Source organism: Molothrus aeneus, chromosome 13 (assembly GCF_037042795.1).
Source record: "Molothrus aeneus isolate 106 chromosome 13, BPBGC_Maene_1.0, whole genome shotgun sequence".
Lineage (NCBI taxonomy): Eukaryota > Metazoa > Chordata > Aves > Passeriformes > Icteridae > Molothrus > Molothrus aeneus.
Genome location: NC_089658.1, coordinates 2,215,470 through 2,722,669, shown reverse-complemented (window position 1 = coordinate 2,722,669; position 507,200 = coordinate 2,215,470). Strand labels below are relative to the sequence as shown.

The 507,200-nt window shown below is 48.5% G+C and overlaps 12 protein-coding genes and 1 long non-coding RNA gene across 32 annotated transcripts; 7 read left to right on the top strand and 6 right to left on the bottom strand.

The window, feature by feature from the left end:
- Positions 1-2,622: 2,622 nt before the first annotated feature.
- Positions 2,623-11,809, bottom strand: LOC136562361 (uncharacterized). Its single transcript, XR_010784504.1, has 3 exons — positions 11,348-11,809; positions 11,097-11,258; positions 2,623-2,956 (listed from the first exon to the last, which is right to left on the bottom strand). It is a non-coding gene; the product is annotated as an uncharacterized lncRNA (long non-coding RNA).
- An 89,707-nt stretch (positions 11,810-101,516) lies between these two features.
- ADPGK (ADP dependent glucokinase) lies at positions 101,517-114,227 on the top strand. 2 transcript variants are annotated; one of them, XM_066558548.1, is made up of 7 exons: positions 101,517-101,762; positions 104,407-104,632; positions 105,853-105,915; positions 106,162-106,282; positions 106,602-106,798; positions 107,510-107,608; positions 108,067-114,227. In XM_066558548.1, exons 1-7 carry the CDS (start codon positions 101,548-101,550, stop codon positions 108,613-108,615), a joined length of 1,470 nt encoding a protein of 489 aa, XP_066414645.1. In that variant the 5' UTR covers positions 101,517-101,547; the 3' UTR covers positions 108,616-114,227. The 2 variants fall into 2 exon arrangements, with proteins under 2 accessions (XP_066414645.1, XP_066414644.1); XM_066558547.1 differs by having other exon boundaries at positions 108,064-114,227.
- BBS4 (Bardet-Biedl syndrome 4) lies at positions 113,837-203,498 on the bottom strand. Of its 4 annotated transcripts, XM_066558543.1 has the most exons (16): positions 150,932-150,980; positions 149,056-149,107; positions 134,127-134,206; positions 131,428-131,491; positions 130,549-130,660; positions 129,923-129,995; positions 128,381-128,434; positions 126,875-127,002; positions 125,353-125,407; positions 123,886-123,954; positions 122,425-122,577; positions 121,531-121,702; positions 120,844-120,913; positions 117,382-117,523; positions 116,806-117,013; positions 113,837-115,285 (listed from the first exon to the last, which is right to left on the bottom strand). In XM_066558543.1, the coding sequence occupies exons 1-16, from the start codon at positions 150,953-150,955 to the stop codon at positions 115,128-115,130; spliced, it is 1,614 nt and encodes a 537-aa protein (XP_066414640.1). In that variant the 5' UTR covers positions 150,956-150,980; the 3' UTR covers positions 113,837-115,127. The 4 variants fall into 4 exon arrangements, with proteins under 4 accessions (XP_066414640.1, XP_066414639.1, XP_066414642.1 ...); XM_066558542.1 differs by lacking the exon at positions 150,932-150,980 and having other exon boundaries at positions 149,056-149,215; XM_066558545.1 differs by lacking the exons at positions 134,127-134,206; positions 149,056-149,107; positions 150,932-150,980 and adding an exon at positions 203,493-203,498 and having other exon boundaries at positions 131,428-131,493.
- ARIH1 (ariadne RBR E3 ubiquitin protein ligase 1) lies at positions 152,006-203,621 on the bottom strand. The gene is made up of 14 exons (XM_066558546.1): positions 203,182-203,621; positions 181,939-182,006; positions 176,144-176,288; positions 171,384-171,476; positions 170,972-171,027; positions 168,004-168,070; positions 167,200-167,306; positions 166,265-166,307; positions 165,137-165,208; positions 159,206-159,336; positions 159,050-159,107; positions 158,046-158,306; positions 157,493-157,605; positions 152,006-153,625 (listed from the first exon to the last, which is right to left on the bottom strand). Exons 1-14 carry the CDS (start codon positions 203,542-203,544, stop codon positions 153,541-153,543), a joined length of 1,662 nt encoding a protein of 553 aa, XP_066414643.1. The 5' UTR covers positions 203,545-203,621; the 3' UTR covers positions 152,006-153,540.
- An 8,607-nt stretch (positions 203,622-212,228) lies between these two features.
- HEXA (hexosaminidase subunit alpha) lies at positions 212,229-221,607 on the top strand. Its single transcript, XM_066558568.1, has 14 exons — positions 212,229-212,484; positions 215,259-215,357; positions 215,651-215,716; positions 215,871-215,917; positions 216,244-216,354; positions 216,838-216,939; positions 217,027-217,159; positions 217,786-217,966; positions 218,282-218,368; positions 218,713-218,785; positions 219,238-219,418; positions 219,509-219,599; positions 220,004-220,108; positions 220,576-221,607. Exons 1-14 carry the CDS (start codon positions 212,229-212,231, stop codon positions 220,637-220,639), a joined length of 1,596 nt encoding a protein of 531 aa, XP_066414665.1. The 3' UTR covers positions 220,640-221,607.
- A 2,983-nt stretch (positions 221,608-224,590) lies between these two features.
- On the top strand, positions 224,591-242,473 carry CELF6 (CUGBP Elav-like family member 6). 6 transcript variants are annotated; one of them, XM_066559021.1, is made up of 13 exons: positions 224,591-224,834; positions 228,920-229,002; positions 235,311-235,359; positions 236,806-236,934; positions 237,019-237,098; positions 237,554-237,697; positions 238,044-238,188; positions 238,270-238,419; positions 238,699-238,761; positions 239,547-239,627; positions 239,732-239,875; positions 240,961-241,110; positions 241,279-242,473. In XM_066559021.1, the coding sequence occupies exons 1-12, from the start codon at positions 224,591-224,593 to the stop codon at positions 241,086-241,088; spliced, it is 1,440 nt and encodes a 479-aa protein (XP_066415118.1). In that variant the 3' UTR covers positions 241,089-241,110; positions 241,279-242,473. The 6 variants fall into 6 exon arrangements, with proteins under 6 accessions (XP_066415118.1, XP_066415121.1, XP_066415120.1 ...); XM_066559023.1 differs by having other exon boundaries at positions 224,595-224,834; positions 236,809-236,934; XM_066559022.1 differs by having other exon boundaries at positions 224,595-224,834; positions 239,550-239,627.
- Positions 242,474-242,808: 335 nt separating this feature from the next.
- PARP6 (poly(ADP-ribose) polymerase family member 6) lies at positions 242,809-251,669 on the bottom strand. Of its 3 annotated transcripts, XM_066559016.1 has the most exons (22): positions 251,589-251,669; positions 250,722-250,799; positions 250,523-250,617; positions 249,583-249,643; positions 249,364-249,454; positions 249,207-249,273; positions 248,829-248,978; positions 248,419-248,599; positions 247,736-247,789; positions 247,311-247,406; positions 247,133-247,225; positions 246,929-247,054; positions 246,767-246,832; positions 246,556-246,623; positions 246,289-246,337; positions 245,777-245,886; positions 245,613-245,685; positions 245,372-245,441; positions 244,923-245,002; positions 244,763-244,826; positions 244,550-244,634; positions 242,809-244,472 (listed from the first exon to the last, which is right to left on the bottom strand). In XM_066559016.1, exons 1-22 carry the CDS (start codon positions 251,589-251,591, stop codon positions 244,370-244,372), a joined length of 1,863 nt encoding a protein of 620 aa, XP_066415113.1. In that variant the 5' UTR covers positions 251,592-251,669; the 3' UTR covers positions 242,809-244,369. The 3 variants fall into 3 exon arrangements, with proteins under 3 accessions (XP_066415113.1, XP_066415111.1, XP_066415112.1); XM_066559014.1 differs by having other exon boundaries at positions 245,372-245,685; positions 245,777-245,889; XM_066559015.1 differs by lacking the exon at positions 251,589-251,669 and having other exon boundaries at positions 245,777-245,889; positions 250,722-251,383.
- Positions 251,670-253,463: 1,794 nt separating this feature from the next.
- On the top strand, positions 253,464-273,352 carry PKM (pyruvate kinase M1/2). 3 transcript variants are annotated; one of them, XM_066559019.1, is made up of 11 exons: positions 253,464-253,561; positions 258,990-259,153; positions 259,522-259,613; positions 262,457-262,588; positions 262,779-262,965; positions 263,767-264,037; positions 264,298-264,448; positions 265,753-265,905; positions 269,007-269,173; positions 271,807-271,988; positions 272,563-273,352. In XM_066559019.1, the coding sequence occupies exons 2-11, from the start codon at positions 259,009-259,011 to the stop codon at positions 272,667-272,669; spliced, it is 1,587 nt and encodes a 528-aa protein (XP_066415116.1). In that variant the 5' UTR covers positions 253,464-253,561; positions 258,990-259,008; the 3' UTR covers positions 272,670-273,352. The 3 variants fall into 3 exon arrangements, with proteins under 3 accessions (XP_066415116.1, XP_066415117.1, XP_066415115.1); XM_066559020.1 differs by having other exon boundaries at positions 253,481-253,565; XM_066559018.1 differs by lacking the exons at positions 253,464-253,561; positions 269,007-269,173 and adding an exon at positions 269,609-269,775.
- A 780-nt stretch (positions 273,353-274,132) lies between these two features.
- GRAMD2A (GRAM domain containing 2A) lies at positions 274,133-285,783 on the top strand. 2 transcript variants are annotated; one of them, XM_066559102.1, is made up of 13 exons: positions 274,133-274,190; positions 274,805-275,135; positions 277,522-277,635; positions 278,352-278,409; positions 279,633-279,705; positions 279,787-279,890; positions 280,461-280,559; positions 281,460-281,531; positions 282,385-282,447; positions 283,522-283,678; positions 283,943-284,042; positions 284,136-284,243; positions 284,715-285,783. In XM_066559102.1, the coding sequence occupies exons 3-13, from the start codon at positions 277,532-277,534 to the stop codon at positions 284,716-284,718; spliced, it is 942 nt and encodes a 313-aa protein (XP_066415199.1). In that variant the 5' UTR covers positions 274,133-274,190; positions 274,805-275,135; positions 277,522-277,531; the 3' UTR covers positions 284,719-285,783. The 2 variants fall into 2 exon arrangements, with proteins under 2 accessions (XP_066415199.1, XP_066415200.1); XM_066559103.1 differs by lacking the exon at positions 284,715-285,783 and having other exon boundaries at positions 284,136-284,247.
- Positions 285,784-287,167: 1,384 nt separating this feature from the next.
- Positions 287,168-295,353, bottom strand: SENP8 (SUMO peptidase family member, NEDD8 specific). 2 transcript variants are annotated; one of them, XM_066559105.1, is made up of 3 exons: positions 294,989-295,353; positions 293,314-293,391; positions 287,168-289,411 (listed from the first exon to the last, which is right to left on the bottom strand). In XM_066559105.1, exon 3 carries the CDS (start codon positions 289,391-289,393, stop codon positions 288,755-288,757), a length of 639 nt encoding a protein of 212 aa, XP_066415202.1. In that variant the 5' UTR covers positions 289,394-289,411; positions 293,314-293,391; positions 294,989-295,353; the 3' UTR covers positions 287,168-288,754. The 2 variants fall into 2 exon arrangements, with proteins under 2 accessions (XP_066415202.1, XP_066415201.1); XM_066559104.1 differs by lacking the exon at positions 294,989-295,353 and adding an exon at positions 293,901-293,941.
- Positions 294,113-469,254, top strand: MYO9A (myosin IXA). Its single transcript, XM_066559101.1, has 44 exons — positions 294,113-294,396; positions 325,295-326,218; positions 355,374-355,468; positions 359,624-359,686; positions 361,316-361,415; positions 364,139-364,195; positions 367,998-368,095; positions 370,080-370,206; positions 377,262-377,351; positions 399,420-399,536; positions 407,639-407,773; positions 420,362-420,483; positions 421,488-421,629; positions 422,305-422,500; positions 426,817-426,936; positions 431,286-431,361; positions 435,722-435,865; positions 436,512-436,551; positions 437,472-437,594; positions 440,754-440,834; positions 441,728-441,838; positions 442,823-442,945; positions 443,431-443,580; positions 444,008-444,318; positions 445,245-446,870; positions 448,112-448,193; positions 448,691-448,903; positions 453,427-453,539; positions 453,942-454,099; positions 454,479-454,705; positions 454,977-455,093; positions 455,575-455,763; positions 456,652-456,699; positions 457,355-457,466; positions 458,330-458,391; positions 461,408-461,600; positions 462,101-462,229; positions 462,565-462,670; positions 463,030-463,161; positions 464,359-464,482; positions 465,281-465,334; positions 467,398-467,600; positions 467,775-467,917; positions 468,314-469,254. The coding sequence occupies exons 2-44, from the start codon at positions 325,376-325,378 to the stop codon at positions 468,799-468,801; spliced, it is 7,983 nt and encodes a 2,660-aa protein (XP_066415198.1). The 5' UTR covers positions 294,113-294,396; positions 325,295-325,375; the 3' UTR covers positions 468,802-469,254.
- Positions 469,255-473,478: 4,224 nt separating this feature from the next.
- NR2E3 (nuclear receptor subfamily 2 group E member 3) lies at positions 473,479-476,965 on the bottom strand. The gene is made up of 8 exons (XM_066558886.1): positions 476,908-476,965; positions 475,708-475,858; positions 474,905-475,008; positions 474,576-474,824; positions 474,305-474,486; positions 473,867-474,098; positions 473,686-473,791; positions 473,479-473,611 (listed from the first exon to the last, which is right to left on the bottom strand). Exons 1-8 carry the CDS (start codon positions 476,963-476,965, stop codon positions 473,479-473,481), a joined length of 1,215 nt encoding a protein of 404 aa, XP_066414983.1.
- Positions 476,966-484,689: 7,724 nt separating this feature from the next.
- AP3B2 (adaptor related protein complex 3 subunit beta 2) lies at positions 484,690-496,750 on the top strand. 5 transcript variants are annotated; one of them, XM_066558613.1, is made up of 27 exons: positions 484,693-484,853; positions 487,680-487,755; positions 487,867-487,941; positions 488,052-488,147; positions 488,234-488,394; positions 488,936-489,002; positions 489,551-489,733; positions 489,821-489,997; positions 490,225-490,322; positions 490,595-490,649; positions 490,729-490,800; positions 490,946-491,008; positions 491,226-491,358; positions 491,441-491,550; positions 491,624-491,800; positions 491,885-492,071; positions 492,172-492,290; positions 492,498-492,609; positions 492,918-493,119; positions 493,196-493,361; positions 493,445-493,499; positions 494,080-494,186; positions 494,299-494,530; positions 494,631-494,715; positions 495,144-495,241; positions 495,899-496,037; positions 496,266-496,750. In XM_066558613.1, exons 1-27 carry the CDS (start codon positions 484,741-484,743, stop codon positions 496,414-496,416), a joined length of 3,309 nt encoding a protein of 1,102 aa, XP_066414710.1. In that variant the 5' UTR covers positions 484,693-484,740; the 3' UTR covers positions 496,417-496,750. The 5 variants fall into 5 exon arrangements, with proteins under 5 accessions (XP_066414712.1, XP_066414710.1, XP_066414709.1 ...); XM_066558612.1 differs by having other exon boundaries at positions 489,818-489,997; XM_066558614.1 differs by lacking the exon at positions 487,680-487,755 and having other exon boundaries at positions 484,750-484,853; positions 489,818-489,997.
- Positions 496,751-507,200: the final 10,450 nt, after the last annotated feature.

The following is a 507,200-nucleotide window of genomic DNA, read 5'->3' as shown; positions in this document are numbered from 1 at the left end:
TTTTATGCACCTTGTGAGGAACTGCTGGGCAAGCAAGCACAGCACTGTGGGTGGGGCAGGTGACTGCTGCTCCCAGAAAGGATTTTTAGCCTCTGGAATCTGTGGGATGCACAGCACAGTCCCCAAACAGACCTGCCCAGCACTGCACTAATTGTGCAGTCAGCACTGCCCAGGTGCCTGGGCTCACATTTTGAAGCCTGACTTGCAGAAATGAAGAACTCTTGCAGATAAATCTGCAATAACTGAGAATTTATACAACTTCTGACTCAATTAGATGCCTAGCCATGTTCTATTTTCTGACTAAATCAGGCCATTGAGTATTTCTAATTGGATCTCTGAAATGAAAAGATAGTTTTTACTACTCTGTCTGTACACCCGAGTTCCTCGTCTGTAAAATAAGGGCAACACCAGTTCTCGCTACAGTGTTGAGAAAATGAATTAGAGTTTGTGAAGCACTTGGATACCATAGTGATGAGTCCCATGGAAAAGCTCGGGAGGAAATGAATAAATCTGTCTTCAGAACAATATTTGAATAGTCTGCTGTAAATAAAGCACGGGCCACACAGTGAACAGCAAGGAGAAAATAAAATTATTACTCAGTGAGCACAGTCTATTCTGTACAATGAGTGAGGCCAGGAACCTGTTGAAAGAACAGCGTGTGATCTAATTAGAATTAAATACTGTATCATAATGCAAATGCATGGAAGGGACAAATTACAGTTGCATAGGCCACCTTAATGTTGGTATTTCTAAACTTTTAGACTCTTGAATTTAAAAAAGAACTCCACTGTTAGGTGCAAAGGTGTAATACACATGAATAAATGATTTCCTCGCCCTTTAATAGTGGGAGACAATATATGTACCTCCTCTACCTCAGCCACTTAAGTGGAAAAAGTGTTTTTCTCCTCTTGGAGATATCTCAGCCTTACAGCCAAGATTTAACGCTGTCATTCACACGCTGACATAGAGATTTAAATCCAAAATTTACCTTCTTTGGGAGTCTGTGCACGATCATCAGAGACAGCCTATTCTCCAGAGAGAGAGCCAGAGGAGGACCTTCATTTCAGTGATTAAAATTTTGTGTTTTGCTTGGAGTGCTTCCCATTCCAAACCAGCCCCCTGGTTCTGGTGCAGAGGCAAGGTTATGGAACAACAACTCCCCTGATCTTGGTGACTCCTCAGTCCCGAGGCTGCACTGAGCTCTCCCGACTCCTGCTGAGACTTGGAGCCGCTTCAGAGCGGCTGTAAATTGCTCTGGGTTATCTGTGGCCCACAAGAAGGGTGATGGAATTAGGATTGCACTGTTCAGTGCCACTCTGCTCGTGCCTATTTTTCTCATCGTGATTTCTCTATTGCTTAGCAGGATGTGAGGTGACACGCAATCGTTACACCAATTTCTTGTTATCCAGAGAATTTCCCGTTACCAGGCATCCTCTGGCAGCTGGTAAGGGCAATTTGGGATAAGAAGGGGCTGCAGCACAAATAAAGACGTGGCTCGTTAAGTTTAAGACTTAGAGCTGTGAGATACCTTCAGTTTAACCTGCTGTGCTGCCTGCCTCGTGTGAGGCATTGGCTCCATTCATGGACAACATCTGGCACATGGCCTGTCCGATTATTCCCAGTCTCCATCCTGATTCCAGCAGCAGTGCCTAGCAAGGTGTGCTGTCTTTCATCCTTCAATAGGAGCTAGATTTATTTTTTCTTTTTTTTTTTTTACATTTATTGGTCACAGATGTGGTTTTGCAGACTGCTCTGAGGTTAAAAGTCATCCTCTGGACTTTGCCAAGCAAATTCTAGGTTAGCAGGTCATATGCCAGAAACCCTCCAACCCCAGCATATACTTCTGTCATTCCTGAGGTCAACAGCAGTTCCAGCTCCTCATTGGAATCAGGGAGGGTCATAAATGGAAGCAGACCTTCCAATCACTGAGGAGAGTTCCCTGAGAAGGCTGAGAGGAAGCTCCTTGAGTGCCAGGTTGACAGAGTCTGAAACATAAACAGGGCAGTTGGTACAAAATGCTTTTAAAGGCTTCCCTTGCTGAGCAAGGGAGCTGCTGAGGTTTAATCCAATGTTTATTTATTTAGGGTTTTCAGAGATAGATGGAGGGAACCTAGAATTCAAAAGGCAGGGTTTACTGGAATCCAATCCACAATTTAAAAGAAAAGGGTAATGCATGTGTTATCAGGAGATGCATAATGATGTGGGATATGGGTCTCTGGGCATGCAGAAGGAGAGAAACACAGGTAACCCCCAAGGGGAAAGGCTGATGTTACTGCAGGCAACGGGATTTTTGTCATCCATGTCAATGGTGTGAGATTCATCTCTGGAAGCCTGTCATGGCACCACACTGTGCCACAGGTGCTCACAGTGACTGCGTTTTCCTGTTTTGGTGGTTGTCATTAGTCCTTGTTCTCAGATGAGATCATTACTGGGGACACACTGACCATGCCCTCACTTTTCCAGTGTCCCACTTCTCCCTGAGCTATAACAACTGATCTTTGGACTGACAGACTCTGCACATCCAGTAAGAGAGGAGACAGATGGTCCATGCCCTCTCATGTGAGCAGGATCAGTCTCCTCTGCTCCTTAAAAACCACATAAGCCAGGCAAGGATTCCAGGTGGTGTTTATCCCAAAGCTTTTCCAACAATCCCACAAGAATGTTAATTACTGACACCAACAATCTTGCTCTCATTCATACAATGGGAGTGCCTAAAGGTCTTCCCTGAGGTTGTGTTAGATACTGTAGGATCACACAGGAAAAGGCAGAGGGGTTTTAGTGCAGCTTATCCTGCAGGAAGTCAGAACCATGGAGAGCTGTTGCAGGTAGAGCAGCAGGGCCACCTTTCACATCTCCTGAGTCCCAGTGCTTCTGCTCTGTAAATACCATCACGTTTCTGCTGTGCCAGGGGAAGTGAGACTGCAGCAGTCTGAGAGAATTCAAAGTGAGAGGAAAACTGTGCAGAGGAGAAAGGAGAAGAACAAAAGGGAAAGAATTGATGTTCAGCACACAGAAATGGTCATTTGCCTCTGGGCTTGGGAAATCAAAGAAATAACATTAGACCAACAGCAGAGGATGCCTGGAAAACACAGCCCATGTGTTTCCTGGAAATGGAAAGAAAAGGCCTCATTATCTGTGAGAGATACAGACAGATCAGCCAGGGTTAGATGAGCAAGTCCACACATAAAACTTGACACCAAATAGACTTGACTATTGTGTCAACACCCACAACTCCCACAGTGTCCTTCCTTTTGGTCTGTATCTCAGACTGTGATTTGAGGTGTTTAAAACTGAATATACAGAAACATTGATTCCAGGAGTCATTGCTTGGACATGGTGGCTGAAGTGTCCCTCTGCTTTAAATGGCAGGAACTGGAGGCACAGAGTGCTATTAGAACCTTGTGATGGAAGAGTAAATAAGGGCAAAATTACCTCAGTCTGCTAATTCAACAATTCAAAACCAGCCATTGCTATGATGTAGTGAAGACAGGGACAATGAACCACAGAAACAGGAAGGAATAAAGACATTGGACAATAGGTTGGGACAGGGACAGAGTCCTGTTTGCTGTAATAATCTTGTTCATGCACTCTCAGACAGCCCTTTAAAGTCATAGTTTTGGCTTTGGTTCCTCCAAGTGGAATGCTCAGACAAACCTCACCACCCTTTCAAATGCTATGAAGGAATTTCCTATAAATATAATGGATTTTTCATGGAGGAAATATTGGACTTCTTTATTTTTACCACATTATCTGACAAAGGGACAAACTCGAACAGTTGTAAAATTAAACTTTTCAGAACAAGACCTGGTTTTACAAAGGGCTTCCATCCCAAGCTCATAGTGTGCCACAGAAGGATGCCTGGAGCCCTGGCAGATTCTTTTGCCACAGGACCTGTACACTGTGATCATGGTGCTTCCCAAATCACCTTCCTGCCAGGAAAGGTTGTGCTGCAGCACCTGGGAATGCTGCAAAAGTCTGGACAACACCTTGGTGATGCAGCTGTCAGAGGAGAGCATGGAGGGCTCTTCCCAGAGAGCAATAGCAGGGGTGCAGCCTTGATTTGCTAAGGAGAGAAACAAGCTTCTGTTCCCAGCAGTTCCTGGTTTAAAAGCAGAGTTATTGACTCATTCTGCATACATTTTATTTTAAAATCATTCTAACTTCTTGCAATTCTTAAGCATCTCTAAAACCAGGGTGAATTACCCAGCATTCCTTCCTAGTGTTACCAATGTAACCTCTTACCCCATCAGCACAGTCTGACTCTTTCTCAGCTGCAGGACTGAGCAATATGGGGACATAAAAGCAAAGAACACACTTTGTGCCAGGGAATGGTGCAGCACTGAGAGCTCTGGCAGGGAGAATGCAAGCAGCCTTCAGACAGGTGAAGTCTGACTCCTCAAGCTCCAATCTGACACTTCTCACAGCCATTCATTTCACTTTTTTTGTTGTTGTTTAAACATCCCTTGAGGGCAATACTTCTGCAAAACCACCACCTTTCTCCCACCTTTCCATGCTCATCCCAGGGGACTGGTGATCAAAGCCAGGAGAGCAAACCAGGGGCTCTGATGGGATGTGGAACATGGGTGATGGAGCTGTGAGGCCTCAGATCTCCCTGACAGGTCTGGGCACTTGGCACATCAGGATTGCTGGCTCTGCTGTCACACAGGGCTTCTACCACTGCTGTTATTCCCTCAGCACCTCAGTGGCAGGTTTAAAATCAAATTACACGATTGCTACAGGCTGCACACCCTGCCTGAGCCCTGAAGTCAGATGACTTGAAACAATAAATATGCCTGGGTAGCAGTTCCCTAAGAAATGTCATCCTCAGGCTGCTCCTGTGTTCCTCCTAACGGAACCTGACGGGACTCATCGACTGCCCGCTATTCCTGGAACTGCAGCGGAAGTTATTGATTCTGGGAAATATGAAATGTGCCTGAGAGGTCACAATGGGACTCTGTGTCCAAGTGAGACACCAAGGCCTTCAGAGACACTGAACAAGGCAGAGGGAGCAGCAGGAAACGAAAGGTGGGGAGCTGAATCCATGAGGGATCGGTGGCGTTTGAACAGCACCGCCCCAAGAAGAGGTGAAGGTGCTGATCCAGGTTCCCTGTGACCAGAAACCACCACAGGGTAAATGTTGCCCAGGCTGTTGCTCCACCTGCTTCCCTCTGCACCAATACACATTTTTTAAGGGATGCTCTTAGAAGGACCAAAAGTTGAAATGCATTTCCTCCTCTTCCCATAGTGAAGGCACATGCTGGCAGGGAAATCTGGGAGGGAAATGCTCTTATGCCATACAGGCAATGGACATTTTGTGCACAAGCAAGATGCCTTCACATTCCCAGAGGAATTCAGCTAAAAAGCATCACTGCCAAAAACTGGAGAGAATTCAGATGCTTGGAACAAACTTATATTGCTAAAAGTGGGGAATTGGTCAAGAAAGATGTTCAGGCTATCAGAAGTTGTTATCAGAAGTGTCCTTCATTTCTGAAAGCACAGAAGTGTAGGTATTCAACAAAAATCAATTTCTCAAAAAGACTCTCCTTCTGTGACCAAAAGCCTTTGGTGAGGGCTGAGCAGAAATTGAGCTTTATGTCTGTATCATGTGGACATTTAGATTCCACAAAGCAAAGCAATGGTATTTTTCAGCCATGAGCCCTCTGAGGCAGGTAACAGATAACAGAGATTTGACAGAGGGAGAAAAGCTTTCTCACAAATCTCCTGTTTTCCCAGTCCCAAAGGGCTGCAATCTGCCTCTCAGCCCTCTTCCATGCTGCTGCTCAGTCCATGATCTCTTGGGTTTGTGTTTTCAGACAGGAGTCCAGCATTTTCCTGCTGACCTCCAGCACTCAGCTGCTCCTTCTGGGGTGTCATCACAGTATCCACCACTCCTGAGGCTGCCAGGACATTCTGGGAACCACTGCCTTTGGAGAAGGCAGCACAGGGGAGCACAAGGAATAGTGTGACTGACATTTGTTTTTATGTTTATTGCTACTACTGCTGTTAACATGTCTTGTTTTTTTTTCTAAAGAGCAGAGTTCATGAATTATGTTCAGCTTAAAAAGAAAGCTGCAAAAAGTACCAGTGAAAGACATCAGGAAGAAAAAACTCAAAACCACTCCTGTTATCTTACTCTCTCTCTCTCTTCTCTGTTTTTTTAGGTTCTGCATCCAGTTTCAGGCAAATGCAGCAGTGCCTGGGGTATGGTGCCTCATGAGGGCTCCTGAAGAGGCACCTGCTGTGGGAAGGGAGCAGTGGGAACTTAGACACAAGAGCACTGAGCTTGCTGTGAGCAGTTTCCACACCAGGGAGAGGAAGAACTTGGTCTTGTTCCTGGCTACAGGTGGTTCTGACACATGAAAGGCTTCACTCATTCTCAGTTGAGACAAGTTAATGGTGCCTGTCCCATTAGAAGTGACTAAGGTAGGATATCTTGCACTTCCCCCAAAACTGACACCAGAAGAAGGGTGGGTTTAGGTGGGATATTGGGAAGAAATTCCTGGCTGTGTTTGGTGCTGAGGCCCTGGCAGGGTTGCTCAGAGCAGCTGTGGCTGCCCCATCCCTGGAAGTGTCCAAGGCCATGTTGGACAGTAGTAGAAGGTGTTCCTGCACGTGGCAGGAGGTGGAACAAGGTGGTCTTAAAGGTCCCTTTTAACCTAAACACTTCTGGGATTCTGTGATCAAGAACGTGAGAATGCCAACACAGCCTGGAACGTGGACAAAATCCCTGTTTGGAGTTCCTGGGTGGGGTGACACTGCAGCAGGAGGGTCCAAACCTCAAAGATAAGTTATTCATAAAGATATTCAAGATATAAAGATATCAATATAAAGATATTCAAGTTGTACACCAACTTACAAACTTCTGGGAACTTAACTAACCCCAACAAAAAGCTACACACAGACTTTGGGGATTGAGCAGTGACACTGCTTTAAGTCACTCCCACAGTGGGGATTTCCCTCTGACCAAAGAGCTCCCTTGTTCAATGTATGGGAAACACAGACAGCAAAAGATGGTGGGAAAAATTAGCAGCATTTACAGTTGTGTTAGAAAGCCTTGTTCACATCAGAACACCTTCCCCACATACCTGAACAGGAGAATGGGGATTTTAAAGAACAGGAAAACCTGCACAGGGTGCTCAGTAAATCTGAAAGGAAAACACCCACCTTAAAGCTCATCTCCTATATGGAATTTTCACCTGGAGTGCAGCTGACACCAGAGGAAAGGGTGAAAAGACACAGAGCTCTGTGAGAGATAATGACAGAACTGCCAGCAGTGGACCCTGCTGGGTCACCAGAGAAAGGGGGAAAACACAACCCTTTGTGATTACAGTCAAATACAAATAAATATGTTGGAAAAGAACATTCTCTATTTCCTGCAAGCAGTAAAGTTTGGGGGGAAATGGCCTATGACAAATATTTTTCTCTGCTGGAGGCAGCAGCAGGGCTCTGACAGGCACGCTGGAAAACAGACCATAGGTTTGTGCATATTCAACAGCCCCACTGGGAGACATCATTTCTCAGGCTGCTGTTGGGGTTGTGTTTGGCACTTGAACTGTTTTGGGGGCTTTGATAGTCCAGGATCTGTGTAGAGCATGTTTTGTTCTGAGGGAAAAGAGCACAAGCACATGACCAGAAGCTCTGATCAGCTACTGAAAGACCCAGACCAGCAGAGCTCAACAACACAACTCCTTTGTAATGGAAATGCCATAGCTAGGATGAAATTAGGAAAGCAATGTGTACAAGTGGGCTCTGAGAAGGTTGAAGTCATCCCGAGTATTCCTGCCCAGCAGAAAAGGATGCAAAGTTAAGACACCTCTGAGTGGAGAAGTGTCGACCCAATTTAGCTGCCCAAGCAATCAATGAGGGATCTTTATGAGTGTTCAGGAGCCCTAACACACAGATCTTCCCAGGGAAACTGAAAGGAGCTAATTAATAGCCCAGATAAACAGAATGAAATGCAAAGCTGGACATAGATCTTTACAGCCCGGTGCTGACTGTGCTGAATTCTCCTTGCACTCCCAGCTGACCCCAGTGAGGCATCAAGATTAATGCTTGTACAAAAAGCTTTTGCTTTCCACTTTTTGTAAAGCACTTGCAGACTGTCTACTCAAGTGTTTCACCTGGCTGCAATTAGAGATAGTTTAGGCTTGACTTACAGACTTAGCTGGGTGTAGTTTTGCTCTCCCCATCCCACTCTGAGCACCCTAAAGTGACACCTCTCTGTCTTTACTGCTCTGGCTGGCAGGATGTGAATTCCCTAAACAACTGAGGCTGTTTAACTCCAAATTGCTGAGCTCCATCTGTGCCACCTGCCCTGTTTGCAGTGTGGTTTGGGACTCCCTGGTGCCCCAAACTGCAATGAGGTGATGATGTCACTCACAGTTAACACACAAACCCCTGGGCAGGAGATGTTGAAAAGTCATGGGAATCCTCCTTGTTCCCAAGAGGTGCAGAACAAGGGCCCTCAGAGGAGCTTTAGGAGGAGTTCCAAGGCTGGCCTTGAACATGGGATCCCCCTTGACAGGGGACTTGTGGTCATTTGGTCTTTTCAAGAGCAGGTAGAGACATGAGCTGGCTTTGGGGACAGGGCTGCTCCAACCATGGGACATATGGCCAGCCCAGCAGAAGCAGCTCCTGCCCTCTGCCACCAGACTGAGGCCATTTTGATCCAAGTGTTTTAGGGAGAAATACCAGTCAGTCTTGTCAGCAGGAAAGGTCTGGGTGGGACAGCTGCTCTGGGCAACCTGTGCCAAGGCCTCTCCACCCTCACAGGGAGGAATTTCTTCCCAATATCCCATCTAACCCTAGGGTCCAGAGAGATGTGAGATGCTTGAGAAAGGTAAATCTTGGGCTCAAGGGCTGCAGCTGACCTTGATTTTGTTCCTCAAGTGAGGAGCTCTCCTGGTTCCAGAAGGAGCCTCTTTCTATGTGGAAGCTAAAGATCATTAAAACCTTCCAGAGGACAAAAGCCAACATTCTCCTTTCTCTCAGCTCCCACTCCCTCACACACTCCCTTGACTGAGGAGGAGGAGCAGGTTCTGCTTGGCCTGATTTGGAAGGGAAACACAAACCCCACTGGGAGGGATTTGCAGTTATCCAACTGCACCTCAGTCTTTCCTCTCCCATCACTCTAGTGACCCAGAAGTCCTGGAAAATAAATAATATTTGTAATTGTTGGGTTATTCCTCTACACAAATGTAATCTTTCTATCAGTGCTGTGCATAAGGATCTGCAGAGAAAACAGGAATGTTCTTGGGATTGGAGACCAGTGGGCAGAACATTTTTTGCAGGCCCACACAAAACTTTTGGGTTGTCCCAAGCCAATGTCCCAGAAGGACATCAGAGTCAGCACTTTCACTGCTGAAATTACCCACAGCCAAGATAAATACATGAAATATAAGTGGGAATATTGAGAAATAACAAAAACTGGTGCAGAAACCACGGTGGAATGTGCTCGCAGGGACATGCACAGGCACAGCCTGTCCAACGGACTCGTGGTCATCCACCATCCTGGCCCACAACCATTCCCTGAAACCTTCCACCAGCCTCAGTTCCTTCTGTACAAAAGCAGTCTCATGGCCTGGATTAAAGCTCTAGCAGCTTCATTTTGGTTTGAGCTCAGCTTCTCTCCTGGACTAACAGGCATTTGGGAAGCTGAGAAGATCATACCATCATTGCAGGAGAGAAAACATTTCCCCATGGCATCCCCCTTGCTCTGTGCCCACAAACCTCAGGGTCCATCACACAGCCTTGAGTCTGCATGGAAAGAGCCAGCTGGAACCTCTGGAAACCTGGAATGCTCATGGGATTGAGGAAGGGGGAAAGCACAAGCACTGGCCCCTTCTCCAAAAGCTGCACACCAAGATCCCAAATCACTTCTTACTCCAGCACTCAGGGATTCACTGGAGTCAGAGCTTTGGGATTTAACTGCTGCTGGAAAAGGAAAAACTCTTATTTGCATGCACAAAGATTGGGAGTTTTCTTCCTCCACTCCAATGGAAGTTTAATCCAACAGGCCCCTTGCTGTGTGTCCAGTGGCCTGGTCACCACTGCCTCAGGTGAGCACAAATCCAGTGCACTGACATAGGAAAACAGCCTGAACTGCAGGTGTGCTCACATAGCTTCATTTAGATCTTTCCTGATGGGAGAATTGAGAACCAAAGATGTTCCCACCAAACCTACTCATCCAATTACTGGAGCACTTTGAAATTGTGATACGGATCAGAGGAGCAGCCTGCGCTTTTCCCTGGACAGACAGGAGTGTGCAGACACTGCACTTTTGGGAAGCATCAAGAACCAGACACAGGAGCTTTGTGGCTTTTCTTCTTTGGTTCTGACTTGCTCTGACTCCTCACCTGCTCACCATTAGCACCCCGTGGTGCAGTGGTGTTTGACATCCCTGTACCAGCCCCTGATTTATATGGCCTCTCACAATCCCTCCTCCTCGGTGCAGCCTCGGGAGCAGCAGAACAGACATTCTGAAATGGAACTGCTTTGAATCAGTCACTGCCAAAGGAGCAGACACCTTCAAAGAGCATTATCTTTGGGAATCAAACTTCACCCTTCCCAAATGATCTCCTTTTTTAATGATATGGAGCTTTTAGGGTTTGGCAGAAATGGACAAATACTCCAATGGACAGACTTAAAAAAAAACAGGTGAAAGCATGACTGAGATTCACAGTCACAGAATAAAGGAGAGAAAGGATCCAGGGAGAAATCCAACATGCTACATTCATCATTCATTCAATTACAAGGATTTGAGCAACAGTGCAATGAAGGGAATTCAAGCTCCCCATTTTATGCTGTACCTCTGATGCTTTTCCACATGGCACTGCAGGAGATGAGCCGTGCTCCTTTCTACACCCATTCCCCACAGAAAATCTGCAAACCATCACCACTGATGTTCCCCAATTTAGAATCCATGTCCTAACGTTCTCTGCCTCCAAAGCATGGCCACCACTTAATGCCCTGCTTGCTTTAGGAATGTGGTTTTCCTTTGGTCTGATGGGAACACCATGATTATGTGCTGCACGTGCCAGGGAGGCAGGGCTGGGTGGGGAAGGAGAAGGGAGGCTTCAGCTCAGAAGTGATAGTACCTATTTTTGGCTCCCAGAGCCAGGCTGTGCTTCTCCCACTCTGTTTTGATGCTCCAACACATTTCACTGGAGATGTCACCAATCCCAGGCAGTCACGACAATCTGGGGTGCTGGGATTCAGCCTCGTGGGGGAGGGAAGACAAGCAGCAATTTTTCTGAAGTCTGTGGCAGGAACAAATGGATTTGTGACTGTTGTGACTGTTATTTGAATATTAGTACTTAGATGAGGCTATTTTTCAGTCTGAACATACCATTAGAACACAGGAGATGTACACCTGGTGCTCTCTTCCACCTGGCTGCAGTGGGACATCAGCTCTTCCTGAACTTCCATGATGAGGTTTTCAGATCTGCTTAAACATCGTGCAGAACCAAATGCCCTCTTGCTCCCCACTGCCTGGGACACATAAAACAGACAAAATACAGTGAATCAATGTCCTAAGTGTGTTTTACATAACTACAGTGCCTACTGGGGGTGCACAGGATTTCCCCACAACTCCAAGTGTTACAGTTCCCACTGTTGTTAAGTGACAACTTATTTACATCTCAGAATCCTGAGGCAGTACAAGCCAAGGTCTTTGCTCACATCACAGCCCCCAGGAGGTTGTGAGAGCCTCCCCTCCACGGCTGTGCTTCAGCCATGTGAAGGAGGAAGCCCAAAAACTCTCCTGAAACTGAACACTCCACCTGGGCCCCTCAGTCGGTGCTGGAGGGGCTCCCCACAAGCAGGACACCCTGTGCCCCCTGCCCCCAGCAGCCTGTCCCTGCCTGGCACCCTGCCCTCAGCCCTCAGCCCTGAGCAGGGAGGGGAGACAAAGCTGGGGCTGCCATCCCTGGCAGTGTCCAAGGCCAGGTTGGATGGGGCTTGGAGCAGCCTGGGACAGTGGCAGATGTCCCTGCTCATGGCAGGAGGTGGAAGTGAATGAGCTTTAAGGTCCCTCCCAACCCATTCTGTAATTCCAAATCCAACAGGATCCAATGGAAGACAAGGCAGAGCCTGAGGAGCTCAGGTATCTCTGATGCCAGAGCAGTGCTCTGGGAAAGGGGGGAACCAAAAGCCAACCCTGTGGGCCTGCTGCTCACCCACCACAGGATCAGCTTTCCTTTCTTCAGCTGCTTTTCTTCATTCTGTCTCCTGCAGCACCCTGTGCTATGGAGTGATAGAAACACGTAACAGCTTCTCCAAACACAGTTATCTTTAGAAATGGAACAGCAAAAGAAAATGACACCATGTAGACACTGTAAAAAGCCTTCACTACATTAAAAAAAAAAAAAGTTACATTCTTGATCAAGGAACAAACTGGTCTGAATAGTCACAATCACATTTTACAGCCATGTAACTCTTTTTATCTTTTTCTCTCCCAACATCTGAAGAAGATGAACATCTGATTCCTTTATGTGGGAATTGCTTAAACCAGCACTGGGAGAAAATACGCAGTTGAATATTGATCTGGAAAGATGGAGTGAGTTCAGCCCTGAGTTAATGCTCCTGGATTTTGGACAGGGGCTGGCAGAGCTCAGCCCCTCTCAGGACCAGCCCCAGCCTGGTTCCTGCCAGCCCCACAGCCTGAGGCTCCTGCAGCTCCATTATATTCAGCAAAGGTTGGCTGAAGGAGCACAGCACCATTTTATTTAATCATGGTTGGAGTTCTGGCATCCACAGCAAAAAAATCCTGGGAGCAGAGTGTATTTTCATGATCAGTGCATGCAGAGTGGTATAAAATGTCTGCACCACTTCTTTCCACTCCAGCCTGTGCCTTTGAAGTCATGGTAACAGCTTTTGGATCCCAATCCTCTGATGAGACTCCTTGATTTATTAGGTAAAACATCTGGAAAAAATGAGGACTTGTGGCAGTGTAAATCCTCCAGAAGGAGCAGAGAGAGGTTTCATCTGAGCAGCCCTCCTGTCAAATGCAGGAAACCTGAGCCCTGGCCACTGGCTTGAGGGTGCTCCGGGCTGAAAAGCTCCAGCAGGGCCCGTTCCCGTTTCACCCAGGCCAGAAAGGAGCTGTGAGCAGAGGAATGCCCAGCAGCCCGGGGAGCTGGGGCCATGCCAGGCCCCTGGAAAGGTTTGCAGACACTCGGGTGGCAGTGGCAGTGCTGCCCCTGACAGCACCGGGGAGCCCCTGCTGGAAATCCCGGCGCTCTGGGGGCACTCTGGGATGTAAATACCTGCAAATACCTGCCTGTCACCACACAGGGACAGGCACCAGCCAAACCCACTGCCCGAGAGGGGCCTTGGGGTGGCTTTTCCATCCCAGAATTACAACAGGAATGTCAGAGAAGAAAATGGTTTGGAAGGAATGAAGCCTGTGGAAGTAACAAACAAGGCGACATGCACTTTGGAGGCAGATTCCTTCTTTTAGGTGACATGCCCTTTGTGAGGCAGATCCCTTCTTTTATTTGGAACCAGCCCTGAGATAAGAGAAGAAAAGAGGAGAGAGGGAGCATCAGGAGCAGCTTGCTGTGCTGTGCAGGGTGTGTGCTGGGCAGACACGTGTGAGAGCACACGCGTGTGCATCCAGCGTTGGGCACGTGGGGGCAAAGGTACAAATCACCCAGGTACCTGACTCCCAGTTATTTACTCTCTGCCTTCTCCACACAACAACCCAGGTTCCAAATTTCAGCACTGAAAATCCCCTGAGAACCATCCTTTGCCAGTTATTTTCCCATCTAAATCCTTCTTCCAGCAATTTGAATCACACAGTTCAAACACCGGCCCTGATGCCAATGGTGCTTTTTGGAGGGGGCGCAGGACTGGCACGGGAGGGGGAGTTTGGGGAGTATTTTTTTAATCAGATAAATTATTGCTGGGAAACCAGCCACTTCTCTCCATTCAATTTATACTCTATGGGGAATCCATCTAATACCCCTGCTCAGAGTGGGAGGCAGGACCAGCGAGGTGCTGTATCAAAGCAGGGAGGGAGGCAAAAGATGGGATGGAGTGCAGGGAACGAACAAACAACGGGAGGAAAGGGATCTGGAAAAGCCTGCAGAGAAGAGGGAAAGCCAAGGGATGTGTCTGCAGCTCCTCAAACAAGGGAGGAGGGGAGAAAATGGATTTCTCTGCTGGCAAACTGGAACAGGCTGGAGCATGGGCAGAGTGGGATGGGATGGGATGGGATGGGATGGGATGGGATGGGATGGGATGGGATGGGATGGGATGGGATGGGATGGGATGGGATGGGATGGGATGGGATGGGAGGGGATGGGATGGGATGGGATGGCATGGCTCAGAAACATAAGGAGCTTTTCACCTGCGGGGAGGTGGCACAGCTGCAGGCAGGATGGAGGGTCCGATCAGGCTCTGCTTGAGTTTGCAGGGTGAGTTAAGTGATTTCCCGTTTCCCAGTGGAACTGGGAAGCTGCCAGTTCAGCTCACTGCTGTATTTGGAAGTGATGAACACTTTGCTGGCTGGCAGAGAGAGGCCAAGGCCTGGGAACAGAGACAGTTTGCAGCACCCAGGGTTCCAGCTGTGCTTGCAGGGCAGCGTGTCTGGGAGCCTTGCCCTGCTGTCTGGGCATTCCTCTCATCCCTGTTTGTGTTCCCTGCTCACCTCAGGCTCTGCTGCAGCTCCAGGGGTGGGGAACAGGCTGTGTCCTGAGCAGCTCCTCATCCCAACGGGCACAGCTGGAGCTGGGCACTGCCAGCAGGGGCACAGGCAGGGATTGACTGCCCCGAGCCCACCGAGCGAGCTGGGGACCAAAGCTGCCCAGAGCCTGCTGCCCATGCAGGACTGGCTCTCTTTCATGTGCTAACACCAATTTAGTCCAGAGGCTTCCCAGTCCAGCACTTCCCAGTGACTATAAATGCACACAGAGTTTTTAAAGAATTACAGGGTAATGGCACCTGAATGGGTGTCGAGGTGCACTTTGCTGGCCTTTTATTCTTCTTTATAACAAAGAATTCAAAGCTTTAGTGGGAGAGTTGGCAGTAAGCTCAGGAGATGGGGAGACTTCTGAGGATGATTTCCCAGATTCTGGGAGTGACTACAGTACAAATAATGTTGGAAAAGAAAGGAATTGACTCAGCAGGAGGCAAAAGGGAACAAGTGGAAGAGTAACTCTGCTCTGGAAAGCCATGAGGAGAATATGACACAAAGCAGAAAAGAGAAATAAGGCCCAAAAAAAGAAATCTAATGTGTATTTCAGAGGGATTCCTTCTGACAGCCTGACTGTCCAAAAACTGCCGAGTGCCATTCTCAGGAAACTGGGCCTTACACGAAGCCCAGGGAATTTTGGCCCAAAACAACAAAGAGATGCTTTACCTCAGAGTTCATTCCCATCCTCCCCAACAATCCAGGGGCTCTCTCCAGTCCCCCCTGGCTCAATCTAAGCAGTGTGAAAGTGTTGCTCCTGACATTACACCCTCCTTTCCCAGGCAAATTAATGCTTGAAGCAACGCTGATCTAAACACGTAATTAAACCCCCTCTAGCCCACCTACCTAATAAACTCATTTCCAGACACCAATTAACCTGTGAGGTTATTACTGGGGATTACAGATCTCCCTAGAACTCCTCGTGTCAGGATGCAGGGAGCCCAATTGTTCTGCAAGTGTCAGGTCACGGGGATCACCTTAACCTTGGATCCTTGTCCAGCTACCACAGTCCTGGGAATAAAATTAATAACTTTTTGGCATTTTCTTCCTCTCTAAGAAATGGAGAAAGTGTTATCTCTTCCTCCTCATAATTTTTCCTTGTATTTTGAGTCCCCAGACATCTGTACTTTGTTAAGGCACTGCCCATTTCAGAGGCTTTTTCCAGGACTGGATAAACTCTGGTGATAGATATCCAAGCTGCTTTGTACATTTAGTAGTCCCTAAATGTCTGTTTTGGAGTCTGTTCCAGATTCTAATCATGTTACATTAAGGTTCAGGGACTCAGTAACCTCTCCCCTCTCAATCCCCAAGAAAAACAGAAACAACAGCCCTTCAACTCTAGATCAAGCACAAACCTCTCCAAAATCCCAGCCCAGAACATCTTTCACCAGTCTCGGTTCTCTGTGACTCCTGGACTCCACAGGACGTGCAGAGTCTCCCTGTCCAAGGAAAGAACGCCCATGACATGACTCAGGATTTCTCCTGACAGAACAAGGTGGAGAGGCTGCTCGTGGCCAGCTCATTCACATTAAGGGGCTGTTTAAGCCTCTCCAACCTTTCTGGAGCCTCGCTGGGCTGTGGGAGTTTTGGGCTGCTCCCTTGTTCCACGTTGGTTTTCATTCCTCATTTCTTTGACACCTGATGCCATGTGGTTTGTAGAAATCCCTCTGGGCTCAATAAACTATGGAACTGAGCCTCCTTATTTTGCTTTTTTCTTCTTCCACCTGTGGGGACTCTGCTCTGGGTTTCTTTTTCCTCTGTCCAGCTGCAAACTTGCAGGTAACTTTTGGGAATTTTGTATCGGTGAAGTTACTCCCAACTCTGCTGATTTTCAGAAGGAATTCAAGGAAAGGGAAGAAAACAGCAGGATACCTCTTTAGAAACCAAGATTAGTGCAACAGGGCTGCTGGAAACTTGTTTTCATCACCCACAAATTCCTTGATGCTGGAAAACGTCCCCCACTTTCCCATCTTCTCCCATTTGCTGCAAGTTCTGACAGGAACAGCTCCTGCTGGGAAGAGCTGACTGTGCCAGAATGGGAGAGCTGCTGTTCCTCCACCGCCCTCCCCTCCCCAGATCCCCACATTTCAGCCCAGAAAATGGAAATTGCTCAGTGTTTACCAACCCTCCTGCTCCTTCCTGCTCCACCAGGACCTCTGTGCCTGAGCCAGGTCTCTGCTGTTTACAAGCCCATCTGCTGCTGTTGCTTTTCCTCACCTCAAGTTTGAATGCTCTGTTCAGGATTTCGCTCACCATTGTGTTGGGAGCTGCAAAGAGCAGCCGAAGATTTCAGGTGGGAAGTGAGCAGCAGGGAGAGAGGAATGCAAATCTGTTCTCATCTAAAGAACCCTCAGAATAATTAAAAAAAAAAAAAAAAAGAAGAAAGAACCAGATGAAAGAGGAAATTCCAAATGTTTTCAGCAGCACAGTCATTCCAAGGAGAGTTTGTCTTATATTTTTGTGAGAATTTGAACATTTAGAACCAGAAGGGAAAAAGCACAAGTGTTCCAATGGCTGTTGCCCTGAAATTACCTTGGTCCCTCTGGTCTCTGCAGTTTAGTCTCTGTAGGAGCTTCAAGCCTCCACTTTGCCCAAACCTGTCAAAAGTGAGTTGAGAGCTCTCCATGCAGTGTAACTCAAGGCTGCATCTCTCCAGGAGATGAGGGGAGACCCTTGGGAGTCAGAGAGAGACTGGAAATGTCTGTGTCTGCCCAGAGGCCCCTCTGAGCACAGAGCTGCTGCCCTCCTGCCCGAGCCTGCACGAGGGGTTCTCTCTCCAGAGGCTGATAGATTCAAGCTCTCTCCTATCCCTCCCTTTGCCAGCAGGGAAGCACAGTGTGGAACAAGCCTGGGCAGGTGCTCAGACACCACCAGGCTCCTGCCAGGAGCAGGGATGGGAAGCAGCCAGGCTGTGGCTCATGCTGTGCTCCTGGACACGGTGTGGCTGCAGTGGGAACCAGTGACCCCCCAGCTCTGCTGGGCCCCACTGCTGGGCCTGGGTTCTGTCTGCTCCCAGTCCATGTGGGTGCCTGGATTGGAAGGGAAAACAGAAATTGTTATCCTGGACCCTTCTCAGAGTCAGTGAGAATCAGGAGAACCCAAAGAGCTGAACTGCCCTGACCAGAAAACATCAGTGGCCAAAGTGTCTTTGCTCCAGCCCTTCCTGGGCTTTACTCCTGGAGTGGTGAACTCAGCTGAGATCTGGCTAAAGGGAGCAGCATTTGGAACAGGCTCTGCTGTGCCCTGAGCTTTGGGAGGCCCAGCCTGTGCAGACCCAGCTGCCCTTGCATGTGGGAGAGCAGACATGGCAGGTTCCAGAGCAAACATCCACGGGAAGTTCACACTCTGTGTGTGTGAGGACAATGACTGAGAAGGAGCAGGAAGAACTGGGAAGTGGAGAGGATGGATCCTCAGGAAGGAGAAGCCCACCAGAGGTTCCTTCTGGCTGTCCCTCTGTGCCACTGGAGCACAGTGGATCAGCTGCACCAGTTCTCAGCCAGGAATCTGCCTGCTTTAGGGAGGAACACACTGTCCTACTTGGCAGCTTCCTGGGCCTGCCCTACCAGCTCAGCACAATGCACAGATCCCATCCCAAGGCTGGAGGCTGTTGGGAAAGGAGATTCCCAGGAGGGCAGGAGGCCCCCACTGTGGCCAGGGCAGCTGTTCTGCTCTGACCTGGAACCCAGGATAACATTCCCTTCCATCTGCAATGCCTATGGCCCTTCTCCAAAGGATGTGTGTGTTTGGATTATCTCTCTTTGAGGACTTCACCGTGCAGAGCAAGGCCTGAAGAGCCCAGAGCTGCTCAGAGGTGCTGAGTGAGTGCTGGTTCAGCTTCCCCAGCCCAGAGCACTCAGGGAAACTGCTGGATTTACAGACACACTCCCAGTGGAGCCAGCAAGGTGCTGGGATGCCCTGAAAATGCAGTGCTGAGCAGGTGAGGGCAGAAAGACTGAAATTAGACTTTGCAAGAAGTTCCTGCCTCGTTCACTCCCAGAAATGTCCTCTTTGAGCTGAACTGTTCCTGGGAATAGCTGTGTCTAACACCAGGCAGTGCTGCAGCTCCAGGGCCTGGAGCAGGACCTCTGGAGCACACATGCTGTTCATTAATGCTAATCCAGGAGCAGGGATGATGTGAGAGCAGAACCTCTGAGGGGATTAAGTACACAGATACCACCTCATGGAGCTGCAGTGCAGGACGGGATCCAACCTGAACACCCTCCAAAACGCACTCAGATCTCGTTGCTCTGGTTTGGCCTCGACTCCAGCAGGATGGAAGGAGCTCAGGGAGATGGTGAGAGAGGGGAGAAGGAAGAAAGGAAAAGTCTGCTCCCCGTGCTCCCCAAAAAGCAGCGTTCCATGCTGGGGCTCTCAGCGTGCACTGCAAACTCGCCTCCCTTCCCTCGCTCCCGCTTACATTGTTCACTTTCCTGCAAATTGTTTCCACATTCTGTATAAATAACCCCGGTGCCAGTGAGGGGGAGGGGAGGCGCAGGGAAGGGGTGGGAGGAAATCCAATGGCTTTGTTACTTTGGAAAAAGAAGGTGGAGGATGGAGAGGAGCGGTTGGAGCTGGAGCCCTGGCAGACGGAGCAGAGAGTTGCCATCGAGCTTGCGTTCAGACCTGGAGGAAGAAGAGTAAACAAGGAGGAGATTATATATAATTATAGACAATCATGTTGCTGGGGATAAACAGGAATCAAAAGCACGGAGGCACTGGAGTCTGGCACATCCCCAAGCACGGAACAGGAGCCAGCCAGCGAGAGGCACTGCGGCAGGAACGCGCTTCCCTTTGGGCCTGCTTTCACTTAGCTCAGGGGCTGGGGGTTTTTTCCTCTCTTTTTGGCTGGAGGCATTCCCCCATAAAGAGAGGAGCCCATCCAATGGGGAACAGAAGCCAAAGTGAAGTCAGCAGAATTGTTGTCTGTGACATTCACCGATTACCCTGTGAGAAACGTCAGAAAGGTTTGGAAAAGATACAGCCCACAGAGGTCAGCAGGAACAACAACAACAGGAATTTCTGAACAAAAATGGCTTTAGAGACACTCCAGAATCTGTGCCTGAGTGTCCTGTGGGCAACTCCTCTTTGGCAGGACGCAGAGGGGGAGCTGCAACTCCTGCTTGTGGTTCCCAAGGATGCAGGGTTTGCTTAATGGGGAAATGGTGAACAAAGCCATGGAGAAAACCTGAAACAACAGCAGATGGGCCATAAGGGCTGTGCTGGGGGTTTTTAAACGAGGACTTGGGGGAATTTAACAAAGAAAGAGGAGCCTCCTTCATTCCCTCGAAGGCTCTTGAGAGTCAGAGGGAAGGTGACAAACAAAGGACAGCAACCTCCGATGGTGACAGGAGGAGATTGTTTAGCAAGGCAGTGTGAAGAGCTCTCTCCCAGGCACTGTTTTCAATCCAAATAGCTCACAGCCTGCTGAATTCTTAAGCCATTTTGCTGATCTCTCAGCTGTTCTTCATTGAGAACACAGGCAGATACTTCAAAGCAAAAAAAGCAGAAAGGAAAAATAAATACATATAAGAAACAGCTAGACCTGTGTTTAGAATCTGCATAACATCAGAGGAGGCAGGGAATGCTCACAGGCTTCTTCACCTTCTCCCTTTCAGTACAGGTGCTCCAAGTGTCCTTTCCCCTAAGGAAAGAAAATGGATTTTTTAAAGGGAAATGACATTTACTCTCTGAGAACAGTGTCACAGTTTGGTGGATGATATTATCTGGCTATCTGGATGTAGGATTGCATATTTTCTGTGCATTCATCATTATGGGCAACTTTCCTCTGGGATTTCTTCTGCTGATAAATCCTTCCCCAGAGGATGTACCTGTGTGTGTGCACATGTGGGGGTGAGTGAAAGATCTCTCTGTTGGCCATGTACAAACTGTTTGGGTGTCACAGAGAAGTGATAAAACAGGAGTCATGTTCCTCTCAAAACTGCTGCAAAGAGCTCAGAAAGAGCAGAGGAGAATGGACTTGGAAAAGACAGTAAAGGGTTAAAAAAGGTATTTGGAGTCCAAGTCTTATCTACTCTAAATTTACATCGACTCTGTGAGGTAATATTTAAGCAATCTCCTCCCATGCCAAGTTACAACAGCTCCTTCCAAATATCCCAGACAGTGAACAGAACCAAGACTAAAAAAAAAAGGTAAAACAACGATAGCAAAAATAGCCAAGTGTGTCCTTTCCCAGTGCTCCTGTGCAAAGTGGGGCACAAAAAGGTAAAACAACGATAGCAAAAATAGCCAAGTGTGTCCTTTCCCAGTGCTCCTGTGCAGAGTGGGGCACAAACAGTGCCAGGACAGAGCCTGGGGGTGAGAGGGTAGCTCTGGACAGGCTGCAGCCTCTTCACTTTCTCTTTCATTTGTGCCTGACCAAGAACAGAAAAGGACACAGAGCTCTTGTCCTGATGTTCTGGCAAAACTGAAATGAGGTTACTGATCTCCTGCAAGCACAAATGAACATCAATTACCAAACACTCATCAAAGCACAAAACACAGTCCCTCGGTGTTGTTAGACAGCAAGAATTAAGAGTTTATCAAGCTGGAAAGAGCAGATCCTCAAGGGAGAATGGATTTCATAAGCAAGCAGCAAATCCTTCTCCAGGCGTCTTGGTGCAACTTTGGCAGTGAGAAAATCAAAAGAGCTCCCACCTAAAGAGAAACACACAGGAGTGTTCCCAGCAGGCTTCTTAGGAAAAGCCCTTGGCGGGAGAAAGTGTAAATCCTGCCTCGCCTCCTCCAGCTTTCCTGAAGCAAAGAGGGAAAAAAGACAGGGGGAAATTAAACAGAATGAGATATTTGCATTGCTGCTTATTTTTGCCCTGCAAAACAAATCTATGTGTGCTGGAGGAATGGTTTGCACTGGCTTGTCACAAAAACTCTGCAGCTGGGGCAGTCAGTGGGACAGCCTGGCCTAGGACAGGCTGGAGGCAGCAAGAGCTGCCTGGCACATCCCACAGAGGGGCATCCCCAGAGCTCTGCCAGGGCCAGGGCTGCAACAGAAGCTGCTGAGGGCTGCCAGAGGTGAAACTCAGCTGCATCTCACCCTGCTAATGCCATTTTGGAGACTGGAACTTGGCCATGGGGAATGAAAACATGACTGAAGCATTTCTTTAGTCCAAGTTTGCCTGGCTGCCTTAGAGTCCCACCTCTGGAAAATCCAAAGATAAAGGGACAGAGCAATTAGGGTTTTCTCTGGTGCTGGAAATCCTTGTATTCCCAACCCTTGGATGCACAGTAACTGCACAGAGATGGGGGATTTCTCTGAGGTCAGGGATCACAGGCTGGGGGGGACCAGGGGATGAGCTGCAGCATCACCCACTGCACCTTTAGTCAGCAGTGACCTCTCCATGGCCCCACTTCCCTAGCCAGGTGCTCAGGAGGCAGATGTTTAAACCTGCCATCCAGAAAATGTGCTTCCCTGTCACTGTTTATGTGCTGACACTCCTTCTGCAGCCACTTTGGAAATAAATATTCCCATTTTTATGAAAACGGGCAGGAATGAGCTCAGCCCTCCAGGCCAGAGCTGCTGGGCACAGGCAACTTCCAACACATGCCTGTGATGAAGTAGAGAGATGCTCAGGGGAACCCAACATTTTGTTTAATGAAAAAAAGCCCTGCTTCAAGCTTCTGAAGGGTTATTATAAGCTGTGGCAAGATGAAACTCAAGACATAAGTCTCTTTGTATTTAATAATACATGGGATCGATTTTTTCCTGTGGAGAAACTTCAATGAACATCTTTTTTTTTTGTTTAAATCTTTTGTTGCAGGTATTGATTATTCATTGAAAATCTAAACCCCAAAGATGTGACCAAATGATTTCACAAAAAAAGGTCTGATTTCTGCTCCAAAGCAGGCATTTCCAAACAGTGACAACCCTTTTGCTGTACAGATAGTGCAGTACTGATGATGAGTTTATAATTAGCCCACACAAATGTGTACACAAATGTACATAACTGCATTTCAGGGGAAACTACTCACCCCCTAAAGCAAAAATGCAGCTACAATACACACCAGAGAAATGCAGCAAACATTCTGATCTTAGCAGGTAATTAAAGCAGATTAATAAAAGTCAACTTATTACCAAAGTGTCCCCAGAAAGGTTCCCACAAAGCCCCCTTGAAGAGCTGTGACATCCAAGCTGTTTCTGCTGAGGAGGCACCACTCCCTGGCTTTACTATAAAATCACTTTGTCACAGAGACAGTCCAGCAGGCAGCGACTCAAACTCCTGTGTTTCTATACCTGATGCAACACGAGGGTGCCATCCTTTTAAATATGTATTTAAATATGTATTTATGCTTCTTTAACCTCCCGGATCTCCTCCTGCACAGCGGCTGTACTGCAGCTCTGCTGGGATTTATTCTCCGAGCTGGAGGAGGGGGTGAAGCAGATTGAGATGCACATGAGACAGGAGGAGGCAAAGGGAGAGAAAGAAAGGAAAAAGATCAATTAACGACCTGATCCCGGGGACAAAACAGCACAATTATGGTCCCTAAAGTCCCCTCAAGTCGGTCGTGGGCGTAAGTGCTGGGGAGGGACGCAGTGCTCTGTGACAGAGCCCAGTTCCAGCGGCCGGGCACGAGTCTCCAGATCACAATAAGGCAGCTTGAAGGTGACAGATTTCATTGTTGAAGGTGATAAAATTCCACGTGGCGCTCTGCAAAACAAGGGCTGGAGCTGCGCCCGCGGAGAGGGAGCAGCGCCGCAGGCAGCGCGGCGGGAGGGAGGGAGCGCTCTGCTGCTCTCCCGGCCTGGAAAATCCTGGAGAAGGGCCCGATGCCGGCGTGGGTGACAGGTTTGCTCTTGCCTGACACAGGGCAGGGAACTGCGGTGGCCAAGAGAACCTCGGCATTGGCAACTGTGCCGTGGGAGTGCCGCGGCTGCAGCGGCTGCTGAGGGTGGGCACCCGGGACAGCGGGGAGGGACAGGGACAGGGACAGGGACAGGGACAGGGAAAAATGAAAGGGAAAGGGAAAGGGAAAGGGAAAGGGAAAGGGAAAGGGAAAGGGAAAGGGAAAGGGAAAAGGGAAAGGGAAAAGGGAAAGGGAAAAGGGAAAGGGAAAGGGAAAGGGAAAGGGAAAGGGAAAGGGAAAGGGAAAGGGAAAGGGAAAAGGGAAAGGAAAAAGGGAAAAGGAAAGGGAAAGGGAAAGGGAAAGGGAAAGGGAAAGGGAAAGGGAAAGGGAAAGGGAAAGGGAAAGGGAAAGGGAAAGGGAAAGGGAAAGGGAAAGGGAAAGGGAAAGGAAATGGAAAGGAAAGGGAAAGGGAAAGGGAAAGGAAAGGGAAAGGGAAAGGGAAAGGAAAGGGAAAGGAAAGGGAAAGGAAAGGGAAAGGAAAGGGAAAGGACAGCCAGGCAGGATCCTGCAGGATGCACACTGGCCATGTGCTCCTTGCAGCTGCTCTCCCCCAGTTCTCTCCCATCTCCTGTGGGGGTTACAGCAGCACAGGTTTGCCATGAACAAGGTGTCCCAAAAGTTTCAGGATTTGTTTTCCAAAATAACCCTTAATGCTGTTACACAGCTAAAACACCCATCCAGCAAAAGCCCGGCCTTTGCTGTCATTACCACGGGCCCACTTTGCTGCAGGGACTCTGGACAAGGGCTGGGCAAGGACAGGTGCTGACTCCCAGTCACACAGAGGTGCAGCTCAGGCTGGACACTGCCCCAGCCAGGCTGCTTGAAATGCAGGAAAGTTTCAGTGGCAGAGATGTGAAAACAACAGGAAAATCAAAGCCTGAGACTAAAGGAGCAATTAAACCAGCCTCAGAATATATTTGAGTCAAATCAATCCATACAAGAATTGCAGTCACGGTGTGCTGGTGCCCACACTTCTCCCTCCCTCCCTCCCTCCCTCCCTCTTCATTTCCCTCTCTCTCCCTCCCTCCCTCCCCAACCCAGGCTGAGATCCAACCTCACTGTCTGCTTCATCAGAATATGCACAAAGTGCAGTGACAACGCGTCTCCTAAGATGCTTTATCAGTTTTTCAAAGTCCCAGTTCATCCTCCTCTTGTGGATCCATTTACATATTGATGTATTTATTCCCCTCTCTCCAGGCAGGCCCCATGAGATTAAACTATTTTATTTACAAAGACATTGGGGCTGCAGCTCCTAACAATTAAGTCAGCCAAGATGGAACTTTGCTGGTGCTCCCAGATTGATGTGTGAACAGAGGAATCGGCCTCGTCAGCGATTTGGGAGCAGCCAGGGGGGACTGCCTCAACCCCATCTCTATAAACCACTCAATAGCTGCTGCAACTGGGAAAAATGAATTGGGGTGGTGGGAGGCACCAGAGTGCAGAAGGGAGAGATAATGAGGCTACAGAAAACCAGGATGAGAAACTTTGCCAACAGGGCTCACCTTCAAAGGTTGGTGCTCCAGAATGGTTTGTGCCCCCTGGGAACTCGCAGGCTCCTGGGAGCTGCCCCTGCTCCATCTCCCCCACCCAAGCCAGGCACATAAGGCTCCAGCATGTGTTCCTGTTGGATCCTGTGCCTCCCACCAGGTGAAATACATCCATCAGAGCACCTCAGGCTCCTTAAACACCGAAAAGTCACCTGCCTATTCAGGCCTGTATAAATCTGGTACACTATTGCCTCTCCCTGACAGCAACTTCATCCAGCGCCAGCGTTCTTCTCAGCATCTCTGACATTTCAGAATTATATTTAGAGACCTGGATGGGAATTTAATTTTGAAGTTTTCCACGGCACCCTGTCATATAAATATTCCTCAGTGCCTGCCATCGGGGGTGTCGGCGCGGAGCGAGCCCGTGCCGCTGCCTCTAATTAAACAGGCCCAAGGAAAGGCTCTAAAGAGTGCTGGAACCATCTTAAAAGTCAGCACGTGTCTCCCTATTAATTCTCACCCTGATCTTTTGCATAGCGCTATCGCCAGGCTAATTAATCACCGGTGTGAGCTCGAGCATTAATTGGAACAATGAATCATTTTTTTTGTCTGTTCCTGGCCACTTCTAGCCTATAGGAATGCAGCTAGTGCCATTACTTTAATAATTATTATAAATATAAAGCCAGCAGCACGCACTACATTTGGTAGGCATTAAAAAAGACGTGGTATTTGGCCTGGAGCATTAACAATCTGGTGCATGTTCAGGGGAGTGATGGATGCAGCTCACTGGCAGTCCAGAAACATGCTCCCTGAATCACTTGAACTCAGGACACTTTATGAAGGTGCTGGGGAAAGCACAGGTTGCAGGGACCCAGTGTCTGGATCAACACGCTTCGGCAGGTCCTGGCCACTCGTGGCTTGTTGGGACTTCCAGGCGCCCAGGGATGGAAACATCTCCATGAAGTGCACGAGGGAGGAGAAGCTGCTGACAGAGCTCTTCCAAGGGATGAGATTATAAATGTATGGAATGACTCAGGTGCACCCTGCATCCTGCCCAGGAAAAGCACCTGCATGCACAATGCCCAGCTGGGATGTGGCACTGACAGCTCAGGCACTGGGGTCAGGACTCACCTCCAGCGTCAGACTGGCAGAAGCGCTTCGGATGCTGGGAAACACAAAGCCACAAGGATGAGAACAGAGCTTTTCAGGGGGGAAACAAAAGCTAAAATGTGAACAGCTATAAACCCCCAATTTGTCACCCAGAGGACAGCAAGAATTTCCTTTCCTTGCCAGCCTGGAGGCTGGGGAGAAGCAGAAGTGGCTGAAGGAGAGCTCAAGGTGAGGCCCGTTATTTACTGCTGCTGATGAATAAGCAAACCCCCACATCATGTTTTCCTGCAGGACAGGAAAAGCTCTGGAGTGTTTGCAGGCTGGGCAGTTGTTCTTTTCCCCCTCCTGGGGTGTGTTTTACATGCTCTTCCAGTGAGCCGCAGTCCCACTATTAATTGTTCACACACATAAAACACATGGAATTCTCCTCCACCCCCACTCACACCCAGCAGACCAAGTGGGGGAGGGCTGGAAAAGTCACCTACCGAGACAGAGGTGGGGGGAATAATGTAAAAAAGATCCAAAAGGATTTGTGTTGGTTTTTAAAAAAATGTAATATACTTCTGTGCACCAGTTTAAAAGCACAGGCGTGTTTGAACTTCCTAGGGAAGGCGGGAGCATGGGGCAGGAATTGGCAGGCTCCGATCTGGCAGCTTTTCCTTATTATGAGAAAATCCACTCTGGTCTTGTGCGAGGGTATGAATTCTTCATCTCATATTGTGTTTGCACAGAAGCGTGAAACACATCCCGAGTGCTGGTGCCGTCCCCAGAGCACAATGCGAGAACAACGAGGGCACTGAGAGCTGCTCGCCCAGGGCCCTGCACTGCACTGCATTCAGCCCATCCCCGGGGCTGAAAAGGAGAGCCCCAGGCACGTATTTCCTCCTCAGGGCTCGGGGGCCCTGGGCTGTGAGCTGCAGTCCCTGTGGGAAGCTCCCACCCTCCCACCGTAAACGTTCCCCCCGCTGCCGCTGAATCACCAAATAATCAGGAGACCCGTGGGAAGGGAATTAAAGGGTGGTTATCACGCTGCCGTGTTCTGCTCACTTTATTTGTTTTAAATGACCATGGAAGCAAAGGGGGGGAAAAGAAAACACACAAGTGGAAACTTAATTGAGCTGCTGAAATGTCTTCAAAGGAGCATTCTGGGCTGGATTGCGATGCCTCGGCTCCCACTGGTGGCATTTGCTCACATGAGTGGGCAGCTGATGAGGCAGTCTGGGACCTTTCCCTGAGTGATCTGTGTCTTCTGCTGCAGGCTTGGAGCAGAGGATGGGCACAGACACCCAGCTCTGGGGGCTTGGGGACACTGCATGTCCCAGAAAGGGGCAGGATGGGAGCGGGCTGCAGGTATCCAGCATTGCTTTGGGCTACAAGGGTCTGAGTCCTTGTTTCATGGCAGGGTTTGCTGCTCCAGGGGCAATATCCATGTAGGGATACAGCTTTTCCCTCCTGGAGCCAAAGACCACCTGCCCTGGCTCCACTTCTGGGCAGGAAGAAAGGGGAGCCCACTCCACTCATCACGGGCACCAAAGTGCAGGCACGAGGTGACAAAACCACCTGAAGTCACAAAGTGGCCTTGGGTAGATGCTGTCTCAGGATGGAGGTTTGGGAAGGGCTTCCTGAGGGGCTGCAGAGCCCATAGAGGATTTATGGTGCAGGAGAGCACATCAAAGAGCTGGGCAGCTGCTGGTCCGGGACAGGAACACGATCAGAGGGACAGGAACAGTGCCACAGGAACAGAAAGGAACATGCCATGGAAGTGGCCAGCAGAAAATGACCCAAATGTGGGACAGAGAAGAGGGAGGAAATGCCCTGACCAACTGGCTGGAGCTGGAATGTAGGAGAGGGGGCAAAGAGAAGCCAAGATGTGGAAAGGCAGCTCCCACAATCCAGCACAAACCGAGCCACCCACACCTGAGGGAGAAGACAGGGCGGGACTGTGTGGGAAAAGGGGGCTCAGGAGATCCAGTGTGGGAGCCCAGGGATCTGACAGGGAACCTGCTGGACCTGCTGGAGCAGCCACACTCCAGCTAATCTCTGAGTGGAACAGAACTTGCCTCTGGCTTGTTACACCCCGTTTTGTTATGAGTCCAATAGGCACCCAAGTAAATAAAAATGGGTTCCTCTCTATTCAATCTTCTACTGGATCTTAAAATCTTCTAACATGCAGGAAACTCTGTCCAAGACCCCTTGGGAAGGATCCCTGCATTCTCATGTCTGAGTTCCAAGTCCTGTGCAAATCCAAGCAGAGGCAAATGGGAGGAGGGGGAGCTGAGCTGCTCTGCCTTGCTGTGTGCATCCCTTACACTGGCCCAGCTCAAAGGAATGGATCAGCTCCTTTCTGATCCATTTGCCCAATCTCCTCCCTATGCATGAGCTGACTCCAGCCCAGCAGGGGTTTTTGGGATGCCCTGTCTCCTGCTCAGTTCCTCCTGCCCCTATCTCCATGCCCCAGCTGTTTTGTCAGGTGCCTTCCAGCCCCAGGATCTCCCAGGAGCCTGGTGCTCTGAAATCCAGTGAGGAGGGGTACACATCCCACTTGTGCTGGGAAGATAATGAAAAGGGCAGCCAGGGATGGAAAGGGGGATGGAGACCTTCCTGCACACCTCCTGCTCCACTGGCTCTCACTAGCTCAGCACTTTCTGGGAATTACTGCCTTCCCAGATGTTGATTGGGCATCTGACAGGAGATGAATAAAGCCAATAAAGATCTTATTTCTGGCTATAAAAACAATAATGAAAAGCAGACAGGGATGGGGGATACGCTGCCTAAAGCCTTCCTAGGCCACACTGAGCTGACTGAAGCAGGAACTACCCTCAGCTGCCCTCCCTGCTTGTTCCTCCTGCCTGTGTGCCATCAAACAGCCCTGAGATGGAGCACTTGGATGATCTGTGTACAGTCAGAATTCCTCTCCTCCTGTCCAAACTCCCCAGCCATGACCCTGCTCCAGAGTTGTCTGTGCTGAGCTGACCCCACAGTGAGATCAGGGCTGTGCACAGCGGGGCAGCTCCGGCACCCCCGCACGGGCCAAGGCACCTCCTTTAAATAAAAATTCCTCTGCCTCCAGTGGAGCACAGCAGAGCTCCAGTTCCTGTGCCAAAGGCTGCCCAGGCCTCTCTCCCAGGGGCACAGCCCTGCCTGTGCTTTCAGCTTCTACATAGCTAAAGACCAAGGTCTGAATATCAACCACTCCTTTGTGCTCCGCTGTACCAGCCTGGGGATATTTGGCCAGTTCTGAGGAGTTCTGAGATGTATTTCTGCAGGGAGATTCGCTACACAGCTGCCAGCAGAAGAGCTGCCTCTATCCCTCCCTCCAACAATGGCACCTCTGCTCCTGGGAAGTGCTGCAAAAGGGGCAGATCATAGAATCAGAAAACCCCAGACTGGTTTGGGTTGGATGGGTCCTTGAAGATCATTTCATCCTACCCCTGCTCTGTGCAGGGACACCTTCCACTCTCCCAGGTTGCTCCAAACCCTATCCAACCTGGCCCTGGACACTTCTCTGAGCAACCGGTGCCAGGGCCTCTCCACCCTCACAAGGAAGACTCTCTCCCTAATATCCCATCTAACCCTGCCCTCTGGAAGTGGGAAGCCAGATCATGCCCACACCTCCCAAAGCCAGGTGGCAGCTGCAGATTTGAAGGGTGAAGGGGATATTTATAAATAATTTATATTGGGTTTATAACCTCATAACCAAGGATTTAAATTAACTCCCCATGAGATGTCTTGAACAAGCCACAAACCTGAGGGCTGGTAACAAAGGTATCCTTTGTGGCAAAGGTATCATCCTGCCACTCTGCCATTCTGGGAATGCTGGCACTGACCTGTGCACACCTGGCTCTGGATAAACCTGCAGGTCCAGCTCAGTCCATGGCAATCAGAGCAGCCCTGCTTCCCCTGGGATCCAGGCTGGCAACTGAAAAGAAACATTCAAAATGTGCATTAACGCTGTTTTAGGGGGTGGGCACCACCACAGGGACAATGTCCAGCACCACAATGTCCAGCCTGGCTGGACATGGCACACAGCAGACTTGCATGACTGTGGTAAGCTGCAGTCAGGCCTAGCTCTGACTCATAAAGCCAGAACAGGAGCTCTTCCCAAACAACAGCACCTTCAGCCCAGAAACTGCTGCAATCCACATGGAAAACCTCCTGCTGGACCTTGGAAGGCCAAGGAGTCAATTCCTGACCCAGAGGCCAGCAAGCTGCCTCAGCACCACAGGGCATGGTATGGGGACACTGGTGCAAACACCTGCACCAGCAGTGACACACACACCTCTGCATTTAACATTTCTGTTTTCCCAGGCCTCAGCTGCCAGCATAATGGATTGGGAATGCACATTTAAGGTGGAAAGCATTCCTGGAAACTGGCTGTTCTTCAAAGGCATATTTACTGGATGTTCCAATAGCCACGACACAATAAACATACAGCAGTATTACACTGGCTAAAAATATCTGGGATAAAAGAAGAGTGAAACTCCCATTGCCATTTTATTTAATATTTTTATCAATGATCTGAATGACTCCATATAAATCCTTGTCATGGGAAAGTTTGCAGATGCCAAAGAGATTGGTGGGAGGGGAACAAGAAGCAGGATTGGGCTATCAATACACTGGGATCTGATGTGAGTGAGAGCTGGCCACATGCCAGTGAAATGTGATTTAAACAGCCAAACACAAGGTAAGAAATCTGAAACCAGAAACACAGGTTACACTCACAGGCTGCTGTCTCAGAAAGGAAGAGTTTGGAAAAGGTCTTGGAGGACATTGGAGATTTGCTGTAGCCCTAAAGCTGCCATAAAGGGGGACTGTGATCCCTCAGTGCTCAGAAGGGACAATGGATGATCCCAGCAGGAAGGATTCCTTCTGGCACACAGGAACCTGCTGGAAGGCCATGATCAGGCTCTGTTCCTTCCTTAATGGAAAAAGGGAAAATACAGGAGCAACACTGCAAAGCCAAACAGTGACTCTGGGGCTGGGAAATGGAAGGTGCCCAGTGCTCTCCTGAAGGAGCCCAAGGTGCCAGCTTGTCAAGGATGTGACTTGTCAAGGATCACTGCTCCAGGCACTGATATGGGATGGCAGTTGGTGAGGAGGACTCTTGGGAACAATGATACCTCTTCCAAGACAATTGCAAATTCAACCTTGAAGTAAAACCTAACAGAAACAGCCATGGAGGATGTCCAGCACTGGAGGAGCTTCCCAAGGCACCAGGTGAAATGATGAGGTCAGGTGTTTTCCAGAAGGGGCTCTTTAGCTGACCTCTGGAAGAAATTACACAGGGGGTTGGTTACACTATGGAATCCCTGGATTACTACACTGGATTCTAGTCCTTGCACAGACTGTTTGGAGCAAGTGTCTCTTTGTATTTGAGGGAATGGAGGAAGCCTGTGGAATGGCTCAGGCAGCCTGGAAGACTTTTCCTGGCTGCCTCAAACTCTACACAAGGGGATACTCCTGCTTAAGCTTTACATACTGTAAGTTATAGGGCTGTCTCTTCCCAAATTAAACAAACAGAGATTCCCTCCTGCCGAGCTGAAAATCTCAGTATCAGTTTCTCCAGTCCTCAACAAATCCTCACCAGTCTGGCTCGGGAGAAAATGCATAAAGAACCCCCGTCTGCTCTGAGTTCCAGCTGGGGAGCTGCACGGATATCAGCAAGGTTTCAGGGTGTAACAGAGCAGAAACCAGCTCAGCATGCTCATCCTCTCAAGCTAAGTCTGTCCTTCTGTTTCCATAGATTAGCTCTTCCCTGCACTCCCCCTGCACAGGATGCCAGGCTGGCCACGGCAGCAGCGAGCCGGGAACAGCGGGAGGTCCTGCTTCATCCAGCACCAGCTCCCACGTCCCCAACAGTGGCAGCTTTTGTTCTCCTGGCTCCTGTCTGATCTCTCCAGCCCGTCTTACATTCCTCCTTCAGGGCCCCCTCCAAAAGTTACTCCACAAAACATGATCCTGCTTTTCTATTTCAAATCCAGACCTGGCATCGGAGCAAAAATAAAAAACGATCCATCATGGCACTGATGCACAAAGGTCTTTTTCCATCTCTGCCTTGGTTTGTGCAAGCTGAACTGTCACAAGCTGCTCTTTGAATACACAGGGAACACATGGATTCAGGGAGGGGGATACAAGGAGTGTATTTCCTGGATACAAAAGTGAATGCATGGAGTAAAGTGATCTTACCTGTACAGCTTCCTGCCAAAGCAAGCTGTGAGCTTGTGGCACTGGGTGAACCCCACTTCTCACTGCTCCCATTCAGTGCTGTGTCCCACTTGCCCTGTGTCTTGGCTCCTAAATCCCACATCATCAGTGGCAACTTTTCCACCATAGACCAGATCCTGGGGGAGCACCAGGTGCAAGTGCCCTTGGCAGATCCAAGTGTGCCCAGACAGTGCCATCCCTCCCCTTGGGAGCTACAGCGATTCTAATCACAAAACAAGCAACTTCCTGACTGGGAGCTATTGCTTCCCTGGAACAACAGCATTTCAGAGTGAATGTGTTATCAAAACAATAAACCAGGCTGTGCATGTCCAGATTAACTTTCATCTGCTCTTTCCAGGAAGGAGGAGCTGCTCTGACAGCTCCCTGCACATCCCGTGCCTGTGCTGGTGTTTGCTTTGTCTGGAGCAGGGCAGCCCCTTTGAGGGGACTCTCCTGACCTTGCCAATTACTACAGTCAGGTCCAGTCTGCAGAACTGGAGTCCTTTCAGCCATGGGAAGAGACCCAGAGACCCACAGAACCCATTCTGCTATTGAATGCTCCAAGCCATGGGGCCAGACCAAACCTATCCCAAGAAATTCCTCCCAAAACACAGAGTGGACCAGCACTGGGCATTTCACTCCCCAAATCTGTCCATATTGCTCCTTCCTGCTTCCTAGTGCAGGTTGCACCTCTAGGAAGCCTCTCTGCCCCTGCCTGTCTCCCTGCAGGACCTCATGGTGCTTCCCAGACAGCCAACACAGCCCAATTAGCTCAATCTGCCCCCTTCCCCTCTGTTCTGATTTAGCTAAACAAGATTCCCATCAGCAGGAGAGGGAAGGGGGTATGACTGGAGCTCACAATTTACCCACAGTTGTCAAGAGCAGCTCATCCCTGGAACCAGGTTGGAATAACCTGCTGTAGTGGAAAGTGTCCCTGCCCATAGCAGGGGTTGGGACTGGATGGGCTCTAAATTCACCAGTCTGTGATTCCATGATTATCCTCTTGTCTGTGAGTGAGTGCAGCCTGCAGAGGTCCACACCCTGGGAGCTTGGCTTGGACCATCAAACCCTCTGACTTCTCCAACTCACTGTCAGGCTCTGAATAAAAGAAAATCGAAATAATCTAAAGAAAATCTAAATAAAATTCAGGCTCTGAATAAAAGAAAATCCAGAGCTGAGGTTCAGGAAGGGAACCGTGTGTTCTCATGCTGGAGGCCCTGAAGGAAGTGGAGGTGAATTCCCATAAAGAAATTACCAGGATCATTAAGGATTAATAATTATCTTTGCATCTGATAAGCTATTGGAGCTTTAATTTCCTGCAAGGTTTTTGTGAGCTGTTGTGTGTACAACAAATTGTGTGTGAGCTCAGCCTGGCGTTCGCGGGCTCCGATGACAGCCTGGCTAAGATGTGCTCAGCCACCAGTTATTTTCCAATTAATGTGGAGCTGTGGTGTGATGAGTAATCCTGCACAGAGAGGGAATCTTAATTTGCCTGCCCTTAGAACAGGTTACTGGGATTTCTAATGGGTGGCAAACAATTGCAAATCCTAACTAACCAAAATAACAGGGCCCTGGCTGGTGTCAGGTCTAATTTCACTGAATGCCAGGATCGTTACATTCTCCTGTGGTGGTGGATTTTGAACTGGCACCAGGAATGAGTTATTCCCACTCCATAGGGATTTCAGATTTCATCTTTGCTTCTATCTTTGATTTATTGAACAGATTTATTTTCTGGGTTAGATGTTAATATTTTTGCCCTTCTGTTAATGATAAGGTTTGCAGTTCAGTGTCTCACTGGTGAAGGAATCAGGAGTGTGGGACCTGGGTGTGCTGGAAGTGTGATTGGCTGCCTTTAGACACTTCCACTGGCTCAGAAACACTGGTGTTCTCCCCCTTTGCAGAAATCTCAGTTCAAAAGCATCACTCTTCTCCCAGAAATGAATTCTGCCTCAGGAGCTGATTTAAATCAGAGACCAAAATAGAGGAAAAACCACTTTCCTGTTATTCTCACTCTTCCCCTGCTCAGAATCTCATGCGACAAATCAGCTGCTACTTACAGAACGTCTTCCCAAGACTGAGCTTTTCTCCTGGAGAGCTTGGAAGAGGAGGGCATGTCCCTCTGCCACTGGAGCAGCACAGGCAGCACATCACTCTGGAAGCTATCCCAGTTACCTTCTATCAACCACTACTGGGCAAACATTTATGGTGAGAGTGTCTTAAGGAGCCAAAAAATTTAAAAATGAAGGAAAACTCTCTCTGTGTCCTGCAGGTGATTTCTCTCCCCCCACTCTCCCAGTACAAACCTCCCCATCTCAACCCTAAAAACCCCAGTTTGTACAGAGCTCTGCCACGGAGCATCTTGGTCCAGTCAGGATCATGTTTTCAGTCTCCCTGCATAATTCAGCAAGATTTTACTGCCAGGAAGTAATTTCTCTGCAAAGAAAGACCAGTAAGTCTTGTCTGATCCCTTTAGCACTGTATAACTGCAAATTTAATGACCCTACATGCTGCCATGTCCTGTAAATCTTTAGTAAAAATATTAAAGAGCCCCAGCAGAGAATCTGCTGCTCAGCCCCCTCCTCACTGACACTCACCCTGAGCTCCAAGCCTTCTTCCTTTTTTATTTTACTCTTTTCCATAATAGATTATTTTAACCTACATTTAGGGAGTTTGGACCATAATCCATCAGGCAAAATTTTCTTAAAGCCTCTTGGACAACCAGATAGATTTATACTATCTAGCCTGATAGTTATTTCATTAGCATAAGTGATCAAATTAGTCTGACATGATTTACCTGCAATATATCCATGCTGACTCATTCCTATTACGGTAAATTTATACATCCTAAAAAAAAATAAAATTGAGCCGCAGACTAACTGTAAATGAACATTTTGGAAGGGGATTCCTCTGGAATTTCTGCCTCCTGTTGTTATTTCTGTTGGGATGGAGCACAGCCATTGTTGGGTTGTTTTGGGAATGGGCTGGACTAAAAGTGAGCCAGAGGGTACAGGAACAAGTGGAGGCATGAAAGAACTATCACTGCAGAGAGGGCAGCCACAGTCAGAGATTCTTGACTCCTTTCAGAGAGAGACACAGCACAAGGAATTAAGCCTGGTACAAGACACTCAAAGTGGGATTTATCTGATCTGATTTTCTACAGACCCCGGTGAAGCACCTTGGGCAAGAGAGAGAGGAGCAGATCCACCCAGGAGCTTCCAACCACAGACCCACCATTGCCTTCTAACAAAACTACTAAAGCCCACCTCCCCAAAAACCAAAAAAAGCTATTGAGTGGCCAAACTATCTGTTTCTTACAGTTCCTTTCCCCACCATGGTGGGCAATAATGTCCTTCCCCAAAGGGTTTACCCAGAGCTGAATGCAGCTGCCAGGCCCCAGGCAGCAGCCCCAGCCTGCAGGGATTGCTGCTGGCACAGCACACAGGCACTCACTGGGGCCTGGGGTGCAATTCCAGCTCTGCTCCTGTCCTCTTGTGCCACCTTTAGGCACAGCACCTTCCTCCCAGAGCTGCCTTCCCTCCCACCTCGAGCCTGCTTTGGTTAAACCTGAACTCTCCAGAGGACAGAGCAGCTCAGGTATCTCCCTGAGTCCTCTGGGCAAAGATGCCTAAATCTGCTTCCAACTCTTTCAGTCAAAGCAGAGACTTTTCTTTCATTTTGCTGTTGGCTGAACATTCAGTTGAGATTCCTCACACAGGATTTAAAGATGGGAGAGGAGGGAGAGAGACTTTTGATATGGGCAGGTAGTGGCAGGGCAAGGGGCAGTAGTTTTAAACTGCCAGAGGGCAGGGATGGATGGGATATTGGGAATGAGGAATTGTTCCCTGTGAGGGTGGGCAGGCCCTGGCACAGGGTGCCCAGAGCAGCTGGGGCTGCCCCTGCATCCCTGGCAGTGCCCAAGGCCAGGCTGGACAGGGCTGGGAGCAGCCTGGGACAGTGGAAGGGGTCCCTGCCATGGCAGGGGTGGGATGGGATGAACTTTAATGTCCCTTCCAACCCAAACCATTCTGGTATTCCATGACCTGGGAACTTAACCACATAGCACTGCTAAATGAAATTTTGTCCAGGGAAGCATTTTGATATCAAAGGATGCTCCCAAAGGCTCACTCCACATGCAGCTATTGGGTAACCTGTGTTACCACCTGAATCATAAAATTACATTTTCATGTCAACCCTGTTCTCCAAGACAATGAAGCCACATTCAACATTGTGTTGAGGGCAAGGTCAGTCAAGTAGTTTTTAAATGGTCACCGTTGAGAGGTAAAACAAAGGTCCAGTCATTAAAGCACTGGAAAACTGGGCCTTTTTCACTACATAATCCTCTGTCAAGCCTCCCCACTCAGTGGTTGGCACAGTAAAATAATATAGCCAGAGATGATATTTTTTTCCTCCTACATAAACTCTCATTTAGTTTCTCGAGGGAAAGAAAAACCTCTTCAAGCTCTTAAGAGTTTAAAGAGAAATAAAGCTAAGTGTGACAGTCACTGAGGCATTTCCAGCCTGCTGTGTTGGATCAAGGGATGAGTTTTGTCCTTGAGGAAGAACAGGCACCAGTGAGGATTCATCCCTGACCAAGCAGCAAAATTCAGTGTAACTGAGGCTGGTCCTTAAGCACTGTTGACTTCAAAAGGTTTTAAGCACATATTTAAAATTATGGGAGGCTTTGATAACCTGGGACCTTACTCAAATCCAAGGATCTCTCTAGGAGAGGAGGAGATGCTGTCTCCAAGCACAGGACACACATGGCACTCCAGGTAACCCCTGAATTAGCACATAATCTGTGCCCTGCCAGGAAATCTGAGTCTCTTCTCCATGAGCACCATGAACATCATGGCAGTGCTGCAGGAACTTTCTCCTTAATTACATGGGCTCTCTAGAGCAACCAGGCACTGTGTAATTAGTCCCAAAATGAAGCATTTCAGTAACTTGCATTTAACACGTAGTACTGCCATCCTGATTGTCAGCCAGTGTTCAGCCACCATAAAAAGATGTTCTTCTTACACAGGAAAACAGATTTTTTCTGCTTCTAAGATGCTGCAGATTGGAGAATTTTTCCAGGCTTTATTACCATCAAGTCCTGTGTCCTTACAGATCTCAGGGTCAGCACTGACAAGGGAGCTTATCAGGCAGAATGATCTCTGGAGCAGGTTCCCAGCTGGATTAAGCACTGCTGTGAATGGAGGAAATCAACCCAAAAAATAACAGGGAAAATGACAGCCTTTCTGCCATTTGACAGAGATCTTGCTTTTCCCTTTTTTCCCTTGTACACGTTCATAATTTTGTAGACAGGTAATTACATGTCTGATGTAAAGACCACCCCTCCTAGTTCAGGCTTCAAAGCTGGCAGAATTCAGATGCAATTTTATCACAGCAATCACAGATCCAGCAGAAATGCAGCTGGGATGGAGGTGGAAGATCTCACTTCCAGTCGAGGTATTCAAGTGAGAGACAGGGAATCAGCCACAGAGCTGCTGCTCTTGCCTTTACCTTCATCCTCCAAGGAAGGAATGCACAGGTGAGCTCAGTTCTCCCCCAAGACAGGGATCCAGGCCACCCCAGCTCCCAGCTGAGCAGGACTGCACCCAGGAAGGTGAATTAAGTGGGGTGAACCAAGATCACCCTAAACCCGAGCCTGTTTCCTACAGCCAGCTCAGCATCCCAGCCCTGCCATTCCCATCTCTCCCACCCTGGCTGTGGCAGGGGCAGAGGCAGCTCAGTCTGCCCAGCCTCCCTGCCCAGACATGCCCTTCCTTCCCCATGGAGCCCCACAGCCACATTCCCTTGGACTGGAAAGCTTCTGGCAGGCAATGGCTGGCAGCCATGTGGGCCAGTGAGCACATGTTATTTGGGGAGGGCAGGAGTGAGGAACACCTCAGAATTTAGGGCATGGTAGCCCAATTCCAGCTTCCTCTGAAGCATGGAGTGGACTCTGCTCAGGAGAGGAGCTGGTGTAGAATTCAGAATCACAGAACATTCTGAGCTGGAAGGGACCCAGGAGGATCATCAAGTCCCACTCTGAAGTGAATAGTTCATACAGGGGTCAAACCCACAACCCTGGCATTATTAGCACCATGCTCTGACCACCTGAGCTAATCCCAGTGAAGAACCACAGGGAATTTTCAGAAGGACACTGCCCAGAGACTCTGGTCTGTTGTCATGAGCTGGTCTGGGGGCGTCAGAGCGAGAGCTGCGCTGCCAAGGCTGCCAAGATCAGGTGTAAATGAACACATCAAACAAGCAGAGAAAAAAGCAGGAGTGCAGTGAACAAACATTTGCTTTAACAGCAGCTTCCACTCACCTGGATCTTGTCAAAACACCTTTATCTCATAAGCAGCACTGCTCAGCATCAGCGCCGTGCCATCCTAGTAGGGCAAACAAACCTTCCCACAAGATGTGAAGATAAAGGGGAAGAATAAAAACAGCTTCACTGGTTTTCTAGTGACAGGATGGCCAGTGGAGAAAACTGATATTCCCTGAACAAAACCAAACACTGGATAGGAAATGAGCCCTGAAATTACCATCAGACATTTCCCTGTCTAACAGACACTTGTTCTGGAGGTCTTCAGTCATTATTATTTCAGGGTTGTGCCTGGCATCAATTCTTTCTGACACATACAGACAGAACAAGCCAGAAATGGATCCCAACTGCTCCTAAGAAACTCCAGCCCTGGGGACTGCCCCTCTCCAGCCCAGGAGATCTGCTCACACTGTTACTATTCTTACCACTTTCCCAGCACCTACATTGAATATCCTTTGCTGTTAAGGCCATTCTTGCCCTCCCAGCACAGACCCATCCCTCCCTCTTTGCCAGAGCACCATCACCAGGTGCTCTCCTGCCCAAACATGTCCAGTTCCCTCTGTCTGCTCCCCGAGCAAATGTTCCCTGGAATTCTGATAGCTCCAACCTGCTGCTCATCTCTGTTGGTGTGTGCACCTCCTGTCCCCCACTGAGGCAGGTTTACAGATCTTTCAGGTGCAATTTCTATTTTATGAATAAAAGAAAAGATCTGGTCAATCAGAGACATGAGAAAAAAGACACAGGAGCCCTGTCTCTGCTCAAACACGCCCAAAGAGCAAAAGCCTAAAATACACTGTGGATGAGCAGATAAAACCAAGAGCATCACAACTGAATTGGGATGCCTGGTCACTTTAGCTCTGTCACAACTGTACCCTGCTGGTGCTATTGAAGCCTCTCAGCTGCCCTTTAGCAGCACGTCCCTTTCTGAAGCTGCCAGGCCTTTGTTCCTCCCCAGAACAGTGTCCTGCTCGTGCACACAGGGGCAGGGCAAGGTTGGACACTGTGCACTGCATTGTACTGTCAGCCTAAATAGAAGCTGATGGGATAATAATTAATTGCAGTCTCCCTGTAATAAAAGACAAGACAAAGCCAGAGATATAAATAAAATCATCAAAGGGACTCACAGAATAGGAGCTGTGTCTGCATTTTGTGGGCAATTTACAAGCCAAAGGAAGGTTGGGAACCCAAGGACTGAAAAGCAATAAAAATCTATGGAGCCCTCAGAAAACCGTGACAGCGTCTCGCTGATCTGTCTTGTTACCAGGCAGAGGTATAAATTCCCTCAACATCTCTGTTGTTTAAGGAGCTGGAAAGGGAAGGGGAAAGCAGGGCTTGGAGTGGGAGTGACCCCCAGCTCACTGAGCCCCGCTCAGCGGGGAGGTGCCCTGGGAAGAATAGAGGAGACAGAAGGCACCCAGCTCTGCTCCGGGGGCTGCCAGCAAAGCACCAGCCTGGAAACGGAGCCTGCCGAGCTCCGGCCAGCCCCAGGGCTTTCACCGAGACGTTTTTAACTCTCTTTGTGCCGCGAGGGCTCCTTTCCTTATGGCCTGCACAAAAGCAAACCCTCCCCTGACCCGCAGCTGCCTGTCGCTGCTCCCCGGCTGTCACCGCCTTCCAGCCCAGGGCCAGACTGGGGAGGAGGCACAGCCGGGGCTCAAAGGGCCCCGACACTGCCCCGGCCTGAGCAGCTGCAGCCTGAGAACACGGCAGGGAGGAGAGAGGGGAATCCTCCCCCTGCGCCCTCCCCGTGAGGCCGTGAGAGAGGAAAATGGATAGAAAGGAGCGTGGATACGAAGGGAGGGGAGGGCAAGATCCTCCGTCCCGTTTAATGCCTCATTCTCACTAAAGTCGGACAAACAGGTACCTAAACCCCCTCAACGCTGCTGCCATGACACATCCTGTGCTCAGCAGCCTGCCCTGATCCCCAGATCTTTCCACGCAGCCTCAAAGACAGAAGGGCTGAAGGAAGATGACCAGGTGCTCCCATAAAAGGGGGAGAGGTACAGCCCTCCCAGACATCTGGGCCAAACGGCTGCTGCTCCAGGCCCCTTCTCCTGGGAAACGGGCTATTGTACGTTCAGCTCATCTCCATATGGCCCTGGATCCCAGCACTGAGATACACAGCCTTCCCTCCTTCATCCCTAAAGTGGATGGAGAGGTCAGGAACAGTGGGAAAGCAAAGGAGACACACCCTCAGCCTCTGGTAAAAGCTTTTCTTGCTAAGTGTGTGCATAGCAGGGACGAGCTGGGAGCACAGATCCCAAATCCCAGCCCCACATCTGAGCTTTGTTTTGTGTTCCTCTTTCCTCTCCCTGGCTTTTTTTTTTTTTTTTTTTTAATTCTCCTTTCAGAACCTTCTTCTCTGGCTAAACCAAGCCAAGGTAAAGAAACAACAACTAATTAAAAGGAACTGACATTGCACAATGTCCCCCCAAAGGCAAACACGATCTTCTTCCCAAAGAACAAATAAGTCCTCAACTAAACAACGGCTTCCTTAATGGAGTCAGCAAAGTCTTTCTTCCACCCGATCCCTAAACAACAAACAAAGCAACCAGAGAGGAAAGTCACCTCCCTTTCCCTGCTCCTGCTTGCCAGGGCTTTTCATCCCCGCAGCAGTGATGGGATGGGAAAGGGGCTCTGCCCTGCTGGGGACCTGCTGGGAGGTCAGCAGAGAGGGGATGATCACAGACCAGCCCTGCCCTGTCAGGAAGGAGAGGGGATACAGCCCCAGCCAGCCCTGGGGGCAGCACAGCTCTGGCCAGCTCAGGAGCTCAGGCTACAACTTTTGCCTTTGCTTCCAAGCAGGGCACAGAACCAAAGCTGGGTTGGTTGGATTTAGGGACCAGGTGCTGGATCTAAAAGGAGAAGCCTGTGTGAGATGAGGGTCAGCCACACCTTTCCAGTCTAAACAGCTCTCTCTTCTCTATGCTCAGAAGTTGGATTGATTATTTTAAAGCTCTTTTTCAACCTGAAGGATTTTATGATTGTGTGACACTATCCAAGGACCCGGAGGGGCGATGCCCAGAGCAAACTCAGCAGTGCAGCATCTCCAGCTTGGCTCCAGGGAACTCAGAATGGATCAATCAGAAGTCTCCTGTCACCTGGCAGGTATCCTGATAAAGCCCATCCCTGTCTGGGTGCAGAGCTGGAGTGATGGGTGGTGTGGGGAGAGAAAGGCAAACTGAGAGTTAATCTGTGTCCTTGACTCCAAGCAAGTTGAGAGCTGCTAGAGAGAGTGGGAGAGATCTGGAAAGCACCCAAACGTTTGTGGGGCCTGCCACCAGATCCTCCCTCTAGCTTGCAAGCAATGCTGTGGGTAGGGAGAAGGGAAGGAGACTCCAAGTGCTGCCAAGGGAAGAGCACACTGTGGGTACACGAGCAGGAAAATCAGAGCTCAGCTGCAGCTGTGCCAGCTTTGTCACTGCCCACTCCCAAGGACCACCCTTGTGCCATCTGCCAGCCAGGGTGGCCTCTCACTGCTCCCTAATCTGGCTCAGCCAACATGAACTGTCTTTTTCCATACCCTACACGTGCATGAGCACTTCCCTTCTGCCTCCTTGTCCCTCTGTGGGAGGGATGGATGGGTGGGTGGGTGCGGAATGCACATGAGGAGTTATCAGCACACTGCTGGTGTCCCACATTTCACATCCATCATTTCCTGAGGTTTTAAAAGACCACAGCTCAGCTTGCTCCTCAGGAGCCCTCCCAACCCACACCTATGTCACACATCCCTCAGCCAAGGCCATTTTAGAGGGATTCACTTTGTGCTCTCAGGGCAGCCTTGTATTGCCAGACACCACAATGAGCCACAGAACACAGGGATTCTGGACCCAGAAAGTCTCCAGAGACCGCAGCTTGATAAGGAAGACATTGGCAATCCCTATTCCTTCAGCCAAAGAGCTCTCAAGGCTGAATTCAGTCACCATGAAGCTGGCCAAGGTCTTTGGTGGGTGAGAGCCATCAAAATGTCCAGCCTGCCCTCTGTGCAGGAGGACACAGGCCTGGTGAGATGAGCCCCACAGCTCCAACACCAAACATTTCTCAGAGCACTCAGCCAGGAAGACCCTCCTTGCCCAGCTGGTCCAGAAGCTTCTTCTGCCAAGGGCACAGTCCTGATTGTCCTCCTGACCTGAGAACCAACATTACTGCTGAACTTCAAATCCAGGGCTGCCCCTAAACCCCCCAACTCCATCCTTTCCTGCAGCTCCAGAGGGCTGGATGGCCACAAGTGCCTGCTGGGGGGGAGTGTCCCAGGGCCTCTCTGGTGAGCCAGGGCAGGCTCTGCAGAGGCAGCTCCTGCTGGGGGTCAGATCCTGACACTGCCAGATTGGGCACAAGAGCAGCGTTGTCAGCAGGGCCCTCACCCAGCCCTGTGTGACTCTGCCCTGCCCAGAACAGACACACAAACAGAGCCACTTCCCCGAGCTGCAGGAGCAGCCCTGCCAGCAGAGGGGCCGTAACCTTTTGCTGAAATACACCAACTTCAAAAAATTCCATTCTGGGGACAGAACAGATGCTCATCTATCACACCTTCAGCTGTAAGATATCCCCTTCCCACCAGGAGGCTTTTTTTTAACCTGCATCCAGGCAACGGGAGCCACGCTGGCTGATGGACACATTGCACAGCCAGCCCGAGGTAATTCCTGCTCACGGGCAGGGGAGGGAGAGCTTGGGAACGGCTCTGCTCAAGGCTCCAGAAGGTGATTAAATACTGGGCTGCTCAGAACCACACTGGCAGCCAGGCAGGAACAGGTCAGAGGTGAGGAGGGAGGATCTCACCATGTGAATATGGAGTATAAAGGGAAGCATCTCCCTCTGATTCTGATTCCAGCCTCTTGTGCAGTGTGAGCAGAGGAACAGGTTGGAGGAGAGGCTGCCTGTGCTGAGCTGTCACAGCAGCACCCAGAGAGGACAGGGATTGGACTCAAGCTTAGAAACTGCTCCAGCCTGTGCATGGAAGAAGGGGAAGGGTGCAGGCACCTCCTCTGCCCACCCTCAGCCTGGATCCAGGACTGCTGCTCCTTCAGCCTCAGCAGGCTGATCAGGCAGAACCTTGGGCCTCCTGCCTTTCCTGTTCCTGAGCCATCCTGCCTGCTGTGCAATTTAGGAAGTGTGGCACAGACTGTGCAGGGTGTGAGCACACTCACATGCTAAACCAAATGCAGTTCAAGGTTTTTTATCAGGACGTGATAACACCTGGACTTTGGGCATGTATTCAGACTAGTTTAGTGATTAGTAGTAAATATTCTTGGTGATAGCACGTGTGAAATGCAAGCCAGAGCTCTTTTGATCTTCTGTCTTCGTTCTCCTGGATCCTGGACTCCATGGCACAAGGAACCACATGACTGCAGCCATGGAAGGTGAGTGCTCAAAGAACATTGCTGTGTCCTCTCCTGCTCTGCACTCCAAGATCCTGCTGTTACAGCCTGCTGGGATTGCTGGAAGGAGGCAGCTGAGTGAGAAATCATGGACTTTAAATAAAAACAGAGGAGTCCTGATGGATATGGCATAAGGACATGTGGGCTCAGCTTTCCCCAGGGCTTGGACAGGTTCTTGAGCCTTGTGAGCAGTCAAAGATGATGATGATACCAGATGCTCATGGTGCTCCAAGGCACTGTTCCCTGCTCCTCAGAAGCTCCACAGATATCCTGCAGACCCATCAGTGGAAGGCACAGCAAGAGCAGAGCACACAGGATGCCTAGGGCCATGTCATCGTGTGCTGCTAATGCCATGAGGAAGGAAGCACCATACCTTGCAGTTTATTTATTATTCTGTGTGCCCCAAGAGCAAAACCAGATACCAGCAGCTCTCCCTGCTATAGGATTCCTGGAAGAGAGCACTCCATCCAGCTGAGCTCCCACAGACAAGTGAGGGCTGGTGTGTTCAAGCAGGTGTGTTAAAACTCTCCCTGTAACAGAATTTTACAGCCCCTGAGATGCTGCAGCCTTCCATTAATGCTGCACTTGACTTTCCAGGCTCTGTCCCTCACTGGCAGCCTCATGATGCTGAGGTGAGTCCTACAGAGCCATTTTCCTGAGCTCACCCTTCCAGGCACATCAGATTCACCAGCTCAGAGGCAGCAGCAGCAGCATCCTGAGAGGCTGTTGAGGGCAGGAAGGCAGAGCTGCCAAGTCCTGAGGGGATCTTCCAGCTTAAACTTTATCTGCTGGAGACCTGCAGCCCCTGAGCTCACACTTGTTGGGCACTGTGCTCACAGAAGAGCCCTGCAGTGCTACAGCAGTTCCTCTGTTCTTTACAAGAGTTTTCTTCCTCCACAAAGGAGTTCTTTTACAGGCATTTCCTTCTCAGGTGTCCCCACAGCGTGTCTGGGTGCTGCAGAGCTGCTGTGGGCACATGATGTGACTTCCACAGTGCTGGGAATGGGGCAAGGAGAACAGGCAGGCCCTGAACCCAAGGAACCTCCCACCCTGGGCTTATCATTCCAAGGCCTGGTTGCTCCATAAACCTGGAGCATGGAGGTGTGACCATGGAGCCATGGAGGAGCATGGAGCTTGGAGGTGTGAGCAAGGAGGATCACAGCTGTGTGGAAGGCACTGGACTGCCATGGAGGGCTGTGGGAGCAGAGCTATTTGAGTCACTCAGTGAAGACTTCAGCCACACTGACTGCAGAGTACTACAGGGTTTAGGACAGAGCCCTGCTCAGGGTGACAGCCAGGGGCTGGCTGCTGGCAGAGCACAAGGCACAGCTCCAGCTCAGCAGGGCCATTTGTTCTTTGACTTCATCTTCATCTTCATCCCTGGGCTGTTCTGAAGGGAAGTTTGTGTGAGACAAACACACATGGCACACAATGCCAGCTTCAGAGCAAGCTGTGAGGAGGCAGATTGAGCTCTCTGTGCAAACCAACAGCAAAACCATTCCTTGGTGGCTTCTCTTGTGGGACACTTCAAAGGCACCACGCAGCCACAACGCTGCTGCTGCCCTGGGGAAGGACTCTCTGAATACCCTCTGTGAATGAGAAGTAAAAATTAAGCACTTCTATTTGGCACGTGCAGCCCAATAAAGATCCCTGAATGCTCAGCTTCTCATTGAACCTAAGGCAGGCTGTTAATTCGTTATTCACTTCCCAGCCTGGAAGGAAAAGCATGTTATACCCGAGGGCCAGAACTGATGAACAGAGCCATAAATCAAGCAGTTTACAAGACCAGCAATTAGGAAACAAGCCGACAGAAGGGAGAACTCTGTCAGTAATAAAGCAGACACACCACAGGATCTGCTGAGTGCTCAAAGCAACAGGGGATACACAGTCCTTTCCACACTCCATCTCTAATTCTTCCAGTCCTTTGCTGCTTTTTCCCTCTCTCTCCTACTTCCTTTTATTTCCTCCTGCCCTCCCTCCAGCTTTTCCTCTGTTCTCTCCCTCCTCTCTTCCAGAAATCCTGTTCTTCCAGTGAATGCAGGAGCACACCTGCTGAGCAAATGGGTTTGGCAGCTGCTGCCCAGGAGCAGAGGCAGATGCTGGGTACCAGCAGCCACAGGATGATGGATATGGGCAGCCCACAGGTGCAGGGTGGCATGGGGGCAGCTGGGTGCTGCTCTCCAGCCCAAGCACTGCACAGTGCAGGGCAGGGGACAGGTCCTGGGATGGTGGTGCTGGGGGAGAGAGTGGCAGTGGCACAAATAAGGAAGGCATGGGGTGACTCTAAACCACCTCACCTTGCTTCTGCCCTACTCATATCCTGGATCCAGCACCAGTCAGATCCAGCTCCCTTGACTTTGACAGCAACTTCCAACACTCTCCCAATATCTCCTTCTCTCTTCCTACTTCCCTGTCCCTTGACATTACTCCAAATGATCTCCTGGAGAGAAGCCACTGGGTGGCCAAGGGGCTTCAGTGGCTTTAGACCCATTGCAGGTCCTGATCCCATGGGCAGCTCTGCACCATGTAGTCCCATAGAACCCCCCCAGAGAAGGGAGGCAGTGCTGGGGGCTGGCTGGACACTCCTTCCCAGATGCTGCATTCCTGTGGAGCAGCACTCTGGGCAGAGTCAGCCCTGAGCAGCTGTTCTGCACACAGCACAGGCATCCACATGTGAAATCCCAGTGCAGGACATGGGCTTGAACCACCTCTCACATCCCCCCTGCTCCATGCTCTGCCACAGCTGCTGAACATCACAGATTTGGGAAATCACAGCCAGAGGTGAGAGATTTTTGGCACCAGTCTCCCTACAACAAGAGGAATATGGCTAATTATGAACCTCCTTTTATCAAGGAAGGAGGGAGACCAGACACTCCTCCAGTCACCCCAAGACCAAACAGATCAAGTTATGCCAAGAATTAAGTGTGTGATATTCCAGTGCAGCCTGGAGGAGCCTTATGTTAACAATGAGCATCACTCCAACACCCTCCCAGCTGCCTACAAGTGGAAAAGCCAAAGATTTGTCAGGAAAAGCTGTCCATGAGAGGAGGAAACATCTCCTCTAACCTTGAGCAGAGAGAGATTAATAATCCAGCTCCCCCAGCGCTGGGGACGAGAGGCTTTGATGAGCTCTTTGGCAAGTGCTGTAGGAAGAGGCTGCAAGGCAAAGTTAAATAATTAGGTCACTGCAGAGCACGAGGAAAGAAAGTAGAAATGTTCTCTGATTCCAGAGAAGGAGCAAACAGCTGCATTTCTGGAGACAGGCTGCATCAAACTCCCCGAGGAGTTGAGGAGGGGAATGGGTTTCAAGGTCTTGGGGAAAGCAAATCCCAGACACGAGGCCATGACAACAAAGCACACTCAACAGCTGGGACTCCTTGGGACAAGACAGGAAATCCTCTTCCAAGAAAGGTTTTTCCCACTCAGATCTTGGCAAGCCACTGTGAGCATTTACATTTCACTTATGCAAGGTCTCTCTCAGGCCAGCCAGCCATGGATTCCAGAACAACTGGACAGTTTCTGAACTACTATGACTCACCCTAAATGTGTTTGAAGACAGGGGAGATCCCAACAGAGCTGTGTGGGGCTTGCCTCAGTTATCCCAATATAGATGCAGGGAGCCCCTGAGGCAGGGAATAATGTGCCCTGACTCCATGATTCAGAAGGCAGAACAATTGCTTTATTAAGCTATACTATATTACATTAATGCTATACTAAATTACATACTAAAGAGATACTAAAGAAAAACCCATGACTGTCTGCAGACAGCCAGGACACAGCTTTGACCCAATTGGCCAAGGAATTAAAACAACCTTCACTGGTGTCCAATTAACAAGTCACTTTGGGTAACCAATCTCCATAACACATTCCACGTGTGCAAAACAACAGGGGCAGTGAACAGAGATAAGAATTGTTTTTTTTTTCTGAGCTTCTCACTGCCTTTCCCAGGAAAAATCCTGGGAGAGAGCTGTGCCTGCTGCTCTCTGTGAAGAGAGCTGCAGCCACATCCCAGCCCATGGTGTTGCCCTGGGTTCCCAGTGCCATGCAGGGAGCACCTGTGGAGCAGTGCTGCTCTTTGTCACCTCTGAGCACAGAGCCCACAGGGGAGTCACAGGTGTCTCCTGCTGCACCATCCCAAGTCTCTCAGCTGTCCATGGCGCACAGGAAGGAAGAACACGAGGGAATAACAACTGCTGGCACTTGGGCCAAGGGTTTGTTTGCCCAGAAGTGCCACAGAGGACTTCCACAGCATCAGGTAGGTTGGGAGTGGCGCTTGAAGGGAATCCCAGGCGCGCTCCGGGAAGGTCAGAGCTCCACAGTGAGCCATATGTTCAGCCTTGGCTTCCCCTCCCAGTGCCAGGACATGTCTGTGAGGAAGGAAGCCAGAGGGAATGTGGATCACCACTGAGACAGAGCCTCTCCTTGGCTCCCACCCTAATTAACCATCAGAAGGGCCCTGCCTTGCCAATAAAGAATGTGGGTAGGTAATTAATTAGTGGCCTACTGGGATCCCGGCACCTCTCACCCAAGCCCAGCTCCATGGATTGATACAAAGTGGATTTCATGGAAACACAGTGGTTTTCCCATTGTGGCTTTGAGCTAAAAGGAACTGGTTTTGGAAGGAACCTCATTCACAGTCCTGTCCCATGACTGATGCTTGGCTCCTCACCCTGCATGTACAGGAGGAGACTGGAAAGGAACCTGCCTGTGGAATGCAGGAATGACACAGAGAGAGCCCCTGAGCTGATTTGTGAGCTATTTATGTTCTCCATCCTCCCTGAATAAGAAACCAGCAAAAGCAGAAGGACACAACAATCCTTTCCCACAGGAGGAAGCTGGAGGTGAAAAGTGTCCAGGAGCTGGAACAGGGACAGCAAACTGAGGCTCAGGTGGTTCTTTTCCTCTCCCATGACCATGGGTGACATTGAAGCACCAAGGTGTCAGGCCCAGGGGAAGGAGCAAGGGCAGAAAGAGCATCAGGAAATCACATCAGGGCAGCCCAAAATGTTTTTAAGAGATGCTCAGAAGACAAGATGAGGAGCAGCTGCCAGAGGTCAAGGGATAATCTCTCTGGCCTGGGATGGAATAACACTTTTCTAGGGGTACTGAGGGTCTGGCACCATGGATGATACCCACTCTGCCACATCCCATGCAGAGATCCAAACCGGAGCCAGCTCAGCATCCTGCAGATGCACAGAACATGCACAGCATGAGACAAAGCCACACTGTTGGGTGTCAGGGCTGGTTTGTGGGCCCAACCAGTGACAGAGCTCCAGAGGGCAAAGAGAACAGAAAGAAAGGTCACTCTGTTTAGAACAAGGGGCTCAGAGCCAGACAGAGCACAGTATCAGCAGTGGGACAGGCCAGAACAGCCCTGTACCCCAGGAGAAAGGAGCCATCCTCCGCCCAAACTTGCAGTTGTCCTCCCTTCCTAACAAGTTTCTGGCTCATTAACCTTGTTTTGCTTCTCTTCATCTCCTTTATTGCAGCTGGAGCCTTTCCAGCTCCCTCTCCTGGCTTGATGTCCCTGTCCCTTGCAGCCCTGCTTCGGGGGGACAGGTGCCATGCTGCTCTTGTCTGTCTGTCCCTAAGACACAGCATTGTCCCAACACCAGCAACTTCACAGCGGCCTCTCCCAGGTGACATCCACACTGGGAGCTATTGTAACCTCTCCTTTCAGAGTCCTCTGATAGCCCTTGTCCAAATAAACTCATCTTGAAAAGATCAGGATTTTTCTTTCCAACAGACACCTTTTTCACTCCTCTCAGTCAGCTCTCATTTTTCCACATAAAGCTGTCAGTTCCATGAAAATGTCAGCTCAAGGCTCGGCAACCATCGAGAAACAGATCAAGTGGAATGAATCATTTGGAAAGCAAAGAACAGAACAGAGAAATCTATGATTCATCCACACCTTGGGTACAGCGGGCACTCGTGGTCCCTTCATCTCAAAAGGGGATATCAGAACTGAAACAGATTCTGAAAAGAGCACAACAGATGGTGGCAGACACACAGCATAATTAAAAGCACAATTACCGAGGCACAATGAAGTAGGCTCAGCCTCGTTAGTGTGCAAGAGAAAAGGCTCGTGGGGAAAAAGTCAGGGTGTGAAGTCATTATTGCTGTGAAGGGGGCTTGGCTCCTCACCTCCTCCTCCAAGCCAAGGGCTCAGGGCTGTGGATTAAGCTCAGAGAAGCACCCCAGGAGGTGCAGCTCACCCCTCCTGCCGTAGACCAGGGAATCCATCCTCTACATCTGCTCCTGAAGCTGGCACGGAGGCTTTGCTTCCAGTGTCTCAGGAACACAGGGACAACCACATTCACCTCTACAATTCCCATTATCTCCTTCTCTCAGTCAAACATCCTCTCTTTTCTCTATCATATTAGGAGAAAAGCTCATCCCAGTGTTCTCAGGAGTAAGTTAATTATACCAGTGCTGAAGGCCTTTCCTTGCCTCTCCCCATCTGTCATCTTTCATTCATTATGAAGGAATGAGCCCCTACCTTCTATCAGCTCATAGCACCAGGCCACCCACCAGATTTCCAAGGAAGCACTGTCGTGCTTTTCTTTATTCATGCTTCTAGCAGGGAAAAACCACCCAGAAAGCTCCTCACTTGTCTTCAAAACCTCCTTTTGCTGTGACTCTGCAGCAAGTTTGCCAGCACAGCACCAGGATCACAGTCAGGATCCCTTCACTGCTCCTCTGTTCACCTCCACCAGTCTCACACTTCAGCAGGAGCTCTTCAGGACAAGCCTCCTCCTTTTCCCTGGTGCAATTCCACAACTCAGAGCTTGGTTTTGCAGCTCTCCTGCTGAGGATGTACCACAAGAGCTTCCCCAGCTTCAGTATCTTCCTCTTCTGATCCATTCCTTCCCAAAGGACCATGGGAGGGACATTCAGGCCCCTCACTGTACTGGTCCCACTCTCTTCCTAGACTGGTTGAGCTGGGCCAGGGCATGCAATGGTCTGGGCTGGCCCCAAGTCCTCTGTGGTCTGCAGGGAAGGAGCTCCTTGGATCCAGATTTGTGTGTGGAATTAGCTGGAATCCCTTCAAAAGCCTGTGACACTTCATCTCCTCAGCAAAACATCTGAGATGCTGCACATTTATTTACTGTGATGTTCCAAGTTATAAAGTGCCTTTCTAAACCACCCCGGATAACACTGGATGGGAGCTGGAATCGTCCCCTCTGCACTTGGAAAAGCCCACAAAGAGGCTGGAGGAGCTCTAGGAGCACAGGGGAAGCCTGGTGGGTGTTAAGTCAGTGATAAACCTGCTTTGAAAGCAGAACCTCTGCTAGCATAGAAAAGGGCCAAGATTTTGGAAAAGATTTCACACTCAGTGCTGAGGACTGTGCTCAGGAAAACCCAATTATCCAGGACAGCAGCCCAGAGAGGCAGAACAATCCCTGCCCTTGAAGACAAACAAAAGCTGACTGGATGATGGCCAGACCAACTGGACTTCACTGGCTCCAGCTGGCTCTGGAGACTCCCTGAGTGTCCTTTCACCCCATTATCCACTGCCTGGGGAACTACACATCCCTGGCACCACAGGCAAGTCCCAGTTGCACAGGGATCTGCAAGGCTCTCCCAGTCAGCCCCAGAGCACGCCCTGGAGCTCAGCTCTCCTCCTTGGCTCCCTGGCATGAGGTACCCACAGCAGAGGAGCAGGCCCTGAGCTGGGTGCCTTTTGCACACAGGAAAATGGCTCCTGTCTTGACAGCTTTCCTACAGTCCTGTGGATAAGCCAGAGGGTGCCCCTGGAAAAACAATCTGCAGGAAAGTTGAAATGTTGGAGTGAAAGTCTCACTGGTTTGCATTTGAATTTCAGTAAAAATGCACTTAGACCAATGTTTGGCTCCAAAAACCCTTCCAGGTTTGAAAGCAGCTCCTAAGAGCCTTGCTAAAGCAGTTCTTGGCAGTGGGGTGCTGTCTGCAGAAGAAACACCAGTTCTCACTGACAGACACAGGATGGGAACTGCCCCTCCCTCACAGCCAGACACACCCCAGGACTGGCATCCTGTAAGGATGGATTTTACCCTTCACCTGGGGATCATCATGGAAAACAAGGGGTTATAAAGCCACTTTATAACCTGGAACATCACAGCAAATAAATGTGCAGCATCTCAGATGTTCTGCTGAAGAGATGAGGCGTTGTGGGCTTTTGATAAGATTCCAACTAATTCCACATACAAATCTGGCTCCAAGGCCCTCCCTTCCAAGCAGACTCTTGCTAAGGCCTTGACTCAAAAGGCTGAATGCAGTGACTGACTGCATTCCTCCTGACCAGGTCTTTCTCTGGCCTCTTCTCCCTTGCTGCAAAGCTTGGCCCTCTCTAACAGTGCAGCACAAGGGAAGAGAGGACCATGCTGCAGGACATAGGTTGAAGGATGTTGGGTTTTGCTGCTTGCAGGGACTTGTTTTGAACTGAGACCACTTGGATTTGCTTGGACATTTGTAGCCCCAGACCCCCAAGGCTGTGCAGTAGCACAGGGGAGGGTAGTTCTGCCACCAGGGAGCTCAGCCCTGAAGTCTGTGTGTATTCCAGGGCTGGCAGGAAAATAGGGAGGAGCAGAGGCAGCATCACAAGGGGAAACATGAGAGACTTCCCTTGGAATAATCCCTTCCATGGAGAGGGGTTCAAGCAGCTGTAGGCTCTTCCAGATTACACCTTCCAAATCCCTGGGATCAAGCAGAAAGAGGCTGAGTTGTTGTTTCCACAGCCTCACTCTGGAAACTACACCCAGTAACACTTCACAGAGATGGTTCAGGACTGGCCCTGCTCCTGTTCTCCACAATGCAATAAAAAGTGTGCTGGCAGCTCAGAGAATTCCCCATGGCGTGTTCAGATGTGGCTGATGTCCTTTAAAATAATCAGTGCATCCTCCAAAACACTGCCTGCATTCCCTGCTCCTGAAAACTGCCTGCTGGAAGTGCTAATGTGCTGTTAGACTCTGTGTGATGATTATAGATGATAAACATAATTATTTTGGGTCCTGATTGCCTCTGCTGTCTCCATTCTGTTGCTGATGTGTAAAGCAATCTCAGTGTTATCAGTTTTATGGGCAGAGTGTGGAGGTACAGATTTATTCCTGAAGCCAAACCCTCAGGGAACAACCCCCCCTCCCCCCTGAGGCACTGAGCTGTGCTGTGACAGATTCCTGCTGCTTGGAGCGTGGAGTCTTTAAGATGCACCTGAACAGTGCCCAGCCCAGGTCAGACAGTGATGGAGGTGGGTTTCCTCATCCAGCTGTAAATCCCAGGGGATTTCCCACTGGTGATGGAGTGGGAGTGATTTGACTGACCTCTGCCCAAAGCAGTGCTGCCAGGCAGGTACCTCACAACAGGACTTCATGGACATGAAGAAAATCAAGCCTCCTAAAGCAGCACAGTGGCCCATTCAACCTGGGGTACTGTGAGTGAAGCTGGGGTGGGGGAGCCCTTCAGATTAGGACCAGCAGATGCCTCAGGTTGGGATCCAGAGCACAAACCTCTGACTTTTGCTTAAACCCCTGACTAATCCATCCTCCAAAAGAGTGCAATTGTTTCCCAGCCATGAAAATAAAGACAGCACTGCTAAGCCCTATGGGAGGATGTCATTGTCCCTTATAGAAAAGGTGAGAGACAGGAGACATATACTGTGACAACTGTAGGGATCTGCACAGGAGAAATAACCAAAGGAAGGCCCACCCTTTGTGTTCCATCATCTTCTCTTTACTGTCATACTGTCCTGTTTGTGGCCTTGGGCTGTGAAGTCCCTCTTGTACCACCCCTGGCACATCCTGAGAGAGATGGAAGTGGCATGGTCTGTACAGCACCATGAACATTCCTGCCAGTGCAGGAGGAAAGGGTTACTGGAGAAGGCTGAGGAGCAGAAGGAATAGTGGGATTGGCAGATTTTAAGCTCCCCAAGCAGCCCTGCTTCCCTCCACACTAACCCCATCATGACCTGGCTCCACAGAGAAAGCCACTGCCTGGAAAACAACTTGCTCTTTAAGTTTAATTATTAAATAAATAAATCCAGCCAGCTATCACAAGGCCCTGCAGCCAGAGCAGCCAAGGAAAGTATTGGAGAAGGCAGAAAAGCTCCAGTGAGAGCAGGTAACCAGAGACATGTTCAGCACAGAGCAGAGACAAGGCTCCTCACATGAGCAGGCTGCAGCCCCACAAAGATCCCCCCTGGCCTGGCCTGGCTGTGCAGGGAATTCACACGTACAGGCAGGGCGACGCCGAGCCCTGGCTGCTCAACAATCAACTTTTATTCTCTGCAGACCAGCAAAGCCAAGATTTCAGTAAACACACAACCCCAAAAATGTGCCTGTGGATTGGGTAGAGCAGAGCCTGTGCTCTGCCTGCCAAACTACAAAGGCCTGCTCTGCTGGGTGGTTTCACGGTGAGGTTTCTGTGGGGAGGAAGTGTTTCCAGTGGTCAGGGCAGGGAGCAGGGCTCCAGGAGAGCTGCAGCCATCCCTGGCTCTAGGAATGTGGAAAGCTCTGATTGCAGGAAATCTCACACACACTCAGAGCTGCTCTCCCTCTGCACATCCCTCCTTGCTGAGGCACAGAGCTCTGAGGGAAGGCTGATAACACTGCCTGACCTTGCAGGGGTGTTGTGGTGCTGGGTGATTGATGCCTGAAAGGCTGTCAGAGCTCTCTGGATTAAAATCTCCCTGCAAGGCACTGGGAGACTGCACATACGGGTGCAGACACTGAGGGATGCAGCTCACACTCTCTGCTCCCCTCCCTGCCTGCAAATCCCCACATGGACTTGCTGGGCCTGCTACTCCTGCATTTAAATATTTACAAGATGGGCCTGCAGAAAAGCTGGGGTTTAGAGCAGAGCAGCCAACACTCAGCTCAAAGCTGCCCTGACAAACCCAGCCTGCTGCTCAGGCTGCCCAGGCTCAGCCCCAGCTCTGCTGAGCCCACAGCAGACACAGCCCAGCCCTGCTCAGTTTGGCCAGGCTGGAACCTGGGACCTCCTCTGGCCCTTGGCATGGCTTTCTCTTCCTTTCACCCTCCATCTTTTACCTCATTCATGAAGACAATAAAAAGGCTGGAAGCCCTGATCCCTGTGGCCTTTGGAAAAGGACCTCCTTGAGCAGCCCCCATCACCTCCTCCATGGGAAGGACCTTGCCTGGAGGTGTGCAGAGCTCATAGAGCAGCTCCTTTGCCCCTGGGGAGAAACCCCCAACTGCACTAACAGTTTCTATAACAAATGAAAAAGCAAGCAGGAAGGAGCATCACTGTCACAGGATGGCTCTGTGTTGAGTAGCTGTGCTGGGCTTGGCTCTTTACAGTATTTTATTCAACTTTTGGGCTCCCTTCTTGTCCTAAACAGATCTGGACACTGTTAACTTTTCTAAATCTTCTTTTACCTTATTGGCTGTGTTTCAGAAATAGGTGGCATGAGTCAATCACAGAGGACCAGTTTATAACATTGTAAGCTACTTCCCTCAAGTGGAGGGAATAAAAATCACTCAGCTGTGTGTCACAGGCTCTGTGTGTACCTCAGGTAGGGGGAAGATAATGGGAGATGGACACCTGCACGAGGTAGAACCTACCAAGGTGTCTGAAAGGTGTTAGGAGAACAGAAACATTGCCAGTGACAGTACAGAATAAACTTTCCCACTGCACAGACCTCAAGGCACATGGGGGCACCCTGTGGGTCAGATCCCAAAGGGGCAGGTGCTCTGAGAGCCCAGCAAGTTCCCACATGGACAGCTCCTCTACATCCATGCCCAGGCTCTGGGAACATGCTGAATGCAAGCTGAGATGAGTGACAAGTGCTCCTACACAGCATTTCAGCACAAATGGAAGAGACTGCTTAGAAGCAGCTTGAGGGGTGGGTGAAAGACCTGTGGAACAAAGCTTTCCTGCCTCCCAGAGCTGGGCTGCCAGGCAGGATGGGATGGAGGGCACCAGGCCCAGCTGAGGGAGCTGCCAGCACTGGTGGTGGGAGCTGCACTCACCCTAAGGCTCTGTCTCATCTCATGGTCTCTGTTTTCCTCGGAGAAGCCAATGAAACACAAAGAATCCCCATTTCATCACAGTTCTACAGGTGTGGAGACAGCAGCCCAGCTCCAGCCTCTTCCCTGTGCTGTGAGCAGGAGGATGTTTCATCTCCTGCAAATGCAAAGAGATAACAGGGGTTTAGCACGAGGCAGGATTTGTTTCTGATCAGCCCAACAAAAGGACACACAACCCGTTTATCACTGGAAATTAATTGTGCCATCAATGCAGATGCCTGCAATTACTTCTGTTAAATATTATCTTTAATTAACTGTAAAATATATAATTAATAAACTTGCCCCCTCATTTTTGTTAAGTTTCACTGCTAAGACCTTATTACTGAAATAAATCTTCCTAGCAACACACGTTGGCAGAACAGAGGAAGGTGCACGCCTCCAGCACAGGATAATTTCCGTATGGGAAGTGGAATTAGGAGGGAGGAATAATCACCTCTCTTCATGGCTAGGACTGTAGAGACACCCCACTCTGCCACCAGTTGTTTCAGCTTGTGCTGCTTGGAAGCAGGCACAGAGAATCTGCTTTGGCTGCCAGGGATGGCTCGCTCTGAAAGCTGTCAGGCAGATGCATGCTCGTCTTTCAAGCCTGGAGAAACAAAAAAATAAATTTCCTTTTCTGATTTATAGTCCATTAAAGAAGTTTTCTGACTGTAAAGCTGCACAGAAAGACCTTGGTGGTTAGGCTGGTTCTTTTAGAAGCCCTGTGTTGCTCCAGCTCTCAGTGCTGGGCTAGAGCTGCATGACTGATTTGCTTCCCACTTACATCAGAACTGCTTGGATTCAGGGAGGTTTGGGGATGGCTCTTAAACCATCCCAATTAGAAACGCTTCAAAAACATTGCTGAAATTTGACTCCAAGCATAAAATTCCCCTTAGACTTTGTCTCCACTTGTGATCTTTACCTCAAGTTCGTTGATTGCCAGATTAACCAGAGGTAATTAAAATATTTCCAAAGGCTGTTCTGGGCAACACTTTTTGCCTTGCTGCAGGTGACAAATGTTTGTGGTTTGCCTGAGGCTGGTGTTCCCTCCTGCCTGAGCTGAGCATGCCAAACCCAGAGGAATGCCTGCTCCATCACCTTCCTCCCTGCCTGGGGAAGGTGGCACAGGGACCCAGGGGCTGCTGGCACGAGGGAGGAGTGAACAAGCACAGAGATCCAGCTCCTGGGCATGGAGGGACATAAAGAGGCACACAGGAGGGAAAGGGCTCTATGGCTTTAGAGGAAACCCTGCAATTTCCCTGCTTTTGCAGGTACCTGCATGGCCCCCAGCAGAGCCCACAGCCTGGCAGTGTCAGTGCAGGTGAACTTCAGAAACAGAAGCACAGAAGCACTGAGGCTGGGAAAGACCTGTGTGATCACCAAGTCCAACTCTCCAGCCAGCAGCACCACCATGGTCACCACTAAATCATGTCCTCAGGTGCCATTTGCACATCTTTTTTGGACACTTTCAGGGATGGTGGCTCCACCACTTTCCTGTTCCAATGCCTGACCACCCTTTCTGTGGAGAAGTTTTTCCTAATACCTGGTCTAAACCTCCCCTGACACAATTTTCCCTTCAATGCCCTGGTTTGGTCCCATTTGGAGCTATTTCACAAAATCACTGAGGTTGGAAAAGCCCTCCAAGACAATCAAGTCCCACCTATGATTGATCCCCACCCTGTCCCCAGCCCAGAGCACTGAGTGCCACCTCCAGGCATTCCTTGGACACCTCCAGGGATGGGGACTCCAAACCTCCCTGGGCAGCCCCTTCCAATGTCTGAGCAACCTTTCCATGGAGAAATTCCTCCTGATGTCCAACCTGAAGCTCCCCTGGCACAGCCTGAGGCCTTTTCCTCTTGTCTTTAGTAGAAGAGGAGAGGATTCTCACCTTAACCACTGTACCAAGGTTTTAGCAATGAGATGAATGTGGGGAGACAGAGGGTATCAGTTCCTGGCCATCCACTACCACTTTGTCACCCCATTTTGCAGCTGTGAGCAGACTAAAAAGGGCTCTGTGGGTTGTGGGTGCTGGAAATGTCCAACCCCTGACACAGAGCAGGTCCTGTCTCAAAAAAACATAGGGGAGACCCTCACCCTGCTACAGCCTGAGTCTAAAGAAAGGGCTCCATTCTCCACTTCATTTAACTACCACTTAAAAATGGTGTCAGACAAATGTTAAAACAGCCAGCCAATTTGATTACACAAAAATTTTAGAGTCAGCAAATTATCTAGTGAAATGATGCATATAGAAATGTTAATTCAACAGCAACCAAAGCCTTCCACATCCCTTAACATCTAAAGATGATAATTCTACACAAAGAAAAGAGAGGCCTGAGCATACTGTCCTTGCTGGAGAAATTACAGGAATATTCTAGCTCCCACCTACACGGTATCCTATATGCAGTGATATAAATAGCAGGGGCTGAGGGAGAGTTTAGAAGTGGGTTTGGGCTGGAAGCTCTGAAATTATATTATTTGCCCTGGGTTTGCTGGGAGAGAGGCTCCAGTATCAGCCCATTCCCACCATGTGCCTCTCTGCAGAATCTTTCTGTATAAAAGTCTAATTTTCCTGTTCTATACAAAGCATAAAGGTATTTTATTTTGACACACACATACTCCCACCCTCAGGAGTGAGGACCCTTTGTGCCCACTCCCAGGCATTTTGTTCCTCAGGATCCCTGCTGGATCAGACCAGGAACACTGGAGAGGGAGAATGGAAGAGTTAAGCAACTTAACTCTCTGGCTCTCGGGCCGCAGAAGGGGAGGGAGCAGGGAGGCAAAGCATCTGGCTTCCCTGCTTCCCTAACAGCCTGGCGGGAAGGCTGCTGTCAATTCCGCCTTCTGCCTTGTTGGAAGAAAGTAGAAGTGACAAGAGGCCCTGCAGGCAGGCAGCCAGCAACCAGAAATTCAATTGTGCTACCTCCTGAAACTGGACTTTTTTTTTGGAGACCCTTTCCCTGAAATTGTTTTGACTTTAAAGAAAGGACTGTCATCACAGTCCAGGGCCAATTCATCACCCCTGCTCTCCTGGCTCTCCTTGCCTCCATGCAAGCACATTTGCACAAAAGGATTTCCATTTTCTGGGCTGCTCTACAACCAGCCTCACCCACAATAAATACACAGACCCATAAATATGCACACACACACACACACACACACAAACACTGTTATTTATAGGTACAGCCAGACGCCCGGCCGGGTGTGTTCCTTCACTGTGTAACACCAGGGCTGCAGCAGCTGAATTTACTCCACACCCCCAGCTCAGCAAGCAGAGTGTGGGCCATACGGTCTGTCCCAGGGGCTTAGACCAACTGGTTATTGGCTGGTGCTGTTGTTCCTCTAACAAGCCCCTGGATATATGGCAGGGGCTGCAGAGAAATGCAGCTGGAGGAGCCTCTCCCTGTCAGCAGCAATCTGTCACCGCGCGCCCGCGCCCGCCCCGTGCAGCACAAAAGCTGCACGCCAGTGTCAGCACAAAGGTCAGGCTGCAGGTAGGCTGGGGGGGGTTCTTCATTTCTGGCAACGTGCAGCCAGCTTGAGGCACCGTCTGGATGCTGCAGCAGGAATTTCAGCCTCACAGATGCCTGGCTATAATTTAAAACGAGGCAGCATTTCCATTACAAACCCCATTTTTCCCTGTGGATTTATACCTCAGCTATTCAGCTCCACTTTGGGGTGGACCTTCTTCACATTTTTCCTGCACAACATTTAAATCCAGCTCAGCCTCTGTTGGTTGTGAGATGGAGAAGGAAATTACATATGCACACAAACACTCACGAGCACACACAAAAAGCTTACACAAACATATGCCTGCAGAGAGATCTGTCACAAAAAACCAGACCAGCCAATGCAAATAAGCTCAATTTTAAAAGTGAATTAATTTGACTCAATTATTCTAAATTATTAACAAGTTCCAGCAACCTTAGAATGCAATAACCACACTCGAGCTTTCAGCTGGGTTAAATGGAAACAGATAACTCACACTGATAGAGATGATACCAGTACAAATCTGTGACAGCAAAGTTGGAGGCACAAACCCGACCCACTCGGAGCCCCTCTCCTTGCAGCAGTGTGGTAACAACTCCTGGATGCTTCCCCTCCCCTGAAATATTCCAGTGCCATGAATCACCCCTGACAGAGCCAGAACCCCCCTGTTTCCCTGGCTGCCAGGTGAAACCTGACCTGCACCACACTCCTGTCTGTTTATGACTTGCTCTGCCTTAAAAAGCCCATTTTGTTAGGGTTTTTTTAACTCTCTATCGATTCTACTTTGATGTAGTCCAATAAAGCACATTGACAGGAGCAATTTATGTTGGCCAGTGCCTCCAGTTCCAAGGAAGCCTTCCTGGCATATGAAGAAGGGTTAAGCACCTGGCAAGTACCATACAGGTTATCTAGTTATCCCAGATTACCAGGCCTGAGATGAGGAATGACCTCCTGTTTCTCCCACTCCCAAGCAGAAATTGGTATGATTCTCTCTATGATCACTTCCTCACACCACACAGAAACATTAGGATATGTGACAAGGATTTTCTCCATCTGAAAAGGAAAAAGCTGAAAGTGGCCACTGGAAGGAGATGAGCATTCCCTCACCTCTGATGGCACAGAAACCAATCCTGGGGCACCAGAGCTGGCACTGGTACCAGCAGGGCTCAAGCACCTGGAAATTGTAAGATGTGCCTATTCACATTCCTGCACAGGTGTGCAAATGCAAATTGTTCCAGTGGCACAAAGATCTCAATGAGGCAGTTAGGAATAGCATGGATTTATCCTGTCAGCTGGAAACGTTGCTGGTGTGCACATGATATGCTGTACTCCCTCTTCCTTTCCTGGTTTCACACTCAGACCTTGCTCCTGAGGCTGGGGAAGCACTGACCAAGAGCATCACTCAGGGAAGACATTTAGTAGATGTTTAGGTGGCTCCTAAGTGCAATCTAACAGTTTCCTTGTCTTTTGCTGAGAGGACAGAGGAGCAGAGCTGAGAGCTGCAGGGATTGGAAAACTCAGCTCAATTTAGCTACAGGGCAGTTTAAAGTGCCTGTTGCATTTTTCATTTAAGTACAGCAAATCCCCTCACTAAGCACCAGCTCAGGTGGCCATAACTCCTGGAATGCTAAGTGGGGAGCAGGTATTGGACAGGCCATGCATCAGGCAGAGCAGGGAGCAGCTGGAGAGGGACCCTGTCCTTCCAGGGAGGAGATGCCACCTGTCAGCAGCGCCCGCCGCTCCGCAGGCATCCGACCATGCTGGATTCTCATCCATCCAAAGCTTCCTGCAGTCACCAGGCATGGATAGGGTTTCACTCCTCACCAGCTGGAGCTCCAGGAAAGGCAAGTCCAAGTCTCTGTCTCCAGAAATGAAGATGAGGGGGGAACAGAGAGGCTGCAGTCGTGACACAGCAGAGATGGCCCTTGGTCACCTCCCGTGCCAACGGGACACTTGGATGCTGAAAATGCAGCCCAGCACTTACAAAAGGAAAAGAACACAACAAAAACTTGGTCTTAAAACCCACCCAGACCTGCTGCCCCTGTGCCAGGCTCCCAGGGAGCTCCTGCTGCAAGAAGGGGGACAAGGCACAATTATTTGCCATGAGGCTGAGAGCACCTAACTTAGAGCTCTTCATTTATCCGAGAAAGAGCTGCAGAGCCTCCTGTCTCCTCACAGAGAGCCCTTCCCAGCACCAGCAGGAGGTTTCCTCATCCATGCATGCACCCTGAGCTCCATGGGCAGCTGGCAGTGCCCAGGGCTGAGGAAGGATGGCTGAGTGTGGCAGCCAGGCTGGAGCACAGGCAGACAGGAGGAGGGAGAGGAGCTGCAGCAGCCCTGGGTGAGCTGAGATGGACACAGGGCTCTGCACAGTGACCCCACTGTGTGGCTGCTCCAGGATCCCCCAGAGCTCCCACATGGCAGCTCCTGAGTGCTCAGGGGCTGCCAGGACAAGCACGTGGCACTCACTGGCATCCCACCCAGGAGTTATGAAGCCATCACTTGCTCAGGCTGTCCCCAGACAGTGCCAGCAGAGCTCTGCCTGCTCTCACCTGATTGGCATTTTTGGATGCTGTCACTGAGAGGCAGTTTTGGAGCTTTGGGACCTGCTGAGGAGAATGAGGCCAAATTCTCAGCCCTTCTGCCTCCCCACTTCTGCCCTGCTTTCTCTTTTCTGGAAAGTTTTCTCATGCTAAGTATAGCTCCTAACAGGTGCATGACCAGAGGGGACTGTCAGGGATGCAGCTGTCCCCACAGAGGCCTGGCTCCATCTCCATCTGTCTCACTGGAGCTGTCCATGCTGCCTGGCTGAGCTCTCTGGACACAGGATGGGGGAGCAGCAGGGATGCAGGCAGGAAATACACGTACACACACACAGGGAGGGAGATTGTGCCAGGGAATGCCACAAACAAAGCCTCTAACATCAAACTAATGCATCCTTTGAGGCTTTCAAGACCCCTTGGCACACACAGGCAGGTTGCCAGCTAACTCATCTCTCTTCCTTGCCATGCTACCAGCCTGATGCCAAGGTCAAGCTTTAAAGGAAAGCTGGCTGCTCTGTAATCCCCTGTGCCTCATTTGGGGATGCCATAAACTCGTAAGGATCAGTGACAGAAAATATTTGACTGGGGCCAAGGCCAGTGTGATGCCTGAAGTGTTCCCTTGCCCGGGCACTGCCAGTCCTGCCTCCCACCCTGCCAGCCCCACAGCAGCCCCTTCCAGCTGGGAACCAGCCCTGGGGCTGCAGGTGAGGTGAGGCAGTGACACAGGGAGCTGGGATCCCTCTAACACCCCAGAGTGGGCAGGGGACATCAGGAGGCACCTCCACATGCACAGTGGTGACAAGGTGTCCCAAATTGTAGGGGACAGGTGCTGGGGTGACCATGCTGGGCACTGAGTTGGGGAGATGAAAATAGGAGCAAGAGGGATAAGTGACAACCCTGCTCACAAACTAAAGGTGCTTCCAATCCCTGAGGTGTCCTGGGATAATTCCAGGCTGAGAGGACATGAGGAAAGAAGCATTTTGGAACAGCCCACTGGGTGTTGCAGCAGATCTGGTTCACAAATCTGGGTCCTGGGATGTGTGCTGTGCTAACAGGCTGGCTTGGCTTAATGGGAGGGTGATGAAAACCATCTGCAGGGAATAGGATGGCACAGTGACATCAGCACCACTGGAAGAACAGAGGAGGAGGAGGTTTCTGCAGTCACACTGGGCCACCACAGGACGTGCTGCAGGCTGTACTTTGGCCCCAGAGTCCCACATCTGAATTTGGGGAACCCAGAGCCCAACTCCCTGCTCAAGCTGCAGGAAAGTGAGCCACAACCAGCCCTCAAAACTCTGCTGGGGCTCAGTGAAGGGGTGGGAGGGGCTGGGTGAGACTGATGTGTATAAATCCTTAGCAGAGGGAAAATCCATTCTCTTCTTTAATTCTCTGCTCAAATGAATTTTGAAATGAAACCACACTGCTGGTAGCAATCCAGTCACACCCTCCCAAAGGAAGAACCCTGCATCCCGGGTTGACATTTTTTCCCTGGATCTGGGGTGACTTTCCTTCACCCTTTCACAACAACTCCTTTCAGGCAGAAGTGCTGACTGAAGCTCTCTGGGTCTCCAAAGACCATTCCATCAGCTCGGTGCTGCTGGGGCTGCCAGGCTGAGTTATCACAGGTCCTGCCCTCCCCTGCCATTAATACCTGCTCACCAAGGGAGCCCCAGCCAGCCCAGGCAGAGAAAGGCAACCTTGAGCTGCAGGAGTCTCCCACAGTAAGGAAGGAGGCATCAAAGGGAAAAAAGAGAAAAATAAATATACCCCAGGCATCTCTGGATAGTCTTAACAGAGCTCAGACAGCCCCAGGAAAGGAATGAATTACTGGGAGTCATGAACTTTCCAGCTCACATTCCCCAAGGAGCTCCAGCCACACCTCATGCCCAGCCTGATGTCCCACAGCTCTGTGTCCCACAGTCTGGGGTCTCCTTCTGTCCCAGTCCAACCCCTTCCTGCCAGGCAGAGGCTCACACTCCTGTCCTGCTGCCACCTGTGTGACTGTGCCAGGTAACACCTGTAAATCATCTTCCTGCCAAAGCCCAGAGTAAACCAAGACAGAAGCAACACCCAGCACTGCAGCAGCACAGCTGGAACATCTGCAGCGTTGTGCAATCCCCTGCCTGGCCAGACGTGGGACTGAGAAAGGGCTTTCTGCTGAAAAATCCAAGACATGGGTAAAATTCTCTTTGTTTTTGGTTTTAATCCCAAACCTTGAGTGCCTAAACCCCAGGACTCGTGCCAGCACCCCAGCAATGAGCACAGTCACCCCCTGAACACCCCAGAAGTGAACAGGATCAGTGACCAAACATGGGAGCAGGGCTTTGTCCCTGGCCAGGGAAACCAGCAGCACAAACCCAACTCAGGGATCTGAGCAGCCTTGGTCAAACCTCCTGCCTGCACTTCACCATCCAAACATCAATCTCCTGGGGGAGGAGGGGGGTTGATGTGCTCTGTGGATTAGAGCTGGTGAATTAAGAACCTATAAAGATATTATCTAGGATCAGCCTTGAGAGCCCCAAAACACCCAGAGCCACAACTTTACTACAAAGCCTTCAGAAACAGGGTGTTCTTCAGTCCCCATCTCCTGGGGCCCTGTGTCTGCATGCAAAATTCCACTTTTGTTACTGCAAAAATGGCATTCCAGGCTCCCACAGCTGAAAAGTCTGAGAATGCAGCTGAAGGATTAAACCCCTCCTCCCCAGACCAGTAAATAAAGAGAACTAAAGCAGTTCTGCAAACTAGAAGGATTTGAAGCCAATTTTGTGACTGTATCAGGCAGACCTGGCATTCTTTGTACTCAGGAGAAGCAGGGCAGAATAAAGGGGGATTGACCAGAGGACTGGGATGGCTCCCTCCTATGTGCACATTTCTGGAGGTGGAAGAGAGGAGGCAGAGGGAACAGGAGCAGACATTTGAGAGACATTTACAAACGGATTTCTGAGCCAAAATTTCCCCTCAGTTGCACCTGCACATCTCTGCAAACATACCTGGCCTCTGCACTGTGGGTTGAGGACAATTTAACCTGGAGTCTGAACAACGGGATTAAGCACTGGATCAGCAGAAAAATGGTTGCAGATAGCTACGATTGCCACTGGAGAGTGATTGTTTCCCTGAGCCACATTGTGAAAGTGTCGGTGCCTTTGTGAGATTTAATGGCCCAATTATCGCAGGCGGTGTCACCTCCTCCCTTTGTGCATGCCCAGACCTGCTCTGTGCCTTCCTTCCCCTCTCCCGCTCTGCCAGCAGGCAAACACACCTTTGCTGCTTCTTCCTGGGTAGTTCTCAACCCACCTTCTCCCCTGCCCAGGGATCGGGGGCCGGGGATGCCAGACCAGGTGGTCTCTGGGATGGCTGTCTCATCCTAAAGGTGGCTATTTGGGTCTTTTTCCATGGGTGAAAATCGAAGTTTTTACTTAATTCACAAAAATCTAATTTAAAAAATTCTCATTGAAGTCATGTCAAGCTCTCCTCCCAAACATCAGAGTGAGCCACCATCCTGGTCTCCAGCAGCTGCAGCCTCTGTCACACAGCACCTGTCAGCATCCCAGCAGCTCCACCTGGCACTCACAGCAAGGGGCTTGGCTGGGATGTCCAAGGAAGGGGATTGAGAGGGCCCTGCCAGACTACAAAGTGCTTTATCACCCAAAGACTGAGGTTACACCCAGGCAGAGATCAACCAGTCTCTGTTAGCCCCACAATCCCTCTCTAAGGAACATCCACTGAATACTCCATAGGCACAGAAACCTACCTTTGGTACCTGGCTCCTTGGAGAGCAGCACCTGAGCCAAAAGCCCACAGAGCTGTGGCAATGGGCAGTGCTGCTCCTCCCCAGCACAGCAGGGTCAGGCCACAGGGAGAGTTAATCCCACAATGGTTGGGTTGGAAGGGACCTCAGAGCTCACCCGGTTCCACCCTGCCAGGGACAGGGACAATTTCACTGGGCCAGTTCGCTCCAAGCCTCATCCAGCTTGGCCTTGGATACTTTCAAATTAATTCCAGAATTCAAGAAGGGGCAGGGGCTGGTGTCAGGAAGGGGCAAAGCTCCTCTTCTGCTCTCCTAAGAGCAGCCTGCAGCAGGCCATCCAAGATATCCTCACCGGATATTAATAAAGCACTATAACAACCAGAATTAGAGAGTTTCACCACAGGATTGGACATTTATGTGCACAAGAACAGCATCTGAGGGACTCCAGCTCCAGTGTCAATCAGAGCAGCTCCTGCCTCTCCTGCTCTGGGGTAGGAGCTGCTGCCAGCTGGGGTCAGGGGGGAATCTCCCCTCACAGGGTAGTATTGCACAATTATGGCCATTATGGGATTTTTATGTCTTCCTTTAAGGCATCCAGCTCAGCTTCTGGTGGAGACAGGATACAGGGCTGGAAGTTCTGTTGGTCTGTTCAGCTCAGTTTTTATGTCCTAATACAAAATTAATGCTTCTCTCACTGAGACTTCATGAGGCAAAGCTGCCTGCTCTGGGCATTCCAACTGGCAAAGCAAAAGTGGATTCCTTCCTTGCAAATTGATTCCTTCCCAATGCTCCTGGATGGAACACATCCCTCAGCTCCCACCCAGGCTCTCTGACTCACCTACACCAGTGCAGCCCCCCAGACTCTCAGGAGCAGCACCCTGGTGCTGCAGTTTGCAGCTCCCATGCTCGAGGGGTCCCTCAGCCTCCTGCTTCCTCTGCCAGGGATGCCAGATCCACAAATCCCTGCTGCAATACAGGTGGGCTGCAGGCACTTTAAACCTGACTGTGCCTCCTCTTCAGCAGCCTCTCCTGCTGACTAAGGGGCTGCCTGTCAGGTTAGGCAGGAACAGCTGTCTCAAAAACTGTATTTCAGGATTCACACAGAGGTTCCTTCTGATTGTATGGAACAACACCTCATTCATCATTCAGAGTGCCAGACAGAGCCACTCATCTTCACTCGATGACACCTCTTATCTACAAACACCTCGACTGACTCACAACCAGCCTGTGAACCCATCAGGATCTTTTTACCATGCCAGGGGCAGGTTTTCCTGGCTCACATCCAGCACAGTGCTGGGGGCTGGAAGAATTCCTTGCTCCCACGAGGTCTTTTTCAGGGTTTTTCTGAGCAGACACTGTGCTCCTAGCGACTGGAGCAGGCTGTTTTTCTGGAGCTGATAATTTTGGTGTCCAAGTGGAAGCCAAGCTCTGCAATTGCCTTGTGTGTGGCTGGCTTGTGGCTTGCCCTGAGGGAATCCATGGCACTGCTGGGAATTCTGACCCCAGAGTCCTGACTCAGGCATTCTGCAAAACCACAGGGCCTGTTGCTTCCAGGCCCATCTCTGTGCTCCTGTGTCTCTGCTGGGGCCAGCACAGGGATGGAAAAGGCAGGATTTGAACTGCTGGACCCACAACAAGGAGAGAAGTGAGCAGCAGTCATCTCCCACAGTGCAGCTCCAGAAGCCTCTTCCCTTTGGCTTTGTGTCCAGCTGTGAACCTGCAACAACTTCCACCATCCTCACCTTCCTGCTTCCACCTGATCCTCTCCAACCCATCTCCACCTCACTGCAGGCTGCCACAGAGCTCCTCTACCTCCTCCAACCAATGCCATAAAGTAAATTATGGTGCACTGTTACTGATGGGGGAGCTTTCACACACACAGCTTAATTCACTGGGAAAGAGGACTCAAATATTAGGCCCTGACTCTGAAATAGGGAATTTCTCTGGGTGGCCCTTAGTGACAAACTGACCACACAGAACAATGAGGCAGAGGACCAGAGCCCCTGAGCCCATCCTGTGACACCAAACACTCCTGCTGTGCCCTGCTCTGATCACAGCACCATGCTGAACCCTTCTTCACCCTGCAGCTCTCTCTGTCTAGGGAACAATGTCCTGATTCCTAGAGGGATGTCGACCAAATCATAAAGATGTAATGACATTGTCTGGGCTGACATGCTGATCAATGCCTTTCATGCAAAATTATGCTTTCTGCAACTAATAAATATTGATCCTTTTTGTTCCTGTGCAGCTCTGCAATAAAGAGTGACTTAAATGTCTGCCAGCTCTGAGCTTCCACCATCATTTTCCAGCCCCCAGCTCCTTGGCAGCATCCCTCTGCACTTCCTACTGACACTGGTGCCAGTGCCTGATCCCAAGGAGGGCACAGCACCCCCATGAACATCCACCTCCCTCTGTTCTCCTGTCCTTTGAATGGTCCTCATGTCACAGGGGTTCATGGGAAGCAGTGGAAAATAAATGGAATTGGAGAGAGTGCTGGAGAAGGGGAGCAGGGTCATGTCCTGGGCACATTTAGGATAATAAACAGGAGGAACCAGGCCAAGTGCAGAACAAATAGAAACATTTACAACTGCTTGGCAGGAGAATCATGTAAGTGCTAATGGGCTTGGTTCAGACTCCTTAAATCAAAGCTCTGGGCTCGGCAGCCAGCGCCTGCTGACAAACTCTGCTGGACACAGGGATCCATTCAGCCCTGAGGAAAGCCTGGGCTCCACGTGGCAGCAAGTCCTGCTCCATTTGCTCCTCTTCTGGACAGGGGTGAAGCAGGACCCTGCCCTTGACACCCACTTGGCTCCCTCAGCTGCCCACCCCAGAGCCCGGTGGCCGCTGCTCCTGCCCGCACACGACCCCAGGGTGATGTGATGGAACCCCCAGGTTGGGTTCTGGACCCTCTTTGCTCCAGGTCTCACTCCTCTGCCTCTCATCCTCCCATCTCCCCAGCCCCAGCTGGAAGAGGAGCCTTTCCCAGCCTCCCAGGAGTGCAGAGAAGGGAGCTGCCCCAGAGTGCACAAGGTGTGAACTCAGAGCCAGGGCTGCAAATGGATTGATGATGACAGGCAGAGGCCTGGCTTCAGTCACTGCTGCCTGGCAGCCAGGCACTGATTGGATCTGTGTGCTACACACATTTTGGGAGCACACTGCCTTCCTCTGCTGAAGGGATTCAAACCCATCCTGAGCAGAGTTCAGCTGCAAGAGTGAACCACAAAGCAGGAAGGGCCAAAGGTCCACAGTGCCCTGTACAACCTCAGTGAAATGTGTCCTGCTCCCTTCCCCATGCAGACAGCAGAGTGCTGAGAAGGCTTTTAAGGCAAAAAAACTACAGATAAATACTCTGCCTCTGGATTACAGAGCTTAAAATATGATGGCATCTCCCCCAGATTGTGAATGGGTTCCCTGAAGAGCTCCTACAGTTCTGACACCCTCCCTTCCCCATTCCCCTCCTGGGAGTATTGGAGAGGCAAAGGGCTGCTGTTCCAGCAGATTTGCAGGAGTGGGAGTTGAAGAATCAATGAAGCTCTGAAAGCCAGTGGGGAAAGTCATTCTGCACCTTCCTGACACCAGGAATAAATGATTCAGCTGGAAAGGGAAAAAAAAAATCCAACAACCCTCAAATGAGGCTGGAATTACCCTCTGGAGAGATATTTCATCTTGAGGAATTGTGTTTGCTGCAGTGTTCATCTTACTGAGCCACAGCAAGGCTTTAATATCCAGCAAAAGGTCAAACCTAAATGGGAATTGCCAGAGCCTGCTGGAGCTCCTGCCTGCACATGAGCTCCCAACCCTCACATGGAGCAGCTCTGCCCAAACCAAGGCCTGAAACAGGGAATGGAGCTGAGCTGGACCCTGTAGGGATATCTCCCTTCCTTATGGGATATTTCCCTTCCCAATGGGATCCCAGACACAGCTCAGCCCTGCACTCACTCCCTTTGGATGGATACAAAAGGAACAGGGGGAGTTTGGAGAGAATGCTGAGAGCTTCCAGATGTTTCCACCCAAGGGATCTCCCTGATTGTCAAGGAAGATGGGATTTCAAGGCACCTGAGGGCTGCAGAGGCAGCTGCCAGCTGCTCCTCAGCTGGAACATCCATGCTTGAGGCATTGCCAGTGCCTCCAAGTCCAGCACAGTCTGCAGGGCTGTGGGAGCTCTCTCCTCATGCCCATCAGCTCCCCATGGATAGAGAGTTCTTCCCACTTTTCCCATTTCTGCTTTGGTACTGCTGCTGTCTCCCTCCACCCACACATCTGCTTAGCCTCTCCTTGGTAATTTGTATTCTTCTTCCTTGCCTCAGACTGAGCTCTGCCCCCTGTGACTCTGGTATGGCAATCCCAGGCTGCAGCAGAGTTCCAGGGATCAATTAGGCACACAGGAGATGAAGGCAGGTGAAGCCAGGGAGCTTCCTGTCCCCTCCACACCGAGACAAAGGTGAATGTCCAAGAAAAGAAAGGGAACTGAGCCCTTCCTGACACATCCACCATCCCCCCAGGAGGGCACAATGCTCATCAGTGAGCTCAGCAGAGCAGAGGGGGGGATTTTACCTAAAGCAGAGCTGAAAATCTGCTTGAGCTTTGAGCTTGAGAGCAAAACTGGTCCCATGCTGCAGGCGAAATCCAGACCCTGCAAGGAAACAGATTTGGGACCTATCAGCAATCCTGACAGCCCTGAGCCTTCCAGTGGCCACCTCAGTCATCCCACACCACGTGGAGCCCTCCTGCTTTCCTGTTCAGGACCTCATCAACCTCTACCAATGCATTCTCATCCTGCCCAGCAATTCCAGCTGTCCTTTCAGCCATTCCTGATGAACAAGGTGCCATCCATGATGGGCAACACGCTGGTTTCTGTGCCAATGTGAAGGAACATCCACTGGGGATGGAACTACCACTCTCACTTCCACATGTGACTCAAGCCAGATTTCACTATGTACAGAGAGATTAAATTTCTCTCAGGTTAACACAAGATAATTTTTTGTTCAAATATTTACAGTTAGAGCTCACCAGAAAATCAACAGGATTCTGCTGGACAACACTCAACTATCCACATCCCTCAAAGGCAAACAGGGTTTTTATGTGGTATTTAAAGTGTCCTGAGAAGCCATCCAGAATGAAGCCCTCACAATTGCTCCTGTGCCAGGCTGGGTCTGTGCCATACATCCATGCCTCTGAGGGAAGCAGGAAAACTTGCTGGCCTTTTCTCCCTAATAATGAGCCCACATGGACACAGCCAGGGCAGGTCACCAGCCCTCACATGGTCACACAAACAGAGGAGGTGGAGACCATTCAGAACTGCATTCAGCAGCCACATACTTGGGAAGCCCATGCTGGGGAAAATGGGCTCAGGTTGCTTCTCCTCGTGTTTGGCTTTGTGGAGATGTTTGTGTCTCCTGGATGCAAAACTTCCCTGGCAACAAACCAGAGCTGTCATTTGGAATCTTGTCCTTTCTGTCCAGGATGTTTAAATTCAAGCCTCAAACTTGTGGTTGGCAGGGAACAGGGGCAAACAAAGAGCCAAACAATCTGCTGTCAGCTCCTGAGTGCCCAGCCTGCCCAGTTATCCCTCCTGTCCATGGGGAATGGTGGAGTACAGAGGCTCAGGGGCCAGTCACAGATTGAAGCTGCTCAGACTTACAAGACAGAATTAAAAAAGCCCAGCAGACAATAAGTGTACTGAAACATTTAGGTTTTGCTCCCTCCTCTGCAGGGTCTGTTGTTTCACGAGCAGAAGGGACTCACCCACAGCTGCACTAAACATCTGGGGCTTGAGGAACATTCCCTGTCTGCTTCTGAACCTTTGTTTGCTACTCCCCCAACCCCTGACCCTCTTTTGACATGCCAACCTTTACTTGAAGCTCCCCTCACTCCCTCCTGAGACTGCTCCTGTCTGCTGTGTGTGCACCTGAGATTCCATGGTTTTCTGTCAGGGAAGTTTTCTGGGAGGGAAGTTTGCCAGAGCTGCTGTGTCAGGTGCTAAGCTCAGGTGGGAATTGTTCTCTCCCTCCTCTGCTCCTTTCCAAGGGTTAAGAGGGAAGGTGAGCACAGGCTGGATCCCTGTGTGAAGAGCTCTGAAGGGAGCACAGACATCCTCAGACGTTACTCCCACCGAGGTGGAGGTGATTTAACAGCCTCCCTTGCCTAGGTGAACAATCAGCTTTCCAAGGGAGGGAACGACTTTCTGAGGCTTTTCTAACAGGCAGTGCTTTTCTGGGATGAAACTCCTGCCTTTGAAGGTCTCTGATCTCTCCCAGTGCCCTGGGGCTTTCTCCTTACTCTGCTCATCCTGCAAATGCATCCCGTGCCAGCTTCTCTCTCTGCTGGGTTCAGAAACATTTCCCTGCAGCCACAGAGTTTGTGTATGGTGCCCTCAATCCACCAGGCTCACAGGGAATGCAGGAGTGCACACAACTCCTTCCTCTTGGTCATCCCCTCTAACCCAGCCCTACAGATGGCAGGTCAGCCCTCCCTGTGCTGCTGAAAAAGGGAGCACAGAGGCAAGGGCAATGCAGACAACATCCTAAACAAATCTGCTGTTTACAAGGTCCTCTGTAAACTGTTTACTTTGCTGGGGAGAAAGCATGGAGGCACAGCAGCTGGAGAGTGCTCTTCCCACTGGGAGCAACTCCACTCCCGTTTGCTCCACTGCTGTGGGAGGGACTGGAGCCGATGCACATCTGGAAATGGTGCAAAGGCATGAGAGGAAAGAAGAGGCAGCAAAACGCCAGCACCACCCACTCCCCCAGGCTGTCAGGAGCTCTGGCTACCTCAGCACTGCCTCCCAGAGCACACTCTGAGGAAGGTGGTCTGTCCCTGGGGTGCAAGGTGACAGGGAACAGCCATCCTCAGGCTCTGAGCAGTGCCTGTGATGGTCAGGCTGAGCTGTTCCCTGCTGCCAGAGGAAGCACCCAGCCAGCCCTGAAGCTCACTTGGAGCCACTTGGCTCTTGGGCTGTGTGAGGAGGGAGCCTTGTGACTCTCATCCCTCAGAAATGTGGTGTGTGGTGCCTCCTGCTCATGGTTAAACATGGGGCCTCAGGAATACCAGCTAGAACATTGCAAAGTGCTGGCATAAAATAAAAGAATGTGCCTCTAATCTGCCTGTTTCCTGTCCATGGAAAGTTCTTTGAAGTGCCTGTGCTCAGGGCAGTGCTGGAACAGCCATGATCCAGCTGACCAGCACAACACTGGCTGGTGACACAGCGTGACTGCCCAGGCCCTGGGGGCTGCCACGGGGCAAGGAGGCTCTGAGGGGGGACATGGAAGAGTTAAAACACCCTGCATCAGTCCCCTTCACACTGCAAGGTTGGTTTTGTTACTTGAGCAGGATGTGAGAAAACACAGCCTCCACTCAAGGAAGGTGAGAAGTGCTGTGAAGCCAGAAATAGTCCCAGAGGGGTAGGGGAATGGGCAGCCAGCTGGAGAAGCAAGGACAGAGAAAACATCCTCCCTACACATGATATGGCAACCCCTGACCTGCTGGTTGGAAAGAAATACAGGTACAATGACTAAAAAATACAAAAAAGAAAGTGGGCAAACTCAGGCTGCCCAGAGCAGCTGTGGCTGCCCCATCCCTGGAAGTGTCCAAGGCCAGGTTGGATGGGGCTTGGACAAACCTGGGACAGTGGAAGGTGTCCCTGCCCATGGTAGGGGGTGGAATGAGGTGATTTTTAAGGTCCCTTCCAACCAAAACCAGTCTGTGACTCTATGATTATAGGTACAATGATTTTTAAAACAAAGGAAATGGTCAAACTCACCCATTTGGTGTGAAGGGCAGGCAGGGACACTGCAGTGCTCCATCAGAAGGGGTAAGGGATGTTCATCCACATTTACTCTCAAACACAGAACAACTCCACTCTCAGCACCTTCACTCTCCATCCAGTCATTCTTTCAGGGCCCAGTTGTGTCCCTGTCCTGATCAGGAAGAGGATGGAGGGGTCTCCCAGCAGAACCAAACATCTCAGCCAGTCAGAATGTCAGTGGCATCTGCAGGACCCCTCAAGGACTGAGCTAAAAGAAAAACAACAGAGGAAAAAAATACCCAAACTTTGTCAGGCCAAGCCATTACAAAAGACCATCAAGTTCCTTTGTTGAAGAAAAAAACTCAAATCCAAAATCATTTTTCACAGCCAACCCCAAAGAAAATTTGTTTGGTTTTGGTTTCAGAAGCTTTTGTGCAGCTCTAAAAGCATCAGCCAGCTACATTTCTGAATGAAATGGCTCCACAAAATGAAAACTTGAGCAATTTTGTTTTAAACTAAGTCAGAAAGGACTGGAGCCGTAATCCCATAGGAGTGCTGGATGTGTTTCCTTGGCCCAAAATGACTTGCTGAGTTTGCCCTGAATTTAGTGGATATTTTTGCTCAACACCACATGGCTCAGGCACAGTGACAAAGCACCTTCAGATTCCAGTCCTTGCAGTGACCTGCAGGGATACCCCAGTGCTCCCTAAGCCTTGAGAAAGGCCCTGTGGAGGTGGGTAGGCACAGTTTGGAAGAGGTGTTAGGGCTTTTTGGTGAGTGGGCACCCTCTCCCACTTCTATTTTAATTCTGAGACTCACTCATCTTCATACAACCAGCACAGCCAGGGCAAAGAGATTCCTTCAGGCAACATCTCCAGTGTGAGCACCTTGCCCAAAAATCCCACAGGCAAAGGCAGAGGGACAGCACAGCAAATTAATCTGTCATAAATTCCCTCATGCCTGGTGTGACAGGCTGGTCAGCACCTGTGTCCTGCTAATGACAAAGGGATCATCTCTTCCTTTCTTCTTCCCAGGGGTTTTATTACTACAAACCTTTAAAACATAGACAAAATGGCCAGGAATTAACCCACACATTTTCTCAGCATGAAGCTCCAGACTCACATGTCAGGCAATGTTCCAAAATCATCTGCTGGAATGCTGTCCCAGACATCCACCTGGAGCAGCCTCCTCCTGTGCCTTCCAGGAGCATCCCCATCCCTCCCCATTGATTCAGAGCATGGCTGGGATATGGTCTGTGTTGCTGGCAGCTGTGGGAAGGGGAAAAGCAGAGCTGGGAGGAGGCAGTGGCCTGGTTTGGGATGAGGATTTGTGCTCCCCATGCCTCCCCAAGGTCAGGGGGCGGTGGGAGCTGCCCCCAGCCCTGCATCCCCTCACCCCTGTTTCTAGACAACCCTCCCTGCTGGCATGCCAAGGGCCTTTCCATGCATGGAAGTATTCAGGAATTCTTGCAATTAATTCCCTGTCATCCCCCAGACAGCTGTGCTGTGGAGGAGTGCCACAGAGCAGCAAGCAGGGGGCAAAGACAGACAGACTGCCAAGGGAGGCACTGGGGTCACACCTGTGCTGCTCCAGAGCTGTGCTGGGAGAAAGGCCTGACCAAGCTCCAGAGGGAATGGCAGCTCCTAAGTCAAACCCAAGTAATAAGGTGGTCTTGTAGGGGGAAAAGATTAATCATTATTGGCAGCAAAGAATGAGAAAGTCTAACAAAAGCTAAAGGGTTTTTTATTACAGTCCAACTGCAGCTGGGAAGACAATGTTAGCAAAGAATCATTAAATCTGTTGCAAGAATAAATTTTCTTTGATCCAAACCATAAAATGGGAGTGAAATCCTCTTAAGCCAGCAGCAGCTCCTAATGGAATAGACATTATTATTTTTTTTTTGCAAACCAATAATAAAAAATAAAAAGGGGTTAGATTATTAAGTGAATAGATTAGGCTCCCAAATGGTAAATATTTAGTCAAGCAAAACCTGCCTAATTTAATACCTGCCTCGATTAATTTTTCACTTTGGGATTATAATTGAAGGGAATAAGGGCATTTTCTGACTGTACAACAGGGATTCATGAACCCTGTTTTCCCAGAATTCAGGCAGGAGAAGAAAGACCTAGGGAAACTTTCCCTTGCTAACCCCAGGTAACATCAGTGCTGCTGCACGTGCCAGTGATGAGCTGGCAGCTTCTGCAAGCCTGGAAGATGGAAGGTGAAGCCAAGGTCCCCTCTCACAGATGGTCATTAAATTTCCTGAAACATCTGACCAGGAGGTCACTCCTGATATTATCAAATTTAAAAAATATTATAGAAAATTTGAAGCAATTTCTTACTGCAGTCTGATTTAGTCCCTGCTTTCAGGGCAAGCTTGGAATATTCCTCCCTCAGTGCTTTTCCCTCTCTGCCAGACACAGGAGATGTGGGAAGGGAGTGGAACTCTGAGCTCCAGCATTCACAGGGGCTCTGTACACCCAGGTGGGGAAATTTCCCTTCTCTGGGGCAGGTGGTGTAAAGAGAGTGTGTCCTGTGCCCAGGGAGCCTTTTCCACTCCAGACACTCCTCCTCTATGCTCTGGACAATCTGTCTTCCTCCTCCATGGGCTCTGCTCCCTTCCCACTCTCCAGAGGGCATCCTTGGCTGCTCAGACCTTTCAGGCCTCTAAAAGATGACCTGATCTAGACATGGCCTCTGCACAGTGGAGCTTTACATCAGCAAGTCAAGGGAGGGGACTCTGCCCCCCTAGGTGAGACCCCACCTGCAGAGCTGCCCCAGCCCTGGGGCCAGCACAGAGAGGATGTGGAGCTGCTGCAGAGCCCAGAGGGGGCCATGGAGATGCTCTGAGGGTGGAGCCCCTCTGCTCTGGAGCCAGGCTGGGAGAGCTGGGGCTGCTCACCTGGACAAGAGAAGCTCCAGGGAACCCTCAGAGCCCCTGCCAGGGCCTGAAGGGGGTCAAGGAGAGCTGGGGAGGGACAAGGGATGGAGGGACAGGACACAGGGAATGGCTTCTCACTGCCAGAGAGCAGGGATGGATGGGATATTGGGAAGGAATTCCTGGATGGGAGGATGGGGAGGCCCTGGCCCACATTGCCCAGAGCAGCTGTGGCTGCCCCTGGATCCCTGGCAGTGTCCAAGGTGAGGTTGGACAGAGCTTGGAGCACCCTGGGACAGTGGAAGATGTCCCTGCTTGTGACAGGGGGTGAGACTGGATGAGCTTTAATGTCCCTTCCAGCCCAGCCAGGCTGGGATTCTCTGATTCCATGATTTTTACAGCTCATATGCACAAAACACACTGATGTGCTCAGTAACAGCCATCCACCACTGCTCGCTGTCCCCATCACTTGCACAAGAGTTCTCCTAGAGATGAAGATTCCTGGAGCAGCTCCAGACCCCACTACAAGGGGATATCACCACTAGGTCTGCCCTGGAAAGAACCACATGGCCACTGGCTTGCAGCTGGCAACCAACTCTGATATCCTGCTCCTGGAAGCACACACTGCAATAAGGGGGAAGAAGAGAAACATTTGAGTACAAACCTTCCTGCCTGCAAGCATTTCTGATCCTGGCTTGACCAGCTCAAACTCGGCTCCAGGAGTGTAAACTTCAGTGCATGTCAGAAGTCTTTTGGGGAGGAAGATGAGAAAGCACAGGGGTTTATCTGACATAGATCTTGCTGTCATGTCAGAGCTCTGTTGCTTTTGTTTTCCAGACAGGAACCTCACTGGCAAGTGTTGGTGAGTGCTGCAGGCTCATGCAGCCTCTCCACACAAATTCCTGGTGCAGGTCTGGTTGTATGTTGTGCACAAGGGTTAGTGGGGACAAAAATGAGAGAGAGATGGATTCAATAATGAAATCTTGAAGTAAAAATGTGGCTGGTCAGCTGACAGAGAAGGTCAGGAGTACTTTAGACCCAAACAGTTCTTAAATCCAGGTAAGAAACGGGACATCTGTGGCAACAGCAGAATCATCAGAAATAGCAGTTAATCCCAAATTGGGAGCAAGTAAAGCCCAGAGCTTGCCAGAGAACAACATGTCAGCAGGATTAGGGGCAAACCTTACAGGGCAGCTGTGATTCTGAAGGCCTGAGAAGCCAATTGTGATCAAAGAGGCACGCAGGCACAAGAGGAAACAGCATGGAACCCAGAATCCTCCTCCTGAAGGCAGATGGAGGTGAGTGACAGCCCAGCAGATCCTTTCCAAATCACCCCCCGGGTCCCAGGAGCAATGGATGGGGGACTGCTCACGTGACGCTGACTGACACGCTGCAAGATTGTCTGTGGGAAAGGAACAAGAGGGGTAATTTTATTGTCACGTCCCGCAGGGGGGTGTAAGGAAAATCACAGCATGAGAAAATGACAGTGTATCTGTCTGAGGTCATTTGCATGCCCAGATAATCTGTGGGAGGAGAGCCAGAGTTGCTGTGTTTGACAGAGGCAACACCACGACAATGGGCCTGGGAATGGGGAGATTTGCAAGCCCTGAAACCAGCCTGGTGTTTGCTGCTCCCAGAAACCAAAAGGATCTGACTTCATCATTTAGGCTTCCAGGATTACACTTTCCTCCCTCATTATGGGCTGTATGATGGTCTCATCTTGCTGATGGCACAGAGGGACAGTCCCACGCTCAGAAGTGTGCCCACACCCCAAGGAAACACTTAGGGGACACAAAGAGACCATACACAGGCAAAGGAGCAGAAACATGAAGGCAGATACTGGGTAGCTGTAGCAGTGCAGTCCAGTAGATTTTGGCAGGGATCCAGAAGAAGGAAAAAAGGCTTTGTCAGTGGTTACAGGTTGCTCCTCTGCTGCAGAGGGAGTAACCTGGGAGAAACACACGGTGGCAGATGGGAACTGGCATGGCTGGCAGGAACACTCAGCATGTCTGCAGTGGAAAATCCAGCTGATGGTTGGATGGAGCAGGGCCAGGAGGACAGGCTGCCTGCAGGAGGCACAGGCACTGCACAGGGAGTGTGAGGAGATGGTGACAGGCTGGGTGAGACTCACTCACACAACCCTTTAACACTGCACTGCCAGAGGCTCCCAGGAAAATCCCAATGATAAGGTGTGTGGGACTCTGCACAGCACTGATAAGTGTGGCAGAAATCTGATTGCTTCGAAAACCTGGGCATTCCAAAGGGATTTCAGCTGGGTGCACAGGGAGGACGAGTTGGATTTCAGAGATAACCTTTGGGCAGAACCATCCAGCTTTCAGCAAAGCCCAGATATGGGTATTTAGAGAAAGGTCAAGTCAAAGAGAATGGAGGGGGTGAGTGGATGGTGAGAAAGAGACATCAAGAAAGGAGCAGGGAAGAGCAAGTATGAGGAGATTTAAAACTCCTGAGCTGAAGGCAGAAGGTAGGTGTCCAGGAAGGGCAGTCAGAAAGCAGAATGTGAATTAATTTGGACAGTGCAGGATGGTTTAGAAGGAAAGTGGTTGCTCTGTGAGTCATCAGCAGGACATTAAATATGCAAAATTTGTAAATAAGGTCACCCTGAGAGGGAACACAGCAGGAAGAGAGGAGGGCTGGGCAAATAGCCAAGGATGGAGCAGGTGAAGTAGCTGACAGTACCTGAGGATTGTCAAGCAGGGCAGGCACAGCCCCAGATTCATCAAGGCAGGGGGAATTGGACAGAGGGGAATCACAAACCTTCCCCTCCACCAACAGGTAGACTTGTCACTAGCAGACCCAAAGAGAAAGCAAACTGTGATGTCAGTGTGCTAGTGGTAGCCATAGATTGGAAAAGACAAGCCCACAGCTGCAGCTGGCAGGGAGTTGTGTGGGAAGCTGAGCCTACCCAGCATTATTCAGCTGCTTCCCAGGTGCTGGAAGAGCCAGAGCTCGTGTCTGAGATTGCAGGGGCAGGAGCAGTGGGATCCTGAAAGGCTCAATTGACCCCAGGTTACAGAGCCAGCTGGGCACAGGCCAGGGCTGAGCTCACCCACTCACCTGGAGCTGGCTGGGAAGCAGAAGGCAGCTGGGGGGAATGCCAGGTTACCTTGCTGCTGCCAATGGCCTCTCATTTGTCAGCGAGGGATGCAGGCAATTTACACAGGGATGGGGGAGTGGTGCAGGTGTTAGGCGGCCACCCTGAGAGCTCAAGACAACAAAGAGATCCTGAAAAAAAAGCAGATCCATTTCTAGCTGCAGAGAGGCTCCTAGCAAGTCCAGCAAGCCCCAGGCAGAGCTAGGGGAAGGGGGGCTGGGAACAGACCACTGGGACAATGGTCCAAGGACAAAAGGGCTGCATTAAAGGGCCTATTCAGGCAGTTAAGCCAGGTTTAAGCAATTTTGCTGCTGCCCAATCTGAGGCTAATAATGAGTCAGTCTTAAAACCTGGAAATGCCTGGCCAAGTCAGTGGAGAAGAGAGGGTGAAGCACTTAAGCAGTCCAAACATTATGTTTCTTTCTGTCTGCACGTTCAGGACAAAGGCAAACTGCTCTCAGGTTTAAAGTACACGATTCCTGATGGAAGGAAGATATTACACAGACCTGCTGTGGTGCTGTGGTGGGGTGAGGAGCCTTAACATCTCTGTCTAGGGCAACCCCCAGAGGCAAAGTTCAGTGAGCTGGTGCCAGGGTGAGTGGCAGAGGTTATCCAAAAGCCAGGCTCCATGAAATGCAGTTAGTCAGGACAAAGTGCCTGGTCTCTACAGGCTGCCTGCTTTGCTGTTTACCTGACCCAGCAATCCAGAATTTCTTTTACACAGCTTCATTTATAAAAGAATCCAGTCTGCAAAGCACAGCTTAGCCCAAATTTCCACTACCAGACTTCATCAGATCACTCCAGGCTCTGAGACCACTGTCTCCACACAGTAATAGACATTATCCTCAGGCTTTGCGTGTGTTTATGTTACCCTTCCATTTTCCCTTCAGATATGACATGCAATTCCTAGAAAACATGTTATAAACTCTTCTGCTCTGGAGTTCTGCCACCTCTGATTGCACTCATTTCAGCCAAGGATGTAGTTTCAAAGTAAATCAATAAACAGGGCTTAAAAGGGTCCTACAGACAGAGGCTGGGGGCAGCACCACCTCCCCCTCCCCAGTTATCTCTGCTGTGCTTCAACCTAACCAAGTAAATGGGTGAAATCCAAACAGGAAAACACTCCCCAAAGCTCCCCAGTGCTGCTTTACAATATGGGAGTAGGGGCCAGGGCCTGCCTTGCACCTGGAATATCACTTCCAGTGTTCAGAGTTCCCAGTGAGCATGAGTGGGTGTCACAGCACAATCAGGGCAGCTGGGAGGCTCTCCCAGGGATCATGGGCAGGGGTACCCCTCACTGCCAGCCTGTGGTACCCACGGGGGGCTGCAGCCAGGGTCTCCTGCTTGCTGCAGGTGCTTCTGGAGAAACCCAAGGAAACATCTCAACCCCAGTGAGAGACTGGAATGGCAAACCTGGAAAGCCTGGATTCAGAAGGGGGGTATGCACCTCCCAGACATTTAGGGCCCCTCAGGCTTCCTATCACATGGAGAGGAGCACATCCAAGTACAGCATACCTAGATTTGTCTGGGAATCCCAGGGGAGCACATCTTCACTCCTAATCCTCCTTTACACTGCTTGTGGCTTCTCATGCTTCCCAGCACACCAACAGCCATACAGACACAGGATCTGATCCTTGGGAGTCTCCCAAGAAGCTCTAACAAGGTTGTACCTCCTCAAGCAGCTCCTCCAAGGTGACCCTAATGGAGCCCATGAGCAGAGCATGGACTGCTGGCTGAACACCTCCCTAGGGAAGAGCTGAGAGCTGGATTATTCATCACCAGGAGCTGTCCTGCTCTCCAGGATCAATGCACACATGGGCAAGGAACTCTTTGTGTCAGAGAAACCTCTGACACAAAGCCTGCTTGGATGCACTCACAGCAGGATTTACAGAGCAAATTAACTCCACTGGTTGAATTACTAGCATTTTTTTTTCTTTCAAAATCTCCAAAGGCTGCATAGACACAATGCTGACAACTCAGCCAGAGAGGAGGGCTGCTGTTGCACACAATGAGAACGAAGACTCCCTCACTCTGCCACCAAACAACTGTTGGGTTTTTGCCTGGCTGCATCTTCAGTTGAGATCTCCATTACCTGTGTGCTGATGGTTGTATTGGTGTGTCTGCCTGGGCTTCCTTGGGCCAGCTCAGGACATCTGCTCTGCTGCTTTTCCTTGCTGTAAAACAGAATGAATCATTCAGGCTAGAAGTGATCTCTTGTTTTGGTTGTCTTCATGGGCTGGTCTCTGTTCAGTGCTCTGTGCTCTGTTTCCAAATCCAGCATTGTGTGTGTAGAATCTGATTAGGGGAGTTTACACCACCAGAATATACATCCAGTGTAGCAATTGCACACAGCTCTGGAAGAGCCTCCCACACAACACACTGGCACAGTGAAGCTTCTACTAGAGACATGTGGGACGAGCAGCCCACGTGTCTCCTGCACAACCAGATTACTCAGCCCCAGAGTGCTGCTCGAAGCAGCATTTCCTTGGGATTCAGGGAGAGATCCCACAGCCTGCTGCTCTTTTTTGTGGGGTCTGTCCTCGTTCACAGAGCTATTACTCATTGTCTGTAAGGCTGGATGCCACCAAGGTGCTCTGAGCTATCCCAGCCTGCAAAGAAGGTTCCTGTGAGCTGCACTGAGTGACACAAGTGCCAGAAGCCATATCCATGACATTCCCCTGCACAGCACCAGGCATCTGAACTGCACACACCGCTGTGGTGCCTCAGTTTCTCTCTGTACCTCCAGCACAGGCTTCCCTGCCCTTCACCCAGGCAAACCACAAATTCAAAAGGCCAAATTCTTCCCTGTGACCATGCAAAGCAGCCCCTTGTGACCCCTGCAGAGCAAGGGGAACCCTCCCACCCTGCCCAGGACTGCAGAGCTCTGTTATGTGGCCCCAGTGCAACACTTCCAACCCCAAAGCTGCTTTTCCTGCTGGGAACCATCCCCTGCTCTGGGCACCTGCAGCACTGAGCAGCTTTAGGGGTACTCAGCCATGGGGTAATTAATGAACACATGTAATCACTTCTATTATCTGCAATTTGAAGGCAACTCTTATCAAGGCAGAGCTGGAGCTGTGCCCACCCAGGGCACAGCCACATCTGGGGCTCAGGACCTTTGCTCACTCATTCTCCCTGGCTGCTCAGGGAGTCAGGTGCTGCCGTTCCTAGAAGGTGAATAAATTATTACTGCAAATTACTCTGATGAAGTGGCTTTTATTAGAAAGCCAGACACAAAGGGAGTTTGCTGATTGGCTCCCAGTGATGTCATACCCAGCACAGCACTCAAACACAGAGATACGAATTTTCTCGTCTATATTTTGCATATAATTTTCATTTTCTCCTGGCAATAAAGACACCAGCGAAGCCTTTCACTCAGGGAGGGTGGTGGGGGGTCTGTACTGCTCAAGTGGCTGATGAAAGAGAAGTGGCCTTTGTTCCTCTGTCTTGCAGGGAACCTCAGGCTAACAGTTTGCACCCACAAAGGCACTGTGGTTTATTGCTCTATTACAAACCCATCACTCCATTTTCTTAGGTGGATAGCAGAGAAATTGGCATTTTTTTGGCTTCATTGTATCTAAAATCATTCTGATCACAGAGATTTTGCTATTTACAAGCTGAAGCTTAAAGTGCAGATAAAGCAACAGCTTTCTGATTGTCATCAGAAGATGGGTACAGGGCTTTGGGAAAAAAAACAGGCAGCAAAATCCCACCTAATTATTTATTTTCCAAGTTTCACATAGTGGTTGTTTCTCTCTGCAAAGCCATTGTGAGTTCTCAGTGAGGACTGTCAGAGGCTGACTCAGTGACCAGCACACCGTGTGCTCTCACTCCTCTTCCCTAATTGAATGTCCTATCAAACTTACAGAATTTCCCTAGGAAACATTCCAGCTTTAATCATTTCTGGATGCAACAGGCTCAAACAGCAGAGCCCTGTGTGGAGAGCAGGCATGGAAGTATCCCTTGCCTCACTGAACTGGAATGAACTCCCAAATTCAAGCAAAGGCTGTGGTTTCCTCAGCAGCTCCCTCACGCAAGGCTGCCGCAGTTCTGGGCCCCTGTTGTCCCTGCTGACCCTGGGCATGGGCAGAGGGGAAGGTTTTCCATACCTTCCTGCCTCCATTATGTACCAGCGAGGTGTAAATTTTGCTGGGATGGCCAAGTGTAACATTTCCAGCCCTGGAAACAGGCTCCTGCTTGTTCTGTGCAAACACTGGGCTCTCCTCCAACAGAGCCAGCACAAATCCTGAGCTGACCTACAGTGCCTGCCTATTCCCCTTTGATTATGGCTCCAAAGTCATTTGTCCTACAAGGGCAGAAAACAAAACATATCTATCACTTGGAAGATGTCCTGGAAACCCCCAGACAGTTGCACTGATGAAACTGGACACTGAGGGCTACTGGAGAGCTCAAACATAGTTAGATTTGCTGTTCCCAGTCCTGGGGTCACGACTCCCTGCAACATCATCAACTCCACTTTATTCCAGGTGGCTCGAAGTTGGAAATCATTCTCTCTTATTGTCTGAAGATTTGCTGAGCTGCCTGCCCTTTGTGGAAAACAGGAGCTGCCCTCAGACTCCTGGATGTTGGATCTGAGGCTTTTGAAATCCTGAGGGTGAAGGTGCAAGGAACAGGCATCCGGGAAGGAGAGCGCCTGACTGTGAATCAGAGTGAGAAGGAATGTGAAGGCTGCAGTCCTGGGAGAGGATGCTGGCTGAGACACGCGGCCAGCAGCAGCAAAAAGGGAATGGGCTCTCAGGTTTAAGACCTGGAACAGATTCAAATCACCCCTTTTAGGTCTGACCTCCTTGCCTATCTGAGGAAGACAGCAGAGAGGGGAGGGAGCCATGAATCTTGGATCCTGTCCTTATGTGGCTTGGCCCTACATCCCTCTTTGCTTTTACCACTCCATGTGTAGAACAGAGGGTTATTAAAAGCACCAGAAGAATCTCAAGTAAAACAATTTTACTGTTTTAAGAGCTTTGTTATAGCATCTCTGGAGCTCTGGCTCGGACCACCGCAGACCATTGTCGGGAAGCTCTAAACAGCCTTTGGATATTGAATTACTGCTCAGAAACGTATCAAATTCCAAAATTGCAAACACTCATTCGGTCCAAAAAAAGAAGCCTCTGTAGAACAGTACCCACTCACACAGACAGCAAAACCATCATGCTGGCCTAACTCAGCTTCCCTTCCCCACCCAGAGTAACAGCCTTGCCCCAGTCTCATTCCAGCAGTGTTATTTTCCTGGGAAGCAGCAGGGCTCTAGAGGAGAACACAGTCCCACCTACTCATCACTCACCTCCAAACAAGAGCCCTTCTATTGCTTGGCTTTTAATGAAATTGGGGCTTGATATCTCAGTCAGCCCCTCCCTTCCACTTGAGGACAGCATTAGCATCAGTCTGGATTATAATATCCAGTAAGATGTTCTGGGGCGATATGAATCAAAGCCCTGAAAGTGGGATTGTGTTTAATTAATTGTGGCTGACAGATGAAGGTATTGATCGTAGATTGAGAGGTTCAGGACTGGCCCAGGGGATAATTATTGCAGGGCACACTGTGTTAGGGTGATATTTTTTTAATTTCTGGCGATGTAGGAGGGAAGCAGGGGGGAAATAAGTGAATAATTGCAGCTAATTAGGACTTGTGTATGCATCCCAAATTAATTTGTTTGAATAATCAACCACCAACAGCAGTCTGATCCAAAAGGAAAAGGAAACAACTGCTCAGAAAGATCTCAATTCCTCCCATAAATTGTGCAGTCCCATGTCTGGGATAAACGTTTTATGGAATTGAGGCCCTAAATACAGAAGGGGAATCGGGCAAGATTATTGAGTGGAAACACTTGCTTTTGCCTAAGATCTCCAATAAATCAAAGGGGGTGGGTGAGGCAGTGGGATGGCAGGGTGTGGGATAGCAGATGATGCTCCTGCTGTGGCCCCCACCCTGTCTATCCCTATCCATGTGCAACAGCCCCCCCGCCTGACCGCCGGCCGCCACCCCCTTCCCAGGTGGGACACGGGAGGTGCGGGACGGTCACGGGAGGGATCAGACACACAACTGCTGTCGGGAGGTGCGGGACGGTCACGGACACACAACTGCTGTCGGGAGGTGCGGGACGGTCACGGACACACAACTGCTGTCGGGAGGTGCGGGACGGTCACGGTGGGGATCAGACACACAACTGCTGTCGGGAGGTGCGGGACGGTCACGGGAGGGATCAGACACACAACTGCTGTCGCCGCGGGGCTCATGAGGGGTGTCTCGGGCGAGGAGAGGGCAGATGGAGGCGAGGCTGCGGCAGCAATCTGTGTCCCGGTGCCCGGCCCCTCGCTCCGGTCCGCGGGATCCCCGTAATCCCCCCCGGCAGCCCTGCTGCTACAAACACTCTCATCACCAGCACAGCGGGGGCAGCTCAGCACAGACAGCGAATGATCTAGCGGGGGGTTAATAAAAGGACTGGCGCAGAACAAAAAGCCTGTCAGCCGCCACAAGATGTGCTCTCCTCCCCTTGTGCCCCCCAGGAAATTAAAAACCGGAGCCTGTGGTGTGCAGTGTTCTCTGCGGGACTGGACGGGGCACTGGGATGTGGAAGGGTAGGGTGGGAAGGGGGAAGTAGGGAGTTAAATGTTTGTCCCAGCTGTTGTTTCTGACGCGATCTGTCAAGAGCTGTTACTCAAAAGGACAGGACTACCTGGTCTTTCCAAACCTGAAGAGACCAAGGCACATTTCTGTGTGCTGCTGCCAGTAGCTCCTCCTGGAGAGAGTCCACTACATCCTGCCAGGCTGCTGTGCCTGACACCACCGAAGTCCATGTTTCCATGGAAATGGGGAGAGAACGGATGCCTGTGACACGACATACCTTTCCTGATGTACATTTGGACCACTTCTAACATCCCTTTCTAGCGACAACCTTCAGGACTGGATATTTTGCAGGCACAACCGAAACAGAACAAGAAGGGGGGAAAGATATCTGGTATGAATCAAACCCTACCATGAATGATGGTATTAATCAAACCCCACCATCCTTTCTGGTGAGCAGCAGCTGAACTCCAAAGTACATTAATCCACTAAAACACCCTTCTAGGCAGAGAGACCCCCACACTAAACACCATACAATTCACAAGCGCATAGTGAGGATCTGCCCCTCCCCTCTCCGGGCTGGGTTGGGTAAAGTTTCCAGCAGCATTTCCCTGCCGAGGGCTGCGATCGCAGCGCTCGGAGGTTCCCCGGCGTTTCCCCGTGCGCAGCCCGGGCTGCGCAGCGCGGGCCCGCAGCGCCCTCTCCCGCGGCACCGGGGCACCCCCGGCACGGGCACCCGCGCACCGGGGCACCCCCGGCAGTCCGGGGCTGCCCTGCCCGGCCCGGCCCGGTACCCGGGCGGTCAGTACCGCCCACCCAGGGCTAACCCCGGCACCATCCAAACCAGCAGCGACTTCTGTGCGCTTTGAGGGATTCTGGTGAGCAGAGAGAAGCTGTTGGGGAAGATGAAACAGGAAAGCCTTATAAATATGATTGCCTGGCAAAAGATTTTGAAAATATAGAAACTATAAGCGAGATTGAAATGAAAGCAAGCTTTGAGATACCTCAGTTAGTGAACAACTGGAAAACAATGGTGTGGCCAGCTGAGGGTGATCCCCTTTTGATGGAACAACACCCTCTGCCTGCAGACAGGCCCAAGGCTCAGAGCAGACCCCACTAGCTTGACAGAAGGGGTCCAAAGAGGAGTTTTTAGGGTTTAAAATGTAACACAGTATGGTAATGTAATAATTCTTATAGGCTGTATGGAAATGCTATAGGATTTGTATCTTGTACTAGATTGGTTAGTGAGAATCAGAATATTCAACACAGAAGGAGATTTATTGTATTGTAACGGGAACTTTGCGCTCTTACCCTTTTACTCCTCTTACACTTTTGCTCTCTTGCCCTTTTACCCTCTTACCCTCTCATCCTCTCTCCCCCTCTCTCCTCTCAGTCCTGCTCTGAGCTGTGGCTGGCAGCTCCCAGTAGGGCCCTGCCCCCAGGCCCTTTGCAATAAACCCCAAGTTCCAGACCTGGCTGCAGAGATCTCTCATCTCCATCCATCCTGACCGTGCTGCCCCCAACACTCCTACAAGAAGCAGAAGGCTTTGCCTACCTACAGCTTGCCAACAACGCTGGGCACTTCAGATAAAAGTGAGGAGGCTCACAGAAGCTTTGCTGAGGGTATGTCAGTTTGGCATCTCTCAGAAGAGTGTGGAATAAAGCCATTATCCCTCACTTGGACGCAGTGCTCAGCACGTGAGGTCTGGCTGCACCTCAGGGTGTCAAGCAGCCAAAGCCTCACTGGTCTGTTCTCAGAGGTTTTGTGCAGCCTCTCCCAGCAGCTGCTCCTGTCCCACACTGCCCTAGGCATCTCTGTGCCCACACTGCAGACCAGCCTGCCCTGCACCTCACTCCAGACCCATCAGCACAGCATATTAGGAGGAGAAACACGAGAGATTTGCAAAGCCAAAGGCAAAGCAATGACAAATTTTGTCTCTGTAGGGAGTTTGCCTGGGATTATTATCATTTTAAAGGGCAAGTTACTGCTCCTAGAGCTGGGAGCCAAGGATTTGAATAAAGGAGCTTCATGAATGCAGATACATTGCATAGACAGAATAAATAAAGCTTATCCACAGCTGCCATTTTACTTTCCAAGTGGGTGAAAATGAGATGTGCCATCCCCAGGAGATGCAGAAAGGGCTTCAGCCCCTTCATTAGACACAGAGAAGAGGCTGAGATGCCAGGCCTGGCTGAGTGCTTCCACCCTGCCAGGAGAGCAATGTGCTGGACAAGGAGCCTTCCCCCAAGGAACACCACTCCCAGGAAGCAAAGGCTTCCTGGCTACCATGAAAACACCTGGAAACTGGAAACACTCCTGCCCTTCCTCAGTGCAAGGGACTCCAGAAGACACCGGTGTCAGAGCCAGAGCCAGCTACACCCACAGGACATTCAGCACCACACTGCAGCTCCTGAATAAAGTCATCAGAATAAATGATAAATGAAATAAAATGGGATTTCAATTGACCAGAACATTTCATTCAGTCCAAAAGCAAATGAGAAGCCCAGGGCTCCCTGTGAGCAAGAAGCAGCAGCACTGTGACATGTCCCAGCCCTGCCCTCCCCAGTGTTGGCACTCACAGCATCTGGCCAGATGTGCCCTCAGGCCCTACACCTTGGCTCATGCACCAGCATCTGCTGCTGGGAAATAAGTTTTTTCAACATTCCTTCCTGCCACATCCATCTCAGACAGTAGAAATAACCATCATGTCTCTCACACCATGTTACATGTCCTGACAGATCTGCCCAGCCAAGACATCCCTTGTAACCCCAGCCTTGATTTTTCCCTGATCTCAGTGCATTTGGCACCAAAGGGATTTTCTCCAGGCTTGGGAAGTTGTTACTTCTTTTGGTGCCATTGGGAAAACTGTGTGTGCTATGTGGGAGATCAGCTGGGCTGAGTGCAAGCAGCCCTGTAGTGACAGGAGGGTGGTTTATGTGGGGTTGTAACAGGGCTGGGATATGCTCCATGGCAGGCAGCAGGTCTGTGTTCCTCCTGCTGCTGCTGAGCACATCCCTGCACATATCCTGTCCCCCAAGTCTCATTTGTCCTACACCTGCAGGGAGTGTGTGTATTTTTGGTCTTGGGGAAGCATACAAGCAAGAATTTACCTGCTTAATGGGTTCTGCTGGGTCCCACCTGTCCACAAAGAACAGTGTAACACTGGCAGGACCTCTTGGTGGTAGTTCCACATGGTCTTTGTGTGCTGGTGATAGAGGATTTGTTTTTTCTTAGCACTTTTCTGCTTTGTTTTGGGTCTTCCACCACTGCTGGCTGTGGCAACATTGAAAGCACCAGCTTCAGGGTGTGCAGGCACCAAAGTGAGGAAATTCCCCTTTTGGTGCTCTAGGTAAGGACAGATCAAATCCAAAGCAGACAAGGGCAAGGAGCCCATGCTCCTGACTCCATCACCAAACACATACACTCACCCTGGGATCAAACACTGTGCCAGGATGCCACGTCCAGCTCTGGCAGCACAAAGGCTCCCTGCTGTTCACTCTGTCTGCACTCTATTTGTGCTCACCTCAGCTGCTGGACTGGCACCCCATGGCCTTAACTTCAGGAGGGTGACAGTGACACTGTCCTGACAGAGCTCTCCTGAGGGCTGAAGCCCTGCCAGTGCTCAACACCTCCTCACTCACTTTGCCCTAGGCAGGCTCCAAACCCACCTCTCCCACTGCACTGCCCACAGCTCCTCCCAAGCTCACAGCACCTGTTACTCCAGCAAAGAAGTGGATCCCAGTCATGTGAGGACACTTGCAGAGCCCCAGCTTTGCAGGGACTGGAGTTGGTAGTTTATGCCTCCAGGGTGACATTGCAGATGAAAATCAAAACGCCAGAACCGACCAAAGGAATTTTAAAAAGCATTTTCTGCTTTTAGGCAGCTGAGGGATGAACAGATCTAGATTCACTGGGCTTAGGTCAGTCTTGTCTGAGATCCACGGGTCCTTCCCACTTCTTCCCCTTCCCAGAAACACCCAGCTGAGTCTCTCACTGTGCAACTCCCAGGTCAGTCTTTAGAGGGGCTGCAGTAGTTTATTTGTTTAAATCTCTGCAGGCACTCAGACTTCTCAGGAGCCCTCAATCTTGACAGAGTAGCAAATATTCACAACTGTAAATGTGTCTTGCACAGTTTGTTCTCAGATTCCTGATAACAGCACCCAAAGTTTGGCTGATGCCCTCTTTTTCTGCGTTTTCTTTTATATGGAACAAACATCTTGTTTTGCCATTACCTTGTGGTATTTATGATGTGTAAGGCTGCTCAGGGTTCCAACTCTGTACCCTTGTGTCCTTTTCTCCTCCACAGACACAAGCTGCAGCATGTCACTTCAGCAGAATGTGCCAAAGGCATTTGGGGGGCACTCACAGTGGCATTTTACAACTGCTCCTTGGGGATTTGATCTCTTCCTTCTTAAAAGACCTTCTGTCCTTGAGATATAGCTTGAACTTTTCACATGAGACCACAATATGCTAAACATTCCTGTGCTATTTAGAGCCATCTTTGCTCTGTTGATAGCAGTGACATGCCCAGGAAAGCCACTGCTCTGCTGGCACTCCATTTACTGGCAACAGGTGACATGGTCAACCCTATTACTGATGGATAAGACCTGCTGTGGGTGTGTCACGTGGATGTAAATGTCTCCCTAACAGTTCTCTTTGGTAGGGTCAACTCAAGGCTTGCAAATATTTGGAAGGAAGCTGGAGTTTTTACATCCCAACAGCATCTGATCTGGCAGTCCACACCTTTCCTGGGCCGAGTCCAAACCTCAGGAATTCAGCAGGTACCTGCTGTGTGCTATTACAAACCAGGATTTCATCTGAGGTTTACTCCCCCAGCTCTTGTTAGTAGACTGATGGCTTTGTGATTATGATTTTCCTCAGCTTCTGTCTTGAGATATTTCTGTGCCTGAGATTGTCACTGGGCACTGCACTGACTCCCACTTCTCTCTGATTGCTGTGCTAATGAGACACTGAATAACCCACATAAAAAATGCTTTCCTTGGGTTGAAGCATGGTGTCACTCCCCCCATTTCACAATAAGGTCAGAAGGAGACTCCCTGAGACCTGCTAGCCTAGGAAACAAACCTAAATCCCTGCCTGGGGGGATTCAAGTTCAGCTGCTGTTCATGGGCCATGCAGCACCAACCAGCCCTGCCTGGGGCAGACACAACCTTGTCCTACCTCCCTTACCTGTTACCCATGAGCAGCACAGGGCTCACAACTGTTACTCTCTGGCCTGCCAAGCAGAAATTACTATTTCAGTCAGAACGTTGGAGGCTGATGGAAATCTGACAGTCCATGGCTAAGCTGCCAGCTGGGAAGTGGGTGGAAATGAATCTTTTGTCGAATAGTTAAACTGCCTTTTCTCCAGATTAATTAATTCACAAAAAATGCATCCCTTCCTGGGTTTCACAGCTGAAAACAAAGCCAGTCTCACCTCCCCTGCACTATCTGTCAGTCGTACCACAAAGTGTGGAAGTGCTCACTCCGTCGTTCCTCGTGTGATCAAATCCTGGGGAAAAAAGAAAATCCCTGCACTGGTTCCAATTCACCTGAGGTTCTGAGCTGCCCCACATCCATTTTTCAAACAGTTACACCCAAACAGCTGCCTCGAGGTTCTGCCTTGAACTGATCCACAGGGCCATGACCCCAGGCAGAAGCCCCAGCACAAACTCAAAGCACTCAAGGCACTGCCCAGTTCTATTTTCAGCCCAACTTTCCCTCAGTTTGAATTAAATGCCAGGTGTCTGTTCCATATCTCCAACCCTCAGATCACATTTGGTTTCCCATGGACCAGATCCAAGGAGTGATGGATAGCTGGACAGGTGCCCAGCTGAAAGCTCAAGAGCCCAGCAGTGAGAAGCATCTCAGCACCTGTGTCTTGACAGAGACAGGAGCAGGCTGAAAATCCAGCTGTCCACAGGCTCCTGCTCCTCATCTGCTAGCACAGCACCTTGGATAATCTCAAAGCCCACTCATCAGGTGCTCAGGGCATAGCTGTGCCCTATCTCAGCCCCATGTCCTGTGCAGCTGCCCAGACCTGTCTTTCTCACCTTCAGCTGCCAGCTAAGTGCTAAATCTGTAGCAGACTCCAAAGATTATCAGTTCTTTTCCTGTAAGGAAGCTTTGTTTGGGAAAGGCTTCCTCACACACCTCTATATTTGGCACCTTAGCACTCCACTTGAAGTGAAAACCAAGCCCAGTAACATCCCTCCCCTCCAGAGTAGGCCACAAGGCACTCACAGCATGTGCAGACTCCCACAGGCCACTACCCCACCTCTGGAACAGTGAGATACCTGGGAAAGGAAAAGCCATCCCTCCCTGCTCACCCTCTAGATACAGAAGACTTCACAGTCCCCTGGAGTTGAAGGGTTCCTTTTCAGACAACTCTTCCTTGTACAGAAGCTGGTCCAGATCAACAGATTGTTCTTTCCTGGTTATTTTTATACTATATCATTTTTGAGGTTAACAAGCAGCCAAAACTGTCCTTGTAAGCCTGAGTTTGGCTAAGGAGAGTGTTCTGTCAGCAGCTGATTCCTCAGGAGGAAATCACTGAAAAGTCTGTTGTTTCCTTTGGAGATGAATGACCTCCTCCAGACAGCAGATGGAGTAGTCACTTGCTGCTGAGGTCTTCTGCAGCAGGATGTTTCAGCTAGAGGAAAAGGGGGAGGAATAAAGTAACATTCTGTCTTGGCCACTTCCGAGAAGGGAAAGGTCACAACAGTCATTTCTGAAATCCAGAGAGCAGCAGAAGTAGAGAAGCATCAGTTTCTTTTCTTCTGTACTTTTGTGAGGATGAAGGAGGAAGAGTCTTTCTCAGTTTGTCCACCATGGAGAGGCTTTCAGGGCCTCTTTAGCCCCTTGTCCCCATCAGTGCCCAACAGCCATTTCTACTCGAGTTGTGCTGTGCTGTGAGGTGGGGAGATCAAGCATCCCCCTCACCCCAAACAGCCTGAGGATGCTGCAGGGAAGCCCTCAGTCCTGCAGCACTAACAAAGCACAGGCTGAGCTCCCAGAATGGAGACAGTCAATCACATGCAGACTTGCAAAAGGCAGTCTCTGGAGCCTGAGCTGGTTGATCACCCAGCAACTTCCCTGGGAACCTACCTGGGTTTCCCTTTGATCTCTTTTGGTTAGTACTTCTCCTTGTCATGTGTGATGCCCAGCCTAGAGGCAAGACATCCTCACAAGACTTATAAGTGCCACAGAACTACAAAGGAAAAAGGAATTTCAGCCTCACAAAGCCTGAGCAATATCTATACACACACATAAGAAAAAGCAGACTTCAAACACTTACAAAAGGACTTATTGTGTTCTGGATTTCTGTGGTTTTCCAGTGTCTTACAGCTTTATTTCAGGACCATAAGATACTTTCTTTGAAACCTTTTCAAGCTCTTCCCCACACAACCAGTTTTAGCATCCCTTTGCTCCTCCACCCCTCTTTATTTTATAAAAGATTTTCTGGGTGTTCTGACTGTGCATCACTTTCCTCAACCATGTTTTTTCTATTTCTCTGATTGTTGTCTCTTTATGGAAGAGGTTAGAGACCTCTTTTACCTACTTAAACAATATAGTTCCATCTGCAGCTACAATCACTACCTTTGGTCTCATTTAACAGCAAGCACTCCATGCCCTATGCTTCCTGTATTCACACAGAAGCAAAATACCAGGGACACCTTTGTCACAGCAAATTCCACGGCCCAAACCTCTGTGGACAGATCTAGAGCTGACAGCTTTGCCAGGCACTGCTATTTATGAGCTGTATCTGTTAACACACAACCCAGGGGGGTGTGTGAGCAGTTTACAGTATGAACTATGAAATACACAAGTAGGTTTGGCAGTCTCAATGGTGACATTCTCAAACAACTGCCTCTCAGAAGACCAATACACACATTCACTGCAAAGTCTGACTCAGGGCTTCAGCTGGCATGTTAAAATATGCCCAGCTTACACTGTTGCATAAGGCACATCCTATCTGGATCAGCCACCCCTGAGAGAGCACCTGACTGCACATTCTGCAGTTCCTGGAGCTGTAGCACAGCCTGGAAGATGCTAAGGAAGAGACAGGGATCAGGAGGAGGGAGCAGAGGCGGCCCCAGTGCTGCTCTGTGGGAGTGATGAGATCTGTAAGGCAGGATCCCCAAGGATGAGCAGCTGATGTCACCTCACGCTGTCCCCACCCTGAGGGATTCTCCCACAGGGCTGTGGGTGACTGGAGCAGCAAAATGGCAGCTGAGCCAGTGGGAGAGAACCAGTCCCCATGGACTCACAGCCCTGTGCCCACAACACAGATGATGTGCTTCTCTTCAAGCCAGGTCTTATGAGCTCTCAGAGAAACCCATCACAGCTGAGAGAGCTCAGCTTCCACTAACAGCATAAAATTAGCAGGATGGCTTCTGAGTTAGTGTTGGAAACAGAAAAAGGTTTAATAAAAGGCAAAATAACAAAGTTCTTACAGAGAAAAACCAAACCAGGGGCAAGAGGCTCTTGCTCCTGCTAAAACACTCCACAAAAGCAATTATTTCCTTTGTTCTCTTCCTTTTCTAGTGAATTACCTAGGCCAGACCTCTTGGCATCTGTCCAACTGGACAGCCCCAGGTATGAGGTGAAGTCCCAAAAGTCCTATGAGGTGTCTTTTGTACCAAACTGGGAGAGAAACTTCTGGGCTTTGTGCCTTTTTAAGCAGACAATGAATAATTTAGTCACTCCGTCAACAGGGGGCACCAAGACTGCCTGTTCCAGACACGCCTAGGACACACACCAAGTGAGGAACAGAAACACGTTATGTTCACACCGAGAGCTCAAGTGCATATTTGCTGGTAAAACTGTGGCACTCTCTTTTCCCTCTCCCCTGCTCATGGAAAGCTGAGGGGGTCCTGTCCCTTGCAAAGTGTCCTCAGAAGCCCCCACACACAGCTCTGAAGCTGAGTCCCTACAGCACAGCAAACACGTTGGCTTCTCTGTTCTCACCTTTCCAGGCCTACCTAAATCCTTCTTCCATAATCCTCTGCCACTGCAAGGGCTTCCACTACAGCCTCAAAGGCTGCAAATCAAAGGCTTCTCAAGCACCCAGCTTTAGGGAGTTTTCTACAACAGTAACAGAAATGAAGGTTTTAGCATGTAATTTTGCTGGTGGGGTTGTACTACACCAGTTTGTGGTACATGATGAGGTTTTAGCCTTTTGTATCACAGGAATTGGTAGGCATCAAACATTTCAAGGCACATTCACTCCCAACAACACTGGCACTGCCATTAGTGCTGAAATGATGTGAATATAAATTATAACAACCAAAATACAGAATCCAAAGTATTTACAATGAGCTACAACCCACAGAACACTCACCAATGGGCATGCTAATTGGATGGGTGTAGGGTACTGCAGAATAATTCAAGTTTGGATTTCAGAGTTCCTTCCCAGAGATAAGACTGAGCATCTGTCATCTATCTTCTACCTTGCCAAGTTAAGAAAACATGAAAACACTTCAAGCATTGCTCTGCTCACCTATACCCATCCTTTCTTCTGAACAACACACCTCTTGTGGCAGCATATACCACAGCTGAGATAGCACAATACACAGAGCATCATCACACAATATCAGGAGGCTTCAACCCATACAGAGTAACAACACACCACTTCAGAAGGCTTCAGGCATCTGCCCATACAGAGAAACACCATGTCACACCAGAAAGCTGCAAGCATCTGCCCTTCCCATTCTTTAGCCCAACCTTTATACCCCTTGTATTTATGCACTGCCCCTGGGTGCCCTCTGCTCCCTTTGGTGGTTGCTCAGTGCCCCTGGGCACTCCATGGCTCATTGCTGGCAGTGCTGCTCCCCTGCTGCTCACAGCTGCACCCACTGGGGATGAGCTGCAGCCCCACTCCCAATCACCACACACTGGGTGCCTACAACCTCTAACACATCTTATCACTCTCATGTTTACAGGGCCACACCTGACAGATAAACTCGGGTTTGGCTGCAGAGCTCAGCTCCTGCCAGTGTTGTAGCTGGAGTCACACAGGAGCATAACTGGAAATGCAGGCAAAAAACATTCCTACCAAAGTTTCTCACTTCCTGAGGATGACTTCCTAACCTGTCTTCTTCCCACAAATTTTAGTTGTTCCATCTTCATTGATCTGAACCATTTGCTCCAGAAACAAGCAGCTCAGCAGTCACTGCGACCACCTCTGATTGCTTGGGGTGTTCCCCAAGCTGGCACCAGTGCCTACTTGGGCTGGTTTGACAGTGCCAAGTGCCTCCTACAAACTGACACCAGGAACCTGGGCTGCTGACTTTTGTTTGCTAGAGAGAATGCCTGAACAGTTGTTCAGGGGCCTGAGGCCCAAAATGGCCACTGCCTGCTGGAATTTCACCTTTCACAGGATGCCTCCCAGACCCAAGATGGCACCAGTGCCAACTCGGGCTGGTTTGACAGTGCCAAGTGGCTCCTGCAATCTGCCATCAGGAGCATGGGAAGGTGAGTTTGTTTCCCAGGGAAAAGGGCTGGCATTTGTGTTCAGGGTCATATGGCCTGGAGTGGCCAGCTGCCACCAGCACAGGACGTGGCTCATGCCGTGCCCAGTTCCTGTGGATTTTCTGGAAGCCAGGCTGGTCACCACAGGGTGTGAGCAACCAGCACTGCAAGATCCAGCAATGTGGCTCCAACTGAAAGAGATGCATATATTTGGACATGGATGATGCCAGCTCTTGCCTGGTGTCTCAGGCAAAATGGAAATAGTTCCTCCTCTCACTGCTGAGCTGTCAAAAACTGGGAGGTGGCAAGGTCTCCAAGGAAGGCAGATTCATAACCTGGGAGAGAGGGAAAGGGATTTTCTGTGCAGAAATACTTTTGCACAGCAAATCTCTCCAATGTGGTTCAGATTCTCTAGAACATCCACACAAGCGGCATCTGGCAGCTTCAGACTCTCCCAACTCTCATTCTGGGAACAGAGTTGCCAGAGAAGCTGATAGTAATTATTTAAAACTGAGATTTGCTTATTTCCCATGCCATTCTACTTCTGAAGCGCTGCTCTACTGAGGAGAGGTTTGCAACTGCCAAGACATGAGAGAGTGTTTGTTATTAACACATCACTAAATAATCAGGGGCCTAGCAGGGGGCTGGGCATGCACATGAGTCCTCCTCTGTTGCTGATAGTGTGGATGGAAGTCCCCAGGTATCCCATTAGGTGACAAGTGAGAATGAGTACTGCAGCCAAAACCAAGCAATTTGGCACAATTTAGTAGAGAGATGGCATTTTCTGCTCGTAAAGGGCCCAGAATTGGAACAGCATGAGATGTTTCTGATTGAGATGGAGCTGTGCTGGCCAAGCTGAGTGGGTGTCTCACAGAGCAGAGCAGCAGTGGGTGTTGAAGTCCAGGACTGAGATCTGCTGGCAGAGCTCAGATGGGGAATGTTGCCCAGTTTCTGAGAACAACACTGAGTGTGTATTTTAATTAGAGCTCCTCTGCTCATCTGCATGGCTCAGCAGAAACTTTGTGAATTTTCTAGGCCTTTATTAGGATCCATCTTTCTTCTCCTCCCCCAGTGAAGCCACACCAGTAGCAACCACCCACCCCACATGTTCTGCTGCTGGCTGCCATGGAATGCCACAGGTAGGCACTGACTCCATGTCCATGGAGTGGGGTGTGTCTGGAAAGAGTGTCCAGCTCAGACTAAATGAGCCCTGTGAGCAAAGGCAGTCTGATAGCAAGGTATGATGAGACACAGATGAGTGAGCTGGACACACAAAACCTGAGTGACAGACTCCAGGGTGCCTGGGGAAGGCAGGGATAAGGGACAGTACACTGGGAGTGTTGGGCAGGACAGGGGCCCAGAGGGCTGCAAGGACCTGCCATCCAAATCGTGCCCTGGGTCCTGCCCAGTGTTCATTGGCTCCATCCCAGGCACTGCAGACACACATGACCCATCCTAACAACAATAAAGGAATTCATACTTTGGGAAGGCTCCTCCCCTCCCTGTGTTGTGCACTGACCTAGAATTTAACTGGCCAAAGCAGCTCAAAGGGAATGAGCCCATTTGAATATGGAAACTCAACTCAGTAAGGAGTAAAGACAATTGCTTCAAGCTTGTGAGTTCAGAGAAAGAAAAACAGGTTTCCAGATCTCCTTTGGGAACAAGAACCTGTGGCTTTCACCCCTCCCTGTTGTTTCCTCCCCGTGCCCACCCTCATTCCCTTCCCTCTTGCCTCCTGCCTAATGAGGGGCTGGCAAACCCTCATTTCTCCAAGGCCATGGTCTGAAAAGCAAATTCAGTGAGGCCAAAAGCTCACACAGACAAGTCTGTCAGCTCTGAGTGGCCTGAGAACAGGTGCCACAGTGCAACTCTCCAGAGCTGATCTTCAAACAAGCAAGAATCACATCCTTTGTCTGCTTCCTGCAAAACAAGGGGGTTTTCCACCTTTTTTCTTTTTCCCCCACCTTTTCTGGTTTTTTTATTTTTTTCCTAAAGGGAACAAGTTCCATTTCCAATAACTGAACACTGATTAAAACCACTGTCCTTCTACCACCCCCCCCCCAAGTTGCAAGCAGCTTACACTAAAAAGCTGTCAAGAAAAAGATTTCTTGTACAAGGATTTCATAACACCAGGGAAAAGAAATGAAAGAAAACTGTTGACATTAAATTTTAACTCTTTCCATTCTGAAAAATATTTTAAATCTTACCCTTCTCTTCTCATGCTTTTTCTCATCCCAGTGAAAATTCATTGAGATCAGTTTCAACTCTTGGAAATTACACACAGCAGTGACCCAGAGGCAATCAGCTTGCTATTTCCATAATTAAACAGGTATTTAATCAATACTTTTTATTCAGTCTGAGTTAGCTCATATGAATGCAACAGCCCTGTGTCCCTCTCTGGTACCTCTGACTGGAATTCATGGGGTGGCTCAAGGGCAGGCAATAAGGAGCTGGACTTCAGTTCTCAGCCAACAGTTTCACCTTTAATTTTGCTGTTTGAGGCAAATCAAAATCTCCATTGGCTTAAAAAATAAATGTTGACCAAGAAATGAGTGTTTAGCTCTTTAACTGAACAGGTTCTCTGAGAGAACTTGTCTTTTTATAGACCTCTTGTTTTTGTTGGCAGATTGTAAAATGAATCATACAATTACCTTTGCAGCCTTATTCAAGTGCACTGCCAGAACTGTCCATGGAGGCTGAGCACCAGCAGTTTACAAAGATCAAACTGAGGTGGGTCCTTCTCAGCAGCATCAATTGCATTGATGTGGAAACTGCATCTGCAGAAAAAAAACCCCAAACTTTACTCTTCAGGGCAACAACTGCATCAGCACCACGTGTCAAACCAATCATCCCAATTGTGAATTGTGCCTGAATTCCCCAAAGTACTGCTGTGTCATATTGCTGCTCACAGCCACACCCTGACATGGGACTAATAATGGGGTCCCTGAGCAGTGACAATGCTCTGGGTTGAGGCTGCCCCATGGGCACATCTAATTATGATGTTCTGTGACAAGGCTATAAATACCCCTGGTCCCACAGGTGGAGCCCTCATTGCAGCAGGGTTTTGGGGCAGGTATGTGCTCTGTTGTCTCTGCCTGCCTGGGCTGGAGAGCTGTTTGTGACCATGAGAGCCTCACAGGCCTCTCCCCCAGGGAGTGTGAAACCTGCGAGATTTCATAAACACACATGGATCAAACATCAGCCAGAAAAGCACTGAAGGGGAAATGATTAAATCGGCTCAAATGAAAAAGCTACTGACAAAAACCAGAGACCACCTGAGCAAAGGAAAAGGGGAGTTACACCTTAACCAAGCAACTCTGGTGAGCTGAACAGGGTCTGAGAGGAAAAGATGATCACTCTGTGAAGGGCTGCTATGGCAGGAAGGTATTCAAGGATAAAGAACTGCATGAAGGATCTGTTGAAAAACAGGGAAGGCAGAAAGGCCTCTAGTTTGTCTTCACAATTCTGTTCTTTAAGATCATTACATTATCGCTTTAGGCTCACAATCCCAGTCGTGCCCCTGGTCACCATCAGCTGTCAGGTGAGGAGGTTCTCACTCTCTCCTTCACCAGCAATTCCAGCCTCCACCATCCACCTGGCCTGCCCATCTTTGCACCCCCAAAGCTCTGAGGAATAATTTTAGAGAAAGAGAATACATAAATAAATGAGGATGTCATTTATGGCAATGTCTAGGAAGAAAGGAGACCTGATGGTCAGCCAATGAACCATGAGGGCCAGACATGAATCCATGGCATGGCTGCTGACTAAATAGCGTCCTAAAAAGAAAGAAAAATCAGCAAAAAAGCCTTTCAGTAATCTATCTCCTTTACTGCTTGCTTTGTCAGAGTCTGAGGAGATGACAATCACTCACAACACAGAACTGAATAAGGAAATTATCGGCTGCCTCAGCCAACGCGGTGTGGCACACAGTTGTCAAACTCTTGCAAATTTTGTCAGAAGTCTCTGAGTGAACGCTCCTGCAATTTCTAAAGAAGCCCAGAAAAACTCTCTTTCATTAGAAAGGGAAACTTCCTTCTTGCTCACTAGGGCATCTCTGTGAGGGATGCACCAGGCAGCAAAGGGCGGTCCCAGGGCTGCTCCCAGCGCCGGTGCCCTCAGGGGTGTGGGCAGGTCTAATGAAGCCAGCGCCGCACCCTGGGGAAGGCACGGAAGAGGCCGAGACAGACCGGGAACTTAAAAAAAAAAAAAAAATATATATATACATATATATATTAGGGTTGGTTATTAGCTTCAGACAGTGACTGGGTTGATGGATGTGAGCCTTTAGAGAAACTTTGGTATGAGGCAGGGCAGGGGAGCTGTGGGACTACAGGCACTGCACTATTGGGGCAGAGTGGAAATACAACACAGACCCACAAAGGTGTTGGGGAACAAAGAAATAACGGCACCGTGAGGAGGAACCCCGGGGAGGGGATGGCCAGCAGTACCACGTACATAGGAGGCTGCAGGCATCAGCTCAGCACTACTGAAGGCCCCAGCACCGGGGCAGTGCTCACCGCGGGCTCCTCATCCCAACTGCCTGAGGTTCCCGGAGGGCTCGGCCCGGCGGTGCCGTGAGGGAGCCTCCCGTCCCGCCACCTCCCCTCACGACGCGCCGCCCACTGCCGCCTATGCTATTCTGGTGCCGACTTACGCAGGTGACGTAGCAGCATTGCCGGGCCGCACGCAAGTTTCTCAGAGGGGAGCGCTATTCCCATACCGATTTACGCAAGTAGCGCAACAGCATGAGCCGAGCCGCACGCAGATTGCGCATAAAGAGCGGCGCGCCGGGATTCCCGAAGAGATTTACGCCATCCGCCGGCCGGCGGGGGCGGGGCGCTACGGAGGCGGCGTAAGGAGGCCCCCGCCGGCGGCGCCCCGCCTCAGCCGCGGCGGCGGGGGAGGAGGAGGAGCAGCGGAGCGCGCCCAGCGCGATGTGGCAGCGGTCGGTGTGCGTGGGCCTGCTGGCCCTGGCGCTGGGCTACCTGTGCGTGCTGGGCCCCGAGCTGCCCCCCGCGGCCCTGCGGCAGCTCTCGGCCTCTTTGCTGGGGACGCTGCGCCGCGCCCGCTCGCTGGAGGCGCGCACGGTGGCGGCCTGGCAGGCGGCCATTGTCCGCCCTGCGCGCGGCTGGGCGCGCGTCGCCGTCGGGTAGGTGCGGGAGCGCGCGGGGAGCGCCCCTGGCGGCGGGGCGGGAGCGCGCCTGGGCCGGGATGCGCGTCCCGGTGTCCACGTGTGTGGGTATGGAATGTGCGGGTACGGATGTGCTGCGGCACCGGCGTGCATGGGGATGTATCCCGTACCTGGGATGTGTCTGCGCCGCCCAGGTGAGACCACACCTGCAGAGCTGCTTCAGCTCTGGAGTCCCCAACATCAGGACGTGGATTTGCTGGAGCATCTAGAGGAGACCACGGAGATGCTCTGAGGGTGGAGCCCCTCTGCTCTGGAGCCAGGCTGGGAGAGCTGGGGGTGCTCACCTGGACAAGAGAAGCTCCAGGGAAACCTCAGAGCCCTGCCAGGGCCTGAAGGGGCTCCAGGAGAGCTGGAGAGGGACTGGGGACAAGGGATGGAGGGACAGGACACAGGGAGTGGCTTCCCACTGCCATTGGGCAGGGATAGATGGGATATTGGGAAGGAATTCGTCTCAGTGAGGGTGGTGAGGCCCTGGCACAGGGTGCCCAGAGCAGCTGTGGCTGCCCCTGCATCCCTGGCAAGTTGAGGTTGGACAGGGCTTGGAGCAGCCTGGGATAGTAGAAGGTGTCCCTGCCCATGGCAGGGGATGGAGCTCAGATGACCTTGAAGGTCCCTTCCAATCCAAACCAATCCAATCTTTTTCATGGTTCCATGAAAAAGAACTGGATGTGAGTGCAGCACCTCCCACAGTGCTGCTCAGTTGGAGTTGGATGTTGGCCGAGGGGATCAATGATCCAGAACACTCCTGTGGTGGGGATTTAAGTTGGGCTCTGGCCCTCTTGGAGCCCTTCTCAGAGATATTATTCCTACCAAACTTGTCTGTAAAACAACTTTGTGTACAGTCTGAGGTTTGGGGTTCAGGTCAGTTGGAGCTGCTGGTCCATCCAGCACAGGCTGGCAATAAATAGGTACCAGAGACAAGTTATAAAGTGGAGAAAGGAGTGAAGTCTTTCTTTGGGAAGAGGTAACTGAGTCCAGACACAGCTGGAGAGAGATAAGGAGGGAAGGGACAGGGAAGGCAATGGATATTGAGCTCAGGGAAATTCAACACCCTTTCTCTTTTTAAAGTGGGAAGAGAACAAGGGGAAAGTTCAGGAATGTCACATTGATCATATATTTAGTGCTTGACTCACTTTCTTTTAAACATGGACATGGCAGGTAACTTGACTATGACTGGATGAATCATCCTTTGGATGTTGGAAGGAGTTATCCACGTCCATGGCTGTGTGGCTCTGTGTTAGCAGAGGAAGAGGACTTAGTTTTATCCCCTTGGATCTGTAATGATTCATTAAAACAAAATTTGGGGCTAAAATGCTGCTTGAATTTATGATTTCTTTTCTGTGCGATGCTTGGGAATTTCTCTGTCCTTGTTGTAGCAGGTGATGCACATCCTGAGGATTTCTGGGTTGGTTACCTTGTGGAATGGAAAGCCTCAGGGTTTTTCATGTCCTTTATTTTGTGTGATGCAGCTTTTTTTTTTTGTTGCAGCCCAAATGTGACTCCAGAGAGGTCAGTGCCAAGGGAATGCTGAGTGCTGAGCACTCCTCACTGACAGGGAGCAGGAACTGGCCCTTGGAGTGTCATGGGGGGAGAGGTGGAGAAACTCAGGGATCCTGCACGAGTTTGATTGATGGTTTGGATCCCTGTCAGGGAAATGTGGGGCAGAGGAACAGAAATGGCACTTGACAGCAGCTACAGAAGATGTTTAAATTGCATCTCTGTGCAGTTGCTGATGTTATCTCAGGAAGTATTTCCTATTTGTTGTTATCGCTCTGAAACCACAGAGTGAGACAAGGGCAAGTGTTTCTAAATTGTCTTCTGGGGTTCTGGTTCCTGCCACAAAGTCTCCTGTCCTGTAGGCTGAATTAGACTGTGATTAAATCCATGAGACATGGGGACTGGAAGTCAGACTTTCCAAAAAAACCTGGATCTGCTGAAATGGTTCTTATCCTTCCCTTACAATTGCAGGATTTTTCTCCTGTTTCCACTGCATGCTATTTCTGTAAGGTAGGGATGATCCTTTGGAAACTCATTTTCAAATATTTCAACTGACAAATTGCTCTCTTGACTTTTTGTAAACAGAGCCAGCCTGTGTGGGGAGTTATGTGTGGGTTGGCTATTATTAGGAATAGTTGAAACTCCAGAGGCTGATCTAGCTGACTTCAACGCTTTCAGTTTTGTTTTAAACGTGCAGTTTTGAATCACATGGACATTTTAAACCCAAAATACATGGGTATTAGAAGCTTTTAAAAGCTTCTAAGAATTTAAAATGCCACTGTTACTATTCCTGTTTTTTTTTTTTTAAGCAAGCCCAAGGCAGGAAATGAAGTAGAACCTGTATTGTAACACACTCAACCACCTTTGGACCACACAGCTTTCCTTGTTTTCGTGGAGCAGAAAGTTAGAAATCCCTCCCTGAGCACAATAAAAGCCAGTCAACCAGAGAAAGCTTTAGGAGAGAATTTCAGGAAATTCCTGTGCCTTTTTTCCCTTTGGCTGGTTGTTCTCCCCCTGCAGAGTCAGGGATGTGCCCTCCCTGCCCTCCCAGGTGCCCTGAGGTCTGTGTGCTTTTCCCAGGACGCCTTTTCTTTCTCTCTCCCAGCGTCAACGCCTGCGTGGACGTGGTTCTGTCTGGGGTGAAGCTGCTGGAGGCTCTGGGCCTGGAGCCCAGTGATGGGAAGAACCATGCAGTCCTGAAATCTGGGCAGGACCTGAAGGAGGCTTTTGCCCACTTCATGGAGAGAGGGGCGGCTGCCGAGCGCTTCTTCAGCGATGCCGAGGCCTTCCAGGACATTGCCCGCACAGCCTCAGAGCACCCCGCAGCACAGGTGGGTCTGCACCCAGCACAGAGCCTTGGGAATCCTCTTCCCTACTTCCTTGTCACTGCTGACTTTCATTCTCTCTCTAGAGAGCAAATCATTGAGGAAGAAGCTTGTGGTGTAGCTTGAGTTGTGTTAATGGTTTTCCCTGGGATTCTGTCCCCGCTGCAGATGAGGGGAGGTTCAATGGTGTCTCCCCTGCTGACATTCCCAAACTGAAATGTCAGAGATGTCTCTTGGGAGCCAGATGGGGCTGAGGATGTAAAAGAGGCTGGGAGTGAGGAGTTGCCTGATTTTTAGCTGTATGGCCTGTTTTCTGTGAGAGAAGCCAGGAGTGGTTGGCCCATCCAGTGCCACCCTCTGCCATGGGCAGGGACACCTTCCACTAGATCAGGTTGCTCCAAGCCCTGTCCAACCTCACCTTGGGATCCAGGGGCAACCACAGCTGCTCTGGGCACCCTGTGCCAGGGCCTCACCACCTCACAGGGAAGAATTCCTTCCCAATATCCCATCTATCCCTGCCCAATAGCAGTGGGAAGCCACTCCCTGTGTCCTGTCCCTCCATCCCTTGTCCCCAGTCCCTCTCCAGCTCTCCTGGAGCCCCTTCAGGCCCTGGCAGGAGCCCTGAGGTTTCCCTGGCACCTTCTCTTGTCCAGGTGAGCACCCCCAGCTCTCCCAGCCTGGCTCCAGAGCAGCCCTTGGGCCTTCTCCATGGCTTCCTCTGAGCACCTGTGACCTCAGGACAACCCATATTCACTGCTTTTCAAGCTCAAATCAGAGTTGAACTGGAAAGTTTGACCTTTACTATTGAAGAAGCTTCCACAGTTCCTTTCACTTCACATGGGCACAGGCACCCGGTTTCAACTCAGCCTCAAACTGGAGGAAGAATTGCTGCAGATTTAAATGATTCCTTGTCAGCCTTGCTAAAAACCCCCAGGGCTTTAGCCACAGAGAGGTTGCACAGGAGTAAGGGCTGATTAATTGATTTTTACATGGCTGTTACCTGAAGGTGAATATTAAGGTTATAAAAATAAAGAATGCTCAACTTGTTGAGATCTCACTGAGAACTGTAAGATCATTTTGCCTTCAGCCTCAACAACCTTTCGTAACTTGGGTACTGCTGAACCCTGTTCTAAAAAGCCAAAATCTCCAGCCTGTGCTGAGGACTAAATGTGTTTCAAGGTCCCAAAGCAAGGGGATGCCCACACCCAGCTCTGTTTGTTTTACAGCTTTACGTGGGAGGAAATGCTGCTCTCATCGGGCAGAAGCTTGCAACAAACCCAGACCTGAAGGTACACACGTTCAAACATCTCATGCCATTTGCTTGTGTTCTTTAATTTGCTTGTCTCCTGTTACTTCTGTGTAAATTTTGGGGATCTGGCAGTTATTTCTTAGGTTCTGCTGGTGGAACATGGTTGGACTTCCAAGCTAATTTTTAAAAATTGAATTATTAACTTTTTAAAATCAGTTGTGTAGGAAATGCTTAAATTTTGGCAAGGGACATGGCAAGGGAAACTTTGTTTTTCCTTGTTTTCTAGATCCTCCTTTGTGGCCCAGTTGGTCCCAAACTCCATGAACTGCTCGATGACAATGTGGTTGTGCCACCTGAATCCATGCAGGAAAGAGATGAATTCCATCTTATCTTGGAATATCAAGCAGGTACAACAGAGCAGGTGTTCAGTGGTACCCCTGAACATCACTAAGATTGGTGCATTGTCATTCTGAACCTCCATAAACACTAAAATGCTCCCTGAAAACAGAGATTTAACCATGTTAAATCTGATGAAACTGGTAATCTTCTGTAATGAACCGCTGGAAACTGCTGATGAAATTCAGGGTAACCTTCATGTGATGAAGGTTAAAACAGTTCTAAAAGCTAAAATGGCTTTTCTTGCTGCTGATGGAACCCATTGAATTTGTGATTTTGCCCAGGAATAAAGCAGTTCACACACACTTGGTCCTGTTTGCTCCACCCCAGGTGAGCAGTGGGGCCGAGTGAGGGCACCCTCTGCCAACCGCTTCATCTTCTCCCACGACCTGTCCAACGGCGCCCTGAACATGCTGGAGGTGTTTGTGTCCAGCCTGGATGAGTTCCAGCCTGACCTGGTGGTGCTTTCAGGCCTGCACATGATGGAAGGGCAGAGCAAGGAGATGAGACAGAGGCGACTCATGGAGGTGAGATACTGAATCCCTGGATTTCCTTCAGCTCCCCTCCAAGTGTTTTTTGTTTCCCCAGGTTTGAAGGTGTAGGAAGGCTGTGCCTTCAGAGCTCCCACAGGTCTCAGTACTGAACGCCAAAAGGAGAGTGGGACCTGCAGGAATGGCTGAAGTCTAATCATGTAACACTGTCTCTTCTTGGATTCTGTGGCTTGTCTAGGGCAAAGAATGGCTGGTTGCCTGGCTGGAGGGTGTTGATCTGGTTACTGGGCTTATCTAGCAGCTGAACCAGGCTTTTTCTGTGCTGGACACAGATGATCCAGGTTATAATCAACACCTGCACTCCTTAAAGAGCATCTGTCTTGTGCCACCTGTTTTACAGCTGAGGGCTTATCCTGATGTAAGGCATTGGCATTTTTCATGTTCTGGGATCTGCTCCTCTGCAGCTGCTTCAGATTTGTGAGGTTTTTGGAAATAATCCATTAGAAAGGTTCTGAGCTGGGAGCAGATTAAGGTTAGATACAGTTTTCCTGTCCTCAGATTCTGCAAACTAGAAGTTGTTTTATTTCCTCTCCTTAGCAGTACATACACAGGTCAGACATCTCTTTGAATTGTTTATATCCACACACAGGGGGATTAAAGGATGTGTCTTTTGAGTCAAAAACCTTTTTCTTCTTCTGTTCCTTAATAAATATGTGTTCTAAGGTTGTATTTTCCTTTTCCCTGTAGGCTGTGGCCTCCATCTCTGATATCCCAACCGACATTCCCATACACCTGGAGCTGGCCAGTATGACTGATCAGGATTTTATGAGCAACATTGTGCATCAGGTAAGGAAAATGAAAGGATGTGCTCTTTTCACTTCAGTATCACAGTGCACACACTAGTGCATGAATATAGAAATCAAAACTCAGCATTTGGACTGTACATTGGAAGGTGGATGAATTTGAGCTGAGTTTATAATTTTAAAGTATCCCTTGATTTCTTTGCAGAATTTCTTTCCCGGTGGTTCCTTGTTTGGCTTGATGAAGCTCTGATCTCAGTGTTATGTTTTATGTGGAGCTGATGTGGTTGTTATTCTTTACTGTCTGGAAAATTAATTGCACCAAATGGAATGTTTTCTTGGCTAAGTAATTCTTGCCAACTTGTGGAAGTGCAGCGATTGGGAAACTGGGTGCTGCTTCTGCTGAGCCAGCACCGGGGTACTGCAAAAACCCCAGCCTGGGGAGGACTCCAGGTGTGACTCTGCTCCTGAAGGCAAACGTGCTGTCCCTGTTTCTGTTAGCAGGTCTTTCCCCTGGTGAACTCCATCGGGCTGAACGAGCAGGAGCTGCTGTTCCTCACCCAGTCTGCCTCTGGTCCCCATGCCTCCCTGGCCTCCTGGAGCGGCATTCCCGACGTGGGGGTGGTCAGTGACATCCTCTTCTGGATCCTGAAGGAGCACGGCAAGACGGCGCAGCGGGCCTCGGACCTGACCCGGATCCACTTCCACACGCTGGCCTACCACATCCTGGTCACCGTGGACGGCCACTGGGGCAACCAGGCAGCAGCAGTGGCAGCTGGGGCCAGGGCTGCCGGCACCCAGGCCTGTGCCACCGACACCATCGACACCAGCAAGGTCTTCCTCAAAGCTCCCCTGGAGTTTGTCACCTCCCACACGGAGGCGCCATCCAAAATCTCCCTCAATCCGGACGAGCCCGTGGTGCAGTGGCACAGGGAAGGCATCTCCTTCCACTTCACCCCTGTGCTGGTGTGCAAGGATCCCGTGCGGACCGTGGGGCTCGGGGATGCCATCTCGGCCGAGGGACTGCTCTATTCTGAAGTGTATCCTCAGTAGCAAACCAGGAGCCTCCTTCTTCTCCAGCACTGCACGGTGTCTGAGACCCGTGGATTGGGATTTGAAGCAGTGGTGGTATAGGAACAGAACCAGGGTGTGGTGTGTTTTCTGGGTATAAATGAAAAAGAGCCAAAGAATAATTCCAGGTATAAACTGTCAGCTACATTCCAGTCACTCAGCAGTGACTCGAGTGCTTCACGTGCAGGTCAGGTGCAAATGTTTTAATATTTAATGTGAAAACTGGCTTTGTCTTAAGGGGGAGGGACACAAAGACCAAAATCCCTGGCTGGCAAAGTTTGCTGCTCGTAGCTCAGAATGGATCTTTTCTGGTAGTGCTGCAAAGTGCAGCAGCAGGAGAATTTTCTGCCTCTGGATCCCAGAGAGAGCACAGCAGTGCCCAGTCCTGCCTTGCCTCTGGTAAATTCAAAATAAAAGGCTTGTGGGTTATCTCCTCCCAGCACTTTGCAAACCTTCCTTGGGGTGAGGATGGAATTACTGCCTGGTGCAATCACCTCTCCGTGTGCCCAGCTCCAGAGGAGGCCACGGTCCCAAAATGTGACACAGACTGAACCTACTGCAGGCTGCACAGGTGATTCTGGATATCTGTGACTAAGGGTGTTCAACTGAGCCCCAGCAGCCTGTGCTTAGTTTTTAGGAAACAAGGAGTGAAGATAATCAGGTTTTCTGTTTGGAGGACAGCTCTGTTTCCCTGCCAGGGGACCCCCAAACCATTCCCTGTGTTTGCTGTACACTAAATACTCTGCTAATGGTGTGTTACAGAAAAGCTCTTGAGTGCTGGAGACTCATTTTTGGTTGTTTGAGAATGGTTGTGCCAAATTCTTCAGTCTCCCTGCCCTCTATTAGGAAAGTTTAATATATCAGGGAGGGTCCCTCTGGAAGCTCAAAAGCTGCAACAGGTGTTTTCCAGGTAAGACTGAAGTGAGGTGGCCTTTTCAGGGTTTGATCTTGGGTTTTTTTTGACTAGGTCACTGATAGTTTCTTTGCTCTGGCCTGTGAAATTAAAAAAGCAGAATCATGTCTCCTTGTTAAATACTTTGCTTCTATTTTTTTACCTTTTCACAGTCACACACTAAGAATTGCAGAGCAGCAGCATGGTTTTCTCTCTTCCCAGCATGGTTTTGTCTCTGGCCACTTCAGGAACCTGGAGTGTATTTGCACAGCTCTCAAGGCAGTTTTCAGTAGAACTGGGTTAAGTGCAATCAGCCTGTCTGGGCAAGCCTGTGCCTTCCCAGAGCTTGGTAGAGGTTGTTCCAGGTCAGTCTTTGCACCTGAATGGAGGGAGGAGAGTCTGTGTCACTCAGGGTGGAGTGATCTGTTGCAGTAACACTGTCAGGCTGCTGTCAGTGGTGTTCTCTGTTGGGAAAAGCCATCCTGGCTGCTCTGCAAGGATTGCAAATTGGCAGCTGTTGTACTTGCACTGACTCAGCACACAATGCTGTCTGTCATGTGTATTCAGCTTTCCCCTGAGCAGTGTTCTGTGTTGTAAAGAGCAGAAGTACAGTCAGTGCTGTGTTTTCCTGCAACTCAGCCCACCTTGAGCTTCCCTTGAGTGTCAGCATTTTATCCAGGTGCAGGATCTTCTTAAGACTTGAGGCATTTCAACCTAGATTATTTTTTTATGAAGATGATTATTACTACTATTATTATTATTATAATTGATAAACTGTAGCACAGGAGTTGGAGTTCTGGTTTAGTCTTCCAAAACTGAAAATAAATGAAAAGAACCTCTCTTTTTGGCTCACTTAGAGGTCCAAGGCCATTAGCAAGGCAGTTTTGCAGCCTGGGATGGTGGCCTTTTGGCACTCCACTCACTCCTAGGGCCACCAAAGGCCATGGATCTGCCAGCTGGAAACTGATCCTTGGCTTGTACTGTGGATTCTGGACCTGGAAACAAAACAAAACTAAATACACACAAGCTGTCACCAGCAATGGCCCTGCTGCTGTATTTCACTTCTTTCTTGCTAAAACACTTCCAGGGATGTGAGGCTGATGGGACTGACATTCCTTAGGGCCACCTAGAAACATGTGACTGCACACAGACCTTGTCCCAGGGTTAGCTGTGCTTGCACTGAACAGGAACGTGATAGGCTAAAATCAGCTTTTTTAATCCGAGTCAGTAAGTGCTGTAAAGAATCATTAAAAAGGAGCTTACTCCTTAGGAATCATCTGGGCCAAAAAGCTAAATTAATATAATTATTGTTAGCTCCTTCTTCCTGCTGCTCCTCACAGGTAAACATTTCTGCTGCAGCCCATTCTGGGTGTGCTGGAACACCTGGCATGGGGAGTCCCAGCTCTAATCCCAGCAGCTGGGGATGGCCAGGCTGCTCTCTACCCAAATCTGTTTTATCAGGCACATAGAGCTCATCTGCACCCAAAGTCAATTCCCAAGGAGAATCCTTAACCACCATGACCTGTTCATCAGCTGTGCCAGTGGGATCCCTGATTAAGTTGTGGAACAATCTATATGGTAATAAATCTGAATTGAATGGAGGGGCCCAGCAGCCTTTGCTTTGTTTCACATGCTGTGAACATGATGTGCTTAACTTCCTTCTGCCTTCCCAAATTAATGACAGGGAGACAGAGCTGCTGAAATGCTTCCCCTGTACTTGTAGTCTCACACCCCTGCACAGCTACAGTAGTGACAACAAAGAAAAACTGCTTCAACAGCTGCAGAAATACCAAAGCTTCAAAACCAGGCTTGAGCTGACCCTGTTCCCCCTCATCCTCTGTCTCTACAAATTCTGTTTGTTCTCCTGTGTTACTTGTACCTTGAAATCCTCAGTGATGGATGACTCAAACCTCAGCCAGCCTCACTCCTGGAGCAGGGTTTGCAATGGAAATGTTTATTCACACAGATTCTGCTGGAGGTGCAGCAGCAGAGCTCAGCACTGTGACAGCTCACCATGGGAAAACCTGTGCACCTTGGTATTTTCACTTGTGTGTTCCTGTAGCCACCTTGGCTTGGGCTTATTTTGCCTTATCCACGATCCAAAATTAGCATTCTTCCCATGTTTCCTGTGTATGGCACTTAGTGAGGGTCAAGTGCTGGATTATTTGGGAGGTGTGAATCACAGGGGCCTGGCAGATCCCAAAGGACACGTTCCTTCTCCCCTGTGCCCTTGGTGCTGTGCCATGGAAGAGCCAATCCCAAATCCAACTCTTGCCAGTTTAAAGGCTCTTGACCTCTGTTCCTCTCCAGGGCAGTTTCTCAGCATTACTAAGAATTACTTGATTTTCTTTTGTTTCCTGGTTATCTCCTGTTGGGATGTGTGAGCTGACCTCCCTTCCCAAGTTCATTTACAGAACTGGTGCTGAAGTGTTCTTCCTCAGCCTTTAGCAAAGACCTCATTAACTGCTTTGTGCTGGATGTTTTAGAGCTCAGCTCAACTCATTAGCCACTGGAATCCAAAGCCTGGAAAGCAACAGAGCACTAAATCCATTCCAAAACCCAATGGAAAACCATCAGCAGTTGTGCTTGGGTTCTTTTTTCACTATTTATTCTGTAATGATACACTGAATTATCAGGGTTTGTGTGCCACAGGGTGACTTTTCCAGCCATGTCCTGAGCAAAGAGTTAAATAATGGGACAGTTCTGTGAAATGGTACAACAGAACTCAATTTCCAGTTATCCTAAACTGTTGGTTGGGGGTTCTTTTGGAGCTTGCAGCTTAGGTGGAAGCTGAGGGTTGTGAGTGGGTGAACAGCTGAAGTGTTTCTGTGCCAGTATTGTCTCTGTGCAATCTGTTCCAGAGCAGTGCTGGCACAGACTTGTGTCACACAATTGCTGCCTTGCTATTCCTGGGCTAAGGAACCTCAGAGTGTTGGGGAGAACAGGAGAAAACCAGAGGAAAATACTGGGTCTGAGTAACCTTGGCAATAAAACTTGGATTTCAGAGCCAGGAATGCTGGTTCTACCTCTTGGAGATGTCAGATGAAGTTCTCCTCTTTCACTTTGGAGCAGTTCCTTGTGTGGCATCTCAGCTGGATCCAGGCAGAATTCTCAGGGAGTCACTGGTCCAGACTCTGGTGGGAGGATGTTCCCTCAGGAAAGGAGAGGTGCAGGTTGCCAACAGCACATGGCCATTCCCTCCTGTGCCAGGAGCTCTGTTTCCAACACCCTGGCATCAGCCTGTGCTCAGCAGAGCTCACAGCAGCTGGGGAACACAAATGATGGCAGCAATTATCCCATTCAAATGCAAGGGGAGGCAATGGAAAAATAACCCTGGAAACCTCCACTGTGAATTTCTCAGGAAAGCTGCCCCTTGGTGCAGACTGGGTAAAACTGGGTTCAAATCTCACCTGTGTCTTCCATTAAAAACACAGATTTTTTGGAGCAGTTTGGTTTGAGGGAGTGGTAAAGCTTTCCTTGTAGCAGAGCTGGGTTTTCTCTTCTAGAAAAGTCTTGGCAGATGGAGTACTTGTTACAACATGGGCTCTTTTTGAATGCATTTATGTGTGGAGCTTATTATTTTAGCAAAGCTTTCCCCCATTCAGCACTGAGGCTTGTCTGTCTCTGCAGAAGAGGCTTTGCCAACTGAAACCCACTCCCCAGCTGGGAAATCTAAATTCTCAACAGCTTTAAGGCCCCCACATCCACCTTGCTCAGTCACAACCAAGCACAGGAGCACAGCATGTACCCACTAATACTGCCTGTAGCATAAATCAGCATCCAGTTGTCTCAGGGACCTCAACACCACATTTTTTGGGTTGAACACATGTTGCTGGATAGACAGATCATTACTCTTGGCTGGAAAAAGGTCTTGCCACTCAGGCATTGATGTTTGAATGACTTTTGTTTTGTTTCCTGTGCAGCAGCCAAGATGCAAAGTACCTTGTGAGCTCTGCTTTACCCTGTTCATCACAGACCTTGCCCTAAAAAGGGGAAGAAAGGTCCTAAAGCAGATGGTTTCTGCTTCCCTCGAAATTAAGCTCATGATTCTTTCCAGTTAAGGGGGAGAAAAGAGGGGATTAGAATTATGGCTGATGCCAGAAACAGGTTTTGGAACATAAGGTGTGATTTCCAAAATCCCTAAATGCCTCAGTGCAGTCCTGCTGAAGACTCCCTTGCTTCATTCCAGCTGAAAGGGCAGTCCAGCCTCATTACCATGAGCACAAAAATGCTCTCCAGAATGATCCCAGCAATTCACTGCATGCAAATGCCACCATCACCATGCCCAAGGGAGGGAAAGGGGACAGGACAGGAATTGCAGCTCTATTTATTATCCAACTGGAATTACATATTTAAAAATGCTCCCCTAGACATGAAGCTCCCAGGAAGAAAGAAGTTGTTACTGCTTCATTTCATAGAATTGGTTCACTGTTGCATAAGCTTTTCACAAAATATATATTTAAAATAAATCCCTTCACAGTACCTCCAAGTGCAGTATGTGCTCCCTGTGTGACACTTATCCCATCAAAGCATCACAGGACAAAAATCTGCCTTGAATTCAAGTTTTGGGGCTGAAGTGAAGAATTCACAGCCCACCCCTGCTCTTCAATCCTCACCTCTTCTTCCCAGGCACTCTGTTAGGCTGCAGGGACTTTCAGTGTAAGAAGTTAAATGTGAATAAAAATCTCTGCACTGTACCTGACTGACATTGTTTCTTGTCTGGTTTGTTTCAAATTGCCAATGCTCTGCAAAAAAATTCTGTTTAACTCCTGGCAGGAGGGAATCCTTACAGAAGTGCTGCCCTGGGGCTGAACTGACACAAAACCCAGCAGAAAGGACACCTGAGAGGAAAAAAAAGCCACATTTAAGATAAGCAGTCAGTTTGGGCTACCAGAACCCAGGGGAAAGTGAGGGGTCCTACTCTTTCAGTGTTCTCCAGGGACCAGGAGAGCACTTCAGCTCCTGGCTGGGCTCTAAAGATGCATTAATGCTTTTGGATAAGAGCAACAAACCACAGAGCACAGCTGAAGGCTGGGATGTACCCAGAGCCCTGCCTGTACCCTGCTGCCTCCAGGATGTTTCCATGACTAACCTTCCTCTCCTGGGCTGCTAATTATGGAGGGATACAGTCCAACAGTGCAGAACCAAAAGCAGGAAAGAAATTGTCAAACAGCTGGGGAGCTTCACCAGCAAACACAGAGCCCTGAAGCTTCAGTTTTTACTGGTTCATTATGCAAACTCAGCTGCTCACCAGTTCAGCCACTGGAAGGGTTTGATTCTCCTCACCACCCAGGATCCTAAATCACTACTGCTGGCTTTGCTAAAGGTCCTTCTTGAGGACTCACACCCAGCCTGTAGAGAGCTGGACCCTCCATGCTGTGTAGTGAGCTGTGACTGCACTAAGAGTAGCTACACAGCAACCTCTGGTCACTGCAGTGAGTGCCTGGAACAAGGCAGAGCCACAAGCTGAAATCCCTGATAGAAAACAGCTCCATCCAGACTGACAGACAGTGGGGAGAAGCCACCCTGGGGCAGGTCCCTTTCCCCAATCCCAGGCAGCCCTGGAGAGGCTCCTGCACTGCCTGTGCTGCCCAGAGCTGCCCTACTCTGCTGCCTCCTGGCTCTGGTGCTTCTCCTTCCCCTGCTCCTCGTGCCCTGTGGGAGCTGAGTTCTCCTCAGGGCTCGTTTCTGAGTCCTGCTCCTGTTCTGGCTCCAGAGGCAGGGAGGGAGGCTTTTTTGGCAGAGCTGGTGTTGCAGCACCTGGGGAGAGAACACAGTTAAAGTTACTCTGTGCCTATGTGTGTGCTGTCTGCTCTTTATGTCCTTCTCAGCAGCAGAGGTGCAAAACAATCACAGCTTTTAATTACCCTCAGATTCCTCCTGCCTACCATTGGTTTATTGACACTGAGTTATCCAGACCTTACAGTGCCTGAAGTCCTGCTGAAAGGAAGCTCAGGTACAGTCAGAATTCAGTACAAATGTAGGAATTAACTCATGCCCTGGAAGGGAAAACATTTTCTAGAATAATGAATCCCAGAATGGTTTGGGTTGAGAAGGACCTTAAAGCCCATCTCATTCCATCCCCTGCCATGGGCAGGGACACCTTCCACTATCCCAGGCTGCTCCAAGCCCTGTCCAGCCTGGCCTTGGGCACTGCCAGGGATGCAGGGGCAGCCACAGCTGCTCTGGGCACCTGTGCCAGGGCCTCACCACCTCACAGGGAAGTGCCACTTCCAGTTCCACTGAAGCTGGTTTATGCTTAAGCTGCAAAGTGTTGCTTGCACTTCACAGCTTTAGCAAATATGGGGAGAGTTTCCAGGCAGGTAAAGTAGCTGCTTACAGAATTAAATCACAACAGGACACAAGTTGTTTCTACATTTACATTTAAGGTGCCAACTGGTGTTATGAACCAGCTCCCTTCTCTGATCTGGATGATTAAGTCCTTCAGGTACACCCTAAACCCCTGATGTGTCTTATTTTTCAGATTTTCTGGCTAAGTCTTCCCTGCATGGAAAGTTTATTCCATGTGTGAAAAATGGGACAGGTCCTTGGGGATGCCAAAGAAAGAGGCCTGGATTACACAACCACTCTCCTGGTTCAGCCCACAGGCAACAAGACTGAGAGTGACAGAAAATCACCACAGTGAGCAACATCTCCAGTGCATTCCTCCTTGGAAGCTGAGGGGTGAGAGGAGGTCAGCCTTGGAATGGCTCAGGAGATGCTCCCACCCAGCCCCAGCACATGCAGTGATGGGCTGAGCCTCCAAAGGCTCACACCACCCCTCAGTCCCACTAAATCCAGCAACACCTGCAAGGATGGGCAGCTTTGGAGCAATCCAGCTGCAGTTATTGTTGTCAGAGAATGGATGAAAGTACTTTGGGAAATTGTCCATCTTTTCCCTTCTCTGCAGCAGTCTGTCTGTGCATGGCAGCTCCTGGGCTCTTGCTAAGAAAGGCAAGAGGTCTGGTTGCTGAAACTGCTTCCTTCCCAGAGCAAGAGCACAATGTCATGCTAATGGAACCTTGCCCATTGTGGTTCAGACAGGAAGAGAAACTTTCCCAGCCTCCCACATCCCCACAAAAGCAGGAGAGTGAAATACACTACACAGAGCATCTTCCTGAACTCAGAAATCTGGGAAAGTTTTCACCAAATATTGCCCTCACTGCTGTGTCAGCAGTCAATCCCCTCCCACACAGGTGCTGTGACTCTTCCAAAGGGAAGAGAGATTTATTTTCTTCCCTCCCACATCTATACTTGAAAGAACAGCAGTGCAGACGTACCTGGGGGGAGCTGCATGGTTTTCCCATATCCTGCAGCAGAGGACATGGCTTGACCCAGGGCCTGGTTGGAGCCCAAAGGCTGCTGAGAGCTGGATTTCCCTGACCCAGCAGCTTTCTGCTTGGATCTGGACTCTTTTGAAGGCTTGCTCCACACCAGGCTCTCCCCAACCTGCAGGGCAGCCCCCATCTTCTGGGCCATCTCCACCATCTTCTCGAGAAGCAAAAAGAGAAGAGCACTGTAAGCAGGGACACTTCAGAGAACAATAAAGTCAACAACTCCATCAAATAAAGAAAACCTACAAGAAAAGATCTGTGGAGAGCTGGCTATAGTTTGGTGCTTGGGGGAAACATCTCCACTAATTCAGTCCCTTAATTAAGAGGGAATCTTGTCTTGCTGTGTATTGATTGAAGAACTGGGCTTCAAAGAGCAGAAAGGAAGCGAGCAGCTCGCAGCAGGCGCTCGCTCTGCCTGGAAAATCTCACAAGCACAATTTGCTCCTAATAACTGGACCCTAAGTCAAACCTTCTCCTCATTTGCTGCCAGCCCTGGGGTGGCTCCTGAGCTCAGGCACAAACCTCGGGGTCGAAGTCGGGCGTGCTGCTCTCCCTGGCCACGCTGACCTTCCTCTCCATCTCCTGGAACTGGCTCAGGGCCCCCTCCTTGTCGCCCTGGTTGTAGAGCAGGACAGCATAGTTCAGGTTGATGAGGGGGTTGCACCTGCAGCAGACACATGGGATGCATCACATTTCCTGAGGGAACACTTATCCTGGCTGCAGTAATGCTAAGATGTGCCTGAGCAAAGCTGGACACACCTCACTGTCTGGCAAAGTGCTTTGGGAGCATGGCTGAGACCCTCTTGCCTGATGACAGAGCCAGTGTTGGGCTCTGCAAAGGCCCTGGGTGTCAGTGCCAACAGAAACCCCCCATCACTGCCTCCCTCTCTGCAACAGCCAGATCTGGGGGCAATCCTGGGACTCTCTGGCCTCCCAGCCCCACCAGTCATGGGGCTTTTTCATACTGAGACAGATGATTGATGTTTCTCTGATTTACCTCAGAGTCTCCCAGCATTCCCAGTCTGCAGGAGAGCAGCTCATCATGGGACAGGCAGCACAACAGAGCCCTGCTCTTGGGTTTCATAACCTGACACACCACAGGATGTGCTGTTTACATTTCATTTCCTCACCTCCTCTCTCTCCTACCCCAGCTGCACGCAGCTGCAGGTACTGCTACAGGTGAACACAAGCACCTGCACACTCCTGCCCCCTTCCTGAATGAAGATTTCACAAGGCAGAACTGCTCATACACTCTCATTTCCCAAACAGTCCATCTCCTTCACTGGGATACATCAACCCTCTCCATCTGGGCTGGCCAGGTGACACTGTCATGTTTTCTGAAAAATCCTTTCACCAGGATTTCTTCTCCTGGGAAGCTGAGAAGCCTCAGAGAAAAATGAAAACAAGAATTATCTGATTGCTTCTCCTGTTTTGCTGCTTTGGAATGTGGTCTGGAGATTGTTTACAGGTGGTTGTTGGATTGGTTTCATGTGAATTGTTTTAACTTAATGACCAATCACCATCAGCTCTGTCAGACTCTGAGGAGTCAGTCACAAGTTTTTCATCATCATTCTTGTTAAGCCTTCTGATGTATCCTTTCTCTTTCTTTAGTTTTTGTATAGCATTCTTTAATACAATATCATATCATAAAATAATAAATCAGCCTTCTGAGAACATGGAGTCAGATTCCTCATCCCTCACCTCGTCCTGGGGACCCAGCAAACTCAACAGCCAGGGTGGGTGGAGCAGCTGTGCCTGCTCACAGCTCCCTGTGTGGACCCCACAGGAGCATCCCTGCACCCAGGCCAGGCAGGGATGCTCTGATGCTCCATGGATTGACAAGAAATGTGAGTGAGGTACTGGTGCCCTCTCCTGGAGCATGGCTGGGATAACTGGAACCATCCATGGCCAAGGCAGAGGCAAAAATAAATAAATAATATCCTGTAAAAGTTTTATAAAGAATATCCTTGATTTAAATATATTTTAATTCTATTTTGCCTTTAATTTTTGCTGGTGTTAATGGATTAATGGTCTCTTTTTATTCACTAGAGCTCCTGCTTGACCAGTCTGTTGTTGACAACAGTTTTAATGAACTCTCTGTTCATTAAAAGCTGTTGTCAATCAGTGGGCACTGTCTTGTATTTGCACTTTGAAATACCCCCAGGATGGGCAGTGAGTTTTGTGAATACATGTTTGCTGTCTCACTTTTTTGTCCCCATTGCTCCTCTGGAGCAATGCAGAAGGGAAGGATCCTGCTGGCCCTGGGCAATAAATGAAGTGTAACCTGCAGGCCCTGACTCTCCAGTCCTGGTGATTCTCCATCCCAGTGCAAGGAAGGCAACTCTTAAAAGAAATCTCACTGCATTTATAACCATGGCTTCTTCTCCTTTAACCAGGAAACTGGAATGCTGAGCCCACCACAGAATAAGCCCTCCTCCCTGTCTTTGCCAAAACACTGAGGAGATCAGACAGTCCTGAGAACAGCCAGTTTTAAAATTAATTGAACCTGATGGAGCTATTTCACCACCTTCAAGAGCTGAGAAGCAATATGACAGTCAGAGAAAAATCAATAGCTGAATACCCACAGAAAGGACAGTTACAAGCCACAACCAGGAGTGGAACACATTTTTCTTAAGAGTTTTCCAAGTTATTTCTATTCCAATCCCCAGCACGGCACCTAGGCCACTACAAAGGCATTCCTGGTGATGGAAACCAACCACCTTCATCCCCACCAGCTCAGAACACACCAGCAAGGGAAACTTGTGGGGACACAGATTCAGCCTCACAGCCTGGATGTTCCCCCCAGCAGGCCCTGGCAGTGGGAATTCATTTTTGCTTTGATGAGGGTTTATTTTCCTGGTCAGACCATAGAGCTGAAGCATTGCTCAAGTGCCAAATACCTGGGCAAAGTTGTAGAGCCCATTTACTGTTCCTTCTCTTTGAGCAAAGCACACAAGGCCCTGACTAAGGAGTCTGAGCTGCCTTTAAGGTCTTGTCCTGCCTTGCTATGCATGGAAAGATGATCAGGAACAGAATCATGGAATGGTTTGGGTGGGAAAAGACCTTAAATCCCATCCAGTGCCACCCCAGCCATGGCAGGGACCCCTTCCACTGTCCCAGCTGCTCCAAGCCCTGTCCAGCCTGGCCTTGGGCACTGCCAGGGATGCAGGGGCAGCCCCAGCTGCTCTGGGCACCCTGTGCCAGGGCCTGCCCTCCCTCACAGGGAGGGATTCATCCCTGGTGTCCCATCTACCACCAGCCTGTGTGGCCCCTGCAGATCAAAGTGCTTTTGGCACTGCCCTGTCAGCTGCAGACAGGCTCTGGAGTGCTGGTAGGTCTAAGTCTGCAAATATTCACAGTAAACTGGGGAGAGAAACAAAACTATTAATAAATATGAGGTAATTTTGGTTTTGTGCCTGGAATGATGACATACTCTGAGGTTCAGCTTAACATTTCTGAAATCAAGTGCTCTGATTTTAAGACTTAGACTGCAAACATAGATGTTCTTAATGAAGGAGCTGCCCTTTAACTTGCTTTATACAAACTTTTGCACATTCTCCCAGCTAAAGTCTTCCCTCTGCCCAATTCAGAACAGGCTCTACCCCAGACATCTCACTGCTCGGCACTGTGTTTAAATTTTGGGTTAAAAAGTATGTTTTCTTCTACTCAATCTGCTCCACTGTGTATAAATATTCACCAAAAAGAGGACTGGCATCCAAAGTCACCACCACTGATTCACTACCCAAACAGCAAAACAAAAAACAGCTCTGGGTTGCTCTGAAATAAAATCCTCTCTCATTTTTCAGAGCTGACTTAAATTAAAAAGAAAAAAAAAGTTTTAACACTGTCACTGTCACAGCTACAAGAATAAAAGTATTTCCCAACTACAAACCATTTAGGGTTGAGATAGAGTGAGAGGCAAAGGGAATGAGTGCAGGGAGGCAAAGCAAGCCCAAACCAGTGACAGCTCTGACAAAAACTTACTTGTCCAAGGCCACAGCTTGCTCATAGGAACATTTGGCATTCTCAATGTCTTCAAGGTTGGTCAGAGCAACTGCACCAAAGCAAAACATACACACAGGAGGAGATGTTTCACAAGCAGCTGATTTTTAGGACAATTCTGAATGTCATCAAATAGGTGTCAGCAGGGTTGTCTGGACTCCTGCCAGGATTAACCCTACTGGATGGAATGGCCTGGGTTGGAAGTGACCTTAAAGCTCATCCAGTCTCAACCTGCTATGGACAGGGACACCTCTCACTATCCCAGGTTGTTTCAAGTCCTGCCCAGCCTGGCCTTGGACACTTCCAGGGATCCAGGGGCAGCCACAGCTGCTCTGGGCAACCTGTGCCAGGGAAGGATTTCTTCCTAATATCCCATCTAACCATACAATGTCATTTCTGACATATTTATCTCATTTCATCCCAACAATATCCAGTGCTGGAAACCCACACCCACTCCTTAGGCAACCCAACCCCAGTCTCACATGTGCCAAGACTTTTCCAATATTTAATCTGGATCTGACTGCAGTTTTCCCTTCTATTTCCCCACAGAGAAGAGACTGGGCATCAGCTCCTTAGTAAAGCCTTTATGGCATGTTTCTTTACTTCACCCCACACCTCCTGTCTGTGCTGTGGTGTTCCCAAGAGGGATGCACAGGGAGCATCCCATACCTGCCAGGAGCATGTAGAGCTCTGCCATCTTGGGCTGGAAGTTGATGGCAGCACTGAGGAAGTGGAAGGCTGAGGCATACTGCTGCATTGTGAGGTGCACCAAGCCCAGGTTGTACAGGATCTTCCAGTCAAAGGGAGCCAGGTAGTTTGCCCTCTTTAAGCAGCTGACAGCCTTGGGAAAAAAGGGATAAATGTGCTAGAACAGCCCCCACATTCTCAGGTTTCTGTGGTTGAGATGACCCCCAAGGTATTAGAAAGTCTTTTTTCCCCAGGACCAAAGAAGAAGTCAAGATTTGTCTGTTCTGCTTTTCAGGGTTGTTTATGTTCTCTAATCTGTTCCATTCTTTCTCTGAGAAAGAAAGAATCAAGAAAGAATCTGCTGAGATCTGTCCAGCAGGTTGGGTTGTGGCACAGTGACAGCCCTTAGAACTACCTGTACTTTATTTACAATGATTTTCCAATACCTACCACCTATGTTAGACACTCTGTCTTTATTCTAAACCAATCCAAAAGTGCCACCATCCCAGCAGAAGATGGAGGACAAGAAGGAGAAGAAGGACAGGACATGCCCAGATTCCTCCATCTTGCCTCTTGAACCCCCATTCTAAAACCCCAAAATTCTACTTTTTCACCCTGTGACAAATTCACCATCATTCTACTCCAACTCCTGTGGCTTGTAAATCTCACACAAAGTTGGGAATGGTTTCCATGGATTAAAATCCAAGGTACAGGTGGTTTTGACTCTGTGCCAAGGTCTCTGAGCCCCCTGCCAGGGTCTGGAATGACCCAGGGCAGCCAGAGCAATGTCCTGGGTCCTGACACCACATGACAGGAATCTTGTGCTTGCATGAAATTGGATGCAGATGGGAGAAAAAATGGAAACTGAATACTTACTGCCACATATTTCTTCTTCCCAAAGAAGCACATGCCAATGTTGTTCCAGAGTGGGGGGCTCTCAGGAACACTGCTGGCCACCACCTTGTACTTGGAGAGGGCGACATCGAAATCCCCGTGGGCCTGCATCATGCTGCCAGCAGCCAGGGTGGCCTGGGGACAAGACACAACAGTGACCCACTCACAGCCCCATCTGCTCCCACAGGAGAGAACAAAATGATTCAAGTAAAACCATCCCAGGAACAACCATTTCACTTCTAAGCACTGCCAAGATCAACAGTGGGAGCAGATGGGGATTCTGGAATCTCCCACCACAGAGCAGAACACAGGGTGAGGAACAAACCTGAGTCTGCTTCTCCCTGCACTGTTTGAATCATAACTGTGTTAGAAATGAGTTTGCCCAGAGGAGCTGTGGCTGCCCCATCCCTGAAGTGTCCAGGCCATGCTGATGGAGCACCCTGGGACAGTGGAAGGGGGTGGAACAGGATGGGCTTTAAGGTCCCTTTCAAATCAAAGCATTCTGTGAGTCTGTGATTCCATAAGCATTGCAACATGACACTACAAATGTTTAGGGTATTTTTTGGGCTGACAGAAGTACTTCTTAAGACTGAGGCTCTGAAAAGATCTGTGCACTAATAGATTCCTTTTACAACCAAGCACAGATAGAAATAGTTCTGGTGTAAGTTAAGTGAGGAGTAAAATGTACTCAAGCAAGACATGCAGCAAAGCTCTCCTAGTTCACACTGACTGGCTGATACTGCAAATTAATGGGAATATGCATGGGGAAAAAAAAGGAAGTGAGTACAACACACTATATTTAAACCACACTAGTTAAGTCCTTTTTAAGATTTCACAGTGACAAGTAAAATTCCTAAGTGTAAAGGTGTTTTCACAACAACTCATGTTTGTCAACCACACATTTCAATGCTCTGCATCGCCAACAGGGGAAAAAAAGGAGAGAAATTAAGTAACAGCCCTAAAAAGGGAAGCAGTTCCACAATGACAAATGAAACCCAGACACCAAGCTCAGCTTTCCAGGCCAGAGCCAAGGAAATATACACAGCAGCTGGAAGCACAAGGCTATCAGCAGATGGGAGAATAATAAAATGCAATATCACTTGCATCACAAGGGACCTGGCACAGCTCTTCAGGGATTTTTAAAATCCAGAAGATCTTCCTTCCAAAGTAAATTCCACCTGGCTTTGGTGCAACTTCAGATTAAAAACCAAAGGGATCAATTTAATATCATCCCATATTCTGCCTCCTTCCCTTTCCCTACCTCCACACACATCCAACTCCCTACCCAGGGAAAAATCCCAGAAATGTATTTCACAAAAAGCTCTCTGGGCAGGATCCTTTCCAGCCTCTCCAGGCCCCAGATGCAGATGGCAGAGCTCTGACAGTGGCTTTAGGAGGTGTCCCTTCATGGTTCAGCTGGGTCATTTCCACTCCTCACCATACCTTGTAGTTGCCTGGGTCGTAGGTGAGCACATTCCCAAGGTGCTCAAAAGCCTTCTGGTACTCCCCAGCCTGGAAAATGAAGTACATAAGCATTAGAAATTTAGGAATAAGGGGAGTTAAGAAGGAGAATACAGGGTTTGTGGGCACCAGAATTTCTGGTTCAGTCAGAAAAGTGAGTTTTACAGTGCTCCCATTACACACACATGTTCCTGTTTGATAATTCACAGAACAGATTCTAAGAATTTGACTTGGCTGGATTCACTGTTCTGACCCAACCACAAATGAGCTCTGGGTTCACAGGTCTCTGCTCCTTTCTCTAGCCCAGAACACAGGCTACAAACTGCTACTCTGCACATCCCCAAGTGCCTCACCACAAATTCCTCACTCCCCAGGGCTCTCCTGTTCAGGGCACTTCCCTTCCCTTGTCTTCTCAGGGACTGAAGGTGTTAGAGGGCATCACTGTGGCCATATATGAGCATGTGAGAGCTTGGAAACACTTAAATCCTACAGACTGCAACCACATAAGCTCCAAGGTTCCTTCCAAGCCATCCTGTGATTCTGTGGTTTCAACTGAATTCACCTGAAGCTCATCTCATTCCATGCCATGGGCAGGGACATGTTCCACTGTCCCAGGCTGCTCCAAGCCCCAGTGTCCAGCCAGGCCTTGGGCACTGCCAGGGATGCAGGGGCAGCCCCAGCTGCTCTGGGCACCTGTGCCAGGGCCTGCCCACCCTCACAGGGATCAATTCCTTCCCAATCTCCCATCCAGCCCTGCCCTCTGGCAGTGGAAGCCACTCCCTGTGTCCTGTCCCTCCATCCCTTGTCCCAGTCCCTCTCCAGCTCTCCTGGAGCCCCTTCAGGCCCTGGCAGGGGCTCTGAGGTTTCCCTGGAGCTTCTCTTGTCCAGGTGAGCAGCCCCAGCTCTCCCAGCCTGGCTCCAGAGCACCCTCAGAGCAGCTTGGGGGCCTCCTCCTCCTTTCAGGCACTACTCCCTATTCTTCTTTGCTTGTTCACTCTTTGGGAAGCCAGCTTCTGGAATAATCCAGCCCTTCCCATCCATTGCACAGACACAAGGATAAGCACACCTTTGTTATTTAAATTGATTCTGATTTTCCTTTATGGTGCATTAACACTCACAATTTCATGGCTGCTTTTTCAGGATAACTTGCAAGACTCCTGCTGCAGAAGCAAGGTAATGACTAGTCATGTTTTGTTATACTTGGAGGATTTATAACAGAGTTAGGGCTGTTGCCAAACAGAATTCCTGCTCTGGCTCTGCTCCAGGCAATCAGTTTGCTTTTAGCAGCAAAGACAAGATACAGAAAAGCAAGTTCTGTCCTGTTAAATTCAGTCTGTAGAGAAGCATGTGCAAGCAATGGGAAGGTGGATAGAAATTAACTCTATAAAAAATCCAACAGGGTTATACTGAAAATAATTCAGTTTTTGTAACAGTAACAGCATTTAGTACCTGCAGGTACAGTAGGCCCAGGGCTGTGAGGAGGTCTGTGTTTTCTGGAGAAAACCTGGAACATAAAAGCCTGAGTTTGTTTTTCAGCCCTTCTAGAACAGGGTAAAAAATAGAACATGGAATTCTGATGCTACATTATTGTTGTATCAATCCAGGAAATTAAACTGTAATTACTAAAAACAATTATTAGAACTGCCATCATGGGGACTTCCTTTGAATAACATCACACCTCAGCTACCCAAATATCTTCTGGGGATTGGTGGGAAGGCACTAGGCTCTGTGAAATACATCTGGACACATAATAAGATAATGTGGTTTTGTTAAGCTTCAAAGTGAGTCTGAATCAGTGACCTGGAAATACAAAATGAGATTTTCCATTGTCTCTCATAAACCACCCTGTAAATCCATCCATCCTAAGCCTCTTGGGCCATGTAGGGCAGGCAATCCTCAGCATTCCTGATGGATTCTACACACTCCTCATCAGAATTTAAATTCACTTTATAAAAAGATTACAAATAAATAGGATGGAAACCACAACAAAAAAGGACAAAGCTGAGAGAGAGACACAATTTGTGGTCTCACTCACCCCAAAAGGAGTCAGTTTTTAATTCCCTGCTACCAAGACTTAAAAAAAATCTGATCTGCACACTCACACTGGCACCTCTAAACTTCAACTACAACAGAACCACCTGTGCCTGGTGGAATATAGACAAGGAATAACAGACTATCCTGGAGCTGGAAACAGCAAGAAAAATGTCATAGGCAGATGAGAACAAAAAAAACCCCAGGAATAAACAGGAATGAAGAAGAAAGGAGGGCAGGGGAGCACCAGGATAAGAATATAAACCTGGTAAGATGCTTAGCAAGGATTATTTACGTAATAAACATTCTAGATTAGTCCAAATGCCTGCCCAACCCCAGCCACCCTCAGGCAGCAGTGGGGCAGACATGTAAGGAAACACCGCATCAATACCCCCTGCCTCCCAACACACTCCTGATTTTCTTTCCAGTGCTCACCTCCATGGCAAAGCTGCATTTGAAAGCACTGATAAGGCTTGGGAATGCCCTAAAACAAGGATATGTGGGCACTGAGGAGCAGGGATGGGGTGGGAGAAAGTGCCTGTGCCCAGCACACCTCCCTCAGCCACAAACTGCTCTGAGGGAAAGCAGCAAGTGACCCCCAGGCAGGGATTTTGGGGGGACAGTCAGGGTTACATTGTTTTGGGAGATAAACCTTTGGCATGGATGAAGTCAGTTTTGGATCACTTTGCTCCCAGGCATCTCCATCCATTTGTTATTCCAATTTTTTCTGGCAGTCCTTCCAACAGCTCCCTTCTTCCCTGCCACACTGTTAGCAGGAGCAGAGACAGCTGAAGTGCTTGGAAGTGCCAGCTTTGCTCAGAGCCCCTGTAATTACCATTAGCTTTTTAATCATGGCCTCAATTCAGATCTGGGACACCAATCAATTTTCTCCTGGCATAGGATGGGAATGGGCAGATGGAAAAAAAGGGATATTTCTTACTCTACAGCTTTCTTATATACTTCAATGGCTTTATCCATCTCCCCCTCCAAGAGGTGAATTTTGCCCAGCATCATGTAGGTCAGGTCGTGTCTGTTGAGCTCCAGGGCATTGTTGAGCTGGTCTTGTGCCTAAAAACACAACCACAGAGAAGAAAAAAATAATAAATTATTCCAGAGCCCTCAGCAGAGCAACGGCTCATGAGTAATCCCCAACAGCCAGGGAAGGAGAACAGCCAACAAACATCCCCTGCACCTGGAGAACACAAACCCCAGCCCAGCTAATCCTTGGAACAAGCTCTGCACCAGCAGCCACCTGCTTTTAGGGGCAGTAAAAGGCAACACTTTCAAGCCAAGCAAGAGGCATTTGCCTCCCCAGGAGGAGATGAGCACGGGCCTGCTCCTGGATTTGAGTTGGTTTGGCTTGAGGGACGCTCTGGATTTGCTGGGTGAACTGATACTTTGCAGCTTATTCTTCCTTAAAATGTTTATTCCAGCAGTGAGGAAGTGAAGATCTCAGGGGAGGTGTGAGCAGGTCCCATTTTGGAAGGTGTTAGTGCAGATAACAAATCCCAAGTGTGAACCCACACTCCAGAGGCTGCTTTTGCACAGGGATGCCTTGAACAGGGAGCACAGCTGGGGTTTGCTGCAAGGGCCACAGCACCCCACCAGCAAGGGCAGCAGGGAGGGGTTGGGCTAAATTTGGAACAAAAAGGGTCTAAATGCTGGTTTTTCCCTTAGAGTAGCTGGATCAGAGACAGCTCAGTGCTCACCACCAGCACTCAGGGGATGGTAAGTGAGGAACTGGGAATGGCACGCTCAGACCTGGGAATAAAACTGCATTTCAACCTCCAAAACTCCTGTACTAACTCCAGGTGTAGTTCAAAAGGAGCTTCAGACACAGGAGCAAAACCTTCCCATGGAGGAAAAAAGGACCTGCTGCACCTCCAGCAAACAACCCCACAACTCCTTCCCTCTGAGTCCTGCCAGACCCAAGGAGCTGAGGTTTCCTGCAGGAACTCTCTGCATGAGATAGCAGTTGAGCTGGGGAAATGCTTTGGGGTTTTACCATCACCCTTCCCTTGCTTCAAGAGGATGGAGCTGGATTGCTGCTCCTACAAAGCCAGCAGTGTTCCTGGGTCTGCCTTTAAAGGGCTCAGACACTGAAGCAGCTCTTATTGGAGCACAGCCCATTTTCTGTCTAGTTTGAGGTTTCTCAAACATTCCCTTTAAAACCAAAAATGTTCTCTGAAAAATCTTAGATTTCAGAAAAAGCCTCTGGCCCTGCCGCAGGGTGATCTCCCTTTACACAACCTCAATGACTTGCAGCTGACTCAAAGTAATTCAACACACAAATGGAAACAGAGACAGCTCACAAACCTTTGCTCCCAAAAACAAAAAACACTGAAGCAAAAAACTTTCTTGAAGCTTCTTGCTGTAAATGATCCATTTCAATCTACCAAAGACAGTGAAATTTCTGGGATGCTTCCTTGCTTCCCACTGACATTACCTTGTTGAAGTGTTTCAGGTACATGTAGCACACACCCAGGTTGTGGCTGATCTCCTGCATGAAAAAAAGCCAAATCAGCACAAGATATGAAATAAAATCTGACAACTCTGACCCAGAGGAGGAGAGCCCTGTGACTGCCCACACCGTTCTTGCTTTTTAGAGCAAGTAAACCTATAAATTCCAGTTACTTCAGGCACCCACAGAGCTTAAGTGGCGTTGTACACAAAACATTACAGTCCACTGAGACAAAAACCACAGAAATGACAAACCTCTTCTGAGACATCAGACATTTTGTTTTCAGAGAACAAGGAGCACAGACTGGTTTCTTCATTGTGGTGTCACCCTCTAAAACTTGCTGCCCTCATGGGTGACTCTGTTTGGCTGTACATCAGTAGGATATGCACAGTGTCCAACCCAGCTGGACAAAACTGGAAGATGTGCCTCATTTCACAAAACACAACTTGAGCACTGGAATATCTGATATCCCTCTGGTATTCTAAACAATTTTGCACAGGGTAGGGAGATCCCTTAGGGATCCTAAACACTCTGGTCTGTAGGGAGCATCCCTGCCCCTAACTCCTCACCCCCAGTTTAACACAAAAGTCACCTTCCCAACCCCAGCAAATCCCTGAAAAGCAAAGTTCTCCCAATTTCTTATTTTATTCTGCTGAGCATTTCACTGATTGATCAGCTTAGACAGCCTTGACCTTTGGAAACTCTCTTACTTCCCCATCAACCTGTTTTCCTCCATGCAGCCTCTCCAGCTGTGCAGAACTGAATCAGTGACTCCAGGTTGCTGCAGGCTGTAGAATGAGGGAAGAGCAGAGTCTCATTCTGCTTCCAGTGCTGAGCCAGGAATGGGGAATAACTAATCAAAATACCCACTGGCATCTGCCTGCTGGGTTGTAAATAGGGTTACAAGCATGCCAAGCACTGGAAATGCAGGTGGAAAAAAGCCTTGTGATACAAAAGGTTTCTGAGCTGTCTGGCACGGGGTAATTTGAATAACACCAAAGCTATCCTTGTATCCTGAATTTTGGATGTACTGACAAACAAAGGAATGAGCTCACACATTGCAAGCCTGCTTTAGAAACACTTTGCAGGCAAAACAGGCACCTGCAGAAGGCTGCAAGGCATGGCCTCTCCCTCACCCACTGTCACACCCTTCCCTTTGCAATGCTCTTCCTCTCTTTTTGTCTTTTTATACAGAAAAGCTCATTGCATCACTGCTCCTGCATTTTCAACAATGTTTTGCATACAGAAAAGCTTTCCCAATTACTCAAGCAAGTTTTAATAACTGAGTTTTCCAAACTCTCCCCATATTTCCCTTAAAGCACAGATGTGGTTATGTTAAAATTGATCCTTGGCAAAGTTCCAACACATTGCTCAATTCTCTGTGCCCCAAGCCAGGGATTTGCCCCAGGGCATGGGATTTGGTTCCTGTGATCCAAACCAGGCTCAGACCACAGACAGTGTGAGCTCACCATGGTTTGGGACAAGTTTGCAGCTATTACAAGGATCTGCAACCCCCCAAACACTCACCCAGTCCTTCTCATCGAGTTTTGCTGCTTCATTGTACACTTCAATGGCTGCCTTATGCTTCCCCAGGAGAAACCTGCAAAAGGATTGCAATTCTTATGTCTTTCCTGTTTTCAGACCCTGCTGTGCAGCCACTATCACCTTTGCCAGTGAGAAATTATCTTATTTGCTGTATCTCCAGACATGTGCAGGAGAAGTTTACAATCTGAGCACTGCTCCCTTTCAGGACCAAGGTCATCCATCCTGACACTACTGGGGATGTAAGGAATGAATGCCCAGGCTCTGCAACCTGCTTTTGTCTCCAAAGAAAGAGACAGGTGCCCCAACACAACATTCAGCAACAGAAAAGGATCTGTAGGGTAAGTCTGCCCAGCTCAGGTCAGCACCTGTAGCTCTGGACCTTGAAATCAGTATCACCTTTCTGCCTGAAGCCCAAAGAAAGAGAAAACACAAGAGCAGCCAGGCAGATAACAGAGATTCTGCTTAAAGAACAACCCACGCTTCTGGAAGCCAAGCCAAGTGTTGATAAGGAGGAAACATGTCTGGAATTAAGCAGCCTAAGAGAAAAACAAAGCATGGAAGTCCTGGGTGGCACATCCAAGAGAAACAACAAATAAAACACCACTCACAGGGATCGTGCCACCTGCTTGAGGTTGTCAGCGCTTCGAGGGTTCAGAATGGAACATGTCTGGAAAAGTTCAAGAGATTCTTGAATTTTCCCCTCCAAGCGAAATATCAAAGCTGTAAAACAACATAGAGCAGGCAAATGAATCCATTCTCAGCAGGAAAAACGTGCCTCTGACAGCAGGGAAAGAAGGAGGAGCACAGATCTATCACATCAGTGCTCCTCTGGTGCTTGTCCCTCCTGCAGCACCCACAGTTTTGTGCCCAAGGGCAGGACTCTGTGTGCCTGGGGAAATTCAGGGGTCAGAACAAAAGCTTTAAGCTTTAAACCTTGGGCAGTTGCTTGTACAGATGCAATCTGGATTTCTCCCCTCCCCAGCCTCTCCAGGCTGCAATATGTCCCTGCCAGCAAATCTCCACCGTCCCCCATCATGGCATTTGGAATTGGAATGTCACATTTTGGGAGACATTTTTTAGGGGCCAGAGGGCAGGGCAGGAAGAGGAATGCCATCCTTAGAGCAAGGAGTGAGACAATGATCACCTGGGGTGGGCAACAATCAGAAAACATGCATCTGTAACAGAATCAAACACACAGCAACACACTGAAGGTCAGGAACCCATACCCCAAAGAAGAACTGATGACAAATACAGAGAAAACAGGACATTTAATCTGCCCATTTCATGTGAAAATCCCAAATTTCAATACTAAATGGAGCAAGCAGAGGGGAAAAATTGTATTTTTTTCCCTATGTTCTATGGGAACATGGGGCAGGGAAATTCCATAGGTGAGGGAAATTCTGTGTTTCCCTCACCTATCCCCTGTATTGTTCTCTGTATCTCAAATCAGGGGTGACCTGCTTTAGTAAAAAGATTTTCAGACATACCTTGAACATAGACAGCATATTCACAGAGTCCTTGGGACTCCTGGAGCTGCTCTTTGATGACAGCCTGGAAGGACAAAATTGTAAACTCACATCATTTTAACAAAGTCGATTCCAGAGATTTGGTTCCAGTCACAAAAACCACAACCCCACCTCTAACAAGGGCACTGGACCATGATGGGACAACCACACAGTGCACACAACAGAGCTCTGTGCCAGGAACACTGTGGCCCTTTTAGTATTGCTCTGTTCATTCCTATTCCCAAAGATAATTAGGTACTACCTGGGGAAAACACCAGGAGGCATCTCTGAAAGCATCCTCTGCTGATAAAGGTCTCTACTCCAGGCCCTTTGTGAAGAAATAAATTGAACTGGAGCAACTGCAGCTGAGTGCATGAAAGCCAAAAGAACAAATGAGGAGTGAACAGGGAAAAAAATAAACAACTGATGAAAATGTAAATTCTTGCTGGCTTCATCCACACAGCTCCCAGTTTGGGGTGGGGTGGCTGCAGTCTGGATACATTCCATAGTCACAACTGGTCCCACTTTTGGAGGATGAACACCCTGGACAGGAATCAAGAGCGTAATTTCTGCTCTGAGACTGCCCTTTGTGCAGAAGTGGAAGAACACAGGGAGTAAGAGTAACTTCTGAGTGAGCAGTGACTGGTGCTTATCTGGCATTTCAGATGTGTATGGTCAGTAGCAGCATCCCCTGCCTCTGAGAGGAACAGAAGTGAAGGACCTGAAAACTGAACCCCAAATACAGCACGTGGGAGGAAAACTATTATTGAGAAAGTTATTCTTGAGAAGATATTAACTGAGAAGTTACCACTGAGAAGGAAAGCTCTTATTTACAACCCTCACTCGTAAAGAGAGGAAGGAAAAGGAAGAACAGGCCTGAGCTGCTCTTCTCTCACCTGTACCTGATAATTTATCTATGTAGCTCTTTACAAAGTGCATGATTATAAAACACTGTACTCAGAAGTAACCAACATCTCCTCAATTCACATACTCTGGATTGTTCCATCTACATAAACCTGGATTCTCAGAGCAAGAGAGGGCAATAGAGAGCTATCTTTTAGAGAAATCTGATTAATTCTATAAACCCTAAGAAGTCCCACAGCAAAAGGCCCTCAGCTGAGGAATATGATCTCAAATCCCAGATTTCTTCCCCCAAGTTTATTTAAGGTGCTGATGACAGAATTTAGACACAACTGGCAGGAGACCAAGCAGTCTCTGTGTCATCTGCAGCTGCAGACTCTCAGGGATGTCTGCCTGGCACCTTGCTCAAGCAGCATTGAAAGGGTCAAAATCACTTTAATGCCTTCACTTTGGGGAGTTGATGTCAGTAAATAAACAGTTTTTAATGGCCTTTTAGTTCATTGAAAACTAAGGGAGATTTTAAACTCTGTTAGAGAGGGAGCATTTCAAAGCACTGATCGGGAAAGACCAAAATTCATTAACACAACAGGTCATTTGTTTCTCACTAAGACTAAGCTGATGGATTTTAACAACACCCAAACCGTCCTGGAATCTTCCAGTTTGACTGCAAAAACACTGATTTTTGAGCTCTGAGGAAAAGGAAAGCTGGCCTGCCAAGCAGAGGAGTATTTATTAGCTGTCTTCTCTCGATTTTCCCCTGCTATTTCCTTGCTTCCATGACTGATGAAGACATGGACACATCAGTGTTGCCTTTATATCATCCATTTGTTATTTTCTCTGGTTTCCTGAGCTGCACATATTTTTCTTTTCTGTGCTCTGTAATTCTACATCCCATCACAGAAACAATCAACACACAGAATCACACCAAGAAACTCCAGTCAGACCACAAAGAAAGGGAAACAATTTTCTGGTTTGAGGGCCAGTCCCGCTTGTGTCTCTATCTATGCCAACCAAGATCTGAGAGGAAATTACTGTAATGATACAACTCCCTGGCTCTGTTAATTAAGTGCTAAATGAAATTCCTCCAGCCTGCCCATTTCCTAAGCACCTCCAAGGCTTCTCCAGCAGAGGCAAGTCCTGACCAAAGTGGTGTTTCAGAAGCCAAAAAGACTTTTCAGATCTTTGCTGCACATGCCAGAATCAGAATGGCAACTCCTGTCCCCTCCTCCTGCCCATGGGTGCATCATCTTTTGTGTTCATTTTATCAGAAAAACACACTGTTAAATAAAAATTTGCCATTTCCTTAGTCCACTTCCCATTATAATTCCAGACAACCAGCTCTAAGCCGCTCACCAAGCCCGAGATGAATTAGAGCATGCCATGGATCATGTGTAAAATGAAAGAATTTTGCTCAAGAGTTACCAGGATGGTTTTTATTTACACTTGGTAGTAATGTTTCCCTCAACTGAAGTGTTTTCATAGTGTCCCTGTAGTACCATCAAGAAACCTGCACTGTGGAACTGTGTTATTATCAGTTTGGAAAACCCTATCCATCACTTGGAACAACAGAGGTCTGCAGCTCTTTCCACTTTTCCCTTCCCAGTGACATCCTGAGCTCACAGACTGCTCCAGAGAGCTGCACCCTCAGATCCTGAAGGCAGCCAAGGACTGGAGACCACTGAAGTCATTTTACTCATGTTTTCTCTCGGTCCCTTTCTTCCAAAAGAAGTCAGGAAAGAGAGTGGTTGGGAAACTGTCAAGAAAACTGTTTTGTCATGACATCAGTGAAATAATTCCCACATTCTGGAGGCAGCTCTTACCTTACACTCCTCGTAGTCTCTGCGGACGTAGAGCAGATAAATCAACCAGTTCTTCCTCTCTAGGAGTGGCAGCTCTGGGGCTGTACATGGAAAATATCCACAGAACACAAGGAATCAGACTGAGCAGCAGAGAATCTGGGAGAGATAGTCCCAGCCACCCCAACTGCCTGCACAAGGCAAGGAATTCAAGAACTGCAATTGCAATTAATGATTTGACTTAAAGGCTGGAGTGTGGATTTCTAAACAGGGTCTGGTTTTTTTCTACTTCTCAAATTTGTGGATAAAACACCTTGTTCAGGATAGACACTAAATAAAAGCTCTAAGCAGAAAACTTCCACCTACTGGAAGATGGTCTACTGGAAGGTGTCCCTGCCCACAGCACAGGGCTGGAACAATATGGGTTTTAAGGTCCCTTCCAACTCAAACCAGTCTGGGATTCTAAAAGACTTGAGGCATCAGCTCCTCCTGGAGCAGATCCTGGAGTAAACAGCTCCACACACACATTTTAATTCAACACCAACACTGGTTGGAGGAATTGCATCTTTTCAAATACACAAGAAGGAAGGAGGAAATGAGTTGGATTCACATTTTGAATCTAGGGCAAAAGAATCAAAGGTCTTTAAGATGAATTTCTGGGACTGAATGAGCAGGAAACAGTAGATAAACACAAAAAGAGATAGGAGACATGGGGTCTGAAAGTGTGAATAATTTCAAAAGGTCAAACTTAGTTCTTTGAATCTGTGAAGGGACTATGAAACATCACAGGTCTGAGAGACTGAAGCCACTGCAGAAAAACATTTGATGCAGTGGAGGAGGAAGCCTTGTGCTCCAGCATTTCAATGGTGCAGAGCTGGCAGCAGTAATTACGGCAAATCACGGATGGATGTTGCTTAGCGATATCCACGTCGGGTTTACAAGTTGAACACACTGCTGTGCATTTCATTAAGGCTGAGAATGTATTGCCTGGGACTGGAGTCTCCATTCCGAGGGGTAACCATAGCAACTGGCCCAAAAGCTCCGTGTTTGCAAGTCAATATTGTGACACGAGCGCAGAGGCAAAGGCAGGCGAGGGCTGGGGCAGAGCTGGGGGGACATAGCACAGGGACACCTCCTGCAGCACAGGGACACCTCCTGCAGCACAGGGACACCTCCTGCAGCACAGGGACACCTCCTCCAGCACAGGGACACTTCCTCCAGCACAGGGACACTTCCTGCAGCCCTTTGGAGGGAGCAGAGCCACCCCCGGACACGCTGGCTCAGCTCCAGCAGCACAGAGCAGAAGGTGACACTGGGGAGCCCGGGGCCCTCTGCCATCAGAGGTGAGGAAGAAGAAACCCTGCAGGGGAAGGGCTGGTGCCAAGTGTAATTATCTTTTGGAATGGCTGAGCTTTAATCGATTCTGGAGCACACCAGGCTCTTCCCCACAACCCACATCAAGTCCAGTTTCTCTTAGAGCTCCTAAATCCAACATCCTTTAGCTTTTGAATTTGGAAAACATTTCACAAAGCCATTCTCATTTTCTTGGTTTCTGGAGCACACCAGGCTCTCCCCCGTAACCCACATCAAGTCCAGTTTCTCTTAGAGCTCCTAAATCCAACACCCTTCAGCTGCTGAATTTGGAAAACATTTCACAAAGCCATTCTCATTTCCTTGGTTTTTCTTTCTTAAATTCCAGAGTATCCATCTAGATTTATATTAGAGCTGAGAATTAAATGTGCACACTAGCAATTTAAGGTCAAATAGCTTCTAAAGAAGGTTCAACTACCCTAAAACAAATAGAAAGCTTGCAGTCCAAACAAAAAAGTAATCCAAACACACAAAAGAGTAATCCAAACAAAAGAGTAATGCAAACAGGCTGAGCTTAGAGAAACGCACAGATCAGGGATCCAAACATTCCCAAATTCTGCTCTGCTGTGGAGTATCCAGATCTTTGTAAGTAAAGCATTTTAATAAGCATGTTCCCAGATCAGATTAATTGATTTCTGATAGCTTCATGTTTCCCATTTGTCCTTCTTTCAGTGAGAGGATGAAGGGAAGAGTCAAGAGGCTGCCTAAATAGCCACAAATTGATTGAAACCCCACTACTTCACATCTGAAGCCCACTCAGGGGCTACCAAATTCACTGACACTCTGTAATTACTTCCCTGTGCAGGTTATTACCAGTGCCAGGGTGTGACAGACACACAGCACCTGGGGGTGCTGGAAATGCTCTGTCCCATCCCTGGAAGTGTCCAAGGCCAGCCTGGATGGGGCTTGGAGCACCCTGGTCCAGTGCAAGGTGTCCCTGCCCATGGCAAGGGGTGGGATCAGATGGGTTTAAGGTCCCTTCCAACCCAAACCAGTCAGGGATTCTGTAAAAGCAGCTGGACTTGTGTGCCCTTCCTGCCTGGCATCTCCTGGTGCCACTATCTGATATAAAAACACCAAACCTGACACACCTGGGCAGTTCCCACCTTCTTCTCTAAGTACCCTGCAAACTCTATGTACCCATCAACATTCCACTAACAGTCAGAACTGAAGCATCCTTCACCATTTTGTGCCTATTAATACAGCCTCAAATTAGAAAATCCTGCAGCTGTCTGAAATAGGGAATAGTCAAAAGAACTCCAGACACACCCCACCAGGTCTCCAACCATCTGTTCATGCCTTACTGGGAAGGTAAAAAGTACCATTAAAGGTTAAAATACACACCAGTGTTGTGGGCTAAGATAAGATGCCATTACACCAGAGAGGGGATGGAGGATTGCTTGTTTAATTCCTGAAGGAAAGAGCTTTTTCACACTTCTGAGACAAGAAGGATGTTGCACTCCACTCCCACACCATGGAAACGCCTGCTGGGAACAGGGATGGGAAGGGAGAAATGCTGAACATCAGACTGAGGGCTGAGCAGAACAACAGGCTGCAAAGGGGAAGGGGGAAACCCAAGGAGTTGCCTAAAAGTGCTGGGATGGAGAGAAAATGGAGAAATGGAAAGGCACTGTGAGCCCCAGGAGTGAGCACTGTTGACATCTGCAGATAAACCAGCTCTGCTTCCCCCAGGGATGCACCTGTGAGCTGAGGAAAACTCTGTGTGATTGGGAAAGCACAGGGAGATTTGATGCTCCTAAAAGTCATTTGGAAATGGCAACAAGGCTGACTGAGGAGACACAAATCACTTTTTTTTCTTCTTTCTCCCTAAGACAAGCAAATTGAAAGCAGACCAACAATTCTGATGTTTTTCAAAATCTATGACAAAACTCATGGTTAAATTTGACACAAGAACATATCTGATACCCCCAAAAATAGCTGTGGGAAGTAAAGGATTATTACCAGGCTCTGTGCCCTATTCAGATGCAGAAAGAATTAATGGAAATTATTTGTACACCTCTCCAGAGCCTCAACCACTTAATGTGCATTCCAGCTTTCCCACAAAGCAGTGGATACCTGCTCCTGGTGAATTTATCTCCCTCAGGTTTGCTCCCCCAGCCTGCTGATAAGGGCTGGCACAGTGCAATGGGTCACTGCATTCTCCTGAAGAAAATGGAAATACAAATCCCTGGTAATTTGGGTCTCTAGCTCCAGAGAAAGGGAATAAAACACCTTCTTCAATCTATGGACCTTCAGGATTTTCTCCTATGTCACTGCTGTATGAAGAGACACTTTTCTTTGTCACCTCTAGCAATAATCCCAGGCACTGCACAGGTTGGAAAAGTGTGGTTTAGATCCTTCCTAGCAGTGAAGAAACAAAAAGCCATTATTTGCTGTAAATCAACCTGCCCAAAGGCCAGCTCAGGAAAACACAATCATCAAAGAACTTGGTATCTACATCAAAAAGAGTTTATAACTTGCATAATTGTCTTTCAGCCTCTCTTTTGTGGGACTACAAAAGTCCTGTGCCAGGGAGTCAGCCACCAAAAATATGATTAAATGCCTTTGAAGTGTGTTTTGATTGAATTCAAAAGGGAATCCATCTGATCCCCTCGCTGGCCAGTGATTGATTGCACGAGCCACTTCCAGCAATGTGATTTTTCTTTCTGACAATGCTCCTTTAAGGAAGCCACTGGAGCAGAAACTCTGACAGAATCAGAGTAAGATCATCAGATTTGTATCTGTGCTGCTCTATCATCACTCTTCCCTTTATTCCTCCTCTTATAGATTTTCTCAGAGGACTGGAAAAAATAATAATGAGTTATTCCCTTTTGTGTAAACCTCCCTAGGTAATTATTTTGTGCTTGCATCTTCATATTGGGTAATTATAGCTTAGGGATGAACTATCAAACAGTGGGGTTTAGATTTAATAAAAGGCCTTTAAATTGCTGTAAAAATAAGAGGGGAAAAAAGGCCCCAGAAGCTCCTATGAGATTTCGTGGGGGAAATGATTGCTAAAGCACCAGCAGGAAGAAGTGGCTCAAGAAAAGGTTTCAGTCATCTCAGAGAGAAAAAACCAGTTCAGAGCCCAGCCCTCCTTCCAATCCAGATTATTGGAAAGGGTCCAATCCCCAGTTCTCCCCTTCCAGCTCTGAGCCCAACCTGCAGCAGCCTGAGCAAGAGCAGCAAAGGGGCAAAAGACTCAAGAAGAACTTGTTATGGCCCAAAATCCCCAAGAACCTGAAGCACACATAACATACAGCACAAAGAGAGGTCAGAAAGGCTTTGCAAAGGCAGTTAAATAGAAGTAGTTTTAATTTTTTTATTCTGCAGTAGCTTCCTGAGCCACAGCCTGGATCCATTGTGGAAGGTACCACATATGTGGGATAGGTTTTCCAACAGGATTCAGCTGTCCCTTTCCAAATTCTAATTCAAAATTCCATATTGCAAAACAGCATCATCCAAGAACAGAGATATTTTCAAAACTAACAAACACCCAGACAGTGCCTCAATTCTCTATTGTGACATTTTGATATTGAGGCAGCAGAAGCACAAAAGAATTTCATAAAGTGAATCAGAATCCAAGGATGGTTTGAGTTGGAAGGACCTTAAAGACAATCAAGTCCCACTCCCCTGCCACCTTCCATTGTCCCAGGCTGCTCCAAGCCCTGTCCAAGCTGGCCTTGGACACTGCCAAGGATCCAGGGGCAGCCACAGCTGCTCTGGGCACCCTGTGCCAGGGCCTCAGCACCCTCAGAGTCAAGAATTTCTTTCCAATATCTATGTCTAAATTCATGATTAAATTTGACACAAGAACATATCTGATCCCCCCAAAAATGGCTGTAGGAAGTAAAGGATTATTACCAGGCTCTGTGCTCTATTCAGATGCAGAAAGAATTAATGGAAATTATTTATACACCTCTCCAGAGCCACAATCATCTTAATTTCCAAGCCCCAGTGTCCCACCAGGCCTTGGGCACTTCCAGGGATGCAGGGGCAGCCACAGCTGCTCTGGGCACCCTGTGCCAGGGCCTGCCCACGCTCACAGCAAGGAATTCCTTCCCAATATCCCATCCATCCCTGCCCTCTGGCAGTTTCAAACCACAGCACCTTGCTCTGAAGTCAGAGGAGGAAGCAGGGCTGTGGCAAAGAGAGATGCAGGTTTTCAGCTCCCATCACCAGGCCAGGCTCACTGGGACACACAGCAGCAGGACTGGATGGGTTTGGACATTCAATCCCCACTCCCAAGTTATTCTGCTCATTGCCTTAATGGCAAACTCCCAATGGCATAAAGACAACCCACTTGTCTCTGCAGGAGAGCCTCCACATCTGAGAGGCAGCACATGGAATTCTGTGGGAGCACCACCAGCCCCCTCCCACACTCCCAGCCCAGCCTCCAGTGGCTGTGTGCTGCCATTCCTGCCAGGATTACCATTACTGCCACTCCCAGAGCCTGGGGAAGGTGCAGGCATAGCTGTGGTTAGAGCCCAAACACAGCTCTGTGCTCTCCTATCCATTTAAATAAACATGGATAGGGAGGATGAGCCCATCTGTGCTGTCTCCTTTTTGCCTTGAGCTTCACAAGCTGCCAACGCCAGGAATTCCTCTCCAGTTTGGAAATCCAGTGTCAGGGAGGGAATGAGCATCTTCTGGGCAAAAATTACATTAAAATAATAGGGCACACACTCCAACAGCTTCTACAGAACAACACAGCCCTGCAGGGAATTGGATTTTCTGAAACAAGGTATGATAATGGAGAGAAAGCATTTGTAAGCTCTAATATCAATCTTCTTATCAAGATTTAAAACTAACAGACTGCCTCGGTGTCAGAAGAGCATCCTACAAATTTCCAGCAGAGCCAAATTTGACAAGAAATCCTCTTCCTTCCTCAGACTCTTTTACTGAGACTGTGGCAGCATAAATACATGAGAGCTTTGAAAGAAAACTAGCACAGGAACATTGCTCTTCCTACGCCCAGATCCATCCTTGGAGTTTGAAAATGGAGCTGTTAATGTATTCAAAACTCAGTAATAATGAAAAATAACCCCAAAACCCAGCACTCAGAAGAGGCTCTACGAGCTGTATTTCACTCACCATGTGTGAGGGAATATATGTGAGAATAAAGGTGTTTGTATGCACAAACCCTTCTAAAATGGATATAAACAACAACAAAAAAAGGACCAGCTTTACACTGCAGCCGTTCTCTGGTTAATCCCTTTTCCCTGTGTTTTCCTGTTTGCAAATTGTTGCTGGAGCACCTTTAAATCAAGCCCTAAAGCCGTGTGGTTGCTGGTTATTTACAGTCAGCTGGGGTTAATAAAACTCATCACACACAGCCGAGTGCTGGCTGGAGCTGTAACTCATCCCCAGAGCTGCCTCCCACGGTTTAATAGCTCCACGAGGAGCAGGGAAAGCTGGAAGGAGCCTGGAAAACAGAGGTTTAAACAACAAAAAAAAAGCAACATTTCTGACTCTCCACCTCCCCCTGCAGGAAAATTAGCTAGGGATAGATGAAAGACTTCAAAATTGTATCTTACATCTGATTTATACTCTAGGGCATGGGGAAGAAGGGGCATTTTCTCTTGCTACTATGCACTGCATAAATCTCATTGAGTTGCTTACTCAGATTTGTGGTTTTTTTCTGATTTAAGACATTTACAGTTCTGAGTTACTCCAAAGAAAGATGGTTTCCTTTATGAAATAAATACCCTGATTATTCAATTAATTTGCCAAATGAATAGAATTGATTTATTGAATTATTTGTGTTCTACTCCATGCTGCTCAAGTTCAACCTGAAGGTGAAGTGGGATGATGTTTGTGTAAATAAACACACACTTGTCACCCCCCTGGACCTCCCAGTGACAGTGAGGCTCCCAGGGGCAGAACCAGTTTGGTCACTGGGAAATCCCTGTTAGCAGTAGGAGGCTGCTGAGATATCACTGGGCAGCCCTGAGTCCATCTGGGGGGATGAGATTTACACACATCTTTAACACAAATACATGATACTGATCATTACTCCATAAAAAGTTGATATCAAGCCTGATAATGCTCAATTCAAATCTAAAATTTGATTCAAACAAATAACACTGGAGAGAGGTTTAGTAACAAATACCTTTAAAAAGAAATGTGAAAAATTTCTATGGTTTCTCTGAAAAATGAGATTTGAAAGTCTGTTTGCTCTTCATGAGCCAATTTTGACCATCAGTGCTGACTGCTGAGGAGAGATGTGCTCAGAACAGAGGAAAACCAAAAAATAGGGGGAAAAACCAAAAACCAGGCTACTTTATATGGCACTTCTAAAGTCCCTGAGGATGCAGACACCACACTTGGAGATACTCAAGGCTCCAAGTCCTGGCATGACATCCAAATCTTCTCTGTTTAAACCATGTTCTGCCTGATGCCTGGTGCTCTTGTAGGCACGGTGGAGTCTGAGCCCTCTCTGGGTGTGTGTTCCCAGATTTGGGGAGCAGAGCAGACCATGGCAAAGGCATGGCAATAAAATACCTTCTGAACAGCAGAGGTGGTCTGAGATACTCACTGCTGGCTCCTCTCTGCCTCCTCCCACAGCAACACTGGCATGGGAGATATTTCCCCCACATGTGGCTGCAGGCATTCCCAAAATAACCAGCTTCTCATTAATTCCAGCATCAGGAGCAAAGTAGTTTGGGGATTTCCAGTTCTAATCCCTCCTCTGGCTTTAATTCCTATGCTTAGTCTTTTTCTGTCTACAGCATGAGGTATTTTACATGAAAATTGAAACGAAAATAGTTGTAAGGCATTTGTAAGAAAAGCTTTTCCTTTAGAAAGCAAAATAAAATTCCAGCATGGAGAGGACCAGAATCCAGCCACATCAATCTTTGATATTTCCCACTCCATAAGGAATAGCACCTAGAACCTGTCCTCAGTTCATCCACTGCCAAAGAATGCTACATTGAAGGAATATTACAAGAACATAGATATATTTACACAAAAAAATATAGAAGCTGGTCTTGCAAACATTTCAATACTCCCTACACAAGACCCTATAGTTTGAGTTCTTCCAGCCTCATTGCCTCAGGATAAAGTTTTCCAGCCTATCCCAGCCTATCCCAGGATGAACATTTGCCTGTGCACCTTCACTCTTCCCTACTGCACAAATGTGTTAATGCTATAGTCTTTAATTACACAGTCACAGAAGCACAGCCTGCCTCCTTCTAATTAGAAGTATAAAAATGAATCACAGTCATGCAGGGAATGAAATTATTGAGAATTATGAATAAACCAGTGATAAAATCCCAGGACTTGCAGCGTGTGTAATGCAGCTGGAAGCGTTGGCAGTGAAGGGGACAAGCCCTGCAAGGAGTGAATGGAGATATTTTTTATTCAAAAAGCCCTCAGTGAGCTGCTCCTTGCTCAACATGTCCTGTCATTCCTGTGCCACAGATGCTGTTGGAGAGCTGGGCTAAATGCAACAGGTGATTCTGTCCCTAAAGACTCAGATGCCCAAATTCCAGCTGCACAGACACTGGGAATTCTGACTCTTGAGTGAGCTGCATCTCCTTCACGTGTCTGAAAATGAAGAGATGAGTGAGCTGCCTTGGGCTGTCTCCAAGGTAAAGGAGAGGAAGAGGCATCCTTAGGAAGGGATCCATCCCAGCACAGGTGGCTGGGAGAGGTCAGGGAATGGCACAGATGCCCTTTGCACTGACTACACATGCAGCACGGGTGATCTGCTGAGACTTGCTCTGCATCAGAGACAACTCAGTGCAGAGAGATGAATCCCACCCTTCCTAAATTTGCCACTCACTATTTTTACAGAATTATTTTTAAATTCCCACCAGGAGATGCTATTTTATCTGTATGCAGCACGCCAAAAAACTGCAGCTGAAGGCTTTAAAATCAGAAGACACTTGCCTGGCACCAAGGACTTTCAAAGAAGCTTCAAAAAATGAATTTACCTGTTTTAAAAACTGGCACTAAAATGTTCCCTGTTGTGCTGCCTGCAAAGGATTCCCTGCTCCTCTCAGCACAGATATTAATATACACACACAAGAGGGCAGAGCTGTGCTAGCACATTCCAATTTAAATATTACCAGTTCTTTGCAGTGCAGGGATTACTGGGCTGGTATTCTGGGGAGAAGAGGATGAAGTGAAGGATATTATAGAATTTAATTACCCAGAAATGATAATCCATTTTTTTAATCTCACTACTCAAAACTAGCAGCTGCATCAGATCCTGAGCATCACACACAGCACTCGCTGCTCCCCACTTATCGGCGAGATGGAAATACCCAAGTCTCTTACATAAAACAATGATGTAATTACCAACTAATCTAGCTTATTTAGGAACCAATTTCTTCCCACAAGGTTGGGGGTTCAAATGGACTAAAAGATCTTGGCTTGCATGTGGCCAAATGGAAGCGAATGGGTATGGACAGATAAGGGCTGGATTGGCTCCCTCCGACCATGACATTCCCACTAAGGCCTTTTCTTTCTGACACACTTAGAAGTATTAATTAATTTAACTCAAGGGGGTTGTTTTTATCTGGATTTCTCAGGCAGCTTCACTCTTACAAGTTCAAAGGCAGCTTTGAAGCCAGCTCAAAGAATGGATTTATATTGATTTAAGAAACTGTACCAGAAATTCAGAAATGATCAGCACTGCAAGTGCATGGAATCGACTCCACGGGGTAGAGAGTTCCTGCTCTTCAGATTAAATACTCACAGAATCCCTCAAAACATCTGCAGGAGCAGGAGGGATCCCCACTGGCTCATCTGGGCAAGCAGGAGCCACCCAGAGAGAGACAGGACAGCTTATCAAAAGCCACTTACCTATTTCTGCATAATCTGAGCATTATTTATTATTATTTATTGCATTCTTATCCATTAGCATTATTAAGAGCCACATTTTGAGATTGTTTATTGGCACTTCCTAACCAGAGCCACCACCCATCAGGCCAAGCAGTGCATTGTAATATATCCATTTATATGATACTTTTCATTTCATGTCTCCAAATGTTTTGTTAACCAAAAGCCTGCAGCATCCAAAACCTATCACTGGATATTAGGCCAAGCTTGTGGTTGATAAATGGAAAGCAACAAAAGCCAGAGCACTTTGCCAAAGGTCACACATAAATCCTTCCTTCAAACCCTAGAAAAAACATACCTACAAAGCACCCAAAAAATACCCCAATGCCCAGGCCCAGGAGAACACTTGATGTCTGCTAACAGTTTCACAGGGTTTTCATTTTGAAAATTATTTACCTGACCCTTCCTGTGGCAAGTGTAGAGGTGGTTGATGACAATTCAGAATTCTCATTCTTGACAGATTAATGGATTTTTAGGACAAGTTCTTCCCAGTGATTCAAGCAAAATCAATTTTGCTTCAGTGAGTTTATTATACTGTGTACATATTTAGGATTCTACCTTGTCATTAAAACACCATCAGTGCATCTCAGAAAGTCTGAGGTCTCATATTCATGTAGAAATCCAAATGCATTTAAAATTGTCCCATTAACCTCTGAACTGTTATTAGATAAACACGAGCTCAGAACTTACTTTCTAAACGTTTTTTCCACAATAAAGGGAAATAAATTGGAGTTATGTTCCATAAAAATCAACAATACAAGCTGGTAAAAGCAATTCTCCACTCCAGTACCATCAGATCCTATAAAATTATTTGATTTGCCTGTGTGGGAAAAAGAAAGTGGGAAAAAGATGGGAGACAGCCTATCTCAATTCCAAACCAGTAAAGCATTTAGGAAAATATCTGATTAATTTAGAATGCAGGAGGGAGATTAAAATCCCACCTCATCACACACTGACATTAACTCCTTATCACTTCAAGGAACAGAGCTTGAATTTATTTATTCCACCCTCAGTTGCTTGGGGATCAACAGAGGGAGAGTTATGGATGGAGCAACAAAGGGAACTGATTTTGGGAGCAGCTCTCCCAACAGGGGATAAAGGACAAAACAATGAATGCTACTCCTGTGTCAGCTGCTGCGGGACAATTGTCACCAAGGGTGGCCACAGATACTTGGAGGGGTCACCTCCACCCGTGCTGTTAATTCAGATCATTGCATGGAGAGATTTCAAACCTGATTCCACCAACACCATCTGCTCCAGAACCTTGCTGAACACTCATCCTCTTCCTCAGGGCTGGCCTGCCTACAAGCCAGAGCCTCCCAAATCCCAACTTTCAGGCTTTGGCAGCCCAACATGAGGGATCAGCTACTCCATGAACAAATTCCAACTCCAAACTCAACATTATCCTTCTAAGAGCCAAACAATGCAGTTGCTAAACTCTGGTTGTAGGTTCCTCCTTTTCTTGGCTCACAGCGAGGATCATGGGAGGAAAGCAAGAAGAGGGAGGGGAAGCTACAAAATTCAGGTTCAATATATCCAAAGGAAAGCAAGGAACAGTGAAGGGAAACCACTCAATTCAGGTTCAATATATCCAATGGAAAGCAAGGAACAGGGAGGGGAAACCACTCAATTCAGGTTCAATATATCCAATGGAAAGCAAGGAACAGGGAGGGGAAACCACTCAATTCAGGTTCAATATATCCAGTGGAAAGCAAGGAACAGTGAGGGGAAGCTACAAAATTCAGGTTCAATATATCCAATGGAAAGCAAGGAACAGGGAGTGAAAGCTCCTCAATTCGGGTTCAATATATCCAGTAGAAAGCAAGGAACAGTGAGGGGAAAGCTACTAAATTCAGGTTCAATATATCCAAAGGAAAGTAAGGAACAGTGAGGGGAAACCACTCAATTCAGGTTCAATATATCCAATGGAAATCAAGGATCAGTGAGGAGAAGCTCCTCAATTCAGGTTCAATATATCCAGTGGAAAGCAAGGAACAGGGAGGGGAAACCACTCAATTCAGGTTCAATATATCCAATGGAAATCAAGGATCAGTGAGGAGAAGCTCCTCAATTCAGGTTCAATATATCCAATGGAAAGCAAGGAACAGTGAAGGGAAACCACTCAATTCAGGTTCAATATATCCAGTGGAAAGCAAGGAACAGGGAGGGGAAGCTACAAAATTCAGGTTCAATGTATCAGACCTGCATTGCTGAAAACGTGGCCTTCTGGTTAAAGCTACAAACCTCACGTGTGTATTTTGTCACTCCAATGATTTTTGGCAAATTTGAGACTCCATTCTCAGAAACACACACTTATTGCCTCATTCCTGCCCAGTACAAGGACAGACAAGCTGGACAGGCTGAATGCAGCACTGTGATGGTTAACATAGAGCCTCAGCAATGGCTTGGTCCCACTCTGCTACACCTGTGTGCAATCACATCATCCATTATTGCTCTATTTGGGCAGGAATTTTACCCACACCAAACTGTTCATATGGTCTCTGCATTTCACAGACCTGTTTGTGCTAATGTTGAGCACAGGATCTCTCTTGCTAGAGAAAACACTGACACTAAAGCTTTATCCTGCTTGAAAACACAATGCAAATAGAAAAAGGCAATTTGCTGCAACAGAAAGTGGCCATTCAATGTTTAAAATGCCAGTTTAAAATAAGTTTAGCAGCACTTTTCTGTTCAAACAGCACTGATGTAACCTGGCTCCTAAAGTTCATTGTAATTCTTCTCAGCCAAACTAAAATTTAATTAAGATGTTCTACAAATATTCTATTAAAAAAACGCAGCTGTCATGGGAAATAGATGCTGCTCTTTCCTGCCAAATTCCACCAAAAAACATCCAACATCCTTTCGTTCTCCCTCCTCTTTTTCATGCCCCCAGTCCCCCACCCACACGCAGAGGACACTGTTACATCACTCCAAGTACAAATCTTTTTGCTGCCCTCATTTCCCAGAGATTAACGATCAGGCAGCTCAAATCAGCTTTCCCAGCTGCACTGAAGTCAAATATTAAATGGCAAAGCCCAAAGGCTTTAAAGGCATTTCAGTCAGAACAACCCGAGGTGTGCCAGGCCTGGAGATGCCTCAATTTACCTTAAAGGACACAAAAGAGAATTATAAAAATCACGGGCTAGATGATTCTTTTTAAAATCATCCTAGTTTACTTGGAGTCAGGGGTTGTGTCAGTATAAAAGGGAGATCCAGAGCCACAAATAAATGGGACTTGCACGAGGAGGAAGAGCAGGGTGGGGGTTATGGAGGATGAGATGGGAGTCATAACCTTTATAGGAAAGGATAGAGATGAAATAGCTCACCAGGGAGCCCATCAGTGCCTCCATGGAAGTCAGACTAATTGCCTCAAAGTAACCAATTTAGAGTCATTTTAGAGCAATCATTGCTCTGAAAGAGTTGAGGGTCAAGATAAAAGTAAATTTGGGAGTTATTTTTACTTTCATGCAGGCCTGAAGCAGTAGCAATCTTCTCCTCAGCTCTGGGCAAGCTCCCAAAGAGGCCTGGGCTTGTGCTGAGCCAAGGACAGCCACACTGTGCTCAGGGGCTGGAATTCTCCTACGGGAATTGGGACTATGCAAGGTTGGCCTGAGCTCCCCAAGAGCAGAGTGGTTATTCCAGCTTCCCAAGGCCTGGACATGCAGGACAAAGAACCCAGTTAGGCAGAATGTCATTGCAGAGTGTCATTGCAGTGCCCAGCTGCTAATCAAACTCCTCTTTACTGCCAGCATTATCCCAAGGCAGGCTCCATCCCATTCCCCATCAGGAATACTCTGCCAGGGCACAAAATGGCCAAAGGGCTGTGCTCACCAGCTGAGGGAGGGTCCCTGAATGCAAAGGCAAGGCAAAAGGAGGACTGCTTCTGGCACTGGGAGTAAATACCCTTAATTAAAATCTGAATTGATGGGGCCCTCTGCACACTTGAGAAAGGAGAATCTATCAAAAACCATCCCAAAAGCTCAGCTCAGGTAGGCACAAAAGCTCTGCAGTGAGCACAGCTGTGCTGGAAGGGGAGCAGTGCCACAGAGAAGCGAACACTTTGTGTGTGTTAGGACAAGTCCTGCCTCATGAATGAGGGAAAGCAGAAAAGGAGATTCTGAAGAATTTACCAGATCCCTCAAAAAGCAGCAGGATTTGGTCAAACATTTGGAACCAACAACAGAAATTGTACCTGTTCCAGTTCAGATTCAACCAAGACTTCAAAACCAACAATTTGCACTGAGTGAATTAACACATTTTCATTATTAAAAGAAAACAAACAAAGGTAAATAACTATAATTAAACTCACAACCTGCCTGATTTGATATCACTTTTACTTCAAAAACTGGAACATGTGACATAAAAAAACCCCACAAGACGGAATGTTTGCTTCCAGAGCAAGACATCATTCTGAAGACCCCAAACAAACCTGTTATTATTTCAGAGGATAAATGAGTATCAAACCCATTAACAGCCCCACCAGTAAGTACACAATAAAATAAACACTCTCACAGATTATAAGCAAACAATACAGGCCGTGGCTATGGTAAATCAGCCAGGAACAGCACTGAGCTCACAGAGACCCTGGAAAAATACTGGTACTCAGCAAATTACAGTCTAGACAGTCTCCTCTTTTCCCAGAGGACATTTATTTCCTCCTAGACAGCTGCAAACACTAGAGAAGAAACCTTAAAACCAACCTGCCCAAGAAACAGAATCAGATCTTCAAACAAACCTTTTTTAGCACGAGGTTTTGTTGGTTCTGTAGCCGCTGGCGATGAAGAAACCTGAAAAGACAGAAACCAGGAGTAGTAAATAGACCAGGCAAGGTTTCTTGAAGCTCTGTTCCAGAAAATAATCAGAAAGGACAACTGGCAAATCCCAAAGGAGGGCATAAAAATAGCAGCATTGCTGCTGGACAAACTCTGCCCTGCCAAGCAAGGAGAGATTTCTGTTCCACAGCTCCATTAAATAAACACCCCTGTGGTGCAGCACATCCCTGTTGGTGGGGTCACTTCTGATCATCTGCATCTTTACCTTTACCTTGCAAAAAAAGCAATACTGGAGCATTTAAAAACCTAATTAGAGATCACAAAGAAAATGAGTCAAAACCATTTATCATCAAACATTTATGAAGTTAATTAGGGCAAAGCTGTTCCTGGGAATCATCTGAGTCCACAGGATGTGAGCACAGGGATGTCCCATCACATGGAGGGCAGGGGACCTCCCCCAGCAAACACCGTCCAGAGCTTCCAGTCCGTGGCAAATACATTAATTTTTTATGATTTTCTTACTTTGCATCAGCCATCAAACCTTCATGGAAGAGAAATGGGCTTACACAGGAAAGTATTTTTATATTTCCCTCTGATTTTTGGGAAGACACAACGTGGGATTTTATACACCTGTGTCACCTTCCCTCTCCTTAATAAATAATTTTTAAAATCAGAGATTCAGTCAATCTTTGTTCCTTGCAATGTTTTGGGAACATTTTCTAATTGCATCTTTTTTTTCTTTACTGGAGATGGGGCAGATCAGAGAGGCTGAGACATGAAAAATAACCCAAAAAAGGCTCTTCCTTTTTTATTTTTTTTCTGTTAACTTTTTTGTTTCTTAACAATTTCTAAAATTTTAATGACTTTTCAGATTCCTATTGTGAAAAACTGAGCTGCTATTTTCATGGATTTACCCAACTCTGAGCACTCTATCCTCAGGAGGAATAACCAGCACAAACACCTCATTTTTTTTACATATTGCAATTTTTTTAAAATCTATACACCTATCATTCCGAGTCCTCTCACTCTGCTAAGACTTTCCTGGAGTTTCTCCTATTTCCTCCTCACCTGAGTAACTTTCTACCCATTCTTTTGTCCAGATCATTTCTAAGTACACTGAATAACCCAGGCCTGGTCCTTACCCCTGAGGGGCTCCACAGCAACCACTCTCCACCCCAAAAAACTGAATAATTATGGAATGGCTTGAGTTGGAAGTGCCTTAAAGATCATTTCGTTCAGTCCTCTGCCATGGGCAGGGACACCTTCCACTATCCCAGGCTGCTCCAAGCTCCGTCCAGCCTGGCCTTGGGCCTTCCAGGGATCCAGGGGCAGCCACAGCTGCTCTGGGCACCCTGTGCCAGGGCCTCACCACCCTCACAGGGAGGAATTCCTTCCCAGTATCCCATCTAACCCTACCCTTTTCCACTTTTTGGCCATTCCCTGTGTCCTGTCCCTCCATCCCTTGTCCCCTGTCCCTCTCCAGCTCTCCTGGAGCCCCTTCAAGGCCCTGGCAGGGCTCTGAGGGTCTCTCCGAGCCTCCTTTTCTCTGCACACCTCCAGCTTCCTCAGCCGCTCCTTGTGCTGCAGCCCCTTCCCCATCTCCTTTACTTTTCCCCTGTTCCAGCATCTAATAATCGATAACTAATGTTGATTACCTCAGCACAGGCTGAAGTTCCCTCACGTTTTCCATACCAAGAGTGTAGATTAAAAACTCGCTCTTCAAAAGAACTTCCCGCCGCCGCTGCCACCCCTCACTTCCCTTCCCGTCCCCTCCCGTTCCTCTCCCGTCCATGTCCCCTCTCCCCCCTCAGCCCGGGCGCCTCTCCCCTCGCCCCTCACCGCGGCGTCCTGAGGCTCCGCCATGGCCGCGGCGGGCCGGGGTTGCCATGGCGACAGCCGCCACTTCCGGCACGGCCATGGCGCGCGGGGCACGGCGGGAAGGTGGTGGCGGGAGGACTCGCGCCCTCCTCCCCAGTCAATCCCGGTCCCCGTTTAACCTGAAAAACACCCGAAAAACCACAGAAATAATAAAATGCCCGGCTTTTGGAAGGTTTTATTGGGAACTCCGCGGTGTAGAGGGAAATGAGGCCGCCAGTGAAGAGGGATAGGCCGGGAAGCGCTGAGCGGCCGCGGCCCCGCTGTCTCCCCGCCCCACAGTAGCAGCAGGGAGGGAGGTTGGGATGGCGGATTTTGTTTATTTTCCTTTATACTTCCACAGTGTCTCTGGGGATGGTAATTCACCTGCGAGCGCCTGAAACCCGGGGGAAAGGAGCTGCAGCGGGTTCTCCCACAGAGCAGGGCTTTGTCACTGTCTCCAGGTTTGCCAACAGCCATCGGGACTGAGGACGCCACAGAGCGGGTTTCCTTTGGAGGGGAGTGCCCTCAGCCCTGGCGTTTTCCTTTCGGGGAACGCGGAGCGAAAACCCAACGCCTCTGTGCTTGCACCTGCCCTGCCCAGCCCAGCTTCCAAGCGTTTCACTGCATGGACAGAGAATTCCCACCGGGAATGGCAGGGACGGATACGGGCAGGGTCGCTCCACGCAGCCCTGCGCCATCCCACCCCTCCAGCAGCACCAGGAACAGCACGGGGAAAGCGGCTGCGCTCCCTCACGTCTGATTTCCAGGGCAAATAAAGGGAAAAACAGGGACAAAACCACACCACGTCTGATTTCCAGGGCAAATAAAGGGAAAAGCAGGGATACAGGGACAAAACCACATCCGTGGAACGTCAGTAGGAACAGTGAGGGAGGCGAAGTGAGCCCGCTGCCAGCTGGAAACAGCATCCCGTGTTACAGCCCTGTCTGGGATCTGCCTTTTTTATCTGATCCCTTCACAACTTCCATCCCCTGGAAGCTGGCAGAGCGGCAGGAGGCTTGGAGGACACTTGCCTGGCGAAAAATACCACAGAAGGAATTCCTATACAGGAGTAAATTTAATAAAACCACCACCAATTGTTTACTTTAACATAGCTCTTGTTACAGAAATCATAAAAATGGACTCAGTAGCTAAACTCATTAGTTCTTTCCCCTTTTAATTGAAAAATACTCCGCTGATTTCAGCTTCTACTGCACTAGATGGAGTGTTAAATAGTTGCCAGGACAGGACGCCCAGTGATTGAGCCCAAAACAAACACAAAGACAATTCCATCAGCTTTCCTTTTCCATGTTACGACTCGTTATAATGAAGTGAAAATTAAAACAGCAAGAAAGGGTCCATTTGACAGATGAAAGGTGGAGGGAGAGGAGATCCACAGCCGAAATCTCGCAGGAAGTCTTTAGAGAAGTGGTGCAAAACACCCCTCCTTGTCCTGCCTCGGGATCCAAAACAAACCTCTAAACACACACACACACACACACACACACGCACTCACACACCTCCTCTGGGATCACAGCACGTGTCCTGCGTGCACCAGTGGGAACAGAGAGCTGGATTTGGGCAGGTAAAGATCTGGGGCCAAAAATAAACCAAGAAAAAGGCAAGGCATCCTGAACCAGAGCTCCAGGAGCTGCGAGGGGCCGCGTCCGTCGCCAGCAATGGATACACACACAGACCTGGGGGAGGCCCTGGACAGAAAGGAACTGCAGGAAGAGGAGAAACCCAACTGCTCTTTTGGAAAAAGCCTTCCAAAAAGAAAAAAAAAAAATAAAAAATATATATATCGATATATTCACTACACCAGCACACGCTTCCCCCACCCCAGCCCAGGGAAAAAAAAACAAAACCAAACAAAAGAATCAAACTGAAAGAAAATGCACAGCAAATAGACATAATCTTGAAGATTTTTAAAGAATAAATATTTTTTTGTAATTAAACATTATGCAAACACGTGCCACGCTTGCTCTTTGTCCATGCATATGCGCTATATACAACTTTGAAAAATACTGTGTTGTCCTCTTTTTGTTTTAAAAGTCATATACAAAGGTTGGGTTTTTTTTTTTCCTTACTGTGTACCCCCCTCCTTCCCTCCCCAAAAATCCTCTTTACAATGAGCCAATCCACATTCAACCATGTATTTGGGTGGCAGAGAGGAGGAGGGGGGCGGGAGAGCCACCCCCCTTACCAAAGTCCATCAAAATGGCTGGTTTGGACATGAAAAGCAGTGTCAAGAAACTGGTTTAAGTTTCATCTGTACTACACACAGGAAAAGAAAGAGAGAAAAGAAAAAGGAGTCGGCTTGGAGGATGAAGCTACGTTACAAGTTAAAGTTGGAGGGTTTTTTAGTGCGTCTGTCACACTCTTGGCCGCCTAGAATACTGTTGTACAATGGTTTATCTACCTTTTTTTTATTACAATATAATTTACTTAATTTTTCTGTTAACAAAACAGAATCCCGGTACTACAGACCAGCGGTGTAAGAGGCGGAGCAGCGCCCTGGGTGGGTTTTATTGGAATTGCATGAGCACTCTAGGATGGGAAAGGGTTCAGAGTTCATTGCTGCGGGGCCGGGCTCAGTCCTCGATGTACTCCCACAGGTCCTTCTCGTAGCCTTCATGCACGTGCTGCAACAAAACCCTCCGCCGGCTCTCGCAGTATCTGCAGGGGACAGGGACAGCATGGAAAAGGCACGTCAGGAATCGGGGAGCAGCCCTTGTTGAGCTGTGATTTCAGGATTTACCTCAGAAACCGGGTTCCTCCCATAGTGATTGCCTTCTGGGTTTGTCAGTCACCTCTCCCTCCCCCTCCCAGCACTGTCAGTCCTGGAATTCCAAAAGGGCCTCGAGTGATTGGCAGATTCAAAGGATGCCCTCCACCCCTGGGGGGACATTGGCCCATCCAAGTGTCCTTTGTCCCTTAGACCTCCCCTCCCATACGTGGTTGGTGGTCCCCATGTTCCTTCCCTCCCCCTCTCCCCCTGGTAAAAGGGCGAGCAAACCACACGGTTTGGAGAGTTCTGTTGGAGCTGTTGCTGGATTCAGGGGCCTGTGGGCCAAAATAAAGCTCTGGATCCAAACCCTCCATCAGAACCAACTCCTTTCCTTCACCATCGCCTTAAAGCTTCGCCGGCAGAGGGAAACCTGAGGAGCGGCCCCTCCACGGGAGGAGGCTCCATCCCGCCACCACCAGAGCTCCTGTGTGCCTGGACCTGCCTCCACGTGCTCAGCAGCAGCACCCAGCCAGCCAAAAGTGTCTCTGAGGTGAAAACACCACAGTTGCTGCTTTTTGGTCAAGCAGCAAGGGCCAGACAAGCTCAGGCACATCCTGTCCAGCTGTATTGGTAATATTCCAATAGCCTGGCACCAAGTTATCCAAACCTACAGTATCCCTCACGTCCTGTTCCAGACTGCAAGGCAAGATGTATTCTATTTGCCATCTCTGTGGCAGTTGTGTTCTGTTCAGTGGGTTCCTTATTTCTTCCATAACCACTCCTCCCTCCGGGGACACATCTGCTGATAAGAGGCTATTGAATGTCACTGCATGGCTGATAAGAACTACAGCATCCCATTGGGAGATGTGAGCCCAGAGGGAGGAGCCAAGCATTCCTAACTGGATATAATCTGAGATTCTGGAACACCAGCACAGCTTCTGCACTGGATTCCCAGAGGAACAGCAGCTGCCTCTTGCCCTGGATCTTCAGAGGAAGAGACTGCACCTTTCTCCAGGATCCCTGCTCCAGCAGAACCAGCCCTGACACTGCAGGAGGGCTGCAGCCACAATTCCAATGGGACTGCTACCAACACCCTGACCCACAGGGTGTCAGGCTGGGTTCTGACTCTGTCAGTGTTGTTTTAGTTTACTGCATTGTTTATTTTATTCTTTTATTTTCTTACCTATTAAAGAACTTTATTTCTTGCTCCCATATTTTTTGCCTGAGAGCCCCTTAATTTAAAATTGATAGCAATTCAATTTTGTAAACCCCTCCTCAGGGGGAGGGGTTTACATTCTCCATTTCAGGGAAGGCTCCTGCCTTCCTTAGCAGGCACCTGTCTTTCCAAACCAAGACACTTCCAAAAGAGGTGATCCTCCAAGAAGGGAGTTTGTATTTACAGCCCGTTAACAGTGCTAATTAAGACTTTGGTTGCTCCAGTCACTCAGCTTCAGGTCCCTGCCTGAAACCAGTGTGCAAATTCAGAGTTTTTCAGGCAAAAGCATTCCCAAAGCCTCTACAGCTGAGAAACCATCAGGAATAACTGGAGGAGGAGGAAGCTGCAGCTGTGGTTTGAAAAAGTCTGAGCACAGGTTCGTGGAGACACATGGAATGGGATGAGCTCTCCTCAAATATGGCCTGCTGCCTGCTCTAAGCGCCATCAGGACAACAAAAAGCCACATGTTAGCTGGGAAAAACCAGCTGGAGGTGTTCAAGGCCAGGTGAGATGAGGCCACCTGGTCTAGTGGAAAGTGCCCCTGCCCATGGTAGGAGGTGGAACAATATTTACTTTAAGATCCCTTCCAATCCAAACCAGTCCGTGATGAAAACCTCAGGAGCACTGACACAGTTTTAGATGGAGATGGAAGCAGTCCAAAGGGTTACTGGTCTGGCTGGAGAGCAGGTTTCACCTCACATCCCAACATGTGGCTCTCAGAGGGACACTACACCTGTGGAGTAGTCCCACCTACTCTGACTGAAAAATGCTGCACACAAAACTGATCCAAGAGCCCTCCCAGGATCCTGAGGAAAAGGGATATCACAGAACACAGCAAAGAATGTCATTTTGGGTGTGTTAGAAGACAAAAAGCACAGAAACATTGAATGAATTCAGGTTCCAAGAGCAAACTCTAAATAAGTTTGCTGGGAACCTGGCTTGCTTGGCAGCGGTCACACACCCCTCAGGAGAAGCCTCCCAGTGGAGTGAAGCTATCCCTGACCACAGCACACATTAACACCTGGCAGCAATTCCTCACCTTCTGCTCAGGACCTGATCAGAGTGACTGATTTATCCATCAGAGCAGCTGTGGCTCCCCTCACTGCTGTCAGCTGGTCAAGAGAAACCCCTGTACACAAAGTCCCATTGATTTTCAGGAGCATGTGATGGCAAACACGTGGTCTCTGCTTTCCAAACTTTAGTTATTTTTCTGCTGGCTGGGTGTGGGGGGCTTAATCCTGTTTTCTAGATATGTCTTTGCAAGCAAAGAGATCCAAACAGCTGAAACTAAACCAGCCTGGAGGGCAGTTCCTGCAGCTTCCCAGAGCTCTTTAAACCCACTTCGATGACATCCTGCTCCCAGTCTTGCATCAAAGGGCACCATGCAGGACATGATTAAGACATGACTGAACTGGTTAATAAGGGACCTGCACGGGCTTGACAGATGTATTCTTTCTTCCCAGAAATGTGAAGGCAGGTTTGGGATACTGTTTCCAAGCAATTCAGGCTATATTAGTTTGTAATTTCACCCCTACAAAAGCATCCAGGTTCAGAGGACTGAAGTAAACAAGCAGCTTCATCTGAAATACCAAATTAATGGTGGCCTTAAAGGGTAAATTACAAAATGTCTCCAAAAAGAAGGTCAGGAAAGTCTTGTCCAGCCCCAGCTGTGCTGCCAGAGTTGGACAGGATGAGCCACCAAATCTTAACAGCTCCTGCCACGCCCCACAGTCCACTGAGTCCTACAGCTCACCCTACTTTGGATATTTTCTTCCCCCTAAGCCAGGCATAACAAATTCAGTGATTTTGGCAAAATGCCTCAGAAATGCAAGCCCTAATCCTGTGACTCATCCGCATTTTCAGCTTTGTACTTTTCCACTGTGCAGAAATGATTCCCCTGGGACTGAACAAAGCACTGGCATCTGTGTCACCTGGACCCCAGTCCCTTGCTCCCCTTCCCAGCTGGGCAGGCTGCTCTATCCCTCTTCCTCGGGGACAGCTTTCCTACACCCACGTTCTGCACAAATGGACCCAGCAGACAATTAAAGAGCCAATTGCTCTCTGCTGGCAGCTCATCCTAGGCCAAAGCTGGCAGCTTGGAATAACAAAGTCACTCCTTGTTCTTTGGCCCTGGCTCTGTGGGTCCCAGTCTGGTGCTGGCCATTCCCACACACTCCTTCTGTGCAGAAACAGCAGTGTACTGAGAGCCATTGCTTCTGGACACGGGATTTTTTCCATTCTGGGGTTGGATCTTCCAGCTCCTGCTCTGCAGAGCAGATGGAAGGCAGAGCTTGGAGCCTCTCCCCACAGGCTGTCACCTCCCCTGAGAGCTGGTCCCAGCAGGGACACAAAAACAACTGCCAGCATCTGCGTGAGGGCTTCACCCGGAGGATTCGGGGCTGGCTCGGGACAGCGCTGCTGCTCTCAGAGATCCAGGGACTGGCTGATCACAATGGGTGGCACAAAGCCAAGAGCAAACAGCTTCCCAAGGATGTGGGTCTGGAGAAAATTGTATCTTGGCAAGTGCTCAGGTCACTACCTGACACAGGGCATGGCAACACTTGGCTGCTTTGAGAGAAAGGAGTATTCCAACACAAACCTGTACTTATCCTGTACTTTCTGCTTTATGTCTTGCAGCGAATCTTGGGATATATCTCGCTCCAGGTACCCAGAAAGCACCTCTGTAGCATTCTCTAAGTCTGCTTGGTTATTCTGTAAAGACAAAAGAAAAAAGTGTTTGAAGGGGGGTAGAGGAAAGGGGGAGATTTTTATTTCAGAGCAATTGGCATCAGTACCAAAATAAAAAAGGATTAGATATCATGGAATCCCAGATTGATTTTGGGTGGAAAGGGACATTGAAATTCATCCAGTTCCATCACTGCCATGGGCCACCTTCCACTAGACCAGGTTGCTCCAACCCCCATTCAACAAGGCCTTGAACACTTCCAGGGATGGGGCAGCCATAGCTTTGTGATTCTGTGACTCCTCCAGCACACCATCCTACACAATGCCCAGAGAACCTCTAACTTTTACACAACAGAATATTAAGCCAGACTAACTTGGGTAAAAGTGGGGACTAGAGGCCTCCAAGCATTAAATCTTATTTCCTCAGTTTTACAATTTGAATTCCTGACAACCCCATTTTCTCCTACCTCAAAGATAATGGACTGATTATTCTTTTTGAGGTAGAAGGCAAAGACGTAAGTGTACATGAGTGTGGCACGACACTGGCAGAGGACGTCGACTGCTTTCTTCAGGAACTGCACCTCGATCCATGACATGTTGTGCTGCTGCATCTCCTCCATCTTCTGCTTCACCTGAGCGTAGAGCTTGTGCTCGAAGCGCAGGCTCTGCATGTGGTTCATGTAGCGGTTGCAGTAGAACAGGTACCTCTGCAGGGCTGCTCGGGATCGCTGTGTTAATTCCCATTAGGGAGAAAGAAAACAAATAGTTAAAATAAAGTAATGGCTGCAAGAGAAGTAAACCCTTCACAAGGCTCTTCCTGATCCAGAGAATGAGCTTCCTTTCCAAAGGAGGCTCCTCTCCTGTCGTGTTGGGCAGACGGCTCCGTGCGGCCCCGCTAACCCTGGGAAGCGCCCCGGGCACTTCCCAGCACAGCTCTGACATCCTCACTCCCAACCTTGGAAGCAATTACAATCACACTGCTCCAGCCTCATCACTTCCGTATTTCAGCCTCTCAACTCAAGGTACAGCACTCAAATGCTTCCAGTGTCATGACAAAAGTGAGAAGATGATGTTTTGTTGGGGGTTTTTTTGCTAATAAGGAATTCTAATTACTGTGCTTGTGCTAAGAGGGCAATCTCAGGTTGATTATAAAGCAGGGGAAAGGCACCGTGTGCTAAACAAGAGAACCAAGATGACTCAATACACAGTCATTAATCTCATTTTCTTCACACTGACAGACCAGCTGTAAAAAACTAACACCACGGGCATGGTTCAACTTGTGTGCTCTGGATGTACAAAGGTAGCAAGCACATAGCAAGCAAAGCCATCCCTATCTTAAAAGTCAAAAGACTTAACTGTCCTTTGGATTTGTGCCTGAATCCGTGAACTCCTTCAGAGCAGATGTGTAGGTTTAGAGAAAGCACAGCACAGGGCCGATGATCTCCCTCATCACCAAAGGTTATGGACTCACCTCCTGTGCATCCCTTGCTGCCTTTGCATCATCCTCATTGTAGCGATTACAGTTGTACCTGTAACAGGGACACCGATTCCACAGATTTCAGTCCAAATCCGTGCCGTTTGCACCACGACCTCCTCGCCTTCCAGCAAGGCACGCTCCCGAACTCACCAGGCAGATCCGTGGGGCTCCCAGGGGCCCAGACACACCCAGCAGAACTCCGCCTTGCAGTTCTGGTTCCGACAGACCATGTGGTTGCAGCCCCCGTCCTTCTCGATGGTGACGTGGCATTTCGGGCATTCCTGTCCACAGGACAGAGAGCACCGTTAGCAGGGCAAGCACGGAACCCCAACAGCCTGGGGAACTTGGAAGGGTTCCCACGGCAGGCAGACAGAGCACGTCAAGGGAAATACATGATTTAATTCTTCCCTTTGGACATCGAGATCCTCTTCAGTCAGGCCTTAAAATACTTCCAAACCCGGAGCAGTTAGATAGAAAAAAACTTAAGGAATAACATATTTTATCTATGCTGCTGTCACAGAGGGACACTGGGCGAGTCACTTCATGACCTTCCCCAAAATCCCAGCAGAGGGATGGTCTCTAAGAGCCTGGGAAGCATGTGGCTTTCCTCACCACCAAGTGTCTGGTCCACTCTGGGACTGAGACCAAGCCGGAATCACGCTGTTACCAATCCTGCAGCTGTAACACGCCATCCAGAAAGGAGCTGAAAACATGCAGCAAGACTCTAGTGTGCTTCAAAGAAGCTGCTGTCAGCTAAAAAGACACTTCTCTTCCTGAGGTGTTTCCATGTTTCCCATCAGGTCCCTTTTTTCCCTTCATGTGACACCTCACTGAAGACTTTTCCATAAAAGCTCACATGGGGTTTGCCTTTCAGGAGTAAGGCTTTTGACAAATGTGAGTATCTCAAAGGGCAGCTCTGCACAGGGAAATATCTGGGGAATATAACACCAATATCATGGTCTCCATGAGATTGGAAGTTTAACAAATCAACAAAGCAGCAAATACAAAGAAAAAAACTGCATAAATAAAACCAAAACCATTTTAGGCTGAATCAGCTCCTTGTCCAGCTCATCCCACAACCACACCAGCCTTCATGAAGTTTCTGCACGAGCCAGTTTTTATATATAACACAGTAACAAACATATCCAGACCAGTGATACACACACCTGTGAAATCAGCTGCAGCTTTTGGGTCAGAAGCATGTGAAATCCCCTCCCCAGTCTGGAGCATGTCTTTGCTAACCAAAGCAAGCAGTTCCTACCATAGCATTCAGATAAACTCTCAGCAAAGGAAGAAACCAACATGCACAATCACTCCAGAACTGCTATTTCTATATAGGACACAATCTAATGGGTTCTCTCTGAGTGTCCCAACTATTACTGCATTTTAGATGAGTTTTCGAGTTTGGATTGTCATAGACAGGAGAATTTGCACATCAAACCAATGGGATCAAGCAGCAACCAAGCACAAAAGAGGATTTTCCAGACCTGCCTTTTTCCCAGTCACCTGTGTTTGTTCTTCAGACTCAGTAACTGTACTACAAACAGAGTAAGTGAAGCACAGTAGCTCCTGTCTTTCAGGTGGGACCAAGTTTTCCAATGTGTCCGCAGCGCTCAGGGCTTTGAGCTCTGGAATGCAAACTAGGACAAAAAGACCCTTCCAGTGCTGAAAGGGCTCCAGGAGAGCCTGTAGAGGGACTTTGGACAAGAGGGAATGGTTTTCCACTGCCAGAGGGCAGGATTGGATGGGATATTGGGAAGAAATTCTTCCCTGTGAGGGTGGGGAGGCCCTGGCACAGGCTGCCCAGAGCAGCTGGAAGATGGCTGCCCCATCCCTGGAAGTGTCCAAGGCCAGGTTGGACGGGGCTTGGAGCACCCTGGGCTAGTGGTAGGTGGGAGAGGTGGAACTTGATTTAAGATCCTTCCAACTCAAACCATTCCATGATTCTAGGATCTCATTCCAGCCCTTTTCTCACAGGGAATGCCATCCTTTCCACACCTTTATGGTCCTGTCTAGCAAAGCACAAGGAAGAGGTGATACAGTATCTGTGCAGATCCCTAAAGCTGTGTAAAAGTGTAAAGTTAAGTATTATTAAAAATTAAAGCCATGAAAAGCACATACTAAAGAAATGCTGGACACCAGCAGAAAAAGAAGTAGTAACTACTCAAGTCACCAACAGAACAAGTGGGAGAGATTTATAGATTGAGGATAGGGAAGGAAGCTCTCCCTGAGAATTACAGCTATGCAACAACCCAACAGGCAGCAAATCAAGTTACTAAACCTGCAGATTATTGTGCACATTATCAGTCACAGCACAGCACAGAAGTGACCTCATTAACATTGTTCCACTTCAAACAATTCCATACTGGGCTTGGAAACAAAAGCCTGGGCAAACCTGGCAAAGGAGAACAATCCTGATTTTGTTGTAAAAGTCCATGCACATATAAAGCACCATAAACCTCAGCAGCTCTTTTATGAACAGGAAGCTAAACAGAAACATGTTTCTTATTTCAGGGCAAGTGAAAGAGATTAGTCCTTTCCAGAACTCCCAGAGGAACTGGTGGACATCAGCCTCCCACAGCCACATTCACATCAATGCCTTCACCCTTGCCCATCCTATAAAGACTCATCAAAAACCACGGGGATTTCTTAATGAATTTCAACAAAACCCAAAAACTTAATTATGGCTAGCACAAAAAAACAATACACCATTCTAACACCTAGAGTCACAGAGCAAAACTTTTTTAAACAGATTTGAAACACCAGTTCATCTGAGAAAGGGAGATGGCACTTGGGCACTTTTAGAAAACCACAGATCAGGGCTCCAGTGCAGTGGGAAATGGAGGAGCACAGTTTGGTGCTGGTGCCCAGGAGGATTCCATGTCCTGCCAGAATTTCCACACATTAGAACAAATGCAGGATCCCCAGAAAGTACAGAGGGAGCACTTTAAGCCATTAAAAAGTGACCTGAAAAGGGAGAGATGTGGGCTCATGCCATTTTATCTCATGCACAGGAGAAAAACAGCCAATGGATTTTTTGGGGAAGAAAATGTGCCTGGTTTATCCATCAGCCCTTCAAGCTCTCTCTGGCCTGCAAGGGAAGGATGGGGACATGCCAGGAGCCAAAGAAGCAAGGCTGGGGCTTCTTTAGTACCAGATGAACAACTTTCATTAACACCAAATTAAGTTCCACAATAAAAAGCAGTGCCTTGTGTAAAGGCCAGCACCTCACTGGCGTTATTCTTTTCCCTTTGGTATTCCAAGAAGCAGAGATTCAAATCACACTCAGGTTCCAAACAGGCTTCCCTTCCTCCTTTTAGACCACTTCTAGATACACCATAAGAGCCCAAAATAAATGCACAAATCCAAGTTTTCTCTATTTTTCACTCCTTTAGATGTCCATTTGATGAAAGTAATGGATCTCTGTGGTTCCTTTATTCCCAAATACCTGAAACTTGCCGAGTTTAACTCAAGAAAGGAAGAACCGAGTTTGTAAAATAAACTGAAAAAGGAAGAAATGTGCAAATCCTTGGACTATTCAACACCATTCCTCAAGAAGACTGAGAATTACAGGCTCGATAAAGAACTTGTATTGCCTTATCTCAACTTTAAATTAATCTAGTTAAGCTGAACTCATGTGAAAGTAGCTTATTTTAAGAAAAAAGCCATCTACTCCAGCACATTCTGCTGCAAGGGCTGTATCTTTTGTAGAAGTAGAAGGAATTTAGGTCTCCTAAGTGCAAGTAAATGAATGCAAAAGAATAAAAAAATCATATCAGAAACCACAGAACTCACTACTCGAATCTCGTTTTTCATTCAGACCACTCTACATAATTCATCAAAAAATGCATCACATCATTCCAGTTTGGGAACAGAACCCAATTCAGCTGGGTTTCACTCTTCTGTTCTCTCACACAATTGCCTAATCTTCCTTTCCAACTCCATCTCCCAGGACAAGCCGGAACAAATGTATCTCACATTCTCCCGTTGCAAAGGATTATCCAGATTTCAAGCCCACATTCCAGAGGATTGGTATTTCTCTTTTACACCTTCATCTTGGTTATGACAGGAAGTCTCCTTCCCTGAGAGGAGCCCACATGGGACAGCATTCATGCCTGGATGGCTCCAGAAAGCGCTTTCCAAAAGCCAGAAACAGCAACGGAGAGTGTAGTCACAACTGAGTTCCTTGGAGAGCTGTTCCCAATGATAATGGAGATTTCTGCATCTGATGGTACCTGATTCCTTTCTAGTTCTTCAGAATGAAGTTCAACACAGAATTTAAGCTGTGAAGCCACCAGTGCAGGCACAAGTTGTGCCTCACCAAACACGGCTGCCCTGCTTTCCTGTTAGGAACAGTACAGAGAGAAAGGAGGGGTGGATACACACTCCAGCTGCACAATTCCCATCCCAGGTTACTGCCACAGCCCCACACCCAGACAGCACTTGGGCTTCTCCATGCCTCTGGTCAGGGAGCAGCAGGGAACAGAGGCAGGACCTGGATGCAGCCCCACGATCCAGGGCTGACCTGGCTCTCTGGAGGCTGCAAAGCTCCCAGGACACACATCCCACAGGCCAAAGCTGCAGATTCCCACCTTCCCCAAGGCAGGGATCAGCATGAGGGTGGTACTCTTCCTGCCAACTTTCCCCTCAATTGAATCCAGCATCAGCTCAGAGAGAAGAATGCCATATTGTCCTTCAGCTAATTCAATGGATATGGATGCTGTAAGACTCCAGGACTGCTGGCTTGCTCAGATGTCTGGAGTAATTACCCTGATGGCAATTTTTCTCCCTGCTGCAGCCTGGGCTCCTAAGTATTCCCATGTAGGAATGTCTGGGACAGTATTAGAGGAAGTAGCTTAGACAGTGATGTCCCAGAGCAGCAGTTCTGCTGCTCACACCAGACTAAAGGTACCAGTGAAGAAGCAGGGCTGGTGCCAGATGCCACCCTCCAGATGGGTGTTTCCCACCCCAAAAAAATCTTCTTATTCCCAAGGCAGGTAGAAGATGGGGAACCCCAAGATCTCGAGAGCTTTAACAGGCAAAGCAGGGCTGTTGCTGTTCCAGTGTCCCAAATATGTGAGACCCAAGGCTAGCAGTGCTTACACTCTGCCTTTTCCAAGCTATTGGCTGCTCTTCCTCAGGTTTAATAGGAACAGTCCCTGAAGACCCAGCAAACTCCAGACAAACCTGGTTCAGTCCCAGAGCCACTTTGGAACACACTGAGACAAAGGCAAAGTCCCTCTGGTGACTCTGTGAGCTCCAGGCAGGGCCCACTCCAGGCTGATCTGAGCTGCCCAGCAGGGGTTTCCCTGCCACCATAACACAACATTCCAGCTCGATGAAAACCAGGCAGCCAGCAAACAATGCCATTAACCACTTACACAACAGAGCTAAGAAAACCAAGCAGCCATTTCCTCACTCCCTCCCCACCTTCCTCCTTCAGCTGGGAGCCCCAGGCCTGCTCCTCACCCCCATGGGATCTGCTGCTTTTGTGTCCTTGTCACCATGACAATCTTGGTTTTAATTTGTCCCAAAACGATCAAATGCCTAAGTTTCAGGCAAAGTTGGGCTAAGTAGAAGGAAGACCTTTACATAATGAAATCCCAGACAGCTGTTCTGCCAGTCTCCACCTGGAATGCTGCCCAGCAGAAATGAAGGCTCCTCCAGAGGCCAATCCCAGGGATTTGAAGGCAGATGTAAATGATCCCAGCCAAACTGAGCCACGGGTGGTGGTAACATGTTCCACACATGGAATGGGCCAGGGATTTGCTTAGGGAAGCCACTGGTGCCAGACAGGAGCCCAAAGACTCCAATCTTGAGCTTCCTTTGAGTCTCCAATTAACTGTTTCTTGCAGGCACTTTCCTTCACTGAACTTGAAGAAACTCACCTGATTCCAGGCATTAAGACCTGTTCACTCTTCAAACAAGAGCACTTCTTGAGTGCACTGTGGATTTTAAGGCTTGCTCTTAACAGGGAACAGAAAAAGCAATCCTAGTGCAAGGAATTAGATTGATGTCCTTTTCACCTGACTGTATAAAATCTGTATAAAATCTCTATATAAAATGGAGAAAACCTCTCACCTTTGTGTTGGCTGCAATCCAATTGGAGGTTTCACTGTCATCATCACACTTCTTAATCCATTTCTTTAACCACTGTCAGAAAAATGATGGAAGAAGAGTGTTCAATGTAGCTGGAGGAACCGCATATGTTCCCAAGACACCTGCTCACATTAAGGAAAGGTACACCCAGCCACATGGGAAATGGGGAGTGTTGGTGCTGGAAAACTGTGCAAACAGCCACTAATTTAGTGGCAGACAATTGCTGCTGCTCAATCCTGAACCAGCACAAACACTCCTGCAATGAGTTTGCAGCTCTTAATCAACACAAACTTCATGTTGGACTCTTAAATAATAAGGACATTTTGGCTTTGGGGTGACTAATTGTGGCCTTCCAGTACCTGAAAGGAGCCTACAAGAAAGATGAAGAGAGACTGTTTACAAGGGCCTGGAGGGACAGGACACAAGGAATGGCTTCTCACTGCCAGAGGGCAGGGATAGATGGGATACTGGGAAGGAATTGATCCCTGTGAGGGTGGGGAGGCCCTGGCACAGGGTGCCCAGAGAAGCTGTGCCTGCCCCATCCCTGGAAGTGTTCAAGGATAGGGCTTGGAGCACCCTGGGCTAGCGGAAGGTATCCCAGCCCATGGCAGGCTGTGGGAGTACATAATGTTTAAAGTCCCTTCCAACCTAAACCAGCAAAACCAAATTAATTCCTCCAGTACAACAGATAACACCTGACAAAGCATCAAACACCTACAGGAACAACTCCTACAGGAATGCTCCTTGTCCAAAAAGCACCTTCACTCCTCTCAGGGGGTCACAGGTCTAACAGCCTCCTCTTCCAGACAACTCTCACCTGGATGAGGCACTGTTCCCTCACAAGGTCCAACTGAGAGGCAGGAGTAAAGGCACCCAAATAGGATTTCACTGCTGGTTCTCACCCTGGGATTTTAACAGGTGAGCTACTCTGCTCCGTGGTGGGAACAAAAATTGGGCTCAGTAATCCCTGGGGGTCCCTTCCAGCTCAGGATTATCTATGATTCTATGGACAGCCACAAAAAACTTGGGCTTCATTGCTAAGTCTTGCACATAAATGTATTTTAAACTTTTTCAAAACATAGATTTGTACAAGAACCTTGATATGCTCACCTTGCATTTAACAGGATCATGCCAGTTTTCACCACAGTTAAAGCTGTAAGGGAAAGAAAGGGAAAATAAGCAGATTGTATTTGTAATTAAACAGTGTAAGTTTTCTTCTGGGTTGTTCAAAGCCAGTCCTAAGGAAACTCAACACACCCCCCCTTCAATCCTGAAATCCCTCAAGGGCCACTTCAAAACAGTGACAGAACAAGGGAGAATGGCTTCCCACTGCCAAAGGACAGAGTTAGATGGGATTATTAGGGAGAAATTCTTTACTGTGAGAGTTGTGAGACACTGAAATTGGTTTCTAGAGAAGGCATCCCATCCCTGAAGTGCCCAAGGCCAGGCTGGACAGGACTTGGAGCAGCCTGGGATAGTGGAAGGTGTCCCTGCCTATTGTAAATCAAAGGTGACTCTGACGAAGGGGAGAGAGAAAGATGCATCTGACTCCACTGATATCAGAAGGCTAATTAATTACTTTATTATACTATACTATATACATTTCATCTAAACTGAATCTGCCCAGCACTCACTCTGCACACAACTGCTTACACTGCACTGAATCTTGTGACTGTCACCTGACAGTCCACACACACACACTCTTGGCCCCGACAGGCCAAGGAAACAAAACATCCTCACTCTGGATAAACAATCTCCATATTGCATTCTACTTTGGCACAACACAGGTACAGCAAGTGATAAGAATTGTGTTTTCCCTTTCTCTGAGGTTCAGAGAATGTGAATCTCAGAAATCCTTGGGAAGAATTGTGCCTTGCTTTTCCTTGTGAAGAGAAATGTGGCAACACCTGCCCGTGGCAGGGGGTGGAACTGGATCACCTTTAAGGTCCCTCCCAAGCCAAAGCAGCCTCCATGAACACACACTAACACACATCAGGGCAGTGAGTACAAGGCACTATCAGCATCTTTTCCGTGCTGGCTCTTACCAGAACTGACGGCCGCATTTGCAGCGCACGGGTTTCGCATCCGGGTACTGCACTTTAACGACGTGGTGGCAGTCGGGGGCAGGACACCACTTTAACAGTCGATTACACTGGGAAACAAAGCACACATCCCACATCACAGGGGAAGGCTGTGCTCAAGGACAGCTCCTGCCCTGCATCCCTTTGTTGTGGCTGCAAGCAGCTAAGAGATTAAAACCAAACCCACTGCACCCATCACTTCTGGCAAGGACTGAAAGCTTGATCCTGTAACAACTCCTGCCCCCGGCTCTACAGGACAGCTCAAGCCACACAGCTGGGAAATTGGGACAGTGCAAACATCTTGCAAAGCACCTTTCTCCAAGTTTATTTGGAGCCTATAAAACTATCAGTGTTTTGCTAAAGCACTTTTGCAGTTTTACTTTAACTGGCAAAATGTTTAAGGCATGTTCTTGTTTACAGCATTTCCTGGTTTTCAATGTGAAGCATCTCAGGTAACACTCAAGAGTCATAAATATTACATAACTATTATGTAACTACTATAACTACGTAATTCTGCTTCTCAGAACTCTAATATTAAGCAACAGCTCTTACATTCTCTTTAGGTCTTTTGTCCTAAAGTTTTTTTAGTATTTTCCTACAATTATCCCTGTAACGCAAAGGATTATAAAACAACCCCTGCCTTCACACCTGATTAGAGACTATGCAAAAAACCTGCACTGCAGTTCTAAACAAGCCTCCAGCCTCTGGCTGGCTACACGTGTGAGACAAACCCTACAAGGCATCAAAAAAATTCAAATAAAAACTCACCTCTACAAAACTATTGGTTATTAAATGCTGGTACTTTAATTTAACCTTGGAATCTGTGATCAGACGCCTGTGGGAAGGGAAGAAACAGAAAAATTGTAGCAGCAATCTTTTTTTTTCCATATACTGCCCTTAAGTTAAGACAAATAGGTTTGATTCATCCTTCTACACTTGCAGGTACTTTTTGTACTTACCTGTTCCCTATTTATTTGTTAGATCATTTTGAAAACTACATTCATTCTATTCAATATACAAATATATTAGCTTCAGGAACAGAAAGCTCACGCAGTTCAAAAGAACTGAACAACTTGGTGTGAAGATTTTTATTTAAAAATACTTTCCTGAAGAGCCCAAGAAACAAAGCAAGTAATTTAATCAGCTCATTTACATAAAACAAGCACATTTTGTGGCAAATCCCTTTAAAAAGCTCCAGAACAACGCTTGTGTGGCTAATAACTTTGGGAAGCTTCATGTTAGCTGGGTTTCAGTGGAATGCTACAGCTTCAGCTTAAAAATTAATGGTGCTTTAATCTATTTACCATAAAAACAAAGTTGACTTGAATTCAGTATCACTGGGGGTGTACACAACATGGACTTTAAATTAATTCCAGTCTGCTTGGAACTGGGAGAGTAGAGGAAAACTCAATGATGGGAACCCTTGACAAGCACAGTGACCACTTTTCTCCTGGGCACACCATTCCAGCTGGTATTTGCAGACTGCCCAGTCTAAATGCATCCAAAATAACTTAATTATGGATTGCTGAGCACTTCTAAAAATGTCTTTTAGCTATGACTGAAGTGTCTTCCCAATATATCTAAATATAAAGCTGCACTGACACACCCTTTGTGGCAGTCCTGGTTTAAATCCTACTGTGGAATACAGCTTGATACAGGCCACACCATGGCTAAATATTGGAATTAATGGATTTTCCTTTCCAGATGCAGCCAAAACTAAGGGTATTCCTGCATGTTATCCTTACAACACTCCCTGAGGAGCAGTGTGTGCCCATGGGATGTGCACAAATCCCAGCTCTGGGCAGCTGGGAAGCTCCTCTCCCAAGCACATGCTGGTTATTATATAAATCACAGCACGTGGCAGCTCAATTCCCAGGGCTAAAATAAAACAAATCAGCTGACAAAGCATCTCCTGCAATTCTGGAGTCAAACTTACTGAAGAATGAGAAAACAATTTGAATTTGGTATTAACTATAAATCTCTTTTTTTTTACCCCATACCTGGGCTTCAAGACATACTAAATATCACCTTGAAAATGTACTGTACTATAACAAGATATCAGGTACTGGAATTTAAATTAATAGTCATGCCATGACTAACCAGAGCACATAATCCATTGGTTTTTTTGCTTATCAATCTGCTTTGATTGCCCCAATCAACATCACCAGGTCAAGATCTTCAAGAATTTTGCTTTGAATGTTACTGTCTTTTGGCAAATCATAAATGAAACTAGACAAATTAAGAGGTGAAACTCATGCCCAGAGCCCATAAATCAGATTAATTTTGTGTTCATATCGCTTGGAAACTGAGAGCTGGAGACTTTGTAAACAGAAAAGGACCTAAAAAGTAATAATTAACAACACAGAAGTGAGTACAGTACAGTTGAGATAATTTACATTTTTTGTCATATATATTGACATATCCTAAGATTGCCACATTTGTCTTTGTTGGCTTTTAAAGGAAAGAGTTTTTTTCAAAAATGCACCTTCCTCCCCACAGAAATGCATGTAAGACCAGGGAAAGGTGGACTTTTACCTCTAGAAACAGTTTCTAGTTTTACTCAGACAAATGGGACTTGTTTGCTTTAGAGCCAGCTGCCACTGCCCTATCCCAGGCCTCAACCCTGCTCTCTCCAGCCAAGGGGAATCCCAAGCACTGCCCTCCTTTCCTTGCTGCTGCCACTGCCACCTCCAATGCTTTCAGCTACTCCATTTCACATGCAGTGTTTGAACAGCTCATTCCAACTGTTGCAATCAAGAAGACACTCCAACAAGTCCTGCTGAGAGCGTTCGACTGCACAAATTGAAGTTCAACCTCTGGTAAACAAAAATCTCAATCAAGTTACTCAAGACATGCCAACTTCAGCTCAGTTTCCACCCACTAGGCTCTACAAACCACCCCTCAACAGGGCAGGAAAGCATTTCAGCTACTTCCACTTCCATTCAGCCTACACTCCATGAGTAACCAAGAGCCAAAATTGGGAAAATCGCTACTCTGAAAGCAGCTGATAATAAAAACCACCAAATTAATATCAATGAGTGAGTCAGGCTTCAGGAAGGAAAGAATAAGGTAACAGAATAAGCCTCTACTGAGATGTGTTAGCAAGAAGAATTAAAATGAACTTGAACAAAGCTCAACATTATGAAGGATATTGCTCATGCAACAACCTCCCTCAGTATAAAAGAGAAGGAAGCTCATGGAGTTCACTGCTCCACCATGAACTGTATCAGTCATTCTGCAGCTGGACAACTTCATAATTCCAAGGATACAGGATGACACCCTACCTTAATCAAATCTTGTGTTCGAGGGTCAACTGCCTCCTATCAGAGGGCAAAAACCACATCCTACATCAGCCCTTAGGACTCCTGTCCTCTGACTCACCTCTTAACTACAGCTATAGGGCTTGGGCAACCAGTGGGTTGACCTGGGTAGAAGTCCTAAATTCCTACATAAATCAAAGGAAACAAAATGCACAAAGCAGTAAAACAGGGTTTGGAAACCCTGGTGTCACACTGACCAAACTGGTCAGGGAGTGTTTCCTCCCAGTGTCATCACATGGGGTTTTCACATCTAAACAGGAAGTTAAGAGACATCCTGGAATCAAAGCAGACAGTTCAAGACAGTTCCTCTGCTGCCTGCAAGCCTCTGTGCAGTTTGTTAGAAGCATTTGACTAGATCTGAATAGCACATAAGTAACACAATGGAAAGAGAGAGGAAAGCCATGAGAATTACTTACATAACTGTATTGTCGTCCACTAAGATATCACAGCCATGGGCAGGGCATGAAATGGTCTGGGAAAACACAAAAAGTCAGAGGAGGAACAGTGGTTATCCTGGCTTTGCATCACAAGGAATTCCAAGGCAACAGACTTCACTACAATCCACAGCCAAAGGAGTGCCCTGCCTCTCCCAGGTGTGCCACTGCTTCCTCCTTCCCCAGCCCAGAAACCTGCACCAACCCCACTGAATTCTCTCCAGATTGACCTTAGCAGAGCCTGCAGCCCCCAAACCTTTGGGGTTTGGCTTTTCTCTGTTGCTCTTTTGGGGTTTTTTTAACTTTAGCAGAGAGACTGTTCCATCTCTCTGACCCTGTTTCTCCAATGCACAGAATTTCCAGAAATAAGCCATGAGGTGAGTTGAGATTTTACCTGTCCCATGCCTTCCTCCATTATTTTGGTAGTTAAATATTCACTCCAGCACTGCATACAGAATTTGTGTCCACACTCTAGGCCAGTGAAGTACTGCAATAACAAAGAACACAAGACATGGCCTCATTTTATCACATGGATTGACTCAACAATTTCACCCTTCTTGGTGCTGTGCAGTTCATCCACCCCATCCCTCATTCCTCACACCAAAGCTGAGACACTGCTATTCTCTTTGCATCATCACCCCTACAGAACACTGCCAAGGCAGCCTTAGTCACTCTTCCAAAGCCAGACTTTAATCCCCAAGCCCAGCAGCAAGGACAGGTGTGGCCAGTGTTTCCATCCTGCCCATTTCAATTCATCCTTGTTTTAGGAGTGTATATGGTGCACAGCATGGCTCTCTCCCATTCTGCTTTGGAAATCAGTCAAATAAATGCAACACCAAACAGGTCACAGTGACAAGGATACAGAGTCTTCATTACTCCTGTTTTTTCCCTTTGGCACATGTGGGTGCTGCCCAGAAGTCCCAAACCTCCCCAGGGAAGTCCACCCTAAAACCCAGATGCTCATCAGATGAGGACACTCAAGATCCTAATTGGCAGGTGTAAATTGCTAAATAGAATTCAATAATGACCTGCTGTCACAGACAGCAACAGGGACAACTCCATCCTTGTCTGCATCATCTGCACAGAGCTGTCAAGATATCATCTGGGACTCAGTGGTTACACAAGGGGTGGAGAAGCAAACACTGCTGAGGAAAGACTGGAATCAAAGTACTTTGCTCTGGTCAGCTGAAAGTTATTTTATACTCAAAGTCAGCACCAAGGAAAACTGTATTTAAAACACTTCATTTGTACCACTATTGAGGTAGTATTTGCTGGCTCAGCTTTTCAAACCAACTTCTCAGCTAGTGAGATAAAACCAGAACTCTACCCTCAGACACCATCAAACCATGAGAACTCCACAGAGGAAAGAACCTGGAATCCTCTGTGGAACAGCCCAAAACAACAGCAGGATGGTGGTAATTGAGGAAGGGAGAATCCACTTGAGGCAAATGCTCTTTCCAAGCATTCTCAGACACCGCAGATCCATTCTGTCCATCCCACAGAGGTGCAGCAGCTGTGCTGTGCCATCTCTGGATGCTCTGGCACTGCCCAGGGCAGGTGCCTGTCAGCAGCCCTTTGCCAGGGCTGGCAGGCTGTGACTGCACTGCTCTGACACTCCTGCCACCAGCTCAGGCTGCAGCTGTGAGCACCAACACGGCTCAGTCTGACCTGACTGGGTCAGGGAAACTTGGTTCTGACTTGGTTCCAGGTAAAAATAGAAACATCCACCCCAAAAAAACAACAAAGAGACCAGAGAGGAGGCTGACACCTATGTGGTGCCAGGTACACTGGCTGCAAGAGTGCAAAAAGACACCTTCCAATTTCTGAACCCTTACTGAGCCAGCTAACAAGTTGTCTGATGCTCCACAGATGCTGCTGTGCCCAAGTGGCATCTCCTGGAGATGCAGAGTTAAGAGTAAAAACACTTCAACATCTGGAACTTTTGGGATGCCACAGCATGAAACCATGCCAAAGACTGCACTGGCTTTTCTGTGAATTCTGGCTTCTCCACATGTGATGGGAAGCAAGCACAGATAAGGGAATCATCCCAAACTGAACCCAAACACTCCTCATGCAGCAGGCACACATGAGGAACCAGCACAGAACACATCTTCATGTGAGACCTGTTTTGGTTATTTCAGGCAGGGAAATGCTTTGCTGAATGCCCACAGAAAGGCAGCCACCACCACACTTCCTCCCAGGCTGCAAGGAATGTAGAGAATCTCTCAGCTCTTTTCTTTACTTTGAGGGAGTTCCCAATTATTTTTGGCTCAGCTGACAGCAGATGTCAAGGGAGCAAATAAAAAGGCCAACATAAAACCACCAAGGATGGGGGGAGCAGTGATTCCTTAGGCAGCTCCTTAGCCCAGGGGACAGCTCTGCTGTCACCACATCTGCGCTCAGCATCTGCAGTCTGGACAAAGCAGGATGTTCCTAAAAACACCTCCAGCCCACTCTCCTGAGGGTGAGGGGCAAGAGAGGAGGAAGGCAAAGCCACAACCCTCTCAATTCCTGTCTTCCCAATAAAGGTGTCACCCAAAAGAACTGCTGGGACCTGAAAGTGCTTGACAGGGACACAGAGCAGGTGAAACATCTCCCTTAAGTCCTCAGACTAGCAGGGTGAGAGCTTCAAATGCTTTGTTTGGCAGGTGTTTCCCAAAACCTCAAACCACAACTCTCTGGAGGTGACTGAAGAGCTATAGAGACTTTGTAGATGGGAGAGAGGGAATTTCAGGACTAACTGCAATAACTTTCATTGTTGAGAGAGAATTTCAAGATTCCTGCAACAACTGTACACTGTAAAACTTCTTAACACCTCCAAACTCTCAGCTTTCCATAGGCTGAAAGGGGCTCTCAGTGTAAAAACCCCTCAGCTTTCATGTGGAAAAATAATTAGCTGATTATTGCAAAAGGATTTTCAAAGCTGAGATTTTTTGGGCATTGAACATAAAAATAATCCTAGAATTTATAATTCACATAGACTAAAAAAGCTTCAAAACAGATTTCAATCACCTTAGACACAGACACTACAGCCTTTTACAGAAGAAATAATAAATACTAGTTTTCCTATGGGCTCCAACTTTTCTGTAGGGCCAAGAAACAGAGTCCCCTCTGACGTCTTTTAACACCAGCAACAGAGAGAGCCCTGCTCACCTGCAACATCTCTCTGCTCCAGCTAAAAGTCTGCTCTTCTAACAACTGGGCCACTGCTATTTGAGCTACAAAATCAAGAAGTGTTAGCATGTTTTGTGCTGCTCTTCCCAGTTTCAAAACTCTAGACAATGCTGGGGTGTGGTTTTAGAGGTTATCCTGTGCAGGGCCAGGAGTTGGACTCCATGATCCTTGTGGGCCTGTCCCATGATTCTGTGATTCTGCTCCCCAGGTAGCACAGCAGCCCCAGCCAGAGGACAGGCCTGTCACTTGTGAGCTGTACCCCCACCCAGCACAACTACATTAAAATGGAGAGAACAATATATTAGAATATATTGCCTTTCTTTTTCAAAGCACCTCATCATACAGAGCAAGAATTTGCCTTCCCAGCTACTCTTCACAAGGAAGTCAGGGCACACAAGGCTGAAGAGGAGACACATGAAGCCTTGTGGTTCCTGGCTGAAGAGTGAGCAACAGGGACCTTGATGCTGAGAATGAGAGGCCTGAAGCTGGGCTTGGCTCAGCTCTGTTCACTCCAGGGAAGAAGATCCAGAGCAAGGGAGAGGCCACAGCCAGGGAACTTCACCCCAGGCTGCTCCTGAACCCCAAAATTTATCATGGTGCTTTGCTGAAAACACACCCAGAGCAAAGCCTTATGTCAGAGCAGCTCTGCCTGGCAAGGCCCAGCCCTTGTTTTAGGGTGTTCTGGAGGAGCAGCTGCCCCACAAAGAACAGGTTCCAACAAAAGAATTCCTTACTATCAGCACTTTGCCTTTCTTTGCTTTTTGATGAACTCTCCTATTTGAGCTTTTCCACTCGCCTCCTTTTCTCCCAGGTCTCCCAACAGCATGTCCTGCCCCTAGGAGCCCCAGCAGAGCCTGGACCTCTTAGCAATGTATGGGAATGCTTCAGTTTGGTCAACAGTGACAAAAAAAAGTAGCACTATCACCCAGAGCATTGATGCAGAGCCCCAGCAAGCATTGGGTAACACACCCTCATGTCTGACCAAAAGGGTATTGTCCAATATAATAAAGATCCAAAGACATCCACATTTTACTTCTACTACTTTTTCCTAGACTTCCTACTCTGACTATTTTGCTTTTAAAAGCTGTTTCCTACCTTGTCTTTCTATTTAAGTAAATCCCTTTGCCCATCATGATTTTCACAAGTTTGAATTTCACACATCCTTTATCTGTACACCTGACTTGGTATCAGACCTTTGCAAACATCACCTGCTTGCTTTTTCCTGAACTTTACCACACCACTGCCTGGGCCCCAGCACCCTCAGAGGTGCTGTGCAGGAAAATGTGAAGTTTCAGGTTGGAAATTTGGGGAGTTGCTACTCAAGTAGTGTTGGAACCCTGCATGCTGAGAATTTTAAACTTTCTGTGCTGAAAGGCACAGACTTGCAAGAGAGCACTGCATTTGACCTGAGGCTGTGGAGAAGATTTCCAAAATTGATTGATAGCACTGGGATTATGTGCGTGTATTTGGTTAGAAGTGTGTAATATCACAGGGTGGAAAACTTAGAGTTTGGGGTTTTGGAATATAGAAAAAATATGAAATTTATATGTATAAATATGAATTTATATGAAATATTTATTTCATATAAATGTGTATGAAATAAATAAAGATGGAGGTTTTAGGGCAGAGGCAGGTTGTTCTTTACCTTCTTCTTTGTGGGTTTGGGTGATGTTTTGTAATTGGACAGAAAATTCTGCATTGAGGGCTTCAAGGGATCAGTTATTGGGTTAAAAGGGAAAATAATCTAAGTGTCATTTCTTAATTGGATAGTTTAGTCTTAAAAGACCTTGTAACCAGAGATTGCTGGCCATTTTGTGCCTTCTAATGAAACGCTGCTGAACGCATGGTTGTGAGGCTGTTTCTCTGATAAAAATAATCAACACCTGAGTCCAAACATGAACTAGCATCTCAATCTACCATCAAACTTCAATCCCAACCTCAAGAAACTGACAGGCAGCAGCAGGGCCCCTGGGTACTCACGGAGTTTGGGTAGTTCAGATAGCAGATCTGACAGGACATGTCCTGGGCTGATGATCTGGTGTTCATCTGGCGCGTTCGCGACTTTTTACTTGGATTAATTACGTGACACTCTGCAAAGAGCTTCTCCAAGTTGCCATCAAAGTACCTGCACAACACAGGACAGAGTGAACATTTAACCACCTTCTAAATCAGATTTCCATTCTATGTAGCAGTTAAGTGTACAAAGATGCTTTTTGTATTTCAAAACTCATACACCCACTACTTCCAACAAACCCTTCTCTAATACAACACAGAGGTGGATATTAGACAACTGCAGAATTTCAGAGACTCTCACTTGAATAAACACTCCTGAAATTCAGGCACCTTCAATTCTTCACCTGCATTTCAAGTAATTTGTGACTCTCCCAATTGCTTGGCATTAGAATTCCAGGACAGGAAACGAGAGCAAGAACACCTGAGTTCACAGTTCAGGCATTGGAACACCTTCCTAAAACACAGGTTTGATGCCTTCAAGCTCAATTCTTTTCAACTGAAGCCTTCCATTTTTCCTAATAGCCTAACCCTTAGCCATCCGAACATCTTTTCTCTTCAATCAACCTGAGGTAATTTAACAACCTCCTAAAAACTACAGTTCCAGGTTTACAATGCTTCCAAAGATCAGGTACCTATTGGAAAGGAGGATGCAAAATTGCTTGGGGGCTGAAAAGAGATCACTTCCTTTCTATTTCCTATTCCCTTAAGGAAAGCAATATTGGTTTGCTTCAAAGGCTTATAAAAAGCTCTTTCTTGGAGAGGAGGACCAAACTGGAGAGAATCATTATCAGAAAGCTCAGCCTCTTCCCAGAATCCTTCACACACCTTTCTCCAGCCTGCAGCAGCTGCAAAGAACTAATTAAACCAGACAATTAACCAGCCCCATCACATGCACACATCCCCCAGCTAAACCCAGTAAGTCATTCCTCAGCTCCACTACAGCTCTACCTACCAACAAGGCTTGATTTATAATTGAAAAAATATCAATTTTCCTGCTGTTTCATATGTTTCTCATGCAGTTCATGTATTTTAGATCTTAAATTTCAAAACACTGAATCTGGAGGGAAGTGGTGAATTCTGGCATCACTGTAGCCATGAGGCTTTGCCATTGTTTTTCAATGTTAGCTCAGGATTTTACTCAACCAAGTTCTTTAGTTTGCTTAGAGAATTATATTTACAAATTTGTACGTTATATTTAAATCTAAATATATAAAATTATATATTTAGAAAATTTTAGCAAGTGAATTCAGTGAAGTCCCATCACAGGCAGTATTTGTTTATTAAGAATCATGGATAAATATTAAGTCCACAAAAGTTTTCCAGCCTTCCAACTGCTCTTAGAGGCAGCAGGAGCAGCACAGGACATGCTCTGAGGAGAGGAGATACAGCTGGGTGAGAAGTTTGCAAGGAAAATAGTTTTGTATACAAATGCTATGATGCAACTTGAACCCTGATACTCATGACCAGCTAAATGCTTATGGAAATACCAGAGGTTTTTGTAGTGGTAGGCTGGTTTTAAGGGTAAATATCCATGTCAGGAACTTGACTTTTTTCACCTGGAATTTCCTATCCCCTTTAAATACCTATGGATAATATTCCTGCTTCTCCATGCTGTTTTCTTTTTATGCATTTTCTTTCTGAGTAAGTAATTTCCACATTTATTTTTAGGTATGTCTCTCAGACTCATACTCATGCAGCCACTGGGTTGTAAGAACTCCAGAAAACGCAGAGGAAAATTGCATTTTTAGAGTGGATCTCCCTGAAAACACAGCTCTAATGGATACTCCCAAGTCCAACAGCTCTCTAACTGCTCCACCACTCCTCAGGCAAACATGCCAATGGCTCAGTCAGAAGACTCTTGCAGTTCCTTCAAAGGTTAGGAACAACACCAAATTCCAATTACCATCCCTTTTTCCCACTCATTCCAGCATCACCACAATCCATCCATGCAGGCAGATCTCCCCTTGCCCTTCCCATGTTCTTTGGTCAAAGGATTCCCAGGCAGCAGCTCTAACACCCTTCCCTCCCACAGCAGGTGAGCTCCATGTGACATTCACCATCTTCTCTGGCCAGCAAACCTTCACCACCACCACTTTCCATTTCCATTCATCCTCCTTGAATCCAAGGAAGCCAGAACACATGCAACCCCAGTCCTGATCTGACCCTGATCTCATACAATTTCACTTAGATTTCTCCTCCAAATCTCACCTAATGCACTGCAAATGGCTCCATTTCTCTAGATCTGCTCCATGTCAGCATTGCTCCTCCCTTCCTTTACAACTCCAAGAATTCTGATTTTTCCTCAAATATTCTCTATTAATGGGTTGGTTCTTGGTACCTCCCTCCATCCTTATTTTCATCCTAGGGAGGAGCACAGCACCTCCAGGAGCCCTTTAAATCCTGTGCCCTGCTTTCCCTTCACAAGGCAGACACAGTAATTCCAGCTCTTCTGGTGCACAAGAATTTCCTCTATTAATTCTCTGAAGTTCATTTGCTTCATCACAAAGTTGGGGGGGGGGGGGTTCTGCTATTTTCAAAGGAATGGACAAACCAGTGTTTGTCCATTATTTTCAAGTATTTCTACTCACCAAGACCAAACCTATAACAACATCAAGTCCTTTTGGCAGAGGGATCAAGCTGTCAGCCCCTTTATCTCCTCAAAATTCCCTCCTGCTGTTTGTAACTGCCTAATCGCCATTTTCCAGACATAATCAAATCTTACCCATGGGAGTACCAAAGATGAAAAGCCTTTTCACTGAAAAAAAAATTGCTTCTAGTACACACTTTGGGCTATTTACTTCCATGGAAGAGCATTTGTGAGTTGTCAGTGCGTCAAAACACTCAGAGTAAAAGATATCTCCACATCAAAACTCCTGCCATGCACCATTTTTCACCTGTTCAGCCTCTGCTGAAGAGTGGAAAGTGTTTATTTGTTCCAAGAAAAGCAGGCAGCAGGTTCTGGAGAAGAGGCAATCTGGGCATTCCTGACATCCCTCCTCCACTCAGAGAAAACAGGGACATGTGGCCACCAAGATAAGCAGCTACAAGGGACTGCTCTATCTCTGGCTGTGCCTCCAGGGATTAAATCAGGCCTTGGGGACATGCTGAGACACTGTTCTCTTTAAAAAATGACCAGAGGAAGGCACATAAAGCAGGAGAGCTGCATTTTAACCTCTTCATCACACAGAGGTGCCTCCCCAAACTCCCCTCAGGAGAGGACACCATCAGCCATAGGAATTGGAAGGTAGTAATAATTAAAGCACTTTCATCACTTGGTTCTGAGGTGATGTGGTCATTCTGCACCTGGTGCTCTCCTATCCCTATGAATCAAGCTTGCAAGACCCAGGAAAACAATATCTGACATCTTTATTCTCCTTAATGCAGCATATCAGAGGCTGAACTAGTATTTCCTCCACTCATCACTTCCATCCTACAAACAAACCCACCCTAAATCCCCAATTTTGCTTTTGCACACAAACAATTAAAGTGGGACAGGGCAGTTTTTTAATTGTGGCTGTTATTACTTTACTGTAAGTGGAATAAATATCTGTAGCACATCTGCCCTCTGAACATCACTGTGTAATTACTCCATGACAAAGCTGGCACAGACAGTAACAACCTGCTCATTAAAAACAGGCATAACAAGGCTTAAAAAAAGTGGGAAAACAGAAATTTTCATGTCACAAGCTCAGACCTCCCCACTTCTCAACAAAAGAGGAGCCACTTGGTTGAAGTGCTTTCCTCCAGGCCAGGACTGATAAGGCTGCTGGGAGCTCGTGCTGACTCACCATGAGCTAAGAGAAAACAGGCTCTAATTAGGAACTGCAAATATACCATCAAACAACAGGAACTTTCCAGCAAAATGTTTATTTTGGGGTGATTTTTTCACCGTAATCCTCACCTATCACCACAGCAATGACCAAACCCTCTGGAACAGTAACAGTTCTCAGTCTCCTACCCAGCTTCTTACTCCTGCTTTAACACAGCTCAGCACTCCAGAAGATTTCATGGAAGTTATTTGGTGCAGAAGTGTCAGAAGGCAGCACCAGGCACTGGAGAGATCCTGTTTTGGTGTCTTTCTAATACAAGGGGACATCAATAAGCACCAAAACTGGGAGCAGTGTGCAATAGGTCTGCCTAAGCAAGTCCTGCATTCTGTTACTCACAGGGGTAATCCTGCTGAGTTAAGTATTTTAATGAATATGTTTACCTGTGGATTTGTAAATATAACATGTACTTAAACTGGAACAGCCTTAACAATAATACCTCATATTGACCTGGCTGGCACCTCCCTTGAGAAAAAAAAAAAACAAAAACAAAACCACAGCCCAATTTTTTATTTTTAAATTGATGGCAGCCCTAAACAAGCTTTCAACAACAAGGGACAAAACCTACTTGTGTAGAGGTATCTCCCAGCCAAGGAGAGTGAACTTTACCCCAACTAAGAGAATCAGCCCAAGAAACTCAAATATCAAGTGTTGCAAAGCAGGTATTAAATCAGAATTCTTAACAGCTGTAGTTAGAGTTAAATAGTGGATATATTTGTAAAGCAAAGCTTTCAGGTTTCCAACATTTGCTAAAAGAGGTCAATCTCAGGAAAATAAGGACTAGAAAGCTGTAAAAAAATACAATCACTTCAGAAAAAAAATGTAGGTTAAACAAAACATAAGATATACCTGAGCACCTAACCAAAAATATTACACAAAGGGCACTAAAGATGTTCTAAATCCATTAGCCAAGGATAGCACAAATATTTATACTCAAAAATAATTACTGACAGTTTGAAAACCTTTGCTCCTCTTTCCCTGGGTGACAGAGTACCAAACTACAGGGGCTCAGCCCCAGGGTCAGTGAAGGGACATTTATCAATTGACAGGAGCACCAACAACTGCTCCTGGTTTACCAAGCACATCTCATCTTCCCATACCATTTCCTTTGCCTGATAATCAGGGTGATTAAGGGAAAAGTCAACTAATGATCCTACCAGGCCCTCCACACCATTGGTCACTTCACACCAAGTAAGACCAGCACAACCAGCAAGTCCCTGTACAGCTTTTACTGCTCTTTCTGGTCCAGATTAATTCTCCTCCCAGCTTCTAAAGGAATTTAAATTCTCCAGCTCCCTCAACTCTCTTCAATACAAAACTGGCATTGGAATGAACCAAATGCAGCTGGATTTGGTCTCACTGTATAACAACAAACTGAGAAGTACCTTTACCAAGCAACATTCCAAGAGCTGGGAATCAGAGATGGGAAATAACCATAAAACACTCTGCTCTGAGGGGGAGGGAGAGGCAAAATTCAAGCCATTATTTACACACCCTAAAGAAAACCTGGAGCTGTGGAGATGAAGACAAGGCAGGACCATTATCAGCCAGGAACAATTTAGCCTTGGCCAGAGCAGCAAATCAACATGTCAGGAATACACATGCCAGCATGACAGGCACGAACAGCTAAACCCAAATCCAAAACAGTTGCTAGATAACAAGAACCTGTTCCTGCTTGCTTTTTTCCAAAGCCTGCCCAAAGCCTGTACATGTTCAAACTGGAAATCCTTCTTTCCAATGGGCAACATAACTTCCACAACTTTAAATCTAACCAGGCATCAGTAATATTAAAACAATGAGTCACAAGTCACCCTTAGCTGGGAAAGGGGGAACATTTTGAGCTTACACAAAAGATCCTCCTGCCACACACTGAGCATTCATCCATCCTCACTTGATCCAGGAACAAACATTTTTTCCAGCTCTGCAGCTGCTTACCTCTCCATCAGCTTCTCCTTATCCCAGTTGAAATGGCTAAGCAGTATTCGAGTGATAGTCGCTGGGTTCTGGAGAAAGAAGAGAAAAACAATAATTGAGTGAGAACACCAGGCAGAGCTTTGAATAGGCATAGGGAAAATCAGGGTGTCTGATAACATCATCTGTTCAGACAGTACAGGTTTACTGGCATGGACTGGGAAATAGCTGGACTTGACAGATAGACAAATTTTAAAGAAAAAAAAACCCAACTCTATAAATCCAAGCACCTGAATAAAATGAGAATTTGGTTGAAGATTTAAGGACCAGACTAATTATACCTATCACAGTGCCAACATCTCTACATCCAGCATGCCCACACAATGCAATTCCAGGATGGCTGTAAAATGGAGAAAGGGCTGATTTCTACCCATCACATCCATTTTTGCCACAATCTCCACACTACTTGCAGAACAAGAATAATCCAGTCCTGGCCATCAAAACACTTGGGCTGAAAACTGTCCTAGAACACAACTGGCTGCCAGTGTAAGATGACAAAGTCCTTGGAAGACCTCAGAAGTTCCTGAAGCACCATCAAATCCAGAAAAAAAAACCTCAGGACAGCTAAGGAAAGAAATACTGTCCAGAAAAGTCAGAAGGAAGGTGGAATATAAGAGCTGATTTTCACTGGTGTACAAGTTTTTATTCCAACTAAATCTGAACCATCAGCCAAGAGTTTGATTATATGAGAAACACACCAGACCATATGGCTTCTGTAACACCCCAGAACCACGTTTTAGCTCTCAAAATCCACTCTCCAGGCTCAGTTTTAGGACCATTTACATGCAAAGGAGACAAGAGCAGGGCCCTGAGAGCGGCTGCGTGTACTTTGCCATTTGACACAAAAATGGAAGTTTGCCTCAGGGCCAACGTTCAATGGACGCTCTGAAGCTGTTGAAAAGTAGGACATAAACCAGCAATGTGATTTCCTGAGCCCTGCAGCTACAGCCACAACCCGATGCTGCCAAAAGCCAATGCTGTCACCCACAGCAGAGATCCCACCCCATCCCTGCATCTCCTGCCCTCATCAGCCCATACCACTACAGCCATTTTATGCTGCAAATAATGACTCAGAAACTGATCTTCTCTTTTCCTTTAGGTTGTGTTTTTCATGGAATCAGTTCTCCAATCTATTTGATTGCCTGACCACACAAACAGCTGCATTAGCACAAGGGGAAAGCAGGACAGCCTCTTTCACCAGCACCACCACCAGAACCATCACTGAAATAAAGCCCTAGGGTGACAATGTAATAAGCACAAAGAACCAGTCTTGTGGTTTATACGACAAAAAGTGACACTCCTCTCCTTCTACAGTGTGTTCTGACTCTTATTAATGCCAGCACAGATTGTTTAAGGCCAAACTAAGAATTTTTTTCCAGCTTAAAAAGCCCATGTGAAGCAAAGCAGCTTTAGAAGCTGTTTGAGCAGATCCCTGATGGAACCCCATGAACAGCTGGGACAGCAGATCCACACAGTATGGGGCAGGAGATAGCAGAAATGGGTATTGCATGGTGACACTGTGGTTCTGGCCCACATCTGAAGCAGTCCTCAGGTGACAGGGATCCAAGCTCTTCCCTGCAGCAACACCAGGTGCCTGGCTGACAACCACATGTCACCAGCCCTCCAACAACATCCCTCCCTCATCCAGCCTTGCAAGGGGAGCAAGCAGCTCAACCCTTTCAAGTCAGTCCTGCTAACAAAGAAGCTCTATGGGAATTTAAGGGTCTCCTTCACCCAAAGGTTGTGGGGTTTAGTTTCTGATCTTTTCAGGTTATTTTGTATTTGGATCTCCATAACAGCCTTTTCTGTAACTCTGGCTGTACTATGTAGGAGTACTTGAAAGGAGTTCTTAAAAGCTCACTTAGACACAATTCCTGGAGCAATTTAATCAAAGATAAAAATATACTTTAGTAAATAAGCCAATCTTATCTCTAGATTATCTTGGTTATGATACCAGCCCCTGTAATTCTCCAGTTATGAATTTCAGATGGCAAAGCACACAGCCCTTCAACATAAGGAGTCTTCACTCAGCCCAGAAATCTGCCAGATGTACAGAGAAATACAATTTTCTCCATTTCTCAAGCAAAGGCATTGAGAGAGCTTTAATTAAAATCAGCCCAAAGTCTTGTCCTATCTTCTACCACAGCAGCCCACTTGGCCACTTATTAAGGCTTCTGGGAATACCTGTTAATCACTTAATAGGCTAAGAGGCAGCTGAGGTAGGGGTCTTTGGCTGATTTTAAAAAGACAGAAGCTTTCTCCTGCACTGAAGGAAGAATTACAGTTCATGGGTAAGAAACTCCAGTGGTCTGCAGTGATTATTAAGTGTGATCCAGCAAATACCACTCCCCAAAGGAGATGTGGCTGGAAAGGACAAGAGGGTTTCATCTGTGGCTTCTCCATTTTCCCAACACACAGGCACTGCAGCTTTCCAAAAGTTTCCCTAGGTCAGAGCCCCCAGGTATCCCAGCACTGTGAGGTTAGGGTACAAAACTGGACATCATTTAGGATTTTACTGTTGACTCTGTGAGCTATCACCTTCTTCTGCCTTGCTGGGCTCCAGCTTCCTCCAGCACTGTTGGTTGAACATTTTAAAAAAGAAAGGAAACGCCAGCAGCATGACAAGCTCCCACCAGAAATAGCTGGGCTGCCTGCTTTCACTGCCTGCCACATCCCAGATGTAGCATTCAAACCTCCCCTGGCTGTTTCCCAGACACAGAAGGCAAGAATTAACACAGCCCTGCCCTTGCTCATCCCTGAGCAGGGATACAACCTGGGCTGGAGGAGCACAGAACACTGGGAGGAAGGCAACTAAGGGGCAAATCAGAGTAAAATACAAAAGTTCTGACATGAAGGATTGTTCCAGCCCAAGACCAGGCACACCATCATGGAATGCACAGACTTCCCTCACAGTTACTGCAGAGCAGGGCTGGAGGAGTAAACCACAGCACCCAGCCCAGTGAGAGCTGTGCCCTGTACCTCAGGCACTCAGGGTTAAAACACCACCAAAATCATTTGCTATTTCAACACCAGTTCCACTCCAGCTTTCCACCAACCCTCAGCCATCACTCTGGACACTCATTCTGTAAAAATTAATGGAATGTCCAAATCCTGGCTTACACAGCACTGGGAAGTCAGGGGCTCTGTCTGCCTCCTGGTTTGGCACACAGGATTATTTCCTACGACCACACCACACAGATTAGTTATGAACAGGCTCTGCTGCTGCTCAGACGGGATTACTCCTTAGGCTGAGAGAACACACTCCTACTAAAGCTATTTTCTGTTTACAAAGATGAATTTTCCTACAGAAAGCAGCCAGGGAGGACAGAGAGCAAAGGGAACAGCCAACACGTTCTCCTCCAAACGTGGTCTGATGAAAGCTGAAACAGCAGATCTCACTTACAGCAGCCTCCTATTAAATTTTACATGTTGGATTGCCTGGAGCTGAGGGCAGCAAGCCTGTTGATATCCAGATAGGAACAAACCCGAGGAAAGCAGCCATTTTGTTGAAATTCTCTGGGCACTTCAAAAGATTTCCTAACAAAACATTCCAAATAAAGCTCTGCCCAGAGAGAAACACCCTCAGTCTTTCAGCAGGGAATTTTTTTTTTTTTTTTTGAGCTAACAAAGCAACCAAGTCCCACATATGCTTCAAACAAATTCCACTCCACCATAGCTTTTCACTGGAGGTATTTGCATTTACTGTCCTTATCTAGGTTGCCATGCTCCAGCACACCAATGCAAGCAGGAGATACAGCCTTACAAAGGTCTGGACTTCACCAAAGAAGCATTATTAATTCAAATAAAACTCCTTAATTTAATAGAATTTAATTCAGCTGGAAGCTTCATCAGTGATAAGAGTTAGAATTCTTTTTGCTGTCAAAATAGGAAAGTATGAATCGGAAGGAAGAATCTGGATGCACTTAAATGCGTAAATGAATTATAAATTAAATATTATTAGAACATTAGCTTGAATCAGAATTTCCAAGCAGCACAGTTTGCTGAATGACAGTTGGGAACACTTGATCCATTCATGTTTCCATCCATCAAGACGAGCTGCATGGTTAATTCTTGATGTTATTACAAAGAAAAGCACATTCTACAGTTCGGCTTCTCCTCACATGCTAGGAATCAGTTCCTGGTTCAGTTTCAGCATTTACTGCAAATAAAACCATTTAAGAACAACTTAGGATTTTGCTGGAGAACTGAGCTTTTCTCCTGGAGAGATGATATTGATAAATTCTTTGTTTGGTTTTGTTCCACATCAGGGATGGTTTTGTTTTCTACCCATGGTAGCTTCTGAACTCCAAAAGTTTTCATCCCAACTGCAGCACCTCCATCCCAATATCAGAGGGTTTTACAGCAATAAGGAATTGATGCCACTTCCAGTTGGGTTTTTACACAATTGCTTTGCAGTTGTGAGTCCAAGCAGATGCTCCAGAAACCCTGACTTTGCCCAAGCCTAAGAAGTCTGTAGAGGGTTCCAACCTCAGCAACGTCCACTGCTGTACTCCATGGGGACACAAGGCTGGGTTTACATTTCCCAGCACAAGGAAACCCATGGTTTCACATCAGCTGACAAGACTGAGGGTTTGGCTCGGTGGAGGAGCAAAGAGCCACCACAAGCTACTGCTGGTGTGAAGCCAAGCAGCACAAACATCTGCTGCAGTGAGGTGCACCTGGGGACACATCACCACTGTCAATATTTAACCAGCCAAACCCCCAGTGTTTGCAACAGTAGAGCACCAAGTGGAAACTCCTGCTGCCCAGCATCTCCAAGGCTTGCCACGTGCACTCTGTGCCATGGGAGAAGCAGTGATAAATAACCCAGAGGTGGTGTTTAACAGCAGTGGGGAGAGGAGAAGGAACCCCACCGTGAGACTGTGACCAACACCAGGCACCAAAGAGCTGCTTCATCACACAATAACCAAGGGCACCAGCCCAAAATTCTGCAATAACCTGATGTCTGCTCCCCTTGGACCCTCTGCTCTCTCCCAGCCCCACACAGATAATCACAGATATAAAAATACAGCTAGAAAGTGTCTTAAATCAGCTTTTAACCTGCTAAAACAGATTGCAGTACAACTGTCAGCAAAAGGTTTGCACTGTTCTGCAAGTGGACTGAGTGACCTTCATTTGTGGAGATCCATTCACATCCATTCTTCCAGGAGACAATTACAGGAAATCTTACAAGCACAAAACCTCATTTCTAGCAGTTTACTAAAATTCCCAGGAAGCCAGCACAGAAGACGAGATCCAAGTGTTGAGTACTTCCAGGACATGATCTCAAACTTGCTGGTTTTTAAACACCACCAACTGAGCACTCTGAGAAGCTGCTGGAAAACTTCCGTGTAATCGAATATTCCCTGGCTCAATTACAGCCAGAACATGAGAGGGCTGCTGTCAGAAGAGGACAGCAGCTAAAGGACTCCATCTGCCAACCCATGCGTGCTCTCTCCCTCTGCCATCCCCTGGGGTCTGGGACACAATCACACCATGGACATTTCTGCCATTGGCCATATCAGGGCTCACAGGGACAGCACTGGGACACGCTGGTGGGGTCTCAGACAGTTCTCACCTTCCCCTCAGAGATAAAACCAGCATCAGAACTGCTCATTCTCTGTACCCCACTGAGGGGATTGTCTTTGTATCTTACATATTACCGAAGCCGTATCAGAAGACTGGAGTTAGAACTCTAAACCACCTGAAAATGTACCAGTTTCCTGCCATTTCCACACAACTCCACAAGAAGCCAGGCTACTCTCTGTGACTGCTGTTATCTGCTGTCCTCCATCTGGCATTTGCCACCTCACTACAACTTCCCATTATCACAGAGCCTTCAAGTTCGACACCGATCATCTCCTCAGCTCCCTACATCTTTCTTCATCTCGTTAACTTCCCTTCACACATCATCTCCTAATTCTGAAAATTAAGTTTTACTGAATTAGTACCATTACCTGATGGCACCCAATGGTAGCTTGAGCTGATGATCAGTTTGTAGTAACTTACGTGCACTTGACTGACTGTTTCCAGCTCTGATGAACATACATTCTTCTAGCAGGGGAAGATAATAAAAAGCAACTTCAGCGAAAACTCTATTACTTCAGTTAATTGGTTCAAGAGACAGAAATTAAGCAGTCAGCTGCTTTACATTTTCTCAGAACCTTTTGGAAAGCTTTCAGGTTAATGATTAGGAGCTGCAATGAAGAGCCATTGTCTAATAGAGCTTTTAAAAGCAGAAAAAAATACTAAAGCAACAATTCCGGGATGAATTAGCAAATTTGGAAATGCAAAAACTGAATTTGCACTGTAATACTTCAAAATAAAAGAAGATGGCATGGATTCACCCTGCTGCTCTCAGACGACTGCAGAAGCTCCACCACCAGCTCAACACAAATTAAAAATGACTAGGGAAGGCCTCTTGGAGGATTTCAGCTATGCTCACTTCCATAGCAGGAGAGTTAGGGTTGATGACAGGACACAGAGAGATGCTAACCGTTATTTTATGCATTTAGTTTGAAGAACACTTTGGTTTCTACTTCCTTTTGCTAGTTCTGGAGAATAAAGTCCATCCTTAAAGAGGAAGGACCCACAGATCCTGAGCTGGTGTTCTACTGCCCACAACAGCAGTATCACCCAGAGGGTTTCTTTCTTCCTGGTGTCTCCCAGCACAAGAAATCCCAACATATGAACAAAAGCTCAGTAAAGCTGGGGAGACAACACAAACTCCAGCTCTGGTTTCTGGAGTCTGTGCTGAGCAACTGCAGCTGCTGTGCTGAGTGCTGGGTGGGAGCACATGGGTGCCAGCGTACGCTGCACAACGGCTTTATTCAATCCTGAGCCTCCCACTCAAGGATTTGCAAAGACTTGCCTTAAAAGAGTAGGAGAAGGTGATGGCATCATTTCCATATAATTCTCTCAGTTTACTATTTCAGCAGCCCTGTAATATCTCCCCATCAGCTGAGGAGGAAGCAAACAGCCCCCAGTGCTGCAGCCAGGCTGGGCACGAGGGGAGAGCAAAAACCCTGCAAGTTTTGGCTACCGTGGATGTAAAGGGCTTGTGTGTTCATCCAGGTAAAATCCAAGTCCCTGGTAATCACCAATTTCCCCCTCAAGTTAAACCTTTAGTCAACATCCAGTGCCACAGAGCTGCTCTGACAGGATGAGACCCCAATGAAACAGAAATGGATATTCAGGAATCAATACCAGACCTTGGTGTCCCCATCACAAATGGTCACCTTCCCTGCTGGTCAACAGAAGACCACTCCCACAACCAGGGTCCACAAAGAATATCTGAGCCCACTTCCCTCTTGACACCACTGCTCTTCCAGAGCTCCAGGTTCCATTTTTCCTCCTCTATCCAACATAACCCCAATCCTATTGAAATTCTCACCCCACCACATAGCTACTGCACTCATGTCATATATGGGTCACAAATGTTTCCAACACTATCAGACACAAAACTTGGGTTTTCTCCAGATCACAAGCATCCCTAAGGCAGAAAGAACATCATTAGATACTTTCAGTTCTATACAGTCTCAAGAAGACTACACACAGGGACAGTTTCAGTTCTTCTCTCAGACCAGTATAACAACTCACTAATGCCTGGCTTGAATAAAACACACTGTGCTGCTTCTAGAGGAAAGCAAAGGCACATTTTGCCACAGAAAAAGAACTACACTGAATGAAGGCAGTGACTGACAGAAAGTACCAAAACACCACGGCTTGGCCCAAGAGCACAGTTCAGACACCTCTCCCCCTGCACAAGATTCCAGAGAGGCCAAGGAAGACTCTGGACACCCAGAACAGCTTAGCTATGCACCAGCTCTATTTCTGCCTGTGAGATGAAGTGACAGCAACTTGGATTACGATTTTAATCTGAAATAGGGCAGTAACTGGGCAAGACCAGACCAGTTCAGAAAATATTTATTCAGCAGTAACACAAGCTCACACAAGCACTGGCTCCTGGACTTGCCACTGGAGTCAGTGATGGGAGCAGGAGTGACCAGACACAGGAACTGACTGGGTAAAGGGGGTGGCAGGTTTATTTTAACACAGACAGGATCACTATGTCACCAGACAGCTGAGCTGGAACAACCTGGACAACAGGGACTTGCTTCCAAGAAATCTGTTTGTCTCAGTCTGCCAAAAGCCATGTGTCAGGCACATTAAAGCTGGGCCTTCCCCAATCAACAGACCCCCAAATCTTCTTGTCCAAAGACTGTAAAGCATATTGGGGTATACTCTGATGCCAGGTACAGTCAAAGGTCCCTTTTTTTCTCCATTATCTCACCAGCTCTGAAGAGCAGGCCCTCACCCTCTTCACCCCAATGTCTGGGGGCTGTATTCACCTGGCCTACCAAATAGCAGATCCTGATAGTAAACTGTGGGAATACTGCCAATATCTACTACCAAGTGTCCTCAATGTAGCCATGTGAGCCTGACAGAAATACACTCTTTTATTAGTCAATGTTGGAAAGACTGGAAGTGGCATATGTCAGGCCAGCTACCCATCAAGCTGACAAAAGGAAACAACCCAAAGCACATTTTTCATGTGCTGTCTTCAGTGACTCAACTCCTGAATGAACTGTGCATTTCTGGGAAGGTACAGGTCTGCTGATGTGAGCTCCAGAAACTGTCCTGTTTGCAGGCAGAATGGATGTTAAAGGAATAAAGCTGAAAGATGAACTGCACATCTGCTTTCTTCCTTTACATCATTTTGTACAAGTCTTCTGGAGTCTCAAAAAAGCTTTCCCTGCTCTTTTCCTTCTTTCCAATATGTACTGGTACATTGACTCAGCTCTTTCACCACCATGTGCACTGCCAGGGCCTGGCCCAGAGCCAGGGGCACCCAAAGGGCTGTACCCACATCCTGGGGTTTATAAATCTGTACAAGAGTGGCACAGCTCCTCCACACCAGGGAGGAAAACTGCTGGCTCTGCTGGCTCCTTCCTGCAGCAGCTCATGCAGTGTAAGGAACAGGCACCTCAGCTCTGGCCAGTGAATGATGTCCCAGTTAACAGCACCCAGCATTTCATGGATTTTGCACATCTTTAGCACAACAGAACTTTGCTTTTGCTGCTTTAAGCACATTCAGAGGCATCACCCAAACCAGGGCAGTGTTAGGATACTGCTATGAGCAAATGAGTGGAGGAAGTATCAGAAGCAACTTGAAGAAATAATGATACCATGGTATACTTCAAATGCTTAGAAGAAATCAGACAAACTCTAGGAGGATGAAGGTATTATTCTAATACTCAGCATCACAGCTGTACTGGGAAGAGTAAATTCCCAATAACTTGGGGACTTTTTTCCACAGCCTATTTCCATGGCAGACCTGTCTGTAGGCTCAAATGTGTGCCATGAAAACAACTGATTTTCTCAGTTAACTGTTGTAAGTTCTCAGCAAAGGGCTCTCAAATTGTCCTTCCAGATGATGATTTAAGGGTGTCCCCTCCTCAGACAGTGTGCAAGCAGAGGATCAGCCTCCAAGGATGCTCAGCATCAATGTGTCTCTCAAACACTGCTGGTTATGTCTCAGGTTTTGGGTGATCTGACCTGCTTTTGTTACTGGGCACTGCTGGAGAACACCTATCACAGGGTGCTTGGGCACAAAGACACATGAGTTGTTTAGTACAGAAGATATAATCCAGCCAAACTCTGGATCACCTCAAGACAGACACTGTTGATTCCTAAAAATCACAGGATAACCTGACTGTGAACAGAGAAATCCCCAGAAATCCTCAGACTCACAGGTATTTGGGGGTAATAACTCACCATGCAAAAATCTCACAGTAACATGCCCTGTGCAGCCTGTCCTGAGTCCTGACTTCCAGTTCAGAACATTATAATTAACATTTTCCAACAAATATACAGACAGGAAAAAGAAAATGGTAAGGGATGATAACTTCTTCCATGAGTACAATGGGGTGGCACCCACAAACTCCTGCAAGTTAAAGATCTACCAATGTAAGTAAACAAAAGCCATCCCAGTGAATAACTTCTCTCATGGCAATGGCCAGGTTACCTCAAAAATATTTGGATACATAGTCACTGGTGGCATGCAAGTGTTAACCCTTTCATCAGCAGTGTGACTACTGAGAAAAATAGGCTTGGCACAAGAATTTTTAGCCAGGGACGATTTACATGAGTATTTTTGGAGAACAAAAAAATCCTTAACATTTTTCTAGCTTCTTTTTCTCTTCCAGGCCCTAGTGAGGCGAGCACTTGGTACTTTTCTTCAGTTCTCTGTCCTTCATTGCTTCTGATTTTGTCCCTTCTTCAAAGGAACACCCACTTTTATGACCCATTCCCTCTCCACTGGGGCAAAGAGGAAGTCTTCCCATTGCACAGAAGCATCACCACACTCCATAGTATTTTAGGAAAGAAAAAAAACACATTCCTCAGGGTGACTTCATCTCCCCATCACAGACAAAATATGTTTCAAACACCCAATGTCACCCTGACAAACAGGCAGGAAATCCATTCTGGTGATGCCTATGCCTTAGTCTACAACTCTCAATCAAGGAAAAAAAAAATAGCCATCTTATGAAGCTCTTTAGGCCCAGGAAACCACTGCCAATGCAGCAGTGGCTTGGGGATGTAATCTTTGGCAGCATCTTGACGCTGGCAGCAGCCCCAGCGCAGATGTGGTTGTGGCTTGTACCACTTCCCTGCAAAAAGCAGCTTTACCTGCAAAAGCACTTTGTTCTGCTGGCACAACCTGCATCTGCACTTGGAAAACCTGCCAGCATCCTTTTCCCAACAAGCCTCTTCTAGCTGGGATCATTTTTTAATGATGACTTCGCAGTTTATTTACCACACTCTGCTCATTTATTCTTACTTAGTTTTACAGCCAACAAAACACAGCCCTGGCAACACGTTACTTTATAAGCTGGGATTTCCGCTACAAGAAGTAATTTTGTCTCTTTATACCCCAAAACGTTTTCCTCCAAGGGTTCTGCAGAAGCCACCTTTGAAGAAAAGATAGTCTGGAGGCATGAGGAGTTTAGTAATCACTTGTTCACTCTTGTTCCCAACAAGATATACCTCGAAGTCTAACTGCAGTCTCCAATTGCTGCAGGTATTTTTAACCAGCTACCTGAACTCCCTCAAGTTAAGAGAAAATAGTCTGGTGGGATCTGATACAGGAATAGCAGTACACAAGTCATACAGCAGTGGGGGAGAATGGGAAACCTCCAGTGTTTTCACCATTTTCTTGTTTAAGGGCTTTGAAGACTTGCCTCTACACAGACTTGCACTCATTTTATCAGAACTGTTTCTACAGCTGTTGAGTCAAACCAGCAAGGAGGTGCAGATTCCCTACCCCTTTTCCCTTTTGGTAGGGAATGGGAAACAAACCTGGACATGCAATTTTGTATTTGATGGACTTCACACCAGGTGACAAGTAGATCCCTTGTTCCTCTCCCATTAAAATATTACTGTCATGTAGACATTGGGCTTCTGCAAGAGGAAAACCACACCCAATCAGCCCTGCCTTGTAACTGCTGTGCAGGGCAGCAAGAGGAATAATTACACTAATGACTGGTGAATAATTGAGTGCACTGAACAGGCTGGCACCCAGCCTCCTGCAAATGCCAGTGCTGCCTGCAGAAACACCCTGGCAAAGGACAGGAGGGAATTACACCAGGCACAGGAGAGTGACACAGAGCCCAAACACCCTCCCTCCAGAGAGCTTCAGTATCCATCATCCCTAAAGAGAACTCCAAGACCTTGTACTGCTCCCCTTCTAGAAGTTATCAGCCCAGCCAGAAATGGTTTTGTGCACATTTTCAAGCATCAATTTCAGCTCTATTAACAATACAAATAAGGACATTTCAAGCATGTCATATTATCAAGTAAAATAAAGAGACTGGTTATTACAGAACAACCTAATGCATATCTAAAATGTGTATAAATCAAAGACTATCACCTTAATTTGCTCAGATGGCCTTTCAGTCATTGCAGAAGTATTACAAACTATCAAAACAAAGACATCCAACACATTATTTCATCAGATCTTCACAGTGTACAGAAATTGTTAATTTTTTTATTGAATTGTTATTTTATATTATAGTTATTCTCATCTATGCACACTAGGTGAGATTTTACCCCAAGGACCTTCCAGTTTACACTGTTGCTCCCAGAGGAAAAATTACACTGCTAACTAAGAGCTGGAATGTTGCTCTTCCCCCCTTTTTATTAAAAAGCTGCTGTTCAGCCTGGTTTTAATACACATTGTTTAACAAAGCTCTGTCATTTCCAACTCCTGCTCTGGAATCCAAGCTCAAGACATGGCTCTCCCACACTCTTCTTTTCACACCATTCTTTTTACTCCCTATTTCTCAAATGCTAGATGAGTAGGATAAAGAGAACTAGGAGTTAACTCAGTCTTAAGTTTTTCTTCCCACACAGGAAAGCTCATGGCAAGGGAGGCTGTTTATTCATGTGAGTCCTCCTGGTTTCCCCTAATCCCTCTCCACATTTCTGTCTGCCAGACAAAGGAATGCTGATTGCATTTGTGTTTTGTTGCACAAGAACACACCAAGCCCACAGTTACCAGCTGCAGAGGGCATCAAAATGTTGAAAAACTCTCCAGAGCTCTTCCCAAAGTTAAAGATGCACTTCTAACTAGATGTGCACACAAAACAGACCACAGAAACGTGGAGGTGTGGATGCACATCCATTTGTTTGGCTGACAGAGTAGAACAATTCAAACACCATCACTTCTGGCACCTGGAACAAAGCAGCTGCTCATGGGGTCAGAGGGCTGAGCAAGAAGAGCAGAGAGGAGACACTTTGGAGAGTTCCCTGATCCCCTGCATTCTACAGCCCTGCAAACAGCTGCATGCAGGCAGCCAGGAATGGGAACTGTCCAGGACCAACATCCATGTAACCACGGCTCTGCTGTGGGTGCACAGGTCTGTACATCCCAAAAAGCACCACTGGGGATGAGTGTCAGACACTCAAACATCAGAATGGTTAGAGTGAGTTGGTGTTTCAAGCCAACCAAGCCCATCCCAAGTGCCCCAACTCCAAAACCCAAAGGCAAGCCCCAAATAAGTGCCCCTGCACTGTCACTACCATGGCAGGTCCACACACCCACCAAAGCAAGCACAGGACAGTAAAAACAGCCATGTCCTGCTGTGCTTTTTACACAAGGGTGTTGTTCAAATGCCAGCTCCTTCCTCTGTGGCTCTGCAAGTATTTTGCTGAAGAAAACAGCAAAAAAACCACCCCGTGCAGGGCAGCACCCAACACACTCCTTCAGAGGCTGACCCAGTCACAAACACCAGGCAGGAAATGGGAACCTTCAGAACCGCTTCAAATTCTCATTTCTTTACCTTGGAAGAAACTCTCTTCAGGCTGCCTCCTTAATAAGAATTGCAAATATTAGTTTAAAAAGAAAACCTTTGAACTAACACTCAAAGAAGTCGGTTATTTTGGCATTTGACTACTTTTAGGTGCAATTATACAGATTCTTCTGGTTCTACTAAGTTTTTACTGTGTCTTCTCCACTTTGAGAGGACTTTAACTGTGCCCAAGTAGAATCCTTTTGAGCAGGAACTGCTACTCTATCCTGATTATCTGCTGGGAAACAGAGTCTGCATCCCTCATCTGGTGAAACCACTGCAACAAACAATTTTTCTGAAGGCAATAAGCGAATATGCAAGCTTTTAATTTGAAACATTGGGACTATCTTCCTTCAGCTCTCAAATTCCTCAAATCAGAAAGCAACAAAAGCTTCATCTGTTGTGAATTAAAATGCACATGACAAGGCCTATTTGTGGTGTCACAGTACATGGAGAGTCCCTCCCCTCAGACCAGGAAGCCTTTCACATCTCCACGCTTGAGACACAAGCACTGTCCCACAAGACCTAATTTTGAAGCAGATGGCCAAGACATCATCCTTGCACTGCTTGTCCCTGGAAACAAGAGGTGCCACATGGTGCTCTAACATATTAGTTTTTAACCAAGGAAGATACAAAACCAGGAATGTTTTATAAAGACTGGGCAGAAGTATCTTCATGTGCAGTAAGTGGGCACCAGTGAAAACCACCAGGAGAAGACCAAGAAGCCCAGCTTTAGGTAGGTTCTACACTCAATTACCACCAAATTACAGCCAAGAGCCACCTGCTGTCAGGCTTGTCAGCTACTGTCCTGTCCCCAGCAGCTGTATTTGGCTCCTACATCCACACAGGACCACAACCTTTTGCCATCACAAGCCTGGCAACAAGGACAGGCACCACACCACGGCCTGGAGAAGCTGTGCTGGGCTCCATGCTTCTCCAGAGGGAGGACACATCCCTCCAAAGCCAAATCCTTGTTTCTCCCTTTTTACTAAGCAGTGGCAATGCCTATCAGCTCTGTGCTCCACCAGTTCCCAAAAGTTGCCCAAAACTCAAGGCAAGACTGCTGGCAATGCCAAAATGTGCCACAACTGCCCAAGAGGCTTTCACAAAGGGCTTACTCACTTCTTCCAAGCGACTTTGCTGCTGCCAAAAGTTATCTACGTCAGGTTTTGGATCTGAAATGATTCCCAACATCTGGAAGAAGTTCTCAGTCTTTAAAAACAAGGAAAAGACTCAATGCCAACGGTTCTGTTTGAGTGTTGTGTATGTACAGTGGTTCAAACCCTCACCACAGTGAGCTGCTCTGGGTACCAGAGATTGTGACCTGGCATTGCTACACCTCCTAAACAAGGGGTCACTCCTGCAAGAGCCTCTGCACCTACATGGGCATTCCAAATTCAGGCAAGGTACACACCTGTGAAGTATAAACCCAGTTACACTTGAAACAACTACTGAGGGAAGCCCTGGATGGCAGTTTTCAAAGCATTCATTTAAACAGTGTTTCCATCACAGCTCAAGATCAAAAGCTAAGAGCAAGGCAAGGAATTCCATACAGGCCAAGCTCAGGGTTTCCAACACTCCCAACACCAAACATCCAGGATGGTGAAGATACTTGAATATTATCAGCATTTCCATTATCAAATTACTAATGATTTTTCTCCACCTGAATGCCTCATCCCCTCAGAGCCTCCTGCACCAACATCCCCCACAAAAAGCCAGCAGCCCTCTCCCAAACCTGAGGCATCTGTATTCTGGGCTGTGCTCAAATGCACCATTTGGCATTACTGAGCAGCTACAAACCCTCCCAAGGTGTTTTACAATAAACGAGGCTGCAATTTCCTTGCAGTTGCTGAAGCTCCTAAATGACTTGATGAATCCAGCAGCATTAAGCACTTGTATGCACCCAACGGCCTCCAAACATCCTTTGTGGCTGTCAGGGATCCAGCACAGCCAGGCACAAAGAGAAAACATCACTTACAATACTCAGAGCCTGATAATTACAGAAGTACCAGAAATCTGGAGGACCCTGGAGTTCAGGACTGAGCCATCTGGAAAGAACTTCCAGCCTTATCAGTTACAGACAATTCCAGGTTCTTTTCCCAGTTAACCAGCTCTCCTAAACACAGGAATGAGTTGCTACTTTCTCCAGGAAAAAAAAAAGGCTCCTACAAAGAAATTCCAGATGAAAACATTGACTTGCTGTTAAAACAACTACAATGTGGAGATCAACCATCACACCTGACACCAACAGCAGAACCACATTCTCATTTGTTTCATTAATGGAGTAAAGGGGAAGAGAAATTAGCTTAGAAATAGAAAACTGAAAACCATTCAACAGGTGCCAAAGACACAGGACTGCCCTACATTTCCAAAGGGCATTGGAGCTTTGGGGTTTATTTGCTGTTAGAAACTTGAACTCATGCAAGGTTAAAACTAAGGGGTCAGAGTTTGGGACAAGTATAAAAGGGGAATCCATGGTTTTGTTTTTAATGATGCTTTAACACCCAGAAATACCTCATTTTGCATCAACTGCAGTCTCACAGCTTCCACTTTATAGCAGAAACAACCCTTCTACTTTGCACAGCAGGGATGGTCCTGCTCACTGAAATTAAACCCACAGGGAATAGCAACAACTGTATTTACTATTTAGTTTTAGCTTTCTGGAAATAAACATTTAAAAGCAGCTCAAAAAAAAAATTAGTGTTTTCAGTTTCACTTTGAAACATCCCAGAACACATTGATTCCCATCTGCACCCCAAGGCCTCTAAGGAAAAGGCTGCATTGCTGTGATTTTGGGAAAACTACATTGAGACAAAAGCAACCAGCATCAAATGTTTTCACACATGGCCAACCACAAGATTTGCATTTGGCCTAACAGAAACATAAAGCACAAAGCAAATGGGTCATATCTAAGTACTAAGTTGAAATTCCTCTAGAGACTTAACAAGACTTTTCTACCTGGTAATGCTGAAATTTAAAGTAATACTAAAAAAAAAATTCTATAATTACTCAGAATTACATATCTTGGCAGTCAGGAACAGACACCATGTCATTTCCAAAAGCTTTGGAGTGATTGCTTATACAAGATTCCAGGAATGCTTTGTCACAACCAAGTTTATTCCATTCCTTGGAAATATTAAATGCATTCCTACCATAATGAAACACCTTATAAACACCACATGACAGAAACATGGGGTTTCAGAAAGCATTTCCTCCCAGCATCATAACATTCAGGCCCCTGACATGAATTTTATTATCAAATAAGTAACCACAGGGAGGTTTGCTAATGCACCTCGGGCTGTGAGAGGGCCCGGATGGAAGCAGCACCAGCCTCCAGTGCTTCCACCCACAGACTCCCACCTAATGCTTGTCAGGCAGCTCCAAGCACTCCCAATTTCCAAGATGTCATCTTCAGCATTAAATACAGCTTTAAGCACGACCCTGTACTACAAGCAGCAATTCCTGTTGCTCACTGGCAAGTCATCCCTGTTTTGGGCAATACCTTTGGAATGTGCTGCCCACAGTATGCTGAATTACACCAGGATTGGGAAGATTTCCTAAGTTCTGCCTGAAATTCAGGATGTTTTGTCCAAGCAAGTGAAGCCACTGTCTAACAAGACCCCTCCTGTAACAATGGGTTTGTACTTGTCATCACAGAGCTCTATTTAACCAGGGCTGTGAACTCCAGGGGCCTCCGGGAAAAGGCACTCCTCAACAAAGAGGGGTTTTTAACTCCTGAGTGGTCTGGGGTTTGGACTTATTTTAATGGCAAAGCTTCTACCAGCAAGGATCTCACCTTGCTTCCAAAGAAGTCATCCAGGTCCACAATGTGAATGAGAAACCTGTACTTGATACAAATACTCTGATGTTACATCTGACCTGGTCTGCTCTAAAAAATCTAATTTAAAGCCTTTAATCAAAAGAAAAGGTATTTTTGAGCTAGACTAAGTTTTGTTGGATCCAAGAATGCCACATCCTTCCAGAGCAAACTCAGGTCTGAAGCTAAACATGCTCACAATCATGCAGGTCAGGCACAACACCCAGCCACATGCAGGATCCTGATCCCTGCTGTGGGGTGGGGAAAGAAAACAAGAGGCTCAAAACTCCTTTTTCTGCCACTTCAGAGCTTCATCCCAGTATTTTCAATACCTCAACATTACAAAGTCCAGGAAGAATGAATATGGTCAGTGACATCACAACAATGTCATTGGAATGCTCCAGAAAAAGGCAGGCAAAAAGGGGAAATTAATCCCACCTGGTAATACTGGAATTGCACAAGGTTACAACAAAGCAAGGAGAATACTGGGCCAAGCCAGGCTACAGAGAAACATCATGTGCTCTACTCAAGAGCAGAAATAAATATGCCATTCTAAACATTTTTCAAGTTTATTTTCAGAAAAAACCTAGAGCAAAAATGGAAATAGCAATCTGATATTAAAAAAAAAATAAAAAAAGAAGTGGCAGTGCATTAATTGGACAAAAGTTCAGAGAGGAAGAATATGGGGAAGACATTTAACTGTGGGAAAATACCTTTGGGAGGAGAAGCCTTTTGTTCCACAGCACCTCTATGTCTAGGTTTTTACAGTCCCTTGCTAACTTATTCTGCCAGCAGCTGGAAAACCACCAGAAACTCGCCTGTTTACTTAGACAACTAAAATTCCAAATACCATGGCAAATGGCTCTCTGCTCCACCTAATCACAGGGAGAGGATGGGAGGAATACTCAAGTCTCAGCCAACCAACAGCACAAGGTTAAGGGGTTATTCATACCCCTATTTTTGCATTTGGAGAGCAAGGGGAATTCTTGTTGTGCGACACATGGAGACAAATCAGATTATGAGCATAAGTGCCAAATACTGTACAAAACCCACCATTAAACACCTGAAATCCTGCTTATGCTCAGACAAGAAAGAGCAAGTGTAAAATATTCTGAATATCTGAGACCTGCCTGGCTCACTGCAGGTTCAGTGGCCTTAGGGAGGCCAAGTGATGAGAGTTTGGCACTGAGCAGATGTCTCCAAAAGCCCATTCCACACTAAGGGGTGAATCACAGGCTCTGTGAACAGCAACTTAGGCACAAGTTAGCTCCTACTTCTGCAAAGTCTCCATCAGATCAAATCCCTTCCCTGAAAAGTTCATGTTTTTTCACACACAGCTTGTATTTGGAAATGACCAAATGGATGGGAGAAAAAAATTAATTTAGACCATTCAACCATAGCCCTGACAGCTAGTAACTGCTTAAATGGAGTGTTTTAATACAGAGTTACACCTGCCATGGCTCAGATACCTCCTTGAAAATATTCTGTGGCTCCTGTTCCATTTTCCTTTCCCTGCAGCTGCAAAACAAAACCCCATTTATACCTTACATTGGATCATCAAAAAAATCACTCATTAGAGAGCACAAGACCCACAGCTGAAGTTTTCAGGCTGCACATTACATCTCCCTTGAACAAATAAGTTCAAAGCACTCAAAAATGTAACCACAACCATCACTATTTGCTCCCAAGAACCCACGGCAGACACACACGGACCAAAGCCATCAGTACTTGACTGGAACAAGTGAATCACAGCTCAGCAACCGAGGATCCGCAGCAGGATCCCGAGCCAATGTGACTCCAGAAAAGGTTTACTGAACCAGAAAAGCAGCAGCAGCAATCCTGGTTGGGTGCCAAACACAAGGAAATAAACAGAACAGAGCCCTGGAAGGTTTCACCAGCAGGCACAGGAGTGAGGATGAGCAAATCCTGAAGCATTGGCCAAAGTCGGGCCAGTTACCCCAGAAATGTGATGGCAGGAAAATGGCATTTAACAGCCATCCTCAGCAACTGAGAGCTTCCCTACCCTCTCCTGATGCGGTCCAGGGCCTAAGCTGCTTTTGGGCCCTGAGTTTACCCACGATATTCTCAACAGACAGACTTTGTGCACCCTGCTCTGCTAAAGCAGGAGGAACCACTGCAAACGCCAGGCAGTAACTGGAGCAGGAGAGCAGCCACGGGAAGGTCGGGGGTGGTTCTCCAGAGCCCAGCACAGGGTCAGGCCTCCAGCTGCCACCCCGAGGATGGGGCAGAACAAGGGGCTCGTCACCTCAACCCATTGCTCTCCTCTATTTCTGCAACTCACAGGTCTAGGACACAAGTCAAACAGCTTCAGGGTGGTTTAAGAGGAGGGCAAATCCACTCAGACCAGCAATCAGGACCTTCTCTAACAAATTCATTCACAAAGAACATGCAGGTGAATCCACCAGCCAGGTCTGGAAAATGCAGGAGCAGGAGCACTCACAGCTCCTCACTGGCAGCAACTTTTCCACCACTTGTCTTATGCAAAGATAAGGAGTATGTCAGAGTCTGTTCAAAAAAACAGAATGGGACATGACTTTTGCAATCTTAATTATTAAACACAGACTCACTATTTTAATGGCTCTTTGAAAGAGTAAAAAGCTGAAGGTCCCAACTGTTTGCATGTCTGCCTGCCAACTGTTTCCCTGCCTACATCAGGATCAATAACTGGGAGCAAAGAAACATCCCTGTTTAACCATGAGATCTTCTTTAACTGCAGGGTAATCAGCTAATCCGGGCAGACTCCTTTATTCAGCTCTACACGGGCAATGCTATCATTAAAGTTATAAACTTTGACTCAAGGAATGCCATTTACTAATTTAGCACGCAAATATTTTTACAGCTGTTTGCATCAAGTTCCATATAAACTACAGGGGATTTATAGCGCATGAAGGAACATTTTAAAGTTGCTGTTACAGCCACTGCAGAGCACAGGACAGTTGGAGAAAAAACATTCACTGAGGTATCTCGTGTTTAAAGAGATTTACCAACACACACAACCAGCCCAGCAACTGCTTTCTGGGCACTGGATCCCTCAATATTTAATATCCACAGATTTCTCATGCTATTCCCGTTGGCATACTGGATAAAGGGTAGCAACTTCCTAGTGGCTCTGAGTAATGGCAAAATAAACGGGAACTAAAGAAATCTCATCACCTGAAGAAAAGTGACCTGAATCGAGAACTTGATGGTGAGCTGGAGCCAAACCCTGCCACGAACATTTAGAAAAGGATGCTAAACTGCTTCAATGGCTTGATTTTTTTCCCCAAAAACTTAGGAGGCAAGACATAAGACGTAGATACTTTGATCTAAAGAAGGTAGATGTTATTTCAAACTCTATTTCAGTTTTAAAGAGACGCGCTTAAAAACTGAGGGTAAAAAAAGTTACGGTTGTGAAGGGATTGCTCGTACCCCTCCTGGTCTGTGCTGGAAATAAACACAAGGTTCAACCTCTGTGTGTGGCGGGGGGAAGGGAAGGGAGACGGCAACAAAACCAGAGCGGTGCCTCTCCTGGAATTCCAGGGCTTGCCATGGACTCCGCGGGTTAGCGAAGGAGCTGGAGGAGCTACACCCCCCAAACATCATGAGGACGGAGGGGAGTCAAGAAAAAAACACAGATTACGGCCCCCAGGTCGCAACCACACAAAGAAAGAGGAGCCCTTTCAGTGCCAAAGGCCTCGTTCCCGACGCTTCCACAGCAGGAAGCGAGATCCTGGCCGGGCCCAAGGGGCCTCCCGGGAGAATGGGGGGACGAGGAGTCCTCTCCACCCCCAGGGTGTAGCGAGAGGAGTCGCTCCCCCCGCCCCTCCAGCGTCGGAGATACCGAGTTGAGCCCCCTCCGGCCCCGGGGGGTACTCAGGAGCCCGCTCCAGCCCCGGGGTTACCGACAAGTGTGTGTGAGGCCCTGGTCCGCGGACGCGCCGGGCCCGGTGGCCCGCAGGAGGCCGCTGGCCCGTCCCGCCACCCCCCACGCCCCTTTCCCGGTGCGTCCCCCCCAGTCCCGGCGCCGGGGGGCCGCACCTGGATGACCTCGTTGACCTCGCGGATGCACTCCACCATGTGCTGCAGGATCTGCTCGGCCGTCAGCACCTCGTAGCGATAATCCTCCTCCTGCTCGGGGCCGCCGCCGGGGCCCGGTCCGCCGCCCAGGCCGCCACCGCCGCCGCCGCCGCCGGGGCCCAGCCCGCCCGTCTCACTGCCCAACAGCCCGTCGCGCTCCCCGCCGACGCGCAGCCCGGGCTCCACCAGCTCTACTTCGCCCAGGTCCAGATTATCGTCGGGCTCGTCTTCTTCCTCGTCCTCCTCGTCCTCCTCCGCGCCGCTGTCCTCACTGCACTCCTCGTCCTCGTCGAACTCGTAGTTGTACCCCTCGTCCGAGTCCATGGCGAGGCGCTGAGGGAGCGGCGGCGGCTCCCGCGGCCTCCCCGCGCCCGGCCCCGCCGCCGCCGCCGTTGGCCCCGGCCCGGCCCGGCCCCGCCGCGCCTCAACCGCCGCCAACAAAGGGCCGCGGCCGCCGCGCTCCGTCACCGCGCGCCCCGCGCGTCACCGCCGCCCGCCCGCGCCTGCGCGCCCGCCACCATCTGACCCCGCCCGCCGCCGCCGCCATCTTGGGTGCGCGACACGCCCCCAGCCAGCCCCCGTCCGCCGCATGCCCGCGCCGCCATGTTGAGTGTGGCGCGGCGCCAGGGTGGGTGCGGCAGGGAACCAGCGCGGAATCACCGCGGAATCACCGCACCCACTGGGGTGGAAAAGACTTCCGAAAGCATCGACTCCAACCTGAGACCCAACACCGTGCTGTCAACCAGACCACGGCACTGAGTGCCATGTCCAGTCCTTCCTTGGACACCTCCACGGATGGGGACTCCACTATGTCCCCATCCAATGCCTGACAGCCCTTTCCATGGAGAAATTCCTCCTGATGTCCAACCTGAGGCTCCCCTGGCACAGCTTGAGGACTTCTCCTCTTGTCCTGTTTCCTGTCCCCTGGGAGCAGAGCCCGACCTCCCCAGCTGTGCCCTCCTGTCAGGGAGTTATGCACAGCCAGAAGGTCCCTCCTGAGCCTCCTTTTCTCCAGGCTGAGCCCCCCCCTGCTCCCTCGGCTGCTCCTGGTGCTACACAGTATTAAGCGGTTGGGATGGACCTTAAAGCTCATCTCATCTCACCCCCTGCCATGGACAGGGACGCCTTCCACTATCCCAGATTGCTCCAAGCCCCATCCAACCCAGCCTTGGACACTTCCAGGGATCCAGGGGCAGCCACAGCTGCTCTGGGCACCCTGTGCCAGGGCCTCCCCACCCTCACAGGGAGGAATTTCTCCCCAGTATGTAACTTAAATTTTCCCTTTTTCAGTTTGTACCCATTACTCTGTCCTATCCCTACAGTTCCTGATGAAGCTGGGGGGGTGGGGGAGCAGAAGGTTTGGGGGGTCACCAGCTTCTCCTTCTGCCCACCCGGTGATGGGACATGAGGTGGAGCTGGGGCATGGAGCCCTCATGAACTGTGCTGTGAGCCAAGCATGGAGAAAACTTCCAGTGCCACCATTAAATTGAGTGGTCTCTGGCAAGCGACTTGTGAGGACAATGTGATGGAAATGTGAGGGAAATGTGAGGAAAAGGTATAGGAAAATAGGTTGCACTGCCTCAAAATCAGAATAAAATTGTACTGAAATGCTCCAGGCAGAAATTCCTAGTCATTTCATGGGATAAACATGAGCCCACTGTCCCTGGGGGGATCCTGACTGTGCCAGGTGGCATTTCCAAGCTCCAGTGTTGTCTTCTAGTCTGTGAAGATGTACTACTTGGGTTTTCACTGGTGCCAGGCTTGATTCCCTTTATTCTCTGTTAATTTGGCATTTTGCAGAGAGAAGAACACACAAGTGGTTTCACCCACCCCCAGACCAGGGATAGACTTTTTTACCTCCTGGAGTTGACAAGTGCCCTGGGCAGTTCAGGAATGCTGTTCCCAGGTGGTCTCATCCCTGCTAGAGCCTCTCACCTGAACACTGAGCTGCTACAAAGGGCAGGATGAACACTGAGGTGCTGCAGGGGCCGAGCACCCTTTGTCTCAGCCTTCCCTGCCTCCAGCATCAGCTGTGCTCAGCCTGACATGGAGGAGGCTCACTGGGCTCATTGTCTGCAGCCGTTCGGGGAGCTCACGGAACTCCGGTTGGCTTGGAAACAAGGCTGCAGTCTGGCCCAGAGGAGAACCAGCCGCTCCCCGCTCTCCACCACTGTCCTCATTCACCGTGGATGTGAGAGCCTGGCACAGCCCCAGGAGGGCTCCAAGGTTACCTTCTCCTGCTGGTGCTCACCTTCCACTTCCGCATGCCCTGGGGAATAATTTCTTGCGGGGGTGAAGTGAGGCCATTCGGATGTGGTGATGTTATTCACCCACTCTGCTCGGATGAAGATGAGATTCATCAGGGCAGTATGTGGTGTAGGTGTGACAAATTTCATCAGCTCTTTGGGACAGGAGTCATCTGCTGCAGCAGAATCCTGCTTCCTGCTTCTGTCTCATACAAATCCCTTGTGAAACAGGAAGAAAATTAGAAGACACATCCCAAAGGGTGTTTATTTCCTGCTGGAACACAGCATAATGATGGCCACAGTGACAGGGGTTTACACATGCAGGTGCCCTCAGGGATCTGAGTAGATTAAGTGTCCCATGGCCTGGTAGATGTCTCTAAAACCCTCACTGGGTACCCAGCTTCATCCTCAGACACACAGGGAGCAGCTCCCTGAGCTCTGCTCTGCTCAGGTCAAGAGCACACAGGGCATGCACATTGCCTCATGCCATGCTACCCAGTCAATAAAGCCAGTTCTCTAATTACCCAACTTAGGTGGAATTGCAAAGGCCAGAGTTTTAATCATCCTGCCCTACATAAATGTAAGTAGCCTTGACTTGGTTCAGCTCCAGATGCACCATCTGGACATCTGCCAGGCTGGTCCCACGTCATGTGTGGGCTCAGGTGGTTGCTCCAGGTCCTCACCCCATGCTTCATCCCCAAGGGGGACTGTGTGTCACCCCCTGGGACTCTGAGCTAGTCCTGCCCAGCTGGTGGCATGCCCAGCTCCTGGCCAACAATGACAAGGTACAAGCCTTTTTGGGGCTGCTCATCTGCCCACGGGACCCCAAGAAAGGCACTGACCAAACAATGGGGTTTGGCTTCATTGGATTTTGGCGGATTTGGATACAAAAATCTTTTGCCAAGGTGATCTTCCCCTCAAGGACAGACCCAGGAGAGTGTTTGGGAAGGATCTGTTCCTGGGAGCAGGGACTGGCCATTTCCAGGTGCTCCAAGAACCTCCCTACAGCCCTGTCCTGGCCCTGGCCAAGGCTGCAGAGTTCAGCCCAGAGCCTTGCACAGAGCCCAGAGAGAGAAGGTTCTGGAGCCAGGCTGGGAGAGCTGGGGGTGCTCACCCCAAGAACAAGAGAAGGCTCCAGGGAGACCTCAGAGCCCTGCGAGGGCGTAAAGGGGCTCCAGGAGAGCTGGAGAGGGACTTGAGACAAGGAATGGACAGACAGGACACAGGGAATGGCTTCCACTACCAGAGGGCAGGGTTAGATAGGGGAGAAATTCTTCCCTGTGAGGGTGGGGAGGCCCTGGCACAGGTTGCCCAGGGCAGCTGTGGCTGCCCATGGAAGTGTTCCAGGCCAGGTTGGACAGGGCTTGGAGCACCCTGGGATGGTGGAAGGTGTCTCTGTCCATGGCAGGGGCTGGAACAAAATGATCTTTAGAGGTAGGGACCTACCTTCCTACCCAAACCATGCTATGATTCTATGATGGTTCCATGATTCCAGTAATAAATATTTATAAACAGTGATGGGATCATCTCAATGACATCCCACAAATAAAGGAAACCAGTTCTCCTTCTACAGTTCCAGCCTTACCTTTCCCAACTGCAAGACGGGCATCAGCATTTTGCAGCTGGTTACTCCAGCAACAGTTGCACTAATACATCTCAAAAATACTCTTTGGAATGAAGTTTTATCCGTGCCTTTTGCAAAAGGCTTTTCTTTATTTTGAAATTTCCAACCAACGGTCACGTATGAAGCCCTGGTCACCCACCACTTTCTTGTAGGTGGTTGGCAAAAAGTACCTGAGAAAAGCAGGGCTGCTGCCTTTAGCTCATTTGGAGGGGATCTGCACTGTCTCTGGGGATTTTAGGACTCCAGCTACTGAGGAAAGCCAAAAACTGCTCTTCTGCCCACTCTGAAAAATGATTTAGATCTCCATAGACACCTGGTGCTTTTTCACTTTATTCTTGCAAGAGCTTAATTACCCAAGTGATTCTGGTAACTGTTAACACTGAAGCTGACAAGAATAAAATATTGCCTTGCAATCACCTTGCTCCCCAAAGTTAAGCACATGCTTACAGGATTTATGGGAGCGTCGCCTCTGGGCACAGGGAGTTTGTCACGGCGCATCCACAGGCTCTGATTGATTCCAGCTCAGCCCCACAGCCGTGACTGGGAGCAGCCAGGGACAGCAGCCACATGTACTCAGCCTCCACAAGAACTTGCAGCATCTCCTCGTGACAAGCCCTGATTCGTGATGCCAAAATGCTGTGAAAGTGCTGGTGCCCCACACCACAAACCGCCTGCAGATTCAGGGTGAACCTCCCATCCCACCCAGCCTCTTTCCTGCTCCTGCATTTCTTGAGGCAGGCAGGATCTCTGGAAAAAGCCTTTCTTCTCCATCACCAGAGACACACAGAGCTCCCACGCCGGGAGAAAGGAAATCCAGAAGATTTCTCAATGCCTAGGGTTTGATTTTGGGTGTCTGCACACTCTTTAACAACCTCAACCATAAGCATGGGCTGAGCAGCCCTCGGATCACCACTCCAAAGCTGTGCAAGCTGGAGATAACTCAGAAGACAAAAAAGCTCTGTGATAACATCAACAGGGGAAACACCACCAGGCTGAGCTTGAGTCAGGACCCCAAATCCTCCACACTGATGAACACATCTCACTTCAAGCTTTTTGATTTAAACTCCACTCTCAAGCTCCTAACTGTTGAAATAGCAGAATTGATAAGTGGTGATCTAGCTGGGAAGGTAGGGATGTGGAAATGAGTTATCCTGTGCTTTGAAAAGTGCTGGAATGCATCCCTGTGCCTCCAAAAGCATCCTGCTATATATACCAGCTTGCTTCAGGCCCCCAAAACATCAAGGTTCCTCGTGGGCTGAGTTGTTAGAGCTGGTGAGAATCACCTGGATGTGGATTTAGCATCTCATGTTTAGGATCTTCTTTGTGCACATGCTAAAGCTCAACCAAATGTCTCTGGGGGCTCCTGCTGGGTGTTTAAATGGGGGCACCCCTCTGCTTGATGATAAGCAACGTCATCCCTGAAATACAAAGATGTGCAACAGAAGGGTCCACACCTGAAAAGACCTGGCACATGCTGACCACACTTCCTCCAGATCACCACCACAAGTAAGGACACTTCAACCCCAAAACCCTTGTGCTTCCAGTCCAAATCCCATCATTATTTTACCAAGGATTAAAGTGAAGGTAAACAAGCAAATGGAGACAGTAGTTTTGCCCAGAAAGAGATGCCAAAATTCAAGTTAGAGGTATTTCCAGGAGATGATCTGTGTTTTCCAAAGCCCTCTTCCAGCCACACCATCAACAGGTCCCTTGAGCTGGAAGTTGCTTCATTCAGGAGCAATTTTCCTAGACAGTGTTGGCTCAAAGAGCAAAGCAAATAGAAAACTCATGCCCTGTGAAGGTGTTCATGAATGGCTTCTCATCAGAGGAAGAATCAGTGTGCAAAACACCCTCCTGGTTAAATGCAGAAGCAGCCAACATTATGGGGAGTTAGGCAGCATAATAAATGGAATTATATATTTTAAAAATGCTGTGATGCAACTGCACTGATAGCCCAAAGGCCACCTTCATGCACCGAAGTCAAACAAACCAGAAAGACTCAAATGTGACACCAGCTAGGTTTTATAACAATTTATATCAGAATAATTAATTTGGATTGTTACCAAATTCATTGTTGGTAGCAAGCAGGTAATCCAGCAATGTTCTGGCACAGCAGTTTTTTGCAGTCCTCCAGCAAGTCCCAACTTTTGCATCAGAGGGGTTTGTACCTAAGCCAGTACCTAAGCTTTGTACCTAAGCCAGTACAACCCTGCCTGGGGTTCACTCCCTGCATGTTCCTTGCTGAACTACCTTGGAAAAGGGCCTCCCAGGTGGTTTTATCAGCCTGCAGATCTGCTCTGAGCCCATGAGCTGATTATTGATGGGCTACTGAAGAGCATCAGCAGCTTCAGGCTGCTGGTGCTCTGTGCCTGCCACAGGACAGAGTGCAAACCAGGTTCTTCCAGCCAAGCTCCAGAGTTAGACACACACTTAAGCAGTTTTTTTATGTAAAGAAACACTCGAAAATCAGACTGTTAGTCTGGATTAATGCCGGCCAGCTACAGATGAACTTCAATGAGTCATCCCCCAGAGACATCAGGTCCCCTAAAATAGCATCAGCAACTGAATCTGTAGAAAGGCTGGAATATTTGGACTGAAAGCTCTGATCACAATGCTTTACATAAGCTGGCAAACATGCCACCCTCCCCAGGCTGAAATGAGAATTCGCCTCAAGCCAGGGCACTCCCACAGTTCTGTCTCTTGCGCTGGGAAGCACAGTCCTGACATTGCCTGATGGAAGACAGCAACAAACTGGCTTGTTTGGGGTGTTCTTCCTTCCACTGAAATTTTAATTCAGTGAAACTACTTGAGGACAAGTCCAGAGATACTGAAATCAACCAAATACAGTCAGAAAATGGTGGTAACAGCTGGTGCTCCAGAAGTTTGCACAGGGAAAAGCAACAAACCCAGCATGAGACCACAGAGGTTTTATGCAGACTGGCAGCAGGAAACTTGAATGCAAAGAATGACAGGGGCCACTTTCCCAGAGGTCTGACACAGGCTGGAATACAGGTGTTCTCTTTTCCTGCTGTGTGATGAGGACAGAGGTAAAGAAGGGCCACAAAATCCTGGAAGAATAGTGAGGAAGCAGCCTGGCATGTGCCATTGTGTTGAATTTGGGTCCTGCCACCTCTGTAGGGAAAACAAGGGATGATTGTCAGGAGCCTGAGGGAACCAACAAGCTTTAATTGACCCTTTAATTGGTCCCTCTCCTGAGACCTCCACCCATGAACTCCATAAGTTCCATTATTTCTGAGATCCAGGCAACCAATTCCTCCTGATCTCTGCTATGAGTGTACCTGCTCCTAGGTATTCCTAAACTGATGTTGGACTTCACTCAGTGCCTTTAATTCTCTGTTGGTCCAGCCCTGTGCTCTGTTAGCCTGGCTGTGGAGGTACACCCACCTGGTAAGGCTGTGCCTGTCCTTGGCTCCTGGCTCACCTTCCCATTAGATGGACTTTGCTGTTTTACACAGCTGGAAAAGAAAGATGCAGTGCTGTGTAGGTGTTGAGCTCATGGCAACACCATTTGGCTCTCTTTGACCCCCTTCCTGATGGAGCCCAGCTTCTCTATCTCTAGGTGACCCTTAGTCCCCTCCCTATGGATGGGGAGCTCCCCATGAGCTCCCTATAAATTTTCACTAACCTCATTAAATTCCCACAATCCCATTTAGACCCAAACCTGTGATCTCCTCCTGGTGCCTCATTTCCCCACAAGTTTTTCACCTCCACGTCACCCCCAAGAACTTCACTGGAACCTCACAGCCTTCTTCAACACTGGAGAGCACCTCCCTCCATCTCTCCCCAGCCCCACTGAAACCCTTCCATGTCTTCCCAGCTCTTTTTCTTTCCCCATCGGTCTCCAGCTTTGTGCTGGTGCTATTCTAACATTTGACAACAAGTTTCTTGTGTTTTTTTTTTTCTACAAAAAGCTTTTTTCCTGTTGATCCTGTTCTCTCTACACTGCTCCCATGAGGGACAATACCTTACATTCCCCACCAGACCTTTCCATAGCTATGTCCTGCTCACACAGAATGGTTTTTCCTCTTGTGTGATGGGGCCATCTCCCTTGTCACACTTTCTCCTGTGCCATTTGTTTAATTTCCTCCTTGCTCCCATGCCTCTGGCTTGTCTCCCAGCACGCCTGATACCTTGGAGTTTTCTGGGACAACAGGTTTTTAATAATTTGATGGAATGAGTTCCCTTGTAGGTTTGTGCTGGCAATTAGATGGGTAAGACCTGGGCTTAAGGCCCTTATTTGAGTTGGGGATTGCTAAGGAAAGCAGAGCTGGAGGGAGGAAGCAAATTAAATAGAGTTCATCTGAGGTTAAGGCTTTCCTTGGAAAAGCCAAGCACTGCACGGAAAGCATCCCTGCACCACTTCATTGTGAGGATCCACCATGGAATAAAGCCTCTTTTATTTGTACAACCCAATCAATATTTCACTGGCCACATATAAAATATCCTTGGAAACCAGTGCAAAGGATGATTTATATATTGCTCATAAAAATACACAGCACCAACAGAAGATGCTTTAACCCAAGGTGGATCCAAAGCATGGGAAAGGGGTGCCGGTTTTCAGCTGAGAGAGGTCTAGTTAGGTTAGACACAAGGAAGAATTTATTTACAATGGGGGTGGTGAGGCCCTGGTGTAGGTTGCCCAGAAAAGCTGTAGGTGCCCCATCCCTGGAAGTGTCCAAAGCCAGGTTGGACACAGGGCCTGGAGCAAGGTGGGATAGAGGAAGATGTCCCTGCTCATGGCTGGAATTAAATGGTCTTTACGATCACTTTCAGCCCAAAACACTACATGATTCCACGAAAGCAGCAGAGGTGAAATACATGATTTAAACCATCAATCTCCTCAAACCCGGTGCAGGCTGCTGAAGCTCCCTGGCGGCAGAAATCATGGCTGGGGTGGGGGGGCTGTAAAGCCTGAAGGCTGGGACAGAAATGATTTTCGGTGGGGAGCTGCAGGGGCTTCCGTACCTTATTACAAGAGAAGGAGGGAAGGGTGGACTGCCGGGGGAGGCTGTGGGCCAGCGGGGGGAACGCCGTGAGGGCGGGCCTGAGCTGCCATTTCGCGGCCGCCCGGCCCCCCGCTGTCGGGCGGTGCCGCCTCCCTCAGGCTCGGGCGCGACATGGCGGCGGCGCGGGAGGTGCAGCTGTCGCTGCTCCGGCTGCTGCTGCTCCCGCCCCTGCTGCTGCCGGGCCCGGCGGGGGCCGTGTGGCCGCAGCCCCAGGCCCAGAGCTTCCCGCCCGGCGGCGGCCGCTGCCCGGTGCTCGCCCGCGGGTTCCGCTTCGCCGTGGCGGACGGCTCGGCCGTGGGGCCGGGCTGCGCCGTGCTGGACGCCGCCTTCCAGCGGTACTGGCCGCTGCTCTTCGGCCGTCCCACCGGTGAGGGCCGCGGCGGGCGCTGACCCTTCTTCTCCGTGGCTTTGAGCTTAAACAACCCCCGACACCCTCGCTAATTCTGGGGTCAGACCGCGGGGTTTGGTGGCCGTCTGCCTCCCCTCAGTTCTGCGGCGGCAGGTGGGGTGGGAGTTGTGGTTTGGATGGGGTCTGGTGGCAAGGGCAGCGATGGGTTGGGATTTGGAGAGCAGTGCCTATGGCACGTGTGGAAGGAATCTAATCGAGTTTGGCACAGCACTAGTTGTCCTTCTGCCAAGATTTCGGCTCTCGCTATCAAGAGTTTTCTCTATTTCATTTTTTGCTTCCTCCAGGTAGTGTTAATCTCTCCATTGCTTCATTTCACTTCCTTCTCTTGTGGCTGCAGGGAGAGCTGCTCCCACTCTTGCAGCCATTCCTGCTTCAGGGTTACTGCTCAGTCTTGGCTGTTAGCAGCTTTCGGTGGCCTGTGTGAGGTCTCACCTGGAGGAAAGACTTCTGCTTTGTGTGTGTTCTTCCAAGTACATACTTGTGCCACAGGACACCTCTGCCAAAGTGGAGCTGCTAAAAGTCCTGAGGCAGCGTGGCTTTTCTGCCAGGGAGGGATTAGCTCCTGGATTCATCCTGAAATTGTAGGGTAAGATGAGGAAAGGCAAAAGCTTTGAGAGTCTGGATTTGCTGTGGGACAGGCTCTAAAGGTTTCTTGAACCCAGACTTCTTCATGACAGCACCCATTGCTTGCCTGGGATGAGCTGCAGGAAATCTCTTGGCTGTGGAGCTGACGTGCAGGGACGCTCAGTAGCTGCGTGGGTCTGCTGCAGCCTGAAGTGCTATATGCAGGGAGTATGAAGCACTTCATTCATCAAAAAGAGCTAGTAACTCTGCTCCCGAGTGTTTTAAATGTCAGTGTGAACTCTGTCGCTGCTGATCAAAGCAGAGAAGGGTGGCAGTATTGGAAGCTGCTTGGCTTTGTCTTGAGTACATCATACTTTGAAAAAAGCAGGTTTGAAACAGAGAACCCTTTGGCTTATTTTATTTCTTCAACTCTTGTGAGTAGAAGTAGAAATAAATTTTGATTTGAGAGCCAAAAAGGCTCCTCTTGGTTCTCTTTTGCTGCTAGGAACTAAAAACAGCTGATCTAATTATTCACGCTCTCCTGTTCCACTCAGAGGGGAAATGTGACCATCAAATCACTTGGAGCAACACTGCGATCACAAGATCCAGCTCACACTCATCACTTTCCATATGCCCTGCTTTCTGATGTTCAAGCTACACAAATTATTTTAAGGCCTTTTTTCCCCTCTTTTCCTTCGGTTTTTTTTTTGGTCTTTTTTTTTTCCGCATGGGTGGTTAGTAAGAACAGGCAGTGGAAACCTTGGATGAAAGGAAATCATTTGTATTAATAGAGGAAATAAATGGCAGAAACCATTTTCTGGCTGCGCTGCCTTGCAGGTGTGGTTGGTGGTGGTGCCTGGCTGCACCTTGGCCTAGGGGGCTGTGTTTGGGTTGGGAAGCACCTCACCCAGCAGGTTCAAACACGGCGTGTGATGGTGGGACCAATTCTGTCGAGGCTCCTCAGCAGAATGAGTGCTCCCAGGCCTGAGAGCGGCTGTTCCCGGTGAACTGCCGCCTTCCCCAGCGGAGGGAGCAGGTCTTGCTGTGCTGCTTGCACATCTGTGAGGTTGCCTTGGCTACCAGCTTGTCTGCAACCGAGAGGAAAGCTCAAAACAGGGCTGGCTTCAAGCTGTTTTCCTTCTCTCCGCAGAGGTTTCGTCATCCCTTCATGGAGAAATCGGGATTTCTGTCAGCTCCTGTGAGCTGTGGAGCAGGGGCTCTCTGCATTTTTCTGAAATGCTGGCAGTGCCACAGTCTCTCTGGAAACTTCTTGATACTCTTGGCTTATTCAAAGCCAAGCTCTTTATTTTTAGTGACCACATTGAGCATTGGCTGTTCCTGGGAATGCTGTGGGGTGTAGGTATGGACCTTGTCTGGGATGAGCAGGGTCCCACCCTGCTACCCCATGCTCCTTCTGGCAACTGACTGCTTTAAGTCCATTGCACCCCAATGAAGGCTGAGCATCCCTTTGGAATGGGGGAGTGACTCAAGTGGGAATTCAGGCTTGTGCATCCTTGGAAGTGCTCTTCGGTTAGGGAAGTGTGCCCAGAGCTCCTACTTGAGGTCTCAATGTGACTGGGCTCGTTTCTCTGGCTGCTACACCTGGATCCTGCTCTGCAGAAGGTGAAGTCAATTGGGAGCTTTTCTGAGCTGGCTGAGACCTTTTGATTGCCTCTAACTCAGGCCAGTTTAACAGATTCATTCTCCACCCTTTTTTAAAGATTTTCTTTGCCCTTTTCCAAGAAGTTTGGGTAGAGCAGAGCTCTTGGGCTTGTAGTTTTTTGCAGTGCTGGGAAATCTTGGAAACAAGAAGCTCTTCACCCTCATAGAGAAGCTTTCACTAGCCATGGCTGTAGTGTAAGAGCCAGGGCTGGTGTCCAGGAAGCCTCAGGGGCTGCTGCTAGTCCATATTCTGATGTTTCTCCTCTCTTGTGTGCTCCTTTAAGCTTCCTTGTGGGCTTCCTCACAGGTTGGGATCAGCTCATGTTCTCCTGTTTGGCTGTGTTGAAATTAACCCCTGCTGAACACTGTGGTGTTTGTTTTGGGGTGCAGGAAGGGGTGCCTGTTTCTGCTTCCATCCCTAGCTGGGCTGGGAGGATGGTGGTGGGCTTGGAAGCAGGGAAAAGAGCTGGGATGGGGTTGATGTGCATGGTTTGTGTCCTTTGCAGAGAATGAGCCATCCTGGGAAACACCCTGCACCAAGCTTCTCGTCTATGTTTCCACTCCAGGCTGTGACGGGTTTCCCAGCCTGGACTCCAATGAAAGCTGTAAGTGACAGGGTTGGGAGTGAGAGGGAACGTGGCTGTTTCTGTGCCTGTCACTGGGAAGTAGCACTGTGCAGTTACCCTTGGATTTGGGGAGGTCACCAATTCCCTGCTCTTGAGACGCTGGGGCAGGGCAGGAAGAACCTGAGAGTGCTGATAAAACAGTGGAGAGAGGATTAAAACAGGAAGAAAGAACCAAAATTCAGTTCTCTGGGGTCTGGGGTGCAGTTCTGTACCTGAGCCCTGCCCAGTGCTGTTGTGGCAGTGTGGGCCATCCCTCTGATGCTGTTTTTCAGATAAGCTGTCTGTCTCCAAAGGCTCCATGCTGCTCTCAGCAGAGACCATCTGGGGAGCTCTCCGAGGTGAGCTGTGCTTCCCACAGGGCATTCCCACTCTCCCTGCCTCAGGCCTGTGGGGATGTCTCCAGTGCCTCCCTCTTTCCATAGACTTTGTTAATTGAGCTCTGCTCCTTTGGGGGTGTCTGTGCTGAGAAAGGGGCTGTGTGTTTTCCTGCAGGCCTGGAAACATTCAGCCAGCTTGTTGGGAGAGACGAGAATGGCACGGTGAGTCCTAGCCTCATCCCCTGGGGGCAGGCAGCTCCCCATAGTGCCCCAGCCTCCATGGGGACAGGCTGAGAGTTGCTGGGATGCTTGGAATGAGTGGGCACAGCCTTGCCAAGGGCCAGGTGGAAATTCATGGATCCAGCCAGATCCCTGCCTTCTGAGTGCGTAAGGAAGTGCTGCAGCTCTTTCTGGACACTTTGCACTCTGGGCAGTGAGAGCACCTCTGTCCTGCCAACCCTGGGGACAGTGGTGACCCTCAATGTCTCTTGCTAATGGCCATTTGTCCAACATCCTGCTCACATCTTCCTCGTGTCTTCTGTGTGCAGTACTACATCAATGAGACAGAAATCGTGGACTTTCCCCGCTTCCCTCACCGGGGACTGTTGCTGGACACCTCTCGACACTACCTGCCTCTGAAAGCTATCCTGGAAACTCTGGTAGGACACCCATGCTGGGAAATGAGATGGTTTAATTGGGTGTCCCTTCCCCTGTGACAACTGAGCTCCCTTGTTTGGGTGATTTCTCAGCTGCCTTTGTTAAAAAGAACACCCTGAGGTATTTTGGATCCCTGCAGTCCAGGTTAGTCTTCAGGGCTGAGTTGTTTCTAAGGCAAGGGAAAACACTGGTAAAGGTGGGTGGTGGTTCTATGCTCATCCCAAGCAGAATTAAATTTCCAGATCTCCACCAGTGGCTCTGTTACAGGGAGAACAGGGATTTTACTAAGCAGAAGTATTCCTGGCCCTGTGCAACTTTTGTGTTTGGAGAGAGGTGTCTGAATCCCTCTTGGATCCTGGGGAGCATCTAGGGAGACTCTGCCTTGTCCTTCTGGAGCTGGAGGACCTTGTTCTCTATCTGTGGCAAGCTGGGTGACCTTTCAGAAGGGATGGGACATGTTTCATCTTTGTCCTGTTCCTTCCCAGGACGTCATGGCTTACAACAAGTTCAATGTCTTTCACTGGCACATTGTGGATGACCCATCTTTCCCCTATGAGAGTTCCACATTCCCAGAGCTCAGCAAGCAGGTAATGATCACCATGTAAAGCCCAGCTCAGGTGAGCAGATCCCTGCCTCTGCTCCTGAGCAAGGCACTGAGCTTTCCTGTGTCCCAGGGAGCCTTCAATGCCATGACCCACGTGTACACAGCCAGTGACGTGCGCAGCGTGATCGAGTACGCCCGGCTGCGCGGCATCAGAGTCATCGCCGAGTTCGACACCCCCGGCCACACCCTCTCCTGGGGGCCAGGTGAGGAGCACACCCTGCCTGCTGCTGCTGCTCTGAGGAGACTTGGAGCTGTCCCAGGGGCAGGAATGGGTGCTGCAATCTGGACCCTAAAAGCTGGGTGTGAGCAGCAGTGTCCCACAGGCTGGCTTTGATGAGGAGCAAACCATTATTTGGGGGATGTGGGGCCCAGTGATCCAACTTCAAGAGCAAAATTCAAAGGGAAACATTTCCACATTTCCATATTTTCTTGGGTCCAAGCTGGGTGATTTTTTTGTGGGAGCATCTGCTCTATCAAAACTAACACTATGGCTTATTGCAAGGTTCTTGTGTAACTGAGGGTACAGCTGGCCAAGCTTCCTTGATCTGCTCAGCTGTGTCCCAGTCCTGACACACTGCTATCTACTCCAGGAACTGTGTCTCCTATGTCTAAAAGTGCAAGAAGCTCCAGGAAAACATTCCATTGGTTTTTTCTCTTCTTTCCCTGCCTCCAAATGCCAGGGCCCATGTTAAAATTCTCTGTGTGTGTGGTCACAGCTGGAACTGTGGCTGTCCCTCCTTCCTTGTCCCCTGACAGGCCCTAAGTTGTGCTGAGTGGAACTGTAGAGGGAATTGCCCCTTCCTCACCATCCTGCATTTGTTATCATCAGGTGCTCCAGGCCTCCTGACTCCCTGCTATATGGGCAAGGCTCCTTCTGGAGTCTATGGGCCCATCAACCCCATTGTTAACAGCACCTACCAGTTTGTGACCAGGTTGTTCCAAGAGGTCAGCACTGTGTTCCCAGACTTCTTTCTCCACCTTGGTGGTGATGAGGTAGATTTCACGTGCTGGTGAGTTTGAGATCAGTCTGGATGGGGGCTGGGGGCAAGTATTTGGGATTGGAGTCCCAGCCTGTGGCTTCTTGATCATGAGCTTTGGTGTCCTGCTCTCCCAGGCCAGGGGTAGTGGTGGTGCTTGGGATTTTTGGGATTTCTGTGCTCATGGTGATGCTGAATATAGGGAGCTGCTGGTGCTGGTGCTGGTCCAGCCACAGCTCTGGAATACCTGGGCAAGCCTTGGACTGTTGTGGGAGGGACTTGACCATGCCTTGACCTTACTGCAGAGCTCAGGTTACAATGGTTTTATTTCTTCTCTTTGGTGCACAGGAAATCCAATCCAGAAATCCGTGCTTTCATGGTTGAGATGGGCCTTGGTGAAGATTACAAAAAATTAGAGTCTTTCTACATCCAGAGGTAAGGACAGGGCATCCAGGGCCTGCTGCTGCACTGTGTCACCAGCTCAAATGTCTTCTGTCCTGGGGACACCAGATGTCCTTTCCAGGAGCTTCCCTGTTGGTCATGTCTCCCTGAGCCCAAAAGGGAACATTTTAGTGGGAGATTGACCACAAAAAAGCCCCTCCTGGGGCTGAGGAGAAAGAAGCCCCATAAGGTGCTGTGCTCTTTCTCTCCTCCTTCAGAAGCACCTCCACATCCTGCTGAGGGTGTTGGGAATATCTGTGCTACTCCTTAGCCTGTATGTAACCACCAAAGAGGGAATCAGTGAGATCACCCAAACCTTGGTACTTTTCCCACTCTAGGCTTCTGGACATCGTCTCTTCCCTTGGCAAAGGTTATATTGTATGGCAGGAGGTGTTTGACAACGACGTGAAGGTGAGAGCTGCCTGTGCTGGGTGAACAGTGCCAGCATCCCCCCTGACACACTGGTGTGCTCTGGGGGGCTGTGCTGGGGTGAGCAGTGCCAGCATCCCCCCTGACACACTGGTGTGCTCTGGGGCTGGTGGGTGTTACTCTGTAATGGGACTGTGGTTGGTCTCAAGATGGTGTTACCAGTGAGCTGTCCTCATCATGGCTTTGTCACACTGCTGCCAATGCTCTGCTTGCTCTAGGATGCAGGTTTTAACCCTGCCCAGGACACTCTGCAAATGGCCTTATCCCTCCTGTTGTTCCTGCAAACCAGATGGGAAGTGGCTCAAATATCAAGCCCAAGTCTGCTTCAGCTTCCTTTTGGGGGTGTGGAGGGGTCAGTGCACTCTGCTCAGGGGAGCAGGTGATGCTTCTGTCACTGCACTGATCCCTGCCCTGTGTTCACCTGTGCTCCTCAGCTGAGGCCTGACACCATCATCCACGTGTGGAAGGAGAACAACCTGCAGTACCTGAACGAGATAGCCAATGTCACCAGGTCTGGCTACAGGGCTCTGCTCTCTGCACCCTGGTACCTCAACCGCATCTCCTACGGGCAGGACTGGATAGAAGCCTATAAGGTGGAGCCCTTGATGTTTGAAGGTGTGTTCCTTGTGTCCCCTTTCTGCATGGCAGCTGCCTTAGCACTCAGATGTAGTGCCAGGAGTGGCTGTTTTGCTGTCCCCTCCACAGGCAGCCCTGAGCAGAAGGCCCTGGTGATCGGTGGCGAGGCCTGCATGTGGGGTGAATATGTGGATGTCACCAACCTGACCCCCAGGCTCTGGTAAGGGAGGCCACGGGGAGGTCACTTGGGTTGTGTGAGGCTGGGCTTGCATCCCTTTTCTTTGCCACCGAGTGTCATGTGCTGAACTCATGGGTTTGATCTGCACGTGGTGCCTGTCCCTGTCCTCCCTGTGCTGGTAACAGCTTCACTGGGGCTGAAATGGGAGTTTGCAAGGCTGTAACAACCTGCTGCTGCAACCAGGTTGTGTTTAACAGCCTTCTGTGCTGTCACCCTGGTCTGCTCCTGATGGGCACGTGTCCGGGAACAGGGAACAGATCTTGGGATACTCTGAAGCCTTTGTGTGTGGAAGGACACTGATTAGGAAAGTGCTTGGGAGTTCAGGGCTTCATGTAAGAATCTTCTGAGCTCCCCCTTGTCCTGACTGCCTGTCTCTTGTCTTCAAGGCCAAGAGCTGGGGCCGTAGCTGAAAGACTCTGGAGCAATGAGACTGTTGGGAACGTGCAGGACGCATACGCCCGGCTGGCGGAGTTCCGCTGCACGCTGCTGGGGTAACCATCCTGGGGCACCTGCCCTTGCCCTGCTGCTCTGGGCTCAACCCTGGGAGGGCAGGAGGGAGAAGGGTGCAAAATGACCCTTGTTCCTCTGGAAAGCCCTGGTTTTTGTGCTGCCTGTGTGTGGGCAGAGCCTGCTTTGTGCAGCGCTGGAAGAGCGCTCCTGCTGCTGGCGTAGGCTGGTGGCTCTGGCGAGGAGAGGGCTTTGTGCTGAGGAAGGAGGGGACTTGTCAGCTCTTGCCACTCCTCCTGCAGCACCAGCTTCCCCAGGAAACCTGTCCTCACCCCGTGCTCCCACACATGAGCAAAAAACTGAGTTTATAAGCACAGGATGAAAACCACTCCCTCCTTGTCACACCTGAAACGGGGCACCCACAGCCACCCTGTGCCACTGGAAGCCCTCAGAGCTGGTGGTGTCTCTGCCTGTGCCTCTCCCTGATGCCATCCTTCTGTTCTCTTCCCAGGCGTGGTGTCCAGGCACAGCCTCTCTACGTCGGATACTGTGAGCATGAATTTGGCGGGGTTTGAAGGGAGAGCCCCACTGCCCTGTCTCTGTGCATGCAGGAGGAATGTTCCCCCCTCAGAAGGGCAGAGGGACCCCTTGCCACCCCACCTTCTGCTCTGGCTTCATTCCAATGAACATTTCTTTTGCCTCGGCATGCACTTTTTACCTCTTTTTCTATTTTTATTTCTTTAAATCTATAAATAAATGACCCCAAAGAGGAAAAAGCTGCCTATTCCTGCTCATCTGGGGCTTGGGACACTGTGCAAGGGTTAGCAGGAGATGGGTAGGGCTTGCTCCAGAGATGCTGGTGGAGAAGCATCGTCCTGGCAGCTCTGGAGTTTGCAGGGTGCCTGCTCAGCTGGATGAACTGTGCTTAGCCTCTGCTGCTGTCCCAGGGTTTGCTTCTGCAGTCACATTGTGCTGTGGGGTCCTGTCCTTGTCCCTTATCTCTCCTCTGATGGCCTGGCCTGCAAGGCACCACCTCTGCTGCCCTAAACCCTGGTTGCTGCCACCTCCTCTGACTTTTCCTCAGCAGATGACACCCTGGAGCCTCTCTGAGGAGCCCTTGCAAATCTGCTGAGTGGTGCATGGATACTACAAAATCTCTGCTCAGCTCTTCAGGCTGTCACCTCTGCCTGGGATTTGGCCAGCTGACCATCCTCCTCCTGCTCTGTTATTCTCAGGGTGGGGAGCCCAGCTCCAGGTCTCCTCCATCCAGAGGGATTGGTTTCAATGATGTTTTCCTTGGAGAAGAAACCAGTGGTGCTGCTGTCCCACAGAGCTGGGACAGGCGTGATTGTTGTCCTTCCATGGCTGGGATTGCCGTGCTGGAAACGGCATTCAGCTGAAAGCAGGGAATCTGTCAGGGAGAAATCCCTGCTGGCTGGGACTGTTGTATGTGTGTCTTGGTCTTAAGTGAGTGAGATGCACTGTTATGGCTGGAAACCTTTCATGACTGAACTTGAAATTAAAAATAGTGAATTAACAGTTATTACTGCCTCCTATTTTTACAAGTCAGATTTTTTTTCCTTTTTTTTTTCTCCCCAGTGTGCTGTAACATGGTACCTTGGCTGGGTGCTTTTGTCACTGCAGGGAGCTGCTGCTAGCAGGGATGGGGCAAGCAGGACCCTGACCCTGGGAAGGGTGCTCTGTTCCCAAGAATGTTGCTCTGTTCCCACAGATGATGCTATCCCATTCCCTGCCCTCATTCCACCCTCCCTTCTGCCTTGCTGGGCTCCCTTTCCCCCACAGCCAGGTGTGAGAGCCCCCAGCGCTTGGGATACCCGCGGAGGACCCATCAACATTGCACCTTCCACTGAAGCCTGGTATTGTGATCCAGGTTAAACATCACCCATGATCCCATTTCCCAGGGTGTCTGCACCAGCATTTTCCCAAACCCACCCTCATGGAGGTGGATCAGTGACGTTTCCAGCCTCGCAGGGGCCGGGATCCCGGGAGTGCCCCGCTCTCCCCGCCGCGGCTTTGCCGGGTGGCCCGTTCCTTCCAGAACATCTATTTTGGTCGTGTAAAACTTGCCGGGGAGCAGGGAACAGGGAACAGGCAGCGTGTGAATCACTCGGGGCCAACGGGTTTAAAAATAAACCCAAGCGGCGGCGAGGAGCAGCCGCCAAGCCCCCGGATTCCGGCAGGATTGTGCTCCACACGTCCCAAACCCACCCGTGGGCACTGGGACCAGCCAGGGGAGTTTATTGGGACACGCTTGCAGCGGCGGGCACCTGTGTGCATGGCGCGTGTGAGTGCTTGTAAACACGTGTGTGCATCGGGTGTGTGCCTGCAAGTGTGTGTGCAAGGTGTAAATACTCGGGGTGTGTAATGTGTGTGCTTGTAAACACGTGTGCACCGTGGGCATCGTGTGTGTGTGCTTGTAAACACGTGTGCACCGTGGACATTGTGTGTGTGTGTGTGTGCTTGTAAACACATGTGCACTGTGGGCATCGTGTGTGTGTGCTTGTAAACACGTGTGCACTGTGGGCATCGTGTGTGTGTGTGTGTGCTTGTAAACACGTGTGCACTGTGGGCATCGTGTGTGTGTGCGCTTGTAAACGTGTGTCTGCTTGTGAGCACACATTTGCACACACGTGGTTGTGGGTCCTCACATCCACTCGTGCACACACACATAAGGGTCATTGAACACACATGCATTAAGGGCCCTTGCACGTGTGCACTCACACACATGCACAAATGCACTCGTTCACACATGCATGTGGGTCCTTGCACACATGCACTCATGCACAAGCTTGCACACATGTGCATATAGGTGCATACACTTGTGCATGTGCCTGCACACCTGTGCATATGGATCCCTGCACACTTGCACACATGTGCATGTGTGTCCCTCATGCACATACTTGCACTCCTATGTACACACACACACTTCCACTCATGAGCGAGGGAGTCCTTGCACACATGTGCATATAAGCCATTGCACACGTGTGCATGTGGGTCCTTGCAAGCCCATACATTCCTGTACACACTTGCACACACATGCACACACGTGCAAATACCCCCACACATCATTGCCCAGACTCACACCCATGTGCTGTGCATGCCCTTGCACACACTTACACACACGTGTGCACTCTTGCAGCCCCTGTATGTTCCTGCACACGCTTGAACACACATGCACATGTTTGTGCAGACTTGCACATGCTTGCACACGTGCTCACACACACATGTGCACGGTCGCACACGCTCACACCCCTTCCCACACTCACAAGCCCCTGCACACCCGAGGCAGCGCGCTGGGGAAGCCAGGCTTCCCCCCACCTGGCTGCTGCTTTGGGACTAATTAATTAATTAACGACAACACCAGGTATTAAAGCTGCTCAGTCTAATTACAGATCTTTCGGAGTGACGTGGGATGCAGGAGGGAAGTGCTCTCCTCCTCCCCCTTCTGGGGCAGCCCCAGGGAGCAATAGGGGCAGTGTGGGGTCCATGGAGGCGAAAAACTCAACAAAGTGTCCAAATTGACCCTTTTTGAGCCTGTTCTGTGTGTTTAAACCTTGCTCTGAGGTGGGGAGCAGAGAGGGGTTAAGTCTGGATGCTACTAAAGGGCGGCAGGGAGGAAGGTGGGAGGCTGCTCTGCTCCTTGGACAGCCCTGGCTGGGGTTGGGGGGATGATGGGGCAAAAGGGGGATGGAGGGGGGCGAGGGACTGGAGGCGGGATGGTGAGGGATGATGGGGGAAAGGGAGGGACATAGGTGGTCATGGGGGTGATGAGGGATGAGGAGAAAGGGGGTACATGGGGGGATATGAGGGGGATGGGGGTTGGCGGGGCATGACAGGGGGTGATGGGGGTCATAGGAAGTGATGGGAGGGATGGGGAGGGAGACCGGGGGTGATGGAGAGGATGGGGGTGATGGAGATGGTGGGGGGTGATGGGAGGTGATGGGGAGGATGGGGATGATGGGGGAGGGTGATGGAGGTGGTGGGGGTGATGGTGGTGATAGGGGTTATGGAGATGTTGGGAGGTGATGGGGGGTGATAAGGATTCTGGTGGTGGGGGGGTGCGGGGGGGTGTGTGATGGTAATGATGGGGGCTGATGGAGGATGATCGGGATCATGGGGATCATGGGGGTGACGGGGTGACAGGGGCCGAACGGGGAGACACGGGGGGCAATGGACGGGAGGGTGACGAGCGGGGGGGTCCGGGGTGAGCCCGGCAGGGCGCAGCAGTGGGCGGAGCCGGGACGCGCCCCGCCCCTCTTTCCGCCCCGCGGTTCTGATTGGCCACCGCCCCCTCATTATGCTAATACAGCACCCCTGGGCGGGGCCGTCCGGCTGACGTCACGGGCCCGCTGGCGGGCGCGGGCCGAGCCGAGCCGAGCCGAGAGGTGCCGAGCGGGGCGGTGCCGAGCGGTGCCGAGGCGAGCCGAGCGGTGCCGAGCGGTGCCGAGCGGTGCCGGGCGGTGCCGAGCGGTGCCGGTCGGGCGGGGCGGGGCGCGGAACGGGCCATGGCGGCGGCGGCGGCGGGCGAGGCGGCGGGGGCGGCGTTCAGCACCGCGAACAGCGGCCGGGTGAACGGGCTGAGCCGCCCGCCCGGCGCCATCGCCATGAAGGACCACGACGCCATCAAGCTGTTCGTGGGGCAGATTCCGCGCAACCTGGAGGAGAGCGACCTCAAGCCGCTCTTCGAGGAGTTCGGCCGCATCTACGAGCTCACCGTGCTCAAGGATCGCTTCACCGGCATGCACAAAGGTGCGGGGGCGGCGGGCCGGGGCACCCCCCGGGTGGGATGCCCTGATGTGGGACACCCAGGTGTGGGGGCTGTCCTGAGGTGAGGTGGGACACGCTGGGGTGGGGGGGATCCTCAGTGAGGTACCACTATGGTGGGATGTCCTGAGGTGGGGAGCACCCTCAGTGAGGTACTGCTGTGGTGGGACACCCTCAGTGAGCTACTGTTCTGGTGGGACACCCTGAGATGGGGGGGATCCTTAGTGAGGTACTGTTCTAGTGGGACACCCTGAGGTGGGGGGGGATCCTCAGTGAGGTACTGTTCTAGTGGGATGTCCTGAGGTGGGGGGGGATCCTCAGAGAGGTACCGCTCTGGTGGGACACCCTGAGGTGTGGGTGACACCCTTCAGTGAGGTACCACTCTGGTGGGACACCCTGAGGTGTGGGTGACACCCTTCAGTGAGGTACCGCTCTGGTGGGACACCCTGAGGTGTGGGTGACACCCTTCAGTGAGGTACCGCTCTGGTGGGACACCCTGAGGTGTGGGTGACACCCTTCAGTGAGGTACCGCTCTGGTGGGACACCCTGAGGTGTGGGTGACACCCTTCAGTGAGGTACCACTCTGGTGGGACACCCTGAGGTGGGGGGGGGGATCCTCAGTGAGGTACTGCTATAGTGGGACACCCTGAGGCTGGGGGGACCCTCAGTGAGATACTGCTCTGGTGGGACACCCTGAGATGGGGGACCCCTCAGTGAGGTACTGTTCTGGTGGGACATCCTGAGGTGGAGTATCCTGGGATGGGAGACCCCTCAGGTGGGACATCACTGAGATGTGGCACCTAAGTATGGACCACCTGTGAGGCAGGACAAACTGAGGTGGGGGGAACCTCCCAGGTGAGGTCCTGTCCCTCAGGTGGGATACCCCTGAGGTGAGGTACCCCTCAAGTGGGACAGCTGGAGATGGATCATCCTGACACAGGGATACCCCTCAGGTGGGATGCCCTGAGGTGGGATGCTCTGAGGGTGGGGACCCCTCAGTTGTGGTACCCCTGTGGTGGGATAAACTGAGATGGAGCACCCTGGCATATAGGGGGACCCCTGGGGTGAAGATACTCCTGAAGTGGGACACCCTGAGGCAAAGGCACCCAATGTGAGCACCCCTGATATGGCACAGCCTGAGGTAGGATATCCCTGAGGCAAAGGCACCCCTGAAATGTGGCTTCCCCATCAGATGGGACAACCTGAGGTTTGGTACCTGAGTGTGGGCCACCACTGAGGTGGGATGCCCTGAGATGAGGGTGCCCCTCGTGTGGGGCATCCTGAGATGGTGCATCCCGAGACAGGGATACCTCTAAGGTGGGACATGCCCGAGGTGGAGGCACCCATGGGGTGGGATAACCTGAGGTGGAGCACCCTGAGGTACAGCTGGGATGCTTTGAGAGGGGGCACCATGATCTGGAAGTATGCCTGAGGTCAGAGACACTGCTATGGGGCACTTCTGAGATGGGGGTACCTGTGAGGTGATGTAACCCTGAAATGGAGATGTCCCTAAGGTGGGACACCCTGAGGTGGGGTACCCAAATATGGGGCACCCCTCAGCTGAGTTACACCTGAGGTGAAGATATCCTTGATGTGGAGGCTACATCCATAGGTATGGGGCACCCTAAGGAGTGGAAACCTTTGGGGTGAAGGTACTCCTAAGTTGGAGGAAACCTTGAGGTACAGCATCCTGAGGTGGGAACACCCCAGAATGGACTGTTTGGATATATGGCCCCTCCTAAGATTGGGGTACCCCTGAGGAAGAGGGGAGCACCCACCAGGGGTCAGGGTGCTGCTGTCTGGCTTGGGGATACCCCTGGGATCAGAGCATCACAGGGCAGGGAGGACTGCAACGGATTTTAGAACATCTGCCTGCCTTGGGGGCACCTGTCTGGCATCAGCACAGCCACATGAGTTTGTGCACCCCTGGAGCTGGAGCACCCCTGGGGTACAGACACCCCACTGTGGATGGGGACGTGCCATGTCTGCAGTGTGTCCCAGGTGCTGCGGCCCTGTGGCACAGCATGAGGAGCAGTGACACACCCAGGGAGCCACACAGGCACTGCCAAGGTCTCCACGGAACCCCCCACCCAAGAGCTGTGCTGTGCAGCGCCAGAGCAGGGTCAAGGCACCCCAGGTGTCACCCAGACAGGAGCCACAAGCTGTCACCAAACCCCTGTGCCACAGCCAGCACCTGCTTCACTGGGACTTTCCTGGGAAGCCAAAACTTGGTGTTTGTGGTTGCTGCCTTGTCGATGCCCTTCAGCTATGGGGCAGCTGCCTGGACTCTATCAGTTTTGGCACTTTTGGCCTCCAGCATTTCTCCACTTGTCTCTGAAGCTGCTTCTGTGCCTGGATCAATGGGATTTGCACCCTTCCAGGCTCCCTCTGCACTTCCTCCAGCGCGGGCTTCAACGTCTGCGGCCCAGCCGCATGATTTAATTGCGGACGCTCCTCTAATTTGAACGGCATCCTCCCTCCCGGCGAGCCTCCAGAGCAGAACCGCTCCTGCGCCAGCCCTCCCAACTTCTCCAGAATGCCCGGGCACCGTCTACATTGTCGCCTGCAGGAAAAACAGGGAAAAAAAAACAGAGAAAGAAGAGCGGAGAGCAGGAAGCCAACATGATTACAGATGGTAAACACTGGAAATGGCACCGGGACTGAGGCGAGCTGCTGAGCTGATCTCCCCTTGCCACCCGCAGCGGGAGAGCATTGATCCAGGGGGATCTCTCCTTGCTCTCCGTTGAGGGCAGATGTCCCTAACGCCCCAAGGCGGGCAAGGGACCCCATCCCGCAGCGTCCCCCGCCCTGCCGCCATGCTCCCTCTCCTCCCAGGCACGCTGATTGTACTTATTAAGAGTTATTAATACTTAATCAGCTGGCGGATTTAATTGTGCCAATATTAAAAATGCATCAATGTCAATTTTATTCATTAAATATTTACTTTGTTGAAGGGAAACTGTTTTGCTGCTGTTTTAATATCACTTTCAGATGCTTTTGGATGTGACCCCAGCAAATTGGGGGGGAGCCCTCAGGGAGGGAGCGGTGCAGCAGTGGCACAGGCACCAGGAATGCTTCAGGAGACACGGAGCGAAGAGGACCGGACCCTGTCCCCAGGGCTCTCTCGTTGCTGCCAGCTCTGCGAGCGAGTGGCTCGGCAGCGTGAGTCAGCGTGGGAAAACCTCACCCCAGGCGTATTCCCGATTTCCAAAGCGCCATGATGTCGAAGGAGCCGGAGTGCCTTCACCACATGAATCTCATCCCAAGGAGGATGCTTAGGCTGGGAGAACTGTGGTGGCAAGAGAGGGTGCACAGCCTCAACACCTGGAGATCTGCTTCCTGGAGGACTCGGGCTGTGGCTTTCCCCAGGGCTGGGGCCAGAGTGCCACTGCCCATGTGCTGCCTGCTCCTCCCTGGCTCTTTCCTTCATCCTGCTGTTCCATCTCCTACCCTGTTCTGGGGGTGAACTGTGACCCTGTGTGTGCCCATCTGGGTGTAGAGTACCAGGGCACCAGGATGCTGGATGCTGGATGCCATGGGGCCAGGATGTCAGTGCAACGGGATGGTGGATGCCATGCTACTGAGCTGCTGGATGCCATAGTGCCAGGGTGCTGGATGCCATGGTGCCAGATCGTCAGGGTGCTTGTTGCTGGGTGCCATGGTGCTGAGGTGATGGATGCCACCATGCCAGGGTGCCAGATCCCAGTTTATAGACTGCCAGGGTGCCAGAATGCTGAATGTCAGGGTGCCAGGATGTCAGGGTGCTGGGATGCTGGATGCCATGGTGCTGAGGTGCTGAATGCCACCATGCCAGGTTGCTGGGGTTCTGGATGCCGCTGTGCCAGGGTGCCAGGGTGCCAGAGTGCTGGGATGCTGGATGCCACAGGGCCAGCGTTCTGGATGCCAGGGTATCAAGTCCCAGGGTGCTGGTGTGCTGGGAATCACTGTGATGGATGCCAGGATGCTGAGACACCACAGTGCCATATCAGCTGTGCCACCAGCTCCCTGTGTGCACAGGGCACTGTGGCAATATCAGGCCGGATACTGATGCTGTCTCCCTGTCTCCACAGGCTGTGCCTTTCTCACCTACTGCGCCCGTGACTCCGCACTGAAGGCACAGAGTGCCCTGCACGAGCAGAAGACACTGCCAGGGGTAAGTGACACCAGGGCGGCGGGGTCAGTGGGGTAGGGCCTGGTGACACCTCCCTGAAGCACGGGAGAAATGAGTGACACTCAGGTGGTCCAGTTGAGCTGGAGCAGTACCTGGGGACACCTCCCCAAGGCATGGAAGCCTTAAGCGACACCGAGGGATCGGGGTGAGCCAGGGCGGGGGCTGGTGACACCTCCCCGAGGCGCGGGAGCCACTTCCAGCAGCCACAAACCGAGGCATCGATTTTCCAGCCGCCCGCGTGCTGTTGCGCTTTCTGTGGGCTCCGACCTCCCGAGCTTAACAAAGTGAAAATAAATATTTAATTATTCGCCTAAATAAAAATCAATAGGCCCGCGGGTTGGCTGGGGAAAGAGCCGGGGCCCATGAATATCAATCCCTGCTGTGTGTGTGTGGAGCTGACAGAGGGAGATGAGGTTTGCGGGGATGTGGCTTCCTGAGCCGTGCTCTCACCGGCAGGGCCATACTTCAGTAGGTTCAAGAGTTAACAGCCCACCTTGGCAGCCTAAAGGAGGCCAGGGTCAGGCCCTGCCTGGGGATTCTCATCAGGCACACGCAGGTGTGTATCACTATTGCCATGGCCCCTCGCTTGGGGATTGGGGGTGAGTGTGTGAGCACGTGTGTGCACATGGACGTGAGGGTGCGTGCCCCACAGGGGGTCACGGCTGTGCCCACCCCTCTGTGTGTGTGTGTGCACACAGCAGTGCAGGGGACTGTGTGCTTGTGCTCACACCCTGTGCCCATGCAGGTGCTCATACCTGTGTGTGCTCACATGTCTGTGCCTGAGCACCCCTTCTGTTCTCACACACACCCATGTGTATGCTCTTGTGTACACTTGGGTACACACCTATGAGTGCCTGTGAACACACATCTGTGTCTGTGCACACCAGCACACCCATGTGCGTTTATGTGACACCCCTCTACCTGTGCTCACCCCCTGTACCTGCTCATACCCCTTGTACCTGTACTCACACACCTATACCGGTGCTCACATACCCTGTACCCGCTCATACCACCTGTACCTGTGCTCACCCCCTGTATCTACACATCCCCTGTTTGTGTATTCACACACCTGTGCTCACCCCCTGTACTTGCTCACACACCTATACCTGTGCTCACCCCTGTACCTGCTCATACCCTGTACCTGCACAGCCCCTGTACCTATGCTCATACCCTGTACCTGCTGACCCCCTGTACCTGCACACCCCCCGTGTTCCCACCCTCTCCCCCCAACCCCAGCCAGGCCCCGCCCCCGGCGTGTCGGGGGACCAGGGGCGTGTCCAGACGGTGATGGGCGTGTCCCCATTGAGGCCCCGCCCCCCGCCTGGCCCGGCCCGGCTCGGCTCGGCGGGGCTGCGGCCGCCCCGCCCTGTGCCCCGCCCCCCGCGCGCCGCTGCGCGAGCCCAGCCGAATCCGGCCGAGCCGAACCGAACCCAGCCGAGCCTTGCCGAACCCAGCCCAGCCCAGCCGAGCCCGGCCTTGCCGAGCCTTGCCGAGCTAAGCCGAACCCGGCCGAACCGTCTCGGGTGGAGCCGAGCGCAGCCGAGCTCAGCCGAACCGCCTCGGTGGAGCCGGCGGTCCGGCCGGTCCGGCCATGCAGCTGCCGCAGGTGCCGGCGCCGGGGCCGCGGCCGCCCGTGCTGTGGGTGCCCGCCGGGTCCAAGATCCTCTGCATCGAGGTAGGGCCCCGCCTTTGTCTGCCGCCGCCTCCGCCCGGCCCGGCACGGCCCGGCACCGCCCGGCAGCCTCCGCTCGCGCCGGGGTGGGGGGGCTGCACCGGAGGGGCTCTAGGAGGGATGTGGGTGATGGCGAAGGGGTGTATCTGCTCCCGGGGATGCTGTGTGGGAGCGGGGGTGATGGCGAGGGTGTAGATCCTGGCTCCTGGGGATGGGCATGGAGGGGTGTTAATGGTGAGCAGGGCGTATCTGCACACAGGGATGGGGATGGAGGGGTATTGGTGAGGGGGTGCTCCCAGGGATGGGTTGGAGATACAGCCGTGTTTGTGATCAGGGTGTAATTGCACACAGGGATGGTGGGTGTGAGTGGGGGTGATGGTGATGGAGTGCATCTGAACCCAGGGATGAGAATGAGAATGGAGCAGTGTTGGTGAGGGGGGTGTATCTGCTCCCAGGCATAGGATGGGAATGGAGTAATGCTGGTGATCAGGGTGTATTTGCACACAGGAACAGGGATGGAGGGGTGTTGATGAGCAGGGTGAATGTGCACACGGGGTCGGGGTGTGTGAGTGGGCGTGTTGCAGGGTGTATCTGCACACAGGGATGAGGATGGAGGGGTGTTGGTGGGGAGGTGTATCTGCTCCCAGGGATGGGGTGGGCGGCTGTGGGTGTTGCAGGGTGTATCTGCACACAGGGATGAGGATTGGGGGTGTTGGTGACAGGGTGTATCTGCTCCCAGGAATGGGTGTTGGGGATGGAGGAGTGTTGGTGAGGAGGGTGTATTTGCACAGAAGAATGGGGTTGGAGGGGTGTTGGTGAGGGGATGTATCTGCACCCACAGATGGGGTGTGTGGGTGTGAGTGTTGCTGTGCAGGGTGTATCTGCACCCAGGGATGGGGTGCATGTATTGGTGATGAGGGTGTATTTGCACTCAGGGGTGGGGGCTCTGTGTGTGTGTGTGGCTGAGAGGGTGTATCTGCACCCAGGGAAAGGGAGGGTGTTGGCAGAGGGGTGTTGGTGATGTATCTGGACCCAGGGAGGCTGTGTGTGGTGAGGGTGTCGGTGAGGAGAGTGTTCTGGCACCCAGGAATGCTGGGGGTTGGTATTTGCAGGCAGGGATGGAGGATGATGGTGAGGAGGTGTATCTGCCCCCAGGGATGGGTTTGGTGTGTGTGCTGGCTGGAGGGTGTATTTTTCCACCGCAGCTCTGTGTGTGTGTGTGTGTGTGTGGTGCAGGTGTGCAAGGGGCAGCGCTCGGGGGGGGTTGCACCCGCAGGCGGTGCAGGGAGGGGTGTGTGCATTGGCAGGGGAGCAGCTTTGACCCCCGGGTGTGTGCAGGTGGGTGTGCAAGCACGTGGGTGTCTGTGTGTGTGGGAAGAGGAGCTTAGGGTGTCTTTGCCCCCAGTGATGGTGACAGGGTGTGGGTGCACATGGGCTGGGGGAGTGGCAGCAGTGAGGGTGTGTGGGCACACCGGGTGTGACAGGGAGTGCAGGTGTGTGCAGGTGGGCTCAGGTGTGCATGGTGGCCATGGAGTTGTGATGTGGGTGTTGCTGGGGGTGCCATGAGCCCACCCAAGGTGTCTGTGTGCCCACAGAGGGCTCCCAGGGGTCCCACTATGGGTCCTGCTGCTACAACAGGGAAACTGAGGCAAGGGGCATCATATCCCTGGCGCTGGCTGTGCATCCCAGGCTGTGTGCCCGTGGTTGAGTGTGATCCATGGCAGCAGGCAGGGCTCTGTGGGATGCATGGCATGCAGACTGGGGTTGTGCAGGTGCCCGTGGGGCTGTGTGCAGTGGTGCATGGGCACACGTGGGTGCTGGGACAGACGCGCGGTGTGCGCAGCGCTGCGTGGGCACACGTGTGCGGCTTCCGGGGTGTGCGGCTGTGCCAGGGGGACTGGGGGTGGCTGTGCTCGGGGAGTGCTGGGGTCTGTGGTTGTGTTCAGAGGCGTGTGGGCATGTGCAGGGTGTGCCAGGGTGGTCATACACGTGCAGGGTTGTGCAGTGGTGTGGCTGTCCCCAGGCTGGCTCTGTGGCCTTGCTGTGAGTTGCCCCCAGGGCTCAAGGTATTCCAGTGACAAGAGACTGCCAGTACCTCGGTTCCTGTCTCCCTGGGGTGGCATGGACATGAGGCTCCCACAGGCACTCGCTGCTCCAGTGTCACCTGCCACCTCCATCTCATTTGGGTGCATGGTGGCCTGCTGGATCCTCTGGCTGTTGGTTGTGAGGACAAGGAGGAGCAGTGTTATGTCAACGAAGGAACAAAGGCCAGAAGTGACCCACTGAGCACATCCCCTGGCAGTGATTCTATGGGCTGGCTCTCCCTGGTATCCAGTTTCTTAAGGGGCTCCAAATTTGGGTGGGTGACAGTGCCTGAGCAGTCAGGAGGTGGTTTAGCAACTGCTGGTGATCCCCTGTGCTGTGGAGCACCAGTGGTTTGGCCACGGGGTAGCTGGGGCTTTGTGAACTGCTGCTGATGGTTGGTGCTGGAACACCCCAAGCAGGGTGTCACTATGTCCTTGGGGTGTGGGAGATGGATGCTGTGGGAGTGGAAAGGTGGGTGGTGGCAAGATGGAAGATGGATGGGCAGATGGAAGGGTGATCAGGGATGGATGGGTGTTGGGGATATGGATGGGTGTTGTGAGGATGGATGGGTGTTGAGGGATGGATAGAGGATCTTGGCAATATAGATAGATGCTGTGGGAATGGATGGGTGTATGGGGATGGATGTTGGGGATGTGGTTGGCTGCAGTGGGGATGGACAAGTATTCAGGGGTGGATGGATGGGTGTTGGTGATATAGATGGATGCTATGGGAACAAATGGGTGTTATGAGGATGGGGATATGAATGGGTTCTATGGGAATGGATGGATGTTATGGGAATGGGTGCTGGGGTATGGCTATGGCTGGATGAATCCTGGGGGAAGATGGGTGTGTGGGTGTCCAGGATGGATGAATGGATGGATGGATGGATGGGTGTTGCAGGGTGGGTAGGTGGGTGTCAGGAGCAGGGGGAAATGCCTGGGTGGCTGTTTAGTGTGGGAGGATGGATAGAAGGCTGTGTGGACACGGTGCAGGGGTGCTGTGGGGACAATCAGGAGCTCTGGGTGCCACAGGGGGTCATCGAGCACCCTGTGGTGGGCACATCGTGATGTCAAGGGTGCCAAAACCTCCTTCTGGGGGTGTCTAGAGGCTAGGGCAATTTCTCCTTGGTGTGGTGTGGCAGCCCTGGGGTAGGTTAGCTGGTCCCTGAGGCCTGACATTTATAAACATCAGCCGCTCCCGGGGAATCAATACAGTTTAATAACCGGCGAGCGGAGACGGGAGACACATCAAAATGACATTCTGCGGCTCCGTAAATGTTATTCTAAATCATCCTCACTGGGTTTATTACATTAAGCATACAGCAGCGGGCATGGGAAATTTATTCCATCAAAGGCCATCACGCTGGTAAATGGGGCTGGCGGGTCAGTGGAGGGGGGCAGCCCCCCCCAAAATGATGTTCCCTCCTCCCGGCTGTGGCGGGGATGTGAGGGACAGCGGGGTTCTGGGTTTAGGGTCTTGGTGCTGTCACAGCCTCCAGAGTTTGGGGTGAGCCAAATCCTGCCCCTACACAAGGTGGATGTTTGGGGGACTGGTGACATAATGGGTGACACTGAGGTGTCCCTCGGTGCCACTCTGTGCCATCCCATGACTCCTGGGGACTCAGTCCCTTCCCTGGACCATCCCCAGCTCTGCGCTGACATTTCTCTCCACGTTTCCCTGGAGACGAGGCGGTTGCTGTGGAAACCTCCCTCCTCTTCTCTTTTACCCATCCTCTTCCTCAACCTGATGTGGGGGGGACTGTCTCTGCCCCCACCCATCCCTAAAATTTAGGGACCCCTACCAGGGGTGCAGCGGGGGCACCTGGAATGGGGGTGCACACACACATGGGGGCGACTGTGCCCGTGTGTGCTCAGGGCGTGTTCGTGTGTGCGCCCCCGCGCCGTCATGTGTGACATCTCGCTGTTGCCGTGGCGACCCCATCGAGCACATGGCTCGGGCTCCGCAGCATCGCGGGGGAAGCACGCTTGTTGCCATGGAAACGGCCATAATTGTAGCATTTTTCGGCTAAAAGAGGGGAAAAAGGAGGGGGAGAGAGGAGGAGGAGGAGGAAGGGCTCCATGGGGCAGCAGGCCAGGGATGTGCCTGCCAGCCCAGCGTGTCCTGCTGCACATGGGTGTCACGCTCGTGGGTGCACATGGCAGTGACAAGGATGAGGCCAAATTTGGGTGAGGTTTGGGAAAAGGAGGGCAATGGTGCCAGAGGGGCTGGGGCTGGCGGGGTGCTACTGCTGCCTCTGCAGTCCTTTGCAGTCGAGGAAAGCAGGCAGGCGGCCAAGCCTGGCACTGGCAGCCCCGCGGGCGCCTGCAGCACTGGGTGCCCATAGCCAGGGCCAGAGCATTGCCCTTTGCACATGGCATCCCCGGGTCTCTGTGGCCGCAAGCCCCAGATCTGTTCATGCAGGTCCCTCCCCTTTTCCCCAGCTCCCAGTGCCAGTCATTGGCCAAATGGCTGTTCCCCATGGGAAGGGTTCAGGGGCCCCCACACTGACCACCCGCTCTCGCTTGTGTTGCAGATGAACCGCCCCATCCAGGTGAAGCCGGCCGACAGCGAGGGCCGAGGAGGTAGGTCCTCAATTCTCCAGATACCTGGCATGGGCAGGGGGGCACAGGGTCGCCTAGGGGGTGATGGGGGACATGGTGACATCACGAGAGCTGCTGTGTGAAGGTTGGTTTTCAGAGGAATCCAAGAAAGGATCTGCCTTTGCTGGTGGCATCCAAAACTGGGTGCAGAGCAAATGCCATCTTCTCTCTCCCTGTCCGGTCAGCTGGGGGGAACATCCTGATATCATCCTGGGAATGTCCTGACATCATACCATGAGCATCCCAACATCTTGGGGGGCAGAGCGCCAGCCAGCTGTTCTCCCTCACCACCTGAATTTACCAAAAAATGCAATTCCCTCTCCAGAGCTGCCTGTGGGGACCCCGGGGCAGGAGTTGGCTGCATATGGCCCAAGCCCCTCTCAAACTACCACTCCCTCAAATTCTTTGTGAGCATTTGCCACTCATTGGGCTGTGGCATTGCCAGGCTGAGGTGGTCATTTGGGCAAAATCGCAGGAATTGGATCAAAATCCCACATCTGTTGTGTTGCTGGGCAGGTAGGCACTATCGGACATGAAGGATGCTCTCATGGGGCTGCCTGCACTTGGCAGGATGGCTGGGGTGGCTCCCCCCCATCCAAACCCTGTTATTAAACACACTGGGAGCTGGTCCCAGCATGTCCCAGAGGGACCTGGCAAATAAATTACCCACTTACCGAGCGTAATTGGTGAAGGATTAAAAATCAATGGGTGAGCTGGGGCTCCCATCTCCAGCCCCCTCACCCAGGAGGCAATGCTGGGCTGCCCAGCCCACTCCCCCTGGGAGGTGCTTTATGTTTAACTAGACAACACACGAGCCCTATTCCCTTAACTAATTTTCTTGGTACCTTAACGGACTAAGCATTCATCGTCTCCTGCCATTATTTATTTATTTCCCCAGCAACGCTCTTGACAGGGCACCTTATTTCCTTTGTCAAATGCAATTAGCGTGCGGCGGGAGCGCGCGGCCGCACAAGACAGATGCTGGTAATAATCATGAAATTCTCATTATTTACTATCCCTTCTCTTGTGTTTGGGTTATTGATGTCCCCTGGGCACGGCTGGAGGCTGCGGGTTGTTCTGTGAGTCGATCACATGAGGGTGATCACCTCCAGTTCGTGGATTCTCTTTGTTCCACTGCATCCCACCCCAGTGCTGGGGGCCCCATCCCTGAGAAAAGCCTCAGCTCCACTCCCTAAAGCAATGGCTCTTCCAGGACTCACCCCTCAGCAATTTCCCCACAGGAGAGGTTTTCCCACCCTGAGTGTTCTGTAGGATGGAGATGATAAGCCCAGCACCTTCTCCGTGGGATCGGTGTCGCTCCCTCCCTCTGATGTCACTTGGCTCCTTCTCCTCCATACACCATTTTTGGTGAGGGGTTGGGATGGTGAGTGACCTCCCACTCTCTGATGGGTTTGGTTTTGTTTTTAGAAGACAGGAAGCTCTTTGTGGGCATGCTGGGGAAGCAGCAGAGCGAGGACGACGTCCGCCGCCTCTTCGAGCCCTTCGGCCAGATTGAGGAATGCACCATCCTCCGAGGGCCTGATGGAGCCAGCAAAGGTGGGCTTTGGGGCAGCGGGTGGGCACCCTATGGACCCACAATGGCCAAATCCAACTTGTCCCATGTTCCCTCTGTTCCCTTAGGTTGTGCCTTTGTGAAATACGGCAGCCACGCCGAGGCACAGGCTGCCATCAACAGCCTGCATGGCAGCCAAACTATGCCGGTAAGTGCCAGGCTCACACCCTGCCCTGGCTGACCCCACGCTGCCTGCCTAATCCAATCACCCACTAATTTGATCCTCAGTCTAATTGCATCAAAATCCTACAGACTGGCAATTTGTTGGCCACATCACCCCAGGTTCCTCCTTGCCAAGGTGCTGAGCCCTAGAGGTGGGAGCATGGGGCTAATTCCGTGCCAGAGAAAGGGGCAGTTTAATTAACGCTGAAGGTCAGAATTGGGACAAGGAAAGGGAAAGGAGGCAGAGGTCAGGGAGCTGCCACTGGGGAGAAAAACTGGCTATAATTAAACCTCACATTGATCACTGGTTGCTGCTGCCAAGCTGGGCAGCATCCCCAGGGCTGAGGCTGCTGCGGACGCTGTGAGCCACACCCACGGCAGGTGCACAGTTTGGGGCATTGCTGTGGTCCCACCATCAGCCCCATCTTCCCCCCACCTCAGGGCGCCTCATCCAGCCTGGTGGTGAAGTTTGCAGACACAGATAAGGAGAGGACCCTGCGGCGGATGCATCAGATGGCGGGGCAGCTGGGCATCTTCAACCCCATGACCATCCAGTTCGGTGCCTACGGGGCCTACACGCAAGCGGTAGGAGCCGGAGCAGCCCGGGGGCTTTGAGGTACCCCCGTGGGTGGGGGGGCTGGTTTGGCCCCTGAAAGCACCAGTGCCAGGGTGTGTGGATGCCTGGGAGGGCTGGTGTATCACAGTTTAAGGGCAGATGCAGGGCTTCCTGCCCACAGCTGAGGGTCGTTGTAGGGTTCAGTGGTCCCATATTTAGCATCACCGAGACCAAAATTCCTGTCCCTGGGTCTGGCAGCAGGTGGCATTTATCCCTCTGGACCCATCCAAAGCAGAGATGCTGATTTGCCCTCCCCTCTCTCTCCTTCTCTCTGCCTCTCGCTCTCTGTCCCCTTTCCCCCCTTGTTTCCCGAAGATCATGCAGCAGCAGGCAGCCCTGATGGCGGCCGCACAGGGCACCTGCCTCAACCCCATGGCTGCCATCGCTGCCGCCCAGATGCAACAAATGGCCGCCTTCAATGTCAGCGGGCTGGTGGCTGCTCCCCTCACTCCCTCTTCAGGTAGGACCCTGGCATTTGCCATTTGACATCCTCGGGGGGCGCTCTCGGGGTGCTGCCGGCCCTGACGCCATGCTCCTGCAGGTACAAGCACCCCTCCGGGGATCAGCACGGCGCCGGTGCCCAGCATTGCCACGCCCATTGGGGTGAACGGCTTCAGCCCGCTGCCGCCCCAGACCAACGGGCAGCCCGCCTCCGAGACCATCTACACCAATGGCATCCACCCCTACCCAGGTACAGCCCTCTGGGGCCCCGCCACGCCCCGGGGCTGGGGGAGTGTGCCTGGCTCATGCGGGACGCTCAAGGGGTGCTCCCCATCCCAGGAACACGCTGGATGAACCCGCCGTGTGCTCCCGTGGCATCACTGCAGGGAGGAGGGAATTCAGGCAGGGAGCAGCTCTGCCCCTCCATGGCAGCACTTGGTCAGGAGCCCTTTCCCGTGGGAGCTGTGTATGCATCCCTGGCTTTCTCTGGCTTATTCTATCTTCCTTCTCCTTTCTCTTCTCTTCCCAGCTCAAAGCCCCACGGTGGCAGACCCCCTCCAGCAGGCCTACGCCGGCATGCAGCACTATGCAGGTCTCAAACTTCGCTTCCCACTCCTTCCCTCTCTCCCATCTTTGCTCCTCACTGTTATTTTTGGGAGTGAACCTCACCCTGGGATTGAACATTGGACTGGGGCAGTGTATTTGGGCATGGATTCATGAGGGGAGCAGCAGGGGCTGAGCCCTGGCAGGAGCTCCAGGGTGGCAGTGCTGATGAAAGAACCATCCCCTCATCCCACTGGCTCCTGTTATGGCCCCCCATGGAAATTTTGGATTGTGCAAAGTGAATTTTAATACCCACGGGACTGAGAGAACTCCATGGGGGAGCCCTGGCAGTGGTATTGAGAAGAGGGGGCAAGATTTGGGAGGTGACAGAGGGCCACACCAAGACACCAGAAGTCTGATGTTCATCATGTGGCCAAGTCTGATGGCCAAGGACATGGGCTGTGGAGGGAAAAGAGCCAGAGCCTTCCATGGAAATATGTCAAGCCCAGCAGCCATTTAATTAGGAGCATTGACGGCAACGTCCAGATTTGCAATAGAAAATCAAGTTTTGGACCCCAAATCTTTGGGGTTTTTCAGCCAAAAGTACCATCTTCCTCAGCCTTGAGGCTATATTACTGCTATCACCAGCATTTCTCCTGGGAGAGCTGTTCCCACATCCCTGGTGTGTCGGGAGGGGTGGGAAGGGCAGAGCCAGCAGCTGTGGGGCAGGAGAGGCCCCTCGATGGCAGGTGGCAGCAGGGGACCTGCCTGTCCCAGCCCTCTCCGTGGCTGGGGCAGGTGCCATGGCCTCAGCTTCTTGTTTCTCTCTTCCAGCAGCATATCCCACTGCCTACGCTCCCATCAGCCAAGCCTTTCCCCAGCAAGCGCCCCTCATCCCGCAGCAGCAGAGAGAAGGTGAGGGGTGGGGGTCACCCCATGTGGGGCCAGTGGCTCCTCGGTGTCCCCCAGGGTGACCCCACCTCGTAGCTGACGTGTCCTGTCCTTTGTGTGTCACCCAGGTCCCGAGGGCTGTAACCTGTTTATTTATCACCTGCCCCAGGAGTTCGGGGACGCGGAGCTCACGCAGATGTTTTTGCCTTTCGGCAACGTCATCTCTGCCAAAGTCTTTGTGGACCGTGCCACCAACCAGAGTAAATGCTTTGGTAAGTCCCAGGGTGTGGCTCTCCCTGGTGTCCCAGCTCAGGGCTCCAGCTCTTCCCAGTCCCCAGCTCAAGGTTCCAGCTACCCTTAACATCGCAGCTTGGAGCTCTGGCCCTTCCTCAACATCCCAGCTCAGGGGTCTGGCTCTCTTCAGCATCCCATTTTAAATAGCTGATGCTCCTTGACATCCCAGCTCTTGCCAGTCTCCAGCTCCAGAGTCCCATTCTTTCTGGTCTCCAACCTGGAGGTCCAGCTCTCCTAATATTCCGGCTCAGGCGGTCTGTCTCTCCCCAAATCCCAGCTCAAGGGTTTGGCTCTCCCCAGTCTTCCCAGCTTGGGAGTCTGGCTCTTCTGGACAACCCAGAGTATCTTCATCTTAGATGTCCAACTCTCCCTGAAGTCCCTGCTTGAGAGTCTGTCTCTCCAACATCTCATCTTGGGGATTTCTCTTTCCCTAGTCTCTCAGATGCCCATGTCTCTCTGCTGTCCCTTGCTTGGGGTCCAACTCTCCCTATGTCCCCTGCTCAGGGATCTGTATCTCCCTCTCAGAGACCTCAGTGTCCCCATAGACTCTTTCACTGTGGTGTCTTTAGAGGCCCTATCACCTCAGGTCTCTGCAGACCTGGCCTACAGATGTCCCCTGAGCCCACACATCCCATCCTGGTGTCCCCACAGACCCCATCACCCTGGTATCTCCACATACCTGCAGACCTTGGTGTCCCCACAGACCCCATCACCTCAGTGTCCCTGCAGCCCCTATCACTTTAACAGACCCTGTCACCCCAGTGACCCCACAAATCCCATCCCATAGTATTCCTGCAGACAACTCCAGTGTCCTGTGGACCCTCTTATGATGCTGTCCTCACAGCCTTGTCAGCTCAGTATCCTTGCAGACCTTGGTGTCCCTGCAGGTGCCATCACCTGTCACCCAGTCCCCTGCAATCTGGGGCTGTGATGTTACCCAAGGACCCCCTCTCCCAGCACTCCCAAACCCGGGGCATCCCACAGGATTTCAGTGCCTGGCTTGAGGCAAGGCAGCCACCCGTGATGTGTGTGGTGACAAGCCCCCGTGTCCCCTCCCTGCCAGGTTTCGTCAGTTTTGACAATCCGACGAGTGCTCAGGCGGCCATTCAGGCCATGAATGGCTTCCAGATCGGCATGAAGAGGCTAAAAGTGCAGCTAAAGCGGCCGAAAGACGCCAACAGACCCTACTGACCCCAGCTCAGCCTGCGGAGAGGTGAGGGGCCTGGCCCTGGGGACGTGGCGGTCATGGAGCATCCCACTGTCCCTGTGTTACATCCCGAGTGTGTGCAGGGATCTCTGCCTGGCACCACCCACCCAGTGGATGTGGGTCCCTCCCTCCATCCCCCAGAAGCAGGCTGACAGCCCTTTCCTTCTGTTCCAGGTCGGACGTCCCGCAGTGTCTGACGACTTTCCCCTTCCCCAAGTGCAGTATCCAAACCCGTAACTCTCTTTCTTTGCAACACATCCCGGAGGAGGAAAAGGAGGAGGAGGAGGTGAAGGAGAAAACGGCAAAGAAGAGAGCGTTTTGGTCGTAGCTTTTCCTTTTTGAATTTTTTCCCAAACTGGTCTTGTTTGTTGTTTAACGGGAATGAGAGGAAGACAAGGAAGGAGGGGAGCGATGCGGTGCCGGGGCTGCGATTCGCCGCCGGCCGCTCGCCGGGACTCACCGGATCCCTCACTGGGAGCAAGGCTGATGGCTCTGGGCAGCCGGGCCATGATCTACCTTTGTTTTTTGGGTTTTTTTTAAAGCACCCATTTGCTGCTACCGATTTCCCAGGAGAAACGAGGAAAAGAGGCTCCAAATGGATTCTTAAACCAAAGCCGGTGGGACGGGACCAGCCTCGGGCGCTTCACCTGGAGGATGTTTGTTTGGATGATAAAGAAAAACGGCAAGATTTTCCTTTTTCCCTGCATTGGGGGAAAAAAAAAGAAGGATCAAAGTATGTTGGACTTATAGAAGATATATATAAATAAGTATATATATATATATATCCCATGGAGCAGGGTGGCGGGACACGCGCTTCCCCTGCTTGTCACTGGCACAGGGACATAGGATTACTTGTTTCAGAGTCATATCATTCCTTAGAGTTTAGGGACCAAAGGACTATTGCTTTTTTTAAATATATCTATAAATAAATTAATTAAAAAAAAAAACAAAACACACAAAAAAACTTCGGGAAAGGAGGAGAAAATCCAACAAAAATTAAGAAGGTTGAGTAAAACCCTCGGGCATTCAGAGCCACGAGCGTTTCCTACAGGGCTCGGATTTGGGGGGTTCAAGGGCTCGGTTTCGGGGGCCAGTTCGTGGCTGGGGATTGGGGGGATGCAGAGGGGATTTGTGGGAGGGACCTTCAGTGGCTCCCCCAGCTCCATGGCCCAGGGGGAGTTGGAGCTCCTCAGTTGCCTCTGGCAGAGGGTGGAGCGATGTGGTTCTTTGCATTTTGGGTTGGTTTGGGGGGATTTTTGGGTTGGGTTTTTTTTTTTCAGCCAAAAAAACTTAAAAAAAAAAAAGAAAAATGTGAGGTTTCGGCCGAAATGAAGTGAAGCGAAATAAACTTATTTTGTCAAAATCGTCACCTTGGTTGGTTCTTTGGAGCAATCGCTGCCGCGTCCACCCCCAAACACAACACCTGGGCCCCCTTCATGGCCAGCTCAGCTCCAGCTGGGCTGGAGCATCCACCAGGATTTGGTGAAGCTGGGAGAGCACCATAGGCATCTCTTTTATTTGCTTTTTCACAGGAGTTGCTATTTTTTGGAGGAATTCACCCTGGCTGCAGAGGGAATCAGGACAGGATACAGCCCTGTGGTTTCACTGATCTTTCCAAGAGACATAGAGAGCTTCAGAGAGATGTGGCCATGTCCCATGAGATATCCCTTCGCACTTGTGGGTACAGCTGAGTGACTGCCAGGATCCCAGGAAAGTGACTTATTTTTTATTTGAGGAAAAAACCCCAAACCCCACAAATTGAAGCAACCCCCCCACCAAGGGGTAGGTGGCAGGGCCAGGGGTGAGGGAATGGCCACCAGCCCAGGTTTGGGTGGCCCTTGGATACTTGGAGCAGCCAGTGTGGGACAGGTGGGGATAGCCAGATGTTGGGATCCAGGGGGGACAGAGGACAGGGACATGCCAGAAGTGACACTGAGTGAACCCACTGGTGTAATGAACCTGTCAGGACTCAGGTGGTGACTCTACCAAAACCAGGATAATTCTTAGATCGGTTCTTAAATTCCATCATAAATCCTGGCTGAAATCCTGGTCTTGTGCTGCTGTGACTGACCTGGAGAGCCCCTGGACTGTGGGGACAGCAGTGCCCAGCCCCCTCTGCCCCTGAGCCCTGGCAGCCTCTGGGATATCTCTCCCGGGTTTCCATCCAGGTTTGGCTGTAGCAGGATGCAGCTGTGCTGGCACTGCCTCCATGTCCATGGAGTTATTGGGATGGGCTTGGGCTGAAACAAAATGCTGTCCCTGGGAAGTTCCTTCCCATTTGAATCTCTGCTGCAGCACCGATGCCTGGGGGGCTGCCTCGTGGGGTCCCATGTTCCCACCCGAGGCACAATCCCTTCTCTGTCGTGTTCCGCCTCCACAGCACCATCCCTTTGCCACGGAGTGATGGGGGAGTAGCTCCCTCCCAGCCCTATCCCAAAGCTGCATCAATTCTCTATGGCACTTCCCCACCATCCCATCCCTTCCCCTCAATCCTATCCCTTCCCTATGAAGGGATTCCTTTCCTTTTTGCACGATCACCCTTCCCCTCAATCCCATCCCTTCCCCAAGATACCATTACCTTGTTTCCCACCTCTTCTCCACAATCCTATCCTTTTCTCATGATCCCATCCCTTACCTGTGCCCACATCCCTCCCCCAGGTTCCAATCCCTTGCCTGTGCCCCTATTCCTCCCTCACACTCCCACCCCCTCCCTTAAATCCCACTCCTTCCCCATGACCCCATCCCATCCCCTTCCAGTGATCCCACCCCTTTCCTGTGCCCCTTTCCTCACAATCCCATTCCCTCCCTGTACCCTCATCCCTTCCCCAGCATCCCCTTCCCACACCCCACACTTTAATTCAGAGTTAAATCCACAAACACTGATTCCTTTTCTCTTTTTTTTTTTCCTATGTTTTTGGGTTTGTTTTGGTTGTTTGGTTTTTTTTTTGCTTCAGTTTCTCATCATTGATAAAAACGCCGTCGCTGCCAACGCCAGGAGGGGCCGTCCCCAGCCACGCTGGACCCACAGCTCCTTCTCCAGGCTGCCACAGAGTTGGGGACAGTGGGAAGGGGACAGGGAGGGGATAAGGGACCGCTGAACCTGCCTGGTGCTCACAGGGTGCCCAACGCCTATGTACAGGTGGAGCCGCCGGTGTTGCCCCGGCTCTGCCCTGCCCGGGGGGCTCAAAACCTGCTCGGCCCCTGCCCAGCCTTGCCCGGGGGCTCACTCAGTGCCCGGGGGGTCCCAGGGTGCCACCGCCACCGCTCAGTTTGTGTACACCTGAGTCCCGATCACACGCATGATCTCCTTCTGGATTTTGGGGTCCTGAGTATTGATATTGGCATCTCCCACTTGGCCATCTTCGTACCTGCAAGAGGAGAAGGGGCTCTGGGGGGTTCTGTGGGGGCCCCGCAAGTGCGGCAGGGTGGGCACAGCGGGACTCACACAAAGAAGAAGCGTGTGCAGACGTGGTCCGAGACAGGGCAGACCCAGATGTTGCCGTGTTTCTGCAGGTCCTTGGAGGTGATCACTGCTGGGGCAAGGGGCTGTTGGAGGCGGCACAGGGGACAGAGGGCCTGTCCCTCCATCCCTCCACCCACCTGGTGACCCCAAGGGTGCTGTCTGTCCCCCCCTCATTATCCCCCCACATCCCCACACCTTCGCAAAGCGCGATGCAGTTCAGGTTGCGGCTCTGGAGGAAGCGGGACTGGATGGAGCGGGTCTGTGGGAAGAGCAGCTGGTGTTACCACCCTGTCCCAAACACCCATGGGTGCCATGTCCCCATTCCCATCCTGCCCGGTGTCCCCTGGCCCATCACCTGGGGGATCGTGTTCATCCGGTTGTACCGCTGCACCAGCTCATCCTTCGACGGCATCCGGTGCTGCCCTTTCCCCATTCCTGTGGAAGAAGCAAGGCAGGGGCTGTCAGTCTCTCAGGGAACACCCTGGAGTGATGTGGGGACACATGCCACAGACAGGGATCGCCACCCTCAGTGCTCCTGAGCCCTGGGAACCCCCCAAAAGTGTGTGCAGCAGCTTCTGAAGCCTGGAGAATGCTGGGGGTTTGATTCTTTGGCGTGTGGGAAAGCCCCATCCTGGCTGGGAAAAGGCCGGTGTGATGGATGGATGTGGGATGCTGCCACTCCTGAGCGGCTTCTCCAGCCAGCATGATGCCAAACCTCCCCAGGCCCATGCAGGGAGTGGGAATAGGAGCACAGGCAGGACTGGGCAGCACAGGCAGGACTGGGCAGTGCAGGCAGCCTCTTACCTGAGTATCCAAAGGAAATACTGGAGATGGGGCTCAGATAGATGCCCTTGCCATAGGCTGCTCCATGCAGCTTGCGGGAAAATACCAGGGTGAGCGTGGTGGGATCACCCCAACAGTTCAGGCACGGCGGTAGTGGAGGAAGCCTGGCACTTCCCAATGTCTGCTCCCTCCCTGCCTTCCTGCCCCCTCCCTGCCCGCCTGCTGCCCTGGGTTGTGCTGGGTGCAGGGAGCAGACCGGTACCTGCAATTTGGTGTAGGAGGCGTTGACCAGCCCGTTGCGGAGGATGGAATGCCAGTTCTCAATGTGAGAGCCACTGCAAAGAGCCAGCCCCACATCAGCCATCATCCCTCAGCCCCAGGGCGCCCACCCGGGGGGCTCCCACCATCCCTGCCTTGGGAACTCACTGGAAAGCGAAGGTGCTGCCGTAAAGTTTCTTGGCCGTGCGGAACCGAGCTTCCTTGGCCGGGGGGCTGCTGAGCAGGAGGAACTGGTGGGAGGTGTGCATGAACTTCAGCTGCTACCAGGGGAACGGGAAGAGCAGCGGCAGTGCCGGCAGGAGAGAGGACAGACAGACAGACAGAGAGAGATCATGCACGGCCGCCCGGCCCTGGATCCAGCCCAGCCTGGCTTTGGTGACTCCAAGTTTGCCAGAAGGGTCCTTTGCATCCCTGTCTTGCCCCCATCCCACAGCCTGTGTAAAACATCCCCCTTCCTATATCCCTGTCCTGACTCCCATATCTCCCAGACTAGAACCCCACACAGAGGGATCCATCCCACATCCCAGACCCTTCCATTGCCCATCCCATATCCTTACATGCCTCATCCTGAATCCCATCTCCTGTATCCCTCCATTCCACCTCCCATATTCCATATCCTTTATCCTGCACCCCACCTCGAGCCTAGCCTGGCCCCTTACCCTGCTGAGAGGCAGCTTGACAATGTGGGATCTGTTGCTGGAGATTATCCTTGGGAAGAGAAGGAGGAAGAGGAGGAGAGTCAGAAAAGGTGGTCCCAATCTGCACCGAGATCATTAGATGCTCGTGACCCCCGCAAAAGAAAGATGATGAGGGGGTTGTGCCCCAGATACCTGGCTGCCCCCCACTCCATCCCATGTCCTGGGGAATGTGGGGCAGTGGGACGGACAAGGGGCAGCAGGAGAGGGCCACAGCACCCTCAGCCTTACCACTGCAGGAGGGGATGTGCCAGGGGGTCCAGCTTGTCCATCTGCTTCTTGATCTCCAGGTAGGACCCCTGGCAGAGGCAAGATGGGGTTCAGGTGGGTCTCCCAGCACCCACCCAGCCATGGGCAGATGGAGATCAGCACCAAAATGCCACTCCCAGCTTGGATCCCACCCTGGAGATGTCACATGGGGCTGTGGGACCACGCCACATACCTGGGTCATCTCCCGGATGGACATCACACTGTCCAGGGCCTTCTGCAGCCGCTCGTAGTTCTTCTTCTGCACATGGGGCAGGAGAGGAGTGGCCATCAGAGGGGTCTTTGGGGCTTCCTGTCACCCCCTGGTGTGGGGGAGCATTGTCCCCCCAGTGCTTACCTTGGGGTTGAAGGCCAGAGTTTTGGGGTCGTTGGGGTCCACCACGGAGGGGTAAGGCTCAAAGATGATGCTCTTGCGAGGGGACTCGAGGGCAGCGCGGCACATGGCCACCAGCAGGTCCACCACCTTGGGGCAGAGCACGGACTGAAGGGACAGCCCAGCCCCCATGGGACTGGGGGAGGTCACCAGCGTGCCCAGCCCTACCTCGGCACCCGTGGCCACCTCCTCGGCCGCGCCGGACATGACGCCCAGCGTGTAGAAGGAGAAGACGCAGAGCTCCCGGGTGCACACGGCCGGCTGTGGAGGGGACAGGAGAGTGCTGAGCGTCAGGGATGGTGACACAGGGACACAGCCCGCACCTGGCCTGGCCCTGCCACCCCACCTTCAGCATGGAGCCGTTCTGGAAGACGTGCTGCTCGTCACACACCACGCAGTACTCGTTGAGCGTCGGGATCCGCTGCTCCGCGTACTTCATGATCTGAGGGGCAGGACGGAGGGAGTCAGGCCCTGCTGCAGGCACGGAGCTTGGGGGATGCTCCAGGCAGTGGGATGGGGATGAGTGGGGAGGATGATATGGGCAGTGGAGTGTGGATAAGTGGGATGTGGGGCACTGGGGAAGATGTTCTGGGCAATGGGACGGGGCTGAGTGCAATGTGGAACAGCGAGAAGGACACTCTGAGCATCAGGATAAGGATGAGCAGGACATGGGGTGGTAGGGAGAATGCTCCAGATAGCAGGACATGGATAAGTGGGAAGTGGGACAGGATGGGCAGCAGGCTGAGGATGAGCAGGATGCAGGATTCTCACCTGCACGAGGAAGCCGTACTCCAGCGTGGGGATGTTCTTGCAGTGGCCGCCGACCTGTGACGGAGCCAGAGCGGGGCCAGCTGCGTTATCCCCCTTCCCACACACAGCCCCAGCTCTGCATGGCACAGGCAGCCCCCAGCCCCCCCTGGTACAGCAGGACCCCCAACACACCAAAACCCTGGCACAGGAGAACTCCTGACATTCCAATGTGCCCCAACACAGTGAGACCCCCAACATGCCAACCCCCTCCCAACACAGCAGGACCACCAGCATCCCAACACCCCCAACACAGTGGGACCCTTGACATGCCAACACCCCCAACACAGTGGGACCCTTGACATGCCACCACCTCCGGCATAGCGGGACCCCCAACATGCCAACATTCCCTGCCACATCAGGACACCCAACGTGCCAACATTCCCTGGCACAGCAGGACCCCCAACATGCCAACATTCCCTGGTACAGCACAGATGCAGCACCAGGAGTGGGGTAAAATTCCACTGGACCCCACAGCCAGGGCCCAGCTCCCCAAGATCACCCAAGACTGGAGACAAGAAACCCTGCAGGGACTCCCCCCATCCCATGGGGGTCCCAGCACCCCAAAATAAATGATCAGACCCCAGAGGAGCCCCTGGGAAGGGGAAAGAAGAGAAAAGCAAACCCCAAGGCGGGGTGGCACCCACCAGGATGTTGAAGGGGGCAACACCTGCCTGGGTGCTGGCGGGTGGGTAGCCAAAAACTTCCACCTTGGGATTCTTCACCATGCAGGACACGGAGCGGTTCATCAGGCGGTTCACACGAGGTTCGGGGATGCCCAGTTTGCCCTTCAGCACTGAATCTTGGATAACAGGGAAGCTGGGAGACCTGCAGGCACAGAATCCCCCTGAGCACCTGTCTGTCACTGTTCCCTGCTCCTCCATCACCCAGTGCCGGATCCACCCATCAGCTACTTGTTGGGAACAACCTCCACCTGCCTGGGATCTGGTAGGGAGCAGCAGCATCCAAGTGGGGAAACTGAGGCACAGTGCCAGGCTTCACCTAGGATGAGGGGATGGAGGGCTGGTCCCCTGTGGGGACAGCACTGGGACCTTACTTGGGGATGGGTGAGAAGATGCTGAGCCCAGCACGGAACTTCTTGATGGTGCCGCTTGTCTTGAACCAGCTGTGCCGCTTCTCCTGCTGGGTCTTCAGGAAATCGTTGCTGAGATGTTTCCATTGCTGGGATGTGAACATGCCCAGGATCCTGGCAAACAGGGAGGATAGCACCCATGGGTGTTTGGTGGTCCATGACACCCCCAGCCCCTCCTCTTCCCCACACACAGATGGTGGTGAGCCTGTCAGAGGATTGTGTGGTGCATAAAAGGTGGTGGCAAGGGGACATGTGGCACGTGGCCAGTTTTGGGGCAGAACAGTGACTCTGTGAGCCCCCCCCAGCCACCACCCTTGGTGCCCACCATGTTTCAGCTCTTACTTCTTCAGCTGCAGACCCAGCCCGAAGCCCTCCTTGTTGGATGGCTGGAAAACCTCGATGGACGGTTCTGTGGAGAGAGAGGAGGACGAGCCATGGGTGCTCCACTGTGCCTGTCCTGAGGGCACAGGGACCCCACACCTCGCCCGTCCCCACTCACCGGGGCCATCGAGGTACTGGGAGAGGGAGAAGCGCAGGCGGAGGACGATGGGCTCCGTCCGCAGCACCTTCCACGCCGTCGCCACCTCCTCCTGCCAGGGCAGAGACACTTTGGCACAGCCACGGGAGCTCCACCCAGGCAGGGGCATTTGGGGACCCCCTGGGAGCCTGTGCCCACCCTCCCCATGCCAGCAGTGCTGGGGAAACCCCAGGGACTCACATCGAGGAAGCTGATGTTCACATGGAGGTCGATGTCCACGTCATCGATGGTCCCATACTCCCTGTGAGGACACATGTGGCTGTGGCACGGGGGGTGGCACAGTGCTGGAACAGTGGCCTGGTGCCCACTGTGCCAGGGTGGGCAGGCTCATGGGACAGGCACATGGCATGTGTGGCTGCCCGCATATCAAGTGTATGCAAGGGGGGAGTGCCCAGAATGTGGATGTGAACCTGGGAATGTGACAGCACAGCCAGGTGCTCAGGGGATGGCATGACCAGGTGTGCTAGGGGTGCCATGGCTGAGCGCCTTGAGAATGGCACAGCTGGATGCCTGGACATGCCAGGTGCCTTGGTAATGCCATAGTCAGGTGCCCCGAGGATGGCACAGCTGGTTATGCAAGGGTGCCACTACTGGGTGCTCTAAGATGGCATGGTCAGGTGTGCTGGGGATGGCACTGCTGGATGCCTGAGGATGGTGCAGCCAGGTAACCCAAGGGTGGTACTGCTGGGTGTCTGGTAATGCCATGGCCAGGTGACCCAGTGATGCCACAGCTGAGAGCCCTGGATACAGCATAGCTGGGTGCCCAGGGATGGCGCAGCTGGGTGTCTGAAGATGGCACAGATGAGTGCCTGGGGCTGCCACAGCTGGATGCTCCACAAATGCCATGTCTGGGTGCCCAAGGATAACACAGCCAAGTGCTCAGGGGATGCTGAGGCCAGGGTCCTGGGGAGGGTATGATTGAGCAATGGCTCAGCCAGGTGCCCTGGGGATGCCATGGTCAGGTGGCGTAGAGATGGCACAGCAGGATGCCTGGGCATGGCACAGCTGGGTACCCAGGGACAGCACAGCTGGGTACCCAGGGGCAGCACAGCCATCCTGGCACAGCCCAGCTATGTAGCTGGGCCTGGCAGTGCCCGGTGCAGGGCAGCAGGGCACCCACCTGACGGCCACGGCATTCTCGCTGTAGATCTCCTTCACCGCCTCGATGTCGGCGTCCAGCTGCGGGTGCCGGTACAGGTCGGCGGCGCAGGTCCCCTGTGGCACAGCACCATCACACCCAGAGCCTCCCCAGGCCTGGCAGAGGGCTCAGGATGGGGATCCCTGAGCCCCCCGTGGCACCACGGGGACCCAGCACCCACCTGCACGCCATAGAGGAACTCCTCGGACTCATTGTCCCCATCGGAGTCATCGTCCGTCCAGTACTGGCCCTTGAGGTCCTGGGGACAGAGGGGTGGGAGGCAGCAGGGACGGGGGAGAAGAGGGTTGGGGAGTGGATTGGGGGAGCACATTAACAGGGAGGGAATTAGGGGGGAGCAAACTGGGGGAGCTGGTTCTGGGCAGAGGGTTGGGGGCGGTGGATTTGGAGAAACAGTTAGGGGGAGCAGTAGGATAGGGAGAATGATGGGGCTTGGGGGGAGTGTTTGGGGGCAGCAGGATGGGGATGTGGGCAGTGGGATGGGGGGAGCAGGATGGGAGGAATAATTTAGGGGGCAGTGGGATGGAGGAGCAGGTTGGAAGAGGGAGGATGGGGGGAGCAGATTAGAGGGGAGCAAGATGGAGACAGCAGGATGGACCAGCAGGACGAGGACACTGGAATGGGGGAACAGGATGAGAAGAGGATGGGGGAGCAAGATGGGAACAGAGCGACGGGGAACCAATGTGGGGGAACAAGACGGGACAGCAGGATTGGGAAGCGGGATGGGAACAGCGGGATGGAGGACCGGGATGGGAACAGCGGGATGGAGGACCAGGATGGAGGAGCAGGACAGGCACTGCGCATGGAGCTGCCGGGGGATGCCCGGCCGATGGCGACGCGGGGGTCCCTCCTCCTGCTCCGGCCCCATCCCCGCCCCGAGCCGGGGGACCCCGGGACACGGGGGGACACCGAGGGCCGCTGCCCCTCCCCCGCCCCGGGCCGCCGTGGGCCCGTCCCGCCCCCTTGGCGGGCGCGCTCCCCCCTTGGCCGCGGCCGTGTCCCCGCGTCCCCTCCGCGTCCCGGCCCTCACCATGTCAGCGCGGGCCGGCCGGCGCGGGCACGGCCGCCATGCTGCCGGGGGGCCGCGCCTGACGTCAGAGCCGCCGCCCCGCGTCACCCCGCGGCGCCGCCATGACGTCACCGCCGGGGACCCCCCGACACCCCCCGAACCGTGAGGGGCGGGGCAGCGCCGTGAGGGGACGCGGAGCCGGGCCCAGGGCCGGGTGTCCCTGTCCCAGCACAGGGGATGCTCATGCCGGGTGTCCCTCACTGTGACCCCTCGATCCAACGCGGGTCTCGTGTCCCCAGCACAGGGTGACCATTTTGGGGCCCCTCCCTGTCTGTCACAGCCCTCCCGCAGCCCAGCCCAGTGTCCCCAGCGTCCTCAGTGCAGGGTCCGCAGTTCCTAGCACAGTAACAGTATCCCCAGTGTCCCCAGTACAGAGTCCACAGTATCTCCAGTGCAGCTCCCAGGCCCCCGGCACAGGGTGACCATTTTTGGTCCCTTCCATGTACCACAGGGTCCCCAGTGCACCCGGTGCAGGAGCCCTCTGTGGTCCCAGCAGACAGTGACCATTTTGGGTCCCCAGATGGCTGTCACAGTGTCCCTACAGTCCAGCACAGGGGCTGAGTGCCAGGTCCCTGTGCTTATGGCATGTCCCCGGTGTCACCATGGTGCCAGTGTGGAGCCATGAGGAGTCATGGGTCACAGGCAAAAGGTCCCCATGGTTCTGGGATCATGTTCCCAATACCTCCAGCATGGGGTGCCCAGTATTACCAGCCAAAGGCCATCGTAGGTCTGGCATACAGTGTCCATGTTGGGTCCCACACAGCTGGGACAGTGTCCCCTGTGGCCCCAGCATCTCCAGCCTGGTCTCTCCTTGACCCCAGCACAGTGTCCTTAGCACCCCCAGCACTAATTCCTTAGGTTTTAAGTTTTACTGTTCTGTGTTGGTGTGCAACTTTAGCTTTTTTTTTTTTTTTTATTAAGTATTTTTTATATTAAGTATTCCTAGGATCTCTTCACGGTAGTGGAGACAAAACAATCCTGTTATAGCTGGAGACTCAAGGACAATCTCTTCAAACTTCAGGCCCAAAGCACACGCATTGTGAAAAGAGGAGGGTGGGCAAGCAACCAAGGAGGATGAAACTTCATAATTTGAAGCTATTAACTAGATAGTTAACTCCTATATACAAAAGGACTAAAACTTATAAAAATGTGAGATCTCATGACCAAGTCTTCTTTGCTTCCATCTTGGAGCCGTCCAGACAGAGCCACGACTGTGGCTCTGGTATTGCCAGGGTGTGGCCTTTGAAGGCACTTCAATAAATATCCACTTTATTCCTCTTAACTCTGTCTAGCCTCTGCTCCAGCTCTTTAGATCAGCACCATGCCACCAACATCTCCAGTCTAGTGTCCCCAGTACTGTGTCCTTGTAGCTGCACACAGAAATTCCACACTGGTCCCCATTGGGAGGTCTCAGGAGCTTCCGAAGCACCCCAAAACACACAGAGCCGCTGCCCCCGCAGAGTGAGGGACTCCTGAGGTGTGAGCTGGAGGCTCGATGTAGGTTGGGGGTGTCAGTGTGAGTTGGGAGGTTCGGTGTGGAAGGCTCGGTGTGAGTTGGAGGGCTCGGTGTGAGTTGGGGGTGTCAGTGTGAGTAGGGGCTGTCGGTGTGAGTTGGGGGCCGCGGCCCCTTTAAGGCGGCGAGCACTCTCCGTCCTCGCACGCGGCGGCTGCGCCGCCTCCTCATTGGCCGGCCGAGCGCGTGCTGTGACTCAGAGCCTCCCCCTGCTGGTTTGTGCGTCCGCTCCTGAAAGTAGCTCCGGCGCCCCGCCCTTGCCGAGCGGGCTCCGGCCCCGGCAGGGCGGCCGGCGGAGGGATATGAGGGGGGCGGTGCTTCGACCAGCCGGGATTATTTTGACGGAGCGTGTGGGGGCGGCGCTCAGAGCGGCGGCGGTGCTCAGAGCGAAAGGACGTGGTAGCGGCGTGACTCAACGGCGGTAGGTAACGGCGTCCTGAGGGGCTGCGAGCGGTGGGGCCGGTCGCGCCGGTACCGCCGTTATGCCCATATTTCCGCCGCCGGGAGAAGGTCCCACCGGGCGGCGGTTGAGGGGAGGGGGCGCGCGCCCTACGGGACGGTTGAAGAGGGGGCGCGCGGGGGGCTCGCGGCGCCCAGCACGTGGCTGCCGGCAGCCCCAGCCCCGCGTCCCCATCTCTGCCTCCTCGAGCATCCCCCCGAGATCCCGCACCGGGAAACGCCCTTTCCGAGCATCCCCCCGTGACCCGGCACTGGGGAGCGCCCGCTCCGAGCATCCCTTCCGATCCCGCGCCGGGGAACGCCCGCTCCAAGCATCTCCCCATGGCCCACACCGGGAAACGGCCGCTCCGCGCACGGGGAGGGCGGCGGCGGGGGTCCGGTCTGGGGTGCGAGGGCTCGGGTGAATGAAGTGGGGCACGCAGGAGCGGGGAGCCCCGCGGGGGCCCGGCGGCCGTGCCGTTAAACGGAGCGCAGGGCGCCGCTGCGGCTGCCGCCCGGGCCGGGCAGTGCGGGAGGAGCTGCTGCGAGGCTGAGTCAGAGGCAGACGGAGTGAGGCGCTGGGCCGCCTCCCCCCCCCGTGCCCGCACTCACGTAAGAGCCGGCAGTTCCCCAAAGGGCATCAGCTTAAATCAGCGCCCGGCTCACTGCACCCACCACTGATGCTGCAGCCTTTTCCCGGCCCCCTCCGAGAAGAGAAGGCCCCTTCTGAATTTATCTTCTCCCGTAATTGTGCCGGCTTAAACACATCCAATTGATTTAGATAGTTTTTCTGAACCTTTCAAACGTGTTTAAACCCCCTTTGCAGAGCTACCAAGGCATGAATAGCGCTTTTGTCGGCGGACAATGGCAGCCTCCCGACTGTCTCCTCAGACTACTAAAAGTAGACGGCAATCTCTGAAAACGTGCTTTTGTTCTGACAAGGCAGTTCGGTATCAGAGAGGCCCAGGTTAACAAAAAAAAAATCAGTGTTTTGTGAAGGTTTTTGTCACGTTAAACTGTTAAATTTCCTGCTGCTCATCGTGAGTTACCTTGGCTCAAAGGTGCAGTGACAAATTTTTGGTTACTCAGACACGTCCAGGAACTTGTGCAATTCGAAGTGCTTAATTAAAAAACCAAACCAAAAAAAAAAAAAACAACCATAAAACCCACTAAAGAGTGTAATTTTATGCCTGCTTATGGAGCAGAATTCTGGCCAATAACAAGGCGTTCGATGGGTTAATGGTCTGTACTGGTGCCAGCAGGTTTCCAGCCCATCACCGGATTAAGCAGAAGGTTTTTGTGCTAGGCAGGAAGCGCTGCTGTGAGCCACGTGCTTGAACCGGGGACTTCTGCCTGTGAAACCCTTCTGAGAAACTTCACTTGCACTAGATAAAGAGCTTGGAGAGTCTGCAGCAGCCTGCGGTGGTTTTATTTATTTTTTTATTATTTTTTAAAATTACATACTGTTTTATATATCTAAAGCTGTTATTAAAACCTTTATTTATTTATTGCTGTTAGCCGTAGTGATCCACCGCCGGCCTTAATTCCCTTTCCACCCAACAAGTTGATAATTTAATTTAAAGGGAATAAGAGGTTTCCCAGGCTGGCTGGAGCACGTGCTCTGTCCTTTATCTCCCTCCCGGCCGTTGTTCTCCCGGGGGAAGATGGAGCCGCAGCGGGTGGTGATGGATGGCACGTAGGGAATGGGGCTGCAGTACCGGGGCGCTGCCACGTGCAGCGATCTCCATCCTGGAAAGGGGATGCAGTGCAGTCAGTGGTCTACATTTCTGCCTAGTTCAATGTGAAAACCCCCAAGCTTTATTTTAACCTGTGAAGCAGGTTTTTACAGCTTGCCTGAAGGCAGCCAGGTGCTTTTTGCCAAGCTGAAGGGCTCCTTGTCCTCTGCAAGGTTAAGCCTGTAGGTGTGTCCTACAAATACCCTCGAGATCAGATAAGTCTTTCTCGTCACCAAACATCCGATGCTTGCCACCTCCTCTTATTTTTTTTAGTTAAGCTTTCCAGGGAGGGCAGCTCAGCTGAGCCAGCAGCACACGGGGAAGGTGCCAGACCCAGCCTGATCTTCCTGTTCCCCTTAGCCAAAAAGCTGGAGAGGCGTCTCCGTTGTGGGTCTCTCCTCCCGTGGATCCGCAGCTCAATGCTGGGGAGAGCATCGGCCAGCCAGGAGCAGGTGCTGGCTCCTGGGTTCCATCCAGGCTTGCAGAAAAGGGCTGGAATTTTGGGGTGGCCATTTTGTCCTTATGTAACGACGAGACACCACCTCCAGCACCAGCTGCCTGGCAGGAATGTGCTGTCCCTGGGAGAGGGGATGCCAGGCCAGGGTAAAAACCTGCTGCTCTGCAGAGCTGCATTTCTCTGTTGTTGAGTGCCTTCAGCTTCTGGAATGAGCAAAGCTGATGTTTTTCTAGGCGTCTTTTGAGAATCTGAAGGCCTGCCTGGTTTCATAACCCTGCCCTGAGCACTAACTCAAACCATTTCTGCCTCTGGGCAGGGTCACTGGGCATGAGCAGCCTTGTTCTGCAGCATCCGTGAGGTTGTGTAAGTGAGGCTGACTAGTAAATCCCGAATCATCGCCCCCTGGGAGCCTCCTGGCTGGAGCTCCTGCAGGCAGTGACACAGCTCTGGCTGTGGCCTGGGGACAGCCCCTGCTGCAGTTTCTACTTCCCTTTGTCACCAGTAACAGCAAAGACTTGGCCCTGGGTGGGGATTGCCTGGGTGGGGATTGCTGCTCCCTCTCCTTTCTCCATCCCCAGGGGGCATATCCAGAGTGACCGTGATTTCAGGCTTTCTCTCATCTGACCCATGGGATGGGCTGGGCTGGCTGGAGTTACTCACCTGGCTACAGTAAAAACCAGTCCCGACCTCAGATGGCTCAGTCTGGAATATTCTGGAGCTGTGGAGATACCAGAGATCACTGTGACACCCTGCCTGAAGCATGGGCAGGCCAAGTAATAAATTTGGGGATTTAATCGTTACTCCTTGAGGAATGAATTCAGGTTTATTCAGTGCTGGAAACATTCAGGCATTGTAGGGTATTGCTCACCCCCTCTTCCTCAATCTGCCCAGACTGAGTGCTCTGTGTTTTCTGGTGTCCTTAAAGTCCTTGCTCCTCTGTTTGATGTTAAAAAAAGCGGAGTAGTGGGAAATGCCAGACATTCCTGTTATAAATATGAGACTGGTCATTCCAGTAAAACTCAGTTGATGCTTTGTAAATGCACGGTGGTGGAAGGCAGGAGGGAGTATTGAAAAGACTCCTGGTGGTCGTGGGCATGGTGCTGTGGACAGATGGGTGTTTGGGATATTTTCTGGCTCCTGCGTCTCTGCTCTCGCCCCTGGACAAGGTCACTCTGTCTGCAGTTAATTTTTCTGAGCCCTCTGAACCTGCTGGAAAATCTTGTGAAGAGGATACAGGCTGGGAAGTGAACTTTTCCTTTCTCTTTATAAAGACTTCAAGGGTGTTAAAGTTATATTTGCAAATGACATGAGTGGGTGGGGGATTTCCATGAGGCAGGGAGCATTCACTTGACTATTTTTTATAAACTTCCAAACTGTGCTCTGGCTGCAGTTTCCGTGTTGGGATCCCTTGTTCAGTATTCCTCTTGTTCCTAGAAGCTGTGCAAACCCGATTGCCTGTGCGTGGAGGTGATTTCCCAGTAAAAGCTTGTTTTTTTTGGCATCTAAGGAACCTGACACTGCTCTGCAGGTGTCGAGGGTGAAACAGCAAGTGTTAGAGGGCTGAAACACAATGTTTTAGAACTGACCAGAGGGTTTTCCTATAATAATGAGACTTCGTTGGGCTTTTTATGTGGGCAGACCTTCTTGTAGTCACTCCAGTGAATCAGCAGCTTTTGGCAGGGCTGAGGGAAAAAAAGCTTTGCCAGGTCAAATTATGGTTTTTGCTGGCCTGGATGCTGTGTGGCGCATGGCAGCGCGGCGAGGGTGAGTCAGGGCTGCCTGCGAGAGGATCTGCACGTACGTGAGGAAGGGCTGCGGAGCAGGGGAGGAGCATCAGGAGCAGGCTGGCAGGGCTCGCTCTGCCCTTCACTGTGCTCAGTGCTCCCAGCTCTGCCAGGGGTTGTGGGGTTATTGGTGCCTCCGTGTCAAAGCTGGATATGCTGAGCTGGCTGGTGTGTGCCCCTCACACCATTCTGTGTTTGATTGGTGGCCTTTGTCTGCCTGGGGCAGACAGAACAAAAGGCCAGCTCTATTCCTGCTCTGTCCCAGCTTTTACAGAAACCCCCGTGTTTCTGTAAGCACATCTTGGACATGAAGGCTGCTCATGTCTGCTCTGAGTCTCACCTGTGTGCCCAGAACACAATGTTTGAAGCTAAACCAATCTTTAAAGACAAAACGAGTGATCTGCCCATGCCAGTAGCCACCACCTTGCATCACTCTTTTACCAGAGGCTTTTGTAGTGCTGAGATTTTAGCCTGGGCAGGTCCAAGAGACAAAGCTTTGAGCTGCCACGACTGCTTGAGAACAAAATTATTGCAATTAGAAATGCCTGAGGCACCAGCACTGCTGTGAAATGAATGTTCTCCCATCCCAGTGGACTGTTCAGCTTCAGCTCAGCTTCCTCTTCGAAGGATAGGTTGGTTCCCAAAGAATAGGCTGGTCCTGCTGTTTTGGAAACTCTCTAGTCCAGAGGGGGCAAACAGCCTGAGTTCAGAGAGGTTTTTTAATCCATATGTTGAAAAATACGAGCAGTTTTAAACCTCATGATAAATTTTGGTGCTGTAGGTGAAGGGGAGTGCAGGACATGGGGGAGACCTGCCGCATCTTCAGTCAAAGAGGGACTTGGAGTGTCTTAAATCTTCAGTCTTTTATGTGTTCTCTGCCAAAGTATTGCATTCAATCAACTCAAGTCTGCTTGCTTGTCCAGGCTTAGAGGATGGGGTTTAGGCTTATGTGGACTTTGCTGTGATTAGGTGCTCCTGGGCAGAAGGTTGCCCATGTCTGGGCGTGCTGCAGTCACGCCAGTGCCGAGCTGCCCCGGTCCCGTGTGGGATGGGATGTGCAGTTGAGGCCTGTTGGAGAAATGAGTGGAGAGCTGGGAGGGAGGAGGCAGAACCTCTGCCTGTCTGTGCACTCAAGTGCTTGAATTTTGTTGCGTTGTGTAGCTCCAAGGGAAGACTGGCAATGAAGAGAAGCTATGAAGGGAACATCTGCATAGAAGGCAGGTGAGCTTTGGGCGGTCCATGTGGGGGATGACATGGAAATAGAAATGTGCCTTGCCTGTTAGGATTCTCAAATAGGAATATAAAGATAGCTTGACCCAGTAGCAGCTTTCTTGTTACCTCCATATTCATCACATTGTTGTCTTGGTGTCTCTGCTTGATGGGCAGTTTGGGGTGGGTAATTCCCAAACCTGGCACCTCTTTCTTCCCTTCCAGACACAGGAATCTAGCAACCATGTCGAAGCACCATGATGCAGGGGCCATCCAGACCCAGCAGCTGCATGCTGCCATGGCAGACACCTTCCTGGAGCACATGTGCCGCCTGGACATCGACTCGGAGCCAACCATCGCCAGGAACACCGGCATCATCTGCACCATTGGTAGGCTATTCCTAGACAGGAGAGAATTGCAGCTAGGAGCCCACACCTTGGTGAAACTTAGGAGGGAAATTGTGAGAAGGATCTGACTTTCATCCCTTGCCAGGGCTGATCTTGTGTGGTGAAGGAACATGACTTTCCCATGTTTGCCTAACCTGTGTTACTGCTGGGAGTGAATCCAGTATCCAGGGAAATGGGAATCGCTTGGGTTCTGCTGCACTCCGTGGGCAAGTTAAAACAATATTTGCTGCTGCAGCGCTGAGCAATGCTGTATCCATTTACCTTTTCTCTTCCACAGGAAACAGCCTGGTCTGTGTGGGTTACCTCAGTATTTTTCTAAAGTTAATGTTCAAACTGTTTCTTCCTCCTAGGCCCGGCCTCCCGCTCTGTGGACAAGCTGAAGGAAATGATTAAAGCTGGAATGAACGTTGCCCGCCTCAACTTCTCTCACGGCACCCATGAGGTAAGGGTGTGGTCTGAGCTGCTACAGCCCTGTGTGTCTGCTGAGCCTGTCCTTAGGGAGGAAGGAAATCCAGCTTCATCCAGACCATCCCTGCTGTGGCAAGGTCCAATAGCTGCTTTTGGGGAAGGCATGTTGGTTGTACACACTGAGCCTGCGTCACTGTTGATAACATTGAAGTGTATTTTGTGAGCCATTTTGAAAGCAATTCAATTCCACGCCCTGCCCTGTAGCGGGGTGCCAGGTAACTGATACTTGACACTGTGTGCCAACGGCTTGCCATGAAATCCTTCAGTTCTTCCTCATATCCTGCTGTTCCCAAAGCTGCTGCTTCCCGGTGAGAGCAGAAGCTGAGAAGACCTCTCCCTGTTTTCACCTCTGCAGGAGGTCACACTATCAGTTAATCTCACTTTTTGTTGCATTGCTGGGGATTTTGCAAGCAGGTGATCCGTGAATGACCCTGATCAAAAGGCATCTGTTATTGGTGATTTTGAGGTAATTACTGTGCTCAGTGGGAAGAATGGGCCCCTAGGTTTTCTGGCTCACCAGCTGCTCCAGATGCATTCCTGGCGCTCTGGAAGGTCCCACCGTGGAGCTTGGGACATGGTGTGGTGAGCTCAAAAAAATAAGGTCAGAAGAAATCAACACTCCTTGACAGTCAAGCCCTTATTGCTATAAATAGCTGACACCCTCAGTGATACTGGAGGAGCTGAGGATCCCATTCTGCTGAGGTTTTTTGGGGTTTTTTTTGACCCTGGCTGCTTTCCAACTTTCAAAATGTCACCCAGTAGCAGCTGTAGGTGGCTTTACTTAGTGACCCATGAGCCTTGTGGTATGCAACAGCTTGGCCTCTCACCCGGGTAGCCTTTAATGAGCACAGGGCAGTGTCAGGATCAAAAGGGCTGATACTTAACTGTGGGCAACCATCAGACCTTGACTAACCACACTGGGATAGTGTCAGTGCATGTCTTGCAGTTGGGAAATCAGCCTGGAGAAAGAATAATGTGGAGTAACTGCATCCCAGGAGGCAAATCCTTGCACCTGGGTGGCTCTTGGGCCAGGTGACAGATCAGGGACTTGGTGGCCAGGCTGAAACTGGGAATTCTGACACCGTTATTGCCCAGTTGCTGCATTCTGTAAACTTGGCTGAGGTTTTCCTGCGTTGTGTGAGGTCTAATCACACATTTCACACCAACAAAGCCAACTGCAGGCTCTGGGGTGGCTGTCACCTGCAGAGTGTGACCATCAGGCATAGCCAGTCCTGAGCTTGTGTCCCCTCCTGGCTCCTCCAAAATGCCCTCATTTCCAGTGAAGGCCCAAAGAGCTTCCATCTGTCACAGGTGCTTCAGTTTTTGTGTCCACCCCCCAAAGCATTTACCAGGGCTTGAGCTTTACAAGAGGTGCTTTGGCACCCACTTGGCTCCCCTTTACATAGACTAAAAATGGCTTTTACCTCCAGTTCTGCCTGCATTCCTGTTCTGCATGTGTAACTCTTCAGAAAGTCAGACTCTTAGGAGCCAGTTAGTCCTTGGTATCACACTAAAATGGAAATATCAGATGATTAGGTTCAGATAAGTGTTGTGGCACTGTCAGGGCATGCTTTTTGTGCTGCATCCACCCCAGCTGCTGTCCCTGGAAGGGTCAAGGCCGACTCAATCCCAGATTGCACACTGTCAATAAACTGACTCATTTTCCTGCTATAAAGAGTTATCAGCTGTTAGGTATTTCTGGCTAAGGGCACACATGTGAACTTCAGCATGGCTTTTTCCAGTCCAACCTTCCTGGTGCTGGCTTATCATCCCTGAGATATTGAAGTCAGTGTGGAGGGCTCGTGTTGGGGTGAGTGAGTGACACGAGGGAACCGAGTGTTTGGGGTGACTCAGGTCAACCTCCATCAGTTCACGTGCCACAGAGAGGAAAGGGTATGTGTTATCTGCTAGACTCTGTCAAGTGTTACACAACTCTTACTAGTTGTAAGTAGTTGAGGTTATCTCTTAATGCTCTTTAAACAAGGAAAGTAAATTGATCTCTTGGCCATCTGTACCACATTTGAGGGAGCTGGCATGGGTTTTGTCACAAAACTATCTAAAAACTGGCAGCATTTAGCAAAATGCTCTCCCAAACAAGGTTTGGAAGCCAGGTGTGTGGTGCTGGACTATTTAGCTGTCTGTGTTTGCTTTGACTCCGGAAATAAACTGTAAATATTTACATGGATAACCTTATTTTAGCAAGTCCTTTATCTGTGGGAATTCAGGCCAAAGAGTGAAAAGCCTGTCCACCTGCAGGACTGATAGTGGGTCAGGCTGGAAGTGTGTGTGGGAGCTAGCAGTGTGGAGAGGCATTTTCCCTTGCTCTGATGGGAGGAGGAGCACAGCCATGTGTGGCACTGTGACATTCTTCTGCCATCAGGTCTCTTTGAATTCACACAGTTACCCAGCTGCTGGTGCTGTGAATGTTCTGCTGTGTTGAATAGGCAGGTGTTCAGGTAAGCTTTTGGAAAAGTTACTCCTAAAGGCCTCTTGGTTGGTGAGCTGCCTTTGATTGGCAGATGTGTGTCCTCATGAAAAATCACTTCAGCCAGACCTTGGGACTGTCTCCTTGGGTTGTCCTTCTGGAATTAGAGCTGAGGGCACACCAGATAACTTCCAGACTCCTTCATGGCAGGAAGGCTCTTGTATCCTTGCACTATTACAGGAAGCTTTGTCTGGGTTAAATTTTGAAGGTAGAACTGAGACTGGGAGCAGAACAGTCAGCTTGGGCAGCCTCTGGGATATACTGGGATCTTTTCTGTAAGCAGCCAAGTAGAACCAGCTTTAACATTTCCATCTTTTTTCTTTTCTTGCCAGTATCATGAGGGCACAATCAAGAACGTGCGAGAAGCCACAGAGAGCTTTGCCTCTGATCCCATCACCTACAGACCTGTGGCCATTGCACTGGACACCAAGGGACCTGAAATCAGAACTGGCCTCATTAAGGGAGTAAGTTGCTTTTTTTTATCACACTTTTTTCACCACACAGACTCGATACTGTGTTAAACCTGTGGCCATTTCCAAACAAAATAATATTGTAGGAAATGAGGTAACAAACCACCTCCCAAAAGTTCTGACAGATTGCTGTGGGCTGCGAGGTGGTGGTGTACTGGTTTTTACTGGTTTTGTTGTCACACAGAGTGGCACAGCAGAAGTGGAGCTGAAGAAGGGCGCACAGCTCAAAGTGACCCTGGACGATGCCTTCATGGAGAACTGTGATGAGAACACGCTCTGGGTGGACTACAAGAATCTCATCAAAGTTGTAGAAGTTGGCAGCAAAGTCTATGTGGATGATGGTCTGATTTCTTTGGTGGTTAAAGAGAAAGGTGGGTAACAGCCATTTTAGCTCTGTCTGCTTGTGTGTTCCTCAGGACATACTTGTGGTTTCCCTCCAGTAACTGTTTCATAGATTGCAGCTGTAGAAAGGAGAACATGGTTCTTGATGGTTTAGTGAGACTTCGAGCTAAATTTCTCTATCTCAGGATACACTTTCTTTGGAAAGTGTAGGAACTTTCCAAAATTTAACTTCAGCTGGGTTTCACTGGGCTGGCATCAAAACCCCATCTTCAAAGGGAATGTGTGGTAGGGCCATACCACTATTTGTGATCAGCCAGGCTAATTCATGTTCTTAATGAAAGCTTTAACTAGTTTTACAGCACAGACTCTGGGTTTTGTAGTTAAGAGACAGAACTAGTTTTAACTGGTAATGTAGAGGCAAGTTTACTTCCATAATACTCCCTTTATAATGCTGCCTAAACTGCTGTAGCCTCAAGCCTCTCAATCTGTGAGCATGTAGGGAGTGGGAGGCGAGGCTTTGGTGTTGCAGGGCTCTGTGTGCAAAATTGCAGCCTGCAAGCTTTTCTTGGGGGAGGCAATCCCAACCTCCTACAGTGAACAGCTGCTATCTTATCCAGGAACAGCCTAGAAGTTGTTTTACACCGATCTATTGTGTTCCCAAGGATGAACTGCCAGCCTGTGTGGTACAGAAGTGCTCTGAAGAGATGGGATGTGCTTTTTATCGCGTGTGCCGCTGTTGACAGTGCAGTTCCCAGGCAGGGAGGTGGTGTGGGAGCTGTTGGTAGCAGGAGCTGTCCTGTAAACACTGACCATGGGAACCTGTGTTTCAGGGAAGGACTATGTCATGACAGAGGTTGAGAACGGCGGCATGCTCGGCAGCAAGAAGGGCGTGAACCTGCCCGGCGCTGCCGTCGACCTGCCCGCCGTCTCTGAAAAGGACATTCAGGACCTAAAATTCGGTGTGGAGCAGAACGTGGATATGGTGTTTGCTTCCTTCATCCGCAAGGCTGCTGATGTCCACGCTGTCAGGAAGGTGCTGGGGGAGAAAGGGAAGAACATCAAGATCATCAGCAAGATCGAGAACCACGAGGGTGTGCGCAGGTGAGCTTTGTGCGCGGGATGCTTTGGGTTTGTCACGCTGAAATAAAGCAACTCACACTCCCTTTTTGTAGCTTCAGGCAGCTTTGTGTAGCACTGAATATGTGCTGTGCCTTGCTTCTGGTTTTCTTCCTCCTTCCTTGGCCTTGCAAGAACTCAAACAGCCCATGAAAAGCCTGAGTGCTCCTTTCAGAGGAGGACAGACAGATGGGAAGGTGCTTTGCAGAACAAATGGGGTAACACAGCTCTTCTCTCACTGTCAGGTTTGATGAGATCATGGAGGCCAGTGATGGCATTATGGTGGCCCGCGGTGACCTGGGAATCGAGATCCCAGCTGAAAAAGTCTTCCTCGCCCAGAAGATGATGATTGGGCGCTGCAACAGGGCTGGCAAACCCATCATCTGTGCCACTCAGGTACTGGAAACACCACCTTTGGCTCCTCACTGCCAGAGTCTACCCAGGAGGGAATGTTGGGGCAGCCGTGGGTTGATGGCATTGATTAAAGAGTGAGATGTAGAGAAGTTTTGCTCATAGCTGGAAAGCTCATATTTTTAGGCATTGCTGTCTTTGGGATCTTTTCCCAGTTAGATTATGGGACCACTTGCCAAAGGTTATATGCCTCAAAACATCACGTGGTAATGAGCCTTTGGGGCTGACCTTGCAAATTCCTGGGAAGAATGGCACATGCTTTTCCTTGGCATCTTGTGGCAACTCATCCCTGCCTGGCAGGGGTTTCCTGGGGTTCCCAAGTATTTTAGAAAATGTACCCGCACTGCAGCTTCAGAAGGAACTGAGTAAAGGATCCTTCTCCTTTTTCTGGGAGTGAATAGGGATCATTTGCACAGTCCTTGAGCACTGGGAGGACTGGTTTCCTGGCTGTCCTTGCTCTGCACACGGCTGTGGAAGTGAAGACTTCTTTAGACAGTAATCATTAAAAAAGGTTCTGGATTTACAGTGGCATGTGCTCCTTTTTCCTGTATTGCTACAGAAATACAGCTGAAACACAACCTCAGGCAATGTCCTATGGGTGAAGCAAACAGTGTTTAAACAAGTGGTGAGCTCCAGCTGGGGGGAAGCTCAGCACCCGAGGAAGACAGGAGAGCTGGCCAGAAATGGGGTGTGGAAAGGGATTAGGAAGTGCTCACCTCATGGAAAGCTGTCCCGTTTTCCACTCTTTCAAGTGGGGATGCTTAGAAAGCTGGTGGAGTTAACTGTTCTGATTTTACTGCCCTGTACGTGTTGTCTAAAGCATTTGAACTCCTGTGTTGGGGGAAAGTGACTTCACTGGTGCAGATCCTGCTCATTATGATTTCTGGATGATATAATCCCCAAATTTGAGAATGTATGACTGGATTTGAGCTTTCCATAAATGCATCTAATGCCACACTGCTCTAGAGAGCTTAGAGTTCCTTGGACCAAGCTTTGTGCTGAGAAGTTGAAGTGGAAGGTTGGAGTATTTTGTCTGGGATGTTGTGTGGCTTAAATCTGCCTGGAAAAGGAGTAAATGTGGAATGGGTATAAAATGGAATGGATTGTTTTCCTTACTGATGGAGAACAAAGCTGGTTTAGGGACCAGACTCTCTTTCTGTTCCATACCCCTGGAGAACTCCTGGATTCCTGAGGCTGCATCCCACTTTGTACCCAAGCCATAAGGAGTATTGAAGTGCAGCCCCTTCCTGTGGCAGTGTGTTGATGCCTGTGGGTTTGTTCTCTCCCAGATGCTGGAGAGCATGATCAAGAAGCCTCGCCCGACCCGTGCTGAGGGCAGCGACGTGGCCAACGCCGTCCTGGATGGCGCGGACTGCATCATGCTGTCCGGGGAAACAGCCAAGGGAGACTATCCCCTGGAGGCTGTGCGCATGCAGCACGCTGTGAGTACTGCCTGCCCTGCCCTGCTGGGGACAGGGACACCACCTTGCTCTTGGCCACCTCAGCTGGCCACTCAAAGGCTGAAATGGCTGCCTAAAATTGCCATTTTTTGTCTTGCACTCTGCTGTGGGTGATTTTTTTTTTTTTGAACAAACGTGGTTCTGAGGGCTCGGAATCTCACTTTGTGTGCTCCAAACTTGCCAAGCAGAGCTGAGAGCTGCTCTGTAGTGCTGAGATATAAAACTTTAAATTTCTTTTTGCCTTTACCTCAATAGAAATTTCGTCCAATGTCCTATTGCAGTGGCATATTAAATGCCTTAAACTTCTGCAGGGTCAAGGAGCTGCTTTAAGCAGTTTATCTATAGATAATAAAAGGTTTTTGCTGAGTCCTGCATGGGAGGGGGTGGGGAGGCTCCTGAGGGTGATTTACAGCACTGTTGCATTCAGCACCTGCTGTGTGCTGGGGGTTGGGGGGTTTGTTGCATGAGTACTGACAGCACCATATTTTTACATGCCTGAACTGCCAGAAACCTCTGCTCTGCTTCAAGTTCGTGTTTCAGCTGATAAAAGCCTCATGTCAAGTACCTGTGGGCATTGCTGCTCCCCAGTTACCAGTGCTGTGAATCACAACACAATGTGAATCACATCACAAGTTCTAACTCTCACCAGTTTTATTTGTAATTCAGCTTCTATAGGTTATTCAACTCAGCCAGTGTTGGTTTGCAGTGTGTTACCTAAACATCTTTCACCTCAGTATGGAGTGGTGTTTTTCTGCATGAGGCAAATGCAAAATACAGCTTACAATCAGTGGGCAGTGGTGCTCCTTTACAGGCCAAATATAACTAACTTCACTAACCAATACTAGTGCACCTTAAAGCTTCTCCCTCCTTTTCCAACCCCTAAATCACAAGGATCAACTGCCTACCGAGACTTGGGAACTTGCTGCAGCAAACCTTCCACCTGGGTTTCCATCCTGGCATTAATTCTTTGGTCTGGGCAGGCTCTATTGTACCTGTAGCTTGATTTGAGGATCTGTTGCATGTGCTTCCCTCTTCCTACAGACCTGGGCATGGTGTTCATTCCACCAGGGCTCCTGGAGAAGCACTGAAGGCTTTAACACTGTGCAGAAATTGAAATACAGATTGACTAAGTGCGAGATGTTCCAGGCAGCAAGGTCCCAACTCTTATGGTAGGAGCACATGCCAGTATAGTGAAGATCTTTCCTCTGAGCTAATTCAGTTCTTGTTAGTCAAGCCCAGCAACAATGTCTTTGTAACCATGGTCTGGGGATCTGCAGCATGGCTGGAGCAGGTGGATGTTACCATCTGAAGTGGGCAGTAGCAAACTTCCAAATACTGGGCAGGCTGATTGCTGTAGGTGGGAGTGGGCATGCTTCCCATTCCACTCCAGGATCCACACTTCAAAGCCCAGCCTAGCCATGCTATGCTGCCTGATGGGACCAAGGTTTAAACAGCCTCTCCATTTTCCCTTCTCCCACCTCCCTGGTATCTCCATCCGTGCACCAACTGGAAACCCTCTATAGCTATTCCTGTCTGAGCAGATCCAGCTGTGGGGTGAAGTTAGGGGTTGCTGTGCCCCTCTGCAGCTGCTGTCAAAGCAGACACCTGTATTCCCACATTCCATTACACATGGGGAGTGCAGACTTCCCTCTAAAATCAGATCTGCTCTCTGTGTTACATGGACCTGCTGCATTTGTGCAGGAGCTGAAAATAAACTGCCAGACTTCCAGCTCCTGCATTTGGAGTAAGTGTTGTGATGCAAATACTCCCCTTTTATCTAAATCCAGCAGTAACAATATGCTTTAGGACAAGTTGGCACTGGCCTGCTTTTCTGGCCTGCTGCCTGTGTCCTGTTATTTTTAGACCTAAGATACTTAACTACTTTGGCTTAAACTGATAACTGTGGAAGGGATGATTCCCAGCATCACATAAAATAATTCATTAACACTAGAGTAGCAAAATTCTGATTTTTCTAACTCCAAAGCTTTCACTGTGATGGCACATCAGTCTCCAATTCAACACGAACTTGTCATGCTTTGTGTAGCAGCTGTTCACTTTGTGGAGTAACTGGGTGAAGTTGTCCTTGAGAAGATCATGAACCTTTGCATGCTTTTCTAGTCTCTGCAAGCCTTCTTTATCAGGTTGTCAGGCTTTCCAAGATGATTAGACATGATGATTCCCAGGATTCTGGGATGAACAGGTTGCTGAACCTGTTGCCAGTGCTCAGCCAGAACACAAAGCCTTTAGTTGTGCCTCTGTCCCTCTCATCTCTCCATATCTGGCACTGTACAAACAGTCCCAACATCTGTGACAGCCCTATAAAGAAGACTTGTTCCTGTTTATTTCCCTGTTACCTAAAGGAAATTGGTATCCCATTTGGATGTGAAGCTTTATTGACTCTCAAGTTTAAATAAATCTTTGTTGGCTCTCAAACTAAATCTTTATTTGCTCTCAAGGGAAGCCAAATTTTCATTGACTCTGAAGTTAAACTAAATCTTCATTGACCCTGAAGTTAATCTAAATGTAACAAGAGTGAGAGAACAGTCTCCCACCTTCAGGAGTGACATTTAAAATGTGTTACTTGCATGTTGGCTCCATGAAAACTGTTCCAGCAGCACTCTGTGCTGTTGGGAGCCTAGGAAAGGAAGCCAGATATTCCCTTTTACAAAATTGCAAGCAGGACCATGGGCAGGCAGGTAGGTGGCATAAGAGTCTCTCAGGGAAGTCATAAGCAGCCATGACAAAGCACGGTCTGGCTCTGAGTTGGCTTGTTCTGCTCCTTGAAAAGCAATTTAGGTTTGCCTGCTCTGCTGGAACTCCCAAATACAACAAAAATACCATGTTTGGAATGCCTGCCCAGTGCCTGGGGCCTGCCAGTCCCATGGTACGGTGAATTTTAGCCTGGTTTCATTTGGCAAAGTGAAAACCCGAGAGGCAAAAAGCTTCACTGCTTCACCTTAATACCTTCTTGCATGCACTACTATGACAATTAAGCAAGTTAATATGATCTCACGTTCCTGTGGTATATCTTTCCTTCTTTTCTTTCCTCTGTTCTCCTCCTTCCCTCCTACTCGGGCCTGCAGATCGCCCGCGAGGCTGAGGCCGCAATGTTCCATCGCCAGCTGTTTGAAGAAATTTTACGGCTCAATGTTAACAACAGGGACCCTGCCGATGCCATGGCGGTGGGCGCCGTGGAGGCCTCTTTTAAGGGCTTAGCTGCAGCCCTGCTAGTCCTGACTGAGTCCGGCAGGTAGGGCTCAGAGAGGGGGCTTGGGCCAGCCCTTCCTGTGGCTAAACACGCTGCACTCTAACACTGCAGTCTTTGGCCAGCTGCTCACTGCCCATGCCAACCTTGTGTAACCGCTGCCATGTGAGCTGACCCTGTGCCAGGGAGGGATCCCAGCAGGCAGGAGCAGAGCGAGAGTGCCTGGCAGTTGGCATGAGTGTCACATGAGTGTGGGCTTGACAGGGCGAGGTGCCACCATTGGAAAAACAACCCTTGGGAATCGAGTGGTTCCTCTGCAGGGACGTGCTGTTGGGGTGAGCTTAACCTGAGCTCGCTGGTTAATGCCAACGCCACAGGCTGGCAGTGCAGATGTGGCACCCTGTGCCGGAGCGCCTCGCCCTGCCCCGTGCCCGAGTGCCTGCCGTGAGTGTTGTCTCCGAACGCGTGTTGCTCTTGTAGATTGCCCGGGAGGCCGAAGCCGCCATCTTTCACAGGCAGTTGTTTGAGGAACTGCGTCGTCTGACCCCCCTCAACTGCGACCCCACCGAGGCCGCTGCAGTTGGCGCTGTGGAAGCGTCCTTCAAGTGCTGCAGCGGGGCCATTATTGTCCTCACCAAATCTGGAAGGTAGGAGGGGACAGGTGCCCCCAGGTCGAGCCTGCTGTGTGACAGGGTGGGGGAAGGAGAATCCCATGGCTTTGAGAGACCAGTGGAGTCAGGTTCTGGCAGTGCCTGCGGTGGTGGTTCCTCGGGAGATGGACACACATCCCTACGCTTGGAGTCCTCGGCCTGCCTCTGCCAGCGTGGCACCAGCTCCGAGCCCAGCCTCCCCTCACTGCTGCAAGTGGCAGCGGCGCCAGCTGGAAGAGCCAAGGGAAAATAAGTGTTGCAGCTTCAATTCAAACTTCTTGGCAAGAAATCATCAATGTAACAGTGAGGCAGAAGTTCAGTGGATGCAGAATCTATTTTTTTTTTTTTTTTTAAATCAAGGCTTTGGCCTTTTCTAGTAGCATCCAAATTATTGGTCCCTTGCTAGACTTTGCAGTCATCAGCCTCTGCTTGCCTGAGCCTAAGGGCTGAAGAGGGACTGTGCAGCCTGTGATTGGTAGGCAGGGAAATGGAGAGAGTTGGAAATGTCCTCTTCCAGGATTCCTTGTCCCTGCCTGCAGGTAATCTCTGCACAGACAGGCATCTGGCAAGCACCAGATGAGCTCAGTGGCTGCAGGTGAAGAGTGCTGGAACAATGTAGTTTGGGATTTCTGTCCAGCAACGGTGACAGCTGCCAAGCAGAGACTTGTTCTTCCAGTTGTGGAATGGGAGCTGGAGCTTCATGGATCAGCTCTTCATCTAGAGGACCTGGGCTGCCTGCTCCCAAAGCACGTCCGACCATAAGTCTCAGACTGCTTTCTGGAAGGAAATCAGGAGTTCTCACACTGGATTCACACCAAAACAGTAGTGCAGCACACATACCTGAAGATGCAGACCATTGGTGAAACCTTCACCAAAATGTACAGCTTAAAATTATTTTGAGCGGAAAATTATTTTCTGCAGGGATGAGGAGGGAACTATAAGCACCGAGTTCTGGATGTCCTCATGCTTCTAATGTTTCTTGGTCAAATGTTCCAGCCTTACACTTGACCTTCTTAAAGAGATTTGAACTCTGATATTTGAATATTTTTAGCTGTGGATTAGGTTAACCCTTGTGAGTACCTGAATCTCCTGGAACTCACGGGAGGCGGCTCGGACATTGTGGGAAGGATTGTCTGAGAGCTGGCACGTGTGGTTGGGTGCTTGGAGCAGTCTGCTGGCCCCTGCTTTAAGCAGCAAACTTTGCATCTGAATGTTGCTGAGCTTGGCTAGACTAAATGATGCTGCAAAAGCAAGTTGAGACACCAGCATGTCTGTTGAAAAGATGGAGCTGCAGATGCCATAGCCTTGCAGTTTGTATCCATTTGCAGATTCTCTCCCTCAGCAGCAGTGCTCAGAGAAAGAGAAGCTGTAGTCTAGTCCTCGCCCAGGCTGTGCTGCTGCTCTTTTAAGGCGTTTTTTAAAGACTTTGTGCCCAACTTCCCAGTATAAATTTTGGCCTCTGTTGCATTTGCTTCCCATGAGGTGCAGGAGCAGAGCTCTGTGTGGAGGAACTGGCCTGTTTGCTGGCTTCAGTAGGTGGCTGGGGGGCAGATGGCTTCCTCCTTGGCATGCTTTGGGCAGCGCTGCTGGCGCCGGCTCTTTCTACCCTGAAAACCGGGAGCTCCTCAAAACAGGGAACGTTCAGGGACCCCTGTTGAGATGCCAAGGCCTGCTTGCGGAGGCCAGAATAAATGGCACCTTGCCACCCTAACATAGCAACGGAGACAAGTAAAGGCTTGTTCAGGGACCAAAACACCCTGATGGCACTTGCTAAACTTGGAGGTGAGATTGTCACCACCAGTGGGGACAGCCAGTGGTGGTCTGCCTCATTGACTAGTCCAACAGAGCATCAGGCTGGTTGGTGAGTGGCTTTTGTGCAGTGTGGTCACATCCCCCCAGAGGTTTTGGGGAGCCCTGGTGGCTGACAGACAGACTTTGGGCTGCTGTGCTCCTGCAGGCCGTTGCCAGGTGTCTCTCCGGAGGCTGTGGTGGCTGTGTGGAGCCCCAATGTGGCTGTTGTCCCTGCAGGTCGGCACACCTGGTGTCGCGGTACCGCCCGCGCGCCCCCATCATCGCCATCACGCGCAATGAGCAGACGGCGCGCCAGGCCCACCTGTACCGCGGCATCTTCCCCGTGCTCTGCAAAGACCCCGCCCTGGACGCCTGGGCCGAGGACGTGGACCTGCGTGTTGCCCTGGGCATGAATGTTGGTGAGTGGCACCCTCCCCCTGCCCTGGGACATGGCTCTGGTGGGATGTGGTGGCCCTGAGCACCTGGTTGATACTTGGGGGACACTGGTGATGGGGAAGAGAGGAACTGGCTGGCTGCCTGTGTGGTAACTGGATCCGGACGGGAAATGGGCAGTGGTTGCATGAGCAGAACCACATCTGGTTGGGAAATGGGGTGGTGGGTTTGGCACAGCTTTCGTAAAGGAAATTCCTACAGAAGACCAGGTTGGGTTTATGGTGGGTGGTGAGTGATAGGCCTGTGACACTCAGCAATCCTGAGGGACAAGGGAAGCCTGGATTGGGGTGACTCTGTCCCTACGCTCCTCCAAATCATGTGCTGTGGAATTTCAAGCTCTCTTGCAAAGAACCCCATAGCAGAGGCGAAGGGTGTCAGATGGGTGGGCAGCAGGAAGGTGGGGTTTTGATACCCTCCTGAAGCCGCAGCTGCTGTGGCACAGGCAGCCTTAGTGACTCGGGGAGTGGATGATGAACACTTGCCCCACGGCAAGGAGCCAGGGTGGGACTGGGCTCTGACGCCTCCCCTCTTCTCTCCTAGGCAAAGCTCGAGGGTTCTTCAAGAGCGGCGACCTGGTGATCGTGCTGACGGGCTGGCGCCCCGGCTCTGGCTACACCAACACCATGCGTGCGGTGCCCGTACCCTGAGCGCCCACCGGGCCTTCTCCCCCTGCCCCTCCCCTCCCACCACCCCACTGCCCTGTCTCCCCTTGCAGTAGACCAGCCATCGCTTGCGCTGTTGTCCTTGTCCCTAGAGTGGATGTAGGTTGCTAAACACCACCCAGTGCAGCAGCAGCAGGGGCAAGAGACCTTAAATCACTAAAAAAAATATACTTGAAGTGTTTAGTTTTTTAAAAATCTCTCCCTGTAGTTAAAAGTCCTGCCTTGATGTGTGTTGGAGTCAGCGTAGGAGGTTCCTGCGTGCTGTTGGGACTCCTCTTTCCTGGTGACTGTCCTCAGAGTGTGAAATGTCCCTTTCCCTGGCTCTGGTGCAGGGTTTTGGAGAAGGGGAGAGGCGATGTTTAGTCAACGGTTCTGCTGGACCCCCTCCTTGCTCGAGGCAAGCTGCTACTCCCTCCTCCTGTAATGGCTACATGCCTCTCCAGACCCAATCCAAGGCAGATCCAGCCTTTCTGAGCTGGCTGTTTGGGGAATGGGGGCAGGGGAAGGGTGTTGGCTCCATGCACAGAGCTTCCCGTGCTCCCCTTGCAGCGTTGTCTCCTGTGTTAGTCATGTTCCCCCACCACCCCAGAGCCCCCCCCTCACCCAGCACTCTGATGGGCCCTGGGGTGGAGAGCACAACTGTTCATCAATAAAGAAAAGCTGAAGCACCTGCTGGGCTAAGCTGCTCCTTTGGGGGTTCATGAGGGATCTGCAGGGGTAGGGGGAGATCTGGTGATGGAGGGCTGCAGGAGTTGGGGAGGTCTGTGAGGGTGGGGAAGTGCTTAAGGTTCTGGGTGGGGATCTGGTGAAGGAGTCTGCAGGGCTTGGGCTGTCCGGTCTGGGATCTGCAGGTATTAGGAGGGTCTGGTGTGGGGGTTTGCAGAGGCTGGGGGAATCTGCTGCAGTTTGAGAGGGTCCCAGTGGAGGAGTACCTAGGACTGGGGCTGCTTGCAGGGGTGGAGGGGCTCTACAGGCGTTAGGCGTTCAAGGGAGGCAATGACAGGGCTGGAGGCATCTCTTGGGGTGGGGAGTGGCTGAGGGCTCTACCAGCATTTCTGGGGGAAACTGGGAGCTGGGGTTTCCGTGCCTGGGGGAGAGAGCCAGCAGGGAACCTGGGGCCTGGTTGACATCCAGGCTGCTTTCCTCGGGAGCTCAGAGTGGCTCCGGCGTGGCCTGAGCCCCGCCCGGGGCGGAGGAAACCCGGAGCTCGCCCGCCGCGGCCCCTTTAAGAGGCTGTACCGCGGTCGCTTTAAGGGCCGGGACCCCGCCAGGCTCCGGCCCTCACGGTGGTGGGCGGGGCCTGCGGGGGCGGGACGCGGTGCTCAGAGTGGCGGAGGCGGGACTGGGCGGTGGGAGCCAATGGGCGGAAGGAAGGGGGCGGGGCTCGGCAGCGTGCGGCCAATGGGCAGAGTGGAAGGCGACGGGCGGCCAATGGGCGGGCGCCGTGGCGGCGCGAGGAGGCCGGGGCGCGCGGGGCATGACGGCGGCGCGCGGGGCCGCGCGCAGGTAGCGGGGGGGCTCGAGGGGCTCCGGGCCTGGGGGGGACCCGACACTGAGGGGGGTTGGGGCCGGGAAGGGCCTCGGGGCCGGAGGGTGCCGGGGCCACGTCCCTCCCGCCGCCGTCGAGCCGGTGTTGGCCCTCGGCCTGTCCTAGCCGGCGGCGCCGCGCTGAGGGGAGCGCAGAAACACCGATACCCCTTCGCCCATTCCCTGAAGAGACGGACCGGGTCGGGCCGGGCCGGGGAGAAGTCCCGCCGCTGCCCGCCGGCGACCCGCCGGCTTCGCCTGAGGGGCTCTGAGCGCCGGCGGGGATGGGATCTGCGCCGGGGCTGCCCCGGGCGCGGCCCCGGCGGTGGCCGAGACCCACAGTCCCACCGTGCCCCGCACAGCCCCGCAGGCCGACGGTCGCCTCCCTCCGTGCTCCCTCCGTGCCGCGGGGCGCTCGGAGCGGCTGCCGGTGAGATGAGACCCTCTGACCTGCGGGCATCCCGGGACCCGGGGCTCGGCTCTGTCCCGCCGTGACCCCCCGGTTCCCGGGGCGGGGAACACCGGGGACATCGCGGGAGAGACGCGCGGGGCTCCCTCGGGCCTTGACGTCGCGCCTCATTCTCTCCTGCCAGCGCCGCTCGGCTCCGGCCGTTCCTCTCCAGCATCCCGGGGTGGCTCCGCTCCAGCTCCGACACGCGGGACTGAAATGACCTTGGACGCCGGGACCAAGGGCAGCTCGCCGAATCCCGCCCGGGCTCGCTCGGGCCGCGGCCGCCCGCCCGCCGGTGCCTCCCTCCGCCTCTGAGCTTCCTGGGGTTTACGGGGAGGCGGGATCGCTGCCCGGCTCGCTCCGGCCTCCGCCGCGCGTTTCTCCGGCAGCGGGGAAGGAAGGGATCCAGCGAAAATCGCTCGGCGACGGAGGGGCTCGCGCCGGACCTTTTCCAGGCTGGATCCCAGCGCCGCGTAAGGGAAGGGAGACGGCGATCCCGTGGGAGGGAGAGGCACCGGGTTTCGCCTGGCGAAACCTCGGGGTTCGGGGAGCCAGTGTGGGCAGGGAGGGGGTGTTAGGAATGGGCAAAGGGGCATCAGTTCGCTGGATTGTTTTCACTTTGCTGGGAACTTCTACATCAACCCTCTCTGCCTCCTCTCAGGAGCACTGAACTCCAACTGGTTTTGTTCCACTTGTATTTTGGGACACTTGGGATGGTGAGTTTACCTCAGGAGCAGTTTGGTGCTGAACAAATTCTTTGAGGAGGGTGACAGTATGAGCTGCTAGAAAGTGTTTTCCTCACTGTGCTGGCACTGGAAGCACCTCTTGGAAGGGAAACCTCCCTGTGCCTGGAGCCCAGCCTTACCCTGTGCTCCCAAACTCTGGATGTGTGTATTATCCCTGATGCATCTAGGAGCAAGATCTGGACAGAGGAGACAAAGCAGCTCCTGCCATGTCCCTGCTGGGACTGAGGATGCTCCTCACAGCCTCCAGACACCCCCAGAGCATCCCACTGCCAGCACTGTGTCCAGGAGTTGTCCCTGATGGTGGCCATGAGAGGGAGAGAAAACAAGGATGCAGCACTTCCAAGTGCTTTCCAGCCTGTGTGTTTTCTAATTTTAGGGGATTTCTGTGTGTTTGGTGACCTCAGAGGGGTTCTGATGCCTTTGCTGTCCCCGATCCCTGTGTGGTGCCCCTTGGTGTCAGCACCAGTTGGGGATAAATCTGCTCACCCGGATTAAGCAGTGCAGGCGCTTGCGGATTTAAGGGATGACGTGAGGGAAGCCAGAGAGTGCTGAGCTCTGGACAAGGAGGCTCCAGATAGGGTCAGAGCCCCTTTTCAGCATGGGAAAAGGGCAGATGAAGGCTTTGGTGCCTCCATGATAGGAGTTTCAGCCTCAGGGCAGGTTGGCATCCCCTGGCAGAGGATGCCTGAGGAGTCAGGTAGGGAACACACCTTTTGGTGCTATGCCAGAGGATGTTCCTGTTATTTGAGGTGCTTCTTGTTATTTGGTGCTTCTTGTCAGTAAGGTCTCCTTTCCCTTCTTGACACATCCTTTGACCTGAGCTCCTAAAAACCCACAACCTCAGTGTGTCCATCCCATCCCTGCAGTGCTTGGACTCTGGGCTGTGCAGGCAGGTCTTTGCCAACAGTGGCTGTGGGGATCCAGGAGCTATTTCCCAGCCTGTTTCCAACCACATGGCACCAGTGACTTCTGTTTGGTTCTGTGCCCCCATGGATGTGTTACCTGTTGTGGGAGCATTCCCTGTGCCTCCAGCTGGGACTCAGACAGGCTCCATTGCACCTGGACAGTGTTTTGGTCGGGGCTCTGAGGCTGTGGGGATGTGGGAGCTCACACAGCTTCAGCTCTCAGCCCATTGGGCTGGGATCCAGCTCCTGGGATCCAGCACCCCTATCCTGGCTCTTCCTGAGTTGGGGGGATTATTTCCATGGGTTTTTTTCAGACGAGCCCCTCGGAGCAGGAGCAGGATGTGTCTCTGGCAGTACAGGTGGTGAAGGAGGTGCTCTCAGAGTAGAGGAGGTTTGGCTGGCTCCTCGGCCTGGGCTCTGCCGCACTGCCACGGCATCACCCCGCGGGCCCCGGGCTGTGCTCCAGCTCTGTGCCTGTCCCGCCTGCTGCCGCTCATCCTGTCCTGCCGCCGCCCCACCTGCTCTGCCATCACCCCCTGCCTAGTGACCCGAGTGCTTTCCCTGGAATAATTTCCTCTCCATGGCTCTGTGGCTGTTTGCGGTCTCTGCCTTGCCACCGGTCCCCTGGGATCGTGCTCTGCTTGGCTGCCAGTGCCGCAGCAATCCGGTGGTGGTTTGCCGAGGGTGGAAGTGTCACCTTTGTGACCTGCCAGGTGATAACCTGCCTGTGGCGCTGGGCCCGTGTTTACTTTACCTGCTGTGGCTGATAAGCACCTCTGATAACGTTCTCGATGGTAAATAACTGGCTCTGAGGTGCCTGGTGATGGCTCTGCCCTGGGAAGATGGTGTTTGCCGACCAAGAGGAGCAGACCCTGGCTGAAATCCATCCCCACTGGGAATTTTGCAGACATGTGGTTTTTCCCATCCCAACCTCCAGCCCTCAAGGAGAAGAGTCTCTGCTTTGGGAGGGTGTTATCGCAGGGAGCCACAGCAATTTGGCTGCTCTGTTCTGAGCACTGGGGAGTCCCTGGCAGAAAAATGACTTTTTTTTTATCTCCACGTGACTTGAGAAATAGCAGAAATATTCTTGCCGTCCTTGAGCAGCAGATTCTGACGTCTCTGTGCAGGCTGGGATTGAAGGGAACAGATTTACAGCTCCAGACCCCTTTTCCCCTTTCCCTAGGGGGCTGATGGGTGTCTCCTTGCAGTGCCACGCCGATGCATGAGAAGGCAGCTCCCCTGAAGAGCCCCGAGCCCAGGCACGGTCGTGAGAAGCTGGAGGTGTCCCACAAGCAGAAGAGTTTGGATTCCCTCGACGGCAGGTGAGGAGCAGCATCCCAGGGTCTGTCTGCAGTTGAGTGTTCTCTCTTTTCTGTCCTGCTGTGACTTTCCTGCTGCCTTCGAGCCCTGAATGCTGCCTGCCAGCTGGGGCAGGGCACAGGGGGGGCCCAACTTTGTTTTCTCCCTGAAATATTGTGGGTATAAAAGCAGAGAGGTTCAAGGGGTTTGGGGAAGGGGATGGTATTCCCACTGCTGAGGTTTTTGGTAGGATATTGCTCTCTCCATGGTTTGTCCTTCCATCTGTCCGTGGGATGGACATGGATGGATGTCCCTGTGCACGGCCAAAGCTGAGTCCACCCTCCTGCTCAGGCACATTCCCAAATTCCTGCCTCTGCTTTCCCTTGGGAATCCTTGCCCCAGCTGCCAAAGCTGCACATTTCCAGCTCCCAACCTGTCCTAAGCTGCTGCCAGGTCAACTCTGGGCTCCTTCCCCCAGAGCTGGGGTGTGTGTGAGGTACTTTGTCCTGGTGCCTTCACTGGCTCTCACCAGAGATCAGCCCTCAACAGCCAGTACTGACCCTCAGCAATGCCCAGTGCCACGATGAATCATGGAGACACCCAAAATGTGGCTTCCTGGGGGTCTCTCTTCAGTTCTGTACATTTTTCTGTGTCTCATATTGCAGCACATGTGTTTTGGGGAGTGGATGAGAGACCTGTGGCTCTTTGCTTACCTGGTGATGATTGTTCTTCCTTCCAGCCTCCGCCTGAACGAAGCCCTCAAGGATGAGGACATCAAGAAATGCCACCGGGAAGTGGTAAGCCTTTGGCTTTGGGAATGACCAGGCAGCTTCTGATGTGGGGCAGAGCATTTAATTTCAGGAGACCTGGTGATGGTTTTGTGTGGCCTGTGCTCTGCCTTGCAAACGCTTCCAGGATTTTCCATCTAGAGCAGAAGAGAAAGTGGAAATGTTGACTGAGAGCAGTTAAACTTCTGTCCATTTGAACCTTTTTGCTTGTTCAGATTATGCCCAAACTAGATGGTTTTGGTCCATCTACAGATAAGAGATGTTCTGGAAGAGGAAGGAATGACAGGAAGTGGCATTTTGCCTTTTCCCATGAAGGAAATGGAGGAGAAAAACATTTTTCAATTTCCTCAGAGGCATCAGGGAGGGTGACAGGGCCAGCAGTGGATTTGTGCTAGGAGCAGGGGGTAATGCCCTCCGTGTTCTCCTGGAATGCTCCCACTGGCACCCCCACCATCCCAGCATCCCTCTGGGAGGTGTCTGAGCCAACTGCAGCTGCTGCTGCGCCTTGATCCTCTTAGGGCCAGCTCATCTGGTGACAAGGTGCTCAGAGCAGAGGTGACCTTGTACCTGTGGGCAGGAGGGCTCTGCCTGCGTGGCTGCCACCAACCAGCCTTGCTGTGCCAGCCTTCTCTGCATCCTGGCAGAGCAGCTCCTCCCTTGGTGACAGCCGTGTCCCATGGGAGCATCCCGAGGGCAGGGGGCACAAAGCTGCCTTACAGGACCAGTTGAGCAGATTTATGGAAGGCATTGAAGCGCTTTGGAGCTTTACCTTGGCCACAGGAGCGTTTCAGGGCCGACCTGCCGAGCCTCCTGCGGCGGCTGCCGGCAGGCTTTGAAGTGGCGCCGGGAATATAAATAGCTGGATGGCGCGGCGCGATGGGCGCAAAGCAAGTGCTGTCACCGTGTCCCGGATAAGGGGAGAGGAGGAGGAGGAGGAGAGAAACCGCTGGGCAAAAGAAACTGCCTGCAGATGAGCCTGGCAGAGAACCGGCTCCTCAGCAGCCCCTGTAGCTATTAAGGGAAATGTTCATCTGGGAGGATGGCACAGCCTTCGCCGGGTGCTGGATCATCCAACCTTCCTCTAATCCGTCGGGGCTCCTGTTCCCAGCCCGGTGGGACCCCCCTGCGCCGGTCCCGGGTGCGGGCAGAGGGAGGTTTTCTTGCAGGACAGGAATTTTTGGGTCTCCTTATCGGCAAGGTCACCGGATAACTTTGCTCTGCTTTGCTTTCAGGCTGCTAGCAAGTACAACTCCCAGTACCACAAGCTGTTCAAGGACATCCCGACGGAGGAGAGCGTGCTGAAAGGTGGGTGCCAGGGTGAGGGATGGGCACGGAGGCAGCAGGATCTGGCACAGGCATTGCCACGGTTCTCTCTTTGCCTTGCAGTTTGCTCCTGCGCGCTCCAGAGAGACATCCTCATCCAGGGAAGGCTTTACATCTCCCCCAACTGGCTCTGCTTCTACGCAAACCTTTTTGGGAAGGACATTAAGGTAATGTGGGCACCTGCCCACCCTGGCCTCTCAGGGCTTGTAACCACAGCTTATCCCCTCCTTCACCCAAATCCCACCAAAATCTGCAACAAAAACCTCCAGTAGGAAGGGGAGCACGGCCGTGCCTCCTGCTCTGATGATCTGTGGCATCAGCCTGGGGATACCAAATACTGGTTTGGTTTAAAATTCCCTGATGCAAAACCTCCTTCCAGCCGCAATGGCGCTTGAAGGAAGATCAAAGGTTTTAGGGGGGGTGAGATTTGAATCCCTCTCGGCTTTTCTTCTTGATTTATAATCTGATGTTTCCCCATTAGTCTTGTGGCTGACGGATCTTGGGCAGAGACGACTTCCTTTAAAACTGGGCTGAAGGACTGAATTATTTATATGTGATGCTTTAAACAAATACCTGAAGGAAGCTCGAGGTTTCAGCAAAATTACCCTGCCAAAAATAACATCCTGCCTTGTTTTTCACCCTCCCTGGGCTTGCATGGGGGGCTCTCCTGGTGGGTCTTAGGGGGGCTGGCTGGATGGTGCTTGTGCTGTGTCCATCCTGGTGTTCCTGCCCTGCAGGTGGTGATCCCAGTGGTGTCTGTACAGCTGATAAAGAAGCACAAGACAGCTCGGCTGCTGCCCAACGGCCTGGCCATCACCACCACTGCCAGCAGAAAGGTAACACCAACACACAGCAGATACCCGGGTCCAAACTGGATGTGGTTTGAGAGCAGTGAATGAAGCAATTCCCATCCCTGGTTAGGAAGTGAGAGTTGCTCTCTGTGCTGGTTGCCAGCCAGGGCAAACACCACAGCTTTGCTTTTGTTCCTGAATTTCACTTTGTTCCTGGACGAAGCAAAGCCCAAGTGAAACTCGGTCGAGCCTGACAAATCCCTGCCAGGCTCACGTAAAACCTTTAAACTCCTTAAACACAAGCAGGGAAAGGGTTTGGGCTGGCATTCAGCCAGAGCTGGTGGAAAACTTGGATACAGGGCTGCGTTTCCAGCTTTTAAATCCTGTTGGATGTTGTTGGCTGCAGTGAGCTGATGTAGTTTGTCCAAGTCCTCGCCTGCCTAGGTGCTGCTGCCAGCACTGTGTGTTGCCTGTCCCTGCCAGGGAGGGGGTTGTTCCTGCAGAATGTTGGGAGGCAGTTATTCCTGTGGAATTTGGGAGGTGGGTTTTAGCAGGGAGTGGCACAGGGCAGGATTTGGGCATTCAAAGCCACTGCATATCACCCAGGGGCTCTATGTCAGGCATGGTGAGTGTGGCCCTGTGTCCCTTCCATCCCTGGGGATGTTTTCTGTAGGTCCTGGCCCCATTTGCTGCTGTGTCCCTCTGGGTTGAGCATGGGAAAGCTGTAGGAACAGCAACTGAGCAAGACTGGCCCCAAAAAAAACTGGTCCAGGTTTTAGCAGGCTGCAAAAATAACAGCAGGGAAGCTCCATAGGGAAATGCCTGTGGGGGCTCCTGAAAACGGGGAGATTCAAGGGCATGATGTCTCTGCCTGTCCCTGCCTGGGGAGAAGTGGAGTCAGGATGGGGGGAAGCTCTCCCAACAGCTCACCTCTCTCTCTTGCAGTACATATTTGTGTCCCTCATCTCTCGTGACAGTGTCTATGATGTCCTGAGGAGAGTCTGCACCCACCTGCAGGTACCCACGCACCCACTCTGTGCCCCACTGTGTGTCCATGGCCCTGAGGCTCTGCACCTGCCCTTTGGGCTGAGCACAGCTCTTCATCACTGCCTCCGAGGCTTTGGACTGCTCCCAAAGCCCTCTCCAGCTCCCAGCATCCTCACTCCTCAGCAAGGGATGGGAAGAGGGGCAGGAGCCATGCCTTGGGCACATCCTAACCCTGTGGGCTTTTCTGGGTCATGGATGAGGCAGAGCTCCGAGTTTCTGCTCTCTCTCAGGGCGTGGGTGTGAATTATTTATAATCTGGTGGTAATACTCGTTCTGCCACTCTGCACATTGATGCCTTTTGCCCAGATCTAAAGTTTTAAGGGGAGGAAGAATGGTACAAAGTTAAAAAAGAATTTAACTTAAGTGAGGGAAGATGTCCATTAGCCCTTGAGCTGGAGAGGATGACTGTGGAGACCTCTTCTCCCTGACTTTGAAGCACATGGGAAGCTGTGCAGGAGCCCTGCCCTGCCCAGGAGGGTGTGTGCCAGCTGTGCCAGGGCAATGATTTGGATGATTCAGCCCTGTTGCCAAACTGAAGGACTTAATCTTTGAAACGTGCTGGGCTCTGCCCAGATGTACCCTTCTTTTTTTTACCCCCAATGTTTTATCCTGTCCATGGAAGCCCTTGGCTCAACCATGGCCCCACCAGGTTTTGTGATGGGAAGCAGTGATGCAGTGCCCTTTTCTCATGCCCCAGAACAGATTATAAGTTCTAGCAGCTGCTCTTCACAGTCTCAGCAGAAAAGCCCAAATTCCATTTTGTGGCTGAGGCTGAAGCAAGAGAGCTGGCACTGTAATGCCCCATCCTTTCCTCCCCATCCAGGTTTCCAGTAAGAAGAGCTTGAGTCTGAAGGAGCTGTCAGAGGAGCCGGACTCTGTGTCACTGGTGAGGGTCAGGGCAGCTCTGGGAGAGGAGAGGAGAGACCCCCTGACCTCATGTGGGTGGAGAGGGCCTGCCTGGTGCTCTTGGTGGGTTTGACACTGTCTGGTGGCTGCTCAGAGAGTTGGGAGAGAGCTGGTTCTTCTGTTGGTGCCATCAAAGGGTGCAGGGATGTGCCTGTTGCCATCACAGCTTGTCCTCTGGGATCCTCATCCCAGACTTGGCAGGAGCAGACGGGTCAAGAGGACTGGCTGAGCACAGCCACTGACTCTGTTTATAGGCAGAAAAACTTCAGAGTGATGTGGAAAATGCCACTACTTTGTTCCCTGATGGCTGATGCTGTTCACAGCTGGGAATGTTGGATAACAGGCTGGGAATGTGGCTGAGTTACCCAAAAATCTGCAGGATGAGTAGGATGGGGGGAGAGGGAAACACCTGCTGAACCATGGCATGATCCAGGAGCATGGGGGCCGTATCCTGCACCTTTGGAGCAGGGTCTCTTCCATGGCTGCTGGCCCTGAGCCTCGGGCTGGGTGCAGGAGGTGACAGTTGGGGTGCACCAGAGGGTGACAGGTGGGATGTCACCCATGGTCTGGTGACATCCCAGGGGTTAAAGACTCATTTCAAGGGAGTGAATGGTTTGAATCAGGAGTGACCCAGGCTGATCTGGCAGCATCTCCTGGTGCTTTGGTGGGATGCAGCCCTTTGGCAGCTCCAGCCCTGGGAACTCCCTCTCTGTGGCAGCTGCCATGCCATTTGATTTGTTGTCTTTTTGGGGCACTTTTTTTGCCCTATTTGGGGCATGCTGGAGAATTCCAGGTGACTGCTCTGAGCTTCAAGGGTGGAGGAGGCAGCAGCTGGAATTTGGGGCAGGTGTGGGGTGCATGGGCAGGTCCTTCTTTGGTAGTGGGAACCTGCATTCCCTTGGAGCCATCATGGAAGACCAGCTCTCCCTCAGGAGGATGTTTTGAATGTGCTGGTGCTCCATGGAGATACTGTAAGGTTTGAGTTTGAATCTGGCCCCACCATATCTGGGGCACTGCTGGTTTCATTCATGGCTCACCAGGACTGTTCCCACAGGAGGTGATCGTCCCCGAGGGTAAGTGGAGGAAGGTGTCACCTACCTCACTGTCACTGTCACTGCCAGATGCCAACTACCAGTGCATCCACCGGACCTCTGTCAGCAGCCTGAGCACCAAGGAGAGCTCCTTCACCTCTGAGGAGCCACTGGTTTCAGGTGAGGGGCATCAGTTTGTGCCTTGCTCGATGTGGGTGATAACCTCCATAAAAGTGTGTTCATCCATTTGCTGCTCTCCTGCAGGGGAATTCTGCCTTACAGATTAGTCTGGGAGTCAGCAATGGAGTCCTGGGGATGGGCTGGGGTCTCCTGGCTGTGGGATCTGAGCCCATGAGGGAGGAATATTTGATGTTTCCTGGTTGCTGGAGGAGCAGGAGCAGCAGCCAAGTGTGGCTGTGCCACTGACTCCGGGTTTGCTTTCAGAAAGTGCAATAAATACCGAGGAGGAGCTGGAGGTGGAGCAGAGCTGTGTGGCAGAGCTGAGACCCTCTGACTACCAGCTCCTGAAGATCTTCATCGTGCTGTAAGTGTGCCAAGGGTGCAGGGAAGCTGGGGGGACACTGGCAATGTCAGTCTCAGTCTCAACTGGGTGTTTGGCTTGTTCCTCTGCTCCCAGCATCTGTCTCCTGGTGGTGTCCTCCTCGTACCTGGCATTCCGCATCTTCCGTCTGGAGCAGCAGCTCTGCTCTCTGAACCGGGATTACCTCTCCCGCGGGCACAGGAGGTGAGGGACCCTCAGGGACATGTTGGGATACACAGTGGAGGGACATGACTGGAGGACTTGAAGGAATGTGGGTGCAAAGAGGAATGGCTCCACTCTGATGTGTCTAAGGAATGCTTTGTCCCTTATCCTGGGCCTGCTGTTGGGCTGGCCAGTGACAGAACCCACAGTGCCATCTCCAGACCAGAGGTGATCCCATCAACTGCTGGTTTGAGTGACTGGGAAGTTTTGCTGTCCCTAAGACTCTGGAGCTTGGGAAGAGGTTTCCTCATAGGTTTGGGCTTGGTTCTCCAGTTGTAGGAAGCACCAGGACATTTCTTTGGAGCTGGGCTGTTCCTGGGGACTAAGGCCATGGGCATCAGCATGGGATGGACAGGGAGGGGAATCTCCTTGGGCTGAGGACATCAGAAGGCACTGATGGGATAAGGAGCCTCTGCAGTTACTCATCCCATCTTCCCCACTCCCTGCTTGCAGGTGACTGTTCCCCAGGTGCTGGCTGAGGATGGACACTGAGGTGGTGGCACCCTGCCCACGGCTCCCGGTGCTGTGTCCTCCCAACCGTGGCTGTTACATTTGGTCCGGCTTTCCCTCGGCTGGTAAAATGGGACCAAGTATTTTCTCTCTTCCTTCGGGCACTTGCTCCTGGTGGGACTTTCCAGCCAGTTTCTGGCCACCAGTGCCAACTCCCCATCCCACTGGAAACCTGTTTTCTCCCTGGGACACTGCTGTGCTGTAGCACCGGACAATGGCTCGGGGCTGCCGAGCACTTGGACCTTCCCTTAGGACTTGCTGCTAAGATGGATGCTGGTTTTTATTTCAGGCTTGTTTATTTCTTGTTAAAAGATGACCTTGGGCTCACCAGGAACCCCCAGAAATGTGGATGAGTTGCCACTGCTGCTCTGGGAGAACCCACCTGTTTGTCTCAGTATCCCTGGGAATGTTCCTGGAGGAATGGCCCTGAACATAGGGATCTGTGGGGATGGGGAGAAAGGTCCCACTAGCCCTGTGGGGTGTCATTTATCCCACACACAAGGGAGGGGGTACAGGCCAGGGCTGCCCAGCCCTTCTCTCCTGGAGCACTGGGCTCAGAGGGGGGGATGTGTGTGTGTGTGTGTGTGTGTGTGTGTGTGTGTGTGTGCATCCCTTGCAAAGCACTTTAAGGTCCCCCAGACCAGGTGTCCTCTCTGGGGTTCACACCTGGCCAGGTGAACTGCTTGCTCCATGAGGATGCTGGAAAGGAGCCCATGGCTGGCACTGGGGAATGTCCCGGGGTGCAGTGTCTGTGCCCTGGCTCGTGTTAACCTTGTCACCACATGGAGCTGAGTGCTGCAGGATCTGTCTCACAGGATTTGTCCCTCAGCCCCCCTTGGAGCACCCTGGGGTGGCAGATGGTACCGGTGTGATTCCTTTCTTTCCTGTTCTTTTTGGGAACTACAAGTGCTGACGGGGCCAAATCCTGGCGCCCTGGGGAAGAGCTCGCTGCTCGCTCTGGGCTTGGAACGGCTTTTAAATGAAATTACAATAAACCCAGGATTTTCTAGCACATCACTCTCTCTTATCAGCGTCCTCCACAGCGGTGCTAGGCTGTGAGCCCCAAAACCGGGCACCCCAAAATCTGTGCTGTCCCCGTGTCCCTTCAGGGCGTGAGTGACATGGGGACAGCCCATCCTCTCATGGGGACAAGGGGACAGGGATGCTCCCGACGGAGGGGCCAAGGCGGTTCTTGCACTAGATGGCAGCAGAGACCGTGGGATGTGACGCGCTGGTGGCAGGGCCACCGTGGGGACAGCGGTGCCGGGGGAGGGAGCTGAGTTTCAGCCCCGCCCAGCTGGGGTGGGCAGGGTGAGCCTTCCTCTTTCTCCTCCTCCTCACTGCACATCCACAACCCAGTTCCACTCCTTTCCCCGGCCTAGACCATGCAGCAAAATGCATGAAACTGGCCTCACTTGGAAACCACGGTGGCACTGGTTAAGTGGGGACAGAGGTGGTGTCACCTGTTCTGGGCGGGATTTAGCAGCCGGGGGTGCCTGGGGGGATGGTCTGGTTTATTCAAAGCCCCGGCATTATGGGGCTCTTGGAGCCTTTGATTCCGTGGGCGACCTGGAGGATGAAAGGCACCATCCTGTCCCTGCCAGGGACTCACCCAGCTCATTTACATGGTAGAAATGGGTTTAGGATTGTTTTTCCAACGAACAAGTTGATGTTTAATGAGTCCAACCTCAAAGTGGGGCTCTTTGCCACAAAAAGAGGTTTAGAGGTTGAGGACTGGGGGGAGTTTGGTCTGATGGGCCCAGCCTGGTGTTTGTTGGGTCCTCCAACAGCAGGTGTTTGGGGTCCCTGTGCTGAGCCTGAGCCAGGAATGTGGTCTCCTCTCAAGACCCCTTGGTTAAAGCCATTGGTGGGACGAGCCATGGGTGCAGTGACATGGAGGAGGTTTGGAGGAGCACTGGGATGAACCCACAGTGTGCTTTGGGAGGGCTCTGCTGCCAGGATGTGGTTGCAAGGCTCTGGTTTTGTTTCCCATCTGGTGTCTGCCTGCCTGGTTTGGTGCACGTTGGCTGTCCCAATGGCATCCTGCTTGAGCCTATTTGCTTTTCTTTGTGTAAAGAAATGCCACGTAAAAGCTTTGGGTGCAGGGATCATCCCTGGACACTCACCTTGCTGGCCTGGAAACAGCACTGAGGACACAGGGTGGTGCTGGGTGAGCACAGCCCCTGCCCTCACATCCCCCTGCTGTTGCCCATGTCACACCCACCCTCCCATCTCCTGTCTTCCTCCCTCCCCAGCCCAAGCCAATCTAAAAATAGGATTGGGAGATTAAATCAGCCAAGGCAGCTCTGTCAGACGGATGAGTCAGAGCCACCATGCTGCTACACTCTGCACCACAGCATGAGCAGGGACACCAAGGACTGGATTACACCAGGAAACACAGTTTGGTCTGAGTTTTATTTGGGATTTGGGAGTGGCAGTGATGTTGCTCTGGCAAAGCCCCCCAGAGTCCAAAGGGAATCCCCTTCAGCAAGCAGCTGGATCCTGCTCTGGCTCCAGCTGAGTGGGTTTCCAGGGAGGGCTGGTGCTGGAGGCTGCTCTCCTGTCCAGGCAGTGTTAGGAGGGAGGGGAACGGCCCCAACCCTTGTCAGGCCCCAGTGCTCTCATGAGGGTGTTTTGGAGCAGCCTGGGCTGATTTCTTGACATTCACTTGGAGCAGGGGAAGGTGAAGCCCTCCATCCCCTCTGTGCTGTGCTGCTGCACACACTGGTGGTGAAGAGCTCCAGGTTAAAACCAATCCTTCCTCAAGGGTTGTACTTAACCTGGATTTCCCTTCTCAGGTAGGGGTGTGGTTGCTCTGCTAGACACCACCTAAGCAACATGCTCTTTGCTTCTCACCAGGTGAGAGATTATTCCTTATCCTGCCATGACATCTTAGTTTAATTTTTATTTTCCACACTGCTAAGCCTGTCTTTAAGGAGAGGATCCACTCCAGGATCCCAGCCACCATCCAGCACGGGAAGAGAAGTGTTTCAATTTTCTGAAGTGCATTAAGGACTTCAAGGAGCCCGCAGTTATCTTTGGCTTTTATACCTCAAACTCTGTCCTTTTGTTCTCCCTAGTGTGTTTTTTTTTTCCTTCTCAAGTAACAGAACTGGTTTTGTGTTATGAGCAGCGACCGCTAACAAGGGTTGGGGAGCACTGTCAAACCCTCCCCGCACAGAGACGACCTAAAATCCTAATGAAAAACACCAAACTTCAAAGAGTGAGTGTTGCTTTTCATCTCAATTAAGTTTCTTTTCCTAGGATTGGCTTTCTCAGCTTCTTATTAATCTTGCAGCAGTTCAGAGTCGGGTTTTAATTTGCAATAAGAACAAGCAGGGGTGGGGGACCAAAAAAAGCCATTGCTGTGTGGCTGAGGAGCACCTGGCTGATGAAAAATGACTTTGATTTTGCCCTGTTCTTAAGTTAATTGTAGCATTTCCTTTGCAGTCTCATCTTTTTGCAGTGACATCTCAATGTCAGATTTTCAGGGGTACAAAATCCTGGCTTCTAAATCCTACCTTTCTCCAATACCATTAGCAGGAGGCACAAATTAGAACTGTCCACGATAAAGCACTCAGGGGCTTGGGTTTAAAGAGCATTTGCTAAACCTGGCTTGGAAGGACAATGCCCGGAGCCAACTAAAGCCACCTAATGAGGGTGTGTTGCCTGCTGGGCACAGGTGGAAAAGTCTCTTTAGCAACCTGTTTTGCCACAGCAATTACTGTAAAAATTTACCATGGAGAGGGTTTCTTTGAAAGCAAAGTGACTCTTGTCAATAGAAGTTGAAAGGCCGGTGATTTCAAGAGGAGAATAAGGCTTTTCCTGGAGGGAATGGGGTGTTTGGGGGGTGTAGCCATGCTAGAGGGGTTACATTCTTTTTCTTTGGGACAATCCTGTGCATGGGCATCTCCCTCAGGCACTGGGGGTGCTGCCTCTTGGACTGGGAAGGCAGTTTTTGGGGGGCTGGAGGTGCATCCCCATCACTTCTGTGCCAGTTTTGTGATGAGAGCTTTCCACTCTGACCTCTTCTGTGTGATGTAGGAGGGGGTGAGGAGCTGCAGCAGAGGCTCCATCCTGCCCTGGAAGTAGCCGTGGCACAGAGCCTCGGCGTCGCAGATCACGTACATCCCACAGTCGTAGCTGTTCTGCTGTGCCGGCGCCTTCTCCTCCACAAAGGTGGCTTTGCCCCCTCTTTTTCCCAGAAAGGCCTCCAGTTTCCCTGCCACTTGCTTGGCGTGGGCAGAGTTGCATTTACTGTGGGAATCGTAATGGGCAAAGCACTTTTTGTCCCTGAAATAAACCAGCAAGCTCCAGTGGGTGCCCCCAGCGGCCTGGCTGGAGTTGTCATTGATAGGCAGGAACAGCAGCTCCTTGCAGAGAAGGTCCAGGGGCTGGAGGAATATGGCTATTTCTTCCTGACTAAGGGCACACTTGATGAACTGGGCCACCTCGGGGCTGATGAAACAAACTCGGTGGCTGAACTCCTGGAACTGCTGGGTGCTGAAGTACTCGAAGGCGAAGCCGATGATGCGGTCGTTGAGCCAGTTCGGGGGCTCCAGCAGCGCCACGTCCGACTGCCTCAGCAGGCTGTCCCCGTAGCTGAGAACCACGGGATCCATCCTGGGCTGCTCCCAGAGCTGCAACAGACAAGGGAACACTGGGTGGGAATTGGATCACAGCCAGGATACAGCCCACACCTGGATACAGCCCAGCAAACAGCTGGGTTCCTGCTCAGCAGCAGTGAGTGAGCCCAGGATTCCCAGATGGATATGTGCAGGACCATGAGCAGATGGAGAACACACAGTGCTGGGTTAAGCAGCAACCTACTGTGGCTCCAATGAGATCAACCTTCCATCCTGAGGATCTGAACCTCACAACTGTGACAGTGCTCACAGGGGTCTGAGGATGAGGGAAGAGATGAGGATCTGACTCCATGGTTCAGAAGGCTTGATTTATTATTTTATGATATATATTATATTAAAACTATACTAAAAGAATAGAAGAAAGGATTTCATCAGAAGGCTGGCTAAGAATAGAAAAAGAAGGAATGAATAACAAAGGTTTGTGTCTGGGACAGAGAGTCTGAGCCAGCTGACTGTGATTGGCCATTAATTAGAAGAGACCAATGAGACCAATCCCAGATGCACCTGTTGCATTCCACAGCAGCAGATAACCATTGGGTACATTTTGTTCCTGAGGCCTCTCAGCTTCTCAGAAGGAAAAATCCTAAGGAAAGGATTTTTCAGAAAATACGTCTGTGACACACAACAAAGGAGTTTCAGAGCAGTTCCTGCACAGAAACCAGGAGTGATCCAGAAGTCAGGTGGTGTTTCTGTGTCTCAGTGTTTCACCTGTGCAGTGACAAGCACTGGAGTTCTTTGCACCACTGTATTCCCCTAAATAAAAACCTTTTTGGGCTGTCTGACAGACATATGGTCCCTTTCTCCAAGCACAGAGTGCCCCAGCTCTGTGCCAGAGGCACAACCTGTTCCAGGAGAACCTGCTGGGCCGCCAGCACAGGAGGCACAGCTGTGAGTAAGGAGCAACAAAGGAGGACGAGATCACAAACAAACCAGTTCCTGACCGTGGGAATCTTTATGACAACTCTACATAGCCAGAGTAGGATTTAGGAGATTTTCCATGGGGAAATTTGATTTAGAGCCCCTATATCTACCCTGGTTTTCCTTTAGCTCTCACACCCTGCAGCCCTTCCAGGCTCCTCAGTGCTGTGATGCATCCTCAGCCTCTAGATCCTTTCCTGGCCATGACAGGGCTGGAAATGCCACAACTTGGGACACGGATGACATGGAACTGGTTTTGGTCTCATCCTTCCCTCCTCTGTCCCAAAGGCAGCAGGAAAACATCTTCAGATTTCTGAAAGCCTTGTGTGAAAGCTCAGAATGGTAAGATCACTTTAATATGATTCACTAGAAATTAGTCACCAATATTCCATCATGATGAAGAATGAAGCAAATGGAGTGTTCTGTCAGGAAGAAGTAGATTCACACTTCTTATTGTGACACGAATCACGAGGAATAACCCTTCCTGGCCTGGGATGCATAAATTAAGGGATTTATCTCTCAAAAATGTTGGCAAGATCCCCTGGCACGTGACAGGCAAGGAGCAGAATGGATGAGCCATGGTCCATGTGTCAGAGGTCGGAAGGAAGGGCTGAGGTGAGTGTTTGGGCCATGAAACAGCCCGCGAGCGCCTGTGTGAGGCTGGTGGATCCCGGAGATGCCGGGAGCAGGAGTCAGCAGAGGAAGGGAGCAGCCCTTGTTTGTGTGAGCCAAGCACAATGGTATTTGGACACGCTTCCGACCTTAATGAGCTCCAACTATTTCCAAGCTCGTGGTGCAAACCCTTGTAGTATAAAAACAAGAAATCCCAACGGAATCCCAGTAACTCCTCAGCCTGCCCGAATATAGGCTGGTTTAAAGATCTGGACATCCTCCAAACATCCTGTTTGGGGGGTTTAACATGGTGAAATACTACTGAAATCCTTCTTGTATGTGCCCATGAAATGCCCCAGATTTTACTTTACATTGTGTTCTTTCTGCTTCATCTTCTCCTGGACATGCAGAAGTCCAGCCAATAGCTTTCCACTCCATCCAAATGGGATTAAGGGCGAGGGAAGCGTGTGTCCCGTGCTCTGTTAATTTTCCACTCTGCAGAAACATAGTTGTCTTTTTTTTTTTTTTTTTTCCTGTCATGACATTTGGCAGGTTCCTCCAGTCAGGAAGGAGAGTGCAAGTGCTTAATTGCCACGAGCTACTACTTTTAATTTTATTGCCATCTGGTATTTGTGAAACTGCCTGTGAGTTCTGTGAGATGACTCACCACATGCAGCTCCAAGGAAAACCTTTGGGAGGCTCCCTCAGAGCCAGGTCAGGTAAGCAGAGAGGACCAAAACAAAGTGGTAGGGCTGTGAAAAGCCACTGGTGAGGTGGCTTTCTTTGGGAGAACCTCCCATAAGAGCTAAAGATGGATCTGCAGAGGAGCCAGGACGTGGATCTGAGCCTCTGAGGAGTGCTGAAATGCCGATGTGGACTGGGAGCAGCCCTGCTCAGCCACAGCCAGGACTCTCTTCCTGAAGGCTCAGGCACGTTCTGTTCAGTTTCCATAAAAATAAGAATAAATACTGGCACAGGCCTAGAACATTTGCTGGAGGTTGCCAACAAGTGTCTTGCTGGTTCATTTTATTTGCATATTAGTAGTTGGAATTAGTGCAAACTCCCTGGAATCCTCAGCTCCTCCAAGGGATTTCAGCTGCCCCATTTCCAATGCTGAGATGAGGAAACGGGGGAGAGAGAAAGGAGCATTTCCATACAAACACCACAATTTCATTTACAGATTTGAAAATGGTGCTGTGCTGCATCAATAGGGCAAGAGGTCAAGCTTCCTTCACTGAAGTTATAATAATTTAACAAATTAGCTGCTGGCATCAGTGTGAGTTCAATCCATAAATGGATGGAGCTCCTTCGTGTCCAGACACAATGCAGAGCATCTGTTTTCCAGCACTTGACCAAAAACCACCCCAAACCTGTCATTTTCACATCATTAAAGACAACAACCCTCTGCAGGTAATTGCTGAAGGCACTTGAGAGCCAAGGAATGAAACTCCTCAGTAACTGAGCATAAAAAGGCAGTGACAGAGCAACAGGAGCATGAACTGAGGTTGAATCAGAATCCTAAAGTCTATTTTAATTAATTAAAGGCGCCAAGAACCTCCAGAGTGAATAGTTTGGGGTGACATGTCACTAGAGTCCTGTTCCTAATTTAAAGAACATGGAGGAAAATAGGAAAATAGTCACCTGAAACACAAAAAAATCCAGACTTTATCAGGGAGCAGGAGGAAGGACAGAGAAGGTTTTGTCTTTTAAGATCAAAAGACCTTATGGTTTAACTTTCTATTCACTTTTCCTGGAAATATGAGGTTTAGATACCATGTCTGGATAGTTGTTAATGGAGCAAGATCAGACAAGTAACATTAATTTCTATTTACCAGCAGGAGCCAGGCTGGATGACACCTGAATCTCTGGACTTATGTGTTTTCTGACAGAGCCAGAGGAAAAACTCACAGAAAATTAAACAATTCAACCAGAACGGAAGCGTAGTTGTCTCCTTTTTTGTCAAATATAAATAATTTTTCTGCTGTAGGTTATAATTCTTGTATGATACAAGAACATCCCACTTCTGAAGGTTCAACAGGCCATGAGTGCTGAAATCAGAGGAAAATACTCCAAGCTCTGTGCTCACTATGCCCAAACTTCTCTGTTTGGGACAAATTCCCCAAACCAGAGACTCTGCAACCAAACTCAGAACCTCTCTTGGTGTCACAGCAAGAAACCAAGAGCCACAGGAACAACACGCAGTGATTTTTGCTCTCCAGGATGGGGTTGACCAAAACCTGGAGTTTAACAGGAAAAAACCCCTCAGCGAGCAGAACGCCTGAGGGTGAGCGAGGGCACCGGGAATGTCCCGGAGGTACCGATGGGATCCCAGCTCCGATCCTGAACCCCACGGCCGATGCACTCACCTCTCACCTCCCACAGACAGGGGCTGATCCAGGGAGCAGCGGGAAGCACGGCCAGGGAATGGAACTCGCCTGGAAGACCTGGAGGAGACAGGAATTCGGTCAGGAGTGGGAATTCGGTCAGGGGAAGCGATCCGGGGTGTCCCACGCCCCACGGAGGAGGAGGAGCCATGTGCTGACCCCGGTTCTGACCCCGAGCGTGACCCGGCGCTCCGGGGCCGGGATCAGAGCAGCCGGCAGCCCCGGGAAGATCCCGCTCAGCCCATCGCCGCTTTTATGGGAATAAACGGGAATTACGGGCCAGGAGAGGGTGCACCCGGGCCAGGCGCAGGGTCAGGGTCTGGCTGGGGTGGGAGCACCTGGGGATCACCCACAGCACCGTAACTCACCTCCAGTCCCTTACCCATTTAACCCTTTTTTCCCCTTAAAATACGGGCTTGAAGCTTCCGGGCCCAAAGCTGGCCAGCACCGACCCCCGACGGTTGCGGCCGGCACGACCCCCGGGCATGGCGCCCAGCGCCAGGTCCTTGCCGGGACCTTACTGGCACCGTATCCCACCGTATCCCGTCCCGTGTCCCCCCGGCTCTCACCCGCCGCCTCATCGCCCGTCGCCACCGCCGCTCGGTTACCGCGCACTGCCGTAAAGCGGCCGCGTCGTAACGACAGGGGGCGTGTCCACGGGGCGGGCCCGTGGGCGTCCCCACAGCGGGGCGGGGCGTGCGCGCGCCTCCCTCCCTGCCTGCCTCCGCCGGGCGGGCGCGTGAGAGCGGCGCGCGCGCGCGGGCAGTCGGGCAGCGCCCGGGCGGCGGCGGAGGAGGGAGCGCCTGTCTGTCCGTCCGCACCCCTCCTTCCCGGCACCCATCTCAACGCCCCTCCTCGGGACTCCCGGACCTCCTTCAGCACCAACCCCCGGGACCCTCCTTCCTCAGCACCCACCCTTGGGGCGCTCCTCAGCACCGACCGTCCTCAGCGCAGACCCCCGGGACATCTGTTCAGAACCGACCTCCTTCAGCCAACGACCCTCGGGACCCCCCTCAGCGGAGGCTGCGGCTGCGGGCGAGGGATGCGCCGCGCCCCGACACCCAGGTAAGCGGTGGCGGCAGCGGGGAGCGGAGCGGGGCGGGGGCCTCCGGTGCGCGCGTGAGGTGGGAGCGGCGGGGCGGGGGTCGTGAGGCGAACCCCGCCGGAGCATCGCGGGGCCGGCGGGAGCCTTTGTTCGGCGGAGGAGGGCGAGTCTCCCCGGCGTCGTGGGGTCTGCCCGGTGTCGCGGAGTCCTCCCGGTGGTGTGGGATCCTCCCCGCCCGAGCCGCCCCCGGTGGGTGCGCGGTGCGGGGCAGCCCCGTGTTCCCCCCCTCCCTCCGCCCCGTGCAGGGCGTTTCACCGCCCGGTGCCGCTCACCCCCATCGCGGTGCGTTGGACACTTAGAACATGGAAAAATCAGCCTGGGAGGGAGGAGATTCACCTCAGAGGCGTCCCCAGTGTCAGCAGAGGGGCCATGGGCTGTCGCCCTAAGTGTGGCATAGCCCTGAGGCCACGGCTGTGGACATCGCCACGGGAGCAGGTTGCGGACGCCCCGCGGCTCCGGCAGCCCGGTCCGCCCCGCAGAGCCGTTCCCGAGCACCCATCAGCCATTCCCGAGCACCCATCAGCCATTCCCACCCGCCGGAATGAGCTGTACCTGGGTGTGCTTAGCACAGTGTCGGACTTCACGGCAGCTCCCACCCTGGCACGCCGGACCCCTGTGGGAGCACTGCTCCTCCGCAGGTTAAGAGAGTCGATATTTCTTTCTGGAATTTTCGTAAACGTAGCCAAAACGGCCTTTGCTTTCCAAAAAAATAACCCCCTCCGACGTGACCTGCGCTAGGACCTGCCGTGAGTTCGGAGCCGGGTTTTTGGCCGCCCTTCTGCTTCTCGATCGGCTTCCTCCTCCTCCATTTACGGTTTCCCATCCCCAAAGCAAGCCGAGGGTGATAAAGTGGGGAGCGTGAGCTCAGCAGAAATCATGGCTTTCCCATCCCGCGCTGCAGCGCGGTCCCTGCCCATCGGCGGATCAAAAAAATAATCACGTAGCGGCAGAGGAAGGAGATTTGCTGCTACGGGAGGAAAACCGGCGCGGTGTCTCGCTCAGTCGATAACCAAGAGCTGTAATAAATCGCTCTGTAAATAGATTGCTAGGCGGAGAATTGGGTTTCTGGCCGGCTCAGGTGCTTTCCTGACTCTTTTCCCATGGGACTGCTAGGAAATGACAGGGGAGCGGTGTGTTCCCATGGAGAGGTGCCTGGATGCTGCGGTGATGGGCTGTGAATCCTTAAGCACGACCTTACAAATCTGACCTTATCCATAAACTCTGGCTAGGTCAGAGCCTGTGTTATCCCTGAACAGCATCATCTTTTCAGCCTCTTGCCATACAGTCACACAATTTCCCCTATGTCCTTGAGTAAACTCACCCATTTCAATGGCTTTTCTCATTTTTACGTTTTATTTAATTAAAATAAGAGGGGTTTCCATGCCTCTTTCCCTCATTAAGGCTCTCCCAGCCTTTGCCTTCCCTTCTGGCTGTAATTTTTGATCCCCAAGACCATTTTGGAAGCTGTTGGTCAGGCTGCTGATGGCAAGGAAGATAATTCAGCAGCCCTAGCACACAACTAATAAGCTTTTGTTTCCTGGGCTATCAATGATGATGCAAGTTCAATTTTTTATTTAATTTTTTATTTATTTATGTATTTATTGTGATCAATGCATAAATCAGGGTGGCTTTAGAGATTTTTCCTCTGTGTTGAAAGGCCTGGTGTCCATCAGCAGCACATGGAAAAAGCTCTATTGGAATTCATCATGTATTTCAAATGTAGATCTGTTTTGTGAAGTTATTTGTTCTCTGCATCCACAGTTCCTGTTATGATTTATAAACTCCCCGTTTTAAGCTTTTTTTTCCTCCTTATTCTGGGTGGGGAAGCTGCATTTTCAGATTCAAGGTATCAAATGCCTGATACGACTGCTGCTGTTACAGCATCTTTCACAAACACCAGTACTAAACCACTCAGACAATCAAACCTTTGGAATCCTTTGCTAGGAAAATCTGAACACTTTATGCCTAAATTATTTGTATCTGGGATGTTTGTAGTGCGTTTTGTGAGCATTGATCAGGTTTGCAGGAAAACCCCTGAGAATGTCAAGCACCTGAGTTCAGGCACTTGGGAAATGTGAAACTCAAGTCACCTATGCAGCTTTAATTTAGCTTAATTTAATTTAACTCGTGTCAAAGCATGGCTGGACTTGAAATCCTCATCCCCTGTTTGGTTTCTGGGAGAGCAGTATTCTGCTCTGGATGGAAGAACAGATTGTTCCTTCCCATGCCTGCAAGTCAACAGGGGGAGTACTGGGAGCACAGGCACAGTGCTGGTCCCTCCACTGGTTTTTGCAGCTTGGCACCACCAAACTGGCAAGGAAGGCCAAGGCTCACCATGACAGCCTTGAGACCACACGTGTCCTGTAGTCCTGAAGCTTCAATGCCTCAAGTCTGGGGAAACAAGGAGCAAACTTCCAGTGTCTGAAAGGGGTGTACAGGGAAGCTGGAGAGGTCCTCTTCATCAGGAACTGTAGTTCCAGGACCAGGAGGGATGGCTTCCCACTGCCAGAGAGTGGGGTTAGATGGGATATTGGGAAGAAGTGGTTGGCTGAGAGGGTGAGGAGGCCCTGGCACAGGCTGCCCAGAGCAGCTGTGGCTGCCCCATCCCTGGGAGTGTTCCAGGCCACGTTGGACAGGGCTTGGAGCGCCCTGGGATAGTGGCAGGTGTCCCTGCCCATGGCAGAGGGTGGAACAAGACTGGTTTTTAAGGTCCCTTCCAGCCCAAGCCAGTCTGGGGTTCTGTCATTCGAGTGTGACCAGAGAGTTTCTGAAGTCATTTGGGGTGATTGGTTTTGGTGAGTGTAGCGTGGCCATTTTCTGCCTAATTCTAGTTCTTGCTCTAAACTGTGCAACTTTTGAACTCAATTCCTTTAAAAATACATTTATGAGAGAGCAAACAAGGTCGTTGAACCACTGGAAGCATCTTAGCCGGTCAAACTTGATTTCAGAAATTCCTGTGTCCCCTCAGTTTGTAAATAAAAGGGAATTTGTGTTCCCGCTTGCACGCGAAACACCGGGGTTGAAGGCACCTTTGTTGTGTTGTTGATGAAACTCCCAGCTTGGGCCTGGACTCTGGCTCCCTGAGATGGGCTGGGTGCAGGTTTCAGCTTTGGAACATGGTGGTTTTTTTGTGTTGAGGTTTAAAAGAGCATCTGAATTTCTCAGGCTTTGTCCTGCGTGCCGACGTTTGCTTCACTTCCTCTCGAGCGAACGGGATTTCTCCCCTCTCGACAAAGTAAACATGAGCATAAATATTTAAAGGATCACGGTTCAAGTTTGCAAATTGGAGACTTTCTCTAGCATTCCTTCAGACAAAAGCAGTAGCATTGGAGATTTGGGATGTGTGTGGGTGCTTCCCTGCTCTGGGGAGAAGCTTGGTAATTCTTTGGGCTTCCCGCTGCAAAAATACTCTGCTGTCTTTTCAGGTTAGATATCTGGTATTATCACAAAGCTTGGATTTCTTAGAAAATTTTAAGGACAAAGTGCTGCTGATGGGATATCTATGGATCATTGGGATTGAGATTGTTTCTGTGGAATTTTATTTTTCTTTTACACAGGCCAAATTTTTCCATAGGTTTTGGGTATATGTGTGAAGGCACAGGTGTTCGGAGTTGAGACTATAGAAACAAAACATGTGAAACTCTTGCCAGATAATGGATAAAAACAGGAAAAAAGGGAAATGGAATAGTCTTTGTTTTTTTGGTGACTCTTTAATATTAAATCTTGTGCTGTGTTTGATAGGTCAAACACCATGGTGGCATGTATGTCTCACTCCTGTGATTGTGTCGATGTCTTAATCTATGTGTCTTGGAATTAAACTTTTAAAAGTGGAACTCAAACCACTTGACCTCAGAAAATATAAAATTCAGGAGGGAAGGCTATTGAACATGGATTTTTAGAGTTGAACTAATTTTTGTGTCTGTTTTTAAAATACTGTGAAGAGTTGTAGTTTTGTTAGATCTTGTGGTAGCGTTTTTCTGTATGTGGGGAGGAATCTATGGATACCTTTTTCACAGGTATCTGTGGAAAAATCTTACAGGTGAGGTGAGAGTTCCACATCTTTGCTGCAATGGCTTTTTATTCCTAACAACCCTCCCAAGATCTTAATGCTACCTCTGATGGAGGAACGTAGGCTCACCTGGGTCAGAAAGGAGCTCAAGAGGTCACTTGGTCCAAAATCCTGCTCCCAGCAGGATCATCTTCAAAGTCAGATTGGGTTTTTCATGGCTTTAGGTGTCTCATGTCAGTTGTGTTCCACCTGTGGCTTGTGGGCTGCAGGAGGAGAAGGGAAATGAGGTAGTTTGAGCTGTATTAGGTGGGAAGTGTCCAAGTGGAATGAGATCATCCGTGACCCACTGCTTGCAGAGCGTCATATTCCACTTGGAGCCTATGAAACTGCTGCTTCCCACTGCCCTTCCATGAGTTCATTAAGCTGGAATAGTCACAGGCTCCAGTTGTGGGAGGATCTGGCCTGGCTGAAGTTAGTTTTGGGAGAAGAACGGGGATAGTCCCCGTCCAATCAGCATGAAGCTGGCAAGTGGCTCCACAGTGTTTCGGTGGAAACTCCTCAGAGATTTTCTAGGCAAAATAAAATAAATAAATGAATACCTGTGCTTAAAGGGTTATTGTTGTTCTTCTGATTACTTTCTGCTGTTCAAGTCTTGTGTTGCAGTTTCTCATTAGGCATGGATGGGCATCCCTTTGCAGAGGGATGAGATGTCTCTTCTTGTAGGGTTCTCGTATGCCTTTGGCTGCTCACACCATGCCAAACCATGGTTAGACAAAGCCATGGGTCATAGTTTTGGGCTCTGTTGGTGTTTTTGGTCAGCCCTTTTTTAGAGTTTTGCTAAGAGCCTCATGAAGAGACAGAGTGTCTCTTCAGCCAGGCAAATGTTTTGCCAAGGGAGATGGGGCTCAGGAGTGGAAAGGCCGTGGTGCACTGAGGATGCTGGGGTAGGATGGCAGTGAGGCGGGGTCATGTTGATGCCATCATGGAAAACAAAGAAGATAGGAGCTACAGGAGCTGATAAGGCAGCCAGTTATCTTGGGCAGATACACATTGTGTCCAGGTTTGGGTAGAGATACCTGTGCTGTCTCTGCATTAAGCACCCAGGTACAAGCTGAAGTTTGCTCGGACCCTTTGAGATGAGCCTCTATATCCTCCCAAGGAATATTGATATTCCTTAGTTGGGTCCTTTGTCTCTTGATGTGAGATCATACGTGGGGAGCTCAGCCAGCTGTGTCTCATCCAAGCTCTCATTTCACTCACCTACAGAGATATGTTGCTTTTTTTGCAGCTACATGCCTGATTTAAAACAAGATGCAGACATTACTCTGCTGTGGTCTCCTGTCATCTCTCTGTTGGGTTGTGGTGTGCTTTTAAAGATCTCTGCCAGGTCATGGAGGAAGTTTATGAAATCCCTGTTGGTGTTACAGCCCCTAGGGATAGGCTGGCTCTATGTATAGGGGGTCCCCTTTGAGGGGAGGGCTGGACTGGACCCTTTCAACCCTGCTAGTTTTGGTGGTTCCAACTGTCTGCTCAGCTTCTCTTGGAAAAATCATCTTGGTGTCCATCCCTGTGACTCACAGGAATTATTGCAAATCCCTCTTAGGAGCAGTGGGGAGCAGAGCAGAGGACTGTCCTGCTTGGATGCTGCATGAAGTAGCAAAGGAAAAATGTAGCTTAAAATAAATAGCCAAAAAATGTGGGTTTCAGTATAATTTTTGAGTCTTATTTGCTGGTCTCTTCACCTTGAATCACTTCTGGCATCACCCAGATCACCTTGAATCCTAGAGTTACTCTTGGGATGCCTGTTCTAGATCTTGGCTTTTATCCATCATGTACAGACAACCTGAAAACTTCTGTGCTGTTTTTTAATCAAAATTCTTTGAACTGTCTTCTATTTCTTGCAAAGCATAACCTTTAAAAAGTAGAGAATCCTGGGTATGCTGTATCATGGCTGAGTATTGATGGAAGAGGAGTGTTTAATCCAGATAGTTCCATCTTTGGAAAACCTGAGCTTTAAAACCAGCTCAGACTATGAACGCTTTTGAGAGACCGCCAAGAATTCTTTTATTGTATTCAGCATCTACATGGTTGGTTTTGAGGGATGAACTTAAAACAAGTTAACTGAAAATATTTACTTTAGTAGACTTCCGTAACTCTACTGTCTTTTCATACTTCACGTAAATACATAGACCAAAATAAAAATTCTCCTAAATGTTGCCATTTAAACTTTTATGGCACTTGTCTATAAACTGTTAGGTTGGTTTGTGCTTGTTGGGTGCACAGGACAGCCTCCCTGGGGAGGAATTAGTAAATGATTTAATTGTTGAGGAATGTGGTCCCATTAGGCAAAAAAAAAAAAAAAAAGGACCGCAGTGGATCGTTAGAAATGTTGCACTTGATTAAAACAATGCTGAGCAATTTGTAATGATTTTTCAAAATAAATGAATATTTTGGAAGAGAGAGATTATGTGGGTAAATAACCCTTCTGGAAGTTTCTTTGAGTGCAGAAGAGCCGGTCTCTGCTCCGTAATTCACCAATTGCCTCATAAATGAGGCATCATTATGTGGAATTTGTTGCTGCTGGTGGTGGCAAGGATGGCTGATCCACTCCAGCTCAACAAAGGCATTTGTAGAGATGTTTAAAAGCAGAGCCACTGTTTCTTTTGCTTCTTTTCATCCGAAAATAAAGATCCAGCCCTGCTGCCAAGGGATGCGGCGGGTCCAGGCGCCTCCCTTGGGACTGGGGCCCCGCGTTTGTGGAGTGTGGTGAAACGTGTGGCTGAGCAAGGAGGGCACTGTGGGCTCCCTCCTTCCTGGGCAGCCCCAGCACAAACACCCTGCACAGGCAGGCGCTGGCCTTCCCTGTCAGGAGAGCCGGGGATAATCTTATCCAGAGGCACTCACCGTGCCCGCCAGCTAGGCAAGGAGATAGCAGGACAATGCAGAGCAGAGGTCAGCTCTGAGGTGCCTGCAGCAGATCATGAGGAATCTTGAGTTCTCCTCAGCTATGAAGAGAATGAACTTTACCAAAAGCGATGGAGGGAGTCTGTCTGAATCCACAAATCCTTTGCTGCTCACTGTTTAACCTCATTTGACTCCAGGGGTTGCCAAGTGCACCATGACTTGTCAGAGCACTCGTTCCAAAATGTAGTTCCCTGATCCAAATGCATCTCTGATCTCACTGCAATCCACAGGGATTTAATTAAGGAGTTTATTAGCATTGATAAACATTAGCTGCAGTATTTCTTCTTCTATCTTTAAGAAATAACTTGCCAAGAAAGATGACTTGGCAGCTGTTGCCTGTTCCTTGTCCCACGAGTTTTGTGGAAAAGACGTGGACTTGTGCATTGTTCCTGGCTCCATTCTCTTTGTAATTCCAGGTGGGAGCTGCTGCTTTCCAGTGTTTTGTTTCTGAGTTCAGCTGTCCTATTCTGTGTTTCTTCATTTTTGTGATTGAAATACCCCTCTAGAGCCATTGCTGTTCACCTGGGGTGAAAATACAATAAATATGAGGAGAAAAATATATTTAAAAAACCAAAGAGCACTTCCGGCAAATGGGGTAAGGAGAAAAAATGAGCACAAAGGTCCATTTCTGAGGGAGTGAGGATTCATTCTCCTACCTAAAAGTCTTTGCTGAAACAAGGGAAAAAAAAATCCCTGCTTGAGTGTTTTCCTGTTCCCACAGAGGGAAGGTGTGAATCTCACCCAGGGTTTGCTGGCTTGGTTTTAGCAACATTAGGGGTTTCCTCCTGTTTTTTTTTTTTTTTTTCTTCAGCTCAGCTGCTTGAAGACTGCTTTCATTTTTGTTTTGTAGGGGAAGATGTGAAACCTGAGGAGCAAAAACGAAATGAGATGTTTAATGCAGTTGTTGCAGTCTAAGGAGTGGCCCTGCGTGAAACTTTTTCAATTGCAGAAAAAACTCATTTGAAAACTCAGTCTGAAAGTAACTCAGTCTGATATTCACAGTTCAGACTGTGTGGTGGGGACATTGTGATCTTCTGTCTTGTGCTGAGTCTATTTTTAATAAAAGTGGAATCCTTGAGAAAATATATCAGAAAAATAATTGGAAACTAAAACCTGGAGACATGGATGTAGAATGGTGTGGGTGCAGTTTTTCTGTGTATTTTGAAGGATTTTTTCCCTGAGCACAGACTGTCCTCTACACTGAGAAAGGTGTTGGGTTTTTTTTTTCTCCTCTTGTAGGACTAGGTCAACTTTCTTTTCTGTTTTGGGAGCATTAATCTACATACTTTCTTTTCAGGTATGCTCTTCAGGGGCTGCGAGGGGGCAGGTATTCAAAACACTTGAACAATTTTCCTTAGGTGAAGGATCATTACAGGTTCAGGTGCTGCCGTTATTAGTGAGACTCCTGCCAGCTGCAGTTTAATTTTCTAAATGTCTAAATGTTGAAATTCCAGATTGTTACACAGGTATGTGTGTTGGAGTGCCTTGAGAGGCTGGAACTCTGGACTGCTGGGATAATTCTTAGCTAATGAAGTTGATGGATTTGAAGAGAATGTCAGTCTGGGAAGTTAATCACCAAAATCATAAAAAAATTCAACCTGTTTGGTTTCTAATGTAATGTAGGTGCAAAATGATTATAAAGCTGCAAAGTCAAGTGAGAGAATTGAGCAGAAAATGGTGACTTAGAGACCCTGGTACACACCAGGAGACCTTGAGATGCTTGTCCTGGTGGGCATCTTCTTCAGGAGCAGCCCATTGGAACCTTGGGATGGGGGATGATGCAACACAGAGGAAAACAAAGCTCAAAACCAACCAGAAAATTCCTCTGGTTTAGTTTTGGATTGGACTAGCTGGAGCATCATCCTTCAGGGCAGACTGAGACAGAAGCTGCTGTGGTGGCACTGAGGAGCTGGGTTAGGCCATGTTAGACCTGAGATCATCCCGTGTGTTTCACTGGTGTCACTGGGCTCTTCTGCTTCATCCTGCGCTTTCTGGTGCTCAGCAGCTCTGAAATCTGGTCCTGAACTGGGTTTTGGGGGGTTGTTTTGCCTTTAGGGGTTTTTTGTTTGCTTTCTTTTTCCCTTAATATCTAAAAATACACCCAGCTCCGGTCACCTGGTAGGAATCACCTATTGTAGAGGCAAGTAGGGAAGTGAAATCTCTATGGTGGCATTTGCTTGCTGATAAGAGTATTTTTTTAATGCATTTCCTTTCCTCATTCTCAACATGCCTTTTAATTCCTCAAGAAAAAAGGTGTGGAGCCTTCTGGTGCCTTAGCAGAGATTGGAATCTTCTGTGTTTGGTGCATGTGCAGAGATCCACAGGGGAAGTCTCAGGTGTGTGAATTTTGGGTGGGCAGCTGTGCAACTGTGTGTTATTTTGAGGAAAACAAGTATTTTGCTCATGTTACAAAGTACTGCTGAGGGATTAGTGTTGCAGGTGAAATTTTGGATTACCTGGTTTGCTCACCATAATGTGCTGAAAAATTATCAATACACATTTGCTCTTGCTTTTTTTTTTTTTTTTCCAATTCTTAAACCTTTTGTTGGCCTGAAGCTGTTGATTTTCAGGCAAAAACAATACGAGGCAGTCGCTGTGGTCTGCAGGGTGGGGCTCAGAAAAGGTCTTGTTGCTGATTCCCTTTGCTGGGAAGGGCTAATTATAGAGACAAACTGGGGAAGGAAGAGAACGGGGTCAATTAGAGCATCCAGCACAGTTTCCTTTAAATTAGAGGTTGGGCTAGAGAGATAAAAAAAACCCAAACCCCAACGTTAAAGAGGCACAGAGTAAGACTTGAAATGCTCTGGCACACAGCGAGCTCAGCAGCTACAGCAGATGTCCTGCAGTTTCAATTTTAAGTAAAGAACATGTTGAATTAAGAGTTTTATTGCCAGAATTGCCAAATTGAGCTGAAAAGACAGAGGAGATGTTGCTACTGCTTTTATTCTTTAACATGCTTTTGGCTTGCAGTAGGTTGTGACTGAATGAAGCAAAGAAATACCTTGCCCCACTGTTGATTAAAATGGATTTTGTGGGAAAAAGGAATTAATTTTAAGTCTTTAATGCTCATAATGTTATATTTTCATAAAAACACTACCTGCATCTTTGTATATATGTCACATGGATCAGTTTTGTACGTGTTTTATCCCTTGTTGGAGAGGCCACTAGGGCTTAACTTTTTCTTGGAGCTGTCTTGTGGGTTTAAAAGTTTTTTCCCCTGAATTTATGCATAAGCTAACTCAGATTAGAGGATACAGTATTTGAAGATATGGTGCAGACAGGGTACGAGCTCTGGGCTCAGAGCTCTGCAGGTGTGGAAAGCAATAAACCCCAGTGCCAAGTCAGTGAAAAACTAAATTGGAATTTGTGCAAGTCAGTGAAAAACCAGAAAAGCTTTTATGGTGCTCTCCCCAAATGATCCCCTCAGTCCCTTAACACCCTCTTGCCTCAGTTTTAGGGCAAAGCCCCTAAAGGGTTGGCAGACCCTCCCCATGTCTGCCGGGTATATTTGCTTCCCCTTTGCTGGATTGCCGTGCAATTACTGGGATTGCTTGCACAAGGGGAGATGGCAGAGCAGGGAGAAAATCCCAAAGCTTCATCTGAATGCTTCAATCCAGATTGGCAAGTTCTCTCTGCCGGTGCTGTGACTCATCCTGGGCTTCCTCACTGGAGGCCCCACTGGCAGGGCATCAAAGGAGCAGCCCGCGCTTCCAGGCTGGAGCTCAACCAGGATCTTCCTGGAGCAAGGGCTGTTTTTCTGATCCCGGGATCTCTCCATGTGCAGAAGGTGGTGAGCTCCCAAATCTCAAGGGAATTGGTGATGAATTGATGCTGAGGGTAAGAAGGGTTTCTCCTTGCTGCTTTGAGCAAGGCACGTGCCTGTGCAGAGGGTCCTGCCCAGCCGGGGATGGGCTGGGAAAGGCCCTTTGAGGTCAGTGACACAGCCAGCAGAACAGTTTGTTCACTTCTGCTTCCTTGGGTACAGCTGATATGCAGGGGTTTAGTGTGGCAGTTAGGAAATTCTTCAGCAAGGAAGGAAATTTTAATTTTTATTTTTCCTGAGAGCAGAGGTAGAGGTAGTCTTTGCTCAGGGCTGTGGTGCAGCAGAGACTCCTGCCCTTCTCTCCTTCATTCTCCTGGTAAAACTGACTCTATATATGCTTCTCCCTTGTTTTTGGTTCAACCAACTTAGCTCTAAATCTTTGAAAGACTAACTTTTTTTTTCATTTGGAGCAAAAACTGAACAGCTCCACCAAGTTTAGGATTGTGCCACCAGGACCTAGGAGAGCCTGCAGGATGTTACTGGTGGTTTGATGTGAGAGCACCCTCATGAGTTCTACTCTTATTTTTAGTAGGGATTTTTTTTTTCCAATTCAAGGGCTTTAAAATTTCCAAATGTTTTGTAGGATTTCTGGTAATATTTTATAAATTATTTACAGTTTTAATAGCATTTGTAGGCTTTTTCTACCTTTTTATTATATCATCTATGTGCTCACATTACAGTCCCAGGTCTCTTGTGAAGTTGTTTTACTGTTTGAGGTGGATCTGTAGGGTCTACCAAGGAGATGTTAGTCTTGGAACACCCACAGCCTTGGCTGTGGGATATTCCTCATTTGTAGGTATCATGTAGGGGAGAGAAAAGCTGCAGAGAATATGAAAGGGATGTATACATTTTTAGAGGATGTTCCTTTCAAATGTCTGGCAGGAGACTCTTGGAATATCATGAAAAGTGGTTTTTCATTCCTGAATAGATTGGAACTGGAGATCAGCATCCTGAGCTGGCAGAGGAGTCAACCTCTTGATAGTGATCTAGAGTTCTATGTGAGGAAGAGCCTCAGAGTACAGATTAAAAATGCAAAGTTAATGCAGTGAGGACCTATTAAGGTGCAAGGGAAGAGCAACAAAATCATATAAAACAGTGACTTTTGCTGCAATGTCCTGGCAGGTCAAGATTGTCTTTCTCAGATCAGAGGGAAGCTGCTCTGCTGGCTGGGATAAGTGCCTGGAAAGGGAGCTTTAGATATTTTTTTAAAGGAGGGATTTACCCCCCCTGCCTCAATTTTTAATTTATACAGTGACATTCTAAATACCAGATTGTTCTGATTCCTCTTTTGCTTCCGCTTCACGTACACATTCCTGTCCTTGTGATTATTCCATGTGTGTGACAGCATCTGCAGCACATGGATGGGGTTATGGTTTTTATATCACCCCCTTGTCCTGTGTCTGTCTCCTGCCATCCCTGGGCTTTTGGAGGGCTGCTACAACACTTACATTTCAGCAGTTTTTCTAATTTTTTTCACCTGCTGTCTGTGTGTCACTCTGTGCTTTCCTTCCTTTCTGTTGTGCAACATTTTGTCACAGCTTGGGACATTTTAAAACCAAGCTCTCTACTTTTTTTGGTAAAGTCATCAAATTGACGTTTTTATTTCAGATTGTTTCCTGCAGAGCCCTGAGCTGATTTTTTGCCTGTGTCTGATGAGTCAGCACAACTGTTGAGCATGTGAAGCTTCACTGATTGCAGAGTTCTGTTTTGCTGCTCAGTTTTTCAGTTAGCCCTTTAGCTGAGAGCACTTAAATGCAAAGTATTGCAACTTGTGATGCACTTGGTGGATCTCAATGCTGAGTTGGGTTTATATTTTTAAGAGCCTTATTTAATTTTGCGTGGATCCAAGTGTCTGAACATGCTCAGTGCTGCTGCTGCTGTATTTTTTTCCCTCCTCAGCCTACTCAAGATGTTAAACCCAGCTTTAATTTTCTCCATTTCCTATGATTCTCAGTTAACCCTCTTTTCAGGAAATCAGTGGCTTCCTGCAGGCTATTTGTAGCTGCTGCTGGCCAACTGAAGTGAGGTGATGTCTACACACTGAAATATGATGAAACCCTCAGAAAGATTTGTTTGGCGCTACCAGGATGAGGTTTTTTTGAGGCATTGTCGAGGTGAAAGCCCATGGCAGCGGCACTTCATTAATCTTATTTACTGGTGTTTGAAGAATATCTGATGTTATTGTCCATTCCTTCATAGGGGAAATCTAATCTCCACTAGAATTAGCCTTTGTAATAAGGCTCCTGCTTGATAAACGAGTAGACAAATATTGGGGCCTTGCCACCGAGGGCTTTATCCATCCCTGAGATAAGTGGCTGGGCTCGAACGTGGGTTATTTATGCATGGAAAACAGACTTATTAGCATTCCTGAATTGCCCCTGTTGCAGAGACCGGGCACTCCTGCCCCTAAACAAAGCCTCATTTAGCTCAGTGGCTTCTTCCCTAGCTCAGGAATGAAATATTTTCCTGTTTCCCTGAGTGGCTGGTATTTCTGGAGCTGCCCATGGTGTGCATGCAGAAAATGCGTCAAGAATCCGCTGTCTGTGGGCAGATCCCACATCAGGCCAGGCCTTCCAGTGCCGTGCTGAAATAAGTGCAGCCTGTTCCCTCAGCGCCTACACGACCTGGAGAGGAGGAGGAGGAGGAGGAGGATGGCAAGGGTCAGGAGCAGATTGTTGCCCTTGCAAATAAAGCCTCTCGTCCATCCTGCAGTCCTGGAGGGGGTACTGCAGGTCCAGCAGTTTCTGCCTTGGAATGGAATGAGTGAGTTGAGCTGCCTCAAAGCTTCAGTGACATAAGGGGTTGATGTCAGAAGGTGGCTGGTGTTGGAAAGAGGAAGAATAAAAATTCTCTTAAGTTGCATTCTTCTGAAGTGTCTTTGTGACTTTCCAGAGTGTTGGTCATTGTGCTGTGGATTTTTTTTTGCTTTCTGGGTGAAAAAAGCAGAGGGAAAATTGCTTCCAGAGGTAGTCTTGCAGCTGATGGCAGGGAGCGCTAGAATAGAGATGGCAGTAGAGTTAATAGATGGAGGAGGTTTCTTCCTGTCCTTTTACAAAATTACTATTGAAGCATTGTGTTATGGGAGAATTCTTTGCAAAATAACACCAGGACAGCCCTTGGAGAGCTCCCCTTGGTTAACCTCTTGCAAAGCCAGCCCATGACATGGCTATGCTCAAGATGAATCTGAAAAAAAACATTTGAAGTTTTTCATCATATTACTGGAGATGAAGTATCTATTCTCACTTCATCCTATTTCTATATAAACTCATTAACTGACCTTCTCTGCTAATTCATATTTTCAATGCCCTAATGGACAGTTTGGTGTCTTCAATGCTCATCTGATTGAATCATTCCTTGTGTTGGGTTATAACGGTGCTTCCGTTTGCTCTCGTTGTGCTGTGGAGTGAAGGGGAACCTCTGAGATTTAATGGGATGTTGGGAGAGAGGGGAAGGGGACGGAGGAGGTTGTAGTTGGACCAAATCAGTCCAGATCAGCCTTTGCAGTCAAGTGGGAAATACAGTATGATCATCAACTTGTGTAATTTTGGTGGGGACAATTCAAAATTCAATTTGAACGCATCATAAAGTATCCATTTGTTAATTTTGAAAGCTTCTGTGTGTCTGGGTCTTGTTTGGTTTTTCCTCTCATTCATGCTCCTGTGAATGTTTGTCAGCAGAATTCATGGGACTAAAACTTCCTAACATCTGGTTGGCCTTGCTCCAGTAATCATCTGCCTGTGTTTTTCACCTTAAACCTGAACTGGTGAGCACAGTGCTTAGATATGGAGAACATGAATGCCCTCCTTTGGAAATTTCCCTAAATCTTGGTGTCAGGTGCTTTGTAGGGGTCTCAGCCTGGCAGGATTTCTGGTGGTTGGTGTGGTGGGCATCCACTTGATTAATTTGGACAAGTTAACCCCTTTTCTACCAGCCTGATCCAAAGTCAGAGTCCCACCATGGATGTGTTCAAGCAGAGTTTTGGCCAGCTGCTTGTCCTGTTGGCACATGAGGTGTAAAATATACTTGCCATCCCTATAAGTGTTTTGAGTTGTCTCCATGATAAGCCCACCTGAGTTTTGGATGTCCTCATTCCCAAACACAGAAAGCAGTGACCAGGTGATCACAGGGAAGGAGTGTTGGAGGATGTGACCTCCTCTGCAGGAACGTGCTGTCCCTGTTCATTTTTTTGGCCCGATCCAGTGCTTCTCATTTTCTTCTGAAAAACCAGCTGGTTTAACTTCCCCTAGTGACACCCCCCAAAAAAACCCCAAACCTGGCAGTAAAGGACAACCTGAAAGGAGATGTCATGGGGGGCTGTGGCAAGGACCTGCTGGGATGCAGTTAATTTTTTTATAGAATCAAATTAAAAGCATGTTTGCCACAGCTGCTCGTTGGAGGAGCTGTTGTGATTTATGTTCTTGCATCTTTTGCTTCTGAGATGAGACCCAGCGTGGCAGAACGATGAGGTTCGGGGGAGTATGAGCCAAACAGATGCACTTCAGAAAATGAAACTTCAATCTTGGATTTACTTAGCTCATTTCCTGGTGTCATTACCTTATCCTGATGATGAATGTGCCTAGTTGTGGGATCCTACACTGAATACATTTGGAAATGTTTTTTTCACGCTCCCTTCTGTGGATCTCATCACACAGCCCAGTTAATCCATTTCAGGCAGTTTCATTTCCATACCATATGTTCTTCAAGGCCTTCTGGAGGGATAATTATGTGGATGTAATTTACTTTCCTTTGTCCTGCCAAGATGTGCTCTGCTTTTCAGGTACAGGGGGAGGCACACGTGTCTTGTTGAAGTCTTGATGACTTTCTGAAGGTTCCATCTCCTGTTGTCTTTTAGAGGAGTCAGGAAGGACAAGCATGAGGACAAGGAGATCATGTACACACTCTGGAGTGTTTATTAGACTGACTTAACACCCCATCCTGCTAGTGGGATGTTTTCCTTAAAGATCAACCATCATTTCCATAACATTAATTATTGGGGAAGGTTGGAATGGAAATATTGTGGTGAATTTAAGGGATTGAGGATATTTCCTGCTCAAATCCCCCTAGCTAAGTGTTAATGTAAATTATAAAAGTGAACTATGTACTCAGAGAAAGCCCAATCTCTTCTGGGATTTTGCCTATCTAGCAAATAGTGAAGGAGAAACTCAGCTGCAGTTGCAAATGCCTGCCAAGGCTTCACTGGTTTACCCAAATTACTGAAGCAATGCACTGCAGTGGACAAATTTAGCAGCATCTGGATGGTACTAAAAAAGCTGAAACCTTCATTCTTAAAACAAATCTGTTTTACCACTGTCTTTGAGCAAAGTTTGTTTCAATTGATTTGTGTTAGAGGTGAACAGGTTGTCCTTGGACTACAGATGTGACTGAAGTTTGGAGGAAAAAATATACTCAGTTGGGTTATTTGGTAATTTAGGCTAGGAAATGTCTTCCTTGCACATGCTTCCATAGGGTTTGGAGTTTTTTTAACTAAAATTTGATTTTTTAAATGATGAATAAAGCCAGATTGAATGCAAACCAGAATGCCAGTGTATTTTTAACTTGACAAAACATTGCAGCAAGAACACTTGTTTACCACATATGACTTATTTTTACTGCTTTTGTAGAAATTGTCCTTTAATATAAATTAAAAATTCGTGGCTGTAGTAGAGAAGAAATGTTTTGAAAATATGTCTGCTGATAACTGGCATTATAAAAGAGACTGAACAATTAAAAAGGGATGGTGTGTAATGGATGGTGTCCCTTCCCATGATGGGGTTGGAACAAGATTATCTTGAAGGTCCTTTCCAACCCAAGCAATTCTGGGATTCTTTTACCACTGGGAGCAGCTTTATTCCATCAAATCTATGGCTGTATTTTAGGCTATTGAGGCTGAAACCTCTGCAAAGTTGATTTCAGGACTGTGGCTGGGATCTTAGTGATACAGGCATAAAGGTGAAAAGGGAGACTTGCAAGGAGGGCTGTCAATGGTTAGATGATAAATCAGTGACTCCTTTCAGTTTGGAAGATGGAGATGCAGCATGTCCTGTCCTCATGGCAATATGAGAGCCTGGGGTGGCTTAACCCAAACCAGCAGCTTATGGAATGGGAGGACAAGGAACTTGATCTTGTCTTTCACTCTTCATTGAAATAAATAAAATTTTAGAAATCCCCAGACCTCTATTTCAGAGAAACAGGTTTTAAAAAGGGCAACAACCAAAAGCCCTCATCCAGTAAAAAATTACCCTTCAAATCTAATCATCCTTTAAAGGTCAGGGGTTAAGGATGTTTAAGGCAAATTGCTGATGAGTTTTACCATAGATTTCATTGGAAAGGCTCAAGGAAAGTGGAAAATCCCTGAGGCTCAGGTGTAAAGTCAGCAAGGACAGGCAGGAGTAGAAGGAATGGGTTCCTCTGTGTCTGTCAGACCCCAAACACTGACAGCACAAACACATTTATGTACTTAAATGTCTGGGAAACTTTGCTTTGCTTTCTGCCTGCAGCCAGGGTATAGACAAGGATAACAATCCTGCAGAAAACAGTTTTTCTGCAGAAAGGGACTTTTGACTGAGGATCAAAGATAGCATAGGGTAGAACACAATTTCCTGTCCTGAGAAGTCAGCTGAATCTCAGGTTTCTGCTCTGAACTGTGGGCTGTGATTCCTTTGCTCACCTTATAGGTGGACTTGGTATATTGGGGACAGAATTTTATAGTGTGGTTCATGAGGATGGGCCTACTGTGAACAGAAAAAATGTTTCATATAATTTTACATCTCAAAAAATCTCCAAACTAATACAGCCACTGTGAAAATAACCAGGGATGGTAAAGAAATCAGGTCTGTTTTGGTCCTATCTGAACAACGAGCAATAACCTGGCATTCATCTGACAAACCAGGACAAGTCCTCCAAACCTTTCTGCTGAGATCCCTGTGGCATAAATTCCTTTTTAGGGCACTTTGAACTTTTCCTTAGTGTATTTTGAAATGTACAGGGGTGACACAGCTGCACATTCCTCCTTCCCACTGTGCTCATGGCAGCAGCGATGCCCGGGAGCTCTGGACATGTCGGACCCACGCTGTGTCTTCCCGTGGCTGATGAGACCTGAGAGGTGGCATCTGCTCCACACACTGCTGCCTGCATCCAGGGGATGGATTGCTGGGTGTCATGGCCCCAGGCACCTGCCTGTTGTGGCAGCCTGCTGTCCTAATGTTTCTAATTCTGCCAGTGAAATGGAGTGGAAGTAATTCCAAAACCCAATAGGTTGAATATTCTGGGGTTTTTTTTTATTATTTTATTGCTGCATCTCCTTTTCACCCCCCACCCCTCCCTATTCCATAATGACCTTGCTTTGCCTCCAGCGAGAAAATTGAACTAATTTTGTTGACTTGTCTTTTTAAATACTCGTTATTGGATTTGCCCGACCTCTTTTTCTGCTGTGGAGAGTTGTACTGGCTTTGTGCCAGCGGAATAATTTGTCATAATCTGAAAGCGTTCGGTTAAAAGGATTTACCAGCCCCCTCCCCAAACTTCTGCTTTGCATAAAGTGATTCCTGGGGAACTTTGAGGTGTGTTGGTAGTTGGGGAGATGAATGTTTTGAAATAAATCCTTTTGAGTATGAAAAAGATAAAGACACGTGCACAGGACTGGAAATATTTCACCTGGAATATTTGCAGTGTGGTGAATATGAATTAAAGATTTAATAGGTTGAGAAAAGTAAATGGTGTAGTATTTTTAGGCAGGATTTTGGAAGGTGCTTGTGAACTTCAAGGAGAGGTTTGTGATATAACATTGTGTTTTAGTGTGGCAGAAAGTATGGGTTCTCTTTTGTGGTCAATGTTGGATTCTCCGAAACATATTGGAGAAATCCATATATTTTCTAAGTGAAGATGTGCTTGTGGAAAACCACTGAGATCTGGATATCTGGAGAGCCTGTCATTCCTATCTCAGTTGTCCTTCATATAAATAAAAGGTGGAAGTGAAGCCAGTTGTGTCACCTGAGCCTGCTCCACCAGGATCAGCATCGCGTTTCAGTTTCTCTAGATAACGCACAGCTGACCTTGGCTGTGTCCTGTCCCCTCCCAGGGGTGGGGATGCCAGGTTTAGGAATGAATAACATTAGGTTTAGGAATTAATCATTCCACAATAGCTGGTGGAAGCTATTTGGCTGCTCATAATCATTCTTAAAGAGCTTCAAGAAATGTAACTATTATGTTTATAATCAATTCTTCACTGTGACTTTGCTCACTGCAGAATTGTCTTTTTCTGTACTGATGGCACAGAAAGAATTGAAAATGCACTTAATATTTTTCATTAAGGAAGAGGCTTAAAACCCAAGTGTGCTGCAGTTTTTGGAGGGATCTCACCTCCTGTGTCAGGTGTAATCAATGGCTTTCTGCACTAAGATAGGGAGCTCTCTGTTCTGTGGGAAGGAGGTGCCTCTGCTTTCACTTGAACATGGAAGAGAAAAATTGGGATGGACAGGTTGGCACGTGGTGGAAAGTAAAAGGTGAGAGGGCCCGATGACTTTCTCTGGGAATAACCCAGCAACCAAAGCTTATATTCCTTCAATAATTATGGAATCACCTCAGACATGTTCAAAGCCAAGGTATCCCACGGGAGGCTTTCTATTTAGAGCAGGTTTTGTAGGGAATGAGCACAGGAGCTGGAAGGGAGATGTTTTCACATTGCACTGGGCACCCTGGTTCAGGATCAAGGGTGATTATCCGCCGCCTGCAATTAGGGAAAATCCGTCACCGGAGCCGCTTTGGGAGCGGCCGGCGGAAAATGCAGGAACAGATGTCAGAGAAGCAGTCTGGCAGCCCTGGCCTAGAGGAGCTTCTCTTTCTCCCTGTGATGCTTCTGCTTGGGATGGGGAATTATCTTGGAGATGTTTAATACTGGGCTGCTGCAATCTGTCATCTAATTTCTTCAGCCATCTGAGGATGCCTGACCTTTCTCTGTGCTCTGGGGCCGTTTGTTTTCCCTTTGTTTTAATCTTCCCTTTTTCAGGATGGACCAGATCAGAATTTCTTTTTCATAGCAGTGCTCTATCCTAATGAAAAATCATGCTTGCTAAAGGAAAAAAATTGCAAAGCTCACCCCCCACATCATACTCTGGATGGGAAAATAGTCCTAAAGACAAGGGAGGACACATGAAAGTACTGATAAAAAGCAAATTCATTGTGCTAGTTTGAATATGCTCAAGTTTAACTTGTGCTCACTGAAGCATTGAAATCATTCCACTGCCAGTCCAGTGAATATTTCCATTTTTGCTGCTTGGTCTCTCAAAAAACCAGACCTTCAGCTTCCAGATGAGATGGGTTTATTTCTCTTCCCAGAGAATATAATGAGATACAGACTGTTATCTCAATTGACTTAATTGCTACCTTATTGGATATATGCAGTGATTTATAGAATAATTTTATTTTCCAGAAGGTGCTTTTGAATTTTATTTTTGCTACAGTCACATTTGTCTGCTCCCCAAGTTTGTGTGGAGCTGTAGCTTGGGGCTGGGAGCAGTGGAAGCTCCTACCCAAGTGCAGGATGAAGTCCTGATCCCAGCTGTGATGTTGTTCCAGCTTTTTCCCCAAACAGGGAAGAGTCAAATGAAATGCAGAGTCTGTGAATGTCTTTGTTCCCCAGTGTCATCTTAATCTTTGTTTGTAGGTTCTGTCTGTCCTTCTTTGTGGTAGGTGGCTGTAGGGGTGTACCTGTTTATGAGGTTTGGAAATCAGGGATGCTTTCCTCCTAATCCTATAGCACAATGTGTGGGAACCCCCAGAAACAGCTTTAAATAACCCATAAACCACATGTTTATTGCAGCAAAATGCTCAGTGAGAGCATCTGATGTAGATCCTTGCTAATTTACTGCTTGTTTCATTTTAAAAAGGTGAATTATGGCCTTCCTAATGGATGTATTAGCTCCCTGATGCTGATCATCAAACATCTCTGAATTTCTACGGCCTCCAGCCAGTGTGTCTGATCCATCAGGAAAAGCAATAATGTGAGGACCTTAAGGAGGAGCTGAATTTTGCTTGTCCAGGGCTTCATGTTCTGCTCATTTGAGGCTCCACCTGCAGAGCTGCCTCCAGGATGTGGAGCTGCTGGAGCCAGCCCAGAGGAGGCCATGGAGCCCCTGTGCTCTGCTGGGAGAGCTGGGGGTGCTCACCTGGACCAGAAGGCTCCAGGGACACCTCAGAGCCCTGGCAGGGCCTGAAGGGGCTCCAGGAGAGGGACTTGGGACAAGGGAAGTACTTCAATTAAATACTTGATTAACTCCTGCTTTTTTGGGGGTTTTTTTTGTTGGTTTTTTTTTTTGCTTCTCTGTCTGATATCAATGTTTTCAAAGAACTACAAAGCCTGTGTTTCAGGTAGCTGCCAAGAACTATTTTTAGTGGAGCTGTCAGCTCTAATTCAAGAGATTTTTTGGTACTTCTCACATTGTGAGGCAGCTTTTGTTTTTGGTTTCAAGTCCTGATGCTTTCAGAACACTCTTTCTGAAGTTTAAAAGCCACTCTTGTGTTGTGGCATTTGCCTGACAGTTTAATTTTCAGATAGAATATATTGGTTTGTGGTTCATTTAAATCCAGCATCCTATTCCTGCTCTTGCTAGTAAATTATCATCATCTGTGGGCTGAATATTTTTTATAAACATGGCCTTTAGAGGAAAAAGACTATTTTTTTTCTGTGAACTAGTTGCTGAAAGTCTTGTTTAAAGTATGACTCATCCTGTTTGGTGTTTGTTTTGGTTTTGGGGTTTTTTTGGTTTTTTCTTCCTTTGTAAGGTAACTAAGCTAGATCTGGCAGTACAGTTTTAATATTATTTTCCTTTTGATCTTTGACAGCACAATTCTTAGTGCTCTAAGATCTATTCCTTGTGCTGCATGTGCTGTGCAGAGAATCTAGAGGTTACTATGAGCCTTAAATCAGTCTCTAGTTAATAGAACCTTGCTCCTGCATGGACCAGGATGTTTTCATGTTGGTGCTACAGGATTTTCAGTAGTTCTACATTGAAAAGGAACTAATTTTGGGGGATTTTGAGCTGCTTGGTTTAAAGGAGTGGAGGGCACCTGTACAGTCTGGTTACAGAGATCAAATCCCTAAAAGATATCAATTATTTATAAATTATTTCTATTATTCTGGTAAAGTCTTTAGATTATTAAATATCACTAAGCTGTTTGAGACCCTGAACATGGAGAGGAGACAGATAACAAATGGCATCACCTCTTACTTAATATGAAACTAAATCCAGGCAGGAGCAGCCTCTTGATTTCCTGACGCCACTGCAGCTCCTGCTGCTGAGGGCTGACCTTCATTGAATGCAGAGAAGATGATTCTCTGTGGGGAAATGATTTCATCTCCCACGGAAAACGGGAAGGAGGTGCAAGGACGAGAGGCAGCTGAAAGGTGAAGTTAGTTGAGGATTGCTTTTGTTTAAGGAGGATTTAAAAGAATGAGGATGGGCTGGAGTGGAAGCTTTGGGTATTTTGTTGGGAAAATTCAGACTTGGAGCAGAAGAAACCAGCAGCTGCAGGGGCACATGGCACTGTAAGATCATGGACTCCCAAAAATAACTTGATTCCTGTTCAGATGCTTGAGAAAAGCTGGATTGTAGTATCACTTAAGAAGTAGGAGACTGAGCTCAAAAATTGGAGAATTGTTCTTTTAAACTCTCCTTCATTAACAGGTATGTTCTACCTAAAATGGGAAAAATGGGATTTGTCTGCTGCCCAGCCAGAGTTAATTTGTATGGTTCATTTTGATCTTGAACAGTAAATGTCCTGTCAGGAGGAAGGCTGGAATCTTCTTGGCAGAAGAGAAAGCTCTTCTGGGTTTGTGTTGGTGGATCACAGGTAATAATTCTTGTGAAATGCAATAAAATTGTGTAGGGAACACTGGAAAATTTAATTTGAAATGGACTGTTTGCCAAAAAGAGTTTTCTGTGAGAAGGCTTTAAAACCATCCCTGCCTTGCTATCGGTCATGGTCCATAATCCTCCATAAAATGAGGAAAGGGAGATCAGTAACCACATTATTGCATCTTCTCCTGGTGCTATTGCACTTAAATTTGACTTTGCTCCTAAGCTGAATTATCTTCATAATAACTTCAAAGCTCCTAAGACTACAGGAGAAACATCTGAAATGATCATTATTTGACCAAATATTCAAAAATAACATAGTGGCATTCAATTATGTAAATTGTCCCTAATTTTATATTTTTAGGGAAATACAGCGTAGGCATCGTCACTTCCATAGTGATTTAATGTTTATTTTCCTGTGTCTGTGGATTCCACAATAAGCAAGGCTGAGAGGTGTCCGTGTTTGGCTTGGCTTGTGCTGGAAGTGGGTTGAGTTTCCCAAGGATGGAGAATGTTGAGGAAGGATCCATGCTGAGGATCTGTGGGAGGACATGATTCTTTAACCCAACATCCTTTGTCATGGATTTATATACTGATATTTATCAGTCTATTGATACATGCAGTTGATACAGATCAATATATATCTATATGACAATATTCAAAATACTCTGCCATTTCATCATAAAGGTGAGAAATAACTTCTTGGTGATAACATAGAAAAAATTTTTTTTAATGACCTGCCCTTGATTTCTGTTATCTTTGGAAACTTCCTAATGCAGCAATTTTGTGCATTTAGGTGCCAGCACAATGCATTTGTGCAGTTCTTGGTGCTTCTGTAAATCCTTCTGCCTTTTTCTCACCTTTTATCTCAAGTGTGGTGCTTGTTGGAGCTGGCAGTGGTCCTGGAGTGCCTCCACATCCTTCAGCAAACTTCCTTTTCAGCATGGCAGTCCTCAGCCTGCTCCCACCACCTTCAGCAGTGCGTTAGGAGGAGAAGGATCCCTTGATTTCCCTACCCAGATTTTATTCTCTGAAGCTCTTGAGCTCCTCTAGGCTAGAAGCACCTTGTCCTTAACACTGGTGTAATTCCTCCAAAAGGTATTACAGTATTGTAATTCCTCCAAAAGGTACTGAGCTCTCAAAAGGTATTTTCTGCAGCTATTTTGGGGCTGGGAGATGCTCCTCGATGTGAATTTGTTTGGTCCTTGGCAACGTGGCTTACACTTCATATCCATCATTTTTATCAGCTTCAAAAATGGTTTTATTGTAAGGGCTGCTGGTTTTCAGGCTCTTTATGTGAAATTTTAGCTGCAAACTAAAATATAAATTGCTGGGCACATGATTCTGGAGCTAAAAGGGAGATCCTGAGTCCATTTCCAGTTTCTGCAGCTGTGTCTGTGCTCAGTGGCTCTGCTCTGTGCCTGCAGCACTGTGGGATTGGACACCGATCTGTGGTTTTGGGATATCAACTCTATCACTTTGTTTCCAGTCAAATTTCAGGAGGCTGAACTGCTCTGGATCCACCTGTGGAGAGCAAATCCAGCCAGTCAAGTTGAAAATCTGATATTTTGGCTGTTGATGTGAACAGAATTGCTGTGTTGGTGGGGGATGCTCTGACTGAAGATGATGCTGGAGCTTGGAGTTAATCCAGGAAAACCTGAAGGGGCTGTGTATGTAATTCTATCAGTTTATAAAGGACAGGTTTTTCTTGGTGTTTGGAACAGGCTTGTCCCACCACAGGGTAATTCATTAGTCATTAGAAGCAGCAAAACAAAATGTAGCAAGGATTTGTTTCCCTGCAGGACTCAAAACACTCACGATACACCAGGCTCTTCCTTAGTCTCTCTTTTTTGTTAATCCTTGCCAGTTCTCATTAGCCATATAGGGAATTTGGGAGCAGCAAATTAAGTTAAAGAGGTGCTACCTGAGAGAGGATCCAGCAATTCCTTTGGTTTCTTTAAATTTTATTTTTTATATTACCATTTTGTTGCTTTCTGGCAAAAAAAGCCAAGGGAGCAGCTGGAGGATCATGTTCTCTGTGCAGGGGCATGCTTTGGGAGAGCAGAAGTGCTTCCAGAAGTCAAGATTCAGTGACTCAAATCTGAACTCAAGAAAGAGGAACACTCCAGGGCAGGATTTTCTTGCACCACTTCTTTGGGTTTCCCAGCATCAAGCAGAGATGCTGTGGCAGAAGTGAAGATGGGAGTCACTTCTCCCATGCAGCTGTCCCAGTAAGGACCTCACCAAGCCTTTTTGTAGTTTCTTTATTTAATTTTCATTTCTTTGGCACCATAGATGATGGATCTATGCCTTTGGTAGCATCTCAGCCAGTGAGGCAGGAGGTTCATTCACTGCATAGCCCAGGTTAATTCCTTGGATGCTGACTCATTCCCTGCACAGAAAGTGCTTTGACCTCCAGGGAAAGAATAAGTGATCGTGCTCTTATTCACATCCTAATTCAGTTCCTCCTTCACCAGAAATGTTGTAACATATTAGGAGTAACTCATTTCACAACAGCTTTTCTTGTAATTTTTTTTAGGTTTTTTGTTTGTTTGTTTTGGGGTTTTTGAGGTTTTTGTTTGGTTTTGTTTGTTTCTTTTGTGGTTTGTTTGCTTGTTAGGTTTTGGGGTTTTTTTTCCTTCCCATTTTGTCTCAGTTGAAAGGTCTGATAGCAGCTGAGAGATTTCCACAGGAGATGCATCAGCAAGAATGTAATGGAGAGCAACATCCTCGCCACCTCCAGTTTCTAGAAGAGGAACCTCTGAGTGGTTGTCACACCATAGGGAAATACCAAAACCTCAAGACAAGAGGATTCCAGGCTCTGGGAAGGGATTATTGTGCACTGAGGTGCTTTATTTATTCATGGACTGATTAAAGTATGGGGGAGCCAAGTCCATCTCTGGTGCCAGCAAGGAGCTCCCAGGTGCCAAACTGAAATTCAAGTGTTATCCTCCACTATAGAAGGGAACAGCCAAGGAGGTGACAGATTACTTAAAGTGCTGAATAAAACTGAAAGACATGGGGAAAAACAGTGTGATATGACTTGTCTCAGATTTTTTCAGGTCATGGAAGAAGCTGTGGATCTCAGAAACAACTTACAGAATACTATTTTAGCCTATTTTAGTTCCAGTGTGGGCAACTTTAGGAATGATTTACATAGGCTGAGCTGTGCCACTGCTTCTTTTGCATTCTGGGAATCCCCCTTGGAGGCTGAGTAGGCATCTCTGGCTGTACAGGCATCTTTACTTGCAGAAAAATTCCCTTCTGCTTGAGGCAGGATGGTTGACACTGTCCAAGGGTTGACACTCCTTTCATTATGGCTCTTGATAATAACAGCCAAACCCCAGTTTACAAATCTCACTTGGACTGGGGACATTGAGGAGGTTTAACTCAAAATCACTTGGGTTTGCAGAAAGTGAAAGGACACCAAATTTTTATATTCACTCACATTTGCCTTGAACTCTGAGCAATACAAAGCAGGTTTAGCAAAGGGGAAGAATTTCTTTCTTTCCAAGGAATTGTGACCAAATGGAGAATTTTAAGGGGAGAGGAAAGAAGCCTCTGGAGCAGTCAGATGTGCCATTGGGATGTTGCTGCCATTGCCTCTGTGTCTTCACTGTTGGTGCCTGTGGGGTTTTGTTTTGGTTCAGTGCCAGGTCCAGCAGGGTCCTGTGTTGCTGCAGAGCCTCTGAGAATGTGTCTCCACTTCTGCTTTCATTTTCTGTTTTAATTTAATTTTTCTCACTGCTTTGGCATCTTGCTTAGATACCTCAGTCCAGATAAACTGCTCTGAAATTCAGCCAAAAGACCTTCCTTCTGTATGTGGACAATCCTGGAGTGCTAATGGCTATGTTTTTCTCCAGCCAAGCTTATCATCCTTCAAGAAGTAAATTTGAATTGTGATTACAAATCAAGTTGAAGACATCCCTGCTCATTGCAGGAGGGTTGGACCAGATTACCTGTAAAGGTCTCTTCCAAAACAAACCATTCCAAGATCTCTGTAATGCTTCCAAATCTCAGTGATAGAGATAGAACTCTCTGTGATAGAACTTTCATTCTTTTGCATGAAAATAATTTGCATAAATCTGTGTTTTGGGTACCACCACTCCTGCACACAAGGTTCTTTGAGAGGAACCCACATAAGTGATGAAGTGACAATAATTACATTTCTCTCCCATCAGCAAACAGTGGGAAGAGAAAAACATGGGGAGCATGGAAAAGGAAGATGATAAAATAAGAGGGATAAGTGTTATGTAGATTCTGAAAGGAACTGACATGTGAAAAGGTGCAGTGATACCCAGGTGGAAGCTCAACATCTGGGTTATTTCTCCTGTGTGCAGCTGGCCCAGGTGTGTGGGTCTGGTGTCAGATTTGATGTCACAAGGTGTTATTTTGGGTGCCAGCAGCACAGGGCTGTTGGCTGCTACAGCAGAAACATCTTGTGCCCACAGGTTCAGATGAAGCAGTGAAATGTGTTTAGATTGGCATCCAGGAATTACTGCCCTGCACAGTGTGTTGGGAGGTGCTGGTGGATGGGTAAGAAACAAACTGAACCCTGAGGATTGGGAATAGGGAGAAAGTTTCCCTGTTTCTGTAGTGCCTTGCCAGGTTAGGGGATGTTATAATAAACTCAGTGAACTTTGCTTCCAGAATTGCCCCTTTAGCAGCCTCAATGCTGACACTGATCCCTGTTTTTTCCAAATCATTCGGTATTTGGCAAACTCTGCACATGATTTCAGGCTTTAGCTGTCTCAGATTATTTATGCCGGCTTTGGATGCTTCCAGTGGACTGTTGGTTTTGGATTTTTGCCACGTGCTGCTAATGCTGTCCCTGAAAATGAATGTATTGAGGCTGGTCTTTCTGAATGTGTATTAAACTGTGATCATATAGCAAAAGATCACGTAGAATGTAAAAATCAAGCAGTATTTACATGTTTAAAGTCTGTACAAAGCCTAATTGGCAGTCAAAGTTTTAGTATTTTTCTGTCAACCTGTTAATAATCAGATGATTATTGTCAGTTTTATCAGGACCCTCTGAGCCTTCCCCTTGCAAACAGTAAGTGATTTTATTATGTAGGAGAACCCAGGTAATAGAATTAATTTGTAACCATATTTAGAGATTGTGCTTTTTTATGTTGGAAATAAAATTATGTTAGCATAGTAAAATTGAGCAAAGTCAGCATTCAGGATTAATTTGAGAAGAATCTTCATTCTAACATAGAAAATGGAAAAGGAAAATAGAATATATTAGGCTGAAAGTGTATGGTCAGAGGGCTGGAGCCAGGCTGGGAGAGCTGGGGCTGCTCACCTGGACAAGAGAAGCTCCAGGGAAACCTCAGAGCCCCTGCCAGGGCCTAAAGGGGCACCAGGAGAGCTGGAGAGGGACTGGGACAAGGGATGGAGGGACAGGACAAGGGGTAGTGGCTTCCCACTGCCAGAGGGCAGGGATGGATGGGATATTGGGAAGGAATTCCTGGATGGGAGGGTGGTGAGGCCCTGCCCAGAGCAGCTGTGGCTGCCCCTGGATCTCTGGCAGTGTTCCAGCTGGGTTGGATGGGGCTTGGAGCACCCTGGTCTCGTGGAAGGTTTCCCAGCCCATGGCAGGGGTGGAATGAGATGAGCTCTAAAACCTCTTCCAGCTCACACCATTCCAGGATTCTGTGTTGACTTAAAATGCCTTAAATGTTTCCTTGCATAGGTGTGCAGAGTCCATGAATTTTTGGCCAGAGTGATCCCAGGAGTTTGCAATAGGCAAAAATGTATAAATGACTGAAGTGTAGCATCATTTTTATATGTTCACCTGTAAATGTAAGTATGTAGTAACTCAAAAGGCCTTTAATTAAAATAGTGCACAGAGGACTTATTAACAGGTGACACAATACAAGCTTTGTGCCATTCTTTTCATGATCCTATTTAATTTTTTTATGTCTAAATGCAAAAATATTAATTTTTCAAGTAATGAAGTAGCAAAAACAACAGCCTGCTGGAATGGTTGTTGTTAGGAGACCCTTTCTCCCTGACATATGCTAATTACCTTAGGATGGATATTTCATTGCGTTATTTTCTCCAAAATGCTTTGGAAAACTGACTGCATGCACAAGGTGTGTTGGACTCTGAGCCAGGGCCAGGCTCATGTGCAGCAGGGCACGGGAGACCACGACCAATTAACTTCATTAACATTGCTTTGACCTCTCCCAACACTCTGAGCCATGTTTGAGGTTGTTACCAGTAAACCCCGTGGCACCCTGGGATTTACAAGGCTCGAATTAACACCCCTTTGCTTTCTGATCTCAGAAGCTTCTGGTCTTTGAGTGGTTTTGTGGGGGGGACTTGGCTCTTCCATGTCCCCAGAGCTGCTGAGACTTTTAGCATCTCCATGGGGTTCATGCTTGGCTTGCAGCCCTGCTGGATTCAAGTTGTTTGGATGCAGAAGGCACAGGTGTTTGTTGTTACCAATTCCATGCAGAATAAACATCTCTAGAGATGTTTGGGTGGGTGGGGTGGAGTGGCCTGGTGCTTTACAGAGGATTTATTGAGTGTGCAGGAGGGAGGAGGCAAGGTCAGTTTGCTCAAGGTAAGCAACTTAAAGTCCTGTTTGCACTTCTCACGTGAGTCAGCAGTCTTGGATACGCTCTGATAACATCAAGAAAAAGAGCCAGTCCTCTTGGCCTCAGCTTTGAAGTAAAATCTGGGTGAGGAATTACCCAGCTTAAGTACAGGGGGGGGGTTTGTTCACCCCTTCTTGATGAAAAGCTGATGCTGAGCTGCAGAGCTACACAAAGCAAGCCCAGCCCAGCACTTCCCTGACATCATCCATGCTGCATCTGTGCCTGTAGTAAAGCCATAGGAAAGCAGCTGGAACACTTCCCGGTGCATAATGTATGTCCTGCTACCAAGCAATGCAGCGTGAATCTCTGCCAGATGTATTTCACTGGGACAAATTCATTTCTGGGCTTTGAAGTGCACGTGCCTGGGGATAATATACTTAATGAAATATTGGAGGGAGAAACAATACAGCATAAAATAGTGCTGCTCATTTGAGGGCCTCAGAAATGAAACAATTCTCCAAATCCCAGCCTTGGGAGTGGATGTAGGAGATGAGTGTGGCTGTAATTGGACTGAAGGTCCTGGATCTGGAAACCTGGGGGAGACTGCAGGGCCAGGGTGACCAGTGAGATGCTTTCCCTGAATACTCTTGCCAGCATCAAAAATCTGCAGTTCCCTAAACCTGTTGTGGGGTTTGACTTCATGGTTTTTTGACCCTTCTTGAGCATTTTGTTGATGCCAAGAGGGAACTGTCATAGTTGTGAGGTCTTGCTCCAGTGGGCCAGTGCTCAACGAAAAACTCAGCATTACAAATGACATTAGGATGTGTGTCCATGTAAACTTTAATCTGTATGAAGCATCACTGCCACCTGATTGCCCAGATCCTGGTTCTGAGGGTCCTGCTTTTCTCCCTAATTCCCTTTTGTCTTTCTATTGGAGTAACTCTTAACATCTTCCACAGCAGTTTGGAGTTTGCTAGAACTGGTGGAGAGCTGGGGCCCTTTAACTCTGAATGTGCTTTTATCTGGGGCTGCTGGTGGTGTGTTATCTTCTTGTAGTGATGAAGTTTGAGAAATCAGCTGCACATTTGATGTTTCATTGCCAGAGAGATGGGTTTGTTTGGTTTTAAGCAGTAGAATAGAAATAAAAAGTGCAATGTACAAAGGAGCTGGTTGCAATAACTCATATCCAATGTGAGATATGCACATCTCTGAAAAAGGGTGACTTGGTAGGGGAAAAAGTGTTGCTGAGTAAATCATCATGGGTTCAAAATCTCCTGGACAGGAAGGAAAGAAATTTATCTCCTCTTCACTGGCACAGGACCGTGGAAAAATGCATCTGTAGCAAGGGCCAGGTGTGCAGGGGAAGGTGGTGATGGTCATTTTGTTTTAGCAGCTAAAATTTGTGGGTGCTGAGTACAACACACCCATGAGATGGATTCAGGAGGTTTTCTGGTGTGTTGCTCACAAAATTTTCACTGAAAACCAGAGGGTATTTCTGATACCTCAGACTGGGGGCAAAATCAGGAAAAGCTTGAGGTGCTGTGGGAGGGGGAGTAGGGGGAGGCTGTGTTGTGTTTGGATGTTGAGTATCTGCCTAGCTATCTGCTACAGCTTTGGGGTATTTGTAGGATAACACCTAACTGTTTTTATTTTGTTTTTCAGCCTTGCTAACATGATGACCTGACAAGATACAGCACACAGTCCTGACTATGCAGCCCAGGGACTGATGGGCCAGGATCCAATATGAGTGTAAATGATGTTGGAGGCAGACGACGCTTTGAGGATAGCGAGTACACGCTGCACATCTACCCCGGGAGCATCGCAGAGGGCACAATCTACTGCCCCATCGCCGCCAGGAAAACCTCCACGGCCGCCGAGGTCATCGACTCGCTCATCGACAAACTCCAGCTCGAGAAGACAAAATGCTACGTGTTGGCCGAAGTGAAGGAGTTTGGAGGGGAGGAATGGATCCTCAACCCCACGGACTGCCCGGTGCAGCGCATGATGCTGTGGCCGCGCATGGCGCTGGAGAACCGCATCAGCGGCGAGGATTATCGCTTCCTGCTGCGGGAGAAGAACCTGGATGGCTCCATCCACTACGGCAGCCTCCAGTCCTGGCTGCGGGTGACGGAGGAGCGGCGCAGGATGGTGGAGAGGGGCTTCCTCCCCCAGCCCCAGCAGAAGGACTACGATGACTTGTGCGGCTTGCCGGACCTGAACGAGAAAACGCTCCTGGAAAATCTCAGAAACCGCTTCAAGCAGGAAAAAATCTACACCTACGTTGGCAGCATCCTCATTGTTATTAATCCCTTCAAGTTCCTACCTATTTATAATCCCAAGTATGTGAAGATGTACGATAACCATCAGCTGGGGAAGCTGGAGCCCCACATTTACGCTGTGGCAGATGTGGCTTACCATGCTATGCTCCAGAGGAAGAAGAACCAGTGCATTGTGATTTCAGGAGAGAGCGGCTCGGGAAAGACACAGAGCACCAACTTTCTGATTCATCACCTCACCGCCCTCAGCCAGAAGGGATTTGCCAGTGGAGTAGAACAGATTATTCTTGGAGCTGGCCCAGTGCTTGAGGTAAGATGGAAACGATAGTAGTGTGGAAATGTTTTAATGGTGAAAAAAACCAAACCTGAGTAGTTGGGATTTTATTGTGACACTTAACTCTATGGTTATCTGCTAAATACTGATAATAAAGTGACAACAGCGTTAGCAATGAGAGAAGCTTGTGTTTCCACCTATAGAATATTACTTGCTTCCAAAAAAAAGAGGAAAAAACAAAAGTACAGCAGATGGCTTGCCGCCAAATTTGTTAATGCTTTGTTTTCACTCAAGTGTTTCTCCATGCAGGTTTATCTCGGTGGTTTCTCAGTGGGAAAATGGAAATGAGAATTATCAGTAGCAATTTTCTAGTATATTGAAAAAGGATTTCATTGCACACAATGTATTGATAATATTGTATTTATGGAGCTTCTGTGCAGTCAGCTTCTTTGAGCTGGGGAAGAAATCAAAGGTAACTTTCATGGTCAAAATTGTGTTTTCTAACCATGAGTGCTTGATTTGGCTACTTATTGGTTGCTTTATGAGGACTCTTCCTGTGTATTAGAGGTTAGATAAACTTGGCTATCAACTTTTCAGGTATGAACTCTGAAGTGGGATACCAGCGTGCATTCCTTAATTAATTAGTCATGAGTTTGCCCCATAGTGGTTGAGATGGTTTTCCTTGGAATTGACAGCTTTGCCAGTTAGAATTTTGTTGCTTGAAGCCCATCTGCACGTGGGTGATGTGTCAGCTTCAGCCATGCCATTGTCCTTGGAAGCCATCATACAAGGAGGTTTTTTGGTGCATGCATCCTCCCCCTCTCACTCTGGAGTTAATGAGAAAACATCAGACCAGGCTCCTGTAATTAATGGTGGTTACTGTGGTGACCCACATTGGTGACCACATTAATTTCAGAAAACTGGCATGAAGACTACTGCATTCCACCTCCAGTCCTGTTATTCCACCTGCAATCCTGTTATTTATTTGAAACACTTCCATGCTCTTTAGTTTTTGATAGGTTGCTTAATGCGTCATGTTGGACCAGGGTCATTTTAGAGTTCTCTTTAGCGGTGTCAGAGGGAGCATGTCTGTCTAGGTTAGATTTCTGGAGGTGGGGAAGAGAGCTCTCTGTGAAAAGAAAGGTAGAGGGAGATTTGGGGAATTGGTTTTTTCTTCGATTCTACTTTTCTCAGGAATTTTGCTTGGCTCTTGGATGGAGAGAGGCATCACAAATGGTTTGCTGGGAATCCTGTTCTGGTGGTGGCCACTCACTTCTTCTGGGGGCCATTCACAGAAGGGTTTGGGTTGGAAGGGATCATCCCATTCCACTCCCTGCCATGAGCAGCAACACCTTCCTCTATCCAGATTGCTCCAAGCCCCGTCCAACCTGGCCTGGAGCACATCCAGGAATGGAGCTTGGAGCTTCTCTGTGCCAGGACCTCTCCACCATCACAGGGAAGAATTCCTTCCTAATTCTTAATATTCTTTTCCTTTAAAAAGCAGCTTTGTCATTCCTCTCCTTGGTTCCCTTTCCTCTAGCTGAGGTTGCTCAAAGCCCCCGTGTCTAGCAAGTTGTGTGTGTTGGGATGAGGTGGAGGGCAGGGATGCACTCCAGCCTTTTGTTTTCCTTTCGCAAGATCTGCAGCTGTTTTTGAGAGAAAAAAATCCTGAATCATATCTGTTATATATATTTTTTTTTTTGCTGTTGGAACAGAAGTTTGTATTCCTTCACTCCAGCAGCTGGATGGCTGCTGTTGTGCTGTGTCTGCTTCCAGGCCTCTTGGAAAAAGTGGAGGTAATCCAGAATTTCTTCTGCTCTGCCAGCACTGGTCCCAAATAGTCACAAATCAGGCAGCCTGAAAGATAAAGTGGCTATATTTCTGCTTTTCCTTCTCTTTCTAGAGTTTCCCAAGAAAGGGATCTTCAGAGCAGAGCTTTGGGTTGCATTACTCTGCAAAGCGTTTGCAGATTTGACCTTTTAAGTTGTGGTTGAAATAAATTGAATAAACTCTGGAAGTTTAGATGCCAAACTTTTGGGGATTTTTTTTCTTCTTTTCCTTTGTTCTTCTTCTTTCCTCCAGACACCTTCTGCATTCCCTTTGCATATTTAAGATCAGATGGTGTTCAGCTCAGGTTTGTCCTTCAGAGGCAGCGACACAGCTCTTTGTGCTGCGACTTCTGATTTAGAAAATGGAACAACCAACAGCTCACTTGGACCCACTGATCTCTTTCTCTGCCTGAAGAGTGTCTCTGGCAGGACAAGTGCATGGAACCTCCTGTTCCTGGGAATGCCTTTGCTGTCATGCTCACACAGCAGGAGCGGAAGTGGAGCAAAATTGAGATTTTTTTTTTTTTTTCTGCAGCTTCTCTGTTTTCCTAATTTACCTTTCATGAACAGCTTTGGGCTATTGTTTGGGATTTTTTTTGTTGTTGTTGCATGAGATTCCTGAGTCTTGTCCAAATTGGACTTTTGGGGATGGCTGTCAAGACAAGCTGTTACTGCCCTCTAAACACAGTGACATCATTCACTAGTTGCACGTAGTTTGAGGTGTGTACTGAGACCAGGCATGTCCTTTTAAAGTGTATTTGATGTAAATCCTATGGATTTTCTTTTTCTTCTGCTGGGATTTAATAGGAAAATTTTGTTGTAATGGTGCTCCTTGGAATGGTTGCAATATGCTTCTTTTGGTGATAAATGATATTTTAAAATACTTGCATATTTATATATGATCTTTCATAAATTATATTCCTTAAATACCATACTATTTTTTCTAATAACAAGATTCCAATTTTTTTTTAAAAACAGGTGATTTTCTTTATATTTTTCCTCAGTTTCTCCCCATTTTCTTATAAAACACATTATGTCCTATAAGGACTTGCTTGTTCAGCAGAGCTGAGCTTACTAAAATTTTGCACTCTGGCTCTTTAGTTTCAAGCCTGAGCTTCTCAAAAGCCGTAATTTTGTGTAGTTAATTAAGGAAGAGTTCCACGTGCTGCAGTTCCATTCTGTTTCTGATTGACTCCATGCAATATTTGAGGTGAAGATGACTTCTGCTCATCCTGATCCTCCATCAGGAGCCCAGAGTGCCACGCCTCAGCAAGACATTGAGGGGCTGGAGCACCAGGAGCAGCTGGGGAGGCTCAGCCTGGAGCAAAGGAGGCTCAGGAGGGACCTTGTGGCTCTGCACAACTCCTGACAGGAGAGGGAAGCCAGGGGAGGTTGGGCTCTGCTCCCAGGGAACAAGGGAGAGGACAAGAGGAAATGGCCTCCAAATGTGCCAGGGGAGGTTTAGGTTGGAAAAATTTCTTCACACTGGAAAAGATGTGGCTGCTCCATCCCTGGAAGCATTCAGGGTTAGGTTGGAGAGGTTGAACAACCAGGTCTAGTGGAAGGTGTTCCTGCCCAAGGCAGGGCGTTGGATTAGATGACCTTTGAAGTTCCCTTCCAATCCAAATCATGCCATGATTCAATTTGTGCTCTGCCTGGAGAACTGTGCTTTATCCCTGCAGGGATATTTTATCCCAGATCTAGGGAAGTTGTTGATATGAACTTGGAACAGTGTTTTAAAACCCTCTTTTCTCTTTAATTATATTAGCTGGAAACATCCAGATGAACTTTATGTTGGAATCCCAGCTCGTTTTTATGGACTGTAACCCTTAGAGGTGGGATGTGGATGGGATCATCACCTTGTACTGGTACATGGTACAGCCTGTGAGGATCCTCCTCCACCCTCCTGGACCGTGCTTCAGCTTTCTGGGGAGCTCTGAATGAAACTTAATTTATTACATCTTGTTAATTTCTTTTTCAATTATGCATAAAACTGCAAAAGTACGAAAATCCTCCGTGGCTCAGGTATGCCCAAAGGTCCTCAGACAGGTATTGGGTGAACCTTGGTCTAAAGGAGTCTACACCAGATTGTTTTACCATCGTCCCTTTCTCAGCATCTCATTTGTCACACGAGTACAGCCATGGCAGCCACACACAGCAGATGTGTTGTCTGAGCAGCTGTTTATTTGCCTTTTCAGACATCCCAGTGGGGATCTCTCAGTTGCTTTTTAAAAAAAATTACAAAAAGCCAAGAGCTGTGTTCCTGGGAGAGGCCTCGAGCACAGGCAGTGCCAAGGGGAGCTGCTGCTGCCCTTCACAGCTGATACGCATCTGCAGCATCTCTGCCAGAAAAAAAGGAATGGATTGCTTGAATTGCTTTGGAGAGAACTGCAGGGAGCTTTCTGTAGACATGGCCCTGCTATTTGCATTCCCAGTGGCGGTGGTTTGCACAGGAACCTTAAGAACATCAGCTGGAGTTGCTTTTTGGTTTCTGGAGCAATGTTGTGCAATGTGTGTGTTTTGCTTTTGTGGGGAAGTCAGAGTTGCCACCTGAAGGCCTGGGAAGCTGAAAGCCTTTATTTTTTCTTATTTACTTAATCCTGATTGTAGGGTTGTTAGAGGGAAATACAGGCAGCATCTAGAAGATTTTGGATGTTATTTTCCAGGACTTTGTGCTAATGTGCAGGGTCCTCCCAGCTGAATTCAGCCCTGGAGGTGCAGCCCTGTGGGGTGTGAGCAGAACGACTCCACACTGCTGGAATTGCAGTGGATGCTGCTGAATGTTTCCAGAGCCAGACAAAGAGCCATTGAGTCGAGTTAGAAAAATCAATTAACTGGAATGATCAGGCGTGTCCTGGACTTCCAGTAGGTTCGGGCAGCGTTGGACAGCACGGAGGGGCCAAAGCTCCCTGTGCATGTGGCCTCTGCTGCTTCTCCTGTGGGTGCCAGACCTGCAATTATCCTAGCTAGGACCCAGCTCCACTGGCAGATCCCACACTCTTAACTCCTGCACAGGAATGAGGATAAGGGGCTGCTTGATTCATATAGGAATTAGGGCACCGTTATTTGCCTGTGAGAAATGACATTTGCAAATGGACCATATTCATATTTTTACCTGGAACAATGCTAATGGGATGTAAACTTTGATTATATTCCCTTTTTTTCTCTATTCCTGCTTGAAACGGTATTAATGGGAAATAAAATTTAAGTATATTTACATTTTTGCCCTCTATTTGGAACAGTATTAATGGGAGGTATCCAAATTCCATTAAAATGGGCTTAACAAAAGAAAACAGATTCTCTGATTCAGTTCACAATGTTCAATTTCCACTACACTGATTTTTAAGTAATTGGCTTGTATTGTGTGGTTCTAAAAGTTTTATATCAAAAAAAAAAAAAGGATTTATATGAAGGGGGGAGGGAATATTTATTCTTTTGCTTGTTATTCACTTTTAATCATTTTTAACCTATGATATGTGCAATTATCACTGCTCTGCCATCTGAGTTTGGGGTAGGTGTGAACACAGCAGCCAGGATTTTTTCCCTCTGCATTCTTGCCTCCCCAGTGCCTGGAAAGGTTAGAGAGAGAGCAGCACACGGAGATTATCCAGCTGATGCCTAATGTGGGAAGAATTTGTGCAGGCCTGACAAAGGACTCCCACAGCAAGGCTCAGGCACCAACTGCTTTTCACCAGCGCTTGCAAAATGCTGGGATTCTTCAGCTGGGGAGGTTTTAGAGTTTCAGGCTCTGTATCAAATAGCATCTTGTTCATCCCTATTTCTGACACTGAATTATTCAGTATTTTCACTGTAGAGTCTTCCTGCCATATCCAGATGGGCTGTATCAGTGCCTGGGTCTAATATTGTTATTATTTTTCATTGCATGCTATCTTCAGCAAATATTTCATTACTCCAAAGTCCAGATTATTGCACTTGAATGACAAAAAATGATGTTTCTTCCTTGAGATGACAGTGGGGAGATGGATTTGTTATTAAAGCAGGTTTATATGAAGCTGCTTTTCTCCACCCTTAAGAATTAGGAGCTATTTTGTTTCCAGGAGGGAAATGCCAAATAAACCCTGCCCTTGTTGGGTGGAGTGCTCACCTTGCAAGACATCCTGACTTTATGGACCTCGAGATAGCCAGGCTTTATGGATCACTAATATCAGGATCTCTGGCTATCCAGGCTCTATAAATATTTATGTATCTGTACAAAATAACCCTGAATCTGACCCTGGCAGCGACCAGTGTTCATTCAAACTGAGATGATGCTCATTATTATATGGTATTAGAGAACAATTTACTTTCTAATACCATTTTAAAAATATCTTTCTCTGTCTTACTCCACCAGTGTTTCTGTTATTTGGGTTTGTATTCAGCTTTTCTCGTAAAACTTGATTATCAAGGTGCACATTTAACAAAACATGAAGGAAGGGCACATTTTCTGACACCTTATGTTTTCCTTTTTCTCTCTATTTAACAAATGCTGTAATTATAATGTAGCACTTAGTCTTTGATTGAAAACATTATTTATCAATGTTGCTGCTGTTCAGTAAGGCTTCCATGAAAACTTAATAACCAAGACAAGGACTTTTTATTCCTAACGTGCATAGTTAATACAGCACCATGTTTTTCTAGTCATGGAGTGAGAAGTTAATGCCTTAGTAGGGATTTTGTTTCTTCCCCCTCCCCCTTCTCCCTGTCAAAATACAGATTTTTTTTGTTTTCAGGAGCATTTACTGAGACCTTTTTGACTGTTTTCGTGGCTGGTAGCCTGTATGGGAATTGACACGCTGGGCTGGGTGCTGGGTGGATGCCAGGTGGGTGCTGTGCTGCAGCCCTTGGTGGGGAACAGAAGAGCCTGGGAACAAGGAGCCTTTGTAGGACAGGGACTACACCCAGCTTTGGTGGTAATTTCACAAATTTGGGCTTTTTTAACGGTTTCTGCCATCCCTGTGGCTTTTCTGGGCCCAGAATGAGAGTGCTGTCCCCTAAACACCTCTGGGAGAGCATTTGGGTTTGCTGGCCCAAGAGCAAATCCCTCTTCTGACAAAGTGTGCTACTGAGCTCAGAAATTGTATCCCAAGGGAGCACATAGGATTTTCTGACTCTGTCCTCCGTGTCTTCAAGGGAGAAAGGCTCCCCCTTCTTATTTATAGGGCAAGAATTGCTGCTTGTAACAATATATTGTTATTGCCACTAATTTTATAGGGTGGGGTCAGAGAAAGTTATGGCAGGGAGCACAGTGGTCACCTGGTCCCAGCTCCCTGCTCAGGCAGGGCTGTTCCAGAGCACAGGGCAGAAGATTGTGTCCAGACAGCTCTGGAATATCTCCAGAAAGGGAGACTCCACAGCCTCTCTGGACAGTCTGTCCAGTGCTTGGTCACTGCACAGTGGAAAAGTTCTTCCTCCTGTCCAGGTGGAACTTGCTGAGCTCAGTCCCTGCCTGTGGCTCTGGTGCCATTGCTGGGCCTGGAGCAGAGCCTGGGCCCTGCTCTGCCCCTTCCTGCACCCAGGGACACTGAGGGATACCCTGGGACACCCAGGGACAGGCAGTACCATCCAGGGACACCCAGGGACACCTAGGGACACTGAGGGATACCCAGGGACACCCAGGGCTGAGGGCCCCTCTCAGCTGGGGCTCCTCTCCAGGCTGAGCAGCCCCAGCCCCCTCAGCCTCTCCTTGGCAGGGAGATGCTCCAGGCCCTTCCTCATCTCTGCAGCCTCTGCTGGACCTGCTCCACTCTCCACAGCTCCCTGACAGGAGGGTGCAGCCTGCTGGGGGCTGGGCTGTGCTCCCAGGAAACAAGGGACAGGACAAGAGGACGTTCATTGTCTTAGGCTGCCTCAGTGGAGGTTCAGATTGGACATTGGGAAGAGTTTCTTCACAGAAGGTGTGGTTAGGCATTGGAATGGGCTGCCCAGGAAGGAGGTGTCCCCATCCCTGAAGGTGTTGAAGGAATGACTGGACATGGCACTCAATGCTATGGTCTGGATGACAAGGTGGTGATCACAGGTTGGATTTGATGATCTCAGAGGTCTTTTCCAGTCTCAATGACTCCAAGATTCTGTGGTAACTACAGCCCTGCAATGTGTACATCTTCTTTCCCCATATGATTCCTATGGGAATAGACTTGATAATTCCAGCAACTGAGGGACTGAGACAACTTCATACTTGGGTTGATTCATACACCGAGGTGTCGTAAAAAGAAGCAAATCTGATATTTTGGTCCATCTATGCAGAGATGTGACAGCTGCACCAAGAATACTGACATATCAGGACTAGGAGACCTCCAGTTGAGCTGGTGTTCATGCCTGTAATTGTTACTTTCCAAGTCAGTGTGTTCACTGAGGAGAGTGATGATGGTGGTCACTGAAAATGCCTCAACCCAGGAATTGCTGGGATGGGCGTTGTTGTCCACCTCTTCTACAGCAGGTGGATTGCAGTTTTCTTTCAACATCTTAAGGATATAAAGGAGTTTAACCAAATGCCTCCTGATTTGCCCCAATGGCTTTGCCAATCCAAGAGAACTCAGCTGAAAGCAATAAGGCACTTCAGGGAGGCAGAGGCAGGGAGCTGCTCCCATTTGTTTGCTGTTTAAGGTTAAATATTACGTAGAGGTTAAGTTAAAGCTCGGCGGAGGGCGGTGGAACAATCCTCTCCCAATCCCACGTTGCACAAGGCTCACAGGAGCTCATGGCAGCAATTCAGGGTAGGCAAATAAAATCATTGTTTGCCGTGTTTGCGGAAGGGATCTGCCTTAATGGCAGCAGCAGATTGCAGCTCCCTCCTATTCCCTTAATTAAGATGGATGAGGAATCAACGTTGTGCCAGACAGTTGAGCCTTTGCCTTTGTCACTGTGGCTGGGGATTTGGACTTCTCTGGGCAGAGGCTGTGATAGGGAAGATGAAAGGGCAAGCAGAATCTGAAGAGTTTCAAACAGTGGAGACCTTTTGTAGATCATTTATTTTCAACACATAAAGTATAAAAACCAAATGATGTCCATTTTGCATCAGCAGGTTAACAGAGCTCTCTGTCCCTGGGTCGTTGGTGTCCCACCATCGCTCCCTGCTCCCGTGAAGCCTTGAGCTGAAGGGAGGCACCTCCTGTGCAGGAGTGGAGAGCCATGGAGAGCCAGGTCTTCCCCTGTGCTGCCACAGATGAAGGCTTCACCTCATCCTCATCCCTCGGAGGACATGAGGCAGGGCAGGATGAGACCTGCCTGCTAGTCCCACCACTTGCAGGCAGCTGTAGCTCAGGGATCTATCTCCTAAATTGGCACAGTCTTCACCTACTAAGTCTGAATGGGTGTTTTTGGGGTCAGCTTCACTATCAATGGCCATAAGGAAAGCCTGAATAGAGGAAAAGATGTTACAATATTGATTAAGAGTCAAAATAATTGAAAATTTAGCACAGCACAAGACAGATCACGATTGTTGGCTGTTATGAAAAACATTATTTATAGTTATAGAACATATATATGTATATATATTTAAAAAAGGAAAAAGTTTAGCAATTTCTGCCCATAATGTAATTTTAAAAAATATAATTTTTTTTGTCAGTGTTGTCCAGATCCACACTATTCTCATTTGAAAGGAGGAAATAAGAACAAAAGAAGGCAATTTCTGTGCACTGACTTTGTGGTAGAGACCAAAGATTTACTGATTGTCCCAAAATGGGCAGATTGACTTCAGGTTTTTAGTTGGGAGAAAAATCTTAGCCAAGGATCTCAGTGAAGGATATCAAAGGAGAATGAAAGCAGCTGGGTAAAAATGCTCATGTCCAACATAAGGATAAAATGTTTATACTTACTTTTTAATTTCCTCAATGATAAAGCAAATTTTTTTTTGAGAAACAGCAGGTTTGGGGAGCAAAGTTTTGGTTTGCTGGGTTGGTTGGGAGCTGTCTCCCAAATATTTGTTGCTTGAGTGCTTTCCAAAGCAGAGCAGATCCAGACTTCAGTAAAGCATCTGATGTGCTTGGAGAAGAAATGGAAAAAAATAAATGAAGAAACAAAAGAAAAAGATACAAAGCAGATTTCATAACACAAAATCCTTTTTTGAAGAAATTTCTCAGGATTCCAAATATTCTACATACAAGCTGGTAGGTGTAAGGAGTAGTCCTGAGTCTCTCCTGTGGGAAATTGTGGGGTTCAGTTGAAGGTTTTCTTCTCATATGTAGAAAGTGAATTATCCTTTAATTAAGGAGATTTGAAAAATAGTCTTGAAGAGCAGAAAATGCACTGTTTTATGGTTGTTCAGCAAATACAGGGAAAGTGGTTTCCATCTGATGGAGATGGGGAAGATTTGGTGTTGTCTCCTTAAAACAACCTTCTCTACAAGGCTCATATCCACTTCTTCATTGAAAGAGAACTTTGCAAACTTTGGAAATACACTTTTCTGGTTTAGTTTAGGGCTCTGAAAAATGCGGAGTTGGAGACATCGGAGTTTGTCTTCATCTCCAAGGCTACGGCCGCGGAGCTGGCGATGCTCGGAGGAATGTGTTTGAATTATTAGGCTGAACTCTGCATTTCTGGGCCAGAGTGTTCCTGGTATTTGGAGGCCTCTGGGATAGAGGTAACCTTGCCAGCAGGTCATAAATTTGAGCCAGGTTTTTTTTTACCTTAGTCAGGAAATTCACGCTGGAGCTTTCCTTAAGCCAGGATTGGCAGTGATCTAATCCCAGCCCACAGCCAAAGCTGGGAGTTGTTTTCTGGCGTTTGGTCGCCGTCTCTTTGTTCCGTCCGTCGCGTCCCCGATCGCTCGATTTGCCCCGCTCCGTGCTGTTCCCCAGAGCTGTGAGTCAGGAGTGGATGAATGCACACAACCAGCCTGCAAAAGCCTCACTGCTCCTTGTGGGTGATGGCCAGCACCAGGATGTGCTGTCCAGGGAAAATTATAATGAGCAGTTCGTTTTAGCTTCTCCAAATAAGAGCTAGAGGAAAACCTGCCATGGGATTTTGGAAGGTTTGGGATGCTTCATGCACAAGCAGGTAGAAATCTGCATTGCAGGTGTCATATCAAAATCAAAATAAATAACAACAACAACTTGTATAATAATATATGCTAATGTCTCCTTTAGCAATAATAATGTATATTAACATCTCCTTTAGTAATAATATATATATTAATATCTCCTATAGTAATAATAATATAAGTTAATATCTCCTATAGTAATAATAATATGTTAGTATTTCCTATAATACTCACATATATATTAATTATATGAATACACACACAAATCTGCACTGCAGGTGTCACACATATCCAAAATAATATATATTATAATAGCTGCCATAATAATAAATGTAATAATAATTATATGTAATTACATATATACACACACACACCCCAATCTGCAGTGCAGGTGTCAAAGTATAAAATAATATCTGTAATAATATTTGTTATATTAATATATGTAATGTAGTAATAGTGTAATAATATGTATGCACAAAGAAAAATCTGCATTGCAGGTAACTCAAAGTAGTCCAAATTTATATATATATATAAATATGTCCTGCAATAATCTATGTAATAGCAATATATCTACATGCATATATACAAAAACCTCTGCGTTGCTGGTGTCATAGGTGTTCATAATTACAAATAATAATAATACCCACAGCAATAATAATATAACATCTCAGGTGTCATATAGAATCCCCAAACAATTACTCAGGTAAAACCCCATTGCATTCTCTGGGTCATGGCTTAATGTGAATGTAAAAAGCTTTATTTTAATTTAATTCTCAAGCTATAATAGAAGTAAACCCTTTATGCTATGGAAAAGCACAGCTGTGATGGATAGTTAAAATATTTTGGAGAGTATTTAGCAATGGAAATTTGTCCAATATGTTAATTATTGCATCTGTTAGTGAAATGTGAGGTATGTTTGTTATAAGCAGAGATGCTGCTCCAGTCCATGGCTACATCACTGTGATGTGAAATTCATATGAATTAAGCCAGTTTTAAAGGAATTTCAGTGGATTCCTTGGAATAGCAGCTGCTCAACACTGGGATGCTGATGATGTGTAATTCCCAGCAGTGCTGTCAGTGTTGCTGGGCAGTGATTTTTGTGCTGCAAATATAGCACAAGGTTTATTTTCCCCCTTCCTTCTCTTTTCTTTCCTGCAAATGGAAGCATGGAAAGACCCGCTCCCATGTCCTGTCCAGATTGCCACCGGATGTTTGCTTTAAATCAGAATATTCTATTGCTAGACATGTTAGATTAAAATTAAATTGTTAAAAAATAATATTGTGAAAAGAGAAAGAACTTCAAAGTTCTTTCTGGCTAGGGGAATATGTCTAAAAATTCAGCACAGGGTCACCTGCCATTTCCATTGCTGGGGCCTATAGCCAATCAGTCTAAATGCACCAATGCTCCCCGTTTTTGCATCATGTAGCTGCTAAAAATGATAAATAACCCAACTCCTGCTCCTCCAGCCTGTGCTGCAAATCAGGGGAATGGAGGTGCCCCTTCAATTTTGCACAGTGAAACCTCCTAAACTGCCTTGTGTCCATGCACACAAACTCCTTGCCTTCTTGAATAGTCTCAGTGTAACAAGTGGGCATCCAAGAGCTGTTAAACCTGGATTAATTCTGGGTTTGGGCTGCTCCAGGAGGGATTACAAAGCATAATATTGGCATTAAGGCTTTCCAAAGTGCTTACACAGCACAAAGAAACTCTGCCGGCGCCTTTCGGCTCGCGTGCGGCCCTGGGCTACGAGGGACGACCCGGGGCTTTCTAGAGTTACATCACAATTATAATATTTGTAATCACAGAGATGCAATAGAAATAACCTCCTGGCAGAAGGCAAATATGTGGGTAATGAATGGGTGCGACCTGCCTGTTGCAGTCCTGGGTTTTCGTGCTGGCTCGTGCAGCCCTTCCCGCTTTGCAACATCTGGTTTTCATCTGCTGCAGGAAAGCCAAATCATTTCAATGAAACTGGAAGAAAACATAATGCTTTAAAAAAAAAAAAAAAAAGAAAAGACAGCTCTTGATGTTAGCCTGGTTTTCAGCTGGCGTTAATTAGATTTATCAGCAGGGTTTATCGACAGAGTGGACGCTCTCTTGGATGCTTGAGTTAAGGCATCATCCAGCGGACAGCGCGATCCGCGAGGGCCAAGCGCCACGTTTTTCCTTGGAAGAGCTTAAAATGATAAATGACATGAGTTCAGATTACTCTGATTTTTGGTGCATCCCCCAGGTGATGAGTCAGGAGGGAACTGGGGCACAGAGCGGGTTTTACTGATGGGAGTGGCCTTGGTTCAGTGGCCATGGTTGCTCTGGGGTTAAGGATATGGCAATTCCTGCATCATGTTAGCCTACAACAAAAATGCATTCCCTAAATTGTCACATATTAGATATATTGAAAGAAAATAAATGTACAGTGGGTGCACAAGATATATTAATAAAATCCAACATATGAGATATAAAAATATAAAATAGGTATAATATATGCATGAGTTATAGAAATATGAAATAAAATGCATTATTTTCTTTCTATCTGTCCCACTAAATCAGGATGAGGTTGTCATGGAGGTCCATTTTCAAGTTTAGAGCAGCATGGGTCAGCATCTGTTTAATCCCCATCACATTAGAGCCCCCCTGGATGAAGTTTTTTAACTGCACTTTATTGATCTCTGGGCTTTTAAAGACATCCATGAGCTCTCAGCAAATGGAGTGTTTGTCCTGCTCTGTGCACATTGACTCTCTTTGGTGGGGGGTACTTGAGGAATAGGCAGGCTTTTTGTTCCATCCATGCTGCAGCACTCTTGTGGGTTGTTAGATTGTTTCCCCTCAGTGGGTTTTTGGTGCTGGGAAAGCTTCATTAAGATAGAATTATGAGTAAGCGAAATATTTCTGGTTTTCCTTGTTAATTGTGTCCATTTGGCAAGAGAAATGGAGCTGGGAGAAGCTTTTTGAATAAGCAGGACCTCTCACCTCCTGGCTTAAGGCATGAGGATCTGTGAGAGCAAATACTGAAGGAGCCATAAGTCTATACTTTGATTTAATGGTTGTAATTTTTAAATTGCTTCATGGTTATCATGTCATAAGATCTTAACCACTAATTTTTCCAAGGAGTTTAATTAAATTTCAAGCTTTCAGCTGGAAATTCAAAATAGAAAATAGGTTTGAGCGTACTAATAAGTTTCTTGCTTTGAGAAAAGTCACTGCACTTAATAGAACTTTGGAGTGGGCAGGATTGGAAGGACTTTCATGTATTTGACTGGCTTCAAACCACAGTTAACTCAACTTCACCCGTGATTGCCAGATCCACACTTCAGTTTCTTGTGAGCCAAATTTCTCTGGACAAGGATGCAGTCGGAGCAGGGCACCTGTAATTGTTCATAGTGTTTTCAGGAAAAATCATGGTGTTTTGTTTTTTTCTCCCACTCCTTGCCATGGAATCAACTCAGTTTAATTTTGTGTGTCTTGTTGGGGGCTGGTGCCAGAGATGGGGTTAAAGGGATGCAGAGGGTGAACAGTTCAGTGAGTCAGGACTTAAATGTGTGGATAATTCAGTGTGGATATTTCCCTCCCTCTTTCTGCCTCTCACATGAGTTATCTTTGATGCATTTATTTTCTGAAGTGGCAGTGGAAGGATTGTAAATGCAGTAGCAACCCCCAAACCATTTGTTTGTAGGCTGGATCAGGATCTTGATACAGTTGGGAATATTTCCCACATATTTCTTCCAAATGTCCCAGGGAACAACAGAGCACAGGTGGAAATCTCTGCAGGTGATGTTGATTCTCAACATCACTGATCATCAAACTTAGATTTTAGAGCTCCTTAGCACCAATTCTCTCTTTTTTCCCCTTTTTATTTGGTCCAGCTCCTGATACTGTGGGATCACATTCCATGCCTTGTTTCAACCCCCACGTGGGTTTTAATTATTACAGTGACTTCAGCCTGGGAAGCTGGTGAATTATCAGTAGCTCCCCTATCCTGGATGCCATCCAAGGGGGGAGATGGGGAAGAAGGAGCAGTAAAAAAGAGAGATGGGCAGGGAGAGGCCTCGCTCTCGCTGCCGGAGGCCGGCTGAGCGAAGCCTTCCTGCTGAAACCCGGCCAGCACGAGGTAGGACAATCGTGCTGCTGTTCTCCTAGGGAGTTATAAACAAGAGGATGAGGCTCAGCAAGAGAAAGAAAGGTTTCTTTCTGTGGTTTTCCTTTCTATCAGTGTTTTAGTTTCCTTTTCCACCCTCCTCCTGAACTGCAAGCAGATCTATTTAGAGTAGAAATGCTGTTTTCACATGAGTTTAATTTGTTAATGTAGTATTTTACTTGCTGATTAAGGTCAATAAAGAAATACATTTAATATTCTCTTGAAAGATGCAAACAAATCCCTCCTTAGTTAGCACTGATGGTGTTTTTGTTGGGGTTTATAAAGCTGCTTTGAGTGAGCCAGCGGGAGCAGCATCCCCATCTTCCCCAGCCAGGATAAACAGATGCAATCCAGTGATTCCTGCTACATCCCACATGCATTTTTTATTGCAAAATGGAAAGAAATAATAATAAAGAAGGTTGAAAAAAGAATAAATTCACATCATCCCAAATGCAACAAGAGTGGTTGAGCTCCTTGCTTTATTTATTCCCACTTTCAGGATGATGTGTGTGTTGTTATTTCAGGGAGGGATCTTTTAGCTCTACACCTACAAAATCTTTCCAAGATTTTATCCCTCTAGGAGATACTTGTGGAGATATTTTGACCACTTGAGTGATCCTGTCCTTGTTGTTTTCATCATATTGAGAGTTGGGTGGTGTATGAAGTTGTCACCTCTCAGCAGTAACTATATCTATGGAATAATGGTTTTGGAGGTGGATAATCGGTGCTGGAAAATGTGAGATCTGGATCTGAGTTTCCCTCCAGCCTGTTTTTCATTGGCAGGTCTGAGCTTGACTAAAATGCTGTAAACCATCACCTCCCTTGTTCTGCCATATGAAGGGACATTTAGGACATCAAAACAACGGGTTTGGATGTGTTCTTATATTTTTTATTGAGAACACAAAATTATATCTTGGATCAGTCATTGTGATCCAAGGCATTCACCCTCTGGAAATGCTCTATCGTGCAAGGGTGATGGGGTTGTGCCTCTGGGCTCTGTTCTGCCCTTGGCCCTGCAGGGAGGGATGCTCCAGCATTCCAGCCTCACTCCTGGAGCAAGTGCCAGAGTGCCAGCAGCTCCTTTCCTGCAAATAACCAATGGTTCTCTGTTCATTTTTACAAACCAGGTGTAATTAGTAATGGCTCACTCTTCATTGTGCTGCGCTGCTGCGTGTTAGGTCACCCCTCACTTCAAATAATAGATGGAAATGTGGTTTTATTTGGGTTATAAATTATGTATTGCCACTCAGCACAGGGAGTGCTTGTTTTTCCTCTGCCTTTTCAGATCCCTGGGCTCCTCTGGTTAAGGATCCTTTTCTCCCATTAAGTTCAACCAATGAATCTCTTGCTACATTGAGAAGAAATATTCTGAATTTGTACTTGGGCTTTGCAGTTTGTCTCAGCCTGGCAGAAGACACGTACTCAAATCCTGGTTGGGTTTTCCAGCTATTCCAGTCAGGCTGGTTAAAGATACTCTTACATCTGTCTACAAAATTTCCCACCCCTTTCTGTGTCCTATCACAGCTATTTTGATGCCAACATCAGGTTGTGATTTTAGTTTATTTGCTATATATTTAATTACAGAAGGTTTACTAAAAGGTTTAAACACACTGTAGTGATTCTTCAAAGGCTGAACGAAGAAATTATGTTCTGAATTTTACTCTTGAGGGGCTGCAAATTTTTACAAGGGGAGTTGTAAATGTTTTTACTTACACCAGGATGGAGAGGGACTGAGTCTCATCAGAGTAAAGAACAATCACAGAGGGTTTGTCAGGCTGTGTGGTGGCAAGGAAACAGAAAAGGTGTTAAAAGAAATGAGATGTACAATACCTGTGTGCTGGAAACCAGCGCTTCAGGAAGCCAGAGGAGAGGGAAGTTAATGAGAGTGTGCTCTGACAGAGCCTTGCATATTCACATGAAATTAATTGGATAACGAAGCCTGGTTTGCCGTTTGCTCCGGCAAGCAATGCCCCTGTGGGTTCTCCAAGTGTATCTGCTGTGTTTCTCCTGCTGGCAGCTGTAGTGGGAAACACTTGTGCAGAGCTCCCAACACAGCAGGTCACCAGCACTTCATCCAATGCACCTTTCTTTGGAATATTTGTACTATTTATGCATTAGTACACATACACGTTATCCTGTGTTCTTCTGGAGGGCAGGGAGGTTTGAAAAGCTGATCTTTCCTAAAATATTATGCACATAGACTAAGGAGATGGCAAATTTAAATGCTATTAAATGCCTTTGGAGGCTTAATTTGTTCTGACATTCTCAGTGACACAGCATCCTCCTCCTGCTTCCCTTCCCTGCCCTCCTCACATCTGGAAAGATCTCAGCAGCTGGTGGGGGGAGATCCCAGATGGAGCTTCAGTGGCACTTGGGTGCTGCTGTAAAAATTTGGACTGCATTCCTTTCTCTGGTTTGCTCCAGTTTGGGCAAAATCAATGCAGAGTGGGTGGTTTGGGCTGGCTCTTTGCTCCTGGAAGTCTTGCACTGAGATTGGATGTGTAAAAATTTATACTTGAAGTGTTGTTAAAAATCCTGCCCCTCCATGGAATATACAACCTCAAACTGCATTTCTTAATACATACATGGAAACATGGAATTGAAGGAAGGTGCTTTGAGCTTCATGGTGTCTCCTGCTTGGCTGAGGTGGATGGTGAAGAGCTGCTGCTCATCTTGGTGCAGAGAGAAGGAGCAGAGAGGCCTCTGCATCCTTGGCATGCTGGCAGCACATCTGCCCTGGCACACCAGGCCTGGGCTCGGTTTGACTCCTGCCCTTGCCAAAAAGGAAAAGGAAAACACACTCCTCACATCCATCCCAACCATTTGGCATTTTGCAGAGCCAGGCTAGGAAGAGGTGGACAGCAGAAAAATATCCGTGTTTGTTTTGAAACGTTTTCTGCGATGTGGAAAGCTGGAGTATAAAATCTCACCACTTTTCCCCTAATTTCATTAATTCAGGGCTTTCCTTTTTTGGTTGGATTTTCTTGTCCTTTAAACCCCAAAGCTCTGTTCTCAGAAATACCGGCCTTGGCAGTGCTCAGGAACATTGTGCAAAGCTGAATAGGTGGTTTTGGCAGGATAACCCTGGAAGTGCAAGCTCCTTCCCTGCCTGCAGACTCTCCCATGGCAAGCAGGATTGCAGCACCGTGCCAATCTCGTGCCACGGGGCATCAGCTGCTCCGTGCTCGCCTCGCAGCTGTTCCTCCTCTGCAGGGAATGGATGCAGTGGTGTCAGATTTACCCCCAGCCCAGGAACCTGGTTCAGTTCATAGGAAACCTCTCCATGGTGGCCTCAAGGAAACCCCCAGCTGATTCCTCTGGGAAGGTGGCAGGCGGTACTTGTTGAATTGTCCTATTTTGCTTTTCCTAAGGGCTGGAAACAGACACCCTCTCCTCCTAACACAAATATCTGATAGGAACACGCTGATTTTTGAGACTTCTCTTTTGCTCCCTGAAAAAACCGATGCCAGCTCTTGTTTTTCCTGATGCTTATCAAATATTCTGGTCCCTGATAAGACAATTACTTTTCAATGCTTCCCATTGATGCAATGAGATAATAATTTTTTCACTGCTATGCCTCGGTCTGCAGGTGTTGTGGTCCATCCCAACGCTTACTAATAAGTCTTTTCAAGCTCTTGCTTCACTGTTTGTACTGTGTAAATAAGGGAAAAAGATGTTTTTATGGATCAGTCAGACATCTGAAGCTGCCTGTGGCTACTGAGACATTCCAAAAGCTGGAAAAGACGAGCCCAGCAGCGTTGCTGCCATGGAAGGGACTCATCCAAACTACGTACGAGGCACAGAAATCTTATGCTGCTGCTCAGTGGCGCTTGAAATTTTGGAATCGTGTCAAGAGGAGTTGTAGATTATTTATATAATCCCACAGAAAAGCAAGGAAGGGCTGGAGATGTGTGGATTCACGTTTAACCTTCTCTTTACGCAAGAGATTTTTTACGTGGCAGAAAACAAATGTGGGTTTTATTGTGTTGATTTAATGACAGAGCTCTGATTTGGTTGGTTTTTGTTTGTTGGAGGGGAGGGCGTGGATGATTTTTTGTCTGTAAGAAGCTGAAAGTGGCTGAGGTCTGAGAGGAAGGACAGCAGGGGCGGGAGCCAAGCTGAGGCTCGGGTTACACTGGTATGTTTTGGTTGCTGCCTAACGTGTTTTTGTTTTTCTTCATTACACATATTTCTCTTGGGAAAAGCAGGAAAAACTGTGTGTCAAATATACATCAGGGCTCTGTGCCTCTGCTAAGAGGTTCCAGATGGGGAGTGTTACGATAGGGACACTTTTTCCTGCCTTTTACTTTGTGGCATTAATTTTGGTGACAAACTGCAGGAAAACTTATATCAAGCCTAGAGTGTGCAGTGAATGCTTCTTCTTTTTTTTTTTTTCTTTTGCTTTTGAGCATTTTTTGGGCTACTCAAGTATGCAATAGGAAGTTGAAACTTCATTTCCAAATATTTATGGCCCCACGTCAAATCATTATATTCAAAAAAAAGGGTAAAAAATGGAGTTTTGAAGGGACTTAGAGAGGCTTCCTCCAGGGGCTGGAGAGTATCCAAGGCTTGCCCACCAGACCAAATCCCTCTCCCTAAATTTGAGGCTGATGCCTGGGAAGGAGAGGGTGGAAGCTGGTGAGGATGACTCTGCAAGGGATGAGTCTCTTGCCAATGGGCAATGTTTAATTTCTGTGCTGGGCAGGGGCTGTGCCTCCACCTGGGGTTGGCATTGTGTCTTCTTCAAGATGACTCCCAGGACTCTGATGGATTGTGGACTCTGGAGCCCAGGCTGAGGGTCCAGAGCTGCTCCACCTGGAGTGATGTGGCAGTGGGAGCCACAGGCAGGCTTGGGTGATGGCACCTTGTCACCACCAGCCCCTAAAATCCATGAGTCACAGCTTCAGCGAGGCTGAGTGCTACCAGAGCTGTCAGCAGGTGACAACGGCAACAAGAGCGCAGCAAAACCTTGTCCCAAAGTGTGATCAGGATGTAGTTTCCTTTGTGGATGCTTTTGCATTATGAAATTATATCTTAAAAAGCAGCACTTGGTTTGTGTATTGTGTCATTTGAAACATCAATGTTTCCAAGACAACAGGCCAAAAAGACCCAAATCCTGTTACTTTGGGAGGGATGTGAAGCCACAGGTGAGAGGTGGCTTTCTGCAGCTGCATGTAATGCTCCATGCTCTAAAACCAGGAGATGTTTTGGAGACAGGAATTTACCCCCATCTTCTGCAGAGCACTGGAAATATGTGACTGTTGAAAATGATTGACTGAAAATAGAAAAGTTATATTTTCTTTATCAGGGGCTTCAGGGCAGATGAGACTCAAGTGATCAGGAGCTCTGGAGACTCAAAAGCCTCAACCTTGAGAAGAAAAAGGCAAATGTGGTGCTGAGAATGTTGTTACCTGTTTATTATCATGGAATTGCAGCATGGTTTGGGTTGGAAGGACCTTAAAGCCCATCTTGTTCCAACATCTGCCATGGGACAGGGACACCTTCCCTTAGACCAGGTTGCTCCAAGCCCCATCCAGCCTGGCCTTGGACACTTCCAGGAATCATCCAGGGGTGGACACAGCTGTCCTGGGCACCCTGTGCCAGGGCCTGCCCACCCTCACAGCCAGGAATTCCTTCCCAATATCCCATCTAACCCTGCCCTCTGGCAGTGGGAGGACAGAGGCCATTCCTCCTTGTCCTGTCCCTCCATCCCTTGTCCCTCCTCAGCTCTCCTGGAGCCCCTTCAGGCCCTGGCAGGGGCTCTGAGGGTTCCCCAGAACCTTCTCTTGTCCAGGTGAGCACCCCCAGCTCTCCCAGCCTGGCTCCAGAGCAGAGGGGCTCCACCCTCAGAGCATCTCCGTGGCCCCCTCTGGACTCACTCCTGCAGTTCCACATCCTCTCTGTGCTGGGTACTCAGGGCTGAGGCAGCTCTGCAGGTGGGGTCTCACCTGAGGGGGCAGAGGGACAGAATCCTCCCCTTTTCCTGCTGCCCCCACTGAGAGTTCAGCCCAGGCCAGGGGAGATTTGGGGTTTGGGGCTGCCAGGGCAGGTCTGTCTGCTCCTCCACCAGCATCCCAAAGCTTCCCCCGGGGCTGCTCTCACTCCATTATTTGCAGTATTATTTTATTTAAAGTAAAGGAAGGCAGCAGTGCTCCTGGCACTGTGTGAGGCTGTTTCTAGCAATGGCAGACAAGTTTTATTTGCTGCAGCTGCAGTTTGTACTGCATCACTGCACTTCACCCAGCTCTGCATAAGGGGATTATGAAAGGTGAGAAGGAAATCATGATATGGCTTGATGTTGCAATGCATAATAATATAACCTGTTATATAGGTTATACCCTCCTCAGTCATCACTTGAAATATATACATGAATGGGTCACCATGGGTCATCTGTTGTCATTCTATCAGCGCTGCTTTGTTCCCTGTGCAGTGCTTGTTTACAGTACTTTACACTGGCAGAGTGTAAAACCTCCTCCTTTAGCTATGATTTGTTTCCAACTGGTCACTTTATTGCTATTACTCTTTTATTGTGATTATTTTATGTCTTTATCCTATGAAAAAATCATTTGAAGCATCAATAAGGAGATTTTGCTTGTTCCTGGCACCTGTTAGACACTTGCTGCCTGCATTTGACAGAGTAGAATTTGTTCTTTGGCTGCAGAATATGAATGTTGGGAGTTGGAGAGACATTATAATAACACCAAGTTTCCCAACTTCATTTTGGGATGCTTCTTTAAATCCAAAGCTCAACCTAGGATGAAGATTTCTTTTCCACCCAAATATTTGCTGGCCAATGTATGTGAGTTTGCTGGAAAACATGAGCCTTTGGCTGTTCTTCCCAGGGTTGTCCACCCTGCTCACAAAAACATGAATGTCTGAGCAGAGGAGCAGGAATGTCGGCCAGACCGTAGGGATTTGGCAGCCTGTGCCTCCAGGATCTGTTGTAGGGGTGTTTGCTGGTGGCTGCCAGCTCAGCTGGGCTTTTTTTTCCCATTATTGCACTTGTGTAGGAAAACTGTCCCTGTTTGGGAAGAGGACTTAGGTCAGAGGCTTTGCTTGGGTTTTGGGGTTTTGTTTTCTTGCTTTGTGGTTTCATGGCAATTCCTTTTTTTCCAGTGCATCACTTGAAAGGAAGGAGCTGCGGTGGTCTGATGCTGTGCTTTAGTATGGGAAAAGTAGGAATATTCTGCCAACACTGAAGTGTTTGCTGGGAATGCAGACACTAAATCCTATTTGTTACATAGCTGATACAGCCTCTGCATCATATCTCCCAAACAAGGGTGTGTTGTAGTGAGGGTTATAGGGTTTATCTCAGGTATTTTACCCCATAATGGTGCTCTGGATATTTCCATTAGATTGGCACTTCAACTAAATTGACTCCTAAACCTTCTGTAAGTTACTGCTCTCCCATTAAAAATCCTTCTCTTCCATATTTGTACTGGGAGGTAAGAACTCAATGTGCACAAAGACATGTGGTCATACCTGAGCCTGGATTTTAAGACAAGTTGTTGCAAAACCTTTGTTGTTTAATTTCTCCAGGCACTGAGCTCCTCTGTGGTGACCAGGGACAGGAGCTGAGGGAATGGCTGGAGCTGTGTGGGGGAGAGTTAGGTTGGATATCAGAGGAAGGTTCTTCCCCAGAGCAGGCTCAGGCTCCCCAGGGAATGGCCATGGCCCCAAGGCTGCCAGAGCCCAGCAGTTGGGAAAGAGCTCTCAGGGACAGGGATTTATTGTGGTGTCCTGTGCAGGGACAGGAGTTGGACTCAATGGTTCCTGTGGATCCTTTCCACTTCAGGCTATTCCATGATTCTCCATTCCAGGATGCTGCCATATTCCCCAGAGGGGAAAAGTGCTATCCTTGAATAATGTCAGTCTTCACCCCAGGTAGGGTCAATGCAGGTGTCTTACCATGACAAAACATTTTTAGTTGATATAAACTGTCTGTAATGAGAAAAAAAGAATTAAAAGATGTTTTATAGTTTGTACCATGAGGATTGCATTTTACACATTAGTTTAATCACAAGAGGGTTTGTCTGGTAATGGGTAGAACTCACTTGGCTGCTGTTCAGTAATTGTAATTATGGAATGAAGGATTTGCTGTGCTTTTTGTTGGAAGAATCCCGCCGAGTTTAATTCCATGTAGTGGTGGCTGCACTGTCATTGACAGTGAAGTGTCAGTGAAGGGATGAAGAGCATTTTAAACTTCATAAATGTAACAAATTGTGTGTTTGGTTGGTGTGGGGAGGCTCCTTAAATAAGGTCTTGGCCCTTTGGGCAGTCTTTGCAAGCCTTATGGACCTGTTCTCCATGTCCTCCATAGGGGCAGGAGGGAGAGGAAGGGTCTCATCAGCACTTCCCTGGTGTCTGTATCCTCTGGACTTTCCCCATCTGAAGTATTTGTAGGTCATGTATTTGAAAGGTTCTTTTGTGGGTAGCAAAGAGCAAGGACAGGACAGGTGTGCACCTTTTGGTTGCTGCACCTGCTTCAAAATTGAGTATTGATTTTATGGGAAGAAACAGGAAACTCCATGGGTTTGAGAAGCTCATAAGCAAAAATCCAGCTACCACAGGAAGCAAACACCACCAAGGAGATGTTCTGCTGTGTTTGCTGCCAAAGGTGTAGGATTATTTCTGTTCGTGCCCACAGCCAGGACATGCTTTCTCTAAAATGTTGGACACAAATACCACCAATTTTTAAACAAAAAATAACCAAAAAAAAGGTATTTTGTCATTATACACCTTAAATTTAAGTTGCTTTGTTGTGTTTTAGTTCAAGGGTTCAGAGGAGGCCACGGAGATGCTCTGAGGCTGGAGCCCCTCTGCTCTGGAGCCAGGCTGGGAGAGCTGGGGGTGCTCTCCCAGACAAGAGAAGGTTCTGGGGAACCCTCAGAGCCCCTGCCAGGGCCTGAAGGGGCTCCAGGAGAGCTGGAGAGGGACTGGGGACAAGGCATGGAGGGACAAGACAGGGGGGGAACAGTTTTAAACTAAAAAGGAGATCTTTAGATTGGATGTTAGGAAGTTCTTCCCTGTGAGGATGGTGAGATCCTGGCTCAGGTTGCCTTGAGCAGCTGTGGCTGCCCCATCCCTGGAATCATTCCAGGCCAGGTTGGATGGGGCTTGGAGTACCCTGGTCTAGTGGAAAGTGTCTCTGCCCATGGCAGGGGGTGGCTCTGGATGATGTTCCAGGTCCTTTCCAACCCAAACCGCGCTGTGGTTCTGCCTTGTGTGAAATGGAAACCCCATGTTTGCTCTTCAAGGTGCTGCAATGGCCCCTTGGAGCAGAGAACAGCAAGGTAGGAAAGTTTTCAGGTCTTTAAAGGTCAGTGTGGGGCAGGCTTGGGCAGTGCAGCACAAACACTATAAATAAGCTGTGGTTTGTGCTTTTGACCACAGAAACACCGCTGGGTTCATCTGTCAGTGTGGGACACGGAGCCACAACCGAGAGAGCAAAACCCCGAGGTGTTGGTGCTTCAAGTCGTGTTTAGCTGCTGTAAATTCGATTTTCAGTGTTACTGTTGAACCACAGCTTGAGGGGTTCCCAGAACAGCTGTTTTTTCTTTGCAGCTGTTCAAGTTGTACCTCGTACCTTTGTGCTTTGGTGCTTCCTTAGGGGCTGTGATCTCTCTGCATCAAGGTGGCTCCTCATGGGAATTGAAAATCGGAGAAGTCCATCAAAGTGGGGTTGTTTTAGCAGATCAGTTTGGGCTGGAAGATTTTATCAGGAGGTGGGAGCTGCAGGTTTAAAAGCTCTTCCCAGGGCAGGAGCAATAATGGGAAGAGATTTAGCACGGCTCTAACTTAGGTAGTGTACATGCAGTTTATGTTCTGGACATAATTCAATACATTTCTGTTAAAAAGCAATATAACAGGGGAAGGAGAGTGCTGGGAGCTTGGTTTCAGGTAGAATGAAAACTAGAGAGAGTGATCTGTATCATCCTGCAGAAGGAGGAAGAAATTTGTGAGTGCCCTGGACACATAAAAAAGACATCAAATTTCAAAAATTCCAATACACTATTTTCCTTCCCTGTGTGTTTTTTTTTTAATTTGGAGTGAAAGTGTCTATGGATCTTTTTTTTCCCCAAGCATAGCATATAGAATATTGGGATAAACAGCCCTCTAGATCTGGAAATCAATTACAAGGGATGTTTGAATCCACCACTCTTTGTGGATGCACATGTTGTGTTTCTCCAACAGGAGCTGTGGGAATTGGGAATGCACATCTGATGGGCATCATGGAATCATGGGGGGTTAAGGTGGGAAAAGGCCTTGAAGATTTTCAATACAACACCCAGCACCAGCACCATGTTCATCACCAAACCAGGTCCCCAGTAGTGCCCCATACAGTCATTTTTTGAGCACTTCCAGGGATGGGCACTCCACCACATCCCTGGGCAGCCTGTTCCAATGCTTGGCAACTCTTTATGTGGAAAATTTTTCCTAATATCCAACCTAAACTTCCCCTGGCACTACTTGAGGACATTTTCTCTCCTCCTGTTTCCTGTCCCCTGGGAGCAGAGCCCGACCTCCCCAGCTGCCCCCTCCTGTCAGGAGTTGTGCAGAGCCACAAGGTCCCTCCTGAGCCTCCTTTTCTCCAGGCTGAGCCCCCCAGCTCCCTCAGCCCCTCCTGTATTTATGTTATTTGGTGGGAAATAGATTTTAGCAAAGCTGTTCCCAACGTGCTCACCCAGTTGGAAGTCATTCAGACTTTATGAATACATTTGATTAATGAACTCCAAATTTCACAGTAAAGCAGGGAATTTGAATCCTCCAGCACTGTCTTGTCTGATATTAACCTGTTTCTTCTCCCTGGCATTAATGAGCTTGATGGAGTTTTGCTCCCAGTCCCTTCCATGCCCCTCAATGGAATATAACTATTAATATAAGTATTCCACAATGGCACAGTTGAGATTTAAGCAGTCAACTTGCTGTTCTCCTGGCATATTCATGGTATGACTTTCTAAAAAATTCAATTTACATTTCAGGTTAGTGGGGAACCATTTAAAAACTCTTGTGTATTAATGTATTTTTTATCCTGTACAGCAAAGAGAAGATGATGTTTTTATTTTTCCCTCTAAGGGTGAGGGCTAAAGGCTCCTCTTAGGCCTGGGGACCTAAAATATGCTGGCAAAGGCCTCTATTTCCACTTGTTCTTTTACCACAGAAGCTGTTATTCCATAAGGGAATGCAGCTGTTATTCTGTAGGAGAATATTGCTGTTGCTCTATGGAGGAATGACATTCAGTTTGGATGATCTATCAAACAATGTTTTATTGCCAGATAAGAACAAGTCACCACGGCGTTTTCCCAGTTGCTGAGGTTTGGAAAATAACTTCTTTTCAGGAAAGACATTAAAAATAATCCTTATTCTGACTGTCATCTGGAATTAATCCAGATTGCATCAATATTCAGTGGAGAAGGAGGAGGCTGCAAGCCTCTGGGCTCAGGAGGAACGTGGAGCATTTAGCCAGGAAACTGTTAATCCCTTTTTTTCCCTCATCCTGATAGGCATCTCTTTGTGCAGGAGGGCTACAGGAGGAGGAGGAGGAATGGAGCTGCTCTCTCCTGCCTTCTCCAAACTGCTGGATCACCCTCCAGCTCCAGAGGGACTCCCAGCTCCTACAGAGGAACGTATTGAATTTTGTTTCCTTCCAAATGTTGAGCCCTGGCCAGTAAAAGCTTTGGTCTCCCCAAGAATCCTTGGAATGCTGTTATGGAGTTTTGTCCGTTGAGCTGCTCAGCAGCCTCGAATCAATGAGTCAGTAAAGGGCAATCAAATGAACAGAAGATAATTTGTTTTAGAGAAGTTCGAACTCGTTTGCTGAGGTTGAACTATTATATTCTGCCCCGTTTGCAAGGGACAGGGTGTTCTGGTCTGGTCTGTATGGATTAGACACGTATAAATTGAATTAATAGCACTTTTTTATAGCCCAACAGTCCTGCTAAAGAAACCCTGTGAGTAAAGCAAACAAAAATGTATTAAGTTGTCTCAAATCAAACACCAGACGTTTCTCCAGCTACTTGTTGGCCCATTCCCAACGTGCCAGGCCTGGAGTCACCCGAAGTTTGCACAAGAAGGGATCCAAAGACCTTTCTCATTTCTATCAGCACGAAAGAAAAATGCATGAAAGAGGAACATTATGGGCTGTGATTTCTGGAGGCATTTGGCTTATAACATATCATGTGGTCTGGCACATTCATCCCCAAAAGAGCTCATAAAAAGGAGGAATCTTGCTGTTCCCCAGTCCTATATTTGAAATGTTTTCTCTTAAATTTCCTTGCTATAGAATAAGAAAGATTGATTCCTGAGCAAGGCTTCTCCCCAAAGAAATCCTAATAAATAACCTTGTTTTTCTCTGTGAGTGATTACTTCGGGTAGAAATACAGGGAATCACACTAGAAATCTTCTTAATATTGTTCTTTGCTTAAATTATTTTTGAAATTTTATGAAAATGTATTATATGAGATGATAAAAAACTGTGCTGCCTCCTGTTTGGTCTGTTCAAGTTCATCTTACTGCTTCTCTAACAAACAATGTTAATTAGGTGTACAGAAATTTTATCTCATTGCCTTAAGATGGTTTCCTGGAACATGAGTGATCCCATAGCAGAGAAATGCTTGTAACCTAATTAATACAATTTAATACCTAAATATAAGGTGATGCACTTGCATGTCTTGAATATTCTGCTTAAAAGCTTCTTGTTGTGTCTCTGCTCACTGAAATACCTGGAGGTAAATCCTTTGGAAATCTTAAACACCATCCTGGTTTTTAATATCAAAATTCCCGGTTTGAGGAGAGAATGATTGGATTTTCATCTCCAGGAGAGATTTGGGGCTTCAGGGGAGGTGTGGGCGCCTTTGATGTCCTCTGGAGGGTGGTTGAGGGGGATGCTGGGTGCAGGGAGGATTTTTGGGGTGAATAAGCAAGAAAAAAGTGTGAACAGCTTGAAAAGATGTGAATCCTGTGCAGGGTTCCTGAGCTGCAGCTCTGGAATGATCCCTCCAGAATAACCTGTTTGCTCGGCAGGTTTCAGCTCTCCCAGAACCTGCTTTAGTCAACTAAAGCAGATTCATATGCAATAGTTGGAGTTTAAACAAATCCCTGTATTCAGATAGGGGAAAAAATCCCATTGTTATTCCATGGCAAACCTCTGTGGGTTTTTAAATCATTAAATCTGAGCAATTTGGGAAATAAATCAGCCTGGGAAGGGAACTGGATCATGCATGGACGGGACATGTCCAATACCCTTTCTCCAAGGTCTCATTTCATTTGGCCTTTATATTCTGCTTTTAGTTGGGAAGTTAAATCCACAAAGGTCATTTGAAAAGCTTCAGATTATAGATGGAAAGCCCTTTTAATCTTTTCTAATAAATAGCTGAGCAGGGAATAAATCTATTGGGAGCTGAGCTCTGATGTTAAGCCTCAGCACAAAATGCCCATACATGAGCAACACTTGGAAATTATCTCTGAAATTATAATTACCTTAAATAAATTTGACTTAGAAGAAAAGGTGTGTGATTATGAAAACTGGTTTAATAAATGAAGCATTAATTGGACCTGGTGGCTTGGCAGATTCTGTCACCGTGGTCCGGATGATTATGAAAGTGATTTAGGCACAACTGAAAACAGCAGTTTCAGTTCAGAGATTTCTTTTAAATGGCAAAAATTACTCTCTCCAGTCAGTGCTTTGGTAAGGCAGGGTTGGAATAAAAGCTTTGCATAATAAAGACTTGAAAGCATTTTGATTTTGGAAAAGCAACAGCAGCAAATGGAAACGAGGGTGTCTGAAATGCAGAAAATACTCTGGGTTATGCCAATGCTGTGTATGACATTATCTAGTCTGAGTAGCCTTCAAAGCATTTTCCCCCCTAATTCCACATATAATTAAAAAGCAGCTTCCTCTAGCTCATTAAAATGTAGAGTCCTGTTGGAGCAGTGTACTTGTATATTTATTTAAATGAATAAAGCAGAGCTTTAATGCAGACTGTAATAACTTCAAACATTAAATTTCTTCTATGCAGCTCACACTTTATTTTTAACCAGTGTTTAGCTTCTCTTCATGAACACCAGCTTGCAAAGGAACATGGTCCCCAGCAGCTTGTTAGATTATTTTGTGAAACACTCAAGAAACCTTCCCCATCCCCTGTTTTTTGATGTGAAATGATAGGAAAATCCCCCAAGTTTGGTTGTGAGTGACGCCCATGGAAATCAGGCTTTTCCAGCATAACCATGGCATCTCCCTCTTTTCACAGGCATTTGGAAATGCAAAAACAGCCCATAACAACAACTCCAGTCGTTTTGGCAAATTCATCCAAGTGAACTACCAGGAGACAGGCACCGTGAGAGGGTAAGTGGGAACGGGGTGGGGGTGCTGGGTGTACCCACACTTAAACACAGTGTTCCTTGCTTTGGTAATATTCTTCCCAAAATGGAGATAGGAAATAAAACTTCATAGGATTTAGCTTATTAAAATCTGCTGGTATGGAAATGTGGGTGCATCCAAGATGGGTGCTGAGGTGTGGATATACCTGAGCTGCCTTCAAGCCAGCTGAGCCTCTCCATAATCCTGATGTCAAATTATTAATGAACCTGAAAAGCAGCATCTCCTCCTGAGACAGGAGTTAAGGCAGAAAAGGGGAATGTTTTAGCTGGGGTGGGTAGGGGCTGAGCAGTAGATGTGGAGTGGAACATTTGGCTCAGGATCCCAGGGGAGGATTTAATCTCTGGCTGGAGTTCTGGAGGCCATTGAGCCACACTCTTGTTGTTCTTTGCCTGATTCCCTCCTTGCAGATCTCTCCCTAATTCAGCCCTTGCCCAGGGAAGGGCTCTTCTTCCTCCCAGGTCATTGCAAGGAGATCCTTGTCTGTCTCCACTGTGCTTCTCCTCAGTTTATTTCAGCTTTGGAAATTTGAGAGCAGACTTGAGGAGAAGAATTTTGGGGTGATGATTGATGAGAAGCTCATGGACATGTGCACTGGGGACCCAGAAATCCCCCATGGCCTGGGCTGATCCTCAGCATGGGCAGCAGGAAAAGGGGGACTCTGCCCCCTCAGGTGAGACCCCACCTGCAGAGCTGCCCCAGCCCTGGGGCCAGCACAGAGAGGATGTGGAGCTGCTGGAGAGAGCCCAGAGGGGGCCATGGAGATGCTCTGAGGGTGGAGCCCCTCTGCTCTGGAGCCAGGCTGGGAGAGCTGGGGCTGCTCACCTGGACAAGAGAAGGATCCAGGGAACCCTCAGAGCCCCTGCCAGGGCCTGAAGGGGCTCCAGGAGAGCTGAGGAGGGACTTTGGAGTGACAAGACAAGGGAGAATGGTTTCCCACAGCCAGAGGGAAGGTGGGATATCCCCAGATGGGATATGAGAAGGAATTCCTGGCTGTGAGGTTGGTGAGACCCTGGCCCAGGTTGCCCAGAGCAGCTGTGGATGCCCCATTCCTGGAAGCATTCCAGGCCAGGTTGGATGGGGCATGGAGCACTCTGGTCTAGTGGAAGGTGTCTCTGTCCATGGCAGGGGTGGAACTGCCTAAACCCAACTTTCTCTCTGGCTTCAGATAATTTCCATGGCACCAGATCATCACCAAGGAGCTGTAAATGGGCAGGGCTTTGTTAACTCCTCTTGTTGTCCAGGTGAACTGAGTCAGTTGGAAAAATGAGGAGTAGAAGCAGCATTTCAGGGGCTGTATAATTTCTGCAGCTGGCTAAGAGACCTCTTGCTGGGACTTTGTTGTTATTTTAGAGAATTGCTTTTAAATTTTTTTGCCTTTTTTTTTTTCCAGCAGAACAGTATCACACAAAGAGCTGCCATTAATTTTTCAGTGAGCTTGGGTACTCCACGTCCTTTCCCACTGATTTTGCATCCCACATCAAACCTGATGCTCTTTTTTCCCCTTATTTAATTCTGCTGCACAGTTCTCTTACAAGGATAAACCTCATTTTTTTAATACCTCCTGGGTAACAAGAATCCAACAAATGTCTTAACTATGTATTATCTTGGCATGATGTAGCTGCACTGTGGTTGTGGCCTCTATTTTTATTTGGCAGAGATATGCAAATAACATTATATTCCTGTATTCTAGTTCATAAAATAGGAGGAGTTTTCTTTGCTTTTAAAAGAATGAACTTTCTTGGTCTTTGGTTGCACAGTGTGATGTGAGTGTACTCTGCTATGAGCTTGCAGTGCTCCCCCAGTGAAAAGAAAAGATGTTTAAAGAAAAATATATGCATTTCACAGGGGAAAAAATGGGCTTGCGTGCCATATTTGCATTTTGGTTTTGAAATGCATACATTTTTCTTTAAACACCTTTTCTTTTCACTTAGCCTATACTTTTTTAGCACAACCCAAATCAATTATCACCCTGTGTTCTGCATATCAGTAGCTTTGGTAATGGAACTATAAATTGCAGCCCCTAATAAGAGATTTCCTCTCTTCAGAGGTTGAAAATAGCAGTTGAATATTTGCTTACCGCCCCTCTGAGTATAATCACCCAAAACTGCTGAGGTGGAACAGGCAGGAGGTTGAGCAGGACCCAAGCCCACCCTGTAAGGCCAAGTCTTGGATGGTCTCTCAGACCGATGGAACAGGAGCTGTGCTGCAGTTCAGGGCATTCCCAGGAGGCTTCCTGAATTTTGGATGTACTAATCCACGATAAGCCAGGCCTGGAGGAAGCTCTTTGCAACCTGCTCAGTCCTCATGAGATGATCCAAAGCCCTGACACCTGACATGATCCATGAAATGGCACAAGAGCCAGACAGGAGAGGCTTTAGAGCCAGCTAGGAGGGGTTTAAATCAAAGCCCTGCTCAAATCAGTGTTTTACACAAGATCATTCCCTTACAGCTCCTTTTCCTTGCTCTTAAAGGTCAAACTGACATAGCTGACAATGGTAAATAAAAAGAAATTTGGAGACATCAACTTTTTAAGACAGAAGCTGGTGTTCCTGCTGACTATCCTGTTGCAAGAAGGGACAGATGTTGTTCTTGGGACATGGATTCATTGTGACCTTTGCACTCAGCAAGGGAGCATTTTACCAAAATAGCATTGTAATTGCATCTATTAAAAAATACAAAATTTAAAATATGGAAACTTTCTAAAATAAAATTTAAAAAGTAAACCTAAAATCTTTAAATAAATAAATAAATAAAATTCCCCTGATTTAAATAGTAGTTGGGACAAGATGATCTCCAGAAGACCTTTGCAATCTAAATTATTGCCCAAGAATGATTTTTGGGGTGTTTTATAATAAGAGCAGAAATGATAGGGGTGGGGAGGAATGCCAAGGGCATGGACATGGTGCAGGTTGTTGTACAGGAGTGTCTGAGCCATTATCCTGTGGGATCTGGGATCTCATTCATGTGTTCCCTGACCCTGCAGTGAATTCATGCCTTGGGAAGGAAAAATTGGGTTCAGGTTAGAAAGGGAACATAAAAGCCCCATCAGCCTGTGGGTAAGGAATATCCATAGACTGTTCCCAGCTTCCTCCCAGGGAATAAAGAGGAATACAGCTTTGCTGTCTGTCTTCCTTTACTCCTCCTGTCCAGCGAGACCATCCAGGGGGGAGTTGGATTTGCCACTTCCAGTTCCTCTCCCAAGAGTTGCCATAAGAATTTCCACAAAACCTCTGCAGCATGTCCAAATGATTTCTAGTTTAGTTTTTGTGGAAGGAAGGGAGAAAGTTGTGCTGGAGGTAATAATTAGATCTGGCTTTCTCATTTATGGTGGAGGAAAGCACCTCCTTGTCCCACCATGCCTGAGGTTTGCTGGATTTCCCAATTCCTCCATAGCTCTGACATCTGTCACCAGCAAAGCACAGCTCCACCATCCAAACTGCCACCTAGAACTCCAGTTTCTAAATCCCTGTCATTACTGGTTAGGTTTGTTGGGAAGAAAAAAAAAACTGTGGAAGCTTTGTTTAACTTGACAAACCTGAAAAAAGTATTTAATATGTAGATTGAGCGTGTTTGTTGTGGAGGCTCTTAGGAGAAAATGTAAACTGCAATGAGGAGCTTTCGCAATTGTTTATTTTTTTTGACTGGAGCCAGAAGTTAATAACCCAAATTTTTGGTGAGAAGTGGCTCTTCTGGAAGAGGGAATGGAAGAGGAATACATTGGGGACTGATTCTGCAGCTAAATGGCTTCTTGCACACTTCTGCTCACAGATGTATTTCCATGTGCACGGCTCCTGGGCTGCAGGCAATGGGATTTTGCTGGCTTTGGATGAAATAGGGATCCCAGCTCCTTCCTTGCAGACAACATTTCTCTTGCCCATAGGCTGAGGCATCTGAGATCATGTTTTTCAGATCCAAGTTAGTTTTGGCTTGGTATCAAACCAAAAAAACCTCAAAAGCCAAACATAATATTGGGCTTGTTCTGCTGAGGAAGAAATTTATATAACTAAGTGAAACAAGGCTGAAACTTCTTTGTGTGGGTACTAAGGCTGAAGCCCCTGGTAAAGCTGTGCTTGTTGAGTATCAGGTCAGTGAATGATGCTTTGATTTTTTTCCTTGCAGAGCTTATGTTGAAAAATACCTCCTGGAGAAGTCCCGACTGGTCTACCAGGAGCACAACGAGCGGTGGGTGCCTCTGCTTTGCCCAAGGCTTGGGTCTAACTCCTAAATGTGGCACAGATAACTTAAATCCCTGGTGGAGCTGGCACAGGGGATCAGGATTTTCATGCTCTTAACCCTGTGCTGCAGAGATTAATGATGCATTTTATATTTGAATCTTTTGTTGTTTAGGGAGAAATGTGCTAATGGAGGGAATAAACTCCATTATTTTATCAAAAGTCTTTGACTTAGCCTGGAATCATAGAATAGGTTGTATTTGGAAAGGGACCCTTAAATATTATCTTGTTCCAACCCCTGCCATGAGCAGGGGACCTCTCACTACAATATTGTTACATTCATTTAATTTTCATTTTCTTTATGGCAGATAGATTATTATGTCTTCATTCTTGTGCAACTTGTGAACTGCTTAATATGTCATTTTAGGAGAAAAACATGGTATTTTCATTCTTTTTTGAAGTTCACTGAAGCCTTCAGAGTGGCCTCTAGAAAAAGCCAAAATTATATAGAGGATGAACTTATGTGAAGTGTGTTCTTTCCTAATTTGATGCATATTCTTTGTTGCATGTTCCTCTCCCCTCTCAGTAATTATTATTCCACTTTTAAATAATTTTGCTGCCTTTAGTTGCCTTTCAACTCTTGGCACTTCTGGCTGTGTTTCCCTTTGGAGACAGATGTGTGAGTTTTCTGGAATGCTCCAGGGCTGTTCCTGGAGTTAAAGAGCATCTACAGCCTTGACAAACGTCCTCTTGGGTGTTGCAAGATGATTAAACTTGGATCCTCTTGGAAAACATCCAACATAAAAGCACAGCTTTAATTTTAGAAAGAAATGGTGTTAATCTGTGTTAGAGTTGTCTGGAAGCAGTCCCTTGGGCTGGGTTTAGCGTTAGTGATATTCAGGTATTTTGAATACTTGAAAAATTTTCAGTTTGTCTCATGGAACTGCAACTGCAAAGTCGCTGCCTTTTTAATGGTAATAAGGTAGGAAAAGTCATAATTTCTGCATTGCAAGGAAATATGTTGTGATTCTAAGAAAAGAGGTCAGGCTCTAATAAGGGAGCTGGGGACAGTCAGGACACAAGGTACAGGACAAGGGGAAACATCCTCAAGCTGTGCCAGGGGAGGCTCAGGTTGGACATCAGGAGGAATTTCTCCATGGAAAGGGCTGTCAGGCATTGGAAGGGGCTGCACAGGGATGTTTGGAGTCCCCATCCCTGGAGATGTCCAAGGAATTCCTGGACGTGGTGCTCAGTGCTCTGGGCTGGGGACAGGGTGGGGTTTGGGCACAGGGTGGGCTCAGTGGTCTGGGAGCTCTTTTCCCACCTAAATGATTGTGGGATTCTGTGAAATATGTGGGCATTGCACATGGTTCTGGAGGAAAACCTGAGCATCCCAGCTACAAATCCTTCAAGTAGATTCTAGGGCAGTGGCTGTCCTTGGATGGAGAAGAGGGATCTCATTCTCCATGACATAATTAAATCTGTTCTATCCCTGCACAGCAGGTACAGACCAGCTCTAAACGGTGTCAGGCCTGAGCTTGGGAGCTGGAAAATCAGGTTGGGAGGTTTCAGTGTGCCTCTGCTCAGTGCTGCTGCTCATTTTCGAGTCTAACAGCTTTTGTTTTTCATTTGTCACCAGGAACTACCATGTATTTTATTACCTCCTGGCAGGAGCAAGTGAGGAGGAGAGATCAGCATTTCACCTGAAGCAGCCAGAGGAATATCATTACCTGAACCAGGTGGGAGTTCTATACAGGAATGCAATCCTTGGTCTTGCTTTTTCTTCTGCTGATATTTAATGCTAATAAAGAAGAGGTGTGGAGTAGTAAAAGTGGGGGTTTTTAAAGGTGTGGAGTTGTAAAAGTTGGTTTTAATGGTTTAGAGGAAGTCTTCTGTCGTTGGAATAATTCTGCATTAGCAATCTGAACACCTGGTAGTGTTTCAGGGAAAAAATAATCAGTGTTTTCTGTACCTGGGATATGTTAAATGTATTGAGTTTTTGATTGCTGGAGGGAGAAACAGTCAGAATTTCCTGCTCTCTGTGTGAATGCCATTTACTCATTAATATCTGCCTCCTGAGCAGAAGAGGGGAAGATGTGGCATACTGGGATATAACATCTTGCATGAGGAAGTCCTGATTCTGTAGCTTCTGGCTGGCTTTTAGCACAACCCTCTGACTTTAACAATAGAACAAGTCTAATATAACTAAAACCACAGCAGCCATTGAAAACCTGGGAATTAATGATGGATGAGGTGTTACCAACAGTCAAATAAACTCAGTTTACATGATGATAATTTTATAATAAACTGATTTACTTGAGGTATTTAGGCACTTATCCAGTGACTCTTGCAAGCAGGAACTTCAAATGGACCAAAAAGAGGAGGAATATGTGGAAGAGGAGTTAAGTTACATGTTGATTTTAACTAATTTCAATTTTCTTGGTGCTGAAACATGAGGAGCAATAGAGTGATTTAACCCCTAAACTGGAAAGAAACTTGGAACCACAGCCCAACCCAAATAGCCTTTAGTCTTTTTAGAAATAGAACTTCATTCAGGAATAGCTCTCAATTACCAGGGACTTTTTAAGAATGTTTTTAAAGCAGGCAATCAACACCCAAATCCATTGTATTTTAATGACTCCCACACACCCCTGGCAGGATTGGGAAATGTTCCCAAGTGAGGAACACTCCGAGGGCTGGGGGCTCTTTGCTGGAGTCTCTGTGCCTCAGGCGTTGCTTGGGGAACGTGCTGTGATCTCCAGCACCATCTGTGCCACGGTTTTGCAGTGGGAAGATGCCAAGATGGAATGTTTTGTTGGATTTCCAGGTTTTGTTGGTCCATCCACTCACTTTCTGTTAGTTGAAAACATTGCTTTTAATTACAGTCCTTTTCTTTTACATAGCAGTTTAAGAGCATTTATATTGAAAGGAAAATTAGAAATCTAATGGCATGTAATGGGAGGAACACATTATTCTAGTAGGAATATTATAATTTAGGGTGAAATATTCCTATTCCAGTAGGAATATTAAAATTTAGGGTGAAATGTTTCTTTTAATCTAAATTAAGGTGCTGTGGGGCAAATAAGCTGGAGAAAGCTGCTAAAATCAGTCCAGTGGATCAGGGAAGCAGACTCTGGATTTCCCTGAACACAGTGTTTGGACAGCAGTGACTCTCTGAGTTTTTGGGAGGTTTTGAAATAATTTTTAGTAATTAGGATTAGAGTTAACACTGACAACTGTGGAAAAACAGCACCTTTAGATGTGGTCTGGGCTTGGTTTCACATGAAGACCATCTGACAGTGCAGTAGCAGCTATTCTCTGCCCTGCAGGAGAAAGAAAAAGGAAAATAAGGAGAAAAAGGAAAAAAGAGATAGTGGAGAAATGGAAAAAGAAACTTGGGAAACATTTAAGAGAAAAATGATAAAATGACCCTTGAACATTTGCAGTCTCTTCTTAAGTGTGTCCTGGAGAAGACCCTGCCTTTTTAAAAGGAAAAAGAACCAGCTCAGACATGAACTGAAGTGTTTTACTGAAAATTAAATATTCATATAGAGAAGCCATAAAATATTGAACCAGGCCCCTGAAGTGAAGGAGTGACTCAGTCCTGAGTCAGGCTTTACTTTCCTCCTCCCAGGTTCCTCTGCTCTTGTTGTGTTATGCAAAGCAAAAGGGGAGTTTGCTTTGCAGATGAGAAATAATCTACTAAGATACTTAACCAAAATCTGCTCTGTAAATGCAGGGAGCAGATTGAAAATAAAGATTTCAATTTATTTTTAAATGCAAATTTACTCAAAGTATCCCCTGAGTATGGAGGACTTTTCCATTCCTCCCCACCAGTGAGAGGTGTACCTACCCCTGCACACCCTGCAGCTCACTGAATATTTTCTGTGCTGCTCGTTAACTTTTATCCATTTTAAAAACAGCCATTTGCAAGTTTAGATCCTTATTTTCAGCTCCTCAGGAGCTCCAGTGCCATCTCTCTCCCTCTTGGAACTGGTAATGCTTTGACTTCTCTCAACTCCATCTCTGTCTGATTGGAAAAGACACAAATTCCTAAAAAGCTTTGGAGTATTGCTCGGAAGAATCTCAAAATCTACTTTTGCTGCACTTGTGTTTGTCTGGAGCAGAGGTTGAAAGTAGGAACAAACCAAATCTGTTCTTCAGTGAGATTTTGGCATTGGTGGCTCTTCAGCTCCAAGTAAACCAAGGGTTTCCTCAGCTCTGTAAGAGAAGAAGAGATTTTAGTATATCCATTAGGATTATTGATGAGAGGGCCTCGCTCGATGAGGTGCACTGTGAGCAGGAACCAGCACCAGGAATGCAAAAGCATCATGAATCTTCCCTTAAAACAAATAAAACCAGGCAATGACTCTGCAGAATAAAAATTTTCCTGCTCAGGGAGCAGGTGGTGGGGGTGATTTGGGGTGGGAACACCACTTAACCCGCTCTGCCTTGCTTTCAGATGACAAAGAAACCCCTCAGACAGAGCTGGGATGATTATTGCTATGACTCGGAGCCGGTCAGTACAAGAACCCGCCTCTCCCGTCTTGCTGGTGCAGGGCTGCTCTCATTTGAGTGTTTTAGGGACACAAAGAAAGCCAAATCTAATGAAGTTTAACCCATTAATTACCCTTTGCCCTGCAGTGTGACAGTACAGATTTTTTTTTTCCCCTTGCCCTTTTATGGTTCCTTCCATTTGGAAAGCTTCTTCAGCAGTTGGAGATGGTCAGCTCTCTGCAGGCCTCTCAGTTTTAGGAAGCTGAGGTGGTTTTCATTCCTTCCTGATGGAATACGTGATGATATATGGAAATTGTGATGTGACAGCCATGTGAAAATTGGAATTCCATTCCAATAAACCAGCAAATCACTGTCTTGAAGCCCCAAGAGATGCATCAGTTCATGCTGGTTGTAGTGGTGTATCTGCTCTCCAGCTTCCAGGAAAAAACAGACAAACCCAAAAACATCCCCCAGCCATCTGTGAGAAAATCGAATCCTGATATTGTTCAGAGTGCAAAAACAATTCCTTCTCCTAAAATACTTCTGCTGACATGATCATCCTTTCCAAATGGATCGCCCCAAAAAAGGGAATGGTGAAGCTTCTCCCCCTTCCCCGGCTCCTGCTGCGCCGCCATCGTGCTCTGGGTGTCTGTGTGTCCCGTGGTGCTGCCTGTCAGTGTGTCCTGCATGTGGAAGCATGTTTGGCATCAGCTGCTTGTCCTTCCTGCCTGTTTTCCTGTGTGCTTGATGATTGTCAAAGTCTTGCTGATGCATCTGGAAGAGTAAGAGGTGATCTGGGGAGGAGCTGGGATTCACTGGGGCTAAACAAGTGTCTTAACAGCAACATTTCCCTGCAAATCCTTAGGAGGGGAGGAGGGAATTTCCCTCACAAGGTTAAAAATATTGAATATTGGATTGGCATCCTTAATCCATCAGCTTCCTTAGGGGCCCTGCAGGAGCAGGGAGTGATGAGCAGATGCTGTTCTAGACCTTAATACCCTTTATAAGTTGGAAAGCCCTTAATTGCTTTAGGAATGGGTTTGGACAATTTGCTGAAGGAATTAAAATTAAAACAACCCCAAAATTTGGTACCTTCTCCTGACATGACCATGAACACCCTGCCAGCCTGGGGACTGCCATGTCCGTGTCCTTATTCTGTGCCACAAAACCACGTGTTGTTACCATTTGGCTGTTTATTTGCTGATTTATTTAAGATAATTTTATTTGGGATCATTTTCTCTGACAGTCCTGGTTGCTTCAGTTGATGATTCATTCACTCTTAAGCCTACCCTAGTCTTCTCCCCATACCCATGGACTCAACCTGCTGCAGACATCAAGCTTCTAAAGAAACTCTGTTTTATCCTCTTTAAATTTTCCATGGAAATCCATGGATTACTTGGATGTGACTGTAGGAAGCAGGGAACTCACTTTTGCTGGGAAACTAATTGCTCTGGCAGGATATTAACAGTGAGTTAGGTCTGTGGGGATGGATTTTGTGATGCTTGTCTGCTCTAATATCAAGGACACTCCTCTATTTTATAATTATCCTTCATTTATCATCCATTAGGAAGCGGTTCCGTGCTGGAACACTGCAGAGAGCATCCGCTTTTAAGCAGGGAATTTGCTAAAAGTCTTTCCATGCGGATTAATGAGTCGGGCAATTGTTATGTAAATCGTTAATTAAATTGCCTTCGGCGTAGATTGTGCTACTTCGGAGTCGTCCGGGGTATTTTGCTGTTGACTCGTGACTTCATTTTGGAGGAATGATGCCAGAAAATGAAAATGTCTCCTGGAATGTGGAGTGCCACTAAAAGCACCACTTGGTGTCTTTAAAAAAAAAGCTTTAAAGCTGCCTAATTTGCAGGATTTGTGGTTGTGTTGCTGTCCTGCCAGGAGGAGGGTGGGAAGTTCTGCTGGCTTCCCAGTGCAAGTGCAGAGGCTGAGGAAGCCAGGCCTGGAGCTTAGGAGGGACAAGGTCTTGCCCTGATGTTTTATGGTGTGAATTTCCAGTGCTGGTGCCTCTGGTGGCCCTGCTCTTGGCGGTGTCATTGTTGTGGCCCTTCAAATGGCTCTGGAGCAGGGTTGTTTCCAATCAGCTCCTCATGGAAGGTGAAAATGCCCTTTTCTAATGAGTGTTTCCTAAAACAGGCTGGTATTTACTCCTGGAATTTCAGTCCCCACCTTCATCGATGCTCTGTGTGGTTTTAAATGGTTTTACTGTTCAACAGCTCCAAATTCACTTTGCCCATGGAGCATTAACTTGTCCCTGAGGACAATTGATAAAAAAATTTCGATTTTCTTGTCCAATTGCACTTCTCTGGCTTTTAGTGCAGTTGTGTGGGTGCTTCCTATGTTGCAACAAATATTTGAAATATGTAAACAATATAATAAATAATAATATCAACATTTATATTTATATAAATAAATATTTATATTTATATAAACATTTATTTTTATAAATATAAATAAACATTTATATTTATATAAATAAATATCTTAAATAAGGGTTTTCCACTCTATAATGATGTCTGTAATGATGCTCTGGAGTGGGATGAAGAACATTGATGTTGTTGTGAGTCTTTAAATGCTGTAAAACACAAAACTGATATAAAATAACTTCATTCTGTATATTCTATATTTGTGCTTAATCTTCTGTACTATCAGTGAGTACAAGTGGCTTTTCAATGATTTACATAACCCTATTTAATGCAGACTTTCCCAATTATTTGTGCAAAATTTTTTGCACATTTGCTTGTGTGATCAATATGATGTTCAGGAAATTATCAAAATAAACTATGTGCATTCAGCTGCTTAATAAATTCCAACTGCAGCTACAACTTTTATTTCTATTATTTTAATAAACTTTTAATAGAATTTTATATAATTTTTATTTGTATTTACTTACACTTGGATTAACTTGTTGAAAGTCTCTAATTACTTGTAGAAAGCCTTGATTTAAGTGTTAATAAAATAATCTGAGGTTTAAAATAGCACAACATTGTGTGATACACAATAAACTAATTTTGATTTATAGATGGGTAGTTTTTATTGGCAGCAATGGGTAGAATATTAAATATAGGCTAGGAAGGCAGAGAGAAGAATAAATAATCCATGGGAGGCCTACAGTGAGCCAAAGCAGAAGATATTTAGCATTAGTGGTCTATATATTAATTTAAAGAGCATTTCTGTTTCCTAAATATTGGTGCAGGACAGCTTTGGTTGGATCTGGAATGTCACTGGATCTTTCCAAACATGTCAGTGACTGATATCAAGGAAAAACTAAACTGTTCAGGCACGTGAGCCTCCAAGAAGTATAAAATATCCTGGATTTCAGATTCTCCCAATTTTGAAATAACTTCTTGGTGGTTCAAATAAAGTTTCTGAGAAATATATTTAAAGCTTTGCTGTTCCCACACAGGATTTAATGCGCTGATCATTTACATGAAGTTATCTGAATTCTATTTAAAAACTGAATTTCCCTCCTTAGGTATAGGACTGAATGTGGAATAAACTGCCTGTAAATGTGGAACAGATTTCATCTTGTTGTTATTTCCCATCCTTTCTGTGTAGGGTCACGCTGACCAACTCTCACCATACTGTTGGAATTGGGGGGCTCACCTCTTTCCTTAGAGGTTAAACCTGGGAAACAAGGATGTATCTCCAGAAAATATTAGCCAGAAATGTATTTCCAGTGCCAGGTTGGAAATGTTGCTGATAAAGGACCTGGAGATCACTCAGTGCTATTTAGGGAGTGCTGATTTGGCCATCTGGAGCTGATGTGGTGTTGATGGTGTCAGTGCTTCCTCTGTGTGTTTGATCCACAGGATTGTTTCTCCGTGGAAGGGGAGGACCTGAAACACGACTTTGAGCGGCTGCAGCTGGCCATGGAGATGGTGGGGTTCCTGCCCAAGACACGCAGACAGTGAGTTTATTTTCATTTTAATAGCTCGGAGATTGTCCTGGTTAATGCCACCTCCACTGGCAGGACATTTCAGAGATGCTGCCCCATCCCTGGAGGTGTCCCAGGCCAGCTTGGAGCAGCCTGGTCTAGTGGAAGGTGTCCAGCCCATGGCAGGATGGAGCCAGATGAGTTTAAGGGCCCTTCCAACCCAAAGCATTCTGTGGTTCCGTGATCATTGCTGTACTGAACAATTCTCCTCATGCAAATGGAGCGTTGGCAGGAGTTGACATCTTGAAGTATTCCTCAAGTGTTCATGAATAATCACGCCTCACTCTGCATGTCATGAATCCAGAGCTTGGTTTAATCAGAAGTCCTCATTATCCCTCATCAAACTTAACCCTTTGTGTGCAATTCCAGGTCTGTAGACTCATTTCCAACTGGCCTTTGTCACTAAGTCACTGGACATGCTGGTTTGAAAACTGGACTTTAGCAACACCACTGATACCATGGAATTAGAGGGTTCCTAAGGGTCATCTCCAACCAAACCTATAAAATAATCCCTCCTGTGTTGATTTTTGGCTTGAAAGGCTTGAGTAGGTTGGGAAGAACTCGGCATAAAAAATTACCTCAAAGATATTTTCACACAACTGACAAATTTTGGAAGCTCATTCTTTATCCCTCACTTGTAAATCAATTATGAAATTTAAAACTGCTTTTTCTCTATCTTCCACACACACATTGATAAATCCAGACTTGTGTGAATATTTTCTGTGTCAGAGGCTGCTTTATCAGCCTTCAGGATGAGGTTTGTCTAAAGCCTGTTGAGGGGTTTAATTGCCTGAGCAAAGCAATCAGGAAGTGTCAGGACTGAGCAGAGTTGGGTGATGCAGTAAATTCTCACTTCTGATTTACTGTGCAATGATTTTTCTTGGCACCCAAGTTTCTCCTGGTGAATTTTGCGTGTCAAAAATAAAGTGGATTCTTCACTACACGAGCAGGTTTATTTTGCTTGGCGTTATACAACTGCAGCACAAATAAGGAACCACCTTCAGCTGAGACATAGGGAGTATGTTTTAAATACTACTATACTTTTAAAAGTAATTTCTTTGTAGCAAAACATGGGGTTTCACCTTTGTAGAAACAGAGAAGAGAAATTTTTATAAAATTGCATCCTGAAATTCACAACAAGGAGTTGGTATCCTTGTTTTGGAGATAAGGGAGGACTTGGAGGGGTGAAGGTGTGTTATCCAGACAAGCTGGTGGCATAGCTAGGAATCACATTTAGGTTTATTCATTTTTAGTTCCCAAGAGAGTGTAGAATTAGGGACAAACAGGATTTATAGCTGAAGTCAGCCATGGCTCAGGAGCTGGGCTTGTTGAACCTTGTGGATCCCTTCCAACTCAGGATATTCTTTTGAGTGTCTGATCCTTTTTTTTTTTTTTTTTTTTTTTTGGAATGGAGATAACTTAAAAATGACCAAATTCCCTCCAAAACAGAAAATTTGGTTGGATAAACTTGAAGTGTAACATCTTTTCTTTGCCTCAGTTACTTAGATATGATGAAAGCATTGATGCTGTTTTGTACAGTCTTTTGTTCATGGCTGGGGCTAGATCCAAAAAGGTGACAAAAAAATGTGTCCCAGGAGACTAAGAGGGATCACCTGCATGTCCATGCCCACTCTACACATTAATTTAGGCACTTGTATGATAAATATTTAATCTGGATATCAAGATTACTGGAGGATTTCTGGTTTTCTTAGAACATGGGCTTTAATTTTGTAACTGTGGGTTTGATGCGTTAAAGAATTTTCAATGAAACTTTTCAGATGCAAGTTTGGTACTTGACTAAATAAAAAACTTCTTCACATGAGGCAAAGTGGATTCTTTGGATTGAAAATTAGAAGAATGAGCCAAAGAGGGACATGGCCCTTGGGGGTAGGGTAAAATTTATTCTTCTTCATTCACTTTATAAAAAACAGAGTGAAAATGAGTTGTCTCTATTTAGGATTTTCTCTCTGCTGTCGGCGATCCTGCACCTGGGGAACATCCGGTACAAAAAGAAAACCTACAGGGATGACTCCATCGATATCTGCAACCCTGAAATACTTCCTGTTGTGTCAGAGCTGCTGGAGGTAAGGCTCTGCTTTCCCTCCTGGAACTTTCACACCAAACAAGCCACCTCTGATTTAGGACACAAAACATGTGCAATTTATTTCCACTTTCACCAAAGAGTAAGGTTTTGTGTGTTTCCATTCTTATGGGCTGTTCATGTTTGGCAGGGAAAAGGTACAGGAACATTTTTTAAGAGGTTTTTCACGGAGGGTTTTTGCCCCTACTCTTCAGCTTTAGGTTTCATTGACTGAAAATCCTGTTTCTGTGATTAAATGTGAAATATTGCAGGGTGTAGATGCAAAGCAATCCTGCTGTCCAACCCAGCAGTGTCTTCAATTGCCAGCCTTCACCTCGTGCTCCTCAAATCTGTTCTAAAGTCTGTCTGAGGAACTTGAGCAGTTGTACAACCATAACCCCATGTTTTTCTTCTGTGCTGGCTGAAGGAGGTGCTGAGCTCCCTCACTGTGTTTTTTGTCTGTTATTACCTGCCAGATTCCACAAGGGAATCTGTAGGCCCACCTCACCCCTTAGTCCCTATTTATGGGCCTGTTATGGAGTTCTTTGGTGCATCTATTGATTATCTGCAGTTTAGGATCTGATACCTTGGCCTCTGTGAGCCACTGCTGTGCTGGTGTCCCTTGGGAAGGGTTTGTAGTTCTCCACCTGTTCTTAGGAGATCTGCTCTGTCAGCCCAAGCAGGTTATGAAGTTGTGGTCCTTCTTTTCATGAGAAAAGTCTTGAATGAGCCAACTTGTCCTACTGGCCTTCAGCCTTCAGGAGCTGAGCTCAAAAACCTCCTGACATGGATTGAGGTGGCCAGAACCTCCCCTTGCTGTCTCACTTCACTTGAAATGCTCTAAACTTCTTGCAGCTGAACTGTTTTTCATCTAGTTGATTATAGCAACAATTATCTTTACTCTTTTGTACTCCTTGGATGGTCTGGAAGGTGAATTTGTGCTGATTTTATGGTGGAATCAGAAGGCAACTTGTCCTTTTGTGTTACACATAGTGCTCTTCCCATTCATTCCATTAAATAACTGTTGTGTTATCTCCCTACCTACAGAACTTGGGAATTGGCTCTCAGGGATTTTCATAGCACTTCATTAATACTTTGAATTTAGGGAGGGGAAAGCTTCTGTAAAATATGGTTTGAGCAGCTGGATGCTCTTTGCATCTTGGCCTTGGAGATTGCAGAAATAAACAGAAGGAAAATATAAGTGGGGAGGAAAATGTTGTTGATTTTACCCTGTTAAATGTGGCCAAGTCAGTTAAGTAATTGTTTTTTAAAAAAGTTTTGAGTAAGAGAGTGACTTAGGGAGCTGAAAAAGTTCCAGGCTTTGGGTCTTTGCCTTTGCAAACAAACCCTTTTGCAACATCTGCATGTGTGGAGGTCGTGGGGTGGTTTTTACACATGATTATGTGAAATGAGGCATTGGCTGAGCCACATCAATCCAACAGTGCCATGGGCTGGAACAGCACCTCCAGGTAGTGTCAACAAGATGTAAAAATCAATAAATATATTTATTTTTCACAATTTGAAAAAAACCCCAACAAACCTAACCACTAAGATCTGAAATGTCTGAGCAAATTGATAGATTTCTGTTCATTGTGGTAATTCTTTTTGCAAATTAAATGACCATCTAGAACATAAAATGCTTGTTAATTAGATTGGGACAATGCTTGCTGCATTGGGGTAGGATCTGATGAAATGCATCACTGAGTTTGGTAAGTGGTGTTGTTTGTCCCTTAAGTTGCATTTAGGTGATAATTGATCCATGGAACTGGAAGCATTTGCTGCCTCTAAGTGTAAACCTTTCAACAGACCCACTGAAATCAGCTGAAATAAAGCCAATAATCTCATTTTCAGGCTTGATTTATCTCCATGAAATGCCACATTTCTCTTTGCAGACCTCAACAGATGTTGCTTATTCAGGTTTGACCCAAAGGAAGAACCAAAGGGTTCAAACAGTTGAAGCATCATTACAAAGAGCAGCCACCACTCCTTATTCATTACAGCTCTCCACATTAAGTGCAATGAGTTTTACTCAGCCAGAGATTTAAAATACTGGTTAAAACATTTGACACTTTGTATTTTGTCTCATTTGGGTAATTGTTTTTATTACATTCTTTTTTTTTTTTTTGTGGTCACTGAACAGTTTTGCTTTTCCCATTGTTGCTGAAATGATGAATTGGCTTGAAAAAGTTGTTAATCCCCTCTCCAGATCTTGGCATTAGACACTAATAAGTGAAAAATCATCTCAGAATAAAAGTAATAGGAGTTGACAGGGAGTTGAACTTCCTTTCCTGTGGTCACTGGCTGTTTGGTGGGACCATCCAGAGCACAGCAGAGGGAGGGAAGAAACTGTGATCTGATACTTCCTTGTCTTGGAGGAACTTCTCAGTTGATCTTTATACTCAGATGACTCATTGGATTTGTTCAGTCAAGGATTTGACACAGAAAAGAGAAGGAAAAATCCAGCTGGAGCTGCATTGGCCATCCCTGAGAGCAGCCAAGAGGGGATGCAGAGGTGCTGCAGCATGGCCTCCATGGGGATGTAGCCTCCAAGGGCAGGAGGGGAACCACCAGCCTGGCTGAAATGAAAAACTTGGGCAAAATTAGGGTCTTCTCCCACTGCAAAGGGGAATCTGGCCCAAATTTTTGTGAGCTGGTAGGTTTGTGTTGGGACCTCTAATGATAACTGGGGGAATTTCCCTGCTGCACCAGTTAATGCAACACCACTGCACAGCTATCCTCCCTCTGTGTAATGAGATTGGTGTCCCTAGAAAATGAAGCTAATACTGAGATTTTTTTGAAGGAATCTGGGAGGAGATGATGATCTGCAATGGATTTGCTTTTTCTTAGATATCAACAACCTCATCCAATATGTTTTTGCTTTATTAAACCATCCAGAGCAGCATTTGTTGAAACTGCAATATAGGATTTTGGCCAGACTCTGCAGATCATTGTTTCATTTACAGTAAATTCCTTGATTCCATTTTTTTTTTTTCAGGAATAGACATAGTGTGTGGATTATGTGATGCTTTTGGCAGATTTTTCAGGGCCTTTGTTTAAACTCTGCTGAAATGCTGTGCTGGGGAGTGATGTCAAGGCTGCCTGATGGATCAAGCAGACGTGGAGTCCTGTGCAAGCACTGCAAATATCCCAGGGCCTGGGCAGAAATCATAGAGGGTTGTGTAAAACTGGGTAAAACCTTTGTGTTTCTGGGGGAAAAGCTTGGAAAAGCTAATTTGTGGGCTTATTAATAAAAATAATATATTAGAGATTATCGAGTTGACCTTAAAAGAGATGTTTTGTTTTCCATTGGAACAGCAGGAATGTTTTAATTGTGTGTGTTTAATAAAATGGGAAATTATTTCCATGGATGGAGCATTGAGGAAGGAGATAAATTCTGTCTTTGCTCAGTGGAGCAGTTTTGTATTCAGTTTTTAGGTTTAGGTAACCAATGCAATACCTAACCTCAATACAAATAAAGGTAAATACAAGTTATCAAGTGACCTAAGTAAGTTTTGCCAGATCTCCCAGTGCACATTTTTGTTTGGAGCTAAAGTTGGCCTCTCCAGGAGATTTATGTGCTCAAGTTCTTCTTCCACTAAAAAATGGCCTTCAGCTTCCCAGAGGGATCCCACAGGCACTGGGGCTCCTCCTGTGATAAATGTCTTGGAAATTAATTGAGGAGTGGGTGAGGATTATGGAGCAGACAGTGCTTGCTTCCAGCTTTTTCTTCTGGATTTGTTTTTCAGATGATGTTTTGTAGAATCACAAAATGATTGGGGTTGGAAGTGACCTCCAAAGTTCGTCTGGTCCAACATCCCTGCAATGAGTAGGGATATCATCGTTAGATGCAAAATTTTGAGCCAGAATTAGAGTCAGAAAACTTCAGAGAATCACAGAATATGCTGAGTTGGAAGGGATCCACAAATACCATTGAGTGTAACTTGACAGCCACAGGCCCTGCCCAGACACCCCAACAATCCCACCCTGTGCCTGAGAGCATTGTCCAAACTCTCCCTGAGCTGGGGCAGCCCTGGGACCCTGACCATTCCCTGGGGAGCCTGTTCAGTGCCCAGCCACCCTCTGAGGGAAGAGCCTAAACCTCCTTAACACAGCCCCAGCCATTCCCTCTCATCCTTTCTAACGCTCTGGTTATTTGAAAGAAAGTCTGAGGAAAAGGTTCAGCTCTTTTCCAAGAAGAGCTGATAGAAATCTGAATTTATTTTCCGTTACTCCACACGAGGCGTCTTTAGAACGAGCACTCAGCACTGGAATCCCTTTCTCAAATATGGAAGGAGAGACAAAACCTGATGTTTTCTTGTTCTCCAGCTGGAAATGGTTCCTTTTTCTTCAGCTGCTCTAACATAATACCCCAGAATTACTGGAGGAGCAGTCTCTGCCTGCCTTGGCTCCAGCCCAGCCCGTGCTGTCTCCGTGCTCCGCTGACGTTCCCAGCTGTGGCACTGCTGGTCACCCCTCACTGCTCATGGAGTGGAGCCTTCCAGCCCTCTCTGGGCCCACTTGTGGCAACAAGGTCTTAAATCTGCAAATCTGCATTTTGTCCCTGTAATTAAGATCGAAACTCCTGCAGGCCGTGTTTAAGAGGGAGAGCACCAGGAAGCAAAAATCTGTGAAATGTGACCCAAGAGTGAAACTCCTAGGGCACAAAGTAAAGGAATAAGTGGTGTTCTCCTCTTTGCTACTCTGCACCAATGGGTGTTCCTATTTTAGTGTTTCACACTTACTGGAGGAGGAGGTGTAGGATGTGGGGAAGCTGTAAGTGCCTCCATGTCCTTAGTCATCAGCACGTGCTGAGTTTTTATTTAGAAAGCTCCAGTGGCTCCTCCCTGGCATCAGGAGTCAGCTACTTTCATGCTGTGACCTTGAATGCAGATCAGGATGATTTGGTTGCCCCCGTGGTGCTCATCAGAGGTGATGAAGGAATTGAGACCAAGCTCCACTGGGTGGTAATTGCAGAGAGGGGCCTGGGGAGATGCAGGGATTCCCATCCTTGCCAAGAGTGTTTTTGTACAAGATGATTTAATGGGATCTCCACGGGTCAGGAGAAGAAGGATGCACATCCCCAGGTTCACTGCTCCAGAGAGCACGGAGAGAAAGATCCAGAGTGCCCATGAGCTGGGGATGGTGAGGGATGGCATGGGTAGTTGTTTAAATTGCTTAAAATCCCTGTGTTTGCTGACAAATCTGGGACTTGGAAGTGCTTATGTTGTTGAGGAATATTTCTTTGGACTGTTTTGATTAGGAACCATCTGACACCCTCTGCCTTGCTGCCTTGGATAATTTAAAAAAGCCAGCATGCTGGCTGTGGGTTTGCAGCATCCCTGAAGGGGGATAATGGATGGTGTGAAACTCACTTTTGTTCCAAGTTGTGCAGTTGAGGGAGAGCAGCTGATAGTCCCACAGTCAAGAGCTGCTGGAAAAGTGTCCACAGAGCTGGAAATTACAAAATCACATATTTTGGTGAATGTAGAGGAATAGAAACCAAATGTGGAATCTTGCTATGGATCTCTGGATGAACCAGAAGATTATTTTTTTCCCTGCTTGATTTTGAAAGGTAAAATCAGATTGTAGGAACTGGGAGGTCCTGAGTAGTGCTGAGCTCTAAAGAAATGAACCTTGAAGTGTCATTTCCAGTGATAGAGACCTTGCTGGCAGGTGACATCATATACAGGTGACCTGATGGATTCTGACTTCCACAGCAACAAGTTCTTGTTGCAGGAAGAATCAGTTATATAAAAACTCCCTGGGTTTTATCAGGGAGACTCACATAATGGTAGTTTTGGCAGAAGGAGACTTTTGTACAGAAGGGCATCATTATTGCTATGGTTTGTGAGATTCCTGACCTTTCACTGTCTTGTTTGCATTTCCTCTTCATACTAATTCCTGGATGAAACCTTTAAGTCAAAGTAGGTACATAGAATTGTTTTTGGTTGGAAAAGACTTCTAAGATCATTGAGTTCAATTGATAGACCTCTATGTTTCCCATTTTCCTTGTCAAAACATAAATGGTTTCCCTGTGATAAAAATATGGCCTTGGATGGCTTCAGGAATGTGGATTTTGAACAGTCAGAGATGTCCAGAGGAGGTCTGGTGCCTGCATGGAGTCCTTCAGGTAGGATAAGCAGTTTGTAGAGATTTCAGTGCAGTTTCTCTGTGTCAGTCCACATCCATTAATTCTGGGCTCCAAGATTCCCACCCAGCCTCATGATGTCTTTTTTGACTTGGAAATTTAATGAAGATCAGTCAAAGTCTTTAGGTCTAACTCATTTATTCTGGGAGAGAGGACACCTGAATTCCTCAAAGTAAGACGGTCTTGATTGGGAAAGTGGCTTTTCCCCAACAGCTGCAGGTATCACTTAATTTGTCAGCACTGTTTTCCTCTTTGCTGAAGTGTCTGTGTTTGCACAACTGAGTTTTGTTCTGCAGACCTGTGAGGGCTGATTAGAGACTGTCACCTCGCCAGGAACTGGGGCTTTAGGAAGTAAACATCCAGTGCCAATAGCAGAGTAAATATCAGGTGCTTTTCCAAGGGTTTCTTCTTCCTTCTGACTCCTCTCCACCCTTAAAAGCACAAAAAACCCCCTCCTTCACTTGGATATCTCTGAAACTGATGACACTGCTTGGCTTATTCTGGAGTAATTTGTATGATTTCATCTTGACAGCGCTGGAAAGTTGACTTATTTTGCCAAGAGAAAGTGTGGGAGGGAGGAGCTGTACCGGGAATAAGGAAACCAATGGGATATTTCTACAACTGGGATGCTGAATGCAGAAAATCAGGTTCCTTTGAATACCCTGGTGTTAGGTTTCTGATGCTGGGTTTATGTGCTGAGTTGGCTCCTCCCAAAGGCATGTTTTTACCCATTGAACTTAACTCTGCAAAGGCTGGCAAAAGTGTTGGTGGTTTATTTTTTTTTTAAATTAAATTTTGCTATCTGAATGTGTTTACACTGAATTTTATTTTAAGTTTAGCATTTTTTAAACTGGATTTAAAATTAAAAAAAATCACTAGAATAATCATTAACATCTGTACTTTTGTTTTAGGTGAAAGAAGAGATGCTGTTCGAGGCCCTGGTGACCAGAAAGACAGTGACAGTGGGAGAGAAGCTGATCTTACCATACAAATTGGCAGAGGTCAGTACATGATATTTGTTATTAAAAGGCAACTCTTGGAATGGTTTTCATTACTTTGAGATGCACACTCAGAGTTTTCTTTCAGTTTTTATTTATTTATCTCAAAATAATGTCAGAGAAGCGAATGGGTGTCCTAATCTAGGAAATTATTGACTTTTCTTCAATTCCAATCCTGGAAGGCAGGTTTGTACTTCATTCTGATGGTTTGTAAGTGCTTTAATGACTTGTGGTTGTGTGAGAGTTGTCCAAAGCAGAGCTATGCATTGCTGAGTGTGTGTGGGTGCAGGTGTTCATCTCCAGATGTCATTCCTTAAGCTGGAGAACTGATTCCTCAGCACAGTGCTGACCCAAGACTCCAGGGAATTTTTGCTGCCTTCTTGAGTGCCTGTGGTAGTGTGGCTCTTCTATGGCAGGAGGTGCAGATCTCCATAGGAGATTCCCAGTAGCTTTTCCTCAGACCCCTCAAAACCTGGGCCCTTGTGTGATGCTTTGGAGCAGCCACAAATCCATCAGCTTCTCTCAGACTCCAGTGTAGTTATATGGGATTTTCACGAATTCTGAATTCTATTCTGTGGCTGGTAAAGAGAAACAATTTTTTTCCTCTTATATTCTTCAAAATACATCAGTTCTGTTCTGCTGAACTGCTTGTTTTGGCTATTTCTGCCTCTAATCTTCTTGTATCCCCCAGATTAGGAACACTGAGCATCACACCACACTTTGTCCCTCTGTTCCCTCTTCTTGTAGGGTTGTGTGAGAATTCAGAGCACCTTGAATTTGAATAGCATCTAGAGCAGCTGTTGTGTCACAAATAACTAAACACATCATGTTGTCACTGGGGGTCTGCTGGAGATAGTTTGACTCCTTTTTTCATGGGGGAAAAAATACATTTTCTCCCACTTTGAGGGTGTGTTTGAGCTCAGTAACTGTTACTGAGCTTTAACCTTTAGAAATGAAGTGTTTGTGCAGACGTGAAATGTGCCCTAACAAAGGGCACACAAGGGCTCTCTGGGTCTTTGTGATGGACATTTAATCAATGTGGTGTTTCTACTTTTTTCCTTCATCTTGGGCACAGACATAAAAGAAGTGGCTAGAAAAGTTTAGAACTGAGCTATAACTGCCCTTCTGCTGGAGGGACCTTAGAATATCATAGACTGGGCTGGGTTGGAAGGAGCCCTAACGATGGTCTTGTTCCAAGCTCCTGCCTTGGGCAGGGACAGCTACCACTGGACCAGGGTGCTCCAAGCCCCATCCAACCTGGCCTGGAACACTTCCAGGGATGGGGCAGCCACAGTTTCTCTGATCAACCTGTGCCAGGGCCTCACCACCCTCACAGGAAAGTGTTTCTCCCCATGATCCCATCTCTGTCAGTTTGAAGCCATTCCCTCTTGTCTTCTCCCTCCAGGCCCTTGTCCCAAGTCCCTCTCCATCTCTCCTGGAGCCCCTTTAGGTGCTGGAGCCTTCTCTTCTCCAGGCTGAACAACCTCAGTTCTCTCAGCCTTTCCTCACACCAGAGCTGCTCCATTCCTCTGATCACTCTGGTGCCTCCTCTGGACTCTCCAGCAGCTCCTGTGCTGGGCTGGGGCAGCTTTTCAGGTGGGGTCTCACCTGAGCAGGGCAGAGGGGCAAAATCCCCTCCCTTGCCCTGCTGCCCAACACCTGCAGTGTATTGACACTGCTGGGAACAGTCCTACCTTCTGCTGAGCTGGAAGACACCTCTTTAGAACTAGAGTGGCTCAGCATGAGTTTCTCAAGTGCTTTCCCAAATGTTTTTGGTGATATGGCTGCTCCCAAATCCCAGGTGTCCCCTTAGAAAGGTTTATCACCACTATCAGTAGAAGAAAGGAAAGATCAGGGTGTGGTGGCTGTGGGAGAAGAGAAGGAACCAGGCTGCTTTGGGAATGGTTGATGTGATCTCCATGACAAAATCATTTTGGAAGAAGCTGTGAATTGTGTGAAGATGAGCACCTCCAGTGCCTTTTGTTTACCTCCTTACTTACATCGTCAGCATCCTGACCACCAAATTTTATCCAGCAGTGACCTCTCTCTGAGAGCAGGTTCACTGCTCACAGAGCAGAATTTGAGATGCTCCAACTTGAACCTCCCTGTGGTAAGAGGCCTTCTCCTGGTCTTCCTCTGGCTCAGGGAGTAGGAGGAGTGACTTAAATTCAGATCTGTCTGAATCAGGAAGGAAGAATGGGATTCATTTGACATTTGGGACTTCACAAAGACTGCTGATGTCTGATAATCCCCACTCATGACTCACTGGGCTCTTGGGAATCAACGGGCTGGTTATTCCTGTGTATTTAACAAAGGAGCATTATAGTTGGCTCCAAGGGATGGAGCCATTGAGGGTTTGAGGATTTGCAGACATGGGTCTCCCACCACGACCTCTGTAGCTCATGGGCAGCTGCCTTTCCTGATGGATACAGCAGCTATTTTATTCTTCAGATGCCTGTGGGTTTTTCCATAGCTTGGTACACTGAAATTTTCAGTGGGGTTCGTCTGGAAAAGTCTCTGCTCCACAGACTCTCACAGAAAGGATTGCATAATGTCATTTTGGCATGTCCTTGCTTCTTCACACTGTCAAGAAGAGCAGGTGGGATCTACCAGTCTTCAGGTTGCAAGAGAGGTGGGAGATGCTACATCCTTGGAAATGTCCAAGGCCAGGTTGCATGGGGTTTGCCCATGGTATGCAATGGGTTGAGACCAGTTTAAGACTTCCAGCCCAAACTGACTGGGATTCCACATAAAAAGTTTGAGATTTAGGTTTGGGATGGGTTTTGAGCTTTGATGAGGTTCCCATGTGCATCTGCTCCATTCTGGAATGTGCTTGGCACAAGGGCTGACATTTGCCCATCCCTTTCATCAGTGTTGGAGCATGTGGAGATGACAACTCTGTGCAGAAATGCTTTTCATGGAAAGTGAGTGTGATCATTCCATGATCCCAGCCTGGCTCCTGACAGATTTGTGCCCTTAGGGTCCTGCTGTGACAACTCTCACCCCCTTTAATAGTCTTGAATGGGCAGAGTTGCCTGAAGGGGTCCTTCCCTTTGGTATTTTGGAGGTTTCAGAGCTGAGACTGGAGTTTTATTTTCCAAGCCAAGCCTTTTCTCTTCCCCTTCTCTGAGCTGCAGCCCCGGAGCACATGGAGAAGCTGACTTAGTTGGATTTGCAGTGATGTCACATTCCTGGCTGGCTGCACGCTCCTGCCTTCTTGTGTGCTGATTGGAAACGCAGTCCTGTGGTTTGGGGCTTTTTTTTTTTTAGAAACAGTGGTTTGGACACTGGGCAGCTTGCTTGAAACATTCTCTTTCAGTTATGAATTGATACCAGACTCACTGCTCCTGGTTCTGTTCATCTCTGCAGTAATTTGGGTAAAACTGCATCTTTTATTCTGGCCTGTTTTGGGTAGAAGGTACTGCAAAGTAAGGACAGCTTGTGGATGGACATCATGGAATCACAGATGGGTTTGAGTTAGGAGGGACCTTAAAGCTCATCTCATTCCACTCCCTGCCATGGCAGCAACACCCTCCACCAGCCCAGCTCGCTCCAAGCATTGTCCAGCCTGGCCTGGAACACTTCCAGGGATGGGGCACCCTGTGCCAGGGCCTCTCCAGCCTCACAGAGAGGAATTCCTTCCCAATATCCCATCTATGCCTGCCCTCTGGCAATGGGAAGCCATTCCCCGTGTCCTGTCCCTCCATCCCTTGTCCCCAGTCCCTCTCCAGCTCTCCTGGAGCCTCTTCAGGCACTGGAAGGGGCTCTTGAGGTCTCCCTGAAACCTTCTCTTCTCCCAGCAGCTGGAAGCCTGCAGTGTTGAAGGTGAAGCTGCAACTGGGAACCACCAGTAAATAAACCTGTTCATTCATATTGTGCTTCCTCTCTTAGGACTTCTTGATGGTTTTGCCCCAGGAGTTGAGTTGGGTTTTTCCCTCAGGAATAATGTGCCATTTTAAAGTTAGGCAGAAATATTGATTTTGTCAACTCCATGTTTCTTTTAATAAATTCATGACTTTTTTGATTCTTGCCCACGTATTATTATTCTGCTGGATGATCTTGGAGGATCCAAGGACTGGATTCTAATACCTAAAGGGGAAAGCTCCAGAGTGAGTTTTTACAAGGGCCTGGAGTAACAGGACAAAAGGAAATGGCTTCAAACTGAAAGAGGGCAGGGTTAGATGGGATATTGGGAAGGAATTCTTCTCTGTGAGGGTGGTGACGCAATGGCACAGGTTGCTCAGGGAAGTGTGGCTGTCCCATTCCTGGAAGTGTTCAAGGCCAGGCTGGACAGTGCTTGGAGCATGGAGCACCTCACCTAGTGGGAGGTGTTGCTGCCTGTGGCAGGGGGTGGAATGGGATGGGCTTTGAGATCCCTCCCAACTCAAACAGTCTGTGAATCTTTGATCTAGATCAGGTATCAGGTTAAATGTAACACTGAAGTCCAGTGAGGAGGTGGGATTCCAGCAATTAAAATCAGGGTCTCCTGTGTGCCAGCAGTTGCAGGTCCCATTGTCTTCAGCTGAGCAAGTTCTTCCCAGCAGAGAGAAGATTTCATTTTACTTTATTTTACCCAAAAGTGTTCAAGGTATGTGGCACCAGCACCTGCACGAGCAGGGCCATAGGTAGGAGCAAATAAATAGTTGTGAGCCAAACGCCAGGATGGGATTCTAAGTGTCCCAGTGCCCATCCTTGGGGTGTTACAGGGTTTGTGGGATGAGCATGTGGTTTTTCAGGAAGACTCCACAAAGCATAATGTGCTTTTCTCATCGTTCAGTAACTCATGGTTTATTGTTTAGAGGTTGTGTCTGACCATGGTATTAACATTCAAGTACATCCCCATGTCACTGGAGCTACAGCTCTTTCTGAAATTAAGGAGAGGGCAGACAAGGGGAGATCTGGTTTTACAGGGAAAAATCAAGACTATTTTGTTTTGCCTCTCATGGCTGTGGCACCGATGGCAAACGTGCTTGATTTGGGATCCTGCAGGGAGCTGCCATCCTCTCTGGCTGCACCTCTGGCAATCAACAACACCACATTCATAAATAATGCTTGCACTCATCTCTGGCAGCTGCCTCTTATCTCCTGAGCCACAGTGGCTCATCTGCCATGGAGCTGCCTCTGGAACCATCCATTTTCCCTTTTATAGCACTGGATGGTGTTTTAATGCAGTGCTTGAAACAACTACACAGTTTGGGCGAGCACAAAGGTTTAGAAGCTTTAGGCTATAGATAAACTTAGGGAAAAGGCTGCACAGACATGAAAGGCTGCACTTGTGTGCTGAGGTCTTGGGCTGTTGTCCAAAACAGCTGCCAAAGACTTTATGAGAAGTGAGATGGTGCATTAATGGAGCCAGCAGCACTTCATGGGTTTGCAGAGAAATCACAGTGCAGCGTGTGGTAACAGTGAGCTGGAAAATTCCACTTATCATCTAGCAATGGGGAGGACCCTTGGAAAAGGTCATGGGTGCAATAGAGCCATCAGTGGTAGTAGTGGTGCTTGGACTATTTTGATTCAGATCTGCCTTGAGAATTGGGCATCTCTGCAGCCCCAGCCATCTTCTCCTTGATAAGGCAAAATACAGCAGGCATGTAGCTGAAAAAGGGAAAAATGGGATTTTAATGGCAGCAAAGTAACATGCTGTGGGTTGCTGTTGCCCCTCTCAAAGTGCCCCTCAACTTCAGACTCTGGGCTCTTTTTTCATACATTATTATTATGTGCATTTTTGCAGTTATACTGAGGTAGGAAAGTTTCACAAGCCACAGTTCAGGTATTCAAAAAAAAAAAAAAGATGCTCTAAATATCGAGTGATTTGGCTGATATTGGTAGGAGACACGAGGGAGCAGAGCACTTCAGTCACGTCTTTGTGGAGAACTTGGGGGTTGCTAAAAATCTTCCTCTTGATCCTGTTTGTAATCTGAATATCATCTTAATCCATGCTCTCCTAGGCCACATCTGTCTTCCTGCTTCTATCTAAATAATCCAAGGAATTCAGGTTTTTTCCATCTCTGCTCACTGCAGGTCTCCAAGGCCATTAGAACATGCCTTGACTCATCCACTCAGTTAACTCTCTTAAATCCATCTTGGTTGGTGGTTCCATCCCTTTCCATCATGCTGGAGACAATCCTGAGCTCCACAAGCGTCCCTGCCTGGTTTCCATCCCATCTGTTCTGTTTATCAGGCTGGTGTCCAGCACCTGCTTGTCTGTTTTTCACCAGTCTCTGCATTTTTTCCCTGTTTTTCATCCAATGAGACAAAACTCATTAACAAAGTAAATACATCTGTTAGCGAGCTCTGTTTTACATTCCTCCAGAAAAAAAAATAAATTCCATGATGTTTTCAATTCATTAACTTCATTTAACCAATACAGTTGATATTTCTTAAGCAAGTGACTTTGCTAATAGACATTATTTTAGCAGATCTTTATAATTTTAAGCCATTTGTGATCATGGACATTTTACCCTAAGGGTTAGAAAGCATTAATTCACACTTTTGGGAGAAATCTGATGCGAAATTGTGTAACAGAAGGGAAATAAAAGATGTGAGACAACTTCTTGGTCAACAACTGACCTGATTCTTGCCTTCCTTCAATTCTAGAGAGCTGTTGGGAGCTGGTTGTTTGTTGTGATGGATGTCACTATAAGCACGCCCTGTATTTAACTGAATGTGTGTTCAGAATTGTAAGTGGAAACAGGGTGTCTGAAAACTCAGAGGAACTGAAAGGGACAGAGTTGTACCTCCAGCAAGGCACTGCAAGCAGCTCTTGGGGAGCAGATGTTGGGCCAGCAGCCCCAAACTCCCCCAGAACCTGGGCAGCAGGGAGAGGGGGGATTCTTCCTCTGAGCTGCCTCAGCCCCGCGGTCCCCAATATCAGAAGGATGTGGAGATGCTGGAGAGAGCCCAGAGGGGGGCATGGAGAGGCTCCAAGGGCTGGAGCCCCTCTGCTCTGGAGCCAGGCTGGGAGAGCTGGGGCTGCTCACCTGGACAAGAGAAGGATCCAGGGAAACCTCAGAGCCCCTGCCAGGGCCTGAAGGGGCTCCAGGAGAGCTGGGGAGGGACTGGGGACAAGGGATGGAGGGACAGGACAAGCGGGAACAGTTTCCTATTGCCAGAGGGCGGGGATGGATGGGATATTGGGGAGGAATTCTTGGCTGTGAGGGTGGGGAGGCCCTGGCAGAAGTTGCCCAGAGAAGCTGTGGCTGTCCCATCCCTGGCAGTGTCCAAGGTGAGGTTGGACAGTGCTTGGAGCAAGCTGGGCTGGTGGAAGGTGTCCCTGTGCATGGCAGGGAGTGGAAGTGGATGACCTTGAAGCTCCTTTCCAAGCCAAACCTGTCTGGCATCCCATGATCATGTCTTTGTTCAAATGGCCAGGTGCTCTTTAGCAGCTGGGTGCTCCATGCTGTTGTTACATGGCTGTGGAAGGTCACCATGGAACTGTTCTGTGACTGTGTCCAGAGCACCCAAATTACAATTAAATCTGTGAGATGCTTTTCATTCTGCATAAATAGGTGCAGCTGTAAGTGCATGTGAAATCAACTCATGATTAGTTGGAAAAGCAGTGATGCAGTTCAGGTCAGATTTACAAACCAAAATATTCAGGCTCCTGACAATCTGAGACGTGCAGAATTAGGCAGGGGGTGACCGGCACTGAACTTTGTGTTTTGGTGACAGCAAAGCAGGAGAGAAAAGTCCAGGTGTTCTGGAAACATTTGCTGAGGGCTCCACAGCTTTGCTTTCATTGTCCTTTCATCCTCTCCTGTTCATTGTCTCTGGGTCTGTGCTGGCTCAGCAGAGCCAGAGAGACTTCTTGGAGTGGGAGGAGAGTTGGATTTGTGTCCTTTGGGAGAAGGAGAGAGGAGAGAACCTTTGGCCAGGAGTGGTGGGCCAGACACATCTTTCTCTTCTGGTGCCATAAAATCATTAGATTTTATTTTTTCACGTCACCAAGTGTCATTTTACCTGGCCCTTCTTCACCTGGGATGAATTTTTGCTGAGGAATACAAGACACTTGGAATGACCATCACAGGATGGTTTTTTGGGATGATAAACTCTGCTGTGTTAGGGACTTTAAATCAGGGAGAACATCTCATTTTCAGCACAAACATTTAATTTTCAGCCCCATAACACTTAATTGGCAGAGACACAAGGTAGAGAAGCCTTGTGGAGTGAACTGTAATGAGTCAAAAAAGTATTTAATTACAGCTAAGAACTGAGTGATGTTTCATTCTCTATATCCTTGTAGTGGGACTGGCTGATGCCTTTTGCAGCCCATTAAAAGGGAGAAGAAATTGAGTTCCAGGGCCAAATGGCAGAACATTACCTAAGATATTAAAAAAAAACAAAAAAAACAACAAAGGAAAAGATCATAGTTGCAATTAATCACAAGCCTGAAAATATTCAAGGAGAGAAAGTGGGAAGGAGACAAAATAATTAATAGCATGAAGAAATGAAAATTCTCAGTCCTGAGGTACGAGGACAGGGACACTTAATGGAACAGAAAGCAGCAGAACTGCTGGAAGCACCTACTTATCCCAAAACCCATTAGCTGAGGAGACTCATTGTCACCACAGGTTATTAACATGAGGAGCTCAGCAGGAGCCCTTTGAAGAGCTGCTATGTTGATGAGTGGATTCAGAATTCACAGAAAAAAATATTAATGGAATAAAACTGAAAGCCCACAAAGCTTTTAAGAGCCAAGCAACTGTCTCTGCTTCAGGACATGAGGGCAACCTGGGAGGGTGGAACTTCAAAAGAAACCTATTTGTGGGATGAGGTTTCTCACTTTTCCCTTGGAAATGCACATCCTCATGTGCAAAAGCTGCTGCAGTCACTCTTCTGCTCTGTGCCACCATGGAAATTCCTGTGTGTTAACTGTGTTCCTGCTCTTTATTTGGCACTGATGTCTGGGAAAACAAGGAAGACATTGGGATTCCAAGATTCCTGAATTAAGTCCAAGATCAGGACTTCAGGAAGGGAAATGCTGACTTTCCATGGATTGCTCTGCCTATATTCCCCTCCAGCTGCCAAAGCAAATCCATTCTCAGCTCTTTAAAGGATTCTTTTAATTACATCTGATTACTCAAAAGATGCTTTATTGTCACAGAGTTCCTTTAGTTACTTAAATTTCTACTAAAATCATGTGAAAAGTTTTCAAGGAATGCAGACAAACCATTCCTGGGTTCGTTAGCCAGCTCTTTCCACAAGGGGTGTAGTTTTGGTACATTTGCTTGGAATATGGGATTTTCATGTGTAATCCCAATCTGAATAAATTCAGGTTGATTTTTTTCCTCAGCCAAGGGCTGTTGGTCAGTGGTTGAAGGAGGAGGAGGTGTGGAAGTTCTGTGGCTGGATAGGGTCTGTTGCACAAGCTTTGCCTCTACAGGGGTAACAGCTGAGGTGTGATGAGAAACAACTTCTCTTTGGGGAACCTTGCAAAAAAAAAAAGGTAAAAATAACCTGGAATGATGATGATGATGATGCACTGGCAGAATGAGTTTGTCTACACTTGCCCTCTGCTTGGGAAGGACCAATCTCAAGGCAGGATTTGGCTTTTAAAGGCTTGAGGGCTGGTTTTGGTCATTGATTATTGGACTCCTTGGTGAGGATCCCAGTACTTTGTGCCTGTAAGTGCTGAGCAAATTTCCCTAAATGTGTCCTTCTCACATCAGGTCACACAACTTCCTCCTGTGACACAAAGTAATTTATGAATTGGTTTTTGTACTGGTTTTGCTGTGAAAACATGGGTGGAATGGGAGCTCAGTTTGTGCTGTTGGCAGAACAGACTCTGGATGCACCAAGGTGGAGGAAAACACATTTTGTCATCAGTGGACCTTTCAAACTTGGCTGCCTGGTGGCTCTGTTCTCCTGCAGCTCTGTGGTGGGCTCAGGATGGCTCTGTGTGAGCATCTGTCCCTAAGGGATGTTCCACATGTCTCCTTTCATCATCTTCTCCCCAGGAGAAGCAAGAGCTGCAGCCTTGTTTTCTGGAAGGGTTTAATTTCATGAAGAAAGTGAGTTTTTTTCCCTTTTTTTTCCAGTTTTGATTTGTTACAGATGACACTTTCTAACCACAGTGCCCAAATCCAAAGGCTCTGAGTGAAATCTTTTTAGGAAGATGATGCTCATAACTGCCTGCCTCCACGGTCAGCACTCAGAGAAAATCTCTAACAAGATTTGTGTTGGTTTCCTTTGCTCCTGGCTCTGCTCTGGGGGCTGTTTCTGAAAAGCATAACCACAACGTGTTCCAGTCATCAGCTGCACAGTGACAATATCAGAGACAAGACTTGAAACCAATTCTAAAAATAAACAGGCAGGCTCTGGCCTGGGATGGGGATGGGAATGGGAGTGGTTGGTTTCCCATCTGCCCTTTCCCAAACCTGCCTGCCACCAGTGGGGACTCAATAGCTAGATCTTCAACACAACCAAAAAAGATTTTCTTATTGTTTTTATTTGAGGTTTTCCACATAATTTTCCATGTTTGCATCCATCTAATGAGAGGAAGGATGAGTAAGGAGAGAGCAGTTGCAGGAGCACTCTGATACTTTCTGTGCTACTCAGAAGTCACAGGAATTCACAGAAGCACACAAACCATTGCATTGGGAATGTGTGTGAGATAGTGTGGGGATCACAGAATCACAGGGTGGTGTGGGTTTAAAGGACCTTAAGGATCATCTAATTTCACCCCCTGCCATGGGCAGGGACACCTTCCACCAGCCCAGGTTGCTCCAAGCCCTGTCCAGCCTGGCCTTCAACACTTCCCAGAATGGGGCTTGGAGCTTCTCTGGCCAACCTGTGCCAGGGCCTCTCCAACCTCACAGCCAAGAATTTCTCCCCAATATCTCATCTAACTCTGCCCCATGGCAGTAAGAAGCCATTCCTCCTTGTCCTGTTCCTCTAGGTTCTTGTCCCCAGTCCCTCTCCAGCTCTCCTGGAGCCCCTTCAGGCCCTGGCAGGAGCTCTGAGGGTTCCCTGGAGCTTCTCTTGTCCAGGTGAGCAGCCCCAGCTCTCCCAGCCTAGCTCCAGAGCAGAGGGGCTCCACCCTCAGAGCATCTCTGTGGCCTCCTCTGGGCTCTCTCCAGCATCTCCACATCCTTCTTGTGTTGGCCCCTGGGCTGGAGGCAGCTCTGCAAGTGGGGTCTCACCTGAGCTGGGCAGAGGGGCAGAATCCTCCTTTCCTGCTGCCCACACTGGGGAATCAGCCCTGGGGCATGGGAGAATTTGGGGCTCCCAGAGCACACAGATAGCTCACATGGAGCTTTTCATGACCCAGAACTGATCTGCCACTACATTCAGCCCCTTGAGTGAGTCTGAGCTACCCCTATGTGTGTGTGTGTGTGGTTTCCTGCTGTTCTGCTCCCTTCCCTGTTGTGACCCAACATATTTGGTTTCCATGCCCATCCATGTTCTGTGTCTGGGATGAACCAAGCAGCCTTTGGGGTTCCCCCTTGGCTCACAGGGGTGAGACAAGCAGGATTAGGGGTTTTTTTTTAAAACAGAGGCTTAACACCCAGAGGAAAGTGCTCTTGCAGGATATCAGACTCAAGCCTAATCCCTGACTTGGCATGCAGGAGTGTTATATCATGCTTGGGCGGGAGAAGTATGATGTCATTTTCCACACTCATATTTTATCTGAACATCTTATTAAAACCCTGTCATTCTCCTGGGTCATTTCCCTAAAAGAACTCAGATCATCAATGCACCACTCTGGCTTCAGCCCTCAAGAAAGGTTTTTTAGTGATTTTTATGTACAATTAAGGAGGAGGAAAAATATCTTTAAGGGCATCATTGAAAGAAAAGGAGTGAAAAATGCTTTTTTAAAATTTTGATTACAACAAAAAAGAGGAAAAGCTGGCTTAAAAGTAGTTTGACCATTCTGTAAAGGTTAATTTTAATGCTTTAATTCTATAAATGTACCTGCAAAGGAAGTACTTTGAAAAACAACAACAAAGCACTGAAACCTTGTGCTATCTCTGGCTCCCGCCCTCCCGGCTGGCTGCCACATCCTGGCAGAAACCTTCCACTATCACCCTGGAGCTGGGAGGCAGCAGGTTGTCCTGCCAATGGATTTTATCCAAGGGATGCGAGTGTCAATGATGTTTTCCAGAACTTAGGGGTGGATTTTCCAATGAGAAAAAATAGCCTGTAATGTCATTCCCATACAATGCTGCGTGGTGCCCCAACATAACTGAAACACAAAGGCACTTCAGGATTTTGTCACTAAATCAGGTGTAGAAGTTCTCACATTCAGGAGGGGGTTTAGGTATTAGTTTCAAATTTTATATTATACCTTCTTTCTAATTCTTCTCTCTCCTCTTGTACCAGTTTCTCAGTACCTTCTACAACCACCTTGGACCAATTGGTGCCTTCACAATCACCCTCCTTGGACAAAGGTCCTTCTCCAACCTGCCAGTCTGCATCAGTCAGAGGCATTTTAAGGGGATTTCCCAAACCATACTAACACCCTTCCTAAAAATCCTGATGGGACAAGTCAATTCAACAAGTTTATCCAGGGAGACAATTTTCCAATGTCATCATATCATCAGGTTGACAAGGAAGTCCTTCAAAGCTATTTGCTTACTTGGAACTCTAGGAAATGATAAACCACTAGTAATTAATTTAAAAAAATATTATTTCCAAAAAGTAATTCAAATTATTTTAATATCACAATGTTCTCATCCTGGATTAGTGTGTTCATCCTGCTGGTCATGGATGGAGTGGGACACATGGCATAGGACGAATTCTTCCCCTCTACTCTGCCCTCATGAAACCCCACTTGCAGAGCTGCCTCCACCTCTGGAGTCCCCAAAATCAGAAGGATGTGGAGTTGCTGGAGCAAGTCCAGAAGAGGCTACAGAGATGCTCTGAGGGCTGGAGCCAGGCTGGGAGAGCTGGGGGTGCTCACCTGGACAAGAAGGATCCAGAGACACCTCAGAGCCCCTGCCAGGGCCTGAAGGGGCTTCAGGAGAGCTGGAGAGGGACTGGGGATCAGGGCTTGGAGGGACAAGACAAGGGGAAATGGCTTCTTACTGCCAGAGGGCAGGGTTAGGTGGAATATTAAGAAGAAATTCTTGTCTGTGAGGGTGGGCAGGCCCTGGCACAGGGTGCCCAGAGAAGCTGTGGCTGCCCCTGCATCCCTGGCAGTGCCCAAGGCCGGGTTGGACAGCACTGGAGCAACCTGGCCTAGCAGGAGGTGTCCCTGTCTGTAGGCACCCAGTGTGTGGTGATTGGGAGTGGGGCTGCAGCTCATCCCCAGTGGGTGCAGCTGTGAGCAGCAGGGGAGCAGCACTGCCAGCAATGAGCCATGGAGTGCCCAGGGGCACTGAGCAAGCACCAAAGGGAGCAGAGGGCACCCAGGGGCAGTGCATAAATACAAGGGGTATAAAGGTTGGGCTAAAGGATGGGAAGGGCAGAGGCTTGCAGCTTTCTGGTGTGACATGGTGTTTCTCTGTATGGGCAGATGCCTGAAGCCTTCTGAAGTGGTGTGTTGTTACTCTGTATGGGTTGAAGCTTTCTGATATTGTGTGATGATGCTCTGTGTATCATGGCCATCTGACTCTGATATGTGCTACAACACCTGCCCATGGCAGGGGGTGGAACTGAGTGATCCTTAAGGTTTTTTCCAACCCAAACCATGCTAGGATTCTATAAATGAGGTACTAAAACCTGCATTTGGACCAGAAGAGGGATTTAGTCCTTGTCTGATTCCAGCAGCTGAGAGATTTCTGTCTGCTTCCTGCAAACCCAGAAATGTTCCCCCAGTTTTGGTGCTGAGCCATTGATGCTGCAGCAGGTTTTGTGTGTGGTGCTGCTCTCCTTCCTCACCACCCTCCTCGCTTTCTGCTCTTTCCCTAATTCAGCTCTCACGGCCATGTCTCTCCCTTCCTTTGTTGTTACTCCATCTCAGCACAGGAGAGTCAAACCCAGCAATCCTCCCTCAGCAGTTCTGTCCCTACAGTCACAAACCCAAGCTGCAGCCGCTTCCCATGTGGGCTTTTTCAGCCCTCCTGGAGCAGCAACAGTGTCAGAGATAAAAACTGGATTTTTGTAGTATTTTAGTACATGTGGTCTCCACTCCTCTGACATGAGCACTATGAGTTAAGTTGTATCTGGCAGTCCTAAGCTCTATTCAAATAAAAGTGTATTTTCAGTTTGCCTTTTTTCATCTCTTAATTAGTGATTGCTGTAGATCATCATCTCTGAGATGCCCACATGGGCTGTTTTCAATTGTCTGCACATCCAAGGCTCACTGAGAATGGGGGGCTGGCCTCTGTTCCTGGTCATTAGATCTCTTCAGGTGATCCAAATCAAGTGCATTAGGAGAGCTTGAATTCCTCCTCCTTTTGCTTGCTCTAATCTTGGACAAATCCTATCCCTCTTCACAGTGGGATTATTAACACTTGTCAATATGTATATTTTTTTAAAAAGCAAGCACAATTTTAATTTTTTTAATAAAAACTGATTTCTTTAATCATTCACTTGCATGCAGCATGGTTTTGTTGAATACTTGGAAGCAAATAAGAAAACTCATACACCCTTTTCTTGATTTTTTTCCACTACTTGGAAATTAAATATGTCATTTAAACCCACAGAAGTGATGGAAGGAGGGAGATTTTCATCTGAAAAGCCTAGGTAAATACCATGGGTAAAATTCAGTAAATTGTAAAATGTAATTTTTTCCTCTGAGCCATATTGGAGTGAGACATTTGTGTTACAGTAAGTACCAATGTAATTGTGAAGCCAGATTTCACCTTAGAGAATAAATGGGGGAAAAATGGGAATGGCTGATAAGGATTTCAAACCAGACATCAAATGATAATGAAAATCTAATCCTGCTTATGATAATAGCTCACTAAATAATTTCTGTGGTAGGATATCAACAGGTTTCTGAGATTTAATGCCAAATCCTATGAGCAGAAACACCAGTTGATTAATCAGAGAATGTGCTGAAAACTTGTTCCACCTATTAACATAAAAGCAAACAAATGAAGCTCCCACATAGCCACTAAAACCACATATCCAGATTTGATTTTTTGAGAGATTTCCTGAAGAGGAAGAATTATACTGCTATTTTTTTCCCAAACATTTCATTGGAAGCACCTTTCATCCTTGTATAGAAATTATAGGAAGCCCATCAAAGGCCCTAAGGGAAAAGGGGATATTTCCTCACTTCCTGTGTTCAGATCTGATTTCCTGAAGAGAAGAGGAATCTCTGTTTCTTCTCTCCAGCAAAAGAAAATGTATTTTGTGGTGCTCAGCTTTACTTAAGTAATGGAACACCTCTTCTTTATGTCCTACACCAAATCCTGCAAACTTCACGCCTGGAAAGAAATGTTTCTTGTCACCTTGGAATGACTGTAATTGTTTCAGTATTTGTTGATAAGAGTCTGAAAGGGGAATGTGTGGCTTGTTTTCCTCCTGAAGGGCAGGAAACAGCTGCACATGTTCCGGAAGAGTTGGGGGGTCACCAGGAGAGAATGAATCCATAGGTAGCTCCTATGGCTGTATCAACATCATTCCTACTTTAACAAATTCAATTTTGGAGCTATTTGGAGAAAATTACAAGGAGTGTTGCTTGTAAAGCCATATTTTTTGGGGTGGGTGGGTGGGAGTTTTGCACTGGTAGGGAATGCTGGTGCTGGCAATGTGTTTATCCTGTGTGAACAAATAATGGCAATATTGTCCATAATGGGATGCACACACACAGTCTCCTGGGAAAATGCTGGAAAACTGGAGGTAAAAAGGACCATGACCAACTCTGGAGCAAATCTTGTGAACTGTACAGCAAAGCACTGAGTTGCCTTCTAATAAATCTTTTCTTCTAGATCCAAGGAATTTTCCAGAGCCGTGCTTGATAAACGGCGTTTAAATACCAACTTTTCAAGATCTCATAGCTCCTAGAAAGTCTGGAGTGGGTGCACTGACCTTGCACCCATATCTGGCATGAAAAACTGGGATTTAACAATATTATGTTGACCAGAATTGTTAAGATGCAATAATGTTGTGTTGACCAGCTGAGTCTGTCAGCACATCTTTATGGATGCTTCCTAGATTTGCATAATGCTGAGAGATGGGATAAGTGTTGTCACAGTTAATAAACTCCACGGGTGTTTAATCCTCATTAGGGCTTTAAGTGGTTTTGGTGCTCGCACTCACTTTCCAGTTGTATTTAAATCCACTTCTCATTAACTGAGGCTGTGCTCAGGGACTGGGGTCTGAGCCCCAGCTCTGAGCACTGTGCCCTTCCCTAAGGTGCATTTTTCATAGCACAGATAGTGCTGTCCAATGTGTGTGTGTAAAAAGGGCATCTTTTCTATGAAAAACAGGTTTGGGTTTTTTTGTCTTGCTTTTCTTGAGAGCAGCATGATGGTGCTGGCTGCACTCTGGAAGTGTCAGTGATGTTGTGAGGCTCAGAAACCCTCCTAGGCAAACTCAGGTACCTACATGGCTGTGCAAATATAATATTAAGTTGTGTTTTGGTGATCTTAAGAGCTGCCCAAACCCAAGTATCCATCCACCACCTTTCTCTTCTGTCCTGGATCAGTCTGTGCTGTCCTCCACATTAGTTATGAGGGAAGATGGACAAACCTCTCAATGAGCTGAGATGTTTGAAGTCTTTAGAGACCTGTAGCTGTCTCATTAATGCCACTTTGGAATGATTCTTACTCAGAATGGCTTAGTGCACCAATACCGTGCTCTTCCTAAGTGATGCAAAAGTGATGAGCTTTGCTTTGTTTTGGTCTTCTAATTTCCTGATTTGGTGTCAAGCAATGCCCTGAACAGAAACATATTTCATTTTAGTCTGGCTCTTTTGAAACACAATATTAGAGGAAGTATTTATTGGTTACAAAAGCCCTTCATCCATGGATTAGTTTGGGTCAAAAATGCTTAAAGCTGAACACCAGGGGTCAGTTTCTGTTCCAGATACTCTCCATGTTGGGTTGGTTTGATGGGGTCATTGAGAAGAGGGTCTGTCTCTTGTATTTCTGTCCCACTCTGGGTCTGGGGTCCACACTCCAGAAAATGTTCCTCTTGGCTATGGAAGGGTGTGACTAAAACCACAGAGCTTCCAGCAGCATCTTGATGGCTTTGTCCTCAGAGAACATCCTGAGTTGAAAGAGGCCCACAAGGATCATCAAGTCCAACTCAGTGGGATCCCTTTGCTTCCTGCTCCCTGGCACATCCAGGCACTGAGATATTGCTGCAATTTTTGGTCTTTGCCTTTCAAAGTCCTTCAGCACTTGTTTCCACCCACCCTCTGTTCTCTGGGCTTTGTTTATTCCCCTTAGTCTGAAAAATGTAAAATATTTGAGGTTTTGTTGTTCAAATTCAGCTATTGCTGCTCTTGCTCGTGTGTTAGGTTAGTCAGCAGTAAAAACACTGAATCTAATAAGGATCATGGTGGGAACTTAGAGCAAAATCATGTGAAAATATCTGTAAAAGGTTACCTGAGCATCTTGGAATACCCTGCATTTCCCTGAGCCTTCTGTGCCAGTGCCTGACCACTGAGCCTTCCCTGACACTGATTGAGGCCATTCCTTCTTGTCCTGTCCCTCATTCCCTGGCATCAGAGCCCAGCTGGTCCCCCCAGCTGCCCCCTCCTGTCAGGAGTTGTGCAGAGCCAGAAGGTCCCCCCTGAGCCTCCTTTTCTCCAGGCTGAGCCCCCCCAGCTCCCTCAGCTGCTCCTGGTGTTCCAGACCCTTCCCCAGCTCTGTTTCCATTTCTGGCTCCAGCCCCACAATGTCTTTTTTGTAGTTTTCAATGTATAACTTTGGTGGGGATTTTAACCCACCTGCTTTCCCTGGATTTTCTGTGTACCAACAAATATTTTGAATAATTCCAGCTTGAAATTTCAGTCCTCAGCTAAGTGCAGAAGGGCAGGAGTGAGGGATCCTGCCTGGAGCAGGGGGTGCTGTGGGATGGCAGCAGACAGATTTGTTTAAATATATTTAGTGACTTTGTAATCTCAGTTCTTAAGAATCTTCTGTGTGTGTACAAATGTGTTTTTCAGAGACTTTTAATTTGAGCAAATTTGGGTTCCTGAGATTACATCTTTTCCAGCCTCTAAAACACAGGCTGCTGCTGCTGGCACTGTAAGTCCTTGTTCCAAAGCACTTCAAAAGCAGATTTTAATTCTTAAGCCTGTCTTCCCCTTTTTCCTTTTAACAGAAGATGTTTCCAGAAGTTTATCTATTTTTAAGGTGGCCTGAATCTGATGCTGATCATGACAAGTTTCAGTACAGTTAATTTGGCAATAAAATCTTACAAAGAACTCAAATATGTTTATCAGGATCTTAACAAAAGTTGGGCAACCCAACAAGTGGAGTTTCTGGCATATAATAAATAATATATAGATCCTTTCTAGCTTGATAAGCAGGAAAGTATTGATTAAAACCTTGTCTGTAGCTTATTTCCTGATCTTCTGAGTCAAAGCACGTTTGATCTGTCTCAGTTTGGAATCAGCAATATTTTTGTGTGGGTGCAACATATCCTGCTCCCTTTGATCCCCAGAGATTTATTTTGGCATTGAAACAGCTATTTTTATTTTGCTTTGTGAGGGAAATAAAAATGGTTTGATGAGTATCACCATGTTCCAGATCTGCCTAAATGTCATGTAAGGAGACTTGTGGAAGAGACCAGAAGCTGTAGGTGTTGACCTGAAGACAAGCTGTATGTGATATATGGGATATAGTTCAGAGACTAGAATTAATTTAGGATATGTAGGATAGTACAGAAATCAATGATTTCTCATTAAATAAAGCATAAAACTTTTTTTTTTAAATGCTCTGCTGCAGCTCCTGAGTTTGAAAAGAAATAATATTCCCTGATGGTCTCCAGACTGGGTAGTTTTGGAATCTGTTTAGGATAGTGAGGGGCTATATTTAAAATGTGACATCAGTGAAGATCTATTGTTAAAAGTAAATATTTTACTGAAATGAAATAAAAAATTCAAATAAAAAAGCCCCCCCTAAACCCTGGGTCATTTAAATTAGGTTCATTTCAGTCCAGGTATTTTTTAAATGGATGAAGGCAATGTGCTCCATCTACTCTGTATTCTCAATATGTTGCTTTGCCAGGAGTTTCCTACCAGCTCTTAGGATTAAACCATTGCTTCTAAAAGTGGCTGTTGAACACTTTGGTGTTGTATTTGTGGGAACACTTTGGTGTATTTGTATTTATGCCTTGTGGCAGGAAGGAATGACTCTGACTCCATGTTCTTAGAAGGCTAATTTATTACTTTATGATACTAGAATATATTAAAGAATACTAAACTAAATTATACTAAAGAATAGAGAAAGGATACAGACAGAAGGTTAAGAGATAATAATGAAAATTTGTGACTGCTTCCAGAGTCCCGACACAGCCTGACCGTGATTGGTCATTAAGTCAAAAATAATTCACATGAAACCAATAAAACGACCACCTGTTGGTAAACAATGTCCAAACACATTCCAAAGCAGCACAACACGGGAGAAGCAATCAGAAAATTCTTGTTTTCATTTTTCTCTGAGGCTTCTCAGCTTCCCAGGAGAAAAATCCTGGGCAAAGAGATTTTTCAGAAAATGTGATGGTGACACTTTGGGATCTGGGCCACTGATTGTGGGACCCAAGCATAGCAAGGAAATCACCTTTCCATGTAGCTGAGGCCACTTTAGGAGTAAGAGCAGTGGCTCATCCCCCAGCCTGCACATTCTGGAGGAAAACTGGGCAGTGCTGGTGTCAGGGAAACTTCCCAGTCTGACCATTCAGGAGACTCGTGGCAGTCACACTCCCAGCATTCCTCAGCACTGGAATGGTGCAGGATTAATGATATCCTAGGGTTTTTTTGGAAAAAAAAAAACAGGGACATTCAGGGATGAAGTCCTGCACATCCCTGTAGCCTCTAATAAAAAGTAATGAAAAGTATTGTGACATAAACCCATATATGATTCTGTAGGAGAAACAACTGTGTTCTTTTTGGCTTTAAACAGAGATGGAGTTTGTTTTTAATTGCACGTTGGAGCAATTAATTGGGCTGGTTTATGCCAGGACAAAGCATTAGGGCAGTGAGAGGCATGCCTGGATTTTGGCCTCAGGTCTTTCCCCAGAGACTGATTTTTCTGTAGCACTGATTGTCTTCCAGCTTAATGAAAAAAGTGTAGATGGAGCCTTGAATTTTCTATTAATTGCTGAGATATTCTCTCACATTTGAGTAAATTTGAAAAAAAAATTAGATAGCAATCTCCCCCACCCAAACAACCCATGTTGCTTTTAATAAAAACAGCCAAAAAACCCACCCCAAACCTTTTTCATCAGTAAAGAAAAGAAAAAGCAGTTAGTGAGAACTGGAGCTCTTTGTGTTTGAAATGCAGGCTGCTTTCCAGCCCTTGTTGGAGAACTCCAGCATTTCAAGAGCTCACTCTTTAAAATTGCTGTTTTGGTCTGAGCTGCACCAAGATCCTCTTGGTCCTGTTGCTCACCTGTTTGCATCACATGCTTGTTTTCAGTTGTTTTTGGACAAGGAATTCCTTGCTAATTATGGCCATATTTTGTAGTTACCTTGTGATGTCACTTTTTATTGCCACCACTTTATGGTTAGCAGTGTACAGAGGCTGTGAGCATCCTCAGCCATAGAATCATGGAATTGTTCAGGTGGGAAAAGCCCTCTGAGCTCATCCAGCCCAACCATCCCCCCCAGCAGTGCTAAGGCCACCACTAACCCACATCCCCAAGTTCCACATCCACACCTCAGTTAAATCCCTCCAGGAATGGGGACTCCACCCCTGCCATGGGCAGCTGTTCCAATGCCTGACAGCCCTTTCCATGAATAATTTTTTCCTAACATCCAACCCAAATCTCCCCTGGTGTGGACTGTGTTAATCCTTTCTCCTATTCCAGCTGGACAGGGAGAGGAAGTGAGACCATGTGCTTAATAGCAAAACATTGGCAGAACAGCTCGTGGTCATGCTAAATGCTGCTATCTCTGAAAATCAAGGGAAAAAGAGGTGGGAGTAAGCTGATAAAAGAGAAATGCTGCTACATGAGCTTTGTTCCTTCACTTGGGGTCAGTGACATGAGGCCACTCAGATGATGTTCCTCGAAGGGAGCGTTGGTGCAAAGGATTTCGAGGCAATGTGTGACAAGCCACTGATTTGTTACAGTTCAGGGTTTAATTGAAATAATTACATGGGAATCTTCTGGTTCCTTTTTTATTCTTTTGCAGTGGCTAGAATGAACAAGAATGTAGTAGTCATGGGTGGTGCCATAAGTTTTTTGGGTGATTAATATGTACCAAAGCTCTACTCGTGGTGATAATTGAAACCAAGCAAGAATCTCAAGCAGCAAGAACAAAGATAACCTTTAAATAGAAATTCCTGCTTTCTGGGTCTCTATGTAGGTGCCTGTCCAAAAGCCCAGGGATCTTCCTTTGATCTCAGCTTTCATCCCATCAAGCAGAATCTCTTTGATCCTGGCCATGGTGAGGATGACCCTTTCTCAGCGCTGTTATTCCTCTCTCTGGGAGAGCTGCTGGAGGAGTGCTGAACCTGCCTGCCATGATTTGTAGCTCCCACTGGTGGTACCTGGAAAACTTCAAGTTTTCAGGAACCCTCAGATTTACCAGAGGGGTTTTTAACCTCCCTTTTTGTAGCCCTTCTGCTGGTGCCAGGCACTGCCTGTCCTGGCCTGTGCTTTCACATCTCTTGCTGTCACTCCTGTGCAAAATCCACCCTTCTCTTTCATTCTCCCCCAGGAAACTTTTTAAGGATCTTGGTGAATTTATTATATTTAATGTGTGTATTTATTTTCTTTCCTTTTGCCACCAGTGATGGGATTTGTGGTGTTATCTTGTGTATCATCCACTCAAATGCAAGAAAGAAACCAAGCCAAAGCCAGGGGCACATCCACAGCCCTGGAATTACACTCAATTCCCTGTGCTGTTAGGACCCTTGACATTCATGGCATAAATTAAAATAGCAGACAAAAGCTTTGGCAAGGGAGAAATACGAACATTGGATGTGGGAGCTTGAGAAGCAAAAGCCATTTTAGTGCAGAGCAGGAATCATTTCCAATCACCTTTTTTCTTTTCTGTTTCAGGCCGTGACCGTGCGGAATTCCATGGCCAAGTCGTTGTACAGCGCCCTGTTTGACTGGATCGTGTTCAGGATCAACCACGCGCTCCTCAACTCCAAGGACATGGAGGAAAGCACCAAGGTAACACCTCAGCAGCTCTTGTGGATCCTCTCTTGGGTTTTGAAAATAGATAACTGAGTGATAAAACATTACCCAGGCGTGTTGCTTAACATGAAGTTAATTTTTCCTCGGATCGTAGCTGAGTATATCATTATTCTACGTGGTGCTTGCTGAGCTGAGAAGGATGGAGCCCCTTAAGTACTGTCAGCTCAAAGCAACCAGGGAGGAGATTTTGTTGTAGCCACAAAAGCCAGTTCCCCCACCCACTTCAGGAGCAATGGCAAAGATTTTCCTCCTTATGAGTAAAACTAAAGGGTCATGTATGATTCAGAGGGAAAAAAGGGAATTCTTGCGACTGCATCTTGGTGAAGTTGCTCTGTGATGAAATGATGAACAAGGTGGGTGTCTGTAGGTACTGAGGTAGTACAGTAGAGAAATGAATTTAAAGAAAAGAGTCATGATGGAAAAAGTGAAGCTGGTGGGATGCTGTACCATCTTCCCAAAGAATTAATGGAAGGAGTGACATGAAGTTTCCTGCAATAGCAGGGCCTGCATGCTGTGACCCAGCACATCCTCCATAACCCTCTCGTGTACTCATCCACAATCCTCATGGCTGTGGAATACTGACCCCAAAATCCATGTCCGTGCACACAGGCACTGCCAGCTCTCCAGCTACCCTTGCCTTGGGAATCTGGGACATGGTCCAGCAGCATGTGGGGCTATTTGGGAGGTTGTGCATACAAACTAAAGTCACAGCTGCCAAAAGGAGGATTTTTGCTGAGCACTGACATTTGGATTGTGCCATAGGACTGAAGTTGCAGAGACTCTCAGTGTAGTCACTCCTTTATTTAATTCCAAAAAAGGGTTGTGGAGCGTAATTGTGGACTGGAAATAAAAACATGCCTATGAAATCTGGTTATGTGTTTTTCTGACAAAGAAGGGTTGTTACAGTGATAACATCCAGCGAGCCTTCTGACTGCACATGCTGCCTCTCCTTCTGTTTAATATTTTACCAGAAATGTTGTGTTCTTTCCTGATTTTTTTCCAAGTAATCAAAAGTTTTGTCTGGGCTGTCAGGAAAAAACAAACCACACTGTTTACATATTTGGTGAAGCAGAAAAGTGGATTTGTTTTGACAAGGAAATGCATCTCAAATGCTAATTATTTTTTATTTATGACCCAATGATTCTTAAAAATTATTATCTGTTCTGTAATATTTAAATACAAATCAGTCTAGGACACTCTTGTATGCTTAGTCAGCATGGCTGTGAAAGTGAGGCACCACAGTAGCTGTTTATGGGCAATTAAACTTTTGATCCCAACCTCAAATCTCAGCAGGTAAGAGCCAGAACAGCCCAAATTCCTGCTCCAACATTGCTGCTGCACATTAACCCTCTGCTTTCTCCAGCCAAGACTCCCATGGAGTGTAACCATCTTTCCCCTTGCCCAGCTCTCTGTGTCTTCTCATGAATTCACAGTTCCCAGGTTTCTGACCCTTTTTTTCGCCCCAAATCCTAATGGTAATATCCAGGACAGGCAGCAGGCACCAGGAGCTGGGAGTGGTGTTGCCCCTGTGCCAGAGCAGATCCACCCAGGATCTGGGTGCTGGCAAATGCCCAGGACCTGGAGCTGCAGAATGTGCTCATACCCGGATCCAAGGAGGCAATCCTGGGCTGTACTTGGGCCAGAGTTCCTGAAGCAGAAAGGCAGTGCACAAAATACCAGGAAATATCAGCTGCTCCAGGCACAAGTGTATTTCAGTTTATCTTCAGAGTCCTCTATTAACTGGATTGATTCCCACAAATCCCCCAGAAATCATGAAAATGCACAAATCCTCCCCGTTTTAGGGGTGGAGACAGTGAAGAAGAGATTTATGTGCATTTCAGAGCAGCTTTGTTAAACATTGACAGCCAATTTTCCCTTGAGTGGTTCTACCACGTCACCTCCTCAGCCCTAATTTTAGCCCCCAACTTGGGTTGTTTCAGCACAGAGGAAGGAGAAATGTCTCCCTGGACTGGGCAGGGCTGGGAATAGCTGCTCCTTTGCCCTTGAGGAATAACATTGCTGCCAACAAGTGTCTGAGGGCATCCTGGGCTCTGCAGCTGCCATTGAGGCACCAACCAAGAATCACCACTGTGGAAAAATGGAGCCAACAACTGATCTGGTTTTTCCTCCCATTTCCCAATCCTCCTGAATTCCTTTTCAGCTCATTCTTGGAGAAACCCCAGATGAGCATACAGGTTCTCCTTAGCTTCCCATGTGTTGTTTTGAGGTTAGGCAACACCAGCTGGGTGACTGGGAGGTGGACTGGGAGCAGTGGCATCTCCAAACCCTGGGAGTACCTCCTTGCTGCAAGGCAAGACCTTGGCACATGGGTGGCATCTCCTTGCTGCCAGCCAAAAAAGTCTCTTAAACACATCAAATCTCTGATTTATGAGAGCAAAATACAGCCTTAGTCCTCAGAAACTCCTGAGTGTGCAATGGGTGAATAATGTGTGACTCACCCTGCAGTAAAAGTCCCAGATTAATCCCAGCCCATGCTTGACACTGATACTCCTCTGACTTTTAAGATGCATTTTGAAAGAATCCTGCAGGTTTGGAAGGTTCAGAAAGTGTCAGATGATGGATTTGGGGCACAGAGCTTTCTTTTATAATAATCACGTTATGCAGAGGTAAAACAAGACTCAAAACCATCTCAATTTAGAGTGTGTGTGGGAGAAGTTGAGGAGAAAAATTAATACAGAAGTTTCTCTCTTCATCAGTGTAGATTTGATTTTAGTGGGACAATGGGAACCAAGATCATTTTCAGATCCCAATATGTGTTTATTTGATATCAGCAGTGAGGAGAAGATCAAAAGATGAAGCTGGGCAAAGAAAAATAAACACTCGGCCGTTGTTCTTCCATATTGTCCAGCAAATATTCGGAAGATGTAAATCAGACCTTTGATATCCAAATTTAGTTAAATGTGCAGCGAAATATTTTGGGAAAACACAGTGGGATTTGGCTTATCTTGCTTGGTGACAGGATTTCTAGCATATTATTTCTGACCCAAATTGTGAATGTGTTATTTGATACCTCCTGGTTTTTATGGTAATGGCAGAGCTGCCATGGGTTGGATTTGCTCTGACTCCCTTTTCCTTCATCTTCTCTCAAGTCCTTTCAATTCCTTTTATGGTCTCATGATTGCCTACAAACTGTCTGAAATCTGACCTTTATTAATGAGGTCAGAGACTTTTCCTTCTCTTGAGAACGAGATTACTAAACCTCCCAGAGCCTCTTATTGAATTCCCCTTCCATAAATCAGGTTAGGAATTGCTAGAAGTCCATCTCACCTCTTAAAACGATGACAGAGTGGAGATCATGGTGGATCAAAAGGCATTTCTGAGGGTGTTTTTAATCCTTCCCCCTTTGGTTCTTGTGAAGTGTCTAAATTTCTCCCCAAATCACCCTGCTGCCATGCTTGGATGATGTGCTGTATATGTGGGGATGATGGTGAACTCATGGCTGTGAAGAAAATGAAAATTAATGACCATGAAGAAAAATTCATGGTTGAACACATGAACTCATGGCCATGAAGAAAATTCATTTAAATTCAACCAACCAGTTAATTCTTGGCTTTTTAACCTGAAGCAGAGGAAGAATTGCTGAACATGCAGTGGGTTTATTGTGCATCAGTTCATTAATTTTAGGTCCCAACTTCCAAGTTTGTAGCAAATCACTGTGTTTCACTTTATATATAGGTCATCTTGTATATTGGGGTGATGTAGGTTGGAGTGGTCCTGTTGGATGAAGTGGTGATGGATTTTGGGGTTTTGGGGAGGGATTTTTTGCAGTATTGGCTTTGGAATATTATAAATGAAAAGAAATTACTAAAATGACAAGACGTAAAAAATTTTAAAATAGCAACCAATAAGATTTTTCCCCTGAATTTGAAGCAAACCTATTTGTGATTGCCAAAATGTACCTCCATGGTGGAATTACATCACCAGTGTGTATTTGGGGCAACATAAATCAGCTCCAATGATCCCTATTTATTGGCACTTTGGGAACTGGAGAGCACAGAGCTTCAAGGTCATCATTTGCCAAAAGCCCTTAAAACTCATGCTCTGTGTTTAAATGTCATGGCTGAGACATTTTAAGAAAAGCATGAGGTCATTTTTCATCATCTCAAGCAGCAAGTGCTCACTGACCCAGGGTTCACCCAAATTTTAAAAATCCTCACAGACATGCGCTTTTAATCACAGGAATTTTGATACGCTAATTAATGCAGTCACACTTTTTAATTTGGTATGTTAGTTTTGATAAAGAAACAGCATTGACACACAAACTAGACTTGGCAAATCAATCTCTAAGTTATCTTTGTGTGATTTCCTCAGGGCACCTATTCAAACAACAGATTTGAAGCCGAAGACTTAAAAGATTTGTAAATTTTAAACTTCCTTGATTATTTTTTAAAAATATTGGGCTGCAAAATTCATCCTAAACTGACCCAGATTACACACTTTTTACAGGCAGTTTAGCAAAATTAATTCCTGTATATATAAATGGAAATGGTGTTTTTTCACCTTGCTACAAGAATTGACTTTGTACTAGTACATGTGTGCTACTTTAGCAGGGACAGAGAGCAGAAAAACAGCCATAAATTCTAAATTTCTCAGGTTTTAAAGTTTTCCCAAGTGGCATCCATTGACCCCGTTCTTTTGGGAGCAGAGGACAAATGACTGTTTCACTGCAGAGCTCTGCCCGGATTTCTCTGGCATGAAACTCTGCAAAAAACCACACAGTTTATAATCTGTATTCTGGAGGAGTTTGGTAGTTACAAACACAGGGATGTGAGAAAAATGCTGGTTTACTCTGTATAACAACCATGGCAGAATTAACCATCCTCCTTCTGGATGTGTGGTTTGATACCTGTAGTGGTTTTGTGAAATGCAGATTATTTTTATAATTATATTTTTATCATGTTAATTCTGTGTGTGTTTAATTTTAGGTGTCAGCAAAAAAAAAATATAAAAACACAGCTTTAAAATATAATATTTCTTTTATAACTGACAGGGCTATTTTTTGCTGTATATGACTCTTCTGTTTTGCTTTATAAGTGTATTTCCACACCCACATTGAAATATATTTGGTAGCAGTTTCAATGCAGTAAATGAACCAGGATTTGAAAAAAAGGGAGAGGGTTTTTGTGCTCAGTTGTTTCATATTAAATTAGATTTGTGAGAGCTTTAAGACTTTGTTCAGATTGAAGTCTTCACTCATGGCAGGAGCTTAACTATTTCCACAGGGCATCAACACGATGCTTTTGAAAGTGGTGTCAGTAAATTCATTAGTAGTCTGGAAGTGTGAGCATTTTATCTTCCAAGGCTTGTTTGTATATGGTGGAATAGAGACTTTTATGTAGGGGAATTTTTTGGAACTCTTGTATATTGTGGGGATGAGCTTGAACAGCAGTGGGGTGGTTGGGGTTGGCATTTGCAAGGGAGATGAGAAGAGTCACTTTGTCCTGTTTCCATCATCGATTTTTCCATGGATAATATAGATAAGATATGATCCAATAATCATACAGAGAGTTTAAGAAGAATTCCTCCTGAGTTGTATTTAAAAAATGATGAGGCAGATTTCTGCCTGGTGAGCAGAAGCGTTGCCACATCCATCGGGACAAGCAGGAGAAGATGCTGGACCTCAGGAAGCAGAGGGTGAGAGTGAATCCCTCTGCCAGGCTGTCCTTGGTCCAGTGGTTCCCAATTCCCCTCTTCTGGTCAAAGAGCTGTTTCTCATGGGTGTTTTGTCAAGTGGTGCAAACTTCTGGGAAAGTGGCCAAGGGCCTTCGTCCTTGTCATGGCATCAGGGAGGTAGAGACTGTCTGGCCCTGGAATAGGGAGAAAAGCCTGGACAAAAGATGAAGTAGTCAATGAGCTCTTGGAAAATGGTTTAAAGACTTATCTTTGTGCTTAAATGCTTTTTTTGTTGTGTTTTTTCTTGTCCCAGTGGCCAGAGGCCAGGTCAGACAAAGCCCCAACTCACGGCCCAGCGGCCGCTCTGCCCACGGCAGCCGTGCCTGCTGCAGCCGTAGGTGGTTCCCTGCTCAGGAGTCAGGCACAGAGGGAATATTTTCCTCCTACATTGTGTGACGTGTTGAAAATGGACAAAAGGCAGTGTGAGGAGGCCTGTGGACAGTCTGGTTTGTATTCCTGGCAGTGGAATTAGTGTTAGAAAATCCAAAGTGCAGGTAACACCACAGAGCTAAAACCAGGGCACGTGGCAGCTCTCAGGTTTTTTGAGGTGGAAGGGAGGGGATATTTCTCCTCCCTGCTTAAGGCTTGGCTCATTTGACCAGTGCTAATGTTTTTACCTCTCTTATTAATTATTTAATTAATTGTAATGGGTGAAAGGAGTATTTGTATGAGGTGGCTTTGGTTGGTGCATGGTGCTCTAACAGGCTGCTGGTGGAGCTCTCCCCAAATGTGTCCTTCAGGCTCTTCACTTCTTTTCTGATGACAGCAGCCTTTTTGGGTGGGCACAGTATGAGTTATTTATTACACTAATTATGAATTAGGTGTTTAACACAACAGGCATGCACAGGCATGGAAGCTGCAGCAGAAACTGTATCTTGAGCTTGTTTTTCACTCCAGCTCCCTCTGTGGATGAGGTTTATTTGCTGACACATCCCCATGTCCCTCTTCCTCCGGGTTTCCCAAATCCATCTGACAGGCAGAAGGCTCAAGTTTTATGAAACCCAGTACCTACACAAAGGAGAAAGTTCCACATTTCTACTCCCATCAAGGGTAGGAAGCACAGTCTGAGCCAGGAGGTGATGGGTTGCACTCACCCGTGGGCCAACATGTGCCTGGCCAGAGGTCCACTGCCTCTCCTTGCCTGGCTGGTGTGGGGAGAGGAGGGGGCCAGGAGGATGCAAAGCAAGCAGGGAATTCACTGCAGCACTGAGCTCACTTTACCAATATAGGAAACCTTGGTGCACCCACATCTTGATGAGCATCTCAAGAGGTAATTGTAGATTAGAGACCAAACAGGCATTGGCTCTTCAATTTAGGGAAAAACCTGGAGTGAGATACGGCTGAGGTTCACAAAATCATCAAAGTGATGGGGAAAAAAAGACTCTTTAGAACTGTAATTGGCCAAGTCCTGCAATTTATATTATGGGTTATGGATTTAATAAAAGCAAAACTTCCCTATTGTGAACTTCTGGAAGTTCGTTAGAGAGAATATAGGGCTCATAGTGCCAATGGGTTCCAAAAAAAATGGGATGGGTCCCTCTTTACACCTCTCTTGCCCATGAACTAAAGGAGCACAGAGGTGTCCCTCCAAATCCCTCATCCCAAACTGGCAGGAGCTGGTGGAAGAAGGTTCCAGAAGACAGAAGAGCCATGTGGGCACAGCCAGGTGTCACAGGGGCAGGGCAGGGCCAGCAGTTAGGGCCGAGTGTTAGTTAGTCAGGGCTTTGGGCTCCCTTTTTCAGCAGCATTATTATTTTTGTATAAATTCCCCCCTTTCAGGCAGGCAGGAGCGACTCAATGCCCCCAAACATCAGTCCATTGTCTGATCCATCTGACAAACAAGGTGGATGCTTTATTTGTGACACTATTTCAGTTTTCACCAGGAGAACTAAAGATTATTTCCATGGGAAGCTCTGATGCATTGGAGTTTCTTTTTGAGGTTTGCAGCTGGAGTGGGTTTGCTTGGACAGCACTTTCACCTTGGAGGTGTGTTTCCATGGGTTGTCTTCACCATGCAAGCTTTTGTTTCCCAAGCCTATCCCCATTTTTCCCTTCTGAAGATCAATACTCTTAAATCCAATGGAATAACTTGGAAGAGGCTTCAGGTTTCTTCAGAGATGGCCATTTGTTTGTAAATAAGAAAAAAAAAATCATCTCTTGAAGGGCTTTTCTCTTAGAACAAGCTCTTTTGTCCAGATATCTAAAGCTACATGTTGTCTCTCTGATTTGGAGAAGTCTTCCAAATGGCACAATATCAACAATTCTATTAAAATTCCTACTATTAAGTATATTTAATTCTGTCTGTGTGCTTTTGATTATGTACTGTGTACAAATAATCTGCTTAATGTGATTTTATTCTAATCCTCACTCTAATTTTCTTGCAGACTTTATCCATTGGAGTGCTTGATATTTTTGGGTTTGAAGACTATGAAAACAATAGTTTTGAACAATTCTGCATTAACTTTGCCAACGAGCGCTTGCAGCACTACTTTAACCAACACATCTTTAAACTGGAACAGGTAAGTCCAGAAATATTTACTCTCTAATGCCAATGAATATTGACATGACTTTGTGGCCCTGATAAAGTTCTGAAATTGTCCCTTTAATTCTGTTTTGTTAAGGAGTGTACACTGAATTATTCCAATTTAACTTCTAATTGACCGTATGACAAACTTCCACCTGTAAAATAAAATCCAGCCAGGCATTTGCTGGTTTAAAATAAACATTTTGGCTTCCAAAAACATCATGAAGACTTTAACCACTGTTCTGTTGTCTCCTTGATATGTGCTGAGAGAGCTTATCAAGGAATGAGCAATTCCTTCCTTGCCTTTGCCTGGACATGCTGCTGTGCCATTTGATATCACATAAAAGTTATTTTTTGGTATCTAGTGAAAAAGCCACCCCAATCTTCCAGTGTTTTTTTGCCTTCCAGTGTTGATTTGTGGGAAGGGAGGGGAAATGTCCCTCTTATGTGTTCTCAGAGGTCAGACTTGAGAGCATTATGATCTTCAATAGCCCTGGCAGATTAGGAAAGGTTGAACTTTAAGCTTTGCTTTACTTATGTTAGGACAGGGTGATGCTTTCCAGCCTCAAATTAGTGCACTCTAAGAGAGACACCAAAACCACAGGCTGCAATCCAGCAGGTTAACCCACACAAGATGGTTTAGAGTGATGGGAGGAGGCTTCTCCATTTGTTATCCAACAACAAGCAGGACAAGAAAACTGGAAGTTTCTTTCAACATCCATGTGTTGTTTCATGGATAGACAACTATTATTGGGCTGTACAACACAGGAAATATGTTAGAGACCTTCAAAATGCCTTTTATTTTTTACATGACAGTCTGCCTGTCCTCTCTCCAGGTGAAATCCTTCTTGGGGGAGGCCAAGGGGAACCATCCTTATCATCATTACAGAATTAACCCAACCCTTCCCAAAAACCCTGATCGTTTTGTTTTGGGCTTCTCCAGTGTTCTCAGAGATTGGAAAATTCAGAAGAAAAAGTTGCCTTGAATATGAGGATGTTCAAAAAACAAGTGCTGTAAAACAAGTGGGTCACTTAGGGAGTATTTGTTCATGAGTTTGATGGTTTCTGTTTATCTCTTCCGTTTTGATTAATAAGGTAGAGCAGAGCTGCTCAAAGCAATTTAATTTCAGTTTTTTAAGTGGTCTTTGTATGTAGGTGTGCCCTACTCAACAGATGCTCTAATAGTGGGATAACCTGTCTATTTCTAGAGACAGGTTTATTTTCCCTTTGTCCACCATAAAAATGCAAATTTTGATACTATCACAAAGCCAAACCAGCTGGATTTTTTATAAATGTTGCCATAACCTCCCTAGAAGAGACTCAAGGAGGGAGGATCCTTCCTCAAAGCTGGAGACAGATGATTCCTCCATGAGGTGGGGTTTCAGCAGCCTCCTCCAAGATGCCATCTCCCATGAGAGAATTCCTGTTATTGGGCTGGGATTTCTTAGTAGGTCAGTGCTCCCCCCCAAGCCTGGGGGATGCACAGAGGTCCTGAGTGCAGCAATCCCTAATTCTTCTTGGAGCACCTTCAGAGCTCGTTAGGTTTCTCCTGGAAATCTGTCAGGCATGTGAAGTCACTGGAGTCAGTGTTTGCTGTATGGATGTGAGGAGCAGTTGTGGAGCCATCCAACTGCAAAGGGCCCATTCCAGTTCTTAATGCCTGAGCACGTCATCCTCCTGGATCCTGGCTGGAGCACTGTGAGCTTTGCTGCTAGAAAATTCAGACATCTTGGCATAGACTGAGTCCATAAATACAATAATCTGTGCAGCTGCACGAGCACTGATCCTTGGGTGAATGAATTAGATGGTTTAACCATTTACTTTCCCTGGAATTCCAGCTGCATGTGGAGGAGTGGATTAGATGGAAAGAAAACTCAAGGACTCATATTCAGATCTTGGGTCTTCAGAATGTTCTTTGTTCCTCACTGGCCCAAAGGTTTTTTTATGATAGTCATGAGTCTACAAATGAAGACCAGGGAGTTAATATTGTGTTTTTAGGGAGAAAAATAGTTCTGTTATTCCAAAATGTGAATTTATCTGAGGTATTTGTATCTTCATAAGGGTTTCTTTCATGTCTTGGTGATAGGGGACCTGAAATGGATAGATCCTTCTCTGAATCCTCAGGTCTCCAAAGCTTGCAGGAGGCCAAAGAGAGATTGCTGAGATACCCAGACGCCTCTGCCAAAAAAATAAGTGGCAAAATTAAATAGTCACTGAGGATTTTTCTTGAAATCCTAATAGAATTTGTCTGCCAGAGCTGCATTTAGCCATGATGGAATTGTTGCCATGACATGCTGTTGATGTTATGGAAACCAAAATATCCACCACTGTCCTCTGGGAGAACCACGGGATTATCTTAAATTTTATTCTCTATTTTTCCACGGTGAAATCTAATACAATGTGTCTGGTGAATCTTTTTTTAAACCTTCTGTCTGAAGATGGCACTATTTCCAGTGGCAAACAACCACCGAGGCATCCTTGATCTTCAGCCTGGGGTCTCCCAAAAATACAGCAGCTCTTCAGTTTGGGTTTTTTTAGGGCATTGTGCTAAACAATTGCTGCAGATGAAGTTTGGAAGTTTAGTTTGGAGGTCACCAGTACCATACCACTATGATATGAGTTTCCTCCAAGTTTCCAGGTCCTTGGCAGTTTAAGGGCCAGGAGTACAAGTTTTTATTTCTTTAAGTATCCCATTCTCCAAACTTTGTCATCTTTGTCCTCGCTGATCTTCCCCCATCCCTGCCGAGGCCCATCTGGTTCTCTCCACCTCACCCACGTTTCCCTGGTTCAGCTGATGCTTTGCAAAGGTTGAGGACTCATCCTGTAGCTTTCCATCCCACAGGTCTTGCTATTAAAGTTCTTTTCTACCTCTTTTTCCAGCTTTTGCTTACCCACCAAACTTCAGTTTCAAGGCATGTTTTTATTGTTTAAAAAAATCCATAAATAACCAAGGTAGAGGCTGAAAAAATTACAGAATTTGGAGTACAATCAACTGGCAGGAGCTCAGGTGTTCAGTGAAGTCTATTTTCTGGTGGAGTCCCTGGTGAGCTTGGTGTCCCAGCCAGTAAATGTCAGCCTGCTCAGACTGAAAAACTAAATTTCATCAGGATAAAGCATCCTATGGAATGTTTGCTCAGCCATCCAAAACTCTGTAAATATTTAGAGAGGTGTGTAGGGTTTACTGGTCCTGTGCAATAGCTGGAGCCATCCAACAGTCTGGACTAAGTCATGGTGGTGTTTGGTTGGAGGTGTGATTTGATGGTCTTGGAGGTCTGGTCACTACCTCCAACCACCTCTGAATCCACCTCATGATTCTGAGGAATAACAACCCCCAGGAACATGACACTCTAAAATGAGTTTAGATATCTTACCTAAATTTTACATTTAGAATTTAATGTGGGAGTGAATTAATTTTAAAAAGCATCAATCTAAAATATTTAAATATAAAATAATTTATGAAAAAAGATCTCTCTCCTACTGCTTGGAACACTCTTCCTTTCCTTCCAGCTAGGGATTTTTCTGTATCTCAGCACTGGTTAGGCATTAACACCTCTTTATTGCCTCTGAAGACAAAACCCAACCATCAGAAGTCAAGCATTGAGTCCTGGGAGGCTCAGTTCAAATTTGTTTTCCTTGGAGATGGGAGAGTGGCTGCCCTCTGAGAAATGTTGGCCAGCTGTGGGCCACATGACCCGTGGAGAAAGAACAAGCTGCACAAGTTATTGATTTATGATTTGGCAGAACGCCATCGAATGCAACTCATGTTTGTGAGAAGAGGAAGATGCTTAGAGCACATAAATTATACTAATAAAAATCAGGATGCTGAGAGCTGGTTAAATGGTATCTGCAGGGCAGGAGGATTTCAAAGCACGTTAGTGAAATGAAGGACAACTCTGATCAAGCTGTGCCAGGGTGGGTTAGGGTTGGACATCAGGAGGAATTTCTTCATGGAAAGGGTGGTCAGGCACTGGAACTGCCCAGGAGGTGGTGGAACCCCCATCCCTGGAGGTGTACAAGGCACACCTGGGTATGTCACTCAGTGCTCTGGGCTGGGGACGAGGTGGGGATCAGGCACAAGTTGAACTCAGTGGTCTGGGAGGTCTTTTCCAAGCTCAGTGATTCTGGGATCCATTGTCAGACCCTCAGAGCTTTGTCTTTTGTCCTTCCAGCATCTTTGAGTCCATGGATGTTGCATGGCTGGGACTGGGGGGCTTCATTTGCCACCCACTTGTGTCTGGGTTTCTCCAAATGATGAGCAGTAAATATATAAACATAGCATATAATGTGTGACCTGTAATAGGATATATCCTAATCTCTCATATTATTTATATATCCTCTGATACCATAAAATAGATTGAGTTGGAAGGGACCTAAAAGATCATCCAGCTACAGCTCTCCTCATATGGAATTTCTTAACCTTTAATTTATCCCTGATGCAGAGAAGTGCTGCATCTGGCAAGCCCACCCTTCATCCCATGCTCCTTGCTGTAACTCTCCAATTCACAGGTGCTTGCTCCCAGTGCCCTTATCCCTCGAGTGCCCCATGATCCCTTGAGCTTTTTTCCTCTCCTCTGAGCTCTTTTTCCAGGTAGATGATGTTTTCTGCTGATTGTGGTTCCTACTGAGAGATGTATTGGCTAAATAAATGCACAGACTGTGCCAGGGATACAAATTTTTTATTTATTAATGGTACAAGAAGAGTTTGGAGTGCCAGGACAAGGGGGAATGGCTTCCCACTGCCAGAGGGCAGGGTCAAATGGAATATTGGGAAGAAACTCTTCCCTGTAGGGTGGTGAGGCCCTGGCACAGGTTACCCAGAGCAGGTGTGGCTGCCCCATCCCTGGAAGTGTTCGAGGCCAGGTCAGACAGGGCTTGGAGCACCCTGGGCTGGTGGAAGGTGTCCACAAGATCTTGGAAACAGAAGATCTTTAGGGTCTCTTCCAGCCCAACCATTCTGTGTTTCTGTTGGTGGATTTTCATAGGACAGAGTTGTGCAATGTGACCTCTCCTCTTAAGCAAGATGATGAGCAGGAAATCTTTAAAAGCCTCTAAAGTACTTCAACCAACCTAAAAATGGTCCTATTGTGGCAGGACTGGAATCAGGAGTGTGTTAATTGACACAAGCATGGAGTGGAACTGGAAGGGAGATGTTCAGCCTCAAGGACCAGTCTGGTCCTCACATGACCACTGTGGAGGTTCCTTCTCTGATTTCCTAACTCTGATCCATCTTACAAGGTGCTGACAGATGCAGATAGAGATATTTCTTTTCCTCTTTTATTTTGATCACAAGAAATGAAAGGAATTGGTCCCCCAGCAGATCACACAGCAATGTTAAGCTCGTGCTTCTCCTGGCTGTGTAAGGGCAGCTTGGGAAGATGTTTCTGCAGAGGGAGCCCATGGGATCATGGCAATGTGTGTGCTGCCAGCTGAACCATGCAAACCCAATTCTGCCCATTTTGAGAGCAAAATATAATTTATGATTGAAACTCTGTTGCCACTGAAGTTCAGGGAGCTGATTTGAGCTCAGAGATGGATGGTTTGGAGCTGGCACATGATTTTCAGGGCTGAACCTGCTGGCTTAAAACACTTCCATGATGGAGAGTCCGAATTCCAATAAATTCAAATATGCCTTTGTACAGATTATGAGTGGATGAAACATCAGAATAAAATCAAATTCACGTGGCATTTGATGAGGAGCTGCTGAAATAGTCACCTGGAAGGAGAGAGAACTTCGGCTTCAAGGGAAGGCTCCTCAGCTCCCCTGCACTGCCTCATGTTGTCATGGACAGAGGGGGCCTTAAAAGCCTGTTTATAGCTCATGTACCCATAGAGAATGTGGTTAAGTATTTATAGTTGTTGTGTCTGTGAGCCCATGGTTAAAAACCATATGTGTTATATATTTATATTTATGTCTGTGTCTATAAATTCCTTTTCTACTGAAATGGAGAACAAACATAAAAATCCTCATTCCTAAATGAAACCATCAGCCTCAGCATCTTTTCCTGGAGGGATGTCGGGAACTCGAGGCATCCACCCCGTCTGCAGCACAAGCAGACTGAGGACCAGATATTGTTCTCAATCATTTAGGACCTTTCCACATCCCATGGATTTATGATATCAAACTCATTTGAATCATCAGTTTATGCTGGGATGATTCTGCTGGGCCTGGCTCACAGTGCCCATTTGCTGAATCAACAATTAATCCTTCATGGGATGGGCTCATTCCTGGATGGAGGAATCCTTAGGGCAGAGTTTCTCCCACACCTTGTTGCCATTTCCAGCTGTGGACTAATTTTCCCAAGCTCCCCAGGATGGATTTTAGGATGAACATGTGTCCATACATAGCCAGAAAAGAACCTTTTTGAAGTTTAGCTCCTTTAATTTTTATTTAACAACAACCCTTTTTAACATACGATACAAAAATATTTTGGGATTATTTTCAACAGGGGATTTGAGCTAGGAATGGAGAGAGATGTGGAAGGGGCGTCAATTCCTCGTTTCTCAAGCTTCAGTTTGCAAAGAAACTGAAGCTGAAGCAGATGGTGTTCAAGGCAAGAAGAGAGGAATTTCACACCCTTCTGTTTAGTCGGGAATTTTGATGCCAAATATATACATTTAGACATCCAAAAGTAGCTGCCTCTTGATCGTATGGCTCTGGATTTACACGAGTTTTTATGACAGGAGCTCGATGGGAAATGTTCCCACATGGAGTTACGCTGGGAAAAGGGATTTTTCAGTTGATTTCTCACTTTAATCTGGGAATTTTCATTGTGTAAACAAGGTTTTCCTATGCCTCAGTAGGGAAAAGCTGGAGTAGATAAACTCCTGGATCTGCTCTAGCTCTGCCTGGTGGGAGGAGGTGAATGAGTTGGTGGAGGTTTCTGCTGCTCTTGGGGGTTGTGAATCTTATTTTTGGGGCTGTTTCTCAATTCTCACTGTGACTAATGGCAATATCCCTGTGGGATAAGACATCTGCCTCCAGGGCACTGAAACACTGAGGGATTTTCAGGGCTTTTGGCTTGCAGGATGTGTGGATGGATGCCCAAAGCCCTCCAGACCTCTTTAAATCATGGGAAAATTTGTATCTTTGATATCCCATGATAGGGCAACAAATTTCACATATCATGGTAAAACCTTTATCTTTAGGAGGGACTTTTCACTACCTTTTGATTTGAACTTCCTAAACCCTGAGTTTTGTGCTTTTAGACAGATGGGGAATTTATTATGGTTTTAATTTATTTTTATCACATCTCCTGTTTCATTTAAGCTGCATTTCCTCTCCTCTGGAGCTTTTCAAGCCCCTTGTCCCCCCCTCCCCATCTCTGAACTTTGCCACATGATTTTGGGGAGCAGCAGCACCCAGGGACCATGTTACTCCAAAGAGAATTTAGATATTTTATTTAGATATCATATTTATCTCAGATATCATGTCTACATAAGTGGGAGTTTAAAAATTGTGTGTAACTTTTTCTCCTCTAACTGTGCTTTTTTTAGCATTTGGGTTTATTTACTGATGATTGTAGCTGGATACAGAGTAATTGATGATCATATGTAAAGCCATTTTCCTGCATCTCCCAAGATTTTGTTGGGCTTGTGGGTGTTTTATCCCACTCAGGATAAAGAAATCTTTAATTCCACCCTGGATTAGAGTGTTTTGGTTTGGTTTAGCACTGAAATAAAGTCCTGATAACAAAACTGGTCCAATGCTCCTGTAGAGATAACAGGACTTGGTTCTCAACAACTCCAACTATAAAATTACAGGATATTTCTGTTCCTGGCAGGAGGGTTGCCATCAGGCCTTGCAGCCCAGTTGGGAAGGTTTTCCTTATGCTCAGCATAAGGAAAAGTATGTTTTAATGTTAAATTCATTATTCTGTGCCATGGGCAGCGTTCATGCTCTGGGTCAGTGTAGGCAGGCAGAGCTACCCTTTAACAGAGCTTTAACAGTGCCCGCTTTCCTGGAGTTCCAGTAATTTTCCTGCTTTAAAATGTTGTATATTCTGCCCCATTCTGGTTGTTTGGTACCCCAGATTTTACATGCTGCTTTGCCTCAGCTAACACTGCAAGGGAGTAGAGATTTACTCTTATATTCCATGTGCATTTCAAACTCTGCATGCCCATTTTATATATTTTTTTAATATATTTGAACATCATAAACTGTGTTTTACTCAGATCCCTTCAGTGACCCCGTGCTGACATAGTGCCAATGTCTCTCTCCATGCTTAGGGCAGCAAAGCTGTTTCTGAATTCCCACTTGGGAAGCAGGAATCCCCTCATGGAGTCCATAGAGGTCACCTAGAGAGCAATCTGTAGCATCTCACCCAATAATTAAATGAAAATATGGAGCTGCTGGACTCTAAAAAAAAACCCCAATGTCTTTTTTCAGTTCTTTGCTCCATTTCTTTTGCCAAGTCTGGGAGCTCAGTGCTCTTCTCTCCAGTGAGCTTGCATTGCTCCACTTTCCAGCAGACCAGGTTTCAGGTGTCCAGGGATGGGAGGAGTAAATCTCACATTTTTATTGCAAGTAAGGATGCCAAAAAAGGGGCTCTGTGGACTTCACTGCACTAGAAACCTTTGCATAGTGGTGATGTCAACAATTTGGTTCCTAACGTAAAGATGATCTTCCAGGAATAGGACATTTGAATGTGCCTCTAAACATAACTTAGTTTTAAATCAATGTATAAATTTAAGCTGATTTTTAATTAACCTCCAGCTTGAGGCCTTTCTCTTTGAATGAAATTTGTTTCATGTTGTTTTTGTCTTGTGAAATGAAAGCATCCTGTTGTTTGAATGGAATTCCCTAATATTCCAGTACTCCAGGACCCTGCATCCATCAGAGGATGGCTTTGTGGTCATTCTCAGAGAATGAGGAATATTTTGGAGGTAGCTTTTCAGGATATCTCCTGAATTCTGCAGGAAGATGGTCATTAGAAGACAAATATAGGAATCACATGGAATATTAACAACTGCAATTTAATTAAGTTTAATAGACAGCAGTGCTTTTATTCTATAGCTTCTGTCTTTGTATGAACAATCTGCAGAGCAGCAAATACCCCAGAAATTACAGCAGACCATCCCAAAGCCATAGTTGAATGTCTTGAGCTTAGATCCTGAAGGCAACCAAACAAGGAACTGGAAAAATGCTAGGAAAAAAGGAATAAGGAGAACTTATTTCCATTTAAGCTTTGGAACAGTTGCTCTGGAATAGTTGCTGCTGCCTGTCTTGAAATGAGAGTAAATCTCTGAATTATTGTGGAAAAGGTTGTTTGTGGAGGACTTGAATCCCTCTTCTCATTTGGCCAGAGCAGGAACAGGTTGTGTTGGGGATGGGAGGGAGGGAAAAGAACCCCAGAGCCTGGGAGTGAGAGTTTCTAACCCAGCCCAGAGGGAAAAAAAGGAGCAAAGGAGGGAGAATTAGCCAAAATCCTGCAGCTGAAGGAAACTGTGCCAGGAGGGACCTGATGACCATCAGGTCTGTGGAACAGCTGAAAATGAGCCCAGAGAAGTAGAGACCTTGAACTCTGCTATTTTTTGGTCATTTACTTGACTATTTAAAAAAAACCTCCATATCTGGCATTGCTGATTAGTGCTGTTGCACTGATCTCAGCAGCAGTATAAATTTTTAGTGTGGCCAGAGGAGTTTCACAGCACATTTACTGTGCAGCTGCTGAATGTCCCATGTGGAATTATGGATATCTAGAGCCTTCTAGAGCAGAGCAATGGTTTCTCAGCTTAGATGTGTGCAGACATAAAGCTCTACATGATTTATGAGTTTTTGGGGGGCAAAAAATGTAAAGCCCCCAACAAGTACTTCAACAAAGAGTCAGGATAATAAATATACAAGTCTGGTAACACCCTCCTGTCTCCACTGAAATAATGCTGCTCTTGGCTCATCACACCAAGGTTTTATTGCTCTCTGCATGCTCCTGACCAGTCTTGAGCTGGCAAAGCTGGGCCTAATGGACCCTGCAGTGCATTAGGAGCTGTTGGAAGCAGGCAGCTGATGGATGGTGCTGACTCCCAGTGACTCTCAGGGAAATCCCTCAGGAGCAGCTCGTGCCTGCTCTGAAATACACAGCCTGTGATTGCTGCAGAGAAGCTTTTTCCTGCCTTGCAAAATGCCACGAGTTTTAATCAAATCTGTGATTTTTTTTGATTGCCTGTAATTCAGCAGGGCTTTGAGAATGTTGTTGTGAGGTTCTGCTGTGTCCTGCTTGCTCGGCAAGAATTGAAGGTAAAAGATTAAAAAGTAAAAGGAGAAGACAAAATTCATGATACAGAGTCATTCCTTATTTTCAGGAGTTGTTTCCCCAATGGGATGTTGTATATTTTGAATCCCAAAGGCTTTAGGGATATTAAAAACTCCTTCTAAGGCAGCACACATCTGTATTTGTCTGTACTGTTGTTGTAAGATTGTACAATGTCTCCAATAGTGAATTCAAGACCTTCTAGGGCTTGTTTTAGCAAAAATTTCCTTGTGAAATGTCTCAAAGCTCTTCAGACTCTTTATTTCTAAGAATATCTGTGGAGTTCATGTTAATTTTGGATGAGGACGTACATACTTTTTTTAAGTTGTTTGCTCATATTAAAAATAAAGGCAGAGGCAGCAATAATAATGAATATTGTTATTATTATTATTATTATTATTATTATTATTATTATTATTATTATTATTATTATTATTATTATTATTATTATTATTATTATTATTATTATTATTATAAGATGCATCCTATTAGGATTTTGAAACTTGTTTCCTTTTTATCTTCAATTCTGCCATCAAAATGTCCTGTGATAGAGAAGTAAAAGGCAGCTGGATCAGTAGCACTTTGGAGTAAGGTGCATGGTCCAGTATCTGTTTAGACAGTGAGACACAACTCCTCAAGCATATGATTAAAATTATGATTTTTAAACTCTACTTTTATTTGATGCCCTAAAACAATTTCTGCATAAGACTTCTTGAAGTAATCCAGTTGCAAGTGTGTCTCAGAGGAGATAACCTTTATAGGAGAGCAAGGGTTAGAACTATTTTGGTGGGAAATGAGAAGCTTTTTTGGCCTCAGCTTGAATTTCAGGGCAGATCCTCACATTTACTGTAGAGGGTGGTGGTTCTGCAGGTGCTGGAGCTGTGGCTTTGTATAGCTGGAGGTCTCTTTGTTGGCTCATATAGCACTGGCCATTAATAATGGGACATATGGAAGAGCAGAGCCCAGGGAAGCAGGAAAGGGAGGTTTGCTGCTTTTTCTGTGTAATTAATGTGTTGTACCACAATTTCTTTCCAGCAACTGAATACTAAATATTAATTGATGCAAACTGTGTGACACTTTGATGGGTGGGATGTTCCACATGCCCCAGCCACATGCACTGGGAACCCCAAAACCCCCAGATCCCAAAGTGTGGGAGGCAGGAGAATCTGCCCTTCTGCCCCATGCAGGTGAGACCCCACCTGCAGAGCTGCCTCCAGCCATGGCATCCAACATCAGAAAGATCTGGAGCTCCTGGAGAGAGCCCAGAGGAGACCATGGACATGTTCCAAGGGCTGGAGCCCCTCTGCTCTGGAGCCAGGCTGGGAGAGCTGGGGCTGCTCACCTGGACAAGAGAAGGATCCAGGGAACCCTCAGAGCCCTGCCAGGGCCTGAAGGGGCTCCAGGAGAGCTGGAGAGGGATTGGGGACAAGGGATGGAGGAACAGGACACAGGGAATGGCTTCCACTGCCAGAGGGCAGGGATGGGTGGGATATTGGGGAGAAATTGATCTCTGTGTGTCACCATAGGACACGAAACAACACGATGTGCACATGCTGCTGTTCTCAAGGTAAAAAGGGGAACTTTATTTTCTGACTCCAACATTTATAGATTTTTAAAAGTGACAGTGGATTGGAGGGTGAAAGTGCCACCTCTCCAATGACACTGGACAAACCAACAGTCCAGCAAATTTCTCCTCCTCCATAAAAGATTGCAAAACAATCAGTTATTTACAGAAAGTGTGTGAGAAAGTTCATTACAAGAATGTAAACATCAGAAGGCTTAGAAAATCTTAAAAAATCAGGGCAACACCTGTGAGAGTGGTGAGGCCTTGGCACAGGTTGTCCAGAGAAGCTGTGGCTGCCCCATCCCTGGAAGTGTTCAAGGTGAGGTTGGATGAGCATGGAGCAAGCTGAGCTAATGGAAGTTGTTGCTGCCCATGGCAGGGGGTGGAACAAGAAGAGCTTTGAGGTCTCTTCCAGCCCCAGCTGTGCTGTGATTTAGAAGCCATCCAGGAAAAGGAAAGGGGGAGTCCACACACACTGGATGTCCTTGGCAGGCTGGGACTCCCACACAACCACCCCATGTCCAAACAAATGTCTGGTGCATCTGAAATTGGGAAGTGCTCTGTGGTTCACTTTGTTTCAGGTTGTTCCAGGGGTTCTTTATTCTTTTTTTTGGAATCACAGAAAGCATTGATGGAATATTTACAGGAGAGATGTCCGTTTTGGTAAACGGTGTATCAGTTTCCACAAAACTCTTTGGATTTTGTCTTTTATTTTTGCTTGCACCAAATCATCATTATGTCATCTGTGGGTTGGTTTTGTTTTTTTTTTTAGGAGGAATATAGAGCAGAAGGAATTAGCTGGCACAACATTGACTACATAGACAACTCCAGCTGCATCAACCTGATCAGCAAGAAGCCAACGGGGCTGCTCCATCTGCTGGATGAGGAAAGCAAGTGAGTAGGAAAATGCTGGCTTTGGACATGAGATTTGTTTTTCAGCTAAAATGTGTTTATCCTTCTGTTTTCTGAAAAAAACCCAACTTCCCAGAAAGGTGCTAATAGCTCGCTGGGCTGATTGGTGTTTCTAAGTGTTGTTTTTGAGGTGGCAACACACAGAGTGGAGAATCAGCCAGCTGAGAAAAAGCCTTAAAAATAATAATTAAAATTCCTTTCAAGAATTTCTTTCATTGAAAGGAAAAGGTTTCCTTTGCTTCTCTCTTCATTTCTTTCCCTGTCTCTTGGGGTGTGACAATGTGAAGGTGCTGAATCCAAGTGCATGAGTTCAAGCAGGATGTGTAGGTGCTGTTATTGAGATACAAGGTGGATTTATCAATTTACTGATAAAAATTGAACCAGAGTGAAGTGAGGGCACTTGTCCATAGGGGCTGTATTTCCACAGGGTTTCATGGGCATCAAGGACTTAGCTCAGATTTGCATCCTTGATTGCATCCATCTGTCTCAGGATAAGTTCTTGGGGGAACATGTGGCTCCTAGGGCTCCCTTGGTGTGGAAATGTTGGAGCAGAACAGTTCTCCCATTGGATGCTTGTGCCAGTTTCCTCCATGTAAAAGGCAGGGAAAGTCCTGGTGGTTTTTGCTGAGGTCACCTCAGATCCATGTGGCCAGGGGCACGAGGTCTTCTCCCACCATTTGCCTTGGGGGTTACTCCCCCACTTCTTGTCTCATTGACAAGAGACCAGCAATGATGCTCTCCCAGTGATATTGTACTGGAATAAAACAACCTAAATTGGGTAAAGTTGTGAAATAGATCCCCATGCTGCAGATTGCCATGAAGTTTGAGGATGGAGGGTTGGCTTTCTCTTACCAAGAGGCTCTGCTGAAGCAGACACAGAAGTGGAAGCTCAGAAGATCTCTGTTTTCCCTTTCATGGACATGAAAGAAGTGGAAAAGTTTTCCTGTTAGGTTTGCAGCTTCTTCCTTTCAATTCTCTCCACTCAGTTTTCCTCAAGCCACAAACCAGACACTTCTGGACAAATTCAAGCGTCAACACGAAGGGAACTCCTACATTGAATTCCCAGCAGTGATGGAGCCAGCTTTCATCATCAAACACTACGCGGGCAAAGTGAAGTACGGAGTCAAGGTCTGTCACCCAGCTGCTCCCCAGCAGTTGCTTTCATCTATATCTGGGATTGGGAAGGAAAGCCCCAGAGGCTCCACAGAGATGTTTCGGATAGGACTTGGCCCAAGAATAGGGGAGGGTCAGGAGAGAAGTGTTTGGGGAAATGAAAAGGTAGTAGGGACAGGGTCTTCCTATTCTCCTTCACGTGAACATTTTGGGAAGAATTTAGAGTTCAGTGCTACACCCCAACAATGAGTTGAAATTGGGTGGCATTTCTGGGCTTGGTTTGTGTAGAAAACCCAGTGTTTTCCTCATCATTAGCCACTTTTAATACAGGTTATGTGTCCTTAGGTCTCCACGTCTCACTGCCACAGGTACTTTCTGGAATCCCACGTGAATTATTCCAAAGTTGACCCCATTTCTATTCATGCCAGTTATGAGCAGAAGGAATTCCACTGTGAGAAATAGCCTTGGGATTTGCAGCTGCAAATCTCTCATTGTGTTTCTGATGCAATAAATGCACATGACGAGCATCAGAGATGATGATCATAAAGATCTGGTATGGGAGCAGGAGAGAAAACAGAAACAGAATTCAATAATTGTGCTGGCCCAGAGATATCCTAGAAGATCCTACCTTTAATATCATGTGGGTATTGTTTATTTTCCTCTTTCCTCCTCCTCCTCCTCCTTCCCTAGGATTTCCGGGAGAAGAACACGGATCACATGCGGCCGGACATTGTGGCGCTGCTGCGGAGCAGCAGGAACGCCTTCATCTGTGGCATGATCGGGGTTGATCCCGTGGCTGTGTTCCGCTGGGCCGTGCTGAGGGCCTTCTTCAGGGCCATGGTCGCCTTCAGGGAGGCTGGGAAGCGATACGTGGAGAAGAAAACTGGTATGTGTGCCCATCACCTGGGCCTGGAGCCTGGTTTTCAGCAGCAGTTTGGGTCTAATGTGTTATTACCCTGTTTTAACTAGCCTGACTTATTAGGAGTTTTGAATCTATTCGAAAATTTGTTGAATTAACAAGTAGATTTTTTGCAAAAGTCACATTTAAAGGTACATTTGGATTTTAATGTATCATAAGGAAATATTTTTATTTTACTGCTTTAATTTTTCATTTTTGTAGGATGCCTGGATAGAAAAACACAAGTCATTCAAACAGAGACGTACAAATTATCCAGCAAAAAAAGCAAATTATTTTTGTAATAATTCTTGAACTCTTAGTTACATCTGGAAACAAAAAAAGGCAATTAATCTTCCTATGATTTTCCAAGCTGTTCACCCTTTCAGCTGCAGGAGAGCATGTCTCTTGTCTAGCAAAATTCATGGCTTTGCAGTCATCCAGAACCACGGATCACAGGGGCATTAAATTAAAGGAAAGTGATGGTGCATCATCATGCTGTGGCAGGCAAGACCTGGCTGTGCTTTTAGACCATTTCTCGGCGTAAAGCAATTTCAGAAAGACGGGTACAAGCTATTACTGTTCATTTCTGGGCACAAGAGGGCTTGAAATCCGTGATGGAATTAGAGCCTCAGCAGGGAAAATGTCAGCTGGGTTAAAATTAAAGGCAGAGCTGCACCATGAATTACTTTGTAATCAGTGAGGTTTGCATGGTGGAGAGTGAGGGAGCCTGGGACAAGGAGCATAGGGAGGCAACTTCTGTTCAAGCAGAAAGAATAATTTTTTTGGGAGCAAATCCCAGGAAGAGCAGCAGGCAAAAAATCAACTTTCAGGTCTTGAGGTTCTTCCTCTGACACCTCCTGAATGTGATGTAAGAGAAGAGCTGATTCTCATGAGCCTGGCTCTGTCTGGCACATCAAGGCAGCATTTTTGGACAGAGTAAGCAAAGAGGGAGATGGCAGAGGTGATTGTCTTTGGGAGAAAGGCCACTCCAAAGAGATGGCTTCCAAAATCCATCTTTGCATTTTCATCTTGCATAAACCCCAGGCTAAACTCAAATGAGATAATCCAGAATATTTAAAAAATCATTCAATCTCAGGAAGTAAGAGCTGATTTCAAGCCCTGCTTCGCTTTCTGTGTCTCTGGCAGCTGGTCCTGCACACTGCTGTGCTCGTCTCCTTGCTCCTGCTTTTCAGGCCAGAGTTTGTAGCAGTAACTTGCTTATGTCTCTCTTTCTATATATATCTGTATCAATAAACAGATATGATTATAGATATATATGTAACTAGATGAGACCAGGAAGTCTTGAGACAATTCTGAGACTCTGAGATTCTTGTATCACCTTCTCTTTCCATACCAAAATTTACTAATACATGGTGATGGCTGAATTTCTAAACCTTCTCATGGTGCTACTCGAGTATCTGTCCATGTCCTTTAGCCTGTATTCAGATGGCATTGGGCTTTGTACCCTCTGAGCTTGAGTCAAAGAAAAAACAAACCCCTCAAAAAGCTGGATAAGACTTATCTTGAACTTAGCAACAATCCTCAGATTATTTCTACCCTAAATTTTTATGTGCATCAAATTGGGAAAAAGTCATGAGAAAGTCTCCATTATACAGGCAGCACTACTGGGAGGTGATTACCTAAATCTGAATTCCATACTGAAATACATCTTATCTGTGGGAAAAACTTAACCTACAAGCAGAGGCAGAGCTGGGATCACTGTCCTTGCTCTCTTTGGAGAGCTGCCCACCATGTCCAAGCATGACCATCCAGGTTGGACAGGCCTTGGAGCAACCTGTATGTAAGGTGTCCCTGCCCTTGGCAGGGGGTGGGACTGGATGATTTTTAAGGTCCCTTCCAACTCAAAACTGTTCTGGGATTCTGACTTTGCCCAGGTCACACTTAGCAAGGTGAGATCAGTAGCAGGGTTTAATTGTGTTTTTGCTAGTGTGACCTTACACCCATCCCCTGTTCCATTGTCCTCCTCCAAAATCCTGTCACCAGAGCAGGTGGCTGTGGAAGGGGTAGACATGGGCAGGAGGCTCAGCCCCTGTCAGGACAGTGGGCCAGGCTGGTGTAACATGATGCATGCACTGCCAGGTGCTGCAATTCCCTTCCCTTCTCCAAAATAATGCAGAAAAGCCCCAAATTGATGCTTTACCTCTATGGCAGAAAACATTTGTGAGTTATCAAAGTATCGCTAAAATTCTCCCATCTTGATAGATAGAAGCAAAGAACCAAAGGCAGCACATGTTTGATGTTTATTTTGGTTTTTATCAAACCTTGATGGCTTTAATTAGCCTGATTTGAGCAGCTGCCTGCCCACAGATGTGGAGCTGCTGACAAAATGATGGTAGAGTGAGAAAAGCCTCTCACACAGTCATCCACATGCACACACTTAATATTTGTACAGATATTTTTTCAAGACATGCTGCTCATTCTTGGTTTCTGAGGTCCTTTTCCCATCCATCAGGTAGGTGAAGTGAAGGAGCAGGAAAATATCCAAAACTTGCTTCTTTTAATTAAAGGTTCTTTGCATTCTTTGTCTGAACCCCAGCTGGATCTCTCTTGCTTTTATGCTTGCAATACCAAACAGGGTTTTTCCAGAAAAATCCCTGGCTTATGTCTAAGCAGCTCTGCAAAATTTTGCTCTGCTTCCTTTCCACATCATCCTTTTGGTTGTCTCCTCCATGCCAAGCAGATGCTTCTGGAAGGATAATCAGCATTTTTTTCTTGCTGGCTTTGGGGACTCTTCTTTTATTGTGCTCCTGATACCCTCCTAGTGCAGCTTTTGGTGATTGTGTGATTGTCCTCTTTAACTTGAAGGTGAAGAGCAGCAAAGTGGTGTCACTGTGAATTTTCTTTGGTACCTTTGTGTTTCTGCCTGAGTGATGCTTCTTAGGGTGCTGCCAACACTCCTCAAATGAAAGATGCCAGGATCAGGCAAGCTGCACTTAAGCTGAAGGGTGGAACTCTTCAATAATTTGATTTTTAATTCTTTTTATTACTAAGTTTATCAATGAGGACTGAAATGCTCCAATAGAACTGCGTGTTAGAACTGGATTTGTTTGTGAACTTGGATTAAAGGAACACTGTCAAGCTTTTAAGGAAAGAAAATTGGCTGATTGACTTTTTTTGCTGTCATCAATACACATTTATTATGCAAAACTCTCTAATTCATAGCAAAAACTTAATGGAAAAATGGTGCTATTCATACAAACTATGCTGTGGAGACTTGGTTTTGCTGGACCTAAATCCTTGCTCTGATGAAGGTTGTGTGGTCTTGAGGCAGTGCCTGTCCTTGATGGGCTCTGCAGTTGGATTTAGCCAACAAGGGTTGCTCCTTGGGTAATTCCTGCTTAAAATTAATCCCACTGGCTTCTGCGGATTTATTCCTGAAGCTGATCACCAAAAAAACACTGTCCTCAAAATAATTAATAAAAAGGCTGTATTTGCCAAATAAAGGTGACAGCAACCAAAAGCTTGGTGTTTGAGGTCTCACTGGTGTTGAGATGAGGAGGACACCCCTTGACAGTGTTGCTGTGGAAAATTCAGATCAGTCCTTTCCAGTGGTTTGATGTGTTGATATGAAGTGCTCCCATAGATGCTGGCACAAAGTGACTCCACGGTGACCTCCCCACGCCTCATTGGGAGTGTGGCACCTCCTGGACTTGGCCAACCATGACAGAGAGACACTGTGTGTTGGCACATTGTCACTGGTGTCACCTCTCCTCCACCCTGTGCTCACAGCTGGGCCATCAAACATTGATGGTTTCTTCCAACTCAAACCTATCCTGCCAAACTCCAGACTCTGTGTTCTCTGCCTTCAGGGATTATGGAAATGGTGCTTAATGCAAATAATTCACATTTTTCCTTTGAACTGCCAAAATCTGAGCAAAATGTAGCACTGGGATGCAGGATGAGAATTCCAGGTGGCTGTGTCATGGAGTATCTGGACAGGGATTTGTTGGTAACACTGGGCAGAGGCACAGAAGGGATTTTAAAAATAAGTTAATGAAAGTAAAGATTTATCTAATAATCCTCTTTTTGCCCAAATATTTTTGGAGTGATTATTAAGTGTTTATGCTCTGTCTAATGAAGATTATAATTAGGACTGGGATGTGGTCCAGCCCATTGCTTTCATGCCACAGTGAGGAGGAAACCACAGTTAAATTGTGTCGAGCACAAAAACCTGTGACCCCCGAGCTCCTTTGGGCTTGTTCCTTCCCCTCTCCTGACTTCTGCTTATAAAATCTTTCTCTTCTCTCCATTTTTTTTTGTTTGTTTTTATTTTGCTTCCCAAGGGCATGATGATGCAGTGCCATGTGCGGTTTTGAAAAGTGTGGATAGTTTTAGCTTTCTCCACCACCCAGTTCACCAGAGGAGCTTAGAGATCCTGCAGAGGTGCAAGGAGGAGAAGTACAGTAAGGCTCCACCACTCACCCTCCCCTCTGATACCACACTCACACGTCCAGAAATGGAAACCAGGTGCATTCCATGTAGAAAGGATACAAAACCAACGCCTGAGGAGCCCTCCATGATCAAACCAGGTGCCTCAGAGCAGTTTTGAACCTCTTGGGAAATGATTGGGCACAGTTGGAAGAGTCAAATTAAAAGCAAACCCATATCTCTTGAGATCTTGCAAAAATTGTTTTGTTGGCAATTTTCCCATTTACTCACTGACGTTAATAAAGAATATTGCTGATACAAAGCTGGTACAGCTGGAATTCAACTTAATTTGGATTTCATTCTGCTTCAAAAATACCTTTAGCTTGTGAAAATATTGTCTCTCAGGGCTTTTACTTAAAACAGAGGCATTGTCAATGTTATTTTATGGAATGATGCACTTGGTCTCCTTTTCTTCATCTTCACTCCTCTGTCATGTAATAAACTCATCCTGCATGACAACATGGACACTCTTGCCTGCACTACTCTATTTTATTTTTATATTTAAATAGATATTTGGTGCTCTCATGTTTAGATATATTATTTTCCTACCATTATTCTCTTCATTCATGTTGCCTGTTAAAGCTGACAGAAATAGAGCTGCTCTGCATGGGCAAAGCCTCAGCCCAACTTGCTTAAACTTATTGAAATTTAGGTGTAAGTGGAAACCACCTTTTTTCTGTAGATCTGAGCACGGTAAGTACAGTAGATGCATGTTAAATCTACATAAATATGGTTTTCCTGTTAGAAACCTTCTGTCAGATATCTCTGCTTCCTGCAGCATGTGGGGTTGGGCAAACAGTGGTGCTTTAGGTCTTAATTTAGGCTTTCATTCTTAATTTAAGTACATTATTTTCCCCTACAAGTTCCCAACACTGCTATAAGAAAACATAAAGGGGTGCTACTAAATTTTTCTTGATTTTTGATTTTATTAAAAGGTGTTGTGCCAAATGACCTTACTGATACTGCTAAGAAACTGTTGAAAAGGAAGATTGTTATCAGCAGAGTAATTTTACTTGCCATTAATGAATCAGTTTAACTTTAATTTTTAAGTTGTCTCAGCAATATGGGAGATTTTGGGGGATTTAGTTTGCATTTCCTTAGGTGGGGAAAAGGAAATTCATACAACTCAAGAGATACTTCAAGCTTTAATTTAATGGGAAGCAGGAAGCTGAGCTCACTGTTGAGCTCAACACCTCAAAACCTCACTAATATAGACTAGTCCACACAATTTGGGATCTCTTGGGGTAAATCCAACGAGTGGGTCTAAGAAGAACATTGCCAGTTTGTGAATTGGCATCTGACCAGGCAAACAAGTAATTCTTGTTCTGCTTTCAGAGATCCTTCCCATCTCCCCATGGGGTGTGCTCCTGCTTCCCCAGGCTCCCAGCCTTGGCAAGCTGAAGTGGGCTTGGAGAATGTGGAATGTTCTGGTTCAGAATCCATCAGGTTTTGGGCCCAACAGGCAAGCTTGGCCCCAGGGACTTGGCTTTTCCCACAAGTCAGATGAGGTTTTACATCCACGTCATCCTTGAGACAGGAGTCAAGGTCATCCCCTTGTTTTGAGCTGTGCAGTTTGCTCTGAACACAGAGAGAAAACAAATGGCTTTGATGAGTTTATTGAGATTCCCTGTAGGCCCTTTGGTATTCAGCTTCTGGAGCAAACTGCTCTCCCTTCCCTTGCCATCAGCTGCTTCCCTAATAGCACCAGCTCCTCCAGAGCAGGGCACTGGGTTTAGACACCTCTGAATCAACACTGGAGGTCTGCTGGTTGATATTCATCCATAGGGAGTTGATAGGGCTTATCCAAAACTCTTCTCAACAAGTGCAAAGACCTGTTAGGTAGATCAGTCCATTTTACCAAAACACTCCTGCTGAAGGAAAGGGAATATGCTTCAAAAATCAGAATAATTTTCTGCCTGAAGTGTAAACCAGATCAGACTGTGTCTGAGCCTGACAGAAGGGTAGGAAGGCAGATTTTGCTCCAAAAAGAAGGGGTAGACATTAAAAAAATCTTGGAAATACCAGTGAAATCCCATTTTTCATGGACTCTTTAAGGCAAGAAAAGCCTTCTGGGCCTTAATGGGGGAGGATCCAGGTATATTAAAATATATTCATTTAATCTATTTTAAAAATCGATCCAGCTAGACATTAGGTGCTTTCTTAGTCTAAAACTAGCTACACAAAGTGCTAATGCAACATTTTAAGCAGATTCATGGTTATTCTCATTTGTCCCTATTTACAATTGGGTTTCTGTTCTCTAAATCAGGACTTTGGACACAGAAATGCCAGTCTTGAAAGAGGTACAAGAACACTCCTAGGCCAAGAAATGTAACCCAAAAATGGCTTAAATGGCAAAAAGAGGGATTGAAAAGAGTTTTGAGCTCGGGTATTGTTAAGCACTCAGATGCATTACCTGCCTTGCTTTCCAAAACCCTCCAGTGCTGGAGATGCCAAACCTCCTCAGCAGGAGTGATTTGGTTGGTCCAGCCTTGGAGCACAGGCAGGGTTCAAAGATGACCTGGGACAGCACACCCTCAAGTTTTCTTTTGTTGACATTCCCAGAATATTTATGCAAAAACTTAAATGCAGGTGGCCCAACAGCCTTTTCAGGGATCTCCTGCCCAATTCAAGATGAACAGATTCTCCTGTTACCACACCTTAACAGGGCAAGGAGGGTGGTAAATGTCCTGTTAAAGGGATGTCTTTGGTAGGAATTCATCTTCTCCTCAGGAATTCCAGGCTCAGAACAGCAGGACGAGCTCAGGTCTCAGTATATTTGCTTTGTATTCATCTTTCAGAATAAAAAATCGCCAGGACACCTTTTAACTCAGCACTTGGGCTGCATGAAATAGTGGAATTATAAATATTGGGTGGAGGGGATATGCCATTGCTTCCTTCTGTCCTGCTACAAACCATAGTTTAGATTTTTTTTTCTTTTTAGGAAGCTTTTTCCCTTTTTTTTCCCACTGTAGATGTCTCAGGGTAGAATAAAACATTTTTCCCATGCTGAGGTGAGAGCTGTGATTTTTCCTGTCTCACAGCAGTGATTTTGAGACAGTTATAAAATTGCTCAGTTGTTTTCATGTCAAACTCCCCATTATCAGATCTTTATATTCTTGTGGTTTGGTGACTTGAAATGTTTTCTTGTCTACAATAATTGTCTCCTGTCTTCCTAAATGCTTGGTTACAAAACATTTCCACTTCAGGGCAGATAACAGCTGCTACTGTAACCATGTGCAGCAGCTTCCTTGGCTGAATACAAAAGAGATACTTTATTTAATATATTGTTTTATTAGTTATATTTTATTACAAGTAAATTATTCTAGGTATCAAAGGATATAGGCTCAATAGGCAATCAAGCCTTTATAAAATAGTATAGAAGTGTCTATAACAGTATAAGAAGTGGACAGGAATAAATGAAATATATTTCATATTAAAAAAGCACATTTACTTCAAAATTGGGGAGGAAAGCACATTTACTTCAAAATTGATTGATTTTTACAGATTTTATGTACATTTTTAAATCCTTCCTTAATGTTTCTGACCATTTAAGCAGCTACTGAATGAAACTCAGGTCTACACTTGAGATACAGATCTGTGCCTCTTCTGCAAAGCCTTCTCCATCCCCATTTTAGAATTAACTTGCTTGTGTAGCCAAAGTTTTCATTCCAAGGCATTCATTTATTCCTTAGACACTTCTCTCCCTCCCTCCAAACAGATGGACATGTGCAGCAAGTAGGAAATGCTATAAAAAGTAGGAGATGCTATAAAGTTATAAATGCTATAAAGCATTTCCAGCTTGCTGCACATGTCCATCTATTTGGAGGGAGGGAGAGAAGAAGTGTCTAAGGAATAAAATTACCATTTTCCCAAGCATTCTAATGATGTCCAGGTGTTTTGCCCGTGCAGCTGGGTTATCCCATGCACAGTGGAAACCTTGGCAATCTCTTGGACATGGAGAACATGAGTTGCTGCTCCCATCATCTCCTTCCCTCACCCCCTTTGCTAGCTGGGACAGCATGTCCCTAAAACACCCCCTGTGTGTGTGGGAGAGGAATGAGAGGCTGGAGCAAGCAGCGTTACTCACGAGGGTGATGCCTCTGGCAGGGAGGTGGCACTGGGCAGCGATGGCATCCCTGGCACCCGGCTGTGCCCGGCATGTGCCGGGACACGTCGGCGCTGCTCCACGCCAGAGTCAGGCCTCAGCTATGGCTCTGCTAATTGTCTGTGGGGATGGCTCTGCTAATTGTCTGTGGGGATGGCTCTGCTAATTGTCTCTTGGGTATGAGCCAGCTGGAAACGTCTTCCTCATGTGCTGCTTCAGGTATCACTCGGAAGAGCCCACGGACACCGCTCTCAGACCTGCAGGGAGTCAACACCATCAACGAGAGGAGCCCACGGTAAGGATCCTGCTTTTACCTTGGCATGGCCAGGGTCTGGGATGGGAGAGCACTGTCTGTACCTGAAAATGACTGTATTGACATTTTTTCCATCTCACCTATCAATCTTAACTTCTCGTCCTTCTTTCTCTGCCGTGTGATTGGATCTAAACACCTTTCCTGACTAAACAGCAGGCAGGAAAAGCAACTTCCCTGTGTCAAAGGCAGCAGTTGTTGGGGATGGGTGTATGAGGGGATAAGAAGCTTAAAAAAATGAATGAATGTGCCAGTATCAAGGAAATAGTCATTCAAGAGGACAGGTTTGGGTACAGAGCTGCATACAGTATGTGGTGGCTCCAGGCACCCTGGCATGTGGAAAACCTGAAGTTATGGAGTTTGAGATGGTACTTTGCCAAATGCTTGCTTGTTTTCAGGGGGTAAAAAAGCACATTTACTTCAAAATTGATTGATTTTTACAGATTTTATGTACATTTTTATTTTTAAATCCCTCTTTGAAGTTTCTGACCATTTAAGCAGCTACTGAATGAAACTCAGGTCTACGCTTTTGAGATACAAAGCCTTCTCCATCCCCACTCCAGAATTAACTTGCTTGTGAAGCCAAAGTCTTCATTTCCAAGGCATGTCTGGGCACTGATCCTTTTCCCAGCTACTCTTGTGCTATCCCTCCTCTCATCCCAGGAGGTCTGATTTTCCCAATACCCCTCTAAAGGCATACAGTGCCTCTCTGCTTCCCTCTGAGCAGGTGTGTGCTGGGGAAGGAAGTGATAGGAGCACTACAACCACTGCTTGGAGCTGCAGATATCCAGGTGTGTCTTTATGGCTGCTCTGAAGTTAATGAGAAGCCCAGAACAAGTCAAGAGGAGTCTAAATCTGTCTCCTGAAATATGCCCATTAAATCAGTCCTTGCATCTCAGTGGCTTCCCTTCCATACAAAATTAAATATCCCTCAAGGATATTATGAAGGCTCATTTTCAATGGCTTTAATGCCAAATGGCCACAACAAAAATTAGATACACATAGTTCTTTTTTTTTTCTAGGGGAAGAATAGTGGCTTCTTCTGCCTGGTTTTATTCACCACGTGCACTCTGAGTGCCATCAAGAATAGAATGTCCTTCTTCCTCTGAATTCCTCCCCTTTGAGAGAGGCAGTGGCACCCTACTGAAGGAGAACTGAATGTTCTCACATACATTTCAGTGGTTAGAGAGCATGGAATTTACTTAAAATGGTGGGATTGAATTCATTAATTTGTGCCACTTCTCGAATTTGAGCAGAAATCCAGATGGTGCAAGCAATGCCACTCTGTCCTGGGAAGGTGATGCAACCCTGGCTGTCCTCACCTCAGCCTTTGCCACCCTCCTTTCCTTTCTCATAATGCTGCAGCTGCTGCTGGGCTGGGTTGTGATGACAGCCAGTCCTTGGTAACAAAGCAGGGAAGGTTGGTGTCTCCAGAGGTGACGTTCCCTGTTCCCAGCACCTCTGATTGTGCAAGTTTCCCTCAAGATAACGTAATGTGAAACTTTGTCCCTTTGGAGATCTTCCCTTGGAGATAAGAGGATTCCTGCAGTTTCTCTATCCAACCTTTGGCACCTTTGGAGCATCTGTAAACTGAGACAGGGCTTTTCTTGGCTGCCCAACTCCAGCTTTGGAGGCACTGTAGTGTGGGAGCTGGGGCTGCCAACATTTTCATAGCCCAAAATATTTTCGTTATCCCAGCAAAGTGACATTGTAAAGGCAGGGAAACTCCTCCTGACCCAGGCAAGGAGGAGGATGTGTTTATTTAGTGTGGAGTTCAGTATGTGGTCAGCTCTGGTTATGTGCCTTAGCCCATACCAGCACAGCAGACAAATCAGCCTAAACAGCCAGAATTGAGGAACTCTGGTTTTCTTCCTCGTCCTCAGCAGCTGTGTCCTACCAGCAGCCTCAATTTCAACCTTTATTTGTAGAAAAAAAAGTGCTTTTGGAGTCATCCTAACTCCTATGTTGCCTCAATAGTGTGGTCTGTGATCTTCCCTTGGACATCATCAGTAATGGGTCCCCAAATGTCACCTTTGCCCCTTCCTTCTGGAAGTACAAACCAGATGTCTCATAAGATCTCCAAGGTCCAGCCTGTACTTTCAGAGCAGGCTGGTGATTCTGATCCCTTTCATTGGAGCTGCTTTTGATCCTGGAGAGTGGTGTCACCCTTGATGAATGTTGGTATTTCAGGTAAATACCAATCTTGCGCTTGTTGGGCAAGAGGAGGTGAGCACAGGAGTGCAGGTACCACTCTGGTAGAGAGATTGGCATTAGCAGCTTCCCAGCAGATGGACTGGCAGGCCATTTACAGCTCCAAATTAAACAGGAATTGCTTTCGAAGCCATCTCATGATCATGTGGTTGCTGATAAGCCTGGTTGTGCATCCAACCTACAGGATAGCCCGGGGCCTGTTTCTAAAAGCAAGTTTGAGGCATGACATCACTCAGGAAGTCACTGTGGAGGGTTTAGGGAGCCAAGTGCTCTCCTCTGATCTCAGAAAAAAGTGGATGGGTGGTTTGCACATGCTGGGTGGGAAACCAGGCTTCAGCTGAGTGTTCCAAGTGCCTTTCCCAGCTGCTGAGAAATGAAGGCCAGGCCATGCCTAACCCAAACCACTTGGGCTGGTTGGGATCCTGCTGGTTTGTGCTCGCTAGGGACACTTCTGTGTGCAGGGCTGTCTGAGCAGGTTTTGGTCTGGAAGCAGCTGGCTGGGCTAGGTGAGGGGATTGACCCCAAAATACCAAAAGCCTGCATCTGTTGCCATGTGAATGTATCCATCCTAAAGTGTCCCTTTTATCCATCCTAAAGTGTCCCTGTCATTTTATCTCTTGGGTTTTTCAAAACCGTGTGGGAATTTCTAGGATTTTCCAGAGGGGTTGGTCAGAATTAATGGTGTTGTACATCCCAAAAGTGGCTGTTGAGTTTTAGTGGTTCCCATCAATTGGTGATTTTTTTTTCCCACCTGCAAACAGGGTTGTTTTGGTGGATGGTACCTGAGATGTAAAGAGAAGAAAGGTGAACAGGAGGGATCACTTGGAATTCCAGCTTCTCACTAACCATCTGTGAATGGAATGCTTAGGAAAGCAGGTCCTGGAGCACTTAGCCAGGGGTTTTGCTTTGCTGTGATTGATCCCTCCTTATAATAGTGGTCCATGTCAGAATGCTGATTTAATAGGATCAGGAAGGAATTTGGGAAGTGCTTAGATGAGGCAGAGAGGTGACGTTGCTCTGAGGATCTGGCTCCAGGCTTTGAGCTGGCTGAACATACAGCTTTACATCCTTTAATTTTTCATTTCCATGTGGCACTTGAGATTTGCCTTTCATCCAAATCAGGACTTTAAGGCAAAGGGCTGCCTTGTTGTCAGAGCTCAGAAGTGGCCGGCGCCTGAGGCCGCGCTTAAACCACCGTGTCCTTCAGCATCCTCGTGACCTGCTGCAGCCTGGAGTCTCCTCCTGCTCCTTTTCCTCCTGTCTGAGATAACTTGGGGGGTGGGGGCTGTGTTGCAGCCCCCACATCCTTCCTTAGATTGCTTCTATTTCCTATGATGATTTCTGCAAGGCTGATAAAAAATTTAGAGTTTAAAAACCCCAACAAACCACCAAAAACCCACCAAGCCAAAAGTGTTTTGGTGGGGTGCTGCCCATAAGAGGCTTCATGTCCCCCAGACACCACTGGAAGGCTTCTCACTTTGGGAAATTGCTTGTCCTGATGTGTAGTTTGGTTAAGTATCAGTTTCCATCCCTCCAAGAGAGGATTTTGGTTCCTTTCTTTGTTTCCTTTAGCCCTTCTGAAGCCAGGTGAGCATTTCTGGAGACCACAGCAGTTATGCTCCATGGCAGAAGGGACCAAATTGAGTGACTGATTTGGAATTAGGTCCCAGAGAATGATTCTGGGTCAACCCATCATCCAGCTGGGGCTGACATCCATCTTTGTGGCAAATAATGAGTTTATTGCAAATTAGATTTGCTTTTTCTTTTCCCAATGGAATGGTGGTGTGAATTTGAGGAGCCAGAGTCAGCACCAGATGTCATGGCCTTGTATCCTTCAGGCCACCAAAGGTATCTAGAGGTATCTGCAGACTCAAAGTTTCTGTCTGGGAGAGCTGGAAGCTGTTTTTGTCCTGCTGTTAATTTGTTCCTTTTGTGAGTATTAGATCTTTGAGAGCTGCTTTAGTGGATGATGGCTTCATGTGCTGTCTGGCACCAGGGACTCATCCCATGGGAGAGAATGAACAATGGAAAGAAAAAGGCAGCAGCTCATTTTCTACCAATGGGTTATTTTAGGATCTGTTTTTATCATGGAACTGCATTTTTTATCTCTTCCTAACGGTGTCTGGTGTTCCAGGGATGCCTATGGAGTTGGCTGGAATGGCAGGATGGGGATGAGGCACAACAGGCTCACCAGCCCTGGCACCTTCCTGGACAAAGATGGGATATTTGTCAACACCACCAACAGCAAACTGCTGGAGAGGGCCCATGGCATCCTCATGTCAGTACCCAGGAGGGGATCTGGGCTTTATTCCTGGAGCACAATGAGCAGCAAGGGTGGTTAGGGCAATGAAAATAGCCAGGATATAAAACTCTCAGCGTGCCAAGCAGACTTGGAGCTGTCTCCCAGTTGGGTGAAAGCAACCCCAGTAGATTTGACATGTCTGATTTAATTTGTCTCATTCATTCAGAATGACAGACAAAGGGAAGAAAGAGAAGGAACAAACCTTCTGATCACACCAGTCTGGAGATACAGCAGCCATGTAATGCAGTCACACTTCTAACATCTTATCAGAGTTTCCATTATAATTATCTGGGCAGGTGATTCACACTGCAGCCTCCTCAAAGGTTCAGGGAGCATCCCAGGGTGGCTGGAATGAACATGGGGTTTGGAAACAGGAGGCTGGTCATCATTTTGTGATCTGGCATCTTCACTCTTCCCAAATTCCCAGCATGCCATCATTTCCAATGTAACCATTCCCATTATTGGGTACACCCCTCTCAGTCTGCAATGTGCAGGGACAGCCCCATTTCAGTGCTGGTACTGGCAGCAGCTGCTCAGGGGGATGTGGAGGGGCTGCTTTCATCAACTCCTCCATTCCACAATTGCACTGGGGATTAACCTGAGCCATTTATTATCTCCCCAGGCGAAACAAGAACTTCAAAGCCAAACCCAGTCTCCCAAAGGTGAGTGAGAAGCAGCATTTTCCCCCTTGTGGTTTGTGGGTTAAGGCTGTAGCACAGTCATGTGATGCTGTTGGATATGAAGAAGACCATTGTGTCTACACCAAGACTTTGGTCAACTCAGCTCTGTTCAGGGCTCTTTAATTCATATAAACCCAGAGGATTTCAGCCCTGATTTCTGCTGGGAGAAAAAGATATGAGCACTTACATCCTCCTTGGATCCTCCTCCTGCTCTGTCTCATTTTTCCTCCTTCTGAGAAGGAGTATGTACATGCTGGTGAAATTTAATAACTAAATCTCTAAACTAAAATGAGCAAGTAAGTGATGCAGGAGAGCTGGTACCTGATAGACAACAACCTTGTTACTTTCCCTCTGTCTTGGCTACATTTATTACATTTGAAGAGATGCCAGGACATTTCTTGTCCCTAGAAGAATAAGGCTTTTTGTGGTCCTCACTGGTGCTGCATCCATGGTCAGGAGCAGAGCACCAGGAGAGGAACAAGCATTGGTTTTACTCCTCTCTATGTCCATCTTGCAGCTGGAGATGGACTGATGCAATTAATCAATGAACTGCTTGTTAACAGTGAGGAGAATCATAGAATCATGGGATGGTTTGTGTTGGAAAGGACCTTAAAGGTTTTCCAGTTCTACTCCCTGCCATGGTCAGGGACACCTTCCACTATCCCAGGCTGCGCTAAGCCCCATCCAGCCTGGCCTGGGACACTTCCAGGGATCCAGGGGCAGCCACAGCTGCTCTGGGCACCCTGTGCCAGGGCCTGCCCACCCTCACGGGGGAGCCATCCCCCAGGGTTCCCTGTTGAGGTTACATCAGCTAAGGAAGCCCTGTGAGGGTAAAGGAGGGATATAGCAGATGGTGTGATGGCAACACCTGGATTTTCTATGGATTCTCTCTTTTTCTGCAGCACTTGCTGGATGTGAAGTCCCTCAAGCACCTCACCAACCTGACGCTGCACGACCGCATCACCAAATCTCTGCTCCACCTCCACAAGAAGAAAAAACCACCCAGCATCAGTGCCCAGTTCCAGGTGAGCCCTTTCCTTTGGTGGAGAGAGGGGAGCCCCCTGCTCCAGGCACACTCCTGCCCCATCCCCTGTAACATTCAGGCCATGAATCCCACTGAGGGAACTGGGAGACATGGCAGGTATTTAAAGAGTGCAAATGGAGAGAAATAAGAGTGAGGGTGGGTATCATGGGTGATGACATAGTGGAGCAAGGTGGGACGTGAGGATGAGCTGCAGGGGGAGATGCTGGTGCATCCCTGTCCTCTGGTACATCATATTGTGGTGCTTTCTCCCCCAAATCCAGAAACCACCAAGTCCCCAAATCACATTTTTTGCAGTCTTTTTACTCTCATTCAGCATAATCTGTTCTGAGACAGAATGGGAATTTTAACAGGGGCAGAAAAGTCAGAATCCTGCTGCATTATCTCCTGGTGAGCAGGGGAGTTCAGAGGAGGGATCGATCTTGTGTTGTCAGTCAGCAATCCCTAGGGTTGGTGCAGGGAAAATAATCCTCTGAGGACTTGGCAATGCTGGGCTCACAGTTGGACTGAATGATCTTAAAGGTCTTTTCCAACCTGAATGTGATTGTTCTATATGTGCAGCACGGCTTGGAAACTGCTACAAGACGTGCACAAGCAGGTGGTAATAATAGAAAGCAGCTTTTCACTTAAAATCTGGATTCTAAGCATGTCTGGGTTGGTTTTGACTTGTAATTTTGACTGCTTTGTGGCTTTTTTGGAGATGTGGTTTATATTTACAAAATCTCTGTGTGTAGGTGTGGGTAAGATTAAATAATTAAAAATACATGCACACACACATGTGTATAGATAATTTGCAGAATGCACATTTGTAAATTTATGTATTTAGCCTTGTCTAATCTAATGGTATTCTGGTCAAAATTCACTCCTGCAGAGTTTAATTCATATCCATGGAGGGGTTGAAACAGGGATGTCTTGGAGTGAAAGGCCTTCCCAAAACCTATTTATGCTCCCAACAAAACTCTGAAAAGCCCTAGGGGGCAAAAATTGATTTTTTTTTTAATATTTTCACAGCACATTCAAATCAAAGATCCCTAATCTCAGTGAGCACTTGTTAAAGAGAACAATTTTAAGGGACAAAGCAGCAGCATTGCTTTTTTAATCAAGAGCAATCTAATAAAATTGCAGTGCATGGAATTGGGTCACAGGCAGGAAACACAAATGTTTCCTAACGTGTTTTTTTTTCAGAGAAATGCTGCTTTGTGGTTAATACCTCAACACCAGGCTTGCAGCTGCTCCACCTCCTGTGGATTTCCACTATCCCTAGACTTAGGTTAATCTGTAGGGGAAATAGCTGCCTCAGAGTGTGCTCCAGGAACAGGGATGAAAAACTAAACCACCCATACCTAAAACTGTAGAGCTCCCCTTTAACCCACATGCAGGTGGTGCCCTGCAGACAGGGGTGGAAGGGTTCCTGAAAGGCTGGGTACAGGTGCTGAAGGAGGGGGTGGCTGGCAAGTTTTGCTGGCAGAGGGACAAAGGAGATGGGTACAGGGTTAATCCAGCGACCTCACATGTCCTTTGTGGATTCCTGACCAGCAGATGGCAGAGGGTGCCTGGACCATCTGCCTCACTCAGGATGGCATGAGGGAATGGAAATGCCCCCTCCTATGGGTCCTGCACATCCCATTCCCACCATTTCTAGCACTCTAGTGGGAGCACTCTGCTTGCTGGACTTTCAACAAAGGGGTTGTGTCCCTTGAGTACCCCCTCTCCCTCCCACTAGCCTGTGTGTGCATAGTGGGTTGCTGCAGCATTGCTGCTGATTGAAAGCCCCCAATAGGCTTCTTTTGTGTAAAAATGAGTAATTTCAGATTTTAAGCAAACCAGGAGCATGCCAGCAGAGGTCTGCCACGTCATGGCATTCCTCCCTCGGACAGGAGCAGGGATGTTTGCATGAAGTTAATGTACATAACACAGCTGCATCACATGTGCGTGGGATCCATCCCTTGCTCCTTCCAAAATCCTGGATGTGAATGAACATCCAGCATTTTCATGTTTTTCTAAACATGAAAGGCTTCCCATAAAGATGTCTTTGAAATGATCAGAAGGAAAAAAGGCTTCCTGTGAGCTGATCTGTGGGCAAAATGCTTCTTTGTAATACCACGCCAGTTTATTAACTCCTGTGTTCCAGAATTTATAACTCTGCTTATAATAAGTGTGACAGAATATCCTTTACATGACTGAGTTTTAAACTCTAATAAAATCAGGAGTATTCAACTCTCTAGCACTTTGCCAATGCCATGTTTGTAATGTGCTCAGCAATTAGAGATACCCAAAGTATTTATAGGACACAGCCAAAAAATGTGGCTGAGGAGCCTGGCCAGCACTGATGGACTCGACACACTCTGGTTTTCAGCCTGGTTTTATTCCAAGAGCTTGTGATTCATCCCAAAAAGTCAAAGGTTTGCAAGGTGAAGGGATAACTCAGCATGACATCCCACTGCAGCAGCTGGCTGTAGAATGATGCCAATGTAAATTCAGTTTCATGGGAGAGACTTTTAATGGTAGTGAATAAATAAGGGGAAATAGAAAAGGGGAGCCAGGAAACCCCTTGATTCTCAGTGATCCTTCAGTCAGGAGCTTGCCAGCATTGAAGCTCTTCTCTAGAAACAAAGTGTGAAGTGTACAGGGTTGCAGGCTTGAAAATATTTGTGAATTCCCAATTTTCCCTTGGCAAAACTTTCATTGAAAACAATTCATTTTTTTGGCCAACAGTAAAGTTTTGACAATTAAAAATCAGGAGTAAATCCTGCCTGGAGTCACTTTTGATGAAGGAAAATTTTATTTTTGTTTAAAACACATCAGTGGTTGTTTTGTGCCAGGTGTAAATTCTTGTCTTGGAGCTCCCATTCATGGCTGGAAGAGGCTTGTGGTGAGGAGTGGGATGGGAATTTGGGCTCCAGGGAAGCCAGAGATCTGAAAATCCAGCCCAGCATTATATTTATCTTTGGTTTCTTTATTGAGGGCAAAGACAAAATCAGCCAAGTTGCTTGTGCTAAAACAGTCATTTGGGAGAACAAATTCCCATGTGCCTCATTTACTCATAATTAATTCCAATTTATGTTGGTTTATAATTTAAGCATTTGGATTTTCATTATCCTCTGTGGTCTCCTCTCCCTTCCCTGTGTCTCCTCTGTTGCAGGCATCCCTCAACAAACTGATGGAGACCCTTGGCCAAGCAGAGCCCTATTTTGTCAAGTGCATCCGATCCAACGCTGAGAAGGTAAATGTCATCCTGAGAAAGCAAGATCCTGCTAGAAACCAGCTTGGGAATCTTTTGTCTGTTTTTACAGGGAGTTAGATAGGAAAGAAAGACTCAAATGGAGCTGAATTTAGAAGATTTGGGCAAGGAGAAACATGGATTTATCGCTTGGGTGTCGCTTGATAAACTGCACTGGCTCTTCTTATATTTGTAGAAACACATGTATGCAAATATAGTATTTTAATTCATATGAAAATATAAATATATAAATACTATATAAAGATAGTATTTTAATTTATATGAAAAATATATTGGTTTTAATAAATTAATTTGACTCCTTTGAAGTTTCTGACCAGCCATTAGAGAGATTTATAGAACCATGAATTCACTTGTGCTGGGTCTGAGCCCTGCAGCTTCCTTAAAATAAAGTTTACATAAGTAAAAGCAGATACTTTTAGAATAAACTACAATGACTCATATTCCTTGAATTTGACTTTACATAATTGTATTATGGATCAAGGACCCTCAGTTCAAAATGTAGGGATGCTTTGTAGATTAATCCTTCAGAGTTTTATCCAGGCATTTAAAGTTGAAGCTTTTTGCATTGGAGATTATTTACTTGCTTGAAACATCACCCATTAACTGTGCCCTTGGGGGGTCTTTTTCAATTGAAATGCAAAAAATCTTATTTCTCTAGTTAGCTGTTTGAAAGTCTCAGAAGCAAACAGGATTCAATCCCAGTGGGATTAGTTCAGTTCCTGGGGACCCACATTCCCTCCCTCCTGTAGCATCACTGACAATGTGTGTGTCATGCACATGTGCTACATCTGCTGAACCCTTCACCCATCCATGCACTTAAAAGCTTCAGTGAAAGGAAATATTTGCTCATCCTTGGTCTGGTGTTCCCCTTGCAGCTGCCCCTGAGGTTCAACGACAGCCTGGTGCTGCGGCAGCTGCGCTACACGGGGATGCTGGAGACCGTGCGCATCCGCCAGTCGGGATACAGCTGCAAATACTCCTTCCAGGTTGAGTACAAAGGCCTTTGTCTTCCATCTCCTTTAGCATCATTAGCAGAGTTGTCTGAGTGTTGCTGGTTCATTTTTTATCAGGGTAATTAATTTCTAGTTCTTGGAAGGCAGTGGATGTAACAGACAGTTTTCTGCCTATGAGCCAATCTAGAACTCAGGGGGGTCTGCGAGCCCCCTGCACTGTGATTTTTGAACAAAACCAGTATTTTTTTGCAACATGGACTCCCTTTTGGAAAAAACTGAAAAAACTGTCTGATTTGCACGTTCTCTTCTGCATCTGGAATTACTGAGAGCAGTGTTAGCCCTGTCATGTTGGCTGTATCCCATCAGGAGGATGATATGCATCCTCTGAACTGCTGGAGTTAGCCAGCTTTTCCTGTTTTCTTCTTTTCCATGTGTTTGCCAGGTTTTGTGTACATGTCGGTCCTTTCATGCTTTGCTGGTGCTGATTGGTTTCCTGCTTGTGGCTGCTTTGGGGCAGACGTCGTGTTCTGCACAGCAGCTGTTTAGAAAAAGAAAAATGCTCAGCATTTTTTTGCCATGAGCAGGTTTCCCAACCTTGCTTGGGAGGATCTATCCTCTTGTACCTCCTTCACTCTTTGAATCCTTCCAGCAATAACGGCTGGAGCATCTCAGGGATGCTTTGCAGATGTTGGTATCTGCCTTCCATAGTGGCTCTTGCTGGGGATTTGGAGCATTTTTTTGCTGGGGTTGACCCTGTGGCTTCTGCAGAACCTCTCCTCCCACGCTGAGAAATGTTTGAACTGTGCTGGGTCCCTGCTTTGATGTCTTTCCCATCAAACCACAAATGTTGGATGAATCTTGGTGTTCCTCAGTGCATAAAATGTTATCTGTCCTTGTGCTCACCCCAGAGGTCCTGTTTCATGTGGCCAGTGGAGCAAATCTGTTACTTATGGGAGAAAGTAGCAGCAGGACCCAACTGACCAGATCTTGGTGTTGCTTTGTTCTTTTCCTTCTCAGGATTTTGTGAACCATTTCCATGTCCTTTTGCCACAAGGGATCAGCCCATCTAAGCACAATATCCATGATTTCTTCCGGAAGATGAAACTCGATCCAGACAATTACCAAGTTGGAAGAACAATGGTAAATGTTCATCCTCAGCTCAGCCTCAAAGACACAGATATAACATTTGCCTGTATTTCTGTCTGATAAATTCATATCTATACATGGTTTTAATTAATGAAACTCTTTTTCTTCTGTTTACCAAAAATCAGTGATTTAAATGAAACTTTTAGTATTGTTAACATAAAAAAGTAAGGAATAATATTGTTTTGCTATTGATTATAATGAGGCAGCCTCAAAAAACTCATGTCCTCCAAAATCTCTGTGTGTATGTAGACTTAGCTTGATATGATGGTCCTCATTTTGCCTCCCCAGGTGAGAAAGCTCTGTAATTCAGAGCTTAGAGTCACAGGCTGTTGTGAAGCTGCTGAAACCTGTTAGAGGTGCCTTCACAAAAATCAGCTCCTCAACTTTCCTGGGAGCACCCAGGACGCAGAAACCAGGAGGATTTGACTCATGGTCCAGGAAGCTTTCCATGCTAGTGTTTTTTGGGTTGTTTTGGCCAGGTTTTCATGAAGGAACGGGAGCGGCAGCTGCTGCAGGACCTGCTGCACCAGGAGGTGCTGCGGAGGATCACGCTGCTGCAGCGCTGGTTCCGCAGCCTGCTCTGCAGGAGGCAGTTCCTGAGCCTACGGCACGCGGCCATCAGCATACAGGTGGGTGCTGCTGCTGGATTCCAGTGCAAATTACCATCCCCAAAGCCTGCAGACAGAGCCTGTGCGTAAAATCAGCTCTCCTGTCCAAGGAGGGAGCTTGCAATCAGGATTGACTCCTTCTGCCATAATATATTGGGAATGGGGGGAAGCTGGAGAGGTTGCATGAAGGCAGGTGCTGTCCTCCCATCTAAGTGGAGAGGTTGCATGAAGGCATGAGCTGGGGAGGTTGCATGAAGCTGGAGAGGTTGCATGAAGGCATGAGCTGTGGGAGGACAGCTCGTTTGAAGAGCGAGTGAGAGCTGTAGAACAGCGTAAATCACTGATGGAGAATAATCAGGTGAATCACATGGACCCACTGGATACTTTGCTGTACTTCACACAACACCCTTGTAATTCCATTACAAGGAATCCCCTGCTGTGTTTGCAGAGATTTTGGCGAAGCTACCAGTGCCGAAAAAAAGGCAAACCATCCCCAGACCCTGTGGTTCTCAGCAAAGCTGCTGTCATCCTTCAGACCCACTGGCGAGGCTTCGTGGAGCGGCGGAGGTTCCTGCAGATGCAGTTTGCAGCCCACCTCATCCAGAGCTGCTGGCGGGAGCACGCCAGGCGCCGGCACGCCGCAGCCACCAGCATCCAGGCGGCCTGGAGGGGACACCGCACCCGGCAGGCGTACGCTGCCCGCAGGAGCGGGGCCCTGTGCCTGCAGGCGGCGTGCCGCGGGTACTTGGCACGGCAGAGGTAACAACACCCTTGGCCTCGGGTAAAGAGGAACGTGGTTTTGGTGATGCTCACACTGGATGGTGTGAATCAGGGCACTACAGTGACTTACACGGGCCAGTGTCCCCTTGTGTATCCATGACCCTCTCCTGACCTGCCCCGGTCCTTTGTTTGCCCACGCTTTCTAACAATTTAGCTGCACGTCCTGCTCTTGGAATAAGCAGAGCCTATTTCAGGTTGGAGCACGTAGGCAGTGCAAAGCCAAGGCCGTAAATACTCACAAGGGCTTTTTTTTTTCCTCTTGGCAGCAGCACCAGTTTAAGTAGCCTATTTTTAACTCAGATTGCCTCACCAATCTGGTTGCTGCACTGGCTCACAAGGACAAGGGATACCAGAGCCAGCCGCTGTGGAGGGCACAGGCTTTCCAGCCATGCCTCAGCTCACTGGCCGGGGGGCAGGTCACGATTCACTTTCCAGAGGTGCTGCCTGCAAGGTGTGGAGCACCTTAACATCCCTTGGAACATTTGGGAGCTGCAGAAAGCTCTTGGTGCCGGGCACAGGTCCCTGCTGAGTTGTTCCAGATGCAGTCCGGGCAGGATGGCGAAGATGGAGAAGCCAAGGGGGTGTGATGGGTTAAGCTTTTCTGGCTCTGACAGCTTATGAAGGAGCTAGACCAGGGATGGAGGCTGGACCCGCTGCCGTCGGCACCAGGGGAGCTTTCAGGTGCGTTGAGGCAGCCCTTGGGTAGCAGAGATGGCAGAGGAGGAGGAGATCTAAAACCGACTGTGCCTTGCCTTGTCTTGCACCAGATGTGCAAGGAGGGTTCTTGAGATGCTGGTGGTGGTGAGGTGATGGTGGTGGTGGTGATAAGGCACCACTAATGCAGTGCCTTGAAGGGTCCTGAGTGGAGGCAGGGCTGAATATCCTGGTTTTCTGCTTTCTTCCAGGTTTAGAGCTTTGAAAGAGCACCAGTTAAAAGAGATGCAGCTGGAGAATGGCCTGGCAGGTAGAGGAGAGGATGGACTGGAAGCAGATGGTTTGGAAATTAAAGGCTCTGACCCATCTAAGTGGGAGGACAGCTCATTTGAAGAGCGAGTGAGAGCTGTGGAACAACATAAATCACTGATGGAGAATAATCGGGTGAATCACATGGACCCTCTGGATGCTTCCCTGTACAAAAGGCATGAGAGAGCCAGCAGCCAGAGTGGGATGGACACCGAGGAGGAGATCATCGTGAGAGAGAGGCCCAAGTCGCTGGAGGATCTCAACCAGAAAAAAGTGGTTCGTGCAAAGAGGGAAAGCCGGAGGATGCGGGAGCTGGAGCAGGCGAAGTTCAGCCTGGAGCTGCTGAAGGTGCGCTCCACGGGCGGGCTGTCCCCCTCGGAGGAGCAGCGCTGGTCCACGGAGCTGGTGCCCGAGGCACTGCATTCCCCTCAGGGAACCCCCGAGAGCGAGAGCTCTCAAGGGAGCTTCGAGTTGTTAAGCAGTGAAGATACCTCAAGTAGTAAAGTCATTTCCTTAGTCTTAGATGAGCATGAGACACAGCCATTTTCCATGGACTCCCTGCCCAGCAGTCCCCAGGCTCAGCTGCAGGAGAAGCCTTTCTGTGCAGGGGATGGGAACAATGATTTGCCTGGCTGCACACAGACCCCAGCAGACACCGTGCTGCCTGATAACCTCACCAGGAAGGAGCGTGGGGTTGGTGACCCCCAGAATGTTATAAAGGCTCACCCAAGAGAAACCCTCCTTTCCAGCAACCTCCCCACTTTCTATGTTCCACCACAAGACAATGCAAAGGTGAAGATGGTGGAGAATAACCTGAGGAATAAAGCAGTGGAAAGAGAGGAAAGGACAGTTCTGTTCTCCGAGGTGAGGAAGGACTCTGAGCCAGAACAGGGTAAAGCCTTGGAAGAAGAGGAGGAAAAGGATAAATCCTCTCCCAAGAGAGAGGAACGTGGGACAGTGACAGCAGCACGGGCACTTTCTCCAGGTTCTGTCATTAAGAGACTGGAAAAGCTCAATGTGGAGAAGGAGGAACGGCAAAAGCAGCTTCAGCTGCAAAATGAGAGGGAGATGATGGAGCAGATTCGTCAGCAGAAGGAAATTCTGGAGAGACAACGCAAAGCCTTCGAGCAGCAAGGGAGGGTAGAGGCTTTGCAGAGGACAGAGCAGAGCAGAGTGAAGGACACTTCCCTCAAACCAGCCAAAAAACCAGACAGCCGGCCTCAGTCAGTCCTCATCCTGCACCCCCAGAGCAGAGGGGAGCACAGCCCCACCCCAGGCATGGCTCCAGCCCCAGCAGTGGACATCAAGGGTCTCACTGTCGGCACCAGGGGAAGCTCTCCAGCCCACAGTGCCCCCAAAGACCGGCCTGTCAGCATGTTTGTGGAGCGAAGAGAAGGTCTGGAGCCCCGCTGCCATTCCAAGCCAGCTCTGGACCCCAAGGACCACCCTGGCAGCCATTTCTCAAGGACAGAGCGCCTCCGGCAACCTCGGATGCCCAACCAGGCCACTGAGGAGATGAGGGCAAGCTCCATGTTCTTCACACCAAAGGACAATCCCTTTGGCCTCCAGTGAGTAAAAGGATAGTGGGCTTTCTCCTGTGCTTTCTCCATAGGCTTTCTCTGCAGGCTATCTCCATAGGCTTTCTCCATGGGCTCTTTTTCTGCTAGGGACCTTTTTGTACAAAGGGTCCAGAATGTTGTTTCTGGAGTCTGCACAAACCTCATAGTTAAACAAAGGGTTCTTGATCTTCTAGCAACAAGGAGGTCAGAGGGAAAGGAAAAAAGACCTGGAATATGATTTCTCAGGCTCTTAAAACATTATATAATCATGGACATGAGCAGGTGAAGGTAGTCAATAAACAGGCTCAATACTGATATTATTTACCCTACGTGAACGGGGATAGGAGTTTATTTCTCAAGGTGAAACATGATGAATCAGTTCTTTGGATTTTTGGGTAGTTGGAATAGAAATTACTTGATGAGGTAGAAAAAATGCAGGATTTTCCTTGTTTACCATATAATTAATCCAGCAAAGCCATGTGGACACTGACCATTGCAGATGATAAAACACCAGCTCTTCAGAAAGAGTGTGGGAGTGAATGCTCTTTGGAGACTGTATCATTCACATATGTAATTATTACACCTGTAATGGACTTAGCAGTTGCTCAGCTCCATTGCTTTGCTTAACCTTGGGCTGCTCCAGGGCCTGGAGATGGCAGCAAGATCCTGGGACAACGTTTGCTCCCACTCTGGTGTGTTGTTTAAGGTGCCTTGCCTAATTTTGGGGTGGTTTTGGCCATGTAGTTCAAAAAGGATATAAATCACCCTCCTCCTAAATCCTGCTGCACCCTTTCCAAGGCAAAAGCTCCCAGTGAATGACTGTTGGTAACTCAAGGTACCTCCAAGTGTAGTAGTCTTGTGGTTTCTGTGCAGTTGTGACAGGAGAATATTCCTGTTGAAAATTTCTTTTCCTGGTTCATGTGCAACATGAACAAGCAACAGGAAGAAAAAGACATTAAGAATTGCTGTATTTTAAGTTTTGCTCTGCAACAGAATAGTTACATTTGAGAATCCCAAAGTACAAAGATACAATCCATAACCACCTTGCTGTATAAAGTTGACAGCCAGAATGTTTTTTCTTCTTGTCTTTTGGTATTAAGTCCAGTCCTGAAGAATTCCAAACAATTCTGAAACCCCATGACCTCAGACTTGCAATTTAGTCTTGACTGCTTGGAGCCCCGGGATCTGGGCGAGTGTGGTGGGAAGGCTTTTGAGAGAGGATGAAAGATCTCTGTTCTCTTGTGTTTCAGCAGAGAGGCAAATCATCAGTGCCTTTCCAAGGGGGAAATAGCACGGAAGCCATTTAAGATGCCGGGGTCTGGCAGAGGAGAGGTGAGTCGTGACTTGTGTATTTTCTCTTTCCATTGAAAAAGGCAAAAAATAACTTAATTGGCCAGTTTTCCCTCAAAAGCTTCAAAGGAGTGAACTCTGAAGCACAAGGGCTGCCAGACATGGGAAGGGGGATATGGCAGCACAGTAACCTCCACACCTTCTCTTAAAATGAAAAGCCCTGTAGGAATAATTTGTAGTAGCTCTGGATAAAAGGATCCTGCGATCCTGATGGCAAACACTGTCCAACGCCGTCTTGTCTTGGTTTGGTTTAACGTCTCCGTTTCAGTGACACCCATGATTGTCCATTTTCACCGTCCTGTCTTAGTTTTTGTTCTTCCTGGTCCTTTGCTGTTTTCACTAGACATAATACTGCATCCCCTCCATGGGGTGCAGTGGCACTCAGAGATGTCTTAAGGCTACACGGGTAGAGTCTCCTTTTTACTTTAAAACCCTTCTTTTCGTTTTGTTTTGTTTTGTTTTATCCTTTGGTCAAGCAGGTGCCCAGACCGAGCCATAAAAAGAAAGCCCGCATGGCGCGGACGCGCTCCGATTTCTTGACTAGAGGGACTTTTGCTGATGGGGAGGGGGATACGGAGGAAGAGGATTACGATGGCAGTTTTGAGTTCCTTCTCTCCTCTGAGCACCCTCCTCACGCCGAGGCGGTGCCCGCAGCCCGCCTGGGGCAGGCCTGTTACAGTGACTCCGAAATGGTAATTGTGTCCAGTGTGGTGGGGGAGCCTTTCTTTGCTAACCTTAGCTGCACTGATCCCTCCACTGCTTCTTTTCCCACTCCCAAGGATGCTGGAGTAGATGGATAAATTTGGCAAACACAGCAGAAAATCATAGATTCACAGAATCACGGAATGGTTTGGATTGGAAGAGACTAAATCTCAATTCCAACCCCCTTCCACTAGACCAGGGTGCTCAGTGCTCCATCCAAGCTCTATTTCTTGCTCCTGGGTTGATTAGATATCCACCACACTTCCCAGAGTTTTCCTGGAGCATTACAACTTGTATTGCACAATTACCTGTTTTGGGGGCTTTAACCTCATCCTCCCCTTGGAAGATTTTGATCTAAAAATGGCTTATGTACATCTGTAAAAAAACAAAGTAAATATTGTTCAAAAAGCAACAGACAACAAAATTATGTAAATCCTGTGGCTTCTTTTACTTTTGATTTTTTATGCTTAGCCACAATATCCAATGATTACTTGGTCCTCAATTATCAGAGTGATGATGGCAGACAGCAGCTCAGAAAAAGCAAAACCATGGAAATTGGGCAATGAAAACATAATGAGAGTGAAATAGTGGGTTATGAAACAAAGACGACCAAGCAAAGTGTTTTTTCCAAGCACAGTGACAAGTATCCCTTAGCAGGTCTGACATGAGCCAGTGCAGTGGAGCTTTTCCATCTCAGACTTAATCTCCCACCCACATAAGCTGCTTTTGGAAAATCACAAACTGAGAGGTTTCAGAAGTGGAAGAAGCCAACAGATTCCAACCCGCTCATAATTGTTTTCCTGAGGTAGTGGAGATGTCCCCATAGGAGTGTGGATAAACACCAGGAATCCTGTCCTGCTGTGAGAGTTTGGGTGGAGTGCTGGCTAGGGCTGCCATGTTCCTCTCCTCCAGCTGCAGTACAGGATGTGGAGCTGAGTATAAAACCAAAGAAAAGCATGAAACCAAAAGACAGAGATTTATTTTGTGCCACAGCATTGATGTGTGTCCCGCAAACATCCCGTGCGATCCTAAAAGCTGCTTTTCCAAGAAAAGCAGGTGGCCAAGGAGGGCTTTTCATGACTTTTCTTTTAGCAGCTCTTATTATAAAGGATAATTTTTCCCAGGATAATTTCCTCACTGGAAGAGGGCAGAGATTTACAAATTCCATAAATTTTTTAAGCCTGCTCTTGATAAATTTGCTGGAGGGTTGAGGCAGGAATACTGAAAAAAAAACTGATAGAAAGGCACATCTCTGTGGGCTGAAATAACCTGGCTGCACCTTTATGCAAGTCCCTGATTGTAGATTGGGAAAGGGAGAATTTAATGCAGTAAAATGTACTTTTTTACATGGAATGATAGGAACATTTAGGTTGGAAAAGATCTCTAAGATTGTTGAGTCCAAACACAAACCCAGCACCACTTTGTTCACCACCAAACCATGGCCCCTCATGCCATACCTGGAGTGCCTTGCTTTGCTCCATGTACAAAGGGAATTGTAGCTGTAGGACTCATTCCCTCTGGAGTGTGAAAAGTGCTGTGCTGGTGCTTGACAAGCTCCATCTTTGGGAGCATCCTGGGTCATTGTACTCCTTGGAAGTGCTCCTTGGGACTCTGCTCACCTGGTTTAACAACTCTCACTGCATGCGAGTAGCAGTAGGTGCCACCTCTCTCCTGTCTCTGCTGTGTCCCTCCTCTCCTCTGCTCTCCAGCACTGGTTCTAACTGGTGGTCAGGACTTTCCCCCCTGGTGTGGTAAGTTCTGCTTTCTAGGCCAACACTACCCCTGACGTTGTGTGCTCCACGCTACCCTTCCTCTGTGCGTCCTGACAATGTGTCCAGTGTTTCCATCTGTATTTTGTATTGCAGGTTTGGGACCAGCCCTTTGGCTTGGGGCTTTTTTTTGGGTCAGGATCATCACAAGTAGCAAAATTTAGGGACTGTTTATTGGTATTTATTAGCAGAGCCCAGTTGGGTGTTGCAGATGGCAGAGCAGCCTGTGATAAAGCTGGATGGTGCCTCTTGGGGTGTTTTTGGGTACAAACACAAAGGTACAGAGGTTGATGTCTGTGCAGACACTTGGTTGTGTCTTGTGATAGTCACATGAAGGCGAGCCTGGCAGCCACCATGTGCAGGCTGGTCCCTGTGCCAGTGAATAGCTCCTTCAGACAGCTCCTGCCTCCAGCTATGACTTCCAAAGCAGCCTCTGTCCCTGTCCTGCTCAGCAGCTGAGGCTGCTGGCTGGATGAATGAGAGATCCCATGCAGCCCCATGGAGCTGAGCATATGATGGGTCAGCAGCTGCTCTGCCTGTTCTGCCCATTTTTTTCTCAGCCATCAAGTCACTGATTGTGTACCCCAGCTGGTGAGTAGAGGCCCACTGGAATACAATGCTCCTGACCCACATTCAGGGTATTCCAGAGCACCAAACATCCACAGCATCTGCAGCTGGAGCTGAAGCCATGGGGCAGCAGTACATGAGGTGGCTGCTGCAGGTACAGTTGACTCCAAGGTTCTTTAAGGAGTAAGGGCTTCCTGACAAGACCAAGATTGAAGATTTTTGGCTGATGAATAGCCAAGGATCAACCTACCTTGCAGTGAGACACAAGTGGGAGGAACAGCTCCTGGCTGTTCTGCCAGCACATGTTAACATCACTTTTGTTTGGTACCTAAGCCTGGAGAGCTTTTCCTGGAGCAGGTGCATGAATGGAAGGCCTTGGCTAGAGGATTCACACCAGAAATACCCTCTGGAAACATCCTTAGAGAGTGGGACCTGGATAATGAACCAGTTGTTTTGCTCCACCCTCCACACAAAAGCCATGAATTGACAAACATGACTCCAAGTACCTGCCACCAGCTGATCCCAAGCACTGCTGAAGACCCAGCAATGAAAGAAGATCTCTTGTCCTAAGCCATTCAGAGGGAGCTTCAGGAAGTTTTTCCATGCAGCACACTGCCCTGCTGCCTGCTGGGATAAGTCCCTTGGCCATAGTTACCTTATGGGTGGGTGAAACACAGGTTACTCTGTCAGAGGAAAATACTTGGTCCCTTCCTCAACCAGGAGACAACTTCAGACCCCCAGTTATTGCCATTTGCCCTCATGATGCTTTGTGGTGTTCCCTAGCAGGGGATTTTCTGGTGCAGATGCTCATCTTGATATCTGAGAAGGTTTCCCATCCTTTCCCTTCAGAGTTTCCTGGCAGATAACCTCAAACAGAAGGATCTTGTGCCAAAAATGTCTTTTAGTCTTTATTTACTAAAGCTGGAAACCCAAAAGGTTGAAATTACTCAAGAACAAAACCATACTGGGGGGGCAAATATTTAACAGATCACTTTTAAAACAAGTAGTAGGTTTGGGCTGGATGGAGATCACTTTTATAGGTTTTGAATTGCTTTTATCCCAGTATCCATCCACAATTTCTGTGTGATCATCACCTAAATGTAAGAATGACAGGAACAAAATCTCTTTCATGGTTTAGGCAGTTCCTGGCTTTCCCAGTGGTAATTTTGCCTTGCATGCTGCCATCTCCTGGCTGGAAGAGATGTTAGTCTGGGGGAGGGAGGGAATAAAACATGGAAAAAGAGTCAATATGGCAAATGTGACCGCCCTGCAGCCTACTTTTTATAGAATTTTATTTAAATATTTTTTACAGAAGTAAAATAATTGCTTTAAAACGTAGAGCAGTCAGTTGAGACATTGAGGTGATAGGAAAGCTGCGGGAGACATTTGACCATCATCTCCCAAATCCTTTCATACAACCTGATTCTCCACTTTTCTTATGCTGAAAGTTTCTCCTCCAGGAGTCCAGTTCCCACATCACAGCTGCAATTGGAAAATAGAACAAAAATTCAGATATTTTTTAAATATGGCAAGTCTATTTCTGGGCTACTTCATGGGATCCTGTTAGGTTCGGTTACTGCAAATTCATCCCACCCTTAAAAATTACCTGAGGCCATTTTAAATGATGGCAAAGGTGGAGATATTTTCTATTAAAGCTGCAAAATTTCTTTGTTAAAGAGTTCTTTTCGGTGTGTCCTTGGCACAAAGACTTTGGGGTTTTTTGTGTAAAGTGCTCAGCAAGAGTTGGAGGAAGAACTTCTGCTGGGACAGATCCAGGTGGTTGAAGGTTCCCTTGGGGAATCACATCATTGTGGCTAACAGGACGCCCTGGGTGGAGAGCTGGAATGAAGTCTGGATGAAGATGGTGGAAGAGCTGTGCAGGCTGAGCAATAAGGACCTGTGGCTTGGTGCAAACTGATTTTCATCACCAACTCCTCAAGGAGAAAGAAGATTGGGCCTGGTTGGAGAGTTGGAGCAAGGGAAATGCCTCTCTTTCTTAGGAGTCATTAAAATATTTCTCTAGGGGCTCACCAGGACTGTAGGTTTTCAGCTGTAGGCAAAAAGAAATAAAGATGTAGGAGATAAAATACCTGATTTTTGATAGGGGAAAAAAAAAATCATCTGATATCCCAAGATCTGTCTTGTTTTTAAATGCTTCATGCTTGTAATCATTACAGACCGTGCAGCGATTCACCTCCGGGGAAGGCCAGGCCAAACTGCACAAAACCATGTCCCAGGGGGAGATTGGGAAGCTGGCAGCCTCACAGAAGAGTCTGACTCCAGATGGGAGGTAGGAATCATGGCTGGAGATAGCAGACAAGTCCTCCCTGTGTCCTTTTTGCTCTCCAATGCCTTCTTGAGCCCCCCAGGCTCCTTTGGAGCTCCACCTGCAGTGGGATGAGTTACCCATCCCACCTTTTCTGCATGACCATGGGCAGGCCCAATCAGTGTGGGTGTGTGGCTCACACCACAATTAAGTGTTGGTGACATGGGTCCCACGTCCTGTCCCACACCACACAATCCCATGCATGCAATTGAAGTTTCTCTCCTTTGCTGAGGACGAGTAGCCACATTTCCCTGGTAGGAATTGCATGGATTTATCTCCTCAGGAATGTCCAGAAGATTGACGTAGTTTTGGGTAGAAAGACCTTTCCTAGTTAAGGCAGTTCCTGTTTCCATGACTTATTTCCAGGCCTCAACGAGCCAAGATGAGGTTTTGGGTGAAGGGAAAGCAGGGGGAGAAGAAGACCCCCCGGGAGAAGCTCGCTACCCAGTCTGAGCTGCTGGAGCTGTACGCAGAGCAGGAAGCCCCTGGCAGGGAGACCATTCCTGGATTGCAGCTTGGTGAAGGTACGTGGTGGGGGAACATGGGACCAGTTGTGAGGAGAGAGAAACTGGGTTGGGAAATTGGGATATGTCCATGCTGGTTCATATCTCTTAATTCATGGGTGGTGTCAAGCCAGAGCGATGGCAAGTAGGTTACAGGGTGGGATCCCTAATGGATCTCAAGGAATTCCACGTCACTAATCCTTCCAGCCACCATCTGGAATGGACAGATGTTTCCTCTCTTGAGGGAGGAAGTAACCAAAGCAGAAATGACATTTAATCTTTCTGTGAGTTCTACACCGTGCTTTTCTCCTCCACAGGTTTCTTCCAACGTCCTGTTTTAGTGTCACAATTATTTTTCATCTGCTCCTCAATCTCTTCCCCTTTTTTCATTGATCACCAGCAGAGTTGGGCCCTCATCACCTGACGCCCCCGCGGAGTCCGGAGCTGTCGGGCATCTACCGTCGGGAATTCAAGGAGAACAAGGAGCCCTCTCCCAAGGTGAAGCGCAAGCGCAGCGTCAAGATCAGCAACGTGGCTCTGGAGCCCGTGCAGTGGCAGAACGACTCCCTGCAGATCATAACCAGTGCCAGTGACCTGAAGAGCATGGATGAGTTTCTCCTGAAAAAGGTAACTCCTGCCCTCACTGCTCCATAAATCAGCACAGAGATCCAGGAGCAGACAGAGGCAACAAAGTAAAAACGATCCTGTGGGTAGCTGTAGTAATGCTAATAATTCATCTAAGGGTGCCAGGGCAGGTCTAGAGAAGTTTCTGGTTTTCATGCAGGAGAAACCACCTGGTGATCATGGTGGAGCAGCTGCTTCTTAGTGCTGCTTCATCTCACGCCAGCTCTGCTGCAGCAAAAGAGTCATGGGTGTAAAAACCCCCTTGTTTCCCCAGATGAATGAACTGGACAATGAGGATAGCAAGAAGGACACGCTGGTGGATGTCGTGTTCAAGAAAGCGCTGAAGGAATTCCGACAAAACATCTTCAGTTTTTACTCCTCAGCATTGGCAGTAAGTGACAAGATGATGGGTAGGACTTCCACCTCCAGGAGAAAGGGGATATTCTGAGGCCTCCTGGTTGTACAGGTGTTGCCAAGCCCTTCATTTCTGGTTTGCTCATCCCAAAGGATGGATGTGCTTCCTTTGTATTCAGTCCCATGATCTAAATTTGGACTAACACTTCCTCATGAGCCATCTCTCAGGATACATTGGGTGTAGATTCCTGATCTTCATTACAGCTTTGCTCCCAGCCAAAGGGGAGATGACAGAAAGTCAATTTGTCACCCAAAGTGCCTGGAAACCTTTGTGTTACCTTTACTGGTGGTGGAGATGTCTGATCCTTTTTTCCTTCTCTGTATCATATTGGAAGTTTCCCCAAGCACCTGGAAGCTGGTGAGGCTGAAATAATTGTCTGGAAAATAAAAACTCTCTAGAAAAATCTGGGCTGTATAAAAATCACTTTTTTTTTTTTTTGCTTCTGTTCCCTTAAAAGATGGACGATGGGAAGAGCATCCGCTACAAGGACCTCTACGCCTTATTTGAGCAGATTCTGGAGAAGAACATGAGGCTTGAGCAGAGGGACTGGAGTGAGTCTCCAGTTAAAGTCTGGGTCAATACCTTCAAAGTCTTCCTGGATGAATATATGCACGAGTACAAACCCCTGGACTACACCGCGGGGAAGGTACTCGGCACTTTCCTAAACTCCCTTGAAGGTTTGGGAGCTCTATTTCCGTGGGGTTGTGCCTCTGTAGACACCTGGGACCCTCTGTTGTCTTCTCTGCTTTAAGCTGAGCTGAACAAGGCGAGATGTGACTCACTGGTTGTGTGTCACTGGGCTCAGCCAACCCCAGATCACACTGGGCTGCCAAGGACTGGATGTTATCCTCAGGGCAAAGCTGCAAGCAGCTGTGGATGGTTGGAAAGGCAGCTCCTGGTGCTTCTTTAGTTCTGGGGGGTTTGTTCAAACTTTGAGGGATGCTGAAAGAGATACACCCTCTTGGGTCTCCTGACCACTTCCCAAGTGATCATACACATCACCGTGGGTTGGGTTGCAGGAGAAGGGGACATGAGCAGTGGCCCAGGTCTGGGTGCTGTTCTTAGAGCAGAAAGAGCCTGCACTGTGTCACAGACCTGATCTCACCTCCTGCTCCATATTGTCTGCAAGGCTGACCACAGGATGTGAGGCTGGGCTTGGGAGATGGTGTCTATTGTACAAATATCCCATCTCCTGGCTCTTCTGCTCCAAGTCCTCTCCAGCCTCTTCTCCAGGCAGGTTTTCTTCACAGCATCATGTTTTCCTTGGGTCACTGCTGGTGGGGTCAGAGCTGGAGCAGCAGCTACTCCCAGCTCCAAGATGGAGCTTCTTCCTCTTCTCCAAGGAAGAGTTGTCCAGGGAAATTCCTAAACTGGAGTGATCCATAGGAGAGTTTTCTAGAGTGACTCTTCTGGGGCTGCAGGTGCACTGGAGGATGGGGCTGGAAGGCACTGGACAATGTTAGATATGAGCCCTTTGTACTCTTTACCTGGCAAAATTGCCCAAAAATTTAGTTAAATCTCTTTCTCTCACCAGATGCCAAAAACAGAACGAAAAAAGAGAAGGAAAAAGGAAGCAGACGTGGTGAGTTAAACCTGCACATTAAAAAATCAGTGTCCTTGGGGCCAGAATGTCAAGAGACCAGCTTGTGACACGTCCTGGGCTGAGATCTGAGCATCAGCCCTGAAAGGACATGTTAAAAAGACATTTGAGGTGGCTTTGCTTTGTTTGATCAGGGATCACTTGGGTTGGCTCTGAAAACACATCCCTCATCAGCCAAGACATAAATGTAATGTTGAGGGTTGTTAGAAAAGGATTGAGAGGAAAACAAAGTCTTGCTCCAGCTTTCTACATAAGTTTACAGTATGTGTTTTACACCTCTGGGATCAGCCATGGAGGACATTACATCTCCTGTTTTCCTAAGGGATGTGATGGTACTAGGAAGGGTGCAGGTGCAAAGCCAAAAAAGGGGCCACAGATGCATAGAAAACTTTAACATGAAGAAGTTGACCTGCCAAGCTCAGTCAAAGAATTTCCAACCTGCTTCCATGATGGTTCGGTTCCCCTACAAGATAGATGTTGGTTTGGGTTGTCTATGGGGTTGCTGGGCTGAAAAAGAAACAAAAATACCAAATAAAAGCAAGAGCTAAAGTTGAAGAGCTGTCTGTGTTCACATCTCTATTTTGCAGCAGGCTGAGCACTGGCTCCCTTTTCTCACCACCCAACCTTTATCCTCCAGGTGGAAGAGCACAATGGTCACATTTTCAAGGCAACCCAATACAGCATCCCCACATACTGTGAATATTGTTCCTCCTTGATCTGGATCATGGACAGGGCTTCTGTTTGTAAATGTAAGCACTCTTTATTTGATCCTTTTCTTGTGCTTCTATCACAGTGATGAGTTTGGGGATTTTGAAATGTGTTTACTGCTGTTTCCCGCAACCCCCTGCTCACAGAATTTTTTGTAACACCTGAAGAGATTAAGGGACAGGTCTTAGGGTTTCTGAAGTCAACTAGTAAGTCCATCCCAGCAGTCCTTCCTGACACAGTTAATGAACTTTGTGTTAAATATCCCATCAAGTTTGTGCCCATCCCATAAGGTCAGACACATTTACCTGTCATGGTAGGAAGGACAGTCAAGTCAGGTATGGAAATGTGTCCCTGGGGTGCCTGTGGGGATCCTGACCTTGGCAAACTAATTGGCTTCACCTGTTTGACCTCCAGGCATGTGAATTTTTGGGGAGATCAGGAAAATGGAGGAGGGTGGTGGAAAACCTGATCCATCTCTATATGGAAAAACTCAAGAGATTATTAAGCTTTTCCATCATCCCTCCTCCATTTCTGTGATTAGGTTGGCAGCATCAGCCCTGGAGCATTTCAGACCCAGTGCAGGAAGAATCCAAAGGAGGTGCCATTTCCAGTCTCTGAGGGTATCTGTGTCTGACAGCTCCCATGGGTTATAGTCTGAGTTGATCTGTCAGGAGGATAAAGGGAGGGTTTAATGCTTCATGTATGTAAATATGGCACCTTTAATTTTAAAGGATTCATTATTTTTGTTTGAGTGGATCTAGTCCAGACTTGGCCCCTGGAAACAGCAAATGCAGCATGCTTTTGACTTGGTAGTTCTGAGAAGTGCTGCTCAATTCATATGAAGTCCTGTTTTTCCAGCAGTGTGATTTTTGGGATAATTAAACACTCCTTTTCTCTGTTGCAGTATGTAAATATGCTTGTCACAAGAAGTGCTGTCTTAAAACCACGACCAAGTGCTCCAAAAAGGTAAATGTCTCTCAATGCTTTGCTTTCATTAAATACCTTGAGACAATGATCCCAAGTTTGTCTAAAAATTATTGGAGATGCAAATCTTGATAAAATTCTGGAAATAACCCTCCTTTCAGCAGGAGCTTAGACCAGAGATCCCCAGAGGTCTCTCCAACCAGAGTTTTGTAGATATTTTGGGAATTATGCGGTGATGAGTCACTGTAGATCTGCCCAGTCATGCAGCAGATGTTGCAGTGTCGTTCCCTGCCTTGTAACCACCCAGAATAAAAGGAATTTCCCTGGCTTTGTAGCTTTTAAGGATTTGGAAGTGTGGGGTTATTCTTGGAAATACAGGGTTTTTCTCTACAGTCCTTGCTTGCCACAGCTGAGCAAGGAAGGGCAGGTGGAAGATGTTCACTGCCCTCTTTAGAGGGGAATTAAATATTGTTGATTGGATTTAAGGATATGGGGAACAGGGAATGAGTGCAGCAGGTCATCCCAGCTAACAATGAATCATCCAGATTTGGTGGGGATGTTTTAAATAGCTTATTTTGTACCCAAAAGAAGGACATAGAGTAACAATAATAATGAGTGGAAAGTTTTATCAGCTCCCTGGCAGGCTTCTCAGGGGAGAACAACCTCCATAATACACAGCCCCCAGAAAGCTGCATGAGGCCATTTTCCCAAGGAATAATCTGAATATATACACTGAAGATATGTGTGTGTGTGTGATTTGTATTCTGAATATATATTTGTATTCTGTATATATACATTTGTATTTTGAATATATAATGAACTTTTGCTGCAGTCTTTCCCTTTCTGGCACTATTTCTGCAAGAACAGGAACACCTCATTAGAGTTTGTGCTCTAAAATCTGGGAAGTTCATTGAGATGTCTGATTAATTTTTTCAGACATTCTTGGAGCCACCTTCTTTGTTGTGATTTCTCTGCACAAGGAAGTTTTTGTGCTGCATCCCAGTAAGCAAAAGACACCCATGTGTCTTCATGGGTAGCTTTGCACTGGGCAGTTAGAAGTTCTCTAGGAAGGCTCCAGTTCCTCTGTACTTGGTGAATTTGTGGTTTTAGGGTTGTTCTCAGTGACAGGGAGCTACAAGCCATCAGTCATGAGAAAGAAACAACATGGGGACCTTCCACACATCTGCTCCTAAGGTTTGCAGGATCAGTGAAAGGATGACAGTGAGTTGGAGAAAGAAAAATGCAGGAGTGATTGTGAGGGGAGCCACTGCCTTGCTGAAGGCAGAGTTGCATCTCACCTTTAGCTAGGGCTGAGAATCTGTATCAGTATTTTATTGGATCTTTTGACTTTTCCCATCCAGAATCTCCTGTGCAGGAGGACTTTCTTCACATTTGAATTTGCCAGATACCAACTCTCCAGTGAGCATTTGCAGCTGGCAAAAGGGCCCTTCATGACAGGTGTAGATGGGTCTTTTCATGTTCTTTTGTTGGCATCTCGTTTGTTCACTGGTATTTTGAAACTTGCAATTCTTCAAGTTGATTTAAACACCCAAGATTCAGATTTGCCTTTTCTGCTTTGTGCATCTTTGGGAGGTGAAATCATCCCTGGAGATGGTGCCAGAGGGGCAGGAGGTGGAGGAGGATCATGCCCAGCTGCTTTGACTCTGCCAGGCTGGGAATTTAACTACAGTGGGGTTGGTTAAAGAAAGAAAATCCAAACTCTCCTGTGTCACCATCATATTTTCTGAAACAATCCTCTTTGCCCAGGATTCTTCTCCTGGGAAGCTGAGAAGCCTCAGAGGAAAAGGCAAACAATATTATCTCATTTGCTTCTGTGTTTTGCTGCTTTGGAATGTGGTTGGAGAGTGTTTATCCAACATGTGAATTGTTTTAACTTAATTACCAATTACGGTCCAGCTGTGTTGAGGCTCTAACGAGAGTCACGAGTTTTTCTTTATTATCTTTTAGCCTTCTGTCTGTATCCTTTCTCTATTCTTTAGTATAGTTTTGTATAGCATTCTTTAATATAATATAGTAACATAAAATAATAAATGAGCCTTCTAAGAACATGGAGTCAGAGTCATCATTTCCTTCCTTTGTCAGGGGACTCTGAAAATACCACACTCCTGTATCTGCTGAAGGACTCTGAATAATCAGATCCAGAGCTGCACCAACCTTGCATCTCAGAGGGATTTGAGTCCCTTTTTCCCTTTTTCTGCAGCATGACCCAGAGCTCTCCCTGCAGCAGTTTGGTGTGGAGCTTGTGACAGTGTTCGCAGGGGTCTTAGGATGAGGGAAGAGACGAGGATCTGACTCCATGTTTCAGAAGGCTGATTTATTATTTTATGATATATATTATATTAAAACTATACTAAAAGAATAGAAGAAAGGATTTCATCAGAAGGCTGGCTAAGAATAGAAAAAGAAAGAATGATAAAGGCTTGTGGCTTGGACAGAGAGTCTGAGCCAGCTGACTGTGATTGGCCATTAATTAGAAACAACCACATGAGACCAATCCCAGATGCACCTGTTGCATTCCACAGCAGCAGATAACCATTGGTTACATTTTGTTTCTGAGGCCTCTCAGCTTCTCAGAAGAAAAAATCTTAAAGAAAGGATTTTTCATAAAATGTGTCTGTGACAGGAGCTGTCCTGGCTGACCAGCGAGGAGCGGGCGGTGCAGAAGGATTTCAATCCCTTTTTCCCCTTTTTCCCTTTTCCTGTGCAGCACGACCCCAGAGCTCTCCCTACAGCAGTTTGGTGTGGAGCTGTCCCAGCTGACCAGCGGGGAGCAGGCAGTGCAGAAGGATTTGAGTCCCTTTTTCCCTTTTCCTGTGCAGCACAGACCAGAGCTCTCCCCATGGCAGTTCAGCCTGGAGCTGTCTTGGCTGACCAGCAAGGAGCAGATGGTGCAGAAGGATTTGAGTCCCTTTTTCCCTTTTCCTGCAGCACGACCCGGAGCTCTCCCCACGGCAGTTCGGTGTGGAGCTGTCCCGGCTGACCAGAGGGGAGTGGGTGGTGCAGAAGGATTTCAATCCCTTTTTCCCTTTTCCTGCAGCACGACCCGGAGCTCTCCCCACGGCAGTTCGGTGTGGAGCTGTCCCGGCTGACCAGCGAGGAGCGGGCGGTGCCCCTGCTGGTGGAGAAGCTCATCAACTACATCGAGATGCACGGGCTCTACACCGAGGGCATCTACAGGAAATCAGGATCCACCAACAAGATCAAGGAGCTGCGGCAAGGCCTCGATACAGGTCAGGGGAAGGGGGAAAAGATCCAGCTTGGGGAGGAAAATCTCTGCAGCAGCAAAGTTGGATGGGAGGAAGGTGGAATGTTTCAGCATTCCTGACTCTGGGCTGTGCAAGGAATGATTTCACATTGGCAGTCACAACTCAGGTCACCAACTCATGGGGTTTTTGGGAGCAATCCATGGAAAAAAGCCATTCTAATTGGGGGAAAGTGCTGCCTTATTTACACCCTAGCAATCATCGGTGAGAAAATAAATCCTGGTCCCACCTGAAGTTATTTGCCCTGGAAAATTTATTTCTCTCTAATTTTACCATGTGGAGCTGAAATCATGTGCTGGATTTGTTGCCATTAAAGGCACGTAAACAGATTTTATTTTAGAATACTTTATGATAGAGCAGTTTGGGTTGGAAGGGACCTTTAAAGGTCACCTTGTCCAGCCTTGGGCTTCATATTGATCATTGTCTCTTGTTCTTTTCCTTCTTGCTTCATCTGGTGCCAAACCCAGACATCGATAACGTGAATTTAGACGACTACAACATCCACGTCATTGCCAGCGTGTTCAAGCAGTGGCTCCGAGATCTGCCCAACCCCCTCATGACCTTTGAGCTCTACGAGGAGTTCCTGCGGGTGATGGGTGAGGAGCTTCCCTCACTATCCCATTCCCTTGGGAGAGGGAAATGGTGGCCACTCTGAGTGCCAAACTTTTCATTCACTCTTCAGGGCCAAACCAGCTGGTTTTGCCAAATTGTGTTTACCTGGTTTCAAAGTCTGATTTTTCAGTTATAAAGGGTTTTTTATGCAAAATCTCAGGCATTTTGGTCTCATTTTGGTGGCTTTTGCATCATGGTTCAGCTAATTTCAGCCCCAAAGTTCTGTCTCTTAAGTAGTAAAATGAAGTGTTAAGAAGTACCATTTTAAATAAGAGGAAGAAGTAGAAGCTGCCCCTAAATGCTGGTGGTTTCTCCACAGGCCTCCAGGAGAGGAAGGAGACAGTGCGTGGGGTGTACTCGGTCATTGACCAGCTCTCCCGCACCCACCTCAGCACCCTGGAGCGCCTCATCTTCCACCTGGTCAGGTATGCTGGGCCTGGGCACCTTCAGGCAAGGGCAGCATGGTCAGGCATCCTTCCCACCACAACATCTGAGGCTTTGCATCCCCCCTGTCTCCCAGGGGGTGGCCATGGAGCTGTGTCTCTGGTCACTTGTGGTTCCTACAGCCCTGAGGTGCTCTCGCCACTGCAGGGACATGTTTTTGGGTGGAAAGGGCTGGTTGTTGCCTTGGGAATATCTGGGATTTCTTGAGGATTGTCTTTCTTCCTCAAAGCAAGATTACACAATAGAAATATCATCTCCTCTCTTCAGCCATGACCATGTGCAAGAGGTGCAGTGGAGGTGCCTCCACCTCTGACTTCTCTCTTAATCCCTGTTTTTTCAGGATTGCCCTCCAAGAAGAGACCAACCGCATGTCAGCCAATGCCTTGGCCATTGTGTTTGCTCCCTGCATCCTCCGCTGCCCTGACACCACAGACCCTCTACAGAGTGTTCAGGACATCAGCAAAACCACCACGTAAGAGCCTGGGGCTGGGTGAGCCAGCTCCACCACCACATCACCATTCACATCTTGGTAACCCCTAGGATGGTCAAACGGCTCAGAAATTGAGAGCTTTGGCAAGGGGCAAACACATAGTAATTTATGCATCTAAATGCAAATAAATGCTTCTGCATGAAGATATTTCAAATCTTCTCAATCCCCAAGAAGTTGTTAAATGAGGATTTTGAAGTGATGGAGGATCCCCAAGAGTGGATAAGCTTTTGTTCCTGCCTGGCAGGAAAAGGTGGAGCTTGTGCTGACATGGTTTTATAGTTAATGCAGTTCATTTTTGGCAAGTAGATCTTGATTGTTAATTGATTTTGGCTTTTTTACTGAAAGAGGTGAGTTGTTTGGTCTGCAGCAATAGTGATATTAATAGACTTAGATTTATTTATGGTGTTTGCCGTAAGTGAAAAGGTTCTACAGAGAGAAAGTGAAGTACTTGCCCAGATTCGGTTTGGCTTATACTAAATAGATGTTAAAATAGATACTGGAGTCGATTACAATAATGAAAACCCTCCAGTGAAGGGCTAGGCTTCTGAAAGGGGTGGTTTTACCTCCAGTAAGTATTAAAATTGTTGAAGACCAGAACATGTTTAAATACCCAGCTGGCAGGAACATCTGTCCTTTAACAGGATTTCATTGGAGCTTCTCCCTCACACTTCAGCTCCAGCACATCCTCACATTTTAGTACAAGGAAAGGACTGTGTTTTTCCCCAAACACCCTCCTGACAACATTAAACAATCAGCTCAGTTGCACAAGCTGCTGCAGAGTTACTGTGTGCAAGTGGGTTGGAATCAGCCTGCCTTCTCCAGATTTGTGTTCCACCACTCCCTCTTCCAAGGGGGGTAGATTTCTCTGGTGGGATCCTTGGCCATCTTTAATATCTGTGGGCTGTTCCTCAATCCATCCCTAGCCTGTGATCAGTCTTTTTAGTGAATTCTCACCACCCTCTGGCTTCTAGCTGGAGCTTTCTCCTCCATGCTCTTCCATCAGGGCAGATCTTCCAAATAATCCTTTCCTTTCCATAATAAAATGAGAGGATGTGCTGCAACTAAGGGAGAAGCTACCACAAAATCCTGTTGAAGGATAAGCCAAGACAAGACAGAGCAGCTCAGATCAAATGGCTTCCTCCTCCCATTTTGTCTTCTTTTGGGTTTTTCCTCCCTTAGTTGCGTGGAGTTAATTGTCATTGAGCAGATGAACAAGTACAAGGCTCGGCTCAAAGACATCAACAGCCTGGAGTTTGCTGAGAACAAAGCCAAGAGCCGCCTCTCCTTGATCCGCAGATCTATGGTGAGATGCCAGAGCCCTCTCTGTCCTCTCCTGTCCTCTCCTTGCCCCTGAAGCCACCCTACCTTATCTTCTCCTGCTTATCCCAGCCTCCCAAACCTCTCGCAAACTCCCACACCATCTCCACCAGGACAGGGACCCTCAGCCCCGTGGTGGCTCCTCAGCTTTGCAGGGAGTCATGCCAAAGCAGGAGGAGGTGGGAACAGTCCATGGAAACATTGTCGCTCCTGCTCAGATGTTCCTGATCAGCATTTCCACCTTCATTTGAGCTTGTTTGGTATGAGTTGAGTCAAGCCTTTCAGTGACCAGCTCAACATCACCCCATGGGTGACATGGGCCGTTGTTTTTTGTGCTCAGTGACATTATCTGAACCCAAAATGAGTTGCCCAAAGGCTCTCCCTGCTCCTGCACTGCCTTTTTGGGAGCCTCAAACCCATCTCATTGAGCTTCCATGCTTGCAGGGGGCTGGCAGGCTGTGGATGCACCTGTGCTTGGCTTGTTGGGCTGCGGGAGAGGGACGGACCTGCTGCAGCACTGTCAGCACAGGCTTGGGCTGAGGAGCCAAGCAGCCCCCTCTGCTTGGACCTGCCCCCTGTGATGCTCAGGGACACGTTGCTTCTGCTTTTTGGGGATGAAATCCAAGCAGGGGCTGCCCAAGATTGAGTAGCTGGTGCTGCAGAGCTGCCCCACTCATCTCAGTTAACCGAGAAAACCTGGAACTGAGCAAAGCGGGTTTTTGGAGGGGCGGCGGCATGTGCACTCTAACCTTCTGCTTTCCTTTTCATCTCCTCTCCAATCCAGAAGCCCGTACTAATTGCAGTTAGATTTATGAGCATAACCCGCAGTTCAATCCCGGTATGTATCACGGCAGTGCCGCGTCCCTCGTTGTGTGTCACCGTCGCTCATTCCAGCTCTGTCCCACCGGCCATTGTCCCACCGTGACCTGTCCGGCCCCGCCGCTCCTCGGAGCCGCCGTTCCTCCAGCAGGTCCCCCCAGCACAGGAGTTTGGGGCTGGCACTCGGCCATCCCTGCACGCAGCTCCTCAGAAATACGCTTCCCACCTCTTTTCCCTTCCTCCTTACTTTAATTTTCTATTTTATTTCCTTTTTCCATCCTGTGCTTCCCTCTTTTTTACTTTGCTTGACTCATCCCTTCCCTTCCCACCTCGATTTCTCCTCGCTCAGGATGCGCTTCAGCATCAAGTTGCTTTCACAGCGCTGCTGTTTCTGAAGATGGTGAATAAAACCCTCAGCTTGGATGCCTTGGAGACCATGAGGCATCCAAAGGTCTCCTCCACCTTCGTGGAGGAGGAGCACCAGCACCCTGAACACAAGGTCAGGACACCCAGGTTTGAATGAGGAGGAGTCCAGCAAGTCCTGTATTCCCCAACTCCATCCCAGCTTGAGTTTGAGTTCTGTGAGATTGTGACAGGCAAGAAAAGCACCTGCAGGATTTTGGGAATGCTCATAGGGCTGTTTCCTTTCCTAACAGGCTCAGTCCATGATGAAAGTTCCCTCAGGTTCCCCCCATTCTTCCACATCCATGAGTGTCAGGAGGTGGAGAAGAGCAAAATTTGAGCTCTGCTCCCCTGAGCACAGCATTTCTCAGGGGCTTAACTCCACGAGGCAGTGGGATCTTTGGGATCTTGGGGCTTTTGGCTAATAGGATTCAGGGAGCTGTGCTTCAGCTCAGGAGCCCACGTGAAAAGTGTCATCAGAAGAACACCGGGGCACAGGAGAGGCTTTGCTGACAAAGAAAGATCTCTGAGATGTGACGTTAAAAGATGAAAGGGCTAAAACTGAGAAAATCTGGCTTTTAAAGAGAAAAAGGGAGGATCCCTTATCCTGAAAATCTGCTCTGAGCACATGGGTTGTCAGGAAGACCCAGGGATGCTACAGTTGTGGGGGTTAAATAGGGGAAGCAAAACTGAGCTGCACCAGGCTCTTCAAACCCAAGGAGATGCAGGTGCTGCCTGGGTGATGGTTGTCAGGGGAGGGCAGGGTGATGGACATCTCCTAGTCATGGTCATGTCAGGATCTGGAATGTAGAAGATGAGAAGTCTGGTCATGATAACGGTTAAGATAAAAGCTGTTTAATATCTGCCATGTCACTCATCTCCAAGAATCCTCCATTTTTTTCTGCTCCATGGAGCAGATCTGTAGAGCTGGTCCCCAGAAGGTTAAAACAGTTGCATATATATCTCTCCACCTCCACCACCACCATTTGCATCCTTTTTTGTTTTCAGTTTCAGTATTTAAAAAATTAGATCGTTCTTCAGAGCTGCATTAGATCAGAGTGAGTTCAACTGTGGGCACAGAGATCCACGCTGATTGTCTTACAATGGACCACTGGAGGTGGTCCTGGTTCTGGATCTCCTGTAGATGAGACATGGCATGGAATGGACAACATAATTAGGTGGGAGTTCCTGTTTGCTGAAGGGGTCAGTGAGACCCTTGTGAAGCTCAGGAAATACCAAGGGTGGACGAGGGAAGGATGTGAGACTTGATCCAAGGATAAAACGGGTTTTATCAGGTGCCCTGAAATCAAAGTCTTGATGATGCTCCCACCCAAAGCCACCATCAAGCTTCCCATCGTGCAGGCTGTGGGCTTTGTGGGAACCCAGCCTGCTGCTAGCTGGGCTTGCTTGGACCTGGACCAAGTTGCACTTGGTCCATCAGCATCATCCTCACCACTGTCTTCCTCACCACCTCCATCCCCAGCCCCTCCAATGTGTTGAGTCCTTCTGGTACTTCTCCCAGCCTGAGGTTTTGGAGGGCCGGGGTGCATCCAGCAGCGGCACACTGAGGACCAATGCCTGGGGCCTTCTTCTTCACTCCTTGGGAGAGCAGTGTGGTTGGCACCTGAGTGTTTGCCACATCCCCTCGGCTGTGGTGGTGACACCTTTGTCTCTCTTCAGGGCAAAGGACGCGTGCGGCGCGGCGCCTTCCCCAGCCCCGCGTCCCCCGTCACCGGCCGCTTGCCCTCGGTGACAGACGTCCCTGAGGAGACCCTGAGCAGCGAGGAGGCCATGGAGATGGAAGTGACAGAGCAGCAGCAGGTGGCCATGCAGCAGGAGGAGAAGGTGCTGACTGAGCAGATCGAGAGCCTGCAGAAGGAAAAGTGAGTCTGGCTGAGGGTTCAAGCCATGTCCCCAGCCTCTGGATGTTGCTTGATGTCATGTGGTTGATGACTGGAGGCCTCCACCCCTCCATGATCTCTCAGTGCATGTGCATCCCTTTCTCCTCTCCACCTTTTTGGTCCCGTTGGTTGAATGGGGCTGGGTTGGCTTTGCAGGGAGGAGCTGACATTTGAGATGCTGACACTGGAGCCCCGCGCCTCCGACGATGAAACCCTTGAGTCCGAAGCCTCCATTGGCACAGCTGACAGCTCCGAAAATTTGAACTTTGACTCCGAAGGAGCCATCTCCGATCGCTCGGGTAAATCCAGGTGTTCTTGGGTTTATGATGCAGTGGTTTGAGTTGGAAGGGACCTTCAAAGGCCATGGGCAGGGACACCTTCCACCATGTTTTTCAGTTGCTTTGGGAAGGGTTACTTGAGATTTTCAAGTTTATTTAAAGTCGACAGTTTAAATGTATGCAGTGAGGGGGGTTAAGTGTTCAAGCATGTGGCCCTGCTGGGGATGGGAGCAGGGTGGGATTGGTGGGGAGGTGAGTGTTCTTCCAGCACTGCCACATCATCCAGGGTGATGCTGCCCCCACCGAGATGCTGGGAATGTTGTCCTGGCTTCAATGGCACGTGTCCCCAGGGAGCGGGCGGTTGGATACTGGCTGCTGTGTGGGTGCTGACCATCTGTGGTCCTCCTGCCCCTGCAGAGAGAAGTGTAGCACTTACCTCCCTGCGCCCTGCCAAGGCTGAGGGGCCGAGCCGGCTGCGACGGCACCCCAGGATGCGGCTGGACCCAGCGGAGCCAACCGACACCCCCATCTCCTCCTCCTCCTCCTCCTCCCAATCATCCACTTCCTGCTTGCCCCACCTGCCCCGGAAGCGCTTCCAGATGTACTCCAAATCTCCTTTCTACCGAGCAGGGGGACACCATGGCGAGGTCCCCGAAAGCCGGGCGAGCCCCGAGGGCCTGCCGGGGCCTCTCCATTATCCCGAGGACCGGCCGCAGTTCACCACGCGCGGGACCTTCAACCCAGAGAAGGGCAAACAGAAACTGAAGAGTGTGAAATCTTCCCCCCCAAAAACCAAAGAGCCCCCGGATGGGGGGCCTGGAGGGGGACGCAAGAGGAACCCTGAGGCCGATTGCGCCGCCGCCCAACCCCTTGTCCTCCTGGGGAGCAACGAGTTCATGGTCTGAGATGTTCCACCCTGGAGCCGTGTCCATGCTGGGGCATCCTCTCCATTGGCAGTGCTCTGATGGCTTCCTCGTTAACGCCAGGAGATGAATTCTTAATTAAAAAGCCCGGGAGGGGACGGTTTTAATGGTGGCCTTAATGATTTGGGGGAGTTGAGACCTTCGGGTGGCCGGGGGGTGGCCGGGGATGGGAGGCAGTGACCGGCTCCTGGCCCTTCCCCCGGAGCATCCCACGCCTCGGAGCATCCAAATCCTTGTGCCGAATCACCCTCGCTGCTGGCAGGAGCAAGCCCAGCCTCAAAATGCCACGGGAGCATCCCGAGCTGGCTGCACTGCAGCCCAGCCCTCCGCGCTTTAACCACCTCATCCACGCCAACGCCACGTGCATGGAAAAGTGTTAAAACCTGCCAAAAATCACCTTTTCCCTTTGGTTTTTTATTTTTTATTGAGACCTAACCGTCTTTCCTTTTTTTTTTTTTTTTTTTGTCTTTTCGAGATCATCAGTATTAAAAAATAATAATAATTAATAATAATCGAGGACTACTTGAAGCGATATTTGTTTATATGCTGGTTTCTGAAGTTTTGTGTAAATATATATTTTTTTAATTTTTTTTTTATATATTTTTCCCCAGACAGAATTTCTTTTTCTTTTTTTTTTTTAATTATTATTATTGTTATTATTATTTTTGGGCGGGAGAGGAGGGGAGCAATTGGCTGAGCCATCCTTGGTGTCACCACTGGTGTCACTGGCCATCACTCAATAAAACATGGAGTTTTATTCTCAGCAGGAAATCCCTGGAGGTGTAATTATACCATCATAACCCATCATAGGACTAATTAATGATGCTAGTTACTGACTCAGCTTCTCAGCTTGTAATCCCTCCCCAGTCTCATCATCATCCTCAGTGGCACCTGGAGAAGCTCCAGGTACCAGAAAACCTCTGGAAAGGCAAAATCAGGAGCCCCAGGGCAATAATTAGATTTACAAAGGCTGGATCTGTCCTCCTAGGTGGGCTGGGCTGGGGCTTATCCTTTCCTGAAATGCCACCAAAAATGGGGGAAATAGCAAAAAATTGAGTTTTCCTGAGTGTTTTGTCTTTTCCCGGCATGACTGGATTTGGCTGAGCTGCTCCTCAGTCCCCTCTCCCCCTGCCCTTTCCAGGGATGGTTTATTTATTGGGGTAATTTTTTATTTGATATTTGAAATTTGACTTTTTTTCATGTTATCTTTAATTTTTTTCCAACGGGGGAAGTGACAGATGCTGCAGGGAGAGTGGGAACAGCATCGGCCTCGGCGCTGCATCCTGGGAGTGGAGCAAGACCAAGTCAATCACCCCCATCCATGGGGAAAATGGGATTTTCCCAGTCCCAGAGGGGAAAACTGGGTTTGGGGATGGACACGGATGCTCTGGGAAGGCAGCTGGTGACCACAACAGTGGAAACTCCTGGGGAGCCATCCCAAATTCTCTGGGAGCTGGGATTGCTGGGAGCATCCGAGTGCTTGGTGCCAAACCAGCCTTCTGAGCCTCTTGAGCTAAAAACCCCAGAACTGTCCTTAAAATGGCCCCAGGGGAGGAGATCCTGGGCATGAGTGAAGGGTCCAGCCTCGTCCTCAGGTTTCTCATCCCTGTGGGATGAGAGCAGGGATGTCACATCTGACTGGGGCAAATATATACACATAAATACATATATATATATACACATATACACATACAGATTTACATGTGTGTGTATTTATATATGTGTATATGTGTGTGTGTGTATATATATGTATATGTATCTCATTTCTTTCGGGATATATTTATTTTCCTTATATATATTTAATCGCTATATAAGGAAAATATATTTAAGTGATATTTATATATATATAAAGAACATATATAATAATGTATATTCTATATATAAAGAAAATATGCACACAAAAGGATAAATATTCTCTGTATAATTAAAAAATACATAAAAGAATATTAAGACTAAATATGTTTATGTATTTTCTATTTCTTATATATAGTACATATTTATATATAAATATATAATATATTCTATATATAAAGAATACATATTTCTTTATATATGCTTATATATTTATATATAAAGAAGCATATAAAGGAAATTAGTTATATATTTCCTTATGTATATATTTTACATATTTCTATATATAAGGAAGTATATATAAAAGAGATATGTACTATATATAAAGAATATTTATTACTTTATATATATTTTAATGTATTTCTTCTCTATGTAGAAACATATTTAATGTTATATGATTTAAACATATATTTAATATATGTTTAATATGTATGTTTATATATGTTTCTTCACATATATTTATATATTTCTTTATATAAAGAGTGTATTTCTCTGTAAAGAAATATATAAAGGAAATATATGGTATATATAAAGAAATATATTTTCTCTCTTTCTTCATATATATAAAAATGTATGGAATGTAGGGAAAATATATAAAGAAAATAGACTTCTTGACATAGATAAATGTATGGAATATATATAGAATATATAGAAAATATGTTTCTTTATATATATATAATATATTTGTGGTTATATGTATAAAGAAAAACACATGTAAAAGAAATATATACATTTATGAAATCCAGCTGTGGCAGGAGTGAGCAGGACTGAGGGATAATGGCGTGTGCCAGGCTCCCCTTCCCCCGGCAGCTCCCCCGCTCCTTCCCAGCCCTTCCCTGGCAGGATTTGGGGTCCCAGAGGGTTTTCCAGAGGGCTGAATGTACTGACTACTGGAGGGCTGCGAGGGGAATTATTGTTATTTTTCACGGAAAGTTTTCTAAGTAATTTATAAAGTCGCTGCTTGTAAACTAAACAGAGTGTGTATGTAAGAGGATATATTATCCCGCGTCGCCCGCGCTCGGAACCTTGTACAAACTGACAAAAACGGACAAATAAAAGTGTCATTCTGCAAAGGCCAAGAATTCCCAGTGGGACATCGTTCCTGCCACCCCCTGCCCATGTCCTGGGGGTCTGGGGCTTGTTCTGTTTGCTCCATGGGGTTATGAAGTTGTGGATTTTCCCAATCCCGATCATGTGGATGGAGGAGCTGGGATGGGGAGCCAGGGCTCCAGATCCCTTCCCTTTGGATTGTTTAATGCTGGTTGTTCACATTCTCATTATTTATGTGCACAGAATTCCTATTTTACTTGTTATTCACGTTGTTTTTATTTATGTATATACAGATTCTTTATATACAAATTATTTTAATCAGATACTTTTTCTTTTACTTATATTTAGACAATTTTTCTGTATTCAGATAATTTCCAATTATTTCTATTAGATTTCTATTGGATTATTCAGATTATTTCTGTAGATTAGTTTTAGGTAGACTGTTCATATTCAGATTACTTATTTTCAATTTATTTCTATTCAGATTATTTCATTTTAATTCTGTCCACATAATTTAATTCAGTTGACTTCTGATGAGATTCATTATGGTTCTCTTATTAATATGCAGTTTGTTTATTCTCGGTTTATTGCTATTGATATTATTTCAGATTATTTAGTTTTATTTTCTTTCTATTCAGACTATTTAAGGAGACTTCGAAGCAGATATTTATATTCCAATAATTTACATGCATTTGATTTCTATTAAGATTATTTAATTTCATTTTATTTGTGTTTTTTACTATTTAATTCCCATTTTATCCAGTCAGATTATTCATATTCATCTACTTAAATTAAGATAGGGTTTTTATCAGTTATTTTCTATTCAGAGTATTTCAGTTTATTTAGTTTCATTACATTTCTATTTAAATTATTTTGTTCAGATTCTTTCTAATCTAACATTTCCAAGCATATTATTTATATTTATCTTTTTTATATTCTGATAATTTCAGGTTATTTATTTTCATTTTATTTTTATCCCTATTTTTCTATTATCTTCCTTATATTGATTATTTAATTCAGATTATTTATACTAATTTTACTTATATTTAGTTTATTTCTGTTCAGATAATTTCTTTTCAAGGTACTTATATTCAGATTATTGATTTTGATTTATTACTATTTGGGTTATTAACATTCAGCTGGTCCCCCCAGTCCCCCATCCAAGGGGACCCAAGTCATTGGCACAGGGACTCTGGCTGCAAAACTCTCTTTATTCCGAGTATAAAATGGGGGACACAAGTGGGAGACCCCGGAACGCAGGGACGAGGGTCTGTCACCACGGGCTGGGTCACCCTGTCCAGTGTCAGCCCTGGCCTGGCATCAACCTGAGGCTGTCCCAGTCTGGTGTCACTCCCAGCTGTCACCACCTTTGGCCAGTGTCACCCCGGGCTGGTGTCACTCCCGGGCTGGCACCAGCCTTGGCTGATGTCACGCCAGGTTGGATCATCCCTGGGTTGGTGTCCCCGAGGCTGCCCCCTGGGTGGCAGTAGCTCCTCATGGTGCCAAGGTGTCTCTGCCTGGGTTCCTCGAGCATTTGGGACTCCATGGAGATGGACCCGGTGAGGTGGTGCCGGTGCCTTGGGCACGCACTTGGGGACATCCCTCAGGGAAGCTCCTCCCGCCTCCCACAGTCCTGGACATTGCCCCAGAGATGGAACCATGGGCACCTTCAGAGCCCGGGCTGAGGAGCCCCAGGCTGGGGGTGACAGGGTGCCAGCGCAGGGTGACAAACAAGCCAGGTGACAGCAGGAAGGGGGTTCAGTTCTTGAACATGTCACACAGCAGCTTCTCCATGGGGGTGTTGCCGATGGTGCGGCGGAAGAAGAGCAGTTCCACGCGCTCCGAGGAGATGAAGCGCAGCGCTGGGAGGAGCAGCAGCAGCTTCCCAAACCTGGGGATGGAGCCGTGGCCATGGGTGGGTGTCCCACCCTGGTGTCACCCGTGAGGAGGTGGGGACAGCGGTACCTGACGGGTTGCCCGGGGTAGTGGGAACGGTTGTGCTGGCCCAGCATCACCTGTGACTGGTCCTGCAGGTTCTCCACCTGCTCGGGGTCCTTCAGGCCACGGGTCTCTGCAGGGACAAGGGGGTGACAGGCTGGGTAGGGACATGGGGGTGGCCAGTGGTGGCTGCTAGGGGTGGCCTCACCTGGTTTGAAGAGCACCACGGCCTTCATGCAGGCAAATTCCGTGGGGTCAACAGCCAACGCCTTGAAGCGGCCGAGGGTCTCCTGCAGCGCCCGCACGTCCAGGGTGGCCGGCAGCAGCTTCCCAGGGCCCGGCTCAGGGACAGCCAGGAGTGGGCAGCTCTCCAGGGGCATGGACCACTGGATGGCACAGAGCAGGAACAGCTCACTCCATGCTTCCTCCAGCAGGATCACCTGGGGAGAGCGGGAGGAACCCCAAAATCCCTGTCACCCCCAAAGTCTCCAGGACCTGTAGCCACCACATCTGGTCGGACTGACGAGCATCTGCAGGGGAACCCTGAGAGTGTTGTGGATATGCTCCAACTGGCTGCTACATTTTTTGGGGTTCCTGTTGCCCCTTAGGCAGATCTCCAATTCCTCATGGAGATTGCCAACCCCACCTGGTCACGGAAGGGCAGGTTGGAGAAGACGGGCAGGTTCTTGGCCCATTTCACGGCCATGAAGAGGAGACGTGCTGAGGTCTCATAGATGTTTTCGGGGCTGGCTGCCGGGTACGGCGCCACCTGGTACTCGCCAGCTGTCCGCTCCGGCTCACTGCCTGTCACATCCACTGTCTCATCAGCTGCAGGGGTGGAAGAGGACACTGGTTGTCACCACACTGTGGGGACATCCACCACCCACCCACCCCCCTCTCCACAGGCAGCCACCCACCGTCCTCGGGCTCCAGCTTGGCGCAGGTCTCGGCTGTCATCAGGCTGGCCATGAAGCGATGGTTGGTGGGCGGTGTGGGTGCTCGGGGACCCGGGGTGACAGTGGCACCAGGACCACGAGGAGCCGGACAGGTTGATGGGGGAACCTCACATGTGGTGGCCACGTGCTCAGGGGGCAGCTCAGCATCCAGCTGGATGCTGTCCAGCTGGACCTGGGCTGTGCTGCGGGGCTGGCGCTCATTCTGCACAGCTGGGCAGACAAGGTGCCATCAGCACCGGCCACCCCGCTGTCACCCCTGCTGTTTGTCACTGTGTGTCCCCCCATCTTACCGTCCTTGTTCATGCCAGCCTGCAGGCACTTCTTGAGCCGGCAGGCCTGGCACTGGTTGCGGTGAGCCTTGTCCACTGGGCAAAGCCCTGTCCCTGCCTGGCACCTATGGGGAGAGGTGGCACATGGCTGCAGCCCCTGAGGTGGCCCCTGTCCCCGAGGAGGGTCCTCCCCCATAGGTACCATGGGTTCCCTCCACCCAACAAGTGCCCCACCACCTGTCCCCAAGAGGTGTCCTGTCCCCGGTGGGTGCCCTGTCCCAGTGAATGCTCTGCCTTGATGGGTGTTTTGGCCCCATCAGGGGGCTCTGGACACCCTCTCCACAGGTGCCTCTCCCCCTGCATGCCTGTCCCCTGAGTAGTTTTAAGTCCCACTGGGTCTCTGCCCCAACTATTGCCCATGCCCTGGGGTCCCTGGCCTACTGAGGGTCCATCCCAGGGTACCCTACCCCACTGGGGGCCTGCCCCAAGCTCCCTGTCCTGCTGGGTGTCCATCTGCAAGGTTCCTGTCCCACAGGGTGTCCATCCATTCCCTGCTGGGTGCCCCATCCCATGGGGTCCCTGCTCTGCTGGGTGTCCCTACCCTGCTAGGTGCCCGTTCCCCCCACTCCTGCCCCACTGTGTCCATCCCCTGCATCTCTGACACCCTGGGTGGCTATTCCTGGGGTCCCTGCCCTTTGGGGTGTCCTTTCCTCTATGGTGTCTGTCTGTTCTTACCCCCCTGGATGCCCATCCACAGGGTCCCTGCCCCTCTGACTGCCCTTCTGTGCCCCCATTCCCTGCCCCTGGGGCCCCCCTGTTCCCACCTGTAGATGAGCTTCCTGCGGACGCTGCGCTTGAAGAAGCCGCTGCAGCCATTGCAGGCGTAGATGCCGTAGTGCTTCCCACTGCTGGTGTCCCCACACACCTTGCACAGCAGCACCGGGCTCAGCTCCTTCCCAGGGGCTGGGCTCAGCCCTGTGGGAGGGGAACTGTCACATCTGGGTTGACGCTGGGCATCCCAATGTCCCTCGTCCCACCCACCAGCCCCTGCTGCCTCCCAGCATCCTGGAGATGGGGTGGCTCCTGTCTCTGCTGTTCCAGCCCAGGGACATGAATGGGGACACCTCAGGGACTCCACGCAGGGGTCACCATCTTCCCACAGCCCAGCACACAGAGTGGTGCAGGATGGGCTCTCAAAGGAATTTCGAAAATTAAAAAAGGGATTAAGTGGTATTCTTAGGGATGGGGACACCAGGCATCCCAGGAAGGGGACTAAGCATCCCAGCAAAGGGCTGCAATCAGGGATGGGAGGAGTCCTGGAGAAGGGACAGCTCTGGGGACATGGGACACCCCAGACGAGAATCACAGCAGGGAACTGTGGGGATCCTGGTAAAGGGCCAGGGATCAAGGGTATCCAGGAGAGGGGGATACAGGGGACCCCAGGAATCCTGGAGCAGGGGCATAGCTGAGGACCTCAGGGATCCTGGAGAACAAACACAAGTGAGGACCATGGAGAGGTTGGGCACTGCAGGCATCCTGGCTTAGGGAAGGACCATGATGGGGACTCAGCATCTTGCAGAAGGATGGCAGCTGAAGACCCCAGGCATCCCAGCAGACCATGATGGGGCCTTGGGCACCAGGATAAGGACCACGAGGAGAAGCCCAGCCATTCTGGAAAAGGTTAGCAATGGAGAACCCAAATGTCCCAAACAACTATGAGGGGGACACTGGGTGTCTTGGAGATGAACCATAATAGGGACCCCCAGATATCTCAGAGAAGGACCGTGACGGGGACCAAAGGCATCCAGAAGGCCATGATGATCCCAGGCATCGCAGAGAAAAACTGCTACGGAGGACCCCAAGTAACCTGGTGATTGACCACTATGGGGATTCCAAGTATCCCAGAGGATACTTGAAGAGGACCCCCAGCATCTTGGGGAGTGAGCACAGTGGGGGCCCGGCCACCCCAGAGAAAAGCCCGTGTCCCCCCGAGTCGCCCCCGGTGCAGCGGAGCCACCTCTTACCCGTGGGACTCTCATCCAGCCCGGCGCTCACCACCGACCCTGCCGGGGACGCAGCCATCCCGCACCCGGCGCTCCCGACCTATCCCTGTCCGTCTGTCTGTCCCTGTGGATCCCCGCGGAGGCTCCGGCCAGGCGCTGGGTGCTCCGGCAGCTCTGCGGCCAAAGGGGCTCCTGCCTTGCTCTCTTCAAGGCGGCTTAGCGGCGGGCGCTGTGTAAGCAGCCGCCTCTTTGTCACCCTCTTAATCTTTAGTGTCTGCGCGGGGCGGGGGGGATCAATCAGCCACGCGATGAAGAATTAAAAAGGTGCTGAGCCCCAGCCCTGTAACCCTAAACCCCGCGACACCCAAGCCAACCCCCCCGCGCGCCGCCGCGGGCCACCGTGGAGGTGTCACCCTGTCACTGCCACCCCCCCAGCACTGCCAGGCCGAGATTGCGGCAGAGGAGGGAGATGGGGCTGGGGCTGGGGACCCCCCGTGTGTGTCGTCCTCCCCTTGGGACCCACCAGGTCCTGTAAGCGCATAAGCCCTTCACTAAGGCGGTTAGAGGGGAATAACGAAAAGTGGTAATTAAGGGGGGTAATTTCCCTGCCCCCAAGTAATTAATTACCGGCCCTGATGGCGAGGGGAGGGGGGATGCTCGGTGGGATCCCCGCTGTGCCTCAGCATCCCCTCGCGGGGACGGGGCCCTCCACGGATGTTGGGGCTGCTGACATGGCAGAGGGTGGGGGCCAGGTGGCCCCGGGGTTATGCAACCACCGCTAAACCCTCGCGGTGACAGGGCAGCACAATTTGGGATTTGTGGGCTTTAGCCGCTAAACCCCCCCGCCCCACTCAGGGGGGTGGCGGGTGGCCACCGTCACGGGCCCGGCTTGTCCCCGGCCATGGGCCAGGCTGAGGACAGGGGCTCCAGGCCTGCTGTGCCCCTTCCAGAGGGGCTCAGGGTGTTGATGCCTTGAAGGTGGCCCAGGGGACAGGCCCTGGCAGCAGGTCCCTGCTGAAGGCTGTCAGCAGTGACTCCAGTGGATCCAGGGGCTGAGGATCACCCCTGCAGCATCCTCGACTGATGCGGCTCCATCCCCGCTGCCTGCAGCGTTCCTGCATCCCCCTGCCTGCAGCGTTCCTGCATCCTCCTGCCTGTGGCATGGCTCCATCCTCCCGCCTACAACCTACTTCCATCCCTTTTGCTTGAAGCGTTTCTCCATCTTAACAGTCTGCACTGTGACTCACTCGACCAGCCTTGCCTGCACCATGGCTCCATGTTCCCACCTGCAGCGACATTCCATCACCCTTCCTGACTGTATGGCTCCATCGTCCTTCCTGCCTGCACCACGGCTCCATCCCTGCCTGCACCACAGCTCCATCCCTGCCTGCACCACGGCTCCATGCCCTTCCAGCCCCCTCCCAGCCTGGGACCCCCATTTCCCCACGGTGCCCTGTCCCACCCACAGCCCCGTGCTGACCCAGATCTCTGGCCGCCACCATCTGCGGCATGGCCACCTCCTCCTCCCGCAGCAGAATTATGACGCTGGGCTAATGCAGAAGGAGCAAGCTGTCACCTCCCTGCCCAGCCCCTGGGTGCCTCCACACCTCTCACCCAAGGGTGGAACACTCCCGGGGCTGCAGGAACCCCGGCATCCCGGCATGCCAGCCCAGCCGTGGGGACACGGGCGGGCAGCACCAGGGACAGCGGGGAGGGCCAGCATGGCGGTACAGCTGAGTTAGGCTAATTTACCCATCCCCTCCTTGCCGTTGGGTAAAAGCCAGCTCTGGAGCAGGGATTTGGGAGGGGGATTAGCTGGGCCAACCATCTGCTGCCAGCCAATCATCAGCACCTCCAGGAAAGCCAATAATTGCAAAAATATGGTTTCCCACCCCGTTTCTCCTTTGCACCCTGATGGGTGCTGTCCCTATGGTGGAATCCCTGTGGAGCAGCACCCTGTCCTCTTCCTGGGGATGAGAGCTCCATGAGCACCCAACTGGGCACTGCTGGGACCCCAGCCCAAGCCCAGCCTGTTTGGGTGAGACACGAGCAGGCTTGGAGGCCTGGAGGGGCTGAGCGTGTGGGTGGGGGTGAAGGAGCAAACGTTAAAGCCCGAGGCGGGGTCGTGACTCGGCCCGGTCACAGATGCTGGGGCAGATGCCATGGGATTACCCAGCCTAAAACCTTGGGATCTGCCCCCCTTCCCCCCAGCAGGCAGAGAGCGTTTAATTACTAATTTACTAATTACCTAAAGATGCTGGCGATGGGCTTGAGACCTGCGGTCAGGAGCAGCCCCAGGGCTCCAGCCACCCTAATCCCACTGGCTGTGGGGAGCTGGTGGATGCACCCTGGCCAGGGACAGCTTGGCTGGGGACACTGAGTGACCCAGGGAAGCACCACTGTCCTGGCAGTCCTGCTCCTGTTGGTGATGGCCTGGAGTGCTGGGGAATGGGACAGGACAGTGGGGACAAGGAGGAGACAATGAGGACAAGGAGAACATGATGGGAACCGGGAGGAGATATTGGGGATCAAGGGATGACAGTGGGGACCAGGAGGGGATGATGGAGACCAAGAGGAGTCGATGGGAGAGGGAGGGGAGACGATAGGGACCAAGAGGTGACAACAAGGATCAGGAGGGGGTGATGGGAACAAGAAGGAGGTGATGAGGACTGGGAGGCAATAATGAGGATCATGAGGGGACAATGGGAACCTGGATGTTTAGATAGTGACCCCGAGACAATGACAAATGGGAAGAGCAGGAGGTGACAGCAGTGACCAGGAAGGGATGATGGAGACCAGGACATGACAATAGGGACCATGTGAGGATGATGGGGACCAGGAAGGTGTGACAGAGATCATGAGGGGGCAGTGAGATGCAATAGGGTGATGGAGATCATGAGGGGATAGTAAGGACTGAGATGGGATGATGGGGACTGGGAGGGGAGGATGGGAATGAGAAGGGTGTGATGGGTGCATGTGGGCAAGACAACAGAGGCCAGGAGAGGATGGTGGAGATCAGAAGGGGACAAGACCAACAAAAGATGACATGAAGTTCCAGGAGGGTGGCTGTGGGACCGGAGGTGGCTGGGAAGGGTTAATGTGGCCGCCTGCACTGAGCTGGGTCCAGGCCAGGCTCAGGTTTCACCTGTAATTAGCTCTTGTTTATTGGAGGCTCCTTGATAAATGATTCTTTGGAGGTTGCCCGATGACAGAGGGTGACAGTCACCCACCTGAGCCCTGCTAAAGCCTTCACTGACCCCCAGCACCAGGATTAAAGTTTAATGTGACTCTGGAGCTGACCCCAGGCATGCACCATTCTGCGGTGACAGGGCTGGGGACAGGCTGGTGGCCATCCCTGGGACATGGGGCTGGGTACAGGCTGATGGTCTCACAGCACCAGAGGGTTTTGGCACCAAGAGATGATTTGTCCTAAGCCTGGTGGTCAGTGGTTACCAAGGCATTGTGGCCACAGGGCTGTTTCCTGACTCCTTTGGGGTCACCCAAGAAGTTTGTGGATGAAATGTCACACCAGGTTGGGTTTGTCCCCCTGGGACTGGCCCTCCAGGATGGGCACAGTGCCACGGTGCAGCCGGTCGGGGCACATTCCCAGGCACCGGCGGAGCCACCGCGGTGCTGGGGGCGGGCGGAGCTCCTGCCCCGCAGACACCTTTGGAGCAGCGGCAGCCCGGGAAGCACAGAGCGCCGAGGGGACCTTGGAGGCGACCCCAAGGTGAGGCAGGAGGGCACAGAACGAGCCCTGAGGCTGCAGCTTGGGTGTCAGCGGGGTGACATGTCACCACAACTGTGGGGACAGAGAAGTGCCCCAGGTATGGGGTACCTGTCCCCACTCCTGGGCATTGTGTTTTCTCCTTGCAGATGAATCTCCTCGCCCAGGTAAAGGGGGAGCCGGCAGGAAGGACACCTGCAGCCAGGTGATCCCACCCTTCTGCCGTGGTACCCAGGGCCCTGGACCCCACAGCTGGGACGGGCCTGGCGCTGGCTCTGGGCTGGGGGGCGAGGGAGTGGCCGGGGAGGCTGGGCTGGGCTGGGTGCTGGCAGAGATGGGGGTGGCAGGGGACGGGGTCAGAAGGGGACGGGTCCCGTCTTGCCCTGCCCTCTCTCCCCGCAGGTGAGCTCCCTCCTTCAGACCCTGCAAGCCCCGGACTGGCTGTTCCTGCAGCCCTGGCACTGGCTGGGCTCCTGGGTATGGCAGGTTTGGGGGTGTTGGCATGAGAATCTCAGCCAGGTGCTCGGGCAGGGGGTGGCAGCAGCCCAGGCCAGGGCTGAGCCATGACACGGGTGCCACTGGGGCTGATGCAAGGTGTTTGTCCCTCCAGGTGAGCAGCTCCAGGCAGGTAAGTGCTGGCATTGCCCCTGGGCCCTGCACTGCCCGTCTCACCTCTGGCACAACTGAGCCAAATCCTGCCCACCCTGCCTTTTCCTTGGCACCCATGGGTGCTTCAGCACCTGGAGGAGGCAGCCCCTTCCCAAAGGGTTTCCATCCATGGAGACCTGGACCCAATCTGTGCTTAAGCCACCAATGGTGTGGGATGAGCCAGCAGGTCAGTGACACTGCTGGTGTCCCCAGGGCACCGGTGGCCCTGAAACACAGCTGGGTCCCCAGGCAGTGACTGGGGCAGTGACCACGGCAGGGTTCTTCCTCTGCGAGGGGCTGCTGGGACAACACTTCAACATTGTCCCCAACGGGGTGGCTGAGCCCCAGCCTGGGGACCTCTTCCTCTTCCCGCTGGCCTCAGGGGGCCCTGGCTGGTGGGGCGCCCACGCTGGCATCTACTGCGGTGACGGGGAGATCATCCACCTGGAAGGTGAGCCCCGGGAGCTGTCATGGCATGGGGACATCTCCGTGGAAGGACATCTCCACGGGAGGGACATGGGGTACAGAGTCTGCTTCGCCCTGCAGGCAGCTCAGGGATGTCACCATCGGGCATCGTGGCCAAGCACGGCAAGAGCCACCTGCTGCGGACGCGGGGCCGGGCCCGGGTGCTGCGCAGGAAGGGGGCGCTGGACGTGGCCGCGCTGCAGCGCCGGGTCCGGGCGGCCATGGAGCAGCCCCTGGAGTACGACACCATCTCCTGCAACTGCATCCACTTCGCCCTCGCCCTCCTGGGGCTGGGCCACCTTGCTGGTGCCATGGTGGGTGCCGCCTCCAGATCAGGTGTCACCAACCCGGGGTACTTTGGCATCTGCTCCAGGCAAGTGTCACCAAACCTCTTCTGTTTTCCCAGGTGTCCCCAGCGCTGCAGTGATGGAGGTGATGGTGTGTCGCAGACATATTTTATGAAAAATCCTTTTGCCAGGATCTTTTCTCCCGAGAAGCTGAGAAGCTTCAGCTTCTCCATGTTTTGCTGCTTTGGAACATGATTTGGAGAATTGTTTACCCAGCATGTGAAATTGTTTTTACTTGATGACCAATGACAGCCACCTGTGTCGAGGCTGTGAGCAGTCACAAGATTTTATTATCATTCCTTTTCATTCCTTGCCAGCCTTCTGATGAAATCCTTTCTTCTATTCTTGTAGTATAGTTTTAATATATAATTTTCTTTTAATATAATATATATCATAAAATAATAAATCAACCTTCTGAAACATGGAGTCAAGATTCTCATCTCTTCCCTCATCCTGGGACCCCTGTGAACACAACCACAATGGTGCTCCTGGGGAATATGTGGGACTGGAGCATCCTTCCCTGGGCACCAGAACTGCACCAGTGATTTGCCAATCCTCCTGTGTGGCAATAAACAGTTGCATGGAAACCCTGTGCCAACCCTGTTTGATTTGTTGTTTTCTCACTTTTCCCAGAAGCTGCTGTCAAGGGAGCTTGTCACCCCTTGAAGGGAGAGGCTGCTCTTTGCTCCCCATGGCCTCCTGAGACAATCATCTGCCTCTTCCACTGCTGGCATTTAATCTTGAGTGTAAAAATGAATATTCCTTGGGCTGCTGGGTTGAAAATGGGCCAAAAGGCTGGATCAGGCCTGGCTGGAGGCTGGTGGTGTACCCCAGGGGTCAGCTCTGTGTCCAGTCCTGGTCAACCTCTTCATTACTGGTCCATTTGATGAGGTAGAGTGTATCTGCAGTGAGGGGGAGCGAGTCACCAACCCGTGGTGGTGCTGGCACCCCAGAGTGCTGGGTCCTGTGCTGGGCTCTCCAGCATGAGAGAGACAGGGACACACTGGAGAGACACCACAAAGGGCCACCAAGGGTCTGGAGCATTTCCCTAGGGAGGGAAGCTGGATGAGCTGGGACAGTTCAGCAGGAAGGAGGGAATGTCCAGTGGGATTTTATCTCTGTTTATTGGGGGGGGAAGAAGGGGGAATCTTCTCTGTGTCTCCTGAGGGTTGGGGTCGCCGGGAGAGCAGCAGGGTCTCCAGGAAGGTCTGAGATCCAAGCAGGGCTGGGGGCCCTGGGAGGGCTGTGGGGGCCCTGGGAGGGCTGGAATGAGTGTGTTTCTGTGCTAAAGATTAATTGGTGTCCATTAATTAGATGCTTTATTCAATTCTGCTACCTGAACCATGGCCATTTTCCCTCCCTGCCCCATTCCTGTGGGATGGGGTGAGTGCTGTCCCATCACACAGCTCCAGGGCTTGTCAGTTGCCTGGAGAAACAATAGTGGGAATATCTGCCAATAGTATAAAGTACCTGGGAAAAATCAAAGAAATGCAAACAGAATCTTATAATAACATAAATAATGATACCTTATGACTGATATAATTTATAGTAATATATAAAATATATATATGAAACACTGTAATAGGCATAGTCATATCTACAATAATATTTGTATTTAACATCTGTAGTATAGTTAATATATGATCATATATCTAGTATATAATTCCTATCATGTTATTGATAATAATATTAAATATAAACTGCAATATCTATAAGAATAATATAAATTAATACCATACCTAATATATATAATAATTTAGATATCATATATCATATATACTACCATGTGGAATATAGATCATAAAATATTGAATTTTATCAGATAGTAGATAATACATAATACATAATACATAATACAATATGTAATATGTACCACATTAAATAATATATACTATATAATAGAATTCATATAATCTGCAATATAATATAACATATACCATAACATGTGGCATATATAACTTATTGCATATATTATATAATATATAAACTGTAGAATGTAGAATGGTTTATGGATTATCTATAACATAGCATGTTATAGATATGCCATTGAATATGGCAAATATATAGTATTGCATACTTAATGAAATCTGTAATATTTTATAATGTAATGTAATAAATAACATGCAATATATGGTATATAGTATGCAGCATGTAACAGAGTATATAAATTATATGTAATGTATAAATAAATGTATATTATGTGTACTGCACACAGTATTACATATAAAATGTAATACAGTAGGATTTAATAATTCATATTATAACACCCGAACATATAACATTCTTTACTGTAATGTAATCTATTTTAAATACATCTAATTATAATCATACACAATCATCTCTATTACAATAATTATAAGATTTTTGTGGTTCTGGACGGGTATGTGTGCGGCTGTGAGCTCAGTGACTGTCCCTCTATCACAGCCATGTCCCCAGCTTTGCTCTCCTAAGCTCACCCGTGTCCCGCTCCCAAACCTGCGCAGGTGCGGGGCCGCAGGGACCCCTGTGGGGCAGCCGGGCTCCCCTTGCGCCGCCGTTCCCGGTGCCGGCGGGGGTCGGTGCAGCCGGGCTGCCCCCGGCGGGGGCCGGGCCCGTCCCCGCCCGCGCTGACATCAGTTCCCTCCCGCGTCCCCCCCGCATCCCGCATCCCGCATCCCTCCCGCCGCCATGGCCGCCAGCCCGGCCTACGGCGAGGAGAAGGGCGGCTCCTCCAGCCTGGGCGAGCCCGAGTACGGCCACGACCCCGCCAGCGGCGGCATCTTCTCCTCCGACTACAAGAGGTGGGGACAATGCGGGCGCAGGGGACAAGGACGAGCCGGCCCGTGCGGCCGCCGCTGAGGCCTTCGCCGCCGCGCTTGGCGGGGATGTGGTACCCGAGCCGGGGCTGGAGCGGCCCCCGACGTGGGGACGGGGACAGGGACGGGGATGTGGATGAGGATGGTGATGGGGATGTGGATAGGAATAGGGATAAGGATGAGGATGGGGACAGGGATGGGGCAGGGAATGCGGTCACGTCGCCGCCACCGTCACTGCAGGTTGCAAAGGCCGGAGAGGGTGGGAACACCGCGGGATTTTGGAGATGGTGCGGTTGGGGGAGATGTGCGGGGATCCCCCTTGAGCCTCCCACCCTCGGGCTGGGGCATCCCGGGCGCGGTGTTCCCACCACGGGATCTGCTGGATCCTGTGGCTCTCCTGAGCTCAGCCCCCCACCGCATCGAGGGGGGCGATGTTGAGGAATGTCACCCTGCCGTGGGACAGGCTCCTGCGGGGGGCAGGGGTGAAGAGCAGTGGGGGGTGTGCTCCTGGAGCTGCAGGGATGTCTCTTGGCCCTCCTTAGTGTCAGTGTCCCCCACTCTGGCGCTGTCCCCCCGTCCCTGCTGCCCCAGCAGGAAATCACTGAGTCACCGTCTGACAGCATCACACTCTCTACCCCCGGCTGTGTCCCCCAGTCCAGCAGGGTCTCCCCATCCCTGCCCCTCTGGTGGTATCCCCCCATATGACAGTGTCCCTCCTGTCCTGATTCCCTGGCAGTGTCCCCCACTTTGAATGCGTATCCCATCCTGATCTCTTGGCAATGTCCCCCGTTTGGGAGTGTCCCCTCTCTCCCTGTACTCCTCCCTAATGCTGCAGAGTGTCCCCCATTCTGGATGTGTCCCTGATTTGTGATCTGCTGGCAGTGTCCCCATCTCACTGGGTCTCCCCTTCCCTGAACCCCTGGCAGAGTCCCCTTTCCCCTGATACTCTTGCAATGTCCCCAGTATGACAGTGTCCAGCCAGTCCTGAGCTCCTGGCACTGTCCCCCACTCTGGATGTGCCCCATCCATGACCTTCCAGCAATATCCCCATTTCATGCTGTCCCCCCCTTTCCTGATCCCTTAGTAGTGTCCCTTGCAGTGTAACACTCCCTACCCCTGGCTGTGTCCCCCAGTATGACAATTTCCCCCAGCCCTGATCCACCAGCAGTGTCCTCCAGTCTGGCAGTGCCCTCTATCCATGACCCACTGGCAGTGTCTCCATCTCAGAGTGTTTGTCCCTCCCACAGGCCCCTGGCAGTGTCCCCCAGTTTGTCCAAGTCTCCCCCTCTCTGATCCCTCCTTGGCAATGTCTCCCAGCCTGGAAATACTCCCCTGCTCCCATGTCTGCCAGTGTCCCCTGACCCCCACTGGCAGTGTCCCCCACTCTGGAAGCATCCCCCAGCCCTGACACGCTGGTTGTGTCTCCCCGTCTGTCCAGGTTACTTCAGTGATCTGCTACCAGTGCCTCCCACTCTGGCAGTGTCACCGCCCTCATGGCAGTGTCCCCTTACCCCTGACCTCCTGGCAGTGTCCCTCACACCCACAGTGTCCCCCACATCCACAGTGTCATTATAATCTGCATGCTGCTCTTTGCCAGAGCCACACCAGGTCTGTCACCAGTCCCGTGAGCCATCTATGGCATCCATAGCACATGGGACAAGACAAATGCACCCAGTGTGACCCCACCTCCCAGGTCGGACACCCACAGGTGCCCCATCATGCCACCCTACCACCCAGGCACAGTGTCCCACCATGATGTGCGTTCCCTGCCCAGGACTGAGCCACTCAGCACTGGGGAAGGAGCTCCCTGCAGTGTCCCCAGGTCCCAGCTGCAGGTCAGATGTCACTTTGGACGTGACATCCCAGGCTGGCCTCACCCACTGGGAGCTGCGTCCTGATCTCGGCTGCAACCCAACCCCAACCACGGCATCAGGTTTCAGCCCACTGTGCTGGGCAGAGGAGCGGGGCCACAGCCCTGTCACCATCCCCAGGGCCACTACCGCCTGTCACAGCCATGGTGTCCTTGCCGCCAGTGCAGAAACTGCTGCGGCAGCTGCCGGTGGGGCCGGCTGGCTGGCCGAAAACACCAGAGGGTGCTGGTGTGGCCGAGGAGGTGACAAGCCCGGTGCTGGCCCCCGAGGCTGGACAAGCCACCTGCTACAGCGCCCTGCGAGCCGATGAGCTGCGGCCACTCGCCAGCACCAAGCCCGCAGGGGACACTGGCACCGGGCCACCGCCGCGGTAAGACTCCCCCAGGGAGTGCCCCCAGGACCCTCTGGTGATGGTGGCTCTGGACATGCATCGTCCCATGGGTGTCACCCTCAGATGCAGCCTTGCAGGTGCCCCCAGTTTAAGGGATGACCAGTGTCCCTTAGAAAAGAGGACAGTGGAAACAACTTTACAAAAGGCTGGTGGCATTTTCCCAGTCCAGGGAGGGGACCAGGGAAGGACTTTGCATCAGGGTGTGCTGGCACATCCATGCCACTGTGTCCATGAGGGAACAAGGGATACCCAGCCAAGCCAGGATGGAGCTGGTGATGGGCACCTGTGGTTTAGGGTGACAACCACAGCCAGGATGGGAAGGGGTTCTTGCCCCAGTGCCTGGGATGAGGATGGCACTGGGCGCTAGCACCATGCCAGTCCCTCCGGTTCCTCTTTCACCTTGCTGTAACTCAACTCCTGTTCCCATAAATATTTCATGATGAAGGGTTGGATTGCCAGCCTGATGGAAGGCTGGGATCAGAAAAAAAAAAGACTAAAAACAGGTAAAAATGTGAAAATGGGATTTTTTTCCCCCCTGGTGTGGTTCAGGCATGATGACCTCAAGGAGATGCTTGACAGCAACAAGGATTCACTCAAGCTGGAGGCCATGAAGAGGATTGTGGCGGTGGGTGTTGTTGTCACTGGTGGGGACCACTGCTGGTGCCAAGCTGACTCATGCTATACCAGCCCCTGCAGTGCCAGCTGCCCAGTGTCACACCACTTCTTTTCCCCCTAGATGATTGCCCGTGGTAAAAACGCCTCTGATCTCTTCCCAGCTGTGGTGAAAAACGTTGCCTGCAAGAACATTGAGGTGAGGAAGATCTTGAGTGGCCCTGGCAGCATCCCAGGGTCTGGCACTTTCCCTGTTTTTGGGGATTGGCTGGAGTTTGGGGGCTCTGAGGTGGCACCTTCACCCTGCAGGTGAAGAAGCTGGTGTACGTGTACCTGGTGCGCTATGCAGAAGAGCAGCAGGATCTGGCCCTGCTCTCCATCTCCACCTTCCAGCGAGGACTCAAGGTGGGCTGGTCTGAGGACCCAGGGGAGGTCTGGAGGAGCACTGAGCCTCCCACAGCTGCACTGCAGCCCCCCTCATGTCCCCACAGGACCCCAACCAGCTGATCCGTGCCAGCGCCCTGCGGGTCCTGTCCAGCATCCGCGTGCCCATCATCGTGCCCATCATGATGCTGGCCATCAAGGAGGCCGCCTCGGACATGTCCCCGTACGTGCGCAAGACAGCCGCCCATGCCATCCCCAAGCTGTACAGGTAACGGGGAGGGGATCAGCTGCTGAATGTAAGGTACACCAGTTGTTGTGATAAAGCAGCCAGGACTCAGTTTCTTCATGCAGAAGAGCCAATTCTTTAGTCACAAAGCTGATATTTACAGGAAATATCAGAAGGCACTGTATTAGACCTAATTGGCTGACAATACACTGACACTCAGTTTATTAGTCAGTAAATGGCCAGGGTGTACATCTGTCAAATCTCTCCATTTTTGGTTAGTTTACATATTTTGTTCACTGATTCCCATGGGAGAGATTTCTTGTTTATTACAGGTGCAGACAGTTTTTTGCTAGAATAGCTTGTTATGCTAATTGCTTTCACTCTTGTGATTTTTCACGCAGGGAAGTTACAAGCTAACTGCTAGCTTAGCTAGAGTAATAGGGCCTAAATCATATTTTAGAAGGCCTTTCTTTTATAATTTCTTTACCTGTATGCAACATCAATAAGGGTCTTGGCTGCTTGGTACAGGCAGGGATGGGGAGGAGTTTGGTCCAGCATCACCTGCCCTGCTCCTCCCTCACAGCCTCGACTCAGACCAGAAGGACCAGCTCATCGAAGTGATCGAGAAGCTGCTGGCCGACAAAACCACAGTGAGCAGGATTCTGTGTCTCCCCCCCTCTAAATCTGGGAACATCACTGGCCTTGTGCCCTCATGGGGATGGAGGTGTTCCCACCAAATTGGTGTCATCTTGGGGATGCTGCTATCCCCACAGGGCTGGCATCCTCATGGGATGCCATTGTCCTCACTGATCCAACAGCCATGAAGGGATGCAGCCATCTCCCAAGCCAACATCTTTGTGGGAATGTCACTGTCCCTAGCAAGACAGAATCCTCATAAGAATGCCACTGTCCCCACTGATCCAGCATTCTCACAGGAATGCAGATGTTCCCACCAAATTAGTGTCCTTGTGGGGATGAAGACATCCCTGGAGAGCTGGCATCCTTGTGGGAGTGCTGCTGTCCCTACTGGGCCAACAGCCTCATGGGAATTCATCAACTCCACTGAGCTGGCATCCCTACAAGGAAGGGTTGCCCACCAAACCAGCACCCTTATGGAGATGCCACCATCCCCACCAAACCAACACCTTGTTGATGATCCCACCACTCCAGGAAGTCACCCCAAGCTTTTCTTCTGCAGCTGGTGGCTGGCAGCGTGGTGATGGCATTCGAGGAGGTTTGCCCAGAGCGCATAGACCTCATCCACAAGAACTACCGCAAGCTCTGCAACCTGCTCATCGATGTGGAGGAGTGGGGGCAGGTGGTCATCATCAACATGCTGACCCGCTACGCACGCACCCAGTTCCTCAGCCCCAACCAGAACGTAAGTTGGGATGTCCTGGGAGCCCCTAGGGAGGTGGGGTGAAGGGGGAGTGTTCTTGGGAATGAAAATGATCCCACCTGCCAGCAGGAGTCCTTGCTGGAGGAGAACACTGAGAAGGCTTTCTATGGCTCTGAGGAGGAGGACTCCAAGGATGCCAAGGCAGAGGCAGCCTCGCTGGCCAAGCGCAAGCCCTACGTCATGGACCCCGACCACCGCCTCCTCCTGCGCAACACCAAGCCCCTGCTGCAGAGCCGCAACGCTGCAGTGAGACCCTCACTCCCACCCTGTTCCTTCCCACTGGTGGTGTCCGTCTGTCTGGGCTTATGATGTCCCCACAGTCTAGGACTCACTGGGATGCTTGAGGGACACCCAGAAGTGGGTGTCCTCAGGGTCAGGCTACCTCCAAGTGTTGAGAGTGGGACTGGGGGACACGGCCATTCCTCAGGGTGTCCCCCATTCCCACCATGTGACACTTGGGTGTGTGTCCATAGGTGGTGATGGCTGTGGCACAGCTCTACTTCCACCTGGCACCCAAGGCAGAGGTTGGAGTCATTGCCAAGGCACTGGTACGGCTCCTGCGGAGTCACAGGTCTGTGGCACCTTGGCTGTGGTGGTGTCCTACCCCTCCACCCCAGTTGTTGGAACCTATGTGGAGCTCCAAGACCCTTTTTGAGAGACCCCCCAAAAAGCCCATCCCTTGAGGGACATCAGGTTGGAGGCCTTTTTGGGCTGGTCCAGACATGGGGTGACAGCATCTTGGTGGCACCAGGCTGGTGGTGGGTCCTGGCCCATATTCACAGGGACTTACTGAGGGTGCTTGGCCCTTGCCCCAGTGACCATGTCCCCTCTTTGTCCCCACAGTGAGGTGCAGTATGTTGTGCTACAGAATGTGGCCACCATGTCCATCAAGCGGCGGGTGAGTCTCAGACTTGGTGTGGGAGGAGTTGGCCCTGTTGACCCAGAGATGACACTAATGTCTCTGGCTGTACATGCAGGGGATGTTTGAGCCCTACCTGAAAAGTTTCTACATCCGCTCAACGGACCCCACACAGATCAAGATCCTCAAGGTGAGCTGGAAACACCTGTCAGGAGTGGGTTTGGGGCTTCATGGAGCCCTTTCTTTGGGTCAGCTGTCCTCATGCCCTGGGGACAGGAGGACATCAAGACCCCTGTGCCCTGTCACCATGCCCCATCTCTTCCTCATTTCCACAGCTGGAGGTCCTCACCAACCTGGCCAATGAGACCAACATCTCCACCATCCTGAGAGAGTTCCAGGTATGCCATGGCCATACTGAGGCTGCCACCTTGGCATGGCTCTTGGTGCCAAACCACCACCATGGAGGGGGCAGAGGAGAGCCCCTCCAGGAGGAGTGGGCTGAGGCCATACCAACCCCATCAGCAGTTCCAAAGGGCCCCAATGTGTGACCACTGCCAGGGGGGATGTCCAGCACTGGCACATGGGTGACATGTCATGTGTGCCCTTCATGTGCAGACCTACATCCGCAGCATGGACAAGGACTTTGTGGCGGCCACTATCCAAGCCATCGGGCGCTGTGCCACCAACATCGGGAAGGTGCGGGACACCTGCCTCAATGGCCTGGTCCAGCTCCTCTCCAACAGGGATGGTGAGTACACACAGCAGGGTTGAAATGGGAGCTCCATCACTCTCAGGGCAGGACCCAACTGAGGCTGGGTCTCTGCCCACAGAGCTGGTGGTGGCCGAATCCGTGGTGGTCATCAAAAAGCTGCTGCAGATGCAGCCGGCCCAGCACAGCGAGATCATCAAGCACATGGCCAAGCTCACTGACAACATCCAGGTTGGTTGGGGTGTTGCTGACCCACAGGAGCAGGGGATGGCAGCAGTGCCACATGTCTGGGGGCATTTCACAGGTGCCAATGGCACGGGCCAGCATCTTGTGGCTCATTGGCGAGTACTGCGAGCACGTGCCCAAGATCGCACCTGATGTGCTGCGCAAGATGGCCAAGTCCTTCACCAACGAGGAGGACATTGTCAAGCTGCAGGTCATCAATCTGGCAGCTAAGCTCTACCTGACCAACTCTAAGCAGGTACTGGGGATGTGATCCTAGGGTGGGCCTCAGTTTCCCTGCCAGGGAGGGAGAGGCCAGCCCTGAGCATGTTCTCTGCTGCAGAGCAAGCTGCTGACCCAGTACGTCCTCAACTTGGCCAAGTATGACCAGAATTATGACATCCGCGACCGGGCTCGCTTCATCCGCCAGCTCATCGTGCCCACTGAGAAGAGCGGGGCCCTCAATAAATACGCCAAGAAACTCTTCCTGGCCCAAAAACCAGCTCCCATCTTGGAATCTTCTTTCAAAGGTACCCATCCCTGATCACAGGGCATTGGGACATGGGGCACAAGCTGTCACCACAATGTTGCATGGCTCTCCCTGAGCTGCTTCCTTTCACCTCGTTGTAGATCGGGACCATTTCCAACTGGGCTCCCTGTCCCATCTGCTCAACGCTAAGGCCGTGGGCTACCAGGAGCTGCCCGACTGGCCGGATGAGGCCCCTGACCCCTCTGTGAGGAATGTGGAGGTGCGTGGAGCACCTCAGGTGCATGGGGGAGGAGGGGCCAAGGTGAGGACACTGACTCAAGGTCTTGGAAGAGCCCCAGAAGGTGCCTAGGTACTGCTCACCTGTCCCCATTCCCTCACACATCCACTTGGGGATGGGGGACAAGGGTGGGTGTTTGGATCCCCCAGTCATGGGGATGGCCCTGCTCCATCAACCCTGTGCCAGCAGGTTCCTGAGTGGACCAAGTGCACCAGCCGGGAGAAGAGGAAGGAGAAGGTGGAGAAGCCTTTCTACTCTGACTCAGAGGGCGAGTCAGGGCCCACAGAGTCAGCAGACAGTGGTAAGGACCTGAGGGCATGAGATATTGGGCAGTGGTCACCATGGCCATCAGGCAGGTGCCACAATGGTGGGGCATTGGACAGGGGACATGACAGTGGAGACACCCCGTCATGGGAGGGACATGGCAGGAGATGTAGAGGGAGGCAGTGGTGGGCAGTGGGACTATCCAGGAATGCAGCGGGAGGATGCAGTGGAGAGGCAGCAGCAGGTGTGGGGATGCAGTGGGAGGATGGAGGATGTAGTGGGATGAAATGAGAGATGGAGAAATGTGGGGGGACACAGCAGCAGGGCTGAGCTGTGCCCCCACAGAGCCCGAGTCCGGCAGCGAAGAGAACGGCAGCAGCAGCAGCTCTGGCAGCTCCAGCTCTGGCAGCGAGGAGGAGGATGAGGAAGAGGAGGAGGACGACAGTGGCGAGCAGTCAGAGGACAAGGAGGAGGAGGAGGAGGAGAAGAGGCCAAAGAGGAAGGACAAGGAAGGTTCCCATAAGGCAGTCTTGGGGACCGCAGGCAGGTACGCCCTGGGAAGGCAGGGGGATGCTCCCAGTGAAACCCCCACTCCAATCCCCTGAGCTGGGCTCTCCCTGTAGCCCCAGCGAGGAAGAGGAGGAGGAGGAAGGGGCAAAGAAGGCCAAGAAGAAGGCCCCGCAGGGGAGGAAGGGCCGTGCCGAAACCTCATCAGAGGCCAGCACCTCTGAGAGCAGCTCCTCTGGCTCCGACTCGGGCTCCGAGGCAGAGGCCAAGCAGAGGAAGGCGGTGAGGGCTGGGATGGGCTGGGATGGGGGCTGCACAGGGATACCTGGACCCTCTATTGAACTCCCATCTCTGCCCTGCTGCAGCCCCCCAGCAGCAAGGCCAGCTCCAAGGAGATCTCCCTGCTTGACCTGGATGACTGTGAGTGGCTGCCTGGAACACGTGAATGGCCGTGGTGGTGGTGCTGGGGAAACTGAGGCATGAGCACTCTCCCCAGTGCCATCAGGACTTCATGGGTCCTTTGGAAGCTGCAAAGCTGGGACAAGAACAGGTGTGGTGAGGGGTCCTTGTCCCCAGAGGATGGCTGTGGGACAGGCAGCTGTGCCTGTTGGATTGTCCCCATGTGGCTGTGCACGGGGACAGCCTACAGGGTTGTGTCTACACCCATGGAGCTGTGCTACTGGGCTGTCCTTGTGTGGCTCTCCCCATGGGACTATGCCACCAGGGCTGACCCCACATGGCTGTCCCCATGGGGCTATCCCCATGAGGCTGTCCCCATGGAGCTGTCCCCATGGCACTATGCCACCATTCTGTCCTCATATGGCTGTCCCCATGTGGTTGTCCCCATGGAGCTGTGGCATTGGGCCTGTCCCCATGCTATTGTCCCCATGGAACTGAGCCACTAGAACTGTCCCTGTGTGGGTGTCCCTATGGGGCTATGCTCACAGCCATGGGGCTGTGAGCTCTTTTAACCCTTTCCTCCCCCCTCCCCACCTTGCAGTCACTCCGCCTCCTCCCCAGCCCATCCCCTCCAGCAGCATCATCTCCACCAGCCTGGTGACTGACCTGGAGGGCCTCACTCTCACCGACACCTCCCTGACACCCACCGTAAGTGTCCCCCATGCCCTCCCTGGGGAGGTCCCAGTCCTCCTGTCACCCGTGGGGGCTCCTGGACCCTCTGCCACCTGCAGGGGTTGCAGGCCACTGTCCCCTGGTGCAGCTGCTGAGCCCGGCATTCAGTGCGGTGAAGACCTACGAGCTGCTGCACCGCATGGCAGGCGAGGGGCTGGCGGTGGAGTACTGCTTCAGCCGCCGGCCCTTCCCGGGAGACCCCCACATGGTGGCCGTCCAGATCCAGATCTCCAACAACACCGACACCGAGGTGAAGAACCTGCGGGTCAATGAACCCAAGCCACTATCTGGCATGCGGATACAGGAGTTCCCTGAGATCGGTATGGCATGGCATGGCACGGCGTGGCTGTGACGCTGTGGGAGAGTGGGGACAGGGGTTGGGTGGGAATGTGGGATGTAGTGGCAGCCCTGTGGTTCCAGAGCACCTGGCGCCAGGGGACACAGCCACCGTGGTGATGGGCATCGACTTCTGTGACTCCACCCAGGCGGCAAACTTCCAGCTGTGGTGAGCATCTGGCACCGGGCAGGGCAGGATGGGTGTCCCTAGGGATGCAGGGCATCAGGTGCTCCAGAGATGGGGAAAGTGGGATAGGTATCAACATCCCTCCAGGTAGCAGGAGACAGGAGACAGCAGAAGCAGGGCATGAAGGGATGGAGGACAGCAGGACAGGCACCAGAGTCCTTGCAGGGAAGAGGAGATGGTCAGGTGGGCATGGGGTGGTTGGGGGACAGCAGGAAATGCACATGCCTCTCTGCAAGGGGACAAGGAGGCAGCAGCAGCTCCAGGTCCAGCCTGACAGGTTCCCCCCATTCCTCAGCTCTTTTGTGCCACAGTTTGCGCAGTCACCCCTGCCCAGGGCAGGGATGGGAAGCAGGACATGGAGAGAGGACATAATCTGAGCACATGCCCCTCTCACCTGCCTGTCTCCCCAGCACCCACACGCGCCAGTTCTACGTCTCCATCCAGCCACCCGTGGGGGAGCTCATGGCCCCTGTCTTCATGAGCGAGAACGAGTTCAAGAAGGAGCAGGGTGAGTGGGGCCAGGGATGGGGACAGGGTGCTGCACGGGCACCCACCACTGACACTCACCCCCAATTTTGTCCCCTCTGCCGCCCTCGCTGTGGCCCTAGAGCACCTGGCACGGCCGGGTGAGGGTAAGTGGTTGCTCAGCTGGCCCCTAGACTAGCTCTGCTCCCCTCACACCCCCCCCGCACCCCCAGCCTGTGGGCTGGGGTGACCACCCTGGTGTCAGGGTGGCCTTGTTGGGTCTCCACAAAGTGTGAAGGGCCCATGTCACCCTGGCACTCCCAGAACGGTGTCTGTGAGTGACACCCTGTGTCTCCATGCTTCTGGATCAGCACATCCTCACCCTGACCCCATGGATGAGGGCAGTGTTGAGCAGGGGGCTTGGTGCCCTGTAGCACCTGGCCCCATTGCTGCCACTGTCCAGAGGAACCCAGTCCCAGGGATGTGGCTACTGCCACCAGGCAAGCACATAGGCATGAGCCCAGGAAGGGTTATGAAGGATTTTCCCAACTCCACTGAATCCTCAACCAAGAGCAAGCAGAGCAGCCAGCTCAGGATGTCATGGGGAACCTGAACGCAGGCAGCTGGAGGGGTATGTCAAAGCAGGGCCCAGCAGGATGTGTGGCCAGAGACGGGCAGGTGCCTCTGTTACCTGCTCTAGGGAAGCTGATGGGCATGAGCGAGATCACAGAGAAGCTGACGCTGCCTGAGAAATGCCGAAGTGACCACACCATCGTCCAGCAAGTGACCTCGGCTGCCAACGTGGGCCGCGTGCCCTGCGGTGCCAGCAATGAGTACAGGTAGCTGCACCCCCCCACCTGGATCAGGCAGGCACTGTCACCCCTCTGTTCCCACCCGAATCACAGTGGGGACACTCAGGGCTTCCTTTAGGACGAGGAGCCTGCATGAACCTAAATGGGACAGTGGCCATGGGTAGCAGGCACCTGCCTGTCCCCACCAGAGCATCCCATGGGACCAGAGGGTGATGGGACAGGTTGCCTTGAAGCCCTGTGTTCACCACCCAACAGGTTTGCAGCCAAGACAGTGACAAGCGGGAGCCTGGTACTCATCACCCTGGAGCGGCGGGAGGGCTCCACAGCCCAGCTGACCATCAACAGTGAGAAGATGGTCATTGGCACCATGCTGGTGAAGGACATCATCCAGGCCCTGACGCAGTGACAGCCGGGCTCTGTCGCACCCATGGCCCTGCCCTCCCACCCCTTCTGCCCCATGCTGCTCCCCAAAACAATCCCTTGCACCCATTTCTGCCAGGTTTTTTCCTGCCCTGATCCCAAAAGGGGCGGCAGGCAGCGACTCTCGGGCCAGCTTTGCTGCTGGGTGGAAGGAGCAGGATGCAGCAGATGGGATGCAGGGAGGTGTCCTACTTGGAAGGGCAGAAGCAGTTCCAGCCCCCATGGAGCACAGTGTGGCCCCAGTCCCTCACTGTCATCTCCCGATATAACCCTTATTTATTATGTCCAGGATCTCCCAATAAAGCTCTTCTCCAACCTGCTCCCTTTCCCTCCTCTGTTCTGTGGGCACATCAACCCCAGATTCCCCCCATGCTGGGCTCTGCCAGCCTCCCCAGGGCAGCCACAGGGGACATCAGGGGACCAGCCATCCCTTAGCTGACTGGAAACATGCAGAGTGTCCCAGGGGTGGGTGGCTGCTGGGCCCTGCAGAAAACCTGGCACATGGTGTTGGAGTGAACCCCCCAGGGCAGGAGGTGCTCAGTCAGACCAGGGATCTGAGGAGTCTTGGGAGGGTTCCAGCTATTTATTCAAGGCAGAATTGCTCATGCTTCAACCGCAGAAATACCTGCTACGTCAGGGCTGGGTCTGTTCTGCAGTGTCACTGGAGGGATTCCTGGGGCCAGCTCGGGGAGGCGTTTCATCTCCAAACTGGGATTACAAAAAAAGAAGGAAATCTGACTTTTTATTAAGATCTCTCCTCCCAGCAGGGGCTGGGTGGGATTTCAGTGAGCACTGGCTCTCTCCATCCAAAGCTGCAGCTCAGCGCAGAGTCAGGCCCGGCACCAGAGGCAGAGGATGAGCAAAGGACATGCGGGAAGGTCTGAATCCCGAACCGCCTCCGCTGCCACAAAAAGGGTGAGGGGCTTTCTGCTTTTTCCGGGTAAGAGATGAAAAAAACCCCTTTGTGTTTTCTGATGGGTGAGGAATTCCTGGCTGGAGCAGCAGCAGCAACCGCTGGGTGTCAAGTGCTTGTTCCATAGGGAAAAAGCCCATTCCCATAAGGACAGGGGCTGGAGCTGCAGCTGCCTCACAGGGATCACAATAATGCCACCACCCTATTTCCCTTAGGGAGGCTGATTTAACCCTTGGGCTCCTATCCCTTCATGGGCTTGGTGAGTGCCACAGCCTGTGTATGGAGACATGCCCTTGGAGACCTCACTTTAACCCCCTGGGGGCCCATTCCCTCATGGGGGGTTCAGGGAGCATCACAGCCCGTGTGTGGGAGCTGCCAGCACTGATGCGTCCCTGGGAGGGAGTTTGCAGCCAGGCATCAGTGTCACCATTCCATTCTCCTTAGGGGGACTGATTTAAGCCCTTGAGAGACTCATTCTCCCATGGGGAACCCAAAGAGTGCTGAGCCTGGGTGTGGAGAGCTGCTAGAGCCAAAGGAGGTCTGCAAGGGCTAAAGCCAGGCACCACAGCACTGCCATCACCCCATTTTCCTTGGGGAACCCATTTTAACCCCTTTGCATCTCATTCCACTCAGAGGGGGCTCAGTGAACACCCAGCCTTTGTGTGGCAAGTTACTGGCACTGTGGCGGCTCCCGGGGTTGTGAAGCTGAGAGCCACAGCACTGCCACCATTCCAGAACCTCAGAGGAGCTGATTTAAGTCCTGAGGGGCATTGATTTTAGCCCTTGGGGATCCCATTCCCCGCAGAGTGGGCTTAGCGAGCACCACAGCCTGTTTGTGGGAGATGACAGCGCTGAGGTGTCCCTGTGAAGGCTCCAGATGGACACTGCAGTGCCACCACCATGCCATTCCCCTCACAGGGGCTCATTTAACCCCTCTAGGGTCCCATTCCCTCATGGGATGCTCAGTGAGCACCACAGCCAGTGAGTGGAGAGCTACTGGCACTGAGGTGTCCCCTGGAGAGCTCCACAGTGCCATCATCCCATTCCCCTTAGAGGGGCTTGTTTAACCCCTTGGGGGTCCCATCCCTTCACAGGGGGCACAGTGAATGCCACAGATCATCTGTAGGAGCTGCCAGCACTGAAGCTACCCTTGGGGAACCTCTTTTTTAGTCATGGGGTGTCCCATCCCCTCAGAGGGGGCTCAGCGAGTGCCACAACCTGTGTGTGGAGAGATGCTGGTGCTGAGGTGTCCCTGGGGAGCTTCAGATGGGCACTGCCACCAACATATTGCCCTCACGGGGGGGCTCATTTGAGAGCCCTTTGGGGGTCTCATCCATCAGAAGGGGCACAGTGAGTGCCACAGCTGCCATGGAATGCTGCTGGCACTAAGGGTCCTCAGAAGGACTCCAGCCAGGCAGTGCCACCATTGCATTCCCTTTAGAAGGACTGATTTAAGCCCTTGGAGGTTCCATCCCCTCATGAGGGGCTCAGTGAGCATCACAGCCTGTGTGTTAGAGAAACCAGACAGTTTGACTCCTGAAACAGACAAAGGGTCCCTACAAGCCTGAGTTTCTGATGTTTGGGGGGAAAATGACATGTTTAAAGGGGGAATATGTGGTAGGCAGTTTGGGAAGGCTGCACCTTCCGAGTACCTCAGCTGATGCGGAAAGGAAGAGGGCAACATGCAGCCGGGAGTTTCGGCTGAAAGGAGGCTGTGCCCTCTGAAAGCGAGAGAGAAAGAAAAGCCCACGCGTGTATGCCCCAGTGGACAATCTCTCCCTTTATTCAAATAAAGTTGTAAGACTCTTCTGTCTCTTTTATGGATACTGGCTTTTCAGAATGTGATTCTCTGCACACCCTCGCAAGGGCACCCGGTGAACACCCAGCCTCTGTGTGGTGAGTGGCCCCAGAGGTACTGAAACAAAAGTCAGAACCCCTACCATCCCAGATCCCTCAGAGGGGCTGATTTAAGTCCTGAACTCCTGTCACTGGCGCCTGGGGTCCCACTCCCCTCAGAGGAACACGGAGTGTTGCCAGTGCTGAGATGTCCCCAGGGGGCTCCAGCTGGGCAATGCCACCACCATCCCACTCCCTTTAGAGGAGCTGATTTAACCCCTCAGGAGTCCCATTCCCTTGTGGAGTGTTCAGTGAGCACCATAGCCCACGAGTGGAGAGCTTCTGGTACTGAGGTGTCCCTGAGGGGCTACAGCTGGGCACCACAGTGCCACCACCACCCCATTCCACTCAGAGGGGCTGATTTAACCGCTCAGGGCTTCCATCCCCTCTGAGGAGGCTGAGTGAGTACCACAGCCCATGTGTGAAGAAATGATGACACTAAGCCTGCCTTTGAGGCCCTCAATTTAACGTCTAGGGAATCCCATTCCCCTCACGGTGGGGGCACAGCGAGTGTCACATCCTGCAGGTGGCAGCTGCCAGCGCTGAGGTGTCCCTGGGAGGGTGGCTGAAGCCGGACAGCACAGTGCCGAGCTCAGAGGGGCTGACTGAATGCCTCGCGTGACGCCACGTTAACCCGCGGGTGTCCGCTCCCCTCACGGCGCCCGGGCCGAGGCGGCTCCGCGGGGCTGTGGCGGGAACCGCCTGATGGCGGCGGCGCAGCTGCCACGCGGCCAGCGCGTGCTGCGCGCATGCGCCGCAGCCCAGCCCCTCAGCGGCACCCCCGCCCCTCCCTCCACGCCCACGCCCTCACCCCCCGCCCCCGCCTCCGGCCCGGCCCGGCCCGGCCCATAAAAGCCGCGGGCCGGGCGAGGGGCTGCGCCGCTCCCGGTGTCCTCGCTATTCTTTTGGCTCGTCTGTGCTGCGTTCCGGGACTGCCCGCCCGTAGTGCTGCCCATGGCCTTCCCGCCGGTAAGTGCGAGCACGTGCCGCCTCGCGAGGCCGCCCCGCCACGTGGTTCCACGCGGTGGAGCTGCCGGGGGCGGCGTTCCCGCCCGTTCCACCTGCCTGAGGAGGGCACCGGGATACCAAGCCCTCAGGGCGGCCCTGCATGGAATTGCCCCGCTTCCCGTCGGAGCGCTGCCATGGGATCCCCATTCCCTTTGGACTGGCCTCGAGGGGGCCCTGCCGCTGAGGTACCCTGGGGGAGCAGGGGGTCTGATGGAGCTCAGGGAACACAACTGACCCTGCCTTCAGGGAAACGCCGGAGGAAACCGCTGCCTAGCCTAGCAACCTGTCCTTCCAGCCTTCCCGGGGCCTTAGGGGGATGAAGTTGAGCTCAGGTGTGCATGGTGGGGCATATTTTGGCTAGAGTGGGCACTTGTACTCATGCAAGTGGTGTTTTTGCCCATTTCTAAGCTGCCTTTTTTTTTTTAAGTGTAAAAAGTGACCAAAGGTGCTGTTTTATTTGTAAACCGTGTGCTGAAAGCTCTATGTAGTGTCTGGCTCGGGTGAGGGGAGACACAGGAGACTCAGTTCATAACTGAGTATAGAGAAAGGTGATTCTTCTGAGTGAGACAAGTCTGCTGAAAAACAAGTTCTTTTTTATTTTTTTGCTCTTTGCTGTTCCCCAGCTGAAGCCAATTAACTCTCATTACTGGTGCCTGTGTTACGGGCTAACAAGGTGTGCTGGCACCTGGAGTGCTGGTGAGGGACTTGGGGTACAGCTGTGCACGGGGTGGGAGCTGGGCTCCGGGAAGAGCTCCAGGACCCCGTTACTTTGCTGCAGTTTGTCTCAACTGGAACAGTCTCCCTAAACCAATTAAAACCTTATTCAGCTTTGACAGTCTGCTGTAACAGGCAGCTGTGGGTATTGCTCATGTACGAAGTTGCTGGTGAGTGATGCCTTCAGAAAATACAAAAAAAATAGCTGCCCTGATGGTGAAATGCCTTTTAAAATAAGGGATTTTAGCAAAACTGGAGTTGTTCTGAAGTCAGTGCTCCCCTGTGAATTAAGACCAGTCTTAATTCAAACCAGGTGTGTTCAGGATGTCTCTACTCACCAAAGCCCAGGACAGCTGCTTGTCGTTAGCCTTGCTGCTGGTGGGAGAGCTGGTGCAGCCTTGCCTAACACTTTTTGTGATGAGCTGGGGGTGGGAGTGTGTGCCTGGTGGAAACAGTTACACCAATGTCGTGTTTTGCAGGGGTGTAGCTGACTTCAATTTGGGAAGCAAAACGTACCAACAAAAACGGATTTTCTGAGCTCCCTTTTATTGAAGTGTGGAGCCATCTCAGCTTGATTATGTTGATATGGGCACCATTTTAACAGCATCTTAAATTTTGCCTTGGGATTGCAGGCCCTCTTGGCTGTAGCTACAGCTCCAAGAACCCCTCTGGGCATCAGCATGGTGCTGCCTGGGTGAGATTTCCATGGAAGATGTAAAAAGCAAAGGCTGGATTGTAGCTGAGGTGGATGAGCCTTGCCTGCTCTCCAGCATCCCCAGGAGCTAATGCACATCTTGGCCATACTGGCAGCCGAGCTGTGTTTAATGACTTCCCTAAGGATTAGGCTATCCTAATCCTGTGCTAGTGCTGTTGTGATGCTGCAGGTTCTGCCTAGCCCTGGGATTTCATTATCTCTAGGTTTTCTGCAGGTGAGTGTGCCTCAGAGGTTCCTCGTTTCCCTTTGCCTTGGACAGCTTTGGGGTGTTTGCTGCACAGGTGTGTGTTGTAGCATGGACTGAGTGCTGCTGGTGGTGCCTGCAGTGGGCCCTTCTGCAGGTGACCTCTGCAGGCTGTGGAGGCTGCTTGGGGCTGGTGGGGTGGGAGCTCCAGGGACCTGCCAGCTTCCTGATGCACAGCAGGAAAACAAGAGCTCTCTGCCATGGTGGTAAGGCTTGCTGGTGCTCTGTTACTCTGAGAGAGGGCAGCTCCTCCCTGTTTCTTGGCACTCTTTTTCTCAATGCCATGTGTTTGTTTGGGTTGCAAGAGGGGTCTGGAGCCTTTCAGTATCCTCCTTGAAGCCTCAGTGTTCTGGGGATGAATTTTCCTGCTTGGAAGCTCTTAGTTGAGTCAGGATGTGGAGGACTGTCCTCCTGCCTGAGCTTCCTCTTGCTGTGTGTCTGTGTACAATGCTGCTTGGGTCTGTGTTTCTGACTTCAGTGACTTAACTACAATCTCACAATCGTTTGCTCTGTGGCACTATGGGCCTGCTGCAGAGAACTGAATTGTCCTTCTCCTTTGGTTCTTAGCCAGGGGCTTCTGTGGAAACTTTCAGCTCTCTAAGAGACTGGGTGTCTTACCAGTGGTGTTTGACTCCTGGTGGCTTTTAAAGCACCTGTCAGCTGGATCAGCTTCTCCATTGACTCGTTTATCCCCTGATAAAACTGTGTCTGTGCCTCTGGATTGGGATTGTGAGGTATAGCAGGATGGAATGGCTGAGAATGGCTGTTGGGTCACTGGTTACACCCCAGGGTGTCTCATATATGGTGCCAGGAGAACCCACCACTGGAAGCAGAGGGGAGCTGTAGTTTGTAGCTGCAGTGTGGAGGCTGCTAGAGAAGCCTGGAGAGGCACTGTGTTGAGTTTGCCAAATCCTTCCAGGTGGGGCAGAGACAGCGAATCCTACCTGGGCTCTGGAGTTGCTCGTCTTGGCTGGGGATGATAGAGCAGCACCGGCTCTGGGAATGCAGCCTCAGGCGAGCTGTTTCCCTGGGATTTGGTGTTGACTCCGAGACAGAAGCACTTGGCTGGATTCTCCAGTTTGCAAACTCTTCCACCATCCTCTCCAGGCTCTTGGGGGTGGTTTGGGCTCTGGAGACCTGCAGAGCTCTTCTCAAAGGAGTGTTTTATTTTCGGGTTGAGGAAGGGGAGAGTGTGCTACGAGCCCCTTCCTACAAGGGGTTACAGTGCTGCAAGGTCCCCCTGCCCTGTGTCCAGGATGACTGCAGTATCCCAAGGATATCCTTGACAGTCTAGGGTTAAAATCTCTCTAGCAGAAGGGATTTTTGTGGAAAGGCTTGTCTGTGTTCTCGCTGGTTTCTGTGCCTGTTCGGAGCAGGACTGGTGCTGCCAGTCGTGGAAGCTAAATGAGAAGGAGCGGGTGGGGCGTTCAGCCGGCTGCTCCGGGTTATTTTGTCTCGCTAGTGCAGACTCCTAGGCAAAAGCTTTGCCTCCCGCTGGAAATGGTTCTCTTACAGGAACGGCAGTAGAATGCGGAGTTTCATCCTTATGCCAAGGCAGCCTGATGCGGCACTCCGTTTTATTAAAGATGACTGGCAATACTTTTGTAATTTGAGCTTCTGTACTCCAGCTGCTCTTTATAAAGATGACTTAAAGCGCGCTCTGCCCCTCTCTCAGCCTTCAGCTCGCTTTTAGCCTTACCTGTTTCACTCTTGTAAATGTTCCCTTGTTTGGCGGTGGGCTCTGATGTGTGCTCCGTGTTCGTGTATTTACATACAATTCCAGGGGTGAGGGGATGGGTGTTAATGTCTTTGAAAAGGTTCTTAATGTCTCTACCAACTTCAAGCCGCAGGTTTGTTAGAGAAACCAGACAGTTTGGCTCCTGAAACAGACAAACTCAGTCTGAGTTTCTGATGTTTGGGGGGAAAATGACGTGTTTAAAGGGGGAATATGTGGTAGGCGGTTCGGGAAGGCTGCACCTTCCGAGTCCCTCAGCTGATGGGGGAAGGAAGGGGACAACATGCGGCCGGGAGTTTCGGCTGAAAGGAGGCTGTGCCCTCCGAAACCGAGAGAGAGAGATCCCGTGAGGGAGAAAACCTCACGGGCGTGTGCCCCAGTGGACAGTCTCTCCCTTTATTCGAATAAAGTTGCAGGACTCCTCTGTCTCCTTTATGGGCACTGACTTTTCATAGCGTGATTTCCTGCACAGCTCTGAGCGTTTCAATAGCCAAAGACCCCAGCCCTCAGCGCTGAAGAAATGCTAATAGTCCTAAACGGCCTGGAGTTCTCCAGGAATTGTTCAGGTCCCTCCTGAAGGCACAGTGCGAGCTGTCCGCGCTGTGGCTTATTCCTGCTGCTTCCAGGACTGGGTTTCCTGTGCTTTTTACCCATGTGGTGGGTAGCTGGAGAAAAGGCTCACATCGTGCGCGTCTAATGACGAGGTGGGGGGTGGAATGTAAGTGCCAGGCGTGGGCTGGGCTAATATTGCCGTCTCCATGTGAAGTTCAGTTTAGACCAGCCTCCTTGAACGATCCGCAAGGGGTCATTTGAAAGTAAAACCAGCTCGGTGCTTCAGGCTTGTTTGCGAGTGAAGCAGAACGGGAGGTGAGTGAGGCCTGAGACTTGCAGAAGCACATCCGAGCGGTGCCTGTATTGTTTTCTTGACAAGTACAAACGGCCCAATTTGGAGCTTCGGTGTGTGTTGGAGGAGCAGGGGCTTGATGCTCTTCGGTTCTTTGGGTTTAACTTGATTTAATGGCCAGTATTCTGCTTTGGAGTCCAGGACTGGTGGGGTTGTGCCCCTCCTGCTCCTCTCTTTAAAGCAGGTCTTAGTGGCCGGCGGTACCAATGGCTCAGCATGTTGGGGAGCAGAGTTCTGCAGTGGCTTTTGGGTGGCGGGTAGACCTGTCCTCGGCCTCAAAACGCTGCTGGCGATGAAGCTTAGCGGCTTGTAAATTGTCAGAGGCTCGAATGTGGTGCACCTGGTCCCGAAGGAGCCTGGGTGTCAGTGGCTTGTGAGCAGAGCTGGGAAAGCAGCTGCTCTTCCCAGCTCTCCGGACCGGCACCAGGGTGCGGGAAGGGTTTGATGTTTCTCAGGCAGAAGCTTTACAAGCTTTTATTAGGATGCTGCTGGTGTCCACGCTGGGTTGTGCTAAAGCAGAGATGGTTTGGGGTAACTCCCTTTGTGGTCAGGTGCTGCTGCCTGAAGGGAAGATAAGGATTTGATCTTCTGCCTTTCCTCAGGATTTGGGGCTGTTTAGCTGGGAAGCAGTGTTGTTTGGGTTTTTTTTTTTCTGCAAACCTGAAGCGATTGCTGCTGACTTGGATCATTCTGAGATACTGTTCAGAACTTATGGTGGGTAGTGAGGTGAGCCTTGGCTCCTCTGCCGTGCATAAGAGGAGCTGCTGTGGTTCCTTGTGGTGCCTGCCTGGACTGTGAGCATCTGAGCGTCCCACTTGTCCCTTGGTGTCAGGAGACTGATTTTGGGGTAGAAGGTGTGTACCCTCATTAATCAGATCTCTGCTGGTGTTGTGATGGGCTGGAGAAAAGCAGCCAGGAGTGGTGTTCACAGCCCAGCTGGTTTGCTGTGGCTGTCAGCCTGGAGTCCATCCCTGGTCCCTGTGTGTGATGGGCAGTCTGCTCCAGTGTGCTGTGCTGACAAATTACTGACCCGGTTGCTTAACTGCTTCTTTAATGCCATGAATTGGGTTTGAGTGTTGCTAAGACCTAAGCTAATGTGAATATTGGAGGCAGTCCAGGCTTTCCACAATGTGTTGAAAGCTGAGTACTTGCCTATTTGACAAACATACTGGTTCTTTTTTACCAGAAAGAAGATCCTGTGAGGAGCATAAAAGACTGCTGGGATAGCCCGAATGCCCCTGCACTTTCCACTTGCAGCAATGCAGATATTTTCCGCCGAATAAATGCCATGTTGGACAACTCTCTGGATTTCAGTGGAGTCTGCACCACGCCTGTCACAAAAGGCAAATGTGACACCCTGCCAGGTGATGGAGGGGGGCTGCTGGGGTGGGGAGGCATTGGTGGGACCTGGTGAACACATAGATGGTGGTGGTGTGGGTGTTGGCATGCTTGGTACCGGGGGTCTTTGCTTGTGTGCCTGAAATGAGTACCCTGTGCATTCCCTGGCAGGGTGGAGATGCTTGGGTAGGCTTGCTTGCCTCCCTGTGGTGCTGGGGGTTATTGTGGGCAGGATGTGAGTGCTCCCTGCCTGACCTGCCAGCTGCTGGTGGGAGTACCTCCAGCAGACTCCTTTAGTCTGCCTCTCCTGGAGGCAGGATTCATCTGCTCCCAAGGTTAGCGAGGCTGAGTTGCTGCATACATTGAAATTGCAAAAGAGTTTTGAAAAACCACGTTTGCTACAGGTCAGCTAACATGCATGTAAGAGCATAGGTGGGTGCAGACTTCCCTGCAAAGCAAGCTTGGTGTGATGAAATGAGTGCTGCAAGCTTCTGTTTCCTCCAGGCTGAGGGGAGTGGGCATGTTCTGCTGCCTCAAGACAGAAGTTCTGTGCCAAAGCAGTGTGTTTGGTCTGGTCTTATTTTTATCCAAGTGAAGGACGTGCTTTTGTCCCTTTGCAGCTGCCCAGGTCTGCCAGTAAATGTACCTGTGCCTGATACTCCTTTTGCCAGCACACCTCTGAGCAGCAGTGCTTGTGCCAGGATTTGGGCACTTGAAAGGGATTGCTCTTGCCTCTCCAGCCTCTGAATTACAGGGTCAATAAACACTTCAGCCATTATTGGAAACAAACTGACCCCTCAGGATAGGTCCCAAAACAAAGTGGGAAGTAAAGAGCTGAGCCTCCCCAGCTGATGACCTTGCAGGGTTCCCTGGGCAGAGCCGGTTTCTCTGCAGTCACCTGGAGACAGGGCTGCCTTGGCCTGGTGGGTAATCTGAGTTTAATCAAATGGGTGTGGAAAAAAGCTCTAAATGAGTGTCTGCACACCGTGTGGGTCTGTTTGATGCCTGTACAGTGCAACTTTGTTCTGGGCAAACAAAATGACTGCTACCAGATGACTTCCAGTGCAGCTTAATCTCCTGGGTATTTGAGGACTTAGCAGTGTGGACCTGGGGCTGATCTGGCCATGTGATCCCATGCTGGCGCTGCAGAAATACCAGGGGAAGTGAATTGTATGCTTGGAGGCCTGGATCCATGGCCAGCATTGCCTGAAACCTGCCTGGTAAAGTGGCATTGGAGGCTGTGCTGGCTACTCCTGAGCAATGGTGTAGTGAATATTAACCCATTCAGGTTAGTGGTGCATTG

Bases quoted from the DNA above. Each gene is read 5' to 3' on its own strand.
- ADPGK (XM_066558547.1), top strand. From the start codon at position 101,548: ATGTGGCAGCGGTCGGTGTGCGTGGGCCTGCTGGCCCTGGCGCTGGGC. The intron at 104,633-105,852 runs GTGGGTCTGCAC...TTTGTTTTACAG, and splicing joins CAGAGCACCCCGCAGCACAG to CTTTACGTGGGAGGAAATGC. The intron at 107,609-108,063 runs GTAAGGAAAATG...TGTTTCTGTTAG, and splicing joins TGAGCAACATTGTGCATCAG to CAGGTCTTTCCCCTGGTGAA.
- BBS4 (XM_066558542.1), bottom strand. From the start codon at position 149,215: ATGCCCTCCTTTGGGATTTGCCAGTTGTCCTTTCTGATTATTTTCTGG. The intron at 129,996-130,548 runs GTGAGTGGTGTT...ATCCTTTTGCAG, and splicing joins AAGCAGGTGGCACGATCCCT to GTTTCTCCTGGGGAAGCATA. The intron at 125,408-126,874 runs GTAAGAAATATC...TTTATGTTCCAG, and splicing joins GTATATAAGAAAGCTGTAGA to GTTTTCTCCAGAAAACACAG.
- ARIH1 (XM_066558546.1), bottom strand. From the start codon at position 203,544: ATGGACTCGGACGAGGGGTACAACTACGAGTTCGACGAGGACGAGGAG. The intron at 159,337-165,136 runs GTGAGAGGTTTT...TCCTGTGGACAG, and splicing joins GGATTGCAGCCAACACAAAG to GAATGCCCGAAATGCCACGT. The intron at 153,626-157,492 runs GTTTGTGTTGGA...TGTCCCCTGCAG, and splicing joins AAAGTACAGGATAAGTACAG to ATACTGCGAGAGCCGGCGGA.
- HEXA (XM_066558568.1), top strand. From the start codon at position 212,229: ATGGCGGCGGCGCGGGAGGTGCAGCTGTCGCTGCTCCGGCTGCTGCTG. The intron at 217,160-217,785 runs GTGAGGAGCACA...TGTTATCATCAG, and splicing joins CACCCTCTCCTGGGGGCCAG to GTGCTCCAGGCCTCCTGACT. The intron at 217,967-218,281 runs GTGAGTTTGAGA...TTTGGTGCACAG, and splicing joins GAGGTAGATTTCACGTGCTG to GAAATCCAATCCAGAAATCC.
- CELF6 (XM_066559021.1), top strand. From the start codon at position 224,591: ATGGCGGCGGCGGCGGCGGGCGAGGCGGCGGGGGCGGCGTTCAGCACC. The intron at 238,420-238,698 runs GTACAGCCCTCT...TTCTCTTCCCAG, and splicing joins TGGCATCCACCCCTACCCAG to CTCAAAGCCCCACGGTGGCA. The intron at 239,876-240,960 runs GTAAGTCCCAGG...CCTCCCTGCCAG, and splicing joins CAACCAGAGTAAATGCTTTG to GTTTCGTCAGTTTTGACAAT.
- PARP6 (XM_066559014.1), bottom strand. The intron at 246,338-246,555 runs GTAAGGCTGAGG...TCTCTTCCCAAG, and splicing joins GCACATCCCCTCCTGCAGTG to GATAATCTCCAGCAACAGAT. The intron at 244,473-244,549 runs GTGAGTCCCGCT...CTCCTCTTGCAG, and splicing joins TGCACACGCTTCTTCTTTGT to GTACGAAGATGGCCAAGTGG.
- PKM (XM_066559019.1), top strand. From the start codon at position 259,009: ATGTCGAAGCACCATGATGCAGGGGCCATCCAGACCCAGCAGCTGCAT. The intron at 264,449-265,752 runs GTACTGGAAACA...GTTCTCTCCCAG, and splicing joins CCATCATCTGTGCCACTCAG to ATGCTGGAGAGCATGATCAA. The intron at 271,989-272,562 runs GTGAGTGGCACC...CTTCTCTCCTAG, and splicing joins TGCCCTGGGCATGAATGTTG to GCAAAGCTCGAGGGTTCTTC.
- GRAMD2A (XM_066559102.1), top strand. From the start codon at position 277,532: ATGCATGAGAAGGCAGCTCCCCTGAAGAGCCCCGAGCCCAGGCACGGT. The intron at 279,706-279,786 runs GTGGGTGCCAGG...TTTGCCTTGCAG, and splicing joins GGAGGAGAGCGTGCTGAAAG to TTTGCTCCTGCGCGCTCCAG. The intron at 281,532-282,384 runs GTACCCACGCAC...CTCCCCATCCAG, and splicing joins GAGTCTGCACCCACCTGCAG to GTTTCCAGTAAGAAGAGCTT.
- SENP8 (XM_066559105.1), bottom strand. From the start codon at position 289,393: ATGGATCCCGTGGTTCTCAGCTACGGGGACAGCCTGCTGAGGCAGTCG.
- MYO9A (XM_066559101.1), top strand. From the start codon at position 325,376: ATGAGTGTAAATGATGTTGGAGGCAGACGACGCTTTGAGGATAGCGAG. The intron at 326,219-355,373 runs GTAAGATGGAAA...CTCTTTTCACAG, and splicing joins GAGCTGGCCCAGTGCTTGAG to GCATTTGGAAATGCAAAAAC. The intron at 465,335-467,397 runs GTATGTATCACG...GTCTCTCTTCAG, and splicing joins TAACCCGCAGTTCAATCCCG to GGCAAAGGACGCGTGCGGCG.
- NR2E3 (XM_066558886.1), bottom strand. From the start codon at position 476,965: ATGGCTGCGTCCCCGGCAGGGTCGGTGGTGAGCGCCGGGCTGGATGAG. The intron at 474,487-474,575 runs GTGGGTGGCTGC...CCACCCCTGCAG, and splicing joins CAAGCTGGAGCCCGAGGACG to CTGATGAGACAGTGGATGTG. The intron at 473,792-473,866 runs GTGAGGCCACCC...TTGTCCCTGCAG, and splicing joins CGTGGTGCTCTTCAAACCAG to AGACCCGTGGCCTGAAGGAC.
- AP3B2 (XM_066558612.1), top strand. From the start codon at position 484,741: ATGGCCGCCAGCCCGGCCTACGGCGAGGAGAAGGGCGGCTCCTCCAGC. The intron at 490,801-490,945 runs GTGAGCTGGAAA...TCATTTCCACAG, and splicing joins CACAGATCAAGATCCTCAAG to CTGGAGGTCCTCACCAACCT. The intron at 494,531-494,630 runs GTATGGCATGGC...CTGTGGTTCCAG, and splicing joins ACAGGAGTTCCCTGAGATCG to AGCACCTGGCGCCAGGGGAC.